Raw genomic sequence first — 576,716 nt, 5'->3', positions numbered from 1 at the left:
CACACACACACACACGAGAAAAAGAGAGAGAGAAAGAGAGAGAGAGAGAGAGAGAGAGAGAGAGAGAGAGAGAGAGAGGGAGGGAGGGAGGGAGGGAGAGAGAGACGGGCAGGGGGGGCAGATAACTACACATACGGTCTTCCCAGCTAAGGAAGAGTCTTTAATATCTTGCTGGGAATAAACAAGCCCATACTGATGCTGCAGACCTCTGCAATCAAATGTGTACAGTGCACATGAGCAATGATAGAACACCATCATGGTCTCTTAGTCACAGAATGTGTGAAACAATGGAGCTGGGTAGAGTTGAGAGGGTCCCTTCAGTGAGCACCGCCCACTGCCCTTCCAGGCCTGTTCTTACTGTCTGTGGTGCTTTGGGCTTGTTCTGCTCAACCAGCACTGAAGCGACACCGTGTCTGTCATAGCAGTGAGGGTGGGTCTCAGGTCTCATCTTGTGATGGCTGGAGTCTCTGCTGACCAGGGGAAGAGGGTTTTGATAGCAAGAAAGAGAGAGGCTCCTTTGGTTTACTTGGTGGGAGGTAAGATGTACAGTGAGGATTCCTGGCAACCAAAACTCTAGGTACTAAGTGTTCTGTGTCTCATGGACCATAAGGGTCTTCTTTGCCTGTTTTATTTTCTTTCTTCTCCATATAGAATTTTGATTTACTACCCATTTCCCGTCCTTCATAAATTAAACCAGTCTCTCTAGACCTCTTTCTAACTGCAGAGCTTTACGTCACAGCCCTAAAGATTAACTTTCTTGGTCTCTGTTGTTCTGAATGTGTGTCTCAGTGTGACAAGGATTATTAAGGGTTTGGATACTTTAAAGCTCTCTCACCATATGATATGGATGACTCAAGCATAGAGTGAGGTCGGATTTCTTTGCCACTGAATTCCCACAGAGCCTGGAACAAAGTAAATGTTGAGTAGATATTGTATGGATGAGTAAAATGTGCATAGAAAATGCATTGGGAATTCTATAGATTGTAAGGTTCTGGACCAAGGTTATCTGATATAGCCATGAGGAGTGAAACCAGATGCAACCTGGAAGAACTATAGTAAGATTGAAGCTGCTTCAGTTTTATTGAGAGCAGTCAAACTTTTTATAATTTCATCAGGAACACATTATAATAGCAGTTGCCAGGATCAATAAAATTGTAGTTCCCCGGATATAATGAAGTTTGCAAGTTGTACGTGGTATATCAGATTAATGTCTAAGACCAATTGTCCTGTCAAGCTTCCAGGCTTAATTGACTACTAGGGTAACACACAGAGAAACACAAAATGGCTAGATTGCTTCACTGCCTGAGGGAGTGTGTTCTCAGAAACTAGAAGGTACACAGTGTCGCAGCATCCTTGGATTCTAAACTGAAAAACCTAGAACACATGCCTGTCAAGGCAGCTAGGTCAGGTCAACTCCATGGTTCCCTGCAATTGGTACGTGCTCTGGAGGGTGGGAGGGAATGGCGCTTTTCTCTGTAAGTTGACCTGTTGAGTCTTTTCAAACCAGTCAGCATGGACTAAAGTCACTAACTTTCAACAACCCATGCTAAGGGCCTTCAAAATCCAGTGAGTAGTTAACAGTAGGCTGAAAGAACAGCTCAGTGGTCAAGCATGTGTTTAGATTTCCTGAGTTCATGGGTTCAAATAGTAAACACTGGAGACTGTTTACACCATGATAGCCTCAGGAATCCTTTGCTCTAAGCACTAGGATGCTGCCAATTCCACGTCTTCCTGTTGCCACTAATCTTTACCCAGCAAGATCAATGCTGGTGGCAGCAATGACTACATGCTTGGCTTAGTCCTGGAAGTTCTAACATAGGTGAAATGAATTCATAAAAACAGTGGGTATGTGGTGAGGGTGGTGGGAGAGGGAAGGTTCGCCACCAGCCTCCACTTGTACGGGGTATGTTAGCACATCCCTCTAGAATGGCTTTCTCTTGACAGGGTGCTAAGGTTTCCTGCCTTTCTGTCCCAAGAGTCTATGTGTTGGGTATGTCCACTTCTCATTCCCAGTCACACTGTCATAACACAAGAACCATTCTACTCATTTGAGGCACAAAACCTGCTTCTCGTTTATAGGTAAATGTTGAGCAAAGTCCTTACTACTGACATAAGCATGGGCACCAACTGCTTCTTGTGTGCTTTCTTCCCCAGTTAAAGTCTCTTGTTCTTAACCACTTCACAGTCATCACTGTTGTGTGTTCTCTAACATCAGTCCCAGCTCTCTTTCCTTACTGTTTCATCATAAGACAGATAAACCATTTTCACGAGCATTCTGAAATGAACGACGCACTCCTCATTACCTTCAACACAGTCACCAGAATAATACTTCTTCCAAGGGCACGGTCATGGTGCCAATCATTTTCAGAACTCTATTTCTGGCATCCTCATTAGCTGGTTTCTTTGTATTTTAAAATTAGTGGAATTCGGCTGTATAGGAATACTTGGACAAAAATATGACTGTTTTCATATTCATATTCTCCCCATTCCCACTCAGGTTTTATTGTTGTTTTTCAAGACAGGGTTTCTCTGTGTAGCCCTGGGTGTCCTGGAACTTACTTTATAGATCAATCTGGCCTTGATCTACCTGCTTCTGCTTCCCAAGTGCTGGGATCAAAGGCATGCACTCTGATTCCCTGGCTTCATCTTTTTCTCTTTAAGTCAGGAAAGATCTAAATATTTAATAGTTGACACTACCTTTGAGGAATGCTACTTCTGCCTTAAGTAGAGTTTTCAGTAAAACCTACAGTAGAAATATGATGGGTTTTCTTATAATCTGCAGGAAATGTTTGATGTTATATTAGATGAGAATCAACTTGAGGATGCCTGTGAACATCTGGGCGAGTACCTGGAGGCATACTGGCGTGCCACCCACACAAGCAGTAGCACCCCTATGACCCCATTACTGGGGAGGAACGTGGGCTCCACAGCTCTCTCACCATACCCCACAGCAATCTCTGGATTACAGGTACATTTGTTTTCTTTTTGGCTTATAACTTTTGCAACCTTTATTTTCAGGATCCAGTAGAGAATTAATTAAGATGAAGACTGCAGTTGTTGTTAAATCTGAAGAAGCAAGAGAGGAGGACACTGCATTTTTTAACAAACACAGGGAGCTAGAGAGATGGCTCCACAGTTAAGAACACTTTCCACTCTGGCTGAAAACCATGGTTTAGTTCCCAGCAAACACACAGTGGCTCACAACCCTGTATAACTTCAGTCTGAGGAGATCTGACCTTCATGAGTACCAGGCACATAGGTGGTGCACAGACATACAGGCAAAATATTTATACATAAAAACAAAACTTAAATTTTGTTTTGATTAACAAAGAAAACTAAACCTTACACTGATCCTGACCTGTCATTGAGAAAACCTGCTTTCCCCCATGAGTTTCTCACTCTGAAGAACTTTGCTATGAAGGGATAGTGAATTTCACTTAGATTTCTGAGGACTCTGAAATCTCTGGTAGACTTAATAGGTATTTTCACAGTAATAGTAATTAACATATTCTCAACCACATGGTACATGCTCGAGAGTGCTCACAACCTTGTACAAACAGAATGAGTGAGCAGGTTTGGAAATGGTGCCAGGTTCCTGTGTTTCTGAGGTCTCTAGAGGCCTACCTTAGTCCCCGTGGGGAGTTTGGAGATAAGCACAAAGAATATCAGAGCTCATCTTTGCTGTTGCAGTCAGAACTAGAAGTTGGATGCCAGAGGCATGGCGATACAAATTGAGTCCTGCCTTTCTGCAGTAATAATTATTCACCATTTATCAAGCAGCTGGAATGGATTCAAACTCCAAGTTGAGGAATATACAGTCAAATGAACCTCCTGGCTACATGGCTGGTTTTGTTTTAATGGGTTATAATGATAGTCATAATTGAAGATTTCGTAGAGTTAACTCTAAGCTAAATGGCACTCTCTGAAATTTTATTATAACTACATTACTCCAATGCAGATGGCACCTTTGCAAGCAGAGAACCTGCCAAACAAATGAATTTCTTCTGAATCTAGAAATGAATGCAGGAAACGGACAGTGGTAATACTCAGCGTGTCCATGTGCACTAGCACGAGTCTATGTGCACCAGTACTGTTTCTTGCCTTTGTTTCCTTCCCGTCTAAGAGCAATATTCCCATTGGTTATGGCTGACTCTGGATGGAAATAAAGGGAATGGTTGAACTTTGTAGTGCTGGAGGGTCTAACGGTGCACATTGTTTATCACACATAACCCTATGACTAGCCACATATAGTAGCTCTCCCTAATGAGTTCATTTGGTGCCCTTTACCCTGTGGCCTACTTCTCCCAGTAACCAAAGGTGTTTGATGGCATGACCTGTGACCCACTAATGTGTTTCCTTCTGTGGGAAGATGATGTACTTTGGGGAAGAGGTATCTGGGCCCTTGGTTGCACCACGTTCCTGCTCTATAATCTATGTGACCTATCTAAGCTGGGAGACACAGACAGACAGGTGCTCTTTCAGTGAGAAAAATAATGTCAGACAGTATATTTTGGGTCATCAAATAACGACCTTAAGATGTTCATTTTAATGAATAATATTAAAGAACTTGGTTTATATCTGAAGACTGAGTTTCATATCTGTGTCAGACACAGAAACAAATGCATTATTTAATGGACAGTACAAATAGTAGCTTCATTCTTTTTTTTTTTTCAAAGCTATAAGGAATACTGATCCTGGACAAGATGAAGTAAATATATAGTGAGCAACTTTTGGGGGAGAAATATTTTTTATGAATCCATGAAAAGAATCAAATAATAGATCTTATTCTAAACTTTATGTCTGAATGATAAAGTAATCCTTACCCCCCCAATTAAGCCTATCTAAATAGATTAAGTTCTCTTTAAAAGTTCACTTTAAGTTCTTGTGTTTTAATAGGAAGCAGAGTCGTTCAGTATCATGTTTACATTCATGAACTGTCAGTAATAAAGCATCTATGTATGTTGCATCCCCAAAAAAAGGACCAGGTATTCGAAGCAGAACGCTTGTGACTCAAATGCTTTATTAGGTCAGACAGAAGCTTGTGTTATAGAGCCTGTAACTGCACAAGCATTAGCATGTTTAGCTGAGTGAAGCTGACCTCATCTAACCAGTGAACTGTCTGATATTTTTAGAGTCAGCGAATGAGGCACAGCAACCATTCTACAGAGAATTCGCCAATTGAAAGACGGAGCCTAATGACCTCTGATGAGAATTACCACAATGAGAGGGCCCGCAAGAGTAGGAACCGCTTGTCTTCCAGCTCCCAGCACAGCCGAGATCACTACCCTCTGGTGGAAGAAGACTACCCTGACTCATACCAGGACACTTACAAACCCCATAGGAACCGAGGCTCACCTGGGGGATGCAGCCATGACTCCCGACATAGGCTTTGAGGCTGCCCAAACAAACAAACAAACATCATCTGTTGACAATTTACCATAGTACTGCTAAGATAAACCAGTCATTTTAGTTTGGGAAGCATGGCACAGTATCTGCTGTGCGGGTGGTCTGCTGTCATTTGATCTAAGGGGCAAGAATTAAATAGAATTACATTATGCCCTTAAGTCTAGATGGGTATTAGATGCCCAATCTTATAGGTATTTTTAAGTGCTACATTTACATGATAACAGTACCTTTTGTTTTCTTCATAGATTTTAGACACATCAGTTTGTAATTTAGGGTACTGATCAAGGCACATATAAAATAATTTCCCGTGTAGGAAATTCCAAATGACCAGTTCCAGTTGGAACCAATTTATAAACCAATTCCTGTTGGAATTTGGGTGAATTGACTGGAAAGTCTACCTGAGCATGTTGAAATCAATTGAAAAATCAGAAAAAAAAAAAATACCCAATAAGAAAATCAAAATACTAATAGAAACCAACCCAGCTATGGTATTTATTTGCTGGAAGCTAAATTTACACTTCAAGTTGGAATGTATAAACATTTTAATAATATGTTAATGTTGCCAGAACGGCTTTTCAAACTTACCAAATATATTGATAGTGCCAAAAAGATCTCAGAAATCTTAATGCAGAAATTATATAATCGCCTCAGATTTTAATATCTTTATTTTTTCCTGATACAGCTGTTGTACTCAAAGTGTTTTGCCTTCTGTTCAGTCAGTATTGTTAGCAAGTTTGAAGTTGACAAAATCCAGGGGATATCTGAGAGTAGTAAAGAGAAGCCCAAGCACGGCCAGTTCCAGGGAATGGAGAACGGGGTGTTGTTTCTTCAGTAGCCAGTCTTCACACACCTGCACACATCTGGAGATCTGGCGTGAGATAGCCAAGATGTGGCTGGATGGTTCCGGGTGCAATGGTAACTGGCTCTGGACGGGAGGCTGTACATCCCACAGAGAAGCACAGACACCAGCTTAGAAGCTCTGCCAGCATGGCTGAGTGTTTCTCCCTCACTGCAGCCAGTCTCTGTCTTTGAATGTAATGAATGCTTTGGCCCTACATCACACTTCTTTTGTTTTTCGTGGGCATAATCAAATTAGGTACTGAAAGTTATGTTTTTACAGAATAATTAGAAAAAGTTTAAACACTGAATTAAAATCTTGCAGGGAAAAAACCCCTCACAGATTCAGAATATATTTACTCACTAAAAGCAAGACAGCTTTAATTCGTGATATTAGAGAGAGTTGGGAGACTGCTCTGTTTCATTGCTGGTAAACAGCCTGTAGATGTCCAATGAGTGTATCTATGAAATTGGTGACCTGTGTCCTATATTAAAGAAGGCTTTAATCCATGGAAGTATTGAAATTGACCCTTTGAAACAAATGTCCTTCTGAGAGGGCTTGCTTCTGAAATGACACAATGCATGTGTTTTCTAAAGACCCAATTGGAGCTAGACACAAAGTCTTTTTCTACTAATGCCTTGAAGTCAATTTCTGAAACAAGTATAATTCATTGTATGTTAGTTTCTCCAAAAATTCAAGACATGGGCCCTCAAAACTATATACCAGTTCATTATTTTCCCTGATCAAGAGTCTAAGTTTCATATCCTTAATCAGTTATTCATATCTTGAATCCCATCAACACTTTGTCTTGACTGTATGTGCAACCCATTATGAACCTGCTTATCTGATAATGAGGCTGCCTGAAATTTTGTAAGTAATCTCAAACATTTGATACATTTAAACACGGGCTCAGTAAAATTGACAAGCTAACATCTGATACTAGCTTGTGAAGCTCTTTTGTCATCCAGCAAGGCTTACAGAATTTTCTGTTAATACATTTAACAGAGATGTATTCATTGGGCTCTTTAATAAGCTTATAATCTTCCATTACTGAATACACTGTTAGAACACAGAAGAGCATTTTCCAGCAAACAAACTATATTTATTACATGTATAGCACATATTTGCATGAGAAAGAAAACATTAGCCAAACCATTTTCCTGTATGCTTTACTGGTTTCTTGTTTGTGTGCATTAGAGCATTTAATTGAAGAGAGTGCACTTGGGTGTATAAATTTAGAATAGATTGCTGTTGAGCTTTTTCTGCAGTAGCATTAGCAATTTGGTCATTTAACTACTTTAAGATATTTATATTTTATGGCAGGTAGCTGTAACAGCATTTACTTATATTTCCTAGTCAACAAAGCTACCTTTTCTTTCAATTTTGAAGGGTCAGTTGTTTTACAAGCCTCTCCAGCCTTTTTCTCCCCCCCCATCCACCCCTTTTGCTCTTCCATGTCATGCTGAAAGATGGAGGCCCATGTAATCTGTGCACAAAATTCATCCATAATTTGCCATCAGAAGTCCATACCAATTTTGCTTTGCAGTTCTCTTAAAAAGCTAGCCATGGTAGGAAAGGGTGAGATATATATTCTTGATGAATATATTCAATTTTTCACTTTAATTTTTGCATATCTTTCATCTTCCTCCTATAAGTTTCCTTCAAATGAGGAAGAGATAAGATTCCTCCTCTCTTCTTAAAGGTTCAGAGTTGCTTGTATAAATGACTAAATTCCAGATATATAATAAATAAAACGTTTTATTTTTGCCAGGCATACCAAGAGCCTCTAGGAAATGCCTATTCCACAAGTACTTTGCTTTAATTCATTTCACTCATAATGGCAAAGGACAAAAAGCAGGAGAGATATTTGAGGCTATTTTTACTCATAGAATAGACCATGATAGAATTCTGTGAGTTTTCATGGTATATAATAATGCTGACTTACGCAACAATGTGGAAATGTGGTCCTGGAAAAAGAAATACTATTTATGGGTCTTTATGCTTATTTCCAAGACTATAATATGACTACAGCATCATAACCAACACTGTAACCTTGTTTATGCTAACACTTAAAACAACACACAGTGTTATTTACCAATGATTGTGATTCTCTCCTGTAGTTATATGGCTCTACTGGGTACAAGATTGGAATTATTAGCAATTAGACTCATGGTCTTTCCTAAAGAGTCTCAACTGTGTGACTATAGAAACCACTGCATTCCATCCTTGAGGGAAGGACTTTCAAAGTCTGAAATGAATTGAGGCCATTATTTGCTCCAACTATAACTGCTGTTTGCAAAACTGTATTTTTAGAATGTTAACGTCTTTTCATACCTGCATACTTGAACTTGTCTCTTGTGTGGGGGCCTTAAATTTCATAGTAGAGAATGGGGGGGAGTGAAAAGGGAATGAAGACAAGGAAGCTTGGCAAAGGATAGCACACACTCTTCAACTCTTTCAATGAACATATCCCAAAATGTTGAGACATAGTATGTCAGTGATGAATGTTTCTAGGCAATCTTGATTTGCAAGCTAGTATATTTTCTTATATAATTTTATTTTGGTATTTGCAAAAAAAAAAAAAAAAAGAACACAATACCATCATACAAATTGCCCTCTGTAATGATCTGTATACTACCTCTTTTCTAGAGAAAAGCCTGTGTTTGGAGGGGAACGTGGTGAGAGTGTCCATCCTGCCAGCCATACTGCAGGGTTGGAAGTGCTCAGACATGCCTGCCCTTTAGAGTTCACACTGCTGTCACATGCTCCCAGCATGCTCTTGTTTCTTCAGTGTCATCAAGATTTTCTTGAAATTGATCAATTGCTTATCATGATGTGAGTTTAATTTAACAAGAAGCCATTCTAGGAAAGGAAACAAACTGAAAGGAACTACCTCTGTGCAAAATGTAGCCTCTAGCTCAGGTCTAAGGAAGAGAAATCCAGAGACTAGACGTTTATAGGCAGAGGGGGTTGATCCTTGACTTCTAGGGGTACGAAGGGCATGCTGTGGCCACTTACTGGGTAAAGGATCTGTATTGTCTGGAGCTCCCATGTAATTGGAACAAACCTCATACCAACACTTCAAATAAATGATTACATAACCCTTATTCATTTATATTTGCCTTTGTCTCTCATGACAGTGTTGTTTTTTAATTATATAAAACTAGTCTTTGAATGACTATATAAGTAAATACTACAGGAAATCATGTAATAAAATGTTTGATTAGTTCCTTACATCCTTAAATGCTGTCAACACTGTAACTGTCAATGAGGTTACTTACTCCAGCTGTGTCTACTTGGCAAACAACAGTCCCTTTCTCTTAAATAATGATGATCCAATCAGACAACTTAATTGAACAGACGTTAAGAATAACTTGTTGAGTTAAACAATCCAGTTTATCAAAAACTATAAAGCTGGCTACAGCTACAGCATTCAGAAATTACTCTTTTAGGTTTCTTCTTTTTTTAAAAGGACCTTTCTCCAATGAAACAATCCTCTGATAGCAATGTCTTCACTTGTAGATAATTTAAGACAAAATGCTGCATGTAATGATGGTGTATTATGAGAAGATTAGAAAGTATCTCATCAGATAATCTTAATTAAGGGCTGTAATTCCTACTTGCCATACATACATATAAATAAGAGGGAATAGTGCTAAGACATGGGGAGTCATAACTTTTCATGAAACTTTCTTTTTGGTGGATGTAAAATATTCACAAAAAGATAGAAGAAAGTGTTACCAATGAATTTATAATAGTTTAGGGAATTCACTGATTCTTCCTCATTTGATAATTATAAAGAGTTAAAATGAGAACCGAAAAGAGTAGCAGATCTTTAGCTTTTCAAGAGTCTTGGGTTGTATTTTAAACATTTCAGTCTCCCAACAAATGGCTCGATGTGTATTTATGCGGGGCCTTTCCTACCCTGTTTGCATGCTCCTTCATGCACTTCACCAAAATCAGTGTGAATTCCATACACAGAGTGTCACGGATGCAGGGAACAGTTGTGAATTCCATTCAGATGGGAGTGTCACGGATTCTGGGAAATCGGTGTGAATTCCGTTCGCACGGGGTGGGGGGGGTGTCACACATGCGGGGTCATTAACGCTATATTGTTGCATTCTATTTTTCATATGCCTTATAATATTTTCTGGAACGTTATTAAAATGAAAGCATTTTATTGCCAAAATAAATCTATGTTGTTACTTCTGCATTAGCAGTAGAAAAATAATGTAGCAAAAATATATATTGTACAGTACAAAATTATAATATATATATATATATATATATATATATTTTGCCAATAAATGAAAATAGACTGAGGAGACAGAAGCACATTTGTTATAGCACAAACTTACAACAAAACCCACTGCTAAATTTGGCAGTCCTGTTTTTAGATGTATGTAGATTTGGTTCTGTCTTATCAGATTTATTTCATCTCTCATATTTGTAATTCTGCTGCCTGATATTTTCTAGCAATTTATTTTATAGCCTTGCAATCTGTGAGTGTGATTTACTTATTTTATTCCCTTACATAAAACATACGAACATTATTTTGTGTTCCGACTCATACTCTATTACTCTATCTTCTGTTCCTGTTTCTTCTCCTTTGGTAACAGATGGCACAGCAGGTGAGCTCACGGGGCTCCTCTGGGCTTTGGATGTTTGAAAGTTTATGTTTTTCCCAGCCTCACGTTAGAGATCAGTAAAATGTCCCCATGGTAAAAGATTAAGTAAGGATTCTTTATTTTGTTTTGTACTAGATACTATTTGAAGCATCAATTAAAGCCATTAGCTGTATTTTTTAAGAGGTGGGAGGGATTAAAAAATAATGTTATTAATAGGAAACACACTAAAAATAACTGTGGCAAAAATGATATTAAAAGATTCCCCCTGTTCTGAGGGCTGTTGGTATCCCAGGCTATTCCCATTCCTCTGCTGATGTGGTGGGGGACATGCCTTTGTCAAATGACTTTTTTTGTTTCGGTTCTTTCTTTTAGTAATTTGTCCCTTTCTTTTTCGTTACATAGATATGCGTAGCGTTCTACAAGGCATGCTAGGGAAATACACTATGCAAATGTATACCGCACCGCATGCTTTGTTCTCCCTCTGCTTCAGTGGCTTTAAAGGAAAAAATATGTGTGTTATTTTTGTGAACAAAGACATTTAACAACAAAAAAAAAAATGATGCAGAATGCATGCATACAGTATCCTAATTTCTATGGGTTGTTTTATGGAATTTAAATGTGTACAAAAACTGCATTAATTTTTTCTTTTATATAATAAATGAAAAAAAAAACTACTGAAACTAGCATTCTACCTTTCATTTATATTCTGGAAATATACAGAGATTTTGAAATGGCGGAAATCATAAGCAATATTCCTGCAGCTTTTAATGGAAAATAAATTAAATTTACTATTTAAAGGAAAAAAAAAGATTCAATGAAGTGACTGTCTCCTGATTATTCAGCTAGATTCTGTGAGTTACCACAAAAGAATGTTGTATTAGGACAGGATGCATAACCTGCACACACGTGTAGAAAATGAATTATACCACAGTAAATGTGTAAAAGAAGGCTGAATATAGAGAATATACTAGATAAACCTTAATGTTCCCAGGACACTCTTAAATGGCGAACGTAGCAGTTGCCAAGTTTCCAGAATGACAGGTCTGAAATTATATGATTGGTATATAAATTACAACTGGGCCTTTCACACACACACCAGTGTTGGTTGCCTGTGCTCCGTAACAGGACTGAAATTGGACTTTTACCTCATTGTGGTACATAAGAAGTTCAAGGGAAATACGTAAGATATCCATAGAATTCGAATTATACAGTGATGTATTATAGCCACAGACTTTAATCATGCTGAGTTCCTGTGAGCTCCTTAAAAAGCATCCAGAGTTTAAGTTACTAGAACCAACTACAGTTAAGTAAACCAAAAGCTCATTGTGATTTTTACCCCTGGAGTAACTTTTTTTTAAAAAAAATACATGCATCAGATACTCTCTAGCCAGGCAGTAACCTGCAAAGTGCTAAGTACACACAAGGTGTTGGCTGTATGAATACTTTTGTTATCTGGGTCTTCCCTAAGATTACCCTAACAATCAGCCAACATTCTAAAACTTCCAAGAAGAAAACAGTTCCTTGCTCTATAAGCCCGAAACTACCTCTCCTGTCCTTAGCACAATTCTATTGGACTGTAGAAAGAAATTTCTTGTCTTTTCCTGTATCATACAAGGTCAAGGTCAACACAGTCATTTAACTGTGGCCTCTAACCACTACCTTCCAGCAATAACTACGAGTTATTCGAATTCCCTATGTTCAGATCTGCTGTCATATCATCTTTATATGAGCAATGAGTTTCTATTAGATTTAGAGTATTGCAAATTATTAGTGGTGTCTACTTCTGTGTTCTGTGGAACATCAAACTTGTTTCTACAGGTGGCTGCTCTCTTGGTCAAGGTTTGTCCTTAGTTGGGCTCCTTTAAGACTGGTCTTAGTTGGGGCTTATTCTTGGGCTTTGCTCCTTTTTAACATCCAGGCATCTACTGATGTCCTGCGTGTTCATTTTCACTGACTGATTAATGATTCCTGATCCTTTAAATTATATGGGGAATCCTTTGGCAATAATCCTGGTATGGTTTTTCCTCTAGAAACTATTACTGGCCAATAACCTAGGGTTTCATCCTATATATGTCATATGGAGCTAAGATTCTGCTTTCCTAATTCCATCTTCCCTGACTATGGAAACACAGAACTGTGTCTTCATGGTAAGAGACTGTCTTCCTTTTATTTGGCTGTCCACTCCCTCTGGAGTTGGCTGAAGTGTTTTTGGTAATGGGGAAATAAAGGACAAAGGCTCACTGCTTCTCTTCAGTTACAGATCATAGTCCACAGGCTGTTTCCCAGTGTCTGGAAAGAGTTGTTCCTTGTGTTGTATCCAGTAGTCTGCTTGTTCACAGTGGAATGATAAAGCACATGCCTTACCCTCTCCTGCCTCGAAGAGAAGTCCTTCATGGCATTTTGTTCATGACTTTAAAAACTGACAGAAATATTTAGAAGGTCTCAGAAGGAAGAACAAAAAGTTTGATATCCCTTGTTAAAGATTCTACTAGTCAAATCCATCCCCCCTTTCTGTGAGGGACACTTGGAAAATAGTCTAAGAGACCATTTCCTTAACAGAGTTCTAAAACACAGCTCTAACCTCATGGGTAAGGTGGGTCTGGCATGCATTAATAAGATGCCAAATACATACGGGGATTTGTAAAATGACTCAAGAGTTGCTAAATCTCTGCCTACAATGGATGAGAATGGAAACACTAAAGAGCTTACATAAGTTGGTTATGCAAACATTAATTTCCTAAACAGCTTCCAGGCTATTAAGTATGTCCAGATAAATGTGCACACTAGTCTAATGACTTCATTCTCCTTTATGTATGGCTCCTCTAAGACTGACATTTGAACACAAGCTCCCAAAGATGAAGAACTCTCTTTCCCATACATTGAGATAATATATACATGTATTATATATGCAGTGTATAAGCGTGCTTCATTTCATGTGGCTGTTGAGGATGAGGTGATATCGGGAACAGCTCAAAGGGCCTTTCACAAGTCTCCCATACTTTTTCATCTCTGACTTTTTTCTTCTCTCCCTTTTACAAGTTGAAGTTAAAGAGAATAGAAAGAAATGACGCTGATTCTACTCTTTTTCTTTATTTTTGTGGAGGAAGTAGACAATCTCAGTTCTCCTTTGAGTCAAAACTGTTACGGTCGGTCATCAGTTAACCTCAGGAATCAGCTCTATGCTCCTACTTAAGGAATGGTGAGATCTAGAGATCTACCCTGCTTAGCTTAGGGAACTAAAGGTAAACAAAACATGGGCAAGAACTCTTTGAATCAAGTTTGCTAGCGATTACTCATATTTTTACTTTTCAACCACATATACTGCAGCAGGGAGGTGAGGTGGGGGGAGGGAGGGGGCGAAGGGTTGGACACTCACATACCCAGAGGTCCAACTGTTTAAGCTTTAGGCAAGAAGACTGAGGAGCACAGACAGCACTTGGCCATCTAGTTAACAGGAAGTTGACTCCCGAATGAGAGAAAAAGACATTTGGACCATATCGTGAAGACCAGTGAGTTTCCTGTCTACAGTCGTTTTGGATTCAGTTCAGACAGCTTTTGTGAGCACTTAAGATTTTTAAACCGGGGAGATACTTAAGGAAAAGTGTCCCAGTCAAGAGTGGCCTGTGAGTGGAGGGGGACTGGAGAGGGAAGAGCGCTGAGAAGCAAAGACAGAGGTATGAAAAACTGCAGCGACCAAAATAACAAAACCAAAAAAAAAAGGCTATTGCCACTGCTGTCAGGGAGACGTAAAGCTTACCGTCGTCGGGGCCCAAACCTGGAACTTTTGGAGGTGCGTATGGGTACATATTTGCATTGTGGTTCGAGGCTCAGAAACAAGCTCAAACCCGGACGTGAGCGCGCCTAGAGCGCCTCAGCCTTTGGCTGCCCTTCCGTGTTGCACGGGCCGCCGCTCCCCTCGCCCCGCCTCCGGCCCCGCGCCTGCGCAGTCCCCTCGCCCCGCCCCCGTCCCTGCCCGAGCCGCCGCCGGAGAGGAGCTGGGGGAGGACGGTGGCTCGCGAGGCTCGAGCAGACAACGCGGCGGCGATGTCCGCGAGCCAGGCGAGCGCCGCGGCGGTAGCGGCGGGGCCTCGCGCGTGGCTAGGCGGCCTGGGCTGCGGCCTCCCCGCGGGTCCCTGGAAGCGGGCTCGAGGCCGGCGCGGGAGCAGAGGCGGAGGCCCCGGCGCGTCCTTCTGCCCCGCAGCCTGAGCCCGGGCGGCTGGAGGGCTCCGCTGCCCGAGGATGGGAATTCTCTTCACCCGGATCTGGAGACTGTTCAATCACCAGGGTGAGGCTGGGCCGGGCGGAGAGGTCCGGGCCCTTGTCGGGCGGAGGGGTCGCCTTTGTCTCCCGGGAGCTGGGGAGCGGTTCCTCCCGCCATACACCCATTGCTCCGATTTGATCGCGAGCGCAAAAGGTGCCCTGCTCCACGCCGGAGGCCCGGCGCGGCCTGGCCTGCCTCCATCCCTGTCGTCTGCCGGCAGATGTGTTTGGGCCGCACGGGCCACAGCTGGGGTTCTAGGGTGAAGAGCGAGGGCCCTGGCCCTGGTCCCGGAGGCACCACCGAGCCCACGGTTTGCACAATGCGGAAAACTGGAACCGGTGCTGGACTCGTCTGGTTCGCTTCGGGTGGCTCGCTTCGGGGGGGGGGGTGGGGGGGGAGGGGAGGCGAGACCCTCGCTGCGGAATAGTGATGGAGTCTCTCCTTTGCGCCGTTTGTCTCAGTGGTAAAGGTCAAGCCTAAGGTCGTCTTCCTTCTTGGGTTATTAGAGAGCGTTTTTAGCCCTTGTTGAAGTGTTTCGCTGACTGCTTTTAAAAGCCTACCTCGGGAGACATTCGTTAGCATTAGGTAACTAGCAGGACACTGTTTGAGTTCGCCTGAACGCAGATATTGCCACGGAAGGCATAGGGGATTTATAAAAGAAAAAAAAATTTAATTACAAAATTGGGTGTGTGATACTGGGGAGAATATGGTTCTAACAGAACTGCATAGTTACTAAAATGAAACGTCGTGCTTTTTTTTTTTTAAAGCTCTACTTAACAGTTCATTCCATCTGTCAACCATGTACTGTTTTTCTCTTGTATAAGCTGGTGCCATTGTGGTACCGCCACTTTTCCCAGTTAGAACTTAATGAACGGTGGCTTTATGGGACTTGTAATCCCATAGTGGGTTTTGCTTTTTTTAATAATAATTTTTTAAATTATACTTTAGATAACGGTACTAAATGAAATGAAAGGCAATAAGGAAGATATTTCCATGAGTACTCTCTGGTCAGTGAAGTACATGTGACGGGTAGTGTTTTCCCGTGGCTTCACAATTCTGTGGGTTTAGATACTCTCACTTAGCGCAGGAGGAATTTGTGGGGTCTGCAGTTGTTGAATATTTAACCTCTAGCTTTGAAGTACTAAAGGTTACTATGTTGTAGGGCTGGTGCTGTTTCTGTGGGTAATAAGTATCTAGTTCTGTCTTCACCACTGTTGAATTTAGTGAAGCCAAGAGTTTCAGTTCCGCTTTGGTTTAGAAAGACTTTATGCTTTAAAGTGTCTCTGGTCCTGTCTTAGCTTTCTTCTTTGAGTCAATGACAAAACTGTTGCTGTAACTTTTAAAAAAAAATGAATTAGAACTTTAAAAGAAACTCAGCTAGTTTTAAGGGATAATAGGAACGCACTGGTATCAGAACAGGTCTTATCATCTGCATTTTGTAGTAGTGTCTGCCTGAACTTTGACTCAGTGTTTAAAAATTAACAAGAGAATTGATAGTTCAGTTTCTAGAGAATGACCAGTCCGTATAGCGACATTGTGCAGAAATGATCTGTTAAATGGCCTGTGCCCAGCGCAGTAGCTTCACGGAATTCACTGTCGCAGACACTTGGTCTTTTTGGACCTGTGGAGAGTGGGACACCTAAGTTAGGTGTGTCTTCCATGCTTTATTTTACAGAAGGTTCAGGGCACGTTTCTATCCTCTTCGCACAGGCACGCAGAAAGAGGCTTTGGGTGATTGCAGAGTCTGGTGTATTGACGAACGCAGAGACATAGCAAGCAGCTCTGTATTCTCAAAAAGCAGCTGCTCGGTTAAAGCTGTGACTGAACTATAGATATTGTGCGATTCCATAGCGCTCAAACTTTATTGTAGATGTTGTAATTTATTGACACCATTTTTAAAAATTGAAGCTGGGCTGTCACCCAGTTGGTAGAGTGCTTCTCATTTGACCACACATTGAGAGAAAACAGGGGATGTGGTGCTGAGGGTCACCCACCGGTGATCCTGTCACTTAGGATGCACATCCTTGACTACATAGTGAAAGAAGTTAAGGCTAACCTGGGCTAATGTGTGATTCTGTCTCAAAAAAAAATATCTGTAAGTAGTTATTTCCTTGGAAAAGAGGAAGCTGGCTCACGTGGCTTCTATCCAACAATTGGAAAAGGAAACAATGAAATGTGTTAATGCTTCTTGATCTTTTTAAGAAGTTTCTGACAACTTTTGGAGGGGGACTGGTTTTTACTATTCACAATAGCAGCAAAATTACAGTTATGAAGTAGCAACAAAATAACTTTATGGTTGAGGGTCACCACAGCATGAGGAATTATGTTAAAGGGCCTCCGAATTTGGAAGGTTGAGAACTACTGCTCTAGGTGTTGAGAATAAGCCAGAGAATGAAACAGACAAATCTCCTTGCCTGTATAAAACATTTGTCTCTATAGATGAATTAGCAACTGGTAAATCTAGTGACTTTTGCAACACTGGGGTCCAGGTGTTTCACCTGGGTTGGCTAATCTGCCTCAGTTTCCATACTTCTAGAAACTTTGTTTTACAGATACACATTAGGGCTTTATTTATTTAAAAATGGCCTGGGCTGTTAAACAAGGATCTCCAGTGCCAGCATGTTCGTACCTTACCACCCCCCAACACACACAGACACAGGCACGAACACACCTTTAGAAGGAATGTGGTAGGTGAAGGGAGAGCCTTTCCAACACCTACTAGACTGTAAAAGGTTGTGGAGTTTCCCTTTTGACAGCCTTGCTCCTCCCTCTGCTCATTGGTTGTTAGGAAAGGGATCAAGATATGAATGAGTGCTGGCAAAGCTGCTCAGCTGCATTGCTCTTGTGTTGGGGAGGCCACCTTGGTTCCTGGCCTCTTTTTCAAGGGAGTTCAACCCTGCAGGAGAGTACAGAAGGTGCCTGGGAATTGTACCTTATCAGGACACTCTCAGTTCCCTGTCTGCACAGAGTGGGCTTGCTGGAGGGACACTGAAGGAGGAAATGCTTGTTCTTGGTGACAGTGTGCACTCTGGACAAGCTGTTTGTAACATACTCACCTTTACCCTTAGTACCTGGGTCTTGTGTGGCATCTGATTGGTTACTTCTATCATCTTCCCAGTGCCTAGTTCTAATGGGTACTAGATATTTTCTTTGTAAGACTTCCCAATCTCAAATTATTGTGTGATTTCAGCCTCCTAATAGGTATCTGATTTTCATCTCTATTACTCTTTTTTTTTTTTTGTCTTCCCCCAGCAATTTCTTAAAAACAAGTCTGTTAATGAAGCTTTAGCTTGAGGAGATATGTCTGAGCTTTTGATGTTGGGACATAACTTATCATCTACAATGTTCACACTCAGAATTACATGATCAAATTTTACCCTCTCCCCCAAAAAGTAAAAAAACTTGACAGTATTTTAAATAAGTTTATGGCTTTTGTACTGGGTCAGAACTGACGTGCCTGCCAGACCTAGACTTGATAAGGCTAAGTGATGATTTGGATATGAGATGATGGGTATGCCTGTGTTTTCCAGCTCTGCGAAATTTATAGAGAAAGAAGGAGGTCTTTAAATGACAGTTACTTTTCATGTTTTTGATTAATTTACCAAGTGATAGTCAGATAGGTACAGACTTAGATAGCCAGTGGACTAGTAGGTTACCTGGGTGTGTCAAAGAAAATGAAAGAGGAAGGAACCATGGACAAGAAGTTTTTTTAGGACAAACAGTATTGATTGGTAAGGTAAAGCCCAGGTCAAATTCTGAATCCGAGCAGAGAATAATGGTGTGGTGTCTGGGCTTTCCTGAGTGCAGAAGTACTGTGGGAAAGGCCTTCTCAGTGAGGTCATACAAAACAGCAGTCGTAATGATTCATAAGAGTTGGAATGGCCAAAGTCTGATTGACATTTGTCCTCGGTAACATTACCTCTTAATATGCTATATTGTATGTTCTGTGGAGTATTTATTTGTCTCGAAGCACGTTGTAAGACGGAATTGTAACACTGTAGAGTGTTGTCTTGTCTGGTATGAGTGCAGAGTGCAGAAACCGCAAGGGTGCGGGAGTTGATTTAGTAATAGAACATCTGTGGATGACCTAAGTCTACACAGGGAATACACTGGCTTGTGACTATTGCGTTGGCACCTTTATCTTTTAACCTCTTACACATACAACTCTGTCTTAATGTTACAGTCCTCATAATGACTCATATGCCCCACCTTTGACTTAGAAAGCCACCAAAATTGTCATTGATACTTATTGTAAGCACATTTCCCTCTAGTGGTTGGAAGGAATTCAGTTTATGGACATGAGGCTGTGTGAGGGAGTGATCTACTGGATTGCAGACTCTTTTCTACATTGAACTTTGTCCACTCAACACACACACAAACACACACAGCCCATGGCTTTTTGGAGAGTTTAAGTTTTGTACATGCTTAAGTTTCTTCTTTTTTCTTCCTTGAAATGTCATGATAGCCTTTTATGTTATAATAGTGTACATTCCCTTCATTGATATTCTTAGTAGTCTGAGTTGGGGTGTGTGTTTACGGATTTGCTGGTAGTGTAGGAAAAGTCCGTGAGATAATCTGGAGACTGGGTCCAAGGACCAGCTGTCTGGATTTAGTGAGCAGCCAAGAAAGGAATTAGGAGCTTAGGATTAAGACATTTACCCTTTGTTACACTCATCCCTTCTCACCTTGTTCCAGTGATGCAACTTCCATTTTCCTGTCTGCTTTACCAGTGGGGACATAGAAGGACACATGGCCTTCAAAGCTTCTACCTCGAGTATCCCAACACCTTCTTATTTTTCCTGCTTCCCTTCACCCAACCCTAACTTTTGCCTGTTAGGACTTTCCTCATTCCCAGTCTTGTGGAACATAAAATAATGGTTCTTTTTGGGAGCTAAATCTGTTATCTAGCTGGCTGTTTTTCCATCTTAGATAGTCTTAACCTGTTAAAAACTTTACACCATGTCTCCAGATACAGGGTCGCCTAGTGTATCATCCACCATATGCTCCCCTTCACGGTTGTTGTTTTCTAGACACTACCCTTTCTTTAGCTTGCATCCCAAGAAAATGAAATGTTTGTGGTGTGAGCCTCTTCCCCTCTGTCTTCAGCATCTGTTCCTGCATAGTGGCTGTGCTTGCTTGTCCTGCTCAGCATGTGGCCAGGTGCCACCTCCTCCCTTGTAGCCGGATGTGCCCACCCCCACAGAAGCAATAGCACTGTGACAGTGCCTGCTTATAACTTCCAGAGGTGATTAAGGGCTGAGCGCACACGTGCACACACATATGTGTGTGCGCTTAAGTCATTGTTTATATCATTTGCCATTGATTCTTGTATTTTGTATGACTTTTGGACCTGTCCTTTTTAGTCTGCAATGTTTCAACAGCACCATTCCTGTGATGATTATAAACTTTGACCTGTAGCTAATCATGAGGGTACAAAACGTATTCCTTTAAATTAGAATTAAGCTGATATCTTAGAAAGGCTCCAGTTAGTTTGTTTTAACTCAGCCTCACTCTGCAACCTTTGCTATGTAACTATGCTAGCCTCAAACTCTCCTGCCTCTGGAGTGTGATTAAGAAAGTAAGCCACCACACCTAGTCCAAGAAGGCTCTATCCTAAAATCAGTATTCAGCTAGGGAATTTTCTTTTTACTTTAGTACCTTTGTATACGCTTGTATTAATAGAACTGAAGAATGCATACATCAGCAAATAAGGAATGCTTACATTTGCAAGTAAAATTAGAATGGCCCAGTTGTGTTAGTTAGAAACTTACCTGGAAGAAAGGCTTCCCAGCTGAAGAACTCAGTTATCTGGTCCTGATGCAGATGAGGCCCCACTGTGAAGTACATTCATGCTCATGAAGCCTGTAACACTTGCTTGGTTAGAATCCCACATTTCTCAAGAGTTTTCTGATTTTAATTCAGCCATAAAATATACTTTCCTCTGGCTGGATTGGTCATTGCTAACTTACTATAATGATACTAAAAATAAACAGATATATAACTATATATTAATGTGTGTGTGTATGTATATGTATCTTTGTAAACATCCATAATACAGCTGTTAGGTTGGTAGTGAATGTAACTTGTGTTAAACCAGGGTTAGGGAGCCTGTACTGTCAGCCAGTTGAGTTTGTTTTGTTTTATGAAATAGTGTCTTACCACATTGCCTGGTCCAGCCTAGAATCTGTGATCTTCCTGTTAACCTCTCAAGTGTCTGGAATTGCAGCCACGGCCACCATTGCTAGCTTTTTTTCAAGCTCCTTTGAAAGTTTTTATTGTACTTGCTGGTGTTCTTCTGTGTTACTCATTTTTGTGTGTAACTCTCTCTGAGCTTGGGGACTTGGGGATGGTAGCAGGATTGACTTTGCAGACTCATGAAAACAAACTCTTCTTTTTCTCCTTCCTTTTCACATTTCACATGGACATACCTAAGGATGCCTGAACTTCCACACATTGACTTCAGTAACTTAAATAATTTGTAATTGTTATGACTGCATTTGGGGATCCTTTGCTGAGCATAGACTTCCTTAGGCCTAGAAAGAGAGGGTGCTTCTGACTGCCCGGAGAGATTGTTGGAAAGATGAGAGATGTCCGTGTAGAATGAGAAGAGGCAGAGAGTGAGCTTTGCAGTTGGGGTACTCCTTTGGGTTCTAAGACGGCTAAAGAGTGTTGTGTGCTGACTTATACCACAGAAGCAAAGAGTAAGGTATGGGATCTCTGTGTATGTTGTAAGTTTCTGCTGGTTTCTATTTCAGAGCACAAAGTTATTATTGTTGGGCTGGACAATGCTGGGAAGACTACCATCCTTTACCAGTTGTAAGTATTAACTGCTTAAAATTTAATTTTGTTGTTTCTAGTTATTCATTGTGCTTTTGTGGTATTTGATCGATGAAATCAATGCAAAGTTATGTGGACCCAAGCAGACTAACCATAAGCCAGGAGCCAGATTTAAGGGACTGTCTGTGCTGAGCTATACATTTGTAGGATGCCAAGAACCATTGTTTTGCTTTGATCCTTTTGTTTTTAGAAAACGAGATAATATATGTTTATAACCTTTGCTCAAATGGTCTGTAATATCCTAAAAGCATTATTTATTTGAACTCTTTTATATCTTTAGCTGAATCATTGTGTGAGCTTAAACCAAGGACACTTGGGTATGACTTAGAAGCCATGCTGACTTGTCCCTTGATTTTAGAACTGTGGGATGAGCTAGCTTGCTCACTAACTAATTTTGTAAACTTCTCCCCTCCTAGTTCCATGAATGAAGTTGTACATACATCTCCTACAATAGGAAGCAATGTGGAAGAGATTGTGGTTAACAATACACGTTTCCTGATGTGGGACATTGGTGGCCAAGAATCCCTTCGTTCTTCCTGGAACACTTACTATACTAACACAGAGGTAACATTCCTAATGTTAGTGCTTACATGAGTGTCTGAGTCCTTGAGAAGCCTTTGGATTTGAGTCATTACAGTCTTTAGAATGGAGCAGCATTTTGATTTTAGACTGTGAGCATAGTAGGTCTTCTATTCCTTGTTTCCAATCCTTGACTCAGTTCATCATCAAGTCTGAAGGGAGAGTTGGTGGGTGATCAGTCAGTCAGGTTGTTTGGTCCGGTAGTTACTTGTAAATGACTTGCATTTTATGATTTCTGATTTCGTCTCCTCTTGCTGTTTATATGAGTCTAAGTGGGAGAAATCCCAGCCAAGTGAAAATACTCTTCTGTGGTTTGAGTCTTAGTCAGTTTTTGCCATGTATTTTCTTTTATGCAGTATAGTTGCAGTTGAAGAAATATTTTAATTATAAAGCATTTTAGACATAGTCATATGATTTTATTTATATGTTATGTTCCAAGAGAATATTTCAAACCTATGATGTTTAAATTCATCATCTAGGCCTATAAGTTGAAAGTTATAAGTTGTACCAGTTGTTTTTTTAGTATGTATGATAAGGCCTTAAAAACACTCTGCACATATATATGTAAGGCTGATATTTAAATAATTCATGATAGTACCAAGTGTCTTTCATGGCCTGGTTCTAGCGCTCCATTAGCATTTCATCATGTTTTGGAAGAATTGTATGATTGGCTTATAAAGGTCAGTGTTGGGCCCTCATACACAACGCTGCAGGCATTAAGTTGTGTCAGCCTTGAAAAGGGTTTATTCAAATGCCACCAAAAGTCTTTTGTAGCACACTTTCAAGTGAAATGTTGCAGTTGCTGCAAACTGAAGAACAAAAGACAGAAAAGCACAGTGTTTTAGTTGGAAATTATTACCTATTGCTAAAAATAAGAATAAAGTGTGTTTTACTAATAGGTATGTGAACAATATAAGTATAGTAACTGAACATTGGCTCTGTTTCAGTCTTGACTTTGGTACTCTTGGGGTTAGTGCAGTGGGGTCTACCCTGCCCCGGAAGCCACTGTTTCATCATTTGCTCATTATAGACCTGTGGTTGCAGAGAGCAGATACTCTGGGCATAAGGAAGCACTTGATATTATATGCCAATTGATACCTTCAATTTGTTAATTTCTTTATCTGTCACATTATCTTAATACACATATCATTCTGGGTTTCAAAGGATATTAGTAATTGTCTGGAAGCAACTTAAACTTAGAACCTTAAGTGTTTGGGGTGGTTTTTTTTTTTTTGGTTTTTATTGGTTTTTGTTTGGAATTGTGTTATGGTGTACAAACAGAGATATAGGCCTATTAGTATTCATACAGTAGTTTTGAAAAGAAAAAATGTACTATTTTGATTAGAGTGTTAGCATAGTATTCGTTTGTTCTTTCTTAAAAATTATTGAATGTATTTGAATTAGAAATGAGTCAGGTTATTAACTTTATAGCAAGTATGCTAAGTATCCCTGATTCTCAACCACACAGTAGATTTTTTGTCTTTAATGTTGGTGTCATGTAACTAAATACGTAAGTACCTTATGAATTTTCAGATACCAAATTCTGTAAGTCACTAATGATTTTTTTGGTAATTATTTTAGTTTGTAATAGTTGTTGTGGACAGCACAGACAGAGAAAGAATTTCTGTAACTAGAGAAGAGCTCTACAAAATGCTAGCCCACGAGGTAAGTCTGCTTTTGGTAGTAAGTAAGAATGGGTATTCTATGGCCTCTTAAAGTTTCTCATAAGGAATATTTCAATGTAAGAAACTATCTGTTGGTCATATGTTCTTGTCATTCATGTTTTAGGATTTCCATACTTCCCAAATTTGAAGTGTGTCTGGAAACAGGAGAAAGATTGCACAGATAATTATAGATCGGTATTTAGCTTAAAAATATAACTTAGAGGTTTTACTGGGCAAAAGAATTTCTGCCAGGTAGTTTTCTTTTTACGTTTTGGGCAAATTATTCATACAGAGGATTATTGTTTGACAGGTACATCATAAGTACCTACATATATAATAGTTCTTGAACAGTTTCAAGGCCTGGTAGTTTAGTTCCTCCAGTAAGGCTCTGTTTCTGAAAGTTCTGTCATCTTCTCAAGCAGCATCACTAGTTGGGAACCAAGAGTTCACACACATGAGCCTTTGGTGGTCATTTCATATTCAAACCACAACATATAAAGTATTGTGTTTAAAATGTAGCTGTTAGTGTTCTTGGTGCTTTTACACATCTATAGAACAAGTATTAGCATTGTGTAATGAAATATTTTTACAAACCACAGGTAGGATATCTGAAAAACTACCATAGTAAGTATCAGTTGATGACTGAAGGGATACTAAAAAAGAAACATTAGTAAATGTACTACAGCACAAAAGATTTCATCATGCCTGTCTGTTTTGTTGTCAAAAGAGCCATGTTGGGAACAGAATATCCAAATGGGAAACATTGCCCTTTAGTATTCCACAATCTAAAACATTTACCATGAGCCATCCTATGTCCTTGCCCTGTGTTATTGTGCTACTTCAAGGCTACTCCATATTTCTTTAACACCAGCAGTCTTAACCAGACTGGTTTTCACTGTTCAATTTGGCTCATATCCAAGTTGGGAGCAGAGCTGTACTTGCCTGCTATATCTAGCACTGGAGTCAGCTTCTTGGTTCTGACATGCTCTAGGCTATCTTTGTGCCTTTGCTTTTAAATCAGCCAAATTTGGCTGTTGAAAAGATTCTGTGCTGGGCATTCTCCACTCCCATTATGCTTTTTTATATTTATACTGGAAGTATAATTACCTACCCCAAGGCAAGCTTATCACTTGGCTCTTTTATCACTTAAGTCTTCTCTAAACTGCTGTTCCAGGTTTTTTAAGCCATCTAGAAGCTTAATAGCACATTTGGCTTTCTGTTGTTTTTCTTCTAGGAATTCAAGCCTGATAGAAATATTATCATGTTTTGTCTTAAAGTAGCCTAGAGACCAGCTTTGACCTTCTTCTCATTCCCTCTTGACCTATTTATCATTTTACAAACCTGGTCTACATGCCCATCTCCTTCATTTATTTTCACTGAAAAGCTCTCATAAAGACCAGGTCCCACCATAGGGCTTAGCAGCAGTAGAGTACCAACTATGGTACCAAAGTTTGCCCGATGTGCAAAGCCATATCTCTAATATGACACTGTTAATAACAATTGATTTTTATAGTCCCGGTTTACGGGCTTCTCTATATTTTATTACTACAAATGATATGTTTAATTGTTTATAAATGGTAGAGTGTATATTCCTAACTTAAGCCAAATACCTACATCAAAATTTTGTATTTTAAGTATGCTATCATTAGCAAACCTGGGCTGTATAAAAGAGTTCAACCTACACTATAAGAGATACTGGAATGTCTAGATGCTAAGATAGAAATTAATATATATTTAGTAATTCCTATGTATGTTCAATTCATGATTCAGCTCTTCAGTTTTCTTTTCTTTTTTTTTCAGACTAAACTATGTCTGAAACTAATTAAGTATGAAATCTTAAAACTGTTACCAGTCTACCTTTGTTCTTGTCTATTCTTACATACTCCTGCAGAGGGCACTCTAAGTCATTTTTGATTGTGCATGAAACACTCTGCAAATGACTAATCAAAAGTAAGCTTGTATTCTTACACCAGAAAGAATCAAGCTCCCAAATATATAAGAATAATCTATGTGGAACAGTGTCATTTTGTGTCTACTGCAGATGGTATCTTTAGGCACATTAACACATTATTGATGCTAAAATGGTCTTTTAAAAAATAAGTATAGGCCTATAATTCCAGCATAGGAAAGCAAGGGCGGGTGATCTCCAAGTCTGAACCTAGCATGGTCTGTGTAGCAAGTTTCAGGATAGCCAAAGCTTAGTTGTTAGACCCTATCTCGAAAAATAAACAGATCTAGGAGAAGAAACAGCATTCGGTATCTCTCTGTAGACTTAGAAACTGTGAAAAGTTTAGTGTAGTTTTTCCAGTGTCTCTTTAAGTGAAGACAGAATTTTAATGGGAGTTTTAATTTAGGAATTCAGTTTCATTCTTGGCTCCTTGGCCCAGTATGTGACATTATCACACGAGTGTACACACACACACACAGTGTATCCAAACTGAGAATTTAGCACAATGTGGTATGTCATAGATTCATTTCTTTCTTGTGTGCTTAGATGATACCAACTGTACAAAATTGTTGCAAACTTGCAGTGTGGTCATTTTCTGAAAAATTGAATTCTCTTATGGAATCTTGGGAATGAATGGTTTGCTCAGGAGACTGGAGGAAAGGGGATGGTGAATATAAAAAGCTGTTGGAACAATGTTGATAAGATTGTCCCAAATTGTCCAGAGTAGATAACTTGCTAATCGGTGTATGTAAGCTGTGCATGATGGTGTACACTTGAAATTCTAGCACTCTAGAATTCAAGGGGGGAAGATAGAGAGTTCAGGATCAGCCCGTGCTGCATAGCAAGACCTCAGAAAACATAAACAATGTACATAACTAATATCAATAAAGCCGAAAATGTAATGTGGAAACGTAAATGATGTAAGGTTTTGTTTTTTAATTAGTGTAGTCGATATTTCTTATGCGTGAAAATAGGATTAGGTATAAGTACTTAGGCCCAAAAGCATATCGTTTAAGACTAAATAAATAGTTGGTGCTGAGGGTCTCCCAGATGCCTCAGTTAATAAAGTGAGTACTGCACAAGACTGTAAATCGGAGTCTGAGCCCAGCACACACCTATGTAAAAACGGGCACAGAGCATACACCTGTGATTCCAGTGCTGGGCGGCGGAGGACAGGCTTCCTGGGCTCCTCGTTCAGTGAGAGATCCTTTTCTAACCTCTGACCAGTACCTCCACACATATCTGCACATACAGTGCATAAACTACACCTCCTCATGCACATATACAAAAACACACAGAGACATACACAACTGAGAAGTATGTAAGCCCATACAAGGATTTATTTAAAATATAGTCAGTAATTATTTCTGTCAGTCTAAGAGAAGTGAGATGGTGTAGACTGTTTACATTGTAGTACCCATGGGGGGGGGGATTATTAAAAGATAGTCTAGTTTACTCAAAATACAAAAAATAACTAGCTAAATTACTATGGGAAAATGTACTAGCCTTTAAAGTTTTGTTTGCTTTTACAGGACCTAAGAAAAGCTGGGTTGCTGATTTTTGCTAATAAACAAGATGTTAAAGAATGCATGACAGTAGCAGAAATATCCCAGTTTTTGAAGCTCACTTCTATAAAAGACCACCAATGGCATATCCAAGCATGCTGTGCTCTTACTGGCGAGGGGTAAGATATCTTTTCATTAGTACCATGCACTTGGCTCAGAAACCTGTATGTCATCAACTTGATAAATATTTCAGGGAGCCTGTGTCTAAATCAGAGACTTTGGATGGTTATGTAATAAGATATGTATGTACATGAACTAACATGTAGGCATGTAGATTCTACAGTTGCTATAAAAGCTTAAGAGAAATGAGATTATAACAAATCTGAAAAGGCCAGATAATACTTTCATCTCTTGAAAAATATTGTGTGTTATATGTATGTTACCTGAGTAAATGTCTAACCACATGCATGCGGTGCTCACAGAGGCCTATCCTAGGAGCCCTGGCTCTGCTAGGATTGGAGTTATAGGTAATTTTGAGCCACCATTTAGATGCTGGAAATTGAACTTGTGTCCTCTGCAAGAACAGCCAGTACTATTAGCTGCTGAGCCATCTCTCCACCCTCACCCCCACCCCAGGAAATGCTGCTGATAATGAGCCCAAGACTTAGGAACTAAACAAAGCTTGCCGAGATGTCCTCTGTAGCGTGCTTGCCATGCTGCGTCTTTCTCAGTCCTCACAGTAGCTCTACAGTCTAGTCCACATTTTATGTACAACAAAGCAGAAATAAAAGGATTTATGTGTAAAACTAGCAGATATCCACCATGGCCAACAGTGTTGTCAAGTGAAAATTATGCTGTCCAAAAAAAGAATAGTGTGCCTGGCTCTGTGCTCCGGACGATGGGTTGAATCCCCACCCCACCCTGTGGGATTAGAAGTAAAAGTGAGCCATGCATGACACCAGGGCCATTGCTTCTGCAGGCAAGGGTATTAGAATGCAATGTGATGGGACCAGGTCTGGTGCCCAGAGCTGCAAGTATTTAAGAAAATAGAGGTGAGCTTTGTCAAATGCCTGCTCGAGGACCAGAAAGATGGAAAAAGTACTGTTGAATGTAACAGTGAGTGAGTGAACTCAGTTTGTGTGTTAGGAAAATGCACAGAAGTCAGTGGTAGATAAAGAAGAAATAGATTTTAGAATAGCAGCTGTTTTTAAAAAATTATTTATCTTATGTGTATGTGTGCCTTGTTCATGCAGGAACTCACAGAGGTCAGAATAGGACCGTGGAGCCCTGGAACTTGAGTTCCAGACAGTTGTAACCAAACCTACGTCCTCGAAAGATTAGTAAAAGTTCTTAACTGCTGAGCTGTCTCTTCAGCCCAGCTATAAACTCTTTTGATTTCAGCAGAAAAGGAAAGGAAATAGAGGAAGTTGGAAATAGGGTGAAAAGCTCAAAGGAAGGGTAACTTTTTTTGCTACTTTTTCAAAGTTTGTATATCTATTCTGAAGTAGTAGAAACTTGAGATTCTAAAGTCTTGAGTGGTCCTCTCCCTTTGAAAACCACTAAGTGTAAGTGACTATGAAGCATTCGCATCAAATCCCTGAACTAGACCAAAACCTTGGTTTTCCTTTGGGAGTTATTGATTGATAGGTTGAAGATTGTGGGCTGTAGAGTCAAGTGGCCTCTCTTGACCCCACTCCTGCCGTTTGCTGAACTTGCTAGGCCTGGATTTCTTGTGTATATGGAAGGGTTATGACCTGACTGTGAGGAAGATAAGAATAATGGCTGTTACGTGCTTAGTGCAGTCTGTGGTTTATTAGTAGTTGACTGCTGTATATTTAACAGTTGGAAGTCATTTTTTGCATTGTTTCATGTAAGTTTTAACATAGGAGTCTAATTATGGAGAAAAGCGGTCACTCTGAAAAACCATTTATTTGTTTCATTGCTTTTTGTATTCTTTTATATTTTTGCACTATACTTGATCCAAAAATTTAAGTTAAAAATAACTGAAGTAGGGTTGGAGAGAAAGCTCAGTGACTAAGAGCATGGTGCTCTTGCAGAGGATCAGGGTTCAGTTCCCAGCATCCATGTCAGGTGGCTTATAACTATCTCTAACGCCAGGTCCAGGGTTAGTAGCATCCCCTTTTTTGCTTTGTGTGGGTACCTGCACACATGTACAGATAGACACACATGACTAATAAAATAATAACAATGTGAATCTTCTAAACAGCCACTGTAGCAGGCTTTTATATCTACATGCTCATCATAGACAGTAATACTCAAGATGGTTTGGGGCTTATTGTAACATCACTGATGACTGCTTCTCCTCTTGGTAGGTATTCGAATTCTTTTATTCTGAGGATGATCCCTTTCTGTATTTCAAATTAGTCCAGTTACTTGGTTTGTTTTGGGTTTGTTTTTCTTAAGATTTATTTATATTTATGAGTATACTGTCACTGTCTTCAGACACAACCAGAAGAAGGCATCAGATCCCAATACAGATGGTTGTGAGTCACCATGTGGTTGCTGGGATTTGAACTCAGGACCTCTGGAAGAGCAGTCAGTGCTCTTAACCACTGAGCAATCTCTCCAGTCGCCATCCAGCTACTTGTTAGTCAATAAAAAGTAATAATGATATACTCGTTGCCTCAAATATTTTACATATAGTTATTATATATATTGTGTTAAGAACTCTTAAGATATATTTAGTATAATATCCCATTATTTTTACTTCATGTCATGCGCATTTTAATGTCAAAAGCTTTTGGAAAGGGAAGATCCTACTGTTTTATAATGTGAATATTCTAAAACATGTTGGGTTTTGTTGATTCTAGACATTCAGATTTTACTGTTTCCTATTTATAAATGTTTTGATGAATAATCTACCTCCTGGTTTTTGTTTTTAGGATACATTGCTAGAGTTAGAAAAACAAGCACAGAATACGCACACACACACACACACACACACACACACACACAGAGCCTATATACTGTCTGGGCATTAGTTGTGTGAGTGTCCTGCATGTGTAACTATGTCTATAGTAGATAGTCTGTAACTTCTAGTCCATAATTGAATCACATGATTTTTGTTGTCTTCTTAGGTTATGCCAAGGACTTGAATGGATGATGTCACGGCTGAAGATCAGATGATCTCTTCTGACCCTTCTCATGGACTCTGTATAAACAAAGTGCTGGACTTTATCTGAAAGCTGCAAAAAATGGTTTAGATATATTTATAATAAACTGACTTAAGAGTTTTCTATAAGAAGAAAATTAAGACCACTTATTTGAAAACAAAGATGAAATGTCACCACCTGGTTTGCTCTCATTCCTCCCAAGCCTGTGACTGGTATTTTCTCATGGTGAATCCTCTCAGGACGTGGTAGAGCTCTGGCAAATACAAAGAGAGAGGAAGACATTTGAACTTTGGAGCTTTATTTCAGCGTGACTCTCCCACCCTTCCCCAAGTTGAATGTTCCCTTTTAATTACATTGAATCAAATACAAATCAGCACAGATACTGTTTCAGTTTTTAAAAATGTAATATTATGGAAAGTATTTTGCTTAAAGTTGAATATGTATTGTGTATATACCTCAAGTTCAATGGCTTTGATTTGTGTTCTAAAGGAAAGCAAATGACACAAGTTAATGATGACTTGTTACTCTCCTGATGTCACCGGGTGCCACCTTTGGTGTTAAGTGTCACTGTTTAGTTTACCCTCTGTTCTCTGTGTTATCCTAACAAGCCAGCCCCAACCCAGAATCATTAAGCTGCTCCTTAAAAACGAAACGGGGGAAAGCTTGACATTATATAACTATTTTTGTCGCTCAGTAATACAGATGGAAATCCATAACGCAAGTGGGCAGAGAATCTACTAGACTCCTGGCCGGCTGTGGCTGGGCAGAATTACACAGTAAACAGTTGTCCGACTTTCCCTTCTGTTGGTCCTGATGCCAATTCAGCTACTATTCGGTCATTCATAAATCGTGATTAAAATGATCAGGTAATTTTTAATTGAAAATTATGGTGTGAGATATATTTACCCAAAGAGGTAGCATCCTATAAATAGTAGTGATTAATTTAACTATAGCCTTTTTAGGTATTAAATTATATGATAAACAGGTAAAATGAACTTAAGAGTAAACATAAAGCATAGTTTTCAGTGAACATTAATAATTTCTCAATTTGCAGATTAGTACCTGCAAAGGTATCTTCTTCCATTCCATAAACTGCCTTGTTTAATAGTTAACAAGGCAAATATTCTGGATGACTGCAAAAATTTGATTGAAATTTTGACGTATTACATTATTTGTACTAGAATTTGACCTAAAGCACCTTTTATATTTGTTAACCTTTTAAAAATTTAGTTAAAATTGAAGTATTTCTGTCATAATTATAAACAAAATTATTTTGTCTTTTAATATATTCTTGGTGACTCTATAATCCTTTTGTGCTCTTAAAATTTGAAGGCTAATCCAAACTGTCAAGATTTAGGATATTTAAGAAAAGATTTAACTAGTTTTAGTATCAGACTTTAAAATTTCCTAAAGAATTTGGTAAGAAATAGAAGTCCATATTATAAGCATTGAGGAAACTTTGAAGAATCTTTAAGTAAATGTAAGCCCCTTAATGACTGAACCTGTCGGCTCTGTGTTTGAGATCTGTGCTGTACAGCTCCCCCTTCAGCAGGTCACGGCTCCCCGCCTGCTCTGAGTGTCGACCCCCAATCTTAGGCTTTGCAGTGCTAAGTCCTGTTCGTGTGTTCTCACACTTGTTCAAATCATGATGAGAATTGTTCTCCTGGGTATTAAAATCCCCCTTAAAGTCTCAAATCTACTTTGTAGTTTTGTCAAAGACAAATAGTCCCGTAAAGCCCCCACCTACCCCAGATTGTAGCTGTTCAGCTTTTAATTTGAATGGTCATCTGCATAGCTGCTGTGTCATTGCTACATCAGTTCAGCACACAGCACATCCTGCTGCTGCAAGGCGTTGGCTAAGATTTACTCCATTGTTAAAGTTGGCTTAGTGTAGTCAGTTATTGCCGTGACATAAAGCATGCAACCTTACCGCATTTACAGACTATGCGAGCTTGGGTTTTTTTTTTTTTTTTATTGTTGTTGTTGTTGTTTTCTTTTGTTTTGTTTATAACTCTTTTAGATTAAGCCTCAAAAATATTATCATACCTGTGTACTTGTACATAAAAACGAAATTATTACCGAGTAAAAGATTTAATATATGAAACTATCAAAACTGTCATTAGCAGTATTAATTAGGTCTAACTATGGTGGAGCACCCCTGATATCACGCCGACAGTTTACATGTCATAGGGCAGAACTCGGCTAGTCCTGTGGTTTCAGGTGTTAATATGTAAACAAACATCTCATTTAACCTCACTGTGCTCAGCTTTGGAAAGAACAAAGATTTATACCTCTGTACATGTGGATAGATTTAAGTGCCCTGTTTTGATACTAATTTTGAAAGTTGTTTATCTTTTCTTGATATCTTGGTAAAACTGGCCATAAGATAAAACATTTGAATATTGATTTTGTCATAACATTTATAAAGTGTGTTTCCCATTATATTGAGAGTTTTATTTTAAAAACCCCTTTCTGTTTCTGGCACACCTTGGCCATCACAATAGACAGAGAACACAGAGAAGGCAAGTGGGTTAGGCAGCAGGGAATGAGTATTCATTTTTTTTCATGACATTTTCTCTTGAGAAGAAAGTGCTTTAGCACTGCTGGCTGCCATCTTTGTGCAGGTGGTTTGCCTATTACATAAGCATGGCATGAGCCAGAAGGGAGCCGAGTTCCCTCCCTGGCCTTGAAGAAGTGCCTCGTAGGTAGTTATGGAAGTCACAGGTAAGTGCAGGAGCTTGAAAACAGGCAAGAGGTCTCCAAGGTGTTCTTTTCCTTTGTCTGCGTGTGTAGTATTAAGATGCCTAGAAGAGAGACGGTGTTGTTCCTCTCTTACAGGCACTTTATATTTCTTGCTGTAACTGCAGCAATCACATACAGTACAGACAACCTCAAAATTGTTTATATTAGTGTAAATAGAAAAATTGTAAACAAGTGTCTAGTTTTCTCCGCAGGCATTTTTGGGAATGCATCTATAGTCTGTTCTACTTTGTTACTGGGGGATAACAGCACATCCTAGATCATATGTGAACTTTAGGGTCTTCTAATTGCCCTTGGTATCCTGATATTCTCATTTTCAAGCTAAGGTAGAGACAGGGTTTTCTTACATAACAGATTTGATCGCGTCCATTCTCCAAACACAGTGTGCAGTTTCTTGTTGAAAAGCAACATTCATAGCTCAGCGAGCCGTTGCTGCCCTGGAGGCTAGCTCGCCTCCAACGAAGGTTGCTCTGAAGATACTCTAAACTTTGCTCATAACCATTATTCCCCAGACCACTAGGCTATGGGTAACCACTCTGCACCTCTGCATCTTCAGAGATGCTGAGTCTATCAGAGCAGGTTCCAATTATGGTATACAGATACCAGTAGAAGAATTGGACATTATACTATCCTTAGCACCTTAATTCTACTTAGCAGTCACTTTTTAATGCTGACAACTAGATTCAGAAGTACAAGAAAAATATATAGACTATGTCAGGTCCTTAAGTTATGAGTTAGGACCATAACTTAAGCTGTTAACTTACATTCACTTTATCCTCATATAACCAAGAGCTGTGATGTTTTGGAAAAAATCAGTCCAGCCAGGTTAACAAAGGAAAAGATGACAAAACAAAATTGTATGTAGTGTTAAACCTGAAGACATCCTAAAATGGTCTCCCACGCTCCATTTTTCCTCACATTTGCTTAAATAGCAAAGAACAGCATTAAATGTCTAAAGGAATTTGTCATTTGAGACCTATATTACAATAAACCTGCTAAAACAGGCTTTGAAAACAAGCCATATGTAGTGGTGTTAAGACTGTAATCCCAGCACTCAGGAAGCTGAGATGGGAGAATTGCTGGAAATATAAGGTAAACCTTGGCTAAATAAAAACAGCTACCATAATTACATATCGAAAAACTGTCACAAAGGAAAGAAAGGAAGAAGAAGCCAGCAATCAACCATCATGTGTTAGTATAGAATCAGATGGAATAGAAAACATAGGTTCAGAATGCTTCTTATAAAACATCTGTGCCACGTTCCTTAAAGCAGGTGTGATCCTTTAAGACCATGATAGAGTAAAGGAAAGAGCGAAATTTATCATACCTGTATGCTTAAAAAGTGAGTGCTTATATTTAACCCTAAAGTGGTTTGAAATTGGGAAGAAATGTAACAGGATACAGTTGGGCTAATTATGCAATATTTCATCTTTTTAATTCTCTAACTCTGTACTGTTCCTAAAAATGGATGAGTGAGTCTGGTGTTACCTGCTCAATGTGCAGATCCTTGGTAGACATTTCTCATAGTGTGTACTTAAAAAGTGCCTGACATTGATTTGTGTTGATTTCTAAGTCCACGTAATAAATGATACATGTTTTCTATGATATATATTCTTGGGGTTTTTTGTTGTTGTTTGGGGGGCAGGGTTGAGACAAGGTCTTACTGTGTAGCTCTGAGTGTCTTGAAATTATCTATATAGACAAGGCTGGTCTGCAGCTCAGAAGATCTCACTATCTGCCTCCTGAGTTCTGGGACTAAAGCTGTGTCCACCTCTCCTGGCCTGTACTGTATATTCTTAGGGATTCTAAGTCACAATATATGTTTGATTTAAATGAAACCACAAAGTTAAAAATACCAAACCATGGTATATAGAAACATGAACAAAACTAAATTTGCTTTTTTCCCTCCCAAAGGGGTTTTAACAGATTTATGCAAGGTAAAAGGTAAGGATTTTTTGGGAAAAGGACAGTAAGTTCCCAAGTGTGGATGTGAGCTTATCAAGAGAGAGTGTCCTCTTAATTACAGTGTTCAAAGCATTCCATATTTAGGAAGTCATGGGGCGGTCTGAGGAGCAAGGCTAGGATTTGGGACTAAGGCACAGGTTCCACGGTTACAGGCAAAGCATGTTTGCAGTTGCGTCTTGGAAGGAAGTTTCATGTTTTACAGCTGGGAGAGCAGTCACAGCAGACCTGTGGATCATGTTTTCTTAGGCCTTATGGCTTGTTGCTGTTTCACCATTCTTATTAGAAATGGGGTATTAGTTCAGTCTTCCCAGTCTCCCCAGGGAGTTTGGTTACGAAATAATTCATTCTTAGTCTGTGAGAGGCCTCGGCCTGATTCCATGGTGAATGAGGCTGCTTCCCATTCCCATGCCCCTGAATTTCTCCTTTCTCCTCTGCTTCCATCTCCTACTCTGAGAGGTAAGCCCCGTAATCTTAAAAATCAGTGGCCACTGAAGATCTGTCTTCTGAAGCTTTTCAGAATAGACCCTCTCTACATAGGAATTGTACACAGGACCTGAAACCCCATAGCCAGCGCAATCCCAGATCTAGAAGACATCAAAATAGCAGAAGACAGCTCCATACTGAACAATGCCTGGAAGAATAGAATGACTCGCAGGCAGAGCTTCTCCCTGCAAGTGGACCGACTGGCATCCCGAGATCTGTATGTAGCCTTTGGGCTCTTGGGAAAGCCTTTATTTATCTCGCTGGGTTTGTAGTTACAGAGTTGAACCTAGAGCCTCCCACTCCTTCTGCCATGGAGATAAAACCCCAGCCAAAGTTGATTTCTTAATTCACTCACAATGAATCAAACGTATTTACCTTTGAGAAGGCTGAAGAAGAAATCCTTAAAAAATTAAGATTCTGCCAACCAAATGTTTAGGAATAATGCCTTTTATCTTCTAACACAACTACCAAGTCCTGAGTCTCTGCCTGCTACACGGTTTACAGCTGTACATAAATAAAGCTAATAGTCATTTGTCTTAGAGAGTTTGGTTTTATTGTTTCAGTAGTATAAATTGTATAGTATAAACTGATCTCAAGTGAGCCTGCAATTCCTGTTTTAACATGTCTTCCAAGACCCTTTATTTGTTCAATAAGCATGTAGGTACAGGGGGATAGGGGGATGTCTTTATTTGATTCTTATAAAGCTTATCTGGTATTGGGATGAAAACAATACCTTCTTTTTTTAGATTTTTTTTTTTTTTTTTTTTGGTTACTATGTGAGTTAGAACATCAAAGATCCTTTTACAAGCTGTATAAACTTTCTACCTCCTTTGAACTTTTACTGGCTGTGTAAAATTTCAGTTAAAACATATTAAATGATTTGTCACCCTGCCGTTGCCTTTTGAGCATCTTTACCAAACGTGTCCTTGAGATTCGTGGTCATGCATAGCTTTAATTGTATGTGTAAGTCTGCCTGTGGTTTGTGCCTCTACTCAGAATTGTGAGGCAGATTAGTGACTACACACTGCTACATGGCTACTGGTTATTTTCTGTACACCTTGAGCAGGTACCAAGGACTTTTGTTTCTTCCCTCTCTGGAAATCTGTTTGCACTTGAGGTCAGAGGATCGATCAACAGAGGAGTCAGATTTTATTTTTAAAACTCTTTTAGAGTTTATCTCCCAGACTCACCTCACATGCTTAAGGTTTGGTCATGTTTTCAAGATCCTAGTTAAGCTGCACAGGCACTAGAGTTCAAAGGTTGGTGCATTTCGGAAGTCATATGTGAGTTCTTTCAGCTGGTCCATCCAGTGTCTGTTCTTAAATGGCCAGCATGAATGGATAGTTTTATCATGTGATGGAATGTGATGGTGTAAGGAAAATGATCTGGTTAGGACCCAGCTGGTACAGTGCTTGCTTGCCTGGCATGCTGGGAGCCCTGAGTTTGGTCCCCAGCACTGCATACAAGTAGGCATGGCAGTACACACATGTAATTTCAGGACTTAGGAATTAGAGGCAGGGGAATCAGAGGCCCAAGGCTATTGTTGGCTACATAATGAGTTCAAAATGAGCCTGGGCTACATGAGACCCCGTCTAAACAACAAAGGGGCTCAATTAATATAAATGGAAAAGTACAGAAAGGTTCCAACTTCATTTATGAGAAAATGGGATACCCCTCAGTTGTGAGGTCTGGGTAACCAGAAGACTGTAATTTGCTGGCACAGAACCATTTGCATCCTATGTGGAAGCCTGAAATGTGAACCATTTGGACGGAATTCTTGTCACTTCTTGTATGTATGAAGGAGTTTGCCTGTTTGACTCATTGCCTTACCTGGCTGCTTCTGAAGGATTCTTGAGACAGCTGCCTCCATTCTGAAGGTTGTTTTTAAAAAATATAAATAAATAAACAAGCGCAATGCGGGAAGTGGGGAAGGTATATTGGTTTCAGCAGCCGACTGAAGCAGCCCAGCAGAAGCTACTGGGTTATACCCACAGGTCTACACGAGTGTGCCTAGCCTCAAGCACATTTCCAAAGCTGTGAGGCTCCCACTTTGTTACTATCTAAACGTTTTTAGCAGTAGACTTTTTCCATCATTCATAAGTGAAGTCCTATGGAAAGCAGATAGGATTGACGTATTAGGTGTTTATGTATTTTGCAATTTAACATGAACATTGACTTTGTGCAAATGGCATTTTAATGAACAAAAAATTGTTGATTGGGGATGAGATACAACAATGTTTTGTTAACTAAATTTTTTTTGTTTTGAAAATCAAGAGATTAAAACATGGTTTTTAAAAACAACTCCGCTTTATATACTGTCTTAGCACTTTTCCAGTTGTCGTGATAAAGGCAGAGATAATTTTGGTTCCCAGTTCAGGTCGTCATTGTGGGGAACTAAAGATCCCATCTAGACAAACGAAGCAATCTTGAGCAGAAAGAAGGAAGGAGGAGACTTTGCACTACCTGATTTCAGAGGCGCTACAAAGCTATAGCAGCCGAAACCAGCTTAACAGACCACAAGTGCTGGGCATTCCTGAGACAGAGCTGAGCTCGATGTAAGCACACATATGCACCGGCAACAGCTTCAGCAAAGGTGGGCAAAGGTATTGAACGTTCCCTTCTGTAAATAAACCAGGCCGGTTTGCAGAATAAAAGTAAATCCCTCTCCTCAATTCAAAATGGACCAGACTTTGCACCGGGCCTGAAACCTGGAAGGCCTTCTCCCTGTAGTCACAGAGCAACCTTTAAACCTATAGTCTTGGACATGGAGCCTGACAGTCACCCTGGAGAGACCCTTCAGCACCTTTCTTTGGTGCCATATTTTGAGATTCTCCTACATTTTTGACAGGTTCTTGTGTAACCCAGGATGGCCTAAAACTATGTAGTCCTGTTTGTTTGGTGTGTATATGTGTGTGTGTGTGTGTGTGTACATATATATATGAATTCAAATCCTCCTGCCTCTCCCACCTAAATGATTGCAGACGTCTATCTGCCTCTGTGCCTAGCACTGTTCCTGAATGTTGTAACAGTGTTATAGACAGCATCCAACGTCAGGGGCTCGTTAGCATATACGTATCATGAAGTGATGTAAGCACTGTATGCCTAGCATTTCCTCAGCAAAGAGTTCATAGGGCACTTCAGTGGTGCCTTGACATTCCCTGGTTCTTGGTTAAGAGCACCTAGGTCTGTGTGTTTGTTCAATTGTTTGCATCTGAGCAACGGGGCATCTGTATTTTATTTATCTTGGGATATATGCTAACTAATAAATTGCACATTTGACAAAATAAAACAGGAAGCTGGGCATATAGCTCAGTTGGTAAGGGGCTTGTCTACTGTGCAGAAAGCCAAGTCCGGACCTCAGCATTAGCTCAAGCAGGGATGATAGCACCCCTGTGCAGTCCCAGCATTCGGGAGATAGAAGCATGAGAATTCAATTTTCAAGGATATACTGGGAGTCAAAGACAGCCAAGAATGCAGGAGGCCCTGTGTCAGTAGTAAAGATACCAAAACATAATTTGACAGGCTGTTGATGATGACATTAATCAGGGGTAAACTGGGCTCACTAATCTAGTGGTATAATATATTAAAGGTATTTTAAAAGGCATTTGAAGTAAATTAATGATTCATTTTAATTGGTTTTAAATCACAAGGTGACCAACACTAAGTGCTAGTTTTTACTGTGTGTCGTTTCTGTTTAAAGGAAAGTGATTAGACTTCTGGTCACGCAGGAAGCAAGTAATTATTATTTTTTATCATAAATAATTATTATCAGATGGGTAATGAAGGGACTTTGCCTTAGATTAAACTAGCAGTCAACAATAAACCTGCAGAAGTCACACCAAAATTAAAATGTTTCCATTAAAACTGTGCTTTACATTTTTCTTCACAGTGTGGAATGATTTAAGAGCCATATGCCTAGAATTGTTGTATTGCTTTGTTTGCTCTGAATATTTGTAAATCAATGGTTCTTGGTTGGAACTGGTCCAGATGGGGGGCATCATCCTGTTGCATAGCCTAGAATGGCCCTGAACTTATCCTCCTGCATCAGCATCCTCTGTGGTGGGATAACAGGGATGTGCCACAGGCCTGGCTTTATGGTAATTGTTTTTTGAAAAAGAAATAAGAAAGGTGATTTACTAAGTTAGAAATTATTGATTAAAAATGATTGGGCCAGACATGGTAGAGCACACCTTTAATCCAAGCACTTGGAAAGCCAGACAAAAGCAGATCCCTCTGACTTTGAAGTCAGCCTGGTCTTCACAGCTAGTTCCAGGACAGCCAGGACTATATAAAGAAACTACACAGAAAAAAAGAAAGAAAAATGTTTATTCATCTGGTATGTGAACTTGTATTTTGGTTCCATTTAGTTGATTTATTTTAATTGAATTTTTAAAGGGAAGAAGGGCTATTTTTTCACGCTGTAAAACCACTTGCTTGCTTTTACTTGGTAGAGAAGAGGAACTCAGACCCATTTAAAGTTTAAAGGATTGCCATACCAATTTTACCAGATAAAAACTCTCTTACACAGATGAAGCTTGGTACAACATTCTTCATGGTAAATTTGGCTCACAAATATGTTATACTATAAATTGTTTATTCGGTTATTTATTTCTTTGCCTCTTAAGTGGCAACCTATCCACTTAAGTTAGTATATAAACAAGGGCTTGGAAGGGGGTGTCACCAGACAGCAGTGGCTCCTCTAGGGTGGGTACACAGCTACCTTTTGTCTCCTGGTCTGGGAAGTTGTGAAACCTGTCTGGAGGCTAAGGTAAAACAATGAGTTCAGAACTATATTCTATTACATAAAAATCAAGAATTGAGGCATTCTATTTCATAATTTACTTTAAACATTTGAGCATATTATCAAGTTTATCTAAAATAATTTTATTTAAACAATTCACTATTAATCTGTTATTAAATTAGAACAAAGAAACTCCGTAAGAATGAAGAGTGTATAATGAACAAGAACATAGATAATATGCTTTATTTTGAGCTGAGAGACTACTTTGATACAGACTTTCTTGTGGTTCTGGCTGTCCTGGACTGGCTATGTAGACCAGGCCTTGAACTCACAGGTCCTCCTGTCTCTACCTGAAATACGCTTCTTAGGATTTTTCCACTCTGATTTCACATCACTAATTAAAATTAGTATTCCCTCATAGCATATGTCTGCTCAGAGCAGACAAGCTAAGAGTTTAGATATTAGTAATGCATATTTAGTTTATTTAGTAACACATATTTAGCTATTAGTAATACAATATTTAGTTTTTAAACTAAAACAACCCTCTTTAAGGGAGGAAGTCAGACATTTTGATAAGGCCTGATTCTGCTTTTCTCATGGTGGGAGGAAAAGTGTGAGGCATCTGCCAGAGAAGACCACTCAGACATGGGCTAAGCCAAGAGAATGTCATCAATTACACGGGGAGTTCGGGACCCAAGGGCAGCTTCAGGTTTTTTCAGGGTGAGCTTTTAAGCACAAAAACATCCTGAGTTGACACACTTCCATAAGTTAAGAACAGTTAGCCAGAAGCAGGTAGTCAAAAATCAAGGTTAGTACATTTAGGAGCATTCCCAGAACTGTGGTCTTGGATGGATTAGGACTTTGTTCTCTTTTTTGGAAGATGTTACTGCATGCATGCTGTGTTCTAAGGCTGGATGGTACTTCCTTTATGGTGTTAGTGTGCGAAGGTCTGGGGACCTGTTAAGTTCCAGTGACAAGTAGCAATAGTGTTGTGAGGGCTGTAAACAGACACGACTCTGCTCTGCCTGTGTGAAAAGGAGCCAAACTGTGAGGACTAAGTCTTATCAAGGGGACAGTGCTGGCGACGCCCTTGCCATAAAAAGTGTGTCCTGCAGCTGGTTCTGCCACTCTAAGAAGAGGCTCGTTAAAAAAAGACCATGAAGTAATTTTCTGTTCAGGGCTGCATTTAAGGGAGATGAGCTTGTAACTTACTGATTAAAGTCAAAGGAAACCTTATGTCTGTCCCTGTTATGTACACACACACATACACACTCACACGTGCACACACACACAAGAGAGAGAGAGAGAGAGAGAGAGAGAGAGAGAGAGAGAGAGAAACAGAGGCAGACAGAGAGGAAAGGAGGGGGAGGGAGAGGAGAGAGGGAAAGAGCAAGGTTTTATTAGTTTTCTTAGAAAAAGGATTAGAGTGGTTTATAGACCATGGTCCAGCTAGTCCAACAATGGCTGTCTACCTACGGAAAGTACGAGAATCCTGTGGTTGTTCGGTCCATGAGGCAGGATGTCTCAGAGAGTCTTCAGTATAAGCAGGAATCCCAAAGTAGGAGGCTCTGATGCCAGTAAAGAAATGGACTTGCCAGTAAACGCTAGGGCAACCAGGCTTGAAAAAAAAAAAAAAAAAAAAAAGCAAAATCTTCATTCTTCCATGTCCTTTATGTAGTTCCCAGGTGTGACATGGATTAAAGGTGGGTCTTCTCACTTCAGATGCTTCAATTAATAAAAATCACTCACAGGTGTCCCCAGCTGCTTGGGTTTTAGTTAATTCTAGATGTAGTCAACCAAGAACAGCTATCACAGCATACAGCTAGAGTAGTTTGCATACCCAGCGATCAGAATTCAAGAGAAGATGCAAGGGTTGGAAGGTTACTTTCACAAAAAATGCTTTGCAGATGAAACTTTTGGGTGGAGGGAGGAGGAGATTTTGATGTCTAGAACCGAAGTTGGCAATGTTAACTTCACTGAAGACAATAGAGAATTGGATTTCAGAGGTATTCATTGTTAGCTGTTACCTCCTCAGTGTGAGGCTATCACACTGTCTTACTTAGGATTTCCATGGCTGTGAAGAGACACCATGACCAAGGCAACCGTATAAGGATATTTAACTTGGCTTTCAGATTCAAAGGTTGAGACCATTATCATCATGGCAGGAAGTGTGGCATCACGCAGGCAAACATGGTGCTAGAGGAGCGGAGAGTTCTACATCTTGATCCAGAAAGAACCAGGAAGAGACTGTCTTTCATGCAACTAAGAATAGGGTCTCAAAGTCCACCCCCAAAATGACAGTTCCTACTCCAAGAAGACCACACCCACTCCAGCAAGGCCACACCTCCTAATAGTGCCACTACCTGGGCCAAACATATTCAAACCATCACACACACACACACACACACACACACACACACACACACACACACGTGTGTGCTTGAACCTTGATGGTCTCAAAGCCGGAGCTAAACTCTGTACCCTCATATGCTTGAATGAGGGGTCCATTGAGGAGCCAATAGCCTGGGCAGAAGCCAGCATGCAGCTCTTAGGGCAGCATTGTAACTGCAGCAGCATTATAACAAATAATTCTTGATAGGATTCTATCTTCTTACATATTCTTTCCCCTTTCCTCATGATCAACCATGTGTCCTTTGGAGATCACAAAGATATGGTAAACACAATATTTTATCCATATCAAAGTAAAATTTAGCAGGCATTTTTGTACCCACCCCTCCTCCATGCCTTGTGTTTGGGCCATGCTAGGGTTGAACTCCAAGGCCTTGTGCACATTAAGTATTCATTCTATAATTCAGTCCTAGCCCCAGCCTAGGATGAGGGATGCAGAAAATCATACTTGTTTCTCAGGCTGCTTGATGTTCTGGAACAGACTTGGAAACAAAGTGGACATGGTGCTGATGCAACAGGAGATGGTAAGGACTACTGGTGATGGTAAGAACCGCTACCTAACATCCTGAAGTGGCCTAGGCTTCAGTCCTTGTGGATGGGCTGTCCCTTTGCCTTATTGGGTGTCAAGAGCAGGTGGGATCTTCTGTTCTTCTTTGTGCCTCCTGACTTCTTCATTCCTCTGTCATGAGCAGTGCTGGTGAAATGCCCACAACATTGCTCATTTAGGATATACTTTTCCGTGACCCTTCTACCCATATAGTCAATGTGATTGCCAACATATATGGCATGTGGTCATGGTAGCTCATATGGATCCCAGGGCTCAGAAAGAGGCTATATAACAGTGGTTCTCAACTTGTGAATTATGACTCCCTTGAGAGGGTCATTTTATATTTACATATCAGATATTTACATTATGATTCAAAACAGTAGCAAAATTAGAGTTATGAAGTAGCAGTGGAATAATTTCATGGTTGGGAGTCACCACAACATGAGGAACTGTATTAAAGGGCTGTGACATTAAGAAGGTTGAGACCCACTGATATTAGAGGATTGCTGAAGTAAGCTGGCCAGCCAGCCAAGCGATACCCTTTCTCAATGAATCAGACAGTTATCAAAGAAGAGTCACAAATAAGACTGGGAATCTGAACCTCGAGTCTTCTCATGCCCACATACACATTCTTACAAATATGGGTATACACAAGTACTGGCTGGTTTTGTGTCAACTTGACACAAGCTGGAGTCATCATAGAGAAAGGAGCCTCAGGTGAGAAAATACCTCCATGAGATCCAGCTGTAAGTTGTAGATCTCAACTAGTGATCAAGGGGGGAGGGCCCAGCCCATTGTGGGTGGTACCATCCCTGAGCTGGTAGACCTGGGTTCTGTAAGAAAGCAAGCTGAGCAAAGCCATGGGAAGCAAGGCAGTAAGTGACATCCCTCCATGGCCTCTGCATCAGCTCCTGCTTCCTGATCTGCTTGAGTTCCAGTCCTGACTTCCTTTAGTGATGAACATCGATGTGGAAGTGTAAGCTGAATAAACCCTTTCCTCCCCAACTTGCTCCTTGGTCATGATGTTTTGTGCAAGAATAGAAACCCTGAGTAAGACAACATATATACACATATACATACTTACATGAAGAAAGACTTATATAATCATGGCATTTGGTTAATTCAGATAGGGAGCAAATCAAGAAAGGACTATAGAAGGAGGTGGCATTGGAATTGTACCTTAAAATAAATTGATAAGGTTAAAGGGAGAGGAGGTAAATATATCTGGCAGAGAAAACATACACAAAGCTAAGAAACTGTGAAATGAGCCAATGTATTCAGAGAACTATCAGTGTGAATATAAAGCACTGCAGAACTTAAGGTTAGACTGAAGATGTGGTTAACCTGTGCTAGCTTCAAAGAGAAGAGGCTTGCGATGTTTTTAGGATGTAGGCCTTACTGTCTCAAAGGAAGACATGATCTGCACAGGAGAATCAGCTAGCTCAGAGAGGGGGCTGCCAGACTCCAGGCTGAGAGAACAGCTTATACAAAGACCTCCAATGCAACGAGAATAGAAAAACAAAATAAAAACAAAAAACCAGGCATGGGAAAAGGAGGGAATTTAAGGTTTTTAGAAAATTAATTATTTTGTTTATTTACATTCTAAATGTTGCCTCCCACCTCCTGGTCCCCACTCCCAGAGTTCTTCACTCCATCTCTTCTCTGCTTTGCCTCTGAGAGAGTGCCCCTTGAAGGGCATCTTCCCTTTCCTGGGCCATCAAGTCTCTACAGGATTAGGTGCATCCTCTTCCACTGAGGCTTCTCGATGTAGCAGAAGAATTTAAGTTTTTAAAAGTGAGACATTTTGAATGCAGTTTTGCATAAGCCTAACCAAGACTCTGAAGTGTCTTTCAGTGTAAGACAATCCTGTCCTTCTCCTACAGGCTGTGTCTGCTTTCTTGGAGTCTATGACAGATGATAGCCCAAACAACTGCAGAGAATGCTAGTACGAGTTAAAGAGAAGTTCAGAAGAATTGCAATGGAGAAAACAAAGTTCTTGCCTGGCAGTTTTTGGTTGGTGGACCCAAGTTCAGATTCCCCAGTGCCTACATAAAAATTCAGCACACTTCAATCTCAGTAGTGGAGAGAAAGAGCTCATTGGCCAGGCAGAACAACCTCACTGGTCAGTTTTCATTGAGAGATCCTGACTCAAAAACAGAGTTGATAGTATGCTGGTTCATTTGTATTGTTCAGATGCCACCAACAGAGTCAACTGGGAATAGGAAATTTCAATTGAGGAGTAACCACCACCAGATTAATCTATGGCACATCTGTCAGGCATGTTCTTGATTGTTAGTTGATGTAGGATGGCCAAGCCCATTGTGCTTGGTAGTGCTGCCCCTGGGCAGGAGTCCTGGGTGCTAGAAGACAACAGGCTGAACATGACTCAGAGAGAGCAAGCCAGTGAGCAGCACTCCTCTGATATTTCTGCTTCATGATTATGCCTTGAGCTCTTGCCTTGGTTTCCCTCTGTGATAGGCTGTAACCTGTAAAGTGAAATAAACCCTTTCTTTCCTTCCTGAGTTGCCTTTGGTCATAGTGTTTATCACAGCAACAGAGAGCAAACTAGAACAAACAGATGAGCCCGAGGAAAGACACCCAAGACTGTTCTTGATCTCCAAATGTGCAAGCACTCACTTACATACATGTGAATATTGACATCTGGTCATGGGACAGGGAGAGATAGGGATGGGAGGAGGGAGGGAGGAAGTGACAGAGGAGGGAGAGAAAGAGTCAGGGGGATAAAGAGAGGGAGGAGAGGAAGGGAGAAGGTAGGAAGAAGAGAGAAAATTCTGATGCTGAGGATATACCTTAGTAAGAGTTCCAGCATCCATGTAAAGCAAGTTGAGTATGGTGACATACATCTGTTACCCTGGCGTGGAAGGGCCAAAGATAAGGATCCCAGAGCTCACTGGTCAGCCATTCTAGACCTTTTCTTGAAAAAGCAGTAAGTTGGAGGAAGACCAAGATGCTGTGGCCTTCATGTGCATTTGTGCACACATGCACAACGTGAAGACAAGTCGAAGACAAATAAACAAACAACAAGCCTGCTTCCCAGTGAAAATCTAGGACAGGATGGTCTGAAAATCTCCAAAAAGGAAACCTTTATGTATTTGCCTGTATAAAAAGGAATGAAGAGTAATCCTAAAAGAAGTCCTGTTTAGAATTGTCACCGATGTTTGGAATTGTTGCAGTCAGACTCTGGCAGCAAGGAGGCCCTCCCCAGTCTTAGACTCAAGCTTGTTTATAGCTTGTCCTCCCTACACTACCACTTTCTGGGTCAGGCTGGCCCTGAGGCTGTGTGACCTGGAGAGGGAAGAAGAGCTAAACAGCCAAGAGGGGAAAAAATGCATCTTTGAGAATAGTAGAGGGAGAAGCCATTTCCAAAGATGTTGCTACTGTTTATTCCGTGGGAATAAAAAGACTAACATTCCTTTTTCTTTCTTTCTCTTTCAGAGTCAGCCAAGAGCTTAAACATGCTTTCCCTGACATCAATCCTCAATCTTCCTTTGAAGATTCTGAGTCTCTCTACCACACACCAACTGCAGACCTCCTTTGAAGGGCTGGCCTGGGAAAGGCTCTTTTCCTTTTCTCTCTCTTCCTCTCCCAGCAGCCTCCAATATTTATAGCTTGCCTGACACTTTGTTTTTCTTTAAAACACCAATAAAATGACCCTCAAGTTTACTTTTGAATCTGTCTTTAGACTCTTATATTATAAAGACAAAGAAGCTACCGAAGGCAACCCCAATTCCCTGGTAGCACATGGACACCAAAACTGCTGAATGTAAACCAGATGAAGAGTACAAAATTTATAAAAATGTCTAGAAAATGCTAAACTATCTACAATGCTACAGAGTACACTAGAGGTTACCAGGGTATGAACTCTCAGGAAGTAAGGGTGCTGAGATTACAAAGAGACCAGAGGAAACCTTTGAAGAGGAGGAACATATTCATTATTTTTATCGTAATGATGGTTTCACACATGTATAGCAACTCAAAACTGCTCAAAGTGTACAACTTATTGTGTATCAGTTAAACTACATTAGTGGTTGATTTATAAGTTTATTAGAAGTCTACATAATGTTTAGCCACAGTAATATAACATTTTCTTTGCAAGGGCATAGAAAACATACCAGTGTCTTCTGGGAACTGTGGAATTGATACACAGATGTGAGTTAATCACAAAGTGAGATGGTAGACATTTCTCATGGAGGGATCATTCACATTTAATTATTGTAGTGACTATATGTCTATGCCTGTCAAAACTCATAGGAATATATACTAAAAACTGAGTGTTTCACTGTTATTGTAAATCATACCTTAATTTAAAAAATGGAAGAGATGAGCAAATAATTCTATGAACACCAGATTTTCAAAATTAAATTTCTACAGAGTAGCACATGTATAAAACTAAATATATAAATATTTCCAAATCAAATAATTGCTAGTCTGTTTAAAATCAAAATACAGTTATAAAACAACTCTCCAAAATAATTAAATTCCATCAAAATAAGAAATGCTGATTTTGTCAAATGAATATTTTTCTGCAAAATGGAATATGTTAAAGTCTCCTCTCTCTGAATGATTCTTCCCTTCTTTTGCCCTTTTCCCATCTTGGAGCCTTACAGTGTAGAAAATCTGAGAAGCAAGATGAGGGTCACATGCCTGTGGTCTCATAGTCTTCCCTCATGCTGAGGCTGTCTCACAGTCAGTATAGAAGGACCTCTTCCATTACCTTCACTTTCCTCAGAGATTCTAGACTTGGGAAGGCATGGAGACAGTCATGCACTCTTATGATCTTCCAAGGTTCTTAGAGTGTCTTGATCTTTGCCTTATGGGAACATCATAATACCACTATAAGTCAGCTCAGTAGGAAATGGGGAAACAGATCATTTGAAGTCATGCAACTGTGATAGATTGAACAGCATTCTATGAATAAGTGATATGTGTGACCAAATATAACTTACGGTTTGCCTTAGTAGGCGACAGTAGCATCTGATTCACTCACCTCCTCCCAATAACGTTCGTCTTCTTTAGACATTCTATCATCTGGAGGTGGCTTTGAGATCTGGTTGAGTTTTCTGTAGCCCAATTTGAGTACATTAAGCAAGAAAGTTCATTTGGCTCACAATCTGAGGTTAAAATTCATCATTTCAGGAAAATCCAAAGTGGCAGGACCTTGAAGGAAGTAGTCATATTACAGCTACAGCCAAGAGTAGAGAACTATGGATTAATGTATGCATAGGAGTTGTGATGGTTTGAATATGTTTGGTCCAGGGAATGACATTATTAGTAAGTGTGGCCTTGCTGGAGGAAGTGTGTCATTGTGTCTGTGAGCTTTAAGACCCTCATCTTAGCCCCCTGGAATCCAGTCTTCCTCTATCAGCCTTCAGATGAAGATGTAGAACTTTAAGCTCCTCCTGCACCAAGCCTGCCTGAATACTGCCACGCTCCCATCTTGATGATAATGAACTGAACCTTTGTACCTATAAATCAGATCCAACTATATGTGGTACTTATTAGAGTTGCCTTGGTCATGGTGTCTGTTCACAGCAATGAAACCCTAACTAAAACAGAAGTTGGTACCAGAAGTGTGGTATTGCTATGATGGTCCTGACCATGCTTTTGTTGGGAAGAATGTGGATTTTAGAACTTTGGATTCAGAAAGCATTGAAATTGCTTTGAGTGGGACTAATGGACTATCCTAGTAGGAATAGTTGCTGAGAGTTATTTGAACTATAGAAGACTGACTCTAGATGTTTTGGAAAAGAGGAATTTTAATATGTGGCTGAAAAACTGTTCTTGTGATATTTTGGTGAAGAATACATCTGCATATTGCCCTTGTCAGAAGAAGGTAAAGAGATTTGTATTAATTGCATTGATGAAGGAAGTTTCCAAAAAGCCCAACAGATACTTTGTTCTCTGGTTAAGTCTCATGAAGAGCATTTTAAACAAGCGTAGCAAGTTTAGAAAGGAAAAATATAAAATAATATCGTTTGAGTATTAAAGGGGTGCAAGAAAGTGAAATGAAGCAGAATCCTGAGTTCAAAGATTTTAAATTGAATTAAGGGAGTAGTGCTCTCAGGCAAGATTCCACCCAGCTAAGCTCATTGTTTGTGTTTGCAGTTGAAAATGAAAGTTTGGACTTTTTACCTGGAAGGAACTATAATACAGGAATGGAGGGCATACTTGTGATCTAAGTTTTGAGGTTGGAGGACATAGCATTTGTATCTGGATCTTGAGGAGCAGAGACCATGAAAAGCTCAGGCCCAGCATGGTGATACACAGCTTTAATCCCAGAAGACAAAGTCAAGTAGATCTCTTTAGTTCAAGGCCAGTTTGGGACAGAGCAAGTTCTAGGTAAAAGAAAGCTTAAACCCAGGTGTGGTGGTACACACCTTTAATCCCAGCATTCTGGAGGCAGAGCCATACAGATACCTGCTTTCAATGTTAATCAATAGAGAAAGTTTCAGAATAACCAAGTTTAGGCAGTAAGGGAGTTGACAAACAGAAAATGGTAGTAGAACAGAAGTCCCTGTTCCAGCCCCAACAAGCAGCAGAAAATGGCAGCTTCGGTCATGTGGCTCTGGCTTTAGAGTCAAGAATAAAAGGGACTACTGGGACAACTCATGCTGTTTAGCTGGAGCTAAAAAATAGCAGTGATTAAGAAAAGACCAACATCACTGACATGAAATCTTCTGGGAAGTGTTTTCTGAGAGAACAAAGAAACTTTATTTCAGAGACAGCTAAGGTTGTACCCCATGCTACAGCTAGATTTGGTTATGTGTAAGAATCACAGGTGGTACTGTTTTTGAAGGTATAATGGGTCATGAAGAACAGCTGAGGCTTGGCACTGTGAGAGGTCATGGCAGGCCATTGGTGAAATTGTTGTCTCAGTTGTAGTTGATGTCCCAGGAGGAGTCATGCAAAGAAGGTGAGACTTGGCACCATGAAGAAAGTCTATGAGAGGATATTGTTGAAGCCTAGTTGTAACAGAAAACTCCAGTGTATTGAAGCTTCCGGTACCATGGGATGATCACCACCGACAGCAGCAGCAGTGGAGTGGAGTCAACTAGAGCCTAGAGTACTACAGAGGGCAGAGCTGGAGATGTGACCCAAACCCTTTGGAGGAGCCCAGAAGATTATGTGTAGATTCCAGACACTGGAACAAGAAGCTGTAAAGTTAAAGTTGCCTTGGAGACCCCAAGATGTTCTAGATGCAAGAGCCCTGGGCTATCTGCTGAGGAAAGCTGCTACCAGGGAATGGAACCAACCCAGGAGAAAGAAGTGTGTTGTAGTCAACAAAGATAAAAAAGGATTTGGAGATTTGAAGATTGCTTTGACAGCAGACATGGAGATGCCGAGTTTGAAGTTTGCCCAGCTGGTTTGCTATTTTGCTTTAGGGATTACTGTTGTGGTAAATATTTTAAAAATGTAATAAGGTACCATGACATACTACCACTGGTTTCTCTCTATCCCCACTGGCAATCTCATTACTATGGCTAGCCCCAGCAGCAGCCTAGTCCCCTATGGCAGGACACTGCCATGCCAGCCCCATGCAATGACTGCCCATCTCGTGGTTAGCTGTCACGGATCTCTGTAACCTAGCAAAAATCATAACTCTAGAGGCTTGTAATTTATCAATCAGATTTATATCAGTAAATTTTCACCCCACAAAATGTCCATATAATAAACTCAGAGCCAATTGATATTGGTATAAACTGCCCACCTAGATAAGACAAATTGTCCTATAATTATTTCTTATAAGATATTCATAGCTACCTGTGACTATTTAAAGCTACATGGATCTGGGTTGTTCTTCTCTTATTCCATGTTCTCTCCTTCTTCCTTCTTTCCTATCTCTCCCGCCTCTCAAAAATCTGCACCTGCCCTCCTTTTCTACTGTCCAATCATGGGACCTGCCTTATCTTGTGCCTGTCTCCACCTGCATATAGACACCAATCTACATTTCTTTTTTTTTTTTTTTTTTTTTTTTTTGTACAACTAAAAGGCTCTTTTCTCTCAGATATAAATTAAGCATAACTTTACCATTCTCTAATTTATAAAGTATAAGATATACCTAACACCCAGTCCATCAATTTTGTCAATTAAATAGAACATTCTGTTATTTATCCTAACTTAAGAAAGGCTTAAAATCTATTTTATGTCCTGGCTAGCTTGTATACTATTTGAAAACTATCCAACTAAATGTGTTTTCTCAATGTTAAATAGTCTGGACAGGCTATGAGACTATAATTAGTCTTCAGCCCCATCAGAAATACAAGAATGACTAATATTACCTGAAAATATGAGCAGTATAAAACATGGCTTCCAAAACTTAGCCAATTTATAGAGACTGCTGATCACTTGGACTGTCCCTACTTCTTCAAAAACATTGGCCTATCAGTCTTCAACCTTCTGGCTCAGAATCATCTGACAGACCTCTGAAATACAGAATTTTTGAATTAATTATACTGTCTTGGCAGAGATTATCATTAGACTATTTTGCAAAGTGTGTCTGTTTTCTGTACAATCTTTTGTCTGTAGATGAAACGAGGTAATTCTTGTCTAGTTGCTGTCTTGCCACAAGCAACTCTACTGATGCTTAATTTCTTTTTAGAATCCAAGGAAGGGGTGCTGTCAGGAGCAGACAGGTCTCTAGTCAAATGATATTTAATAAAGAAATGTCCATAAACATGTTCTGTGAACTTCTGACACCTTTGAAAATTATCTATTTATGCAAAGCATTTCTCAACTGTTAAGCCTTGACTATTCTCAGCCATTTCTAATTAAAATATCTCAAAAATCTCCCTTGTAATTGACTCAGAACCATGAGTTTGCTATCTGGCCCTTAATTCATATTGCTTAATCATCTAAAAACAGTTTATAATAGCAATAATAGGACTGGATTTAAGCCTTGTATTCTTAAATGTGTTGTATAGACATAATGCCTATATGAGAGTAACAATATTAATTCCAATTTTATATCAATAAGTAAGAAATTATAACTTCAACTTAGTAACAAATATAAGGATTTCTGCCACATGAGATTATGACTGCACAATCAATTCTAGCTAACTTTTCCCCGTTAAATTATGACTATTTCTAAATTCCCCAGAAAGACAACTTTAGTATAACCACTTCTTCAATAACCTTTTCAAGCTGTACATGGGCATTGAGATATTTTTGAGAGGGGGATAGGGAAATGGGATTTGGCCTTGATTATGATGTGATCACTCCTGCTTCCTCACTGCCGGGCAAGCCTCCTGTTCTGGCTACCATGTCTTTACCACCAAAATGGCATCTGAAACCAAATTGGCCATTTCTCCCTTAAACTGCTCTTTTCTCAGGACATTCTACCTCAGCAACAGAAAACTAACATAGGAACTATGATGTAATCTCTCTTTTGATCATATGAGTTCTACAATTTTTTTTTCTTGAATCTAGAGGCTTAGTTGAAAAGTGTAGTGGCCCAGAGGACTGGTATGCCATGCAAACCTGAAGGGCACTACATATATGACTTTACAATGTTTATTAGCCACACTGAAACATGTAAAAAACTAAAATCAGTTTTAATAACATATTTCACTTATCTAATGTTGTAGTTCTTGGAGGAGTGTTTGGTTTTTGTTGTTGTTGTTTGTTTGTTTGTTTTTTAATTTTTGCAGGGTCTGAGCATGACAGACAAACACTCTTTCACTGAGGTCTTGTTTATAAAACTTTTGAGGTGTGGTCTCATCAAGGTTTTGGCTTTCTTCTCCTAGTTTCTGGTAACTGGGATTATGTACCAGTGCCTTTATGTCTAGTTAATAATACTGTACTTTGAATCTTAAATGTCCCTCACAATGGCTCCTGTGATAATAATTAGTTAGTCTTCAGCCTAGGACTTCTGGGAGGTGATGGAATCCTTTAAGAGGAAGGGCCCCAGTGAGGTCTTTCAGCCATTGGTGGAGTGCTTCTGAGGGAGACTGAGGCCCAGCACTTCCCTTTCTATCTCTCTATTCTACCATGCTCTCCCTGCAGGATCTACTGCTTTACTGCAGGCCTAAACACAAAGCCAGCTGCATCCTGTGTTGACAGCTTTAAAGGGGTGAGCCAAATCAAGTTTTTGTTTTACAAATTGAGCAGCTCATCTATTTACTAAAAGTGAAAAGGAAAGCTGACTAAGATATTCTCAGTATCCCATATCACAACATGTAATCAACTGTCTGAGTGAGAATTGCTACTGCTGTGATAAAACACCATGACTACAAAGCAACCTGGGGAGGAAAGTTTTTATTTCCTTTACAGTTACATATAACGGTTTACAATCAAAAGGCAGGAACTCAAGCAGGGCAGGAACATGACAGCAGGAGCTGATTCAAGGGCCATGCAGAGGCCATACAGGATGCTGCTTACTGGCTTGTTCCAGTGGCTTACTCAGCCTTTTTTTCTTATAGAAGCCAGAACTACCAGCCCAGGAGTGGCCCTACCCACAATGGGCTAATCCCTCCCACATCAATCACTAAGTAAGTAAATCACTAAGTAGGTAAATACCCACCACCACCACCCCACCCCTGGCACTCCCACCAGCCATGCCTACAGCCCAATCTTTTGGTGGCATTTTCTTACTTGAGGCTCCTCCTCTCTGATGACTCCAGCTTGTGTGAAGTCAACATGAAACTAGCCAGGACACATGTGACTAGTAACTCCTGTTCTAGACAATTCAGGACTGGAGTGGAGCCCACTAGTGAGACAGGAGTTAGGGAGGGAAGGGAGAAAAAAGGAGGAACATGATGGAAACATCCTAAGTAAGCAAGACTTTTGGATATTTCTATTTCAACCTTTCCTAAGTTTCTGAATGAAAACAAAGGGGGTAACTAGTGAACAGTCACTATGCTGGCTTGAATAAGAACAACAGCCTTCACAGATTCATTATTTGAATCTTAGGGAGTGGCAATAGGAGGCGTAGCCTTCTTGGAGTGGGTGTGGCCTTTTTAGAGGAAGTATGTCATTGGGGCGGGCTTTGGGGTTTCAGAAGCCCAAGCCAGACCCAATGTTTCTCTTTTTTACTTTTGTCTCCGTCCCGAGTTTCAGACGAGATCAGCGGGTAGTGTTTTGTCAGATACCTAGGATTAACAAGGGATCTAGCAATATTGGTGAGAGAAATTGGAAGGCATGTGATGAAAGGGCTTCAGGGCTCTCAGCATACAAACACTGCTAACTTAATAAAGCATCAGTTGACGCTTGACAACAAACAGACCTGTACCTGAGAGCACAGCTGTCTCTTTCAGGCTGTGCAGGGATGGACCTGGCCAATAAGAAAGATCTGTATGAGACTGTTCTACAAAGTAGATCATTGTCTCTTAGAAAACGTTAGTTCTCACTCACCACAGGTTTAGACAGTAAGAGGGAAAAGGGCACTAAATCATTTTTCTGACTATTCTAAGAGATTTTTCTAGTGCTATCCAGTATTAATACTAGGTTTTCTTTTTAATATTTTATGTTTAAATACTTGTAAAGAATATTACAGAGCTATCTTACTGAATGAAAGCATTAAGATGTTTCAAGATTCTTAGGTATCCCTCTAAGCTTTGTCTCTAGATCTAAAATAAATAGTTGTGCCCTAGGCTCATGCCCCCTTTTTTTTCTTGCATAGTTAGGTATGAATCCATGCATAGATAGGCGTATATCTATAGGTGAAGCACAGCATTGTGTTCGCATACTTTAAGATATAAATACATGAGAACTGGGTACTTGGCCCTGTGATATGTTCAGCTTATATTTTGAAACACGAATCTAAATTTCTTTTCAAAATGTGTAACCAGTTCCTTTACATTTTTACCTATCAAATGACTTAACATTAGCCAATCCTAGTGAAAATGGAAGCTTATTGGAATTTGTTGTTCTCTAATTATGTGTAAGATAGAGACTCTCCTCATTTGTGAATGGATCTTTCTCTTTTTAAATGTCGAACCAAGTCCTGACACTATTTATTGCCTAATTTCTCTTCCTTTGATTAGAAATGCCACTTCTGACTTCAGTTTTGCCCTCTACTGTGATTCAAATGCCTTCTCAGTCATCCTACAGTATCACAAACCGCTTTAAATCTGTAATTTAATAATCTGACTAATTTCTTTAGGTCTGTATTTTTTTTAATAGTAGTTGGGTATAAGGTATTAGATAGTGATAGAGAGGGAACAATTGGTTCTCACTGGAGCAGGTACTAGCCAGCTCTTATATAACTTAGTCTTGTTGTGATATCATGTTACAAGGTAACTCCCCCAAGAGAACAAACATTCTTAAACATTCTCAAAGCTGAATAGAAAGTCTGTATTTCTGGCTAGCAGCTGCATGGAGACCTTGCCCAAAACATGCAGCCACAAGCCACCCATCCAGAGAAGGTATCTAGAAAAACTAACAAATACTTACACCCATGAACCATGGGTTTTGTTTCCATACAGGACAGTTCCCAATGTTCTCTGAGTGTGCCTCCTCACTCAGAGATATATATATAGATATATTTCTAGGGTGCTGTCTCCTTCAGGACTTTTCTTTTTCCTTTGAAGTTCCCGTGTACACACGTGATAGGTACATCTGGACACAATGTCTTTGACCAGATTGTTTAGTTTAAGTAATGTAATATTTAGGCCTGAGTAACTCATCAGTTTTGGATGCCCCCACGTGGCTGATCTGGTAGAGGTTGATGACTACTTGTCTTCTAAGAGAGGCAGAGAGTATGGGCCTCCCTAGTCTGACAACACCTACTCTCTATTTGTGTCCTGACTGGCACCTTCCCTTTTTGTCCATTTGAGATTTTTGTGGATGTAATTTGGACATTGGAGCCATTTGGATTTGGGCAGGTGACCAAGATCTGAAGAGGCCCCCTGGAGCCAAGATCTTGTCTATATTTTTAATTTTCTTTCTGTCTGAGGTGAGGATTCCCCTCTTTTTATAGAGGGCCCTATGGACATGGCTGTGGCCAAATACACACCTCCTCTCTGTGTACACAGTGATGGCTTTGCCTTTCACTCACAAAGTACCTGGATGAATGCAGGATCTCAGCACTTGGTGCTGACATCTTTCAGCTGAGAGACAGGGTACATACTTTCCTGTCCAAGATGGCACGTGCAGCCCCAACATAACTGATTCTATCTTGAACAACATGTCTTCCATCTGTGCATAATACCTATTCTGCTTCTTATAGAGAGATCTCTGTTGGGTCAGGTCTAATGGACCACATCACTCCTTCCAAATGACCACTGAGGGGTTCTGATCATTTATTATCTGGCAGTAGGCTGGCTGAGCTGATGGTTTAAATTTTTGAAGAATTGAACACGGGGCTTGTATAAAAGGACTGTTTATCAATGTTGGACATCTACCTCTCTAGCACCTTCCTCAGGAGGGATCTACAGAGTTTGGGGTAGTTAGGAACAGGTCCTGGCCCAAAATCAGTTTGACAGCTTCTTTTACTAGCATAGTTGTAGTGGTAACTACCCACAAAAAAGCCAGATAAACAGCAGAAACATCATCGAGTCTTTAAATAGGTAGGCCACTGGCCTCTTCCAGGGTCCCAGTGTCTAGGCAAGGACATTTTTAATGATGCTCCAGGCCTCACTCACATACAAGGAGAAGGGCTTAGTGATGAAAGGAAGGGTTAGGAGCAGTGCAGAGACTTCTTGAAGGCTTCAAAAGCTCTAAGTTTGGAGTCAGTTTATTCTAGCTGGGTGTCACCAGTGCTATCTAACGGTGGCATAGCTAGCTCTGCAAACCTGAGTTTCCATAAAGACAAGACACTATCGATCCCAGAAACTCTCATATCTTTTTCTTTGACTTAGTCACAGGATCGCAGATTTTCAGCTCTGGGAGAGCATTCATTTCAAGTTGGACCTCAGGTAGGTGAAATGAGGTATGTACAGTTGGGCCTTCTTGGCTGAGATCCAATCTGAGGACCTGTAGTGCCTTTAATGGGCCCTCAGCACAAGACACCAGGTTCTTGTGCTCATTGATAAATACCAAGTAAACCAGGAATTCTGTACACACAGGGTTGTTTCTTCAAAAGGAAGACGTGTAATGTGTTCCCAGAAGGCTGAGAATGTATGTGTTTAATAACTTGGTGTTATTAAGCTGTGCTGTCTTCCCTGAGACTCTTATCAGGAGCACTGTTTACTCTGAGACTCATTTCTCAGTAAATCTATAGAACCTGTCTTTATGGAAGATACCTCTTATACTTTACATGAGTTTTGATCATGATTTGTTGTATTCATGGGATTAAGTTAGTTATTACTGAGAAACTTGCTTCCAAATTGTGCTGTGCTTAAATATGCCTGAAATAGACGACCCAGTGTCAAACCTTTGAAGTTTGAACCAGCACCAGCTACAGTAGAGTTGCATTAAACTGGGGTCCCTTCTTGCCTCACATGGTTAGACACCCTGCTGGCTGTGGTGTTTGCAGAGACCCCCAAATCCATCTTTTGTTCCTGAGGCTCTGAGAATATTATAACAGGGTGCTCTCTGGATAATTTTGCCAGAAAGTCAGGTCAGCACTCAAGGCCTCATCAAAGAATGAGAGAGATTTTGAACTCTTGTGGCAACCTAATCCAGGTCAGTTGGCCTGTAAATCCTCCCTTAGGATCTGCCCATCCAAAGGCAAGATTGTGTTGGCTTATAGATGCTGAAGGGAGGCAAAAGAAGACACCTCTGTGTGTACTTGATTCTCTGGTAGCAGTAGACTCAGGAGGGTTAGAAACTATGGGATATTTCTACCCTCTTGGTGATTTCCTTGAGATCTTGTATGTGTCAATAGTCCTGGGTGCCCAGTTTTAGGACCTGAAACAGGGGTGTTCTAAGGGGAATATCAAGGAATAAATATCAGGGATGTGGATCACCAATTTACATAGTCAGTTAGCATATTTAGCAATCCCCTGCTTGGCTTCTCAACTCGTAGGATACTGTTTGACCCATAGTGGGTAGAAGTACTTGGTAACTGAATGACAACTGGTGCATGATGGGTGGTCAGGCCTGGTGGGTTATTTTCAGTTCAGACCCTGAGGTACTCCTGTTGTAGATCATGCAGATATCCCAAAGTTTGAATGCCATTGGACTTGGTTAGAAAAGGTATTCCTCTAGCAGGGGGCTAGTCACAAGAATGTGAGTTGGGGATAGAGTAGGATTCAAAGTGAGTTAAACAGTGGCCTCCCCAAAGGATATAGTTGCCCACAGTTTTTGTAATAAGTATCTTCAATTAGGGATGGGGCAGTCTGGGATGACTAAAAAGAGGGATTTAGCACCTTATCCTAGGTCTATTGTCCAGTCAGTTTGGTAGCCCTTAGATTGCCATCCATTGAGACATCACTGGTTTAAGTGTCTCTGTCAAGACTGAATAAGTGTTTTCTGTGTTGCCCGGTAGTTTAACCAATTTGTCCCCACCTTTAATGTTATCCAGGAATCCTTAGAATCTGGGACTCATGGGCCCTGTCAGTTCTCACACAAATGAAGGGCAGCCATCCTTCTCCCCTCTTCTAAGCGGGCATTCATGTTTCAGTGTTCTTTTTGCTTGCAATCGGTGCATTAGTCCTTGGATAGCCTCTTCTTTCCCTGGCATTTCTGCTTTCCCTCTCTGGGATCTCTCTTCCTGGTCTCCTTGAGCACAGCCAATGCTGCCCAGGTCGACCTTTGGTCTGCTTTTTTTCTACAGAGTCACAGTTAGAAACCTGAGCAAATGCCAAGTATTGGAACCCATTCATACAGTCAAATGTTTCGGATTTCTAAAGTTTCTTTCTAGTATCTGGATCCAACTGCATAACAAAAGCAATATTGGATGCTCTGGGCCCACCAGGATCTGTGGGGGTAAAGCCTGTTAGGCCTCACAGAGGTGTTCCAGGAACCCAGTGTGTGATTCTTGGGGCTTTTGGATTACTTCACCCACCTTGGACATACTGGTAGGTTTTCTAGTGTTGCCTTCAATCCTCTTAGAAAGGCCTGGCCAAAATTGTTCAGAGCTTCCTTACCTTGTTCAGTGTTGGGGTTTCAGTCAGGTTGAGTAGAGGGAAAAGCCTCTATCTGAGCTGCACTATTCATCAGTGATTCCCCTTTATAGCCCAAGAGTGTCCATCCTAGTCTCAAGTCAGATTCTGTCCCATTCCTCGGCCATGATGAGACTAGCTAACCATGAGCTGTTTACAATTATCCCAGGTTGTCTGGTGGGTGTGAAAGATAGTCTCAAGGAGGCTAATAAGAGCCTGAAGGTTTTCAGAGAGTGGTGGGTTCCAATTATACACATCACTGGTCAAGAAGGAGACATAAGCCATGGAAGGGGAAAGATCAGAACTTCTGGGTCTTGGGGCTGGCTAGGGAGGGTGGGGTTCTCCTCTGTCACCGGGAAATGCTTCCAGGGGCTCCATGTATGTGGAGGGTAGAGAGGGCCTGAGGTGGAAGAAAGTAGACTATCATGATCACAGCAGCTGTTCCCCACCCTCTTGTGTGTATATATGTGCAGCATGGTACAACTATTTTCCCAACCCCAGCATAGCCCAGGCTGAACTGGGACATACAGACAGGAAAGTTCAGAGTCCTCTAATGAGGCAGAGACAACAGACGTTTGGGTTTCTCCAAGCAAGCTGGCTAAGCCAAAAAGATTCAGGTCCCCATCAAGGGGTACAGATCTTAAATTAAGGGTGTGGGTATAGCATCAGAGAAATCCAGTGGTTAATGTAGGGAAACTGGTTGGGTGTCCCAGGTCTCCAGTCATTATATTCCAAATAGCCTAAAGCACCTGAGGTCCAGAGAGCTGTCACTGAGCCATCCAACTCCAAAATATGGCCAGTCTACTTCACTGAAGATCTAGGCTTCCTCTGGTGAGAAATGGAGAACATACCCATCCTCCTTAGCAAAGTTTTCCTTGAAGTACTTAACTATACACTTCAATCATGTCTTGGGACTGCTCACTACCCACCCCACCCCTATCACAGCTCCTCTTTTTTCAGTCAACAGAATTGACAAAAATATAGAGACACAAACAAGGAACAATAAAGACAATTAGAGTGGCCACCACATACACTAAAAAGACAGGGGAGCTGGTGATACCTCACATGGATGGATCCCAGACACTGGAACTAGGGTTGCATCCAGCCTTTCCTAAGAGTCCTATGCAGAATGTGCCTTAAACAGACTTACCTCCAGAGAGGACAGATCTAGGCAACATTTTGTAGTTTCTCTGTTTAGGGTGAGCCATCAAGAGCCTCTGGATCAACAGGCAAAGAGGCAGAGAAGTTCCTGGGGTCCTGGAATACCTCAGAATGTGTACCCTCAGAAACTGTCCACTTATCATACTCTTTGCTGAAGGGACCCCAGATTCCCAGCAACCAGGGATCTTAGTCTTTGGAAATTTCTCTGGCACCTTCAGAATGTTTTGATCTGATTCCTTCAGAGAACACATGGACACTCTTATAATTGAATAGAAAGTCTTTGTTGTTGCTGGTCAGCAGCTGTGTGGGGAACTTGCCTAAAACATGAAGTCCCAAGCTCCATCATCCTTTACCTTTTATGTACAAATATCACATCCTGGTTGACACACTTTGATTGGCAAGAACACTTAGAAGGAAGTGAAGCTACAGAAGCCAAAAAGCAAGACTAGTACATTTCTGAACTTATCTGGACCCTGGAACTATGGACTATGTGTTCCTGGTTCTGGCAGGCGTTGAGGCTGAAGTGCTGGGTTCTAAGGTCAGAATGGTGCCTATAACAAGGCATCCGTTGTGCCGTGGTCTTGGGGTCTGTTGCAGTAGAAAACATTTGGAGCCTATGTGGCAGGTAAAGAGGAATGATCAGGTAAGAAAAGGCAGAAGAACCAGAGAGAGGATCTCTGCTGTTGGAGTTTCTTTGGAGACTAAAGATCTTTCCTTAAAGATCCTCCTTTGTACCATGGAAGACTTCAACTTGTGCTCTGTCCTTGGATCATGTGACCAGGAAGTCTGTATTTAGCAGCACAGACTTCATCTCCTAATAGCAAGATGATTAACCAAGCTCCCAGGAGGATCCTAAGGTGCTGCATAGCACAGAACCCTGAGAACGCCTGGCGGGGCCTCCTCATTTGTCAGAAGACTCAGCACACTCTGCCTTCCTCATTTCTCTTCCTTCTTGAGTCTGAGTCCCCTTCACTCCAAAAGCTCTTGAACGGTTACAGAACCAATCCATGGCATTAATGACAGCCTGCCACACAAAGCTGTGTCTCTGGAACGTTGTTTACAGACACTAAGGTATTAGACATAGGAATGTTGGTGGAACAGGAACAGTGGATTAGAAGACTTGAGAATTCCTTCTACTCGTCAATAAACATCACCATGGTGCTAGAAAAAGTCAGATTGGAGACTCTGTCAGTCCTTCAGATGATGAAGGGTTTTGAGTTCCCACATTCTTCTGTAGAAAAAAAAATTTTTTTTCTGGTAGGGCATTTAAATCAGTTGAGCTTTCTGTTCATGTGGTCCTCTGGAGAGACTGGAGACATGGCACAGGGTATGTGTCCACACTATATCCTCACAGTTCCCAAAAGAGCCACCCCTCTCTCTGCCAGATGGAGAGTAAATTTGAGTGGCATGTGAGACTTCCAGTGGTTACAGTGTGACCAAGACAAAGCACACATCCAGCACACATCCAGCAGGCTCTTATCCGTTTATGCCAGAAGCTCTCATAAAGAGCATATGCTGATTTATGGAGTCCAAACTAGTCACATCTCAGACACCTCGTAATGAGATTTGTTAGTCGGTAACCGGCGACCTTTCGGTGTGAACTGGCTCCTCAGTGTTCTTGGAATTGAACAAAGTGCTTTCCCAGAGTACACTGGGGTGGCTCTGGACAGCTGTGTTTGCCCAGCCATTTGATGTCACGTCTCTATTTAGTTCATGATCATGTCTGAGAAGAGAAAAACAAAACAGTGGCAAACCTCAGATGTAATTATGATATGGCATTGGAAATGGTATGTTGGTTGAACCGCTGAGACTGCCCCATGGTATCAGTGGTAGGCAGAAAAGGGAGGCTGGGCTGAGACTTGAAGTCTGTTGTGGTCTTGTGAGGTTGGTATATATATCCTTCATGTTCTTCTGGAGAGCCTGCGTTTGGGTTGGCCACAAGGAGGAGAGTCAGTAAAGGAGAACAGAGTAGCCCAGTGGAGGAATAATATGTGTTCAGAGAGGGAAACAAAATTCATCCAAAGTGATGATGTGGTACAGTAATGAGTCCGGGGTGTATTTGGAGGACAGTCTCCCAGGGACAGTCTGCATCTAAGGCCATTTTGTCACCACACTGTTTATCCCGGTTCATCACTCTGTGCAATGGGAGGAAGCCACTGATGTGAAGAACCTCAGGAATTTTTTAAACTTAGAAACCAAAACAACTTTCCCGGAGATGCTGGCTTTGTCTACAAAATTTTCTAAATGTCTTTTGTGAAATTTGTACAAATGTTTTAACTTTGTAAGTATCCTCCATATTCCTTTGAAATGAGTTAACAGTGCCTTGGACAATTTATACCCCATGGAAGCCTGGCAAAATTTTACAATTCTTTTGCATAGGGGCTATGCTGGTTAGATCTTTTTAAGTTGACCCAAACTAGTGTCAGCTGGGAAGAAAAAACCTCAGTTGAGGAAGTGCCTTCATCAGATTGGCTTGTGAGTATGTCTGTGGGGCATGTTCTTGAATATTTATTGATAGGTTAGGGCACAGCTCACTGGGCAGGTGATCATGGATCATACAAGAAAGTAGTCTGAAGAAGCCACAGGGAGCAAGCCAGTCAGCAGTGTTTCTCCTCCACCTTTTGCTTTACTTCCGGCCTCCAGGTTCCTGACTTGAGTTGCTGCCCTGGCTTCCTTCAAAGATGGGTTGTAAGATGTAAACTGAAGTACGATCCCTCCCCCCAAGTTGCTTTTGATAATTGTTTTATGACAGCAAGACAAAGCAAACTGGTACACGAACAAGTGAATTTGATAAATTAAAATTATAAATCAAACTTTAAAACTTTAGATCTAGCTTTTCTCCATCACTGCCATTGATAACAAAACCAAATATATGTGGCGCATCCCTAATAAGTAAGGAAGCTTCCATGCCAGAAACCTAGGTAAAAATAGAATCTATTCTAAGCCTGTCAGGTTCGGGCTATTATTGTGAAGATAAATTGGCTGCAGAGTGAAACTCAGAGGATTGGTACCTCCTGGTTAATGAGAGCAAGTGTTCTGTGGACGAGGAAGCCTGGCAGGAGGCTTGCAGAGAGAGAGAGAGGCCCTGAACCCCGAAGAGGAACCTGGAGGTGTTCCAAGCCAGGGCTGTGTGAGCAAGAACACAAGGATCCTTGCCAGGAAAGACTGAGTGGGGGAGCAGGGCAGAACAATGAGATCAACAGACGTCACCACAGGCGTCTAAGCTGTGTGTGGTCTACCCCCATTTTCTTAGCCTCCTACTTTGTGACCTGACACTGACAATAATCTCCCTGAGATTATTCTTGCTCAGAGTTATAGATGACATTCCCACCCTCCTTGTATAATGAAGCATGAGCACATGGCTGGGTTCTAGACATACTGTAGAACTGAGGCTAAGCCTAACGTTAACACTCGGCTTTAGGGCCATCCCAGATCCTAACTATGGTGGAGGCTGGTGGCCTAGTAGCCAACTAATATGTGACCTGAGAATGCATACCTCTCACAGTTGTTTACAGAGGGGGAAGGAGGAGCCAGGGTCGTTGCAGTTTGTATTGCCTACATGTAGCTGAGAACACTTGTTTAACAGACTTGTTTCACATGGGAGAGAACTTTAAAGCATCTTCTGTATACACACACACACACACACACACACACAGACACACACAGACACACACACACACACACACACACACAGACACACACACACACACACACACACATATATATATATATATATATATATATATATATATATATATATATATATATATCCCATATCCTATATAAATAATAGCTAGATTATATAGGACAAAGAGTCCAGGAGAAGTAAGAAGTCTTCTAAATTTAACTGTCAAGAGACCAGAAACTCTACATTATGTTGGGGACATCTACCACATGCCAAGCTCTGCAGTAGATGCTAGAGGAACCTACAGAGCCGGTTTGTGTCTTATTTAAATGACAAGTTTCCTTTATGTCATAAGCTGCATGTTCTACTTTGGCACATTACCAACCATTAGAGAAATGGCCACTGCCTGAGAACACCTAACCTGGGCCATGCTCATGAGAGCTGAGGCTGATGGGAGGGACCAGAACATTCTAAGGCAGAACTTAGTATCTCTAATGCCCTCTTAAAATTAAACCTGAACCAGGTGTGGTAGCTCATGCCTGCAGTCTCAGCACTTGGGAGGCTGAGGCAAGATAAATGTTTTGAGTTTGTCATGAGTGTAAGACTTTGTCTCAAAAATGAGCAAACAAATAACAAAAATTAAGGGTGCAAATATAACTTCCCTCTACCACATGTGTACCAGAATATAGCTTCCCTCTACCACATGTGTACCAGAATATAGCTTCCCTCTACCACATGTGTACCAAAATATAACTCCCCTCTACCACATGTGTACCAGAATATAACTTTCCTCTACCAACATGTGTATCAGAATATAACTCCCCTCTACCACATGTGTACCAGAATATAACTCCCCTCTACCACATGTGTGCCAGAATATAACTTTCCTCTACCAACATGTGTATCAGAATATAACTCCCCTCTACCACATGTGTACCAGAATATAACTTTCCTCTACCAACATGTGTATCAGAATATAACTCCCCTCTACCACATGTGTACCAGAATATAACTCCCCTCTACCACATGTGTGCCAGAATATAACTTTCCTCTACCAACATGTGTATCAGAATATAACTATCCTCTCATGCCTCTACTACATGTACTAGAAGTTTACATCAAAGCTAGGGAGACCACCCCAAAGCACGCTTTGAGAATCAGGATTGTCAGCTGTCCTAAAAAGTTTCATCATATACATCTTCTCATGAACCCCATGATGAATAATGCCTCCAGATGCTCCCATATTAACTTGGGAGATATTTGTTGTTCAAATGCTACAGATGGGTCTGTTCTACAATGGAGAGTCCATTATATCCTTAGGCACTCCCAAGCCAGGAGGATTTTCTTGTATACGTTATAAAGATGATGCTAGTGGAAATAACCGTTATCAGCATTTTTGAGTATTCTGGACGTGTCAGACACTTGGCAAGAATGTTGGGTGTGCTGTGCTATACCTTAGAATGCTGGCAGGAACAGGGAACAACATGATTTTTGTCTCCATGTTTCATTTGAGGAAACAGCATCAGAGAGGCTAACACTCTGAAGTGCTCTACATCAGCTGCATGGGTTCTGGGAACATTCTTGACAAAGCCCAAAGCTCTCTAAGCACTTGTAGTAGAGTGCTTTATGAACTATACCACAGCAAAAAAAATTATGAAAACAAATATAAACTCCATGTTTACAGTAATACGTGTGTATGCATATATGTATGTATGTGTATGTGTATATATTAAACAAAGTAGGTACATTTGGGATGCAGAGGCAAAGGCTGGTCTCATCAACATAAGGTCACAGTGACTTTAGGAAATAGGTTATTTTAAAATGTCCTAAGAGTCTCAGAGTGGAGAGCCATGGAGATGTGTGGCTCCCCCAGCACACTGCCAATCCGAGGCTAACTAAGGCAGGTGTGTGCCTCGGGTTCAGACTTATTTCTGATTTTTTGGCTGTCTAGCTAACAAGCTATCCCCTTTCCAAAACCTTAAGTTTAGAAGTCTCTATCTACTGGCTTCTTGTGAGTCTCTGTGCCTGGAACCTCATTCTGCTCTTGGAAACAGATCAGAGTCTGTCTAATTCACCATCTACAGAACACTGAACATATGTCTCTGTTGCCTTGTTTCAAGCCTACATTTACCTGGTGCAGACCAAACAATACAACTATAGGTCTGTATGCTATGTGTGCATGTGCATGTGTGTATGCACGTGTGTGTGTGTGTGTGTGTGTGTGTGCATGGTCACCTTGCCAATCAGGAGTAATATCTTCTTAGGGTTTTTGTCTTTTTGATAATCAAAGTCCTTGTCTGATTTAGTCCAGATTCTCCCATTTTGCTAGTGTTGGTAGGAAAGGAGAAAGAGAAAGAGAGAGACCCAAGCTCCCAAAGCAACTGGGGATGGAAGTGCTAATGGTAAACATTGGTCCAGGGCATTGGAACCTTTACGCTTCCAGCCCTGAGCTCTGCTGTTGATTTTGAGGCCTTAGGAAAGTCATTCTAATGTCTTGAACCTCATTTCGTGTGTGTGTGTGTGTGTGTGTGTGTGTGTGTGTGAGAGAGAGAGAGAGAGAGAGAGAGAGAGAGAGAGAGAGAGAGAGAGAGAACTGTGTAATTACTATAAACTTGATCCTGTTTCTGCCCCCCACTGGAGTTTATTGTGTATCCTCATTCCAAAAACTGTGTCACCACAAAAAGCAATGCTCGGGTCCCCATTTCAGGTTCCTGTGTCACTGAGAGGGAGACAGGTCATAAACCAAGATATAAATACATGGCCGAAAGGTCAGAATTGGTGAGCACCACCAAGGGAGCAAGACAACAGATGGCGTGGCAAGCCGGTGCTGTTGGAGCAGAGCTCCAGGGCAGACAAAGGGCTGTGAGTGTGGGCGGAAGAGCATCCAGGCCAACTGGAGAGCAGGTCCACAGCCCACAGCTCCCAACGAACTAGTCAAGGGCATTGGGAAGATAAACCTGAAGGGCAAGAGCTGGGCTGATGGGCAGACAAATAGTATCCATTGGAAGTGGGAACCTTACTCCCCAGCACCACAACTAAACAATACCACAACATTGCCAATGCCAAAGGTCAAGGGAGGAGCTAAGGTCTCTGAGGCCAACACAATGTGGCCAGCTGTGGTCTTGGGCTCCACAATGTTCTCCAGATCCGTTTGCTGCTGCTTTGGTTTCTCACTTTGCACATTCACATGCCCACTAAATGAGAAAGTAGCTCAATCTGAGTGAACTAGAGGTCAAAAGTGCACACAGCCAGTGTGGATCCCTAGCATTCTTAGAAATCCATTCCTTTGCTCAAGCCTCCATTGAAGTGCAAACTCTATACAGTGAGCAGCAGATAAATAGCTTCCACCCTGTACACAGCCTAGTTGAGGCAAATGCAGTCAAGGTTGGTGAGCCTCTCCCAACAGGTGACTGGACCACCAGTGGAAACTGGGGAGACAGGCAAAGTCACCTGGATATTCACTTTCCTAAAGTACTGTAAGGAACTGCCTCATAGTGCATTCACCGCATAGAAATGTATTACTTCAGAGTTCTGAAAAATAAAAGTTAAAATGGGCTGTTTGGCAGGGCCAGGCTCCTTCTTCTTTCTTTCCTTCCTTCTTTCTTTTTTTCCTTCCTTCTTTCCTTCCTTCCTTCCTTCCTTCCTTCCTTCCTTCCTTCCTTGCTCCCAGCATCTGAGATTTGCCATTAATCTGTCATGTTCCTTGGCTTTTGGGTGTGCTTCTCTAACCTGTTGTTTCTATGTGGTATTCACTCGGAGTCTCTCTTCTTGTAAGAGCAGAACCCATACTGGGTTATGGCCCATCCTATTCCAGCATGACTTCATCTTAACCAATTATACCTTTAACAAGCCAGTGTTCAAATACAGCCATAATTTTAGGTCCTGGAATCTAAGACATAAACATATATGTTGGGAGACACAATGCTCCCTGGTCTACTTTGAAGCACTAAGGTTGTGGAAGGCTCAGCTCTTGGCTTGACTTAGTTCTGCTTTTGCTGAGTGTGGCGGCTCATGACTGTATTTCCAGCACTCAGAATAGAAGCAAAAGGATCAAGGATTTGAAGTCAGCTTGGACCCTGTAACACCACACTGTAAATAAATAAATCTGGTTCTTTTCCTCTACCTGCTGAGATAACTCCCACTGGCCTCTCCCTAGCTTTGTTCTCCCACTCCTGGCTCAGACCAGCACCTGTTCTCGCTCATCTGCGTCCTGATTGCTCTTTGTCAGAGAGTGGACATGCTACTGGACAGCCAAAGGAGGCTGCTATTTACAGCAGTGAGCTAGCTCTACAGTCAGGCCTTAAGCCTGTGTGCTCCTGTCTCATGACTCAAGAAGGCACTAGGCCAGCATGACCCTTCTGACTGTTGCGAGTGGTCTGTCAACATAATGGCTGGCATGCTATATTCTCCATATGTGGCAGAGGGAAATGAGAAGACAAACATTCCATGAGCATCGTTATGGACAGGTACAACTACCCTCCTAAGTTTGAAATGCAAAACACAAAGCTGGCAGACTTACTTACCTACACTGGCATCTCTGCTGAGCTAGATCACCCCCATGGTGGTTTGAATAAAAATGACTCCTATGTGCTCATATACTTAAATACTTGATCCCTAATTGTTGAAACTGTGAAGTATTAGGAGGTGTGACCTTGTTGGAGGAGGTGTGTCACTGGAGGGTTGAGCTTTGAGGTTTCAAGAGCCTATGCCATCCTTAATAAGCTCTCTCTACCTCACTGCTAGGCCTCAAGATGTAAGCTCTGAGCTATGCTCCAGCACTGTGCCTGCCTTCCTGTTGCCTTCCAAGCTCTGAAGGTCATAGCCCTCTGAAACTATAAGGTGCAGGTTAAATGCTTTCTTTTATAAATTGACCTGGTCATGGTGTTTGATCCCAACAATAGAAAAATAACTAGGATACCCCCAGACAAGTAGGTGATCTCACTGCAGGCAGAAGTCTTTTGACTACTGTGATTCTGTCTTGGATCTTTTGGCCTGACATAATAAAACATCACAGGCTGAGCAGCTTGTAAACAATTTTATTTTACATAGTTTTGGAGGCTGGCTGTCCAACACCAAAATGCCAGCACATTTGATATCCACTGAAGGTCCATTTCTAGTTAATAAAGGGACATCTTTTATGTATAATTTCACAAACTAGAGACATTCTCAAACATCTCCTGTAAGGGCACTATCATACATGTGAAGACCTTAACTTCCCAAAGGCTCCACCTCCAAATAATCTCACAGGGAGCAGAATTTCATGCTATCAATTTGGGGAGCAGATAACACTCAGACAATAACAATATATTTCTAAGAGTTTAGAAGCCTAATCCATTTTTAAGCTAGGATAGTAGCTAGAGGGGGTTAGAAACCAGGTGGCCTGACAGATCCTAAGAAAAAGGCCAGTTCTTCTTCATTCTCTCTTCATGAGACACCCCAAATTCAGGGCTTTGATCCCCTGAAGTTTTGATGTTACCTTAGAAGGTTGCTCTGCACATGCCTATTGCTTGTTTCAGAGGCAACAGATTGGCTATTAACACAGATATTGTGGGTACTTTGAGAAGCACTATAGGAACACAATTTGCATTTTTAGGTAGAGAAATTTTGCAGCTGATAGATGGGAATAGACAGGAAGTCTGGATTTGGAGACCCTAGATGGGAAGCCACACTGGTAATCCAGGTGAGCGATACTGATTGCTCTAAATAAAAACTGTGACATATAAGGAGGAGGAAGAGGAAAGATGAAGAAGAAGAAAGAAGAAAAAAGAAAAGAAGTGGTGTGAGAAAGTTCTAGGACGAGGTAGTGCTAGGCTTTTGCCAAATCTGCCAGTAACAGTTGTATGAATACGGCAAGTGGTGGGCAGTTTTGCAATCAGGTTGAGAATGGAGAGAAATATCTTTCCAGTGTAGTTACCATTGGACCAGGGCATGTCCCATAGTCAATTAGAAGACTGTTAAAAGTAGGTTGCTGCATGGTCCTAGTGGTCCATACCTGTGATCTGAGAGCTCAGAGAGGCTCAGGCAAGGGTATAAGGCCAGCCTGAGCTATGAAGAAAGAACTTGTCTCAGAAACAAACACTGCCACCAAAACACTGCTGATCTTGAGACTCCAATCGAAAGCCATAGTCATGTGGAATGTAGAACAGCGTGGGTAGGTGTCGGTGTGACTTGTAGAACATATTCAGGCAGAAGATAGTTTTGAAGATGGAGGAGAACACTGTAGGGTAAGTTAGGTAGTTGTAGACAGCACACTAAGGGTAGACAATGACCTGCCCACTCAGGTGGCCTTCTGAGGAACAGATCATGGTAGAGATTAGGTGATGGTTTCTGGCCATGTCTCTCTGACTTTGAAACTTTCTTCCTTGGGCTATACAATGGCTCTGGGAGAGATGCTGTTGTGGAGTAGGTTCACCTAGATTAGAGTGGGTAGAAGTAAATATATACCATCTACAAAATGCACAGCTGGCAAGATGGCCCAGTGAGTAATGCCCACCAAATCTGACCAGCTGAACTCGATCCCCAAAATTCACATGGTGGAAGGAGTAAACTGACTCCTGTAATCCATCCTGGCATGCAGGTGTGCTTATAGACAAGCACATAGACAAACAAGTATAATTTTTAAAAATTAATAAAAGCATAGACAGGCCTAAGGCTATGGCTCAGTGGTAGGTCACACATGAACAATGTCCTTACCTGTACATTCTGGATCCCAGAATGTAAAAAAAAAAGTTAAGTTTAATAAGTTTAATTTAAAAAACACATTTTCTCTAGGTTTGACTATCTCTTTGGTGGCTGGTCACATGGTGAGGGTCCAGGTGAAGGGACTCTTCTAACAGCCTGTGTCTGTGATCATATCTGGATCAAACGACAGGTTGCCCTCTACCCCACATCTATTGCCCAGTTGCAAAGATCATTCCCTGATCCAAAAATGACTACCTACCCCTTGATATGAACCAGTAGATGAAGTTGCTATTGGTGCCTATGGGACAATTGAAAAGAATTATGATTAACAAGTATTATGATTCGCTAGGCTACTTTGTGACCATCAAGATTGTGACATTCCTCAATAGAAGAGGAGAAAGAAGAGGAGGAGGAGGCCTTCCCATCAACTTCTCACTGAGGAGCTTGGAGGTTTCTGAGTGTCCCAATGTTGTCCAGCTGATGGAGGCCTATGCTACTTCAATCTGACTATGAGATCAAGACTACCCCAGTGTTTGTACATAGAAAACAGGACCTAAGGATGTACCTGATCTAGACTCTGTTTGAAACCGTTATAGAACTGATGTGTATATCTGGCACATGAATTGCATCATTTATTGATACTTGAACTCAACCCAGAGAAAGTTCTAGTAAAAAGTAGTGGGATAGTCAAGTTGGCCAACTTTGGCCTAGCCAGAATCCATAGGTACCAGATGGCCCTTACACATGGGATGTTACATTCTGTACCGTGCCACTGAAGTTCTTGGTCAGCTGTATCTTTGCAGAAATAGTTCATGAAAAGCCTCTCTTCTGTGGAAACTCTGAAGCTGACTGTTGGGCAAAGTCTTCGGTCTGATTAGACTATGTCCAGAGGATGACAGACCTCTAACTGTATTTCTACCTTTTCCCCTAGACAGCTTCAACCAGTGCAGTGGGTAGTGCAGGAGGTGGAGGAGTCTGGACCACTGCTGCGGTGAGAAAGGCTATATTAAACCATGGATGGATCTTTGCCTTCTGATGCCCGCAGAACACTCACCCACATGAGGAATAAAGCAGCTACCTATCCCACTTAAACTGGAGTTAAGTCCAAAGATGACCTCTGCCTTCTCCTAAAGCTGGAGTGTAAGCTTTGGGTTTTTACAAACCTACTTTTAATAAGGGTTATCAAATGCTTTAACCCTGCCCCCATTCTAGCCCAAAGGTGGTAAATCAGACAAGAGTGTATGGGCCTGTTTAGAAGTAGTTCCCTGGGGGAAATTCCAATCTCTCTTTGTCAGGATACTAGCAGTCCGGTTCTGTAGTGTCAGGATAGCAAACTGAGTCAGCAGCAGTGGCATGACTTTGCAGATACTCCCAGTTCTCTGCCGCCAAATCAGCACGAGTCATCAGCAGCAGTTACCAGAACCAGCCACAAGCTCTGCAGTGCCTCTCTCAATGAAAAAGATCATCAAAGATGAAGATGCAAGATCAGCTACGCAAGCATGCCATCACTGTCCTTTGATTCCTACTTATACTCTTTCCAAACATCACGTGTCCTCCCATGTGTCCTGCCTCAACGAAACACCATGAGTGTCTAGCTTAGCAAAGTACCACATGAGTCTGTATCATCTGACATATCCAGAAATTTCCACTTCACTGGGAGGACTCCTCCATCTTTTTACAGAGAATATCTTAAGCTTTAAATGACATTGCCACCTTTCCCTTTGAGGCTTTTTGTCTTTCTCTTCATCCTTCCTTACTTTATAACTAGATTTTTAAAAAATAGAAAACCAAATAAAAGGAGACAAAGGAAACAAGTTCAGGCATTTGGGCGTGCTGGTATATGCCTACAATCCCATTATCCAGGAGACACAGGTAGGAGGATCATGTTTCCAGTCTTTTTGAACTACATAAAGACTTTCTCAAAAAATTTAAAAGCATTACAGTCAGCTCCAGAAGAAATAGCATGTTACATAGGGCTGAGAAAGAAATTGTTAACCAATACAGATGCCAGGATGAATTCAAAGCACAGATCCCAAATTATCCTAGGGAGTTGGGGTGTATACTCTGATTCTTGGGCATCATCACTGGTTAACAGGGGAGGCCTATTAACTCCTTGGCATGTCTGTTCTATTTACTCCATAGTAATTTACCATGGTCCTGTACAAAGAGCCTTGTTCACCAAGATACAGATACTGACCTTTGATGGGTTGAATCTATTCAAAGATCCAAAGAGACTCTGTGTAAATAAAGCAGCATGTACCACTCATGCTTTTTGACAAGGTTCCTGATTTGAGTCAATGGGCAGCAGTGGTAGAGCAGCAAAGGGTATGGGATTCCATGTTTCTTCCCACTTGGGCATCCAGAGAAAGAGAAAAACAACTGGGTGAGCGCAGGTAGGGTGGGAAGAAGGATTGCCTTTGAGTTCTAAGGGTGCCAGGTATGCCAGCTGTATTTTGCCTCTGGAAATAGGTTATTAGTATAGTTAGCCATTGCTGCCAGTAGGTAAGGTTTTTATTTGTAAGTGGTTGATTTTGTTTGCTGCTGTTGCTCCTTCTTTTGTCTATCTAAAAAGCAGAAGAAACTTTCACACTGAGCAGGGCCCCAGGGTTTGCTTTAGTTCTTCGCTTTAGATGAGCACATTTCGATGGTAATTTAGTCTCACAGCTTCTCACTATCACTTTTTCTCAATGGGTATCTTTCCTCAGGGAATTAAGTACAATTATCTTAGTCAGTGCAGCTTACTATTCTGAGGCACAGTAGAATCAGTATCAGTAGCTCAAATAATACAAATATATTTCTCCCAGTTCAGTAGGACAAGCCAGTGGGTTCTGTGTTGGCAAAGAGCCTCCTGGTGGCCATCTTCTCACTGTGTCCTTACATGGCAGAGCAAACTGTCCCTTCTAAGTACAGTAATCTTGTCACGAGGAACCGACACACTCAGTAGATCATGTGAATTCAACTGCCTTAAAACCTCATTTGCTGATATCCCATTATGGGCTACAGCTCCAAAATATAAGCTTGTGGGTGTGATAATTAATCTTCACTGTTGCCTTGATGGAGTTGCAAACTAAATAGAGAGAAGTGAAGCTGACAGGGCAGCCACTGCTCTCTTCTGACTCTGGATACAGTGTGGCCAGTGTCCTTGAACTTCCATCACCTGTGTGCTGTGCTATGACAGGCTGTCTCCACTAGAGTTGTGAGCCATAGTAACCCCCCTCCCTTTCTTAAAAGCATGTTTTACAAATTAAAATTTTTGTGAATAGGTGTTTTGCCTGTGTATATGTCTGTGCACCATGTGCATGTGCTTTGTGCCCTTGGACGCAAGAAGACAAGGTAAGAGCCCCTGAAACTGGAGGTGTAGACAGTTGTTAGCAGCCATCTTTTAGGATTGAACCCAAGGCCTTTAGAAGAGCAGCCCGGGGTTTTAAATATTCACCCATCTCTTCAGCTCCTCTTTTCTTTCTAAATACCTGTTGTCAGGTAACTTGGTCATAAGAATGAGAAAAATTTACAAATCAGGGGAGCACACAAATAAACAGTCAAAAGTAAATATTCTTCTCTGGAAATTATATTTTCCTGGGCATCTAAGTTGGATTTGCATTCTACTTTTGGCATCAGAATCACTTTGAGCTTGATTGGAATGATATTCATTTGCTACCCTTTAGAGTTTAAGAAAATGAGGGAGAAACCAGATGTTTCTGTCACTTGTTAAACTCTTATGGTGATTGAATACTCACATCTATAACTAATCAAGAAATGTGCTAATCATGTGCAAAGGCATCTTCTAGACAGTTAAAAAGAAACAGGATTTTCGGGTGAAACCCCATTATTAGCCCCAGTGATGCCTATTGTTAACTCTCAGGCCCATTGAAATTTTTCTTAGGTAGTTTTCTGTCTTGAGAAACTTCACCAGGTATTGATTAGCTACAGATATTTAAAAGTTATAGCTAAGTAAAACCTCAGGGCTATATGCTTCTCAAATAAAATGCATACTGTTGTTTTGTAATGTATAATGTCATAATTTAAAGACAGAAAAAAACTAGTCTTTTTCCTTGGAGGTCAAATTAGTCTTGTTTGGACGTTACTAAATGTCAGTCTCCAGCTATAAATTCATCCTGAGACCTGAGCTATGGAACATCTATTTATGGAGGATTAGCTGTGGTGCCTGTCACTCATCAGCCTCGGGGCAGTGGTGAGGCCAAGTTTCTGGAGTGAGCCTCCCTCACAGGAAGATCCTTCATGCAATGTCAGAGTCCAGGGGTTTAACGCAGCTCACTCATTTTACACATGAGGAAAAGGAGTCTCAGAGCCGGAGAGCGACTTCCAAGAGTAATACAGTTAGTTGTAACGTACATGCCGTGTGGCTCAGAGTGAGGAGCAGAGAAATCTGAACTTTTCTTCCCAGATGTGGATGCCTCCTCTGTACTGGGCCATCCCCGAGGATTTGAGTTCAGACCAGGGCTGGTTTTAAGTTTCCAATCTGGGTCAGAATCAAGGTGGAGAGAGATCTGCTAAGCACAGCTACAGGACAAACTTTGACGACATTGCCTGAAAGGATTGTTCCATGCTAGGGCAATTTTCAGACATTGAAGCTAAAATGGAGCCAAGTCCCTTTGGTACTGAGTTCTAGCTTCTTGTAGTTGTTACAGACAATGTGCCTGTAAATAAGGGTGGTTACAGCATTCGGATTTCCCACACTTGCTGACAATAAAACCCTCCTCTGAGACAGCAGCTGTGACACGAAGGTTCTCAAGAGCTCATAATGAAAAGGCCCATCTCAGTTTCCTTGCTTACTTAGAAGGAAAAGAAGCTAAAGGGAGGTTTATGGGATCAGACTAACTTCCATTTTGGAAAATGATATTTATTCTTATGTTTCCACAAGTTTTATATCACACTTATACTGGACACTGTCTGCTGAGAAACCTCTAGGGAAGTATCATGTGGGGCTTCAGTCTGGCTCTCAGATGGTCTGTTCTATTCATGGTCCGGGATGAATCCTTCCTAAAGCACATCTCAAACCACTTTAGATCAAAGAGCTGACACAGTCTGTCAGTGGCCTCTAGACTCCTTGTGCTCAGTGGCCATACACGCCATGATGAAATGGGTTTCAGGACTAGACCCACACTACAGGTCTCAACAGGTTCTAGGAATCAATCGGATAACTGCCCACTATTTATCCACCAATATCTATTATCATTAAACTTTTTTAACTCCAGATGTTGAATCATGAAAAGTTAATGTAAATGACTGTATTCCTCTTTGTTTTTTTTTCTTCAGAAAATGACCTATTTGGATCCCAACCAACAACCCTATTGGGGTTCTTTAGTAACAGGGATAGGTTTAGATATTCAAACTCTGATGAGAGACTTTGGCATTTCCATACTATTAATTACCCCACAGAGAACATGAATAAGTATTTTTCTGAACACAACAATCATTTGGATCCAAGATGGCAGGCAATATGGAGACATGGTCTGCTGGAGTCTCCAGAGAAACCAATAGAAAGCTGAATAACAGTGGTCAGACCAGGCGGGTGATGGCTAAAACTTTAGTGCAATAAAAAAGTAAATGGGAAACTTTAAAATCCTGACAAGAAAAGAGAATGTCATAGAAAGATTGGCAGGTCTAGGAGCTTCTTTGACCCCAGTGGGGGGTGAGTGACAGAGTTACACTTAAGACAGCCTCAGAACGTGAGAACTGTTATCTCAGGAACAGATGTTTTCAAGACAGAGAGTAAAAACAGGATGTGGAAGAGAGATAAAAGTTGTAGAGACTCCAGGAAAACCTGTCTGCTCAGGGTTCAATCAGAGAAGCAGCAAGACTACATCTTTTAAAGACCCCAGCTGAGTCAGCAGCTTTGAGGTCCTAGATGGTCCATGAATCACACTCTGAGGAGGTTCAGAGGGAGTGCCCCTGGACTGTGTGTTGAAATTTGGGGGAAGAAACTGAATCAGAACCATGTGGCACTCAGGGAGGTAGAGACTTGTTTGCAGCCAGAGTCACAGTTCCAAGTGGCATACAGCTGGGGACTCCAGAAGGACCACTCGGAAGTGTGATGACCATCTGTCACTTGACCTCTTGAAATGACAGCAGAGAGAAGTGACAGGCATCTGGGAAGCAATGGTGAGAATGGAGGACCCAACACGCACTCAGGAGGAGCTGCGGTCAGACTCTACACCCCACACACTTCTCACCTCCACAGTTAGTTTTTCCTTAGTACCCAGTGTCAGTTTAGCCAACCAGGTCTGTCCTGCTAGCTTCTCCTCCCTTTCTCTCTACTCTTTCCTTTTCCATCTTCCTTTTGGTGGACATTGCTCAAAACATGAGATAGTTTAGTTTGTAGCATCTCTGTGTCTCAGCCTCCTAAGACCTGCACCCAATTCTATCACATCTCCTTACCTCTCCTTCATTCCACCTTTAGCCAAAACTGCCCTACTCTCCTCCCTTGTCTTTACTGTTTGCCACGTATATCTACTTTTCCCTCTTCTACTGTTTTCTCTATCGAGCTAATACTGATAACTAGTCTTGCTCTTTTATCCACCTCCCCAGAACCTAACATCTTGGTCCACACCATGCTCTCAGTGCCCCTTTGCTTCTTCTAATGACTAGACTTTAAGAAGTACATGTTTGCTATATGACCATCTCTGAATATTTTGGTGCCAATCAGAAACTGCTGTTTAGAAGAAGTGCTTTCTTGGGACCAATGAGGTGCAGGTGGAAGGTATTAAAGGAGCTTGCAGCAGTGTTCAGATGAGCTTGCTGTGAAATTTCTCACCTACTCCTAGAGTCTGTGTCTTTGATTCTGTACCACCTCACCTTCAACCTCCAAGGGCAGGTAGGGTTAGATGGCAAATAGTCCAGGAAACAGGCAATATCAGTGGATTACTTTGATGGATTTTTGTATCTTGAATCATCCCTGTATCCCTGGCATGAAACCTACTTGATCATGATGAATGACATTTTTTTATGTCTTCTTAGATTTAGTTTGTGAGTATTTTATTGAGTATTTTCACATCAGCGTTAATAAAGAATATTGGTCTGAAATTCTCTTTGTTGTGTCTTTTCGTAGTTTAGGTATCAGGATGACTGTGGCCTCTTAGAACGAGTTTCTATTTTGTTTAGTAGTATTTTGTATTAGTATTTTAGTATTTTGTTTTGTTTTAGTAGTATTGGTATCAACTCTTCTTTGAAAGTATGGTAGAATTCTGTGCTAAAAGCATCTGGCCCTGAGCTTTTTTGTTTTGTTTTGCTTTGGTTTTTGTTTTTTGTTTTTGTTTTTTTTTTTTCTGGGAGAGGGGCTTTTAATGACTGCTTCTATTTCATTATGGGTTGTAGGACTATTAAAATAGCTTACCTAAGCTTGACTTAATTTTAGTAAGTGGTATCTATCTAGAAAATCATCTATTTCATTTAGCTTTTCCAATTTTATGGAGCACAGGCTTTTGAAGGAAGGCCTAATGATTCTTTGCATTTTCTCAGTGTGTATTGTTATGCCCTCCTTTTCATTTCTGATTTTGTTAATTCAGATATTATCTCTCTGCATATTAGTTAGTTTGGCTAAGGGTTTGTCTATCTTGTTGATTTTCTAAGAGAACCAGCTCTTGATTTTGATGATTCTTTGTATTATTTTGTTTGTTTGTTTCTGGTTGATTGATTTCAGCCCTGAATTTGATTATTTGCTGCCCTCTACTCCTCTTAGGCATGTTTGCTTCTTTTTGTTCTATAGCTTTCAGGTTGCTGTTAAGTTGTTAGTATGAGATCTTTCCAATTGCTATGAAGGTACTTCATGCTATGTATTTTCTTACCACTGCTTTCATTGTGTCTCATAAGTTTGGGTATGTTGTACTTTCATTTTCATTGAATTCTAGAAAGTCTTTGTTTTTTTTATTTCTTCTTTGACACAGTGATCACTGAGTAGATTATTGTTTAGCTTCCATGAATTTGTAGACTTCTGTTGTTTTTGTTGTTGTTCAAGTATAGCTGTATTCCATGGTGATCTGATGAGATACAAGGGGTTATTTCAATCTTCTTGTATCTGCCAAGGTTTGCTTTGTAATTGAGTAATTGGAGAAGGTTCCATGAGCTGCTAAGAATAAAGTATATCTTTTTTATGTTTGTGTGAAATATTCTGTAACTATCTGTTCGGTCCATTTGATTCATAACCTCTGTCACTTTCATTATTTCTATGCTTGGTTTCTGTTTTCATGACCTGTTCACTGGTAAGAGTGGAGTATTGAAGTCTCCAATTATTAATATGTGAAGTTTGATGCGTGATTTAAGCTTTAGTAGTGTTTCTTTTTGTGAATGTGGGTGCTATTTCATATGGGGCATAGATGTTCAGAATTAGGACATTATTATAGTGGATTTTTCATTTGAGGAGAATGAAGTGAATGTATACACACACACACACACACACACACACACACTTATGTATATGTATATATTTGAATTGTTACTTCAGCCTATTGGAGTCCATTTTCTTGGAAAACCCCTTTTCTATCTGTTACTCTTAAGTAGTGTCTAAATTTGTTGCTGAGGTTTTTTTTTTTTTGTTGTTGTTGTTTTTTTTTTTGTTTTTTGTTTTGTTTTGTTTTTTTTTTTTTGTATGAGGCAGAATGATGGATCCTGTTTTTATATTCAACCTGTTAGCCTGTGCCTTTTTATTGGTGAGTTGAGTCCATTGATGTTGAGAAATATTAATGACAAATAATTATTAGTTCTTCTTATTTTGATGTTGGTGGTGTTAGTATTTGTGTGTGTGTGTGAGAGAGATATTTTTTCTTCTTTTCATTTTCCTGTGAACTTATTAATTTCTTGTGTTTTCCTGGGTGTAGTTACCTTCCTTGTGTTGGACTTTTTCTTATAGTGTCCTTTGTAGGGCTGGATTAGAGGAAATAAAACCAACTGTTTAAATTTGGTTTTGTCATAGATATCTTTGCTTCTCCATTTATGGTGATTAAATATTTTGCTGGGTATAGTAATCTAGGCTGACATCTGTGGTCTCTTAGGGTCTGAAAAACATCCATCCAGGTCTTTCTGTCTTTTATAGTCTTTGTTGAGAAGTCAGATATAATTCTGATAAATCTGCTTTTATATGTTACTTGACCTTTTCCCTTGCAGGTTTTGATATTCTTTCTTTGTTCTGTACATTTAGTGTTTTGATTATTATGTGTCAGGAGGTTTTTCTTCTCTGGTCCAATTTATTTGGTGTTCTATAAGCTTCTTGTATATAGAGCCATCTCTTTTTTTTTTTAGGTTAGGAAATTTTTCTTTTATCATTTTGTTGAAAATATTTCTGAACATTTGATCTGGAAATTGTCTCCTTCTTATCCTATTATTTATAGGTTTTGCCTTTATATAGTATCCCAAATTTTATGGCTATTTTGTGTTAGAAACTTTTTTGATTTGCTATTTCTTCTATGGTATCGTCTATGGTTTCTCTCTTCCATCTCATGTATTCTGTTGATGGTACTTGCATCTGTAGTTCCTGTTCTCATTCCTAGATTTTTCATCTCCAGGGTTGTCTCCATTTGTATTTTCTTTATTGCTTTTATTTCCATTTTCAGGTCCTGAACAGTTTTATTCATTTCTTTTACCTATTTGATTATTTTCCTGCATTTCTTTATATTTATTCATTTCCTCTTTGAAGGCCTCTATCTGACTGTATTTTCCTGTATTTTTATAAGGGATATATTTACTTCCTCTCTATATATTTCTATCATCTTCATAAACTGAAATTCAACGTTATTGTCTTGCTCTTCAGGTATGTGAGGATATCCAGAGCTTTCTGTAGCAGGAGAGCTGGGTTCTGGTGGTGCCACATTGCCCTGGCTTTTGTTGATCATGTTCTTGCACTGACTTTAGCCTTCTGGTTGTCACTGGATGTTGGCTGACTTGGTAGTCCCTAATGGCAGCAGGTCTCTGGCTGTCCTGGGTGGCAGCAGGATTCCAGGGAGGCAGGGCTGTGGCCTGGGGAGTGAAGTGCAAATCAGGGATTGCAGGTATAGGTATATCCCAAAAGATGTAGCAAAGAGTAAATGGGGCAGACCTCCTGGCTGATGGTCTTACTACAGGCCCAGCAGATGGGGCATTGGATGTCTCACCTGGTTGTCTTTGGTAGCCACTCCAGGAAGGCAGGCTAAGCTGTGATAAGGGGAGTAAATGCAGATCCAGGACTTCAGGTAGAAGTGTGAACTGGAAGAATGGGCACAGAGGGGATATACACTTTTCATTAATAACTTTGAACTTAAATGTCTAAAGTATTCAAGCATAAGTGATAGACTAGCATATTGGACTGAAACAAACAAACAAATAAAAAACAAAACCTCCAAAGAGGCAATAAATAAATCTTACAATCAAAGACAGATACAACCCTAAGGTGAAAGAAAGAGGTATTGGGCAAAAAGACAAGGGAAACAAGCAAGTGCCACTGTTCTGATATCTGAAAAATCAAGTTAAAACCAAAATTAATTTAGATGAGATAAAAATAAAGTATTTCTTACTGTTTATGAGAACACTTCATCAGTGCATTTCCATCAAAATATGTCAGTGCATATTAACCCTGACACATTAATAGTGGGTGATATTGATAAATTCATTTGATAGCAATAGAAAAGACTCTGAATTAAAAAAAAAATAGAGAAACAGCTCAGTTGAATTGCATCACAGATCAAATAAATCCCCTAAACATCTAGATAACATTCTGTTAAGTCATTATAGAATATAAATTTTTCTCAATATAGAACTTTCCCTAACATATATATGATACAGAGATAATTGTAACAAATATAGACAAATTGATATACTTCCATACTGTCTGACTATAGTGAAACAAAACTAGAAATCTGTTGTGGTAAATATAAAAATGGATAACCTTTTATCCCACTCTAGAGATGGCTCTCGTAGGGCCACATGGCACTGTAGTGTATATTTATTTTAGTGGCTCCACATCACCTCTAAGTACACAAAAACCCTGGCTTCTTTTGACCCAAGCACGGTCCACTCCACCTCAGCATGTTGTTTTCTGCTTTTTCACACTGTTCCCCACAGCCTGGTAAAAACATGACTCAACAATCATTAACTTATCAAACAGGTTTATATGTTAAATTTTCAATCCACAAACCCTTTACACAATAAGCTTACAACCAGTGAACAAAGATATTAACTGCCCACCTTTCTGGCCCAGAGAAAAGGCCAGATCTCCACCATCAAGACTCAGGATCTGCCTGCAGGAGGCTGAGCTCCCAGAAAAGCCTTGAATGAGCTCTCACACATGAGAACATGGAGACAGAACAGAGTCACTGCCATAAGAACTCACTGCCTGCCCACAAAGAGCTGAACACCCAGGAGCAATCTCCCTCCTAAGCCCATGGGCCCTCAGACCCACAGGAGAGACAAGTACCAGTCAGAGACAAAAAGATCACCTACAATCACAGACAACAAGATGGCAAGAGGAAATTGCAAGAACTCAAGCAATGGCAAGCAAGACAACCTGGCAACATCAGAACTGAGTTCTCCCACTACAGAAAAACAAGATTTAGACTTTAAATCATACTTCATGATGATGATGGAATCTTCGAGAAGCACATGAACAATTACAGGAGAACCAGGAGAAATCACTCAAAGAACTACAGGAAAACACAACCAAACAGGTAAAGGAATTGAAATTGGAAATAGAAACAATAAAGAAATCATGAAAAGAGATAATTCTGGAGATGGAAAACGGAAGAAAGAAATCAGAGTCATAGAGGCAAGCATCACAAACAGACTACAAGAGATGAAAGAGAGGATTTCAAGGACAGAAGACAACATAGAAAACATAGACAAAACTGTAAGAGAAGATGCAAAAATCAAAAAGCTCTTAACCCTATATCTAAGGTATACAAAGAACTCAAAAAGCTAGACACCAGAGAATCAAATAACCCTATTAAAAAAGGGGGTACAGAGCTAAACAAAAAGTTCTCAGTTGAGGAATATCGAATGGCTGAGAAATATCTGAGGAAGTGCTCGATATCCTTAGCCATCAGGGAAATGCAAGTCAAAACAACCCTGAGATTCCACCTCACACCAGTCAGATTGGCCAAGATCCAAAACTCAGATGACAATAGATGCTGGCGAGGTTGTGGAGAAAGAGGAACACTTCTCCACTGTTGGTGGGGTTGCAAACTAATACAACCACTCTGGAAATCAGTCTGGCGATACCTCAGAAAATTGGACATAATACTACCTGAAGACCCAGCTATTCCACTTCTGGGCATATACCCCAGAGACACCTTAGTACACAACAAAGATATATGCACCACAATGTTCATAGAAGCTCTATTTATAATAGCCAGAAGCTGGAAAGAACCCAGATGTCCTTCAGAAGATGAATGGATACAAAAATTGTGGTATATTTACACAATGGAATACTACTCAGCCACCAAAAACAATGACTTGACCAAATTCTTAAGAAAATGGCTGCATCTAGAGAATATCATCCTGAGTGAGATAACCCAGTCACAAAAGAACAGACATAATATGCAGTCACTGATAGTGGGATGCTAACCCCAGAGGCTCGCACTGCCCCAGAAACAACTCACAGACTGTATGAAGTCCACGAAATAAAAAAAAACAAACAAAACAAAAAAATCTTTACACAACAAGAAAACTTTGACTATTTCCATGCTACATTTTGTTTTACATGTACTTTATGCTCAGTGTAACTATTAAGTTTTCAGTGCATACATACTATCAAACCTTTAAAAAATCAAGTACTGACTAAAAAAATATATTCATATAGTTTTATGTAAAAATTATTTTAAAATCTGAAAAAAAAGTACTGACAAAAATGTATTGTATAATTTTACGCAAAAAAATGCTTAAAATCTGTACATTTATCTTTGTTTTGTAAAATAAAGTTGTTTAAAAAAAAAAAAGCTCTTAACCCAAAATGGCCAAAATATCCTGGACACAATGAGAAGACCAAACCTAAGGATAGTAGTCACAGAAGAGGGCAAGGACTCCCAACTAAAAGGCACAGTAAAGATCTTTAACAAAATCATAAAAGAAAACTTCCCTACCCTTAAGAACAAGAAGATCATGAACATACAAGAAGCCTACAGAACTCCAAATAGACTGAATCAGAAAAGAAACTCTTGTGGACACATAATAGTCAAAACAACAAATGTTCAAAACAAAGAAAGAATACTAAAAGCATAAGGGGAAAAGGACATGTAACATATAAAGGCAGACCAATCAGAATTACACCAGACTTCTCAACAGAGACTATGAAAGCAAAAAGTCCTAGACAGACGTCATATAGACCCTAAGAGAACACAAATGCCAGCCCAGGTTACTATATCCAGCAAAACTCTCAATTACCATAAATGGAGAGACCAAGATATTCCAGGACAAAACCAACTTTACACAATATTTAACCACAAATCCAGCCCTACAAAGCATAATAGATAGAAAATCCAACACAAGAAGAAAAACTACAGCCTCAGGAAAAGCAAGGAAATATTTATGCAAGGAAACCAAAAGATGAAAAGCACACAAACATAATTCTACCTCTGACAACAAAAATAACAAGAAACAACAATCACTATTCCTTAATATCTTTTAACATCAATGGACCCAATTCCACAATAAAGAGACATAGACTATCAGACTTGATATGTAAAAAGGATCCATCATTTTGCTGCATACAGGGAACTCATCTCAGAGACAAAGACAGACACTTTTACTCAGAGTAAAAGGCTAAGGAAAAAAAAAAAAAACCTTCCAAGCAAATGTTTCCCCAAAAGCAAGCTGGAATAGTCATTCTAATATCAAATAAAATAGATTTTCAACCAAAGGTTATCAAAAGAGACAAAAAAGGACACTTTTATACATCACAGGAAAAATTTATCAAGATGAACTCTCAATCCAGAACATCTATGCTCCAAATAAAAGAGCACCCATATTCATAAAAGAAACCCTACTAAAACTCAAAGTATATATTGCACCACACACAATAATAGTGGGAGACTTCAACAACCCACTCTCATCAATGGACAGATCAGGGAAGCAGAAACTAAACAGAGACACAGCAAAACTAGCAGAGGCTATGAACCAACTGGAATTAACAGACATCTACAGAACATTTCATCCTAAAACAAAAGAATATGCCTTCTTCTCAGCACTTCAAGGTATCTTCTCCAAAACTGACCATATAGTCAGTCACAAAACAATCTGCACAGATATAAGAAGATCAAAATGCTCCCATGTATCCTATTAGATCACCATGGACTAAGGCTGGTTTTTAATAACAACAAAGACAACAAAAAGCCCACATACATGTAGAAGCTTTTAACAATGTTCTACTCAATAATAAAATGGTTAAAGAAGAAAGAAAGAAAGAAATTAAGGATTTTTTTGAATTCAGTGAAAATGAAAGCACAACATACCCAAACCTATGAGATGCAATGAAAGCAGTACTAAGAAGAAATCACAAAGACCCAACAAAGAAAAAACTTTAGACCAATTTCCCTCATGAACATTGATTCAAAAATACTCAATAAAATTCTTGCAAACTGAATCCAAGAACACATCAAAATGATCATTCACCATAATCAAGTAGGCTTCATTCCAGGGATGCAGGGATGGTTTAATATATGGAAATCCATCAACATAATCCACCATATAAACAAATTCAAAGAAAAAAAAACACATGATCATCTCACTAGATTCTGAGAAAGCATTTGACAAAATTCAACACCCTTTCATGTTAAAATTTTTGGAAAGATCAGGAATCCAAGGTCCATACCTAAACATAGTAAAAGCAATATACAGCAAATCAGTAGCCAACATCTAACTAAATGGTGAGAAACCTGAAACAATCCCACTAAAATCAGGGACTAGACAAGACTTCCCACTAACCCCTACCTATTCAATATAGTACTGTAAGTTCTGGGTAGAGCAATTAGACAACAAAAGGAAGTCAAAGGGATACAAATCAGAAAGGAAGAAGTCAAAATATCACTATTTGCTTATGATGTGATCGTATACTTAAGTGACCCCAAAAATTCCACCAGAGGACTTTTACAGCTGATAAATAAGTTCAGCAAAGCAACTAGATATAAAATTAAATCAAACTAATCAGTAGCCTTTCTCTACTCAAAGTATAAACATGCTGAGAAGGAAATTAGAAAAAAGACACCCTTCACAATAGTCACAAAGAATATGAAATACCTTGGTGTGACCTTAACTAAGCAAGTGAAAGATTTGTATGACAAGGATTTCAAATCTCTGAAGATGGAAATTGAAGAAGACCTCAGAGGATGGAAAGATCTCCCATGCTCATGGACTGAAAGGATCAACATTGTAAAACTGGCCATCTTACCAAAAGCAATCTACAGATTCAAAGCATTCCCCATCAAAATTCCAACTCAATTCTTAGTAGAGTCGGAAAGAACACTTTGAAAATTCACTTAGAATAACAAAAAACCTAGGATATTAAAGTCTATTCTCAACAACAAGAAATTTCTTTGGGAATCACTATCCCTGACCTCAAGCTATATTACAAAGCAATTGTGATAAAAACCACACAGTATTGGTACACAGATAGGCAGGTAGATAAATGGAACAGAATTGAAGACCCAGAAATGAACTCTCACACTTACGGTCACTTGATCTTTGACAAAGGAGCTAAAATTCAATGGAAAAAGGACAGCTTCTTCAACAAATGGTCTTGGTTTAACTGGCAGTCAGCATGCAGGAGAATGCAGGCCTATCATTTTTCATCTCCTTGTACAAAGCTCAAGTCCAAGTGGATCAAACATCTCCAAATAAAACCAGGTACACTGAAACTATTAGAAGAGAAAGTAGGTGTCGCGCGCCCCACGTCCATGCGAAAACAGGATTCTTGTACGAACAACCTTTATTGTACAGTACTCTGAGCAGGGGACCACGTGGGAAAAAAATGCACTGCTTATAAATGCCCAGGAGACTCGTGTTGCTACCTGATTGGTGCGCCCTCCAGTATCTCATTAGTATGCCCCGAGAGCGGGCTGTGACGTCTGTGGTACATGCGCACTATGTCTCTCAGGCTGGGCAACGGTTCTGTTTGCTGAGTCATCGGCAGGAAGCCAGCGCCATCTTTGGGTGTGGCACAAACGGCTTCCAACAAGTAGGGATGAATGTATAATGCATAGGCACAGGGGAAATTTTCCTGAACAGAAAACCAATGGCCTATGCTCTAAGACCAAGAATTGACAAATGGGACATCATGAAATTGCAAAATTTCTGTAAGGCTAAGAACACTGTTAAGAATACAAAGTAGCAGCCAACCAACTGGGAAAGGATCTTTACCAATCCCACATCTGATAGAGGGCTAATATCCAATATATACAAAGAACTCAATACAGACTCCAGATAATCAAACAATCCTATTAAAAATGGGGTACAGAGCAAAAAAAAAAAAAATCTCAACTGAGGAATACTGAATGGCTGAGAAGCACCTAAAGAAATGCTCAACATCCCTAGTCATCAAGGAAATGGAAATCAAATCAACCCTGAGATTCCACCTCACAGCAGTCAGAATAGCTAAGATCAAAAACCCAGATGCCAGAAGATGCTGTCGAGGATGCAGAGAAAGAGGAACACTCCTCCATTGTTGGTGGGGTTGTAAGCTGGTACAACCACTCTGGAAATCAGTCTGGCAGTTTCTCAGAAAATTGGATATAGTACTACCTGAACCTCAACCCAGCTATTCCACTTCTGGGCATATTCCCCAAAGATGCTCCAACATATAATAAGAACACATGCTACACTATGTTCATAGCAGCCTTATTTATAATAGCCAGAAGCTGGAAAGAACCCAGATGTCCTTCAACAGAGGAATGGATATAGAAATTGTGGTATATTTACACAATGGAGTACTACTCAGCAATTAGAAACAGTGACTTCACAAAATTCATAGGCAAATGGATGGAACTAGAGACTATCATCCTGAGTGAGGTAACCCAGTCACCAAAGAACACGTATGATATGAAGTCACTGATAATCGAATACTAGCCCCAGAAAGCTATGAATACCCAAGAAACAGTTCACAGACCTCATAAAGCTCAAAAAGAAGGAAGGCCAAAATGTAGAAGCCTCAGTCCTTCTTAGAAAGGAGAATAAAACACTCAAGGGAGAAGGTATAGGATCAAGTGGAAAAGTAGGGATTGAAGAGGGGATCATTCAGGGGCTGCCTCACTTGGGGAGGCAAGTGTAGCAACATGAGCCAAGCACTATAGCTGATATTGGGAGGTGCTTGCTGGCAGGAGCCAGATAGGAGTGCCTCTGCATGGGCTCTGCCAGAGTCATGCAGCTGAGCATTCTTGAAGCTAACCATCAGTCTGAGCACAGAGACTTCAGTGAGGGTGCTGGGTTGAGGGTTGAAAGAACTGAAGGGGGTTGCAGCCACATGAGAAGAACAACATTGTCAACCAACCAAATCCTCCCCAGTTCCCATGGACTAAAACACCAACCACTGAGCATGCATTGAGAGGCCCACGGCTCCAGTTGCATATGCATCAGAGAATAACAGTATCTGGCATCAATGTGAGAAGAGGCCTTTGGTCCAGGGAGGGCACATTTTTTCAATGTAGGGGAATGCCAAGGCACTGAGGTGGAGAGGGTGATTGGGAGCTAGTGCACCTTTGTGAAGATGGTGTCGGGGGTAATGGGAGCAGGATGGGCAAAGGGGAAAACATTTCAAATGTTTCAGAGAGTTTCTACTAAAAAAAAAAAAAAAAGAAACAAAAGAACTATACAAAGAATCAACAAAACTAGGAGCTGGTTCTTTAAGAAAATGAACAAGATAGATAAACCCTTAGCCATTACTAACTATAGGACACAGGGACAGTATCCAAATTAACAAAATCAAAAATGAAAAGGGAGACAGAACAACAGAAACAAAGGAAATTTAAAATGTCACCAGATCCTACTACAAAAGCTTATACTCAACTCAACTGGATAATCTGGAGGAAATGGACAATTTCTAGACAGATACCAGGTACCAAAGTCAAATCATATAAAACATCTAAAATGCCGTATGACCCCTAAAGAAAGATAAGCAGTCACTGAAAGGCCCAACCAAAGAAAGCCTAGGGTCAGATAGGTTTAGTGCAGAGAATTCTACCAGACCTTCAAAGAAGTTCTAATACCGCTATTTGGGGAAGGATGTCGAGAAGGGGCCAAGAGGGTGGGGCTGTATGAGGCTGAGGTGACACGGTTTCCCAGCTTGGCTCGCATGGTCGCCTTTGACAGTCGGGGCTAGGTGCCTGGCCCTGGAAAGCGTTGGATGGTCGGCTGCATGCCATTAGTGGAGCATCAGGATCTCAGGGTTGTCCATGGAAACGCCCTGAGGAGCGAGCGAGCGATCCAGCAGTATGAGAAATGCCACAGTTCATAGCCCTTGGGGAGTAAAGTTATAAAGGGGGATTTGAAAAAATCTGGCCTTAGCTCCAGGATAGAGCACATCACTTGTCTTCTTCCAAAAATGAACAAACAGGTCTACTCCTAAGCTTTCTTCTAGTTTAAGAGAGATTTGCAGGTGTTGTGGTTGTGTTCTAGGTCAGATCAAACACTCTGTCACAATGCCTGAAATAAATATCAACCATCTTGATGAAAAACAGGTTCAGCTTCTAGCAGAGATATATATTCTTATAGATGAAAATGACAATAAAATTGGGGCTGACACCAAAAAAAAAATTGTCACCTGAATGAAAACATCAACAAAGGATTATTACATTGCGCTTTTAGTGTCTTCTTGTTTAATAGTGAAAATAAGCTCCTGTTACAGCAGAGATCAGATGCTAAAATTACCTTTCCAGGTTGTTTCACCAATAGCTGCTGCAGCCATCCATTAAGTAACCCAGGTGAGCTGGAAGAAAATGATGCCATCGGCGTAAAACGAGCAGCACAGAGGCACTTAAAAGAAGAGTTGGGAATACTGGTGGAAGAGGTTAATCTAAATGAAATGAATTATCTAACAAGAATTTACTATAAGGCCCAATCTGATGGTATCTGGGGTGAATATGAAATTGATTACATTTTGTTTCTGAGGAAGAATGTAACCTTGAATCCGGATCCCAACGAGATTAAAAGCTACTGCCATGTATCAAAGGAAGAACTTACAGAAATTCTGAAGAAGGCAGCCAGTGGTGAAATTAAGTTAACTCCATGGTTTAAGATTATTGCAGACACGTTTCTCTTTAAATGGTGGGATAACTTAAACCATTTGAATCCATTTGTTGACCATGAGAAAAATACACAGAATGTGAATGTGTTAGTGATTTGAGAATTTTTCTACCTAGTAAAAATGGTGTGGTTTGGTTTTAAATTGTATGAGACATAGGTATTTTACAACCAAAATTTGTTTTGAGAAAAGATAAAAAAGAAAAACCCAACTAACTTACAGTTTTATATTATATATCATATATATATATACATACATACATACATACATACATACATACATACATACATACATACATACACACACACACTGATATTTGTAGAAAAACAAATCATTTAGGAGAGATTATTGTGAAATTATGCCATAAACAAGATTAATTTAACCTGTCCAAATACCTGGCTATGACAAGATTGAAGGAAAAACCAGAACTCCTCACATTTTGACAAACACGTTCCAAACACTTTGTTGATTGCCACGTGTTTTTTATATCATTTGATTTCTATCATAGGTTAGAAAATTGAACAGAAGACACTTCTTAGTTGCGTTGAAACAGCACTAAGGATTAAATGGGCAGGGTTGGGGACAGAGCTCAGCAGTGCCATGATTGCCTTGCAGGCATGAGGCCGTGGGTTGTTGGGTCCCTAACCCTAAAGATAATTGTGACAATAACAGAGCAGGTTCAGAGGATAGTAATGACTCCCTCAGTATTCACACAGGATGATTAATTTCAGGAATTCCTGTACTCTGGTACCAATACTCTGGATGCTCAAGTCTAGAGAAAATAATACTGTATTTGCATGTAAGTTATGCACATCTTCCCCCACACTTCACCTCATCTCTGGTGTGGTTGTAGCACTGAGCACAGCATAAATGCTAATATAGATGATGTCTTACTGTGCATGTGCAGTATAGATCAAATATTAATAAACGGTTGCTTTGAGCCCTTGGGTGTTTGACTCAGATTTGAAAAGCCAGTTCTGTGTACCAATATTTTGTCATTCTCAGTTGATCTGGTGCTGTAACCATCCTGAGATTATTATTTTACTACTTAAAGGTAACTGTTACTTTTGGTAGTAATGGTGACTGATTAGCTATTCATCAAATCTATTTGCAAACACAGTGAAAAAGATGGTTAGTCATAAGGTGGGAGTGAGTTCTACTTTAAAGAGTTGAGAAAACCTTTGACACTAACATTTCTGGGCCAGGGCCATCTTGTTGTAGGGGTCAGGCCTGTGTCAGATGTTTAGTAGCATTAGCACCCCTTTGTTAAGACAACCCAAGGAAGGAAGAAAGAACTGGGAAGAGTTGGGAGGGGTGTTTTGAGACAGGGTTTCTTTCTTTATGTAGCCCTGGCTATTCTAGAACTCAGTCTGTAGACCAGGCTAGCCTCAGAACTCAGAGATCCACCTTCCTCTGTCTCCCAAGTTCTGGGATTAAAGGTGTGCACCACATGCCCAGCAATAAATAGAATTTTAAAGTTTGATACCAAGGGTTCCATAATGGGCTACTGTTCTATAATCAGGGCTTATAGAGGTGGAAGCAGGAGGGAGTAGCAATGAGGAAACTTACAATGACTAGATTGATGTTCCGGAATAGGCATATATTAAGATTTTGAGATTATAGAATAGCATATATTGATATTGTGTTTTGATTAACATTCTTTTTAAAACTTGCCACAGATGTGTCAAAGCTCTTCAGACAGCTTTATTCATAAATACTGCATAATGGGTACTTTTTTTCTTATAAAAATTTTATACATTTTTGCTAACTCAGAACAGTTGATTTATCATTGGGGATATGACTATGTAGCAAGTATTTATTGAAAATTAAAAATAAATTATTTTAATATTGAAAAAAAGAAGTTCTAATACCAATACTCTTCAAACTATTCCACAAAATAGAAACAGAAGGGATACTACCCAATTTGTCCTATAAAGCCACAATTATATGTATACCTAAACCACTCTAAGATCCAACAAAGAAAGAGAACTTCAGACCAATCTCCCTTATTAACATCGATGCAAAAATACCCAGTAAAATTCTCTCAGACTGAATTCAAGAACACATCAAAATGATCATCCATCATGATTAAGTAGACTTCATCCCAGGGATGCAGGGATGATTCAATACACGGAAATCCATCAACATAATCCACTATGTAAGCAAACTTAAAAAAAAGACACATGATTATCACATTAGATGCTAAGAAAGCATTTGACAACCCATTCATGTTAAAAGTCTTGGAAAGATCAGGAATTTTAGGCCCACCAGTAAACAAAATAAAAGCAATATACAGCAAATCAGTAGCCAACATGAAACTAAATGGAGAGAAACTTGAAGCAATCTCATTAAAATCAGGGGCTAGACAAGGCTGCCCACACTTTTTCTACCTATTCAGTATAGTACAATTAAAAAAAAAAAAAAAAAAAAAAAAAAGAAGTCAAAGGAATACAAATTGGAAAGAAGGAATTCAAAACATCACTATTTGCAGATGATATGATAGTGTACTTAAGTGGCTGCAAAAAACTCCACCAGAGAACTCCTACTGCTGATAAACAAGTTCAGCAAAGTGGCTGGATATAAAATTAATTCGAACAAATCAGTAGCCTTCCTCTACTCAAAGGACAAACAGGCTGAGGATGAAATTAGGAAAGCAACACTCTTCACAACAGTCACTAACAATATAAAACTCCTTGGTGTGACTCTAACCAAGCAAGTAAAACATCTGTATGACAAGAACTTCAAGTCTCTGAAGAAAGAAACTGAAGAAGATCTCAAAAGATGGAAAGATCTCCCATCCTCATGGATTGGCAAGATTAATACAGTAAAAATGCTCATCTTGCCAAAAACAATCTACAGATTCAGGCAATCCTCCTCAAAATTTTAACTCAATTCTTCATAGAGCTGAAAAGAGCAATTTGCAAATTTATTTGGAATAACAAAAAGCCCATGATAACAAAAACTATTCTCAGCAATAAAAGAACTGCTAGAGGAATCATGATTCCCAACCCCAATCTTAATTACAGAGCAATCATGATAAAAACTGTATGTTGTTGGTACAGAGACAGGCAGGTAGATCAATGTAGTAAAACTGAAGACCCAGAAGTGAACCTACACACCTCTGGTCACTTGATCTTTGACAAAGGAGCTAAGACCATCCAGTGGGAAAATGACAGCATTTTCAACAAATGGTGTTGGTTCAACTGACGGTCAGCTTGTAGAAGAATGCAAATCGATCCATTCTTATTACATTGTTCAAAGCTGAAGTGCAAGTGGATTAATAACCTCCACATAAAGCCAGATACACTGAAATGAATAGAAGAGAAAGTAGGGAAGAGCCTCAAACACATAGGCCCAGAGGAAATTGGTGTTCTTTTTTGAACAAAACACCAATAAATTATGCTTTAAGATAAAAAATCAACAAATAGGACCTCATAAAATTACAAAGCTTCTGTAAGGCAAAGGACACTGTCAATAGGGCAAAACAACAACCAGCAGATTGTGAAAAGATCTTTATCAATCCTACATCTGATAAAGGGCTAATATCCAATATATATGAAGAACTCAAGAAGCTAGACTCCAGAGAATCAAATAACCCTACTAAAGAATGGGGAACAATGAATCCTCAACTGAAGAATATTAAATGGCCAAGAAGCACCTAAAGAAATTTTCAACATCCTTAGTCATCAGGAAAATGCAAATCAAAACAACCCTGAGATTTCACCTCACAGCAGTCACAATGGCTAAGTACAAAAACTCAGGTGACAGCAGATGCTGGAGAGGATGTGGAGAAAGAGGAACACTTCTCCATTGTTGGTGGTATTGCAAGCTGGTACAACTACTCTGGAAATCAGTCTGGTAGTTCCTTAGAAAATTGGACATAGTACTACCTGAAGACCCAGCTATTTCATTCCCGGGCATATACCCAAAAGATGCTCTAACATATAACAAGGACACATGCTCCACCATGTTCATAGCAGACTTATTTATAATAGCCAGAAGCTGGAAAGAACCCAGATGTTTTTCAACAGAGGAATGGATACAGAAAATGTACACTTACAGAATGGAGTACTACTCAGCATTAAAAACAATGATCTCATGAAATTCCTAGGCATATTGATGGAATTATATAATTCTGGGTGAAGTAACACAATCACAAAAGAACACCCGTGGTATGCACTCACAGATAAGTGGACATTAGCCCAAAAGCTTGGAATAACCACATGAAGCTCAAGAAGATGTAAGACCAAAGAGTGAATGCTTCAGACCTTCTTAACAGGGGGAATAAAATATTCACAGGAGGAAATACAGAGACAAAGTGTGGACAGGAGACTGAAGGGAAGATCATCCAGAGACTGTACCCCTGGGGAGGATATTCATCCCATAGATAGTCTCCAAACCCAGACAGTATTGTGGATGCCACAATGTGCATGCTGACAGGAGCCTGATATAGCTGTCTGTTGAGAGGCCCTGCCAGAGCCTGATACAGTCAGATGCTCTCAAACAACCACTGGACCGAGAATGGGGTCCCCAGTGGAGGAGTTAGAAAAAGGACTGAAGGAGATGAAGGGGTTTGTAACCCCATAGGAAAAACAACAATCTCAACCAACCAGATCCCCCAGAGCTCCCAGAGACTAAACCACCAACAAGAGTACACATGGAGGGGCCCATGGCTCCAGACACATATGTAGCAGAGGATGGCTTATGGGGCATTAATGAGGGGAGAAACTTTTGGCCCTGTGAAGGCTCAATGTCCCAAAGTAGGGGAATGCCAGGGCAGGGAGATAGGAGGGAGTGGGTGGGTGGGTGGAGGAGCACTCTTATAGAGGCAGGGGGAGGGGGGGAATGATATAGGGGGATTTCAGAGGGAAAACCAGGAAAGGGGATTACATTTGAAATATAAGTAAAGAAAATATCCAATTAGAAAAAAAAGAGTCAGTGAAACTGAGTTTGTTATTTGAAAAGATGAGTAGGAGAGAAAAACTCTTAGCCAAATTAATTAAGACTTAAATTATATAAGATTCAAATTAATAAAATATGAGATGAAAAGGGGTGCATTATGACAGATGTCAATGAAATTCAGAATATCATTAGGGCATGACTTTGAGACTTATACTCCACTAAACTGGGAACCATAAATATAAATGAATTAATTTCTACATTCATATGACTGATTAAAATCAAACTGATACAAGCTAAACAATTATTGAGATCTATAACAAGAAATGAGACTGAAGCAGTAATTTTAAATTTTCCTGACCCAATAAAAACCCCACAAAAAAACCCCAAAAAACAAAAACAACCTTTAGATACTTATGGATTCACTGCTGAATTCTCCAAGACCTTCAGTGAAGAACTACTAGTGGTTTTCAAACAATTTCATGACATAGAAGAAGAAGGCATTCTCCCAAACTCTCTTACAAAGTCAGTATTACCCCAGACAAAAACCAAATAAAGTCAAAGAAAGATAAAGGGAGAGAAGGAGAGAGGGAGAAAGGGATGGGGCAATAAATTATAGACCAATCTCCATGGTGAAAATAGATGTGCAACTTCCCAGTAAAACACTTGCAAATTGAATACAGATCAAGAATACTAAAAACAAAACCAGAAACCACTCATAATGGTTAAATTAACTCCATTCCAGAGACGCATGGATGGCTTAACATACAAAAATCAGAGTAATACATCACATAAACAGACTCAAGGACAAAAACCACATGATCATCTTTGCAAAAATGCCAAAAATACCCTGGAGAAAAGAGCAGCTTCTTCAATGCTGAAAAAAACTTTTTGACAAAATCTAATATATTTTCATTTTAAAAGCCCTGAGTATTCTAGAAATAAAAAGTGCAGAGCTCAACATAATAAAAGCTTAGATGGCAAATCTATAACCATCATTATACTAAATGGAGGGAACTCAGAACATTTTGACCAAAATCAGGAAATAGACAAGGCTGTCCACTTCCCACCGTCTTAATACAAAACTAGAAGTCTTCGCTGGATCTTCTGTTGTTTTAGGATCAAGGAACATGGGTCTTAAAAGTCAGGGCTCTGTTGATAATAAAATGTGATGCAAGAGCTTACTTACAAGATAATATCCAAATCCCATGACAATGGACACAGGAGGAAAGGAAACTAGACATCTTGGCTGTAGAGGAGGAGGGGAGAGGAGCAAGCACTCTTGACTGTTAACAGAGCTGTGAGAGAGTTGTGTATTCCTGTCTTCCCAGTGTGTCACTTCATCTGCGTGCCTCACGGGTGAAGGTGTGTGGTTGCCTGCTGTATAATGGAGTTTGGATGTATTCCCACTTTGTTAATGTCTGGCTCTCTTGCATGTTGTTAAATACAATAGCAATGCGCCTGTGTCAGATGCTACCTCCTGCGGCTTCTCAGGTATGTTGCTCCACAGTGGCTGCTCACAAAACCTGTCAGATTAATTTCTCTTCCTCAATTTTTCTTCCACCCCAACAGTACTAATGCCCCTACTGTCTATCATTCCAGAACGTTCTTCCCCTGCTCTAGCTCTCAAAGCCCTGCCTAAAATTCCTCTAGAATCTACTTCTATGCTCTGGATACAACTTGGGCATTCCTCAAAGTTCGACCTTCCTTAAGCTCACAACAAATTTTGAAAAGAAAAAATTAATAATAGCAAATCAATATCAACAAATAAAACAAGAAACCTGCTAAATAGTATTTAGTAGAAATTCCACACAAGCTCTCATGCACAAAGGCAGCAATTGTGTCACTGCTATGGCACAATAGAAATGTGAGTCTCGTGACTCCCAGCTGTAACTTCAGAATGTGGGAGGCTGAGGCAGGAGGACTGCCACAAGTTCAAGGCCAACCTGCCCTACATAGTGGATTCTGGGACGGCCTGAGATGTAGAGTGAGACTCTAAAACAATAAAAAAGAAAAGAAAAGAACGAAAAGAAAAAGCTAGAAATGTATTTATATTAACATGTAAGATGTATGCAAAGAAGTTAAAACTTAGCTGATGGCTGTTGAAGGGATCTGGGTGGGGACTATTTTAAAAGTAACTCTCGTGCTCAAAAAAAAAACCGAGTAGACTCTATACTGTTAATTTTTTTTTAGATACAAGTATCTGAGAGCCCCAGCCCTGCAATATTAAAAACACTCAAGCCTACTGTAATTCAAACAGGTGTAGTAAACAGACAATTTGAAGCAAGAGCCTGCACTTTTCCAGGAGGGGTATAAGTGGATGGATTTGCTGTCGCAGAAAGGCATTGTCAAGCCACAGAATGAAAGTCTTCTTGTGCCGGTGCTGAGACGGACAGATGGACTGGTAGGAGGACAGAAGGCCCGAAAGGAGCTCATGGACACGAGGTCAAGAAAGATGGCAGGAGAGACCTCAGCCAGTGAGGAGTGAAGATATCCAGTAACACTAGACAGTTAGCTAAGAAAAGATTAAAACAGTCCTCATGTTACATAAAACTGTAAAGGGTGAAACTCCAAGCCTTCTGGAAGAGCATATGAAAAAGACTTCCATGTCAATGGGGTACAAAGTCTTCTTTCTGAAAGCACTAGTCACAAAGAAAGCACCAACGAAGGCGACAAAGCAGAGTGAAGAACTCAAACATCCAGATGAAAGTAACGAGCAGCCAAGAGGTGGAGGAAACAGTCAACCACACAAGTGACAGTATCTGGGAGAGACTCACAGATCAACAGACAAAGGTCAACAGTTCAGCAGGAAAATGGGCAAGAGTCTTGAGCAGATTCTGGTCAGAAAGCACTGAAGAGAGTGGCTGTTCTGGGCATCAGGCAGTGGAGTACTTGCCTAGCATGAAGTTCTTGGTTCAGTCCACACTCCATATAAATGGAGAGAGGGAGAGAGGAAGAGTAGGAAGGAGAGAGGTAAGGAAGGAGGGAGAAGGAGGGAGGGAAGAGGGAGAGGGAAGGAGGGGGAGGGAATGTGGGGGCTGCGCAGAGGATGTGAGTGACTGATAGATCAGGCAAGAGCAATATAGGCATTTGTTAACTGTGCAGGGGTATATAACAAGAAATTCGGTGCTGAGAAGGGGGTCGGGCGGGTAGATGCTGATTTAATTAGCCAGCCATAATAGTTGCTTTTTTTATTGCTGTCATAAAATACCATAACAAAGCAAGCTAGGGGAAAGGGGGCTTATTCTGCCTTCTAGTTGTCGAAGGGCCACAGTACAACATCCTCAAGGCAGGGAAGACATGAGACCATCCTGGCAGCATCAAAACCAAATGACCACATTTTACTTGCAGACTGGAAGCAGAGACAGACAGCCAGAGACACACAGAGAGACAGACAGACAGACAGACAGAAAGAGGGCTAGGCAGTAAAAACTCAGATTCTATCCCCTACCCTTGTGACGCATTTCTTCCAGGAAGGCACTGCCTCTGTAACCATCCCAAACAGTACTACCATCTACCCGCCAGCCTTACAAAGCCTATGTACATATAGTTTAGTCCAAAAGTGTATAAAGCTGAAGAAGTTGCAATGAGAAAACCTCATAGCAAGGTCCCATCACACCCATCTTCTCACAGGCTCGGCTCAGGGAACAGTGCCTCAAGTTCTCCTGCAGGGCCTCACCCACCCCTCCAAGCATTTCTGATCAACCCCCATCAGCTCTTAAATTCTCAGACTGGCTGGCTTCAGAAGCCTTGTGATATTTTGGTATTTCAGCTAAATACAGGGTAGAGAAATGAAAACTCGAATAGCCAGTTAAAAGCAGTTGGAACGATTTAAAAATAATAGGAAACGTTCACTGAGCACTCTGTATTGCTAGGCATGTGATGAGTATCTGTCACTAAACCAGGGTTTTGTTTTATTCTTGTTCTGCATAAGAGACCAGGAAAGCAGAGCTGTGCTCCTATCCTGAGAGGGCACAGTTCAGGTTAGCCTCTGCAGAGCTCACTAAAGGCATGGCAGGACAAAACATGCAGCTCCCTGGTATGTGTGTGCCCGGGTGACCATGTGAGACCATGGCTGCCTGTGGCTCTCATCTCTTAATGTGCTTTGCAAATTACTGATACAACAGAGAGCAGACAAGTTTAGCTGGGAATTTGGGACTTCCACTTAGGGAGGATTGAACTCAAGAAGTCTAAGGCAAAATATTTCCATAGGAGCTGACTCCCTACCGTCTGATTTGTTTCATCCAGATCCTGAATGTACTGTGCATACATAGAGAGTGGGGGGTCCACTCCTCTGGAGTCTCTGTCCACTGCCATGGGGTTTTCAAGATAGTGTAGCTGTAAGACCATAGGCTGGCTAACAACAGAAATTGATTGCCCGTGCGGCTCTGGAGCTGGAAGTCTGGGGCCAGTCTGGCAGCAGGGTCAGGTTCTTAGGAGGCTGCTGCTGCAGGTGGCACACTGCAAGCTTCCGGTATGGTGACATGGCGGTAGAAAGAGGACAAGACAGTAATTCCTTGCCCAAGGACCCCACTCTCAGGAGAGACTGCCCAAAGCCTCACTTTCTAAAAGGATCATATTACAAGATAAGATCTCGACATATTCATTTCTGAGAGACAAACACATTTTCCCTTCAGCAGAAAGGTGACAATTTTCCCAAGCAGACTGTACAGTTTACAAGGCTGATAACCCTAAGGTAGCTAAGATGCATGCATAATGCATGAGTATGACTTATTTTGGATGGCTATTTGGCAAGAGCTATCAATTTTCAAAATGTGCCCATAACCTAGGGGGATGAAGGAGCTGAAGGGGGTTGTGGCCTCATGGGAAGAACAACATTGTTGACCAACCAAATCCTCCCCAGTTCCCATGGACTAAAACACCAACCATTGAGCATGCATTGAGAGGCCCACGGCTCCAGTTGCATATGCATCAGAGAATAACAGTATCTGGCATCAATGTGAGAAGAGGCCTTTGGTCCAGGGAGGGCACATTTTTTCAATGTAGGGAAATGCCAAGACACTGAGGTGGGAGGGTGATTGGGAGCTAGTGCACCTTCATGGAGACAAGTAGAGGGGAAGGGGGTATGGGAGTGGGGTGGGCAAAGGGTTTAACATTTCAAATGTAAATATAGAGAGTATCTAATAAAAAAAATTTTTAAGTTAACTCCCTTTAAGAAAGTCTATGTTTAATTTTTGTAATTTTTTACTTAAAAAAATTAACATTTCTAATGTCTGTTTTGTTTTTTAGACAGAGTAGCCTAGATTGTGCTGGAATTCATGGGCATTCCCCTGCCTCAGCTACTTGAATGTTGTTTATAGTATGTCTCACCATGCCTAGCTCTCATTTTTCAATTTAACTTGTTCCTTCTACAGCTATGTTTCCAGTTTGCAGTCACCAAGAGAATGGTCTCACAAAAATGATACAGAAACATCTCTTGCTCATAAGATTCAGGAGATGAACTGGTGTACTAGCTGGTTTTGTGTCAAGTTGACACAAGCTGGAGTTATCACAGAGAAAGGAGCCTCAGTCCAGAAAATGCCTCCATGAGACCCAGCTGTAAAGCATTTTCTCAACGGGGGGTGGGGCAGTTCATTGTGGGTGGTGTAATCTCTGGGCTGGTAGTCTTGGGTTCTATAAGCAAGCAAGCTGAGCAAGCCAGGGGAAGCAAGCCAGTAAGTAACATCTCTTTGTGGCTTTTGGATCCGCTCCTGCTTCCTAACCTGCTTGAGTCCCAGTCCTGACTTTCTTTGGTGATGAACAACAACATGGAAGTGTAAGCTGAATAAACCCTTTCCTTCCCAATTTGCTTCTTGGTAATGATGTTTTGTGCGGGAGTAGAAACCTTGACTAAGACAAATTGGTACCAGCATAGTGGGGTATTCCTGTGACAACCTGACCATGTTTTTGGGAGGACTGTGGAAGGACTTTGGAACTTTGAGCTAGACGAGCCATTGGGATGTTAGCTCTGTGGGATGCTCTGTTGGAACTGGGAAAATAATGTTAAGAACAGTGCAGAAGATGGAGGCCTGGCTTTCAAAATTTCAGAGGGAAGATTAAAGACTCTTATCAGGGCTGTTGCTATTTTGATTGTGAAGATTCAGTGGTTTTGGTTAGCTGGGGCTGAAGAATCAGCTATGATTAACACGATACCAGAACTACTAAAGCAAAACCTTTGCATTACTGGGGATATTGATGCTGGTCAGCTGGAGCTAAGAAATTAGTGGTAATTAAGAAGAGTCCAACATTATTGAGGCAAAACTTCTGAAAGGGGTTTTCTGATAGTTCAAAGAAACTGTGTACCAGAGATAGCCAAGGTTGTACCTTGTGCTGTGGTTGGTCTTGGTAATGTGTAAGAGTCACCCAGGTGGTACTGGTTTTGAAGAAATGAAGGGGTCATGGAGAGCAACTGAGGCTCAGCACTGTGAGAGATCATGGAAAACCATTTGCAAAGGGGCAGCCTCAGTTGCAGTTGATGGCCCAGGACTGAATGGGTCATGCAAAGGAGTTGAGGCTTGGCACCATGAAGAGAGCCTGTGAGAGGCTATTGGTGAAGCCTAATTGCAGCAAAAGACAGCAGTGTTTTGGAGATGCCAGTACCATGAGATGACCACCAAGAACAGCAGCAGCAGTGGATAACAGGCAGCTGGAGCTTAGAAGACAAAGTGTGTGCTACAAAGGGCAGAGCTGGGGAAGTGACCCAAGCCCCTGGAGGATCCCAGGAGTTGGTGAATAAATCCCAGATATTGGATGGTTAGAGTTTGATTTTACTTTTGATTGTGACTGTGCCTTGATATTTTTTCCTCTTCAAGGAAGAAAGTATTTTAGTGGAGCCCACAGTTAAGAAACTTAATTGAAAAAAGACTTTAAAAGAGATTGGATATTTTAAGGGGATTGAAATTTTAATATGTAAGATTTTGTAAAGACTATGGGACTCTTAAGGTTATTTAGATCTTGGGGATGAATAAAAAAGTAAGGGTTGAGGCTTAATAGTGATGTGTTTGTCAAGTTGACAAGGGGTCAATTGTACTGGCTGATTTTGTGTCAACTTGACACAAGCTGGAGTTATCACAGAGAAAGGAGCCTCAGTTGAGGAAATGCCTCCATGAGATCCGGCTGTAAGGCATTTTCTCAACTAGTGATCAAGGGGCAGGGGGAGCAGCCCATAGTGGGTGGTGCCATCCTTGGACTTGTAGACCTGGGTTCAATAAGAAAGCAAACTGAGAAAGCCAGGGGAAGCAAGCCAGTAACATCCCGTCATGGCTTCTGCATCAGCTCCTGCTTCCTGACCTGCTTGAGTTCCAGTCCTGACTTCCTTTGGTGATAAACAGCAATGTGGAAGTGTAAGCTGAATAAACCCTTTCCTCCCCAACTTGCTTCTTAGTCATGATGTTTTGTGCAGGGATAGAAACCCTGACTAAGACTACTTAATTAAGATGATAAAGGGAGATTAACTATTTACTGTCATATAAATCATGCAGCAAGGAGGACAGAGGGATAAATATCTTCAAAGTATTAGACAGCTTTGTAATATTTCACTCAAAAACTGTTTCAGTGAGGTTGGTATCAATGGGGGGATCCTTGGAGTTTAAGCCTTGGTTCAGAAGCAAGCCAGAAAAAGATAATTACTCCTACACGAGTTTATAGTTTCTGTGTTTTGTATGAGGACAGACAGAGTCAGACTGTAGCTTTAAAGAGCACACTAAGATCAAAGACAGTAAAAATGAGGGTCTCAGGCAAGCTTTAAGAAAGTTGGATGGTTTTGTTGCTGTTGTTATTTTGCTTTGTTTCTGATTTTGTTTGTTTTTGAGACAGGGTCTCATGTAGTCTAGGCCAGCCTTGTTCTCCTTCCCAAGTGTTGGGATGGAAGGCTAGCCCTACGATGCCCAGTTGTTATGATTCTGTAAGTTAATGCCTTACACTGAGAGTTCCAGTAGGACATCATTTTCTTCTCCTGTAGTAATTTCCTGATTTCCAACTGATCTATATTTGCCATTCCTAAGTAGGACTCTGGGGCCAGCGTTGTTGACTTGCTTCTAAGAGATGGGAGTCAATAAAAAAGTGGCAACTCAGTTACCATGGAGAGGTGAGGCCTTGTATCCCAGCAGCTGGGCAGCTGGGGGAAGAATTTGGACCCAACTGGCCATGCCCTGACTTAGGACCAGGAAGCCAATGAGGCCATACTCTCTGATTATATTTTGTGGCTATTTCATCCAATGTCACAACCAAATATTGTCACCTATAATTACATCGCATTAAAAAAATGCTTCGGACAGCCTGGTGATTTCTGGATTGTGTTCCTCAGCTTCTCACACGACCACACCGGTCCCACACGTGCCTGTCCCTCCAAAGTTAGCAATTCCTAAGGAATCCTGTGAACCTCTGTAAAGATCGAAAGGGATAAGGCCTGCAACAGAAGAGCCCAAGTTTTCAAGTCCTGCTTAGTTTCTCCAAATCACTCTTCACAAGTGGGGTACTGAGCGAGGCTTCAGAAAATGATCGAGTAAACCTGAACTTGACTCTCAGGGGTTGTCGGTTAGAAAAAATTCTGCCGCATTTGAATAGTTCTAAGCTAGCAATTTGTTACCCTTTATCCTTTAGTGGAATTGATGAACAGGTGGTTTGCAGAAGATCACCCAGTATATTTAGCTTCTGAAATTTGAGTAACTCGAGATCTGATTGGCTGTTCCTGCCACATGATAAGTTGGGAGCGCCTGCACCCCGGTGGCTTTTGCCTGGGCTTCTCAGGAGGGGAGAGCGGGGAGAGGATTTGCTGCTGGCCAGGGTTATTCGCATAGCTCGAAGGTAAGGACCATTTATGTCTTCTTCTGGAGTGATCTCCTGAGAGAATGCTCCATGACTCCCCTTGAGTTACTTTCCAAAGTTTTGAGTATCTAACTGGGGAAACAGGAGAGACTTGGCTAGGAAGGCCCCTATTAGTCGTCTGTGACACAGCATGTAAGAGTTCCTGCCCTGTCCAGCTATTGCTTGATCACGTTGGCTGTCTAACACCGTTTTTCTCTCTCATTTTTGTGTTAACTGTATTCCTATGGAGAAAGCTCTATGGTCAGTGTTCCTATATTTATCCCACCATACAGAGCTTCCTTTGCTCTCAGGACCAGCAGTTTCGCTAGCTTAACAAAACCAGCCACTCAGGGTATTGGTTTACAGTCAAGCATCTCTTGAGAGGGACAGCTGCTCTCAGACATCATACAACTTCTATGGGGTGGCCATTCTCTGGCGTCAGGCCGAAAGGCCTTCAGCCTTTCCCCAGTTCCCGAATTAGAAATCTAGGCCAAAGACGGACAAGCTTATGTGTACTTCAACAATGCTTAGGTTTTTTTTTTTTTTTTTTTTTTCCTTTCTTATTTTTTCAGGCTTGAACAAGAGCTACAGAAAGAGGAAAAAAATCTGTGGAAGCCAATGGTATTCCAGAAGAAAATAACCCCATTGCCTTGAGGTTTCTACTTCTATTTTAAAATTTGTGGACAGATTTTTTTTCTATATGTTCTAATATTAGATATACTTCATATAGCATTCTAGACCAAGGCAGAAAACTAAGGTAGTCTGTCTAATATTGGGGGGTTATGAGGCAAAATTCCAACGACTGAAAGCCACACTCAGTTTTCTTTCACTAAATGTTTTGCTTGAAAATATTTTCTGTCTAAATGTTTAGTCATTTCCATTCCATCTCATGAGTCCAAACTGCCTTATTTTCTTTTAAAAATTGAGTAAATCCTGGATGGGTAGCCAAGGCTCTGAGTATACCCAAGGCATTAGGAGAGAAAACTGAAGCTTTGATTTGTAAACTGTTTTACATGTCCCTTAATCCATGACACACACACACACACACACACACACACACATACACACACCCATACACATACACACACATACACACACCCATACACATACACACACATACACACACCCATATACATACACACACACATACACACACACACATACACACACTCATACACATACACACACCCATACACATACACACACATACACACATACACACACCCATACACATACACACACACCCATACACATGCACACACCCATACACATACACACACACACACACACATACACACACCCATACACATACACACACATACACACACCCATACACATACACACACATACACACACCCATACACATACACACACATACACACACCCATACACATACACACACACATACACATACACGCACATACACACACCCATACACATACACACACATACACACACATACATACACATACATACACATACACACATACACATACACACACATACCCACACAAACTAGTGTAGAGTGGGTTTGTTTTAAATTTATGATGCTGTAAGAAAATACTAATATATCTTCATTTGTTCGGCATATGGGAAGTTTGTAGGTACCGCTATCACTCTGGGAAAATGGCGGATGAGGAGGAATATGAGGAGGTGATAGAGGTAAGGAGAAAACCCCTCTGGCAGCAAAACACTCTGTGTAGTGACAGCAGGACCCAGGGGGTGAATCTGTCATTTGAAATAAACACCATCTATTATAACATCCCAGAGAGTCACCATTAAAGTCCATGATTACTTTCGCAGTGACCATGAGACCTAGAAGTGAAAGGGGGTATCGCTACTTCCCAGCTTTACTTTTTCTTAAATGCTCAAAAGACTCTCACAAAAACAACAACCAACAAACAACACAGCAAAGAGGCCCAGGGTGTGGGTGCAGATAGGTTTTACTTTATCCTTCCAACAGATTACTTTTCCACTTCCCAGCCCCAGTGATCAAAGGGCCAAAGCAGCTTCCCAGCATCTGTATCAAGAGAAGGAATCTGCTTCAACTAACTGAATTGCATAGGGGATGAGCCATCTATAGCTCTCTCTCTCTCTCTCTCTCTGTGTGTGTGTGTGTGTGTGTGTGTGTGTGTGTGTGCCCACAATTTCACAGATACACCTGTGAGCCCATAAAGGTCAGAGACAGCTGGAGCCACTTTCCCAACTCTGGCATACTTATGCAAGTAAACAAGACTAGCTTTTGACTACAGCGGCTATCTTGAAAACCCCAGACCATTGGTGGCCACTTATCAGTTCTGCAGAATTAGTGTGTACGTTATGTTAGTATCACGTTCTAGTCTCCATGTTCCTTTTCCTTAGCAGCTCTTGCCTTTAACTTGATCTTCTAGAACAGAAACCTAAAGGCTGGCAGCTAATCCATGTGAACACATCATTATAGAATTGAAAGTGCCTAGAAAGTTCCAATTAACAATCTAAACAGGTGGAAGTCTGTATTTTTTTAAATGATTGAAATTAACTAGAAGAGCTATTTCAGACAAAACTCTGGATAAAGGTGCCAAAATTTATACTTGCTAATCAATCTTTATTTAGGCAAAGAAAATTTTTTATTCTATAAATAAATTAGCTTTATTGCTGAAGCGTATAAAGACCAAGCTGTATCTGACAGAGGGAGGAAGCACCTCTCTGACTCATGTGTCGATACTGCATAGATTGTACTATCACTAATGAGCGTATTAATGTAAGTTCTGAGAAGTCAGAACTGTCCTTATTGAATAAACACATGATAAATTAAGTTATAATTATGGTTAATTTCTTTCCTGTTATGATAATCAAAGGAACAGTCTTGAGCCTTCAGTCAGACTACACCTTAGCCTTCCTTAAGTGTTCATGTAATCCTGGGTGTTTTCTTAGCCTTGATTGAGCCAACTAGTTACAACAGTGGAAAAGGGCGATTTTAGGCATTCTGTCCTAGCCTTCTTGTTCCTGTTACTGCTTGTGTCTGACAAGCACATACTAATAGATTGCCTGTCAGGGAGTGTTGAACTCCAGTCTCTTTGGTCTCAGAAAAGATCACAAAAATGGGGTGGTGGCAGTTCAAGGGAACTGGCTCAAAAAACAGGAACCAGTCTCAAATCCACAGCTCTTAGGGATCTTGGATACCTGCAGTAAATTTTGCTGGCACTGTCTACATGGGCTAAAATGTGGAAGGAGAAAGGAGCAATAATGCATTGCCTAATTAGCAGAATAACTCTAGAAACATGAGACTTGGTATTCAAGTTAATGCTGAGCACTTGGACTATGTTGTGGGGGTTTTGTTGTTGTTGTTGTTGTTTTGTGAGCTTACTTCCAAGATTGATTTCCCCACAGTGAGGTCCCAGAAAAGGTGAAACCACGTTGCTCACAAAAGCTGCTTTTACTGGGATCTTAAGAAAAATCTAAAATCAATGGGAATCATTCACTGTAATTTAATATTTCTTTGCAGTCTACTCAGACTGTGTGACCAAGGAAGCTCCGTTTGTCCTTGGCAGTAAACAATACTTCTTAAAGTGTCTAAATGGCCTTTGTCCTGAGCTGAAGTCACAGGGGTAAAGAGCTCTCCTCTGTCCTGAGAGCACATGGCACCTATTACTATATATAAAGATGTATACACATGAAAATTAAATTTTAAGTGGAAAATGAGTACAGGTTGTGAGGAGCCTTAAGTGAGCTTTATATAGTTACAACCACAGTGAGTAGCTCAGCTGCCCTGGGGCAAGGAGAGCTTACTGAACCAAGGGCAGGAGGAAGTAGGGCACCAAGGGGAATTTTATTTCAGTGCACCTCTGCCTCCAAAGCTTCAGTGTCAGAAATAAAATAAATTCAGCATGCTTTTCAAAAAACTTTTTGACTGAGGAAATGAGCCAAGTGCTTCCTTGCCATCCCTCTGTTGGGTGTGTTGACCCACAGGAGCCATGTCTGCTGTTTGTCCAGCAGAGCTGGATGAGGCTGGGGCAGGATTCCACTCTCCTTAGGCACCAGAGACAAAATGTCAGCCAGTTCACCTCTGCATCTATTTATCACTCATGATGTCAGAGAACAGAACCAGAGGGGATTTCAGACCCAGGCTGCAGCAGGCCCATTGGCAAACTGCAGCCTCACTTCCCTAAATCTCCTGAGGGGCCTTTTCCTTCCCCTTCTTCCTGTGACCAGCTGAACCTCAGCAGCCTCCTGTTTTCCCATAGAAATTCTCCCCAAGTTAAGCGAGTGAGATCACCTAGTGCTTCAGCAGAGGCAGACCGGCCAGTGCCGTGTGTGATGTAGCCTACACTGTATTCAAAAAGAGGCCATCATGACTCCAGAAGACACACTTAGTAATCCAGGGGAGATGGGAATAACAGAATATTAGTAAACATTTGCTCTCAGGTTTGTGTTTTGTTATATAAGTAGCTTCCCTTTGCACGTACACCACCCTGAGTCCTCTTCCAAACAGATTCTCTTAGATAGCGTGCTGGTTAGTTTTTGTCCACCTGGGAAGAGGGTACCTCAGTGAGGAACTGCCTCTGTCAGATTGGTCAGAAGACAAGTTTCTGGGGGCATTTTTGATTAATGATTGATGTGAAAAGACCTAGCCTGCCGTGGAGAAAGCCATTCCTGGACAAGTGGTCTTGACTTGTAAAGGAAAGCAGTCTGGGGCGTCAGGGAGAGCAAACCAGTAAGCAGCCTTCCTCCATGGTTCCTGCCTCTGCTTCTGCTCGAGTTTCTGCCCTGACTTCCCTGGATAGTCATGGGACATGAAAGCCAAATAAGTCCTTTCTGTCCTAAGTTGCTTTTAGTCATGGTGTTTTCTCATGGCAACAGGAAGCCAACTGGGACAGAAATCCTAAGGGGCAAATGTTTCTTGCCCTAGGAAGTAGCTTTCAGTGACTAAGAGGCATCTCAGATCTCTCGCCTTGCTGGACCATTTACAGCTTTTTGTTAGATCGGCTGTGTACATTTTAGCTTTCCTCAAGCTTCCTAAGTGGAAATGGGACCCAGAATATGAACACGTCACCACCTCCTTCCTCCCTGCAGAGAGTCCACATCAGCTCAGCCAGGGGAGCAACCTCACAGGTTCAGTGGAGGCTGGGAGGGCTGAATGCTGGCTGAACTTGTCTCATAGATGCTTCTGTGGTCTGTTTACAGTACTACACCGAGGAGACGGTTTATGAGGAGGTGCCAGGAGAGGTAAGACTCAGCCCAATGTGCACAAACTGGTTCTCATTAGAGAAGAGCCTCTTTTCCCTTTGGAGACAGAAGGACAGAGAAAGGGAGTCTCTAGAGAGCTCACCCTCCTGCCTGTGCCCAGAAGTTGGTTTAAAAGACCCTACTTTTGATGGAGTAATTTATGCTCTGCTTATTGCAGATGGCAAGAAAGGGTTACCTACTGCTCATGTGGCATGTTTGTGTGTGTGTGTGTGTGTGTGTGTGTGTGTGTGTGTGTGTGTGTAAGTTTGAATGAAGCCCACTTCAGTGTCTACCTTCTCTTCTAGACTGTCACTTGAGGGATGTCTAGGGCTTGTGACTGGCACAGTCCAGCAGTTTCATTACCTAGAGTGGTAACTTGTAAGGCAAAGTCTCTACCACCAGGGATGGTGCTCCCGAGAATGCCAAGAAAAGGTTTTTTATTCTTTTCTTGGTAACAATTCCAAGTTGGAAATCCCCCAGCCTCATACTTTACTTTCCGTGCAGAGTTGTTCCTCTTTGACATGACACATACTAATCAAAGCAGCAAACTGTAATGCTTGCCCAAAGAGCCCAAAACTGGATCAGAACTAACCCTCGGTGGTTTGATTGATTTCTCATGCCAAGAAATAATAGGCACAGCGTAGCCAGTTAACAGTGGAACTTGTCAGACTTACAGTCGCCTTAGCAGATTCCTCTACCTCATGCTGATGCTAGAATTCGGCTTTGGACTGGAGATCTTCGCCTTGAAGGATGAGTTCTTACACTTACACTGAAGCCTCTGCTACTTACCCTCGTCCCCCACATACCTTCCTTCTAACCTTGAACTGCACTGAACCTGGAATCTTAGCTTTTCCACCACCTCCTGCTGTAAGAAACAATGGTTTCCCAGCTACTGCATAGCAAAGACCTTTGAGAGGATACTTGCCCATTATGCTGCCACCATTGTTCTGGTCCCCAGTGTAAATGGTACTGTAGTTCAGATCAATGAACTAAGTCCAGATGCTAATACAAAACTGATGGGATTTGTTTTTCAAGGTTTTTACGGTCCCCATGATATACAGAATGAGTAAATGTCTGTAGGTCTTTCTTACTCACTTAAAAGTTAATATGAAGGATTTAAGCTTTATTTTTAATAACCTTTTATTTCCAGGTCTCCTTTGCTTTTGCTTGATCTAAACCACTTGAAAAGATTCTTATTGTTCTGTTTTATTTTGATGGTGTTGAAGGTGGAATATAGGATCCTGTACACGCTAAGCAAGGGCTCTACAGCCTTGGCCCTCACTTAAGAAGACATTATTTAGACTATTTCTGTTTTTTTTTTTTATACTACCTTAAGGTACTTAATGAGATCTCTGGAAATACAGGTTATAGATGATGTCACAGTCAATACCCAGGCTGATATGAGTTATGTGTCTTCATGTTGATGAATGAATATAATATGCATCTTCCTGCCTTGACTGGTTTTATATATGGAAAAGGAACACGAGAAATGTCAGATTGACTGAAATTAGAACATTTTACACCAAGATCACTGTATTAGTTATTACTTCATAACCACATGTTTCATTTTCAGACAATTACAGAAATCTATGAAACCACAACGACAAAGACATCTGACTATGGTCAATCAGAAACTTCCACACCAGCGCTGGTACAGCCACAACCAGCAAAACCGGTGGAGCGGAAGAAGGTCATCCGAAAGAAGGTGGACTCGTCCAAGTTCATGACCCCCTACATTGAACACAGTCAGAAAATGCAGGATCTTTTCAGCCCAGTAAGTCTTAAGAGCCACCTCTATGCTGGTTGTGTGATTGGGAAGTTACTGATCAGTTTTGTAGAACTGTGTCTTTTAATGTGTGACTCTGGGTTTTCGAGTAGCTCATCCATGCCATTGCAATGTCAGGGTGAACCCTTATGGTTACCATAAAATAACACAGGAGTTCAATTATAAAACACGTGTTGCATAGTTAATCCAGAGCAATGACAACACAAACATGAATATTGTACGTCTTTACTTATTTACGAGAAGTCTGTTCGTAGAAGCTGAGTTGCACAACCTCGTAGAGCAGCCAATGGCATGAACAATTACAAAATGGCGACAAGGAGAACCAGTGATTCAGAAAACCAAGATCAGACTGAACTCACTTGAAAGTGAGGAGCAGGGAATGTTTAAGGGTAGCCCAGACCCATGGGGTTTCTGCACAGTTACACAGCAGGTTTGCCTACAAGATTTAAAACTACTAGTGCTCAGGACATTCTTGTTTAACTGGTCTGAGGCTCAGTCTTGTACAAAAGGAGTCTTCAAAGCTGCCATGGGTCCTCACACACGCACCCCGGATTGAGGATAATTGAGGGTTCAGTGTTCTCTGCTTCTTACGGCCCTGTGACATACAGTGCTGCCAGAAGAGCCACACCTATTTCAGTAGACCTGATTTGTTGATTTCCATGGCAGGCTAAGGTCTCTCTAGAGAGCTTGATTCGATGTGTTCTGGATGCTTGAAGAGATGAGCTGTAGTTCAGGGGGACATTGAATTATTCGAGGTCGAAACCAATGCCTAAAGCTTCCGTGTGTGATTGGCCCCTAAAGGTTTGATTTTGGTTGTATTAACTCCTGGAGATTATGAATTAATCCTTGAATGATGTAACATGAAAGATTCTAGACAAGACTTTTTTGTCTCCTTCTCATTGCAGCATTTAATAACGACAAAATTATCTCATTAATTTAGACACTAAGCTGGAATTTCCGGTATTCTGAGTGGAGTGCTGGCATTCCCCCCCCCACACACACACACACACAGGTTGCCAGTGGCTGGTGTCTAAATCAGCAGTGTCATTTAAGCTGTTGACTACTCAAGGATATTCTTAGAAGGCATTGATAGTTAGAAACGATGCATATTATTACTAAAGCAAGGCTCCACTGGATAGCTAGCAGAAATAATAACTGCATATTGTTATAAAACAGTCCATAATTCAGGCTTCTCATCAATTCAGCTGGAACCATAGCTTTGTAACCACTGCAGTTCAGCTGCAGCTTCTAAAGTGAGTATTTTCACATTGTATTAGCAATTAAACCTTTTCAGGCCTAACTTGGTTTCTAGACTAATTGATATTCAGGCGTTTGTATATGTGTGCAACCAAAAAAAATTAAGAGAATTATTTTAGGGCATATCCAAGACAATTGTCTGTAACAACTCTCCAATATCCTATCCTGTTTAGGAGGAACAATTAACCAATCTATTTTAGTTTTTGCTGAGGGTATGGGACAGAATGAGAGCTGTTGCAACTGCCAATTGTTATTCCTTAAAGGATTTAAAGAAAAAAAATCAGATGAGGATGTGTGTATTACCTGAACTTTCTGCTGCTGCCTGGTTGCATTCCAGGCTAATATCTAGTATTCTTTTCAGAATAAATACAAAGAGAGCTATGAGAAGGCAAAAGGACAGCCATATGCCATCACAAGTGATACTCCAGAACTTCGCAGAATCAAGAAAGTACAGGATCAACTCAGTGAGGTGGGCTTCATTCCTCAGTTAAAGGAGGGAGTGTTGTGTATATACGCCCGGCTCTGGGATCCTGGGGCTCTAAGTGTAGGGGAATAAGGAGATCAATCACTCTGAGCTAGTTCAGACATCTTGATATGGCACTAGCCATGGATCACATTTGACGAAAGAATCCAGAGAGACTTTGAAAAACTTGGCTTAGCAGTCAAAGAAGAAATAGATTATCTTTCAAATATTTTTTGAGAGACAGTTGTCCTCTACATGGAATACACTAAGGCTGAGAAGCCTCATGCTGGACGTTCAGCCAGCAGAGTAGACAAGTAGTAGATGCAGGGTCTCTGTGCATCTTCCTAGCTAAAATTCATGATCTTTGCTTTGTGATGCAGACATATAGTCTTTGGTTTATGTGAGCCTTAGATGTGTGTCCATGCTTGTTTTGAAGTTCAGGCATGCTTTGTTTTTGCAGGTTAAGTATCGAATGGATGGAGATGTGGCTAAAACTATCTGTCATGTGGATGAAAAAGCCAAAGATATTGAACATGCTAAGAAAGTGTCGCAGCAAGTCAGCAAGGTAAGGTCATGTTGATGGGTGGTCCCAGGATATTCAACACCATGCAGAGCACCTTCTTCTGTGTGAACTGAGAGCCACAACCCTGCCCACAAATAATGTGAACTGGATGTTTACATGTAACAGCAGGCTCCATAGAGGACTGAAGTGCCCTGTAGAGTGAATATTCCTTGACCTGCCTGAAGAGGCATTTGCTACTCTAATGGGGATGGGGGTGGGGTGCTGCAAAGAATACAATTCTAATGTCTCATTTGTTTGTTTGTTTATTGCAAGATAAAAGCCAAGATTTTATTTGCTATTTAAACTTTGAAATGGATTTGTAAGTTATCAGATGTTGGCATTAGATATCATAAATTTTCTTTCTCTTTTTTTATGCCTTTTGAGTATTATTTTTTATTCATTAATTGGTTTTAAAATTATTCTCTCATACATTACATCCTGATTACAGTTTCCCCTCCCTCCACTCCTCCCAGCTTCCACCCCAGGTTCACTCCTCCATTTACCTTTAAAAACAGGAGCAGGCCATCTCGTTTATTTTTAAAGAAATTTAGAAAGCAAAATTTTTTATGAGAAATTTCCAAATTCAAATGTGGGCAGATAATTAAAGAGTTCTAGAATATCACGTAGGTCAAAAAGAAAACTGAAGTAGCTGATTGCAGTCTTTGAAAGAAACTGAAAACCAGAATCATAAGGTATTGTTGTTGTTGTCCAGAAAAAGCTTACTAATGCTGAGAATACCATCTTAGCATCATCAACACTTTCCTGGTGGCCCATCAGCCTCCTTTGCGTGAAGCCAACTTCCCTGTTCTGTCACGCCATTGTTTGTCCATTTGCTCTCTAGGTTTTATACAAGCAGAACTGGGAAGACACCAAGGATAAGTACCTGCTTCCCCCTGATGCCCCTGAACTTGTCCAAGCCATCAAGAACACAGCCATGTTCAGTAAGGTGAGGAAGGCTAGCTCTTTCTAATGTCCCCTTGCACACTTGGAGCCATAGCTGCTGAACTTTTGACAACTTGGAACAGTTTCTCAGTGTTTTTGCAAGTAGCCTCAGGACTTGTGTGGGACTATGACCTGACAAGGAGGACCCCCAGATCCTGTGAGGAGCGCACTTGGGCAGAGTGGCGGTCTCTGGTGAACCTGAACAACCTGTAAGGCAGAAGCATAATGTGGAGGGAATTAAGACACCAGCGAACTGATTAGGAAGCCGACTAAGCAGTTATTGTCAGTTATTCTTTGGGTGTCCCTGGCTTTAACTTTAACTAGAAGTTTGTTTCATGATAGAAATTGGGGAAAAGACTTTCCTGCTCCTTAAGCAGGAAGCAGGTGAAGTCATAGACAATTTCTAAAAATAAGATTTTTCAGAAGTAGGGCAAGCTACTAACAAAAATAAGTGATGGGACTGGGTAGAAAGGGGAAGGTTGTCTGTGACTTTCCCCGACCTTGGCTCTCACCTTGGTGCTTCATGTCATCGATGGAGTTCAAATGATGGATTTTGTGTATTGCCTGTTTTCTCAATGCTTCTTGCTCTTCTCTGATCTAGAAACTGTACACTGAAGACTGGGAAGCAGACAAAGGGTTGTTTTATCCCTATAATGACAGTCCGGAACTGAGAAGGGTCGCCCAGGCTCAGAAAGCACTTAGTGACGTAAGTGAAGTACACTGGGTACCATCTGAATGTGGGGTCAAGAAAGCCTGGGCCGTGTCTTGAGGTCCTTAAGAAAGATCCAAAGTCATTATTACAGAGGACGACATAGAGTCAAAATTATTATGTGACTTTATCTCGGCTATAATTTATACTTTATATTAGGAATAATTTAGCCAATACCTGTTTCCTTTGTGTGAAGAACCTAAAGTCACATCAGTAATGGCAGAGTCTAGACTTAAACCCAAGACAAATGTTCTTCCCACCAAACCATGTATCATTTTCCTCCTCAGCTCTGTCGAAGTTGTTTTGTGGTGATGGAGGAATGGCATTTTTAAAAACAGCCATTGGAATCGCATCCCTCCCTTTGCAAGTTTACTCAGGGACATAGTCATTTTACAGTATCTATCTCGGACCCACCATCCACCATCCCCGAATGGGATGTTTTTCTCTTCTGCCTGGGGACTCTTGAAACCTGCTTGCGCAGTTTATCCCACTGAAATGCCTTATGTAGGGATTATTTTCAGAGTTAGTAAAATATCAGTAGTCCACTTGCCAGGAGTTTTATTTCTTAGGTCGTAAAAATAGTATATTTGAGGAACTTTAAATGGCCTTAAAATCTTCACCAACCACAGTGAAGAGTTCCATGCCCTTGTTTTGAGTTTTTTTTTCTTCCTAAAGATCTAATCTTTGGCAGAGAACTATTTATGAAATGGCCTGTTACCTGGTATTAAGTTGTCATCCAAAAGAATTCAATGTAGAGTTAACAAAGCAGTTGAGATTTACATAAGATTTACTTCCAGTAGATGTTAGGGCCCCAGATGAATCAACATCACCATTTTGTGATGTCTTTAACTTTGAGGTGTCTAATGTTTGCTGCCTTTCTTTGGTATCACCTGCAAATTTTAATGGGTTTGTTTTGATCCAACTTTAGATTAAAATTTAACTCATATAAATTTCATACTTCCATAGGGCAGGTTAGAAAAGAAACCAAAATGGGACTTTGCAGTCACCTAACACACGGTACCAATTTTAGAATGTACTTCCTGTTCCTCTTTTAAGATAAACATTTTGGTTTTGTATCTCACAAATTCACAATTTGGTGATGACGTCAAATTCTGGCTGATGAATAATTTATAATGATATCAGTGAGTTTATTTCAAATGAGTGAATGCATTGTGTAGCAAAAAAAAAAGTGAAGGAACAAATAGCAAATAGCACGTAGAAAGCAGAACATCAACTTTGGTACTTATAACAGGAATGACTGGAGACACTCTCTGGACCATTTATGTCTGACCGGGAGTTCCAGGGAGAACACTATGTGGATGAGCTTCTGGCTTTCTGTTCCCACTGCAGACATTTCATACCATGGCATAAATAATATTAACAGTGGCTAGAAATGGATTGCCTTCTTCCTGTTTACAAGGAAGCTGTTGGATGTTCTGTTTTCTTGATGCAGTGTCAGGGGCTAGCCCGTCCCTGGACAAGGAATCTCAGAGAATATGAGATAAATGCTCTTAAGTCCAAGATAAGCCTTGTTCATAGTATAGGTCCTTATCAAGTAATAAATAGCTACTTACTTAAAGTTTATTATGTATAAATTTATAGTAGGATATGAAAGTTCATCTTTTTCCTTTAAAATATTATACTGGCAGGATAAGAAGCGTATGTGTCAAATGAAAATAAAAAGACCAGAAATGTCTGATCATTGCTATGAGAAAGGATACACATAAGAAATGAGAAATCTGTGTGGGGATGAAGAAATACATTTCAGGTACAGGGACCTCCTGATCAGAGAGAAAGGATGACATGAGTCTGGTGTGTTAGAGAACAGTGAAAGTGGGTGCCTCGTTTGTAGGGCTTTTATTAAATTGTTAGAGCAGGTCCTTAAGGATCAGACTGATGTACAAGTTTGGAAAATAAATCATCATGAGGTGCCAATGAGGACAACAGGCCAATGAATGTAGAATCTGAAGAAACTCTTGGTAGTCAGATTAGGGGAAAACTTGAACTTGTGAGTATTCCTGGAACTCTTAATTTGGCAGTGTAGATGGAGCAAAGCAAAAGAAAGGAATCCTAAGAAAATATTAAGTGTTAATGACAATAGATATTGGAGACAAAGAGAATGGAGCCATAGGAAAGTTTATTACCATATAACACATGTGCTTAAACATATGTATTGTGGGGCAAGAAACAGATGTGAAATGCTGGGGAAAGTGTTTGGATCGAGGCATTTTTATAGGTAAAGTAGATGTTGAGGCTGTGAAATCCTTATAGATGTGAGATATGGATGAAAAACTTAATGATTAAAAGTCATCAGAATAAATGTGATAGCTGAAGACAACTGTATGAGGGCATCCGAAGAGTAACAGTCAAGGACAGTCCTGGAGGACACAAGTGCAGGACACCTAGAAAGGAGCCAGCACAAGATGAGGGAACAGAGAAGCTGAAGGGGGGTCTGGAAATGCCATGTCATGTAGGCACAGGGAGAGTTGTCCAAGAAGACACTCTCTGCATACTTCCCTTCTCCCATAGAACACTAGGAAATGGCTCATACCACTTAAAGCTGGCTGTGCCCTTGAGATATCACAAAAAATGAACACAAGAACTTGCAATAATGAACTAAAAAATCTCCACTGTAACTCTGCAGTTAGCAGACAGATTTTATTTTTATTGCTGACCAAGTAGGCATCAAGTATCACATTACTAGTGTGGCTATTAATACTATTGTTAGCAACATGAGCTTTTACAGCTCAGAGACCAGAACATATTCCTGTGTGGACATGTAGTCTTCAAGTGGGCCTTATATTAGTCACTCTTGTTCTCTCTCTACCTTATTTCTGCAACTCCTTAAATACTACTTAGCATGTTTTACTGTTATCTAAATAGAGACAAAACAGTTTGTAAAGATTAAGAATGTCTTTAAACTGACCTGGAGCACAGAATTCTAACCAGACAGAACTCTGAGCATTGTTTCTGAAAAATAGAGACTTGGTGATCTGATTCCTCGGGAACATTTTGATGGACTGTCACACTTGATAAGCATTTCTCCCGTTTGAATGCTAACTTTCTCCCTAAGGACTTAGCCACTCTCCCTTTACCTAAAATAAAGTTTTTACGTACTTAAATTGAGCAGGGGAATGAATACATATTGTCCATATTTTTTAAAAAGTCTTTTATATCCCAGTTAATTTGATGATAGTCATGAAAGCTTGTTATAAGTCCTGGAATGAGTCAGTTTATTTTCTTAATATAAATAATGCTGTCATGTTGAAGGGAAGGAACTGTGAGATAGAAGAGTTGGGATGATGACGTTCAAGTCCTGGCTTCTGCCACAGTCAGTCACCAACCACTCCCACTGGTTAGAAGATTCCGGAAGGCAGCAAGAAAGGAGATGAGAGATGAAGGAAGTTTGCAATTTATATATACCAGACCTCTTATTTAAAAAGACAACAGAAGCTTTTATGGGTCGAAAGGAAGAAGGCAATAAGCTTTTATAGGCCGAAAGGAAGAAGGCAATAAGGAGGGAGAGACGGAAGCTATGAGACATAGCAGGGAAAGCTGATGGAGCTATGTTCAAAAAGGCAAGCGAAGAAATGACAGAAAAAGGCCCAGGGGGACTGCTTCTCAGAGCCAGAGCAGAGATACACTCTTAAGTGTAAAGCCCCGCCTTTTTCTCTACAAGACTGACTATCCGGGTAGCATTGAGTTGACTGAAGACTTACAGAAGTGTTGGAGTCCAGACCTGCTTCTGGGAATGTGGACACATCCTGGGGTGTTCAGGTTTCACTGGAGACAAAGTGGCAGCTAGACATCATAAAGTCATAGAGTGTTAGACACAGAACCCCAAGCAAGTCCCAGATCACAGAACAGAAAATTGGGGAGACAACCTGTAGAGTTCACGTTAGGTGCTTTGGCTTGAAGACTTACCCTATACACCTTGTTTGTATGCCCATTTATAATGTTAGCATCATCCCATTGGTAAGTGCAATTCTCCTCTGTACCGTAACTCAGCATCCTGGGTAAAAGAATAGAATGATATGTAATTAAGTTGTCCAGAAGTGGGTGTGGTTAAGTAGATGTGAAGAAAAGACAAGATTGAGAGTTGAAGATGTTAGTGAAAAGAAAATGTGCCATTGCCAAGGATGCTGTGAAGATAGATGCAAAGAAACAGGTCGAGGACCAAGCACCCCTGAGAAGAAAGAAGGCTCAAAGAAACAGAAATGAATGGGAGTCCCAAGAGGCAGGTTGTATAGGGGACAGTCATGACTACACAGTGCACAATAATTAAGGTCTGAGAGAGAACACACTGGTGCTGTGGGGGAGGCTAACAAACACAGTATGAAAATGAGGCCTCTTTTCAAATGCATACGAACATTCTTGCCTTTTCTTTTTTTTCAGATTGCCTACAAAAAAGGACTTACTGAGCAGCAAACTCAGTTCACATCCCTGCCTGATCCTCCTGATGTAGAATTTGCCAAGAAAGTAACCAACCAAGTGAGCAAGGTGAGCGAAAAGAGGTGGATGTGTCCTGTCTCTCTTGGAAACAAGCTGATGGTAAACTTAAAGAAGAAACACAAACACTAGGGGTATGATTACATATGCCCTGCCCCCCCCAAAAAAAAACCCTTTACATCAAGATCAACATCTGTGCTAAGAGCATAAATGACTTCAGTGGTTAGTGAACTTGATGACTCAGTGATGTCTAAATGTCACAGTCACCTCTTGATAAAGCAGCTTATTGGCTTAATGCCACTTGACATTTTCCAAGAAAGATACCCAGGTCAGTGACTAACTACACCCGCTGTGGTTTAACTTGGGGGATGGGGAGATGCCCTGACAGTCTTACACCCCTACATCCTCAAATCAGATATGGACAGACTATATGCATGAACTCTCAGACAGGGCTCAGTGGACAGCGGTGGGGCCGGCATTTGAGAGCTTTGAAACCCTAGCAGGCTGCTGCTTTTGCCTATTTTTAGCCAAATAAAGTAACTCAGGAGGATGCAGCTGTGGCAAGGAATGCAGAGAGACAAGTGTTGGGCTGGTACATAGGCTGAGCTAGTCCTGTTGTAACAAGGGAAAGTCAGTCCACTTTCCCTGAGACCCAGCTGCTTTTATTTATCTTTTCTTTCCTCTGAAAGTCCAGACACAGTTTCAATTTTCTGCTTCAATGTTGACTGAACTTCAGGGCTCTTATTTTGTTGTTGTTGTTTTTGCCAAAGGTGGGCTCTTGGATAGAGGAGAAGAAAGAAAAGGTAGAAACAATGTACTCTCTCTTGCAGTGTTTTTAGCTTCTCATTTTGAAGAGTATTTAATGTAAAACCCAGGGGCTGTGTAAGTATAGTAAAATTAATGAGGACACCAGCAACCTTCCCCCTAGGGCTGACCAGAGATCTAACTGGAGAACTTTGCATATTGGAATGGCTTCTAGGAGTGTCTGTAGCACAGAAAAAGGTAGAACGGAAAGGTTGTTTGGGAGAAGTTGTCTTCTGAGTGGTCATTTAAAAATAATTCATTTTTAATTGGTATGTAAAAACTATCTCAGTTCAAGTAGAATTCTTTTTTATCTATTTGATCATGCAGTGTAGACATTTGAAAGTGACTTTTAAGGATCACTTTCAAACTTTCCAGTGGTCACTCTCCACCACAATTTAGGCCCGCCAGTGAAACTCACAGTTTGCTTTTCAGTATGGCAGCCCTTTAGACAAAGCTGACAACTGAAACATGACTAGAGAAAGCCCTGAAGATATTATGGAATTTGGACTCCTACAATAAAATCATATGCAGAACATATTAAACAGCAGGCTTTGGCTTCTCAAACTGTCAGAAAATTGAAAGTCAAAAATAAAGTGTCATCTCATTGAGAGATAAGAATTCAGTATATGAATTGGAAGAGGGCACACACATGTATCTGTTTCCCTAATATGAATCTTTCACGTGGGCAGCATATACTAGACCTTAAATGCAAGGTAAAAACAACTGCAAAAATAGCTCATTCTTTTTATGCTGATTGTGTGCTGGAATGGTAGCGTTTTGGATCTACTGGGTGAAGTAAGATATATTAAAGTTCTTTTCCAGCCTGTTCCTTTGCATCTTAAGAGATATGGCTCCTGGGCTAGCTTTGTGTTAGGTCTGTTTGCACTGTGTACTGGCTGGATAGGTACACGGAAAGAGTTGCACAGCTAACTTTGACTCTATAGGATAATCTGAGCTGAGCGGCTGTAAATGAAGGTCACTGGGTTTGGTCATGGAGATAAAATTTATCCAAGTCTTACCCAGATTGCAAGTTCTTAGTGTCTGTTGTGCATCAAAAATACCAGTCTACGCAGTGAGAAATATGGTGCATGGTAGCCAGAAAATGAGCATCCAACCACAGAGGCCCAGGCTGCCAAGGGTGACTTCTTTCTGCTGCTCTCCCTCGTCTTCCATACTGTCAGGCATTTCGGATCCCCGTCTCAGCACCACCACAGCATCTTATCCTCCAAAATACATTAAACATGTCTCCTTTGTCGTCTCTTTTAGACATTTAAACTCTTGACATGTCCTCGCTAAACTGTGCCTGCTCAGCTGACACATGCTGGCGGTGGCTGTACTGAGGTTACATTCTCCTCATCAGCTCTCTTTACTCTCCTTCTCAGAGTCCATTCATTTCCCTTTGTCTTTGCCAGAATCATGAGCTTCATGCTGGTACCTTTCCAGTCTCAGGTACGCTCTGTGGCCGTCACTTAGGTGAATAGCTCAGGAGAGTTGTTCTTACAACGGATATTCCAGGCTAGAGGGCAGGCTCACCATCACCAGCCGAGGGTGGATTCTGCCTGGAGCACTGGGAAGTACCGTTAGCTTCTCTGTGCCTGCCTCTTTGCTTCCCTGCGGTAGTTTTCAGTGGAATCTAGAGAGCTTTAAAAAAAAAAAAAAAGTCTTGCAGCAGCACATCGTTAGATAACACGGAGCCCTGATCTTCTGAAATATTTTATTGCACTGAACTAGGGAGTCTCCTATGGCTCTCACCATAAGGCATTTATTGAGTCTCGAAAGTAACTCTGGACCAACTATGGTCAATAAAGAAACCCAGTGAGAGTGCCCCGCATGTTCTGAAAGATAGCTTCTCTGCAAATGGAAGTGACTGGTGGCTCAGGGTTTAGCTACTTAGAAGAGATGTGATTAACTCCTTTCACTTTCTTTCAACCTTGGTAACCGTATAAAAACTACTGGTGCCTATCTAGAAAGTGGAAAATGAAGCCATGAGTTTAAGCAAGACACCAGGGAGCCTAATTTGTAGCCCAGTGCCCTTAGCGTACTGGTGATGAGGAGGGCCTATGCTTTGAGGAAGCAACTACCGTGCCTACTGGTGTGACATGGTATAGTTTCCTCTACTAAATAAAAGTTTTAGGGAAAGTTCAATCCAGTCTTTCTTCATTGATCAACTTCAGGTACAACAGAGGGAGGGGAAACTAAGGAGAAAGTTTCAGGATTCGACAGAAAGTTAAATGTTGGGTTTCCAATATGGGGGAGACTTCCCACATGGATACTGCCTGCCTTTTCCTCTGTCCCTTTGACTTCCTTCCTACCTGCACAGAAAGGCGAACAAGGGGGTACCCTCCACAAGGTTAGTTAGCAAGCTACAGCCTCCCCTTCTCCCATGAAGTGGGGACCTCTTGCCGACATAGAAGGACTTGTGTGTAGACTGTGAGTGATCTGTCCCCAGCCAGACCCACCGTAGGAGGAGATAGCAAGCTTTCATTCCTGGAAGGTACAAAGAGAGGAAGGACCTTGGGTGAGATGCCAAGTTCTACTCTTAAGAAACCTGATTCCCAACAGAGTATACAGGAATACTTCTGCAGGCAGCCTTGGCAAGTCCCCAGATCCATTCATTCGCTTTCATTTTGTATTGGGGATTTACTTCAACAGGGGAGGTGTTAGTTAGGGTTTCTATTGATGTAAGGAGAGAAACCATGAGCGTGACAACTGTCAATAAGAAAAATATTTCGTTGGGCCTGCTTACAGTTTCAGAAGCATAGTCCATTATCGTCATGGTGGGAAGCATGGTGGGTAGGTAACATGCAGGCAGGCATGGTGCTGGATTGGCAGGCAGTAGGAGAGACAGACACTGGGCTTGCCTTGAGTATCTGAACTCTCAAAGCCCATCCCCAGCGACACACTTCTTCCAACAAGTAGATGCTTAATAAGCAAAAGGGGGCAACAAAAACTCCCAAAGATAGATTACATAGTGCTTTATTAACCTTAAAAATTGTAAACGCTAATGAACAGAACACCACAGCTGCTGAAAGACATTGGACTGGGGGAAAAAACAACTGAAGTAAACCAGCCTGTTTACGGTAAGGCTATTCTGACATCAGAATGGGAAATGGGAACTTAGAGAGCCAGATGGAGAGATTTCAGAGCTCGGGGTCAGAGAGTCTGTTAGGTTGAGAACAAGCCAGGTTAGCCTGCCCACTGATGCCAGACCAGTGGTAGCATAGGTGCTTTTATATTGTGTCACGCCACACTCAATTCCTAATTATCAACTCTTAAATTTTGTTTTTTGTTTCTTTTTTTTTTTTTTACTCCTCCAGCAAAAATATAAAGAAGACTATGAGAAGAAAGTCAAAGGAAAATGGAGTGAGACACCATGCTTTGAAATTGCAACAGCCAGAATGAACGCAGACAATCTCAGCACAGTAAGTCGGGATGTCCAGGAGGGTAGCCCTTTCTCTAATGACGTCCAGCTGCTGGCAACATCTCAAGGAATCCTAGAATTCTAGATACTATCTTGACCGAGTCACATGAGTTCTACCTTAACTTTCATAGGAACAACCTGGCGAGACTCCCTTACCTGTTGCAAAGTACAGTTAGCATGAGTCGGAGGCTCTTCGTAGTTTATTTTTTGCCCATGGAATGAAATTGTACATTTATAACACTGATTTATTTAATTACACTGGAAAACAGAAACCTAGTTCTTTTTCATTCATCTGCTCTGGCTTTCCAGATCTCTTTCTTGGGGGTAGGGAGTGACAATTCTTCTCTCAGCCTGTTCTAATAGTCCAGACCCTCTGTCATGCTGAAAATCATTTTGGCAATGCCCCTGCATTCTCTGATGGAAACCTGACTGGCCTAAACCAAGGGGGAGGGGACATGCAGGCTTAAGGGGCTCTGCCCAGTAAACACTGTTGGGGGAAATGTGTCACCACGGCTGTCCTCCAGTATCTTTACTGTCTTACAGAGGAAGTATCAGGAAGACTTTGAGAACATGAAGGACCAGATCTATTTCATGCAGACTGAAACACCCGAGTATAAGATGAATAAACAGGCTGGAGTCGCCGCTAGCAAGGTATGGAGGAAGACATCTTCCCATCTCTGTGTCTTTAGTGGGGTGACTCACAACTTGCTCTTGTATATGCTGAAAAGGGTGGTGGAGCAGATTCTTAGGGAAATTACCAAAGCTGAAACTAGTGCATAGCAGAATGCCTAAAAACAATAAAACAGAAAAAAATGTGTCACAGTAACGAAAGGATCCCAAGCAACACGTAAATTGCCATTTCCATTCGTTTCATGGAGTGGAGGGTCTTCTGCTGGCCAAAAACATGGCGGGAATGATCTTAGCTAGTGGTACTTCCACCAGAAAAGATAATTGGCAGCCTTATATGAAGCCATGCGCTTCACAGTCAACAGTGTTCTTGTGTTTACAAGTCGGTGATCACAGATAAGCTCAGAAGCCCACGGATGTCTTCCTATGCCCTGTACAGTGACTCTGATAAAGAGGTTATTCCCTGACACTTTACCGTGGTATGGTTTTTATAAAAAGCATGTTAAGGCCAAGTAAACTTGTTTGGCCAATGCCTTTCCCAGAACCCTGGTTCTGCCAGAGGGAAGAACAGAGGAAGAAGATTCCGTCACTTAGAAAGTATAAGGTAGTGGTATTTTGGATTGAGACACCAGCAGGACAAGGAATGAGACATATTTAGGAAGTGGAGCACATTTGATTTGTTAAAGGATCAGATCAGAGAGAGCCTTCAGACTTGGCAGCTAGTTGCACAGGGTTTTGCTTGATGGATACAGGGAAGAAGGAGAAGTTGATTGAAAAGGGTTGAAGATGAAGAATTTCATCTTCAAACATGTTACATTTCAGATGTGTTTTAGATCTGCTGGTGAAAATATCTACTTGTTTGGTTGTATGAGTCTGGAGCCTCAAAGTACACTTACTGGGAATTCTATATAAAATCAGGGCACGCTAGTGTGCGGATAGTGATATCACAAGACTGGACAACACAAAGAATGTAGGGTGGATGGAAAGCATAGAACCCTGAGGTGCTCCCGTGTGCAAATACCAGCCAAGTGAGGGAGGAAGACCACTGAAAGCTAGCAGAGTTGTTGCATCAGGTGAAAAGGGAGGATGACGTTATCAGCTGTACCACTTGGGTTTGCTGAGACATCACCTCTGGCAGCTCACAGAACAGTTTGGTTGTATTGTGCTTCCATAGCTGATGGAAAAGAAGGTGATAAGGAAACATTTTCAAATAGAATACAAAATTCCATGTTACTACGCTGATGGGAAAATCCAATAGAGAGGTCACAGCGGAGTGATGCTGAGAGATGGCTGCTGGCTTGATGTCCTTAAAGGAAGGGAGACCTGGTTTGTAAGAGGAGGGATGGCTTTGTCCTAAGTCCTAACAGTTCTACCATGTGACAGACGGGGGTAAGATGATAGGGTTTGTGAATGTCCCTTCTGCTCAATTCTGTTTTGCAAGGGAGCTTAAAATTCCACAAGCTGGAAAGGTTATGCTGGTCTCTCATGCCTACAGAGCCCATAGAGTAGCCTCTGGGGTAGTCTGGCTAAGCAGTAGGGTTAGCACATCGGGTTTCAGTTGTGTATCACCTGCCATTGTCTGCTAAGCCAAATTTTTTTTGGGGGGGGGAGGTTTGCAAAGGTAGTGAATTACTTAGATTGTATAACCCAGTATATATGCTATCCAAATAAAAGTCTCAGACTAGAGATCATGGTCAGAATCAGGATAAGTTTGCTGTTCTGCTCTCTCTGGACATGTTCCCAGTAACAGGCTTTGCATTTCCCCAACCCCCCAACTTACTACTTCTGCCATGGTTGGAATTTAAAGTACAAGGTGGGAAGGGAAAGAAAAGCAGAAGTTGCCACCATTTCTCATACCTGCCTCATTCTTATCCTGCCTGTATATTAACTATGTGCCTGCTTGGTGCCTGGTTATAGGAAAGGCAAGAAAGCAAAGCTGATGATGCTTCTAGCTTCTTGTCTTGGCAGATCGGCAGCTGGGACTTAAAGGCTGAGTGAAGGTTCTGCAGGAGCAGACATCTGGGACACAATGTGCTGTCACTATTTGTGTTCCTTTCTTTGCCCCAATATTTATGTGCCTTTCTCCTTTTGAGGACAGAGACCATATGTTTTTTGGTTTTTTTTTTTTTTGGTGGTGGTTTTGTTTCATTTTGTGTGTGTGTGTGTGTGTGTGTGTGTGTGTGTGTGTGTGTGTGTGTGTCTTTCCCAGAGCCAGGCACAGAAGCAACTCCCCCTGAAATTTTTGAATGAATAAATTAATGACAAGAAATGGTTCCTGGAAATTTGAGGACTCTCTGTACTGTTGAGATGAGCTTCTGTGGGGTTTATGGTTATAAAATGTCAAGCTGCCATTTTTTCTAAAGACAAATTGATTGCGGAGCTGTGTCATAATTGGGATAATGGAGGGGAGGACAAAAATAACCTGTGGAGTTATGGATTATCCTATTTCACCCTCCAGGTAAAATACAAAGAGGACTATGAAAAGAATAAAGGGAAAGCTGACTATAATGTACTTCCTGCTTCAGAGAACCCGCTACTCAGGCAGCTGAAGATGGCAGGAAACGCCCTCAGTGATGTGAGTCAACTCTCTTCACAAATGGTTTCAAAACCTTAATTTCGAGAGAGATGGAGTCCTTCTCCTTGTATGGCACCTGTATGTATGCCTGTGTAGCTTTTATTCATGTTTAAGGTTAGAGAGGCAGAGTCATAGCAGAGCTGACTAGAAGGCACAGTGTCTCTGACCATAACATGCCTCAGAGTCTGCAGCCAGTAGGCTGGGTTCAAAGGTCAGGGAGATCATCATCTGAATAGGCTGGCTGTTTGAATTGAAATAGATAAATAAGCCAGAGCCTGGTATAAGAAGATGTTAGATGAACTTACCAATTTAACCAACTCTCTCTCTCTCTCTCTCTCTCTCTCTCTCTCTCTCTCTCTCTCTCTCTCTCTCTCTCTCATACATGAAATACACATATATACAACAAACATACACAGGCTAAATATGTGATCATTTCAATGGAAATATTTTACAAAGCTTCTCCCAAGTTTCAAAGATTTTACGTAGCTCTTCGAATAGAATAATTGCAAAATCTCTGCCCTTGAACTAAGTTATGGTAGGGAGTGTAATGCATGTGGCTGGGGGTAGGAAAACAAAAAATAGGGTGTTAGTCCACCTTTCCAAATCTCTCTACTATGACCTCACCATGAAATGCTTCTGCTTTCCAAGTGAAGAACATGTTTATACAACCAATCATCTCAGATTCAAATCTACTTTTATTGCTAGAAACAGGGACATAAACGTATTACAAAGGAATAGGATTATTGAGACTTTGAAAATCCAACATGAAAAGGTGATGACAGCTGCTTTCTTGGCCGTGTACTTGAAACCAGTAATTGCTTGATTTTTGTTATTTTAAGGCTAAATAAATGATAGCAGTCAAGGGAAGTTAGTGATGACCCATGCTTCAAATTCTTTATGAGGGTCTTTTATAAAAGGCTAATTATGTACTTTTTCAAATTACCTTTTCATGAATGTTTACTTGAAAAATAACAAGGCTGGTATTAGCATGGCTTCTGTGTACATGGGTCATAGTTGGTGGAGGTGGGGGATGGAGAGAAAAAGAGAGAGAGAGAGAGAGAGAGAGAGAGAGAGAGAGAGAGAGAGAGAGAGAGAGAGAGAGAGAGAGAGAGAGAGAACTGCTCAGAGACACAGCCCTACCATCAAGGCTCTGCTAGAGGTAGTATATTGGGTTCTTAAGTTTTTGAAAATGTAAAATTTCTGGTTTTACAATCATTGCTAATAATACCACATCACCCTGTGTTTGATTGTCAGGTTCTAAGATAGTTGACAGGTGGTATCTTTTCTTCTTCTTGTGTTTGGTGTTGGAAAATGAGTGTTATAATCAGTGTAGGAGTGACAGGATCTATTTTAACTGCTCCCCCTCCCCATTGGCAGAGACTATACAAGGAAAACTATGAAAAGACAAAAGCAAAGAGCATCAATTACTGTGAGACGCCCAAGTTTCAGCTCGACACTGTGCTACAGAATTTCAGTAGTGATGTAAGTGGTCAAACAGTTGCTCGTCCTGATTAAAGGCTCTCTTAGTTAATAAACTGCCAATCAGCTAATAAATGAATATTTTGTTTTTCAGACTAAATATAGAGATTCCTACCTAAAGAATATCTTGGGACACTATGTTGGCAGCTTTGAAGACCCATATCACACACACTGTATGAAAGTTACAGCCCAAAATAGTGACGTAAGTCCTAATACTACTGTTCCAGGCTCTGAGTAAGACACTGTAGACTGAAGGCATAAGATAAAGATTAGATCCTTACCTCTGACTGCTTCCCTCCCATAGAAAAACTACAAAGCTGAGTATGAAGAGGACAGAGGCAAAGGCTTCTTCCCCCAGACCATTACCCAGGAATATGAAGCAATCAAGAAACTGGACCAGTGTAAAGATGTATGTTCACAGATTAACCTGTGACAGGCATTTCTCTTCCCACACACCAGACCCTTCCCATCTCAGGAACATTGACCCAGATGTCGCTGCCCTTTGTGGCATCTAGAGGTCAATTAAACTATTAACCACTTTTCAAATTTGCTTAAGCGAGAAGCTTGTAAGAACCAGCATCTATTTTGTAGAAGATATACTTTTTTTCCTGCTGGTATCCTGGGTCCCAAGAGCTAACTCTAGCTCATTGCTGTGACGAACTCTCAGGAATCTGAAGACGTGGGTGTGTTCTTCATGTTCACAGAAGAGCATCATTCAAATGAACTGCAATCCAGCTAAAAACAAAACCAACAAATGTTTAGTTAGCCACAAGATTTTTTTGGGAGTGGGGGTGGGACAGGATAGATTTTCCTAGCCCACAGACCACCTCGGACTTGACAGACACTACTAAACCACATCTCTTTGTTTCCTCACAGCATACCTACAAAGTCCACCCAGATAAGACAAAGTTTACTCAAGTTACAGACTCTCCTGTTCTGATGCAAGCCCAGGTCAATTCCAAACAGCTAAGTGATGTAAGTTCTTCTAAGCATTTAGGGAACCAGTTCCAGGGGGTTGAGGAGACATTTTATAAACCCATACAGAAATTCAATTTGTTCCATTCTGCCATTCTGGGATCAACTCCCAAGCCTTGTTCATGTGGGCAAATGTTCTACCACTACATTCTTAGCCTATAAAAACCCAATTTATTTTATTTTACTTATTAGAAAACTTTTACATTTTAGTAGGCATTTATATACTTCTAATCAGGTAAAATGTTTTCCTATCTGGTGGGACGGCATCTTTTCAAGTAGATTACACTTAGTAAGGTTGTTGATTCAATGAAACCATCATAGTTTCAAGTACGGGGAAGGAAAAAAAAAAACAGGAATTCTAGATTTAGACAAAATTGGATTTGTATCCCAGTGTCTTGTGACACAGTAGTCAAGTGACTTAATCTTCTATGACTCTTTTTCTCTTATGTAATTTGTAGATGGTTTGAAAATGAGCACAATAAGAGATGTGTTCAAAATATGCAGGTGTGGTACAGATCATATATTTAATATGAAGAATTCTCTCTGCCATGTAACTTTCTAGTAAATGGAAGCCCAGAGACTAGCTTTAAATGGCCCTGTTGTATTTATGGCCAGAAATGACATATCTGAAAGCATGATATATGCAAGGTGACATTTATGAGGGGATCTCCAGTAAAGGGACATCAGTGATGAAGAGGAGGCCAGGACAGTGCCTCCGAACCTAAAGGGCCAATTGCAAGAGGCATGGACAGGAATGTAAATGAAGAGCCACCTCCTTCTGTCACCTACTATGGTGGTGGACATGGTGATTGTGGTGGAATGACAGGAATCCAGTACACAGATTCAACGGTGCAGTCTTCCGGGGTCCCTGTTCTCGTGATCTTGGCCAGTTACTCCCCAACATGTCTGAAGGAGGTTTTGTATTTGGTAAATCTTTTTCTTCTGAACCTAATGGCCTTCTCTCTGCCCCATACCCTGCTTTCCCCTTTTCAGCTAAATTACAAAGCCAAACACGAAAGTGAAAAATTCAAGTGCCACATACCTCCGGATGCTCCTGCCTTTATCCAGCACAGAGTGAACGCCTATAACCTGAGTGACGTAAGTACCTTGCTCACTGCAGACAGCTGTGCTCCTGGTCCTGAGTTGCTTCATTGTAATTCAGTGGCTACCTCGATGTCAAAGATGAGAAGAACCCTTAAGAATCGTGTGTGTCCACCTTCCTACCAAAATAACCTTAAGCTTACCTTGTAAATCCCCACTGCTTCTGTGTCGTCTTCTTGCAAGTAGCTTCATTCAATTGTTAGATAATCTTAATACATTCTAGCTGGCCACTAAAATATCACCCTGCTGTGTATTTCATTGTAAATTTTAATGTTAGGTCTGTTAGCATTGTTGCGTATCCTCTACTGTAATTCATTTTTCTTAGAATATAATCTTCTTTTAGAAATGATTTTCTTTATTCCCCGGGGCCTATGGTGTCCTTTTTTACACAAATTAGACTTACTTCTACCTGTAGGAAAGCTTATGCTAATGATAACACAGAAGGACAGAAAGGGCATGAAGCCACTGCCAGCTTTCATTTTCCAAATTTAATTCTATAGAAAAGTTAGATTAGCCTCAGGAGAAGAGTGTGTCTTAACTTCGTCAACAATCCCCAAAACAAGTGCTGTGATTATCCAGCCTCGGCAGGCAATCGAACGCTTCCTGAAATGACCTCTGACTGGATTTAGAGGGCAAAGGGAAGTGATGCCTGAGACCACAGAGAATGGGTTCAATGTGTGCACCGCTCGCTGCGGTTTGGTTCAGGACACAGACATTAGTGAGATCATTGGAACTGAGCTAATCTGATGAGCTATTTTAACAGACAACCAGAAATTAGAAACTCTAGCTTGGGGAGAATTACCTCAAATATGCACAACATTCTAGACAACGGACAAGGTCCATTTATCTTCTGAAAAGAATAAAGTGACAGCTGGGTAGGGGTGGTGCAGGTCTTTAATCCCAGCATGGGGTAGGGGTGGGATAGGGATTGGAGTAGGGGGAAGAAGTGGAGGGGTGGAGAGTTTAGGGTGAGGAGGCAGTTGTATCTCTGAGTTCAAGGCAGGGCTGGTTGGTCTATAGAGTGAGTTCCAGGACAGCCAAGGCCATACAGTGAAACCCTGTCTGGAGAAAACAGATTAAGTAAACAAAAATAACAATAATAATGACTTAGCCTTGGCCTCCCAATGTGATGACAGGCATTTTTACTCTTGCTAATTCCTTTTCCCAGAATGTCTACAAGCAAGACTGGGAGAAGAGCAAAGCTAAGAAGTTTGACATCAAGGTGGACGCCATCCCCCTGTTGGCAGCCAAAGCCAACAGCAGGAATGCCAGTGATGTGAGTGGAGCCCTGGGCTGGGCTGCTGAGCTGGGCTGCCCCTGCTGAGCAGTTAGCATGTGTGGTGTCCTCGCAGGTGATGTACAAGAAGGACTATGAGAAGAGCAAAGGCAAGATGATCGGCGCCCTCAGCATCAATGACGACCCCAAGATGCTGCACTCCCTGAAGACCGCCAAGAACCAGAGCGACGTGAGTAACTTTCACAAACCACTTCATTTGGATGTGAGGATCCCCACTAATTAATTTACCCTTCGGTTGCATGTCAGCCTACACTCAAATCTCACAGTCACATGGCAAACTAAATGTGGAGAGGCGATGGTTAGCAGAGATGCTGTTCTCTGGGAGAGTGGTGTCTTGAATCTCCTCTATGCCTTTGTTTCACAGGGAGGAAAGAAATAATAAAAATGCTGTTTTCTTTACTTCTCAGAGGTGGCCTAATGTTAATATACACGGTGCACCTAGTCTAGTGTGGGTGTGTACTCGATAAGTGCCCTGAACTGAGGTGTTGGCTAAGATGTGCAGAAAACAAAATGCAGAAAGCAAGAATCAAGTGAGAGAGAGTACAAAATCCGATGAATCAGAAACACAGAGGCAAAACATCACAGTTTAAGAATTTTATAAAAAAGAATGTGAAGCAAAATATGACAGATGCCCTCATTGAAGGACTCAAAAACCTTAAAAACCATAATTTGTGGGTAGCTGCTATAACGAATATGTAAGGTTGAGGGGTGGGAAGCAACTTCCAGGGTTATGAAAAGTGTGTGTATCAAGTGCTGAGCTGGTGGCTTTTTGTGGGCAATCCACAAAACTTTCTAAGCAATCCAAGTTCTCCAAGCACACACTAATGGGACAGCTATTTCAATGCATTCAAGTGTCTTCTCTTTCAATCTGAGAAATACTGGGATAGGTAATATAATCACTTGATGTTATTAGCAGGTGATGCCATACAAGGCATGGGCTTCAGGAAGATCCTTTCCTCATTGTGGAAAATGGATGGAAGACACCAGAACAATCCCATCCCATTGTTCAAGTCCGGCAACGGCATAGATGGCTGTTAGTATGTGAGATATATTTTTCTTTCTGTTTTTCTTTGACAGAGACTATACAGAGAAAACTATGAAAAGACGAAGGCCAAGAGTATGAATTACTGCGAGACCCCTAAGTATCAACTTGACACCCTTCTGAAGAACTTCAGTGAGGTTCGGAAGGCCATGGTCTCCTCTTGGGTGGAAAGGCTTTCCTGCCCATTGAAAAGAGTCACTATTAACTAAAAGTATGTGCATTTTCTTCATTAGGCTAAATATAAAGACTTATATGTGAAGAACATTTTGGGACACTACGTAGGCAGCTTTGAAGACCCATACCATACACACTGCATGAAAGTTTCCGCTCAGAACAGTGACGTAAGTTTGAATCTAGTTCCTCCGGCCTTGCAGTGACATTGTTTGGGAGCAACGGCCACTGTGATTTGATTTTATTCTTGTGCCATTTCAGAAGAGTTACAAAGCAGAATATGAAGAAGATAAAGGGAAATGTTATTTCCCTCAGACGATAACCCAAGAGTATGAAGCCATCAAGAAGTTGGACCAGTGTAAAGATGTAAGCTGGCTGCCCTGAGTTCTTCAGATTGAGTGTAGGATGCTTCTGACATCTAGTGGTACCTTTAATAGAAGTTTAAATGTTATCACCTAGTCATCAGGATGAGTTTTTTTTTTTTTTTTTTGTTTTTTTTTTTTTAATTTAGCTTTGGGAGTTATATTGGGGAATACAAAAATTACTATGAAGAAAGATATCTATTAGCTATGAAATTATTTCAGATTTTATGTCTATTTTTAGTAGTTTGTATAGCTATAAATTCATGGCAAAAGGAGACTATCCAAATTTGTCATAATCAGGGTGTTGATTGTTCATCAAAATGATACCAGGAGCTAGCATGAGTCTGACACTGCTCTTGGTGCTGGGAACTAGGGAACAGGGTAGGCTGCTTTCCCAGAAGTTTGATAGGAGTGGAAGAGACAGACAGAGAACAAGGAGTGCTCAGGAGCAAGGGAGAGATCATCTAATATAAGGCAGTGACTCGGAGTTAGACCAGGGTCATGTGAAGAGACTGGAGATCCAGAGTGATCTGAGGCAGGACTGCTCTGCTATGCCTAGAACAGGGGCAGAGAAGCAGAAAGAATAGTCTCAAGACAGAAAGAGGAATCAAGAAGAGGCATGACTAGTCGATGCACACTATCAAACCTTTTAAAAGAATCAAGTACTGACAAAAATATATTCATATAGTTTTATGCCAAAATGCTTTTAAAAATCTGTACATGTATCTCTCTTTTTTAAATAAAGTTGTAAGAAAAAAAAAAAAAGAAGAGGCATGACTGATAGATATTCCAGGGAGGAAAAGGAGAGCATACAGAGGAATGGAATGTGCAGAACTCAAATTAAATGTTTTATAACTCAAAGTCCAGCCCAGACTGAACAGTTTCATCAGAGCCATGTGGGCACTGGAAAGAGTGACTGAGAGGCTTAGATGCAGCAGAAACCTCAATGATTTCTCGGCCTCTTGGCTAATATCAAGTGTAGAAAAAACAGGAAGGGGGGGAAGAGGAAAGTGGGGGAGGAGAAGAGATGGAGGGAAATAATGTAATTCTGTGTTAGTTTTTTTTTTTTTTTTAGTAAGCTACAGGTTTACAATACAGCACTGGGGAGGGAGATGAAAGGGGGAAAGAGGAATAGGAAACAGAAGAAAGTAGCACTGGATCCGTTTCTCAGGACTAAAGAAAGCAACGTCTTTGGGCGTAAAGTTCCCCTGCATTGGTGTGGTGTGGACGGGAACAGCGCAGTGTGAAATGTCAGCAGAGACTCTCTTCTCTTCCAGCACACTTACAAAGTGCACCCTGATAAGACCAAGTTCACGGCAGTCACCGACTCTCCTGTGCTGCTGCAAGCCCAGCTCAACACCAAACAGCTCAGTGACGTACGTGTCCTGACTTCTGTGCGGGGCGGTGGGGTGGGGAGTGACCGGCTTGTGGCTCACTGAAAATCTCAGTGTCTTCAAGGACTTATCTATTCACCATGCCCTTGATGCCCTGCTTCAGATTGTGATTAATTCGATGCTGATGTAGCTGCTATCTTGAGCTCTACCCACTCCTGGCAGATTGTTAGAGAACAAGGCAGTGACTGATACTTTTAAATAACTCACTGAGTTTTCATAGGATTGCCTTTCTTATTAAAATGTGTCCCATGAATGCTAGACCTTTCTTTGTGCCACTTAATAGAACAGTAGCAACCAAGACATCTATTTGATAGGCAAAAAGGGGAGCACTCCTGTACTGGTGAAGTCAAAAGACTTTAAAGAAAAAGTATGCTCACCAAGAAACATTACTCCAGGTAGCAATCAGGAGACAAATTAGAGTTAAAATATTTTATTAATATAAAATAAAACTGACTCCCCAGAATTGTCCTCTGACCTCCACACTTGCCACAGCACATCAGTGCATACAACATACGCACACACGTGCATGTGCGTGCACACACACAAACTCAAAGCTTAAAATGAAATTTAAAACATTTTAAAATTCAAAAAAGTACAATAGATATATATCTACAACCCAGGTCCTGCACCTAAGGCTCAGAAAACAGCCAGGAAGAGGCGAGTAGACACTATTTCTAAAACTGTCTCTTTGCCCCTCAGTAAGAAGAGAGCCTACTTAGTTCATAGTTCCAAAGGTTCGGGAGTCTAAGAGCCTGGTGCCATTGCCAGGCTTCTTGTTGAATCATTACATGGCACAGGAACTGGTCAGGGAGTTGGAGATCTGGCCGTTCTCAGGGCTCATTTTTATAATGAAGCCATTTCTGTTGACGAATCAGACCCTGAGGATGGAGCTCTTGTGAACCTATCACCTCCTGTTAAAGACCACCAATGGTGACTTTAAGGGATTACGTGAAATGTGGGGCACACAGTCAGCCCACAGTGACACATACTCTCCCTCCCTGCCCCCACCCCCCTTCAGCTGAATTACAAAGCAAAGCATGAAGGTGAGAAATTCAAATGCAACGTGCCAGCGGATGCTCCGGAGTTCATCCAGCACAGAGTCAATGCTTATAACCTGAGTGATGTAAGTAAGAGCCCACAGTCTCGCCTCGTGTGTGGGAAGAGAGAAAGTGTGTGATGCCTATAGACTCAGAGCTAGGCTCAAAGCTGTGAGCTTGAGAGATGGTTGTGAGTGCAAGTCATAGGGTTTCATGTCTCGCAGACTGTGGGGACTGACTCCATTTCCAGGGTCTCTGCTATTATCAGAAGTATTTTCTCCTTTATCCCTATGATAAGCTGTAGAGTTTTTGAGACGTAGCCCATGTAAATATCTCACATTACCTTTATGGGTCGCTGTCTATAATATAATTACTTGTGATATGCATAAGAGCCTTTAGAAGGCTTTTAAACTATTAAAGCAAAGTACGCTGTTTATACTTTCAGTGGTACAGAAGAAGAAACTGTGTAATAAAAGAATCGGTAGTTACACTACTGTTTGGTTAATGCATTTACAGATTCAAGCTTTCCATTTTTCTTTTAATAATCACTCGATTAACCTGTTTTTCATATCTTTTTGTTTAAAAAAAAAAAAAAAAAAAAAAACTTATTTCATTTGTGAAACATTTCCAGAACGTCTACAAGCAAGACTGGGAGAAGAGCAAAGCTAAGAAGTTTGACATCAAGGTGGATGCCATCCCCCTGTTGGCAGCCAAAGCCAACAGCAGGAATGCCAGTGATGTGAGTGGAGCCCTGGGCTGGGCTTCTGGGCTGGGCTGCCCCTGCTGAGCAGTTAGCATGTGTGGTGTCCTCGCAGGTGATGTACAAGAAGGACTATGAGAAGAGCAAAGGCAAGATGATCGGCGCCCTCAGCATCAATGACGACCCCAAGATGCTGCACTCCCTGAAGACCGCCAAGAACCAGAGCGACGTGAGTATCTGCCCCATTGTAAAGATGGTTTAACTGGCCCCGTGCCAGGAAGTAGAAATGTTTCTATTGGAGGGTCTTGTGCCCATGGGCTCTCCTCAGCTTCATAAGAACGTGCTGAGAACTTTAGAGGTTGAGTGTATCCCGGCTATCACATGCCTCACATTTGAGGAAAGAAATTACTGACAGAACTGTCACCCAGTCCACTTTGAAGATGCTACATTAATATTTAATGTACCATTAGGTTTTTTTTTTTTTTTTCTGTCCTCAAAACATCCTAGAAAAGATCACTAGATGTTTTCCTCTAATTTAAAAATAGCTTTTAAATTGATTTTAAAACTGTCTTTAGAAAAACCTAGTGAGCTTCCAGTATAAAACAAGTATGGCTATCAAAGCTCTCTATTGATTTTAATAATTGATTGTGACCTCTATCTGAGAAAAACATCCCATTGATGACAAACATTTTAAAAACATGATTGTGAAAATATAAATAGCCTTTGTAGACCATTTTCTCCATCATATGTATTTCCTGAATTTGGATCACCTGTCCTTTCTTGGTTATGATTTTTTACTATAAAGGCAAAAAAAATCTATTTTCAACTAAGTTACATACTGCTTAGAAGAGATTTTAGAAGCGGCTACAGTGTCCTGCATAGCTTACGAACACTTGTTTCCATGGTGAAGAAGGAGGATGTGGGTATCATTTGCTTGTTTCAGCCATGGGCACACACGTTGATCTATGTGTGCTTCTTAAATCACTCTTGTGAGCATTGCACAGTGTACGTGTGCGTGCTCTGCCCACCATTTCTTATGCCTTCTCTGGTTCAGAAGCTACAACTAACTCCACAGCAGTGCCACAGAAAGCTCTCACATTCGTTGGTTTTGTTTGTTTTCATCCTGTCCCTGAAAACATTAGACCAGTAGGCACCAAATAAGCAGATGTATCCTTATTAATTGATTCACGTGAAAGATATTACCAATGAGCTGTTCTCACACAATGTCCAGGCTACGGTTGGTATAGCAAGGAAGCTCTTTCTTAAAGCTCTTGCATCCTTGGCAGCGTCTTAAAATGGATTTTTTTAAAGATAGCACATGAAGTAATTTGACCACGTCTGTCACAGTGTCTTCACACACACGACCTGTGTCATTAGATTTTGTTCTCAAGTCACCCCAGCATTGCCTTCCCTCACGGTCCCCCATGCCCTTGGACTTGCTCCCTTCTGGTTGGTTAATCCCTCTGCCTTCCATTTTCCTGTTTCCCATCTACCTTAGGGGCTTTATCTCTTTCTCATCCCCTTTGTAGTTTGTGACCTAGAAACCTATATGATATGAACACACACACACACACACACACACACACACACACACACCCATGACAAACCCTGGAGATTGTCTTTCTGAGACTGCCCTTTTCACTTAACATAAAGGTTTCCACCTGCATCCACTTTTCTTCAAATGCCCTAATTTTGTTGTTATTTATGGCCACGTAAAATTCCATTGTGTAGATGAACCACATTTTGTGTATCCGTTTGACCACTGATGGACAGCCACGCCAATTGCAGTTCCTGACTATTATGAAGAGGGCAGCAATAAACAGGAACATGCAAGTTTTGTGTGGTGTGTTTTGACAGCGTTTGATAGACACTGATATGTGTCGGCTGCTGAGAACACAAACGCAAGTGTCAAAACAATTCAGCTAGTTACTTCCCCCGACTGCCACTGCAGCGCCTCCCCATTAGTCCCTTTCTGATGAGGCAGGTTTCCAACATGAGCTTGCTTGCCACAGCAAGTTTCCAGTCTTCCGTCCATCAGCCAGCACTTGGATTTCACAGCTGACAAATGAATTCCCTGAAAATAACAACCCACAAAAAATAAGAAGGCAGAACAAGTCGAAAACCTGGCGTGGTCACTCATGCACTCAGGATGCTGAGGCAGGAGGGTTGCCATCGTTTGAGTCCCGGTTGGGCTTCACAGGTAATACCATCCAGAGCCACACAAGCAAGAACCTGTCTCAAAAAAAAAAAAAAAAAAAAAAAAAAAAAAAATCAAAAGATAAATGTAAAATGAAATTGGGAAGGTCTGTCCACATTTTATCATTTTTCTCAAGGAATTTGATGATGTAAGACAAAGGAACAAATTTGGGGCAAAATAATTACTCAAATGTTTGTGGCTGTTTCTCTAAGTTATACTTTGCTTTCCTGAGAATTCGCCAAGGACGCATTGAACTAAACAGACTCTTCTTACAGCGTGAATATCGGAAAGACTATGAAAAGTCAAAAACGATCTACACAGCCCCTCTTGACATGATCCAAGTCACCCAAGCGAAGAAATCTCAGGCGATTGCCAGTGACGTGGACTATAAACACGTCTTACACAACTACAGCTACCCACCTGACAGCATCAATGTGGACCTGGCCAAGAAGGCCTACGCACTGCAGAGTGACGTGAGTAACGAGCTTTGCTTCCCCCTCTTTGGAAGGTGAGATGGGACAGAGTCTAATATGAGCCTTGCCATCTGCCCTGTCTGTGAGGAAGCATGGAGGTACTGGGAAATGGCCCCTGGGGTTCTTAGAAACATATGTCAACAGGATAGTGCACATGTGTCAGACATGTGCTTTGTTAACTATTTCCTTCTGGGAAAGTTACCAATCTTGCTGAACTAATAGACCTCCAGTGTTAAACTGAAGTAAAACCAAAATTGTTTTGAGTATTTAAATGGATGCCAAGGGCCAGCAAGATGGCTCAGAAGGAAATGTGCTCTTAGATAGATACCCCGTTTTCTCCTCTTCTGGCTCCCCCAGGAACCACCTGTTGCTGTAAGTGTGGCTATTACAGACATCTCACGTGTGTGGAATTATACAGTATTTGTCTCTAGAGACTGTTTTTATTTTTGTTTTCACTTAGCATAATTTCCTCAAGGTTTAGACATGTTAATATATAGCTTTTGTCAGAATTGTCCTTTTTAAAGCTGAGCAATATTCCTTTATAAATAAATAACTGACATATCTGTGTATTCATTTTTCCGTTGGTGGAAGTTTGGAGCAGTGTGACATCTGAGAGTGCTAAGTCCCTTGCTGGCTAAAGGGAAATTCCATCACAGTTAGACACGTCTGCAGGAACAAACAAATGCAAATACTTATTAAAACACACATATGCCTGCAGACAGGAAATGGAGCATTCCATCCTTGGCAAACCGGATCTCTGATAGGACCTTTGAGAGTTGCATTCTAGGCAACAATTTGCCATTCCAAGATAAGAGGAAGGGGCTTTAACTGGATAGCACAGAGAACTCAGCACACTTGAGTACAACTTTAACTCATTCTGTTTTCTAAGTAATCTCACAGCTTCCTGGCAGGAATTTCTATTAGACCATCACAACACAGAGTAACCATTTAATTTTGTTAGGTACATGCACTACAAGCAACAGTCCTACCGTACGCGTGATCTTGTTTCCTTGGTTATTTAATTTTTCTCTATGTCTTCATCACAGTTCTATTTGAAGTTCCTAGGGAACAAGGTTGATTTCTTGATTTTTTTTCCTACTTCAGTTTTCAAAAATATAGCGTAAAGAACCAACAGCTTTTTTACCTTGTTACCAGAGATAAATTTCGGGTGTCATCTATGGTCAGATGACTAGAAGATCTCATAATTTTATTGCCATCTGGTGACTGTCCCCAAGTAATAACTGCCTGTTTAAGCAGCTTAGTAAGTAGAACTGTTTCCAAATGTTTTGTTGGCCGGTGCAGAAACCTTCCTAAGATGGTCATTATACATGAAGGGCAATGTGTGCCAGGGCTTTGATAAGCAATGACCATCCAGCCTTATTAAAAAGTAACTAAGATTGTTCACTCTTAGTAGGATCATCAATTCCAGTCTAATTTGTCCACAGAGATGGAACACTAAGAGTTCCAAGGAGCAAACCATTCCAGCCGATGTTCCATCATCTATCCTTTAAAATGCAATTTGGAATCAAGTGTTTTCTGGGCTAGAATTCCATACTTTTCCATCAAGCTAAACCTAAGATGGAAATGGAGGGCGTGGCAATTAGAAGTTAGGTGTCCACGTGTTGCAGATTATCACCCAAGAAATGTACACATGTGGAACAGCACTCCTATGCAAAAATATTCACAACACTGAGTAAGACGTCCACAGTGCAGTAATGCCAGTGATGGAGATGTGATTCCTCTTTTGCCATAGGTGGAGTACAAAGCTGACTACAACAGCTGGATGAAGGGCTGTGGCTGGGTGCCCTTTGGTTCCCTGGAGATGGAGAAGGCAAAGCGAGCCTCGGAAATTCTTAATGAGGTATGGCCGCTGCTATGCTAGAGAGCACCACATCTGAATACAATGCTAAGTTGTAAGAAAGCATTTGTTTTCTGCTTCATGTTTTGACCATTGGTACTGAAAAGATTTTTTTAAGGTGCAAATCATTCAGAAAGATATTTATACCTTGTCTATAATATCTGAACTGTTCATTTAAAACATTCAAATATAGTTGAATAACTTTGTATAATGTCAAATTTAACTGTTTTGAACATAACTCATATATTTGTGGCCTCACTCCCACCAGGATGGTTTTTTTTTCCATTTTTGTTTTTGTTTATTTTAAGACACTTAATCACTCTGTGACCTAGACTGGCCTGGAATTTATTATATCACCTTGGCTGGCATCGAACATGTGGTGGTAATCTTACCTCAGCCCTTGAGTATGGGAATTCTAGGCATGAACCCTAAAAACTACCTTACAAATTAATTTTAAAATGCTAATAGTACACCTTGGAATTTCTAAAAAGGAAGGAAGGAAGGAAGGAAAGAAGGAAGGAAGGAAGGAAGGAAGAAAGGAAGGAAGGAAGGAAAGAAAACAGACAGACCATGGGCCATTGTTGAGCTGTTCTGGTCTCTATAGTTTTACCTTGTATAAATGTTTCTTTGATTTCTGGCTTCTTTTGCTTCTTATGACTCTTTTGCCTATGCTTAAAATTAATTTATTTTTAATTACATTTTTTTTTTTTTTTGCAAAGACACATCATATATTAATGGTCTCTTGACCTGATGGTAGGTGTGGGTTTGTTTACAGCCTGGGGTAATACTGAGTAATGTAGCTGTCAAAGATTCTTCTTTAAAGATGGTGGGGGTGGGTGGGTGAGTGAGGGGGATATATGACTGGGGAGCATTCTCTTAGAGGCAAAGGAGAGGAGGAGGGGTGTAGAACTGTGGAAGGGGGCAACATTTGGAATGTATATAAAATAATTTTTAAAATTTAGCAAAAAAAAAAAAAAAAAACAAAAGAATTGTGCCCTCAATTATAGTCTTGATGACTCTGCATTAGTTCACAGATTGCCACTTGGCCTTAGGGGAAGAGCAGTCCTGAGACTGTTAATATGGCCACAGTACCTATGCCTTATCTATCAGCTGCTGGAAACACACTGTTGCCACGTGACCGAATCACTGAGGAAAGGGAAGGAGGGCTCTGAGGAACAGTGGCGCGGAGTGAGGCTTCTCTGCCCTGTTCTGGCTAGAAGTGTTCTAGTTACTGTGTGCTTATGGTTGGTTTTAGCGAAGGCTAAATTGCCTTCTTGAGAATCTTTCAGGAAATGTCTTCCTAGGCTGGTAGATTCCACAAGTTTGGATTTGACAAAGCAGTGTTAAATACATCTAAAAGTGGGCTGTTCCGTGTGCCCCAAGGCTGTCTACTGGACAAATCAGTATCGAAGAAAGCCATAGGTTTGTGACAAGGTATCAGTTTCCCAGCTGGGTGACCTTCCCAAAGACCCTCTTCAATAAGTACATCAGTGGTGCAAACAAAAGAAGCCACCATAAGGCTGCAAAGTGAACATTTCTCTGTCTCTCACTGAACTTTAGCTGTTTCTCTACATTGGCAATTTATCCCTAGCCAGAAAACATCTTTACTTCAGGTGCTAATGAGATTCTTAGGGTCTTCAGGATCTAACAAGAGGATCTGGAGTTCAAGACCATCCTTGGATATTCACTGAGATTGAGGCTAGCCCTGTTTTACATTTAGATTCTGTTTTGTTTGGTTTCTGATAACCCTTCAAAGACCTGTCTGGTGCTTCTGGACTGAGTGACAGAAAGCCCTTTTTTTATGTGATAAGAGCGCCCACCATGACACCAATTTTAAAGCATTTGTCTGTGTAGTGTATTCTTCCCTCATCCAAGGCTACCGGGACTCCAGTATTATAAAATTGATAATTTTATAATTATCCCTGTGTCTTTCCAAAGGAAACGCCAGAGATTTCAACCTTAGCCTGGAGTGAGAAAGTCATCATTAATCTTCCTTTTTGATTCTCCAAACAGAAAAAATACCGCCAACATCCAGACACGCTCAAGTTTACCTCAATTGAAGATGCTCCCATTACAGTACAGTCTAAAATTAACCAGGCCCAGAGGAGCGACGTAAGTGTCCACTGTGTGTGTGTGTGTGTGCTTTAGTAGCTGCTTCCTGGTACCTGCACTCAGACTCACAGGTCACCTGTAGCTGTTTTACCATCTGAAGAGCCTCCTCTGGGCAGCTTAAATTCCCGCCACCCAGTGATGCCGCATACCCCTTATCATATCTTTGGGGTATTGCATATACTGTACACTATCCGGTCACCACCAAGGGAAGGCTGTCTGCAGGTAAGGCGAGAGAGGCTTCTTTAATGACAGATATAAGGTGAATGCCATGTTGAATGTAGATTGTATCTTAAGGCAGGGCTTAGAGATTGTATCTTAACCACCCGTAAGTCCCTTTAGTCATGCATAAAGTCTGAAATAGATTGTTGTTATGGTCTGCCCCGATAACCTGCTCTGGCTCAGGGAAATGACCAGGCTGAGGTCCTCCAGGCACCTCTACCTAGAGTCAGAGATTCCTAGTCTGTGCTCAGATCTCCAACAGTGACTATACACTGGAAAAGAACTCCATGGCACTGCATGGGTCTTAGAATGCACATAGATGTTTTTGCAGGTGATTGTAGAGAAAGTAGCAGAGTGTCTTTCTTAACATTACCTCATGAAATACACCTTGAGATTATTCTCCTGGGCCTTGATCATTTGTTTATGGCTGCTTTCTCTCCTAGATTGCTTACAAAGCCAAGGGGGAGGAAATTCTGCACAAGTATAACCTGCCAGCAGACCTGCCGCAGTTCATTCAGGCTAAGGTGAACGCCTACAATATCAGTGAGGTGCGTATGTCATTGTCCTGCATGCCCGGCCTTTACTGATGTGGCCTTGCCGTCTTACTCAAGGGGGATTTCTCTTTCAGAATATGTACAAAGCTGACCTGAAGGACTTAAGCAAGAAGGGCTATGACCTGAGAATTGACGCCATTCCCATCAAAGCCGCCAAAGCTGCTCGACAGGCTGCAAGTGATGTAAGTCCAAACATGGTCACGTGTGTCACATAGGACCCAACGGGACATCCAGAAGTCACTAAGTATGGTGTTCCTCACTGGAAACTAGTCTGAAAAGTACCCTAAACAGACCTTAGTATCCTTGGAGGCAGGATTAGCATAAATATCTACCCATGAGTTGCCACCAAGACTTAAAATCACTGTGTAGACTTCTACATAAATTCACTTTACTTGGAAGCCAAGAAGAAATTCAAGTTGTGATAACCACTAGATGGACTACTTTATCACTAATCTTTATTAATTTACATGATTTTCTCTTCCCCTCCTTCCCCCCTTTTCATGAATTATGTCTATTTTCCTAGGAAATCTGGTGGAAATGAAGTTTTCATTAAAATGATGTAATTATATAATACACTTACAAAACAAAAACAAAAACAGAAACAGAACAAACTCCCAATGTCCTTGTTCTGAGAAGTCCTCCCACCTGAAATTTCTCCCTGGGCTTTTTTTTTCATGGATGGCTCTTCCAGCCACCCCACACCCCGAAACTCCCAGAGTTCTCTCATATCTGCTCTGGGTTTTCCAGGATCCACTACAGTTCTCCCCAAGAATTCCCAGCCTTCCTCTGCTTCTAATGCAAAGCCAAATTTTATTCAGCATGACTGGCTCCGAGTTTCTTTGCCAATAATCAAGTACTCAGAAAATGTCTTTTCTGTTGAGTGTTCAGCTGTCAAATCCTCAGCTATTCCGGGGTGCTGGCAGCAGAGAGTAATTGGGAGAGAATGAGAAATGCTTCATTACATGACTTTTACCAGTGTCTATGAAGAAGCAAGCAGTTTGTCACTGATGGGAATTATGGTAGCATCTGCACCCCAGCCGCCTTTGGGTGGACAGAAGTAGCTATAGCCATCCAAGTGACTTCTAAATGATGTTTTATTTTAGCATACTATGTAGGACGTTGGTCTTTCATATCCTCAGATTTCATACCCACAGATAACTAACTATGGATGGAAAAAATATTCTTTAAAATTACATCTCTACTAAACAAGTACAGGCTTAATTTCTCATTATCATCCTCAAAACGACCTAAGCCATTTATATAGCATTTAGAACTTGCTAGATATTATAATCTAGAAATGATGTGACATATAGATGAGAGAATGTGCACAGGTTGTGTGTGTGTGTATATATATATATATATATATATACACACACACACACACACATAAGGGACTAGCATACGTGTGGTGTTTGGTGTCTGTATGGGAGGGGAATCCTGGAACCAATCCTATCATTAGGGGAATATTTAGAAATTTCTTGGAAGCTCGGAATCTTTAGCTTATGACTGCACTACTCAATACAATCTTCAAAGCTACATTTTAAAATATGCCCATCTTCACTCCCAATAGATTCATTACAAGAAAGATTACGAAAAGGCTAAAGGGAAAATGGTTGGATTCCAAAGTCTCCAAGACGATCCTAAACTGGTTCATTACATGAACGTGGCCAAAATACAGTCAGAGAGGGAGTATAAGAAAGACTACGAAAAGACAAAGACCAAGTACAACACACCTCACGACATGTTCGATGTTGTGGCGGCTAAGAAGGCACAGGATGTGATCAGCAATACCAACTACAAGCACTCTCTCCACCACTACACCTACCTGCCGGATGCCATGGACCTGGAGCTGTCCAAGAACATGATGCACATACAGAGTGACGTAAGTGCGGTGTTTCCCAGGCGACCAGCCCTCAGTCACAGGATGGGCCTGGGTCTCACGCCTTTTCCCTCCCGCCATAGAATGCCTACAAGGAAGACTATAACACCTGGATGAAGGGCATTGGCTGGATACCAATTGGCAGCCTTGACCAAGAGAAGGTTAAAAAGGCGGGGGATGCCCTGAGTGAAAAGAAATACAGGCAACATCCAGACACACTCAAGTTCACCAGCATTGTGGACTCCCCTGTGATGGTGCAGGCAAAGCAGAACACCCAACAAGTCAGTGATGTGAGTACAGAGGGGGGTGTGTGTGTGTGTGTGTGTGTGTGTGTGTGTGTGTGTGTGTGTATGTGTATGTATGTGTGTGTATGTGTATATGTGTGTATATGTGTGTATATGTGTATGTGTGTGTATATGTGGTGTGTGTATATGTGTGTGTATGTGTGTGTATATGTGTGTATGTGTGTATGTGTATATGTGTATGTGTGTGTATGTGTGTGTATATGTGTGTGTGTATGTGTGTGTATGTGTGTATATGTGTGTATGTGTATGTGTGTATGTGTGTATGTGTGTGTATATGTGTATGTGTGTGTATATGTGTGTGTATATGTGTATGTGTGTGTATATGTGGTATGTGTATATGTGTGTGTGTGTGTGTGTTGCAGGCAGGGGCTCTTCTAAGGGTAAGTACCAGCTCAATATGTTTATGTTTATACCAATGTGTTTTCATTTGTAATTTAATATTAAATTAGAATTTAGATTTTATATATACTTAGATTTAAATATTATCAATGTATATGATTATCTATATTAAATATAAAGAGATTTAGATTTAGATAATTAAAATTTACCTAATTGTAAAGTAAACTATAATTAGAACATTAACTATATTTAGTGTTGAAGCTATTGGGGCTAGAGAGATGGCTCAGTATTTAAGAGCACTGACTGTCCTTGCAGTGGATCTGGTTCGGTTTCCAGCACCCACACAGTGGCTCACAACTGTCAATCACTCCCACGCCTTCTGACTTACCCAAGGACTGAGCACGGTGGTGCCACAAAATACATGCAAGCAAAATGCTTACACACACAAAATAAATAAATTTTAAATTATTAAATAAAAGACAAATTTTAAATTTAGCATAGGCATTTATTCCCCAAGCACTGATTTTTTAAATATATATATATATATATATATATATATATATAATTTTTTTAAAAAATCATAAAATTTTCCTTTTCAACTGACATTGAAAGGCTGTCTTATTGGAGACACGTGAAGATATTTCCTGCATGGATACAAGATGTTTAAAGCCAAGCTCCACCCCCAATGCTCTTCCTCTACTTCCTCCCCTAGCCACTTCCCTCACTGGATACATTTGACAGGCACAAAAGTTACCCCAGACCCAATGTGGTGACACATTCTTTTCATCCCAGAACATGAGAGTCTGAAGAGTTAGGCCAGCCTTGGCTACATAGCAAGATCCATAAAGAAAAGAGAAGGCAGCAAAGGGAGGGAAAACAGTGGCAGGTTCTGCTAAGAACAACCCCTTTAGGCAGGTAGTTAATGGGTTTCCCTTGAAACGGGGTGTAGAAGGTGTTTCATGTTGGGGTCTGTGCATTGCAGATCTTATACAGAGCTAAAGGAGAAGATGTGAAGCATAAGTACACTCTGAATCCTGACCTCCCACAGTTTCTCCAGGCCAAGTGTAACGCTTACAACATAAGTGACGTGAGTACCGTGGGTCCCTCATGGGGTAGGAAGCTTGATGTGACAGGAGATGAGCTTAAGGGAAGCCTCTGGATAATTAAGTATTCCCACTCTTGGGCCCAGCAGAGCACACCTCAGGATGGTGGCTCTTGACTCTTGAGTGGGCTCTTGGCGAGGAAGGACCCCTTTGTGGGGTGCAGCAGTGTCCTTTACCCGGGGTCCCTTGCATGTCCACTGGCTCTTCTGATTAGTCTTCAAGTTGGCACACGGGATTGGTTTACCTTTTTCTCTTAACAACAGCTGTAAAATTTGTAAAGCTGGCCTCCAGGTCTCCTCTTGACCATCCTTCATGCCACAGCACAGTGTCATTTTCTCCCATTAGGCATCACATGCCAGAGTTCCCATAGCCTTTACTGTTCCTTCATCCACTCTGAATTTTCAGCATCCCTCCTATGTGTGTGCTAAGGCCAGATTTGAGTGAATATTTGGTGCAGAGACCAGTGACGTTGTTTGTGTACATACCAAGTGTGACCCTTGGCTTATGTGGTCTCCTAGACAAGTACTTGTGATTGGGGGATCTAATCCCTCAGCTCACATGCCTGAGAGAACCAAAGAACCCCAGTGCTCAAGGGACTCCTGAGCTGACCGGTAAAAAATGCACTGACTCCCTTTTGATTTCTACCCCAGGTCTGTTACAAACGGGACTGGCATGACTTAATAGCCAAAGGCAACAATGTCCTGGCTGATGCCATTCCCATCACCGCAGCCAAGTCATCGAGAAATATCGCCAGCGATGTGAGTAGCGTTGGGTGAAATTTGAATGGCTACCTTTTTAAAAAAAAAAGTCTTCAGATACCCGCTTGCTTGGGTATATACAATTAATGGCATCCAGCCTCTCCATAAAACATTATTTTGAAAACCTGCCACCTTTTCAACATTGTTGTGACTTTTTTCTCCCCAGATGGCTGCATTTAGTAGCCTGTCCTAAGTCCCCACAGAAGCTTTCTCCCCTGACTCACGGCTAAAATTGCCTCCACTGACGCATTTCCCTGACAGCTCACATTTATTTTCAGTGAGAACATGAAGTGAATGACAGTAACATGTTAAATTCAGACGACTGCCTGCATTTCCAGGGCATCAAATAGAATGGAGAATGTTCCATATCTACAGATAGCTCATAAGCCATGGGACGCCTGCCCCTTTTAGGATATAGCTGTAATTATTCTAGCCAATTGATGTCATTTCTTCTATGATTTTACATGCAAATATTTATACAGAGAGAGAGGGTCTCGTCTTTAAAAACACATTTTTAGGCAATCATGTCTTGCAGGGTTACAATCTTAAGAAGCCGGCTGTAGGTATAGCTTACATAGGAGAAAGGGTAAAAGATGCTGTAGTTTTCCTTGCAGGCATGGACTGAAAATGCCTTCCTCCAAGATTTGTACACTGTCCCCAGGACTCTGAAATGCACTGCTGATCTAAATTGAAAGTGGAAGTCTGAAGTATAGCTCTGCCCCTTTCCCTGCCTAGCAGGTTTACAGAGGGTTCTCTAATATGTCTAGTGGTGTCTTGGTAACCTTTGACCTGCTGAGTCCTTGCTTCTGAACTCCTCTTTCTGCTACTAGTGCTCAGGGTCTCCAGGGTTCAGGCAGATTTGGATTCTCTTGAATAACTATGGAGGGTTTGACCTATCACAGGGTGCCCCAGTCTGCATGTTAATGATGGTCCCAGCAGAGAAAGACCTAAGCCGATTTGCTCTGGCTTAGGTTTTTGTTACTGGGAAACCCCATAGGTTTTTCTGGAGTTCCTTCATTCACTTGCAGTTACTTCAGTCCTGAGTGTGCAGAGGGAGCCGTTGATGGAGGGACTGGGCCAAGGCCCAGCTACTACCATGGCTGATATTCACACCCATAACATTGCACACTGTATTAGCAAATACCACATCCCCGTGAAGCTAAAAGACATTGATCTTTTATCTGGAAAGTGATGTGTTCATATTCTGGTTAATTTTTAAAAAATAGTTCTGTTTACACATCATCTGTAGGAGTCAAGCAAAGTGGAAAATTATAAAATTTATCATGGGACTCCCTTGAAGTTCCTGCAGAATTTAAAGGGGTTTGGCTATGCATTTTCTAGATGTGTTTTATATGTTTCATATCCTGTTTCCTTTTGTGTGTGAAAAAAAAATTGTTGTTCCTAATGTTCCCAGTCCTAGGACTTGGCTAAGCAAGTTTTATCTCCACAGTATAAGTACAAAGAAGCTTATGAGAAGGCAAAGGGAAAACACGTTGGTTTCAGAAGCCTCCAGGATGACCCCAAGTTGGTCCATTATATGAATGTGGCAAAGTTGCAGTCAGACCGAGAATACAAGAAAAACTATGAGAACACCAAAACCAGTTACCATACACCTGGGGACATGGTTAGCATCACTGCTGCAAGGATGGCCCAGGACGTGGCCACCAATGTCAACTACAAGCAACCACTACATCACTACACATACCTACCTGACGCCTTGAGTCTTGAGCACACAAGGAATGCCAATCAAATTCAGAGCGATGTAAGTATGTGCTACCTAACAACCCAAAGACATTTGCCCTTAAAGGATGATCATTTCTGTCTTCTCTATTCAGCTTTAAAAAGCAGTGAGATACTTGAAAAACACATTAGAATAAGCAGTGTCCATTTGAAAACTTTCAAAGGTACATTTTGCTGACTTCCTATACTTACATTGTAAACACTGACATTGTCTCTATTAATGTATTGATGAAGCCAGGACCACATTCTTCTAGTGACTTTGATTCTCAACCAGAGGTGGGCCTGCTTTAGGGTCAATAGCTGTGTGATACAAAACTGAATTCTTTCTGAATTCAGTAAAATTTATTTTCTTTTTTTAAACTCAAGGTTACGCTGTCATCCATGTGAATCTCTGTAATGAGTCGTAGCAAATGAACTGGAAAGGCTCTACTCGGAGCATGAATCACAGCGAGCCCCACAGGGAGGTGTTTAACATTCAGGGCATTTCAGTCTGCAGATTTCTGTAAAGCTTGTCCTCTGCAGGGAAAGAAATCGTATTTGGTCATTGAGTTGTCAGTGAAAATCCCTTGCCAGTGGGGATCCGGAGTAACTTGGGTGCACAGCGTGGGTGGAACTCAAACTTCTAAACTTTTTAGTGGAATCAAAAGGAACCCCCAGTGTATTATTGTCAAAAGGTAGAAACAGAAGGTCACCACTCCCATGGAAATACATGACCTAGGCTCCCTTGCGCATTGTATGATGCAGTCTAACAACAAACCAGCTTTGGCTTATTCTCAGTTCCCGGCAATAAGCTGATTGACAGACATAGTCACAAGCAAGGGGTGTGGGGAATAATTGCTGTCATGTCTTTTGGGTAGAATTGCCGGTCCCGGAAGCTTCACCGTTGCCTAGGCAACCTTCTCACTTGGGCTTCCTCATTTGCAGAATGTGTACAAAGATGAGTACAACAGCTTCCTCAAGGGCATCGGGTGGATCCCCATCGGCTCGCTGGAGGTGGAGAAGGCCAAGAAAGCAGGCGATGCTCTGAACGAGAGGAAGTACCGGCAGCACCCAGACACCATCAAGTTCACAAGTGTGCCTGACTCCATGGGCATGGTTTTGGCTCAGCAGAACACAAAGCAGCTAAGTGATGTAAGAGGTTTCCCTTTAGCCCACAAATAAACCCCATAGCCCATCCACTGCACCATGCTCCATCATTCCGCACGTGACAGTGGGTACGTGGTAGCACAGAAACTGTTCTCAGAGGTTTTAAAGCCCAGGGATACTTTGGAAGTAACCAGGTTGAATTTGAAGACAGGGAAAATGGGCAGCCTCTCCAACACTGCTGTATCTTCCCCGCGCTGCTGTTACTCCTAAGTAGGACCTGCACATTATACATGGGAGATGAGTGTTTGTATGATCGTCTCCAATTGGGTCTGAATTGCAGAAGCTGTTGATTGTGCGGCGTTCTCCCAGGTACACAGAGAAATGGCATTCCTGCTCCTCTTGTGTAACTCTGTGAGGCACTCTTAAACTGAGGCCACTGGGGAAGAAACCAGCAGTCTGTCTGTTGCTGTCCTTTCTGATACCCATTCCCCTTTCTTCCCATCAGAGGCAAATGACTATCCTCAGAGTTTCCCATCACCCACTGCCTTCAAAGGTCTTTTACAGTGCCTCTGTCGGGACGAGAAACACATTTCAAAACATAAAGATCAGATTTGTTTTAGCCCCAGATGTTGGAAAGTAGGGCACACTTGGCTTGCCTCGGACCTGCAGATTATCTGTGGGTTTCATCCCTTCAGGGTGGTCCCTGCTCTTGTATCCCTGCAGAGTTTAAGGAGACATTGTATTTCCATACTCAGATTCTTCTGTGCTGAGAAAGATATCACTTCTCCTGGAGTTTGAGTTAGCTAGGAAAATGTACTATCTGCTCCATGGCAATAAATGCCATTAGTATAAATCTAGATACTCAAGCCAGAAATAATGTGCTTGTTACTTTGGATGTAACCCATGTGCCGCCCCCCATCCTGTATCTATACTAAGCCCATGTCCTGAAGAGCTAGCTTTCTTCAAAACTTGTCTTTGACCTGTTACCAACCAGAGTTCCTTGTCTGTCATGTCGATGACTTGGATTCAATGTCTGGGCTCTCCAGAAACAAAATCCCATTTTCTTGTATGGAAAACCTCTATGGTATTTCTCCTCGAACTTAAAATTCAAACTCCTTACCTTGGGTGAAGAGACCTCTGTTCCACGGATTGCTATCCCATCCATCTGTGTCACTTCCAGTCCTGGGTGTCATCAGGCTGTCCTGCGCTTCTCCATGTGGCTATTCTAGCCTTGGGGCCCTAGATATTTTTCTGTCTGGAGCTCTCTCATCCACCCAAGTCTGAGCACACACAGTACCTCTCCTCTATAACTCTGCTTCCGTGATTGTCCAAGTTTCTCTGGTATGGTTGTTGTGTTTGCAACATATCTCAAATTTAGCTATAGTTTACAGTTTGCATGCTTATGCAGAAACATGCCTTCTGTATGAGACTGTAAAGTCCAAAAGGAGAGATCTGCTTTCTTCTGTTTAGCTTTAAACACAGAAACCCCCATCCCAGTTGGTGGAATGAAGATACAAACATACCTACCCAGCTTCCTGCCCATGACAGTGTATGCATTTGTAAATGTATGCCACTTTCTATGGAAGATACCAATGGTGCCCTTCCATCCTTTAGGCATGGCTATATTAGCTCATGCTGTGTCGGCTCATGACATTCGAATGCTTCTTTCTTTGCAGTTGAACTACAAAGTAGAGGGAGAAAAATTGAAGCATAAATATACAATGGACCCTGAACTGCCTCAGTTTATTCAAGCCAAAGTGAATGCCATCAATATGAGTGATGTGAGTATTTGACCTGGTATCCGGCCGTGTTGCTTATGTGAACAGCCCATTTCTAATTCTGGGTAACTCTTTGTACTGAGTTTCACTTGGGGAAAGCAAACCAAGTGTAGACCATTTGAAAACTCAGATGGGAGCTTTATACACAGGAGACCAGAGGTCACAATACAGTTTTGCTTAATGTCTATTCTTTCTGTATAACCGCTGTGACTCACTAGTAGATGGCAAAACCAGTTTAGAAGGTAGTACCCCATTTTTGATAAACACAAAGTACAGCAAAGACTAGAAGTAACAGGTGCCTAGTCTTCCCCGAGAGTGGGGACCACCCTGTACAGTTTTGTTTCCATTCATTATTAAACCTTCTAGAAGAGTTCAGTTTGCTTCTGTAATCCTTGTGACTTCTAAAACAGCTTTGAGTGGCAACCAGGGGGTGTCATTGGTTACAATGTTTAAACCCAAAACTGTGAAGCTAGGAGTTAGAACATGTGCCTGCAGTGTCAGGAGCTTAGGACACTGGTCATTGGCACTAAGGCTGAAGAATGGAGAATTTCAGCCCAGCCCAGGTAACATAGTATGACCTTGTCTCAAAAAAATAAAATAAAACTAACAAATCCACAATATGAATTATAAATTTAAAAATGTAATTAAACCTGAGGGAAAAAATCTAATCTGTTCATTCACTTTATATATATATAGACAGGATCTCATTATGTGACCAACACTAGCCTAGAATTCCCTATGTGGACAAAACTGGCCTGGAACTTGGATCAGCCGCCTCTGCCTCCCAAGTGCCAGGATTAAAGGTGTACACCACCACCATGCCAAGCAACTGCTCATGTCTTAATGATGACTTACTTTAAAAAATAGCTTATTCTTAGTTATTCTTAACAATTTAAGTACTTTTTAAAAATAATCATTTCTGTGCTTTTGGTCCATTTGAAATTCTCTCCCAGTTCCACATTAAAAAGGACTTAACAATGAAGGCCACAAGAGTGGTAGTGTATCTGAATTTTTAAAATTTGATGACAAATTTCTCTAACTTTGAAAGGCTTTATTATGAAAAGTTCATCACAAATATGAACTGTCTAAAAGGACAGATTGAAAGGACAGAAGTGTACAGAATGCTATCTTACATTCAAAGCACACCTTTCCATTGCTTTGTCACACTCAGACCCTGTGTCATTAGCCTATAAAGTGTATTGTTTATTGTTTTTACTGGTTATGTTGTTGCGTTGACTTTTTGTTTTGTTTTACTTTGTTTCCTTTCCTGAAACAGGGTCTTTCTGTATATTGCAGGCAGGCAGGCCTTAAACCCATAACCCTCCTTCAGCCCTTCAGTGCTATGACTACTAACCTCCACCTTCAGATCCTTTTACAGTTTAAAAACAACATAACAGACACTCAGATGAACTGGACACTTAGCTGCAGGTTCTCTTAGTGGAACAGAATGTAGATACCTTATACTATAAAAGAAACCTTGCTGTCCAGTTTCAATGTATCCTTTCTCTATGTCCAGTGATAAAACAACCCTTTGTGTTTCACAGGCTCATTACAAAGCAGACTGGAAGAAAACACTCGCCAAGGGTTATGACCTGAGACCAGACGCTATTCCTATCGTTGCTGCCAAAAGTTCGAGGAACATTGCTAGTGACGTAAGAGAAACACCATGTGTTTTACCTTCTGCATATTCTGCATAAGACCATGATCTGTAGAAGGAAACACGTGAAGAGATTAAGCATAAAGTATTTCCTTATTCCCCAACGGCCAATGATACTTTCTTATTCTCTGAAAGAAATGTTTTTAAATGTTAAAAATTACAGATATATTTTCTTTTTAACTGTGAAAAGTTTGGAAATCTTAACTGGTTTCACTGTAAATTTTTTTATTTAGATTTTTGTCAAGAAAACAGTCTCAGTATGTTAAAATGTCACTAAACAAAGTCTCCAAATATTTTTTAAAGACTATACTGCTCTAATTTAATAATTTCTTTCTAAGAAAAATTAAGTGAAGCAAGAGAAACTGGGAAGAACTGTAAGCTAAATAACAATGTTTTAATTGACTTTTTAAAACAAATTATATATTCTAGATGAATTGATATAATTATCATAATATAGTATGAGTTCACTCATTTTTAAGATCAATACTTTAATTTGCAGTAGAGCTTTGCTGAAATGAAATCATGATTATGTACATTTTTAACATAGTATAAGTTATTAATGGAAATAAGGTAGAAATATATAACTACTTAATAAGTAAGCTTTTTTTCAGGAACCTTTAAGCATATCCAAAGAATCTGCTAATGAACAAGATATGAATTGCATATTATTGTATTATTTATTATTCTCAGAACAAGTATTGCAGTCATCCATTAGAAATATTTTTCAAGTTGTGTATTAAAATGCTAAAGATATCTTGAGTATTCCCTATATTCAGACTGAACTTAGCTCTGTGTAGATTGTTAAATAAATTCAGTTTATATCAAACTGGCTCTCTCCCAAACAGTGCAAATACAAAGAGGCCTATGAGAAAGCCAAAGGCAAGCAAATTGGCTTTCTCAGTCTTCAGGATGACCCTAAGCTGGTTCATTACATGAATGTGGCCAAAATACAATCGGACCGTGAGTATAAGAAAGGCTATGAGGCCAGCAAGACCCGGTACCACACACCCCTAGATATGTTCAGTGTGACTGCTGCAAAGAAGTCTCAGGAAGTTGCAACCAACAGCAACTACAGACAGCCCTACCACAACTACACCCTCCTACCTGATGCCTTGAATGTGGAGCACTCCAGGAATGCCATGCAGATCCAGAGTGATGTACGTAACAGTCAGCAGTTGGTATGGTCAGCTTCCCATGCCCATGCGAGGGAGGAAAGAACAGAATCATCACAATCACTTTCATCTTGTACCTGACCTAGGTCACTGTTCTTCCTAGGGGTTTGCAGAGTGAGGGTATTTGATTCATGTGACCCATTGTTAGACACACATTGTGAGTGTGTATGTTAGACCCACGTGTGATGTGTTCTGTGACAGAATTAAGAACTAAAATATTATTCTCAATGAAAATTTTAAGATATAATCCCATTTTTGTTGTTGTTGCTTTGCTTTGTTTTGGTTTCAGTTTAACCTTACCTGAAGCTCACCATGTAGTACAAGCTGACTTGAGTCCATAATCCTGTTTTAACCTCCGAAGTGATAGGAACACAATGTATCCTCATGCCTACCTAAGGAAGTTAGTTTTTATTTAAATGAATTGTTACCTTAAGATTTCCAGAGTTTTTATTTGGTTGCTTTTTGAGACAGGGTTTCTCCGTGTAGCCCTGGCTGCCCTAGATCTCACTCTGTAGACCAGACTGGCTTCAAAGTCAGAGATCCACCTGCCTCTGCTCCCAAGTGCTGGGATTAAAGGTGTGCACCACCACTGCCCTGCTATGCTTGTTTTTGGATTTCCAGTTAAACCACCATGAATACAATCACTTTCATAACTTTTTTCTAAAAGACTGTAATGAGTAAACCGTTCTCTTTCTTCTCAGTACCACCCCCTTCTCTTTTTAATAATGAGTCTTTTAGCCAAAAAAAAAAAAAAAAAAAAAAGACAGAAAAAAGCCTCAAGGTCTACTTTTTTGTGAAATGAAATTTTCTCTCTTCATGATAAAGAATCTGTACAAATCTGACTTCACCAACTGGATGAAAGGTATCGGCTGGGTCCCGATAGACTCCTTGGAGGTGGAGAAGGCAAAGAAAGCTGGAGAGATTCTGAGTGAGAGGAAGTACCGCCAGCACCCAGAGAAGCTGAAGTTCACGTACTCCATGGACACGATGGAACAGGCACTTAACAAAAGCAACAAGCTGACTATGGATAAGGTAACGAGCGCATGGGCTAGCCTTAGCCCGAGAAGCCCTCTGATGATTGCATTGTGGAGCCTACAGTCCCTTTTGTAGGACTTCAACACTTTTGTGTCATGGTTACAGGCAGGGCATGTGTATGTGTGTACAAATATACATGCATGTGTGCCCATACTTTTTAAAGACTATTATGGATTTCATGATTTCACTGTATCTAGAGAACTTTTCTCTATTGAATTTTGATGAGACAGATCTACCAAAGCTCCACGTCATTGTAAAGGAGGACAAGATGGCGCTTGTATTAGGAAACAGGGCTCCCATATTTAATCGTGACTTCTCTCACTCTCAGACTTCACCTCTTCCACCATGTAGATGTGTCTCTCCTCTTAGAAACTTGACTCGGTGGTAAAGTCACGTGCCCCTCTTCTCATTGCAGAGGCTGTACACTGAGAAGTGGAACAAAGACAAGACCAGCATCCACGTCATGCCTGACACCCCAGACATCTTGCTCTCCAGAGTAAACCAGATCACCATGAGTGATGTAGGCACATGTGTAGCAAGGAAGGGGGGGATGCTGGAATCAGGGACTGCGTTATGATTGATGTAACAAGACGCTGTTGTTTCTCCGGCTTTTGGTTTAGAAACTGTACAAGGCTGGCTGGGAAGAAGAAAAGAAGAAAGGCTATGATCTCAAGCCTGATGCCCTCTCCATAAAGGCTGCAAAGGCCTCCAGAGACATTGCCAGTGATGTAAGTGCTTCCACTGAGCACACTGTCCCAAGACCTTTCCCTCCACATGGGCCAGTTCCTCTCCCATCGTTTGTTCATTGTCCAATCTAAAAATGATAAGGTCTTGCTAATGTAAGTTATAGCAAGAGTTATGGAAGACACCTCTGAGCAAACTGAAGGATGTGATCTATACACTTCACCTATGAGATCCATGGCCAGCTCCCACCCTAAGGACACACTAAGGAATTGCAGGTGTAGCCTTTTCTGCGCTATATAGTGTGAGTGAGGGAGTGTGACACCACCTTTGAGATCACTCTCCACTTGACGCACAGAGCTGTTGCTCCCTGGCTTGGCTGTCCCCCTCTCTGCCTCAGTATAGGAAGCTCTAAGTTCTTTACCTTCACCAAAGCTAAGTGCATCCAGAGAACCACATTTTATCCTCCTGCCTGCACCATTTATATCATTTCCATGTTTCTTTTTCCATCCACAGTACAAGTACAAGCAAGCCTATGAGCAAGCCAAAGGGAAGCACATCGGCTTCCGCAGCCTGGAAGACGACCCCAAGCTGGTGCACTTCATGCAGGTGGCCAAGATGCAGTCAGACCGGGAGTACAAGAAGGGCTACGAGAAATCCAAGACATCCTTCCACACTCCAGTGGACATGTTCAGTGTGGTGGCAGCCAAGAAGTCTCAGGAAGTGGCCACCAATGCCAACTACAGGAACATAATCCATACCTACAACATGCTCCCTGATGCCATGAGCTTTGAGTTGGCCAAGAACATGATGCAGATTCAAAGTGACGTACGTGAAAGTGATACACAGTTATAGAGCCATTGCCTATATCATAAGCCATTGCCTATATCATAAGCCATTGCTTATATCATAAGCCATTGCCTATATCATAAGCCATTACCTATATCATAAGCCATTGCCTATATCATAAGCCATTGCCTATATCAATCATAAGCCATCTATTACTCATATCATAAGCAGCCCATGAGGGACCACATATAATGACATTTCAAAACTCCTAAAGGAAACACACATGCAGCCTCTTGAAGAGGTGTCTTACTCATTCTCTTGAGCCGAATTCACTTTGTTAAATGAGATGAGGTCTACTCTAGAAGCTAACACCTAATCTTTCATTTTTGATACTGCAATCACTATTGGCTTCTGAATTCAGCAACAGCAAATTAATTTGGTTTTTGTTGTTGTTGTTTTGTTTTGTTTTGAGAGAATCCATTGAAGGAAGCAAGCCTAGCAAATAGGATGAGATTGTGAAAGGCTCTTGGTAGAAGGGGGAAAGAGAAAGACTAACATGGTGGTATACATCTGTTGTCTCAGGACTTGGGCAGCCCCAGTCCTTCCCTCCCAACCCACTGCCGTCCACGTCTGTGGCTACACTTGCACTTCCGCCTGCTGACAATGCAGTGGTCAGGAGGTATTGAGCGAGGTAGCTTCGGGAACGAATACAGGGAAGATGGTGGGATTCCAGAGTCATTCTAAAATAATGTGCATTACAGAAATAAAAGCAGACCCTGTCAATTCTTATTAGAATAGAATTGAATAGAAGCCCAGGCTATGCACTGTCAGAGAGACACATCAATGCTAACTGAAAGCAACATGTTCAGCTTTAGGGGGAAATGTCTCAGCTGAGGGGAAAACCCTACACAACTGTACTGAGTGCTAATCAGGTTTCTGGTTGACATTAGGAAATCACAATGGTAGATGGTCAAACACTACTGGAGAGAGAAATCTGATTTTAGGAATTACCTATCAATGAAGAAACTTGACTAATAATGTGTAACGGGTCACAAGATTATATCACACAGCTCACAAGTCCATTTACTGGTTCTTAACACACTCTCTTTATGAAGAAGTCAAGAAAGATAAATCACCAAGACACTTGTTTTTAATACCTTGTGAGAAGAACTATGAAGGAGACACAGGGCTGGGGTGGGATAGTTGGGGTTTAATGTGCTGCAGGTGGGAATGATGGCAAGTCAAACACATTCGTGATTCATAGGAATCTTGAGACCTTCTGATCATGGATTCGTTTTCCTCTCTGGCAGAATCAGTATAAGGCAGACTATGCCGACTTCATGAAGGGCATTGGGTGGCTTCCCCTCGGCTCCCTGGAAGCTGAGAAAAACAAGAAAGCCATGGAGATTATTAGTGAAAAGAAGTACCGGCAACACCCAGACACTTTGAAGTACTCCACCCTGATGGACTCGATGAACATGGTTTTGGCCCAGAATAATGCAAAGATCATGAACAACGTGAGTCCCATAGGAGTGCGGTGCACCATGCGTGTCTGTTACATTTAATCTACATGTTTTGTGAACACTTGGGAGAGACCATTCTTGAGGTTTGCCTTAGAACAAAGGGCTCTGTAGAGTATAAAAAGATAGAAATTATTCTTAATTAGTAGTTCCCAAATGTTTAATGAATCATCCACATCATTGACATAACAAAATGAACCTTTTTTTTTTATTTGTTTGTTTGTTTCTTTGGTTGTTTGGTTTTGTGATATGGTCTCAAGTGGCCCAGGCTGGCCTCGAATTTTCCATGTGACTAAAGAGGATGTTGAATTTCTGATCCTCCTGCTTCTTCCTAATAAATGGTGGAAGAGTGACACCGGGCTTAATGTGAGGCTCCTACTCTACTAACTGAGCTAGCTCCTGGTCTAGATTCCATCTTCTGACCATTCAGTTTGAGAGTGAGTCCTGCCCGCGTCAGCTGAGATGGTTGCTGCTGAGCCACAGAGTGCCTGTCCAGAGTGGGAGCTATAAGTAGCATTCCCACATAACCACAGAGCTCTCCATCCCATGGCTGTAGCTTTGGAACCAGAACATTCCCTGGGCAGTCCTGAAAATGATTGTCCTACATCTTGCTTCCTTGTGTCACTAATTATTTAGAAAAGCTTTACTGGGTTTTTTTCCCATACAACTAATTGTAAATCTATACGACTTAATTGTCCATAAGATGTCGAAGCCAATAAGCATATGAACAATGAACATCTGCATTCAAAGTTGAAAAATAGATATACTGGGCTAGCCCTGGCTGTATCATTGGATCACAATTAGAACTGCCTTTGATTAATGAAAACCATCATTTGGACCTTCATCATCAACAACTCTAGAAAATGATGGTTCGAATTGACCTGGACAGCTATCTCTCCTGGAGGCTGTTTTGTCCAGCTGACCCTCTCCTTTGAAAGGGACCTGCCTAAAAGGCAAATCATGGATCTCAACATCCCTTTATATTATTTAGAACCTAGGCTGCCATAAAGATGCACTTATCTTTTGAAGTATTAAATGAGATATTTTCAGTCTGATGGCACCGAGAATCTAAAGCGGGAAGATCCGAAGAGGAAAGCCAGCCTGAGCTACACAGCATAATCCTGTTTTCATAACCAAAGCTAGGGAAATAAAAACCAAAGAAATAAAATTAGATTCTTTTTTTTTTTTTTTGTATTTCCAATATTCGTGATGAAAATGTTCAAAACATCAAGGTGAGAATCATAAAATAACGAATGATGGCGTTGAGAGAACTCACTGATTATCAAGTTTTCCTGTTGCTGAGGGGAGGGAATTGAGCCCCAGACACGCAAGGTACCTCTACAGGATGCCCAGTGAATCAGTGCCCGGCCTTGGATAAGAAAAGGGCTTTTAATGACTAGCCACTGCCTTTCCACTAGAACCATACCACCCCTATAAATCATAAGCTACATGCTTATAGTGTAGTATAGTCAAATTTAATATGGATAACTTAGCCCTCTTTAGAATTGTCACCTCCTCAGGTACTCGGGTGACCCTGTTTGGCATGGGGCTGCCATATTAGCTTATGCAAAATAGTTTCACCATTACTGAAAATTCCGCTGGGTAACACTAGGCTAAAGACCAGCCATGGAAAACATGCCAGAGCTGTACCATTCACCTTACCTATGAGGGAGTTTTTAAGTAATGTGAAGTTTTAATCAATATTTGTGAAAACAAAAAAATGGGGTTGTTCCTTATACTACTGAAATCTTTGTGTGTACAGATATACACACGTTTCTGAACAGAGATGTTAATATGGAATTTGAGGCTTGCAATATTTTTTAAAGGACAGTACCTGCAGGAGAGAAGGCTGTTTCAGAGGGGAAATTGAGCTGTAATGCAGGTTCAACAGAGGCTTGGCCAATGTAGCTGACTAAGAGAATCTACCTGCCAAAATCTGCTCCTTCTTGGACCAGAAACCTGAGTGGTGCATGTCCAAGCATTGTTAGTGCAGTAGAAACAGACTGGGAAATACCAGTGAGTGTCTACCAGTGGAGAATTTTTTAAATCAGTTGGATTATACCTCTGCAGCTTCCTAGATGAATTATTTTCGGAAGGTTCCAAGATATGTAGCCCATATTTTGAAGTTAAAAAAAAATAAATAAAAAGCAAGCTGCAGAACATTGTGTGCTCTATGGTTTTGAAATAGTATGCTTAGAAATTTCTAGGAGGGAGATTTTACCTCTAGACTTAAGACAAAAGGTTGGGACATTTTAACCCTTTGTCTTGCACATCCTCTACCATGTTTGGCTTTTTGTTTAAAAAGATACCGAAAATAGTGGTACTTGTGTACACATGAGGATGTGCATGTGCAAAGCGAGATCGTTTTATGATTTTTACGCACACTCTTACACCTTCCTCCAGCATCTCTATAAACAAGCATGGGAAGCTGACAAGACGAAAATTCACATCATGCCCGATATCCCCGAGATCGTTCTGGCAAAAGCCAATGCAATTAACATGAGTGATGTAAGTATGATCCCCCGTTTCCATGTGTGCATCTTTCTGTTTAGCCTGTTCCCACCAGTAATAGAAAATTAACTCAGTGATGTCTCTGAATGCATGAGAAGGAATGTTTAAAAGCACGAAACAACTTTTGTCTTTTTAAAGACAAATGAGCATCCCTCCCTCCCTAATCTTTGCTCTGCTCAAATTTGGAGCAAGGCTGTCCTCAAAGGCTGGGACAGCAGTTACAGCTTTGGATTTCATTTTTCGAGGTGCTCCCCGAGTTAAGAGACCGACCAGAAAGAGAAAAGTTGGGGCAGGGCTATGAATATTGTCCTAAAAAAGAGTTAAAACAACGGAAAGAAAAGACAGATATTTTGAACAAACTGGGACAAGCCCTACAATAAGGAATGTGAAACTTTCGTCAAAATGCACCTGATATTGAATTTCTTTTTCTTTTTGTCCTGGCTCTGCATGCTGGGTGGGAATCCCCCCAGCTTGGCAGTTTTTCTTTTCATTGCTTGAATTCCACAGAGATTTGGAATTGCGGATGCTTTTTATTTGACTGTGGAATTCACACTACTATGAAAGTAAAAGAAATTATTGTAAAACTAAGATGCCCTTTTTGGCATGTGATGATGGCTCCTTTGTAGGCATTCTTTGTCTATTTGAGAAAAATAAACCAGTAAGAGCCTGCTGGACATACACAGAGACACCAATTCATTTCCTTTCTGTAATGATATATTAAAACACATTTGAGCTTAAGTAGTTGCTTTGTCTTTTCCCCCCACACAATGATGATTCTTAGAACATCCAACCATTGAACCACCAATAAACATATTTGCCAGACAGGCAGTCCTGCTCTCAATGGTCAGTCTTCTAGAATAAAGCCGGGTCTTCCTGCTACCCCTTCTTCTCTTTGCAGAAACTCTATAAACTTTCTCTGGAAGAATCTAGAAAGAAAGGCTATGACCTCAGAACGGATGCAATTCCTATCAAGGCTGCCAGAGCATCGAGAGATATCGCAAGTGATGTAAGTGTCAAGGGTGGCTGGGTGTCCCGCAAACAAGTGGAACAATGCCCTTAGACACCAAGTGACTGGGATATAAAAAAACTGTGAGCCAGTGCCTGTGAACAGTAGACTCACTGGGCTCCACAATTGTATCTTGGTAATGTTGATGTGTCTCCACTGGCATTTCTGGAAAACATACAAAGAAGACACAATGAGATGCTCATCATGGTAGTACCATCACAGGCTCAGCTTCCCATCCCAGGAAGTCTAGATGAACTCTCTGCTCCTTGGCCCTGAATTCCCAGCAGGATACTTCATGTAGTGAAGCTAGGGTTTTGTTCATGGTGCTGATGATAGCTGCTCTTAAATAGTGAGAAAATTTGGCATCACCCATGGTGGGTCAACTCATACCCCAGAAATTGATAAACCTTGTGAACTAGGACTCAACACACCCTGGGACAGCTGGTAGATCATGATAGGAATTATATGAAACTTGATCTGGACCCCAGAAATCTGCTCCCAGAAGGTTTATGGTATGAAACATTGGGGACACAGTGTACAGCACTCCTTGCTGGTCATGCCATTCCCAGCTCTACTTCCGTTTCCCTCCCTGTCCTGCGTCCTTCCTTCCTGTAGAACTCTCCCAGTGCTGAGAGCTCCAAGCATACTGGAGTCGGTTGTCCTTCCTAGCTCCTCCCCTATAACCTTCACACTCAACCCCATAAGAAGAAGCAGACTAAGGGGATGGCTCACTATCTCCCGTCCATGGAAGCTGGGTGGGAACAGCAACTTAATTCCTTAGTTTTGTCAGCTTAGGAAAGGGAAAAAAACATCCTCCAAGATACACAGCTGCACTAAGATTATGCTATGAGTTCCGTACCTGAGCTAATATTTCAGCAGCAAATGGTTGGCGGGTTTATTTCCCTGGGCAGCAGCTGGCTGCTTGGTTTTCCTCTCGTTTGCTGTGATCTTCCAGCAAGAGCAGAATGTGAGCATAAATCACTGTAGTGCAGGAAGATGTGCACCCCAGTCCTCACTCACCCCAGGATGTCACTCAGCATGTAGTCTCATATAAAATGGGCTCTGCGATAAGGACTCTGATGCCAGGTTTCACAGGCAAATGTCAAAAATGTGTTGTGTCAACTGTGGAGCTGTATACAAGTACCAGTGGCACTAGAATATTAACACTAGAATGATTGGTTTTCTTAAAAAAAAATTATTCCTTGCATTAATTCACATTTTCTTCACAGTATAAATATAAGCACAGTTATGAAAAGGAGAAAGGAAAAATGGTTGGTTTCCGCAGTCTGGAGGATGATCCCAAATTAGTCCATTCCATGCAAGTAGCTAAGATGCAGTCTGATCGAGAGTACAAGAAAAACTACGAGAAGACGAAGACCAGCTACCATACTCCTGCTGACATGCTGAGTGTCACAGCTGCCAAGGACGCACAAGCCAACATCACCAACACCAACTACAAGCGCCTCATTCACAAGTACATCCTCCTCCCAGATGCAATGAACATCGAACTGACCAGGAATATGAATCACATCCAGAGTGATGTAAGAGAGTCTTCCAGCTGAGGGGTGGCTGGGTCCCCAGCACGGATGGGGACATCACAGTCTATGTCCCATAGCTTTGTGTCTTAACTGAAGACTTAACTGAAGTTGAGTTGGTCTCTCTTTATAGAACGAATATAAGCAGGACTACAGGGAGTGGTACCGAGGGCTTGGCTGGAGCCCAGCCGGATCCCTAGAGGTGGAGAAGGCCAAGAAAGCAACTGAATATGCCAGCGATCAGAAGTACCGGCAGCATCCCAGCAGCTTCCAGTTTAAGAAGTTGACCGACTCCATGGACATGGTGCTGGCAAAGCAGAATGCTCATACCATGAATAAGGTAGAGAGAGTGGTTTCCTTCCTCCCTACCCTTCCTTCCTTCTTTCCTTCCTTCCTTTCTTCCTCTCTCTCTCCCTTCCTTCCTTCTTTCCTTCTTTTTCTCCCTTCTTCCCTCCCTTCCTTTCTCCCTCCTTCCCCCCTTCCCCCTTCCTTCCTTCCTTCTTTCCTTCTTTCCTTCCTTCCTTCCTTCCTTCCTTCCTTCCTTCCTTCCTTCCTTCCATGAAAGAAGAGGCCAAAAGTCTATGGCCCTTATGTAGGGAGTTGAACTGAGACCCTGCATTTCTAGGACGTGGCAAGTGATTACAGAACACTGCCCTGGGACGTTTTGATGTCCATCTCTTCCAGTGCCTTCTCTTATCTTCTCACTGGGTTAGAAATTGCTTAGCCATTTAATGCACATGTCCTAAGTACTTTCGTTCCATTCTAAAGATGGAAAAGATGCAAAACGTTATTTTTCCAGATCTTACATTAAAGCCAGGTGTGAGGACACCTGTAACCCTATTAATTAGAAGGCTGAGCATGATGATGGGGAGCTCAGTGTAACTGACAGCTGTCTATATCTATGCCTACAGCTATACAATGTGTGTATAAAGTCTTTTTTAAAAGAATGTAAATTAGTTCTTTATTTCTCTTCTGAATCTTACCTTTTCTTGCTGTTTTCTACTTTGAGTGCATTCAAATATTCTATTTTTCTCCCTACTTTTCATTAACCATTATTAAGACTTAAAGGATCTCTTCTCCCACTCTCTAGCATTTATACACCGTTGACTGGAATAAAGATAAAACCAAGATTCATGTGATGCCTGATACACCAGATATTTTGCAAGCCAAGCAGAATCAGGCACTTTACAGTCAGGTAAGGAATGTGCACATTAATGGCATGTTTTGTCTCAACACTTACTAAGCTAAATACTGATGTAATAGGGCAGACAATGGTGCCCCACATCTTTAATCCAAGCACTCGGAAGGCAAAAAAGCAGGTTAGTCTCTTAACTTTGAGGTTAGCCTGGTCTATAGAGTGTGTTCTAGGATGGCCAGGACTGACTACACAGTGAGACCCTGTCTTGAAAAACTAAAAGAAAAAAAAAATAACTTCTGAAAATGCTGAAAAAATTGAGTGAATCAAACTCTTCATTCTAGAGGGCTTCCAAGATATTGTTAGGAGCATGGGCTTCAGCTGTGTGCCTGGAGTAGGCAGGAGCTGTTCAGGGAACTCAGGCCCTCCACACCCCGCTGGGTCCTCTTTGAAGCAGCCTGGGAGAAATAGTGGGGGTGGGAACTAGACTTGGTCTTATAAAACATTAGGTTGCTCTTTATAACAACCTTTACCTGTCTGGATTCTAAGTTACTCTGAAGCCAAAAGTAGCAGGGTCTGAGTGCATTAACACTTGTCAAATAGCAGGGGATTAAGTAAAGGATTAATTGATAGGGCTTCTTTCTCTCTTGCTCAGAAGCTTTACCTCTTGCTTGTCAGCCCTAAAGGAGGTTTGGAGCAATAAACTTTTATTAAACCACGCAAAGAGAAAAAACAATTTTATTAAACCAATTGCAAAAGGAAAAACTTTTGCATAAGCAAACATGCATAAACTCACATTTATATACAAATTCATGAACACAAACTCATACACCTTCATACACTCCTGTTGGGTTCAGCTACTTATCTCATATTTACACACACACACACACACACACACACACACACACACACACGTCCATACTCACATATACATACAGAGCAGAAGTCCAAGCTCCAGTGCAGAAAAAACTCACTCATTCTGAATAAAAAAAAAAAAAAAATGAGCTCCAATCCTTACTGCATAAAGAGACTCTTCTATTACTAAATAAATTAAATTCAAGTCTGTAAGAAAAAAAGCTTTGGCTTCTTTAATAAGACTAAGTCTGCCTTGCTGTTAAGACCTATTCTGTCCCATGGTAAGAAACCTGCTTGCTCTTTCTGCTCTCTGCAAGTTCTTCTTTGTTCCTCCCTCTGCATTCTGTGTATTTCTTTCTTCTTACGCTTTAGCCTAATATCATCTTTCCTAGTTTTGTGTAACATTTTTAGGAGAATAGATCACATGGTTTTTTCAAGCATACTTTAAAAAAAAAAAAAGCTCAACCATAACTTCAACTCATAAATAAGTTTACAACAGAGATGTTTACATATGTATCCATTAGGAGTATTTATCTAACTAGACATTTATTTTCTGTCACTTGCTCCACAGGTTTATTGAAAGTTAAAAACCCATAATTCTTGTGACTAAGTTAGCATTGAAGTTTTGTATAAATAAACCCAGTCAATATTTTATTTTTTGTCTTCCTACCTTTAAATTGTTAGTTCTCTTTTATGACCTTTGGTTAATTATTTTAAAGCCTCTTGGAATGTGTTTTAAGTTGTAAATGCCTACTTTCTACCTCAGAAACAATTAACTCATCACATGTGAAGACCCGCAGAGTTCTAATTGCAGTTTTCATATAAGAGGCTTTAATAGCAGTCCTAATATAAAGGACTGGTATAATTTTAGGTATTTTTATAGAATCATCATTAAGAATTAAGTAATCATCTATTTGTCTATATAATACTACTGTATAACAGTATATCTTCATTGATATGCAGAAATCTGCCCAGTAGGGAAGCCTAATGCTCAAAGATTATATAAGTTAATTTTATAAAGACAGGAAAGACATATCAGCTGCAGGACTCCTGAGATTTTTGTTCTTTGGGCCTTGCCTCTCAAAAGCCCTTTCTCACCGTGTTGTTCCATGGTGAGACATCTCTGGAAGACCACCTAGAAGCTTTTAGCCTTTGCTAGATGTCTCGTGACACTACATCTGTCCCATCTTTATGTTCACTGTACTTTTGCACAAAGTAGAACTGCCATGAATAATTATTAAAACATATAATATGTCGAACAGACCTGATAGAAGTTTGGCTTTGACATCTATGAGTTGTTTGAAACTGAATGAACCACCTACTCTGAAGTCTGGTTCTTTCACTACTAAAATCAGGACCTGTGACATTAGATTGCCATGAGGAACAAATGAGAAACTCCATAAGGTGCCCCACACAGTACCCAGCGTATAGAATGTCCTAGATAACTATTTTGCTATGGTGATTTTAACACACCCCGAACAAATTTGACTAGAACAGCTAGCACATGTATTGCAACTGACAAAAGGCCTTTACTGATATTATCATGTAGATAGTTGAAAGTGTGTGATCTGATTGTCTTTTTTAATTATCATAATGTCAATGTTTAAAACAGTGATCCCAGGCTGTTGTTAACTACATGGAGAAAGGTACCTTATAAAAATGATAAGACGAGATGGTTGCTAAATAGTGGAGGCTTTGTTCAAGTACATCATCACCCCAAAACAAAACACAAATCCAGATCACATAATGCTATACCAGTGCTGAGTTTACTCCTATTAAGCCGCCTGCTTGATATTGTATGTGTTCAGAGTCAGGGTAGATGATTTTAGGTTCTGTATCTATTCTCTAGATATACATTGGTGTGTCTGCAATTTTAATATAGGAAGAAATGTGCTAAAGTCTCTTTACTTTTCAGAAATTCTATAGACTTGGTTGGGAAGAGGCTCTGAAGAAAGGCTATGATCTCCCTGTTGATGCAATTTCTGTCCAGCTGGCCAAGACATCAAGGGACATTGCTAGTGACGTAAGTCCTGGCATGGATAGAATGTGTTTTCAGCTGGGTGAGAGATGTAGTGTTGGTAACTTTTGAACTGTACTTCTGTTCCTTCACCTCTTTCTACTGTAATTACTCAGAATTGTCTCTCCTGCCCCCAAATATCCAAGAGGGTTTTTCCATTCACCTAGTAGGTCAGAGTCCCTCTAAGACCCATTACAATGAGGTGCTGTTCCAGATATTACAAAGAAACTGGATATTGTAGGAAGTTATGCTTTGCCTAAAATTAATATTCTTGTTTTTATTTGCCTCTTCTAGAAAAATTCAGCCCATATAATAAACCAACTGTAGCAAGCAGGTGCTGATAGTTTTTATCTGCACATCTCTAAAAATTACACATCATTACCTTAATTTAGCACCTCCTTGACTTGCATAATTACTAAGTTAGTGCTAGGCACTAAAATTCAGAAAGATCCCCTTTACATTCTTTTGACTATCCACAGATCTGGTTCATAGAAAAATGCCATTTGTACCACTTGAAACTTTACAGTTAATTTTGCTACCTGTGAGCTTTCGTAACACAGGAGAAACTGTATTCTCTCTCGGCTTCAAATGGTTCTTATATCTTTAACATTTCATAAAGTTAGAGGTAGGTTTTGAGTATGTAGTTTAATAAGCTAAGCTAATAGAATTTAGAGCTGGAAGATAGAAAGGTTGCTTAGTTCAATCTCTTGCCTGACATTCTACCTGTCTTCATACGTGGCATGGAGAGAGGATGGATGCTATGCTAGGATTGGTGGACACTCACAAGCAAAAGACTTCCATGATCTGCAACAGAACAGGCGTTTTCTCCATTGGACTGTGCCCAGCTCTTGTCAGCCTTCTTTCTGTTTAAATGTGATATTTTATAATCTGCTTTAAGTCTATATTCTGGAATATCACAACATAGCTAATTTTTTTCTACCTGACATTTCTTAAAATGTTACTGTTTCCTTGTCCTCTTTGGGTTTTGGTTTTATAACTGCAATTACCTTCGATTAGCAGTTCATTTTCCTTCTGATGTTTGTTTCATTATATTAAAATAGTGCATCAAATTTTAGTGTTTTGTTGCTACCGGAGCTTAGGCTAGCTTAAATGAGCTTCTGGTATGGTCTTCTCTGTGCTCCATACAGAATTCAAGGCTCTACTCTTTAGAAGCAATTTTTGCCCAGACGTCTAAATCAAGGACTGTGTTAGGTATCTTTTGTATCGCTGTGACCAAAACACCTCACAGTTTCCAAGGCTTCATCCATTCTGGCAAAGAAGGCATGCTGAGCACCTCAGTTTACATCACCACAAGCCAGAAAGAAGAAGATAGGAAAACTGACCCCCATGTGGCTCTCTTTCCTTCCCTTTACATCCAGTGCAGCCCCCAGGTCCCTGGGACTCTGTGACCCACACATAGAGGGGGTCTTTTTCCACCTGGAACTACCCTTACACATACACCAAGAGCTGTGCCTTCAGTCTTTTAGATGATGCTATATCCAATCATGTTGACAATGCAGATTAACTTTTGCAAAGGTATAGTCACCTTAAAGTCGAGAATAGTTTAAACATATATAATCAGAGGGAGCTGAACCTATTGTTGAGAATCTTACTATGTGTCTAGAGCCTGACATTAAGTAACTACCACTGCACTTATTAGCAATGTTGTTGCCACTTAGTAGTGATATAATTTCTCCAGCTAAAGCTGAGGACAGATTTTACTTCGGTCATCTTAAAACTATATAGTTTATTTTCACCTACTTGACAAGATCTTGAGCTCTTGTGGAACTTTGTTTCTAAATAACATATCAAGATATTCCTATCTGTGCCCGTATGGTATAGATTCCAGTGTAGACGTATGATTTAATGATAAAATCATGTAAAAAAAATCTCCAATATACATTTTCCTCTTTACCAGATCATACATCTTCACCATTTTTTTCTCGGCCATTCAAGCCCCTATTTTTCTCATAAGCATGGAACAAGCATTTTGCTAAATGTTATCCTGAAGGCAGACAACAATGTCTGGCACATATTTCTGCCTTTACATAGAACCAACTTCTCCCAATAATCTCTCTTGATACTCAGCTGCATTACATTCTTGGGATAGAGTTAAAGAAAGAAAACACCTCCTGTTAGGTTAGCTCAGAAATCATTTTTCATATCCGTTTTGGGGGAGAAAGTGTAGCAATGAGACGAGTTGAGTTTAACTTAGCTTTTCTTTGTGTTATTAAAAAGACTGTTTTCTGATTTCAGTTTAAATATAAACAAGGCTACCGGAAACAACTGGGACACCATATTGGATTCCAGAGTGTGCAAGATGACCCGAAGCTTGTGCTATCGATGAATGTAGCCAAGATGCAAAGTGAAAGGGAGTACAAGAAAGACTTTGAGAAGTGGAAAACCAAATACACTAGCCCTGTGGACATGCTGGGTGTGGTGTTGGCTAAGAAGTGCCAGGCCTTGGTCAGTGACGTGGACTACAGGAACTACCTACACCAGTGGACGTGCCTGCCTGACCAGAATGACGTCATCCAAGCTAAAAAGGTCTATGAGCTGCAAAGTGAGGTCAGTATCTATCAAATTTTATAACTTAAAATCATTCCACATATTAATAGCCATTTATGTGAGAAAAAACAGATTAGAAAAAGGAATTCTTATTGATCATCTCAAACACACCTATCTGAAGGGGAAGATGGGGTTTTGATGGCTTGTTTTGTCCTTTCCTAGAATATGTATAAGTCTGACCTAGAATGGCTGAGAGGCATAGGATGGAGTCCCCTGGGTTCTTTGGAAGCAGAAAAGAACAAACGGGCTTCAGAAATCATCAGTGAGAAGAAATACCGCCAACCTCCAGACAGAAATAAGTTCACCAGCATCCCTGATGCCATGGACATAGTTCTGGCTAAAACAAATGCCAAAAACAGGAGCGACGTGAGTATTTCTTTAGCTATGGACAGAATCGGTCATAGCACTTGATACCTGGCAGTGAGGAGCGTTTGCTTAGTCAGTGCGTAGAGCAGCAGCACCTGTCTCATTTAGTCTGGCAGAATCTCTTATGCGGGGTCAGCCACTTTACACCACATCATTAAAGACAGTTTTGGTTTAATCTCGCTTCATCCAAGCTTTCTTACTTCATTAGATTGTAATAAAAAATGTTAAATTTTTTTCTTTGAAACCTGAATATATTTTTTCAGCGTTTCCATGGTATTTATTGAGGATCTTTGTTTAATACTAAGCAGAAAAATACAATAACTGAAAATGGCTAATGCAATTCATCAGAACTCCCCCACCCCTTTTTATTATTTGTAAGGACTGGGGAGTTTCCAAACCATCTTTAGGACATATTTGCTAAAGGGAAACCTAAATATATTAAGAGCATAGGTGTTTTTGGTTTTGACAAAGCATGGAAAATATTATAAAGCAACAAGTTTGGGGTGGTGTTGCTGGTTTTTATTTGTTTGTGTTTTAACCACAGAGACATATCTCTCTTAAAAGGGTGTATTTTCTAAAGATATTTATTTGCCTAGCATGCATAAGGTTCAATTTTCAGTACCATAAAATGTGTGTATACATATATATATATGTATATACATATATGTATATGTGTATATGTATATATGTGTGTGTATATATACATATATGTATATGTGTGTATATGTATATATACATATATGTATATGTGTGTATGTATATATATGTATATATAAAACAAATTGATCTTAAAATACATTTACTGTAGCTGAATTAATAATTGCATAGTATATATTGTACCTTTAATGTTTCTGTCCAGCATGGATTCCAGTGCTAGGCTTAACAAAGCAGTGACTGGATGAGATAAACAGAAGTATCTGTGAGGAACGTTTTTGGACAGAGAAGAGGCAGACACTGTTGCTTCTCAGGCTAAGCGTCCACATTACAGGAAGCTGAATTAAGTGCGGTGGGACTCTGGGCCCTGCAGGGAAGTTTAAGTAGCTACAAATAAGAACTATAGGTCCTAAGAGGCTCTCTGTGCACTGTGCTCCACGTGCCCTCCATTTTCAATGCACACATTAGTGTTCACCTGATACATAAGGCTGTTGTCGCTCTTCTCATCGGGAGCCGTTCACAGACAACAGTGTTGTTTTCCTGACGCTCTGGCAGATGCAAGCCTGCTGGCCTCTCCCTGCCTCAGTCTCCTGTTCTTCTCTCTGTGACGTGCTACGCTGTGGGTGGAAGGGCAAGCACATTTAGGGTTCGTTCTCGTTTATGCTTTAGCCCCCTTCACCCCACCTCAACCCCCGAACATTGCATCTTTCTTTCTTAGAATTTTAATTAAGTAGGGGGAGCTCTGGGTGGAGAAGATAAGCAAGGGAAAGACTAGACCAAAAAGCTTACCCGTCCATACCCTAGTTGCAGGGGTGCTGAATAGCAATCCCATCGGGGCTTTGCACACCCAGGCAGAAACCAGAGCAGCTAGGGTGGTCTTCTTTGGAATATACTGATCTAAATAATATTAGCATTCATTGTGCATTCTGTGGGATCAAAGTAGCATATAACGTTGAGGAAATTTCTCTACTGGGACACTTTTGCACCCTGGAAGAAATTTCAGTATCTAGAAAGTTTTTTTCCTTTGCATGCTCTAACTTGGAGGTGGTATGCTACTGTCCTCTAGTGGATAGAAAGCAGGCATGGCTACTAAAATCCCCCATGACGCAAGACTGTCCTACAATGATTGAGGCCAAAAAGCACTGGTAATCCTTCCAGAAAGATTGGTTAGGAACTTTAGTAAACATATATTAATATTAATGGACCTTGTTTCAGTTTTGTCCTGAAGGTTTAATTAAGTCCTCTGGGCCATTTGCATTACAGAAAGCATATTCATACAGGAGTAAAAAAAAATCTAAGGAATTAACGAATCCTTAAAATGTTTATATACTGAAGGGCTGGTGAGGTAGACCAGTGGATAAAGGCACCTGCTGCCAGATCTGAGTACTTGCAAGCGATACTTGGAATCCATGATGGCGAATGAGAAGCTGCCCCTGCGAGTTTTTGCCTCTACGTTGAAGGCATGGCATCTGAACTCTATATACACACATACATACATACATATATACACACACTAAATAAATGTTAAGAAATAAAAACTTATTCAGTTTTACTGCTAATACTCTTTGGAGTAAAGGAAAAGATGTTTCCCCGGTTGACAATGCAGTCAGAGGTCACACGCTGCATTTATTCTTACTCGGGATCATTTCCTCACTACTGCTCTGTCTTCCGAGTCTTTGATGTTCATGGCAGGTGCAGCATCTCTTTCCCCTTGGGCCTTTCCACTGTGTCCTCATGGCGGTTCTGATTGTGTCCTTTGATGAGGTAACTGCACACTGTGTCCTACTCAGGCCTCATCACAGGAGAGCCTGGGACAAGAAGTTGTCCTGTCGCTGTCATTTGAACTTTTATCACTTGCTTAAAGAGATATTGCCAGATTCCTCTACTGTTGAGTTAATCATTTGTGGGAAAAAACTTAAAGACCAGGTCTCACTATATATTGCTGGGTAACCTAGGTCTCACTGCATATATGTAAACCAGGCTGGCCTCAGCCCCACACAGATGCCTACCTCTACCTCTCAAGTGCTGGTATTAAAGGCATGCACTACCACATTTAGTACATATCACTGCATGGACCAGGAGTGGGGTTCAAAACTTGTAATTGACTTCTTGTTGATAAATTTTATATTCTATAAATATTCTATTTTTCAAACTTTCACCTTTAGTAAATTACCAAGACTTTTAATTTGTATTCCCATGGTCTTCTCTTGAAGACAAATGTGAAAATGGTTTTAGCACATCTAAAAGATTTTGATAAAATTTTAAACTGTCCTTTTGGGTAATCCCAGAATCTCCATCAATCTACTTATTCTACAAAATAATTGTATAACCCTAAATAGTAAATCAAATGAGAAGTAAGATTCCCTAATTCCTAGGCATAATCTAAATAATTCATCTTTTGACAAATCAGTTAAACACTAAGGAGAATTTTGATGGCCAAAAAAGTTGGAAAATGCTATTCTACTTGATAGTATCAATAAAGTTTTTATTTCATGTATTGATTCCTGTAGACAGTAGTATCTGTAACTTCAAAAACGTGATCCATAATCTCTATTTGGAAGGTAGTTATACTTCAGATTAGAAATTGTGTCTATTTTCTTCTCATATTTTCATCTTGTTATCAATTATAATGTTCAGTGTACATGAGCTTAATTATCCTATCTGAAGCCAACTGTTATATTTGATCCTGTCAAGACCACTGATAAAATAATCATTTCTCATTTTAGAGACTCTATAGAGAAGCTTGGGACAAGGACAAGACTCAGATCCACATCATGCCTGACACTCCTGACATCGTTCTGGCCAAGGCAAACTTAATCAATACAAGTGATGTGAGTTTACAAGTTCAGTGTGCCTTTTCGGAAAGCTCAGCTAATCACTTCTAAATCCATGAAGTTGTCTAAAGAATCGTTTGAACTCCAAGTCATTTTAATTAGCAGACAATGAGGGACTCTGATTCCCCATTCGGTGGGAAATCTGTACATCCGCCAGCACTCTCTATCTCAAGCAGGATTGGAGCACAGATCTCTGTATTTACATTTCCTTACCACATGTAGTATCATAATGCAGTGTTTACACCACTCGCACTCATTGCTGTGTGGGAAGAGTCGATCTTTGCTGGATCTGTATCACTGGCAATGGTTTGTGCTTCACAAATAGATGCCATGTGACGTTTTGAACAAGTAAACAATCCATTGGAGGACATTTTCACTTTTACCGGATTACTTTGCTGACAAATGTTAATCCTTCAAATGTATGGCTATAAGAATTTAAACATTCAGACATAAATTCTGAACCCTGATAGAGTGGTATTAATGTTAAAGAATGTGTGGGGTGATACCACAAAGAATAAAATATGAACAGAAGTCTAACATCAATAGGCTATGGACTTCGGGGTGAAAATATGTTTGAATATATTGTGAATTATTCATCTACATCACAATCTGAATAAGCAAATTATAAACATAAGTTTTAAAGCTTAATACACTATTTCTTTTTAATTATGAGGGACCATCACCATGTCAGAGGGCAAGCTTCCTTTCAATGGCCCCGTGGGCTGAGGTAGATACTGACTGGTGATGCACAGAAGGGATAGCCTCTCACTATTTTATTTCATAAGAAGAATAAAATTGAAAGGCTTTCCCTGCAGCAACTTCTAATGGACCACAACATTATTTGGAAAATACCACGAAAATGATAATTCATTTCTCTGTCAGTTAACTTCTGTTGCATTTTCTAAAGTACTTGGGAAATTTGTGTATTGGGTAATCAGAGAGCTTTAGAATATAGAACAGGATCATTAGCAATTCATAGACACAATATCCAACTACACTGGAGTGGTCTAGAGTATAGAGACTATTCGGAGATGAGCTCTTAAAGTATGTAGCACATTGGCTTCATTATTCTGTTTATCCATCATAATGTTTATGGAGAATGGTTTTCCCAAAGTGACTGTCTTCATCTCTCAACAGAAACTCTACAAAATGGGTTATGAGGAACTGAAGAAAAAAGGCTATGATCTTCCTGTCGATGCCATTCCAATCAAAGCAGCAAAAGCATCCCGGGAAATTGCCAGTGAGGTAAGATGCCGTGCCCTGTAGATGGTGGTTTCATTGCAATGAATGTTATTTAAAATGAACAAAAAAACCAAAACAAATAAACAAACAAACAAAAAAAAACTAAGGGATCACAAATTAAAACAGGGCAATGATCCCAGACATTAGGGTAAAAATAAGACCAAAAGTCACTGTTTATTTGTGGCTGAATTTAGCTTTTAATATTGCCTATTAAAAAAAAGCAGAAACCTGCAACTCTACTGACTTAGCAAGATATTCAGCATTAATAGGTTTTGGAAATTGCTATAAAGGTGGCCACAAAAGTTAACTTTTTAAAGGAACGGGATATTATTTTTCCATTAGTACAAATACAAAGAAGGCTTCCGAAAGCAACTTGGCCACCACATTGGAGCTCGGAACATCAAGGATGACCCCAAGATGATGTGGTCCATGCATGTGGCCAAGATCCAGAGTGACAGGGAGTACAAGAAGGACTTTGAGAAGTGGAAGACCAAGTACAGCAGCCCAGTGGACATGCTGGGGGTGGTGCTGGCCAAGAAGTGCCAGACCTTGGTCAGTGATGCTGACTACAGGAACTACCTACACCAGTGGACGTGCCTGCCTGACCAGAATGACGTCATCCATGCTCGGCAGGCCTATGATCTCCAGAGCGATGTGAGTCTAAGGTTTTCCTTTGTTCAATGAAAAAGTATGTCTCCTTTCTTAAAATAGTGAGTTTATACACTGAGGCCCAAATTCTGCCAAATAATGCCTAGCAAGAAGCATTAGTCTCCAAAGAAAGAATCTGTGGTGGAATGTTCTGGATAGCTGATCTAGGCAATGAATGCTGAACCATTCTCCACACATTTCCCTCACTTTGCAAAACATGCTTCTAACCTGAATATTTCATTAAATTTCTGAAATCATTCAGGAAGCCAAATGTTAAATATTATAAACATGTCTGTATTGTGTAACAACATACACTTCTATCTCTTTGTGGATATATGCTTACATTTGTGACTTGTCACTTGGAATTTCAGAATTTGTACAAGGCTGATCTTCAGTGGCTGAAAGGCATTGGCTGGATACCCTCGGGTTCCCTCGAGGACGAGAAAAACAAACGAGCCACTCAGATCCTGAGTGACCACATTTACCGTCAGCACCCAGATAAACTCAAGTTTTCCAGCCTTATGGACTCCATGCCAATGGTTTTAGCAAAAAATAATGCTATAACCATGAACCATGTAAGTCCTTTCTTTGCACGGGGAGGGGGAAGGGTATTAAGTGTTTCTGACAGGAGTGAGGAACACTGTTTCCGTAGAACCAAAAAATTCTCATTCAGTTCTTTTTAATAACATTAAGGTGTCTCTAAAGGAAACGTTTCTTACTGACAGTCACCGAAACCGGAACACATCACAGCATTAACCCACGGAGCATGGTTTCAAAGTGTCCATTATTGACCTGTCTTCTTGTTGTTCTCAGCACCTCTATACAGAAGCTTGGAATAAAGATAAAACCACTGTCCACATTATGCCAGATACCCCTGAAGTTCTATTGGCTAAACAAAACAAAGTAAATTACAGTGAGGTAAGCAATGTATTTGTAACAAGTGAAACATTTTTCTTATGTTACACTTTGTAAGTGAAACTTACAATTGTTTATGTCTCTTACAGAAATTATATAAACTTGGCCTGGAAGAAGCCAAGAGGAAAGGCTATGACATGCGGCTTGATGCCATTCCTATCAAGACAGCCAAGGCCTCCAGAGACATCGCCAGTGACGTAAGTATACTGGGGAGATTACATGTGCCTGGGAGGTTTTCACCTTAGCTTTGACTCCAGGATCACTGCTCTCTCTTTGAGGTACAATGGGCCAAGCTGTGATGTTAAAAATTGTTGCTAATCATTGATTATGTCAGCAAGTAGCTTAAAATAATGAAACTAAACTCATGACTTGAGGGTAGCCATCAGCCGTAGTTTTGAGCACTTCAGTGTGTCCACTGCAGGCTGAACAAGAATGCCGCATACTTAACTGAAGTTGGGGTGATTGTTTTTACTTTCCCACATGATATACTCTTACAATCACATTTTTTGTAGGAGTTCTTCAAGCCATAATCCATGCCATATGAACGAATTAGTCTAAACAAACAGGATATGTCACACAAAGTCCAGTGACCCATGTGTTTGTCACAGCTTCAAGTGCCTGGCTGAAGATTTGTGTTTTCTTTATTAGAGTATACTGGGTTATGCATGGCCAGGTTGTTAAGTTTTGTTTTGTTTTTCGATTCAAGCTGTTCTGAAACTTGCTTTGTAGACCAGACTAGCTTCGAACTCCTAGAAATCCGTCTGCCTCTACCTCCCAAGTGTTGGAATTAAAGGTGTGAGCCATCATGCCACACAAAGCCATTTTTAAAAGACACATACATATGTGCTCTGACCATCTTCCTGTACCCTGATACCATCCCTGTTTTTAGTCTTTGCTTTCTTTAAAAGATGGGCTTACTCACATGGCTGAAATTTTTTATCCATGTTTTTGTCCTTGAATCAAAAATACATTGTTATTTTGTTTCCAAAATATAGGAAATGATCATCACATTTAAAAACAAATGACCAACATAGAAGAGTTTAGTATTAATACATAACCATATAGTGACATGCCTACTATAATTATCATGCATGTTCATAAGGATTTCTAATGATATAAAAATGTTTATACAATAATTACAAAAGCAGGCAAAATGTATTAACTTATTACTCATATTCTAATTATATTCATTCATACCCACATACCACAAAGAGCTCTGTGCAGCAAAATAATATATTTGCTGTCCTTCTCGCCTTCGTATTTTGCTTATTTTCTTCATGATATAAGATACATATACTATATATTCAAAGGAAATCATATTTAATGAACAGGATAATTCTGTCCTAGTGAATACATTTTCTAAAGGTCAAAAAGACAACTAGCAGTCTTTTTCTTCTTGTAGTTCAAGTACAAGGAAGGCTACCGCAAGCAGCTGGGCCACCACATCGGTGCCCGTGCTATACATGATGACCCCAAGATGATGTGGTCCATGCATGTGGCCAAGATCCAGAGTGACAGAGAGTACAAGAAGGACTTTGAGAAGTGGAAGACCAAGTACAGCAGCCCAGTGGACATGCTGGGGGTGGTGCTGGCCAAGAAGTGCCAGACCTTGGTCAGCGATGCTGACTACAGGAACTACCTACACCAGTGGACGTGCCTGCCTGACCAGAATGACGTCATCCATGCTCGGCAGGCCTATGATCTCCAGAGCGATGTGAGTACTGATGACCATAAAAGTGGAATCAGTGAGTTTATTCCACAGAAGAGTTCAATAGATGGCACAGTGCTCACCTGTGCCTTCAAGTGTGTGAGGGATAGCATGCATGCTCCTCCTTTATACGATAATCCTTAGCATTCATCCAAAGTTGAAGTAGTGCTTGAAACTGCTACCTACTAAATTATAAGAGTCTTCTTCATTGATTTTATATCCATTGGCTAAAAATGCATTCCCAACATGGAGATAAATATTTATGGACAATTTGTGTCTCAACAGAATATGTACAAGTCTGACCTCCAATGGATGAGAGGCATCGGCTGGGTGCCCATTGGCTCTCTGGATGTGGAAAAATGCAAGCGGGCCACTGAAATCTTGAGTGACAAAATCTACCGTCAGCCCCCAGACAAGTTCAAGTTCACCAGTGTGACTGATTCTCTGGAGCAAGTGTTGGCCAAGAATAATGCCATTACTATGAACAAGGTGAGAGGTCAGAGTTCAGGGAAGTCACATGGGTTGGCCGAAGCTGAATCCAAGAAACAAGAAAATGGTTGAGAAATGAGTTTTACACAATAAGACATTTATATTTATCTTTTATCATTTATTTCTCTAATCTGTATCTACCTAGTATTGTGTTCATACTTTACTATTGGTTTCAGTTATTATTTCTTGGTTTTGTGGAAAAAGAATCACTGCACTAAAATATTTATTTTCACTTTCCTTTTTACTTGTATGTGTTTCCAGATTACCAGAATATATTGCAAATATATATTTCACTATAAACCAATCAGTTGATGACATGTATATAATATATAATTTATATAAAATGCCATAACCTTGTCTCCTTTGTTTATACATTTTATGTGGTCTTGAAACTCCTATTGATTAGATGTTGTTTTTCCTGATATGTGTATCTTCTTTGATAGCGTTTGTACACAGAAGCCTGGGACAAAGACAAGACACAGATCCACATCATGCCAGATACACCGGAAATCATGTTGGCGAGAATGAATAAAATCAACTACAGTGAGGTGGGAGTAGATGCCAATCTTAGAAGTCTGTGTTGTTTTTCACTTCAGCTGATTTATGGCGATGTTATGATGAATGGCAGCTTTGTAAAGAATCGCCTTATTTCATGAGAAAAGCAACAGTTGTATTTCTCAATCACTACCAGAAGTACTAAACTTTATGATGAGTTACCATTTAGGCTAATAAAATTTTTGTATTCATTATACAAATTAATAATTTCAACAATAATCATAAATGAAGTATATTATCTTTTATTTAATTTTTTTTTAAAGCATTTTACTTCATGTGTATGGATGTTTGTCTATGTACCATGTGTATGACCAATGCCCACAGAAGCCAGAAGAGGGGCTTAGATGTCCTGGAACTGGTGTTACAGATGGTTATGAGCCACCATATGGGTGGTGGGAATCAAACCCGGGTCCTTTGGAAAGGCTGTCAGTGCTCTTAACCACTAAGCCAACTCTCTAGCCTGGTTGTTCTCAACCCATGGGTTGCAACCCTTTGGGGCATCAAATGTCCATTTTCCAGGACTTTCCTAAGGCCATCTACATAGCAGATATTTATATAATGATTTATAGCAAAATTACAGTTAAGAAATAACAAAAAATAACTTTATGGTTAAGGGTCACGACAACAAAAGAAACTATATTGAGGGGTCAGAGCATTAGGGAAGTTGAGAACCACTAACCCCTCTTTATTAACTTTTGAAGTAAAGAATTACAAACAGACTATACATGTGTTTCCCCTTAGTGCTAGTGCAAAGCTTCATACATGTATTTTCTATGCCTAGTATATTGCTTTTAAATTGTTCTGTGGTGTTAAAGCTGTGCTTTCTAAAGTCTAAGAGCACATTCATGATCTAAAGTCTCAGAACCATCAAGCAATACATTGAGAGACTATAAAGAAAACTCTGCCAGGATTGTATATGAATGAGCCTGTTTCTTTCTGTGGCTGGTAAGCATGAGATTGTGTGTCCTCTTTTTAAAACTCTTAGGTAGAGAGAGAGACATCAGCCTCTCTCTGGGAGAGACTCCCCACTCAGGATTGTGCCACCTTTGCCTAAGAATTAGCAGTGACAAAGAGCTTATTTCATAAGTCGACCTGTTTGCTCTGGAAATTTCCATTTTAAAAAGTGTTTCTCTTGGATTTCTCTCTTTGAAAATCCCAAAGACCTCTGAAACTGGCAGTACCAGTCTATACACAGAGATAGCCACCAGTGTCCTTCCCTGCCACCCTCACCCCAGGTTTTCTTCCCAATCTTAACATCCCTACATTTCTAGATGTTTCTTCAGCTGATCAGATGTGACTCCAAGCTGAATAAAATACCGTGAGTGGGTTATGATCAGGACTGAGCACACCAACTGCTGGCTTTCACCATTTGGACCTGTGGGCAGCATTTCTGCATCCTGCTGGAGCACACTGGTCCTCTGTCAATGCTGGTCTACATGGTCTTGAATCCTCTTAGACTATGAGACTTTTCACAAGGGCTAAAGTTAAGCTCAGTGTCTTCTGGGCTGAGTATGTGCATTTATTTGTAATTTATGTCTGTCTCAAAGATTGCCATTCATCTGTCTAATCTCTTCCTGTTAGAGTGAGGCTACAGGTTTATGCCTGTAGAGATCTTGTGAATGTAAGATTCTGACAGAGGCGTATTATCTTTTTCTCTGAGCTTTGTGTCACCAGCGAACTGAATGCCATTTCTCTGACAGAGTAGATCAATAGACTATTAACTTTATACACAGAGTAACTCAAGAGACTTTAGACAGAATCTCAGGTCTAAAGTCATTTTATTTGGGGAAGGCAGACGATAGTTGTAGTGATTGCATAACTAGCTCTTAATTGTCACCCAAACTGAAAATAACAAGTCCTCAGGAAATTCTGGAAATTTTGAACCTGTACTTCTGGAAACTTCCAGAGACACCATGGCAGGGTAACACTGCTGATAAAGCATGTGTGGAAAGATTCCCTTGCCTGAGTGCCCAGCCCACCCAGTCTCCTTTCTGCCTTTTCTTTACACAAATTCTTTTTTTTTTTTTCTGTTTTTAGATTAGTTAAGATGGAAAAATGCAGTGTGAAATTAGTTGTCCTCCAATTAATTAATTGAAAAATCAAGAAGATTTTTCTTGACTTCTATAGAAGTTAGTGACAAAGTCTGACAAGTACTGGACACTGAATTCAGGGCCTCAGATGCTAGCAAGCACCTTACTGTGGAGCTATGGCCCTAAGCTCTAAGGCCATAACCATTTCTTACCTGCAGGTGTTCTGCTCCAACTCCAAAATCTTTTCAGTCTGTCTGACGTCCCTCCCTGGTTCAGTCTGTCTGACGTCCCTCCCTGGTCGTTCATCCCAGTTCTTCGTGTGCTCTGCTTTCCCCCAGCTTAGTCTTTGGAAGCCTAGTTTATCATTAAAGGTAGAACCCAAGGGCAGCCCTCTGCAGGAACTTCCCTTATTCTTAGATCACAGTAAAATAAACCCCTGCCTGGACCACTGCTGCCTCTGTGGTTGAACTCTGTGGTTAAACTGCCTCTTAGGGTTTGGCTTCTCAGCAGTTGGTCACCTAAGTTACCAGGTTCTCTTCACTTCTCCCAGAAAGTTGAAAGCTCAGGGAGTCCTCATCTTTATCCCTACCATGTGCAGAGCACACAGTCACAGGCACAAAACCAGACCGAATAAATTATTTTTTTTAACAGTTCATCTACATGGTTCCACCTTAAATTTTAGCTTTGTTGCTAAAGACTTGGAACTCAGAAATCACGTTATAATGGGCACTGTACAGAGAGTTTTATGAATTGTTTAAACCCCCTACTAGTTTTTTAGATGTGAACATCAACATCTAACCCATTGCTTTCTTATTTAGAGTCTGTATAAACTGGCCAATGAGGAAGCAAAGAAGAAAGGCTATGACCTGCGTGTTGATGCCATCCCCATTGTGGCTGCCAAGGCCTCCAGAGACATCGCCAGTGACGTAAGCTATTAGTTCTCTTCCTATCTGTGAGCAGCATGGTGTAGCATTTTCATTGCATTAAAGCTTTACAAAGTACTTTCCAAAAGCTGTACATGGTGGTATATGCTTGTCAAGCATTTAGGAGGTGGAGGCAAAGAATCTGCCTCTAGTTTGAGGTCAGCCTCCACCATGCAGAACTAGAATAGCCAGAGCCTCATCCTGAGTGTCTTAGTTAGCATTTCTATTGCTGTGGTAAAACACCATGACCAGAAAGCAAGTTGGGAATGTAAAGGTTTACTCAGCTTCTACTTCCATATCACTGTCCATCATCAGAGGAAGTCGGGACAGGAATTCAAACAGGGTTAGGAACCTAGAGGCAGGAGCAGATGCAGAAGCATGGAGGGATGCTGCTTACTGGCTTGCTCCTCATGGCTTGCTCCTCATGGCTTGCTCAGCCTGTTTTCTTACAGAACCCAGGTCTACCAGCCCAGGGATGGCCCCACCCACAATGGGCTGGGCCCTCCCTAATTAATCCCTAATTAAGAAAATCCCTTACAGCTAGGCCTTAGGGAGGCAGTCTCTCAACTTAGGTTCCCTCCTCTCAGATAACTCTAACTTGTGTTGAGTTGACCTAAAACTATCCAGGACACAATGTGTTTTTCAAAAAACAAGAAAAAAAAAAAAAAAAAACCAAAAATAACAATTATCTTTTTTATATAAAATTTTTCAGAAACCTGTTTTGGGACAGAATGGGAAAATTGCTATTTCTGAAAAGGATTTGTGTGTTTTCAGCAACAACAACAAAAAAAATCACTTTGCTGAAACAGAGCATGAGAGAAGGCTAGATCAGAACTGTAGACTTGGATAGTTATGTGAGAGTGATCATAGGCTCATAGGAAAACCTGCAGCGAAACCCACCAGCCTACATCCTGTTGGGTATCTGCATCTCGTTTTATGTGGTATTTTAATGTATAGTATTTAAAAATGCACATAACACTTGACGTTACAACTCAGCCTTCTTGGATTATGAGGAGAAAGTATTTACGAGTGTGAGACGGAGGCTTCTACCCCAGGTTTATACCTTACAGGTATAGTCCCTGGCTATGCAGTGTAGCACACCCTCCCCTGCCCCACCCCAGGGTAAAATCATCCTTCCTTCCAGGAGCCTCCCAGATTCTTGAGAAATGGATACCTGCTATAAATATGAAGGGTCACTGTTCCCAAATATAGTGGTAGACTATTTTTTTATACTAGAAAGTGGGTCACTTGATTTTTGATTTTTCAGTCCCCTCTCTGCCTCAGTAGTAGAATATGTGCCAACAGTAATAATTAAATAATAACTTTAATAACCCTACTGAGAGCTTTCTATGCATTATCTGCATAATCTACCCAAAGTGGTAGATGCTATCAGCTCCATTTTATGAATTATACAGTTTTATGAAATCAGCCTTAATAAATGGTGAAGTTTAAACTAGACAAACTCATTCCTTTCCACTATGCTATGCCTCTTCCCATTGATTTATCTATATTTTCTAACTCAGTTATCTTTAAAGTTGGAAGCCTATACTGGGGATGACTGGCTTAGATTCTACAGTGAAGTCACTGAATTTGTGATGATAATAATAATAATAGTACCATGGTGGACCCAGGTGAATATTCAGCACAATGGCCTTAAGAGCACACTTAACCAGATGGGTTGCTATAGCAACTTTACCAATATAACCAGTGTTTATGATGATGATAGGAATTTGCTAATAATACTGAATAAGTAAATCTGATGTGGAATATCTCCTTTGTTGCCCAAGCTAGTGGTTTTTTAAGCTACTTTCTGGCTTAATAACACACAATGTTCCCAAGTACATTCCCTTCCAGCCATACTTTCAGCGTGTAAGATCCAATTCTTCAGAATCCCTCCTGCTCAAGTGGCCTCATTCTGACTCCCATGAGTGATGTTCTCCAGTGTGTGTGCTTTCTGCTTTCAGACTGTCTTAGTGCCAGACCACAGGTTACTTGAGGTAACCTATGTATGTTGTATAGAACCTAGTTAACCTAATGTATGTTGTATAAAACCTAGTTCACCAAATTTATTTCTTTAAGCATAAAGGCCAAGATGCTGGTTGGAGTTGGTGTTCATCAGAAAAAAATCAGTTAAACTATAATGAAAGTAATATGATTTTGTATACATTTTTACATCAAAATGTATTTAATAGAAGCCTGATTTATGAATTTTCACTTCAGTACAAATATAAAGTTGGCTACCGTAAGCAGCTGGGCCACCACATCGGAGCCCGCAACATTGAAGATGACCCCAAGATGATGTGGTCCATGCATGTGGCCAAGATCCAGAGTGACAGGGAGTACAAGAAGGACTTTGAGAAGTGGAAGACCAAGTACAGCAGCCCAGTGGACATGCTGGGGGTGGTGCTGGCCAAGAAGTGCCAGACCTTGGTCAGCGATGCTGACTACAGGAACTACCTACACCAGTGGACGTGCCTGCCTGACCAGAATGACGTCATCCATGCTCGGCAGGCCTATGATCTCCAGAGCGATGTGAGTACGGTATTTGTCAAAGAGCTTCCAAGCTATGTGAAAAGGTTAGCCCTTGCACACAACCCATAGGCCTATTCAAGCTAAAATTTATTGGTTGGTAAATGACATTCTTATAAGGAAATGCTGTTTCCTAACTACATTTGATTCTATGAAGACAAAACTCTAATTAAAAACAAAACGTGAATCAAGAGTCCTCAAAAGAAAAGCATTTTCTTGCAGAAGTTAACTTTTTTTTGAAAAAGCAAATTTTTAGTTTCAAAAATGACTCTAAAAGGCTGGTGATGTAACTCAGTGGTAGGACACTTGTCTAATGTATAAGGCCTGTATCTAATCTCCTGTACCACACACACACATACACACACACACACACACACACACACACACATACACACAAACACACACACACATACACACATACATACACACACATACATATACATACACACATACATACACACACATACATATACATACACACATACATACACACATACACACACACATACACACACATATACACACACACATACACACATACACACACACATACACATATACACACATACATATACACACACACACATACACACACACACTCTTACTGTAGAATTTGCTATTGGCTTCCTCAGCAGTTCTAGTCATAGGACTGCTAACAGTGCAGCACTCAGTCTGCTCCGAGAAGATCTGGGGCTGCTGCATTTGCAAGCTGTCGGACAGTCTCCATTTGTGTGGGGGCATCAGATGCTAATGACTAAACCGAGCGTCTATTGGCAGCAGATGGCCGTCTCGGATCTGGGTGCGAGGAGCACATTTCTGACACCGGGTGTTTTATAAACATGTGAAGCAATTACAAACCATTAGAGAACTTTGGAGAATGAGATAAATCCACAATAATTATCCGTTAATGATTGAGCTGTTCAGCCACCTGCTCTGTGCTTTGTGGTATTTGAAGAGCGTTGTTAACAAGGGTTAGCCACATACAGTAGCAACACTGATAGGCTGCTAGCCATGGGTTGTCTCGAGCCTGTTCTGAGTTGCTTTTCTCCTGCCGTGGCTGGTCTCAGTGCTGCAGGAAGCATTCGCTGCAGATGGAGCAGGACTGTGTAACCAGCCTCGCTGTGTCTCTTTAAACACGATGAGCAGGCCACACAGGGCAGTGCCAGAGGCTTTGCCTGTGAAGTTCCCATTTATCTTTCCCATGCAGCTCCCGGGGCTACTGAAATTCTCCCAGCTAGCTGACTGCCTTTTCAGTACCATGGTTGGGAAGTAATTTTTGAATACTTGTGGGGTGTGTAAAAATCTTTTAACAGAAAAAGACATGGCTGAAAATGAACTGGGAGACATATTGCAAGATGAATGACCGTACAAACCTATCTTGTGCCTCCTACGCTGAGAATGGGATGGGAAAGTGATGGAAACCCTAGCCCAGTAACATGTGCACTTTTTGTCTCTGGTCTTGGGTGGTATGGTAGCTGCCCACATTCTGGGAACATCAAGGGTTCCTGATTATTATATGTTCCTTGTAACTTTAAATCACTCTTTTTTATTATGAAGATAATTTGAAATATAAGAAAAAGTATACTGAAAGCAAAAATCCAATTCAACCCAACCCCCCAAAAAACCTGCACTTAAGAGTTTTCCGAACCACATTGCTTCACATTCCAGTTTTCATTAAAATATATATTAATGGTATTTTTACATGTTGCCAGTATTCTTAGAAAGTAAAGGTTTTGATAGCTCCGTAATGTTTCATGTGGCTAGGGCCGTGCCTGGATTTTCTGGAAGCTTATTGTAGGCTATGCACGGTTCTTCTTACTCTGGGTTGGCATTCTGCCCTGTGTACATTATTTATGAAAGCCATTAACATGGCCCACAGACACTGGTGGGATCATTCCTTTCCTTACATTTAAATATTTGGCATATTTTCATTGTGACTAGGGAAGCATTTCAGAGTCATCTTTTGAACATAGTTCCTCAGTTCATCTGCCTACTCCGTGAAGCTGGCTTTCTATGAAAACACTACAATGTCACTTTCTTATGTGCCCTTTGCGTCTTCATCATAAATGGACTTGGCACCTCTCTTTGCCCTCAATAAAAAAGAGCCTCTGGCCTCTTTTTCTCTTCTCAGAATGTGTACAAGTCAGATCTCCAGTGGATGAGAGGCATTGGATGGGTCCCCATCGGGTCTCTGGATGTGGTCAAGTGCAAGAGAGCCGCAGAGATCCTGAGCGACAACATCTACCGCCAGCCTCCCAACAAGTTCAAGTTCACCAGTGTGACTGATTCTCTGGAGCAGGTGCTGGCCAAGAGCAATGCCCTCAACATGAACAAGGTGAGACAGCCACCTCAGATGTCCTAAGCACCTTTCTACTTCAGTGGCCAGTGGACCTAAAGTTCGCCCAAAGGGACAGGATCATATTTAACTTTTAAATTGTTCTTGAAATCTAATAAGTCTCGTTCTTGCCAGTTTGAGTCTTGGTAATAAGCAGTAAGACCCAGACCTCTAGATACCTAATATCCAAGTCTATCTTATTTTTCCTAGTTGCATAAAGAATAATCCTGTTTTATTTTGACTTTCTTGAGTGCCCATCTTAAATGGTTTTGGTTCAACGTCTTACCTTATCTTTCTAGCGATTATACACAGAAGCCTGGGACAAAGACAAGATTCAAATTCACGTAATGCCTGATACACCAGAGATTATGCTGGCAAGGCAGAACAGGATCAACTACAGTGAGGTAGGGGGGCCAAAGCCAGGGGGAGATTCTCCTACAGGGTGGTGGGAGATGTGGACACTTGATAGCCTTGTTCTTTCATGTAAACATTGGCCCATCCCCTTTTATTTCTGGGTTGGATGCCTCATTTCATGAGATTCCACAAGCAAACTGAATTCGTTGTTTCTTAGATGTTGAAGTTATTCCTAAAGCGAACCAATAGACCAATGAGTATATTTTCGTACTTCTAAAGGGTCAGATAAAAGTAGCTTCATTGTTTATACCAATAAATAATATTCATTTGCCTGGAATTCAAGGTGAGCTGGTGTTATGTATATTAAAGTGCTATATTTTAATTTAAGTCTTATAGTCTTAGCAAGGAGTCTTTATTAGTGCACATCTTTCCCCCACCTTGGTCTTGAATTAAAATGAGACAGCAGAGACTATAGTCAAAATATCACTTTTGTAAAAACTGCTAAAATTAAATTGAACAACACACTGTATGTGAGAGTTAAACAGGCATGCTTTAACCAGCCCTCAGGGGCGAGTTTTTCTGCTCAGGTACAGGCTGTGCCTGGGTAGGCAGTCTGTCCTTACTTGGCTTCAGAGATGCTGCCCTTCTGTGAGGGCAGGAGAGATGGGCTGTACATGTATTCCCAGAAGGAAGACAAATCGCTGTACCATCTGGGGCAGAGAGAAAAGCAAGAGGCTCTTTTGCAGAAGGACATTCTATGAGCAATGGCTGGTTTGTTCACAGAAAGTACAATTGTATAGACATGTTTTACTAATATAACCAAAAATCTAATCTTAAAGTTGTGGCTATAGTCCACATGCTCAAAGTTCTGTCTTAATTTTTATTCATTTTTAAACACTGTTAAAGGTATGACCTGTTGTAATAAAAGTTAAATAGTGAAGAAATGAGTAAAAGCATATGTCATATAAATGAAAGGAATACTAAACATCCTACTCCCCATTTTTTTACTTAGCATATGTATGTATTATATTTTATCAATCTATATTACTAAGCTATGTGAACCTATATTGATAACTTTTATCATTAATCTACAAATGCTACATAAACTTATAATAAAATACCTTATAAATTATATCAATTTTAATACCTATTACTATATCTTATCTATTTCTGACACTAAATAGTTTTTGGGGACAGTGTTTTATTTTATTTATTTGTTTGTTTGTTTTTTAGACAGTTTTTTTTTTTCTGTATAGCCTGGGCTGTCCCAGAACTTGCTCTGTAGACCACATGAACTGAGATTTGCCTGTCTCTACCTCCCAAGTGCTGAGAATAAAGGCATACCTCACCACATACACCTAAATACTTTCTGAGGAGTAGACTAGAATTCTCCTGCTTTTCCCTCTCAGCAAACCTTAGACTGTATCCTGTTCTCTCTTTTAAAAAATCATGTGGTAGAAGACACTTGATACTCTTCATAACGTTGCTGTCGGCCCTTCTGTCTTTCTGTAGAGTCTGTATAAACTGGCCAATGAGGAAGCAAAGAAGAAAGGCTATGACCTGCGTGTTGATGCCATCCCCATTGTGGCAGCCAAGGCCTCCAGAGACATCGCCAGTGACGTGAGTAGTGGCAGATGGACATTATGTGGATGGATGGGGTGGGGAAGCAGGATCAGTAACACAGGAACAGGATACATTCAGGTGCCAATTATAAATCACATAAGCACTTCTTATTTTTTTTAAAAAAAAAAAAAACCTCATTTTTATTGATAGAAGGTTAATGTCTAGGTTTCTCTGTTTAAAATTAAGTCATAATCTACAATATTTCATATTTGTAATTATGGGAAATTCTTTCTATTTGATCATGTAGCCATCATAGGCATAGAAAATCCTAGAAGATAACCTTGTGTTCACTGTATAACAGAGTAAGACCTGGTGTAGAGGACAGGCAACCCTATGTTTCCCTAAACTTGCTCTGTAGTATTGCCAAATCTCCCTTTGGAAATGATCAGAAATGCACTCTTCAAATTATGTAATGCAAGTAGACAAAGATGAACAAAACAAACAGTGATGAACTTGAATACTCCTGTCTCTGGAAAAGGAAAAGACAAAATGTAGGCTACATTAATGTTTGACATTAAAATTTCATGATGCTTTTGCCAGAGAACACCAAGGTGGCTGCTCTCTCTACCCTTAGAACACTAACTGGCTCACAAATGTGTAATTTTCCCACTTGTGGAAGCCTAACCTGAGCCATGCAACATGGAGATCCTGTCTTACCCATTTCAAAAGACTCAGTGAATTCCATCAGAGCCAGACTAGGGATGGCGGTGAGGGGGTTTGTGGAAAAAGAAATAGAATCTACCAACTAAAGAACAGTATTGTTGAAATCAGAAGTAAGATTTATAATTAGTGGATTTACTGGCTAAAGATGAAGAGAAGGTAGTATATAGTTCTGATTCATCTTTCTGAAAAATATTACTGCCTTTATGTCCAGAGATTTGGTGTATGCAAGATAGAAGATAATTTAGCTTGTCCTGAATCCCACTAGAGTGTTGTTATGCATTTAAACCATGGTTTAGAATAGAGATAGGAAAATATCCAAATAATTATTTCTCAGCAGAACTGGCAATTAAAAAAATAACAAGATTTTAAAGTAATGAAACTCTTAACTCATTCCACTGACTTAAAAAATCATTTTTATTTCAAATGTACAATCCATTAGTACAAATATAAAGTTGGCTACCGTAAGCAGCTGGGCCACCACATCGGAGCCCGCAACATTGAAGATGACCCCAAGATGATGTGGTCCATGCATGTGGCCAAGATCCAGAGTGACAGGGAGTACAAGAAGGACTTTGAGAAGTGGAAGACCAAGTACAGCAGCCCAGTGGACATGCTGGGGGTGGTGCTGGCCAAGAAGTGCCAGACCTTGGTCAGTGACGTGGACTACAGAAACTACCTACACCAGTGGACGTGCCTGCCTGACCAGAATGACGTCATCCACGCTCGGCAGGCCTATGATATTCAGAGCGATGTGAGTGCTGAGATTTATGGGACTCATGCTTATGGGAGTAATTCATAATAACATTTATGTTCAAGATTGGGTAGCGCCCTCAGAGAGCTGGTGTATCTTATTTCTACCCCTAATATTTTCAAATGCCCTTTGCATATTTTTAAAGGAGAACATTATTCCACAAGATGAAATTTTGTAGAATCCTACCTTCATATGTTAGAGACATATACAAAGCTTAATTTCTCTGTGTTTCCAGTCCTTATTCTTCATTCTGAGATCAAGCATTGCCACATGTTCAGTAGCACTTGCTTTTGTGTAGGATCTCATTAGAGATTGTAGATTGTAGAGCATTTATAATCTTTTAGTGGATGAAGGGAAAATGACTGGGTTCCCATTGAGTTTCTGGATGTCATCAAGAGTAAGACCAACACAGATTTTTAGTGATAACTCCTTTTTCCTCTTCCTAGAATGTGTACAAGTCAGATCTCCAGTGGATGAGAGGCATTGGATGGGTCCCCATCGGGTCTCTGGATGTGGTCAAGTGCAAGAGAGCCGCAGAGATCCTGAGCGACAACATCTACCGCCAGCCTCCCAACAAGTTCAAGTTCACCAGTGTGACTGATTCTCTGGAGCAGGTGCTGGCCAAGAGCAATGCCCTCAACATGAACAAGGTGAGGACCCATGGAAAGATAAAGCAGGGTTGAATGCATATCTATGGACTATAAGTTCGTCTTTTCTACTTTATCCAGTTATCCAGAGCACTGTGATTTAGTGGAGTTCTCTATATCCTTATATAAGAATTTCAAATGCAGACTGGAAAATTTCTGCTTTTCTGTCTGTTTCTGAAATGGGTAGCATTACTAGTAGGATTCCTTTGGGCTGGAAAAATGGTTCAGTAGTTAAGTGTACCTACTGCTCTTTCTGAGGAGTCAAGTTGGTGCGTAGAACCCATGCCAGGCAGCTCACGGCTGCCTGTAAGAATAGCTTCAAGCAATCTAATGTCTCTGGCATTTATGGGCAATCACACTCAGGTACACATACATGCCCACATACACCTACTGCATGTGTTCATGATTAAAAGTTTAAAAACTTATTAAAATCAAATGTCTGTTTGGGATGCAACAAGTGCTAAGTCTCTTAGAGGAGTATATTGAGTCTCTTAGAGGAATATATTGAGTCTCTTAGAGGAGTATATTGAGTCTCTTAGAGAAGTATATTGAGTCTCTTAGAGGAGTATATTGAGTCTCTTAGAGGAGTATATTGAGTCTCTTAGAGGAGTATATTGAGTCTCTTAGAGGAGTATATTGAGTCTCTTAGAGGAGTACATTGGGTCTCTTAGAGGAGTATATTGAGTCTCTTAGAGGAGTATATTGAGTTATATATTTTGGCAATAAATCTTCTTTAAACTCATGGAGAGAGTTTTAATACTGCCATAGTCAATGTGTAGATATGTAAATATGCTGGGGAAATACTTGATTAGCTCTTTTAATTGTTTTTTTGCATTACCTGGTAATGTGTATGTGTTTATAAGTCTGTATATTATGTTTATATATTTATATATTATATATTATGTTTATAGTAGATACACTATAAAAATCAAAGTGATTGAGAAGAATGTAAACAAAATACACCCTTGTATTTTGTTTGTGCAGTAGACAAACAGTCTGGGTTTCAATTTCCTGATTATTTCTTCATTAAAACTCATATTTAAAACAATATTTTCTGATTCATTTACTGTATTACCTTTCACAGCGCTTGTACACAGAGGCCTGGGACAAAGACAAGACCCAGATCCACATTATGCCCGATACACCTGAAATTATGTTGGCCAGACAAAATAAAATAAACTACAGTGAGGTAAGACCAACCATCTCTCCGATTCCCTTCAGCCGCCTCATTGATTTTTGCGGTAGGAACTTCGGACTTGTACGCATCACAGTCATGGTGTGGTTTGCTGTACTTAGTTCAGAGTTTTATAGTCTTTGTCTTGCTTCAGAAAGATCAATGCAGAAATATCAGCCTTTACAGCCACCATACAATTCGACAAGCATAATGATCTGAGTTTAGATCCCAAGAGAGCACATAAAGCCAGATAGGGTAGTGAGTGTCTTCATTCCAGAACTAATGAAAGATGGGGTAGATACAGGGGAATTTCTGAAAATTCCCTGGCCAGCCAGCCAGGCTTACACACAAGATCCTTAAAGAGGACAGAAAGTGAAGACTGACCGCACACAAGTGCACTGTGGCATGCGTGTGCCTGGACACACATGCATATGAGGGAGAGAGATGGCGGAAGAGAGATACACTTGTATGTACTCACATACAAAGATCCAAAGAGGGCCATCAAATTAAAACTCGTAGTCAGCATGTTTGTTCTCTTCGGTTATCTCAGCCACAGAATTATCTAGAAATTTTTTTGACAGAATATTGGTAAAATCCATGACATGGGCAGGACAGAAACTGGGGTCAAACAGCTGATTAGTACATTTTAATTTCTTTCTTATGCCCTCAAGTCCCCATGAAAATTAAATGTATTTAATATGTTTGAAATAACAATACTTATTAACAAGATCCAAATGAGAGGGTTTTTTTTTTAATCAAAAAATTTCAAAATTGCCTAAGGGCAATGAAACAAATTTCTCTTGTCACTGAAGCTTCTTAGATACATTAGAATCTAGGAGAAAAATAATTATCTTTGCAGTACTGAATTACAGCTGTATAAATACTACCTTAATTGCTTTATCTTATCCAAGTGAAGAATCTAACTGATTGATTCAGGTATACTATTTCATTACATATGTGTGTATGTGTGTATGTGTGTGTGTGTGTATATATATATATATATATATATATATATATATATATATATATATATATATATATACATATATTATATTACATATATGTATTCTATATTACATTTTTTCCAATTTACTACATTTTTTCATTTTAAGGGACATTTTTCTTTTACTTAACAGTGAAATTTTAAGCTTTCACTCTCAAGACTTGATCAAATTTATTATTTTATCTGTTTTGGTCACCTCTATTCGTAATTAACAGAGTCCTAAAGAAAGGTCACTCCTTACATGCTCTATATCATCTAGCAAAGACAAATCAGTAAGACAAGGGGACATTTTTCTTCCTCAAATGTCACAGAACAGACTTAAAAACAGACTCATCATAGATACCTGACTGGTCCCGGCCCAGCCATGTTAGGGCAGCTTCTCTGCTGAACCTGGCTACACTGAGCCTAAGGGACAGCATTGCAGCCTAGGTTTGTGATGAGGCTCCTGCTTATGTGAAAAGAAATAAGTAGACTTCCCCTTTAGAATAGTAACAACATATTGGGATAGGTTTTTTCTTTTTATTGTATATTATATTTCAAATATTATTCCCTTTCCCGGTTTCCCTTCCTGAAACCCCCGTCCCATTCTCCTTCCCCTTGCTTCTATGAAGGTGCTCCCTCTCCCACCCACTCCTGCCTCCCTGCCCTGGCATTCCCCAGGACCAAGAGCCTCTCCTCAGATTGATGTCCGACAAGGCCATCCTCTGCTACATGTGCAGGGGGAGCCATGGGTCTTTCCACGTGTACTCTTTGGTTGGTGTTTTACTCCTGGGAACTCTGGGGGTCTGGCTGGTTGATATTGTTGTTCTTCCTGTGGGGTTGCAAACCCCTTCAGCTCCCTCAGTCCTTTCTCTAACTCCTCCATCGGGGAAATCTGTGCTCAGTCCAATGGTTGCCTTCAAGCAAATGCTGCTCTAAAGTATCAAATTACACAGCAACCTTACTTTTTTATATATAAGTAAAAGGCACACTTGAGTCTCTAGCACAGTGTTGTAGATCTGAGCATATTGAAACCAAAAATCTGAAGACAGACCATTTAAATCGCCGTCACTTAATGTGCACTGTTGTACTATTCGATAATTCCTAACACTAACTGCTGAGTATTTGCTGCTGCTTTAGACTAGAGGTATGTCAGCTTGCAGCTTGGGGAAGAGTATGTTGTTTTTACCCTGAAAACAGGACTATTTCCAAAAATAAATTTAAATCAGAGCCATTCTTATTCAAAGCACAGTTAGCGTCTCTAAAAAACATATCTCACTAAGAGATCTAGTAACATTATTTTTAAAAATTAAAAGTTGTTCATGAAAGTAAATATTTTGCCGAGCATGGTGCACCTATCTAATTCAATTTGCCTCAGCACTGAGGAACATGTGGTCGGAGGACTGTAAGTTCCAGGCCAGCCTGGGCTACATAGTGAGACACTGTCATGACATCGAAGTGTTGCTTTTGATTTACTGATGACCAATATTAGCAGTGATTATAAAGTCCACATTATTTCAAAAGGACACAAAATTGGTCAAAATTTTTGTGAGCAATAAAAATTTAAGTCTTTTGTCATAGAAACAATAGTAATGATGTTTCCTCAGTTTTAAAGAAATGGAATTTTTTGGATTCATGTCTTTGGTATCTGCTGTATCAGCTACAGGCTTCCAACAGCTGAGACCAATTGCTAATGAACAACTAAATACTAACAGAGAAACCTTATCACCCAGTCTTTGATTATGGACTCACAGTGTTCTGTTATGTATTATATAGTGATTATACATTGGACAGTTATACAATGATGCTGGCTGTCAGGTAAAGTTCCTATTCAAATCTCGAGTTATATCACATTTCTTGGCTGTTCTACAAAAGGCGTAAGTGCTGACTGCCTTGAACACCACTGCGAACTGCTGACTCGGTGTCTAGAATCTGTAAGGATTTATATAAGATGTGATGTTACAGTTTACTGAATGCGAAATTTCCATTTCACATAATAACCTGGGAAATTCCATTTTGCTTTGTTGTGGTTTGTGTTGTGTTAAGACTGCACAGTTCTATATCCAAGGGCCATCCCCTTCTGACACCCCTCCCCCAAATGTGGCTTTGAGGTTAACGTGAGCGCTACATCTAAGAGCATCTTCCTCCTTTCCCCAGAGCCTTTATCGCCAGGCCATGGAAGAAGCTAAGAAGGAAGGCTATGACCTGCGAAGCGATGCCATCCCCATCGTGGCTGCCAAGGCCTCCCGGGACATCGCTAGTGATGTAAGAACTGTAACTAACCAGACCAGCCACGAGCTTGGGGAATGACATCTCTGTAACACTGTAGGACCTTCTCTTTTGAAGTCCTCACCAACCCCCAAGCAGCAGAGATGGGACAGTGAGTAACTCACTCGCTGTCCCAGGCTCACAGTCTCCTTGCACTGTGCACCTTTGATCTTGGCTTTTCATCTCTGTTAAATGGAGCAGGTACCTCACACTCAGATGGACTGGTGTTGAGCTGCTCTTGGAATCCCAAGATACACTCAAGACAATGAGGCCAGAAACAAAATAAGCTTATCTGAGTTTGTGCACACAGGAAGGAGGGTGGAGGATAGACAAAGGCTAAAGATCCCTTTGTTCTAAGGGTTAAAAAAAAAAAACATTATTTCTGCACTCAAGTGAGAAAAACAGATTCCTTGACATGTTTAAAGTTACCCAAAAGGTAGGCTTTTAAAGCATTGTAGTTATGGTCCAAAAAGGTGAAACTGACCAGAGGAACTGTGGTGTATAACTCAGGAGTACTCAGTATTTCCCTACTGATGGGCAAATATCTTTGTCACTTTCACATTTTATGAGACCAAATCTACAAAAATTTGGATGTAACAAATGGAGTAACAAAAATTGTCCATTTCAAAACTATGACTCTTGAGTTCTATTTCACTCCTGAAGGCTCTCTGGTGCTCAAGTAACATGTGTGCTGTATTTCTGTGCATTTCCAAAAAAAAAAAAAAAAAAGTAACCTGGGAGCCATGTAGACACACAAGCAGGAGTGCTCTCCAGCAGACTGGCAGGTAGGACCTCTGTCACTGGCTTGGCTTGTGACAGCCTATTTTGAGGTTCACTTTTGCTCAGTTATTGACAGTAGATGATTCTCTGAACTTGTAGAAGGAACAATGGAGTTCTTCTTGCCCCAAGACATGGTATCACAGCATCTTACTGGAAGAAACTCATTGTCCTGTGATTTTACAGAGGGCATCCTCTCGGGAACAGCAGGCAGTGGTCCTCTCCATCTCTTCCTCCTTCCTTAAGCTCTGGGCTGTGTCTTCTTTCAGTACAAATACAAAGAAGCCTATCGGAAGCAGTTGGGTCACCACATTGGCGCTCGAGCGATACATGACGATCCCAAGATGATGTGGTCCCTCCACATTGCCAAAGTACAGAGTGACCGTGAGTATAAGAAAGAATTCGAGAAATACAAGACAAGATACAGCAGCCCGGTGGACATGCTCGGTATTGTTTTGGCCAAGAAATGCCAAACCTTGGTCAGTGATGTGGACTACAAACACCTACTGCACGAATGGACCTGCTTGCCAGACCAGAATGATGTCATACAGGCCCGGAAAGCGTATGACCTCCAGAGTGATGTGAGTATGCCTGGTGCAGGACAAGAGCATTATCAGAGACAAATCTGAGCTTTTGATTAGTGACCAGGGCCTAGAATCTAGTATGTCCCTAGAAGTATGCATTGGACATCCTTCCAAAAGCTATGTGTGAGACAGGATATAAGAACCATCAACAATATACAGAAATAGGCCCCCTAATGACTCAGGCTTCTTCTGTCTTTATTACTTTAATAACTGTTTATGCTTTAAATTTACAGAAAAATATGGCAACATTCTGGCTTTTTCAGGAATCTTATTTTAAATAGTTAACTTATACTAATAGCTTATACTAATTGTCCTCTCAGGAATAAACTAGATAAACCCCTGATAATCTTTTCATCAGCACGTTTCCTTTACTCACCTGACAGCTTGTGATTTTTGAAGATGGGAATTAAGGCCAGGGCTTTTATGATCACTGTGCTTTGCACCATTGGACTGCTTGCATGGATTTCTTTGAAATAATTAGAACACATTCTCCAGGTCTTAAAGAGCACTGGTTTTCTTCAAAAGATCTTGTAAAATTCTTAAGGACAGGACATTTTCCTTTTTTTAAAAAAAAAGGGGAGGGAAGGAGAAAAAGCTCGAGAAAAAGTCTTCAGAGGGCTCAACAGAATGTTAGTCAGGGACCAGGTGTCTGAGTATGCTGGCTGCTTTATCTGCCAGCAGGAATTATACTCTTTTTTATTAATCTTAAAGGCTTTTGTACATTATATAATATATATATATATATATGGCATATATCTACCTATACTCACCTACCTTCTGTATTTCTGTCTCCAGTATGAAGTATTCTGGGATGGATCAATAGGATAGTTAATATATCTTTCTCTCCTCTTGCTCTTCAGAATCTGTACAAGGCAGACCTTGAATGGATGAAAGGCATTGGCTGGGTCCCCATCGGGTCCTTGGAAGTTGTCAAAGCCAAGAGGGCCACAGAGATACTGAGTGACAACATCTACCGCCAGCGCCCAGACACACTGAAGTTCACCAGTATAACTGACTCCCTGGAGCAGGTGCTGGCAAAGAACAATGCAATAAATATGAACAAGGTGAGACTTCCTGTTCACCATGAAGCATCAAGAGTTTCCGCAGGGCAAGTCAAAGACTCTGGCATGCTGTTGTTTCTCAAAGATTATTCTAAGGCTAATTATACCTCTTAAATAATTTCTAATTAGTATATTAAATGTGTTTTGATAGCCCCCCTCATCTCTCCCACCTCTTTGCCCCACAGCCCTTCTGGTGTTATTCTCCCTCCCCCACTCTCTCTCCTGCTTTTGTGTGGTGTGCTTTCCTTCTTCCCATCACTTCCACCACAACTTTCAGTCTTTCTTGGCCTTCTTTCTAGTTTTTGAAGGCTTCGCCTACATTTACACTCACTGATATTCTCTATTACATTTTATTATTTATTTATTTACTTACTTATGTTGTATGTGTTTGTGTGTGTGTGTGTGTGTATATATATATATATATAGCTTGCGAAGGTCATATGTCAACCTGTGGGACTTAATTATCTCCTTTTGTGTAAGTCCCTGGAATCAAACTCAGTTTGTCAGAGTTAGTGGCAATCACCTTTACCAAACTCCTTCTGAGTTTAGAATACCTTTCTCAATATAAATCTTTTTCTACTGAAATATATGTATTGCTTAGTGATACTTGAAAATATTAAACTCTTGTTTAAAATACTATGAGAAAAAGTGGAATAAGGTTGAACGAGAAATGCTTTAGAGGAGCCCAGAAGAAGTTAGAGGGGATAATTTGATCAAGATACTTTGTATGATGTCTTGAGGTTATTATTTCTATGATGAAACACCATACCAAAGCAACTTGAGGAGGAAAAAGTTTATTTAACTTATACTTCCATATCATTGTTCATCATTGAAGGAAGTCAGGACAGGAACTCAAACAGGGCAGGAACCTGAAGGCAGGAGCCAATACCGAGGCCATGGAGGAGTGCTACTTACTGGCCTATTCCCCTTGGCTTGCTCAGCCTGTTTTCTTATAGCCCAGGACCATCTTCCTAGGGATGGCACCACCCACAATGTGCTGGGCCCTCCTCTATCAATCCACTAATTAAGAAAATACCCTACAGGCTTGCCTGAAGCCAGATCAGCAAATTATCAATTGATGTTCCTTTCTCTCAAATGACTCTAGTCTGTGTCAAGTTGACATAAAACCAGCCAGCACATACACACTTTCATTTTCAAATAATTATTTTGAAATATTACTTAAAATACAAGCATACTATATATAAAACTTGGCATGGTGGTCCATGCTTGCAATCTCAGTACTTGGGAGGTAGAGACAGAGTTCAAGGTTCTGTGTAATGAGTTTAAAGCTAAACTGAGCTGTAGAAAACAGCAAATTCTATGAGACAATAATTCTTCCTCATACAGATTATACTTTGCAGAACTGTTGACTTCTTTAATAGTTAAGTTATTTGTTTATGAATTTTAGTAAGGAACATAGGAATGTAGCTTTAATAAATTCAGTTCTACTTTGTGTCAAAGAGATCACTGTTTCTGTGGACACCACAATTATTTTTCTTCTTTTCTTTAATAGCGCTTATACACTGAAGCTTGGGATAACGACAAGAAAACCATCCATGTCATGCCTGACACACCAGAAATCATGCTGGCTAAACTCAACAGGATAAACTACAGTGATGTGAGTGTCCAGAGAAGGAAAATGAGGAACCAAAATGCTTCTCTTAGTTAAATGCTTTAACTAATTCATTACCTACCGTATGACTGACATTGTTGGCCAAAGAAATAGTTCACTGTTGATTTAATCTTGAGCTTTGTGGTGGGTCCACAAAGAAGGCCAGCCCTCAGTAATCAGTCAGGAAGTGACTTATGGGAAATTAATCTACCAGGGCTACTCCTGTCAAACCTTCCCTTGGGTTAGTCATGGGTACAAGGTCCCTGTTGTCAGCTGCCACAAGTGTGGTCCTGCATCTGCAGATTTATCCCTGGCTTAAAGTTACTCAAAACACTATACCTCTTCTGAAAGTGTATCAAGTTTTTTGTTAACATTTCATGAATCATATGAAACAATTTACATAGATTTATGTTGTATTTTGTTTCATAAGTAACCTGAAGATTATTTACAAATATATAGGATGTTCAGGTAAGGGAGGCCATGTCTGTAAATCCAAGGACTCAGAAGGAAAGCTGAGGCAGGAGGACCATGAGCATGCTCTGGGCTACTTAGCAAGGTCCAGGACAACCTGAGATTTTTCAAGACTTGGAAATGGAGAGATATACTGAGAGGTGTGCTTGGGCTCCTACCCCCATTTATATAAGGGGATTAGATGTCAAAGGACTTTGTGTGGGACAAGAGCTCTTAAAACAAACCCTTTTCTGGCACTGAGGTAAAACTTTTTTATTTTCAGTGAGTTCCTATGCTCTTTCTCTGGTTTTCATTTGGTATCACTGTAGGTTCATCTGGTCATCTTTATCTGGACCAATATTTTTATAATGACAATGACTCCAAATCAATCATGTTCCACTATAGTAGCCCGCATGTACTGGGTTTTTCCAAAAACAAAAAACCAGCAACAACAAAAACATATTCCATTTTAAAAATACTTTTCTTATTCTTTCTCCTTTCATATGAAGATGGCCTTTTTAATGTTCTGAGGCACGAGTAAGTGCTGGGTTTTTATATGTGCTCCTTTGGGAAAATAAAGTTTCTTCAACCGAATGTTGATGGACCTCCAAACATTTTTTTAGCTTTCCCAGTCAAGAAAGCCTGGTTTCAAACACAGGCCTGGGAATCCGTGGGCTGGGAAACACGCTATGCAGGCTATGAAGTTACCAGAGCAGTTAGGGGACTCATTTCGGTCACTGAAATGAGGACATAAAGAAAATGAACAGAAATCAGCTTCATTTCCTCTGAAGGGGGCGGTAACTAAGGACTCTCTCCACAGAAACTCTACAAGCTGTCTCTGGAAGAGGCCAGGAGGCAAGGATACGATTTGCGCCTCGATGCCATTCCCATTCGATCAGCGAAGGCATCAAGAGAGATTGCCAGTGATGTAAGTTGGTTGTTTTTAAAGACACATTTCTTTCTTTAAAACGGTTGTAGGCTGGAAGCTTTCAGGTGTTCCTTGCTAGAACTTGCTTACAGCTCCAACTTTCATCTTCCTTTGGTGGCTCCCCTCTAACCCAAAGTTAAAGGTCGGAAGGGGTGGGTGGTAAGGGAACTGACCCCTGCCCATTATGCCTATTCATCGGGTAAAGATGGCCAGTTTTTTAAAAACAGAATTATTTTAAAGACCTACTGGCTTGTTTGTTTCATCTTGTTTTCTGGTATCAGGGATGGAACGCAGGGTCTTGCTTATACTAGGTAATGACTCTGCCACCAAGCTGTGTCCCAATCCTTTTATTTTTGAACCTCAGAAATTGAGCAGTTGTTAATCCAGGTGTTACCTGACTTTGCAGGTAAATGTACCAATGTGGGTGTGGTCTTTTTCCTGTGGCATCCACATATTTGCTGTGGCAAGAAAGAAGTCTCAATAGAGGACAGGGTGGATGGTGGGCATGGTTTAAAGTCATTTCATCCTGAGTAACTCTCAGTGAACTTCTCTTGTAAGAAGCCCCTAATGATAGCCAACAGACTGTGAAGCAAGTGGGCCTTCTCAGTATTCATTCACCTGCTCTCTCATTTTCTGTACACAACAAATGCCTTCAGAGAGAGTTACTCTGGGCATGCTTGAAATACAAACTCTTTCTCTGTACCAATCCCAGACCCTACTCTCATTCTCCCTTCAATCATCACTGTGTTCTCAGCTGCTGAGCCGGGATACCCTATCTCTGACTCTCAGTAAAGTGGACCACGACACATTACTTTTGACCTTGAAAAGTAGATTGATTCTAAATCCCAAGGCATGAGTCTCCTGGCAAAACTTCAGTAATGTTGACAGGCTAGTAAGGAGAATAATTCCTTGACACGTAAACTCTACCTAAATTTTATGCATATACTTGACCAAGGAACACATCCCATGGTCTAACAACAAGAGAAATATTCTAAACTAATCTTAATGTTAATGGTTTTAAAAAAAAAAACCTGTATCTTTACTTCTTAAGGAATTCAGTGTACAGTGAGTAGTATAGTCTAGAGAAAGGAGTAAAACAAAATACAAGAAGCTCTGCAGTCCGGGTTTTGCCTTGCTACAAACATGGACCATGGCCATCAGGATCCTGTTTTATTAACAGGGCGGGTAATGACCATTTCTGTGCTGCTTGATAGCAGTGGAGTAAATACACAGAAGTGGTATATGTTCTTTCCTGCTACAAACATGGACCATGGCCATCAGGATCCTGTTTTATTAACAGGGCGGGTAATGACCATCTCTGTGCTGCTTGATAGCAGTGGAGTAAATACACAGAAGTGGTATGTGTTCTTTCCATCAGATTGACATACCTTTCTCTTCCTTCAGTACAAATACAAGGAAGGCTACCGCAAACAGCTGGGCCACCACATTGGGGCTCGGAACATCAAGGACGACCCCAAGATGATGTGGTCCATACACGCGGCCAAGATCCAGAGTGACAGGGAGTACAAGAAGGACTTTGAGAAGTGGAAGACCAAGTACAGCAGCCCAGTGGACATGCTGGGGGTGGTGCTGGCCAAGAAGTGCCAGATCCTTGTAAGCGACATAGACTACAAGCATCCTCTCCATGAGTGGACGTGCCTGCCTGACCAGAATGATGTCATTCAGGCACGGAAGGCCTATGATCTCCAGAGCGATGTGAGTGGGTATAATGTTCTTCAGCCACATATGTTCTAATAGTGTAGTGGGGGATACTAAATTATCAGTGTTATAGAATTTGGGGGATGTCAAATAGAACCCATGAACCATTCTCAAGACAGTGTTATAAAAATCATAAAATAAGCATTGGACCAAAGGAAAGCAATCATATTGAGAATGATTATGAAAATATCATGTGAAGAACATGAATATTTTAAATGATTTATTTAATTTTATTTTTGTGCATTGGTGTTTTACCTGTGTATATGTCTGAGTGAGGGTGTTGGATCCCCTGGAACTGGAGTTACAGACAGTTATGAGCTGACATGGGGTTGCTGGGAACTGAACTCCAGGCAGGCCTTTGGAAGAACAACCAGTGCTAATAGTTGCTGGACCATTTCTCCAGAGCACTGAGCATGAATATTTTAAGAAATATGCAACATCTACAAGAATACAATAGTGTCTACAACATCTGTTGCTTACTAAGACACATGTACTATTGATACTTCTGTAATCTGCTTGCATACTTTTACTTGCACAAATACTGTTTCAGTTAGATGTTAATAAAAACATGGATGATAGATTAATTCCGTCTGAGCTCATCAATGTCAGGTTAAGTATTCCTGATCTAAATTAAACTGGTTTTCCAAGCAGATTGATTATAGGATCCTTTTCCTCCCACCCCCTTTTTCTATGAAACATCAGTAATAATTTGTGAATGAACATTTAGGAATGCAGATTTTGACCAATTTTTTTAGGAAAATGAAAAAAATTATAGTGACCTAAAACTAAAAGAGACACTTCTGTTGCCAACAGTAGACAACCTGTATCCTCTCAGACATCCCCTTATTGGCATAGTCAATTCTTGTTTTGACTAGACTCTTTAACTAAATAATTGCTTTGGAATACGAGTAATGATATTTTTTAAAGCTCGTTTAAAACTATAAAAATAAAATGGCTGCCCTTCTTTGTATGAAAAGTTCTCCTATAGCTTATTGTTTGAATTAATTCAGTGAGTAAAATGAATTCCAAGACAAGCACAAAGACTCAGACTAAATACGAGGGAGATAAGATTCTGGAGCACATACATTTGACAGCATATGAAAATATTACTCCTATTTGCACAAGAACGAATATTTATTCATGAAACTCTCTGTGAAGGCCACTGCTAAACAAGAGGGGATCCCACTGTGTTTGAACAGGATTATTTCCACACAGGGACTCGTGGGCATCACATCAGACAGCAAGCGCCTTGCTCTACAAGTCAGACAGTGATTTCCTCAGAGTTGTTTTGTACCACTGAAATCAAATGTTGATGAGGTTCTGTGGCGCTTAGAAAAACAGCACATACTAGCCAACTTCAGGGATGAGGATATAAACCATATTTAACAAGGATGGGCATTCCGAAAATTGTCCACAAATAAGACTTAGTAGTTATTTGTATACGTTCTGTCAAAGTCAGATGCCAGGGTGACTAGGTGATGTCTGAAAGTTTGACACTTTCTTTTCAGGCTGTGTACAAGGCTGATCTTGAATGGCTGAGAGGCATCGGATGGGTCCCCATTGGCTCAGTTGAGGTCGAGAAGGTGAAGAGAGCAGGTGAAATCCTGAGTGACAGGAAATATCGCCAGCCTGCAGACCAACTAAAGTTCACATGTATTACAGACACCCCAGAAATTGTCCTGGCAAAGAATAATGCCATCACTATGAGTAAGGTAGGTCCCTAGTGGTTTTCTGCCAGGTCTCCTAGGAACGTGGCCTATGGTGCTGGAAATGAACCAATGAGCCAGGGAGCAACAGTCAGGAAAGGGGCTACTTCCTCAGCCTCCTGAAGAATGACTGACTGCAGGAGTTCTAGCTAGCTCCCTGTGCTCTTCCCCAACTAGGCCCTCCATCCATGTATACATGTGAAAGCCAAGCCTGAAGTGATCTCCTACACCAATGCACATGCCCTCTGACCTGCCCTGAATGGACCACTGGCCCAGCTGGAGCAGACACAGGGCTCTCGTTTTCTTGGTCCATGTTTCATGCAACAGCTTAGTTGTCTCTTTTGCTCTGCTGACTTGGGCTGTGAAAATCCACTTCTGAAACTGAGTTGTTATCGTTGCTTGCCATATTAGGACATGAAATAGAAGATGATTTTCTACAGAGTCCCATCTATCTGCTTATCCTTTATCAAATCAGTAGGTAAATTAACATTTCATCGTATTGAACCTATGTGAATTTTCCTAACCCTGCCTAGAAGTCTTTCAGTCATTCTGGAAATGAGAGAGTTCATAGAATAAAACTCCACAAACGATTTTCACCACACCATACCCAGCTAGGACAACAAGAACACACAGAGACACAGAGACACACAGGGAGACAGAGACAGTCTACTCACTCAAGGCATTTTACATATTTTAATCTCTTAATAGTCACCCAAAGATATTGTTATCCACTTTTAGGCAGGACTGTGAAGAGTACACAGCATTCTCAAGAGCATTCAGCTTTATCCTGTGGCTGACTTCTCTGTATGGGATCTCTGCTAAATTGCAGATGTGTAACCCAATGCCCCTCCAGAAGTTTGATGAGGAAGATCAGAATTTCACTTGGTGAAACCAATTTATAATTAGACCATTGTATTGGTCTACGAGAGCTCTAGGGCCATGTTCTAGTTGTTCCAATGTTGCCATGTTTTACTGATTACTACCCAACAATCACTACACTAACTACACTAGTTTTACCTACTACACTTTATTTGTAGTAAAATTAGTGACATTTGACCCTAACTGTAAGGTTACTGGCCTCCGCAGAACGTTTTATTCTCCTTCTCCACAGCATTTGTACACAGAAGCTTGGGATGCTGACAAAGCCTCCATCCATGTCATGCCAGACACCCCTGAAATCCTGCTGGCTAAGAGCAATTCTGCCAACATCAGCCAAGTAAGAGATATCTGTGGGTGTTGCTTAAGCCTTCATAGAAACCATTAAAATAATTTTCCACCTTAATAGTGTCTTCTCTGGGAGTGGCCTGCTGGCTTTCCAAAACAGTTCCATTTTCTGTTGTGTTTTACCTTCTACCTAGAAACTATATACCAAGGGATGGGATGAGTCAAAGATGAAGGACTATGACCTGAGAGAGGATGCTATTTCCATCAAAAGTGCCAAGGCCTCCAGGGACATTGCCAGTGATGTGAGTTCCCTCCCTTTAGATCTATGCTTCCCGTTGTACTGAACATCCAACAGTCTGGCTAGTGGACCACTTTATAATTGCTTCTGTGTGCATTTCCCCAGACCTTTCCCCTTGTTTTGCAGAGAGTACATTTTGGGATTAAATTTGCTACAAGGAAAGTTTTCAACAATAAGGATCATTACATGTCAATCAGTATAGTCTTTTAAATTTAATTTATTCCATATTGTGCATGTGTGCCTGCATGTATGCCCATGCAACATGTGATTATTATGTTCAAGGAGCCCTGAAGAGGGCTGCAGATCCCCTAGTGAACTGGCATGTAGGTGCTGGAAATAATACCTTGTCTTCTGGAAGAGTAGCCAATACTCTTGACCACTGAGCCAGTACTGAGCCCCCTTGTTTTCATGATAGCATAAAAATGTAAATATTGTACTGGGCAGTCAGGAAGCTGAGGTTAGAAATTCTTATATATTTTATGTGACTTAAACTTGTTTTTTTTTGTAAACCTGTTTCTGGCATTTTAGTACAAATATAAGGAAGCCTATGAAAAACAGAAGGGCCACCACATTGGAGCCCAGAGTGTTGAAGACGATCCCAGGATCATGTGTGCTATGCACGCAGGGAAGATTCACAGTGACAGGGAGTACAAGAAGGAATTCCAGAAGTGGAAGACCAAGTTCAGCAGCCCAGTGGACATGCTGGGCTTGGTGCTGGCCAAGAAGTGCCAGACCTTGGTCAGCGATGTTGACTACAGAAACTACCTACACCAGTGGACGTGCCTGCCTGACCAGAATGACGTCATCCAAGCAAAGAAGGCCTATGATCTCCAGAGCGATGTGTGTAACATCAACTTGGGGAAAGGGGATGAAGGAGGTGGGAATATCTGTTAGTTGTTCAATCAGGGCCCCTGAGCATAGATGTACGGCCTATGTACAACCCAGGGAAGAATCATTCACACTGTTAACATCTTCATAAACAGCCCTACTGAGGCCATATCTTTTCTTTCCAAACATTTTTTTTCATGTCATTTGTAATTTCTAGCAAATCAAACAGATGCAATGAATCTGAACATTTAAGAATAATTATCACCAGCTCCAAAACACTAAACAATATATGAGTCATTTATCACAGGATTAAAATGGAAAGAGATTCAACAAAAGTTCCCTTTAAATCTTTTCAATTACATAATTGTTTTAAAAGTTCTAATAATTATATTGTGGCATTCATAAATACTATTAATATAGAAACCAGAAATAACTTTGCTTTTACAAATGACTTTTGTCAGACGTATAAAAAAACCCCTGAATCCTGTGAGAACAAAGTTCTTCCTTGTGAAGAACCAACATTCTCCTGCTTCTTGCCTCTTTCCTAAAACCCTTGGGTTTTCAGCTGGGGGGGGGGGCATGTTTAACATTCAGAACACTTCTCTATGACATCTTGGCAGAGTGTGTATAAAGCAGATCTGGAATGGCTGCGTGGCATTGGCTGGATGCCAGAAGGCTCCGTAGAGATGACCAGAGTGAAGGGGGCTCAGGACCTTGTGAATGAGAGACTGTACAGGACACGACCGGAAGCCTTGAAGTTTACCTCCATTGTCGACACTCCAGAAGTTGTCCTGGCAAAAGCCAATTCTCTGCAAATGAGTGAGGTAAGAGCCATCCAGCTACTGAGCTCCCGTGTTTCTGAACACAGTGTTCAGACGATGATAGATAAAACTGAGGGAGCAGACTGTTTCTTCCAAAGGATCCATTGAAGGTACAAGTCTGAGGGTCTCTTGACTAGCTTAATGCAGTCACCTTGAAAGTAGAACTCTGATTACCAGTTCTGAGGCATGGGGCATGACAACTGTATAATGGTGTAGCATTGCATGAGTCAAGCTTTCCAGAGGGATCTATCTACCCGATGTTTGTGTAGAAAAAGTGATTGCAGCTTTAAGAAATTGGCTCATGTCCTTACACAGGCTGGCAATTCTAGAATCTGCAAGATAGATGAGCAGGTTGGAGACCCAGGGGAAAGTGACTGCTCCATGTCACGAGTGGTCTGCTTGACAGAGTTCCTTCTCAGTGGGGGAAGTGACAGTATCACAGCCTTCAACTGATGAATGAGGCCCATCCACACAGGGAGGAGCATCTTGTGTTACTTGAAGTCTACCGAATAGTGTCAGGCTGTGTGCCTAAGTACCACAGCTTATTCAAATCAAAGGATCAAATTAGCCATTATAAGGACATAAAGGAAACATTTGTATTTAAACCAAACTGTTGCCAACACTCAATGTTTCAGATACCCATTCTCTGCTGCTGAGTTAAAGTGGTATTTCCTTTTTGTCCACAGCGGCTGTATCAGGAAGCATGGAATAAGGATAAAACCAACATCAGCATCCCCTTGGACACTCCAGCGATGCTGCAGGCCCAACTCAATGCTTTGCAGATTAGCAATGTAAGAGGAATGAGCATGGAGTGCAAAAGTATCTCCTAGATAATGAGTAATGCCCGTGGATTTTAGTGGTGTATTTTTCCTTAGCGTCCATAGATGGCCGTTCTGTCTTTCATGAGGTTAGCATAGTGGCATGGCTGAGGGCCTAGACTATACACGTTCTCCCTCCAGCCTTGCAGCCATCTCTCCATAGCCAATGTCAGTGACTTAATTACTTATGCGTTCCTGGAAATAATTAAATCCTGGGCAAGCACCCCCTTGCTCAACAGCATCTATTGTCAGGTCTTCCTATAATATCTTTTTGTTTGACATCCCAAAGTAAAGTAATAGATAAGGGAGATTTTCAGTTGTGTTCAAAGAGCAAGAGATAATGTCACATTCCCTCATCAAAAAGCTCCTGAGCTTCGGGCAGTGGTGGTTCACACCTTTAATCCCAGTTTGTGGGAGGCAGAGGCAGGCGGTTGGATCTTCGTAAGGTCAGCATGATCTCCAGAGTGAGTCCCAGGATACCCTGGGCTATACAACGAAACCCTGGCTCAAAAGAAGCAGGGGAGCAGGGAAGAGAAGAAAAGTAAGTTAAAGGGCCAAAGGGCAAAATGAATGGAACATCCTTGACAGGTCTTCCTGGACCGTAATAAAGAATCCCTGGCTTCACCATTCCATGTACTTGGGCAGGGAGATATTTTCCAACACACATCAAGTTGTGATGAAAACAGATGGGCAATCATTGATACTGCTAGATGCTTAGCTTTCAATTTTGCATCAGAGGTTTCCTCTACTACAAAGTAAACATCCAACAGCAAAGGACCCCAGAGATGAATGTCTTTTCTACACCACCTTGGGTCATGATGTATGTCTGATATGAGTCTGTCTTTATTTCCTAAACAAATCCGTGTTCTGGCCCACTAGAAACTCTACCAGAAAGACTGGGATGAAGCCAAGCAGAAAGGCTACGACTTGAGAGCAGATGCCATTGAAATCAAGCATGCCAAAGCCTCCAGAGAGATCGCCAGTGAGGTAACTTTCTTCTGTGTGCTTTGGGGTTTTCTCCTCTGTAAAACAAACGCTTTGTTTCCAGAATCTTGTTTTCCATTCATAATCTATACAATCACATCTTATCTTGGGCTAAAGACATTCTCTATTTAAAAATATTAAAAGGGATAAAAATTTTATACTTAAAATAAGCATGGTAGGTATAATTTCTGCATTATCAACAACAACAAAATATCATAAAAAATACTTTTAAATTTCTGGATGAAAATTCAGGAACCAATACAATGTCATTTTTATCCCCCAAATATTCTGGCATCCTTCACAGTATAAATGATGATCATGCCATACACCTCTTAAGACTTGAAATCATATTTTATATCAAATATTTTATGCTACATGCTTGTGTATAATATCTCCACAATGTTTTCAAGTTTGCTTCTTGCTAATTTAACATTTACCAGCAGTAATGTAATTATCCTCTAAACTGTTCCATGCTCCCAGAGCCAACATTTTAACACTCCTTCCTTAAACTAGGCATTCTGGCACATGTCTTTAATCCCAGCACTCAGGAGGCAGAGACAGGTAAATCTCTTGAGTTCATGGCTAGCCTGATCTACAGAGTGAGTTTCAGGGCAACCAGGGCTACACAGAGAAACACAGTTCAAAAACAAACTAACCAACCAACCAAAACAACAACAGACTACTTCTTCCTTTCTCTGAGCCCACTCTTGGACTTGTCCATACACATAGCTACTTCCTCCTCCTCATCCTCAGTTTCACCTCTTAACCACCCGTACCTTAAACCCAGTTTTCTCCCTTTGATCCAAATATTTCTAAGTTGTCTAAAAACAGTAAAGAAAAAGGCACCATATTCCCCCAAGTCTTATCAGGTAAAAGTTCTTGTCCACAGACATCTCCTGCTAGAAACCAGTGATCCTGATTTGTGAAAAATAATGTGTTTCTTCCCATTTCTAAAGTCATACCCATGAGTCTTCTCTAGCTGAGGTTCCCCCAGCACCCTGGGGTTCTGTCTGACTGAACCCTCCACCTGCCCAGCAATCTTACCCCCACTCCACTACCTTTCTTTTGAATTATAGGATGTTGTAGGATCTCTCTCACAATAGCACTAGGAGAATTTACTGTGATTGTAATTACCACTGTTTATTTTTGAATGCAAAAAAAAAAGCCTCATCATTTTGGTATAGATAAACCTCACACATCTGAAGCTCTCATAGTAGGTCTGGCAAATGGTGTTTGCTCAGAAATGTTAGGTTTTTTTTTTTTTTTACATTATTTTAATTTACCATAATGTTTTCTTCCTGATCTGTTCATCCACTTAAAATAGTCCTGATTTCTTTTAAACTGAAATAATGACTTCCAGTGTTGAGCCAATTTGCACAGAGATTAAGATTCTGAAATCACTTAAAAGTATAAATATTTTACTTGTTTTTTTTCTCCGATTTTTTTCTCACAATTTTAGTACAAATACAAAGAAGGTTACAGAAAGCAGCTAGGCCACCATGTCGGTTTCCGTAGCCTGCAAGATGACCCCAAGTTGGTATGGTCTATCCACGCTGCTAAGATCCAGAGTGACAGAGAATACAAGAAAGCCTATGAGAAGTCAAAAGGCATTTACAACACACCCTTGGACATGATGTCAATTGTTCAAGCTAAGAAATGCCAGGTCCTGGTCAGTGACGTTGACTATCGCAATTACCTGCACCAGTGGACGTGCCTGCCGGATCAGAATGACGTGATCCAGGCTAAGAAAGCCTACGAGCTGCAGAGCGATGTGAGTGTGTGTTAGCCACTAAGGAGATGAAATGTGTGCATTTAACTGTTGTATATGCTCCGGGGGCACCATATAGCAATCTTAAGACCCAAGGCATTCTGTATAGCCCATGGTAATAATAGAACCCATCCCAACATGAAGGATACTTGATATTGGCAGGATGCTATTTGCCAAGATTTAGGGGGAACAAAATCAGTCTTACTCTATGTAATCAAATAGAAAGTTTTGGTTTCCCTGTTCTGATCTTTGAATAATCTGATATCCACATTACAGAAACAGATAGAAGCATAAGGAAATATTAGTTTAATTCAAGTGACACATGTAGAAAATAATATGTAGTATTTACATACTATAATATTTACATACATCTAAAGGGCTCCTTCCCTAATATTCCTACAACTGTTATTCTTGTGGCTCATGAAAGACACCTTCAAGTACTAAGCACAAAATCTCAACCTGGTACAAAAACAAAACTATATGCCAGTGACATCTATGGTTCTAGCCATTGCTGTCCCTCATCCCACTGAGTGCCACTTGTGAACTATGCTCTGGTTCCCATGGGAGACCGTAGACTCCTCTTAAAGACAGGTGGCAGAGACATGCAAAGATTCAAGTTTAATCTAAATGATGCCAAGTTCTCCTGGCTAACCTACTGTGTGTCTCTCTCCTCCCTACTGTGTGTCTCTCTCCTTCATTTAGAATGTGTACAAGTCAGACCTGGAATGGATGAAGGGTATAGGATGGTTGACGGAAGGTTCTGTGGAGGTGATGAGGGTGAAGAATGCTCAGAATCTTTTGAATGAAAGGTTGTATCGTATAAAGCCTGAAGCCTACAAATTCACGAGCATTGTCGACACTCCAGAGGTGATCCTGGCGAAGACCAATGCTCTGCAAATCAGCGAGGTAAGCTGGTGTGGTTGTTTTCAAGACAAATCTCAATCAAGGGGAATTCAGTTTGTGAACTTCAAATCACCAGTATCACAGGAAGAAAGGTCTGGGGCACAGCTGGGTCCAGATGTTCATAGTCAGTTTGCCAACTCTGCCAAGACAACTGAGCCCAGATTCTAACACACATTTTTTTAATTGCATTTGCAGATGCAAAGTGAAATGCTGCTTAATACTTTACTCATAATATCGTCACCTATTTATGGCTATTTAATCAGGACATAGAAGTCCCAGGGCAGTTCCATCTTCAGACATGACAGTTACTTTGGCTAAGAAAGCAAAGGTCTAATTAGTATTATATGTTATCAGAATTTCTATAATATAGACTTAAGAGTCACATGATTAGATTAGAATTTTTATTACCATATTGAAATTTATATTGTATTATATGTGAATTATTCATGAAGTTATTTGATATTTGTAAATAAAAATACTATATATATATATATATATATATATATATATATATATACACACATACACACACACACACACACACACACATATGGACCAGTCAACAGTGACTTTTAATTTAAAACAGAATGTATGTGGTTAATGACGTTCTAATCTGCCATACTGTTGTTCACATTTACCAGCCATTGTACCGTGATGCCTGGGACAAGGAGAAGGCTAACGTGAATGTGCCGGCCGACACGCCTGTGATGTTGCAGTCCAAACTGAATGCCATTCAGATTAGCAATGTAAGACTCTCTAGGATGTGGTTCACAAAACTCTGTCTACCAAACCTTTCCTTCCTGTGTCTCTGACAAAAGTTGGGCAAAAAGCACGGCCCTTTTATTTCTAGTTTTTAAGACCCTAGAAGTTTGTATGTCTTTCTCCACTTTTTATAGTGTAGACATATATCCTTGTTGGAAAGGCCTTGTTGAAAAGGCGATGGTTTCTCAAAGCTAAAACAAAAATGTAACCTAAAGGTGTTTATGGTGCAATACTTGGTTTTCCACCCCCTTTAAATGCCACAAAATGTAAAGTTTTCTGATTTTTATTTCATCGTATTTACTGTCTCTGAAATTTGTCATAAAAATTATTGGAGATTCCTTTGACTACAAATCACTGAAAATGCATGTGAAATCAATTTCCATGTGAAACTTATCTGTCTTATAAATCTTAAGGAGATTCGTGTACAGCAGAACTGTTAGCAGGAGTTCATTTTCTACGACCCTGTAACATAGGGTTTTATTGTCAGTATAAAATGCCAGTTACTGCTAATAGCTATTCTTGATCGGTGATGCTGACTCCGCAGCTCCCTCTTCAGACTTACTGTGGCATTGCAATCCCCATTTGCAGAAACACTATCAGAAGGCTTGGGAAGATATCAAGATGACCGGTTATGACATTCGGGCAGATGCCATTGGGATCCAGCATGCCAAGGCTTCTCGGGATATTGCCAGTGATGTAAGAGCACTTCCTTGTCTAGGTTCAACACACTGACCTGTGAACACATAGGGGGTTTGACTTAATTCTTCAGAGATTAGAATAGAATGCCAATATTTTTTTCTTAGCATATTACTTTAAAATTCCAAGTTTCAGGACAACGTGTTCAGTGCTTTGTGAAGGTCCCTCCACATGCACCTCATTGTACAATTTCTATATTTATACACAAAATTTCTCCTCACTCCCAAATCTTTTCAACATAAGTTTATTTATAAGAACATACATTTGCTGGGTTAGTGAATATTGGAAATTCTTTTACCCTGAGGTGTGTCACATGCTATTTGCGAATAATTTGAGGCAGTATAGGGACAAGTACTTTTAGTACTGAAATTTATTTTACTATGATAGACATGTTGATTATCCTCCACGTTATACATATAAAAGCCATTTTTCAAAAATCAGTTTTCAGTTTCAAAATAACTTGAAGCAATTGATTCCATTTAAAGTGACAGAGAGGGCTGGAGAGATGGCTCAGTGGCTAAGAGCACTGACTGCTCTTCCAGAGGTCCTGAGTTCAAATTCCAGCAACCACATGGTGGCTCACAACCATCTGTAATGAGATCTGATGCCCTCCTCTGGTGTGTCTGAAGACAAAGACAGTGTACTCAGATACATGAAATAATTAATCTTTCTTTTAGTGACAGGGAGTTCATGGTTGTAGTTGTTTATAACAAAATATCATAGCTAACAGGGACTGAACTCTGGGGGTTGCTGGTGAGGCTTAAAGGGAGAGATGTCCAGGAGACAGGTCTGATCTTTAGTGCTCTTAGAAAGCAAATTGATATAACAAACAGTGCAAAAAAAAATTACAGTGTAAACTTAGAGGGAAATGGTGTCTAGAATAAAGGTGACCCAAGGGAGGCAGGATCCTTGTCAGTGGAGAAACACTGTCTGTAAGAAAAGCAAGCATGAGAAACCTGATCTTTTTTCTTGTGCTCACATCTCCCAGTATCTGTACAAGACTGCTTATGAGAAGCAGAAAGGCCATTACATTGGGTGCCCCAGTGCCAAGGAAGACCCGAAACTGGTCTGGGCAGCAAATGTATTGAAGATGCAAAATGACAGACTGTACAAAAAGGCCTACAATGATCACAAGGCCAAGATCTCCATCCCAGTGGACATGGTGTCCATCAATGCTGCCAAGGAGGGCCAGGCACTAGCAAGCAATGTGGACTATCGGCAGTACCTGCACCAGTGGTCTTGTTTTCCTGACCAGAATGACGTGATCCAAGCCAGGAAAGCCTACGACCTACAGAGTGATGTAAGTGTCCCCCAGAAAGAAGTCCTTCCATGGCTTGGCATTCTTACACCCACCAATGCTCCCGAAAGCCCAACTCTCTCATGTCCAGCACGCCCCTTTACTATTTTGTCAGCGTTATCGATGGACTATGCTGTGGCTAGATTTGTTTGGGAAATTCAAATTTTCACTGATAAGGTGCTACCAGAATTTTTTCTGGAGATTTGCTGAGGTGTTTTAACACTTACGGTTTGTTCGATGAAGGAATCACCATGGTTATTCAGCTATATCATGAAGAAAAATAGAGCTGTCTTCCTTAGAATTAATTCCAAAGATTGGGGACCTGCTCTAAACTCACCTATTTCCCTGAACAAAATGCTCTTGGCATCAGAGTGCTTATCTTAGCCAAAACAGTTTTAGATTTATTCATATGCCAATTCAATTTTTCTAAAAATGATAGATTCTATAAGGTTATGGGTTTCTTTTTAAATGATTTACTTGTTCATCTTATGTGTATGGGTGTTTTGTGTGCACATATGTCTGCACACTATATGTGTGCCTGGTGTCCACAGAGGCACTGAGACTAGAGTTATACACAGTTTTCAGCTGCCAGGGGGTGCTGGAATTGAACTTGTGTCCTCTGGAAGAACACCAATCACTCTTAACCACTGCTCCATCTTTCCAGCCCAAGGTTATATATGTCTTGTGTAGATCTTCTTTTAGTTCTCTGAACTTGGCTTCCTTATACTTCAAAAGATGCATATTAAATGGTGAATGAGCTGTTAAAGGGAGTATGCCTGTAAGTGATTTGAGTGGCATGGTGGCTTGTTTTATGCTGCATAGTATATTGAGGCGTGTATTTAAATCACATTGTTTAAAACTGGGACAAGGAACTGTGAGTTTTGGAGTTGTCTTATGTAAATGCTGCAGTGAATGACGTCATCCTTTGGAGATTTTCTAGTATCTTCAGTCTCTTACTCCCTCTTGACATTTGAGTCCCATAGCTAGTTATTAAAATACCATTTCTAATCAATGGTTTTTATATTAATTGCTGGTGTTTTAAAAGTAGAACAGTTTAAACTGCTTAACTTTTATATGTGGCGTAATAATCAAGAATGTGACAGATCCCAGTTGGAAGAGAGAAACCATCTTATAAGATAAAGAAAAGCCAAGTGAGGCCAAAATTGTGTAGTTGGTTTTGAATTCTTAATTATCCTTCTAAAAATACTTATTCAATACACCATGAGCCAGGCATTGTATTAGCACAAAAGACATGATGGCAAATAGAGAATTAAGAGCAGGATGTGGCTCTTGGAGTGAGGGAGTTCACAGCGATGCAGAAATGCATGCTAACGGGCGTGCCATGAAAGTGGAAAGGCTCAGAACAGATGATCTGAGGCACTCTGCAAAAAGAAGTGGGACGTTCCTTGGGAGGAGTGCTGATTTTGCAGGTTTATGATGGTGGGGGGGGGGGGGGTCACAGAGACACTGAAAGATGGCCCATGTGATCAGTACAGAAGGAATGGGTGAAGGAGGTCAGAAGAGTAGGCGGTGGTAACAAGCACCAGATCAGAGTCCATGATGGTGTTCTTGATCCTGAGACCAGTGGGAGCTGTAGGAGGGGGATTTAGTGGTGGCAGATTTGAGCGGAGGACTTTGAAACGGTCCTTCTGGTTATGCAGAGAGCCAAGTATTACAGCATTGAAACTCCACATTGGCTAGCATAATGATCACCTAGGTATCAGTCAGAAATCATCCATGCATTCACCCAATGGGAGGGCTGCTTCGGCGCATGCGCATAGCTGCCTCAGTATAGAACCCTGGCACAGAAAAGATTTAAACAAAATGCTGCTGTGTGTGGGAGTAAAGGGGAACATTCTGGCGAGCATCCTTTTAAATTGTTATTTCTGAAGTAAGAACAATCAGAAAGAGATAATACTGCTTCTACATAACTGTGTCTTCTACCCCAGGCCATCTACAAGGCTGACTTGGAGTGGCTGCGTGGCATTGGCTGGATGCCAGAAGGGTCTCCTGAAGTACTGAGAGTCAAAAATGCCCAGGAGATCCTCTGTGACAGTGTCTACCGGACCCCCGTGGTGAAACTCAAGTATACAAGTATTGTGGACACACCCGAAGTTGTCCTTGCTAAATCGAATGCTGAAAATATTAGTATTGTGAGTCACTATTGTTTTTCTATGTATTGAGATAGAATTCAAGCTATAAATCATAATGAATAATACCTGGGCCATCTACCTTTAAGAAAAGTATCAATCCGTGTAAGCAGCTTTGATAGTACAGTTTTGGTTTTGAATGTTTTTAAGACCTAAAATATTAATACAGAGTACTAATAATATTCTTACAAACTATGAGTAACTTATGTGCAAAATAAATTCAAAAAACCCTCACCATAACCCTGTATTAAGAGAACCCTGACAAAGATAACCCGATTAGACACATCCTCCCCAAAACAATAGTGACAAGTAGTTCACTGAAACTAGGAAAATTATAGGCCACCAACTGATTTCTGTTATTTTCTGGTTCCTTCCACAGCCAAAATACAGAGAAGTTTGGGACAAAGATAAAACTTCCATCCACATAATGCCAGACACACCTGAAATTAACCTCGCTCGAGCTAACGCTCTTAATGTGAGCAATGTAAGTATCGAAACAGACTCTGTGTTGCTCAGAAAGTCACTTGGTTGGTGCCTCTTTATGACCGGGGTATATCTGTGTAGCCAATGGCGGGTGAAGATTCCTTGCTGCCAGCACTTGGCCAAAAGTGAGGAGCAGAGCAGAGCCCTGGCCCTAAAGCTTAGTAACCCAGCCAGTTACTGTGGGCCAGTAGCCACAGGACAAAGGGCAGAGGAGAGAATAAAGAAATGCTCAGGCTAGAAAAGGGACACAGTGGAAGGCTCAAACTTAAAATATTATTCGCAAAAAAATATGTGGGTTAGTTGCAAAACCCAGATCATGAGAGATTTCTTACCAAAAAAAAAAAAAAAAAATAGAAATCACCAAAATCGACTCTAGAAATTTTTAGAAAACACATAGCAACAAAACGTTTTTTTTAAACTGTTTAGCCATCTAGTGCCAAGGTCCTTCTAGTAATTTCGTAAGATTCCTTAAGAATTATAGGTGATCAACTACTGGCAAACCTCATGCAGAAGGGAGGCTGTCATAGACATCAAAGCTTTCTACAGATTGATCCTCAAATGGGAACTGCTGAGCAATAACAACAGAAAACTGTGAGATGTTAATAAGTCAGCATCTTCAGATGATAGGATGTGAGCAAGGATCCAGGAATAACAAGGGGTCCCATGCCAGAAACCTAAAGATACAGTAACGCATACAAAAAAAACAAAAAACAAAAAAACAAATTTAATAAGTCAGCATCTTCAGATGATAGGATGTGAGCAAGGATCCAGGAATAACAAGGGGTCCCATGCCAGAAACCTAAAGATACAGTAACGCATACAAAAAAAACAAAAAACAAAAAAACAAATTTAATAAGTCAGCATCTTCAGATGATAGGATGTGAGCAAGGATCCAGGAATAACAAGGGGTCCCATGCCAGAAACCTAAAGATACAGTAACGCATACAAAAAAAAAACAAAAAACAAAAAAAAAACCAAAACCAAAAACAAAAAAAAACATGTGTACCTTATTATATTTTAAAAGATATGACAAAATTTAATATCCATTCTTGTTCTTTAATAAAGCCCTAGTAAAATGAATAAATTAAGATAATTTAGATGTGTCATTCAAAACCTATCTGAAAGCAAAGCCCAGTTCATCCTCTTGAGCCTTTGATGTTAAGCCAGGACTGAAATAGGGCTGTTTGCTCACAGCACCGACTTGACATTTAACTAGGTGATTGAGTAAAACCTCTCATTGATGACACGTGAGGAGGAATGAGAACTGAAAGCTGGAAAAGAGACCAAATTATTCTCTGTAAAAGCTGTGCTTAAACCCACAAGAGAACAAAGAAGGGCCACTAGCTAGTGTGACTGATTCACTAGCCACACACTTCAAGACAGGGGCATGAGAGATGCCATCATAACCCAGAAATTGTCTGTGGGTAGAACAAGTATGACCCATTAAAAGGGGGTACCTAGTGCAATCTTTCCGATCGGAAACCTCACACTTATTTAAAAAGATACATCTTTGTGAGGGGATGAGTCAGCTAAGCAAAGACCCCTCTCCATTGTATTCAGCTCTGTCAGCCCTGCTGCAGTGAGCTGCATGAAGCGGAATGTTCTGGAACTTAGGAGAACAGCACAACTGGAGAACACTGTGGGAGCCTTGGGGATTGGAGATTCCCAGTATCAGTGTCACAGTGTAGGACGCTCTTGGGGAATTTCTCTACCACAGCAAAGGCCCTTCTTCCATTCAGTTCATAGCCATTTTGTCAGAGTTTTAGAAAATCACACCTGCTTGTTTTTGGATGACAGAGTTCTCATGGGACAATTCTAGAACCCTATTGTGAATATCATGGTTGCAAATTAGCAGAGTCTTCAAAGTTGTGGGGAATAATGACAGCAGCTCACATTGCAGAGAATTAAATGCCTCGTTACAATGCAAACCACAATGTACACTGTCTTTTCGAGGATCATTACTATCATGATAACTGATAAGGTCTGCTATTCACAGCCATGTCCATCAGACCAGTGGTTCTCAGCCTGTGGGCTGTGACTCCTTTATAGTTGTACATCGGATAATCTGCATATCAGATATTCACATCATAACCCGAAACAGTAGCATAATTACAGTTAAGAAAGAGCAACAGTAGTTTTATGATTGGGGATCACCACTGCATGATCTGTAGTAAAGGGTAGCAACATTAAGAAGGTTGAAAACCACTGATGAAGAAAGTATACCTTCTGCACAGCAAAAATCATTATATGAGATTTTATGGATAGCAAAGCAAATTCAGCTTAAAGGGACTCAAACTGTATTGGTAAAATAGTGATTTTTTTCTTTAGTTAGATAGGGAAGTTGAAACTTTTAAAAGTTTGGAAATCTGTCTTTGTTCTCAGAGTTATATGGTGAAGAAATCAGATCTTGTGTCCAGGTTTGTTTTAGTTCATTGACAGAAATTTATTTGATCTCATAAACAAGAAAGAATAAAAATGTAATATGAAAATAAATATGAAAAGCTAAAGACAAAAGTAAGGTTAAAGGTAATATGGTGACATTTACATGAAGTGTGGTGTAGAAAAATATATTTAAATATGGAGAACACTTTTTTCTCTTTATAGAAAGCAAGTCAATTTTTAAACTAGACCCACCCAAAATTTAAACAAAAATCTTAAATGAAAATTCATATAGCACTTAACCATACTTACACATATAAAATTCACCTAAGGACTCAGAGATGCCAAATTCAGGGCAGGATTGATAAGACACTGCCGTGTTTTTATTCCCTGTGGGGTCCCATGCAGATCAGTAGAATTTTAAAATTATATGTTTAAATTACAGTCATTTCTGAATCTTTCTACCATGGTTGATGTAGAATGTAGACACTAAGATGTGTGTGATTCATGTATGTCTCAGGCACTTACTGGCCAAATGCCATCACTTTTGATGTATCACATTCCTTAACGATTCGAAGAAACATGTAATGGAGACTCTGGACTATCCTTTGCTGTAACCTCTCATCATAGTTCTGGTCATCTGACTTCTAGAGTAGAAAACAGAAGCCTTGTAAGAAGTGATAAGTTACTACCTTATTTCAATTGTTTGTAACACCAAAAATATATATCTCCAGTTATATATTATGTATATTTTATATATGTATATATAGCCAGTTGTACTTATCAGATATGGTATCCTTGAACAGTGTGCACTATCAGTCATAGAAGAGTAAAAAGTTTACATTGGAAAGAACAAATTCAAAAGTATAAAGCCTCTGTGATTGTAAAAACATCAAAGTTGAGCTGAGGGCAGACAATAAACTTATATCACTGCTATACACTGACACTAAAAAGGGAAATGAACCAGGCCTTGGATGGCCACATGTCGGCTGTGATTAATGTCAACAAGAAAGATACCTAGTTGGGTTTGGGTCTTTGACTGTAGACACCATTTCATGTCTCAGAGTGTTGATGTAAATTAGGAGAATAACTTCACCTCTTCCACCATTTCTCCTCTTCAGAAACTCTACCGTGAGGGATGGGATGACATCAAAATGAGCTGTGACGTCCGGCTGGACGCCATCCCCATCCAGGCTGCCAAGGCCTCCAGGGAGATTGCAAGTGATGTACGTGAGCTTTTTATACCTTCAGGTGGTTCCCTCCCTGCAAATTCTTTGTGTGTGCATCCGAGGGCACGCTGTGACCCATTCTCTCTGCTTCTTATTCTCCAGTACAAGTACAAACTTGACCATGAGAAGCAGAAGGGACATTACGTGGGCACCCTCACAGCCAGGGATGACAACAAGATCCGGTGGGCCCTCATTGCTGGCAAGATTCAGAATGAAAGGGAGTACAGGCTGCAGTGGGCCAAATGGAAGACCAAGTTCCAGAGCCCCATGGACATGCTTTCCATCTTGCATTCGAAAAAGTGCCAGACGCTGGTCAGCGACATTGACTATCGCAATTACCTGCACGAGTGGACGTGCATGCCTGACCAGAACGACGTGATCCAGGCCAAGAAAGCCTACGAGCTGCAGAGCGATGTGAGTGAGGCTGTACTGTATCGTCTTCCCCTGACTGCCAGAAAGTTCACGGCACTAAGTGCCTTTGTCACCATTCCGTGCCTTTACCCAGCCAAGGGTCTGGTCCTTGCAGTATGACATCAGAACCAACAGCGTCAGGAAGTAGCCAAACTTCTTGTGAAGAAATGAGTGGCAGTATAAATGAGAGTAGGTCTTGCTGGAAGGTCAAAAACAAAAATAAACAACAAACAAACCCTACAGTGGGAAACTTGTCGGTAGTACATGTCTATAGTCCTAGCACTTGGGAGTCAAAGGCAAGAGGATTGCTACACCCTCAAGGTCGGCCCGGTCTAAGCAGATCCAGGCCAGTGCAAGGGGCATGTAGTTCAATCCTGGTGTGAGGAGGGAAGGGATGAGACTGAATTATTGTGGGAAATTATTATCTATAGCATTAATATAATAATAAAGGTTTATATAACAGACTATTGATAGTCCATAACACAGAATCTAGGCCCTGATATGCTTTTTCCACTGACACAAATGCTCAGAGATCTTCAATTAAGTTGTCAAAATTTCAAACCAGGAAAAAAAATGTCTAGGCTTCCTATTACTCTTAAAAATTCTGAGCATGTGGCTCCAGACAGGCCACTTGGCAACTGTAACCTAGAGCTGGATTGAGGCCGTCTCGTATGAAGTAGAAAGAATGTCCTCTAGCTGCAACAACCGGGCCTTGCTACTTTTATTACATGTCCTGCCTGGATGCTTGGATATATCTTCTGTTGCTTCTACACTGTTTGCCCTGCGTTTCCTCCTCCGACGAGTAGGCTCCAGGAATTAGACTTACTAAACTGACTCCGGCCTTGTTTTCACAGGCTGTTTACAAGGCTGACTTGGAATGGTTACGTGGGATTGGGTGGATGCCAAATGATTCCGTCTCTGTCAATCATGCCAAACATGCTGCCGATATCTTCAGTGAGGTAACTCCGAGACTTTGCCCAGACATTCTGCACATTTCCTTAGAATATGAGCACAAGACAGGAGTCGAGAATACAGTCACCTTGGGTCACCATTTTAACTTTTTTTTATTGCTATAATTTAATCCAGACATTTTTTTCCAAAATGCACCATATCTACCAGACTTTGAGACCAGACCCCTCACAGCATTGAACATACCATGCATGGAATGGCACAAATGGGAATTTCCTCTTGTCAAAAATAGCAATTTCCTGGGAGATATTTGTCCACTGGAAAAATGGAATATTATTATTCAAGTAATGATGAGGCCTTGAGACATGGGAATCCTTCTCCTTGAGGCCCTGGATTCGAACCCCAATATTGAACAAATAATGTGTAGGCAACGTATAATAAGACAATCAGGTTGGTTGAAAACTATAAGGCTAAATTGCCGAGAAAACGTCATTCATCGGTGGTACTTTATGCCTCTAAAAGAGACCCTTAATTTAGCATCTCTCAGCTCATACATCCAGTGACTTTGGCTGACAGGTTTCTCTTTTCCTCGTAGAAAAAATACCGCACCAAAATAGAAACTCTCAACTTCACTCCTGTGGACGACAGAGTGGATTATGTGACAGCGAAGCAGAGCACTGAGATCCGAGATGATGTGAGTAGGAAGCTGTAAAATCGCACAGCAGTGCTGAGGCTGTGGCCAGCACTCGCCCCTGCAGAGACTGAGCTAATATTCTCATCACCAGAATTATCTATGCTGGTCACAGAGAGAGATTCCTTAGAGACAACAGAGAGATTTCTTACCGTCGAGTAATGCCCCCCTATGCCTCCCATTTTTTAGATTAAATATCGGAAGGATTGGAATGCCATCAAATCAAAGTATACCCTCACAGAAACCCCACTGCTGCACACTGCCCAGGAGGCTGCCCGGATCCTGGATCAGGTAAGGATTTTTGCAGATGCCTCATGCTTGGAGGTGATCTGTAGATTGACATACATGACCCCTCATCTTCCCCGTGACCCCACACTTAACCCCTAACATGGCTCTTTGTCTTTTAGTACCTCTACAAGGAGGGCTGGGAGAAACAGAAAGCCACAGGCTACATTCTGCCACCCGATGCTGTGCCGTTCGTTCACGCTCATCATTCCAGCGACGTTCAGAGTGAGGTAATTTAATCCCAATATGACTGCACCCTGCAGAAGCTGGACCTTGCCGGAAAGGGACACACAGTGTAAAATACACCTTGAGGATACTCCATCTCAGCTTGGTAGATGAGGCTGTGCTGGCTGAGGCTCGAAATAGTCTTTCCCTTTGGAGCATGGTTTTGTTGTTTGGTTGGTTTTGCTTTTCTCCTGTATCATCTGGCTGCTATAAAATCCACAGATTCCTAAATGAAGAACTAGCCATAATAAGAGGACAAGGATATGGGGGGTGGTGGGAGAGTTCTATTTAAAATGCTATTTCAGCCCAGTGCTACCACATAAACCCATAATCGCAGAACTTAGAAGGCAGAGTCCTGAGGATCAGGAGTTCAAAGCCACCTCCAACTACATATGAAGGCCACCCTCCTCTCGGTGAGCTGAGAAACTATCTCAAGCAACAGTACCCGCAAGAGTGAACTAGCTATTTCTTCATGTCTATTCATTTCAGTGGGTCTTTTTTTAATCTCGGACTAGAAGCGCCCAGCTACAATCTAGAGGCCAAAGCTGCTGCTGTTTCTCCTTCATCAACCGTGCTTTGTGCCGTGTGCTTATCAAAGCTCACGGGTTCTGGTTTCTACCTCTCCGCAGCTGAAATACAAAGCTGAACATGTTAAGCAGAGAGGTCACTACGTCGGTGTTCCCACAATGAGAGATGATCCCAAGCTGGTTTGGTTTGAGCACGCAGGCCAGATTCAGAATGACAGGCTCTACAAGGAGAGCTACCACAAGTCAAAGGCCAAAGTCAACATCCCTGCTGACATGGTGTCCGTTGTGGCTGCCAAGGAAGGGCAGAACCTCGTCAGTGATATCGATTACCGTCAATACCTACACCAGTGGACGTGCCACCCTGACCAAAATGATGTTATTCAAGCAAAAATTGCCTATGACCTTCAGAGTGACGTAAGCAACTGTCGTTTCTTGTTATCTAGACTACCCTGTACACTCCCTTGGACAGTTTGGAACATAAGCATTTAGTTTTATCCCTAAAAGGGGATGATGATGCTGGAGAGTGAGCTGAGGTTGAGCACTCATGATCGTAGACAAAGACTGAAGAGCCTCCTTCCTACTTCGCTTGAACACTTAAGGAAATGCTTACAAGGGATTCCGAAAGAGGGAGAGAGAGAGGGAGTGGGAGAGAGAGAGAGGGAGAGAGAGAGAGGGAAAGTGATATAAGATGCATGAACCTAGCATCCCTCAGGAAGAGCCTTAGCAAAGCTATGACATAGTACACAATATGACACAGGCCACCTCACATGGTGAACACACCTGAACACACGTCACAGTCCTATCTCAGAGGTGGAAGACTCAACGTAGGTCTTTTCATTACCAGATAGGACTGCTTCGCTGCTTGGTACAACATGACTGGTATCCAACTTAACTCCAACCATCCTCTCTTCATTTTTGTCTGGAGAGGGATGGTGAATCCAGGAGCTTGGGCAGGAGAGAAGGTGATGATGGGAAACAGGCAGGCTTGTCCAGATTAAAGGAGATGCTGTCCCATTCCCTAAACCTTCGTGACCATTTACATGTGCACTCAGTCCAGGTAGCTAACAGTAGCAAATGTGAGGTGCCCCGTCTACCTAAAACTGCAGCCTCTTTGGTAAACCTTTCCTATGCCAACAGCTCCTTAAGTCCAATAGCACTCCAGTGATATAGCTCTCACAGCATGTACCTTATACTGACTCCTTAAGGCACTGGGCTCAGGGCATTGTGCAGTCACAGGCTCAAGAAGGAATGGCAGGCAAAGCTATGGCTGAATGAAGGAGACAGCCGCCGCTAAAGAGAAACCCATCTAAATCTGAAAAGATCGCCTCGACTGCTCTTCTGTGTCACTTACAGCTCCTCTCATCTCTCCTCTCCCCTCAGAATGTCTACAAAGCTGACCTGGAATGGCTCCGAGGTATTGGCTGGATCCCTCTGGATTCTGTGGACCACGTGAGGGTCACAAAGAACCAGGAAATGGTGAATCAGGTATGCGGAGCCTGTCAGGTTCTAACCAAAAGCTTATTTTTCCTGCCACACAGGGGTGGGTGCCCTGTGGGGACAGAGTGATCTTAATTGTCTCTCTTCATTTCAGATAAAATACAAGAAAGACGCTCTTGACAACTATCCCAACTTTACAAGTGTGGTGGATCCTCCAGAGATTGTTTTAGCCAAGATTAACTCAGTCAATCAAAGTGATGTAAGTTCATATTGTGTTTGCTGAAATGCTTAGGCTAGGGAGCTAAGTGGATGATGATTAGAAACAGAGAGAGGGGCAAGTCGTAAGATAAATCTTTGGCAATGGTATATATACTGCACCCACTTTCAAATATCTGTATTCTTGATCAGAATATTCAGTTAGCTAAAATGGACAGAAATTCAACCAGCTGGTTAGTTTTTATATGTGTGTACATTATTATTTATGTTTTCGGTATGTCTTCAGAAATTTTAAATATATGTTTAGGCTAACCAAAATGTTTTCCCCCTCTTCCTAGGTGAAATATAAAGAAACATTTAATAAAGCCAAGGGCAAGTACATATTTTCTCCAGACACACCATATATCTCCCACTCCAAAGACATGGGAAAACTCTATAGTACTGTGAGTTATATTTTATATTTTAACTTGTTTCCTAATTAAGCTCTTGTTTGTATTCATATTCTTGACTGATGAACTTGTAAGGTGACCAGTTGTCTTCATTTCTTATACTGACACAAATAAATGTGTAACAGTATATGTGTGTGTGTGTGTGTGTGTGTGTGTGTGTATGTGTGTGTGTGTTGTCAGGGCTCTGGAGACAGCACAAAGGATGGAGCAGGTACCAAAAGAGGGGTGAGCTTTACATCCCTTCTTAATAAACATATATGCACAGTCCCAACCAACAAATGGAAGGTAATTACTTCCTAATTCCTAATTAACTTAGCTAATTCAAAAGAATGGGAGGTAGAGAGTGAGTGAAGAGAGAGAGAACATGTGGGTCAATACATAACAATGTTTGGTAAACTCTTCCTTGTATAAAAATTCTCATCATATTTTCAAAGAATAGAAGTATAGTCAACTCTGTTATAAGATGTCTCAGTTTGTAAATTGATTTAAATAACTACCCTTTTCTAGATTAGCCACTCTAATGACTACACATAAAGTTTTCATCTTTGCCTTGAACATAACCTTCCACCCCAACTTTAGTGTTTGTTTTAGTACTATCTGAATATAGTTGGAAGCAATTTTATTACCACATGTTTCTTTGCTCCAGATACTATACAAGGGAGCATGGGAGGGAACCAAGGCCTATGGCTACACCCTGGATGAGCGCTATATTCCTATTGTTGGAGCCAAGCATGCTGACCTGGTGAACAGTGAGGTCTGTTTGACACTTTTTCCTCTCTTAAGATTGGAGTCTTAATTGGGGGAATAAAAAGCTAGATAGAAAACTCTAGAAATTCTCAATGTTGAACCCATTTTTCAGCTTAAATACAAGGAAACCTATGAGAAGCAGAAAGGTCACTACCTGGCTGGAAAAGAAATCAGTGAGTTCCCTGGTGTGGTCCACTGCCTGGATTTCCAGCAGATGCGGAGTGCGGTAAGTGAGGCTTACTTCCCTGTAGCTGTGTACAACTTGAGTGTGCTCTTGTGTCTGCCCATTCATAGCCTTCCCTGTGACTCAAGATTAGCTGGGGAGAGAGTGGTATGAGGTGGGCTATCTTCCAGATTTCCTCACCTTCACCTGTGGACCCTTGAAGTCTGTGGACATTGTCTCGCTCCCCACCCCCTTTTTTGATCAAGCACACCCCAAGAGCTTTGAACTGGCAAAAGAAAGCAACTTCCCTATGTACGTAGCATGTTAGAGGGACAGGAAGAATAGTTTTTAATTGTTAGTGTTATCTTAAACATCATTCTATACACACTGCTCTGCATAGGAGACTAAAGAGATTGGTCAGAATAATTCAAGTGTTAATCTTATAATAATTTTTGTCTTTATAAACATCTTTAGTTGAACTACAGAAGAGACTATGAGGACACCAAAGCAAACGTGCATATTCCCAATGACATGATGAACCACGTGCTGGCAAAGAGGTGCCAGTACATCCTCAGTGACCTGGAGTACAAACACTACTTTCACCAGTGGACATCACTTCCTGAGGAGCCCAATGTTATCCGTGCCCGAAATGCCCAGGAGATCTTAAGTGATGTATGATGCCCTTTCTGTAGGTTTGGCTTAGCCTACTGACTTCTGTTCCTAGTTAACCTTCTGTGGTGCAACATCTCCTGTTCATAGGACCAAAGACTTTCCCCACTAAGTGGCATGAGTAGCCACTCCTCATGTCAGAGTCCCCTTTGAGCCACTGTTCCCCTCTGAGACATCATTCAGCCAGGAAGTAGACATCATTAGCCCGTTGAAGGCCAGGGAGCAGCAAGAAACTGTCAAACAGTGAGCAACTATAAAATTCTGAATGCCTGCCACCTTTCACACTTCTTCTTTGTTGCAGAATGTATATAAAGATGACTTGAACTGGCTGAAAGGCATTGGCTGCTATGTTTGGGATACACCCCAGATCCTCCATGCCAAGAAATCATATGACCTCCAGAGTCAGGTAGGCCAGTCTCCCTTTAAGGACCAACTATCTAGATGTCACTGTAGTCCTTGGTAGGTAGCATCTTTAAGCTGCTGTTGCTAAGCTTTGATTGAGTGATTGCTAAAAAGGTGTATGATCTAAGGCAAACAAATTGGTCCCAATCAAACCTCTTGTGGTGATCTGCTCTGGTAAGAGTCTGCCCTATGGTTGAAGGCAGTGCACATTTATAACAGGAAGTTAGAGGAGGGGGTTGGTGGATGGTGACCTCATAGGCATTGTCATCTTGGCCAGGTTAACGTGCAGAACATAGGAAGTAAAATGCATTTTAACAACAGGTACATATGTTCAGAGGAAAAAAAAATATCATTATCTGGGGCATGTCCCAGCATGTGGCTGAGCTGTGATTGGGCAGGTCTGATGACTATTGGCACAGCAAGCTGCTACTGGGAGAACTGGGAGGGGGTTTGGAGCAAGAAATGAAGACACCTCACAGAGATCCAGCCCTCTCTCTTGGCCAAGGAAAGCTGCTGCTTGTTTTGGCTGCCACACAAAGTTGTGGCAAGCTGCAGAAGGGTGGCAGCCTGCTTCTTTCACTAAAGCAGAAACCCAGATATAGAGAAACGAGTGGCGGGGTTGCTATAAACAGCCAACACTGCTTTTGTATCTCGTTGGGTGACTTTGGGTTTTCTTCACAGCTACAATACACTGCAGCAAGTAAAGAAAACCTGCAGAACTATAAGCTGGTCACAGACACACCAGTTTACGTGACTGCTCTTCAGAGTGGCATTAATGCCAGTGAGGTATGGTGTCCTCGTCCTGTCTTGCAGGGCAAGCCCTTTCTTGTCTTAGAGATCTCCCGCCAGCAAGGGTGCAGAAGTCATTCTCTTTTGTCCACAGGTGAAATACAAAGAAAATTACCATCAGATTAAGGACAAGTATACCACAGTGCTGGAGACAGCAGACTATGACAGAACCAAGAACCTGAAGAGCCTGTACAGCAGCGTGAGTTGTCTTTTCCTCACACTTAGGACCTGTCTTTTCCCCTTCAGAGAGAGTAAGCAAAGGGGATAAGACCTTTCCCGGAAGTTCTGTCAGTTCTCCCCTGGACCATAAAATTCCAAATTCACCTACACTATCCAATTAAACCTCAAATCGAGGAAATGCCCTGGGGGTTGGCAAAGCCCATCTGAGAAGGACAGAAAGACACAGAATGATGTGGGAGCTAACCAGAATTCAGTGCCTGTATTCACGAGATTTTTAACCCTTCTAGAACATATACAAAGAGGCCTGGGATAAGGTGAAAGCCACCAGCTATAACCTGCCAACCAGCACCTTGTCCCTGACACATGCCAAGAACCAGAAGCACCTGGCCAGCCGTGTAAGTCAGGGGCAAACATCAGAGCCTCCCCTCCTCCTCTGCTCTCCTCCGCTCCCCATACCAAGAATTCCCCATGCTGTTCAAAGGTTGTCCAGAAGCACCCCATCATTCTTGGGAGGGGGCATCTGGCAAGTACTTCCAATAGCTGGGCACCAAAGTCGGTGCTCACTGCCTCCACTCAGGGCCCTGCAGTCCCTGGAGAGTCACACATATCAGGCAGGAGGACACAGGTGTGATCTTTCAGGCGACCTATGGGCAGACAACATAGATGAATAGCCTCTGTTTCAGCCAGCAGTGAAGAGAGAAAGCAAACACCAATTGCCACACAGAATAGGGAGTTTCCAGCCAGGCCTGGAGGCTCACAACTACTACAAGTCCAGCACTTGGGAGGCTGCAGCAAGATTGTCGTGAGTTCAAGGCCAAGGTAGTATACACAGTGAGTTCCAGTCTAGCCTGCACTACAGAGTAAGGTCCTGTCTCAGGAAACAAAACCAAGAACAGAATATTTTGATAGAATTAGGTGAGATCTGGTACAAAACTAGTGTATTTGGTAACTTGTTATCAAACCATTACCAAATAAATGAACAGATGTGGCCAAGGAGTGCACCTCTTGTTTGGATTTTTTTAATAAACTTTACAGAGCTTAGTGGAGCCTTTTCTTTTTCTGCTGCAGAACCTTGGCAACATATTGTTGGAACAAGGAGTGGGGGTGGTATAGAAAAATTAAAGATCCTAACATTAGTTGGAAGTATTTTTTGTATTTATTTTTTTCATTTTTATTAGTTATTTTATTTATTTACATTCCAAATGTTATACCCTTCCCAGTTTCCCCTCCACACACCCCCTATCCCCTCTCTCCTCTCCTCCCCCACCTCTGAGGGTGCTCTCCCACCTACCAATTCACTCCTGCCTCAATGCCCTAGCATCCCCCTACCCTGGGGCAGTTGGAAATATTTTTAAGAAGAAAAAGAGTTCCTTTAAGTGTTAATTTCGCTGAAGGAGAGATGAGTGCAAAGAGACTGGAATGTTCTATTCTGGAAGATTCCAGTGAAGATTCTGTTTAGCCTCTAGTTAATGGAGTAGCTTTCCCTTTGCTATGAGTTCTGAGAGCTTTTGTGTTAGTCCTGTGCTCCAGGAGGATGGCTCTTGCCTTTACCTCATTCCTGGCTTGTGGAGTTGGTGAGTGTCCGTTGACAGGTGACACAGACTAAGAACTAAAGGCAGGCTGGACTACCTTGTTGGAATACCTGGAGAAATAAAATCCAAGAATTATCACACTCAACCACATGGCACTTATTATGATTAAGATTCCAAGCATAGTCTGAACCTTCCACTCAGGATGATAAGGACGATAAAGCCACCAAACGAAGAGATTACTGAACAATCATTTACTGTAAGCTGGGAGTGTGGCTCAGAAGTACACGCTTTTCCTAGCGTGCTCAAGGCCCTGGTTTTGATGCTCATCATTACGAACATTTTAACCAGTTAAGCATATTCCTAAAAACAGTAGCAGCAGTATTTGGAATGGGCACTTAAAAGAAACAATGCAATTTTATGCACTGTCCAGTATAAAAGCACTTTCACATATGGCCCGCTATCAGTCTCACAATGGCCCTTGCTGGCTCTAGTGTCTTTTCAAGGGTAAGGAAGTGATCACTGGGAAGTGGTCCAACCCACACCTCACCCTGCATCAGCTATATCCGACACCTTTTGTTGTTTTATGGTTTGTTTATTTTTTTAACAGTAAGTCTTACTCTTCAGGTTTTAGCTTTTCTACTTGTTCTCTGTAGGTCAAATACCGAGAAGAATATGAAAAGTTCAAGGCCCTTTACACCTTACCAAAAAGTGTTGACGACGATCCAAACACAGCACGGTGTCTCCGAGTGGGCAAACTTAACATCGATGTAAGTACTAGAGAGACTTTGCTTCCCACCGAGGCTGAGTCATGTAGCCTTGCGTTACCAGCGTACTTTCTATGAGACCGGGCATGTGCCACAGATTGTGCATCTATAACAGAACCTAAGTGTTACCTCAGCAGGGCGGTTGGAGAGATGAGATGGCTCAGAGGTTAGAATACTTACTGCTTTTAGAAAGGACCCAAGTTCAGTCCTCAGAACTCAGATCAAGCAATTCATAACTGCCTGGAACGCTGGGTACCGGCGCCAACATGCATGTGACACACACTCATACAGACACATACATAAACATAGAAATAGATCCTTTTCAAATATCCTGGTATTAATCTATACAAAATTTAAGAAAATTCCAGCCTGCACCCCCACCCCAGTTGCTTGCTATGTCTGGAGAAGACACACCTTCCATGCCAATGCAACGGCTTTCCCATAACTGGGTTGTAACTGGGTTGTAACTGGGTTGTAACTGGGTTGTAAGTGGGTTGTAAGTGGGTTGTAAGTGGGTTGTAACTGGGTTGTAAGTGGGTTGTAAGTGGGTTGTAAGTGGGTTGTAACTGGGTTGTAAGTGGGTTGTAAGTGGGTTGTAACTGGGTTGTAAGTGGGTTGTAAGTGGGTTGTAAGTGGGTTGTAACTGGGTTGTAAGTGGGTTGTAAGTGGGTTGTAACTGGGTTGTAAGTGGGTTGTAACTGGGTTGTAAGTGGGTTGTAAGTGGGTTGTAACTGGGTTGTAAGTGGGTTGTAAATGGGTTGTAACTGGGTTGTAAGTGGGTTGTAACTGGGTTGTAACTGGGTTATAAGTGGGTTGTAACTGGGTTGACTTTCACAGCGCCTGTACAGATCGGTGTATGAGAAGAACAAGATGAAAATCAACATCGTGCCCGACATGGTAGAGATGGTGACTGCCAAGGACTCTCAGAAGAAAGTCAGCGAGATCGACTACCGCCTGCACCTCCATGAATGGATTTGCCACCCTGACTTACAAGTCAACAGTCATGTCAGAAAAGTGACAGACCAGATTAGCGATGTAAGCCATTGCTTAGAAGGACCCCCATAGTTGTTCCAACATACTCACACCCCAACATTGTTGAGAAGCAGGCTCACCTGCATATCCACCTTGGCCTTTATCCCTCTTGTGTTCTGATTACCCATGAGTCTGAGGGGATTTTAGAGCTAACCCTGGAAGCAGGATTAGGCAGATCTTTGTGTGGCCTCTCAGCCTTGTTGCCAATAACCTTTGCTTTTTGATCCTTCCCCATGTCACCTGGGTCTAGGGTACACATATTCTTTAATATCCAAGGGATTGTAAGCTTTGTTTTCTGATCCTCTGCATCTACTGAAACCCCCTAGATTGTGTACAAGGATGACCTCACCTGGCTGAAGGGCATTGGTTGCTATGTCTGGGACACTCCTGAAATTCTCCATGCAAAACATGCTTATAATCTGCGCAACGATGTGAGTATCCTCATTTGATTTGTTGGTATAAACACACCTCTACAGTTTAGAGTCGAGGAGACAATGTTTAAGCTGAGAACAGTGCCGTGGCCCAGTTGTGAATTTAGTCTTGTTGAAGATGCCCGAGCTGGAGAAAGATGCTTAAAAGGGAGTAGTCATTTCTTAGCAACACATTTAGCATTTCTATCAAACAACCCGATGCAGCTGAACCTTGCTCCTCTGGAAAAGTGACTCCAGGATGTCCTCTCTCTTAAACTATTTTAGATATTTTTAAACTATTTTGAATATATTATACTATTTTGAATATATTAATGAGCACATAAATTTTATTCTGTGAAAAACTCACTCGTTAGGATAATCAATGAGATTTTATTTGTGAGATACAGGGGAATTTGCCACACAGTAATATGATAGTGAGGAGTTCAGCAAGAGCTTTCAGAGGTGGGCAGTGTTATACCAGCCATATAATTCTAAAGCCCTGTATGACTGTAAACCCTGGTAGTATGGGTTGTTATAAAATTCACATCCCTCATCTGCGTGTTACTGATGGGAGTGACCTGCAAGCCCTCTGTAAGGTCTTGCGCTATCTGGTACAGCAGATGTTCCAACATAGGCTTGCTTGCTTCCTTCTTCTTGGCAGATCAAATACAAAGCTCATGTGCAGAAGACAAGGAATGACTACAAGCTGGTGACTGACACACCGGTTTACGTTCAGGCAGTCAAGAGTGGGAAGCAGCTCAGTGATGTAAGTCCTCCCCGGGGAAGTGACTCTGGGTAGCAAGGAAGATGGGGGCACAGCTCAGCCAAAGACTGGGTGGCAGCCACTTGTCCTAACTGGGAGTACACTTGATACCGGAGAAAGTCCTTGAAACGCTTCCTTTCCCTAACATCTGAAGTTTGCTTTGTGTGTTAGAACGTCTAGCAGTGCTTTTTGCTGCTGGATTGGTATCTTAGTCAGGGTTTCTATTCCTGCACAAACATCATGACTAAGAAGCAAGTTGGGGAGGAAAGGATTTATTCAGCTCACACTTCCACGTGCTGTTCATCACCAGAGGAAGTCAGGACTGGAACTCAAGCAGGTCAGGAAGCAGGAGCTGATGCAGAGGCCATGGAGGGATGTTACTTACTGGCTTGCTTCCCCTGGCTTGCTCAGCCTGCTTTCTTATAAAACCCAGGTCTACCAGCCCAGAATGGCACCACCCTCAATGAGCTGGGCCCTCTCCCCTTGATCACTAGTTGAGAAAATGACTTACAGCTGGATGTCATGGAGGCATTTCCTCAACTGAGGCTCCTTTCTCTGTGATAACTCCAGCTTATGTCAAGTTGAGATAAAACCAGCCAGTACAACTGTGCATAGTGAGAGGCATTTATGTCTCCCTGTTGAGGCTGTCTGGTAATTAGAGCCAATGTTAGACTTAGAAGAAAGCAGGCTGTGGTGTTGATAATGTAGATTGGGAGTTGTCCCTCTGCCGCATAATACAAGCCTTGGAAAAGAGTATACGTTCTCTGAGGCCTGGTATCTTTATGTGTAACACAGGGAAACATGTGTGCTGAGTCCCTGTCATGCCTGTGAGCAGGCAGAGAGGAAAACCACCAAGCTGTCCTTTCTCGATTACATGCGCAGGCAGCAAGTAAAACATTACAGCCCACCAGTTATCTAATCTAATTAATCTAACCTAATCTAACCAGTTAAAGGATCAGTCCCACCTATTACCTTGAACTTCTGGAGGGGACACATCTGTCCCTATCTCTGACAGATGAGTGATGACCATACTTCTCAGGGTTACCTGCAGCCAGTTCTGATTCCACTAAATAAGACACATTCACATATCAGAGGTCTTTAGGTGCATTTGTTCCTTTTCTTCTGTTGTGACAGAAACAGCGGGAGGAACTGCTTAACTTGTCTTTTAGATTTAGAGAGCTCAGTCCGTGGTTTCTTGGCCCTGTGTGCTTGGGCAGATACCATAGTGGTAATTGCATATGGTGAAGACTAGGTCTCTTCTTCGTGATAGGAAGAAAGGAGAGAAAGGGGTGGGGAAGCAGGCCTGGGTCAAGAATCTGCCCCACTGACCAGTTTCCCCCAGCTAAGTCCCCACTTGCGGAATATTGCCACTGGCTAGGATCAAAGTAGCGATGGCAGTGGGGGAGGTCATCTTTATAACACTGAGCCAAGGGAAGACAGGCTGCTCCATTTTCATAGTCTCAAATATGGATTCCCACGTGCCTCATTCTAACAACGTGACTGCAGTCTGAATGAACTCACCTTACCTCTCTCTGCACCCAGGCTGTCTACCACTATGACTACGTGCACAGTGTCAGAGGCAAAGTAGCCCCAACTACAAAAACTGTGGATCTGGACCGGGCCCTCCATGCCTACAAGCTTCAGAGTGAGGTGAGTGTTGGGAAAGGGGCATATCAGCAGAAAGCCAGGCCATGGGATGAATAGAGGCAGGTTGGCTTATGTATCCTCACTGACTGGTCTTGTAAGACATATACATGCTGTTCTATTCTGTGAGTCTGGACAAAGAAACAAACAAAAACAAAAACAAACAGTAAAAACTAATAACTCACTATTCCACTCAGTGAGCTGGAAACAAGAACCAGTAAATCTTGCCTTCGTTCTCGACTAATGGGATCCTCCTAAGAAGTCAAATAAACAATAAATGGGCAAGCAGTTGACCAATATTTGACAGTCAGGAAGATGAGAGCTGATAGGCAATCACTGCTCATAAAAGCGTTAATAAAGGTAGAAACTGCCATTTGAGTTTGGAAGATGAAGAACAGGAGCCCTACCTCTCCCCTCCTTTTCTGTGGGACCTCAGGAAGCTACTTTACTGCTATTTTGTATTTTGAATATAATATGTCAATTGGTATTTTTCCACTTGAAACACTATTCTTAAGCTCATAGCTACCCTGAGAGCCAGAATATTTAAGACCACAAACAGACCTTCACCCTATTCTCCTTGTCCACCAATATATCCATCTGGACCACATTCTGTGATGTCATGATGTCTGGGGAATACAGGAGGACACTATCAGATGTGCCTCAGAATAATAACTGTCTTGGGGACCATTGGCTGCTTGAGTATCTCCTGAGAGTGTGGTTAATGGCAGCATGGCACCATCTTGGTTCACAGCTCAAGGGTCCATTGCAGGGAAGTCACAATGGCAGGAACTTGAAGCAGCTGATTATATTCTCTGTTCACAGTCCAGAAGCAGAGGCTTTGTACTTAGCTAGCATCTTCCCTTCTATACAATCTAGGAGCCAAACACAGACCGTGGTGTTCCTCTCCTTTAGGGTGTGCCTTCCCATTTCTGGAAACTCAATCAAGAATATCCCTCCTGGATATGTCCAGGGGCAAACCTAATGCAGTGCCTCATAGGTATGCCTCCTAGGAGGTCCTGTAAAGTTCCTACAGAGGTGATAGTACCAATCCCTCTAGTCTCTTGTCCCAAAATGGTGAAACAAGAAGAACCTGACTGAATTCATGATTCTTACAACTGAACTTCTTGAAATCAACTCAGAGAACATAAATATGTCAACAATCTGACCAAAAGTCAAGTGAACTACATGTGATGTGTTTAACTACATGTTATTTGGTGCTAGCCAGCGTTTTACTTGATCTTTTTCATCCTGGCAGAATTTGTACAAGAAAAGCCTGAGATTCCTGCCTACTGGGTACAGGCTTCCGGTTGATACTCCTCATTTCAACCACACCAAAGACACCCGCTACATGAGCAGCTATGTGAGTATTCCTCGTTCTGTCAAAGTCTGATATTTGAATGTGAAGAGATCAGCATTAGTTAGTAATCTCTTCTCATGCTCAAATTATACCCAGAAGGCTCAACGTGAAGGTGGGAAGGGCAGGGGCAGATGTTTCCTGGGGATGTGATAGTATTGGCTGCTTCTGTAGTTTGGGTGTGCCTGACTAGGATAGTGAATTAGAACAGGACCTCATGGACACCTTGGTTCAGCATTCAGTGCTGTCAGGATGCCTCTGTTTCAGCTTTAGACTAGAAGCATCACAAACACTTCCCACATCAGTTACTGGAAATGCAACTTCACATTTGCACTTTGTGCTGTGGATATAAATTTAGGAGAGAGACATCACTCTGTGTCCCTTTGAGGAGACTTCCTGCCAAGCTTCTGAGCCTGACACTTAACCTTGCCTTTTATCTCTGTGCTCAGTTCATGGGCACCCAAGGGGTATCTAGATTCCTACTGCTAGTAACTTGCATAGGTTGCCTCTGGCACTTCTCTTTCCTGGGTTTTTTCAGAGGCAGCACAGGACCTGAGACATGTACTCCAGGGGCAAGTCTTAGAAACATGTGGTAGTCTACAGACTATACCATGAGCCAGCCATTGTTTGGAGAGCAAGATTAAGCTCTTCCTTGTTGATGTTGATCTTCAGAGTCCTGAGAGTTGATCCTGCTGGCCAGATAGTGCCAACAGGGCCCAATAATTTATTTCCAAAGCAGACATTAACAAAGTTGAGAATCAAACCTGTTTTTTTTATAAATTACTCGATAAGTCATCCATCAATATTAAAAAATAACATCTTGGTCCCTTTTATATTTCCTAATTTTCAAGCTGCTTTGAGATTAAAGTGATAGGTTTTTTTTCTTGTGTTTTTGCATCATCTCCTACAGAAATATTTCACCTGATAAGGGGATTTAGTTTTACCTTTCCATACATGTCTTTATCATTCAGCTAATAACTTAATAATAATAATAATAATAATAATAAGGCTTAAGGCCATATTAAAATCATGTCATTGGGGCCAGTGAGATAGCTTGGAGAGCAAAAGCATATGCCATCTGAGCTGGTACCAGATCTGACTCCCAGAGCCCATGGAAAGAGGAAACAGATCCCAGAAATTGGCCTCCTGGCCTCTACATGCATGCCATACACATGTCCTTCACCCACAGGTATACATCATGCACATACACACAACAATCATAAAGAAATAACATCTAATTTATGTCGATGACTAGTTCTTACAGTTGATGTTTAGAGAATAAATTTCAAATGGAGGCACATCTCCTTTCTAATTGAGAGATGCAGTACATTTCTTTATTTACCCGTCACTGATTTACAACTGGCTTTGCTTTCTCAGTTTAAATACAAAGAAGCCTATGAGCACATCAAGGCAAATGGGTACACACTTGGACCCAAGGATGTCCCGTTTGTCCATGTCCGGAGAGTCAACAACGTTACTAGCGAGGTACCGTGAACGCTCATTCTCTGGGGGAAACACTGGATTTTAAAATCATGGATTTGTTTGAAAAACATTAAGAATTCTTGTGTTTCATCTGTAAGCTTGCAGACTGGACAACAGGATGAGGACCGTATTTTGGTTTTGGTGCCCCTCTTAGTGTGTGGGTTTGTTTGTTTTCTTTTTTTCTATTTGTTAAATCATCATAGAGACTTGGTTTCATAAACTGTGCTGAGCTTTTAATTTTTCTAAAGAAATAATTTACTTTGGGTAATTGTGTTAAATATTTCATTTGTATTTGTGTCTGGCTCAGCACCCTGGTTTTCATCAATTCCATTTGTATGTCTGCCCTACTAAACAACCATCTCATGGAATGTCGACTACTTTGTACTCAAAATTCTTCACCTCAATGAAAGAAGCAATTTGGCTCATTCTAACCTTAAATCATTTTGTAGTCCCAGAGTTTCCTCTCTTGGTCCTTTGTGTAAGGTATTTAATTGTTTGTTAGTTGATACATGCCCTTATAATACTGTCCCAAACATTTAGAATGGTTTCTCCTTCACTGCAGAGACTATATCGAGAACTGTATCACAAACTAAAAGACAAGATACATACAACTCCAGACACACCTGAAATCCGCCAAGTCAAGAAAACACAAGAAGCTGTCAGTGAGGTAAGAGTATGGGGAGCAGACAGGTTGTCTGTCCAGGGAGAAATGCTGGCCATCTGCTCTCTAATGTGATTGTGTTCTTCTCCCCCACTTTAGTTGATCTACAAATCAGACTTCTTCAAGATGCAGGGCCACATGATCTCACTGCCATACACACCCCAAGTGTTGCACTGTCGCTACGTGGGAGACATCACCAGTGATGTAAGCATCTTGTAGACTCTTTCTAAAGGAGTCCTACTGAGAAGTAGCATCACTTTCAGCATTTAAGATACTCGGTGTGGACTTTGAAAACCTTTTCCATGGCATATTCCTTCACTGAATGTAAAATTTGGAGGTGAAATTCTGAGGGGAAATCCCACAGTTTTCTGGCTACAGGAGAAGCCATGAAAAAAACCAGTGGAGAAACAGGGATGGCCACCATGCCTGCTTTTGTTCAGTGACTGCCATTCTACATCAACATAAGATCTTCACCAACTCGTACTATTCTTATGGCCTGTGTGCCTGGTTATATTAGGTTCCTTTTCCTCATGATCCTGTTGATACTCCCTCTTCGCATCTTCCTACTGCCAAAAAGAAAAAGAAGCTTCTTGTATGTCTCCTTTTCCTGGTGGACCTACCCATTGAATCTGCAATTTTTTCCCTAGACAGGATAACACAATATCACTATTTTCCCCTTGTGTCATGGTTAGAGATTAAACTTACAGTTTGGATGCAAGCAGAGTAAGAGAATATGGTACACATGCTAAATCAAGCTAAAAACTCCAGTGCCACCCCCATCTGTAGAGGAAACCTTCCATATGGATGAATCAAACCATGACTCTACTATATACTCTTGATAGAGTTTAAATTGTAAATAAGGCATACAATATTAAGCTTGATGACTAATAATACAGTAAAATGATCATAACAATATTCTAAAATAAAAGCTATATAAAATGCACAAACTGATTTTTTTCTGGAATTTTCCATTTTATAGGTTTTTTTCTATAACAATTGACAATGGAAAACTGAAACCACAGAAAGCAAAACTGTGCACCAATAAAGAAGTGTGGCTGTCTGTGTCTTTTTGTCTCATATTTATACTGGTTCATAACCAGCTGTCTGTTTGTCCCTCAGATTAAATACAAAGAGGACCTGCAGATCTTGAAGGGACTCGGCTGCTTTCTGTATGATACTCCTGACATGGTCCGCTCCCGGCACCTGCGGAAACTCTGGGTGAGGACATATATTCACAGTACACAGTTTGTGCCGTAAAACTATCATACACCCCATTGCTAGCTTACTTAAGATCTGTGCTAAGTAATAAACTTAACTGACTTATGGTTGCTCTTATTCTTGTTTGATACTGTTTTGTTCCCCCCAAGAAGGGAGAAATGGGAAGAAATGGTTGAGACCCTTAGCATCCCAGGACACAGAGCCTTCTCAGTTTGCATATGACAGCCATTTGAAAGATAGGACATGTGGCCCCTTAAATGACTAACCAACTTGCATTTCTGGCTTTCTTCTTCTAAGTCGAATTACCTGTACACGGATAAAGCCAGGAAGATGAGAGACAAATACAAAGTGGTGCTTGACACCCCGGAATACAGAAAAGTGCAGGAACTGAAGACACATCTAAGTGAGGTAAGGATTCATCACCTGCCACCACACAAGAGCTCAGCAGACCAGATGGACTGAGCTACTCAAGAGTCTCAGTTCCTGTCTATGATGATCAGTACTCACTGACGACTGGGGAAAGATGTCACTTCTGTGCTTTGGCTGCAGAGCGTCCCAATGTCAAATCAGTTGACCTCACGTTGACTCTATTTTTCTCCTCTTGTGAAAAGGACATTAATAGTTGTTCTTCTATAACTAGGGTAAATAAGAGGCTTGACATGATCTTCTAGCTTAGAAAGTCTTTGTCTTAAACAATTGTCAACAAACTAACATTAGCTCAAGTTTTTCTGTCTTGAGTATGCATCCAAGAATACAGCCACAGATTGACTATTGGGTGGCTTGAATTGTCTGCTGTGTTGAGGCAATGGTGGGGATGGAGAGGAGGTTCAGGAAACTAATATCCATGAACTATCGATTTAGAAGGAAGAAATTAACCAATTGCAGCAGGGGTTGCCTGCCTTACCTGCAAATAAGCAGTCAGGGCATCTACAGAACATTAGCCATGCCAGCAAAGAGGATGTTTCAGAGGTTTCTTGTTCTGCCTGTAGCTGGTGTACAGAGCCTCGGGCAAGAAGCAGAAGTCCATTTTCACTTCAGTTCCTGATACCCCTGACCTTCTAAGAGCCAAGCGAGGACAAAAGCTTCAGAGTCAGGTAATGACTATGATTAATGAAAATTGATTAGTCTTCCTTGAGATGGTAATGTCTACTTGACCTTCCTGGGCTGGTAGCTGAAAGAGTAGGTTGTCCTTGGTGTAACCTCTATCCACTAATATTGCAATTTTCTTTGGAACTACCATAACTATGCTTGGGTTTTCATGAGCAAAGGGTACCATGTCATTTTTGCTAAAGGCTGTCTGATTTTGTCCTCAGATGAGTGGTCATGAGCTCTAAGTGGTGAAAATGGTTCTTTGATCACTTCAACAATGAGTCTGTTATCCACAGACAAATGAAACTCTGTGTCACAGATGCAGACAAAGTTAGGGGAAGAGGAGCTGAAGGATCTTTCAGAATCTGCTGTCTTCTGTTGGCATTCTTTATCACATGGATTTACACTGGATCAAGTCCAGGAGATGGATTGTTAGACAGCTGGTTTGTGGATATGTTTTCAAATGTCACTTCCAGAGAAACAAATTTATAAACACGTGCACCAACAACCACCTTAGGCAACCAAACACACACACATAGATAAAGACTCTAAGTGAAGAGGACGGACTGAAGCTTCATCTCTAACTCTTCCCTTGCTCTCTTATTACTCAGTATCTCTATGTTGAGCTTGCCACTAAAGAGAGACCCCATCACCATGCTGGAAATCAGACCACAGCCTTGCAACATGCTAAAGATGTGAAGGACATGGTCAGCGAGGTAAGATGAGAAGTTCATACCATCACATCCATTGGCTAAGAAATACTTCCAAGCCTTTACCTGCTACTTCAGTGGGACTTTACCACTACAAAGTATGCTCATCATCACCCAGACACAGAAACTGTGCTCTAAGCATGAGATGCTTTGTGCCTTTCCCTCAGATTTGTGACTTGGGTATAAATTGGAAAGGGTTAAAACACGAACTTGGGCTAGTGCCATGGCTCTACACGTAAAGCACTTGCAGGAGAAGCATGACAGCCTGGAGTTCAAGCCCCAGAACCCACATAAAATCAGAGAGAGAGCCAACCCACATAGATATTCTCAGACCCCATGCATATGTCGCATGCATGTATACACACACAAACACGCCACGGTAGTTATCACAAAATTTAAACTTGTCTTTCTCTTCTCTTTTTATATCTTAGAAAAAGTACAAGATTCAGTATGAAAAGATGAAGGATAAGTATACACCAGTTGCAGACACGCCAATCCTCATTAGAGCCAAGAGAGCTTACTGGAATGCCAGCGATGTGAGTGTCCCTTCCTTCCTTCTGCTGTGACCGGGAGAGCTGTTACATCACAGAAAATTCATTGCACACAACATGGATCAGGAGAGAACATACGCACACACACACACACACACACACACACACACACACACACACATAGCATCACTCCAGTCAAGTAGCTAAGAATAATGTTGAGATGCTACAAGCTATTAGTTACCTCCCAGGGCAACAGCGTGACCCTTCCTTATACTTCTCAGGCAGCATCCTAGAGATACTTGATAACTAATTAATTTAGACATAAAATCATGGGTGCAAAAAAAAATCGATTCAATTAAAGATGCCTGCTCTTCAGGTCCATATAATTTGTTTAATTTTTTTATATATGAAATAGGATGATAAACGTGGTAATGAAGTAAGATTATGCAAAAAAATGTGAATAATGTGTCTATTACACTACTGAGCTTGTTGGTGCTTAGAAAATGTTCTTTGGTCTCTTAGTTGCTGACTGTAGTGTGTGTGGGGGCCAGGACACATGAACACTGTAGCCAGAGTCAGAGGGGGACTTCTTTGTCCACATTACCTGATGAGGGAAAAGGCTACTGATAGAGTTTATCTGTTTCAGAAGATAGGAATTATTAGTCTGCTTGAGGGAGGGTTTTCTGGCTTTGTGCCTCAGAACTCAAGTACAGATTTGCTGTATTTATTGCCACAACTCTTAGTGGATTGGACAACTGGACTTACACAGAGATGACAGCCCTAGCCAACACTATATATCTACAGTATAGCTCCAGATTTCATGGTGGCATAAGGGAATTACTAGGAAGGCAAGAATTCTAGTTAGTGCTTAAAATGCAAGCTGAGAAAGCCACAGATTTGCTTCAAAAATCTACCGTTCAGCACAGTTTAAGTCTTTGTGTGACATCGCTGTGACATCACCTCTTTTATCATTCAATGATCAATACTAACTTGTATCAATCTTAAATTTTTTGCACTGGGGTGGCCATTCACTGAAATTGGTTCCAGGGTTCAGATGCACCCTAGAGCTTCCCCTGTGGAAATTTCTAAATCCTTAATTCCAATTAGAGCACCAATTCCAAACCCTTAATCTTTAAAATCATCCCAGTGCAAGAAGGATGTTAGATTTAATGTATCAACCGTGGCTGGCCCCACAAGTAATTTTCAAGCATCACCCATGTAAAGAATGAAGTATTTCAGAAAAGGCATCTTTCAATACATGCTTGCTCAGGACTGAAAGCAGGCCACCTAGAGAAGCATCCGTCTTAAGCCGATGAGATGAGAAGAGTCATCATGTCACAAAGATGACAGTCATGATGAAATGAAATTTCAAGACTGCTCAATGGGAAAGTATATTAACAGCAGGAGGTAGGAACCAAGGCATTGTTAGAATGTCTTAGAAGAAGCAAGGCTATGGTCTCCCTTTGTTTGCTTCCTCCCCATCCCCGAAATAAAATTCCTTAACATTTACCTATATTTCTTTTTTAAAGTTAGGCAGTCTTTAAAGAAACATAAAGAAAGACATAAGAATTTTGGCATCCCCTGCATGGTTTCAGCCATCACTAACCTTCAAACTGATATTTACTACAACCATTATTATTTCATCAATCCATGGTATGTTTTTTTAAATTATGTTTTCTTTAGTGTCTCTTTCTCTTCCAACATCTGGAATGGCTTTTCAAGCTTTTCCCTAACTCTGTTCCTGGGGAAAATCTAAGAGAAGAACTCAGGAGAGTTCAAACTGGACAGACCAGAGTTATTTAAGTTGGTAATCTTTATAGTCAGTGTTGTATCCTCTCTTAACAGCTTCGTTACAAAGAAACATTTCAAAAGACAAAAGGGAAATATCACACTGTGAAGGATGCCCTGGACATTGTGTATCATCGAAAAGTCACAGATGACATCAGTAAAGTATGTCCCCAGATGTGACCGCTTGTAATGGGTTCTGTGACCCAACATGTTTTGTTCTTGCTGTTGTTGTTGTTGTTTTTTCTAAAAGTAGTCTTGCTGTTCTAAAACCACAGAGATATGCTTTGCGTTAACTTTGAGTCGACTTTTTTTTACAACAGGTGAAATACAAGGAAAACTACATGAGCCAGCTGGGAATCTGGAGTTCCATTCCTGATCGCCCTGAGCATTTCCACCACCGGGCAGTCACTGATGCCGTCAGCGATGTGAGTATTACTGTCAGTTTCCACATAGAAATCCATGCTCCCCTGTGAGCTGTGACATCAGCCACTGCATAAAAACTGCTGCAACACCTGCCCAGTTTATTGCTGTTGTTATTGTTGCTGTTGTTGTTGTTGTTGGCAGGGGTAGGGAGTAGGTATCACATGCCATGGTACATGAGAAACAGTGAATGTATTGGGTTCAAAAGATGACTTGGTGGGAGTTGGTTCTCCCATTACCACTAGGGTTCTTTCTCTGGGGGATGTACCTTTACCTGCTAAGCCGTCTAGCTGGCCCCACTTCCACAGACTTTAGATCTTGTATATGGTTATTCGAGTCATAAAGTTCAATTACTAAGTGACCAAGCATGAGCTTAGGAGAGAGAGAAGTATATTCAAATTTGTCACCCTATGTTTTCCTCTATGACTCAAAGCAATATAGTTCATGCCTATCTTGGATCCTTTGAAGAGAATGTAACAGAAAGAAAGGCCCATTTAGAAAGAAGTTTCACCTGTCCTCATGAAAGATTAGCTGCCAAGTCAATGATATTCTCTGTAGAAAAGTATACTGGTTAAGGTTGATTTTAATTAATATTAAAAATGAAAATTTCTAAATATTATAAAAGTAGTCAGAAGAAGAAACCAGTAATTCTAGAAATGTATTTAAATAAAACAGACTATTTTAAATCTTTATTACTTGACAAACTTTGGGAATCAGAGTTTCCTATCCGTTCACTTGGATGACTCCTAACCTACACCTAATTAGAGATGAATTACTAAAACGCCTTGATATTCCTCTTCTCTTAGGTAAAATACAAAGAAGATTTGACCTGGCTTAAAGGCATTGGTTGCTATGCCTATGATACCCCTGACTTGACGCTGGCTGAACAGAACAAGACTCTCTACAGCAAGGTATATCTATCATCTTCCCCATGAGAACAGCTTCATCATTAAATATAAAGCTGAGCTCACAGAGATGAGCGCTGGGGGAAAGCCTTCTGTAGCTTCACCTCTGTCCTCACTTCTATACCCTGTAACTAAACCCTGTGCTGAACTCTTCACTTTTTAGAGAGCTTCAAGTTTGGTTTGGTTTGGTTTTTTAACTGGGTCTTACTATGTAGCCTGGACTGGCCCAGAATTCACTGTGTATACTGAGTGGTTGGCCTTGAACTCACAGAGTTCTGAGTCTCTCTGCCTCCTGAAGAGCTAGGATTAAAGGCAGGCATAGCTAGAGATTTCCTTAGTGCTGACCTCATTAACTGGAGTTTATTTGTATTTGAAAAGAATTATCTAGTACTACTATTTATGACTACTCCAGAATTCCCTCTCATAAATGTATAGGGATGATTTGCTCAACTAAAGCATTAACATAGCAACAAATATCAAGTGTGGTTATTTTAATCCATAAACAATGTGGTATATGAGAAAATTATGGTTTGGGGCCTCATTTTTCCTATTTTGAAAAATAAAGCAGTTGAATTTGTCTTTAATACAAAATAAAAATCATCCAATTTCTGATAGATGCCAGACAGAAGATATTTTATAGTATACTTGGTGGGTCACATGTATTATAGTATCTATTTTCTTTGTTATAATCATTTATTTAAAAAAACATTCTAAATTTGTAGAACTATTTAAAAACAGGTTGCAGGGTAACTAGGTCACTACCCACCCTGCCCTGTAAAACTTTAATTATCTGATTAGTTGCTACAAAACTATAGTCTAACTAACGAACTAAAAACTGCTTTCACATAGCCCATCAAAATATATTAAAGTAGAATCACTGTACTATGCCAAAACACAGGGGGAAAGCTTTAGGTCTTCGATCAGCATGGAATTTGTATTAGGTGACCATCTAGTGGGTGGTTTATACTATGTATTTGGGACTATTTTCAAGATAGCAGCCCTTCTGCTTTGCACTACCCCAGGAAATAAAGAAAAAAAACTTGATAAAGACTTGTTAGATCTATGAATGCATTATTACAATTGTAAGATAAAAAAACATTGCTCATCCTTAAGATTGAATATGCAATCAAATAATTATGTTCTTTCCCCCAGTATAAGTACAAAGAAGTGTTTGAAAGAACAAAGTCAAACTTCAAGTATGTTGCTGACTGTCCAATTAACAGGCATTTCAAGTATGCAACTCAGTTGATGAATGAGGTACGTACAACTAATTTGATTCAGCCTCTTCAGTTCTCTTAAGAAATTTGCAGGGCTATTTCATTAAAACCTAATATAGAACATGACAGGAAGTCTGTCCTAAATGTTCATTCCATATAAGGACTTGGAAAGACTGTACAATGTCGTTATCTGGTAGGCTCTGCCAAAACCTTGAGTAGGTCCACGATCATATTCACCTCTGTAACACGGTCTTATGGTACCAAAGAGAGGAGGAAGGATGCTGTGGACCATCATCTAAATGGTCCTTTAACCTGAGTAGAACTGGGAGACCTAGATGGTCAAGGTTGATCAGTAGTTTCACAAAGGTACCAAAATGGAAGTGGTCAGAACCCTGACTCTCAGTGTGGGTAGTTGTGGTATCATGCGCTCAAATATATTACTGTTACTCTCATGGCATTGGATGCATAGTGATAACTATTTACAGCTCTCTTTATGGTCTGCTCCTCCTTCCCTATACCCATCTTTACAGTGGTGTACTTTGAATATAATTCGAGCAAGGTGAAATAATCAAGCTGTGAGTCCTAAATGAGGAGTTTTTTATAATGTTTAGATGTTTTCATAACTAAACTTATGGTTTTCTGCTTTCAGATAATCCGTGGACTTGCATAATTTCAAACACGTTAGAAAATTAGTAAAGGAGCCCTAACAATGAGACAGTAGCCAGTGGTACTCTTCCGTGTATGACCTAAGCCGAGTTTAACTCATTTTTGTTTAATTATTTCATTTCAACTCATTTCTAGGTAGGAAAACTCTAAAGTCAATACCATCAGCAGCTCCCTAGGGGGGTCTTGATATATTTTGTTTTTTCTATATCATGAATAATTTCCAGTCTTTTAAATCATCAAGTAAATTAGTACAGCTTGCCTTGAGTAAACCTAGCTATACTTTTGCATATTAGTTAGTTATCCTTTGGAATGCCATCAATTATACTTTTAGACTCTTGCTGCCTTGTATATTATTAAACTTGTAGATTATTGGCACCTCATTTTAAATACAGTATAAGATTCCATATGGCCTGACATCACTAACATGCCTTATGAAAAGATGGAAATGCGGGCCTAAGGTACATCGGTTTGCTCCAGAGGTTGCTTCTCCCAGGCTCCAGCCTCTCGAAAAATCTGTGTTCGCTTGTCATTCCTACTCTCTGTATGATCATCTAAACATTGTCCTGGATATTGATAGGCTTCAAACTCTCTGGAGTGTTTAGATTGAGACATGACCACATACCCTCGATGTCATATACTTGCTATAATTTAATATAATGTTTGAGCAGAAAAAATACAGAGCTGATTATGAGCAACGGAAAGATAAATACCACCTGGTAGTCGATGAACCTAGACATCTGCTGGCTAAGACCGCAGGCGACCAGATCAGCCAGGTACTGTGATGAGGCCGGCAGCTTGGCCCAGACAGGACTGAGCTCCGATTTCTCCCAAGGTGTCGTCCCGTCTGCTGCAAGGATGTCATAGGCTCTGCCTATGATATTAGACTGTTCTGTTTCAAAATATCTGTCTAGCCACCCAAAGAGCCTGTGAGCTATTTGAGTGTGCCAGTCAATGCTCTGTGTCCTCACTTGTGCTGTGGTGAAGGTAGAAAAGAGAAGCCTATCCATTCTATTCTTCTGCAGTAGCATTTGTTAACAGCAGCTAGAAACCGAAAATTGAGTTGTAAAATAAATAAATAATAAAAAATTTAAAGTTATGGGAGCAGAAAGACAGAAGAAATGCCTATTCTAGTTTTCTGTTCTGATGATGTCATCTCCATAAGGCAGCCTGGGTGGTAACATACATATTACTACCTCTGTCCTACCCCATTTGCAAGGACCGTGGATGGTCAAAGCGTAAATATTTCAGCCACTCTCCTTGCATTCCACTTGGGGGCTTCACCACACAGCTCTGTGAGCACACAAAGTGTGTTAAGCCTACATCTCTTCACTCCGAGGTGACTGGGATATAGAGCCGTGTTTTTTCTGTCTTCACGAGTCTCTCTTGTGCTTCCCTGCTCTTTGCATGGACAGAGAAAATATAAATCTAGTGCCAAGATGCTTCTGAAACAAGGCTGTAATGAAATCCTGCGTCCAGATATGTTGACTGCTCTCTACAATACACACATGTGGAGCCAGGTAATGTCTGACACGGTGTGTGAAGAACCAGGCTTATACCTTCGGTGCACTTTTATGCTCTCATTGGCCTCCTTTCCTGACCTCTGCCCCTGCTGCTTTCTCGTGATAAAGCATCTGAATATTCATTCCTTAGAAATAAAATGACTGTAGCCTGGTGTACAGGGCAGCCATTGTCTGCACATCTAATGCTTAGAAATCCTCAAAGATCAGTGGAGTCTCTACGCATTTCACTTTTTTTTCAAATTGATAGAACATTTACTTGTTATTATTATTATTATTATTATTATTATTATTATTATTATTATTATTTTAGTGTTTGCTTTGGGAGGCAGATTCCTTAGCTATTAAGGATCTTTAGTAAATTAATAACTTTTAAAGGTCTGAATATTTAATGTTTTCTTGTAATTGCCCCATTGCTCAGTTCTCACTGCAACTGTTTCAGAGAGCTGGCCGAGCCACGCAGCCTCTGGACATTGGCCATATTTATGTCAGCAATATTGTCACCCAATGAAGTCCACTGAGCACACACTGCCACCTTCCCATCACAGACTGGAAGGGAAATGTGGTAACTTAATTATCTGCAAGAACATTAATGAAATGCCACTCTCTGGGCCCAAACCAAAAAGGCTTTAGCCAGTCTTTCGCATTAGCAGATTGCTTTGTGATTTTAGTTTGTTGTCAAATCAGATAGATAGATAGATAGATAGATAGATAGATAGATAGATAGATAGATAGATAGATATGAATATGTTCTCACATAAACATCCTTGGCCTTGATAAGATCATCAAAACACTGCATGAAAGTTTGTTGGTCTCTGTATCTGTCCTGCTTAAACCAGCTTATGTGCATGAAAGAAAACTACAAAAAAAAAAAGTGTGACTTGGAAATTACTCCCCCCAAAAATGCATTTTGGATCTAGGGGAGATGGAAGATGGGGGGGGCCTTGGAGGAGTGGAGGGAGGGGAGGCTACAGTTGGGATATATTGTATAAAAGAAGAATAAATGGTGGGTAGATAGATTATAGAGATAGATAAATAAATAGATAGATAGACAGACAGACAGATGATTAATTAAAATCTAAAATACTTTAAGTTATATATACTCATTTTATTAGACATTTATTTTACTTGGACATGGAAAAATATCAATGTAATATAGAATGTTAGAGTGAGATTGTCAATCCAGAGAAGAGTCTAGTCTTCCTCTGAGATTTACTGCACACACGCCCTTGGCTCAGAGCCCCTTTGCTTCCATGTGTATAAAATATATTGGAAAATATCTGTCCATGCTACTACCCTACTGCAAAACATCTTCAGTTAGGATGTAAGGCAGAAGCCACCATGATGCCAGCACACTCTGGTGTTGCATGAGATTTCTTTAGGGCCTCTGTTCTTGATCGTAACTTGTCCTTTCTTCCACAATTTAGATCAAATACAGGAAAAAGTATGAAAAGTCGAAGGACAAATTCACCTCAGTTGTTGACACCCCGGAGCACCTGCGCACCACAAAAGTCAACAAGCAAATCAGTGATGTAAGTAACAGAGCAAAGGGCCTGCATCCTCAGGCTCAGCATCAGTGATGTAAGTAACAGAGCAAAGGGCCTGCATCCTCAGGCTCAGCATCAGTGATGTAAGTAACAGAGCAAAAGGCCTGCATCTTCAGGCCTGGCGCATCTGCCCAGGCAGAGCCCACTGTAGACTGTCAGGTGTCTGAGAAACGGCTGTCAGGGGGTGGGAGGCAAGGGTGATACATGCCTGCTGCACACAGGGTGCTTCTAACATAGTGAAGACTTGCTGTTCAAAATCAGCAAACAAGCCAGGGAGAAGCAGAGGCCTCAGCAGATGGCGTGTAAATACCTATCGAGTTTATAGAATTGCCTTTCCTTCCTGTTCACTTGCTATGTGTATTTTAAATTGCAAATGGTGTTACACCTGCCTGCCTTTTTGATCTGCTTCAGATACTTTATAAACTGGAGTACAACAAGGCCAGACCCAGAGGCTACACCACCATCCATGACACACCCATGCTTCTGCATGTCCGGAAAGTAAAGGATGAAGTTAGTGATGTGAGTACCCTTCGTTAGTCCCTCTGTCTTACACTTTCAGTGTGATGTAGTAAACACCTGTAGAAAAACCACTCGGCAACCTAATGCCCTAAAATAACAACCTTCCATCTTCCTTATGATTCTGTGAGTTGACTGGACACAGCAAAATAGGTCTGTTCCAAATATTGTTAGCAGACAATGGGGGCACAGCTAGGCCAAGATTCAAGGTGGCTCCTCCAAGACCCAGTCCCAGCATATCAGAGCCACACCGATGTGAATGAAAAGGGTAGGCAGATCTAGAGACACAAGGTGCAATTGGAGAGAACTTAGTGGCAAAGCTTAGCCCAAGGCAGCGAGACAAAGCAGATCCCTGCAGTTTGTATCAGAGAGACATGTATATTGGTCAAGTCAAAGGCAACTTTGCCAGACCCAGGAATGTACCTGTTCATCCTGAGATAATGTCAGATGGGCATGATGGCACATGTCTTTGATCCCAACACTACAGAGGCAGAGGTAGGCAGGTCTCTCTGCGAGTTCTAGACCACCCAGAACTGTACAGTGAGAGCCCATCTCAAAACCAACATCAAACAGTAATGTCAAAAGATCCTTCCCTGGCACCAGCCTTTGGTTATAAAGGTCTATATGTCACTACAGTGATTTTGTCCAAGTGTTTTGCTAGGAAACGGAGCTGGGTGACCAGGGTGACCCTGGGACATACATCGCTGTTACAATCAAGATGAGCACAGCTCCGTGAAGCTGAATCCACAGAGAGCCATAGTCACACAACTGACAGCTGATGGCTGCCTGGCTTCTGTATAAATGAGGCTCCTTCTGTGCATCTTCTCTGTATTGCTCAGCATAGGGTTAGGGTTAGGGTTAGGGTTAGGGTTAGGGTTAGGGTTAGGGTTAGGGTTAGGGTTAGGGTTAGGGTTAGGAGGCAGAGGGCCAAATCCGTTAAGAGTTATTCCTAGAACTTACACACTTCCCAAGCGATGTGTGCACCTGCTGTCACTGAGATAAGATAAAGTTTTCCCTTATAAACAGAAAGTTTTATATTGACTCCTTGGTGGGTGTTTCCACTCTGTGATTGATTGGCCCTGTTGCTTGAGCCTGGTGGAGGTGCACCGCAAAGCGAATCACTAACTTCATCATGCAATATACAAAAGGAAGAGAAAGGAGCTGGGTCTCACTCTCCCCTCTGAGGACAGGCTGCAACGCTGGGAGGTAGCAGAACCTTTAGGAGGTGAAGCCACCTTTTATGATCTGCCAGCCACACCTGAGGCTAGGGACCAACATGTTAGTTAGCGTATGAGACTTTAGAGACATTCCAGGTTTAAACTATGGCAACTGATAAAGAAATGGTCACCAGTTCTGGATAAGCAAATGGCAAAGCCACATTCTAGAACATGTGGAAGAGAACCCACTGAGGCAGAGTGACCTACTCTGCCAGCCTTATTGTCCCGGAGAAAATGAACTAGCTGTTAAGTTCTCACACTGCATTTCAGGAGAATTTGAATTCATAAGTTTTCAAGTTCTTGACTTTGAGTTGGCTTTAGCAGTACATGTATACAATCCTAGCATTTTTTTGGGGGGGGGGAGGATGGGGGGTAACAGGAGCATGGCTGGTTTAATAAGGCCAGACATGGCTGTATAGAAAGAGCCTGTTTCAAAAATAAACCAAACCAAACCATATTTTTGCTTTGATTTTTTTGTAACTGAAAAGCTACCATTAATTCATTGAAAAAAATAGTATTTTTTATTTTTGGAATGTTTAATTTTTTTTTATAGCTCACACTTACCTAGAGCTCACTTTCTAGCTGAACTTGGCCTTGAACTCAAAGTGATTGTTTTGCCTTAGCTTTCCAAGTAGCATGAATCACCATACCTCACACAAATTCAGTGTTTTAAATAACTCTGTGGTATTTGAGCTTCTTTGCCCATGCATACAAATGTACATTCTAGTGTACACACACACACACACACACACACACACACACACACACATACACACACACACACACACACACACACACACACACACACACACACACTGTTATGCCTGCTACTTATCCAAAAACCTTGGTCATAGCTGTGCACAGGTATGTAGATGAATAAATGCCGTACTGATGACCGAGTCACCATGAAAACAGCTTGAACATTTAGTGCGCTGGTTGAGAAGGTGGACATGTATAAAAAATCATCTTTGCAATATGAAATCTGCTAAAAATAAGTTGGGATACTACAGACAAACGTAGATGATCACAAATATTCATCAGGTCAAGCACATAAGGTAGCAGCCTGCTCCCTGTGGTAAATTGAGGCATTTTTATATCCATTTCCTCAAATGCTTGTTAGAATATGCTGGGGTGGGTACTGATGAGAACAACTAATTTCTAGAACTTTCTCGTGAAGTTCTAGAAATTAATTAATGTAGTAGTCTGTAAACAAGCCCAGTATACAATGCTTCTTGTGGTAAATAAGGCAGGTCCTGCTACAGTTCCTTCCATTTGAGCACACCCTGCCTTAATCACATTGTACCTGGGATCATTCCTCACACTGAGTGAAAATGAACAGATTGCACCCTCCGGCCATGGAATTTAGGAAAAGCAAAAGTAAATGAAGCGAGAAGTCCCAGGGTCAAGACAGCAGGAGTCAATTCAGTTACTTGCCTGTATTCAATCCAGTTACCAAAACTCGTGAGGTATGGCTCTAGTCCGACAGCTGTGATCACAGTGTCTTTTGGTATGTTTGTCCCTTGAGTTTTTATATGCTGCTCACTGGGAAGGAAATAGTAACTGATGCAAAACCTTTGCTGGAAGAAGTTCAGCTTAATAGAAAAAAGATAGACGGGTAAATATCAATGTCAATATGGGAGAGCAGGAAGAACCATAGAGCACAGGAGGAGGTATGAATGCCTCCTGGGGGGGTGGTTTCAGGATGTCTGGGCCAAGGCCCTCCTGATGTGGGAAGAAAAAATGTTCATGGAGAGCTGCCAGCTGACTCTTCCAGCCCACGCTAACAGGAGTAAAGCTTGTGGCCACCCTGCTGACCACACTCAGTGTGTTCCAACAAATGTAAAGCTCAGCACCACATAGCCGCATCTTCTCATAGCAGATTGTTACCAAATACTCTCTCATGGGCAATAGCCATCACAGTTCTAGTCTCTTCATCTTTAAAGTGTTTAATTAACTCTCTGGAGGGGAAAAAAAAAAACCTAACCATGTCACCGTTGTCTCCCATAGCTGAAATATAAAGAAGTTTACCAAAGGAATAAATCTAACTGCACCATCAAGCCAGATGCTGTGCATATCAAAGCAGCAAAAGATGCCTACAAAGTCAACACGAATGTAAGTCACACAGCTTTCCTTGTCCTGATTCAGCCTTAGTCTCCTGCTGCTGCTGTTATAGAATACCTTAGACTAGGTAATTTGCAGAGGCTGATTTAGGTTCTAGAGATAAGGGAGGTCAAGAGTATGTGAGCATCTGCCATGGCTCCTCTTACTGCATCCTCCAATGGCAGAGAGCAGACAGGGCCGGAGAGCAAGTGGAAAAGTCCAATAGTGATTGCTGGTTCTCCTACAGCACAACCTGTCATCCCCCTGGAGGTTCTGCCTTTGTGGCCACATGGCCCACTGAAGGTCTCAACGCCTCCTGTCATCCCAGTAGCAGTGAAACCTCAATTCTGTGGTTTGCCATTTAACTGTAGCAAGTGTGGTGAAGACTTAGCCACTTCAAGCATGTGGCCTTTCAAATCTCTTCGTGAGATGAAGCTCTGCCTGCTCAGATGAAGAGCTCATCTCTAGGTGAACAAGGAGTGAGTGATATTAAAAACCAAATGCTGCCTCTGCTCTTGATGAAGGGGCATCAAGGGACTAGGGTGGTCTCGTTAGGCCACATGCTACAGCTCCCTAATGATTGTGAGTGGATAAGTCCACTCTAACTCTGAAATGGAGGCAGAGCTTTGGAAAGCATATCAACATCTTTCAGTCTCCATGGCCTAAGCTCTAGCATCTGCTTCTGAAAGAGAAACCAGAGTCCCTAGCTGCTGTCAGGCACACTGTCTGGACGCTCCGGTTGCTTAGATCTTCCCTACGCTGATGCATTTCTTCAGCTGGAATGCCCTAAAATCTCACCCACAGAAACAAATCTGTGAACTTCAGATGGGCCCCAACTTTTTAAAACACATAAAATAGTGTCATGAAACATGAGAAATCCAACTGTTTCATTCCAGAAGCATCCATTTCTAGGAACCAGTAGATTAAGGTGGTATAGAAGCTAGGAGGTGTCTTAAGAATGAGCTAGTGGGTAATAAACAGGCAAATAGATGTGGGAAGGAAATGTAGGAAAATAGACACTGTGGAACATGGGTGGTGGCCGTATATAGTGTCTGTGATATTCTGGCCACCTTTACAGAAATACCTGCAATTTACTTACAAGTTAACGAGTTAACAAGTTAACGGCTCTGCAGGTGATGAAGGAGGAGTTAAGGTCGATTGTGGACTCACTTCACCCGGAAGGAGCCCAAAGCTTCAGTACCAATTTGGGAGTAAAGAGTGTCCTTTGAGGACCTGAGTGACTGACAAGCTGCATAGAGGGGACAGTTTTATTGAGGGTTCTGTGAGCTACGATTGGTGGAGCACTAAAAGGCAAGAGTCCCCCCCCCCCCCCGGCACTGTATCTATGTGCGCACTCAGCCTGAGCAGTGTCTTTCTGTCACATTCACAACAGCTGGACTACAAGAAGCAGTATGAGGCCAACAAAGCCTACTGGAAGTGGACACCTGACCGCCCAGACTTCATCCAGGCTGCCAAGTCGTCCCTGCAGCAAAGTGACGTAAGAGAGGAGACGGACCCGGGTCTGTTTCCAGTGCTCACTGGCAGGTCACTCGCCCCGGCTGATCTGGGATCCAAAACAGAAGGAAGTTTGAGGGGGAAGCAAGTTCATGAAACAAACTAGGCTATTGAGCCTGCCCTCTAATGACTGGTCCCAGGCATGAGGGCTCGGAGACCTGAAGCTAGAGATGGGTGTGAGAGCTGTTCCTAGTCTTGGTTCCTGGGCTAGAAGAGGTGAACCTGGCGTATTGTAACAGTGAAAGGCCAGGAAGCACCTCCCTTTACTCTGAGAATGGGTATTCCCTCTGCACGTTCCTCTCTGGTTTAATCGAATGACCTCCTCCCTCTGCTCCCTCCTATCGCAGTTTGAATATAAACTGGACCGAGAGTTTCTCAAGGGCTGCAAGCTTTCTGTCACTGACGATAAGGACATGGTGCTGGCCCTCAGGAATTCCTTAATCGAAAGCGACGTAAGTATTCAGCCTTCTACAATGTCTACCCTGACTCAAGGCCATACTTGGCTTCTTCTATGGTGTCTATTCTGACTCAAGGCCATCTTGTGCAGTGATAGTTTCCAGAAACATCCTCGACAGGATAGAAGTCCTCTCTGTAAGAGCTCAGCTGTGGTTCTGGCACATGCTGCTCTCAGGGGCATCTGTGATGAGCTGGCTGCCGTCTGTGAAAGTCCTGTTGAACCTGGCATGGTCCTTGCCTTATCCTGTAGCAGGCAGTCAACACAGCACAGGGAATCTGAAAGGCAGGCTGGATTCTGCCCTGATCTTAAGTTTCTTTTCTGTGGGATCCTAGTTTTCCTACTGCGTACTTGCCACCTCTAAAGGAGGAAAGGTTGTGTTTGCAGGCCTGATGGGTGTCAGATGACATGTTCAAGAAAGCTTTGAACTAAAGGCAAAGATCTACTGTATGGGCACGGAGATCCAGGGATGCAGGCCTGCTAAGCCTGTGCTGCGAGTAGCCAGGGCACAGAGAGGTATGGGCCAAGTGCACAGAAAGCGCCCCCTGCCCCGATTAGTTCAGGGGAGCAGGAACTCTACCAGAGGGACTCAGTTTCTACTCAGAGGGCCCATGCGTGCAGACCAAATGCTCAGGCCATCTGCCACTGGGAACAGCAGAGATCCAGGGACACAGGCAAGGTACACAGGAGAGACGGGAACCAATCACAGACAACAAGACCTCATATAATCACAGACAACAGGATAGCAACAGGAAAGCAAAAGAAATTACCCCAGGGAAACCAAGACAACGTGGCAACACCAGAACCCAGCTCTCCCATCACAGCAAACAGCGGAATGCCAAACACTCCAGAAAAAGAAGACTCAGACCCGAAATCATACCTCAAGATGATAATAGAGATCCTTAAACAAGAACTGGAGGAAAAGCATAAAGAAATAGAAGCTTTTAAAGAGGAAACAAGAAAAACACTCAAAGAAATCAAAGAACTACAGGAAAACAGAACCAAAGAGATGAAGGAATGGAAGAAGGAATTTAAAACGGAAATTGACACAATAAAGAAAACACTAAAAGAGACAACCCTGGAGGTAGAAAACCTCAAAAAGAAATCAGTAGTCACAGATGCAAGCATCTCCAACAGACTACAAGAGATGGAAGAGAGAATCTCAGGGGCCGAAGACAACATGGAAAACATAGACAAAATACTCAGAGAAGATACAAAAGCGAAAAAGCTCCTAACCCAAAATATCCAGGAGATCCAGGACACAATGAGAAGACCAAAGCTAAGGATGAAAGGAATAGAAGAGGGCAAAGAATATCAACTAAGAGGCACAGTAAATATCTTTAACAAAATTGTAGAAGAAAACTTCCTATCCTTAAGAATAAGATGACCACAAGCATAAAAGAAGCCTAGAGAACTCCAAATGGAGTGAACCAGAAAAGAAATTCCTCCTGACACATAATAGTCAAAATGCCAAATGCCCAAAACAAAGAAAGAATACTAAAAGCAGTAAGAGAAAAAGGTCATGTAATATATAAAGGCAGACCAATCAGAATCACACCTGACTTCTCAACAGAGATTATGAAAGCTAGAAGATCCTGAACAGACATCATGCAAACCCTAAGAGAACACAAGTGTCAGCCCAAGCTGCTATACCCAGCAAAACTCTCAATCACCATAGATGGAGAGACCAAGATATTCCAGGACAAAACACAATATCTGACCACAAACCCAGCACTACAACGAATTATAGGTGGAAAACCCAGTACATGGAGGGAAACTACATCCTAGTGAAAACAAGAAAATACAGAAGCAAAAAAACCAAAAGAGGAAAGACACATAGGCACAATTCTACCTCTAAAAGCAAAAACAGCAGAAAACAGCAACCACTGTTCCTTGATATCTGTTAACATAAATGGACTCAATTCCCCAATAAAGAGACATAGGCTATCAGACTGGATATATAAACAGAATCCAGCATTTTGCTGCATATAGGAAACTCATCTCAGAAACAAAGACAGACTCTGTCTCAGAGTAAAAGGTTGGGAAAAAAAAAACCTTCCAAGCAAATGGCTCCAAGAACCAAGATGGAGCGGCCATTCTAATATCAAATAAAGTAGATTTTTAACCAAAAGTTATCAAAAAAAGATTAGGATTCTTTTTTACTCATTATAGGGAAAATTTGTCAGGAGGAACTCTCAATCCTTAACATATATGCTCCAAATACAAGAGTACCCATATTCATAAAAGAAACCCTTTCAAAGCAAAAAATACATTGCACCCCACACAATAATAGAGGGAGACCTCAACACCCCACTCTCATCAATGGACAGATCATGGAAACAGAGACTGAACAAGGACACAGTAAAACTAGCAGCGAAATCCATCCTCAACAAGAATGCATCTGCATGAGTCGCCATCCCTGACCTCAAGCTATATTACAAGGCAATTGTGCTAAAAACTGCATGGTACTGGTACAGAGATAGGCATGTGGATCAATGGAATAGAATAAAAGATCCAGAAATGAGCCCTCACATATACGGTCACCTGATTTTTGACAAAGGAGCTGTAAACATTCAATGGAAAAAGGACAACCTCTTCAACAAATGATGTTGGTCTAACTGGCACTCAGCATGCAGAAGAGTGAAAATAGACCCTTTCTTATCTATTTGTACAAAGCTCAAGTGCAAGTGAAACAAAGATCTTCACATTAAACCAGGTACACTGAAACTACTGGAAGAGAAAGTAGGGAAAACCTTAGAACACATAGGCAAAGGAGAAAATTTCCTGAACAGAACAACAATGGCTCGTGCTCTAAGGTCAAATATCTACAAATGGGACTTAATGAGATTGCAAAGTTTCTGTAAGGCTAAGGACATTGTCAAGAAAACAAAACAGCAGCCAACAGATTGGGAAAAGATCTTTACCAACTCCATATCAGATAGAGGCCTAATATCCAAGGTATACAAAGAACTCCAGAAGTGTTAGACACCAGAGAATCAAACAACCCTATTAAAAAATGGGGTACAGAGCTAAACAAAAAGTTCTCAATTGAGGAATATCGAATGACAGAGAAGCATCTAAGGAAGTGCTCGACATCATTAGCCATCAGGGAAATGCAAATCAAAACAACCCTGAGATTCCACCTCACACCAGTCAGATTGACCAAGATCAAAAATTCAGATGACAGCAGATGCAGGTGAGGATGTGGAGAAAGAGGAACACTTCTCCACTGTTGGTGGGGTTGTAAACTGGTACAACCACTCTGGAAATCAGTCTGGTGATACCTCAGAAAATTGGACATAGTACTACTTGAAGACCCAGTTATTCCACCTCTGGGCATATACCCCAGAGATGCTCCAACATACAACAAAGACACATGCACCACAATTTTCATAGCAGCCCTATTTATAATAGCCAGAAACTGGAAAGAACCCAGATGTCCTTCAGTATATGAATGGATACAAAAAATGTGGTATATTTACACAATGGAGTACTACTCAGCTATCAGAAACAATGGCTTTATGAAATTCTTAAGAAAATGGATGCATCTAGAGAATATCATACTGAGTGAGGTAACCCGGTCACAAAGAACAGACGTAATATGCAGCCACTGATAATTGGATACTAACCCCAGAAAGCTCTGAACACCCCAGAAACAACTTACAGAGTATATGAAATTCAAAAAAAAACAAAGGCCAAAAAAAATCATTATGCTTAATCTTTACACATCAAGAAAACTTTGACTATTTCTAGGTTACATCTTGTTTTACATGTACTTTATGCTCATTGTAACTAGTAAGATTTTAAGGCATACTATCAAACCTTTAAAAAAGATCAAGTACTGACAAAAATGTATTCATATACTGTTCTGCAAAAATGCTTTTAAAATCTGTACATTTATCTTTGTTTTTTAAAATAAAGTTGTTCAGTTAAAAAAATGATCTACTATATGGCTTTCATCTTTATTAAAACTTAAAGTTGTCAGGAAAACACCATTTTGAATGATGAGCATTAAACCCTTTGGTGTGTTCCTTGTTTATTAGCGGTGTGGTACTCTCAGCTATTGTTGAGGGATTGGGGAGCTGAATGAAAATGTGCAAGATACCTTAAAAAAAAGGTTAAAAAAAATGTCTCCTCTCCTTCTCCCACAGCTGAAATACAAAGAGAAACATGTAAAGGAAAGAGGGACATGTCATGCTGTGCCTGACACCCCGCAGATCCTCTTGGCAAAGACTGTCAGCAATCTGGTGTCTGAGGTAACCCACCCACAGCCCATATGCTTCACTTCCATCTCAGGCTGAGGCCTTAACAAGATCCTTAACAAGATCCTAAACAGTCCTTAACAAGATCTTTGTGGATTCCTCCAGAACAAGTACAAGGACCACGTCAAGAAGCACCTGGCCCAGGGTTCATACACAACACTGCCAGAAACCAGGGATACAGTTCATGTCAAGGCAGTGACCAAGCATGTCAGTGATGTAAGTGGCCAGCCACGGAGCTCTTGATGGCAGCTATGAATTAGGTCAAAGACAGCTAACCTCTTGCTTGCGAATGCTTTCTTTTATGTATCAGCACTCCGGGTTTTTCTAAACTCTAGGTTTTTCTAAGAAGTATATTGGTATTCCAATTGGGCAGGTTGTAGCCAATGTAGGCTTTACTCCGTAGCACATCTTGCAATATATGGCATAACTAATGTTATTAGTGGGGAAAGTGGCCTCTGCTGTCATTAAGCCATTGTACAGTTTGAGAGCTAAAATCGCCTGGTGTACTTCGGTAATTTCTGACCACTGCATCCTGCTGTTATAACCTACAACCAATCTTTAAATGTAAGAATTAGGATTGAGCATTGCATGTGTTTGAATTCCATTCTCTAAGCTTGCTGGATAGTTCTGGTGTTGGTCCATGAGAGGAAAGAAGGGGAGGAAGTAGACTACGACCCAGAGACCCAAGTTCCAACTGATACTGTGACCAGGAGTCATGGATTTTCCTGATGATCTTCTCAGATCCCCTAAATTAATCTTTTCCTCATCTTCCTCTATTCACACGAACAACTCTGGTCCCGTTTAGACAAACTACAAAAAGAAGTTTGTCAAAGAGAAAGGAAAGTCCAACTACTCCATCATGCAAGAGCCTCCAGAGGTGAAGCATGCCATGGAAGTGGCCAAGAAGCAGAGTGATGTAAGTCCCCTCAGCATCCTGCAGGCTCGCTTCACACAGTGGACCTCACATTGGCTTTTTTTTTTTTTTTTTTTTTTTTTTTTTTTTTTTTTTTTTTTGCCTACACACATGCAGTTTGTATTTAATGAAGACTATTGGAAAATTCTGGGTACCTCAAGTAAGCGTTTTTCTTCCCGAAAATAAAGGTTGCTTATAAAAAAGATGCCAAAGAGAACCTGCATTACACCACAGTGGCTGACCGGCCAGACATCAAGAAGGCCACCCAGGCAGCCAAACAGGCCAGCGAGGTAAGAGTATCATTAAGATGACCCGGCACTGAGGGGCCACTGTGAACAAGGACAGTGTGTGCCACCGAGACCACACTGCCCACTTCGTTTCTCTCTGATACAGGTGGAGTACAGAGCCAAGCATCGCAAGGAGGGCAGCCATGGGTTAAGCATGCTTGGCCGTCCAGACATTGAAATGGCCAAGAAGGCAGCCAAGCTGAGCAGCCAGGTAATAGAAAAGTGGCAAACAGTGACCCCAGTGTAGAATTTTCAAAAAATCGCTTTGAGAAGCGATTCCCAGAAAGAACAGTGTCAACGACCAAAGAGACACTGGGTCTTAAGTTGTACTGTAGCATTTATACCATACAGAAGACCTTGACTCATTTCCTGCTTACCAACCTAGGTTGTCTAGTTATCCACATCATTTACAGGTATGCATCTAACTGCTTATGTATTTAACTTCTCTCCTGTGACCATGGGTGCCTTTTGCCAGGCAGTAAGAATTATATCTAGAAGGTCTGCTTTGAACTTGAGTCACCTGTGAGAGACTTAGTACTTTGTAAAATTCTAACTTCTAAAACCCAACCATGTAAAAGAACCTTTCTTCCTGCCTTCAACAACTGATACGAGTGCCCCAGCTAGGCATGGCTGAGTAGGGGTGAGCAAATGTCTTCAGGTTCTTGTCTCTGTGGTCAAATAATATAGTCTTGTATGATGAGGGCTTGTTCACAGTATACACAGGGCATCAGGAAGAATGCTTCATTTTGGCCGACTTTGTATTAAGACAGGCACAGAAATGTGTTGTCCAAAGTGCCCCATAGTCCCTAATCTCTCTGCAATGCCTCCAAGCTTACACAGGTTTTTGGAGAGCTAACGCCTAACATCAGCTCTATTAGGACAATCTTTGGGTCTGTCTGATATCAGATAAGAATATCTTCTTTCTCCTCCAGCATGGAAATCCTGTCTTCATCTTCTTCACTGTCCTTTACCTTCAACTATTTGTTTAAAGAAATAGGTTCAGGATGCATGTGGTAATGCCTATTGCCCTCCAGAAATATCAAACATGATATTATAAGCCAGTAACATCAAGTTATAAAATAGGAAAACAAGTTGGAAGTATTGAGGCAAAAGGTTCAGATGATTATTATAGTAAGCACCAGTGCTTACTTCCCCGGCCACGGTTAACTGATGTGGCTGATGGAAAGTGAGTCTTTTTTAAACAGAGTTTAAGATCTTTACTGTCTTGGAATGTCCTTAGAAGGCTCTGTCACTGAACAGGTAACAGAGTAAAAACCCCAGAGTCCTTTCTTTAAAATGGAGAGGGAAGAATGGGATGGAAGGAACTATTCAAACTTCATGAACAGTATTCCCTGATACTCTTGAACTGCCACACTGGTCTAACAAGTTCCGTGGTCAACCATAAAATGGACATATTCTATTGTTTCTGTAGTCAGAATTTTCCTGGTCAGAAGCTCAGGAATGATCTGGATATTTGCATTTGCCCTTAGGTTAAATACCGAGAAAATTTTGACAAGGAGAAGGGCAAAACACCAAAATACAACCCAAAAGACAGCCAGCTCTACAAAACTATGAAAGATGCCAACAACCTTGCAAGTGAGGTATGTTCCCTAATTGTGATAAAGGACATAACATACCGTTTGCCATTTTAATCCTATGTAAGGTGCTATCTTAGGGTATCTATTCTTGCACAAGCAAGTTGGGGAGGAAAGGGTTTACTCAGCTTACACTTCCACATTGCTGTTCATCACCAAAGAAAGTCAGGACTAGAACTCAAGCAGGTCAGGAAGCAGGAGCTGATGCAGAGGCCATGGAGGGATGTTACTTACTGGCTTGCTTCCCCTGGCTTTCTGGGCCTGCTTTCTTATAGAACCCAGGTCTACCAGCCCAGGGATGGCACCACCCACAATGGGCTGGGCCCTCCCCCTTAATCATTAGTTGAGAAAATGCCTTACAGCTGGATCTCATGGAGGCACTTCCTCAACTGAGGCTCCTTTCTCTGTGATAACTCCAGCTGTGTCAAGTTGACACAGAAGCCGCCAGTGCAGGAGCATTGATCAAGTTCATGGTGCTCTCCAATTACCACCACCATTTCCAAAGCTTTTTAATGGCCCCAAACAAAACTGGGAAGCAACGCTTAATTCACTTAGCTCCTGAAAAAGTCTCAATACATAGAATCCTACAATATTTCTGTGTCCTATTTTATTTAGCATAGCATTTGCTGGTGGAGCATTAATTAGCACTGCAACCCCTCTTATGGCTGAGTAATATTCCGGTGTGTATGCTATACTGTTGTTAGCAATACCCATCTATTTATTGATGGACACGCCACTCATTCCACTTTTTGGCAACTATGCACAAAGTTTTCCTTTGCAGCCACTCCCAGAATTCGTTTCATGGACAGCCATCTTCCTTAGTGCTGTTTCCCATGTCCCATTAATGTGACTCCCTCTTTACCACTAGGTCAAATATAAGGCCGACCTGAAGAAACTGCACAAACCTGTGACTGACATGAAAGAATCCCTGATAATGCACCACGTTCTGAATACAAGCCAGCTGGCCAGTTCTGTAAGCTCTTTCACTGATTCCAAACAACGTCTTTCAGGCCTTGGCAGTTCATTTCCTCCTGAGCTCTTATGGTCTCCTCTCTGCTATTGATACATTCTTTTCTCACAAAATTTCTATTTGGTGATATTCCTCCAAATTACATTAATCTACCAGCCAATTACCAATAAAATACCACCGGCTACAATGCCTCTCAGAATGTAAAAATGCTTCTGTCTGGGCTTGGGATATAGCTCCACAGTGTTTACCCATGGGTTTGATGCCCAGGAGGAAAAAAAAAAAAAAAACAAATAGTCCAGTTCTTGTAAGATGGACAAGAGTCACCTGAAACAGACACTCACTTTCAATGACACCTACTTAGAGACAGCCATACCAGAGCAGTGTTTGCATCTGGTGTTTATTAGCAGTACTACACTTGGCATTTGATCTATCCAACTGTTTTCTTTTCTTTTTGGAGGGGTGGGTGGGTTGGTTGGTTGGTTGGTTGGTTGGTTGGTTGGTTGGTTGGTTTTGGTGCTATGTAACCAGTCTAGCTTTGAACACACAGACATCTGATGCCTCTGCCTCTACGGGGGACTAAAGGCATGTGTCATACGCCTGGCCCTTAAACACCTAATCTAAGGAGGGAAGACTGAGACTTTTTGGAGCCTTCCCACTGATATGTTCCCTTGCTCCTTCCCCTCAGTACCAGTACAAGAAGAACTATGAGAAGAGCAAAGGCCACTACCACACGATACCCGATAACCTGGAACAGCTACACCTCAAAGAAGCTACAGAGCTGCAGAGTATCGTAAGTTTATCAAGATGGCTTCCCCATACCAAGCTTCCATTCACAACAGTATCAAAACCCAGTATCAAGTCTACTCTAGGGATGGGTGGATTCATTTTAATAGTCATTGTTTGAGCAAATATACCCAGGCACTGGGGCTTGAATTTGGTAACATTTCAAGATTAGTATATTAACAGTATTTATACCTAATAGAGAAACGTACATGCTGTAGTGTTTGTTATTCGTGTTATGACAGGGATGGAAGCCTGGCAGTTAGTTCCCCAGAGAGACAAACCTCTCACAGTAACCCTAGCCCCATGCCAGGAAACACCAATAGATGCCAGGGAGCCCAAGGGGAAGATTTTAGTGGACAAGTGATATGGTCATATCTAGCACTAGAGGGTTCTCTGAGTGTTATCGTTTTCCTTAGAAGAAAGAACTTACTAGTAATATAGTCTTGCTACCACAAAATCACCATTATGGAGTATCCTAGGGCATTAGCCTGAGGGCTGAGTTACTGTAGGTGCTTCTGCATCCAGTGTAAAACAGTGTGTGTCCTCTTCCTGTGCTCCATCATAACCAAGAGCACTGAGTTGAGCAACCTCATTGTTTGGAAGGTTGGAAGGGCCTTTGTCTTTCTATCTCTGTTTCTCCTCTATGAAATGTGTATGTGACCCCCTTACTCCCGTTATCAATAGCATGTTGTAAGGAGGGGGCAATTTTACTTGATAATGTCCACTATAAATTACTTTCCCCTTAAATGCAAAGTTATAATAAATAGTAAAGTACATAGACAGTGGTATCCCAGAGGGAGCTTTTAAAGCCTCACCTGTTGTACAGTCAGTGGAGATCACAGGTATCTGGCAATAATAGTTCTTATGAAAGAACTAGAGGTTTTATCAGAAATATTGAAAGATGCTATTTATTGCCAAAATTCATATATCCATATCAAATCTTGGCTGGCCTCATATATGGGCAATTTTTCTCCAAACATCATTTCCAAAAAAAATCAATATTTTTGCCAGCTAATTGTTGCCAGTGATTCTTTTGTGTCTCTAAATTAAATCTAAATATTGTAGACTGTTCATTTCAGACAACATTGATTCTCCATCCATAGGCATCCACTCAAAACAGTCTATGTTTGCAACACAATAGGAAAGTCTTTTGGGTGACAATAAGATGAGCCAACTAGATCTAATTCGTCAATTGAACGTTCTTTCCCTTGCTGAATAGTGGCCCATTCCTACAGTGCTAGTACACAGGAAGCTGAGGCTAGAGGATTCTGAGTTCAAGGCCAGCCTGTGATATATTGTGAGAACCTGTCTCAGATAATATTAAATAATTAAATGAATCAATAAATTGCTATCTGTAAATAGAGTCTCTGTCAAGGAATTGACAAGCAGTGAAAGACTTAACAGACCTTCTCACCACTAGGTGAAATACAAAGAAAAATATGAAAAAGAACGAGGCAAGCCCATGCTGGACTTTGAGACTCCAACATACATCACAGCCAAAGAGTCTCAGCAGATGCAGAGTGGGGTAAGTCAATGACATCATCAAACCAAAGAACACCAGCTCAGCCCAGGAACATTTTCAGCTTCCTAGCACATTACCCAAAAGTAATTGAGGAGGTACAGCTTTGTAACCTAAAAGCCAGCTCGCTGCAGAAATTCTACAATTCAGTTATTTTAAGATGTTTTGAGTAGTATTTTGCATACATGTTTTGTCCCAACATTTTCATAAAATCAGAATACACTTATTTCTAAAACTGAAAAAAAAAGTATGTAGAATATAATTTGAATTTGTCTTTACTGAATGAAAAGTTCCCACTGCACTGCACAGGTACATCATAGATCTGCCATGGATGCCACTTAGTGGGATGCCCCAAGCCAAGCAAGAGTGGATCCATGCCTGCACGTGCTTGATTACTGTGCCAGTATTCACTACAGCCAAGTGAGGCAATCAGCCTACTTGCCCACCAACAGATAAATAGATACGGGAAACGAGATGTTTTATATACACAGAGGAGTTCTACTAAGCTATAAAGAGGGAGTCATGTAACTTGCGGGGAAATAGGCGTGGCTGTAGGTCCTCAAGTTAAATAATCCAGACTGAGACAAATGTCCTATGTTTACAGAATATAGATGTTTTTAAAGAACATGAATACAGAGAGGGGAACCATTTGTGAAGAAGACCAGAAGGGGAGAAAAGAAAGACAGAAATGTAGCTTGAGATGGAATGGGGGAGGTGGTTATGACCAAAGTATATTATATACATGTATGAAAAAAATCTAGTCAAAGGGCCATTTTCCCTGTAATAAAAAGCAGAGATATTTTAAAAACAAATCTTTTTCACTTGGAATCTTAGTAGAGAATAGAATTTTACTTAGACTCCCAGGTCTTGCTTGCCTCCTCTTCATGAAGCCTGTCTCCAACTATAACAACATTTTTTTTACAGGAAAGTAGTTGTGAACTTTCCTGGTATATGGAATGCAGGCCATGGAAAGTTTTAAATAGGTTTAAATAATTAGTGACTCTAAGTCAGGCATTATAGGAGTGCTCGCTCCTGTAGCTTTGGGGGAGATTCAAACTATGAAGATAAGAAGTTGGGAAAGCATGCTTCTAACATCTATTCCTCGTCTCTGTGAGAGTGGAGTTGAAGATGTCAGGGGACAGGAGAATAGTCCTTTCTCTCAATCTCAAATGGAACCACATATCCCTATGCTCCTTCCTCATTGTTCACCGAGCCTGTTCATAGATTAAAATAATAAGCCATGAGCCCTTGGTGCTCCCCTAGGGCCCAATAAGACATGACTATGTCTGGTACTGTAATACCACAGCCTAACAGAGCTCTGGCGCATGGTAGATGTTGACTTAAGTGAAGAGACAGTAAAGGAGGATACAATAAGGGTATACTCCTGTAACCACAGTCCCCAGGAGGCTGGTGCAGGAGGATCAGGGGTTCAAAGCCAGCCTACCACATCTCAAGGAAAGTCAAATGCATGAGGAGGGACAGTGTCCGAGCAGATTCAGTCCCCCAGGCTTTCCCTCTTTACTTTTATATCCTGGAGCTGCTGTAAATCCTGAGATATAATACTTTGTCCCCCTTTAAAAAATGTCATAAAGGGACTAGAGAGATGACTCAGTGGTTAAGAGCACTGGCTGCTCTTCCGGGGAGGGTCCAGGTGTGATTTCTAGCACCCATATGGCAACCCACAATTGTCTGGAATCCAACACCCTCTTCTGGCCTAAGGAGGCAAAACTCCCATACACACAGAAATAAAGTTTGAAGTGGGCTCAGTGTGTGAAGCAAAAGCCTGACGACCCAAGTTCCATCTTGAAGACCCACAAGTCCCAAGGTGAGAAACGACAGCTGAGAGTTGCCTCTGCCCGCCACGCATACACTGCAGCACATGTTTGCTCCTGCTCTCAGTCACATGTCACCCATAATGATGGAAATAACACAAGTAAATAAATGAGACAGTCTCAGGAAGAGAGATTTCAAGCCGATGGCCCATCCATCCTCCCGTTATGGTTAGGGTCAGCTCCACCACAACCTCACACAGACTTCGGGGAAGTCATCAACAACCCTCAGAATTTCTCTGGAGCCATTTACTGCCAGCAAAATATTTCCAGAACAGTGAGACAGTGTTTAACATGCAACTGGATTGTGATTAAGAGGACAGACCCTGAAAGAAAGCATACTTTTCCTCCTTTGGACTGAAATGCGGATTCTAACAGTCTTTCTTGTTTTTCCTTCCCACTCACATTAGAAAGAATATAGGAAAGATTATGAAGAGTCCATTAAAGGCAGAAACCTGACAGGCCTGGAGGTCACGCCAGCATTGTTACATGTCAGACACGCAACCAAAATAGCAAGCGAGGTAGTAACCACGTGGTCTCCCTCCCCCCTTCACCCAATAATCACACTAATGATCCATCCCTGAGCCCACCCCACTCAGACTTTCAGTTGGCATTCCCATGTTTGGTACTACTGTCTATGTGTGACCCGTTTTAATTCTTCCTAATTTTTAAAATGGAATATCTAATGAAGCATTGCCTACCTTAGTGTTCTATAGAAAAATCTAATAAAACATGCCTACCTTAGCATTCTATTAATTTCCAGTCTTGTATCTAATTATTAACATCAACTGTGACCATACACCCTGCATTTAGTCTCATACTTACTTACACAGCCACGGACTGCTAAACATTGGAATAATTGTCGCATTGATTCATTCGTCTAGTTTGGTTTGGTTTTGGCTCTTCACCTAAGAGAACGATCCAGGCTTTCTTGTCAGTTTCATTGATTTTGTTTTTGTAATGTAGAAAGAGTATAGGAAAGACCTAGAAGAAAGCATCCGAGGCAGAGGTCTCACTGAAATGGAAGATACTCCTGACATGCTGAGAGCAAAGAATGCCACTCAAATCCTCAATGAGGTAAGACTGTGTGTATATAATCAATAGACCAAGAGAGAGAGAGAATAATTTTTACATTCTAAACTTTATATCCGGAATAATTATTAACTGCTAAATAAAATACGCGTCAATTTGTAATGAGTAGATATGAAAGCAGTCTGTGCTTATAGAAGCTGCTGTAACCAGCTCCTATCTAATATCACTTGATTTGGTTGTGATGTATTCACTGTGCTCATTTAAATGACAATACACCCACACAGGGATGGTTTACACCTACACTTAATCCTAATGTGTACCAAACCAGATTTAAATTTTGCCTTCTGTGGTAATGGGTTTCCCTTGATTAATGTCACCATACAGAGGGCAGGGTGAGCAAACATGCCTCCTGTCTACTGAAGGTGGCTGGCAAGAGCGGCCCCTGCAACTACTGAGGAACGTGTTCTGTGGATTTTTCATTCATGCAGAACTATCGACCTACTAAGAGAAGGCAGGGGACCTTTCTCTTCTATTTTTTCAAAACATTAATAAGGGTTATTAAACTCTTTCTACCCCCCACCCATCTCCACCCCCCAGCCCACGGTCCAAAGGTAGGGGAGAAAAGATGGTGCATAGGACAAGAGGATATGGACCGGTTTAGAAGTAGCTCTTTGGGGCGATTTTAATCTCCACTGTCAGGATCCCAGCAGTCCAGTTCAGCCGTGCTGACCTTTGTCTTTAAAACAAACAATTCTTCTGCAGAAAGAATACAAGCGAGACCTGGAACTGGAAGTCAAAGGAAGAGGCCTGAACGCCATGGCCAACGAGACTCCAGATTTTATGCGGGCCAGGAATGCCACCGACATTGCCAGCCAGGTCAGCACTTCTGGGAAGGCACGCCGTTCCAAGTGGTAGCCTTGGTTGTGCAAGGATGTACTGTTGGTCCTCTGTCATTTTCCTTGTTTGACAGGGACATTATATGTTTAGCATCATTAAGCATCTGCTTGATTGAAACATAAAGCCCAGGGACCCTTTGTCTGGCTGCTCCCATCTCTGCCTTTCTGAGCCTACAACCACTGGGGACATGAGAGCAAAGCGCAGAAGCAGGAGGACCAAATTACTCTGTGAACTGGGGCAGATTCTGACACCCTCGTCTCTTAGTCAGTCCACTCCTTCTGTCCTCCCCCCGCCCCACTCTGCAGTCCTAAGCTTTAAGCACATCTTTTTAGGCATCCAGTGTTGTCTAAGGCTCCCTGGCATCAGGTTTTACGTAAACCCCTACTTTCCTATCTGTCTACCCAATTATCCCTTTGCTGAAGTCACCTACATCTATCTAAATGGACAGTCTTTCAACAGCCAAGAGCTTTCTCAGCCTCGTTCTTTGATAGGAAACAATTAACACTGACAGGAAATATGGCTCAGCAGTTGAAAGCACTGGCTTCTCATGGATCTGAACTGCAGCACCTTCGTATCAGCTCACTACCCTCTGTAACTTCGTTTCCAGGAGACCCAACATCTTTCTCTGGCCTCTGTAGGCAGCAGGGGTGCACATGATACACAAACACACATACAGGGCACACCACCTATACCTACAAAAATTACTTTAAAAACACAACAGAAAGAAATGTATCGAGTGCCAGGGGTGGGGGAGGAAAGATGACCTCTTCATTCAACCAAGCTAAGAGGTGCTATGCATGTTGTAAACGTTCACCGGACTGTCGGGTGTCCTTTTGCAGATTAAGTACAAGCAATCGGCAGAAATGGAAAAGGCCAATTTCACTTCTGTGGTTGATACCCCAGAAATTATCCATGCTCAGCAGGTCAAGAACCTCTCTAGCCAGGTAAGGATGTTCCTTAGGGCAAAGGGTTTTTTGTCTTCCTAAGGCATTGTTTTCTCATACCGCAGTTTGCCCCTGGCCTGCAAACCAAACTAAGCAAATACAAAACCAAAATAAAGACAAATAGGGTGTGTTTGTTAGTCCTCTTCGGTGATGATCAGGACATAGCTGCCTAGGCAGGGTGCAAAGACCCTCCTGTCTGCTGTAGTGAAAGGACTGTTTTCGGTTTCCTGTCCTGTGTAACTAGGCGGCTTATCCTATCTATTTCTTGGAACCCTTTCCCCAGAAAAAATACAAGGAAGATGCAGAGAAGTCCATGTCATATTATGAGACTGTCTTGGACACTCCAGAGATGCAGAGAGTCCGTGAGAACCAGAAGAACTTCAGCCTCGTAAGTCTCTATCCCACCGAGGCCCAGCACACTGGTGGGGCCCAGCAGGCCAAAGCGGAGTGGCTTTGGAGACACACACTTGGCATCCCATGAGGACAGAAAGGTGCACATGAATCTTCTCCAGGCTCACCTTCCATTTTAATCCCAAGTGAGCATGAAGGACTCTCCTGGTCAGTAGGTGTCATTGAACACAAACTTTGAAATTATCTTTTATACAAACAAAAACTGTCTTTTAACCAGTTTTTTAAGCTGGTGACATGTCCTTCTAAAACTAATTCTAAGCGAGAAATACTTTTACATTTTTTTATGTACTTTAGGTTCTTAAAATATGGTTTCTGTTTCTGGGGGCACACATAGCTTGGCATTAGAGCATGTGTTGTATTCATGAGGTGTGGGGTTCCGGGTTCGGTCCCAGAAAGTCTCCAGCAATCCCCCATCACTAAAACTGGTTACTCCCAAACTTGTTAAAGTTTGGCTCCCACATTGTGGTTGTTGTGGCACAGACTTCCATTAATGTAAAAATTTAACCTCCCATCCACAATATAGAGTGATTATAAAACTTGTAAGAGAATGTTGAAATCTTAACAGGATATTTACTCTTTCTTCATAGCTTCAATACCAGTGTGACCTTAAAAACAGTAAAGGGAAAGTTACAGTTGTTCAAGACACGCCAGAAATACTGCGTGTTAAAGAAAACCAAAAGAATTTCAGCTCGGTACATTTACTGTTTACTTTCCATCTAATGCTAACCTAATAATGCCGTTCTCTTTAAGAAGGTACATGGGCCCAAGCTGACCCAGGCAATTAACCTCTAACTTGCCCAGTTAATGCTAGTGAGTCCCTGATAAAAAGCCCCCAAACTTCTAAATCATTACTCCTGAGAACATTTGAAATAATGTAAATCTAACAAAATAACTATTCTCTTTGTGTTTTTAATCTCAAATAGTAACTCAGACAGTAACACACGTTGTCTTGTTTGTTCCAAGAAGGTGGATTTTTTTTTGTGATGTGGTTTTCTTTTATTAGCTTTCTCCAAAATAACTGACTGACTGTGCATTTCTTTAATGAGTTCTGTGGGTTTTTTAATCGTTTTTTCTCATCCTGTATTAATATCCTGTGATATTCTAAATAGAACTCTCAAGATCTGGAAGGTGACCGGCCTTACCTGTGTGGTTTCAGGCTTTGGTTCTGACAGGAGGACATCAGATGCTGTACTTCAGCTCTTGGCCGGGAACACTGTGTAGTGTCTTGGTTTTCACAGAGTCCTGGCACTGCCCTTTTTCCGGGCACTGCCCAGGTTTCCCTCTTTGTAGTTAACACTCTCCTGATTCTGAATGCCCAGGTTTTGTATAAAGAGGATGTGTCCCCGGGAACAGCAATTGGAAAGACCCCTGAGATGCTCAGAGTGAAGCAAACGCAGGACCACATTAGCTCGGTAAGGACGCGTCAGTCACTTCTGTGTTATACTCAAAACCTCTCACCAGAAACAGTGTCCAACCTAAAAGCAGGTGTCTGAGCATCACTGTCAGTACATGCTACATGCCAGTGGAGGTTCTCATGAAGATGAAGCTGCATGTGGAAAGCCGAGGCTTGAGAAACTACATCAGCATCAGAGAATGAGCCTTTCCAGAGACTCATGTGTGGCTACATCTGTCCTAAGCAAATGGACTGTGGGGTATGAGAAGGCTGGTGGACAGGACCCCCCTTCCTACTTTCACATTCTCTGATTCTGGTTGCCTCTCAAGCCTCCCAAAGATGTGGAATGGAAAAGCCCAGAAAAAAAAAAGATCCTTTCTGATAATATAAATCTTATGGCTTCCCATCTTTCCTACTTGGGGTGTGAATCATCCCTTCGTTCAGTATAACCCAGCAGTGCACACTACCTGTCCTCACTAGCAGTGTGCATCAGCAGATATTCTATTTCATCACTACTGCAGTGTTTGTGAGGAGCATTGTCAGCCAGTCAGATAAGCCGAAGAGCTTCACAGTGCTCCCTCTATGTACAAAACCAGCAAAGTATTGCACAAAGGGGAAGATGCCAAGTGCTGAGGTTGCTAAGTGGTATCATAGAACAAATTTTATATCTGGGGACTTGTAGAGGGGGGATCCCATGCTTGCTTGCTGCCGTACCTCAGAACTGCAAACACAGGCAGCCACCACACAAGGCAAGTACTTGATTGAGAAAAGTATCTGGGTGTGGCAGCACACGTCTTCAGCCCACCACTCGGGAGGCAGAGGCAGGCGGACCTCTTGTGAGTCTGAGGTCAGCCTGGTCTACACGAGAGCCATGTGTGACTCCGAGGTAGGATGTGTACTGAACATACACAGTCTTCACCCCGCCCCCGATTTATCAGCCACACGTAAGTGTTGGGGAGGATTCAGCATGAACTAATGCCTTTTTTGTCCCCATTCCCATGTAGGTCAAGTATAAAGAAGCAATCGGACAAGGAACTCCAATCCCTGACCTGCCAGAAGTGAAACGTGTCAAGGAGACCCAGAAGCACATTAGCTCGGTACTGACTCTTACTTGTCAGGCATTTGTAGGATTAGCCACCTCTCCATGGGTACCCTAGTTTCCTCCATCCCTTCCTTCTGCCTAAGGCCTCCATGGCTGGGGATGCTGTGGCTCCTCCCCCCCCACCCCCCACCCCCACCCAGGTTGCAGAAGTCCCCTGCCAGGGGACCTCATTCATAGCCCTAGCTCTCTCCTATTCCTCCTCATACTCCAGCTTCTCTGTTGCCAGCTTCCCTTTGAATTCTCTGTAACTAACCTGGAAAAAAGCAGAACAAGCCCAGGGGTTCCGTGTTGCTTTGGGTTGCAACTCCTTGCCTTCCTGTAATTTTGTTCGGTTCAGGTGCTCCACCTGCCTCTGCCACCATGTGCATTAATGGTGTGGACCACCACTCCAGGCTTCAGCTGAAACTTAAGGCAGGGAGGGGATGAGAGGTTTAGAAAGTGAGGATTCTTTACTGGTTTTTTATTTTTTGTTTTTTGCTTGTTTGGTTGGTTTTGTTTTTTAGTTTAAAGTCTGTTGATGATACACTTAAAAGAAAACATAGATTTAAGGCAGGGACAAGGGACACCGTTCGCTGGTGGAACTCTTGCCTACCATGTACTAGGCCTGGAGTTCAGTCCCAACAGTGCAAATAAAGCATTAAAATAAACATGGGGAAAATAGACCAACCAACAGGCACTGGGTCCTTTGATCCTGTGATCATGGCTAAACATTTCAGAGAGAGATGTTCTTCCTGAAATAGAGTGTGCCTGCTCATATCAACTGTCCAACTAGGGACCACCTAAGTCTTGTCTGCGTTAGAGCTGGGAGTGGGGCATGCCTGTAATCCCAGCACTCAGGAAGCTGATGCCGGAGGAATACTGGGAAATTAATACAAGTCAGAACTAAGTAGCATAAGAGCTTGTCCCAAAGTGTGTGTGTGTGTGTGTGTGTGTGTGTGTGTGTGTGTGTGTGTGTGTGTGTGGTCAAACACTAAGAATTATATCAGGAAATACAGAAAATTCTCAATGACTCTGAAGAAGTAAGGATTAGAACATCACGTGGTTAGAAAATTATAAAATAGGCAACATGTGCTTTGCGTACAAATATGTAGAGTTACTTATGCTCCAGACATGAAGCCTGGGTGCAACAAAATGGTGACTTCGGGACTGGTTTGGTTTCATTTTTGTTTTTGAAGGGGTGGCCACTGGAAACTGAACCCAAGGCTTTGGGCACACTAGTCAAAGCTTTCCTGTTGTTTATTAAATATATTGTTGTAATTTAAAGCATTTTAAGAATATACTAAGTATTGGCTGAGGAAAATGCAACATTTAGTTTCCAGTTTTCTAGATAGCAATATTTCTACAAGTATTGATGGACTTCTTTTCCTTGGTCCCCAAGTTCATTTTGCGAAGGCAGCTAGCTTGCTTTTATGGACGCTCACCCAAGCTCCCTCCCGGAGCTACATGTGAAGCATTTGTGGTGACTGTGCTCTCTGGGCATTCTAATTATTCTGCAGGTTATGTACAAAGAAAACCTGGGAACAGGCATCCCAACCAGTGTCACCCCAGAGATGGAGAGAGTCAAACGCAATCAAGAGAACTTTAGCTCGGTATTTACAGATACACAAAATAGGACATTCTTTCCCATTTAAGAATAAACAAACTACCAGAATAACCTACCTTTCTACTCTTCCAAGTAACAGCTTAACAACTCTGTGTGTTTTATGTCTCATCCTCTGATGAGCACCACCCGACCTGGTTCAGAATGGCCTCTCTTCTCATTGCTCTTTAACAGCTTCAGCAACTGACTGCTGTAAGCTAGATCTCAAATGCTGTTGGCGGCATTAACAAGCTTCCTTGGTTGGGCCTGAACCCTAGATCCAGAGCTTCCTCTGTGTACTTTTCTAAGACATAGCCGTGTAAAGTTCATCTATGAAGGTGTGACCTTCGAAGCATTGCCCTGACTAAATACTGCTCTCTAAAATCCCCCTCCTCACCCACTCCCCACCCTACCCCCTTCCTCTGTCTCTGCTTGTTTTGAATGTTTTCTGGGTACTTTCTTGTATCTCACAGGTTTTGTACAAAGAAAGTTTGGGGAAAGGAACCCCTACAGCAATCACCCCAGAGATGGAAAGAGTCAAACGCAATCAAGAGAACTTTAGCTCGGTATTTCCTAGGGGCAAAAAAATCCCGACCCTAATTCTTATTAAAATAATGGTCACATTAATGTCTTTAACAAACAAATGTAAAATTACTAAGTTCACATAATGAAGGAATGATGCCAGTGTATTCAGATTTCAACTCAAATCTAATGAAAATTTTAATAATGGTGTGAAACTTTAACTGTTTTCTTTAAATCACTTTCATTAAAAAAAATATAATTCTCAGTTTCCTTCCTCTAGTCTAACTAGTTTGGTATAGGTCAAAAGTTAAATCTAACATCCTTTCCCAAGGGTCGGTACTAATCATAATTGAACTTATTGTGACTTGATTTATTTTTTTTAAATATTTATAGCTTTTCTTAAGCAGTCATGACTCTTAAATATTGTCATTTAAAAACAACAGACCAATTCGTAGTAGCTAAGAATTATTTACTTGGATCGTGTGGCACACAGTAGAAGTGTGTTTCCTTTGGAATGTATTCAGGATCACTGCTAAGTTGGTATTTATGTAGTTTGAATGTTTACGAGGATTTAATCAGTCTCCCCAAGCCCTCTTTTTTCAGTGTTGTCTCTAACTCATTATTATGACAGTACCTTCAGTTAGCTTACGTGCTGTCTGTTGAGAAGGTGTGTGTAAGCTGAGCAACCTTGTGTGTGCGCTGATGTCACAGAGACCAGCCAACCGTTACATAGGGCACAACTAAGTGCACAAAGGCAGTTTGCAGTTGGTCTGTTTCTTAGTTTTACTTTACTTCTTTGTAAGAACAAGAACTCTTGGTGATTTATTTTAAGATGGGATCTAATTAAAAGATGGATCCATGCTGATGTGACTGTTGGTTCTGTGCACGCAGATATTGTACAAAGAGAACCTGAGCAAGGGGACCCCCTTACCCGTCACCCCAGAGATGGAGAGAGTCAAGCGCAATCAAGAAAACTTTAGCTCGGTATTTGTGAGAGAGTTTCTTTAACTCCATATTAAAAAGAATTTCTATAAAACAAAATTCTTACCATTTGTCCCTTTATAATAATTTAACAAATTCTTGGGGGAGAGAAACCCACACAAAAAAAAAAAAAAAAAAAACCTCACCAACTGAATCTTTCTGCCTGGCTATATTACTTACCACTTAGTCTCAATGCTTTGTACTTTCTGAAATACCCCCTAAACCCTTTTCATGTTAGATTTGTAGGTATGTCTTTATTAACTTTGTGTCTGTGGTGTTGGGAATTAGACTGGTGGCCTTGCATGCGTTAGGCAAGTGTTCTACCACGTAGGCCCCTCCCTTTAACACTTTGAATTGGTTCCTCTCCTTTTCAACATTGTCTGCCTTGGTCCTTTTGAAATTAAATGACTTCCAAATGACCCAAAACTAAGAGCTTGTATTTACTTAGAAATCTCCCAGCCTGATGTTTCTTGGTTAGTGCAACAGATACCAAGCCGAGGCTGTGTGTGGGAACAGCTCCCCTGGCTTGGGAAAATGGTGGGTGACTTTACAAGTCCCACCTGCATGGAAAGTGAAGGACTCAGGTTTGGAACCAAAAGCCTTACTTTGATTAGTTGTTCTAAAGAAGCCATTTCATGACCAGAAATCCATGGTTTCTGATTTTGTTTTATAAACAGGATCGTACTGTGTAGTCCAGGGTGGTTTTAAATGTCCCACCCTCCTGCCTCAGCCTTCCTATTCCTAGGACCATAGGCATGTTTCTTTGTCTTTTAAACATGTTAATTAAATCATAACATGCATTTATATCATTGTCTTCTTTTATTAACTGATATTCCTAAAAAAAAGAAAAAGAAAAAAAACCTACCATAATAAATTGTTATCCTTCCATATAAGAAACTTCTAGGCTTGAAATGGAGATTCATATATCTTCTAGAAAGTTAATTGGATGCACTTTTGGAGAGGAGGGTTGACCTGAAATATGTTTCAATTGGTTGAATATTCCCTAACAGTTGGCTTTTTTGCAGAGTAGAACAGTAACTCCTTTCAAGTCTACTTTGTGTTTTGTTCCTAATTACTGCTCGATAATAATGTGTCAATCTCATGAGTTTTCACTGTATGTTAAAATGTCTTTTGGGGTGCTTACTATTTTTTCTATGAGTTCATTATTCCTTTTTTGGAGAGAGGTATTGCTTTTCTAAATTATACTCTAGTCATTTTTGTATTACAGCGTATTCTTGTAAATTTATTTGAAACTATTATAATGGCCCTGGACAACTTTTTCTTTGTTAAAGTATGATTTGTATTATTTACAGAGGTTATGTTAGATAGACAACATTGTCCAGTGGTGCACAGGCCTTTTACATACTATAGGCAAGACTGTATATTAAAGGTAGACTTTTAGATTTGATGACTTCAGTAGCCTTAACAAAGACCAAAGTGCCATAGAAAACAGATTCAGTCTGTACTTATAAATGCCTGTTATGCTCTAAGACAAATATTTTATGTAGAAAAAGGGACTGTTTGCTGACTTGATAAAAGTCATCTCTTTTGCATACTGAGCATGTCTACAATCTTGTATAACTGTATTTGTCCCTTAAATCTTAGGTTAGAGTAGAAAGATGAGCAATGATTTATCACCCAGCCATGCAGGGTAGTGGGCGTGGTCTTTCCTGCTGATGTCTGTCTCTCACAGGCCAAAGGGCTACTCTAACCGCTTGTATTCTCCTCCAATGCTTTCTTGTGTCATACAGGTATTGTATAGAGAGAACCTTGGGAAAGGGACTCCGATCCCCATCACTCCAGAGATGGAGCGAGTCAAACACAATCAAGAAAACTTTAGTTCGGTACTTAAAACAATTAAAAAACAAACAAACAAAAACCCTTTTAACTCGTCCCAGTTTTTAAAACATGACCTGTTTTGTATCCGACTAATGCTACCATTGCCTATGGTTCAGTTCCCTTACCTCAGTTAAACATTAACATGATCATTAAAAGTATTCCAGCTTAAAAAAAAAATAACAGCTTTGGTGATTAAGCATCTGTGTTTACCTTGCTTTGGTGAATGTAATGTGAACAGGAAACCTTCAAAGCACTGCTCCGTGAAGATCTGATCACCGGCTCATTTCCTGTCCTAACCTCCCCCTCTCCTGGTACTTACATAGTCCTTCTGAAGTCTCTTTTCTAGCATCTGATCTTACTCTAGTGACCTTAAAAGTAGTTGTTCCCAATATGCTCACCCAGACTAAAAAGTAAATACTTTGACTTCTTCGGAAAGTCAACAAAAGTACGGATGAATCGTCCCATAGATAATACTTATAAAACTCAAAACACTCCATGATTTATGAAAATAACTTTTTTGGTTTGTTTTCTGTCTCTGTGTTGCCCTCATAATGATGACGATTAATGTCTCCTTCCAAAGTGCTCTTTACTGTTTGTGCTGCCGAAATGAGCTCAGACAACCAAATAACAGAACCTCTTTAACGTCTTCATCTCTGTGGCTCCTCCCTGCCGTCCTTCTGTCTTACAGGTTGAAGCTTTTGGTATTTCCACACCTCTAACTCCTCTTCCTCCCTCCCCTCCCACAGCCAGCAGCTCCCCAGGAGAGAAAAAGTGACTGACAGCTTTTTGTTCTGCATACTTTCTTACCATACAGGTGCTATACAAAGAAAACCTGGGGACAGGGATCCCCATCCCCATCACTCCAGAGATGCAGAGAGTAAAACTCAATCAAGAAAACCTTAGCTCGGTATTTTGGAAGGAAAGGGGGGGGTCAGACGCCATTTAACTGCAGAACCTCGTTATTAAGCCCTCCTCCCTCCCTTTGCTTCTAACGGCTCTTTCTTAAAGGATATTCTTTCTTGTTTTATGTTTTGATTTATTTTAAATTTCACCTGATGCTTTTAAACATGTTTTTAAAAGGAGTTAACTATTTTAGTTTGTAGATGACAAAACCAAGTTCTAACCATCGCTTATTGGTTATTGCTTAGGAGGTACCATGCTCACAAAAAATGAGGGGGGAAACCCCGACAGTGTGAATGAATCTAATAGCCTTCCCTAGCTAGCACTTTAGGTCCTTGCTTCCGTGGCTCACAGCTTCCCAGCCCCGTAACAGCCTCCTTAGATAGCACATGGCATCTTGTGAGTATATAACTCCTGGCTCCTGTATTATTTTATGCCAAAGAGGTTGACCTTACCTTTACATTTTCACAGCAAATGAAGTGTCACTTACCACTGTCTCTCTGATACTTTCTTACCGTATAGGTGCTTTACAAAGAAAACATGGGCAAGGGAACCCCTTTACCTGTCACTCCAGAGATGGAGAGAGTCAAACACAATCAAGAAAATATTAGCTCGGTATTCTCACAAGGAAATCTTTTGTGATTGTAAAGCTACTTCAATGACTTAAAATAATTCCTATTAACCCTAGTTTAAAAGGCACCTTGAGTTTTGTCCATTTCTTGACCACATTTATTGTTTGTTCCTACCCAGCCTTAACTTCATAACAGAATTGCTTTGTTGCCTTTAAAACTCTAATATCGAGGTAACAGATTTTCCTACAAAATATTATTCTGCTCATCTCTCCTTTACCCAACATACTTGGGTACTCTCTGCTGTACCCAAGGTCTCTTTGTTTTGTGTGCTTGGGACATTGAGACATAGGGACCTTGATGGGTGAAATTGGAGGTATAATGGCTCTTTCTTGGATGTTGAAGTCTTTGGTGATCCTGACTCACCCTACCAGATTTGGCTCTTTTGTTGTACGTATAATCAGTCTGCAAGGCTTTGCACAGGCTAAGACGTGCTCTTACACCAAACTAGATCCCCAGTCCTGCCATGGCAGACATGGGCAAAGAGACCTTGGGAAAGTAGCTCCTGATCCTCATCCATAGATAATAATGTCAACTTGATACGGTGGTGCTTTCACAATTGAATATGACACTGACAAAGGAAAGTGTCAAGACTTTTTGTCTTAGTTTTGGTTTTGTTGTCTCTACTATGAATCTAGGTGCTAACTATGACAATCTTTTTCCTTCAAGCTTGTGCTCTCTGGTATTAATCTTTCAGTGACTAGGGGATGTGGGGACTTTAGCTTTCAGTACAGCTGTACTTTTAGTGAAAGTACAGCTCAGCATTTATACTGCCTGAAGGTTTCTCCTGAATGCTGGTTAAAGCGGGAGTCTGGGTCTGCCCCACGTTCCCTGCTTTGTCAGTAGCTGCAGTATGGAGCAGAGAGCAGGCATTTCCAGTTAAGTTCTCAGCTGACACTGACCGATATTCAAGGACTTAGAACTCCTTTGGGACATTTTCCAAATCTCCAAGGTCACCTAGAAGGACACTGAGGAAGACATTGAGGTCGAGGGTTTATTATGACACAGGTCTATTGCTTTTCCATGCTAGTAATGTAACTGCTGAAAACGTTTCTCATGGATGGTAAGTTTGACATATTTAGTGAATAAAGTAAGAAGAACACAAAGATAAAAGAGTGAGAGAAACACTTGCCTGGGAGTCTACAATTATACTCCCTATTAGGGCCTGTGCTGCAAAGGTACTCATTAAAGAGTTGTTGTGTTGGGGCAACTTCAAAATACAAACCCACATGGTAGCTCCCAATGAGTTGATGTGTCAGGGGCTGATAATCACATAATAGTGGGAAAATCCTGGTAGGGCTTCCTCCTTTCTGGAACCTCACAGTTCTCACTTGGAATCTTGATCTTGGGGGGCAGGGGTTAAGGTTGTACTAAAGTGTGTCTTGCTCTAACTACGGTCAACTTCTCCTTTGAAAACATAGACTACTGTGTCTAACCTTAGTGCCTAAATGACTTGGTGCCCAGAGCCTCATCAAAAGTTAATGTACTAATCCATTTCTTCTTTTGGTAATTGTAACTCTTTTTTGTTGTGTCTCCTTTTGGATTTTCTGATGCACTGGACTTGTTTAGGTTTTGTACAAAGAAAATGTGGGGAAAGCTACCCCAACCCCTGTCACTCCAGAGATGCAGAGAGTCAAACGCAATCAAGAGAACATTAGCTCGGTATTGTCTTGAGAAGTGAAAGTGCTTCTAATTTTACAAGTAACTTGTGCAGTTTGGCCTGCTCTTAATCCCACCCTAGGGTAAAACCAAATAAAATGCCAGGTGTGCTTTTATCTCCTCTAAACATCATACAATATTCATCATTGCCATTAACTAATCTGGCTTTTTTTCCCTTGAGAACTGTTTCCACTAGTATAGTTACACCTAACATTTCCCTCCCCGCAACTGTATTTGTATTTAATAATGAATATTGCCTCCTCGTGAGTGACCTTTGTTTCTAACAGGTACTGTACAAAGAGAACCTGGGGAAAGCAACCCCCACACCCTTCACTCCTGAGATGGAAAGAGTCAAACGCAATCAAGAAAACTTTAGCTCGGTATTTGAGAGCAAAGAATAAAACATTAAAATTCTAACAAGCCTGATCATTATGGCCACACCACTAATTCTTCTCACCGTGTTTCCAAGACTCTTTGATACCTTTTCAAATTCTTCCTTGGCCACTTAAAATCAACCCCCCACCCCTTGCTAGTTCACACTGAGTTCAAGTCTTATCTCTTGCTTTCTACTGTAATAATTTTGTGGCTTTTTCCTCCTGAAGTGTTTCTTATACTGTGTGACATGATTGGACCATAACAATAGCTAAATGATGATGTCTCAGAACTGTTTTTTTCCTTTGCTTTCTGATGTCGGGATACTCTCTTGGCTCCCTAGGTACTGTACAAAGAGAGCATGAGAAAAGCAACACCAACACCTGTTACTCCAGACATGGAGAGAGCCAAACGCAACCAAGAAAACATTAGCTCGGTATTTCCCAATTAAATAGAACAATGGAAGGTTTTGGAATTAACATTTTAACATCATGAAAACATGCCTTTCTCCCTCAACTGAAAAACACACTAAAATTTTAAAACACTGGATAATGTAACATCTTGGAAGATTTTTTTTAACATCATAAAAATGTGCACTTCTTTCACTGAAAATGTACACTAAAATTAACACAGCTGTGCTTTTTCCACTCCAAATTATACTAAACATATAATGATTGTCTATGGTTTTCTTCCTCTTACATTTGACTCTAAGGTAGTTTTTCATAACCAGCTATAACAAATTGACCCCTAACATCATCTACCTACCACTGTTATTTCTAAGGTACTTTATGAAATAGGTAATACTCTGAAATTACTGTCTTTGATATTCTTGTATCTGGAAGACTCTGATTTTTGGGTTTGGCATATTGGTTTACATAATCTGGACATTACCTAGGAAAAATGGTCAGTATCAGATTTAGTGTAAAAATGACATCAAGTATTCTGGTGCTGTATCGCAATGCCTAGTAAATTCAAGAGGGCACTTTCTTCCTCTTTCAGACTTCTATCATGCCCCTTTGTCTTTGAAAATGAAGCACTTTCATTTCCAAAGTCAAAACAAGTCTTGTGTCTTCTGATGCAAGTCTTCCCAGTTCCTTGTGCTGAGCTGGAACACTTGGTCCAAATATCTGGCTATTGTCTTTTGAATTAAATTAACCTAAGCAGCTTCTTCCATTTGAATCTGTTAAAGTCTGAGTTTAAGAATGAGAACAAGGCCATGCCCCGCACTCATGCTTGTCTCTCCTCCATAGGTTCTTTACTCTGACAGCTTCCGGAAACAAATACAAGGTAAAGCTGCCTATGTGCTGGATACACCAGAGATGAGAAGGGTTAGGGAAACCCAACGGCACATCTCAACAGTAAGTCAGGAATTCTTGTTTAAATATGTATTAATTTGTGTACCCAAGTGTACATGTCCATGTGTACGATGTGTGTGCAATTCCTGCAGAGTCCAGAAGAAGGGTATCAAATCTCCTAGAACTAGTTACATATGTTCATAAACTACCTCCTGAACTGGGAACTGAACACAGATCCTCTGTGAGAGGACAAGTGCTCTTAACCCTTGAGCCATTTCACCAGCCACACAATTCTTTGATTGGCTGGCTAGCCTGCTGAGATACATTCAAACGTAGGTGGTCACGCTACCATATTTTCATGAAGCAAACTCTTATTTCAGGTGAAATATCATGAAGACTTTGAAAAACACAAAGGGTGCTTCACACCGGTCGTGACAGACCCTATCACCGAACGAGTAAAGAAAAACACACAGGACTTCAGTGACATTAACTACAGAGGTATTCAGAGAAAAGTGGTGGAAATGGAACAAAAGCGGAATGACCAGGATCAAGATACCATTACAGGTAAGTGGAGACAAGGCGATAGAATCAATACCAAGTGGAAGACAAAGGACCCAAATCTGAGAACAAAAACCCCCTTAGCCAGTTTGCAAAGCTGAGGTCTGAGAAGTATCTTCTGCCACCTTTGTTCTGAGAAGACCAGAACCTAAGCTAAGTAGTAGCCCAGCCCTCCTGTGGTTGCTGACACTTGTTTGGTTCTAAAGATGCAGGCAAATGCTAGAACATTTGTTCTGAACACTGGCTTTCCTTTCAGGTCTGCGTGTCTGGCGTACTAACCCTGGTTCAGTTTTTGACTATGATCCAGCAGAAGACAACATCCAATCCCGAAGTTTGCACATGATTAATGGTATGTACACCCACTACTGTCTAGTGGACTAGAGTCAATGAATGTTCTTTCCCTCCAGGAAGTTCATCTTCTGAGCTTGCTCACTGGCTGGTGGGTCAAACTAAGCATGCTTGGTTTAGGAAAAGATTTTGACAAACTGTTCTTTTCATGTCTCTTTCAGATTCTGTTATCTCTATATTCTTCTAACGAGAAAAGTTAGTCTTTGTCTTAGTCAGGGTTTCTATTCCTGCACAAAAGATCATGACCAAGAAGCAAGTTGGGGAGGAAAGGGTTTATTCAGCTTACATTTCCATATCCCTGTTTATCACCAAAGGAAGTCAGGACTGGAACTCAAGCAGGTCAGGAAGCAGGAGCTGATGCAGAGGCCATGGAGGGATGTTACTTACTGGCTTGCTTCTTCTGGCTTGCTCAGCCTGCTTTCTTATAGAACCCAGGTCTACCAGCCCAGGGATGGCACCACCCACAATGAGCTGGGCCCTCCCCTCTTGATCACTAGCTGAGAAAATGCCTTACAGCTGGATCTCATGGAGGCATTTCCTCAACTGAGACTCCTTTCTCTGTGATAACTCCAGCTTATGTCAAGTTGACACACAAAGCCAGCCAGTACCATCTTTGTTAGAGAAAAAAATACATGGGCAAAGGAAAGAGAACATACATGTTCATCAGAAATGTTTGAACTATTTGTGTTAGGGGATATTCATACTGTCTGCTCATGTAGAAAATAAATTAATGGGCCAGACATTGTTGTATACTCCTTTAACCCCAGTATTCAAGAGGCAGAGGCAAACAGATCTCTTTGAGTTCGACTTTAGCTGTTCTACACATTGAGTTTTAGGCCAGCCAGGGCTATATGGTGAGACTTTTTTTTTTTTTTAAGTAAAGTATCATGCTGTGCTGTTCTTTTTAAAGGAAAGAAAGCTGTGCTGTTCTTTAAGGTTTAGTCTGTAGTCTGTGAATAGAGACCAGTAGTAACTCCTGGTTCACGTAACCTGGACATGCACAATTTTAAGGTTGTGCTCACAAGATCGTGGAACATGGGAAAGAAACCTCCATCCATCTGGAAATGAGGGAGGCCTTTCTGGAAAAACCAAAAACGAAGCGTGACTATGGCTGCTCTCTCTATCCGTGAAGTGAGCCAGGAAAGGGGTACCGTAGTGGGAAGGCCCGTAGTTAAAGACAAGTAACTTGAATCTGACATCTCCTTGGACCACTTAGGCCATCTTTATCCATTTAAATTCTCTCCCATAAAGAACAACTATACACCAGAGGAATTGTATGCCAGCCATAGGAAAATACTTAGAACTATGCTTGGTAAAAACAAACAAGAAAACCGCAATGGAGGCATTACTCTCATAGAAATCTTACCTTTGTGTCTCCCAGTCCAAGCCCAACGCCGGAGCCGGGACCAGTCGAGATCTGCCAGTGCACTAAGTATCAGTGGGGGCGAGGAGAAGTCTGAGCACTCAGAAGCTGCGGACCAGCGCCTTTCCACATACAGTGATGGAGGTGCCTTCTTCTCTGCAACCTCAACAGGTATAAGACTTTCCCTGATGGGTGTGGTCATACACATCTGTAATCCCAACATCTGGGAGGCTCCCACAAGAGGACTGCAAATCTGAGGCCAGTCTGTGCTATGCAGAGACTGTCTCAAACAAACACAACAATTAAGTGAATTTCATGAGGTCAGCTCGCTGATTGTTCTAAGCAATGTTTAAAATTTAAAAATTACTACTTTCTTGAGGAAAAAGCTAGAATTGTGGAGTTGCATGTTTAATGACCTTTATAATTTCACTAGCTTCTCTCTCCACAGGAGTCACTAAGAAAAAGACATTGCTTGGCTGGTAAGCGCAGATGAGCTGTCTAGCACATGCCTTTCCAACCCGTTTCTTTCTTTCTTTGCAGCTTACAAGCACGTGAAAACCACCGAGCTCCCTCAGCAACGGTCATCTTCAGTGGCCACCCAGCAGACAACGCTGTCTTCTATCCCATCACACCCATCCACTGCTGGAGTAAGTAAACAACAGGAATGGTACAAATTATGAGATCTGTACTGTTTTTTTTTAATTCAAATTATAACATGTATAGATACAGATTAAGTATATAGCCTGCTAGGTATGTATGTGTATATATGCATGTATATGGCTGACTACTTGGTATTAGATAGCCAATTAAGGGGCTCATTTCAGACTAATTCTCCTCTCTCATCAATTACCTATAGCTCTTCATCTAGGGGGACAGCCTAGATTTCTACCAATTGTTGTCATTGTTCAGGTCTTGTTTAGCCATATGCTGAGATTCCATGGATACAGCTTCCCTATCCTATATATTAGGCACAATCTTGTCTGTAGTCACCTGGTCCTATTGCTTCTTTGTTGGGGGATAAGAGCTATACTCATCTGCAGGTATAAAGGTAAATATTTAGAATGCAGTTAGAGGGACTGGAGAGATGGCTCAGCAGTTAAAAGCACTGACTGCTCTTGAAGTTCAATTTCCAGCAACCACATGGTGGCTCACAACAGTGGGATCCAATGCCCTCTTCTGGTGTGTCTGAAGACAGCTACAGTGTGCTCATATATAGGAAATAAATTTTAGAATGCAGTTAGATATTTTACTGGATCAGGAAAGTGGCAGTACTAGGTTCCACTGGGTAGATTGCTAGGTCTGATTACTCTCCATTGATCAGGCCTTAAGTTAGTTAAATAGATGTTGGTTATGGCTAAAATATAAATGCCATTTTTGTTGCCTTTTAGGGATATCTTGCTGTGCTGGTCATTGTGATTTATAAGCCTGTATCGTACTTTCAGATATTATGAGAGCTAGGAAGAGACTTTGAGGTCAGATCCAGCTGGAGTTCCACTATGCCCTGTACCTGAAGTGGGTGGTGTCTTCAGCAATAGAAACTTAACCCTACTTGGAAGCAATAAAGGGAACAGTGATAGCGCATAAGGTTTTTGGGGTCTCTACTGATAAGTCCAAAGGAGGTTTTTTATTTCTAGTTCTGGAGGTTTTTTAAACAGTCTGACTCTCAGGTATAGCACTGCCATTCCAGTGAAGTTACACCAACAAAGAAATATACGTAAGTTTTATATTATACAAATTTATATATGTAATTTTAGGTAATAAAAACATGGCTTTTTCAAACATTCTCAGTCTTTTTATCCCTCGTCCTCTCTCCCCAGCTAAAGCCCCTCGCCTTGATTTCCACATTCACAGCACCTGTGCTCTGTTCTCCACCCCCCAACCCTTTTCCCTCTTCACTTCCCTGGTTTCTGCAGTTACTCCAGCATATTCACACATATACACACACATACTTGGAGCTAGGATCTAGGATAATGTGTAGTCCAACCATTTACCTGCACATTTTCTGAGTTGAATTGTATTCTCTCTCGTGTGTGTGTGTGTGTGTGTGTGTGTGTGTGTGTGTGTGTGAGTGTGTGTGTATGTATGTGTGTGTGTGTGTGTGTGTGCATTTCTGTATCTTTTCAGCAGTTGAATGGCTTTAAGTCTTCACAGGTCCTAGCGACTGTTGAGTAGAGCAGCCGGGCACATGGGTGGGCATGCATCAGATACTGTGGGCACATGCCAAGGAGTGGAATAGGTGATTCACATAGTAGCTGTGCTTTATATCTATTTAGAGGATTCTCCACATGGCTTTCAAGAGTGGCTGCATCATTTGCAGTGCCACCAACAATGAGGGTTCCTCTTTTCTCACACCTTCACAAGCATTTGCTAATTGTCCTCTTGATGTTAGCCATTCTGATTGGTATACAATGAAACCTCTAAGTGGTTTTAATTTACACTTTCCTAATTGCTAAGGATGTTGAATACTTTGAGATATTTCCTAGCCATTTGTATTTCTCCTTGATGTTTCTGTTCAGAGCCACAGTCACATTTTTAAAATTATATTGTTGGCTTTAATTGGTTTTTGAGTTTTTTATGTATTCTGGACATCAATCTTCTATCATAAGTATAGCTGGCTAAAATTCTCTCCTACTCTGTGGGCTTCCTCTACACTTGGACATTTCATTTACTGCACAGAAAGTTTTCCTAGTTTTATGAGATTCCCCTCTTCAATTGTTGGCCGTTATTCCTAGGCAAATGGATCTCACTAAGAAGAGTCTTTTCCTAGGTCTTCCTTGAAGAGTACTGCCTACTTTTCTTCTGGCAGTTTCAATACTTCAGGTTTCATATTAAGGTCTTTGATCCATATGGCGTTTACTTATGTGCAGCATGAGACAAGTCTAATCTCATTCTTTTAGATGTGGTCATTCAGTTTTCCCAGCACCATTGATTGAAAATGCTGTTTTCTTCAGTGAGTGTTTTTTGATACTTTGGTCAAATATCTGATGGCTGAAGTTATAGGGACTCGTTGTTTGATACTTCGTTTCACTAAGCTGTATATCTTTTTAGTGCCTTCAGTTTTCACAGTAGAGGATTTTTACCTCCTTAATTGTGAATAGAAATGCTTTTATGATCTTTCTCAACATACTTGCTATTGTTGGCTACTGAGTTTTCTGAGTTGATTGTATCCTGGTACTTTACTTAAAGCATTGATCATTTCTAGAAGTCATCTCTTTCTCTTGGTAAGTTGGGCAAAAAGTCTGTTGGGTTTATCTCAAGAATCATCCCTTAGACTTTATTTTCTGTGCTTCTCTCCCATTAATTACTGCTTTGAATTTTGTTTTCATCCTGTTTATTGGATTTGGCTTATTATTGCATCATATCATCATTTGCTTACTTGTATTCTAGTTTTACTTATGTGGTCTATGGGCTGCTGAGCAGAATGTGTATCAGTTGAAATAGGCCTATTTGATGTGTGTCCTTCAATTCAGACTCTGGTTTTTGTCCAGATAGCCTGTCTCTTGGATAAAGTAGGTTAGTTATATCATCTATTATTACTGAGTTGAGAGTTTTAATGTCTTTGTTAGGGAGAAGGATGAAGAGGGTGGGGGGCATGTGGCCCATGGAGGTGCAGCAAAGCCTGGGGGTAAGGGAGATGCCTCTGAGGGGCCCATGTTGGGAATCCCTTCCCCGAGGGATCAGCCACACAACGGTATAGTACAGAATAGTTTATTCAGGTCATGGGAGAGTTAAGAGGGTAGTAGAGGCAGGCCATGAGCACTTGGAGGGGTTGGGGGAAGGGGAAGAGGTAGGGTAGGGATGGGAGAGCAAGGCTACAAGAGGCCTAGAGAGACATGAGAGCCAGGAGGCAAGAGAGGAAGGAGCAAGCAGCCCCTTTTATAGTGTCAGGTCACTGGGGGGAGGGGGAAGCATACCTGGCTATTACCAGGTAACTGAGGGGTGGGGTTTACAGAATCCCAACAGTCTTTAATTCTAGAAGTACACTTTTTACTAAATTGGCTGTGCTAGAATTCAGTGTGTATGTTTAGAAATAATGTCTTGGTTAATTGTTCCCCTGAATTCTGTTTTGTTGGATAGTTAGTTGCTTGTATCCTAGTCTCATGTACTTGAAAAACCCTCTTCTATCCTGTCACTCTTAGGTGGTACCTATTTAGTCAAGTTTCTTGTAGAGAGTAGAAATATGTATTTTGTCTCTTAATCCTTCTAGCTAACCCCCATTTATTGATTAGAGGATTACTAGCAACTTGTTGGAGTGGAGTTACTTGCTGTCTGTGGTCTTAGCTCTACTTCACATTTCTGTTACTGTTCACTTTTTTATTCCTATATCTTTAGTTATGCTTATTCCCTTCAGTCCAATATATTGCTTCTGGTATTTTCTGAAAAGCTGGTTTGATGGGTCAATAGGTTATAGTTGTTCATAATAATCATTGGTAGGAAGACACTTTACCAATCTCAGCCAGGCCTATAAGGGGAATGGCTTTGCCTTGGAGTTGTTGGCATGACCAAGCTATGTCAATAACATACATCTCTCAGGATCTGACTCAAGTAGGGCTTCCCTGCTCCCTACAGAGAGCCTCTTTCCCTTTGCTTATTAATTTTAAATATTTTGTGTATGAGTGCTCTTCTTGCAATTATGTGCACATGAGTATAGGTCAAAAAAAGGACACTGGATCCCCTCGAACTGGAGTTAGTTATGAACCACTAGGAAATGAACCCAGATCCTCCAAAAGAACAGGAAGTGCTCTTAACAAAGTCCTCTCTCCAGCAGGAAAAATAGCTAACTCCTGTGGGGATGTCTTTATTCATAGCCTTAGCATCCTAAAAACTTTAGGTGATGAGTTGGAGGCCTTCATGCATTCCAGGTATAAACTTACAAACAAATGGCTTGCAAATATTTTTTGTGTTTTGTTTTGGTGGTAGCTGCACGTTGTCCTTTGTGGCCTGAATTTATAAAAATGTCATACACTTTTACCAACATATGTTTTCATCCCCATGAATAGAAAATCTTCCGTGCCATATATGACTATATGGCTGCTGATGCGGATGAAGTGTCCTTTAAAGATGGAGATGCTATAGTGAATGCGCAGGCAATTGATGAAGGCTGGATGTACGGCACTGTGCAGAGGACTGGCAGGACCGGCATGCTCCCTGCCAACTACGTGGAAGCTATTTAAGTGCTTCAAGATCCCCATCGGTCTGCAGGCAATATTTCAGTGGTGACTTCAGTATTCTCATGACTCTCAAGCTCTCTTGTTTCACCTGTATCATTTCATGTGTTATCCTCTCTTCTATAGAAACCATGTTTATTCTCCATGAAACCCAACATTAATTCATTTGTTCTTAAACTAAACTTACAGCTTCATTTATTTTTCCTGGATTTGCACATGAAACTAGAGACAATAAACATGTAAAAGCTTATTTCCAAAACAAGCTTTTACATCATGAACTCTCGGTTTAAAAGTAAATCAAAATTCACAAAATAAATTTTAAAGGCTTCTGTAATACCATGTAACCAAATCAGTCCTTACCAATTATAAAAACAATATTCTGAACATAAAAACAGAAGAGAGAACTACCTTTCTCTTGTTTACTAAGTGCTAATGCTTATGTTATTTCATTTCTGTAAGCTATCTGAATGACAGTCAACATAAACTGTGGAGAAACTAATAAAATCTATAGTAGTGAAATAAAGTGAGTTTAAAACTTTAACCTAAATTTGGAGCTAGAACAGTGAGTTGGTGCTCTCTGTGTGATTCCCAGCATGGTCATGGCAGCTCACAACCATTTGTAACTGGAGACCCAAAGATCACATATACACAGGCAAAACACCTATGTGCATGAATAAAATTTAACCCAACTCTCCCATTAAATTACCTACATTTTTATAATGTACTGATAAGAATGAAGAGCAGAGATTCTTAAAATGATCTATTTTACATATATTTTGTTTTGTAATTCTTTTAGCTAACCAGTGTCTCTTGATTAGAAAATCAAAGCAATTCCAACTTTTTAGGTTGGCATTAATTCATATTTAGTTCAGCAAATGTTCCTTACGAGCTTGGAGAGACCTGTGGGAAGCAATCTTGAGAGATCCCTGCCACCTGAATGCAATGGGCTGACAATATAGGCAAAAACTTGGTGTGAAGGGACAGGAGGTTTCTACTTTCCTTCTAGATAAGGAGCAATGAATGCCTGACCATTTGTTTACAAACTATGAAATCTTCTGAAAGATCTAAGACTGTCCCCAGAACATGAAAACTACAAGAATACTGCTATCTGGAGCAGTTTTTTTTTTTTTTTTTTTTTCTTCTTGCTTTGGGCAATCAATGTTGGAGATCAAACCAAGGGTCTTGGTATGCTAGGCAGGTGTCCTCCTTTTCCTTAAGTTTCTTAACACATGACTCAGACTTCAGGGGTTAAGTACTCTAGCAAAAATCACCCATTTATAACTGGGAAACACCTGTATGCCAGGTATTAAACTACATAATCAATGTCCTATTAATAAGAAAGTTGGGGTCCTCACAGTTCCAAGAAAAGGCATACTATACCTATGTTGATTTTTCCATTTTACAATAAAAGCCCTAAAGTAACTTAATACTTACAAACTCAACAGTTTTGTGGCGATTTCAGTCCAACTAGTCCAGTAAGAAAACACAATGGATTCCAATCTCAGTGACTATAAAGCCAAAATGAACACAAGACACAGAAGAGTAGAGAAACAATTACCAGCAGCAAGTAAGGCCTTGCATGGGAACCTTCCCTATGTTCTCCCCCAACTAAAGGCTAAGGAATTTATAAATACTAGGGGCGGGAGAGGAGGTTATTTATCTTACATCTCCATGTCATTGAGAATCCAGAGCAGGGCAGAGGCCATAGAAGAATCTCAATATCCATATTAAGCTAGATCCTCCCACTCAAACATGAATTGTCCCACAAATTGTTCTACGGGCAATTCCTCTTCCCAGACTCTTAACCTACTGAATCAAAAAGCCAAAAGAACAACAAAAACCCCCACCCTAACCAGCACAAAGGCCTATGTTTATTGCACAAGTTTTAGTCCTCACCCCCCCAAAAAAGAGTATTATAAAGGTGCATTAGCACAGGAGTCTACCCCTTCATCTGTTCTGAGTAGTCACTGACAAGTCCCATTACCTTATGGCAAAGCAGAACCATCATAAGAGCACATAACAAAGGAGGCTATTTTGTCAGATAGTTGGTGTCTTAGTTAGGGTTTTGCTGCTGTGAATAGACACCATGACCAAGGCAAGTCTTATAAGAACAGTTATTTGGGGCTGCCTTACAGGTTCGGAAGTTCAGTCCATTATCTGCATTCAGGCTGGCATGGTGTAGGAGGAGCTGAGAGTTCTACATCTGAAGGCTACTAGCAGAAGACTGATGCTAGAATGAGAGTCTTAAAGCCCACTCCCACAGTGACACACCTCCTCCAACAGGGCTACACCTAATAGTGCCACTCCCTGGGCTGAGAATACACAAACCATCACAGTTGGAAACGGAAAAGACCAGGGTACCACAGTCCTTTATGGACATGGTTGCAATGACCTAAGCCTCCAGCCCGATCATCCAACAAAAGCACCAGAAAGACCAAGCCCTAGTAAACCTTAGAAAGCATTCTAGACCCAAACCCTAGCAATGCCTGAATCTTCCAATGATTCTCTTTCACCTTAGTCTCCAAGCTTCATCTCTACTTGGTGAAAATCCAAGTTAAAGTAAGCATCAGTCACATTGTACAGTGTTCCTCTAGGTCAACCATGATAACATCTTAATTGAGATCACCATAGGCCAGAAAGCCCTGAGAAAAACACAGCATCTATGGCAACAGAAGCATTCTGGAGAATGAGGAAGGAAAATGTCATAGAACCCTCCTGGGATAGCCAGAGTTGCAAAACAATTGGGACAATAAACGTATATGGTAAGAGGAGGGTTAACTGAAAGCAAGCCCTAATGTAATTCCCATGAGGTTGTCATATGGGCTGGATGGTACTGTACCTTAATGGGACTCCCCTAGACTCCTGGTAATCCCTCCCCAGTGCTCTAATAAACTCACTGACTCACTCACACTTAGGTACACTTGTACTCACTCACTGGCTACTTGTAGTGAGCACATTCTGGAAAAATGCAATATGCATCTACCATTAAATTTCTGGCAATTCCTAAAACATCTGCTGTACACTGAGTACAATGAGCTAAGTTTTGTATGTCTTAGCCATATTTATCAGCTGCTAATATATAAAGAACTCTCTTAATTCTAGATTTCTCTTAAAGCCTTAAAAATTTGTAATGTATATACAGAAGTAGAGACCTCTCTTCTATTTGATCTTGCTGGTTACTTCCCAGCCAATCAGTTCACTCTTCCCATAACTTCAAGTAAATCTAGCTAGTGAGATTTCATTGTAAATCCCACAAAGGACTCCTAACATCAACCACAACCTAGGAGCGGACTCCCATCTCCCACCTTGGGGCCTATTTCTATTAGTATACAGGGAGCATCCTGAGAAATCTTCACAAGTGTGACTACCAAGCTACAAAGGGACTCATGACCAGTTATTTATTTCACCTTTATTGTAATGAAAAGGAAAAAAATTAAAACTCAGCCCCCATTCATGTTTAGATGAGATTAGCAAAATAGGTCTGCTGTCCTTTCTAGGGAAGTAAATGTGGGCAAAAAAAGACACACAAGAAGAGATGCTAAAGAAAGATTTGAATAACTCTGTAAGCCCCTCCCCTCAAACCCTGCTCTGCCATAGGAAAGAGCCCCAGAACCTTGTCTTCAATCCGTGAAAGCACCCGAGCTGCCATCTTTGAAACAGACTCCAAATAGAGTTAGTTGCTCAGTGCTGTTAAAGATTGTTAAGAGTTTCTACTGTGATCACTGCCATGACCTCAGCAAGAAGTTCAAGTCTATGGTGGAATGTTTCTTACTTGGCTTGTTTGGCCGGCTCTCTTATTATACACCTGACGAGCATCTGGGCTGATCCTTTCCATACCAATCATCAATCAAGAAAATAACCTGGGCTGGGAAGATGGATCAGTGGTTAAAAGCACTGACTGCTCTTCCAGAGGTCAATTCCCAGCAATCACATGGTGGCTCATAACCATCTATAACAAGATCTGATGCCCTCTTCTGGTGGTCTATAGAGATTAATAGTATGCTCACATTTCTATAAAAAAATAAAGAATTCAAACTTCTCTATAGGCCATTCTGACAGGCATTTTTCAGTTGACTTTCCCTCTTCCCAAATGGCTCATTTGTATCAAGCTAAGAAAAACTAACCAGCTCAATTGACCCTTTGTTAATCTGACATACAAAATCATCACCTTTTAACTAAAACCCTTCATTGTACCCAAATCAATTTTAATAAAAAAGTATAACTTTACAGTCAACTCTTCAATAAGTCTAACCTATCTTTAAAGGCAACATAAAGATGAAAAAACTATGGGTACCTGGGGAGAAGAAAGAGTTAAATTCTTATTCAAAGAGGACAGAATCATGGCACAATTCCAAACAAAGGAAAACTAAAATACCAACTGTACTTCAAATAGCTCAGTGTCTACAGTCTAGGACCCACCGTCCTCTGACTCAAAGGACTTAGGAAGTCCCACTTCTTCAGCTCTGCCACTTGCTGTACAAGATGCTTGTTTTGTAATCTCCGACCGGCTCCACTTCACACCCACTACAGCTCTGGCCTTTCCATTGGATTTACAAGTGTCACAGTGCACTCAAAACTAGTTCTGTGTGGGAGACTTACTCAGCTGATGGTTTTAGGGGAGTCCTTGGTGGCCTCAGGACCACAACTGGTTTCTGAACACAAGGAAATACCAGATTTCACCTTAATGCTGCTGGCCTTCTCTTCACTGAGGTCTCAACTCCAGCTAGCCAGCCTCAATTCTCAAAAAAATCAATGGTGCTGATCTCTGGGGTTACAAAGCATTCTTTGGTCTTAGCTGACCAGAAGCCAAATTCTTAATCTAAAACACCACTCAAATGAATATTCCTTCTGAAACCTCACAAAAAAAGGCTCAATTATCTACACTTCTATGAGCATTCCATATCTTCAATATTCATTATCTTTGCCATTCAAAACTTCCCAATCTATCCTATAGGAAAACATGTCCAAGTCACAGCAATATCCCAAGCTTCTGTTACCAATTTCTGTATTAGTAAGATTTTTAAATTTGGTACAAGGTTTCTGTGTAGCTCTACCTGTCCTCAAACTTAAAAGAGATGCCCCTCCCTCCCAAGTGTTGGGATTAAAGTTGGGCCATAACCCCTGGCTTTTTTGGGGGGTGGAGGTAGACATTGTGATTTAGTCACCTTGCATGCAGTGATGATCTGAATAAGAGGTTTCCCATAAAGCTTGTGGGTATTTGAATATTCTGTTAGATGATAAGGATTAGAAGTGTTTTATTGGAGGTATGGCTCTGGGAAAGTTTTAAGGTTTTTCAAAAAGCTTCTCTGTCCCCAGCGATGTTTGGATTGATCAGGATTTAAGTTCTCAGCTGCTGCTCCAGTACTATGCCTGCCTCCCAACAAGTTCACCACCAACCACGAACACCAATCCCTCGATAATTGCAAGCTTCAATTGAACCTTTATAAGTTGCCTTGGTTATAGAAGTTTGTCACAGTAATAGAAACCCAACTAATATTGATCACAGTCCATCACTGAGGAAAATCAGGGCAGGAATTCAAACAGAGCAGAACTTGGAGACAGGAATGGAGGAGGGACTGATGGTGAAAACTCTACTTTGGTTTGAGCAGCCTGTCTGTCTTTCATATAATTTGGACTACCTGTCTAAGGGTGGCACCATCCACAGTAGGCTGGTCTCTCCCACCTCAATCATTGACCACGAAAATGCACCCCCCCCAGACTTGCCTACAGACCAAACTGATATTTTTCTAAATAGAGGTCACCGATTTACAAATGACAACAGTTTAAATGATCCTAGTTTTGTGCCAACAAAAACTGGAACATAAATGCAGTGTTAACACTTTCCCTCATTTAATGACTTGAAATTTAGAAACCTAGGAAACAAACTAGAAGAAACTTTACAGAACCCAGGGAAATGAGGGGTGGGAGGGTTAATTTTTGTTGGCATGCCATATGCTTGTAAATACTGGTATTATCCTTACTCGATTCAAGTCTCAATAATACAAACCAAGTATCAAAATCAAGAAACAAAAACTAACACCAGAAATTGGTTTTATACTTTTATTTTAAATAAAAGTATATTTAAAATCAGTCTCAAGGCAAACTACTACAGCCAACTCCCTAATTACTCATGAGAAACTTTACTATGAAGCAACAATTTTCATCATGTGCCACTAAAACAGAGTAGGACTGCCTGCTCCTAAGACTGTTAATTTAACACAACGCCTTAGAGTGATGCCCTTATTTTTCAGCTACTAGTGTTGTTAATGGAATTAAGATAATTCTGTTAAATCTTAATTTAAAATTAGAAAATCCCATCAAATATACTGAGGAAAAAATAAACTTTCCAAGGACAGCAAACAACAGGTCTAAATTTTGTTAATGCTATTGGCAGAACAGTGTTTAAAAGAACTGAAAACAACTAATTCACCCAAAATAAGTAGTTGTTTCACACTATATGTTTACTGGAACACCAGGAAAGCAATCACAACTAGGATTATTTTATACAGGCAAACTTTCATGGCTAATTGCAAAATTCATACCAGTCTAGCAGTAACTAAACTGACCACATACCAAACACAAATGAAATCATCCCGGTTAACAAGGACTGACAAACTCAAATGCTTAAGAACTATAAGCTAATTTCAGATTACTTAACTGTTACAAAAACAGGAATGAAGCCAAACACAGCCTGACTGCCACAATACAACTGATTCTGAACACTAGGAATATAGAACTATTTCTTCATCTGCTTCAAAATAGTTACAAAAATTCTTTCCAATGGTTTGAAACAGGAGAAAGTGGGGTTGAAAAGATGACACAGTAAGAGGAGTGAGTGGGTGCTCTACTCAAGGACCCAGGTTTAAGTCTTAGCACCACAACTTAGTAACTCAGTTCAAAAAGATGTGGCCTCTACTCTGACCTCTGGGCATATCATGGACATGGTGCATACACATCAACACAGGCAAAGGAGGAACACACTTATACACAAAAACACGGGAGGTAAGGCATAGCTCGCTGTAATGACTAAGTTATCCTACAACGGTTTCTATATGCAATTCCAGTTTCTTAGGAAATTCTTATCCTATAAAAACTAAAATGCTATAGACGTTTCTTATTAAACTGTGTACAAAATAGTTCTCCCAGAATTGAACTCGTGCTTCTATTTCTACCCCACGAGGCTAGAAGTAGACGAGGTGCTTACCACACCCTGACTATATATTTCAAAATAATCAATCATATTAATTTGGAAAGAGTACTGTGCTATGCATGACATAAAAAGGGGCATTCCGAAACAACCACTATTTTTAAACTACAGGACTGCTTGTCCTTCCAAAGTTTTTTCATAAAAATTGTGGCTAAGTGGGTGTCAAATGGTGGTACACATTGTTGATGCCTACACAAGGAAGTTGGAGGCAAACTCTGCAAGGAGCAGGCCAACCTAATCTATAAAGGAAGCAGGTCTACAACAAAAAACTACAACAAATTTGTTTTTCATTGAGGCTGGAGGATTGTCCTAATTTTGATGCCAGCTGGAGTTTTCTTGTCACCCACCCCCTTGCTCTATCACTTCCAGTGTGCTAATAAGCGTATGTGTTTAGTGTTAGTTCTATACCCAATTGCAAATCAGCAAAGACAGCATTGTCTCTGCTCGAACGGAAGCAGACAAGTTACACATGAGGTCGTTCTTTTTCACATCTTAGATCAGGCCATGTCTTTTCATACATAAGAGATGAGACAGAATTATAACATTTACCATCTACTCTAAGAACTCAGTGAAATCCCATAGCTAGTAAGAGCACTTTTAAAAAGAACTACAGATCTTAAACTTGAAGGACATGGACTTTAATGGATACTACTAAAGAGCAATATATAAAGCCAAGCACAACACAGACATAACCATTAACTAAGTTATCAGACACCACAAAATTAGGGTGCCTATTAAATACTAAAAAAACAATTGGGAGGCAAGAGGGTTTGAGACTGAGTTCCAGGCCAGGCCAGCCTGAGCTAGAGTTTTAGTTAAAAAACAAAAACATAGGCTTCAATGTTCAATATCCCTAGTCATCGGGGAAAATGCAAATCAAAACAACCCTGAGATTCCAGTTCACTCTAATCAGAATGGCTAAGATCAAAAACTCAGATGACAGCACATGCTGGTGAGGATTCGGAGAAAGAGGAACACTCCTCCACTACTGGTGGGGTTGTAAACTGGTACAACCACGCTGGAAATCAGTCTGCCGGTTCCTCAAAAAATTGGACATAATCCTACCTGAAGACCCAGTTATTCCACTTCTGGGCATATACCCCGAAGATGCTCCACCATGTTCATAGCAGCCCTATTTATAATAGCCAGAAGCTGGAAAGAACCCAGATGTTCTTCGAGAGAGAAATAGATACAGAAATTGTGGGATATTTACAGTTGGAGTACTTACTACTCAGCTATTAGAAACAATGACTTTATGAAATTCCCAGGAAAATGGATGTATCTAGAGAATATCATCCTGAGTAAGATAACCCAGTCACAAAAGAACAGACACAATATGCAGTCACTGATAATTGGATACTAACCCTAGAAAGCTCTGAACATCCAAAAAAAAACTCACAGACCATATGAAAAAGAAAAAAGGCCAGTCCTTCTTAGAAAAAAAATAAATAAGAAGTGTATAGCACGCTCTCAGAGTTGGGTACACCTAGACCTTAAATCATTAATAACTCAAGAGCCAAGTAGATAGCCTTGTGGCAATTTTTGATAGTTAAAAATCATTATGTTAATCGTTACACACCAAATAAACTTTGACTATTTCCATGCTATGTCTTGTTTTACATATACTTTATGATCTTTGTAAATAGTAAGATTTCAATGCATACTATCAAACCTTTTAAAAAAATCAAGTAATGACAAAAATATATTCATATATATTTATGCTAAAATGCCTTTAATAATCTGTACATGTATCTCTGGTTTTTTATTTTTACATAAAGTTGTAAAAAACAAAAACAAAAAAGAAATTAAAAAAAACAAAACAACAACAACAAAAAAAAAAAACCCCAAGAAAATAAGCTTCTAACCCAGGCAAGGGTCACCCCAATAATACCCACAATTATTCTACAGCCTGTGGACCTGACATACTGCCTTGTGAAATCAACTACAAATAACCAAACGAAACCTGAATCTTTAACATCGGTCAAGTCTGGAAGCATGGCCAGTAATGGTATTTCCAATGACTTCAGAATAAATACTAATTTTTATATCTGTATCTAAACGCTCCAGCTATTATTTGCAGAATATTAACTTAATGTATTTTAAGACCTTATCCTCTCCACTCCCAATTATTGGATTTTAAACAGGTTCTTATTCTTAGACCAGGTTAACGCCAGCACAGACATGACATATGACTCAGCCTCCCAAGTGTTGAAATTACAGGTATAAGCACTATGTTTAGCATCCAATTAAGATTTTAAATTCTTGACATTCTACTGACCCTTAAACATTTGAGTTCCTGGCTACCTTTAAGTTATACTAAGAGCCCAAGAACAATGTCATTCAACAACTGTGCTTTCAGTTTTTAGATTTAAATTCTATTTGGAAACTGTCTTAGTCCTATTAATTGGACTCATCACCATTATTTGAAATGCAACATAAGATCCTGGAATACTCAGTAGTTTAACTTGCTGAAACAGAATGGCATTTTTAGTAATAAACTCACTTTGAACATGAAATGAACTATATTCACAAACATGAAAAATTATACACTTTATACCATATTTTTAACAAAGAGATTAAGACAGCTCAGCAATTAATAGCTCTCGCTGTTCTTTAAGAAGACCTGGGTCTGATTGCCAGAACCCACAAGGTAGCTCATAGTTGTATATAACTGGTTCCGAGGGTTTAGGTGCCGCCTTCTGTCACAGGCAGTCAAGCACATGGTACACATTGATACAAGCAGACAAAACACTCACGCATAGAAAATAAGTCTTTTAAAATTTTAAATTGCATTGTATTTGTAAGTGCACCAAGTACATACAGAGGTCAAAGGACCACTATCTTTCCATCATGTAGGTCAAGAATGGAACTCCAAGCCATAACCAGAATTGGTGTAAAAAAACTGCATTCACTGGGAAATCTAGTCAGCTCTAGATTTATTGTTTAAATATGTACAACAATTAGGGCATCACATCCAGATGCCAAATTTCTTATGTTTTTAAAAAATTAACCAACAGAAAAGATCTGAAGTAAGGGGGGTTCCATGTAACAGAAAGTTCATTCTTTAGAGTCAATAGTAATGCTTTTTACTATTTTAAGAATTAACAGAGGGAAGGAAAAAAAGCCAAAAAAGAAATACTAAAAATAAGGTGACTCAACCTTAAGAACAATGAAGATTTAATCAGGTGACCTATGGTAAAACACTGAATTATGACTTAACTTAGATATATGCTGTTATTAAATTCAGCTACACTTCCTGCTTGAGTTTCATGCACAACTCAGTGCATATAGTGACCATTATTAATGATTTTAGACACTGGTCTTTTTTCCTTATGCTATTGACTCCTAAATCCTTAGTGCAACAATCCCAGAATTTGTATGATCCTCTTTGTAAGTAAATATACTCAGTGCCAAAAATATCTGCAAAGATTTACGATTATGAAAAGTGACACCAACTTTATTTGGGTGGGGCAGCAGAGGTTTCTCTGCTGGAAAAAGGGAACCTTCAACTACAAAAGGCACTGGCTTTAAATTGCAATGTCTGCGTAGAGGTTAAGTCTGAAACTAAGATCACTCACAGATTTTACCCAGAAAACAACAAAATATATCCTCGGGAAACATAAGGCACAGCCAGGCACAGTGGCAAACACAGCAGAGGCAGAAGTATCAAAGTTCAAAGCTTGCCTGGGCTACATACTGAGATTGCATCTCAAAAACAACAACAAAAAACAAACAAACAAACAAACAAAACCCATGAAACAAGTATGTGAAGGCAGGCACTAAGTACTTGGTAAAATTTACAAATGGTTTAATTATATATCCTAATTTTTTAGCTTGACAAAAACATACATATAAAAATGGCAGTTTCAAATGTTTTCCAAGTTTAGTTTCAATATATGTGAAAAACCAGGCATCTCTACAGACGGTTTATAGTACAACCTGCAATGAAAACATCCAGGGTAACTCTCCATTACGAAGAAACATATGAAGGAGACACATTTTCTAGTGGCTGGGATCCTCTTCCAAACCATAAGAAAAAAAGGTAGTGGCATGTAACATTTTCTGGTTCTAATCATTTTAATTATTCTGGACATTTTAGAAAATAAACTCTATGTTTTAACTAAATACAAAACTATCTGTTGCTTTATTTGTAAAGGCTCCTACAAATATCCATAGTAGGTCAATGAAGTATTTTTACTATCTATATGGTTATTTTGATATTAAATATATACAAATATTTCTATTACACAAAACAATAGTATTCACAAAAAGCTGCAGAAAAACTCATGCAATTAATGAAGGCTGAACTTTATAAATTAAAAAAAATTGTCTTCTATACATAATGTACAAAGTCATGCGTATAAGAGTGAACACTATACCTCATAGAGCACATTTCAAAGGCTGTTGCACAGGTATTTGTAAATACCAAATGAAGAGAATCTTAGTGAACTAAGCATTATTATTTTAACACCAACAAGTTGAAAATTGGTATTTCAAAGATTCTCTACATCTGTGATGGTCAGGAAATGCTCTCATCTTTTTACATCTCAGTACAGGTATCCACCAGGCACAACAAATATAAATATTTTCAAAGAGTATAAACATCTCTAGCAATTCAATAAAGTGTAAATAAAACTTCTTCTATTTTAATTAAAATCTTCTGCATGAGCTATACCAAAATATGCATGAGTTAAAGCATGAAAAAAGTATGTATATTTCCTTTGCTTTCAAGTTTCAGTAACACTTAAATTTCTTTAATAACTATGTGTACTGGCCAAGAAAATACAGTAGGGAAGATCTAATGAACTTATAAAAACTGACCTAGTAATTCATTGCCTTTCAAAGATTTGATTATTTTACCAACTTTACAAAGTTTCCTCTTTAAATAGTGTGGGTATTTCTAAAAACCGAAAAATCTGATGTTTAAAAAAAACAAAAACAAAAACAAAAAAAAAAAACTTTACATTTCTCTTAAAATACTAAGAATTTTCATGGGGTGGTGATCTCCAACGTGACTGTAGATTTCTTATTATAGAGTTTGCCATGGTACCAAGTTTTTCATGCATTTCAAATAGCTGGCTTCCAGAATAACTGTAGAGATCTTCTGAATCCAGTTGAAGAGCAAGAGCACTGATTTGTGCCATAAGATTTTTAGACAATGGGGCATCTAAGGTCACAGGGTCAACCAAATCTAGAAGAAAAAAACACACACACATTAAATCCATACTGGTTTTTAAAACTGATCTGTAGCTCTAAACTGAAAATGAGAGGAAATAGTCTATGGACACTTACTCCAAAAAACACAATGCCAGAAAAAGTACCCCAGCTTGTTACTCTGCATAAAATAACTGAACAAAATGTCAATATCCTTATCTACACCATGATGGACTAGCCACTGACACAATTAAAGAAAACAGACACACTTTTTGCAGGAGGGAGGGAGGGGATATGGTGAATTAATAGTTGTGGTCAAAATTAAAACTAAAGCACTGGCCCAGAGAAATGTCTCCAGAAGCCTGTCATTAGGATTCATTTTCCAACAGTCACATGGCAAATCACAACTGCTCTATTAATTCCATGGGAACCAAAGCACAAATACATACAAGCTAAATATATAATCTAAAAATAACCTTTTTTTTTTTTTTTATAAAAGCACTGACAACGTTTGTTCCATATGAACCAAATCCGCATGGCTAGCATACCTGAGGCAAGCCTTTCTTCATCGGTGGAGAGGGTTTTGCTCTCGACTCCGTTTACTGCCTTCTCAGAAATATCAAAAATTGGAATTTCTTCAAGTCCACGAGATTTCATCTGGATTATACATTTATAACAGTAACATACAGAAATAAAACATTTTTAACAGGAATGACATGAAATGCTGTTTAACAATTGATTAGATAGCACATATACAGTACTGTAGCAGGTGTTGTAGAGCAATCATGCAATCCTGCAACCCTGGAAACAATGCAGTTGAATCTGCATTTTTTCCCTGTTTTTCTTTTTCCTCAAAAGGTTAGAAATTTATTATTTTATATAATTCCTTAGAAAACATAGTATCAGTGGCTAATAAAATTTTTCAAGTTCAGAAATGTGGAAGAGGTAACTCTTTTTTTTTTCAGAGCTACAGATATCTCACTGGTAGAACAGTACTCACTATACATAATCTATTATAAGGTTCCGTGGACTACCGCTCAAAGAAATTGCTCAAATTGCCTATACAATGGCAGAAATGAAATGAAAATATGGCCACATAAAAACTTAAAAATGGATTTTCTTATGAAAACCAAAAAAAAAGAAAGAAAAAGAAAATGTGGTAGATCCAGGGAACACTATTCAGCTATTTAAAAAATGTCAGATTAATAATATAAAACTACAGCCACCAACCAGACTTTGTGTTTTTCTAATAAACAATGTCCAGAGGACTTCGTCCATAGAGAAAATATAAAGTGGTGCATGCCCAGGGACTGTGAATGGAAATGAAGTGTAACAGATACTGAGTTCAGATGTTCTTCATTTAAAAGAACTTTCTTAATCCCAAAATTAAATAAATCATAGGAATGGTATATATTTATTATACTTAGTTAGAAACAATAGATTGAATGGATCAATTTCAATTATATGTGAACAAAAATTATTAAAGCTATTCAGAAATCTACACATCAACCTTGATATATTTCAATATATACATTTAAACACACATATAAAATTTTCTTAACTACTGCTAGAAAGCAGAAATAGAAAATGCATGGGAAGCCAGCCATGATGGCACACACTTTTGATATGAACACAAAGATGGCAAAGGCAGAAGGACTTTGTGAGTTCCTGGACTGCCAAGAATACATACCGAGACCCTGTCTCAAAAAGTGAAAGCAAACAAAACAATGGGTCTGTATGAACCTCCTTTTTAAAAAGATATTACTATTAGTAATAATAGCATTTTTACTGACTTAGTCACATGTGGAATAAATGTGTGCGTGCATATGCACATATAATAAAAAAAACAAGGGCTCGAAAGATGGCTCAATGGTTAAGAGCACTGACTGCTCTTCCAGAGGTCCTGAGTTCAAATCCCAGCAACCACATGGTGGATCACAACCATCTGTAATGGGATCTGATGCCTTCTTCTGGCCTGCAAGCATACATGCCAGTAGGATGCTATATACACAATAAACAAATCTAAATAAATAAACAAACAAATAAATAAACAAGCAAGCAAGCTTCTGCACAGATCCTGCTTGTAATGTCCAGTTCTTACACTCTTGAGTTCCCACAAGGTTCTGCATGCATGTGGTACATACGGGCAAACACAAACACACACACAATTAAAAAGAAAATATTTCAGAAATTCTATGTGTGACATTGCAAATTACTAGTTTAGTTTCTGGGTTTTCCTTGCTTTTATACAATTAACCTGTCAGCAAAATGATTTTTTTAATAAATATCAAAAATAATACAAAATCAAGTAATTTCAAGAATACACAGATGGTACATACATACAGGCAGGCAAATGACAAGTTCTTACCTGTTGCTCATGGTATACTCTGAGGGCCTTTTTTACATTAAACACCTTTGGAGAGCGAATAGGAAGAGTTTTTATTTCAGATGCCGTAAGCGTACTCAAATCACCAATTGTTTTTATGTTCTTGGCTCTGATAAGTTGTCCAAGACCTCTTGCCCTTTTGAAAAGAAGGAAAATATGCAATCCTTGTTTTGTAACCTATCCTACCTTAGACCCTTTTTTAATGTGACTTCCTTCTAACTTCTGTAACGCATGTCTGACAGTTCTCTAGAGAAGAATATAAGGAGTTTCTTACTGAGGAATTATGTTCTGATTGATCAGTCTAGTAATTAAAAAAATTATCTCAGTTTCCCAAACAACATGAAACAATTTTCTTAAGATTTGGTTGTCTGGGAATAGATAGCTCAGTTGTTCCAGAAATTCCAGTTCTAAGTGATGCTGACACCTTCTGGCCTCCACAGGTATGAGCCTCACATGGGTGTGTGTGTGTGTGTATATGTGTGTGTGTGTATATATACATATATATACATGCAGGCAAAATACACACACATGCTTGCAAGCACTTGAAATATGTTAATTACATTTCTAACAAGACTGAAACAAGATTAAATTGAAGCACTAAAGACCCCCACTGAGATCTACCTATATGCAACTACATGACAACCCACTTAGCTCTACAAATTTTGAGGACTTAGCTTCCTAAGTATACAATGCCACTTCTATTTCTAAGAGGGTCTACAGTAGGATGAAACAAGATACATATACAAAATTATACAAACACTAAGTTCATAACAGGATACATACAGGTTTTACTTCTGAAGTGAAAATGTATGAGAGGAATAAATACCAATTAATTCTAACCTGAGAAGTTTAACCATTAAAGACATTCTTCCTGAGCCATGCCTAGCAATTAAATCCTACAATCCCAGTTTGTAAGGAGGAGAGAAGGTATCCAAAACCAAGAACTTTTTGGGACACAGAACTTATGTTCTATATGTTTATGTTATATATGAACATGGGTTCATACAAGTGAACCTCATTAAGGTCTTTTATTTTTATGTCCGTTTACATTGCTATGTCTTAGAAATTTAAAATCCAGTGTGACACTGACTTCAAACTCTGAGTGTCAGAGTATGCCCTAATGCTCCTGCAAAAGTACTTCTGGGTTCAGCAGTACTGAGGATAAAATTTATACCCAATGCTAAACAATCAGTCTACCAACTGAGCTTCAACCCTAGTCCCAGATTACTCCAACAAACTACATCTCAGCCAGGCCATTAACGGCTGGCTGGCTGATCCTACTGCAGCTTCTTAAGTTAACTGTAGATACGCCCCTCCTCAAACTGGGAAATTTTTAGCACAGCTATGCCTCAAAATAAAGATGAAAAACAAACATAAACGCCCCAACACCTACTCCTCAGAATATGAACCACAAGCTTAAATAACCACTTACCACATATTTGATGTGATCTGAGGTAAAATGATGTCGACTGATGCTGCACAGTTCACTAGAGCTGGGTAAACACTTTCTGTTGGGGATAGCATGGATTCTTGGGACATTTCTGTAATCTTAAGATAAATTGATCAAAAGCCATTAAGTAGAGGTTACAAGACTGAAAATGAAAGTATAAATTTACATAAGAACTAAAGCACTTCTTACTAAACATTTCTTTGAGCTCTTAAATTTAGAGCTCTGTGATCCTGGGGACAGAAATCCTTTGGCTGAAGTGGTATTATGCTAGATAGAAGTAGAGAAAAAAAAAAAAAAAAAAAAAAAACACTCAGAACCCCAGACAACTATAATGTTATAAGCTAAATTGTACAACAAAAATCACCCTTAGGATATGGAAGTGGAATGGGATAAATACTAATTTACCTGTGAGATATAGCTGATTGGCCTTAGCCTTCTCCACGAAAAAGCAAAGACGACTGTTTCTTGATCTTCAAATAAAAGTTTATATAAAGACATGCATATTTTGAAGACCTTAACTTACCTTAGAGTGTGAAGTAGGTGAAGTTTTAACACCTTTTATTATAGGAGAGCTATTTGAAGAATGGGACCTAACAACAGAGCAACGCCTATCAATGTCATCTGCCAATCCTGCTTGGTATATTGGATCTGCAAATGAGACACGTCTAATCTGAAAGTACAGAACAGGTTTTCATTAAGAAGACAACACCTTGAGTTTGTGGAAAAGCTTATTTTACTAGAACCCTCCTGCACAACTGTTCCATCTTTCAGAAATTCTAATACTGCAGCTCATTCTAATTATATACTACACTACTTCTATAGTGACCGAAACTAAATTTTAATCAAACTCTTTTAAAATGTACAATAAATGTGCAAGGTGTGATGGTGCACACCTTCAATCCCAGTACTCAGGAGGAAAGGCAGGTAGATTTCTGTGAGTTTGAAGTCAGCCTGATCTGCACAGTCAAGATTTCCACACTGCAGATCATTCAGGGATACATGAAGAGACCTTGTCTAAAAGTACAGGAGTGGCAGTGCATACCTGTGATCCCAATCAGGAGGAGACTGAGGGCAGTCTCAAACTACATAGTGAAACAATAGCCTCAAAGAATAAAACAAGGGCTCAAGAGACACAGCTTAAGTATTAGAAGCACCAGCTGCACGATCATGACAGCCAAAGTTCAAATCCTAGCACCAACATTGACAAGCCAGTTCTAAAGCCAGCTAGCTCCAAGAGATCTCATACACTTTCTTCTGGCCTCACTGGCTTTTGCATATACAAACATACAGACTAATAAAAATGAAATCTCTTAAAATTCTTGTATAATTTGATTTTAATTAAACAATAATATACAGACTATAGATGGTAGTAACTGGCTTCTGGTATATCTTATTAACCACAGCTGTAAACTTGTGAAAGTATGTATGTGGAAGTCAGAGGACAACTTTGATAGGACAGTGAGTGCTCAGGTGTTGTACAACTTATTTTTGTAAGATGATGCTTTTAAGATAGCCTGAAACAGGCTGGAGAGATGGCTCAGTGGTTAAGAGCACTGACTGCTCTTCCAGAGGTCCTGAGTTCAAATCCCAGCAACCACATGGTGGCTCACAACCATCTGTAATGGGATCTGATGCCCTCTTCTGGTGTGTCTGAAGACAGCTACAGTGTATATAACAAATATATCTTAAAAAAAGAAAAATTTAAAAAAAAAAAAAAAAAGGCCTGAAACTAACTCCCCAAGCAGACTAGGCTTACTAAACAGCAGACCCCAGAAATATGGTTATCTGTCTCCCCAAGATAGAAATTATAAGCACATGCTACCCAGCCTAAGATTTTTACTTTAAATGTGGGTTCTAGAAACTGAACTCAAGTCCTCATGCTTGCCTTGCAAACACCACACCACCCAATCTCCAGAGGCCCTGCCCTGAACTCTATGAAGGCAATACAACTACTGTGGCCACAGGGCAGCAATTTTATCTACTTTAACCTAATTTAATTTGGCTTCTTCTAAAAGTCTATAATATGTTTGTACTGAGCTATTAGCAAAATATAAGAGATCACATATAACTATTAATGTCATTTTGTATCTTCTAGAATTAATTCTTAAGAATGGGCAATCTGTAAGTATCTGCCACAGAGATGTTATCCTATTTTATCTAGAACAGACACTAAATCTGCCCCAAGTAACAAATCTTTAATTGCAGTAGTACAATAGTAATAGCTAGTTAAGCTGTATAAGCCTTCTGAAGAATTCAGAATTCTGTCATCTTGTTACTGGCTTACTGCCCTTTGCAGTTCATAATAAACCTGTTAAACACACACACACACACACACACACACACACACACACACACACACACACACACACACACATTTGTGAACTATAGGCAAGCCAGGGCTGCATGGTGAGGCCCTTTGTCATAAAAACAAAATCAAAAGCTGTTAGATCTTTCTAAACAATTTCATCTCTGGAGTCTCAGAAGCATTATCAATGTATCTGATTGTAAAGGTAAAGGTAGAGAGAGGACTCAAGCAGTTAGGAGTTCATACTGCAGCTATGGCACATGCCTTTACTTCCAGCTCTCCTGGAGGTGGATGTAGAGGCAGGCAAATGAGTTCCAGGTCAGCCTGGTCTATAGAGCAAACTCCACAACAGCCAGGACATTAAAAAAAAAAAAAAAAAAAGTCTGGGGGGGGGGGGGGGAGGAGCACACAATGCACTTCAAAGGTCTTAGCACGCACATTGAGCAGCTTACAACTGCCCATAACTTTCCTCTGGTTCCTATAGATACCTGCACTCCTGTGCACATCACATATCCTCATACACTCATACATATAACTAAAAGTAAAAATTAATCTAAAAATATATGCTTGTTAGCCAACAGTGATGAAAAAGAAGCTATAAAAGAGGCTATATATAACCCTAGTTGAGGCATTAATGACAGTTCAATTTCAGCGTGGAAAACAGGTTCTCACACCAAGAAAAGATTAAAAACCATGTGCTTGTTAAGGCAAAAATCAAAGCACCATCTTCATATATACCATACACATATGTTCAAATATATATTCTACTGTATCTGATATTAATCTCAAGATTAAGTTGAGAAGATCAACATGACATCTTTTTAGGACATGTTTTGCTAAGCTGAGGAAATGTTTTATGTCAAGCAGAGATTACATTTTTCTCATTCTTTTAACAACCTATATGGAAGCAAAAGGCCCAAAAGGTAATTATTTAGATGACCCATTTTTCTCTAAAACTCTTCATGTGCCATGTGCCAAACATACTCAACACTATGAATGAGATTTCTCCAACCTCGGAAAGGAACAAATACTAAATAGAACAGGGAAGAAGCAATTTGGTGCACACATTTAAGTTTACCTGTCTCAAAAACTAAGGCCTGGGCAATGTGGTACAGTAATAGAGTATATATAAGTGGGCTCCTGGATTTAATTTCCACAATAGTGAGGGGGGGGGGGATGCAGGAGAGAAAAAATGAGGTAGATACAAATTACTTTGTCTTAGAATTTTTTTTCTAAGTCCAAACACATATTAAGTGCTGAGCCTTTTTAATCAACAATCTGTCTGGTTTCTTAAATCTGGTTCCACAATTTGGATTATAGAAAAGGAAGATCCTAAATGAGAACTACACATTATGTCCCATGTGTACACCTACATCAAGTTCTTGAGTGTGAGGTGCAAGACTACCTGAAACCCTTTCTGTCCTTTCCATAGGGAGGGGCCATGATCCTAACACCCTTTTACTAGGTTTCACATAGTGACTACATATTCCAAGCAAAAATTAGATTCATTACTGTTTCTTTCCTACCTTGTTAACTGGTGAGATCTCATCTTCTTGGGATCTTTTCAGTCCTCTCTTTAAAATGCTTGTGGATGGAGAAGCCAAAGGTGACCAAACACAGCGCGCCTGTATACCACTAGGACTTTCACTTGTCGATCCAAAAGAAGGATCCAGTTCTAACTTTTCAGGAGATGCATTACTGCTTTCTGCTCCAAGTTCAGAAGATACTTTAGGTATCTGAGACTGTGGTAATTCCTCCACTTTCTCGGAAGTAAAGCAAACTTCCTGCAGTGTACCATTTCCCACTGTAGTTTGATTGCCACTTAATTTTGTTTCATCCAATTTATTAAGTTCAATGTTTGTTTCAGTTTTGCAATTGAGAGTTTCTTCTCCAGAACTCATTTCAATGTCACTAACGAAGCTCTCAGTGTTGACATCCATTTGTCCAGACTCAGAGGTGACAGCAATCATGTCCATACCCTTTACCCTGGCATTGTCATGTTCAGTGTTCATCTGGGCTTTGTAACTTTCCATTTCTTTGCTCATTTCCTCACATGAGCCTGAATCAGATTCACTGTTATCCCCCTCTAGTTCCCCACTTGCTGGATGCTCAGTCTGAACATTCTTGCTTACAGGTGTGGTAGTAGAAAGACCCATACTTGAATTAAAGTCCTCAGTGGCTACTCCTTGAGCATTCACTTCATCTGTATCTTCAAAAACAGCTATGTGGGCACTCTTTTCCGAGACGGCAGCTCCAAATGTGGCGTCTTTTACATTTAATTCCGCAGTTTCAAATCCCTCTGGGTTGGACACAGCTAAAGTTTTGCATGCCGTTCCTAAATCACTAACATCACACTCTCTTTTCAGAATAGCGTCTGGATTTTCTACTTTGTTATCTAAAGGGTGTTTCTGTGAACTGTCTTTGCAATTACTTAAGTTTGGGCCCTCAGCATTGTACTTCTCATTACATGGCTCTTGAATTTCAGATACTGCTTCACTAGCATCTGTATCACATGTTTTTTCTTTCATATTTACTATTTCAGGTGGGAGGGAATTTTTATTATCTTCTTCCAATTCAGCTTCAGACTTAACTAAATTACCAGTAGTAAAATTCTCTTCTTTAAGACCCAAACGAAAATTCACAATAGGTTGTTCCCCTACCAACTTTGTTTCAGCATGCTCATTAGCTTCACAAGATTCAGGTGCAGTCTCAGGTACTTGTATATCTGTCTTTTTTGTCTCCACAATCTTTATGGCAGAGTTTTCTGTGTTCTTTAACCCAATAAATGACTTTTCCTGGGACTGTGATTTTTCACCACAACAGTCACAACTTTTAGATCTCCTGACTCTCCTACTTCTCTTGTGTTGGCATTCAACTACTTGGGCGCATTTTTCAGGAGACACAGAAATGTCTGATGCTCCCATATTACTATCAGTATCTCGTTTATATAATCTCTTACTGGCATTCCTAGTCCTGAGGTTTGATTCTGGCACAGGTAGACTTACAAATGAACTGTCTAAACATTTGCTCATCTTACCTTTATCCTCGCCTGTAAGTGGAACTTGCAGTGAATCTGTAGACCCAGAAGAATCCTGAATGATTACTCTATTGTTATTTGTAGTTTTTTCACAAATCCGAGTCTCTACATTTTTATCAACACCAGGAACTGCCTGACCATCATGTGTCTGATTTGCAGTTTTCATAAATTCCTCTTCAACCATTCTATCTTCCTGTTCTTCAGTGTCAATACTGTCACTGCTTTTATTTTTCCATTTTCCTGATCGTTTCTTTCTAGAAACTTCTTCCTTTGCCTCAGAACTATCAGATTCTGAGTTTTCAACACCGGAAATCAAGCCCTGAGAAGCTCTTCTTGTTTGATAACGTGTCCGACCTCTTAATTGTTTCTCAGATGATTTATCTACATTGTCCAGGATACCACCACCATCAGAACTAACATTCTCAACATCTGGTTTTCTTCTATTTTGGTCAATTTCAGCATTAGCACTGGGTTCCCCTAAAGTTCTCTCATGTAAACTATTTCCTTTTTCAGTTAAATTTTCCTGTACAGGTAGCTCAGCAGTTAGTTTTTGCTTGGTCAACTTATCATCTTTGATATGCCCTGGACTCTTTAAAATCGTTTTTTCTTCTTCCTTTCGTCTTTCCTTTTTTTGTTGACCACTTTCCTTATCTTGGCTGTCATTAGAAGACTCTATTACTTCTGAACGCCGCCTTGAAGACCGTCTGAGTGTTTTTGGATTTGGAGCTACTGCAGCAGCCTGATTATCTTCATTTACTATTTGTTCTGTTGATGCTACAACTGGGGATGTGTTTTCTTTAGATTCCATATCAATGCCTATGTTTTTCTCTTCTGTGGTTAAGTCTTCCAATGAAGCATTTTCTACTGTAGGTTTAGAATTTCTGTCTTCATGCTCATGGGTAGCTTCAGAAGAATGATTTTCTGATACACATTCTGTTGGACTGAGCAATTCAGGAGGGCTATTTTCTAATGAATGTTCTTCCTGTTCGGATGTCAGTGCCAGCTTAGACTTTTTATTAACCGACTGCTCTGATTTACTCCACCTCCGACCTGCTTTCTTACCAACATTTGCTAACTTCTCTGAATCAGACTTTGAGTAAGTCACTTCTCTTTTCCTTGCTTTTGGTGGAATATCAGTTTTGGTGGTATTATCCTGGTTATTTCTCACTTTAACAGTGGAAGACATGTTATTCAAGGGGGATGGACTAAAAGGTCTGGTTTCTGAGCCATCAAATTTCTCCAAAGTAATAAAGGTTTGTCTCCGACTTGTAGGCTGTGGAGGAGTTCCGGAAAGAGTGGCATTAGAAACTGAACTACTGCTGACCACTGAAGTTTCTGAACTGGATGAACATTCAGCTGACATTATCTTTGATGAAACTAGTATTTCTTTTCTAGCATCAAAACCAGTGCTCAGACTTTCTGGATTTGTTTCAGCAACAGAGCCACCGTTATTTGGTAAAGAAGCCTTCTCAGGATGTTCATCTATTTCACAGTTTTCCGGGACATCTTGAGGGATGAGATTGGCATTCTCCATTTGCTCTTCCTACAGAGAAGCACATGAATTACACAGAAAAACACCACTGACTAGAGAAATTTAAATATAATACTGTGGTAATTACAATTTTCTTGGTAAACTTAAGAATAAATTCTGGTAAAGGTACTAACTTTCAAAATACTGCTGATGTTCCAAAAGTACCAGTAAAAAACTATTAGCATACTTTAAACTGATGATGTTCAGTTAAAACCTCACTGAAACCAAGACTGGGAGAGGCAGGATATCAGGTAGCTAAGAGGAACTTCAACTCCATACCAATTCAAAGACATCCTGGGCTACATTAGATGCTACCATAATGCTCCCAACTGCAAAGTTATTTACTATTTAAATGTATACATAGGTACAATTCTGCTAGTGTAGAGTTCAGAGTTAGGAGACTAGTATACATTTTAACAATTAGTGAAATAAAGATCTGTATTTATAATTTACTAGTTCAAAGAAATGTCATGCTAGAAGGAAGATTATAGAAACCCTGAAGTTCAAACACTGCTTATACCTTAATTATCTTGGCATCTTCTTTTGATTTTTCAGTTAAAGTGAGGCTTTCCCTAAGACAAATTAGATAAATTAGTTTATTTTTTAATTATATAATTAGAAAATTACTCATAAAAGTTTTATACTTACATTGATTCTTCTTGACTAAGCTGAGCAGAAAATAAAGTGTCTTGTGAAGCATCCAGATTATTATACAACGCAGGAATATCACACCTAGGAAAAACATTTATAAAAATTCCAAAAACCTGGTAATATATATTTCCAGCATCACAATTCTTAATTATTCTATTAAAGTATGTTTAATGAACCATATAAAAGCTTATAGGTTTCCCTAAGAAACTACTTCCACTTCCAATATTCATATACCTCACTAAAGGCAGTTTAGAAATAACCTCAGTGGTAAAGGATGTGCCTAATCCTGCAGAGACTTGATCCATCAGGGTGGGGGTACCCTGCATGGGTTGGAGGTGGACTGCACTCTCAGAGGTGAAGGGGAGGAGGGAAAAAGAATTGAAAGGGGGCACTGGATGGGGGCAGCATCTGGGATGTAAATAAATAATTTGAAAAATAAAAAGTTTAGAAACACTGGGTATATCACTAGATAGATTAAAATATTATGAAATCCCACCACATAAGTACATCATCTGCCATTAAAATTTAGTATACTCAGGCTAGGTGTAGCAGCTCAATGGAACAGCACTTGCCTGGCATAAACATACAATGTCCTAAGTAAGATCTCTTCACTAGGCACCAAAACCAAAAATGCATGCACACATGATTCAGAACATTTATCTACAGAGAACTCAAGATAAAAAGCTCACAAACCGTTTTGTCTTGAGTACTTCCTTCTGGTGCTCAGTTAGAATCCTTCCCTTAGTCTCTTTTCCTTCTGGAGGTATGAAGACAAAGTCAGTAGACTTTTCCTCTTCCAAAAGCTTACCACTCTTTATTTTTGGAGATGAAGAATCTAGTTTCAGCTGTGGATTGTTAAAAATAAATGTATGAGTTTGCTAATTATTTACTCATTCTTCTGTTTCCTAACACTTTGGCATTATTTTTCAATAGTGATTAGAAACATGAAATCAATACCTTTCTCATTTGAAGACAAGGTCTCTTTATGCAGTGCAGGTTGGACTAAACTTATGATTCTCCTGTCTCACCCTACCAACTCTGTTCGAAAGCATGTAAATAAAACCAATACAATATTCACAATAAAAAATTAAATGTCCTTTGCTTTCTCCTAACTCTAATATTCAGAAGATAAACAGTAAGCCTCTAAGGAGGCAAAGACTATGGCGTTAAGAGATACATGTTTTAGGTAGGCAGCAAATCACTCAAAATTAAGCTATATGATAAAGATCTAACCAAAGCGTCTACATTACTGTCATGCACTATACTGTGTTCTTCAGGAATCCTTTCATCTCTTCTCAGGAAGAGTGCCCTTTATCTAAGAATGAGCACCAGGCTAAGCGTCATACAGAGTCGCCATTACTAACAGGAAATCACTCTGGGCTTCTAGACATACAAGTCCTCATAGCCAGCTTTCTCTAACTATTATCCCACCACGATACCAAAATTTATTTTGACACTCCTAGCTCTTTATTCCAATTAAGAATTTTGTATTCTTAAGCTAGCTAATATTTAAAATTCTAGTAAATATACTTCAGAAAACATACTTTGGCCGACAATTTCACATTTTCTTTTTTATCCTTTGCATGTGCCAAAATGGAATCTCTTTTTCCACTTGATTTTCTTTCCATGCCACTTATCTTGACATTTAATTGTGAATTCTCTGTCTATTGAGATAAAATGAACACATTAAATATACATGTCTACTATTCTGCTGCTGGTCAGATTACCAAAATCATTCTATTTTAAATATGCAAAATTTCTGACTATTCAAGTCTATTGAAAACAAAGGGAAGATGCTGTGCTGATACTTATCTACTTGCAGTCAGTTTTATAGCTTTAACTTTTGTGAACTGAAAACAAAACATAAAGTAACCAAATTACTAGACTCAGATACTCAACAAAGACTTGAAATTTACGAAAAAAATGAAACTTTCAACATTCCAGAATAAAGGTCAATAAACCGAAGGTAGGACAAAGAACACAAATGTATTTAAACATTTTTCTCTTACACATTTATGTATAATTATGTACAATTATGACATACTAAATTATGCAGAACACACTAACAAGCTGAACTGTTTTCTCTGGTTGGTGAGAATTCTTTTTGACATAACTTGTTCCTGAGTAGAAAGCTTGTTTCCCAAAAAGACCCCATTTCATGTAAGTTAAGGAAAAGATAATGTCATTGAATTTTTTCCTGTTCAAGTTCTGATTATTGCTGCTCACATATCAAACTACTCAAAGTTTATAAAAAGAAACTTACAGCATCTGAGTATGGTCCACTGGACTCACCCATCATCTCAACACTCTCCAAACCAGGCAACAGAAGCATAATTTTTTGTTTGGCTTGTCTTAATATGGGCCTTTAAAAAAAGCACATAGATATATAGATAGTTCATAAGTGAAATGTACTACTAACATTAACAACATCAATTCTGAAAGAGGCTTTCATGAATCTCAGGCTGGCCTCAAACTTGTGATTCACTTCTATGACTTTGATCTGACTTATACACACACAACAGTAGAGAAATTAGGCAATATTTAGATTTTTCTCTACTTTTCACAGCATTTCCACACATTCTTTCAAGGCAAGAAGCTTCCAGCACTCTGGAAGGTGATCAGCATGTGTTTGAAGCCAAGCTATATTATAGGTGTGAAACTATGTAATAAATGACAAACTAAAAACCTATTTTTAAAGATTTCATAAGGGAGTAAAGGCTTAGTGGTTACCAGTGCTTTCCAAGTCAGACTCACTCCCCAAGACCCACATCGCGGCTAACAACCATGAATAAATCCAGTTCCAGAGAATCCAATGCCCTCACTGGCCTCTACAAGCACCAGGCAAGCACATTAGTTATAAAGATATACATGTACTGATGTGTATGAAGTAATTTTGTTTAAAAACACATTAGAAACGAATAAGGTAGCTCAACAGTTAAGAGCACTGGTGAGAAGAAATGGTGGCCTAGTCTTCTCTCGCCTCACAGGACAAGACCATTCACGCAAAATAATATTTTTTTCAATTTGTTTTAAAGAAGCAAAATATGGTGGACATTGTGGCACATGACATTATTCCCAGCTCTCAGGAGGCAGAAACAAGTGGACCTCTGTAAGTTTGAGGCTAGCCCCCATCTACATAATGAGTTCCAGGACACCTAGTGTTATGTGGAAACCTTGTCTCAAATTTAAAAATAAACAAGTAGAACTAAAAAGAAAATACAGAAACAAAACCAAAAGTTAATTATTACTACCCATGTATGACTTTATTAATAACCTTCGATTCTCGGCCCCTGTTTATTTCAAGGATTTTCTATGGCATATATTGTTTCCCTAAAGCCAGTAACCAACCCAAGTTTAACAGCTTCCACATATTCTGATACAATTAAATTCTGCGCAGTTTGTGTCCAAATTCAGGTTTACATGATTATGACAGAACAAGCAGTTGTAGAAAGTTGTGATGCTAACATACTTTAACTCCTCAGGATAAACCAGAGCTGTGGCTTTAGCAAATGTAGCATTCCACAACAGAGCACTCTGTTTCCGAATCTGTTTGTTCTTGTGAAGAAATATTATGCACAGGAGAGGAGAAAGTTGTCCAAGAAGTTCACTGTCATAGGATCCAAGATAGCTGAACTGTAGACAAGCAACAATTTCTCCTAATAGCTTTTCTAACTAGAAAAAGAGTGGGGGAAACAAATGATATTGTAAATACAAATTTGAACACTATGTTATATTTCCATTTAACATCTCGAGTGCCTTTAAGCAACACCATGGTCATCATAAATACGCACTTCTCTTTACACATAAACTATCAGGTAAATTTACTTTAAGTAGTAGTGCTGTAACCTGATTCACAGCTCTTTCTTTTTAACAGGAAAAAAAGATTTCTTATTAATTGCAAAAGCTATTATTATTTATACAATTTATTAATATATTATCGCCCACAATCTCACATAAAAAAGGATGAGCTCTGAGAAATTACATGAATTAAAAAAAAAAAAAAGCTACTTAAGAATGTATTCATACCCCATTACTTTATGTCCATTAAAAAGCAATGGGGCTAAGAAGGGTCAGTGGATAGCACCACTTGCAACTTGCATTCAAAATACCTTATTCAGTTTCTCAGCACCTGCACTGTCAGGGACGACAGCCTCATGGGATCTAAGACCTCTGACCTCCATGGTGGAATCTATTTATGTACAATTATACATACATGCTCACACATTTAAAGTAAAAGTTTTTTAATGAATTGAGATGGCAAGGAGGGAAGGGACTTTTCACTAAGCTGATGGCATTTCAGTTCCTAGGACCTACACCTGCACAAGTTTTCTATTGCCCTACACTATGGCATGCATGTATATGCGCACACTGCAAATATAAGTGTAAAACAACAATATTATAACTTCAAAAATCAATTACGTATAGAAAAGATTATTGCCTAAACCATACATATCCTGTCCTCATTGATAAATTCTATTTTATGAACATTGTCCACTTACCTTGTTGTTCAAACTAGTGTACACTTTAGGAATGTCATCAAGCCTGGGAATAAAGATATGATAGTTATTATTCTTATTTTTAAATGCTATCACTACACTACTTATCAAACTAAATCTCAAAGTGAAGCAATGCAGGCAAAAAAATAAGATGAAAGTCACATAGTAGTATAAAATGTCCCAAGAATAAGATGCCAAATATTAAGTATGAAGTAAATCTAAAAATTAAACATTTAGAAAATAAAATCAAGGGGCTAGAGAGATGGCTCAGTGGTTAAGAGCACTGGCTGCTCTTCCAGAGGTCCTAAGTACAATTCCCAGCAACCTCATGGTGGTTCACAACTATATATATATGTAATGACAGCTGATGCCTTCTTCTGCTGTGTCTCAAGACAGTGACAATGTACTCACATATATAAAATAAAAACATGATAAAAACAAAAACAAAACAGAACAAACAAAAAACCCCACCCAGAACAGACCCCTAGTGTACATGGTAACTACTTGCCTATCTCCTATCTTTTCTTTATGTAAAGTTCAAGTGGATTCAAGGGTCTGGTGATTTACTATTCTGCCTGTAAACTTTTGAGCTTCAAGTGTTCCAGACAACAAAGTGTATAGACAAGCAAGGTTATTATGTTTAGTATACACATTAGGGCCCAGCAGAGAGGCTCAGTTAATTGTTGGTCTTAAAAACAGAGCTTAGAGCTGGAACTGGTGAGCTCCACGTTAGTGAAAAGTCCTAGCTCAAAAGGCAAAGTTTAATCCAGGCACTCAGGAGAAAGACCTCTGAGTTTGAGGCCAGCCTGGTCCCAGAACATCTAAGGCTACAGAGAAAAACCCTGTTTTGAAAAATACAAAACTACAAAAAAGGTAGAAAGTAATAAAAAAATAGCAGCCTGTAACATCTATATGCTTGTGCATATTTGTGAATTTACAAACATGTAAATTACACACATACAAAACTCAATGTAGTTAATTCCACATGAATAAGCTGAAAATACTTACTTTGAGTTTTCATACAGTAAAGCTAGGGGTCTTGTAAAAGTTGCAAATAATTCTCGGATCATAGAGGTCAAGGAAATATGTCCAAATATATTCGAAAGCATGCTAATGATAGAGCTACCAATAGCAAGCAGTGTGTCAGAGTAGGTTTCCTTGAGACTTAGAGTGTGGAAAGAATCGATGACTCTCACAATTAGCTTAAATAAAGAAGCCAATTTCCCTAGGGGTTCCTTCTTCTTTCTGGACCAATCTGAAGATCTCTGTGGTGCTAAGAAATAATTGGGTTGATTAAAAACTTAAGTACTTTGTTATGCCACTATCACTTATATATTTTGCATTTAAATGCTAAATACATCAAATAGACTTGGTCTTGCTGCTTACTGAAACTTCATATAAACCTTCAAATGATACAGCATTAGGATTAAGTATCATTAATGTATAAATAAAATCCAAATTCAATGGAAGATCTCAAGAAATCAAAATAAGAATTTCTAATGAATTATACATCTCAATTTCTTCTATATCTCAGAATTTCAACAACTTGTTTATAATTACCAAAAATACATGACAGAAGTAACAAAGCTAAATTATGGGTTTTCAATAATAATGTTTTCATTAAAAACTAGTATTTCTACCTCACACACAGTTCGTTTTTCCTTTACAATCCTCTCTTAGATCTCTCTAGATTCCAGGTACAAGACAAAACCCACATTTCTCTTGCCCTGAAAATCATTCTCTTTCCAAAAATAACCTTTCTGTATAAAACAATCAAGCCTTGGCAGAGCTCAGGTCTATGGGAAGGGAACAGTCTAAAGCTAAAATCAAGGCTGTCACTAAAAACCTTCAGTCATCTCATCTAGAAGCAGTTTCTTCAACATAATTACACATTAAAATAAAAGAATTTCTTTCTGCTACTCATAAACTCTCCTACTAAATGTTAGACATATCAGGATATGGCTAAGGTGACAAGGGATGTGAGGAGACTGTCCCAAACACAAATAATTGTCTGACCAAATTTGATCAATTTGTCAATAGGTAGGTAGGTAGGCAGGCAGGTAGGTTGGAAGAGTAAGAGCAATAAATGTCTCTAAGTAGGGTAGGCAAAAATGCAAGAGAAAAGGCACTTGGGTTGTATGCTTCAGTACAAAGGAAAAAAGAACAGACTAATGGTATACAAGCAAGAAAGTCTGTATCCTCAACATCTACAAAAGGGGCAAAACAAAAGAGTTATATAATCTCAATGCTGGGAAACGGAAACAAGAATATGATGGGTTTGGGTGCCCAGACTAGCAAATCAGTGAATGCAGAGTTACTGAAGTCCTGTCCCAAAGAAAACTGGGCAGTAAGAGAGCTGTGACTTTTCAACTTTCCTAATGCACCGACCCTTTCATACGGTTCCTCCCTCGTGGTGTGGTGACCCCCAACCACAAATTGTTTTTAATGGTTATTTCAGTATGGCTGTAATTTTGCTGTCATAGAAAGTAATGTAAATATTTTTGGAAACAGAGGTTTGCCAATGGCATTATAACCCACAGGAAGAAGGCAGACATGGACCTTCCTTTGAAAGGCATACTCACATACACTACAAATAAATAACACCCAAACACACACACACACACTCACACGCACGCACACGCACGCACACAAAATGGTAAAGATATAAAGATAAACAGAAGCAAATATATGAAAAATAGAAAATTCATGAGTTTTCATATTGAAACTTATTTTCTACACCTCTAGTAGAAAAAATATAATTCTATTCAATAATTATCAATTTTTTGAGAATGACAACTTAAAACAGGGATTTTATGATGTAACTGATAAAAAAAAAATCAATGAATTTCTGATACAAACTAATTTAAATCTAATCAAATGAAAACAGTGTGATCACTTCAGAAATGAGAGTGAGTGGGGGCCAGGGTGGCTCATGACTTTAATCTCAGAAGGATCACCCAAAAAATTTTAGAATTTCACAAGTTCCAAGCTATGCTTTGCCTACCTAGTGAGGCAACTATCTCCCAAAAGACAGTTTTAAATAAACGACAAATATCACAGTGATTTAGGAAGCTGCAGTAACAAATGACACGCTTCCTGAGAACAAGGTATTTGGAGCTCATTTGGTACACTGCTTGCCTATCAGGCATAAAACTTTGGGTTGAATCCCTTGTAACAGAAATAAAACCACCATGCTTGTAATCACACCAATCAGCAGATCAAGACAGGAATGGCAGAAGTAAAGGACATCCTTGACTACATAATTAGAAGTCAAACTACAGTAGAGACTCTGTCTCACATAAAAAAAAAAAAAATGAATTAAGTTCTCCTCGTGCCAGCCTGGGCTATTTTCTCTGTAAACAACAAAAAACAAAAACAAATGGAGGGCAAGGAGGCACACCAGGGACATTCAAAATCTATTACAGTAACCACAATACACCATTTATTACTCAATAGTAAACTCTACAATGAAAATGACAAACTAACCAACAGTATATATATATATATATATATATATATATATATATATATAAACATTATTAAAATGAATGAGGTGTGAATTAAAAGAATCACTGCATTAGTTCTGTGGTTATTTACAAAAAAATTAAAAATGAATCCAGCCTTGAGGAAATATGGCAAGTTCAAATGAAAGAATAAACAAAAATGATGCTGGCCAAATGCCTCATCTGTAATGAAGATGATACTGGGAAATAGTCCAAGCTGTTTAGACTGATCACCACTTGTCTCTATCATACTTTCAAACAGGGGGAAAAATAAAGTCACACACACACACACACAATAGAAATTAAAAAAAAAAAAAAAAAAAAAACCTTATACCTTGGGAAAAAAAATACCAAAAAAAATAAATTTGGAATTTTGTTCCTTTGAGACTGAGTCAAGCAGCCGAGGATGGCCTGATACTCATTCACTATGTTGCCCATCCTAGCCCCGAGATGGAGGTGAACCTAAGCCAACAGCTAGAAGAATTTAGGAGTGTGCCCAGCCATGACTGTCATTGAAGAATGTAACCAAAAGATGTGTAGACAATTCTAAAAAATGTTTCTCTACATTGAAAATTTGTTTAATTGATATTAGCAAAATAATCTAGTAACTCTGTAAACTAAGAAAAGCAAACTGTAAGAATTTCCCCTAAAATTTCAACTATGAAATAGTATATAAGCAAAAATAATAATAATAATAAAAACTTACATTTGATTTTCGGCTGGTATTTAATATTATATGGTGAAAAGTCGATACAATCAACCATTACAATAATAATATGAGATATCCTGTCCAAGAACAGCAAATCCTAAGAAGAAATTTAAATATGATAATCAGAAAATTTTACTATAGCCACAGTCAAAGACTCAAGACACACCAAAAAATGTTTACTGTTTATGCTACAAATACATGCCCGTAAGTATTTTCCAATTAGTGCACAACAATGTACTTCTCAACAATGGGCAACTAACCTGCAGGAAAGGTGAGCTGTGGCTCAAGGAAGGTACTAGGAAAAATAGCTTAGATGAGGGTTATTTACTCTTATACAGAAGTTTCAATAAACTGAATTTTTTAATGTTATCTCCAATTAAAAAGAAAAAAACTCACTGAAAGGTTTTCATCTTCCAAACTGCACAGTATTTTAGAAGAAAGTTCTTCACAGCACAAGTTCTCTTCTGCTGTTGCCACCACGGCAGCACAGCGAGCAAATGCTCTATACAATTCTGACCAAGTTTTAAGTAAAGTTTTCATGGTACCCTAATAACAAAAACAGAAAGTTAACAAATTGACACCATCATACCAATTACATAGCAGGATGAACACATCTCTTAACGCCTGAAGCATGATACATTTCACTTGTCAGAGGGACCTGTTAAAAGCACCATAAATTTCCAAAGGTCAAAAGTCAAAGAAGGCCCAAAACCAAATCCTCATTCCAGTTTTCTCTTCTACCTCCACCCCACAAACACAAATTCAAGAAAAATCAGAGTTGGTGCCAACCATATATGATATTATTTCCAGAAAGGCACAGAATGCTTACACAATCAATTCATGTTCTTACCGTGGGAAATGTCTGAGCTGACAAAATATGGTTTATTGGCAAAGTCAATGCACTATAGATGGCACTAAAATTATGTTCTAAGGCATCACCTTGATTCACTTCATTGGTCTGAAACAAAAATATAAATTTAGACAAATTACTAACTCCCACCCTTCACAGTAATGTAGCTTAATATAACACAGCAGTGCTCTACTACAATACACTCTACCGCTTGATACCAGGAAAGAAAATAAACACCCGTGCAGAGAATCAAGATGTCATACTCAAGTGATCTCAAACCCTAATTTGGCATTCTGACTACCATGGGACAACAGCTGGAAATGCTGTGGATACAATTCAAGGTCATGAGTTGCTGCTGGCTACTGCTATGACCTGAGAGGAAGGCTCCAAAACTCAAAAACAAACTTCTAGTCTTCAGAATCCTGACAACAGAAGAGTCCCATTTATTATCAGAGCTAGAAGTACAGCCCAGTTATCATGTAAAGATATACTTTATGTTAAGTGCTTCACTCTAGCACTTAACATAAAACAAAACAAAACAAAGCAAAACAAAACAAAACAAAACAAAACAAAAAAAGAAAACAATTCTCACTGGGCGTCGGTGGCACAGGGCTTTAATCCCAACACTCGGGAGAAACAAGCAGATCTCCAAATTTTAGGCCAATGTGGCCTACAGTTTGCCTTTCAGGACAGTAGGGGCTACAGAGAAACCCTGTTTCAAAATACCAACAAAAACCTGTAATTAATTCTCTTGCTTAGTCATTGGTCCATGTAAATTTTGTGTTCTCAGAAGAAGAAATTTTGTGTTCTTTAGAGAGCAAACTAAGAGAGAGATAAGATCCCAAGCTAGAAGTTAATGCTTACACCAGCAATGACACCATCTGGAAGGCTAAAGGAGGGCGGCTAGCCTAGACAACAATGAGTTCCAGGGAACACAGCTGTAAAGGCCAGCATCTCAAAACACACAGAAACTCAAATAATTCCTCCAATCAGTCAGAGCACTAGACTCATAAAAGGCCTCTATCACCATTCAAGGTCAGGATTCTTAGTTTTGTTTTTTTTGAGACAGGGTTTCTCTGTGTAGCACTGGTTGCTCTACATCAGGCTGACCTCAAACTTGGAGATCTGCCTACCTCTGCCTCCCAAGTGCTGAGATTAAGGCATGAGCCACAGCACAGCTAGGGTAAGGATTCTAAGAAAGTGCTAGCTAGCTTAAGAAGCCTACTTTTATTAAAAAAAAAAAAAAAAAAAAAAAAAACAACAACAACAAAAAAAAAAAAGCTGGGGAGTTTTCATCCCATGAGTTACTTATCAACCTAAAGAATACCCAAAGAAATTTGAACTATGCTCCAAAAGCAAACAAAATATACCAAAACAAAAACAGGAAAGTTAATTTGCATTCCGTATCTTATTAATATTCAAAAACCTATAAACACTTAAATGTTTAAACTCAACTCTTAATGAGGCACTATGGCTTGAGCCTGCACATATAAGCTATTTAAAGTAATACTATCTATCACATTTGGGAAGCACACAACCTAAAGACCAACGTTGGGAAGCTAGGATACAAAGTCAGCTTGGCTACAGAATAAGACTTTGTTTCAAGAGGAAAAGAAAACAAAGACCATGTTATATTGAACTGTTTCATAGAGGGAACAACAAAAGTATTCAAATAATACAAATAGTGGAAGAAAAGGGCAGGAAAAGAGTCACAGACAATGGGAGGCTGGTGTAGGCAACACAGTTAAGATATGGACAGATCACTATCATATAAAGGTATTATTGGCCCTATTAAAGGGTTAGAAACTTGTCTATACAACTTCATATCACTATGGAAAATGGAGTAAACTACACTAATCAATCACTACATTAAAAAATAGTATTTCTAAAATTCATACTTATGCTCTTTCCAAAATAGGTAGAAATGGAGACTGGTAGCACAAGCCTGTAACCTCCTGGCTTGAGTGAGCAGAAGCAGGACTGTGGCAAGCAGAAGACCAGCCTAAATTACATAGCGTCCTAATAGTAAATAAATTAGTCCAGACGCAGGAGGAGGAGTCATTGCAGATGTGCCCTACCTGATGAATCCCATCAGTCAGTGGAGTGACTATCATACTCCACATTCTCCAGAGATGCTCCTTGTTTGCCAACTGCTTTGCATTCTGATTAATCACAGTTAGTACAGAATCACTAAAAGCCAGGGGTGATGTCGGACCAGAAAGCACACAGCCTATAAGTGTTTCTAGATTGAGAAAAAACCTAAAAAATATTAAAAATGTGTATCAGAATGGTCATTTCATCCTAATGATATATTAACAAAACTCTAAAATTAACAGGTAAACACAAGAAATGATGAATTCTAAAGTCGTTTTATTATTTATCCCCCGAGCCTCTAACACCACATGATCTACTGTTTTAAATTTTTTATATTAATGACGCAAGAGGTAGAATTCTAACTCAAGGGTTAAGAGTACTTGTCCTTCTAGAGAATCTGTGTTCAGTTTCCAGGACCTACACTGTCACCGACCATGACTCATAAAGTTAAAGAATTTGATACGCTCTTCTGGTCTCCAAGCATACACATCGTGCACATACAGGCTGGCAAAAGACCCGCACACATAAAATCTTTTTTAAAAAAAATATTGTGTTCCACAAGAACTGGTGGCAAGCATCTATAAATCTAGCATCTAGGACTCTGACATAAAGACTGAGACTGTCTCTGTCTGTCTGTCTGTCTGTCTGTCTCTCTCTCTCTCTCTCTCTCTCTCATATCCCTGGAGAGGTAGGCAGATCTCTTTGTTCAAGGACACATGGCTGTACACCAGGATGGTCTACAACAGCCACACTAGACAAGGATACAGATACGGTCATAATAAAAACACCAAAAAACAAAAAGAGCATACTAATACACATCTGTTATGCTAGAAGTTAGAAAGTGGAGGGAGAACACATTCTATCAGTTTCTTTACATAGGAATCCCAGGCCATCCTGAGATGGACTGGATTTAAAATAAAGTACATACTTTTCATCTTCTACACCACATTCTAAAACATTGTTGAAAATTAACTGGATTAAGAACAATGCTGGAGTTCCCTGCAAATGGAAGGAAACAAAGTTACAATTCCCACTAAAAAGAACTGTTTGTTTTCTACAGTCACTAAACATGACTTATTTTAGCAAGAATAATTTATCTTTTCTAAACATTATTAAGGGTATGAGGACAACAGTTAAGTTTATTTCTAAAAACAACACACAATGCCAGGCATAGTAGTAATCACACACTTGTAATCAAAACACCCAGTAGGTTGAGGTTGTAAGTCTTACAGCTCAAGGCCATTGTGGGATAGTGAGACCCTGTCTTTAAAACAAACAAACCAAGCCAGATAGGATAGCACATAGGAAGCAGAGGCAGGGAGATATGTGAGTTTGAGATTTTAGAAGCCAGACTGATCTACAGCAGAGTCCTAGGCCAACTACACAGACAGTCTTACATTTTTCTTTTTAATAAAGAGGCTAAATAGGTGGTCCAGTGGCTAAGAGTGTTCTGTTCTTCTAAAGGACCAGGCTTCAGCTCTCATACCCAAATCAGGTGGCTCACAAACTCCTTTTTAACTCTAGCTCCAGGAGAATGACACCTTCTCCTGGTCTCTGCAAATGCTGCACTCACACACACAGAGACATAACTAAAACGAAAATGAATAGTAAACAGATTTTAAATAAATACATCTCCACACTATGGATCCCAGGCCTCCTATGAGAAATCACAACCAGTAAAGCTTCAGCCTGTTACAAACCCAACTCACATTCACCTAGAATCTCAGTCTCAAGCTGACATTAAGCTTTCACATGTTTTAGCAGTAGCCAGTTTGTATTCCATACAAACAGAAAACTTTCCTTCTATTATTCAAGGGGGGGGTTGTTCATCAACATACTGTCATAGCAGCACCTTTAATTTTTCACAGCAATCTGCTATTTTACATACAAGTTTTTTAACTTAATCAACTAGATACAGTTAATTTTTTAAAGAAATTCAAAATTTTTTTTTGCCAATCTTTATATCACTGCACTACATTTAAGATACTTGCATTAAGAATATCCATATTAGCAACCTGATATGCTGGTGAACCTAATACTTTCTGAGGAAGTCCTTTAACTGTAATTTCCATGAGAACCTAAGAAAGAAAGATTTTACAGTAGTTAGCCATAAAAAACCTGAAAACTTGTACATAGTAAAAATCTTACAATGTCACCTATAGTTTTGACAATTTATCGGATGTGACTATCACTCATGATTGACTACATTTACTGATTATGTATATATTCATATTTTAAAAGTTGAAAAATATAGAAAATACACTACTACCTTATTATCATTTTATTAATGAGAAGCTATATGAACACATATCCATAATTTAACTATAATAGGCCTAGAAGCAAACATTTCAATAGCTTAACTGCAAGTTGACTCTTAGATTACAAATCAATAGATGCTTGAGCCTCCTTAACTGTTCTCCCAATGTCTTCCTATGCTTGTAGTATGTCAACTACACACTGTGTTAAGTGTTGTAACGGTTCTTAGTAAAACCAATCCAGCTGTTTTGGAAATACACTGAAAGCTGACAGCATTCATTTGAGCCTTGTCCAGAATGCTCTGCAAGCATTAACACATTTAACTATTTAAACTGTCTGTACTAGCTTTACAAACCCAAGCTCAGAACTGATAAACCAAGAAAGCAATTAATTGCCCAAATTCTCTGTTGGACAAAGATTGAATGTAATCTCTACAGCCCTTAATACCATCTACTACACTGCTCAGCAGTGTTAGTTAAATGTCAGTCTGAAAAGGCAAGAAAGACTCAGAATTTAGGTGTTATTTGTTCAATATATTATAAAAATTATAATTTACTCTTTCCATTCCTGCTACTTAAATTTAAAGCAGTCAATATACAGACAATGACAATGTGCTACTATTACCTTGCAGTCTAGACATTAGAATATGTATGTCCTTCCTTCCAGTTTTTGGTGAAAGGCTGATCCCTTTAGCCACACTGCAGTGCCTATAGCTGCAGTTGCTGCTACAGCTGCTTACTATCCATTTCAAATGACATCTGAATGGCACAATAAACTGCTAAGTCAAAAAGGCCGGTGCCAAATCTCATTTGAACAATATCAATACAAACTCAACTTTAAACTTAAGACTTTGAGGGAATTTTCAAACATATTTACCAGTGTTTTTGAAACAGGAAATACTTCTGACTTCACTATGTTTTCCAAAGATTTTAATAGGACCGTCAAAACTTCAGAACCTGATCTTTCTTTTCTGTTTCCTATCAAATAATAAAAGGAAAGATACAAATCTAAACATTGTTTTTTAGGTTAGTATTATCTACTACTAAAGTTATAAAAATTGTTTTACACATCAACAATCCCTGTTAATAAAACTGTTTAAAAGAGTCTAACTCTGGATACTGGTGTTCCAAGACCAGGACAGCAGTGGCTAATGCAGCACTGTACGTGTGCCATGTGTGACGGTCACGAACCACTAAGACTGCTTACCTGACTCAGTAACTGACTTCACCAAACTAATTAGCTCCTTCCAGATAGCACTGACTACTGCATCTGTCAAGGAAATAAAAAGGATTCAGTTCCTAGTACCCGATCTGTAATTACAGCCCTAAGGAAAATGATTCCACCTTATGACCTCCTTGAGCACTAGAACACTCTTAGTACACATACATACACGCAGACAATAATCACAAATAACTCTTAAACTTTTCCCCAGTTCCTCATACTAAAAAAGGAGCAAACTCAAAACTAATTTGAATATTATTTCCTTATACTATTTATAAAACTGCCATTTCAATGTTTCTTTACAGAAATCAAACTTTTTAAGGACTACAACATGCAAACAGTAGTCCATTAGAATAAATGTTTCTACTTTTCTCTCTTTTATTTCTATAGAGTTTTTTTAACTTTTTAATGTTGTCTACTCACCACTTTTGCAGAAAAAAAGCCAATTAATTTAGAAAGACACCATAGCCATACCTGGGGGTACTGTACTTAAGAGGCAAGGACAAGAGGACTACTAGACATTCCAGGCCAGCATAACTACATAGAGCAAGATGCTTTCTCCAAAGATGCAAGTTTTCCCCCCTAGTATAGACTCCACAGCCCCCAACCCACACCTACCCTTTTATTTATTATAAAACAAAATAAAAACCAATGAAAACGCTGCTCAGGCACTTACTGCCATGTCTGATAAGCAGAGTTCAATCCTGAGACCCCCACATAGCAGAGAGAACCAAGTTCTAAAAGTTGCCCTCTGTCTTCCTCACATGGTATGGCAATGCATGAATACACACATACATGTAATGTGACAAAATATGTTTCATTTTCCAGTCAGCTACAGAGGTTTATCTACTTATTTTTGAGTGACATAGTCTAGGTTTGGAAATCAGGTCGGTCTCAATCAGTGACCCACGCCTCAGCATCTGCAATGCTGGGATGGTTTGCTATAGCACTCAAGTCTGTTTTGAAAAAAAGGTCTCATTCTGCTGTCCAGAGTGGCCTCAATCCTCCTACCTTACAAAGGTAAGCCATACAACGAATTACATTTCCTTTTTTGGACCCTGAAGACAAATTTGAATGCAAAGACTGAAGATGTGAAGTCTAGGCTTAAGTCAGAACTCTATTAGTCACTTATAAAATTTCATATATTATTTATCTCTTTGAACTAACTTCTTTCTTTTCCTAGGTAGTTTTGACATGCCTGGAATGTGCCATATAAACAACAAAGACATAAATTACCACAGAGATTGGCCTGCCTCTGCCTCCCCCCATGCTGTCAGCCACTCCAATTTCTCCATTTCTAATGGTTTTAATAAAAGTTATATCAAAGAAAAAAAATACTAATGTTTTGATGCACAATCTGGCCAATGAGTTAACACCAAACAAATATTTATTTTATTTTACTTTAAAGTATACTTTTGGAGGCTGATAAGATGGTTCAATGGGAAAATGTACCTGCTTCCTATCCTGACAGCCTAAATTAGATTCCCAAGACACACATGGTAGAGAACTTGTGTCCCAACTTCGTCCTCTGACATCCACATGTGCTATGGCGCATGTATGACCACATCGATGCACAGGCACACACGATAAATGCTTAAAAATAAACTTTAGAACTGTAAAAATTCCCTAAATTTACCTGAAGCATCCCTTCCAACTGCAACGAAGCTATGGTGAACAGCAGTGATGAGTGTGTGGGCATACTTGGAGAAGAAGGAAGGACTGCTGATGAGCGGGTGTTCCAGTGGCTCTAAAGGCGAAAAACAAATACAATCAGGCCAACAGATTTATGAAGCAAATTTCTCACCCTCAAATAAAAATGTTAAATGTCTAAAAATATTTTTCCTTAAAAGACTGAAATTCAGCCAGGCTTAATGGCTCATGCCTTTAATGCACTTGGGAGGCAGAGGCAGGTGGCTCTGGTTTCAGGCTAGCAAGGGCTGTTACATACACTGATAAACTGTCTCCAAAAAGAAAAAAAAAAAAAAAAAAAACAAAAAAAAAAAATCTTTAAACTCATTTTAACTACAAGAATATTAGTAGTAAGTTGTTGTAAAACTGAGACCTTTCTTCCACCCCACGGTTATGTTTTTAAATGTTTCAAACACATGAATTATTTCAAAATCAAATACCTAAACTCAATACAATCTTGTGTTGCTTGGCAAAACTCAAGACTTCTGGACCCAACAAAAAATGAAGCATCATTTCCAGCCCCAAGAGCTGAATAGAAGGGATTGTAGCCATTCCTCCTATATTTGATCCGAGGTTCGCACGAGGAGTTCCGTAAGGAGAAGCACCTTTAAGAGAGAAAGACCAATTTATTCAAGTTATACTTCCCATCAAGATACTACACCTTTAAAAACATGATGTAAATCTCCCAAACATTAATACAAACCTTAATATTAATACCAAGCTTCTCTGTACTTGAACACAAACTATAAGCTGAACACTACGAAAATAAAGATAGCAGGAAATAACTTCTTCCTGATGCTAAGCTGCATTTTCTTTCAATGGAAATCATCTTTTAAGACCTGTTTTTTTTTTTTTCCATATAAGCACAGTAACATCAAAAGAGCTGAGCTTGGTTGTGGCCATTTGCAGTCCCAGCATTTAGAGACAGGATTTGTCAGTTCAAGGCCAGTGGGTTCCAGGCTAACAAGAACCATGTCACAAAAACAAAGAGTTCAAATTCAAGTCAATCTAGGCTAGCATTGCCTCAAATAGAAAAAATATTAAAATCTAGCTGGGCTACATACATAATGAGACCTAATGACAAAGCAAGAACAAAAGCAAAAAAGGAAAAATGTTTTCTAACTGCCAACAAATCTAGTTAAGTTATTAGTAACAAGGATAATATAAAATTCATTAGAGGCGTGGTCTCTAATCCCTATACTTGAGAGGGATTATCCCTATACCACATGAAGATTAACCTCAACTCAAGTCCTAACAAAGCTATATGATACATGAGATCCTGTTTCAAAAAACAGACATAAAAGAATAGAACTTTCTGCTTTAAAATAATCTCCTTCGAAGGACTTTTCCAAAGGAAGAAAATCTCTCACCCTTATGTCCAGGAGTCAGTGGACTTAAGCCAGGAGATGCAGACCCTCGACAGCTACTGCCTTGAGGTGAAGTAATGCTATCAGCACTTATTGTACTCTGAATCAGTGGCACACAAACCTAACAGAAGAAAAGGCAAAACAGCAACAATGTCACTGACCAGTTTATAAAGCTTTACAAGATATCTATTCTCATTCAGAAGCAACTTCTCTAAACACAGAACAAGCCAACTTAAAAAATTTAACACCTGATGTTTTCTTTTAAATAATTTAATTTCTATTTTGTGTGTGTTGAGGTGAGATGTTCCCTAGAAGCGGAATTACAGTTATGAGTGGCCACGTGGGTGCTAAGAATTAAACCCAGGTCCTCTGGAACATGTACCTGTGTTCTTAGCCACTGTGTAATCTCTCCACCGCTAAGATCTGCTTTAAATTTTTTTTTTTATTCTAAACATGACCAATTCTTATGGAAGAGGTAGCAAAACAAAAAACAGCCTTATGGTTAAACTTTAGTCCTATTTCTTATATCCAAATATCCCAAGATCTTCAAGTAGAAAGGTCTCAGAAGTTAGGAGCATTTGTTATTCTTGTAGATATGGGTTGTGACATGGTAACTCACAACCATCAAGTTCCAGGAGACTCAATGCCCTCTTTCTGACCTCCATGAGCACCAGGTTAGAGCATGGTACATACAGACATGCACACAGGTAAAACACTTATACTTAAAATAACTACATTTTAAAGAATTCTTTTGAAGATTCCTAAAATCTAGAGAAATATGAAACATTTATAGTCATAAGTATTTTATTCAACAACAAATATTCAATCTGAACTAAACTTTATTGCTCATTCCATGCATTAATAACTAAAATGCAAACCTAGTTGGGGCGGGGATAAGCCTTAAATCCTAGCATTTGGGAGGTAGCGGTAGGTTGATCTTAAGTTCCTAGCCAGCCAAGACTACAGCAAAACATAGTCTCAAAACAAAACAAAAACAAACAAAAGAAAAAAGAAACAAACAAACGAAAATGCAGGACAAGTTTTCAACACTTGTATTTGTCTGAGTTATCTGTGTTTTGGGTAATCCTAAAGCTCAGAAAAAAGCTGCACACATTAACAGTTTTGACAAGTAAGTTCTGAGTTAGTTACACATGCTACTCCTGTATTAATTATACATTTTCCCCCCAATAGGGTTTTCTGCAACCAAGGCTGTCCTTCAACTCAACATATAGCCAAAATGACAGACAACATAATTTTAATTTTGTTCCTCTACTTGTCCAGTGTTAGTGTTACACTCCAGTACATTCCCCATTTTTGTGGTTCAGAATTTTGAATTCAGACCCAGCCTAGTTTCATCAGGATTCCTGTCCTTAAGTTGCTGGTTGCCCGAAGATCCACAGGAGGAATCTTACTAGAATACAAAAACTATTCTCAACAGCAAAAAACCTTATGGGGGAAATCACCATCCCTGACCTCAAGCTGTATTACAGAGCAACTGTGATAAAGACTACATGGTACTGATACAGAGACAGGCAGGTAAATCAGTGGAATAGAACTGAAGACCCAGAACTGAACCCACACACCTATGTTCACTTGATCTTTGACAAAGGAGCTAAAAACATTCAATGGTAAAAGGACAGCCATTTCAACAAATGGTTCTGGTTCAACTGCCAGTCAGCATGAAGATGAATGCAAATTGATTCTTTCTTATCTCCTTGTACAAAGCTCAAGTCCAAGTGGATCAAAGACCTCCACATAAAACCAGATACACTGAAACTAATAGAAAGTGGAAAAGAGCTTAGACACATAGGCACAGGAGAAACTTTTCTGAACAGAACACCAGTGGCTTATGCTCTAAGGTCAAAAATTGACAAATGGGACCTCATGAAATTGCAAAGCTTCTGTAAGGCAAAGTACACTGTCAACCAAACAGATTAGGAAAGGATCTTTACCAATCCTAGAACTCATAGAGGGCTAGTATCCAATATATACAAAGACCTCAAGAAGTTAAATTCTAGATACTCAAGTAATCCTATTTAAAAATGGGATACAGAGCTAAACAAAGTATTCTCAACTGAACTCGAATAGCTGAGAAGCACCTAAAGAAATGCTCAACATTTCTAGTCATCAGGGAAATGCAAACCAAAACCACTGAAAGATTCAACCTCACCCCAGTCAGAATGGCGAGGATCAAAAACTCAGGTAACAGCAGATGTTGGCGAGGATGTAGAGAAAGAGGGACACTCCTCCACTGTTGGTGGGGTTGTACACTGGTACAACCACTGTAGAAATCAGTCTGGCCTTTCCTCAGAAAGTTGGACATAATATTACCTGAGAACCCAGCTATATCACTCCTGGGCATATACCCAAGAGAAGCTCCAACACCTAACAAGGACACATGTTCCACCAGGTTTATAGCAGCCTTATTCATAATATCCAGAAGCTGGAAAGAACCCAGATGTCCTTCAACAAAGAAATGGATATAGAAATTGTGGTACATATCAACAATGGAGTATTACTCAGCTATTAAAAACAATGATTTCACGAAATTCCTAGGTATATGGATGGAATTTGAAGCTATCATCTTGAGTGAGATAACCCAGTCACAAAAGAACACTCATGGTATATACTCACGTGTAAGGGGATACTAACCCAAAACGTTTGAATATCCAAGAAACAATTCATTCAACTTACTTACGAAGCTCAGAGAAAGAAGGCCAGAATGTGGATGCCTTCTTAGAAGAGAGAACAAAATGCTCCAGGGAGGAAATAATGGAACAAATAGAGGAGCAGGGACTGGAGAAAGGATCATCCAGAGATGCCTATCCACCCCATATGCAGCCACTAAACACATGCACTATTGCTGATGCCAAGTGGCACTTACTGGCAGGAACATATGAATGCCTCTTCAGAGGTTCTGCCAGAACCATACTGATACAGAGGAGGATGCTGGGAGCTATCCATTAGACTGAACAAGAGGACCCCAAGGAAGGAGCTAGAGAAAGGACTGAAGGGGCTGAAAGGGTCTGCAACCCCATGAGAAGAACAAAATGATCAACTAACCAAACCCACCACAGCACCCAGGGACTAAAACACCAACCAGTGAGTTTGCATGGAAAGACTCATAGCCCCAGGTGCATATGCAGCAGAGGATATCAGTCTCTGGCATCAATGGGAGGAGCCTTTGGTCCAGCAAAAGACTTATTCCCAGTGTAGTGGAATGCCAAGGAGCTGAGGTAGGCAAGAGGGAGCACCATCATGGAGGTAATTGGAGGGGAGATGGTATTGGGAGAAGGGGATAACATCTGAAATGTAAATGCAGAGAATATCCATTTAAGTTAATAGTTAATAATTATTATATTACCTGTTCAAAATTGGCAGGGAGCTGAGGTCCAAGTCTTATCAGTAAATACCACCAGACTTCTAGTTTTGTTAATGCTAATGTTTCTGTTCTCACATGAATAGAACTCAAAGGCTGCATTAACAACTTCAGTCTTTTTGCACTACAAAGTATATCTTAAAAAAAAATACATGAACACAAGTTAAAGACTAATATAGCAAAAATGGCCAGACTAAATTTCTCACTTTGACAAACTCTAATACAACTGAGTCAAAACCAGAATAGAAACTGTAGTATTAGATAGATACATTATAACATAACAGGGTTACTATTCCAACCAAGATTATGGATATATATGTGGCAATCTCTATAATATTTCAGGTTGTTACAACTGAAGGGTTGCTAATCCCATTTAGTGGATTAAATGAAGCAAAGCATGCTCCAATTTCCTAAAAAAAATAGAGGCAAAGAACCATAGAGGCTCATGCCCTGCAGAACTCAGGGAGGGACAGGACATCAGAAGGTATAAGCCAAAGACATGGTCAACATAAGATTTTAGCCCCAAAACAACAACAACAAAATAGAGGCATGTTTTTACATTATAACAACAAAGGCTATTTTAAAAATCAACTAATGGCCAGGTAGTGGTGACACACTCCTTTATTCTGAGGCAGAGGCCAAATGGATATCTGAGTCAGAGACCAGACTGGTTTAGAGTTCCAGGACAGCCAGGGATACACAAAGAAACCCTGTCCAGAAAAGCATGCATGCATGCATACATACATGCATACATACACACACACACACCAGCAAGCACCATTACACTAGTGCCCATCTAATTTTTAGGAAGCTACACATTTAGTCAGCCTTGTACCCTACTTTAATGACCTTTAGGCTTCTACACAAAAATGAAACTTAAGTGTTTTTTGTCTTGTTTTGTTTATTTGCTAATTCTTGAGGTTTGCTTTCATTTTTATGTGTATGTGTGTTGTTTGGGTAAATATATGTGATGTTTGCAGGTGCCCTTGGAACCCAAAAGAGGGTATCAGGCCTCCTGGAGCTAGAATTATCCCAGCAGCTATAAGCCTTCCAATATGGTTATGTCTCCTGTTATAGCAGAAAGCACTCTTAACCACACTAACCCATCTCTCTACAGCCCCTCAAAACCATGTCTAAAAATTATTTAACTAGATGTGTTCTTGACTTGGGTACAGAAAACTAAGATACAATCTCTGCTCACACATATCACAAGACTTCAGAAGGACTGAGACATCAGCAAAGATAATGTTTAATGGTGTTTCTCCTGTTGGTATTTTTATAACCACTTTATCAATTCGATTATCACTTCTATAAGAGATCTAGATATTATGCAACAAAGATACTAACAAAATACCAACCAATCAGACCTAGGATTAAACTATCTATAAACTACCTCCTAGCTGGTTTCATGTGTGTGTAAATCCTGAAGCTCACTATGTAGATCAGGCTGGCATTAAACTTACAGAGATCCACCTGATCCCTGAGAATTGGGATTAGAGCCGTACACCACCTCTAATCAATAATATTAAACTTAGCCTATGAAATTTTTATATTGATGTTTTCAGCTACTTTCATATACACATGTCAAATACTCCACCTGAGCATAACGATAAGGTGAAGACAAGTCTAAAGAATTCCAGTTTGGAGTACATTTCTAGAGCTATGGGGAGGAAACAAAGTTATTAATATCTTTTACTCCATGGCTATCATTTCTTGTCAACTTATGTTTGTTTTGCTCCTGATAAGTCAGGTTTTCTAAAGTAGTCATAAAATCAGACCTACTATAGTGACTTAAAAAAGAGACATACTTTAATTCAGGGTAGAAAGCCAAATAGATTTTCATTTTGTTCAACTTCTGAAATAACTTAGGATAAGTGATATTAGCAATTTTCAATGTCTCTTAAATCTATTTACATATTTCTTCCTATTCCCTTAAAGTTAATAAGAACAACATTTCAATATAAAGCCCAAAAATTTAGAACAGTAAATGATTCCATTCTAAATTAAAATTTTTGATTAGTTTGGGCTACCTAGTTAGTGAAACACCAGCCTCAGCTACATTCTTACAACCTTCCTCAAAAGAGCAAAACATGACCAGCAAGGTTTCAGGTTTACTGTTTAAGTCTGATGATGTTAAGTTTGATTTCCAGAACCCAAGCAATAATGGCAAAAGAAATGAATTCCAAAAAGTATCCAATATCCTTCTTACCATGGCCCATATGCCCTTTCCTTCATCAAACACACACCACACCCAGCATATAGACACAATTAAGTTTATATAGATAAATGCTGAAAGAAAGAACTTAAGACTATTTACATACCTGGGTTTAAAGCAAAATTATCTATTAAGCTTTTCCAAGCAATAAAAGCTATTTTTTTAATCATGGGTGTTCCACTACGGAAGCCCAGTTCTTCCAGCTGTAACAAAGAATTAATGAAGCTCCCACTTCTATGCAAGGTCTAAAAAAAAAGAAAAGGTATCAAAAATTATTTATTCACTTACTATATGTTCTTGGAAGTTCAAAATCTAACCAGTAAACAGCCATATTACCTATAAACAAAAACCTATAGCTGAGTAATAAAGAAATATTAAGCAAGTTAAACAATTATTACTCTAGCATAGCCAGGATTACATAGTAAAGCTATGTCTAAAACCAACAAACTAGGCAAAAGGGCCAGTGATATGGTTGAGCAGTACAAAGCTTTTGCTTAGCCATACAGAAGGCCTTACTGTGTATCCCTTTAATAAACCAGAATCAGGAGGCAGAGGCAAAGACAGGCAGATCTTTTGAGTTCAAAGCCAGCCTGGTCTTGTCTATAGATCAGGGCTGTTACAAAGAAACTCTATATAAAAAAACAAAACAAAAACAAAAAAGCCTGAAAACCCGAGTTTAATCTTAAGCAGTAATTGAAAGAAAGAAAAAAAAAAAAAAAAAACTCCGCAAAGTTGCCTTTGTGCACACATCTACATACCTATGTGCAAGTGCATAGCAAAATAAAACTTTTAAAACACACACACACATTATTTTAAGGGTGGAAATGGAGGCAAGCACTTGTGATGCCAGTGCTAGAAAGGCAACTGCTACCTACCTACACAGGAATGTGAGACCCTGCCTCAAAGGTAAAGCTGGGCAGATGCCTTTAATCCCAGCAGAGGCAGGTAAATCTGGCAACCTGGGTTCAATTGCAGGGAATCCCACAGTGGGGGAGTACACAACCCCACCCCCACACCAAGCAGTCCTGATGAACATCATATCTCACATAGTCATACAAATAAATTTAAGAAATATAAGAAATGGCAGATGGCTACTAATGAGCAACACCTAAGGTTGACTTTTGGCCTCCACATACCATGTATATATGAGCATGCATGCATGCATACACATAAACTGGGCATAATGATTCAATCTACAACCCCAGAATTTGGTAGGGTGATTCAGGACAGGGCTGTGCGTTAGCTATGTGCTGAGTGGTGAGTTCCACAGAAGCCTGTGTAGGACAAACTAGAAAGTAAACATTCTGGCACATTCAAATTATGAAAATTCTAATTCACTATTCTTTCCAAGATAATTCAAGAATTTCAAGTTAATTCACTTACCTTTCCAAGAAGTTTGACAAACAAAGGCCATAATTTTAACACGTAAGTCTCATTTTTACTCATAAATAGCTTTTGGAGCTCTGAGATTAATTTCTGTAAACAAAAGTAAAAATATTTATCAAATACGTTAAAAGGCAAAATATCCACTATCCAAGTCTAAGAACTTTTCATGCATTAATTTTTTGAGCCAAATAACCTTTTCCACAATGACAGTATACATCCTCCAAAGAAAGGAAAAACTCCAGTATATATAGCAATCTCAAGAGGTTTAAAGTAAACAGAAAGCACTGGTTCCACTAGTAAGCTTAATGCTCAACTGACCATCCAGATGTCCACGAATTCAGGTCACATTTTTCTCACCAGCATACTTCTCCCTAAAACCTTCAGGCACATCATTAACTAGAATTCAAGTGATACTGTAATAATCTTCTCATACTAATAATTTAAAAGCTCAAGAGCCTTTGAGATGGCTCAGAGGGTAAAAGCCCTCACTCTAATAACAAAAGATACCCAGAATTTTCATTAACCGACTCCCAATTTGCCCCTTACAACTAGGCATAGTGATGTGTGCCTTGAATCCCATCACTCAGGAGGCAAAGGCAGGCTGAACTGATTTAAGTATGGTCTACACAGTGAGTTCCATATTATGATTATCTCCAAAATTAAAAGTTGTCCTGACCCCTATGCACGAAACCATGTATATCATCCTGGCATTCATCACACACACAATAATTTTAGATAATGTATACATTGGCCTATGTGGTAGACAAAGCACATTAGTATAAAAACTGACCTATTTCAAAAAATAGTCGGGGAGTCTTTGAAGGGCATGAAGGGCATTATCTTGCCCTGGAGAATTCTTTGCCTCCAGTAAACTGATTTTTAGTCTCTAAATATTCTTTTAGATGAGATCAGCTATGGATGACCTGTTACTTATTAAGAAAAAGACAAGCTAGCCTTCAACCTACAGAGATTCACATATCTATGCTTCCCAAGTTCTGAGATTACATGTTGTGTTATTTATGAGATGAGGAGATGAAAGATATACTCTACCACACATTCTATCATGATGGTGGTCATGACATAAAATGCATGGGACCAAAGTGACCTAAATCCCAAAGTAATCAGTTTTTAACTGCTGAGTCTATGTTTATTCTCTGAAGGATCACATCACAACAACAAGAAACTAACATGTAGCTTACTGTATAAATCACATTACCAATAAAAACTTCATGGCCAGCAAAGTGCTTGGTGTGAAAGTATAAAAACTTAAATTTGATTCCCAGAACCCATGTCTTTAAAAAAAATCTGACAGTTGTGCATATTTGAAATCCCAAAGCTGGAAACGTAGTAAAAAAGGAACCTTGGGGTGGATCTGTGAGTTCCACTAACTAGGACAGCCAGCAGTACAGAAAAACCCTGGGTCTCACTAGCTATCAAGTTCCAAGCCAATGAAGCTGTCTCCAACCCCCCCCCCCCAGCCCGCCCCTTTGCTTTAAAGGTAGTGCCTGAGGAGTACAAGATTGTACTTTGGAACTCAGTACATAAAACCAGGCTTGGTGGCATATGCCTTTAACCCCAGACTGAGGAGGCAGAAAAGTCTGAGTTCAAGAGCAACCTAATCTACACAACAAACTCTAGGCCATGGAGCAGTGCACAGTGAAATCTTTCTATATAATGTATTTCTATTCCCTTCTACAGAAGAAATGCTGCCTACAATACTCCCTGAATGCTAGCTGGGATATATATAGATATATATATAGATAGATAGATAAATATAGATATATATATTAGCATAAATATAAACAGGCCCTTTGCAATTGTGACTTTCTCACCTAAAATGAGATGGTATTGCTACTGTACGCACAGCCAGTTCTTACACTGGTTTTGAATCACTGATAAAAAAAAAAAAAAAAACTCATTTTGACATTTCCTTCATTTTATTTATATATATATATATATATATATATATATATATATATATGCACCTCATATATAAACCTCCTAAGGTTACACAGTAGCCAATAATGCTCTTAGAACAATTCACTCAAAAAACAACAAAAAAATTCCCAAAACCTGATATCCAATAAATATTGCCATGAATACAATACAAGGTGGTGAGACCTCAGCAGTAGCTAGGAAACTTCATTACATGAGTTTATAATCCTTAAGTGTGTATCTGCTGAGATAATGAATCCAACATAATTCTTCCTTTTTCAGAATATAATCCTTTATTCAGTCATTAGAAGGGATAAAAATATCTAAACTTTAGAAAAATTGTTTCAATTCATTATATGAGTAATTTAACTAACAACTCTTTTCTGCATTTGTTTCTTTTCTTTTGATGCCTAAGATTTTACCCAAGGCTTTGTGCATGCTAAACTAGCACTTTACCACTGAGCTACATTCAGCCCAAATCTTTGTTCTGATTCAAAACAAAACTCCTCAGAGATGGTGTAAACTGATGAATTTATGCTGGATTTTAAGCTTGAGATAGAAATGTCTAAATGCAGAATTCAGCAAACTCTTTGAGGTGATTCCGCTAGGTTCCTCCCAGTCCTAGCAACTGGCTGCCACCTCCAGATGTGGGAGCACATAAAAAAAGGACTGCCTAGTGCTCGTTCCCTCCCTCCTTCCCCTCCCCCCCTTTGTTCCCAGTGTTCCTGGATGGCACTTCTCCACCTTTCTGCCCTTTTTGCCCTCCTAGCATTGCCTATCTGCCTCTACCCCTCCTCCAGGTCCTTATTATTCTCCTCCCTTCCCCCAACTAAACCTCCCTTATACCAGGTAGTCACACAGCATTTCTCAGGACACCCTAACATGGGCCAGTCAGGAACACCCCACCAGCCACATTATATTTCATACAACATACAAAAGAGAAAATACTTACAGTGGTCATAAGGTGCTCTGTAATCAAGGCTATTTCTTGTTGTTTTTGAAGCAGCAATGGCATCCCCATTTCTAGAGCAGTGGCTCCCCGCAAATGTACTTTTTGTGCTGAGTGAACAACTAATGGTATGACCAACTTGGCCCACCTCACAGACTCTTCTCCCATTTGAATTGGGGCTTGTTCAATCAGTCTACAATAGAGAAACCAATGACTAAATTAAACTTAAAAGATAAGGTTAAGCTAAATTAGCAAGACGTTAAGGGCAGGCGAGGCTTGTCTATAGATCCAACTGTTCAAGAGACTAAGATCACAAGGTTCCAAGACCTACATTTAGCCAAGTCCAGCCTTAGTCAATTTGATGAGATTCAGTCTCCAATTTTTTTAAAAAAAGAAAAAAGCATATGGTTTGGGGCACAGCTTAGTGGTAGAGTGTAGAGTATTTATTGCATACTATACTCAAATCTCTCATACTACAAAAGAAATTACCAGGAAAATGACCATCACACAAATAGGTATAGTATAACATGACCCAATTATTTAAGAATGTATACATGCATATGTACAGAGAAACAAGTCAGTCATAGCATCAGAACACAGTTAAACAGTGGAACAATTGCAAGAAACCTTTGAAAACTGAAACTAAGCAAAATTGTGCTGTCACCATGTCTATGAGTTAAGTACAAAGATGCTACTGACTAGGCTCACTTAAGAGTACCTTTTGACTGCCTTAACCCACAATTTTTAGAACCAACTTACATATAGTTTTCCATCTTGTTACCTTTCTCTTGCTTTACTTGGGTCTAAAGGATAATTACTTCTGGGTTTTTAAACATTGTTTAAAAACTTTTTATGTGTGCACATGTGTTTAGGTCAGAAAACTTGCAGGAATAGGGTCTCTCCTTTCACATAGATTTTAGGAACTCAACTCAGGACGTCAGACTTAAGTATCAAACACCCGTCCTGTTGCTTAACATCTATCTCATTGTTAAATATACAAACTTCAAGAGTACTAAAGCTTGATTATTCTAATTTACACAAGAATCAGGGCTGGAGAGGTGGCTCTCACTGGTTAAGAGCACTGACTGTTCTTCCAGAGGTGCTGAGTTCAAATCCCAGCAACCACATAGTGGCTCACAACCATCTGTAATGGGATCTGATACTCTCTTCCCATTTGTCTGAAGACAGCTACAGTGTACTTATATATATGAAATATATCATTAAAAAAAAATCAACTGCATACCTTATAATAACGTTTAATGCTTCAAAATCAACAACAGCAGAATGTGTTTCTCCTTTATTTAGTATTACTTCCAATGAATCAATGATACTGGATACCTAGAGGACAAAAGCAAACACAAATCAGATTAGCCACAATTATAGTCTTTTGGGAATATAATTCAGATGTTCCAAAACTAGACTCACCATTTTGCTAACAAGTGCAGTAGGAAACGTCTGTTTGGATATTACCCACAGTGCCCTGGTACACACATTTTTGTCTGAACTCTTAATGATACCATTCAAAGTTAAAAGCAGTTCTTGAGCATTTGCCTCTGAAAAAACAAGCATTTTGACTTCAGTTACATAGTATAGTTAAAATCTTTAAAATCTTAACTACAAAAAAAAAAAAATAAAAGTAACAAAGCAGATAGGGATGTTCAGAAAGTGCAGATGATCACAGAACCTTCTTGACAAAATAAAAAAATCCTGACTAAAGGGGAAATATACAGTAACAGACTGCAAACCTTTTTTTAAATCTTACACAACACAATTAACTATTGTCATCTTAGGATGCTAAGGAATCTTACACAAAAGAAAAAAACTGCAACTCTACTAAGAGAAGAAAGAAGCAACTTTATGGTATCCTTATTACCTATCCCTCAGCTCCTATAATAGTGATCTTGTAGGTCTGACAACTGTAAATTACTAACTACAAAACAATAGCACTTACTACTAAACACATGGAAAATGTCAGGTTCTATACTCTTCTACCACTTCCAAACTAACGCATATTACTTAAAAGAACTCTTCATGGCAACAAGTTCCTTAGTGGGTATGAACTGCCACATCAATCATAAATCAGATAGATATTAACTTCCGAGCCAGTAAAGGCCCTTGCCATCAAGTCTAGTTAACTGCACTCCCCAGAACCTACACAGTAGATATGGCTCCTGCACTTCAAGGTGCACATGCTCCAAATTAATGTCTTCAGAAGAGGGGTACAGTTTACCCACAGATAACAGTACTTTAACTGTATTAACTATAAAGTCAACAGATATTAATAGTATTAATCAATTTACCTACCTGATAATCCTGAGGTAATTCTGGGATTATATAAACAAAATCCCAAGGCCTGTAGAGCAGCACTGCTCAGTTCCGAGTTCTTGCTAGAAATGTGAGCCTACGAAACAAAAATCACATTGGCAACAGAGAAACAGTTTCTAGAGTTAAAGCCAGTTGCAACCCAAATTCATTGCATTTTAATCCAATCAATCAGCCAACCTTTTGGGAATAAGTGGAAAAAAAAATAGGGAGGCTTGGCAAAGGAGGAGGAAACTAGAAAAGGATCCACTGAAAGGGACTGATAGTTCAGTAGTTACTCTTGCAGAATATCTACATTTGGTTCCCAGTGCACACATGGCAGCTTACAACCTAACTCCAATTTCTACAGTTCTGACACCCTCTTCTGGTTTCTGTGGTCACTGCATACATGTGGTACACAGATAGACATGCAGGTAAATAAATACCCATACACATAAAAAAATAAAGCCAAAAAAAAAAGATCAACTGAAAGAACATTTTTAAGAAAAGACGAATGACATCTCCCATGCAAAAACAAAGAAAAGACCAACAGATAAAAAATGCTAAAATTAATAGACAGGAAACAAACAGAGGCAACATGGTTCTTCTACAAGGAATAACTGAAGTCTCAAAGGCAAAACTGACATCCTAGCTTTAGAATGAAGTGATGGATTCTTCCTCTAAGACTAGGAAAGGGAAGCAGCTGCAATGTAAGTATGCTATATATTTAGGCACTTTTTCTCGGCCTTAAAAATGCTCAAGAAATGTGGGACTGGGGTGTACTTTGGTACAGTGCTTGTTTAGCATGCATGAAGCCCTGGGTTCAATCCCCAGCACTGCATAAATGCAAAGTGGTGGCACATGCCTGTAATCCCAGCACTTGGGAGGCAGGAGGATCAGAAGTTCAAGGTCATCCTCAGCTATTTAGGAAGTCCAAGGCAAGCCTGGACTAGAGACCCTGTCAAAAAAAATAGTAATAATTTCAATAAGGTTGGGATATTCAATTTGATCTTTTTATTCTGAAAACAAGAATATTAAAAAGTGTTGATAGCAGATTATGATGTCACTAAGTGGTCAGATGAGGCTAAGAATATTATCACTCTGATATTACCATTAAACAAGGAAAACAAGCTAACTAATTTTTAAAGTGTTAACAATTTTTCAAACAAGCAAAATTACCGAAAGAAAATTAATAGCATGTACTGTGGGGCATGTCAGTGCCAGCCTATCTTGGAAGGCAGAGACAGGATTGTCACCTAGTTAAGTTCCCAGGGCTTTACTGGGAAAATTCCTCTGCCCCCAACAAAAAAGAAAAAAAAAAGTATATAAATACTGTCTATGTAAAGAGTAAAACCAAAGACAGTTGCCATTTTAGGAAAGCTTACTCAGAATTAATACTTCCAAAACACAAACAGATTTTATCTGTGATGACTGTGTATATATATATATATATATATGAGACAAGCTTTGAACTGACAACCCTGGACGCATTAGGCAAATGAACCAATTTCCTAACCTGCAAAGTGGGGCTTTAAAGAGCAGACTTGGGTCTGTGGATGTAGCTTAGTGGCACAAAACAGAACTGAACTGAAAGAACACATGCAGGGTAACTGAGATCACCTGATGAACTGTATGTGATCATAAATGAGATAACAGTCCCATCAATATAACTGATACTTTGTATCCAGTGCATTAACAATGCACAGTAAAAAAAACCTTGTATTAAAAAGGCAGTCAGAGTTGCTCCTGGAATCCCAGATTTGGAAGGCTAAGGAAAGATTTCAAAGGGCTCAGTCTAGAGATTTCAGAATGAGGCAGTACTCAGTCATTAAGAAAGATACACAGACCTTTAAAACTGTGTACAACCGAGGAAGGTTTTTCTCGATTTCTGCAATAACTTCTTTTCCTTCTTCTCCAGTCATACGGCTTTAAAGGAAGCAGAACATAAGCATGAACAAAAAATAGGGTTGGAGAGATGATCCAGTATTCAATTCCCAGCACCCCTACCAAGTGGCTAACAACCTGTAGCTCCAATTCCAGCGCCATCCAACACTTCTAGCGTCTACAGGCAGAGGTACCCAGACTCATGACTGTTTTTAAAGTTTATTTTCAAGCCCTTGAACATTAACCTCCCTTAAAATTGGTTCAAGGGTATATAGAAAAAAAATGTAATCTACACCAGAATAAGCGGCCTCGACAACTAATTTTTTTAAATCTTTAGATGAGAAAAGAAAATGGGAATCCCTTTCCCTAGTCACCATTTTCTAATTTTACGGTCACCTGACAACATTTAGAGAAAAAAAAATCTAAAGCCTTTCAAATAAAGTAAAAACGGGGTTCCTGGCTCTATTTAAAAAGCCAATTCTGGGGCCGGTTTGCCGGCTCTCGCACCTGGAATCTCTACCACTACAAGGCTAAAGGCAGAACCACAAGTTCGAGGCCAGGGGGAAGCACTGGAGTGAGCCTGAGTCAAAGACCTCCAGTAACTCCGGACCGCAAACTTTTACACGGCGTCGGAGCTTTGCAGTGCAAAGCCCTGCTCTTCCAACTACTTTCGGCTCAAACTTTTCTCAGCAGGCTGGACAAAAAAAAAAAAAAAAAAAAAGCGCTCCTCCCCGAAGAAGCCCTCGGACGCCGCCGCTGCACCCCGCAACGTCACTCCGCTGGCACGGCCCGGTGCGCCCCAGGCTGCCCGCGTCCGCTGGCTCCCCCAAAGCTGCCCCGGCTCCCGTCCGGGCTCGCCCCCGGCCCGCCTCACCTGGTCAGAGTTAAGTAGGCGTCCGTCTGCTCTCCGGGAGAAACCGAGGGGTCTTCCCAAGTCTCCAGAAGCGGCTCCAGGGGGCTGCGACCTGAGGCCGTCATGTCGGCCACCCTGAAGTGAGGCCGGAAGACACCAGTGACCGGTGGCACAACCCGCGCGGCGCCCTCACCTGCACGCCGGGCCGCGCGCTCGCAGGCCGACCTCCCGCCCTCCCGGCTCCCGCCGCCGCTTCCCGGGCAGCACGGCCGCGAGGGGGCAGAGGCGGCGCCGGCCGAGACTCCCGCTCCTCACCCCACGCGGTAAGTCCGCTCCGCCGCTCTCCGCCCCGGGCCGCCGTCCGCTCCCGGCTCGCGCTTATTTACTCACGCGTGCAGCCCGCTCCTCCACGACCAAGATGGCGGCGGGGGGCGGGCCCAGCGGCGCGCGGGAGCCGGGCAGGCCTGGCGGGAGAGGCTCGAGCCAATCCAACGGGCGGTGGCGCGCCGGGCTGCTCGATGGCCTGCTGCCCGCCCCCGCCCCCGCCCCCGCCCCCGCCCCCGGATCACCTCGGGGGGCGTGTATCGCCTCCAGCGGCGGCTAGAAATTGGTGATGTAAATTAGTGCCCAACTCCACCTGACTCGAACCACTCACTATCAGATCAAGTTTGCAAACTCCCAAATCCAGTACTTCCAAAATGAGCCAACAAAACCATTTGATTGAGAGTTAATGGCAGGCTCCTGGGCTTGTTTTGTTGTTATTGTTGGGTTTTTGTTTTCTAGAACGCCACTTGCTTTCTGTCTCTAAACCCCGGACCAATGGTAAGTCAGAGGCGCATCTTAGGCAACGCATTCAGGCGTTGATCTCTGACTTTAGCATATTTACTTCAACTCAGTTTCTTACGAGAGATGAGGTCTATTTTGCAGCACATTTCTCATCCTGAAAAGTAGTTAAAAGAGGCCAAAGGCGTGCATAACAAAGGCCTGGAAATAGGCAGTATTGATGGGCAGATTTCAAAATTCCGCCCTTCAGCCTTGAGGCAATAGCCTTGAATCGGCTGGCTTCCTTCGGACCCCAGGTGTTTAGGGTGAGTGCTAACAGTAAAAAAAAAAAAAAAAAAAAAAAACCCTTAAAGAAGGTGGTTCTCATTAAAATCATCTCTTGTGCCTCTCAGCACGCTCCACAGCTCGCAGAATTGTTTCAACTTTAAGCACAGAAGATCAAGGAAGCTGGAAGCAGTGGTCCTCGCCTTCACTCCCAACATTTCAGTTGGCCAAGGCAGACAGATAAGAGTCCCAGGACAACCAGAGCTACATGACACCAAGTCTTTAATAAAAGAAAATCTGCTAAAATAACAACAAAGAATAAAAGGGCCACCCAAAGCCAGGCTCTGTTAGACTTTGCCTGAAGCCCTAGGTTCCAATCTCAAGTCGGCCACTTGCTCCGAACAACCCACCAGAACCTCTAACTTTTCCCTGTGAAATTAAGGGTCAGTTATATACGGTAGTACATACCTGTTTCACAGCACTCAGAAGCCAGAGACTGGAGGCTAAGACTTACCCGGTCGCAAAGGTTAAAAACAAATATTGACAAGCCTTCAGTTTTATTTAGTGGGACTTGAAATCCCTGCCACCACCCACATTCCTTCCATTGAGATTTAAATTCTACTGCCCTCCCCCCAACATCCCCCCAGAGCTCTAACTCAAAGAGATCCGCCTGCCTCTGACTCCCCGGAGCTAGGACTAAAGGTGTGCACTACCACACCCAGCTCTTAATCTAAAGTGACTTAATTTTCTGCTGTTTGGTCTTAGGCACTTGCCACGGAAAGTGTTCCGTTTATGAAAATAGATCCACATGCAATCTTGTTAGGTCAGTGAGTTCTCTGCCCTTTGGTGTTTTCTATCTCAAAGAGTGAAAGATTAGAGTCAAAGCAAACCCCCTTCCTTACACAGACTACCTCCAAAATTTCTAGGAAATTTAATCAACACAAATCTGTAATCTTACAAGGCTGAGGCAGTAGGATTGCTGTGAGTTCCAGGTCAACCTGGGCTACTTAATGAGTACCAGGCCAGTCAGACCTACATAGCCAGACTTTCTTTTTCTTTCCTCAGCAAAACAAACCAGGTGTGGTGGTACTTGCATTTAATCCCAACACTTAGAAGGCAGAGCAAGAGGATCTCTTGACTCTGAGTTCAAGGCCAACCGGATATACATAGAAAGTTCCCAGATACTCAGAGCTACATGGGAAGATTCTGTTTAAAAAATAAAATAAATAGGCTTGGTGGTGCACACCTTTAATCCCAGCACTTTGGAGGCAGAAACAAGCAAATCTAAATGAGTTCAAAGTCAGCATAGTCTACTAAGCAAGTACATAGTCCAGAACAGCCAAGACTACCCAAAGAACCCCTGTCTTGAAAAACCAATAAAACTTTTAAAAATTATATATACATATAAAATTAAGTGTGTGTGTGTGTGTGTTTACATATATCAGGAAGAGTCAAAGTCAGGCATAGTGGAGCTCCAAGCCTAGAATCTGCGAACTTGGGAGACAGAGGCAGAAGGATCATTCATCCTCAGCTACATAGTCAGTTGGAGGCCAACCTGGCCTACAAGAAACCTCCACCTCTCCCCTGCCCCCAAGGTTCACCCTTCCACATTTACATCATACACATCCTACCTTCCCCCCACACCCCAAGCCTATTTTACCCCTTCTTGTTTCTTCGACTCTACACACATTCACTCCTACATAAACACTCGAACATATTAAAAGCTAACAGGAATGAAGGTCTATACGCCTTTAATCTCCGTACTAAGAATGCTGAGGCAGATAGGCTGATGTAACTTTGAAGCCAGCCTTGTTTACATAGTAAATTTCAGATGCCGGGACCTACCTAATGAGATCCTGTGTCAGGGGGGAAAAAAAAGACTGCTAGAAACACAAGCTGCTATTTCTTTAGGCTTCATCCAAAAACACTAGAAACAAAAGCAAAATTAGACAAGGGGAAAGTGTTAAATTTCAAACCTGGGACAAGAGGCCGAGGTGTCTTAATTAATTTAACAGATTAAGTAGAACTTGACCTCCAGGTTCTCCCAGCATCCCTCAGTCCCTGCCTATTCCAGAGTATGGCTGGCATACGACACTCTCTACCCTGAACTTTCCATACCAGGGGCTAAACTGCCCTTCCCTATGTAATCCAGATGTTTTAGCTACCTATCCTCTCTGCACCTTTGTCCTCCTGCTGCTGTGTTTAGTCCCCTTCTCTCCCCAAGCCTCCCATCTCCTCACATGGTTCAGGATTATGACCACTCTGGACTCTTTCTGGCGTGTCTGCCTCTGGCTGTGCCTCCCTTATACCTATAACGAATTCTCTCCTCCAGCGTACCTAGGAACGCGCATGTCGTTTCCTTTCCCTTTATTGTATTTTTTTTTCATTCAGAATAAAATAAAATAAAAGGTAGCCAGCTGGAGAGTATGAGGCATGCCTGCAATCCCCGCATGTGGGGCAGGGGGTGCTAAGTGTGTTTGGAGAGACAAAGAGCCCCTGTCAGTCAAAGGAGAAGGAAATGACTTCTGCACAGCAAAGGATACAAAAGAGTAAAGAGACAACCTCCAGAACAGAAGAAAATGTTTGAGACATTTGATACAGGACGGACAGCCAAAATACATAAGGAACTCCTAACACTCAACAGTCCCAAACACAATAGCTAGAAGAAAAACCCCTTTCTCCAAAAAAGGTATACAAACAATGGGCATATTTTAAAAGGTGAGGGTGGTGGCACCCGCCTTTAATCCCAATCCTTGAGAGGCAGAAGCAGTGGAACTGCTTTAAATTCAAGGCCAGCTTGGTCTACATACTGAGTTCTAGGACAGCTAGGGCTACATAGAGAGATTATCTAAAAAAAGAAAGGAAGAAAGCAGATAGATAGATAGATAGATAGAAACCAAAAAACATTAAATAAATAATGTTCAAAACTATTCATCACAATCATATCCCAGTACCCTTTGAGTTTTCACTTTCCAGGTGTTCAAAATACCAAAGCAAAATAGGTCCTCTGGAGAGAAATTCTGCCTTTCCCTGTATCTTAGTTACTCATAACAACTTAGAGAAGAAAGCATTTAACTGGAGGCTTCCTTACAGTTTCGGGGTTGGGAAAATGGGGACAGGCAAGCAGGCATGGCCCTGGAGCAATAGCTGAAAGTATTTGATCAGAAAGTTGCAGGCAGAGAGGCAAGACTGGTCCTGATGTGGTATCAAAACCCACCTCTAATTAGACATCTCCTCCAACATGGTCACACCTCCTAATTAATTCCAGACAACTCACTAACTAGGGACCAAGAAGTCAAACATATGATCCTATGGGGACCATTCTCATCAAACCACCAGACCTGTCTAGTAGGAACTGTGTGCAATCAAATGTACTAACAACACAGGGGCAAATTTTTGTATATAATGTCTGTGAAGGGCATCAAGGGTTGGCCAAACAGACTTCCAGCTGCTGATATGGGTAACTAACAAGGCAATAGTTACAGTTAACAAAGACAAACCGGAGCTGAGGAAAAAAGGTCCACCAGGTGGAAGTAATTCACCCATAAAAGAAAAGATGGCTGTGTCTTTATTTACAAGAATTGCAGGGATCACAGTAAACAATAAAGACTAAATGAAGAGTTCTACCATCTCAGATCCAGTTGCAAAGGCGGGCGCAGACTTGTGCACAGAATTGCATCCAATGTAGGCAGGCATCATTGCATGATTCTCCAGTGTATTTGTTAAATATAATTTTAAAATATTTTCCAATAGCCAGGCATGGTGGCACGCACCTTTAATCCCAGCACTTGAGAGACAGAGCCAGGCAGATCTCGGCGAGTTTGAGACTAGCCTGGTCTACAGAGCAAGTTCCAGGATAGCCAGGAAAATTATACAGAGAAACCCTGTCTCAAAAAACCAACTAACCAACCAAAATCTATGCAAAAGGGGGGGGGGGGTGCTTATCTTGAGGAAAAATGAAAAGTAAACCACCAAAACCACACACACTTATCAGAATGGCTATGTTAGATAAAGAGGGTTGGTTAAGAGTGTTTACTGCTCTTGTAGAGCACTCTTGCCTATAACTGCAGCTCTAGGCAGGGATTCTAAACCCTCTTCGGTCCTCTGTAGGCACCTACACACACATGGGCATACATACTCGTATCAAGACATTCATAAACATAAATAAAAGTAAATCTTTAAAGGGGAGATATCAATAGCTACAATGACTGTGGAGAATAGTATAGAAATTCCTGAAAATGTTTTAAATGGAACCACACGTTATCCAGGAATCACAGTCCTGGGTATATGTCCAGAGGAAGTGAAATCAGTATGGAGAAGAGAGATCTGCACACCTCTCTTCACTGCAGCACTATTTGCAACAGCCAAGCAATGAAAACAGCGTAAGTATCTGTCGAGTGATGAAGGAATAAAGAAAATGGGGTGGCCCATTCTCTTGTAGAGAACTCCACAACCATATTCAATGATACCTTCCTGAGCTTCTCTACTTTCATCTTAAATCTCATGCTAAGACTATATTAAAATATTTAAAAGGTTTTTCTTTTTATTATATGAATGTGTGTGTGTGTGTGTGTGTGTGTGTGTGTGTGTGTATGTGTGTGTGTTTGGAGAGGCAGTTGTGAGCCACCATGTGGGTGCTGGGAATTACACCTAGTCACCTGGAAAAGAAACTAGTACTCTTAGCCAAAACATCATTCCTCCAGTCCCTTGTGTTATTGGTTCTCAGTGGTGATAGGCTTCAATCAGACTCCTGAACAAAGCTTTGTTTTTTCTTTAAGTGTCCGAAAATTTTTCCTGTGCTTCTATCCTGCTCACCTGAATCCATTCTAAAGAAGGTGTATAGGCATGATGATGCAGGCCAGAGAAAGACTTCCTACCAGCTTAGGGACACCTACAGTGATCCCTGAACTCTAGGCACCTCTAACTAGCTGCCATGCCTCTTTGACACTGGAGATAACAGGACATCTGTCTGTCTCACTTAAAATATACTTAATAAAACCTTATCTTGGCCTCATTAAAATAAAAGACAATATGGTGCCCATAAACAATTGGATAATAACCAGCCAAAAAAATGAATGACACTTTAGTTTTGGCAATCGAATTGATGGCCCCAGAGATGATAGTATGACATAAATTAAACCAAGTTCAGAAAAACAAGTAGCTCATTGATACTCATATGTCAAATCTAAATGGAACCCAGAAGCAAAGAGAGAAAGGTAGTTGTCAGAGACTGAGAGGTAGTGTGAAAAAGAAGATGATGATCAAAGTCCCAATTACAGTCTCATTAATGAGGAGCAGGGGGTTGTGGTGTTGTTGTTGTTTGCTTTTCTTTCTACTTTTGAGCTCTGTTGTACATTAAAAATTGAAAGAGAGATGGGGTTTAGAGGTATACTCTAAGGTAGTGTACTTGCTTACCAGTCTTGGTTCACTAGATGTCATTCCTAGCATTAGAGGGGATAAAAGGCTTTAGGGGAACAATGATGGGGACATAAGCAAATCATATATTTCAAATACGCTAGGAATGCTTAATTTCATTTTCTCTCTTTTTGAGATAGGGTCTTGATATCTAGCCCAAGCTTACCTCTAACTGTAAATTCTCTTTCCTCAGCTTCTTGGGTACTAGGATTCTCATGAACTCATGAACTCATGCAGAAATCCTAGGAAGACATGATGTGTTGTGTGACAAAATTTTTCCAAGAGAGATACAATGCACATGACTAGTCACCCCAGATAAGGAGCCTACTGCAAACTAAAGTATAGATACCACCAAAGTTCCACTTGGTAAACCAGGAGCCTACTGCAAACCAAAGTATAGATACCACCAAAGTTCCACTTGGTAAACCAGGAGCCTACTGCAAACCAAAGTATAGATACCACCAAAGTTCCACTTGGTAAACCAGGAGCCTACTGCAAACCAAAGTATAGATGCCACCAAAATTCCACTTGGTAAACCAGTGATCTTTAAAAAAAAAAAAAAAAAAACTGGGATTACTTAGAGAAATGTGTATAGGATAAGATGGCCAAGCCCACTTCTGGATTTTGAAAACCCATCAGTTACTAAGCTCAAAATCATACCAGTTCCTGAGTTGCCCCAAGATCAGTCCACAAACTCTCACCAACCCCAGGCCACCCTGGAATGCTCCATCTCCACAAGAAACCCTACATGAAACCTGCCTTCTGCTCAGTCTTTTGCTGCTACTAGCCAAGACAGAGGCAGCTAACTTTTATTTGCTTCCCAATACATCTCTTGTGAGGTTTGTGGTGCAGTGTGACTGTGGTATTCCTTGACTCCTGACTGTCAAGATAACTCTTCCCTCCAGAGCTGCATCACTTGTATTAGGGAAACCTTTATCCCTCAAAGCTGTACCACATTTACAACAGATGAGGGGTTTCTTACAAGAGTAGACATGACTCAAAGATAACGGTATCACTAAAACCCAGCCGGCATGGGTGACAGCTCACAAATCCTGTCCTGAGAGAGCTGGTCTCCCAGGAGTACTGACACACCTAAGATCACAGGCTCACAGGATCACAGGACGGACAGGCTCCAGTCAGAGACAGCAAGGCCAACTAAAATCAGAGATAAACAGATGTCAAGAGGCAAGCTCAAGAACCTAGCAACAGAAATCAAAGCTACTTGGCATCATCAGAACCCAGTTCTCCCACTACAGCAAGTCTTGGATACCCCAACATACAGAACAACCAGAAAAGCAAAATTCTGATTTAAAATCACATCTCATGAGGATGATTGAGGACTTTATGGAGGATATAAATAATTTGCTTAAAGAAATACAGGAGAACACAGATAAACAGGTAGAAGCCCTTAAAGAGGAAACACAAATATCCTTTAAAGAATTACAAGAAAACAAAACCAAACAGGTGAAGGAATTGAACAAAACAATTATTCAGGTCCTAAAAATGGAAATAGAAACAATAAAGAACACACAAAGGGAGACAACCCTGGAGATACAAAACCTAGGAAAAAGATCAGGAGTCTTGACACAAGCATCACCAACAGAATACAAAAGATGGAAGAGAGAATCTCAGAGGCAGAAGATACCATAGAAAACATTGACACAACAGTCAGAGAAAATGCATAAACCAAAAAGCTCCTAACCCAAAACATCCAGGCACTCCAGGACACAATGAGAAGATCAAAGCTAAGAATATAGGTATAAAAGAGAGCAAAGATTCCCAACTTAAAGGGCCAGTAAATATCTTCAATAAAATTAGAGAAAAAAAAAAGTCCCTAACCTAAAGAAAGACATATCCATGAACATACAAGAAGCCTACAGAATTCCAAATAAACTGGATCAGAAAACAAATTCCTCTCTTGTCCCATAATAATCAAAACTCCAGATTCACAAAATGAAGGATATTAAGAGCAGCAAGGGGAAAAGGTGAAGTAGCATATAAAAGCAGACCTATCAGAATTACACCAGACTTCTCAACAGAGACTCTAAAAGCCAGAAGATCCTAGGCAGATGTCATACAGACCCTAAGAGAACACAAACGTCAGCCCAGGCTACTATACCAGCAAAACTCTCAAATAACATAAATGGAGAAACCAAGATATTCCATAACAAAGCAAATTTTATAAAATATCTTTCCACAAATCCAGCCCTACAAAGGATAATAGATGGAAAACTTCAACACCTGGAAGGAAACTACACCCTAGAAAAAGCAAAAAAAGTTATCTTGCAACAAACCTAAAAGAAGACAGTCACACAAACATAATTCTACCTCTAACAACAAAAATTAATGGAAGCAACAAGCACTATTCTTTAATATCTGTTAACATCAATGAACTCAATTCCCCAATAAAAAGACATAGACTAAAAGACTGGATACATAAACAGGACCCAGCATTTTCCTGCATACAGGAAATGAACTTCAGTGACAAAGACAGATGCTACCTCAGAGTAAAAGGCTAGAAAAAAAAATTTTCAAGTAAATGGACCCAAGAAACAAGCTGAAGTAACCATTCTAAAAAAAGCAACTTTCAACCAAAAGTTATCAAAAAAGATAAGGAAGGACACTTAATTCCGATGAAAAGAAAAATCTATCAAGAGAAACTCTTAATTCTGAACAGCTATGCTCCAAATGCAAAGGCTTCCACATTCATAAAAGAAACTTTAGTAAAGCTCAAAGCATATATTACACCTCATACAATAATAGTTGGAGACTTTAACACCCCCCTTTCATCAATGGACAGATCATGGAAAAAGAAACTAAACAGAGAGACTGAAACTAACAAGTTATTCACAAAATGAATTTAATAGATATCTATAGAACATTTCATCCTTAAAAAAAAAAAAGAATATACATTCTTCTCAGCACCTCATGATACCTTCTCCAAAATTAACCATATAATCAAAAACAAAACAGGCTTCAACAGATACAACAAAATTGAAATAATCCCATACATCCTATCAGATCACCACAGACTGGTCTTCAATAGCAACAAAAACAACAGAAAGCCCACATACACTCAATAATAACTTGGTCAAGGAAGAAATTAAAGACTTTCTAGAATTTCATGAAAATGAAGGGACAACATACCAAATCTTATGAGACACAATGAAAGGAATGCTAAGAGAAAAACTCATAGCTCTGAGTGCTTCCAAAAAGAAACTGGAGAGAGCATACACTAGCAGCTTGACAGCATACCTGAAAGCTCTAGAACAAAAAAAAAAAAAAAAAAAAAAAAAAAAGCAAATACACCCAAGAGGAATAGACAGCAAGAAATAATCAAACTCAGGGTTGAAATCAACCAAGTATAAACAAAGGAACTGCACAAAGAATCAACATAATTAGGAGATTAGGAGCTGGTTCTTTAAGAAAATCAACAAGATAGATAAACCCTTAGCCAGACTAACCAGAGAGCACAGAGACAGTATCCAAATTAACAAAATCAGAAACGAAAAGGGAGACATAACAACAGAAACTGAGGAAATCCAAAAGATCATCAAATCCTACTATAAAAGCTTATACACAACTAAACTGGAAAATCTGTATAAAACAGATAATTTTCTAAACAGATAGTAGGTACCAAAGTGGATATTGGCCCAAAAGCTCAGAATACTCAAGATACAATTCACAGAGCACATGAAGCTCAAGAAAAAGGAAGACTGAAGCATGGATGCTTTAGTCCTTAGAAGGGGAACAAAATACTCAAGGAAGGAAATAGGGAGACAAGGATTGGAACAGAAATTGAAGGAAAGTCCATTCAGAGACTGCCCCACCTGGGGATTTATCTCATATATAAATCCCAGACCCAGACACTATTGCTGATGCCAAGAAACGTTGCCGACAGGAACCTGATATAGCTGTCTCCTGAGAAGCTCTGCCCAGAGCCTGACAATATAAGAGTCATATGCTCTGAGAACAGGGTCCCCAATGGACAAGTTAAAGAAAGGACCTGAAGGGGTTTGCAACCCATAAGAAAAACAACAATATCAACCAGACCCACAGAGCTGCCATGGACTAAGTCACCAATCAAACAATGCACATGAAGGGACCCATCACTCCAGCTGAATATGTAGCAGAAGATGGCCTTGTCGGACACCAGTGAAAGAAGAGGCCCTTGGTCCTGTGAAGACTTGATGCCCAGTGTAGGGAAATGCCAAGGTGGGAAGGCAGAGGTAGGTGGGTGGGTGAGTGAGGGAGCACCCTCATAGAAGCAGGGGGAGAAAGGATGGGATAGGGGGTTTACTGAGGAGAAACTGGGAAAGCATTCGAAATGTAAACAAATAAAATATCCAATAAAAAAATATAAATGCAAAAAAACAAGGAATATTGGATGTGGCTAATGCAATGATGTCATTGAAATTCATAGGTGTGAATTACTATAAAAAAAGTGAAGATTAGAAGAGAAATTAATGAAAAAGAAAATATTCAAGAAAAGTCTAAAGTTGCCATAAAATGCCTTCAAGCATAGGTACAATTCTTCGAGCCACTTAGGTGTCCTCCTCTCTGCTTCTGCCTTCCCACTCTTTAGACCAGTGGTCTCAGCATGTGTGTTGCGACCCATTCGTGGGTTGCCTGTCAGACGCCCTGTCTATCAAAGGTTTGCGTTACACTTTATAACAGTAGCAAACTTACAGTTGTGAGCTAGCAATGAAATAATTTTATGTTTGGAGGTCAGCACAACATGAGAAAATATGTTAAAGGGCTGTGGCATTCAAACGATTGAGAACCACTTCTCAGTGAGACTGTTTTACCCGGCAGCAGTGAAAATGTAAGCCCCTCGAGGTATAGTGTCCAGGTCCTACCCCTAGATTACTTTAACAGCCATAATGGTGTTTTACAGGCTCTCCAGACAAAGGCATCCAAGTTCCATTCTACAAACTAAAAAAGAAGAGAGAAGAAAAGAAAAGAAAAACCCCAAATCAGGCTAGACCACAGAGAATTCCACCAATCCATGAGCTTGTCTCAAGATCAGGCCATAAAATTCCACTAAGTCCAGACCACCATGGAAAGCCTCCCTTTCCCCTCCCAAGAAACCCTATAGAAAGCCTGTCTCCTGTTCAGTTTCTTTGCAGTTTCTTTACCTAATAGAGGCAGCCACCATCTGGTTGTGGTGGTGCGCTTAAGAGATTTGTTGTATGGTATGACTTTGTAGTATTCCTTGGCTTCCCAACTGCCAGGATAATTTTCCCCTCAGAGGTGCATCACCTCCATAGGGAAAATCTTTTCCCTGGGAACTGTAACAGTTACAAATGTTACAAATCCTACTAGAGTGATAGTCTTCAGGAAATTGTGGACAAATGGCAAACTTTTGGTCTTCAAATAAGTTAACACATATACGGCTTTTAGTAACATGTAAGAATATTTCCTTAAACTGGGAAACCGTGGGCAGGCTCAGTGACAATATCAGAAGGCTTAAAATTCGCCACCCAACCAATTCCTAACAATTCCTCTGTGACTTCAAGCTCTACCAGTATAGAGTGTATGCAAGTGCATTAAAGAACTCAAGCTTACCAATGTATAGCTGAGCAGGACATTAGATATACAGAATGTCAACAATGCAGGTATTATAATTACTTCCGCCCTTTCTACTCATTGCACTGTGTTTTTACCAAGAGTGCTCACCGAGGGAGAGGAATCCTTTATTGAGGAACTCGGAAGGAAATTGTGAGCAAATAGTCCGCATGCTCACAGCCCCAGCATGGGTTTTCCTGTATGATGGTGCATTCCTGTACTTTCAGCACTTGGAAGGCTGAGCAGAAATATCAAGAGTTGAAGGTTAGCCTTCGCTACAAAGTAAGCTTGAGGCCAACCTGGGCTACTTGAGACACCACCTCAACAAAACAAAACACAAAACAACCTATTTGGAGGTTAAGGACACTAGATAACATTTAACTAAAATAATCACATCATTTTTATCTAGAACTCAAACACAGAATGATATGAATATAATCTCCAAATCCTGTCTCTTTATGTAAACTTTCACTGGAAAGTTATACAGGAATTTGAAGGACTAAATTCTCCTGTGATGTAAATGAATTTCGAATAGCTTCATGCCTCAGATGACCATGATGGGAAGGCAACGGAGCAAGTAGCTGGCCTGCTATTCTCCCTGAGGCATTGAGAGCCAGTCTTGCATTCTTTCCTTATATATGATTGAGATGGGTATCATTCATCCCAGGTTAGACTTACATTAAAGGTGTGCAGCACCATGACTAGTTTATGCTGGGGTTTGAACCAGGGCCTCTTGTATCCTAGGTAAACACTTTACCAACTAAACTGCTGCTGATTTTAACCTCACATTCCTCATTGTGTTGTGAATACATTACATGCCTTCTTGGATTTCTTCTTCCCATAAATTTCTTTAGTTGTGTTAATGAATGCCTCTTCTCCCTTGGGAACAGTCTTGGCAGAAGGTAATAAGCTCATGGCTTGTTCAAAAGCTTCACCTACTTATTACTTCCCTACCAGATTCTCAACCAACTTCTTTGTCCAGTTCTGAGGTTAAAGTTGTTAGGGACAAATGGCTAATTGAGGTGTCCATTAACATATCAAAGTGGACCTGGCTGCCAGGTTCTCCCTGCATTCTTCAGTTCCAACCTGCTACAGGGCACCTGGCTGGTATACCCTGCCTCCTACCCTAAAATTCTCCGAGGCTGGGCTGCCTTTTCCCAGCTGCCCTTCCCTATATAATCCAACCATTTTTTGTTAGTTGGTGCTGTTGTCTACCCTTTACCCTCCTGGCCTCTTGTGTAGCTCTTCTGCTCCCTCTCTTCTCACATGGCTCAGAATCAGGTTCACTGTGGACTCTCGCAGAGTCTCTCTCTGGCTATGCTTTTATCTACAATAAAACCCCTCCTCCACCATACCTAAGAGCAGTCATTTTCTTTCCATTTCCATCTATCTATCTATCTATCTATCTATCTATCTATCTATCTATCTATCTATCTATCTATAAATCTATCTATCTATCTATTATCTGTCTATCTATCATCTATCTATCTATCATCTATCATCTATCTATCTATCATCTATCTATCTATCTATCTATCTATCTATGTATCTATCTATCTATCTATCTATCTATCTATCTATCTATCTATCTATCTGTGTTCATTTGATGCCCAAACCTGGGATAAGTCATGTCCTTAATCCATTTTGTTTCTTTGCTTTTCATTCATTATCTGGAATTTATTTGTTGTCCATTCACTGCTATCATTTGTACAAAACCTCTACACTAATAGTGAGATCACACGCTGGCTGCAATTCATGTAGCAATAATCATGATTGACAACGTCTGTGTTGCTGCTGCTGCTGCCCTTGGATAGGCATGATATGACCTGTAGCACCCATGGCTCCTCTGCCTGCTACTCTCATGATTACAATTACAGGCAGTTCACTGTCATGCGAACCTGCTCCTGACTTGCTCCTTCCCTAGCATTCCCTTGCAATCTAGGATGTCACGGTTGAGCTTCCTGTAGTAACAAGACAGAGAGGAGCAAAGGTCCAACCAGTTAGGAGGGTAGCATCCTTTCATAAATCCGTTTTAAAAGAAAGATAAAGGAAAGATGTTGCTATCTTGTACAAATGCTGCTGAAAAACAGCAAAAGCAATTCCAAAATGTACGTACTAATCAAAAACACATGACTCTTGGAAGCAAGTATATAAAACTACAACAGCTAGATATCCATCCCTGACAGCTGGCATGTAGCTGTTCCATTCTCAGCGCCACAGAAAACAGGGTATGGTGGTGGTCACTTGTAATCTGTACTCAACATACACAGTCTGTACTCTGTACTGTACCAACCCTGTCCTAACTACAAGAGTCCATATCCAGGAACTGTCTGATACCTATCTTTAGTTGGTAGTTTTTATTTGTGTCTAACAGGGACAGAGCCCATAGCTGGGGAGCATGGAACCTCTGTTTCAGGTCCTTGCACTTGGATTTGAAGGTGAGATGTCTCTGAATTCTCATTCTTTTATCATGTTCTCTACTTTCTCCACTGAAATCAACTTTCTCCTAATTACTGAGGATTGGTTAGGAGGTTCTGTGACTCTCCAGAGACAGGAATGCTTGGTCCTTTAACAAGTTTGTTACCAGACTAGAGAGTTCCAATGTTGGCCGTTGGTCTCTCTTGAGCACAGAGATTCGTTCCTTCTCTTTTAGTCTTTCTGGATGACCTCTGAGCCATCTCCTCTTTCTCCTCCAACTCTATCTCCTGCTCTGTAGGATTGCATGATCAAGATGTGTTCTGCTTCAAAAAGAAGGGGTTCTCAAGAATTTCTTCGGGGCTGGAGAGACGACTCAGTAATTAAGAGAACTTGTTGCTCTTGCAGAGGATTTGGGTCCACTACCCTCAGTGTTCATGTAGTGGCTCACAACCCTTCAGAACTGCAGTTCCAGGGTGAGGCGTGTATGTGGTGTGCAGGTACAAATGCAGGCAAAACAGTCACACATGTAAAATAAAATAAACAGATCTTAAAAAAAAATTTAAAGGAAAGAATCTCCTCAATTGAGGTAGGTAATAGTCCTTCATCAAACCAACTTCCTTGTCATGATGCCATTCAATTCATCAGAATGGTGGTGTGAAATTTGCCAGAATTTGTGTCATCAAGGAAGATATTGGCTGGCTTCAGATTCCTACGTGGCATGGTGTGATCACCATCTTTTGTTTGTGATGTTCTTTCAGCACCATTGTCAACAGAATAATAAACAGGGCTGTATTAATGGGATCATGTGATGATTTGAATTAGAAAAGACCCAATAGGTTCATATATTTGAAAGCTTGGCCCCCAGTTAGTGGGACTGGTTGGGAAGAATGAGGGGGTGTGGCCTTGTGGGAGGAGTGTGTCACTGGGAGTAGGCTTTGAGTTATAGCCTTCCTTTATAAGCTGCCTTGTTCATGATGTCCCTTTACAGCAATGGACAACTTGTAGATATTATGATTCATGGAGCAGACTCCTACTTTAGAAACAAACCTCTATCACTAGGCTTCTATCATAAAGCAAGGATCAAGTACTTTCCAAACTGTTCTTTTGACATCCGTTTTCCTTGGGGTCTTTAGTAGCAGCCATAGAAACTTCGGGTGACACTGAAACTTCTGACAGTGCTCCATTCAAGACAGCAAAACAGGCCGCCTGTCACAAGCATGTTATTCCAGAAACGTGGAAGAACACATCTATATTTTCCCACAATACCAGAATTTATTGGATAACAACAAATTCACAAGGTTTAGTCAGTGTTTTCAGAAGCAGCCATTTGCCATATAATACTGCCTTTGTTGGAGATCTGGCCAAGATGAATGTAGGCTCTTTCATTATGTTTGTTTTTGTTGTTGTTATTTTGTGTTTGTTAGTTAGTTAGTTAGTTTGTTTGAGACAGGATTTCTCCTGCATAGCCCTTCCTGTCCTAAAACTTGCTTTATAGGCCAGGCTAGCCCTGAACTCAGAGATCCCCTTCTCTCTGCCTTCCAAGTGCTGGGATCAAAAGTGTACACTACCACTGTCTGCTTCTTTCATCTCAATTTTAATTACTGATATCAATTCTGATATCACACAAAACACAGCCATCAGTAAGTAAATGTCTCTCTATATGTATGTCTTTATGTGCCTTACAAAATGAATACAAGTTAAAGAAACTACAACAGAATTCAAGAAGTTTCTGAAGTTGCTTGAGAGTCTATATTCACAAGGTAAGGAACCAAACCTGTGTGTGAGGGGACTGCTACTGGGGCTCCCAAAATGCTAGGATTGTAGGTACCACCATACTCGGCTTGATTATATCTTCTATCTGCTTAATGCTACTCTGCTTGCACAAGTACTCCATGTTGACTGCATAATGGTCCAGATTGAATATTTTCCTATTCAAGTTACTGTGCTGTCTTTGTCTTCTGAGTGGACCAGATTGATAGATATCAAACATTGTATATACACCAGTCCTCAATGTTTGGAATATAAATTGTGATTGCTTCTATCTCAGTGTTTTCATTGCTGTGAAGAGATACCATGACCAAGGCAACTCTATTTAAAAAAAAAAAAAAGCATTTAATTGGGGTTGGCTTACAGATTTCAGGGTTCAGTCCATTATCATCATTCTAGGAAGCATGGCAGTATTCAGGCAGGCAATGGGGGAGCTGAGAGTTCTACATCTTTATCCAAAGGCTGAGATAGAACTGGTTTTCAGGCTGCTAGGAGAAGGGTATAGTGAAAATTTCTGGTTGTATCATGTGATGCAGAATCATGATGTTTTACTGAAGCAAGACATGTGATGTTTGTAGAGAGTATAGGGACCCAACAAACAGTCACAGGGCACTTGTATAGCTATCCATGCAATGCTTCCTCGGTCTCATGTCTTCTCTGATCTTTACTTCTTTGATAGTGACAGCTTTGATTAAGATAGCTGCTGCTTACTTGTGTTTGGTAACACTCTTTGAATTGGACTGTTGGTATCCTGATATCAGAGATTGGAAATAGCCCCCAAAGAACTACTTCTAAACAGGTCTACATCCCCTTGTCCTATTTACCATCTTTTTTCTCCTACCTTTGGACAGTGGGCTAGAAAAGGGGGTTGAAGTGTTTGAGAACCCTTATTGAAGTAGGTTTTGAAAAAATTTAAGCCCACAGGAGGGTCTCCAAGTTAACCCCCACAATGGTACACTTCCCCCAACATGGCCACACCTACCCCCAACAAGGCCACACCTCCTAACAGCGCCCCTTCCACCCTGGGTCAAGCATATTCAAATCACCACAGCTTGTAATAATCCAAACCTTCACTGTCACACACTGTGCTGGTTTTTAAGCTGGTTATATTTAATTTTGGGAATGGAAATAATACTTTGCTTCATTTAATCAACTGTGTACGTCAGGCTCTAATAGAGACAGTATGTGGATGAAGTCCACTGAAGGGAGCCATTGTTTTTTATGAAGCTTTCACTGTAAAGGGGGAGAAAAAGGAAGGAAAAAATATGTTAAATGGTAAGTAGGGATCGACTCTAAGGTTAGAGAAAATAGGAAATGGGATATACACTTTTGCAGAGGGGGAACTAAAATAAAAGACCCAGAAAGACTTTTATGGGACTAGTGATGGGAAATGAGCTAAGGCTGAAGTAATTTGGGATTGGTCATTTCCAGTGAATGCGGTAGAACAAGTAAGTAGCCACCATATTCTTTGAGACTTTTCTGCCCAGTTGGATGGGTGGTCATCTGTTGCTTGTCTGATCATGAAAGTAGTCATAATCGTGGTCTCTCTTTTCCATTCTCTCCCAACTTGTTTTGTAAGCTTTTAATTAACTTACCTTTCTCAGTCCCAGCTATCGTAGTGTGGTTGTTTGAATATGTTTGGCCCATGGGAAGTGACACTATGAAGAGGCCTTATAGGAGTAGGTTGTTGGCAGAAGTGTGTCACTGTATAGAGCTTTGAGGTCTCCGAGTGCTCAAGCTCTACCCAGTGCAGAATAGAGCTTCATTTATGCTGCCTGTAGAACAGTCTCCTGGCTGTCTTCATATCAAGATGTAGAACTCTTGGCTTCTCTACCACCAATTCTGTCATGCTTCCCACTATAATGATAATGGACTGAATCTCCAAAACTATAAGCCAGCCCCAATTAAATGTTTGCCTTTATAAGAGTTGCCTTGGTCATGGTATCTCTTCACAGCAATGAAACCTAAATCTAGTTTATAACCTATGCTTTTAGGTTAATTTTCCTATATTCCCTCTTCTACCCTGCCCTCCCATTCCCCATTGTATTTAACCCTCCCTAGTCCATTCTTTTTCTTCCCCCTTTTGATACCACTGGCATTCCATACCCCTTTATACTACCAACACTATATACCCCTTCTTTTGAATTCCACACTCCCTCTGAAACTGTTCGTTGTTCTTTATTAATGAACACTGGCATTACCTATTCCTTTATACTACCAACATTGAATATATAACCTTCCCTTAAAGACAGCCTCTGCCCCCAGGCTTGGGCCCCTACTTTGCCTCCTCTGGGTATTTCAGCTCAAATATACATATCCAAAGTCAATATCCACATATAAGAGAGGACTCATAGAATTTCTCTTTCTGTATTTGGATTACCTCACTCACAGTGGTTGTTTTCAACTCCATCTATTTACTTGTGAATTGAATACATTTATTTTTATTTTACCCCACCCAAATCTCTGATCATTTATTTATTACTCTTAAAGATTTATTATGTTACTGTATTTAGACTAAGAAATAGAATCTCTCAGTGAGGACAGCCTACATTTCTTGACAATCTGTTCCTGGCGTTTTTCCTTTGGCTCCATTTTCTTGGCCAGAAAGCTAGCAAATTTTAACTTTTCTTAGTTCTTTGTTTCTTCAGAGCTTTTGTGTTGTAGAACGTACTAGGTAATACGATACTGCATCTTTGGAGTTTTGGTCCGGAGCTTCTTACCTTCTTTTTTTAAGGTCACAAAGAACATAAAATACCTTGTGGTGACCCTAACTAAGCAAGTGAAGGATCTGTATGACAAGAACTTCAAGTTTCTGAAGGAAATTTAAGAAGACCTCAGAAGGTGGAAAGATCTCCCATGCTCATGGATCGAAAGGTTCAACATCGCAAAAATGGCCATCTTGCCTAAGGCAATGTACAGATTCAACGCAATCCCCATCAAAATTTCAACTCAATTCTTCATAGAGTTAGAAAGAGCAATTTGCAAATTCATTTGGAATAGCAAAAAAACCAGAATAGCAAAAACTATTCTCAACAACAAAAAAACTTCCAGGGGAATTACCATCCTTGATCTAAAGCTGTATTACAGAGTAATTGTGATTAAAAACTGCATGATATTGATACAGAAACCAGCAGGTAGATGAATGGAATAGAATCAGAGACCCAGAAATGAACCCACACACGTATGGTCACTTGATCAAGACAAAGGAGCTAAAATCATTCAGTGGAAAAAGGACAATCTATTCAACAAATGTTGCTGGTTCAACTGGCAGTCAGCACACAGAAGAATGCAAATTGATTCTTTCTTATCTTTTTGTACAAAGCTCAAGTTCAAGTGGATCAAAGACCTCCACATAAAATGAGGTACACTGAAACTAATAGAGTAGAAAGTGGGGAAGAGCTTAGAACACATAGGGACAGGGGATATTTTCCTGAACAGAACATTGATGGCTTATGCTCAAAGATCAAGAATCAACAAATGACAAAGCTAAGGCAAAGGACACTGTCAAAAGGACAAAATGGCAACCAACAGACTGAGAAAATAACCTTACCAGATCTTTTCTGATAGAGGACTAGTACCCAATATATACAGAGAAAACAAGAAGTTAAACTCTAAAGAATCAAATAATTCTATTAAAAAATGGAGGTACAGAGCTAAACAAAGAATTCTCAACTGAGGAATATCGAATGTCTGAGAAGCACCTAAAGAAATGCTCAACATTTCTAGTCATCAGGGAAATGCAAATCAAAACAATCCTGAGATTCCATCTCATCCCAGTCAGAACGGCTAAGATTAAAAAAAAAACTCAGGTGACAGCAGATGCTGGCAAGGATGTGGAAACAGAGGAACACTTCTCCGTTGTTGGTTGGATTGTAAACTGGTACAACCCACTCTAGAAATCAGTCTGGCTATTCCTCAGAAAACTGGAAATAGTACTACCTGAGAACCCAGCTATACCACTCCTGGGCATATACACAAAACAAGCTTCAACATCTAACAAGGACACATGCTCCACTATTTTCATAGCAGCTTTATTTATAATAATAGCCAGAAGCTGGAAAGAGCCCAGATGTCCTTCAACAAATGAATGGATACAGAAATTGTGGTACATATACACAATGGAGTACTACTCAACAATGAAAAACAATGACTTCATCAAATTCCTAGGCAAATGGATGGAACTTAAAGCTATGATCCTGAGTGAGGTAACCCAGTCCCAAAAGAACACTCATGGTATGTACTCACTTATAAGTGGATACTAGCCCAAAAAGCTCAAAATAGCCAAGAAACAATTCACAGATTTTATGAAGCTCAAAGAGAAGGAAGGCCAGAAGTGAATGCCTCAGTCCTTCTTAAAAGGGAGAACAAAACATTCATGGAAGAAAATAAAAGGACAAATAGAGGAGCAAGGATTAGAGAAAAGGTCATCCAGAGACTGTCTCTCTCACCAGGGGATCCACTCCACATGCAGCCACTAAACCCAAGCACTATTGCTGATGCCAAGTAGTTTGCACGGCCCCAGGCCTCATGGCCCCAGGCGCATATACAGCAGAGGATAACATTTTCTGGCTTCAGTGGGAGAAGAGACCTTGGGTCCATCGATGCTTGTTTTCCCAAAGTAGGGGAACGACAAGGTGTTGAGGTGGGAGAGGGTGATCAGGAGAGGGCGGTCAGGAAAGGGTAGTTCAGAGTGGAAGCACCTTCATAGAGGCAATGAAAGAGGGAGGGGGGTGGGATTAAGTGAAGGGGATAACATCTGAAATGTAAATGCAGAGAATTGCAAACTTGTGTCCTCTACAAGAGGAAAATATGCCTTTAAATTTGCTGAACCACCTCTCCAGTCCTGGAATATCTAATCTCTTAGTGGGCATGCTCATTGTGTTAAATGGAATTTACTGGAAGCTGTTGCTGACCTTGAGCTCCTGTACTTGGCCCAACAGACTGCTCCACTTGGAGTTACTCATACTGACTGTGTTGTTTGACCCTCCAAAGAATGCAAAGAGAGATAAAAGCCAAATTGTCAACCAAAGTGCACGGTTGTGTCATTTTTTGCTACTCAAAGAAGGAAGTGTTCTGGACCTGCAGAGGATGCTCAGTGGTTCAGAGCCACTTGTTCTTCCCCAAACCCACATGGCAGCTCACAGCTGGCTTTAGCTTCCTTTCAAAAGGATCTAATACTCTCTCTAACTTTCACAGGCTCCTGTATGTGCTTGGCACACACACACACACACACACACACAGAGAGAGAGAGAGAGAGAGAGAGAGAGAGAGAAGAAAGGAAGGAAGAAAGGAGAAAAGAAATGAAGGAAGATTCTATTTTAATTAATCTCTGATTTATATTTCCACATCTAGGCTTATGTCCCCCTAAAATTAAAGAACTACAAAATATTTATGTCCAAGGGTATTTATTACAGCAGCATTTCTGAAAAGAACCTTAAATCCTTATATAAATTTAGCTTAAATAAAGCAGGGAACAATCATATTTACAGTTACTCAAAGGGCCATTTTGTAGAAAACTCAGTGATCTTGGAAATTGCTTGAGCTATGAAAATGTTAAGGTTAAAAAATCAGGTTATGAAACTATACAGAAGGCAGAATGCCACAACTCAAATGGAAATCATAGAGTTACATATATACATATACCACAAGTAGAAAAATGAAAGACAAACAAAAAATCCTAACATTAGTTATTTCTGTGTAGTAAAATTATGAGTTTGTTTAATTTTTTTGTTTTTTTTTTTGGTTTTTTTTTTTTACTCATTTGATGTTTTCTGTATTTTTCAATTTTCCCCACCATTACATATTCACATTTAGAAAAATAATAAATACATGTTAATAACAAAAATACAAAACTGAGAACAAATGAGGTTGAAAGCTACAAATATAAATATTGAACCAGATGTTTTGAACATCTACTTTTTTTTTTAAATTATAGATGGCTAAACTGTCCAGCTAAGAACTTTTTATTTCCAGTTGTACTTGTATTTTTGGCTTGACTGGATTTGGACGCAGGATCCACTGTGACGTATTTAATCTGGAAGCCTCCCGCAGTGACGGATGCATCGCTCAGAAACTTCAAGGTCATGACATTTCCTGTGTGGGGAGGCACACAAAAGAACGGGAGGTTACTCCAGAGTGATTTGCCTGCAAATTAAGTGAGGTCTCGATGTAAATGAGACCGGATTACAGAAGTGCATTCTCATGGCTAGTGTCCACGGCTGCCCTGCATTGGAGCCAACTGAGGGAGTTTTATACCTAACTTCGGGCCTCTCATCTCGTGTGGGAGAAGCCTTTTCTGTTTTAGAAGATTCTCTTCCAGGGCTCAGTGCTCCTGCACATTTCTAACCTCCAAATGAAATGAAAAATTTTAATTTTAAGATAGGGTGCTTGCCTAGCATGTTGAGATTCTGGATGTGATCCACAACACCGCAAGGCAACAAAAAATAACTCATATCGACTGATCCACAGAACTATGAGAACCTGAGGTCTAGATGGGCTAGTTTCTAACTGATTGGGAGCAACAAATTTTCTATTGTTAAGAAGCAAACAGGGCTGAAGAGATGGCTCGGTGGTTAAGAGTACTGTCTGCTCTTCCAAAGGTCATGAGTTCAGTTCCCAGCAACTACATGGTTGCTCACAACCATCTGTAATTGTATCTACTGCCCTCTTCTGGTATGCCAATGACAGTATGGTCATTTACATAAGATCAATAAATAAATCTTAAAAAAAAAAAAGCAAACTAGACTATGGCTAGTGCTCACACACACAAGCATCATACACGAAATAATAATGTTCTATTCAATCTTTCCTCCTGAAATATTCCTATCTGGCCAACATGTTAAGGTGCATTTTAGGTCTACTATGGGAAGTAGGCCTCTAGGTTAATTTCTTGACTTTCTTTTTCTTTTGTTTTATATCAATTCATTGACCAATTTACTACTATTATTATTATTATTATTATTATTATTATTACTATCTTGTGATAGACACAGTCTCACTCTGTAGCAGTAGCTGGTCAGGAAATCACTATATAGACCAGGTCAGCCTTTAACTCACAGACTGGTAGAGGCCACTACACTTGGCCCTACCTATGCAGACTTGGAGATGCGTTTATCACACTGTATTTTTCTGACACTGGAAGATTTACACGATGCATTGTTTGTTTGTTTCTGTATTTGTACGGTAAAAGAAGCCCTGCGCAGTTGGGCCAAGCTTGAACCATTTGGACTGCGACCCGAAGATCAGGGTTTTGGTTTGAGACAAGTTTCAGATACATAGAATTTAAGGTCAGTCTCAGTTGGGACCCTATTTCAAAATTCATAGGTGGGAGGTGATGGTCTAAAGAGGAAGCCAACACAAAAGAAAACTGTATCTCTAATATACAAAGAATAACCATATAAATGTAATAAATGAGCTGCTAAGGAGAGACTATTCTAAATACACCAGTGCTGGTTTGATTGCTCTCAAGGTAAGTTACTTCTTTGGGACAAACGAGGAATAAGTTATGTTTCAGTCTTTCATCCCATTAATGCTTTTTTGTTGTTCTTGCTATTTGGAGACAACACTAGATAGAGACTGAGACTGTATGGAGCCTAGGCTAGCCTTAAATTCTAGGGTAATCCTCCTGGCTCTGCTTTCCACACCCAGCTCTGCTGTTGTTTGTTTGTTTTGAAGGAAAAATATCAGGCCCTATCTCCCTTGTAAACATTCAGATGTTCTGTTAATATAGAGTCTGCCCTAGAGAAAAAGAGATAAGAGGGTTATTTATAGTGAGTTTCCCCGGATTGTAGCAGTAACACATTAATAAGCTTCCAACAGTAACCATTCAAGGATGGAGGAAAGAACTTCGCAGCTTGTAAACAGGACACCCCAGAACTAAGTATGGTAAGACTGGGTGTGTCAGGCACTGGGAAGAACTTGGCCTAGGCTGGGTGCTGAGCAGAGCTGTTTTTAGGTGCGAAGGGATGTGATAATTTTATGACTTGGAGAGACAACAGAACCTACCAGAATGCCAAGTTCTGGCAATGGAGAGAAAGCAAATAAAGACTTCTGAGAAAATGATGGTTTTAGCCAAAAATAAGAAATAAAAGAAAATTAAAAGCAGTTTAGGAGAACTTAAAAACTAGCATTGCCTATTGTGATAAATTTAGGTTATTGAGGGCATTGTTTCTAAATCTATTGAACATAGATTTAGAGATAACTTCCTTGTGTGTGTGTGTGTGTGTGTGTGTGTGTGTGTGTGTGTGTGTATGATTTAGCAAGCATTGCTTAGTATATCTAGCCTTAGCATTCAGAAAATTTCCTGTGGTGGCCAAACAAGAACCCCTTTTTATCACTGGTTAGCCCAGCGTTGTTGTTTTGGAATGTTGTTTTGTTTTATCGGAGACAGTGTTTCTCTGTGTAGCCTGAGGCTGTCCTGAAACCTGTAGACTAGGCTGTCCTTAACTGCCTCCTGGGAGCTGGAATCAAAGGCATAACTGCCTGGTTTACTTCTCTTTTCTTATGCAATGGCTGCTGACAGTATCCCTAAAACTGTAAGGGATATGGTACGGAGAAAGAAATGTTATACTAGCAATGTAATTGTTTACTATAATGGCTGCTTTATTTAATGACTTGATAATTCATTTCAGTCTTCCATGGATGAATATTTTCTGCCATTATTATTATTATCTGTACTTGGAGTCAAACCTGGGGTCAGTGCATGTGTAAATACCGAGTGTATTGCCAGTCCTTACACATTTATTACTACGCTGAACCCTTGTGCCAACAGCAGTTCTGAGGGACTTGTGGATCCAAGCTGTTGCCGGCCAATGAGAGCTGTCCACACACATCATTTTGATCCCAGAGTTGGCCAAAATCTTACAAATAAAAACTGGCGTTATTGCAAGCTAATGAACTGTCTCCAGTTTCAGTTCTCTCCAGTTCAAAGGGCGAATGGTAATACCATTGAGGGCGCTGTGAAAAAGCAAGTGACTTGGGCATTACCTGTGCTGATGATGTCTTCTGGAAGTTCATCGCCACAGTATCTGAAAGGGAATGTTTAGGAAAGAGAGGTCACACACACAAAGACACACACAGTCATTGATTTAGAGCATGTTTATAACAAAACACCTTATTCCCCACAAATAATAGCTCATTTTTCTCTAATTAAAAGAAACGAGTTTTTCAGGTGGGGTCTCACTTATGTAGCCCTGACTGACCTGGAACTCACTGTGTATGTAGCCCAGAGAACTGCTTGCCTCTGCCTCCCAGTGAATCATTTTAATTTATTGTTCTTTTTGGATTCTTTGAGACAGAGTTTCTCTGTGTAGTCCTGGCTGTCCTGGAACTCACTCTGTAGATCAGACTGACCTCAAACTCAGAGATCTGCCTGTCCCCAGGGTGCTGGGATTAAACGCACGCACCACCACTGTCCTGCCCGGCTTTCTTTAATTTCTTGATTTTTTTTTCCACACTGAGTTGGGGACAGAAGAATTAGATTCAGTTATTCTCAGTTACATAGTGAGTTTGAGGCTAGCTTGGGCTACAGAAGACTTACCCTGTAACCAAACGGAGATCGAGGAAGGGAGGGGAGAGACTGACTGGAACATTTTAACAGAAATCTCATTTCCTGCTTCTTGAGTCACTGAGGGTTTGAATCACTACACAATGAGGTTTTATAACAACAATCAAAGGCAGTTAGCTGCCACTGCTTTTTTCATTGGTATAGGTACAGTCTGCTAAGAAAATAATCCTTTCCTGGTATGTTATATAAAAGCAAGGTGTGATTAAGTATGCCTGTATACTTTGGGTCAGGAGTTCAAGGCCTGCCTAAAGTACATAAGTTTGAGGCTAGCCTGCAACCCCAGGTCTCCAGACGAAGAGGAGAGGAAGGCTGAAGAGGAAGAAGAGAAGAAAGGGGAGGAGGAGAGGGAGGAGAAGGAGAAAGCGTTACTTTCTGCTGCCGCAAGGAGCAGTACTTATAAAGAACAGTTATCGCAGGAACAGTGGAGAGAAAGCTAAGGTGTGTCAGATAAACACCGGAAGTTCTCCGATCTTGCTGGGTAAGGACACAGTACCTACCTTCCTACAAAGCCGTGAACATCGTCATAACTGTCATATATTTCTACATAGTCAGCCAAGCAGCCTGGATCATGCTCAAGGTCAAAGTTCAAAAAGCTCAGGTGAATCCGCTGACCGTACTTGAGCCGGATGTGCCAGTAGCAGACCTGGTTGTCATCGTACTCGTTGGGGAATCCTGGGGATTTAAAAACTCTCTTCGGATCTGTGAAGACACCACCGCACTCCTTTGCTGAAATAGGGAAAGAAAGTTCGCTTAGACCTTATATATTATTTTTATATGAAATATTAAAGAAATGAAAATCTATATGATTCATAAAATATATAGCTGATAATAATTTATAAATTTTCTTTAAACTTAAGTCTCTCTCTCTGTATGTGTGTCTGTGTGTCTGTGTGGTCTGTGCATGTGTGTGTGTATGAGTGTGTATGTGTGTGTGTGTCTGTGGTGTGTGTGTGTGAGTCTGTGTGGTGTGTGTGTGTGAGTGTGTGTATGAGTGTGTGTGTGTGTGTGTGAGTGTGTGTGTGTGTCTGTGGTGTGTGTGTGTGGGTGTGTGTGTGTGTGTGTGTGGTGTGTGTGTGCGTATGTGTGTGTGTGTGTGTGTGTACTACCTTAGGGAACCAGTTCTGGAACTCAGGCCATCAGGCTCAGCGACAAGGTCCTTTCCTCACTGTACCATCCTACAGCCCCAGTTCCTAAGTTTTCTCAAATGAACACGGACTGCTTGTGAAATTTTTAAATATGAGAATAGCAAGAATAACAACTCCTTTGTATTTTTGCTCACAAGTTTTCCTTGCTCTGATTTTTTTAAGGTATAAAACATACCAGCCTTTTACATATTCTTTGGTGTGTCTTGCCAAATACACATTTATGTTACCAACAGTCTCATCAAGATGATGGGGATTTTATTGTGCAATTGTCACACCATGCCTTCAGGGATTTAGATTTGCAAGGTCATTATAAAAGTCACTTTAATTAATATAAGTTGTAACCTGTGTCCTCTTTATCTCTCTCTCTCCTTTTGCAACAGGGTCCCCAGGCTGGCCTGGAACTTGCCGTGGTAGACTAGGACAGCCTTGGATTTATGCCATTCTTCCTTGCTGGGATTTCCAGTATGCTACACCACAGCTGGTTTGCCACTGCTCTTTTGGGTTCAAGTCAATTCTAACATGTACTAAGTAAGCATGGGCTGTACCACTGAGAGATACCCCAGCCCTGAATCTGAACTCTCTAGAACACGAGAATTCATGAGCCAAGGCCGTTGAGGGAGGCAGAGGCAGTCAGATCTGGGAGTTTAAGGCCAGCCTGGTTTGCAGAGTGACTTCCTGGATAGCCAGGGCTACACAGAGAAACTCTGTCTTGAATTCAACCCCCTCCCAAAGGAAAATAAAACAGAAAGAACAAATAAAAAACAAAAACTAAACCTAAAGAAAGCCAGGAATGGTGGTTTGCAACATGATCTAGAGAGAAAACCATGGAGGAACCTAAGTAATTTTAAATTCCCAGTGAGTTTAGTGTGTAGAGGTGGCTGAATGTGGAAAGTAAAAAACTAACCCATTGCTGTCCTCTCCCTCTCGCTCCCCCTCTCCCATTACCTTCCGCCCCCCCCCCATGGCTGACCTCTATTTTTCTCTCTCTCTCTCCCTCCCTCCCTTCCTTTCTCTGCCTCTGTTACCCTCTCAACTCTCTTCCCCATGTCCTGAATAAACTATTCGATACTATGGAATAGTGGCTGGACCCTGAGGGGAAGGGATGCCTCAGCATGGACCTGTGGAGGTACCCCCTTTCCCACCTCACCACACCCCTATAACATCTACCTCCCCTCTCTTTAACTTTTTATAAACACATCAGCTATTTCTCTCCTGCTATGATAGGGAATTTCATATAAAGTAGATCCAACACTTTATCACATCAGTGTGCTAGCAGATGCCAGAGAGGCTCTGTGACGTGATAAATAACATTGTCGTTATTGTCTGAGAGAATAAATCTGAAGAGTCTACTTTTTGTCTCCCCAAGACCATAAGCAAAGAATAATTCTCCTTCGTTAGTGGGGATCTGAAGGAGGGAACACAGTTCAGGTCCCTGAACACCAAGAAAGGACCCATGAATGGTGGGTGTGACTTCATTCTCGACATCACCGCGTTCACTCATTTTTAGATGGAAAAGCTGCTCTCTTTCTAATCTCTTGGCAGGTTACAGCTTTGCTGCCGCTGTTTATGCTACTACTGTTGCAAGCATAGAATTTGTCGCTTTGAAGAACAAACCATGTGGGTTGTAGCAATAGGCATCCCAGCGCTCGCTCCTGTTGAGCCTGATTCCGTAATCGATGATACCCGTTTTTCCAAATCCACAGTTGGACCCAGGTTTCACAATGGGATATCCAACTCTACCCTTGGCCATCCATCCAGCGGCACAGACATGAAATCCTGAAAGAGGAAGAGAGGTTTCGGGATTCATTTAGTAGAAAAAGACTGCCACTTTCTACTGTAAGTTTCTCACAGGGCCAGAGCCTTGAGAAATAGGAAAACCCTGCAATTGTAATACCGCAGGAGCTGAGGCAGAGGGATTTTAAGTTCAAGGTCAGACTTGGCCTCATACTGAGGTAGAGTACCTAGCCTTGGGCCTTAGTTTAATTAAAGTCTGAATACAAATAAATTTTTTTTCCATTTTGTTTTGTGTTGTGTTTTGAAGACCAAGGTTTCTCTGTATATTCCTGGCACTTTTGTAGACCAGGCTGGCCACAGACTCAAAGAGCTCCCCCTGCCTCTGCTTCCTGTGTCCTGGGATTAAAGTCATCATATCTAGTTCACCACGTTTCCTTGAGACAGGATTTCCTCTCATCCCCGCTGGCCTCCAACTCTCTGTTTTGCTGAGGCTGACCTTGAACTCCTAGTGCCTCTGCCCTGGCCTCTGAAGCGTTACCAGCATTGCAGGCATGCAGCCACCATGCCTGGCTATAAGATTTGAATTCTGACTTTCTGTGGTCCAAACGCAGATGCAGATAGACTAGGATCAAGGGCCATAGCAAGTATGAGAGCCGCTGGTTTCAGGTCGCTTGGGCAGTTGTCTGAGAAGCTGGGTGTGATTTAAGTGAAGACACTCAACCATCCATCTGTGCATACAACCAAGTGGGAATGAAAATTGCTTCCTTACAGTGTGTGGCTCAGTGCCAGAGAAGTGGCCTCACATGCATGATGCCCTAAATTCAATCTCTGCCCAAAAAAAAGTACATCTAAACATGTACAAGTATTTTCCTTGTCATTATTTTCTCAGTGCCGTATTTACATGGTGCTCGTATTATGGTAGATATTAAAAACAATCTAAATATCTACCATATGATTGAAAATATGCAGGGCATTCATGCCCATACTATCTTTACTCAGGAGCCTGAGGCAGGAGGATCACAAGTTTGAGACCAGCAAGACTTTGTCTCAAAAACAAAAATACATAAATGAAAGACAAGAAAGCAAGCAAGTGAGACACAAAGAAGTGGGTGTAGAAAAGTTACAATTTAAGGAACCTTTCTCTTAGTTTTTCTTTCTTTCTTTTTCCTTTCAAGATAAGAGTTCCACTGTATAGCCCAGGCTGGCCTCATGTGATCTCTGTCTAGCCTCTGCTGACCTCATGCTAGAACTACAGGTAAATAGCACCATGCATTTTTATCACTGTGGGATGGCTCAGAAGTCCTTGTGCTCACAGATAAGCACCGGGGGAACCAGGAATGTTAAACACACAGGGTTGTCCCTTCAAAGGGAGGGATGTGCAGCCTGTTTTCTGGCTAGAAGTCTGGGGACATGGTTAATCGCTTGGTGACCTTTTCCCTAGCTGTGTGGCTGAGACTCCAGACTCTATTGTGAACTTGTCAGACTACAGAGCCCATCTTTAAGGACGATATCACATGTGCCTTACAAAGGATTTCCTTGGAGTCATGTTTCAATGTGCACACAGGGCTGAGTTCATTGTCATCAACTGTGATGTACTTAGACATGCCTAAAGTAAACTACTGAGGGCCAGACTCACGAAGTCTAAACCACCAGCAGCTACTGAGTCCTGTTGAACCAAACTACCTTCTTGCCTTCCTCAGATAGCTACTCTGCTGGCTGTGGTGGTCAGAGACCCTACACGACTACTATGTAAATTGATTTGTAAAACTGCATACTTTAATATCGGAGGAAACCAACATTAACATGTCAAGAGAGACAAGACAATATTTAAAGAAGTACCAATTACAGCAACATTAATACACCCTGCTCAATGATACCAAGGTAACTAACGGGGTAGTATTTTCCTTTGGTGCTTATTTTTCTATCACAGACCCTCTATTTGCCTCTTTCTCGAAGGAATCTTGAGGACAAAGAATTAAGAAGCATGCTGTGCTATGACCATGTAGCACCTGTAGCACCCCCCTCCCCACTTTATAGCTGCAAGACACATCTGTGGTCCTGCTAGAACTTGGCTCATTGCTGTACCAGGAATCACAGGGACTAAGCCTCTAACTCATAGGAGTGGAGTTTTCAGACACCCCCTAGAAATCTATGAACGTCTGAGACCTGTCTTTGTTCCCAGGACTCCAAGACCTTTTCCATCAAGGACCATGTCAAGCTGCACGTGGGTGTCTCACCTGCTCCCCCACTTGAACCTCTCTGCTAATGAAGTTCCTCTCTAGGTTCTGAAAGGCAGCCTCCTCCATCGCTCTCCCCATCCTTTCTTTCTCTCTGTCCCTTAAAGGCCTCTTACTTCTTCTTGTTCTCCCGATTTTCAAGTCAAAATCATGTTTCCCTGCAGCCCCTGATGGTGGTGGAAGTTTCTCTCTCCTAAGAAAGCTCCTTCTGATGGGTAATTTCATGTCAGCTCCTCACCCAAACTCCCTGTATCGTGACTTGTAGTTTCTTAATTCTCACTGGATGGTGCCCAACCCTCATGAAATGCTGTAACCAGGAACTTCTGACTCTAGGCAGAAGGAATGAGGGAAGCCTAGATATTCTCACAGCATAGAGAACGATCCCAAAGGGCTTGAAAAAAAGATTTTAATAAGAGTTATAGAAAAGGTGGATTTCCCCCCAAGCTCCCGAGGGTGAATAAGAAGAAAAACTACTATTAAATCAGTTACCAATTTTTCTGGCTGCTTCTAGCTGCTTGTAGGTTGCAAGACGTCCACCTTCAAATTCACATACAGCTTTGGCTTCTGCGTAGGTGAGCTTGTACCTGCCGGCCCGAGCTTCTCTGTGGTAGACACCCGCTGCTTGCTCTGTGAAGGACAGAATGTCATCAGTGCACTATTATCCATTCTTGTGGAACAAATTTTGCCTCAGCAGGAAGATTACATCAGATACATGTTCTTGGCAAAGAAATTTCTAGGTCAGCTGCCATGGTAGGTTAGATTTTTATTGTTAGAAAGCTTTGCGCTTGGGGGTGGGGGAGGATGGGGGGAGGTGTTGGGGGCAGGGAGAGAGGTGTTGTGGGCAGAGAATGAGGGAGAATTTTAGGGGGATATAGGACACACAAAGAATGGAGTTTAAACCATTTCTAGTAGCACAAAAGAAAGTTTTTAATACAACATTGTATTGTATTTCTAGACTAACCACAAATAATACAGTTTTGGTATTCCTTTGGTTTTAAAAAGAGCCATAAGAGCAGGGAAATGGTGCATACCTTTGACCCCAGCCTAGGGAGGCAGAGGTAGGTGGATTTTTGTGAGTTCAAAGCCAGCCTGAGCTACACAGAAACCTTGTCTCAAAAACAAAACAAAACAAAACTAACCAACAAACAAACAAGCAAAAAAAAATAGAAAAGCTTGATGGGAACAGAGCAGATGGAAGGAAGCTTAGGAGGCAAAATAAACCGGGGCAAAGAAGCTCACAAGGAGGGCAGACATGCTTATTTGAGGGAATGATTAAGATGCTATAGCTGGAAACCGAATAAAGAACTTAAACACTGTGCGAAAGTCTGGCAGAATCCTCCACAAGCAAGTAGAGCACTAGAAAAAAGGAGGTTTGAACACGACTGAGAGAAATCTGGCACACCCCTGCCCTCTTCCCCTGATTTGGTGGTGTTCATGTGTTGTTTCCAACACAGTTTGGACGATGGTAAGCCGCACACATCCTGTCTTCCTGTGGGTCGCTGTTTCAGTGAATTGTTTGGGGACTGCAGTTGAGTCTCCATAGAAACAATGCGAAGAGACTCCCCAGACGAGGGTCACAAGTTTATCTCCAAGAGTGCAAATAGTACCACCCAGTTGTTCAGATTACTATTAAGCTTTTGTATACTGATCTGTCCAGTTGGCCATCATGAAGATGCTTCCAGAAAATTCTTGAATGCCTCAGCACATAAGACACAGATCCAGAAATATGTCCTGATTCAACTCATTTTTTTCCATCTTTTCCTCAAACTAAAGTTGATTCTGCCACAGTTTGATGGGAAATGAAGCTGGCTGTGTTTCATGCCTTCCTAGACTCCAAGGATCCAGCTCTCGTAAATGAAATGGTAAAAGCCCATTGTTTAGAGAAGACAACACTCAATTTGTCTTTGCAAGGTCTCTTGCACCAGGCTGGCCTCTAATTAGCCTTGCGGCTGAGAAAGTTCTTGAAATCTCTTCTGCTCACCTTTACCTCCTGAGTGCCAGGATTACAGGCACAATACTTGCTTTTATTTCATACTGGGGAACCCAAGCAGAATTTTTTTTTGCATTCTAGGCGAGCACTCTACCAAGTGAGTTTATAATCCATGCTTATGGACCAGAAAATGCTAGCAACATCAGATCGTCACCCATGGAGATTATTTCTGCCTTGTGAATGACTTGTTCAGGTGTCCTTCATGAGGCAAACCCTCAACACAGCCACTAATGCCATTCATTTAAACACACAGCTTGATGAAATTGCCTAGGTACTGTGATCGGACCCTGCTGTCCCCTCAAAGAATTTAGACATGCATGGGTACATTTATCTTTTTATTTTAATTAATTTTTTAAAACTTTTGTGTATGGGTGTTTTTTTTCTTCTGCATGTGTGTCTGTGTACCACATGTGTGTCTAGTGACCGAGGAGTCCAGAAGAGGGTATTACACCTGCTGGGACTGGAGTTCGAGGTGGCTGTGAGCTGTCAGGAGCTTGCTGAGAATGGAATCCTCATTCTTGGAAAGATCAACCAGTCCTTGTTAGCCACAAGCCCTCTCTTCAGCCCTGTTTTCTGTTTTTTGTTTTTTAACATAGGGTCTTGGTATATAGCTCAGGCTGGTCTAGAACTTGTGATTCTCCCGTGCCAGCCATTTAAGTAGGAAAATTAAAATGCGTGTCACCGTTGCTTGGAGACAGCAGTTAAGAGCACCGGCTGCTCTTTCAGAGGATGAGAATTCGATTCCCGGCAGCCCACAACTTTCTGTAATTCCAGTTCCAGAGCATCGAACACCCTTACAAAGACATACATGCAGGCACGACACCAGTGCACAGGCAAGTAAAAGATGTGTGCTGGGCTGCAGAGGTGGCTCAGCGGTTAAAGCACTGACTGTTCTTCCAGAGGTCCTGAGCTTAGTTCCCAGCAACCACATGGTGACTCCAATGGGATCTGATGCTCTCTTCTGGCATGTCTTAAGACAGTGTACTTATATTAAACAAATAAATAAATCTTTTAAAAAAAAGATATGTGCCACCACACTGAACTAAATATCTTTATCTGAAACACTATGCCTTTCGTTAGAGAAAATGGATGTATGCTTAATTTAATTATTATAAATATTGTAGTTAATTAAAAAGTTGAAATCTATCTGTATTTTAAGAACTTAGAGTAAAAAAAATTGTGCAAAAAGTTGTACAAATTATCTTAATGGATGCCGACTCCTCTTCAAACTGTTTTTCTTAATATTTTACTCCAAGCTTGAAATACATTTCTGGGGAAATGTTAACAAGGAGTTTTAGGAAATAATTTCAAACGGAAATAACAAACTTCATGTGCCGTGCATGATTTCAGTTTGTTAAAGGTTCCTATTCTCGATGCACATATTTGACTATTTAACTAATGCAGTTAATGAGGTTACTTATGATGAGGTCTCCCTATGTAGCTTATGTTAACAATGGACTCTCTCCTGTACGCCTTCATTCAGCCTCTTGAGTCCTGGTGATTACAGAACTTCTTGCTCAAGAACAAGTCTATATGAAATTGTTTTATCTGTTTTTTGACACAATGTAATTGTGTAGCTCTGGCTGGCCTGGAATTCAGTATGTAGACCAGGTTAGCCTCAAACGCATAGAGATCCACCTGCCTCTTAAGTGCTGGCATTAAAGGCGTGCATCCCCACACTTGATCCTGCCTAGACAATTATTTAAAAAAAGCATTTTATGCATGTAGTTGTTAACTTATTAATTTATTCCGAGGCTAGTTTTTGCTGTGTACTCCAGGCTAGCCTGGACCTCCCAATATTCTGACCTTAGCCTCCCAAGGACTAGAAGAGCAAAACCAGGACCACTATTATTTTAAAGTATAGTTTGTTATTTAAAAATATTTATGGATTTAGAATTTTTAGCTATTAAGACAAAGCTTAGTACAATGAAATTCTAACTTTTAAAAGCTACATGTGTCTAAAGAAATATTGTGTTCATTTTTCTATCCTGCCATTTAATTTATAAAACAGAAAAAGGGTTGTTTTGTTTTTGTTTGTTTGTTTGCCAAACAACAACAGTGGACTGTAGGCTCTGCCATGTGCTGGTTCTTCTGGGAGGAGTTAAGTAACCTTAAAGACATCACTACCTGAGCCTCAGTTTCTTCATCTGGCAAATGGGAATAATGAGAGCAATAGCCCCGTATTAGAAGCTCATAGTATTCACTGTTGCTGTCTTTTGCCGATGGGGAAGAATGTAAAGAATTGATGTCTGTCTTTGCTGTTTGCCATCCGCACTCACTGGTTTCTTGCTTGTCTGTTTCTTTCTTGTTAAGTTGCCATTAGAGAAATTAAAAGTAACAGGGTTCAAATGCCCTGTTCTTCACAGTTGTTACCAGATCCTTCCCTTTGAAGCCAACCAACTGTCACCAATTTGTGCTGGGCTGACTGCTCAGTAATTTGTCCCAGATTGAGATCGACAGGGTCTCAAGCCTCTGCAGTGTGCTCTTAACCAAGGCTGGGCTTGCTTTGCTTCACCTTTGGGGAGGAACATGCTTTTTACTCAAGTTTCCATTTTTGTAGCGTACACACTCATCACAAAGACAATGACTTCACATCATCCCGTCCCACAACAATCTGATAGCCTTTCAGAATCTCCCCATAGGACTTGAATTCCTTCTGGTGTTTTCCCATTTCTGACAAATGCACATACTACCTCAGTTGGATTGTGTTTAGAGCCCAACACACTGCAACCAGTTTCAGCTCGAGCTGGAAAAAGAGGCGGCAAGGCTGTGCGTTTCAAATCCAGCTTTTTAAGGAAATCCTCATGACTGCAGTTTCCCTACCCGAGAGAACACTGCTGAGAGGGAGAAGCAGTCTACAGCCATGTGCTGCCTAGCAAGCTTAAAACCAAGATTGAGGTTGATTTTGCTTTGTCTTTTATTACTACTACTACTGCTACTACTACTATTTACAAGAATAAGATGATTTCCCCAAACAAGCAATCAAAAGAAAATTCTCTACTAAATTCAACAATGACCAAAATGTAGCATCAACTTGAATCACACAGATTCTAGTGTTGTTTTGAGTTCTACAATGGGAGTTTTGAGTTTTCTGGGTTAATTTTTTATTGTTCTTCCATTTGCCTCCAGCAGTTAGCCCAAGTCGTTCCTTACACTTAACAAAAGCAACAAAATATCCGGCCTCGTTCAACCAGAGGTCTAGAAAAGGACTTACATGGCAAAAAGAACCAAACCCGATGAGCACACTACAAAGTACAAAGCATCTTCACCTTCCCCGTACCACACTCCAGCTTTGTTAGAACAGTTGAAAGACAGTTAGAAAAGTTAAGCTCAGAGTACACGGATTGCAGAGCTGGGGCAGAAGCTCCGCTGGCTTTATCTCACCTGAAACCTCACTGCCAAAGTGGGAGAAAGACAAAGAAAACCAAACAACATCACGGTAGTGTTTTAGTTCCATAAAGAAATACCCACCAGTCAGCGACCGTATCTGCTTTGAAATCTTGAAATATATTTAGACAATGTTAGCATATCTTAACCCCTGTTTTTGTTGTTGAACAATAAGTTTTGTGTAAAAGGATAGCCTTAAATTTTAAACGAAAACTTTCTTTGTTTAATGGCATGCCAGTCACAGTCTCTCTCTCTCTCTCTCTCTCTCTCTCTCTCTCTCTCTCTCAAGTATTTTCTGTGCAAACACCAGCTAGACTTTTTCACTCCTTTGATTCAGTCCTAAATAATGTCAATGGATCGAGAGTCCCAACGTGGAAGCTCGCGAGTGGAATTTCTTACCAAGCCATATGGAGTTATGAAAGATTCCATTCTTGAATCCCCATCCGTGAGCCTCTTCCCACAGCAAGACGTATAATAAGCAAAGGAGGGCGACCATATCTTCAGTTGCAGAGAGCCGGTTACAATGTCAGATCTGCCCACAAGAAATTCTCAGAGCAGCGGCTGGAATGCGGCTGAAACATCTGGTTTCCACATCTTTTAAATAGTTTTTTTCGGCTGTGAGGTCAGCATGTGTTCTCCAATAGCACTTTCCGTTGGGGAGTTACACAATTAGTTCAGTGTCTGAAGCAAGCCCTCTGACTCATTTGCATTGGCAACCAGAAGGAGGGCTCAGGATGAGCATCCACGTTTTCTGAAGTCTCTTTCTCAGAAACAAGTTTGCTTATTTCTATCAGTCAGTTAGAAAGTTTGTGCCATTTGGTGCCGATTCAGAAAGAAAGCCAAACTCCAGCAGGATTCTCTGAGAAATCCTGAAGGTCCTGTTCCAATTGTTAATTTTGGGGTCTGTAATTTAACCCAATCCCGATTGTCTTGCTTGTGATAGTATCACTTTGGTTTTTGCTAAATATTGCCAAATAAATTTGTGAAGAAGGTTTAAAACAAAGGTGCTTGTAGCTTGGCAAACCCAGCAAGGCAGAACATCCGCTGTCTCTCTGTTTCTCATCTGTCTCTGTCTGTCTCTGTTTCTGTCTCTCTCTCTCTCTCTCTCTCTCTCTCTCTCTCTCTCTCTGTAAATGCATCAGCTTTGAGAAAAAGAACCCAGTTTCAGAGTCTTAGGACATTCTTGGAATACCGAATAGCCTGCTGTGTAACACATGGAGTATTTTAGGTAGTTGGATACTCGCAGGCTTGAAGGCCTTGGGGGCTGGACTCCCCCCTTACAGTCACAACCTGCACGAGTATAGGCTGGGGCTCTTCACCACTGGTCAGAAGAATAGGACTTGGGTCATATTTCTGGTCCTGGGGAGGAAACTCGGCATCCTGAACTGCTTAGAAAGTCAGTCATTAATGGGTAACTATCTAAGCCTGACTCTAGGAACCCCAAACCTTAACATTACTACATGGCAAGAACAGACCAGCCAGGCCCAATGGTATAGGACTGTAATTGTAGCATGCCTGACCTATAAAACTTCTCTTTCCAGAGATGTTTATGTGCCCTCCCACTCAGCCTGGTCTCATGCCTGTCACCCTGGGCAACTTAGTGAGATGTCTCAAAATAAGAAAAAGAGACTGGAGAAGGGGGAGAGGGGAGGAAGAGGGAGAGGGAAAGAGAGGGAGAGGGAGAGAAAGGGAGAGGGAGAGGGAGAAGATGGGGGAAGGAGGAGGAAGAGAGAGGGAGGGGGAGAGGGAAAGGGAGAAGGAGAGGGAGAGGGAGAAGAAGAGGAGGGGGGGAGAAGGAGGGGGAGAGTGAAAGGGAGAAGGAGAGGGAGAGGGAAAGGGAGAGGGAGAGGAAAAGTAAGAAGGAGAGGGTAGTGGTGGTAGAACATGCTTGGTGGTAGAACATGCCTATAACATGTGTAAGAACCAAGGTCCAATCAGCAGTACCAGACAGACACAGAGATATAGCATCCTCCTTCCTGTTAGAATCCACACAAACAGGCTCATCAATCATTTAAACATGACAAAGCTTCTTAGGAAAAAAAAAGCATCTTGTCTAGAGATTCTAGAAACTACTATAAAGCCATAAGGAAACCAAAAACATGTGGGCTGTGGCAGCAGTGTCTCTGAACCTTTTGGTTATTGTCCATTTCTCTTGTTGATAATCCCACCCCCCTTGGAGATAGGATCTCAATCTATGTAGCCCTGACTGTCCTGGAACTTGCTATATAGATCAAGTTGGGCTCGAACTCCCAGAGAACCACCTGCCTCTGCCTCCCAAGTGGTGTGCCAGCATGGTGGGTTTCCTCTCATTTCCAAGGCAGATCATTCTGCCTATTGTATACATGCTGGTGCTTCCCCTGAATCCTTTGGCCATAGCTCACAAAGTGCAGAAAGAGGGTTCCAGTCAAAGATTCTGGTGACAGGTGGATGATGATGAAGTTAACGAAAGTATAGCCCAAATTCTCTAGGTGAATTTAACTTGTTTGAAAATGATCAAAGTACAGGTGATAATCTGGGAAGGTCGCCATGCCTTTTAGCCTCCTAAATTCTCCTTCCCCACAGAAATGCAAGAAATTTAGGTGACATGTCAGGTCACAGCTCACTATTATAAAGACATTTCCTGTTGGTTGACAGGCACTTTATGTAGCTTTTTTTCCCTCTCTTGCTGGTCAGTCTTTGCTACTTAGCTTCTCTATTTCTATTGTAGAAATTAATTTTAGATTATGTGTGTGTGTGTGTGTGTGTGTGTGTGTGTATTTGGCCTCATGAATGACCATGCATCATGTGCATGAAGTGCCTGAAGAAGTCAGAAGAGAACATCAGATCCCCTGGAATTTGAATAACAGATGGTTATGAGCCACCATATTGGTGCTGGGAATCAAGACTGGGTCCTCTGCAAGAGCTGTAAGTGGTCTTAACCACTGAGCTATCTCTCCAGCCCCAACTTCCCTATTCCTACCTCTCCCTCTCCTTTCCCCTCCCCCTCCCCTTCCCCCCTCTCATTGTTTGCCTGTTTGTTTTTGTTTGAGATGAGGTATCTCTGTGTATCCTTGACTGTCATGGAACTCACTCTGTTGACCAGGATGCCCGTGAATTCAGTAATCTGCCAGCATCTGCCTCAGAGTGCTAGGATCAAAGGCATACACCGCCATGTCTGGTTATGGAGACATTTTTTTAAATGAATATCACAGGCTTATCCGGGCCTCTTCTTTCTTCACAAGGACATCTGTGGGGTAAAGAATTTACTGGACTCTTATCAAGCTACACCTGTAGTTATCAGGTTTTGAAATTTTTGACTTTGTGACATGGCAGATGAGAATGGGGTGTGGGGGTAGGGGTGGGGATAAGGAAGCTCACCAATTAGTTTGAGTTTAAATCTGGTACTTGTGTGGGAGAGGCTATGGAAAACCAAGGCACGGTCATCAAGAATTGGATGAGTAGGTAGTTGTCTCCGGAAAGTGAAATCACAGGAGTATTTTTGAATTGTGGCTTAGGAAGCAAATGCAGCCTGACTTCTGCACTGCAGAGGAAGTGTCACAGCCTCCCTTGGCTCTGTCACTTTGGGCCTGCCATTTCAGTACCTCTCTCAAATATCTCACCTCCCCACTTGTCAAATCCCCTCTCAGGCAAGCATCTGCAATTCTACCATTAAGGGGATAGGAAGGACTAAATCTGTCATGATGGTAACGTATAATCCCAGTATTTGGAAGGCAAGAGGCAGGGGGCTCCCAAGCTCAAGGTAAGCATGAACAATGTAGCTAGACTCTGTCACAAGCAACCAAACGAGCAATGCCTAAGAATGTGGGTTCTGTTTTTGAGAATGTGCAGAGTTCCACCATGGAAGAAGTGATGAATAGGGTTATATATAGAAAAGCTGTAGGTGGATGACTGGGGCTGGGGATGGGGTAGAGGAACGTTGCTGGCACACTGAATATGGGCACTGCCTAGAAATACCCAGCTTCTAAGACACACTACTCAGATGCCCCCTCTGGAGAGCTAAGAGAGGATGCAAAGTAAAAAGTCCTCTCTAGGCCAGGGTACATTACCAGTCAAGTCCTTCTGCATCTGCCATGACTGGGTGAAAAGCCAGTCAGGCTGCCTTTTGTATGGGAAGTTGTCTTCTGGCTTCTTTTCTACATGAGTCTAATACTCATAAGCCCATATAGCTACTGGATACTTGAAGGCCTAGAGTGGCAGTTCTCAACCTGTGGGTTGCAGCCATCAGAAAACATATTTCCAATGGTCTTAGGAACCCCAACCATAAATTTATTTTTGTTTCATAACTATAATTTTGCTACTGAGTAGCATCTCAGTTCCTAAGACCATTGGAAATATGTGGTTTTCGATGGTCATGGCCCACAGGTTGAGAACCACTGTCCTAGGGTTGTGAGGAGCACTATACATCTAAATTGAAAGGTGCCTAGAACAAGTACTCAAGATCAAGGCTATCTTGTAAAATATTTGAAGGGGAAAAATAAATAAATAGATAAATAAATAGATAAATAAATAAGTAAAAGTAGAATCCAGAAAGCAAGAAGGAGATATTTTGAATCCTTTCTCCACATGGACAGTCTCAGCTGGGCAGTGTGTCTTGAGTACTCTGTATTTCTTAGCTACCAGGTCAACATTGCCCTGGCTCCCTTATGCCCGACTGCATCCTTTGCATGTAAAAATCCCGTTGAAGCAGGGCATGGTAGTGCCTATAAGAGCTCTCTTACCTCTGACCAGTAGTTGACAATCTTGTTCCTCTTCACTTGGGAAGCAGAAACTAGAGTCTCAAGAGACACCAAGGTTTCAAGTTATCTTTGGCTATGCAACAAGTTTAATAACAGTCTAGGATACTTAAGACTATGCCTAAAAACACTTTCAAAACAGGAAAAAAAGGAGGAGGAGGAGGCTTGGTAGTACATGCCTTTAAGCACTCAGGAGACACTGACAGTCAGATCTCTGTGAGTTCAAGACCAGCTAGTGAGTTTCGGGACAGCCAGGGCTACATAGAGCAACCCTGTCTCAATATGGGAGGGAGTCCCATTCTTCTCTGTTGCTGTGATAAATGCCCTGACAAAGATATTTAAGGGAAGAAGCACTTGGTTTAGGCTCATAGTTTAAGGAGTCAGTCCATCATGGAGGGGAAACCGCAGCGGCAGTAGCTTGACGTAGCTGTTCATGTTGTGCTCACAGTCCTTTGCGACCCCCTGTACCACAGAATCTGATATTTCTGAAAATAGGGTTGTCTGAGTCTCAGCTAATTAAGTCATGTCATATTAGTCTCAGGGGAAGCCCTGATACCAAAAGGTTTATGTCATGACCTAAAAGGAAAATTGGGACATACACAGATACATACTGGACAGAAGCTATGAAGAAGAAAGATATAGGGGTGGGGCATTGTGGATGGTACTTCCAGACTTGGTATTGTCACAACAGACATGACAAAAGTACAAAAGAAAAGAAGGAAGGGAGGAGGACAGAAGGACAGAAGAAAGGAAGGGCTTCCTTTGACTATAGTTCCAGGATGCATACAGTCATGGTGGCAGGAACTTGAGGCAGCTGATCATCTTGTGTCCGAAGTCCAGGATCGCAGCTCAGAAAATGGCGACTTCTGTTAATATTGGTTTACCACTTCAAATTGCTCTCATCTAGATAATTTCTCTCTGGCTTGCCTCTTCGGTGATTCTAGATCCAGATAGTTTCATCAGCTGCCACATCCTAGCTCATCCTTTCTTCCTAAAGAGAAGTGAGCATGCTCTCAAAATCAGAGCTGACTCTGGGTATGGTGGTACACACCTTTAACACCAACACTGGAGAGGCAGAGGCGGGGGATCTTTGCGGCTTGGTTTGTTGTTTGTTTGTTTGTTTGTTTTTGCGGCTTATTCTACAGAGGGAGAATTTATCCCTTGAAAAAAGAAAAATCAGAGCCTACATCATCAGTGAAAAGGGAAGGGGGTTTGCCACATGGATCTGGACAAAGGGGAAAAGAGAAAAAAAAGGAAAAAAAAATCTAAGAGACACATGTCTGAATATGTTTTTAAAAGACTAGATTTATATAGCAATATAGTATGAGAAATACAATTCTTGGATATAGTTTGAAAAGTGAGGCACAGATCTTTTGTTGATATGTATTTGCATAATCTTCAAAGAGTAGGAAGAAGGACGGGAGGCTCCACCCATGGGAGTAAGCACAAATCATTCTTCTTGAGTATGAATCAGAGGAATTCCCATGGTAGCACAGAACAAAGTTAAAGAAATGCAAGAGTGGAGACATGGCTCAGAAGTTAGGAGCACTGCCTGTGCTTGCAAAGGACCTGAGATCTGTTTCTAGAGCTCACACTTACAGCTCTGGTCCCAGAGGAATGTAATGTCTCTGGCCACTGGAAACATCTACACTCAAGTGTGCATACCTATATACAGACACACAGCCGAAAATACTTTAATATAATTTAAGATATATTAGATAATGTTTTCATTTGTTTTTTCAAGACAGGGTTTTTCTGTTTAATCCCGGCTGTCCCAGAACTCATTCTGAAGACCAGGCTGGCCTTGAACTCAGAGATCCACCTTCCTCTGCTTCCCAAGTGCTGGGACTAAAGGTGTGTGCCACAACCACCTGGCCTAATCATTTTTAAAAAAGATTCAATAGGTTCCCAGATTTAGCTTATCAGTTATAGCCAAGCTCTCAAAACAGGAGCCCTCTGAGGAACGTTTCAATCGAAGCCATAAGTGGACATGATGTTCCACCGCTCAGTAACAACTACCAGCTTGTACAGGGCCAAGCAGCAGGATGAAGCAGAAACCAGAGCAGTCAGAACTCATCGAAGAAGTGAAATATTGACTAATCGTATCTTCCAAAGTTTTTGCATGGTGAATGTGGGACAATGTGCAACACTGGACAGAATAATGTGCTTTCAAAGTTTATGGAAAAACAGATGTTTGGATGAGATCTGAAACCGAAATTGGGCTTCCCACCGCTCCATGAATGACAGTCATTAGGAGGTGACAGACTTTCAGTCTCTCAGTCTGGTATCCATGTGACAAGGATGTGCTCACTGCTGTCTGCTGTTTGGTGGGACAATGGCATGCATGTGTCATCTCAGAATGAAGAATAGGTCGTTAGGGATCCAGAGTGTCTTGTCCTTCCTGCACAGCAGGAAACATTTGAGACTGTGGCTGCTCTGTCTCTGTGGGTCCTGATCCATCGGGTGTTACAGAAAAGTATAGCTTGTCATTTATCGCAGCACATAAACAACAAACTTGTTGGTTTCAGTCATTGGACTTGGAAGTTTCCCCCATCCCCCTTTGGTTTCTAGAGATAGGTTTTCTGGGTGTAGCCCTGGCTCCGTAGACCATTTGACTTAAAACTCACAGAGATCTGCCTGTCTCTGCCTTCCATATACTGGGGTTAGAGGTGTAGGCCACCACGCCCAGCTTTGGGGTCTTTCCATGACAGCGTACCATTTCTGTTAGAAATGAGCAAGTGTTAATGCTGAGGGAAGGTGGGGATGAGGCATTACTGACCTCCTGCTGAAAAGGTCAAGAAGAAAGAGGAAGAGGTGAGAACAGGAAATGAGGCTGTAGTGGACAGATTTACTATCCTCCTCAAATTCCCAGCTGCCTTCCAGACAAACCCTCAACCAAGTCAGCTTGCTTCTCCACGGTCACCAGCCAGAGCTTTCCTTATGCGTGCTTCCAGCCCAACAGTTCCCATGTCATCTGACAGGTCTTTATGGTTTACACTTTATAATTTTATTTTTATTTATTTATTTATTTTTTTGTGTTTTGCCTGTGTACTGTGTGTATGCAATGCCCACTGAGTCCAGAAGAGGGCATCAGATTCCCCCTGGAGTGGAGTTACAGACCCTTGTGAGCTCTTATGTGGGTGTTTGGAATAGAACCGGTGTCCTCTGGAAGAGCAGCCAGTGCTCTTAATCACGGAGCGACCTCTCCAGACAGAGATTCATATTTTGTAAGGGCCTAATGAAATGAGTAATTAAGAAGGTGAGTCGGGGAAAGGATTAACGTTTTTCTAAAGGAAAAGAGATTCAATATAGCAGCAAAACCAGGTCATATTCACAAATTTGTGCCGCAGTCTCATGGCACAGATGGTGATCCCAGATCACTTCTTTTTGTTGTTGTTTCCTTTGTTTTGTTTTATTTTCTCTGTGTAATAGAGACACAGCTGTCCTGGAACTCACTATATAGAGCAGGCTGACCTAAATTTCAGAGATCCTGCCTCTGCCTTCCCGAGTGCTGGTGTGAAAGGTATGCCACTGCCCCATGGCTTTCTGGATCACTTTTAAAATGGTGCTTGAAAAGGATACCCCACCCCTAGACTTATTTAGTCATTTATGTGTATGCATATCTGTGTATGTCAGGGTATGTGGGTACCCAAGGAGGCCCAGAGGGTGTTTTATCTCCTGGAATTGGAATTACAGAAAGTTGTGAGCTTCTTAATACGGGTCCTTTGCAAGAGCAGCAAGAGTTCTTAACCACTGAGCCATCTCTCCATCCCCTTAAATTATCTGTCTGTCTGTCTGTCTGTCTGTCTGTCTGTCTGTCTAGAGCAGAGTTGGAGTTTATTAAAAGCAGAAGGAAAGGTGTTGGAAAGCATGACCACAGCTCCACACAGATATTTAATCTTTTTGCAAATGATTCCTGAGAGTAGTTTCTATCCAGAAGTATTCGGTATACAAATAAAAGTAGAAAAGTAGATAAAATACAATCTTGTAAGCATCTGGCAAGCAGGAAGCTATTCTAAAGAACATAATGCAGCCTGTTGAAACAATGTGTGCTAAGAAATTAAAATTTCCCCAGGAATCTCATACTGGGAGAAGGAGGAGGCAGGTATTCAGCTGTCAGCCAAGGAAAAGCCTGTCCCCCAGAGATTTCACACAGTCAGATAACCTTGCAGGGAGGGGGGTGGGGAAGGGTGGGGGAAAAAGTGGAGCCCAGACAGTGGGCAGGAACACATGGCTTCATAGTTCTATTATTTAAATCAAAACCTTTTGCCCAAATATCAAAGATGGACGTGTGTGTGTGTGTGTGTGTGTGTGTGTGTGTGTGTGCTTCTTGTTTTTTAGGCCTTGATGAATGAATTTTATTGTTTTTTTTTCTTTGGTAGCTTCTCTCTTTAATTGGTCTATTTATGATAGATGGCCCAGCCTGGTTGAGGGTCTCCCATGGCTTAGGCTCTGACCCTAACACAATGGTAGCAATTTCAAAGAGTTTGCTCTTTTCTACCAGGCCAGTTACCAAGTTAGTTTGATTCTAAGGTATTTTTGGAAAGAGGTTTAATTAAGTGTAATTAATCTCATGGCTGCCATAGTGAATGAATGATCTACCAGAGAGTGTTGTGATTTCTTTCACACTAACAAGACTGACAGGGTAATTTCTCTCATCCACAGTGAATGCTGACTGGTTCAGTCTTGTTCAGACCTTGTGCGAGTAACCACAGCATCAGTGATTTAATGATCCCAATAGATATGTCACAACCAGCAGATGCCTTCTTGCTGCATCTTTCCCCATCCTTGGGATCCTAATTTCTCTCTGCCTGTCTTCCACATTTCCTGATCCTGGTAAGGGGTGATATAAAAAGACATGACTTTGACCAAGCTGTCCTCTGTTAATTAACAGATATACATCTATCTAAAAGCGTACATCACCCCCACTGCCCAGACTGATTCTTCCTACTCTTGACAGGGTATGATATCACTAGCTGTTTTACCTTTTGGCTGCCTGGACTTCCCTCCTATGATGAACTATAACCTGGAATTGTGAACTAACATAAATTTATCAAGGAACTTTATTATAGTGACAGACATGAGCCTAGAACAATAGCTCTTGATCTTTCTGTCTCCATCTCTCCAGTGCTGGGATCTTTGGTATGTGCTATCAGAACTGGTTTATGTAGTACTGGGAATCAAATCCAGAATTCTGAGCATTATGGGTAAGCACAGTATTGACTGACCCATCATCCCTCACTCCCCAGCATAGGTCTATGTGTTTTAGTCTAACCTTTGCTGTTTTGTACCACACATTTACATTCTTTGGGCCAAGGCTTCTCTCTCACTTTTACCAACTCTTTAAGTCAGGGTTACTGACTTAAGGAAGTTCACTGATCTTCCTCAATCCCCAACCCCATGTATTGATTTGGAGAGAGACATTTTCAGGCTCCTTCAACACTCCTGGTTCTCTCAAGGATTTATTCCATTTCTGTCCTTGACCTGAACCTGAAGGACATCAACATCCAACCTATTTACTCTCGTGTCCTTTCCAAATGATTCTCACTTGGACAGGCTTCTATTTTCTGACTTTCTGTGACATTTAAGGGGAAAGAGGGTCAACATTCTCTCTACTCCACCCATAGGGGACTTCTGAATGTTAGCATCCACTGGGGACTGCTTTTTTAGTCTGTTTAGCTACCTCAGAGAAAAGACAAAGCCCAGAACACAGAGTTTCTGCCTTAGAAGATACACAACTAAGAAGGATGTTCACTCTAGTATTCAGCACAAATAGACCATCATGGTGTCAACTGACAAGGAAGTAATTTAACCAGATCAAACACTGAGAAAGGAATGAGAGGTAGGAATCCCAAGATTTATGGGAAAGTGTTTGTCAATATTATTTAAGTATATAAAACAGCGATATAGTTATTGAATAATTGGCTACCTTTAGAATGAAGGAAAAAAAATCAATTTAGCCTGTTATATAATTTAAGATCTGGGAGAAAGCATGTCTTTCTGACATTCTTACTTGGGAGACATCAAGATGAGGGTCTCAAGACATTAGGTCATGTTTATCAAGGTCATGTTTATCAGACTCTAGCCAACTCCCAGGGTATGATGACTGGCGTCCACACATCATTAATGAGGTCACTATGTTGTCTCCTAGAGGAGGAAATGGTGTTTTCTTAAAGACAGATCCATGGCCTTCAGATGGGGAACAAGGCTGGAGGGTACAGAAAGCACTGCTGTGGTGACCTTGAAAGGGAGATAATACTACATACACTGGGATGAGATAGTAGCTACTAGCAATCAATGCAGTCTTCAGAAAGAGTTGTCTTTAAACTACGTTAGTATCTTGGCCATTTAAACCTGCCAGGTTCAAAATGTTCCCTGCAGAGGGACACATATGCAGGAAAATCGGAGACTCGGACAGATCTCCCAATGACAGTGCCAGCTCTTCAAGGTACAGCTGGTGACACATGGCAGCAGGAAAGAAAGCATCAGGACAGGGGTGGAGTGGAGAAGACACTGGTGTTTGAAGGACTAAGGGGTTTGAATTTCATCCAGAAAGCAAAAGGACAGACACTTCCGAAGACCCCGATACTTCTTGGATGAGTTTCTTCCTTCAGCTACCCCCACTTTCACGTCCCAGAAATCTTCTCATGAACTTTCTGTCTCTGTGAACAGCTTTATGTTAGGAATCAAGCCTAGGCCCTCTAATGTGCTGGGAAAACTATGTATCACCAAGTGGCATCTCAACCTGCATTTGCTTTTTTACCATATTTAAATGCTTGGTTTTTATTTTTTATTTTTTAAAGATCTATTTATTTTATTCATATGAGTAAACTGTAGCTGTCTTCAGTCACACTAGAAGAGGGCATTGGATCCTATTACAGATGGCTGTGAGCCATCATGTGGTTTCGAGGAATTGAACTCAGGACCTCTGGAAGAGCAGTCGGTGCTCCAAACAATGAATCATCTCTCCAGTCCCTTAAATGCTTGTTTTAAGGAAGGACTTTTTTTTTTTAACTCAGTGGCAAATAATTGATAGAAGTCTATTTGGCATTGCTATCAGGTGTTATGCTGAGAATAAAATAAAATTAAATATATATGAATACATACATATACATTTAAAAGTTATTTTTATGTGTTTAAATATCATTCTATACATATAAGTTTTAAGACTTTCTTCCCTTGAAACATATTGTAGACCTTAAAATTCTTAATTTTTATAGAGATTTTGCAGTTGCCGTGTAGAAATACTTACAAAATAGATATGATAGGTATAGTTATGACAACTAAAAGATCTTCTGTGATAAAACATTTTAAAAGGATATGTATAGTAAATCACTCTTTATAAAGAGTATTATTTTTATGAGCTTGGATAACCATGATAATAATACAGTTTTTAGGACAGTTATAAAGTACTAAACACTAGACAGAAAAGCTGTAAGTAGCAGGACGTAGTTTAAACCTAACACTTAGGAAGTGGAGGCAGATGGAGCTCTGTGGATCCGAGGCCAGCTTAGTCTGCATAGTGAATTTCAGGGCAGCCAGGACTATAGAGTGAGACTCTGTCTCAAAAAGAGCTGTGTGCTGTAAGTGACTAAAGAGCTAGCATATGCAGGGGTCAACATTCTGTCTCCAGTCCTAAATGGATAGATATTTTCTTTAGTGGTACAGCTACTGGTAAAGTGGTAATGTTCCTGTAAATAACCTTTTACTCGTCTTCATGTAACACACACACACACACACACACCCCTATCTTTTCTATCTGTTTGCCATCTGTCTGTCTATCTATCTATCTACCTACCTACCTACCTACCTACCAACCTACCTACCTACTTACCTACCTACTTACCTACCTATCTATCTATCTATCTATCTATCTATCTATCTATCTATCTATCTACCTACCTATCTATCTATATCTATCTATTGTAAGAACCAAATTGAGTCTTATCTATTTGAGGCTCCTATGAATGAGACAAGAGATTGGGGATTGATGCAAAAGCAAGAGGTTTTATTAGTCCAGTGCACTGGGGTGGCCTACATATACAGAGGAGAGGGGACCCTGAAATGCTGTTACTAGCAGTTTTTATACTTTTTAGGGATACAGGTTGCATCAGCAAGGTTACAGTTTAAAATTCGTGGCTAAGTGCACTGGCCTTTGAATCTATTGGCTAGCAAGCATGTGACAGGTATTCGAACTCTATCTGGGACCAGAGGGTCAGGTGACTATCAGTCAGCACATTTTATGATTCTCCTGAGAATTGTTTACTCAAGGAAGTCTCTTAGGCTGAGGCAGGGTAGGCCACTGGGCCATTGTTTCCAAAATGTGGGCAGGGAGTGTCAGGGTTGAGAATTTCCCACTGCGACTTCTTCACTATCCTTGTATGTACAGAGATAAGTGTGCCCTGACATGCCTGTGAAGGTCAAAAGATGACTGTTTGGAGTTGGTTCTATTCTGTCACACTATGGGATCTGGGAGACCTAACTCAGATTATAATCCTTTGTGCCTATGCCTCTTCCTGCTGAGCCATCTTGCTAGCCCTGGAACTTCTTTTTTAAAGTTAATTTAAAAATTAGATGTATTCATTTTTTGATGTGTGAATGCTTTAACTACATGAATGTATCCTGATATCCAAGGATATCAGAAGAAGGAGTCAGACCATCTAAAATTGGAATTTTGGGTGGTTGTGAACAATTATGTGGGTGTTGGGAATTGAAGCAGGTCCTCTGCAAGAGCAATATGTGCTCTTAACTACTGAGCTAACTGTCCCTGTAGCCCCAGCATGGGACATCTTAATTCTGTAACAAACCACTAATGAAAGTCAACTTTAGAAAGGGCAGATTTGGCTGAGTATAATACCAGGAAAAAAAACCAGCTCTTGTAATTATCATAAACATTCCTAAGGCTTGGTACCTTGGCTATCATTAATAATGTAGACTCGTATCGGAAGATGCTGGTTTTGGGGGATTCTGTGTCTCCTCGCCTTAGAAAGGGCGATGAAGGTTGAAGGTGTCAGAACTAACCTGTGCTAATAAGAGGCATTGAAGGGCCACAGTGGTGGATTGTTCTGCTGTGCTATTGATTCCTCTAAAGAAACTTTCTTGTACACTCCCCATGCAAAACAATTTCTTTCAGGCTTTATTTAGAGACGTTTATTTTGGGGTTGGTGAGCTGTTTCTGTGGGCTAAGGCTTCTCAAGTCTGGCAATTTGAGTCCAATCCCCGGACCTCTCCTAAAGTGGGTGAAAAGAAACAAATCTACAAAATTTTCCTTTATTTCCACCCCCATGCTGAGTCACTCACACCCCTCCCCCCACCTCGTGAACAAGCACACATAATAGTAACACAAAATAAAAATGAGAAAAGAGTCCATTCTTAGGATAACAATATTCTGAAACAAAAACAAGCTCAGGACATATCACTGGCCCATGGTGTTTAGATATAAAGTCTCATCCCAGGGTTGGGGATTTAGCTCAGTGGTAGAGCGCTTCCCTAGAAGTTCAATGCCCTGGGTTCAGTCCTCAGCTCTGAAAAAAAGTCTCATCCCTCAGAGCCTTGTAACTCAACTGGTGGGACTGTTGATAGGTGGTAGAATTATGAGGGTGCTGTTTCATTCATGTGCTATTTAGAGGTAAGGCCTGGTGCAGAAAGGGGTTCACTTCAGGCATGTCTTTTAAGGGTGCATCTTGCCCTGGCCCCCTCTTGTCTCTTGCTTTGTTTCCTGGCCTCAGGAAGTGAACAGTTTTATTCAGCTTCATACATGCTTTTGCTTCTGGGATGCCCTTTCTCACCCCAGACCCACAGCAATGGACAGAACTGAAGGAATCAAAACCCCCTGACATCATAAACCAAATACACTGTTTATTTTTTTTCTTCCTGTGCCTCAAATTGTTTATCTTCACTACACGGCAGTCACTCTGGTGAATTCGCAGGCACAGCATGGAAAACAGCAAGCACCTCCTATGTGAGAGGCCAGATCATACTGGGAACACTACAGAAAGGAATCAGGGTGACAGTGTTGGGGGTGCAAGTTTGAGTTCCTAAGATGAGGCGTTGACTTTAATTGTGTTGTTTTCTCACACTGAAGTTCACCTTGTTTCTAAAACACCTACTAATATGTCCTGCAGGGCTCCTCTGGGAGTTAAGTGAGCTAATATGGAAATCGCAGAATACCCAGCAGGTACTCAGGGCCCCCCCAATACAGAACTAGTTCTGATCTCTAAAGAGATCAAGGCACACAAGTGAGCTTAAGCCAGAGAACCCCCACTTTTTGTGTGTGTTTTGTTTGGTACAGTGTCAAACTGGCCTTGAACTCTCAATCCCCCGCCTCCACGTCTGTATGGTGGCATTACAGGTATGTGTAAAGATGCATTAGGTAGAGAACACTTTTTAAAAAGAACCATCTTGTTTTGTGTGCATGAGTGTTTTTCTTACATGTATGTCTGTGCTCCACAGTCATGTCTGATGCCCTCAGAGGTCAGAAGAGGCCATCAAATGCCCTGGACTTGGAGTTGTGGGAAGTTGTAATCCACCACATGGCTGCTGGGAGTCAAATTCAAATCCTCTGCAAGAAGAACAAGTGCTCTAGATAACAAGTCCTTAGATACCTTCCTCTTCCTCCTCCTTCCCCTCCTCCTCCCCCTTGTACTTTCTTAGTGTCTGCATGATGTCTGTCCAGGCTCTTCTAGCTTTCATGGTCTCTGTTGAGAAGTTGGGTGTGATTCTGATTGGTCTGCCTTTATATGTTACATGACCCTTTTCCCTTACTGCTTTTAGTATTCTTTCTTTGCTTTGGGCACTTGGTGTTTTGACTATGTGTCAGGAGGAATTTCTTTTCTGGTCCAACCTATTTGGAGTTCTGTAGGCTTCTTTTATGCTCGTGGTCATCTCATCCTTGAGGGTAGGGAAGTCTTCTACTACAATTTTTGTTGAAGATATTTACTGTACCTCTTAGTTGATATTCTTCACCCTCTTCTATTCCTATCATCTTTAGGTTTGGTCTTCTCATTGTGTCCTGGATCTCCTGGACATTTTGGGTTAGGAGCTTTTTGGTTTTTGCATCTTCTCTGGCTGTTTTGTCTATGTTTCCAATGTTGTCTTCTGCCCTCGAGATTCTCTCTTCCATCTCTTGTAGTCTTACATCTGTGACTCCTGATTTCCTTTTTTAGGTTTTTTTACCTCTAGGGTTGTCTCTTTTAGTGTTTTCTTTATTGTGTCCATTTCTGTTTTAAATTCCTTCTTCCATTCCTTCATCTCTTTGGTTCTGTTTTCCTCTAGTTCTTTGTTTTCTTTGAGTGTTTTTCTTGTTTCCTCTTTAAAAGGTTCTATTTCTTTATGCTTTTCCTCCCGTTTTTGTTTAAGGATCTCTATCATCATCTTGAGGTATGATTTCAGGTCTGAGTCTTCTTTTTCTGGAGTGTTTGGCATTCCGCTGTTTGCTGTGATGGGAGAGCTGGGTTCTGGTGTTGCCAGGTTGTCTTGGTTTCAGCTGGGTAAGTTCTTTTGCTTTTCTTTTGCCATCTTGTTGTCAGTGATTGGTTCTTGTCTCTCCTGTGTACCTTGCCGGTGTCCTTGGATCTCCAGTGTTCCCAGTGGCAGATAGCCTGAACATTTGGTCAGCATGCACGCGCCCTCCGGATAGAAACCAAGTCCCTATGGCAGAGTTCTTGCTCCCCTGGACCAATGGGGGGGAGCGCTTTCTGCGTGCTCGGCCCAGACCTCTCTGTGCCCTGGCTACTCACAGCGCAGTCTTATCAGGCCTGTGTCCCTGAATCTCCACTGTTCCCAGTGGCAGAAAAGGACCTTACCAAATTCTTTTAAAGACCATAGTAGAGCTCTTTTTTTTTTTTCAAATTTTAACAAGAAAAATTTATCTTTATATCTTTTTATTGGTTCTTTGTGTGAGCATTCCTTCTAGGCTCTGCCCAACAATAGCCTGGTAGGCCTGGCTCCCTATAAAAGTTGTTTGCTCTCTCCGTGCTCTCTTATTGTCTCTGATTCTCTCCCTGACCCTTTCCTCCCTTTCTCCCTTACCCTTCCCTTCTTTCCATGTGTTCCTGACTGGCCTCTTCTCTCTTCCCTCTCCTTCTCCTTTTCCCTCCCTCCCCCTTCCACCCCATCTGTCTTTCTCTGCCTCTGTTCCCTTCTTAACTCCCCTACCCGTGTCCTAAATAAACACTATATTTGTTGTGTGTCTGGTACCTCAGGGGGAGAAGATGTCTTAGCATGGGCTGCCCGAGGCACCCCTCTCACCTCACCAAACCTGCCTCTATCAAACATATCCTGGCTCCTCTTTATTATAAAACACAACACTTTGTAAACTTCACATCATATACCCCAATCTCCCTCATCTCCTTTTATCTGCCTTCCACTCTTGCAACCTATCCTCCAGCAGAGAAAAAAACTCTTGTTGTGGAAGCTGTAGTATGTCACAGTGTGTTCCACAGTGTACCCCTTTGTCCACACTTGCAAATGTTCATTGTAATGACTTGGTTTGGTACAAGGCCTCTGGCTTCTGCTATTGTATCAACACTGGAACCATGCTGGGACTCTTCAGATATCCTGTTGTCGACCTGTGTCATGGAGAGCCTGTAGTTTTAAACCTGAAGAGTCAACTTTTTCTTGAACTCCAGCAATTCATCCACAGGGTAGATGTTGGGGTAAGCCAATTCAAAGACTTGGATCTGGGTCTGAAAGGTATCTGAGCTGGTCAGCCCATTAGCTCCACCGCTGTCATGCCTTGAAGTCTGCTGTCTTACCAACAAATGTCCCCAACCCCCTTCCTGAAACTAGGGCTAGCTCTACCCTGCTGCCCATGAGAGGTGTAGGGCCTGCTTTCCTCAGTGGTGCCAGAAATGGCCAATTCTCCCACCCTAGATAACTTCTTTTTCGTTTTTAATGAGTCATTTATTTTTATTTTTATATCATTGATGTTTTACCTGCATGCATGTCTTTGAGAGGGTTAGATACCCTAAAGCTGGCATTACAGATAATTGTGAGCTGTCATATGGGTGCTGGGAATTGAACCTTGGTCTTTTGGAAGACCAGCTAGTGCTCCCCCACATGGAGTCATTTCTCCAACCCTCTTAGATAATATTCTTAATTTGGAAAATTTAGTTATGAATACAATGTAACTGGATAAACCTATTTCATTTAGAATAAAACATTTTTAAAAAAGAAGTTGTCATTAGTGCTCATTTCTTTCTCTCTCTCCACAAGAACAGAGTTGGGCAGCAGATTGCAAAGCAGAGGGTAGAGGAATAATTTCAACATAGCCTCTCTTCCTTCTTCCTTTGCCCATTGAGGGTCTCTCTCTCTCTCTCTCTGTCTATCTGTCTCTCTTTGTCTTTGTCTCTCTCTGTCTCTGTCTGTCTCTCTCTGTCTCTTTCTGTCTCTGTCTCTTTCCCTGTCTCTGTCTGTCTCTCTCTGTCTATGTCTGTCTCTCTGTCTCTGTCTCTCTCTGTCTCTGTATTTCTGTCTGTCTGTGTCTCTCTGTCTCTCTGTCTCTGTCTCTGTCTCTGTCTCTCTCTCTCTCTCTCTCTCTCACACACACACACACACATACACACACACACACACACACACACACACACACACACACATACACACACACAGATTAAAGAACAGAGATGTATCCAAGAGATAGTAAGACCTTTCGGGTTTTCCAAAGGGAATTTCCTCTCCTTTTCATGCTTGGCTTTTCCCCTCCGTTGGGTTGGAAGCTGTGCAGGCAGGATGCAAGAGTGTGAAGGCGTGCTGAGCTCTCTGCCAGGAGATTTCCCAAAGCTGAAGTGGGCAGATGGAGAAAGAGACTCTGAGGGAGAGAGCTGCTCTACTCCAGAGAGCCAAACTGGGCCAGAGTGCAGATGGTCCTATGCTAATCTGCTTCTTTGATAAACCTGCTCCAGGTTAGGTACATATAGCACTGTAGCTGCATGCTTCTGTGGCCTGACTAAGGAAGGTCCTGCCTTCAATCTGTAGCACCAAAAACATGAACAAACTGCACTGTCACACACAGAACCCTCCTCTCATTTATCGCATAGGTGCTCTTGTGGGTCAATGATTGTTTACTTTAAAGGTGGCTAATGTTACTTTTTATGTCTGAACCAAATTCTTATGTCAGAATATAAATACTTTTAGAACATGGGGGCTCATGCACCCCACACTGGCCTGTGTAGCTGAGGATGACCTTGAACTTCTGATCCTCTTGTCTCCCCCACCTCGAGTGATGGGATTCCCCACATGTGCCACCACACCTGGTTTATAAGCTTCTGGGTCTCATAAGCGGGTCTTTGGACATACCAGGAACACAGTCTGTCAGATGAACCACATCCAGGTGTCTATTCTAGTCTTCAAACCAAACGAGTGTGAGTTCGGGTGCAGAATTGTGTCTGTGTCAGTGGTTATACTTTACCCTTTCCTACTGAACTGGCTTCCCTTTCCCCTGGGGCAGAGTCCTCTTGACCTTCCTAATTACATGTCTGAGTAGCAGGCTTGCTTTACCTTCTTTGCTGCAGTGGTGTTCAGGACTGCAGTATGGTTTTTAGATTAGGCATTTTTCTCACTTTATGTTTGCATGTGTCTGTGCACCACCTTCACACAGTGCCCAAGAGGGCATCAGATGCCCTGGAAATGGAGTTAGATGGTTGTGAGCTGCCATGTGGGTGCTGGGAACCAAACCTGGGTTCTCGGGAAGAGCAGTCAGTAGTCTTAAACACTAGGACATCTCTCTAGGCCTACAATGTGGTTTTTGAAAAGAGGGTTAACCCAGTAGCTGCATTAACAACAGGAAGTAGGAAATACTCTTTTTCCCTGCCTTTTTTTTCTTTTTTCAGATGAAAAGTTTGTCTTCTGGCATTATCTCCAACTTCTCCATGCCTCTGTGTGACTTTCCAGTAGGTGCTACTCAGGAGGAACATGGTTGTGACAGGTGAACTCTTACAAAATGCCACCGTTGTTCATCCTTTGTGACATTGTAATGGTTTAAACAAGAATGGCTCCAAAAGGCTCGTATATTTGAATATTTGGTTCCCTGTTGATGAAACTGTTTGGAGGGATTAAGTGTGGCCCTGCTGGGGTAGTTGTGTCACTGAGGGTGTTTCAGAAGCCCAAACTATTCCAAATTTGCTCCTCACCCCCTTTGCCTCATTAACAGCTGACTTCTCTCTCCATTGCTGCCATTTTAATCTATACCTGTTCCTCCCTTAAAAAAAGTTGTTTGTTTTTATTCTGTATGGATGGCATGCATGTGTACCATGTGAGTGCCTGGTTCCCTCAGAGACCAGAAGAGGGTATCAACTCCCCTAGAACTGAAATTATAGATGATTGTGAACTGCTATGTGGGTACTAGAAACTAAACCCACATCCTCTGCATAAGCAGCCAGTGCTCTTAATCACATCAACATCTCTTCAGCTCCTACTTCTCCCTCTCTCTTCCTCCCTTCCTCCCTCCCTTCCTTACCTACCTTCTTTCCTCTGTTTTCTTTCTCTCCCTCTTCTAATTACTGCACCATCTCTTTAGCTCTCACTCTCTCTCTTCTTTCCTTCTCTTTTCTTTCTCTCTGTCTCCCTTCCTCCCCTCCCACTCTCCTTCTCCCTCCCCCTTTCTCTTCCTTTCTTCCTCTTTTCCTTCTTTTCTTTATCCCTCCCTCCCTTCCTCCCTCTTCTTCTGAGACAAGTTCTCAGGTAGCCCAGGCTACCCTTGAATTCATTGTGCAGCCAAGGCTAACTTGGAGACAGAAGTGTTAAACTTGTGTTTGTAGAGCACAAGCTACTTGTGCCCTGAATTAACTGTGTTTCTGTGTCAGTGTTATTTGGTTATTTCATCCTACCACACCTACTCCAACCCATTACTCCATCCTATTCAGCATCTCTGGGGATTGTTCTGTAAAGCATTGCTCTATGGTGATCATGTTGAGTTATTTCCCACGAAATATGGGAAGACATGATTCAGACTGTAACGTGTTCCAGGAAAACGGTGTGCTGAGTCAGCTTTCAGCGACTATCTCTGCCCAGTATTACGACTTCTGAATTACATATTATTGCTAGGAAGTCCCGTAACACATTTATTCCAAATGATGTATTGCTAATAAATCTGAAGAACATTTCAAAAGTTCCCAAGAATCAGTGGAAAATTGTTTTATATACTGACTCAAACACAAAGTATATTTTCTACATTTGTGTTGAAGGATCCTACTAGGAAAGGTGGTGGTGGTGGCAGTATGAAGGTTAGAAAGTTTGGCAACACTTGGGTTCATGTAAATGTTCACACAATTCTTCTCTTATCAATTCCACAACTAATAACAATAAAGGCTGAAATCAACAGCAACAACTAAGGTACACGGGGCGTTTAAAAGGACACACATCATACTGCGATACTCCAACATTTTAACAAATTTCATTTCTATAGCTTTCTCTCTTCTCTCTACCTGACTTGATTTTTCTGGCTGACCAAGGCTTACACAACAACACCAGGGTCTGTTGTCCTATCTTCAGATGTGAATGGCCAATGGGTGCAGCTGGCAAGAGGGCAGTTGGTGTCAATTTCCTGTGCAACATGAGAAAACTCAGTTATCTTTCCTACAGTGTGCTGCTCCCCTCAGGGTGCCCATAGCCCATAAGTAGCCGCTCTGCCTGCAGGTAGTCATGGGGTTCTGCCCAAACCTTCTACCCAGTCCCTTTATGGAGCCTCCCGCATCACCGTGCTGGACCATCTCATTTCCCAGCAGTATCCTGCTTGCAGTACTTAGTAATTTGGATGATGACAGAACCCTCCACTTGGAAATAGTCTTTCTCTGAGCTTTAATGGCATCACCTAATTCTTCCAGCTCAGAGTTTTAATGGTGCTGCATCATGTTTTGACCTCCAGTGTGGCTGCTGAGACCTCTGCTTTCTGTCCCTTAATTTATACCCCATCATCACCAAAATCTCCCAAAATATTGTCTTTGTTGATAGTTGTGAAAATTCTCAAAGTTGTGCCAGGGTCTCATCTAGTGCTAGGCTGGTGTTGAATTTGTTAGGCTCTCTAGGAAGACTTTGGCTGAGTGGTCAGATTATATGTAGATTTACTACCAATCCTGACTCTCTGCCATGACTTGGCCAAATATGAGGTGGCTGTAATTCTGTGAGCTCATGGTTTGACTGTTTTTTTTTTTTTTTTTTTTCATTGCTCCATATACCTATTTTTGTGTGCCAGTACCACGCTAGTTTTAGTACCATACCTCTGTATACAGCTTTCAATTGTCAGCATTGCTCACAGGGCTGCTTTAGCTAGCTATCTGGGGTCTTTTGTAATTCCATATGAATTATAGGATTTTATAAAATTTCTAAGAAGAATGTTGTTATGATTCTGATCAGGATTACACTGAAGCTGTGAACTGCTATTAATAGGAAAGTCATCTTCATGATATTAGTCTACCAGTCTGTCCACAGGCACGGGAGGGCTCCCCATTTTCTAGTGTCAGTCCGTCCACAGGCATGGAAGGGCTCCCCATTTTCTAGTGTTTCCCTCAATATCCTCAGAGATCAACAGTTTCCATTCTTGAGAACTTTTATTCTCTTGGTTAGATTTATTTCCAGATTTTTTTTTTAGGCTGTTGTGAATGGGAGTGTCTCTATGATCTCTGTCTCAACATGCCCATTATTGCTATACAGAAAGGCCACTGAATAGTTTTTCCTGATTCTGTATTCTGCCACATTACTGAAAGTGTTGGTCATTTCTTCATAGGAACTCTCCCATATAATATCATATCATCTGTAACTAGGGGCCGTTTCATTTCTTCTTTTCTTTTCACACCCCTTGAATGTCCTTCTCTTACCTACATGCGGCTTTCTCCAGTAGTACCTTGGGCACTGTATCGAGAAGCAGTGGCGCTGGTGGGCAGCAATATCTCATTCCTGATATTAGTGGGATTATTTCGTACATAATCTTCCCATTTAGGTTGTTGGCTGGGGTTTCTCTTACACAGCTTTTATTCTGTTGAAGTATGCTCCCACAATTCCTCTCTCTCTGGGACTTTTATTAAGAAGGTGTGTTGAACCTTGTTGAAGGCCTCGTCTACTTCCACTGAAGTGATAATGAGATTTTTTTTTCTTTAAGTCCATCTATATGGTTGTATTTAGTGATACGTGTGTATAGTGAACCATCTCTTGGCGTAAAGCAAACTTGGTCATGGCGGATGGTACTTTTGGTAGTTGCCTGTATGCGGTTTGCAAATATTTAATGGAGAATATTAATAGGGATATTGGCCATCATTCTCTTTTGTTGTGCTTTTCCTAGTTTTGGCAATAGAGTGATTTCTACCCGTAGACTAGTTTTATCGAAGGGGTTTGGGGAGTATTCCTTCTGTTTCTATTTATTTATTATTTATAATAAGAAGTGTTGGTTGTAGGTCTTTGAAAGTAGAGTTATATTTCTCACATTTGGCTCTCCGGCAGTGTTCTGCTGCGAATGTGACTGGCCGGGGCCTTTTCTCATCAGAAGATTTTTTTTTTAAAACTTTATTTTTAAAAACAAAGATAAAAGAAAAAAAATTTTAAACATTTTTGCATAAATGTATACAAATACAATTGTGTCAGTGCTTGGCTTTTTTTTCTTCTTCTTCTTCTTTTTTTTTTTAAGGTTTGATACTCTGCATTAAGGTCTTACTATTTACAATGAGCAAAAAGTACATGTAAAACAAGGTGTAACCCGGAATTAGTCAACGTGTTCTTGGTGTATAAGGATTGAGCATGACTTTTTTTTTTTGTTTGTTTGTTTGTTTTTTTTGTTTTGTTTGTTTTCTTTATTTCTTGGACTTCATACAGTCTGTGAGTTGTTTCTGGGGCAGTGCGAGCCTCTGGGGTTAGCATCCCACTATCAGTGACTGCATATTATGTCTGTTATTTTGTGACTGGGTTATCTCACTCAGGATGATATTCTCTAGATGCAGCCATTTTCTTAAGAATTTGGTTAAGTCATTGTTTCTGATGGCTGAGTATCATCAGAAGATTTTTATTCTTGCTTCAGTTTTATTTGGTATGGGTCTGTTGAGGTCATTGGCCTTTTCCTGGTTAAGACCGGTGGTTCAGATGAGTCTAGAAATTCATCTTTTCTTTTAGATTAATTCTTTGAGAAGTGTATTCAATGTACTTTGATCATACTCACCCCTCCTCCATGTCCAACAAGATGCACCCCTTTTCCCGCCTGCCCAAGTCTGTGCTCCCCACTTTAAAACCCGTCCTGCCTAATGTGGGCCGTCCACATGCTCTTGCGTGCATAGGCTTTCATGGAGCATGGTGATATTCCCTTACAACATTCTGAATGTCTCTGCTCTCATAGCATTGCCGTGCTCATCTCTGATTTTGTTTATTTGGGTCTCCTCTTTCTCTTGGCTGATTGAGCTGACGGAACTATTCATCTTGCTTTTCCTGCCCATGAATCAGTTTTCTTTGTTGGAGCTGGTAGCATCTGGAGTTGGGCATCTTTCTTGCTTCCTGCTGTCCCCTGACTGCATTCTGGGAAACAGTTTCCCTGCTGGTATTTTTTTTTTTTTTCCTGATCTTCCCTTCTATTTACAAACTATCAAGAGACAAGCTGATCAGAGATGTCCCGTGGAGCTCTGAGCTGTTGGTTCCTCAGCTTTAACTCCAGAGCGTCTTCATTCTCCCCAGGAAAAAGCTTCCAATTTCTCTCAAACTGGCTTTGAAGATAGCATTTTTGCTATGGACATAGCTTTTTTTTTTTTTTTTTTTTTTTTTAAGCTCCTAAGGTTTTCCATCCACACCTACTTTCTAGCTTCCAAAAATCTCATATTAGATCTTTAAAAATAGAAGCAGTTTGCGACATGTTAGTAGGTTTCGGGGAGAGACATATGTTTGTCAAACTCACAGCCTTCCCGTTTGCAGCTGATGTTAACCTCTCAAGCTCTGCACCTGTTGCCCCTCTGTCTCCCTTGTGTTCTAGAGCATCCAGTGTGTGGTGGTTGGTTGCTAACAAAACAAGATCATCTGATAACTCGTTGAGACTCAGAAGATACAGGATTCTTACAAAGACATGAGTAGTAATCTTATGAAAGAAGCAAGGTGGACTTAAGAACTGTGTGGAGTCTTCCTATAGCCCCTCCAACAAGTCAGTGTTGACACAATATCCCCATCCAGGCCTGGGCTTTGTCCTTGACTACCACTGCCATGCAGGTCACCATTTTGTTTCCCTTACTCTCATCCTCTTGAAGAACCTCTCAAATACGGGCTCTTAACTTTTTAGAGTCTGTGGACAGATAGCCTGGGGCACCTCATCTATTAGACACGTTCTTTTGCAGGAGATGAACATTTGAAAGCTTAACTTATTACAGAGACAGAGTCCCTTTTGTCCCGATGAGCCACCATTGCCTGGATGTCTGTTGTGTGACCTGATGCCCCCTGAGATTTCCCATTTTTCAAGCCTCTCTATCTGGTTCCATTGACTCTTTCAGCTCTGACAACCTCCTTATAATTTGCCCTTAGGGTCAGTGAGATGGCTTAGTAGGCAAGGGTATCTGCCACCAAGCCTTTTGACCTGGATCTCATGTGGTAGAAGGAGAGAAGCAATCCCCAGAAGTAAACATACACCCCCACACCCACCCACACACATATACACACACACACACACACACCAATAAATTAATGTAACAAGTAATTTTTTTCCCTCATGCTGTGGGTAGTCCTGCTATGGCTTTCAGGCAAAAGCTCAGACATATCTCCCTGCAGCCTAAAAAGGCAGCGTGTAAGTGCCACAGAAGGCCAGAGTCTGGCATGGGGAAAGGAGGGTTCAACAAATCTTTAAAAAATAAACCTAAAGCATGTGCTCCATTTTGAGCAGCTTAGCACCAGCATCCTCTGCTTAGGAAAACAATAGAGGCTCATAATGTGTGAGCAGGGCAAGGCCCACTGACTCTGAAGCTCGTGTGTGTGTTACCAGGGCCAAAGGGAATGACTCACTAATGAGGCCCAGATTTCCCTTGGTCTAACACACCAAGACCATTGTTTAGTAATATCTGAGAGCAATCCCTCAAAAAATGATATAATCTAGTGTCCAATAGAATAACCACAAAATGAAAATCTCAGACTAACAATATTATGCCATTCCTGTAATCCAGCCAAACAAAACGATTAGGTTTATGGTCTAATAGTGTGACCTGAAGTTTCTATAAAAAAAAAAAAAAGCCACATCTTTGTTAACGATCCTACTGGCTGATAACTGATTAGACATTTGTAATTGTAGTGTTGGAATGTTGCAGATCCTGAGCCCAAATCTTTAGTCCCTTTGCTAGCCACTCATAGCTCACCTCTATCGTCCCCATGATTATCAGGTAAGCACTTTGGAATGTTTTAACATCACACTAGCTTCTATGAACCCAAAAGCTAAGGCTGTTTTTATAGGGTCTGAAACCTGCCACCCCCTGCAATACATTTGCAAAGTGTGCTGGTTTGTGACTTTTAAAAATTATGTAATTATAAAAACTTCACAAAGTGATTTCTACACTAGAACATGTTACTTGGAGTCTGTATTCCCGGTGGGGAGCTGTGGTCACACATCTTTGACTCAATAATAAACTCTTGTTCCCTTTGAAGTCAGAGCTGTGTTTTATATGGACAACAATAAGAGTGTGGAGATTTGAGCTCAGATTCCCAGAACCCTCATAAAAGCCAGGCAGGGATGGTAGCTGCCTGTAATCCCGACTCTTGGGAACCAGGGACAGGGAATGTCCAGTACTAGTTGAAATGGGTGAACTCTAGTTTCAGTGAAAGGCCTTGCAGAAAGAAAAGTCAATGGAGAAGACACCACATCAATTTCACAACTCCATACATACATACATACATACATACATACATACACATGTTTGTGTACACCCTCCTACATGTATGCTCACACATAGGAACTTATATACACATATACATACATAGTACTCCCTGTCTATGGAGACAGAGGTGAGATGTTTTACATTTCCCAGAGAAGCAATGAAAGGAAGAGGAAGGAGAGAATCACCATGACGGGGAAGCAGAGAGATCAGCCTTAAAGGCCCACCAACATGTAAGAATCTAGGAAAGTAGCCCCAGGGCCACTTCCCCAATTGGGCCTGATAAAATATAGATTTAGCAAGTATTAATTAAGAATACGGGAGGGGAGTGTGTGCTAGCCACGGGGAGGTTTGGAAGTGCCTAACCATTGTGCTGGTTAGGCATATTAAAATATAAAGGGTGTGTGTGTGTGTGTGTGTGTGTGTGTGTGTGTGTGTGTGTGTGAGAGAGAGAGAGAGAGAGAGAGAGAGAGAGAGAGAATATGTAAAGAAACACACGATGAGGGCTGGAGACTTAGCCCAGCTGGTGCTTGTCTAGCATGCATGAGGCTCTGTGTTGAACCCCAAGTCTATGTAAGCCAGGTGTGGTGGTGCACAGTAGTCCCAGCAGTTAGGAGGTGGGGGTTGAACAATCAGAAATGCAAGATCGTTCTCAGCTGCATAGCAAATGTGAGGCCAGACTGGGCTACAGGAAACTCTGAGATGACACCCCCCAACCCCCAATAATTTCATAACTGGGCACAGTGGCGTATGGCTTTAATTATAGCACTCAGGAGTTTGAGACAGAAATATTGCAATCGGAGGCCAGTCTGGGCTACAGAGCAAGACCCTGTTTCAAAGTAACACAGAAAGGGCTGCTGATTAGGTTCCAGAGTGCAAAGTACTAGCCTAGCGTGAGAAGGTTGCTGACTTGACTGTTCATATTAGGATAAAAAATTACCCAACAATATAAGTATCTATGAGGTGGGAATTGAGGCAGTTCTTGTCTAACCCCACTCCCCATAGTTAACTAAGCCTGTGGTTAGATTTGTGTCCTTTCACATCTGGCTGTGACTTTATATTCTTACAGACATTCACACATTCATTGGCGTGCATTTTTACATACCGTAGTCTTATCTAAGACACACTGTAGCATCCTCTTCCCATTCATCTGCCATAGCTTGGGGACCTTCTCTTATCAATACGTATCAATACTTCCTTCAGTTTCTAAGAATGAGCTCACAGTTCACCTCTGGATTCAGGCTGTTGTCATTTGTTTTCCTAGTACTATTCGAACATGGCTATGCTGTGTTGTCTATTGCCGAGTGCACTTTTACAAATGGAAACTTGTTCTTAGAAGTGGAATTGTTGGCTAACCATTAGTCATGTCTGACATGTTGAAGATCTAGCCTCCCTGGGGTCCAGCAGGCTAGACAGGTTGAGTGTCTTTGTTCACATCTTATGCCTGTGCTGTATACAGGGCAGGACATATTTTGCTGCTTGAGCGATGTATTCAGGACAAAGCACTTTCTGATGTGCAGTGGAAGAAGCCTATGAATAAACAGCAATTTCACCTCTGACCCCATTCATTTAAAGAATGAGTATAAACAGAGTGACTAGGCTGGATGGGATGGTGCATGCTTGCAATGCCCGGACTCAGGAGGCTGAGGCTGAAAGATGCTAGATCTGAGGCCAGACTAGGTTATAAAAGTGAGATCCTTTCTAAAACCACCCACTGACCAACTGACTAAGCAACCAACAAAAAACGAAATCTCTCCCTTCCCTCCCTCCCTCCCTCCCTCCCTTCCTTCCCTCCTCTCCCTCTCTCTCTCTCTCTCTCTCTCTCTCTCTCTCTCTCACACACACACACACACACACACACACACACAACACACCCCAAATAATAAAATGACAGTGTTTGATTTTTACTTTGCTTGCTAAGAAATATCTATCAGTGCGAGCTTATATTAATTTTAGAACAAACTTGTATGGATCTAAAACACTCCAATTCTTAAACTGAGAAGGAGGGGCATTTGAATCTGCTCCTGCCTAGAGTCCTGACCTGGAGTACCTGACTATGACACCCACTAAAAGGACCATGAGAACTGGTCATGTAGCTCAGAGCCCAGAGTTCTCCATGCTAATGAGATACAGAGATGGACCTTTATGATTTAATTAATAAGCTTCCTTCCCCCAGCATCCCTGGCATCCCATCTTTAGTCCAACCTGAGTTAGTCATATGCACCTTTTCCACCATGAATAAACACTTTGGACAAAGAAGGACTGTCTATCTTTCTTTAAGAATCACCGTGGGGGTGGGGGCAGACCTTTGTCATACAGAGTCGTGCCTAAGTCTCCCCCAGAAGGCCCCTCTGCATTCCTGACATTCACCCCGGGTTACGAGCCTCAGGCTCATCTCAGGCACACAGGCCCCAATTCTCAACTCTTCGAGGTCCTCGAGGTGCCTGGTGCTCTCGGACCCCAGACTGCATCATTTCTCACCCGGAGAAACACGGAGTGGGGTCTTAGGCTGCATTCCCCCTCCCCTGAGCGGGTGGCAAATCTTGCAAACTCAACAGCCCAAACAGGGAGAAAGGAACATGTTTCACTCCCTGAGTGGTGTCCGGACACCCCAGCAGCAAGGGGAACCACAGTAGTCAGCAGTTAAGCTCCGCCATTGGTCTTCGCTGTCCATTCTCTTATCCGTGTGTGCAATGGGATTCTCAAGTAGGTATCCAGCTGCCGACTGAGAAGTGGGTTTGTGTGTGCAGGACTTAGTGAGTGGAAGGTTTCATGAGCAAATATAGGGGTCTGTGTGCCCGGTTTATGCACAATAGAACATAAGACCCTCATGAGAGCCAACTCCGCTGTCTAGAAGCTAGGCCCAGGCAAGCCAGATGAAGGCGGCAGAGCAATAGTAGAGAAACTAGTCTAGCAAACGACTCTAAGGAGCAGCACGGCCAGGAATCTGGATGAGGAAGGAGTCTGCGATTGTCTCATCCTTATACTTGGAATGTTCCCGAGGACAGAAGTTAGCTTCAAGTTATATCTTGAATAAAAATAGAGTTGCTTTTTATTCATCTTTCCATAGTTAAGTGTTTATGTTTATATGTTAATACAGAGAAAGCCTCATAAACTACTGTTATAATTCGGAAAAACAGTGTTTTATACTGAGAAACCTGAGGCAGAATAAAGAGGAGAGAAATAGAAAATTGTTAAGAATTTTATTCCTTGAGATGAATTTTAGACTTCAGTGGAATAAGGCAACATTTAAGATGTATGGAACAGAACCCATCCTAATTGCAACCCTTTCTGTGTAGGCGTCTGTGCCCACGTGAGTTTTCAATTTATATCAGGGAGAAGGTGGAGGAAAATAACACTTTATTCTACTTGGTAGGTGACTAGTGCCATTTTTATTTGTGAAAATCTGTCTCCTTTTTCCTATTCCTATATTTTAACCAGACATGATGTCATAGGAATCTGTTACATGTTTTCTTCTGAGGTGAAACTTATTATTAGATTTTTCATACTTTTATTAACCTTGTCTTCTGGTTCTTTCCCAGAGTGCTAACAAAACACCCTGTGAGTAATGCTGGTCCATAGCTGCGCTGTGAGGTCTCCCCCTGATGTGTCAGCACAGGAAGAACCCTACAAGGAGAGATTCTGCACATCAGAGTTTTAACAGCTTCTCTCTGTGAGTCAGTCTCCTCCTCACTTCTTCCCCACCATGTCTGGGCTCCTCTATAGAAGGAAGATGATGGGAGGACCAATATGTCTTTATTTAACATCGACTAAAGAGAATTCACGGTTGAAACCACAACTTCCATTTTTTAAAAATAATTTTATTACCTGTTCATTTATTATGTTTTAAAAGAATTTCTTGATTATTTTATTTATTCACAATTTAAATGTTATCCCCCTTCCCAGTTTTCCCTCTGCAAACCCCTCCTACTCCCCCTGCTTCTAATAGGGTGATTCCACACCTCCCCCACCTGCTCCTGTCCCGGTCTCACCTCCCTAACCTTCCTCTATGCTGGGGCATCAAGCCTCCACAGAACCAAGGGGCTCCCCTCCCGCTGATGCCAGATAAGGCTATCCTCTGCTACATATGAAGCTGGACAACTTCCATTTTTAAAAATCCAGTCAGCTTGCTCTCTATAGATTTATTTTTCTTTATTAATTTTATATTTCATTTATATGTGTCTATATATTTATTTTTATTTTAAAACTCTCTCTCTTTTTTTAATTTTTATCTCTTTTTAAATTTTTATTAAGGGTTTCTCTCTGTAGCCCTGGCTCTCCTGGATTTTGTTCTATAGACCAGGCCTGTCTCAAAATCACAGAGATACAAGTGCTGGAAGTAAAGGTATGCGCCACCACTAGCCAGGGCATTTGTATGTTTTATATACAGGGACATGCAGACATTACATGTTCAGTTCAAACTATTTTTATTTTTACCTTTATTAATTTGTCTGGAGTGTGTGGCACAGTACATGTAGACATCAGAGGACAGCTTTCAGGCATTGATTTTGTCCTTCCATCATGTGTGTTCCAGGGATCCAGCTCTGGTCTTCAGTCTTGATGCCACACGCCATTACTGGCCGAGTACCTAGTAGGTCCTTGGAACATCTAGTAGGCCTTCCATTCAATGAGTTTTGACAAATCAAGACTACCACTGGATAGATGTCCTCGCAGCCTGGACAGCAGCTACTCTGCTGTGGGTTGAGCGTCCGTTCTGCAGTGGTCACGTGGACATTTGTTGGCATGACAACCGTAGTGAGTATTAAAAGTATTAGCTATTAATAGTATAATGTGTGAAGAAGCAGGTTCTCGGGGCTGAAGAGATACCTGAGCATTTAAGGGCTCTGGCTGCTCTTCCAGAGGACCTACATGGGTTCCCGGCACCCATGTCCGGTGATTGACAGCTTGAAACCCCAGTTCCAGGAGACCTGATGCCCTCTGCTGGCCTTTGCCGGCACTGCACATATATGTGGTGCACAGCTATATACTGGCAAAATACCCACACCTAAAATAATTCTAAAATCTCAAAAACAAGTTTTAAGGAGTAAGATACACACACTAAAAATACATATCAAGTATAAACATATAATTAATATATAAATATATGAAAAACACCCAAAAGGAAGTGGGACCTCCAAGTGGTGCTTAAGCAATTGTTAACGCCCAGAGATTATTAGATCACACACACCTTAGCTCACTAAGTTTCTTGCCCAATTTGGGCTGCAAGACTGAGTAGCTCTCAGTGCACAGTGGGGTGTTTGCAGTTGTTGTGATTACATGTGGGCCATTAGGAACATTCTATGTCCTTTAGGGAGCATGTGTTACTGAAGATGTTTTATTTTGGGCTCAGAGGTTAAGAGCACTATTCCTGCAGGCAAATCATCCTTAAGAATGGCTTTGTCCCGAGCCGGGTGTCAGTCTGGGCTGCACTCTGCCCTTTTGATAGCTGTCCTGGGGCTCATTCTCCCTCTGGCACACCATCTCTAGCTTTAATCTGTTTCTTGTGACTAACACCCAGTTGATTCCTCCCTTACCTGTCAGCCTTTCATTCTGTGTGTCTGTTGCTTGGTAAATGGGGTTTCTGTTCTGTGAGGTTTTGATCAACAGTGACACCGTTTGTTTTCCACACACACATTTGCCTTCTCTGGGCTGATATCAACTAAGGAAAAACCATTCCATTCCTTCTTATCTATTGATGTGATTCTTTTACCTATCCCTTTCTAGTGTTTATTATTGTTGTTGTTGTTGTTGTTATTTAGTGTTGCTGAGAGTATAAGATCCATCTCTAATTTGTCACCGACTACAAATACTACATTTCTCTTTAATATTATAATTTTATAACTGGGCAAGAGCTGTGTTACTACTCTGATGTGTGTTGCTAGTTTATTATTTGCTATTTTATTACATATAAATAAAATGATGATACTGCATTGAGAAGGTGCACATGCATTTTAGAAAATGTAAAGAGAATGCAGGTTATTTAGGATACCAATTTACATTTGATTTACTTAATTATTTTCCATTTAAGGTGTCTTACATTTTATCTTGAAATCTCAGAGTTACATGTGATAACAGTTTTCTTAGCTTTTAACTGGAAGAACTTCTCTTAGTGTTGGAGACAAATTCTTTACTTGATGTTTTCTTGGGGGGAAAAAAGCCTTAATTTAGAGGCTGGAGAGATGTCTCAGCAGTTAAAAGAAACCTTAAGTTAAGAAATGGTTCTTACAGAAGACCTAAACTTGGTTCTGGGTAGACATACTAGGCTACTAACTCCTATCTGCAACACCTGACTAAAGGATCTAGCTCCTCTGTTACACACACACACACACACACACACACACACACACACACACACACACACTCTTAAAAATAAGATATTTTTAAATATTTTCATTTTGCCTTCAACATGCATATTCAGTGAGTGTTTTTAATTCCCTATTTCTGAAAGTTTCCCTTCCCCTAGTATTAAACAATTTCATACATTACATATTTTGGACATTTTGCCCCTCTTCCTCCCCTCCCCCCAACCTTAACGGATCCTCCTATCTTGTTTGTGTGATCTTAAGTCAGGGCTGTTTGCCTGAGCACAGGTTTTGGAGCTCGGACAAACCAACTGCGACTGTGCAGCTGACGACAGTACGAGTGACATGCTCGGGAATGTTCCCTGCATCAGTGCCTCCGCACCTTAGTGACATACTGTTCACTTCTAGCCTTTAGTAGTGCTATCAGTTGTAATTCAAGCCTTGTTTTCCTCTTTATGCCGTTTTCTAGTTTGCTTTAAAATTTTTTTTTTCAAGGCTGGCCTGTGCTGTTGCATGCCTTTAATCTCGGCATTCCAGAGAGACGTGCATCCCTGTGAGTTCGAGGCCAGCCAGTGCTACACAGAGAAACATTTCTTGGAAAACCAGAAAGGGAAAAAAAGATTTTGTTGTCAGTAGCTGGCCTACACTGTAATTGTTGTCTGGGAGGCTTGTTGCCTCTGTCTGCTAACCTAGGCCTAGTCCTGGAAGTATCTAACCTCTGTACTATCTTACCTAGGCCTCCGAGACTTACTGCTGAATAAGCTGACCCTTTCTAGGTCTTTCTGGACTCTGGCTGGCTGGTTCAACTCAGTTGTTCTGGCTCAAACTCCTCTCCCAGCTGACTGATTCAATCTGGTTTCCCTCAACTTCTCCTGAAGTTCTCTGCTTGGCCTCATATTGACTTTGGCAATCTGTTCTAATCCGTTTCAACCTCTGGCTCGTTCTGTCTTTACCTGTGTCTAGCTTGTTCTCTTTCTGCATCCTGTCTCTGTACAACACTCATGGTCTCTCCTCCCTCCCTGCGCTGCTCCGCACAAACCCTACTGTGTCTCTGCACTGTACTCTCTCCTTCCTGTGCTGTCTGTCTCTCCTTCCTTAAGGGGCTTTCTTTTTCTCTCCTCAAAGAGCCAAATCTTTCTCTGATTTGTCACTTCTTCTGTCACTCAATTAGACATCACTTTCAAACATGGGTGCTTCCTTCTCAAACTAACTTTACCTTCACTTTTTTGGGATTAAAGGTTGTGCTAAGCGTGTGTCTGTATTTCAGCCAAAGAGATTAAAGGTGTGTGCTTAAGGACTGGGTCACAGCACAACTAGAAATAAATATTTTTTTAAAAAAACAATAAACAACACAATCTTGGGTTTTACAGTGTGATCAAATGTCCTGCAACATTACACTGTTCTTAAGATGAAGGAATTTTGTTTGTTTTTGAGACAGACTTTAGCAACCTGTGGCTAGCCTGGAAGTAGAACTGGATATGTAGACCAGGCTGGCCTTGGATTTAAGACAGTAATCTTACCTGTATATCCAAGGTACTGGAATTTCAGTGTGAGCTATTGTCGCAGGCTTGTATGTATGTATGTATGTATGTATGTATATATGTATGTATGTATGTATGTATGCATGTATTTTGTAACAGGGTCTTATGTAGTAAAATTTGGCCTCAAATTTGCTATGTAGCCTGTCCTTGAAATCCTCATTCTCTTGCCTCTGCCACCAATATGGTGAGATTATCAGTGTGTGTCATACCAGCTATGTGTCTTTTCTATCTTTCCATTTTCTGTTAAATTTTACTGAACGCCCTGGGTAGGTAGGGCTTTAAAATAAATTTTAGAAAAGTACTGACCATTAGTCATTTCACAAATTTCTTTTCTTCCATTTTCTTTCCTCACAGGAAATGGTGAGGATCCAACAGCATACATATTAGACCATTTTTTTACCTGATTTTGTTTCCTCTGTTTTATTTTATTTTATTTTTTTGTCTTTGTGGTGCTGGGCATAGAGCCAGGGTCTTACATGTACTGGGTGATCTAGTATTTTGAGTTGTTTTCAAGTTCATTGATTCTCTTTTGTTTCAGATTGTTGTCAAATCCCGTGAAGTGATTTATTGTATATTTTTAGGTTTCTTTTTATTTTGTGTGTATACATGTGTGTGCGTGTGTGTACGTACACATGTGTGGTCATGTGTGTGATGTAAGTGTGTATATTGTGTGTGATAAAGAAAGCACACATAGCTGGGCACAGTGACACACACATCGATAACCTCAGTATTTTGGAGGCAGAGGCAAGAGGATCAGGATTTCTGGGATAGGCTATATAGAAAATTTACCCAAGGACATGAAATGAAGGTTTGTGGTAGTTCTCCTTTTTACCCTATAGGTCTTCTCAGGCTTGAAGCAGACATTCTTACCTGATGAACTGCCATGCTGGCCCTAATCGATCTATAAATATTTATATGTGTAAACATATATCAAAATTAAAGATTAATATAAAATATGAACATATACATCAAAATTTTAGATTTATTTATTTTATGTTTATATTTTCTGCATGTTTGTAAGTGCACCACGTGTGTGCCCAGTACCTGTGGAGGTCAGAAGAGGGAGTTAGAGGTCCTGGAAGTAAAGTTTTACTTGTGAACCTTCATATAAGTGCAGCGCCTTTGCAAGAGCAGTCAGGGCTCTTGTATTTGATTTCTGAAAGAAAGGATTTCTCTGTGAAACCCTGGTTGTCCTGAAACTCTCTCTGGAGACCAGGCTGCCTGTGAACTCAGAGATCTGCCTGCCTCTGCTTCCCAAATGCTGGGATTAATGGCTTGTGCCACCACTGCCTGCCCTAAATTCTTGTTTTTGATTTCTAGACTCCTATGAAGGTTTCAAGAGGCCCCCAGGCTTACTTTCAGTTTTGGTCTCCAGCTGGTGGGACTGCTTCTGTGGGAAGTAGAAACTTCAGGGGATGTGGCCTAGCTATAGGAAATACTTGGGACAACTTATCTCTGATCATTCCTGTCTCTGCTTCCAGTCTGTTGAGTCCTCTGCTTCTACACATAGGCCCACAGTCAGCATCACTGTGGGGTTCAACCATGGGCTGAACCTTTTAGACCCTGAGATCTAGAAGAAACCTTTTCTGTGTTATGTTGTCTATGTTGGATATTCAATGCCAGGTTCATAAAACCAATACAGTTCTCTAGAAGAGAAAAATAAAACAAACCAAAACAAGATAGCAAAGAGTAAAGACCAAATCTGTACCTGTAAGAGCCCTTGTCAAGACCCTTGAAAACCTTTATGTGTGTCTGGTAGAACCATAGCCAGACAAAATGGTCTCTAAGCCTCATGTGCATTAAGGCTCATACTGCAGTCTTATACTAGTCATGAACAAAATCAAATCATCTTGCTGTCTGGCTTTCATCATACGCAGGGTTATTCTTTTAGCATGTTGGTAAAGGGGATAAAGTAGGACCCAGGTGAGTGCTAGCTTATCTGAGGCCCTCCCCTGCTCTCTCTACAGAACCTAGGAAAACAATTTTTGCAGTAAAAAAATATCTCCTACTTTTTGGGGTGGGGGAAGATTGCACATAACACTTTGGCTTTGAAAATATCCATTTGAATCTTGAAAATCTAGGTTTGTAAAAAATTTTGTACAATTTTCAGATAAGGGAATTTAATTAGTTATTTATCATAATCTTAAAATCATTCTCTGAAACGAAGTAGGTTGTAGCAACCCAACTTATTATTTCATATGGTTTTCAAAGGCCAGAAATTCAGGAGTGGCGTAAATGGGTGGTGCTGGCTCATGGTCTCTGATGAAGTCATAGGCTGTGGCTGGAGTCATTTTAGAGCCGAAGTTGGCCTGAAGAACCCACTTCCAAGCTTACGCACCCGGTGAATGACTGGTGTGGATTCCTCATAGGCCATGGCTTAGGAGACTTCATTCTTTGCCAGTTGGGCTTTCCCTTGGATGCTTGAATATCCTCATAAGACAGCTGGCTTCCCTAGAATGGGGGGGGGGGGAGGGAGGGAGGGAGGGGGGAAGAAGGGAAGAATGGGGAGAGGGAGGGAATGGGAGAGGAAGAGAGAAAGAGGGAGAGACAGAGAGAGACAGAGAAACACACACACACAAACACACACACACACACACACACACACACACACACACACACACAGAGTACCCAAGTAGGAAATCTTTTATGACCTAATTAATCTAAGAGAAGACATTTGCTGTCTGCTGCTGGTCTCACAGATCAAACCTGACCTTATATGGAAATACTAAGAGGGTATCATTTTTTGTTTTTGTTTTTGTTTGTTTGTTTGTTTTAGTAATGGTCATTAATGGTCATTTATTAATTTTATGTTTGTTTATTTTAAACTTTTAAATGATACTTATTGTGTTGGTCGGGTGTGTTGGTATACACCTTTAATATCATCATTTGGGAGACAGAGACAGGTGGAACTATGAGTGGAGATCAGCCTGAAATATATAGCAATACCCTTGTCTTTTTTGTATGTTTGTTTTAAAAATTGGCTATATTTTATTTATATTTTAAATGTTATCCCCTTTCCCGGTTTCCCCTTCATCCCTCTATAGGGGGCATATATGAGAATAAATCCTATTCATCCTCCCTGCCTCTATGAGGGTACCCCCCCACTAACCCGCTTCCACCTCTCAGCTCTGACATTCCCATACACTGGGGCATTGAGTGTTGGCAGGACCAAGGGCTTCTCTTCCCATTGATGCCCAACAAGGCCATCCTCTGAAACATGTGAAGCTGGAGCCATGGGTCCATCCATGTGTACTCTGTGGATAGTGGTTTAGTCCCTGAGAGCTCTGGATGATTGATATTGTTGTTCTTATGGGGTTGCAAACCCCTTCAGCACCTTCAGTCCTTTCTCTAAATCCTCCATTGGGGACCTTGTTCTCAGTTCAATGGTTGACTGTGAGCATCCGCCTCTGTATTTGTCATGATCTGGTAGAGCTGCTCAGGAGACAGCTATATTAGGCTCCTGTCAGCATGCGCTTCTTGGCAATATTGTCTGGGTTTGGTGGCTGTGTATGGACTGGATCTCCAGGTGGGTCAGTCTTTGGATGGCCTTGCTTCAGTCTCTGCTTCAAACTTTGTCTCCAAATTCCTCATGTGAATATTTTTGTTTCCCCATCTAAGAAGGACTGAAGCATCTGCACTTTGGCCTTCTTGAGCTTTATGAGCTCTGTGAATTGTATCTTAGGTAATCCGAGCTTTTGAACTAATATCCACTTATCAGTGAGTACATAACATGTGTGTGTGTGTTTTTGGTTTTTTTGCTTTTTTTATTTTGTTTTTTGTTTTTTTTGTTATTGGGTTACCTTATACAGGACGATATTTTTTAGTTTCATCCATTTGCCTAAGAATTTAATGAAGTCATTGTTTTTTGATAGCTGAGTAATATGCCATTGTATAAATGTGCCACATTTTCTGTATCCATTCCTCTGTTGAAGGATATATGGGTTCTTTCCAGCTTCTGGCTATTATACATTAGGCTGCTATGAACATAGTGGAGCATGTGTCTACCCTTGTCTTTCAAGACAGACAACAACAAAGAAACCAACAAAATAAAAAAATTGTGTGTGTGCACACATGTGTGAATGCATATGTGTGTGTACATATGTGTGTGCATGTGTGTGTGTGTGTGTGTGTGTGTGTGTGTGTGTGTGTGTGTGTGTGTCTACAGCTCAGTGCACATGTAGAAGTGAGAGAACAACTTGTGGACATCAGTGCTCTTCTTTCCCCGAGTGGGTTCTGACGATGCAACAGTCAGTCTATCAGGATTGGCAGCCAGCGCTTTATCCAAAGAGCCATCTTGTGGATTTTCTGCTTGTTTGTTCATATATTTTAAGGCCCCGTCTCCATCTTTCTTCCACTTCCTCTTCCTCCATTGTCCCCTTCTCCCTCAAACTTTTCAGCTCCACCTTACTTTCCTGTGCCCACTCACCAGCTCTAGCTTTTGTTTTACAAGTTAAAATGAAGAGAAGGTTCTGATGAAGTGACCTGAGTACATGATTTACTCTTTGACCTAGGCAGCCCTTTTTGAGGAAGCAGAGTTAGCATCAAAATACAAACAGCATCAGGGCAATTCACAATATTTCCCCATTTTTGTCTGGTTAAAAGGCTCTTTTCCCTCAGATATAAATTGAGTACAACTATTACCATTCTACAATTTATAAAGAATAAGATACACTTAACACCCAGTCTTTCAATTTTGTCCATTAAATAAATCACTCTGGCATCTATCCTAACTTAAAAGACTATATATAATTCTTCACCTATCTTATGTCCTGGTTTTAGATTGTACGTCATTTGAAAATTGTTCTCTCAAATCTATATCATCTTTCTCAATGCTAAACAGCTTGGGTTGGCTATGAGACCACCAATCTTCAACCACGTCAGAAATCCAAGAAATGACTAATATTACCTGAAAATATGAGAAGCACAAATTATACCTTCCAAAATTTAGCCACCTGGATAGTTCCTTCATTCTTCAAAACATTGGAGCATCAGTCTTCAGCCTTCTGGTCAGGATCATCTGACAGACCTTTGTAATTCAGACTTTTGAATTGCTGATTACATTGTCTTGGCAGAGATTATCAGTTGAGTATTCTGCATAGTTTGTCCTTTTTCTGGACAGTATTCTATCTGTAGATGAAAGAAGGCAATTCTTGCTTAGTGGCTTTCTCGCCATTAATTAGAACAACTTCATTGATGTTCAGTATCTTCTTAGACTCCAAGAAAGTGGTGCTGTCAGGAGCAGACAGGTCTCTAGTCAAATGATTTTTAATGAAGAAATGTCCATAAACATCATACTCTGTGGATTTCTGATGCCTTTGATGATTATTTATCTAAGGAAAGCATTTCTGAACTGTTAATTTTTGACTACTTTTGGCCATTTCTAAATGAAATATATCAAACACCTTTTTAAATTAACTCAGAACCATGAGTTTGTTATCTGGCCCTTAACTCATATTGCTTAATCATCTAAAAACAATTTATAATAGCAGTAATAGGACTAGGTGTAATCCTTGTATTTTTAAATGTGTTGTATAGGCACAATACCTATATGAGAATAACAATATTAATACCAATTTTCTATCAGTAAGAAGTTCATACCAATGAAAACTTTAAATTTGCATCAGATAAATTCTGTACCAGTGTAAGAGATTATACCTCAACTTTGTGTCAATTACAAAACTTTATACCAATGTAAGAAATAGCTATGTAATGTTTTGTTTAAAAGTAAATTTGCTAACCTATTGTATATTTCTCTTACTTTTATTTTATTACTATATCCTCCCTTTTCTTCCACCCCTTCCCTTTTACCTAAGAAGGAGGGATAGAGAAGAAAAAAGGAAAGATAGGAATTCCTGAGTCTAAACTTTCTAGTTCCCTTTCTGTCTAAAGCTAAATTTGTAAAGTATCCCTTAAATGACAATATCTATAATTCATAAAATAGCCAGAACCATCCACCCCAACATAAGGAACTGGGATGATGACCTTATTTTGTCTGCTTCCAGCTGAAATGGGTTAAAGAGTTTTCTTTTGGGGGTCCAAAGGGAAATAGGAAAATTGGATTTGTCAAAGGAGAGCTAGCTGTCATCATTTGCCTTCCCATCACTATGTGCTGAGAACGTTCATTGCTTAGCTGACATCTTGACTATGACACTCTGAAAAGATGGATAGACAAACTAGCTGTTAGGGAAACGTTCTGAAAGCAAAGCTTTAAAAGAATCATCTTTGATGTGGTTGAGGTAGAATCAAACACGAAGCTGGAATGGAAGGTCCCAGAATTTCAGCATCCCGGAGTGTAGATCTTTTCAGGGCTGTCTTTCTCTTCTTTCATCCTGCAACACACAAAACTCACAAGCAACATATAATTCTATAAAGACATTCACATGGAGCATGCAGGGTGCAGAGTTAATTAAGATCAATCAAGAAAGACGACTGCCTTTCTTCAGGTTAGTTTGATCACATAATCAAACTGTAATATAACTTTGTATACATGCCATCTTAAAGGATAGTAGGTAATAACAAGTCACGAGAAATTTGTACCCAATAAATGTTATTGGCTGTGTATAGACATTTTAGTCTCAGCCAGTTCCAGAACTGTCTCCATATACAGAGACATGAACATCACCACCTATACATCACCTATTTTATTGACTGTGTCAGTCTCCCTTTTCTTCTCTATTGCCAAGGTCTTCATGAGGTCTCCCTTTGTCATGTCTGATTTTTACCAACTTGAAAGGAGCCCACAGATTTTCTTTTCCTATAGAAACATAGGCATAACCCCCCCCTCACCATAACACATTTACTATTTCCAGTTCTGATGTCAGAATATCCTTAATGTAAACAGGTTGGTTTAGTTCAGTAGTTTTTTCCACAATCCAATGTCTTTCAGCAGCTGTGGTGGTTTGGTCATTAGCATTAAGAAAAATTAAGGTTAATAAAGCCCTATGTAATCTATCTTTGGGGGTTTTTGTTGCCCCCTTTTGCCTATTAAGCATCTCCTTTAGAGTTCAGTTAGATCTCTCCACAATTGCTTATCTCATAGAATTGTTTGATATACCTGTAACATGTTTTATATTGTAATATGCAAAAAACTGCTTCATCTTATTAGATATATACGCTGGACCACTGTCTGTTTTAATTTGTATGGGTATTCCCATAGTGACTGTAACTTCTAACAAATGTGTAATTACAGAATCAGCCTTTTCTGATGCTAAGGCAGTTGCCCATTGAAATCCTAAATATGTGGTTATAATATGGTGCACATATTTCAGTTTACTAAACACTATAAATAGAAGGCATCCATCTGCCAAATTTTATTTCTTTGGATACCTTTAGGGTTAGTTCCTGTAGGCAGTGGAGTTTGGTTATATAACGAGCTAGTGCAACAATGCCTCACAATTTTCTTGGCTTGTTGCCAAGTGATAGCAAATTCTTTCTTTAATCCTTTGCTGATAACATTTTCCTTAAATGTCCTCAGTTCTGGCACACCCACGGGTTGCAATTCAAATTCCTGATAAGCCCATGGATAATCGTGGTCAGGAGCTCTTTGTTGTACATTAACTGGATAGACTAAGGTTTTTTTTTTTTCTAATAACCTTCAGTTAGCTTTTTCTAAATTTATCTCTGTCTCTATCTGAGAATCTTCCTTAACTGAAAATTTAAATTCCTTTCTTAAGGTCTGTCCTCACTTCATATTTCTTCTTTTGTCCCTCCTCTTGTCCCTTGAGTTCCCGTATCCTCAATTCAAGGTTCTGCCTCCACATTTTGATTATTCTTTATATTTCATTTATATTTTCCTTTATATTCTGATAGTCTGTTTTCCATTTTAATTTTAAAAGCTTATTCTCCAAGTCTTGCTTTCAATCTCATTATTTTCCTTTTGCTGCTTACTTTGATCTGTGAGTTGTTGTATGTATTGTTCTAACATCTTTTCCAGCTCCTGTCTCCCACCTTAATTTTCATCTTTCTGTCTCTTAATCTGATCTATAATTTCCTGTGTATTTAATTCTAGTGTTTCCTCTAGGCCACATTGCCAAGTCTTAAATTTCACTTTCTGTTGTTCATGCTACTCTATAATTCTTCTGTATCTTCTGTTACAAGCCCTGCTTCCATAATCTTATCTTCTCTTTATGTTGTAATTCTGATATTGCAGCATCTGCCTTATTTTGATTTGCTAGCTTTAGTAAATTATCACCTAGACTTTGCTTCCAAATTTTATCTCTGTCTCCTTGCTGTTGCAGTAAATATTAAAAAAAATTAAAAATTGGCATATCTCTTTATTGGCCTCGAGGTCTCATTCCTCAGGCCCGGTTTTAGTTCGGATCCGTGCATACCTCTGTCGCCCAGTCCAAGCCGCCACCCGGATCTCGCTCCGTTCCCACAACTCCCTTCCCTGGCGATTTTCCACTGCCTGTTTTCTGACTCCATCCCAGGGTGTACATTTACCCAAAACCCAACACAAACACAACTCTACAGCCTGATAGCTTTTCATACAGGTTTATATATTCAGTTTTCAATCTACAAACCATCTACACAACAAGATTACATCAAATAGACAAAGATACAAACTGCCCTTCTATATGAGATATTAGACCTATATAAGTCTTAAATGTTCATAGCTATTTAATGCCTATTAATCCCACCTGGATCTAGCTCGTCTTTGTGGACCTCCATGTTTCGACCTTCATCCTCATCCTCTAACCCCTCTCCCTGATCTCTCTTCCCCGCCCTCAACCCCCACCCCAGTCACTGGCTTTCCTTTAATTTACTAATTAAAATGGGAAGGTTTAGATGAAGTCACCTCTTGAGTATGTGACTAGGCAGCTCTTCTTGGGGAAGAGGAATTAACATTAAAATACAAACAGCTTCAGGACAACCCACACCTTGCTTTTCAGTCTCATCTGTGAATTGTTGAATTCTTTTTTTTAAGTGTCTTCTCCAGATTCTTTCTCCAACCCTCATTCTCCTTCTGTTGCTTATTTTGACCTATAAAATCCCGAACCTTTAGTTCCTGTGTTTTCTCTAGGCCGTGTTGCCAAGTCTTGAGCTTATCTGTCTGTTGCTCAGATTCATCTATAAACTTCAGAAATTTCTGTTCTAGATCTCTTCCAGCTTCTGTCTCCAGCCTTCATCCTCCTCTTTCTGTTGCTTTTATGCCCTATGAAATTCCCTGCCCAACCACCTAGTCTTTGTTTTACAAGTTAAAATGGGGAGAAGGTTCTGATGAAGTCACCTGAGTACACGATTCACTCCTTATCCTAGGCAGCCCATTTTGAACAAGCAGAATTAGCATCAAAATACAAACAGCATCAGAACAATATACATCAGGTAATTGCACACACAGAGTCATAGTTTAGCACCATACTGAGTACTATCCCATGACTAGCTGTGCCATTCAATCTCAGTCAGATAGAGCAGACATCTCAACGTTAACCCACCAGCCCTGCCAAGTACCACTGTCTACAGAAGTGCTATGTTTGCTTAAAGTAGACTTGAAGAACCCGAAGAGTAGACAAAAGAAGAGGAGAAGAAGAAAATTGTAGATATGACAGACACAGGAGTATGCATTTGTTATGTCAGCTATTCCACAGGATGAGGCAGGAGAATTTCTTGAAGCTATGGCCAGCCTCCACAGCTGATCTTAGATGCAGCTTTCCATATGGATAATCTTAGGTCAAACACAGTCAAGTTGCCTGCAGCCCCTCCTCCCCCAACACATCTTGTGTATCGAGCTCCCGGGCATTGTTACTTATCTGCTTTGGAGACTCCTATTTGACATGGGTTTCACTTTGTTTGTTTGTTTGTTTGTTTGTTTGTTTGTTTCTTTCTTTCTTTCTTTCTTTCTTTCTTTCTTTCTTGTCTCTCCTTCTACCTCCTCTGCCTCCTCGCCAGTATGTGTATATGTGTATGTGTGTGTGTTTGTGTGTATGTGTGTATGTGTGTGTGCATGTGTGTGTATTTGCATGTGTGTGTGCACTCCTGCACAGGTGTGAGTACTTCTTATCTATTTCTCCTCTTCTCCAAAGCTAATTCTTCACCTTTGCTCCAGAGAGTTCCCATCATCCTTGGCTGCCTTATCTCCTTCACAAATGCATCTAAATGCTTCGTCTTCAGCCATGTCTGAAGAGCTTTCCTTCACTTGACTCCCTTTAGCTGTTGTCTTCCTCATAGCATAACAATAGCCAGGAATCTTCCTTCTTTGCCTGCCACAGCACCTATCACAGAAGTCAGAGGTCAACTGACCATTTTCAGTATTTTACTTTTACTTCACCGAATTACAACATCCTATATTCTTCCTACTTAAAACGTTATCTCTTCTTGCTCTGATAGAAATACAGATAAGATTTCCTATTTTCCACAATATTTTATTCATCTTCTAATAGGAAAATGAGCCAATAATCCAGGGGTGAAAATGCTTGCTACCAGTTTTTTTTTTTCTCCAGGCTCCTCATCTTCAGAGAGATCAGATACCTCATAATACTTCTGTGAAAGAAGAACAAGTCATGATTCACTGCTCCCTGGCAGCCGGTGACACAGTAACAGAGTAGTCACTTGCAGTAGTGGTCTGGAATGGAAGCTCTGCCATTCACTGGCTGACCCGACAGCATTGTCTCAGAAATGAGATGAAGATAAGAAAATCTAATCTATGTGGTGACTTGAGGCCAGATGCTGATCATGTTTGCCTGGCTTGTAGTTATTCATGATGAGTTGTAGTTATGGTCACTGTGGCTGTTGTAGTTACTTTTATAGTTGTTGTCATGCATATTCATTGTGGGTGGCCTCTGACCCTTTTCTCTGTCTGGTTTATCTTTCATAGTTTCCTCTTAGGCTTTTTCTAGTCACACAATGAAGTAAGATTATCTCTGAGCTTGTCCAGACCCATTTTTCTTGGTACTTTGCTCTCTGTAATTTCATTTCCTTCTGTAGAATGTTGAGAGTTGCTGTTTGCAACTCTGTCCATAAAGCCCTGGACTCTTGATTCTAGCCTGTTAGACACATCCACTTGTTTACCCAGAAGATGCTCCCATGTTCACGCTTCCCAAGCCTATTTATCTTCTTGGGTGATGTGATAGCAATAATGTTAGCTACACCAGGGACTGAGAGTGAACTTAGACACTTCTTTTTCATTCCTGATCCATCCATTAATCATTAACTCAGAGTACTTTATGTTCTGGGACTTTGTCAGTTCTCTCTCCTCCCAGAACTGACTTCCAAGTCTACTCCAACCATTACTTGACCCTACTCTTTCTTCTCAGATCTCTGAGTCTTGTTGTCATCCTCCAGTTGGCTTGCTTTCACATCTTCCTTTCATTTTTTACTCTACGCTAAGGATGCTCTTCATGTATGTAAGCCACAGAGTATTTGTTCTTTGCTTCTCTGAATAACACAGAGCTCCTCCTGTTCCTCCTTTTTTTCTCCCTCCTCTTTCTTTTGAATCTCTCTATGAAGTCCAGGCTGTCCTTGAACTCAGATCCTCTTGCTTCAAGTTCTTTGGTGTTAGCATCCCATGCACCTGATCACTTACTTTCTTAAAGTTCTTTAGAATTAAGTTTAATGTCATGAGTTGATGTCAGTTTATATTTTCCACCTCATCTGGAGGGGCTATCTTCTTTCCCAACACTGGATTCTCTTCTCACTTTTCTAAAACACTTGTGAGTTCATACTTCAAAATATAGGTGAAGGCTAGGTATGAAGGCACAACTTGAAATCCCAAGAAACAAAGAGGTGGGGAACAGGGAATTCAGGTTAGCTATATAAATTTTATTTTAAAACTCAAATCAAAAACTAAAACCATAGAAAACAAAATTTACAGATGTATCCCATTTCCTTACCAACCTCCTTTGTACATCTTTAATATAACTCTTAGAATTTTCTTTTAATGTGCATGTTTGTGTGCATGCGCATGTGTGTGTGTGTGTGTGTATTACTTGGTTACTATTTAGTACCTTAAGTCTATTCACTTACAAAGATAATCAAACTGTGATAATTTGATATTTGGTCCAGGGAATGGCACTATTAGGAGGTGTGGTCCTGGTGGAGTAGGTGTGTCACTGTGGGTATGGGCTTTAATAATCTCATCCTAGCTGTCTGGAAGCCAGTCTTCTGCTAGCTGCTAGCTGCTTTCAGATAAAGATGTAGAACTCTCAGCTCCTCTTTTGCATCATGCCTGCCTTGATAAAGGACTGAACCTCTGAACCTGTAAGCCAGCCCCAAATTAAATGTTGTCCTTAAAAGACTTGCCTTAGTTGGGGGGGGGGATGGGAGCATGGCAGGGGGAAAGAGATATCATCTCAAATATAAATACAAAGTATCCAATAAACTGCCCCCTCCCAAAAAAAAAAAAACTTGTCTTGATCACCCTGTCTGTTCACAGCAATAAAACCCTAAGACACATACTTTATACTTTATATCCTGTTGAGTAGTAGTGGAGCATGCCTTTAATCCCAGCACTTGGGAGGCAGAGGCAGGAGCAGGGCAGGGGCAAAGTTTGAGGCCAGTTTAGTCTACAAAGTGAGCTCCAGGACAGCTAGGGCTACACAGGGAAACCCTGTCTCAAAACAAACAAACAAATAAAAAAAAACCCAACAAAAAACTCCAACAACACCAAACCAAAATAAATAAATAAAATATAAATACAAAAAATACTTTATTTCTGTATTTAGGAATCATGAGACTTAATTGACTAAAAACTAGAAGACACAAATAAAGGAAGAAAAACAGTCATTTTCCAAATTCATTTCCAAATAAACTGGATACATTCCTGTTGGAAGCTTTTCTGTGTATAGACACACCAGAAGTAGGGACAACGGTGGAATTGCTGTAGCCTTAACTTATTGTGGAGAGCATTTTTGGCACCTCTGATCAGTTGATGGCAGAGTAATAGTGATATTAATATTATCCCAGGACATCTTGGGGCTGCCCAAGGCAGGAATCTAGCTTTTGTGCTACGCCCTGTAAGGGCTAGTATCTAGCACATTGGCATCTATAGCTTGAGGTAGGGCTCTCAAGAATAAGGCTATAAGGAAGTACATCTACATCTGTAGTTTGGGGCTGGGCCTTTTAAAATGTGGCATAGGGAAGTACATTCGTATTTGATGCTCCAGGCAGGATCCTTAGGAATGCAGTTTAGGGCAGGGTGGGTTTCAGAATGTAGGCACAGCAGTATCCATTTTTGTCTCTGACCTTTTTCACCTGACCTCCAGTAAGATGTTTGCAGGATCTTTGGTTGTTATCTCGATTGATCCCTGTCTCAGAACTGCTGTTACCTTTTTGCATGTGATTAAAATGATTTAAAAAGAGACGATTAAACCAAGCTTTGCTTCAGCTGGCTGAAGGCTTAGGCTTCAAGTCAGACGAAGTCATGCTGCAATGTTAACTAACTTGTCTCTTTTCTTTCAATCCTCTCTCCAGCTGCTCCTGTTCTGGGGGGTCCCAAGTTGGGTGTCCAAGCTGGTCTCAGGCAATTTATTTCTTCTTTTCACTTTTTCTCCCTGAACCTTTATTGTATCTCATCTTTTAACAGTGCCATGAATTAACACTGGGCCTTATGTACACAAAGCAAGCAGTCTACCTCTGAGCCACATCCCCAGTGACACACAGACAGTACACAAAGCAAATAAAGACATAGTTTTAAAATTCAGAAAAAATGTTGACATTGGCTGTGTGTGTGTGTGTGTGTGTGTGTGTGTGTGTGTGTACATGCACATGACATGGTATGCATGTGGAAGTCACAGGACAACTTTGTGGGAGTCTGTACTTTCCTTTACCCCGTGGATCCTAGGGACGGAACTCAGGTTATTTGTCTTGGCAGTCGGTAAAAGCTGAGATAGTTCATCTTTCTGGGAAAAAAAAAATGAAAGGAAAATTATTCTATGAGCCGAACAGGGGAAATGAATGGACATTCTCTAAGCAAAAAATTAAACCTAAGCTGGGACATAATGGTTCATGCTGGTAATTCTGGCTTTAGGAGGCTGAGGCAATAGAGTTGCTAAATATTCGAGAAGGCCAGCATGAGCTACACAGTGGATTTCAGGCTAGCCTGAGTTACATGGTAAGCCCGTTTCCAAAAGAACAAAACAAAACAACAACTACAACAACAAACTGCCAAGACTATCTAACACCAGTGAAAGCTGACTCAGGTGCCTGGTAGACAGTCGGATCACATGAGCTCTGATTTCTTCAGTGCGGAGGGTCTGTGAATGAAGACAGGAAATGGGAATGGGTAACACTAATTGGACTGAAGTGACTAATAGGCAATTCTCAGAAATTAGAAGAGAAAGACAGATCTGGGCTGTCGTGACAGTCAGGCGAGCCAGGGCGCTGCATTTAGAAAGTCCAATTACAGCCTGGTTGATGCTGTCTGCTTGGTAGCTGGGTATGTGACCTGTACTTTGGGGTAAACTCAGAGAAGTTGATTTCCCTCAAGTGATGAGTGTGTGGTGAGAAACCTTTCTTGTCCATTCCCCCCCCCCCTTTGTAGGTCATGTCTGTGAGGAGTATAACTAAGGTTGCTATAGTAATATCCATCCACGATACCCAGGTGGTGTTTGACGGAGGGGGAGATGTAAGTGCCTGATCACAGGGCTTGACGCCACCTGACTCCATGAGCAGCAATCAAGACAGATGCTTGGAGGATGCTGTGCTTTTCACTCTCATGCGGCTGTGGCTGCAAATTCAGAAACAGCCAAAGGTGAGCAAGAAACTTTGTCCTACTCTCCTTTGCATGGCTCCTGTCTCTACCCATCTTCTACAGCGAGCACCAGACTTCTGAAGATATGTTACCGAGGAAAACCAGGGAAGATGCTTCCCTTAGCTCTCTTCCTTCCCTGCTGTACCTGAGCTCCCCCACCCCGGACCCCCCCACCCCGAGCTGTCACAGTATTTTTATTGTGTGAATGCGTCCATGTGTAAGGAAGGGTACAGCCACATGCAGAATGATGTGGAGTGCAGTGGACTTTCTCCTCCCCAGACACTTGGGTCAGATGCTTGGGTACATTATCACTGTTGCCACTGTAGATAAAATGGGATCGCCTCTGAGTCACACCCCCCAGTCACACACGCTCCCCCACATGTGTCAGCAGACTGATGCAATCTCTTTGGTGATTTTCTGGAAAACAGTGGCTTTTTTTGTGTGCCTCCCTGTAATAATACTTTGATTTATGCCCAGGAAAGCATGGATGGGCTGAAATCTTCATAAGCACACACTAATTTTTTTTTGTTGTTGTTGTTGTCTTCTGAGTTCTCCTCAATAACATTTTCATCATAGCAGCAGGCTCCAAGAAGTTTCAAGCCATGGAAGCCAACCCAAAGACTAAAAGCATACAAACCACTTTCTCAAGAAGTGAAGCCAACCAGAATGAAATCTGAGAAAGTGTCGTTTTTCTATTCTTTCATGTTTGCACCTCGGAAGAGAAATTTCCCTGTAATTAAGCTCTCTTCTGTCTTCTAGAACAGAGTCAAATACAAAGAAGCTTTTTGAGCGCCTGTGGGACTGGAAATCCCATTTCTTTGACTCAGTGTGAGTCGACGCCACAAACTTTGGTGGTGATGATCTCAGTGTTAAATGTATCACGTCTACAGCATTAGTTTACATAGTAAGGCTGTCTTCTCTGATGAAACTCCTCCTGTCTGAGACCAAATTGTTGTTGCAGTTTTAGTAAATCCACCCTATTAGCCCTGACGCACTCTGCACTTTGGTGTGTGGTACCTATGAGTTAAGTCAATCAGGAGAAGATGGTCTGGTTCCCAGTCATTACCGGTATTTGTCACTTGGCGCCTGTGAGTAGAGCAGGTAAGAGTTACTCAGGTGAAGCCCTCAGATAGCAGCATGACATTTTAAGGGAGACAGTGGCCACGCCTCTTTTCTGTCTCCAAGGTAAGGCTATTTTATTTATTATTATTTATTATTTAGATGCAGTGCTCCAAGGGGTGAACAAGAGCACATTCCACAGTGTCTCCTGTAAAACACCACTCAATCCTGGGTTCTTAGCTTAGGTTCCAAACATCTGTGGTTGGCATCGAGATAAGAAAGACATCTGACATTTCAGGCAGTTTCGTGGATTTGTGGCTGTTTCTAGGAAGAGAATGGCTAGCTCACACCAGAGACTTAAGAATGCCACAGTCTTGCCTTCTGTGACAGGTGATCTTCACTGTCGTCTTGACAGGATTTAGAGTCAGCATGGAGGCACATGGCTGGGTGTGTCTGTGAGGACTCATCAGATCCCACTCAGTGTGGAAAACTCACCCAGACAATGAACAGCACCACCCCATGGTCTGCGGCCCTGGGTTGAATAAAAAGAAGGCGATCGGACAGCACGCTGTCATTTACATGTGCTTCCCGACGCTGGCACACAGCGGCCAGCCACCACCAGCTCCTGCTGTCATGCTTTGCCACCCTGACTCCCCTTCACGATGGACAGACTCTATCCTGAAACTATAATAAGTCGCAACAAGCCCTTTCCTCCTAAATCTGGCTGGTTTTGCCTCAGCAGTGCGTGATGTGACCAGTGCTTCTCAGTGACTCAGGATGATGTCACTGGGATGTGAGCTGGAGGCAGCAGCTCACCCCTCGAATCTTAGCCACCGCCGCCACCACCACCACCACCACCATCACCCTTCAAAACCAAGCAAGAAAAAGGAAATGATTAGAGTGGGGAGTGAGTGAGGTCATGCATGAAGGTGTATTGTTTGATATGGGCACATGCCCAATGTCCGGAAAGGGTTCTTTGAGGCCGGCCATTCTCTAGCTTGCCGGCTGAAACCATTGCTTGGGTAGGCCTGCAACTCACTATGTGAGGGCTTCAAACTCACAGAAATTCTCCTGCCTCTTTCTGCTTGTAGCAGGTATTACAGGCAGGAGATGCTGTAGGGAGCGGTTCCCCGACCGCGCCCGCTAAGATGGCACCGACATCCGGCTTGCACTGTGGTAAACAAATGCACTACGCATGTGCAATACTGCTCTTGGCTTTAGGTGGCGCTATGCTAATTTGGTGATTTCCCCGCTCCGCCAATCCCTGAGGGACAAATCATCCTTCCCCCTTAGAGGGAGATAAATAGAGAGAGCGCTCAGCGCTCCGGGGTTCCATGTCTTCCTTGCCAGTCGAGTTGAACGTGACAAGATACCACACTTGGCCACATAGCACCACCAACATGATGCTGGGGCATCACCACTGTCTTAGTCAGGGTTTCTATTCCTGCACAAGACGACCAAGAATCAAGTTGGGGAGGAAAAGGTTTATTCAGCTTACACTTCCATATCGCTGTTAATCACCAAAGAAAGTCAGGACTGGAACTCAAGCAGGTCAGGAAGCAGGAAGGCCACACTGCCCGTGACACCGGGAATAAAATGGCACTGAATGGCACTTCTCAGTCGCTTTTTAAGAACACTGGGCTATCGGGTCACATTGCTTCTGGGAGGAGAGCAGATATGGTCAGCGGTCATGCAGAGGCTCTGTGGAAGGCAGCAAAGTGGCACTGCTGTGCCGGGTGACTTCGGGGTGGCAGGATGTACTGAGACGACTGAAAAATATATACTCCAATACTGAGGGGTGGAGTGGGGTAGGGGATGAGAGAGAGAGAGAGAGAGAGAGAGAGAGAGAGAGAGAGAGAGAGAGAGAGATCTCAGACTTTTAAATTTGATTTACTCAATTTAAGACCAGCAGCTAACCAAGTTAGGTCTTGGCAGTCCAATAGCCTTGCCTAGCCACATTGCACAACTACAGTGCACACAAGGAGGCCTGTGCAATGCCCTTGGGGAGCTGACTCAAGTCCCAACCTTCATTAAGTCATCTAGTTATTTTCTGCTGTACAACACTCCCCCATTTCAGTTCTTCCGATCCTACCTTAAACCTGGACAAACACAGTGATTCGAGGGTCTGGTCCTGTACTGTCTAAAGGGCTGTTAGCCGTCTGTGCCTTCCTGAGACTCAGATTCAGCTCTCTGAACACGTCAGTCAACCGTGGCTTCACCGAGTGACTTTGAAAGACCTCCGAAGGGAGACCCTCACTCAAATCTCAGGAGAGGCACGCACCCAGTGAGGCACCAAGACCAGACTTGCTGCAATCACACAAGGAAGTTTATTGAAAGTGAAACAGAGTGAGATCTCAGGCCAGCATGCTGGGGTCGAGACTCATACACCACGCAGGGGTAGAGGAGTTCGACACCGGCCTGAACTTGTAACGGGCTTATAAAGGCAAAAATCACAAAGGAGGGGGAGGACAGGGGGAATGAGGAAATTCAAAGGGGGCAATGAGGAAATTCAAAGGGGAAGAATCATACATTTTTTATCAGTGCACCCGGGGCACATCTAGGGCGTTGAAACATTCCACAGAGGTCGTCCAGACCTTCTGCGGTTATTTTAGGAACTCAAATCTCAAGAAAGTGGGATTTCCTGGGAGCGATTTCCTGCAGAGGAAATCCCTAGGGCAAGGAATCAGTGTCCTTTGACAACCTTTTACTCTTCAACTTCAGCTCCCATGTGAGCTAAATTCTCACAAACAGAGCCAGCAAGATGCCTTGCAAAACTGGGTAACCACATTCAGCTTCCAGAACCCACAGTTGAAAGAAAGACTTCACTCCTAATAGTTCTCTGACTTCCACACCAGTACCACGGCACAGGCCTGCATTTACACACACATACACACACACACATACACACACACATATTTTAAAAATTAAAATATCTACACAATACCCTATAATTGCACACCATTATTATTATTATTATTATTATTATTATTATTATTATTATTAATTATTATTTTGCTCCAGTTTGGAAGTGCCATTGAAAACCCAGGTTGTCAGCCAGTAGTTCAATGGGACCTTTAAGAAATGAAGTCTTGTGTTAGGAATTTAAGTCATTGGAGGTGTTCTTTGAAGAAGACGTTGGGACCCAGGACCCTTCGTTCTTTGTGAGTATTAGCTTTGAGGAAGTAGTTACCTTTGCTTTGGGTTTTCTACCTTGAAGTTCTGCCTTGGAACAGTCTAGAAAGTAATGTGCCCAGGTGACCACGAACTGAAGCCACAGGAACCAGGAGGCAATGCCAGTTTTACATTCTTCTTAAAGCTGGTTTTCTAAGGTATTTTGTCAAAGCAATGTAGGATCAACACCCTCCTGGAATGTTAAGGACACTGAAAAAGTGACTCTCAGAAAGACTGGAGGAAATGTAAGGAGTAGTGCCTGCTTCGATGAGCCCTTCCCAGGTACCAGTTCCACTGCATGTGTCCAAGGTCGCAAAGCCATTGAGGCCAAAGCAAAGACTCACCGTGTTCTGGCATTTTAAGGTGACGAACTTTCTTTAACAAGCCAACTTCCTGAGTGTGTTTACTCACCAGCTCGAGAAAACTCTGAGTACTGGCAGAAGAACCCATGCTCTTAGACTTCAGAAGATTAAAAACCAGTGTGTGTGTGTGGGGGGGGGTGGGGGTGTCAAACATCCCCAAAAGCAATATTGTCTTCCTTCATCTTATAAAGTCAGCAAGAGATAAAATCTAAAAGGATACTTGTGGTTTATTTTCTTAGGGGATGAAGTTTGTTTTTATTTATAATTTCCCTGGAGGAGTTTAAGCCCTGAGGGGGATAAATTAACACTGGTTTTTAATATCAAACATCATCAAATTGCCCCGTGTAGATATCATGTTATTAAAACGAGCTCTGTGTGTGAGATCATTTTATCTTGTTACACTGCACACTAGGGCAAGCTGCTCAGAATCAATGGAAATGAATAATTAATTAAAGAGAAAAGAATATTCCTTTTAAGTTCCAAGATACATTAGTCCTGTTGTTCCCCCACCCTGGCTTCTCCCCAGTTCCTCTTCCCGCTCTTCTGTATCGTGAACCATTCACCCCTTTAGTTATTCCTTCTTTCTGGCTCAGGGTAGCCACACTGTTGATCGAAATGCAGGCAGGGAGCCAGGGCGCTCTGAAGGCGAGGCCACAGGAAACCAGGGATGATGCTGTTCTTTCCTCAGGAAAAGGGCATCTTAGGCTCCCAGAAATAGCCCCCTTCCCACTGATGGGTCCACCACCAACCAAGCTGGCCAACAGGAAGAAAGCCCTGCAGTTCCTGGCCAAATTGAGGCAGGCTTCAAATAGATTCTTGCCATGAAAGGGCTATTTCCTCTGATTCTTTGTTTCAGCGAGAGACTCGGCCTGGTTAAGCAGAGGGAAGCAAAAATATCCAGTGCCATTTACATTATCTGGGAACCTCAGACCTGTCAGCTCAAGCCTACAGGATCCAAATAGATAGTTTAGCAGGTCTTCCCTATTTGTCTGTATGTTGAAGTCTGAGAAGAGCTGGTCTACAGATGTCTTCTTGCAAACAAATAACATTTTTTTTTTCTTTTCTTGAAAGAAAAGAAAATGACACATACTTGAAGGGAAACTAGAATACTAAAATATGAATTACTAAAAGCAATAACTTTACATGTAAATAAAGTTTACTGACACTAACTAGAAGACAAATTCAACTTAGATTAAAAAGATGATCTATTTCTTCTGGTTTATTTTTAACAGTCTGAATTGATTAATGACTTCCTTTGCTGAAACCATTGATATCTCTTGCAAGTTCTCTTCAAGACAGAAAAATGATATTCAAGAAAATAATTAGAAACAATTTCTCTAACACAAATCCAAATATGGTCTCTTGGCAGTTTCTAGAATACAGCCCCTAGGCAAAGAGAAATGACAAAAATCTTAAAAAATAAGGAAAAGAGAAAAAGACAACTAAAGATTGTCCAGCAAACAAAAGTCCCTCTAATGTTTATTCAGGCTTACAACAAAAACAAAACAAACTCAGCTCACTGAGAAACTGCAATGATTAATTTGAATGTCCTACTTGATTATTTTCCATTTGTGATTTTTGAAGTTAAAAAAGAACCCAATACTTTGTATTTTTTCACTGTGTCTTGGAGACAGTATGTCACTTGGCCCAGACTGGCCTGGACTTGCTATGCAGTAGAGGATGATCTCCAACTTTGGATCCTCCTGTTTCTTTGTGTGCATCAAACCCAGGGACATGACATGTTTAGCAGCGCAGGAGACTTCAGCAACATTTTCACATTTTCTTGATTTCATGTTATATGTGTTTTTTCCAGGTTTGGGGATCTAATTTCACACGTATTAGGAAAGTGCTCTACAGCAGAACTGAATTTTGGGGTAAAAGTCATTTGCATGAGTCTTAGTTCCAGTCTTAAAGTGTTACTGCTGTGAACAGACAGCGTGACTGAGGCAATTCTCACAAGGACAACATTTAATCGGGGATGGCTGACGGGTTCAGAGGTTCAGTCCATTATTATCAAGACAGGTAATATGGCAGCATCCAGGCAAGTATGATACAGGAGGAGCTAAGAGTTCTACATCTTTTCTGAAGACCACTAGGAGAAGACTAGTTCCTATGTAGTTAGGAGGCAGGTCTCTAAGCCCACTTCCACAATGACACACTTCCTTCAACAAGGCCACATGTCCTCCAACAAGGACACACCTCCTAATACTGCCAATTCCCAGGCCAAGTATATTCAAACCACCATAGTACCTGATATCACATGAGATTGGATATTAACTACTGTTTATTTTGAGTCTCAAATTTGTGAGCCTCAGTTTTTTTCCCCTTTACAGCCAATGGCAATACTTCAATCTCCATATACTTTAACAGCACAGAATTTCCTGACTGATTATGAGTATATATCTGTGACCCAGGAAAGATGTAGTAAGATGAAACTTATTTCTCTTTAAGTTTATTATTATTTTGCTAGGACTTATTTATTTCATTATATTTGATTTACTTTATAGTTTTGCTATTTTATATATGCTTGCATAAATTTACTCGGAGTAGTCAACATGAAACCTCATATTGGGTTCAGTGGTTAAGAACACTGAGTGTTTTTCCAGAGGTCCTGAGTTCAATTCCTAGCAACCACATGGTGGCTCACAACCATCTGTAATGGGATTGGATGTCCTTTTTTGGTGTGTCTGAAGAGAGTGACAGTGTACTCTTACAAAGAAAATAAATCAATCTTAAAAAACAAAACAAAACAAAAAAAAAAAAAAAAAAAAAAAAAAAAAAAAACACCTCCCATTGGGCTGTGACATTAGACCTAGAATCAGTGAACTGATGCTGTGGAATCCGACTGGTAGGCATAAATAAATCCCCACACAGCAGGCACCAGTGTAGTATATGCTGCTGCAGGATATCTGAACACACCACAAACACTGAGATTGCGTTATTTACTGAAAAACCTGGTTTTAGCTGTGGTGTGGTTGAGCCTTAGCACATACTTTTAATCCCTCTGGCTGGAATATAGCCCATAGCACACACCTTAAATTCCAAACAATGATGGTAAATTTAGTTTGTAGAAGAAAGCACCCTTGTTCGAAAGTGATGTCTAATTGAGTGGCAGACAAAGTGATGAACCAGAGAAAGATTTGACAGAATAGGATATGCCCAACTCTCACAAGAACAGAGAGTAAAGAGAGGTAATGAGAGAAAGAGGAGGCAGGAGAGGAAGAATAATTTTCCTGGGACAGTTGTACAGATACAGGATGCAGAGAAAGAACAAGCTGACACAGGTGAAGTCAGAATGAGCCAGGGGATGAAAAAGAGCCAGAAGATTAAGATAATTGTGAGGGCAAACAAAGCAATTCAGTCAGAAGCTGAGAGAAGCCAGATTGAATCAGTCAGCTTCGAGAGAGGTTTTGAGGAGCCAGAACAACTGAGTTGAACCAGTCAGCCAGGGTTCAGAAAGATCTAGAAAGGGTGAAATTATTTCAGAGGCTGAAACCATCCTAGGCTTAGATAAGATTGTATGGAGGCTACAAGCTTCCAGGACTAGGCCTCGGTTAGTAGACAGAGGCAGTAAGCCTCAGCTAGGACAATTCCATCAAGTGAATAAAGAAGCAGTCACAGGGCCGGTAACTGCAGCTAACATGGATGAAACAAAAACCCACATGGCCTTGACAGTGTTCCTCTAGGAAAGAGGTACCGAACGACAGAAATATACTGGAGACATTAAGAGAAAGTAGAATAAGAAGCCATATGATGATGAAGGCCAGAGATTCCAGCAGTTGGGAGGTGAACGTAACAGGATCAGAAGCTCAAGGCTTGACTATAATGTGACTGTCAGGACATCCTGAATAACATAACACTTCTTCTAAAAAGAAAAAAATCAACCAACCAAACAAACATCACCCCCCAAAAAACAAAAAATACCCAAACCAAACCAAAACAAGGGGGTTGGAGACTTGGTTGTGTAGTTAAGAGAACCTGGGTTAAATTCCCAGCACTCACACATCTGCTCACAATCATCTGTAAGTCCAGTGTTTCAGTAGGTCTAATTCCCTTTTCTGGCTACTACAGGCATCAGACATACACCTGGTATGCATGTGTGCATGCTGGCAAAACACCCATTCACTTAAAAAAAAAAAAAAAAGGTAAGACAAAGGCCATGTGTGAAGGTGTACACCTTTAATCCCTGCTACTGGGAGGCAGAGGATTATGAGTTCCAGGCTAAACCCCATCTCCCTGTGGAGTTCTAGACCAGCCAAGGCTATACTGTGAGGTGAGATCCTGTGTAAAGGAGGTACGGAAGGAGAAAAAGAAAGGTAATATGATGTTAATGACTTCTGGAGGAGGAAAAGTTCATTTTCTTTAAGGAGGTGGCCTCTGGTAGGTTGTCCACACTTGAGTGAGTGGTCCCATTCCATAAGTATGTGGGCAGCACACATTTAAACCAGTGGGCCATATAAAAAGGCAGAGAGAACATGAAGATGGGAGGGATGGGTTTGGGAGAAGTTAGGTGACTATGATCAATACAGTGTATGTATGTATAAAATTCTCAAATCCAATAAAATATTATGTTTAGGAAAAGAATACCCTGGTAATGGGTATTAGTTGAGGCTTGCCATGGACAGGGTGCTGTGCTAAGTCCTTTGACATATTGCTTCCTGAGCTCCATTTTATTGACTAGAACATTGAGCCAAGGAAATTTTGGTCATTAAAATTAATACTTAAACCTATTCTTATCTCCATTGTTCCGGCTGTCTGATAGAGGAAAGCATTTTTCTTACCATTTATACATTGGAATCAATTACCTCTTGATACAAAGTTTACTTTTTATTCCTCAGCATCTTGCACAGAGCTGAGCTTAAGTGCCCATGGTCCCCAAGGATGAACTGCAAACTGGATCACCATGTGACCTGCCAAAAGCACATAATCTTGGCTCTGCTAGGTCTTTTCGGGAAGGAAGGCATTAAATGGTGGGGATCAAGTTACCATCTTATGGTTTGTACTGCCTTGGCATCCTGTTGTTTTCCAAGATGCTCCGTGTTCTTTAGTCCATTTGGTCTAATAGAACACGACTCATTAGTGGACCTCATAAACAATAGAAATTGATTCTTCATCAATCTGGAGGCTGGCAGTTGAAGATCAAAATGCCACAAGGTTGAGTGTTAGGGAATGAAGGCAGATAATGCTTTCCCTGGCTCACAGATGACGCCTTAAATGGTGCAAGGGGCCAAGAGTTTTTGGGGCCTGTTTTATAAGGGTGACAATCTTATTCATATCAATTCCCTTGACTTATTCCTCTACCAAAGACCACAACCTTAATGATACCAACTTGGGGGATCAGAATTTTAACACATGAATCTTAGGTTATATAGACACTCAGTCCATTGCACATGCTTTTGGGATTTTTCTCTTGACCTTTTGTCTCAGTCCACCAGCTCCAGTTCAAGGAACCAATATGGTCTTTACCACTGATGTGAGGGAAACGGCTCTGACCTCCTCTCTGCTTTGTCTTCTACTCTTCTTGCTCTCTCAGCTCTGGATAGCACACATTATACTTTGTGGAGGATGCCTCTGCTCCCTGCTTCTCTGTAGCTATGGACTGTGTGGGGAGAGGTCATCCTATTTGGTGAGGGAAGCAAAGGAGTTATAGAATTTTCATCAATGTTTGTGAGATTTTCCTGTGATACCTAAGCTGTAGATGTTGTATTTAATTAGTACATGGAAGACACTGGCAGCTAATTTATATACATCGTCTGGTGGCGTGTGAAAGGGGTACTCAAATGCTCCATCAGAAATTTCTCAGGGTTTTGGAGTTAGAGATGTAGCTCAGGGGCAGAGAATTTGTTTGTAAAGATGTATGTTTGATCTCTAGTACTGTAATAAATAGATAGATAGATAGATAGATAGATAGATATAGATAATTATCTTAGATCTTAGTACCTGTTTCTATGAAATGTTTTACTACAGTAGTCTGCCAAATTCTAGGTTGAGTAAAGTAAAATTATTGTTATAGTTATTCACTGTATCCTTGAACTAGTCACTTCATCCTTGGCTGGCCTAGAATTTGCTAACTAGACCAGAATGTCCTCCCACTCACAGAAATCTGTTGGCTTCTGATTCTTGGCGTTAACAGTGTGTACCACCATGTCTAGGCTCAAGTTAAAAACTGTAATGTGTGCTTAAATTTCCCCTGCAGTACTTCTGAGACTCTCAGTAGGCTAGTAGACACTATGACTCTTTAAAAGCAAACCCAACATATAGCATACACTAATCATATTTAAAGGCATAGTTTATAAACTAGTTATGTGTCTTAGGGTTTCATTTATGAAGAGACACCATGACCAAGGCAACTCTTATAAAAGACAAGGTTCATTCCATCATCATCATGGTAGGAAGCATGGGAGGTTCCAGGCAGACATGACGCAGGAGAAGGAGTTGAGAGTTCTACATCTTGATCCAAAGGTAGCCAGAAAGAGACTGACTTTTCCTCACTGGGCAGTAGGAGCTCTCAAAGCCAGCCCATACAGGACACACTTCCTCCACCAAGGCCACAGCTAATAGTAGCACTTTCTATGAGCCAAGCATATTCAAATCACTCCAGCAGGTAAAAATGTTTGTCTGTTGTTTGATGACTTAGATACATCTCAGATAAAAGAGTCGAGTGCATTGGCTCACTAATGTCTGTATTTCTTGCATTCCCACTTTTTGATGGGAGAAAGAGATAAGAGGGGATCATCTAGAAGCTCTGGTGGCCCGCCCCTCCCCCCAACACGAACAATAGCAAAAGATGCTAGTGTCTCACAGCTTCCTCTACACCCATCCTTAGCTTCTCCTTACATCTGTATTAGATTAGATCTTTGTAGTCATTGTTACGTCTCCTAGAATCTCCTTCCAAAACATAAATAGACAAGAGGAAAATTATACTGAACTAATAACTCATGGTTGTCAAAAGATAAAAATTACAACAAATTTAGTTTAAAAAAACTGAGTTGACTTTTTATGATTCTAGAATCAGATGCTAACAAGTTAGGCAGATACTCGTTTTATAGCTTAAAAAAAAAAAAAAAAAAACCCAAAACAAAACAAAAATCTTGGGGGTAGCTGAAGAACGTAACCCCTCCTAAATATGGTGTTAATAAAACACATTTTCAGATTTATTTTTATGTCGCATGTTTGTGTTTGCCTGCATGTATCTGTACCACTTGTTTACCCACGGAAGCCACAGAGAGCGTTCATTTTCTAGAACCAAAGTGACAGCAGGTTGTGTGGGGACTGGGAATAGAACTCAGTTTCCCTACAAGAGAAGCAAGTGCTTTGTATCACTAAGCGACCCCTCTAGCTCCCCAAAGGCCGGTTTAAAGTTCTCATGTTGTAAAAGTGAATGCTATTATTCTGCTGTGTAAAAATGGTCCGCTTAGGGATTTGGCCATACGCTCTCATCTGACTTCTTGGAAGAACGCCGTTCTTGGCAACCTGGGGTTTCAGCAGAAGAGACTTCGCCTTTGCTCTGGAACTCAGTCCAAACCAATGACCTCTTATGAGTTTTAATTGACAAATTTAAAACGAAGAAATTCAGAAGAATTCTTCAAATTCAGAAGAAAACCTAAGTAATACCCAGACCATTTGTTCTTTCTTTTTAAAAATAAATAATTTATTTATTTATCTACCTTACATCCCAACATCAGTTCCCCCTCTCCTCCCAGTCCCACTCTCTCAGATCTCCTCTGCCCGCACCTTCTCCTCTGAGGAGGGGGAGCACCCCCGGGTGTCACTTCCCACCCACCATGCACCAGTCACTGCAGACTGTTTTTTCTAATTGGGCTGACAACATAAAAGACCCCCCCCCCTTTTTTTAAAGGACAGGGTCTCACTATGTGGCTCTGGTATCACTGTAAACCCGATCCTATCACTGCCTCCACCCCCCTCCCCCCAATCCGGTCCTGACAGGGTTTCTCTGTGTAGTCCTGACCGTCCTGGAACTCTGGCCACGAACTCACAGAGATCCTCCTGCCTCTGTCCCCGAGTGCTGAGAGATTAAAGGCCTGCGCCACCTCCAACCCGGCAGCCCCACCAGTGTCCTTGATGGAAACGATTTTGCTTCTGCCAATGTGTCATTTCAGAGCCAGCTACGTGTTACTGTGCGCCACCGTGTAGAAGGCCCTGGTATCTCTTTGCTGAGTTCCTCTGTGCGCCTGTGCCGCCCAGCTGTGGAGTAACCAGTTCTTGGTGTAGGGTTAGGGCTTCCTTACTGAAGCCAGCTATTTTTCGGGACAGAGGAAAAGCTCACATCTAGGGGAAGTGTTTGTTTACAAAATCCTCACAACAAAAACAAAGCTTAGGAGAAAACTTTCAAGCAAGGGTCATGAAATTTAGCCCAGGAAGCAGTTTTTCCAGCTTCCTGGTCTATCTTGTGCTGGTGTCAAACTTTATAACTCTCTAGAAAATTACGGAGAGAGGATTTTCATAGAGAGCTCTGGTTTCCATTCCGGTTTTCCAACAGTGCGTTCCGCATACTGCCCACAAAGGAGCTTTTCAAAGTAGGTCTTGGAATTACTACCAATATAGACACAGCAGCAATGGCGCTCGGGGACGAAGTCCCCAGTGCCTGGAACCGAAGCATCCTGTTTCTACAATAATCGAAAGTGAAACTACGTCCTGTGACTAGTTTGTCGCAGAGGCCAGGTTTGCGTTCGGAGGGGTTCGGTTCTGAGACACCGTGAGCTGCGCAGCAGAGCGGGTGAGTGCTTGTCCCATCGGTTCGGTCCTCTGCGTCCCCGCGGTCCGGCCACCGCGCGCGCGGGACGCACCACCCGGCGCGCGCTCGGAGGGCGGCGGCTTCCAGCCCAGGCTCTAGGGTCTCAGAGCCCAGAGTGAGCTGCTTGGGGACTAGCCTGCTCAGGGCGCCCAGGCCACGGGTTGCTTCCCTTCCCGGGAAAAGGAAACTTAAGAGTCATTGGGATTGGCTCCAGAATGCTCTTAGTAAAAATGGCTTTCTCAGGAAGACTGTTATTAATGTTTCCTTGGTAGGTGCTGAGTTCTCTAGTCTTGCCTCACTTTTTCAGAATATCTAAGTTTTTTTTTTTTTTTAATTTAGTTTTGTTTTGAAAAGAGATGTTGAAGGGAGAATATTCAATAAAATTCTAGGAGGCCATTGGTTTGGGCTAACAGGACTCCTGCTCCAGAGGCATCCAAAATAACTTGTGTGCCCCTGAAGGAAACTTTTCCTGTGTCCAGTCCAGCCAGGAGAGAGAGAGAGAGAGAGAGAGAGAGAGAGAGAGAGAGAGAGAGAGAGAGAGAGAGAGAGAGAGAGAGAGAGAGAGAGAGAGAGAGAAAGCAGCAGGTTCCACTGGGCCAGTGAATGAAATTACCTCCTCTAATCCCCACACAAAGCTCTTGGACACTCACGGGTTAGTTTTTCTGCCCAGGGCTCTGTGGCCCTGTCTTGCAGAGAGCTTAACTGTGAACCAACCAGTGCAGTTTCTGCTTTGTCAGCTTCCTTCTCTGCCTGTAACACAAACTTCTGCACAGCAGCGAAAGCATTTGAGGCAACGCCTCTCTATTTATGTTGTGCTGGCTTTGAACTCTTGATCGTCTTGTTACTAACCTGTGTCACCACCCAGATAGACCAATTTCTCTATTTTATTCAATCAAGTGTCCCCTGATTGTAAAGGAAGTACACTTTGGACCTTTTAATTGTTAAAATTGTAGCCATCTTTTGACATGGTTCTGGTCTGTGCAACATGGACACATTGTATTTTCTTCCTTTCTTTATGCTGCCAAGAACCATGGCACCACTATGATATAAGTATACTTAGGAAAATGAGATAATTGGGTTTTTAAATGTAAGTTTACTCCCATAGTACATTACATGGCCTTGGTGGCTTATACACACATGTGCCTGCATGTACACGTTTCAATGTGAAACTATTTACTTTTAGCACCATATTAAAACTAGATGTGTGTCTGTGTGTGTCATCTGTAGGCATCTGCAGGTCTCCCTGGATAAGTAAAGGGGCTAGCGGAGCTATCTCCTGTTCTGGGTGCTCTTGGGATGAACCCCTTCCACCTTCTGGATCAGCCCTCTTTGCTTGGCTCAGCATCCCATCTCCCATTTCCAAAGTCAGCACCAGCATCGCTTGTTATACCTTCTATCTCAGTCTAACTGTGGTGTTATCCCTTCTATCTCAGTCTAACTCAGGTGTTATCCCTCGTTTACTCTAGAAAACCTTTTTGATTAGGTTAAGTTTTCATACACAATGCAGGATGATTTTCGTGTGTGTGTGTGTGTGTGTGTGTGTGTGTGTGTGTACATTTCTGAATGTACCTGTGGAGGCCAGAGGTGGAAGTCTAGATATTGTCTTGTCTTTTGCTCCACCTTAATTTCTGAGTCAGGGTCTCTCAATGGACTTTGGATAGATTGACAGGGAGTTTCAGGACCCCAAACACCTTGCTTAGGATGGAAAATACCGGGAAGACGCTTACCCAAGCAGGCTGTTTACCCTGGAGCCATCTCTCTGCTCCTACCTCTACATTTTATATGCAATAAGCATCCTGAATTCAGATTGCAGCCTTAAATCTTCTCTGCAGTACAATCTAACATTTTCACAAGTTCTTGGAATTATACCATGGATGTCTTTGAAGGAGTCAATTTTCTGCTTCCTATAAGATTGCTTGAAAAGGAAGAATTATACATTTCACACAGTGTGAAAGGGAAAATATTCAGATGATAAATGTGGTGAAGATATTCTGGGGGTGTTATGCAATAGACCACTTACAGCAAGAGCTTTTAAGAATATTAGTGTTTTGGGCTTGCGAGATGACTCAGTGGTTAAGACCACTATCTACTCTTCCAGAGGTACTGAGTTCAATTCCCAGCAACCACATGGTGGCTCACAACCGTCTGTAGTGGGATCCCATGCTCCTTTCTGGTGTGTCTGAAGACAGTGTACTCATATATAATAAATAAATAAATAAATAAATAAATAAATAAATCGTAGAAAGAAACAAATCTAAAAAAATGTTTAAGAAAAAAATATTGGTGTTTTAATTATAACATTGAAAACAATTATAATGTTGTAATTTCTCTCAAGAATTGTAATATGAGGAATTAATATTTATATGAATATGAATATATTTTTCTGGATATGAAAAAATGTGCGATATAAAATATACAGTACAACATGCACTGTTCTTGGTTGCATAGGATTCTGGGTAAACGCAGGCAGGAGCACCTGGCCTGTAGTCCCAGTCTTTGGATATTTGTTGATTATTCAGAATTATATATAACATAAATATATATAATCAAAGTGCTTGGTAAGTAATGAACTAATGTCCTCTGGGGAGGTAGGAAAAGGCTTCAGGAACTTAATGGAGGTTTGCTATGGCCTTTGAAGACAGAAGGATTTCATCTGGTGGAGGCTGAGGCAGCGAAGCATCCTTGAAGAGATCTTTGTGAGTTAAGGATCTGATTAAATAAGATACAGCGTATATCTATGAAAATTTAAAGAATGTATTTAAAATTATCTTAAATTTATAGCAAAGTTGCATGTAATAGAAAATGATCTTTCTCTCTGGATTATTTGAGAGTAAAAATTCAAGCAAATGACTTATCACCCTGTTAATACTTGAGTGGATATCTCTTACTAAAAGGGTGTTGAGTGGGAGTTCCTGTTTGACTATAGCACAGTATGAAAAAAATCAAAAAATTAATTTGTGATATTCACTAACTTCTAATCATTTCACCATTCGTCCCACTATGAGCATCATAGATTGCATATAATTGTGTTTTTGAGTTCCCTTTAATCTGAAAATTGCTCCATCTTTCTTGAAAAAAAATTCACTTAAACGAAATCAAACAGGCAAATTGTAGCAGACAGTGTCTGCCTCTGAATCCATCTGCTGCCTCTTCCTGCTTTGTTCAGACTGTGCATGTCTGCTCGATGCATCTTACCAGCCTAGTCTAGCCTCGGGGGCTGCGGGAGTTTGATTTAGCCTGTTACTTATTTGATTATTTCATGTTGGTCACTTATGCTGGGATTCTGCACTGAGAAATTACTCTTGTTTAAGATTTATTTTGAATTAGTTCTCAGTTCATAGACAAAGAAACGGTTTGCTCTGTGACATTTTCACATGTGTGTTACTGCAGGCACATGTGTGTTATTGCATGCTTCACATTTGCTCTCTCACTGCCTTAGCTGGCCTCCTGTTCCCTTCTTGCTGATTCTCCCTACTCCAAATACTCTCCCTTCTACCTTCATTATATATATATATATATATATATATATATATATATATATATATATATATATATATATATATATATGTTAACATAAATACACATATTCATATATACATATAAACACACACATATATAGATGTACATTTATATATGAGTGTGTGTATGTTTATATATTATACGTATGTGTTTGTATGCACATATACACATATATGCGCTGGGTCCAGCATGGCTCTGTAAGGTAAGGGTGACATAGTTTTTGCCTCTGGAGCATCTCCAGGCCATTGATCTCCATAATTCCCATGTGCTGATACTGCTGTTGGCCTGAAACTGATCTGCAGTCTTTTCTATTTTAATTTCAATCACCTTTTCTGGAGAATGTACGTCCCCATTACTCATAGCTAAACACATCATAACAAATGAAACAGATGTGGTTCTCAGGAATAAAAAGTGGAAATGGTCATGAGGCTCCGGAGGACGAGGAACACGCCCTTAGGGATATGGGAAAGGATCTAGACAACAGAATCACAAAGCCTACGAGGGCCTTCGTATAAATAGTTAATTGCCAGATTTGGCCTTGAATTTGGAATCATGAGTAGAGAAATGGGCCCTCCAGTCCAATGACTGCTGTGTTAGTTATCCAGGGTGGACTTGGGGGACATGAAGGCTAGAGAGTTAAAGCAGCCTCAAGAACAAAAGACATGGACAGGAAAAGAAGGAATCTATTTTATAGAAGAGAGGCTTGTATGTGACCTAGAAACAAATGGTACTAAAGGGAGAGTACATGAGGCCATGGAAATGCTAGGATTAGGAAACCAAGACCAAAGAGTGAAAGGTGACGTGTAAGTATATAAAGAATTACTACTCCCCCCCTCTTTTTTAAAGGACTTGTTTATTTATTATATATGAGTACACTGTAGCTGTCTTCAGACACACCAGAAGATGGCATCATATCCCATTAAAGATGGTTGTGAGCCACCATGTAGATGCTGGGATTTGAACTCAGGACCTCTGGAAGAGCAGTCAGTGCTCTTAACTGTTTAGCCATCTCTCCAGCCCAGTACTTTGTTCTCTTCGATACTTGAAGAATTGGAGTTGACAATGTCTGGAGAGATATTAGAGAAAGCTAACTGTTTTTCTTGCATAAAATTTAAAATGCTGTAAGAAATATTTTTAGCCCTAGTCTGTTACCTTTTTGTTCTTACATGAAGTAGTTGCTAAAGACTGCTGTCTGCTCTACCAGGAAACCACAAGTGCCCAGCTACCCATGAAGAACAGGCTGTGTAAAAACTATAAGGAAATGCGCTTTTGCTGTGTGTTTAGTTTCTGTTTTAAGGAAGCAGGGATTGGAATTAATGACCCCAGATTCATAGAATTGATTTAAATGTAAGGACTTCTAGAATAATTATTAACAATGCTCAAAGCCTTGATACTCTAACTTTAGTAAATAAAAGACTGGGTCCAGGCTCTCTGATCAGAAGGAAAGAACATGAGAAAGAACAAGGACAGGACTAAAGAATGAGACGGAAGTAAGGACAGGAAGGGAGGATGATGAGAATCCTCAGGCAAAGAGAGAGCACCTGAACTGACAGTTGCTCCACTGAATTAGCACTGTCCCATTCCCAATCCCGCCTTTCTCAGGACCCTTGTCATGCTGAGGCTGGACCTCAACATGTGTATAATATATATAACAGTGTATACACACACATACATATATGTATATATAACATTGCATATATATACATACTCCATTGCTCTCTTCTTAAACCCTCATCTGCCCTCCTTTTAGGCCACTTTCTTCTCTCTCACAGTGGTTGTCTGGTTTTGAAAAAAAAACATCTCATGGGTTTAGGTGTTTTGCCTGCATGTGTATGTTTGTCCACCACATACGTGTCAGAAGACCTCCAAGGTGTGGGATGCCCTCACTATGTAGATGCTAGGAAATGAACTTGGTCCTCCAGTTAAGTCCTCAAGCCAAGACTTACCCTCTGAGCCATCTCTCCATCTGCTGATTTTTCTGTTTCTCTCTCTCCTTCCCTCCCTCCCTCTGTCTTTCTGTCTCTGTCTGTCTGTCTGTCTGTCTGTCTGTCTGTCTGTCTGTCTCTCTCTCTCTCTCTCACACACAGAGAGACACAGAGAGAAATATTGTCTTTAGTTTGATTTGTATTAAAATCTTAAGGTTAACATATAAAGTAATGATTCCATCACGGCATTTTCATACATATGCCATTATAATTTCCTCTTATCCCCCTCGTCCTCTGCTTTCATATCTCCTCCCCCCCTTAATGTTCTAGTTCTCCCAGCCTTTGCCTTTCATATCACTTGTATTCCATTACCCACTTTTTCCTGCCCTTCTCCCATTAAGTCATTTATAGTACATACACACACACACACTCACACACACACACACACACACACACACACACACACACACACACTGACACCATATATGAGAGGACACGTATAGTATTTGCCTTTTTGGTTTATTGGTTTATTTAGTATACTGATCTCTAGTTCTATCCATTTTCCTATAAGTGCCATAATTTTATTTGTATTTACAGCTTAATGAAAGTCCATTGTATCTATATAACATTTTCCTTATCCATTCATTTTAGATGGATGATTAGTTTGGACCCATTCCCTGGCTACTGTAATCAGAATATGGGTATTCAGGTTTCTCTGTGGTATAATGTCTCAGTTCTTTTGGGTATGTATATGTACCCTGAAGAGGTATTTCTGGATAATATGGTAGGATTAATTAATTAATTAATTAATTTACGAGGGGGCACTCATACTGATTTGTTGCTAAAATTCCTTGGAGAGGTATTTCTGGATAATATGGTAGGGTTTGTAAGGAAAAGATGACGGGGCACCAATGAAAGGAAAAGTCACAGGGCACCAATGTTGTGAAAGGATAACGATCCGAGTCATGGCACCAATGTTAGGGGTAGGATGAAGAGAGTTGGGTGCATATGGCCCATGGAGGTGCGGCGAGGCCTGAGGGCAAGGGAGATGCCTCTGAGGGGTCCATGTTGGGAATCCCTTCCCTGAGGGACCAGCCACACAACAGTATAGTACGGAATAGAGTTTATTTAGGTCATGGGAGAGTTAAGAGGGTGGTAGAGGCAGAGAGAAAGAGAAGTAGAGGAGTAGAGGCCGGCCATGAGCACGTGGGAGAGAGGGGGGAAGGGAAGGGAAGGGAAGAGGGAGGCTGCAAGAGCACAAGGGCAGGAGAGGCCAAGAGAGAGAGGAGGGGTCAAGCAGCTCCTTTTATAGTGTCAGGTCACTGGGGCGGAGCATACCTGGCCACTGCTGGGTAATTGAGGGGTGGGGTATACCTGGCTGTTGCTAGGTAACTGAGAGGTGGGGTTTACAGAATCCCAACAGGGTTTACTTATTTATTTATTTATTTATTTATTTATTTATTTATTTATTTATTTACGAGGGGGCACTCATACTGATTTGTTGCTAAAATTCCTTCCCAGGAGAGACAAAAACAATTGCCACTCCCCCCCCTTTAAGGTCCCAGCAGCTTTTTAGCATCATTCTGTTCAAGTTGACACTGGAGAACCAATGAGTTGCTTACCCAGCATAGGTGAGAGATTGTGGGTACTCTTCCCCAGCAGGCCACACCTGAAAAGCCTTTACCCAGCAGGGTTGAGGGCTTCCCCAGGTCTCAAAGGCGCTAACTCCTTCCATTTATTCTGTGGTCTCCTGGAGGCTACACCAATCAAGGCGCAGGTACTTACAGCAGGTGGTAGGGAGTGGCTGGACAATTAAGTGAGGTTTTGTGACAGTCTCCTACACTTCCCCTCCAGGGTTGTAGGAGGCTGGCAAGTCCTGCTGGGACAAGCTTTTGTTAGTGGCCCTGGTGAAAAAGCTGTAGGCTGGCGTTGCTTTGGGGGGTTGGGGGCAGTCACTCACAGCAGGATTTTCAAAGTGACAGCACAAGTTTCTAATCCCACCCACAGGTCCTCTTTCCCCACGTCATTGTCAGCTATGGTCACCATTGATGGTAGCCATGGTGACTGGGGTGAGAAGCCGAGCAGAACACTTAAAATTAGCCTTTAGACCTTTCCTGAACTTTAAGGAAGTTAAACACCTTTTCAATAAGTTTCTTTGGCCACTTGTATTTCTTTATTTGAAAACAGCATGTCCTATTCATCAACCCATTGGTTGGCTGGAAGATTTGGGGTTTTAGCATTTCATTTTGCAGTTCTTTGTGTATTCTAGATATTAGTTTTCTGACACTAAGACTAAGTTGCCAAAGATCCTTTTCTGTTAATTTTTGGGAATATTTCTGTGCTATTGGAATCCTTTATAGGGAGTCTCTCTCTCTCTCTCCCTCTCTCCCTCTCTCCCTCTCTCTCTCTCTCTCTCTCTCTCTCTCTCTCTCCCTCCCTCCCTCCCTCCCTCCCTCCCTCCCTCCCCCTCCCTTGTTTTTCATTAAAAATTTTCTTTTGAGATACAATCTCATATAGCCTTGAATTTGGTATGTATGCAGCTGAGGCTAGTCTTGAACTCCCTATTTTCCTGACTCCAGCATTGTATCATAAAGTATTTTACTTGGTTGCCCTCAGCTGTCTTAAGGCCTTTGATCTATTTTGGCTTGATCACTGTGTGGTGGGGTGAGGCACAAGGACTCGATTTTACTCACTGGGTCATTTAGGTTTCCAAGAATCATTTGTGGAAGAAGCTCTCTGTATTTTTGTCCCCCTACCCCCTTTTTCTCATTCGAAATGAATGTTTGTGACACCCTTGTCAAAGATTAGTTGGCTGTAGCTGTGCAGGCTTACTTTTGAGTCGTCTATTCTATGGCATTGGTGCACATAACTGTTTTTGGTGCACATCACTTTTTGTGTCAAGGCCTTGCTGCTTTTGTCACTTTACCTTTGTGACAGAGTTTGGGATCAGGGACTGTGCTACCTCCTGTATTGTCCTTTCTTTCATTGGCTACTTGGGGCCTTGGACACTTGTATGAATGTTAGGATGTTTGTCTTGTTTTCATCCCGAGAAGAATGTCAGTGGAATTTTGGTGAAAAGTGGCGTTGAATCTAGGAGTAGCCTAATCATTTTCACAATATTAACTCTGCTAATCTATGAGCACGAGGTGTCTTTTTATATTTAAATGTCTTATCTTTGCTGATAGATTTATTCGTAGGTATTTTTTAACTGTTGTTGATGCTCTTTCTTTCTCTCTCTCTCTTTAAAAGATTTATTTATTTACTATATATATATAAGTACACTGTAACTGTTGTCAGACACACCAGAAGAGGGCATCAGATTTCATTACATATGGTTGTGAAACACCATGTGGTTGCTGGAATTTGAACTCAGGACCCTGGAAGAGCAGTCAGTGCTCCTAACTGCTGAGCCATTTCTCCAGCCCTCTCTTTCTCCTTTTCTCTTTCTTCTTCTTTCTCTTTCTTCCTAGCCAGTTTGTTATTGTTGTACAGAAAAGCTGACATTTTAAACTATTTACTTTTTAAGATAGGGTCTTAACTGTGTAGCCCTGGCTTATCCTCAGCACTGAGCAGGCTGGCCTCCAACACAGAGATCTTCCTTACTTCTTGTGTGCTGGGATTAATGGTGTGTACCATTATGCTTGGCCAGCTGATAATGGTTTATGTCCTGCTGTATGGCTAAAATTACTCATCAGATTAGTGGTTCTCCACATTCCTAATGCTGGGACTCTTTGATATAGATATGTTGTGGTGACCCCTGACCATGAAATTACTTTGTTGCTATTTTGTAACTGTACTTTTGCTATGGTTATGAATTGTAGCATAAATATCTGATATATAACTCCTAAAGAGATCCCACAGGTTGAGAACCCCTGTATTAGACGGGAGAGTTTTCTGGTGGAGTCTTTTGGGTATTTCTAATAAAGAGTATGTCATGTGCAGCTAAGGATCCTTTGGCCTTTTCCTTTTATATTTGTATCCTTTTTTTTTTTTTCATATTCCAGCACCTTACTAAACCGAAATGCTTACTAAAAGTAGGCATCCTTGTTTTGCTCCAGATTTTTTGAGAAAACCTACCTAGTTCTCCATTTAATATAATGTTGGTTGTAGGCTTATTGCATTTAACTTTTCTATGCAAAGACATGTTCCTTCTATTCCTGGATACTTCAGGCCTTTATGTTGAAAGGATGATCTTTGTTGAAAGGTTTTCAATATTGAAATGATTTGGATGATCATGTGGTTTCTGGTTGTAATTGTATATACATGCTATATCACATCCGTTGGCTTGTGTTATGTTGAGCTAAGGAAACCAACTTGTCATGATAAGTGATTTTAATATTCTTGACATTGATTTGTGAGTACTTTATTGAGAAATTTTGCTTGTATGCTCACTAGAGTTGTATACTGAAATCTGGATGCCACAATACTTAAGCAAACTTTTAATTTATTTTTTATTACATTTTATTTATTTTGTGTGTTGATGTGTGCATATATGTACACACTCGTGCAGGTGCAAAGGTCAGAGGACAATGTGTGTAAGCCAGTTTTCTTTTCTACCTTGAGGGTTCCAGAGATGCAAGACAAGTTGTCGTGCTTGTTTGAAAGCATCTCTTTTCTAAGCCATGTCTCTAGTCTTAAACTATTGATATATTAATATGTGTTACTATATTCTAATGTATCATGGAACCTAGCGGAGAGTTTAATAGCTCCTATAGAAACTGGATTAAAATAACATTGCAGCTGATGTATTAGCTGTGTTAACACTGCCTTTATCGAGTTCCTTCCTATACAATTAGAGATGTGCAGTTCTTCAAATTACAAAGGACATTTTGCTGTAAGCTACTTGACAGTCAAGACTTTGACAATTGAAAAAAAATTACAAAGCACAGAAGACCAGTTTCTTTCATAAAACGATACTGTTATTTCTCTTTTCGTGAATTTGTGTAGTATTCTGTTTTAAAAGCCCTCCTCTTTTTAGAGAGTCATGGATACTGATAAAGACAACAAAAAGCAAGCTTATGAAGAGCGCTCTCCAGAGAATGACATTATGAGAGGCGAACAAAGCAAGGTAAAAAAAAAGTAGGAGACACTGATAGATGGCTGGTGTCCATTTTTTTTAAGGGAGATAGTTTATTTTGGCTTACGGGTCAAGAAGAAGAGTCTGTAGTGGTGGAGAAACCATGGCAGAAAGTGGTTGATCAGGAAGTGAGAGACTACAGCTTCAGTCTCACGCAGAAAGCAGAGAGAGCAAAAGGGACATGGAATGAGGCCATGGGTTCTCAAAGCCCACCCTCAGTGCTGTGCTTCTTCCAGTGAGGATGTACAACTTTCTCCAACAGTGTAGCCAGCTGGAGACCAGTGTTCAAATACCAGAGCCCATGAAAGACATTTCTGATTCAAACCACTAAGTTCCATTCCCTGGCTCCCATAGGCTTATGGGCATATCATGTTGCGAAGTATATTTAGTCCAACTTTAAAAGTCCCATTTTCTTTAACAGTGTATTTGTTTTTAAGTGAGGTGCACTTTATGTCTTTGGCATTGTAAGGCTGTTTGACTTTTTTAAAAGATCCTTGCATTTTTGTATTGTAAAAACTTCACACTGGCAGTTGTTTTTCCTATTTCTTTTCTTAACAAAACTTAAGTGTTTCTCACCCCCTTTTCTGGGTTTATACCAGAAAAGTGTGTGTGAGCAATATCCAATGAGGCCCAAGAAGGAAAGGAGTCCCAGGTACTCAGACCTGTTGTTAGCATAGTGTATGTTTGGTTTGTCAAAGCAGCTGGCTACTGTTGGCGGATATTTGGTCACATTGTGAACTCCAAGATTGTGAACTGCAAACATCTTTTTGTGGTGTGGCTCAGCCCTAGCACACACCTTAACCTAAAAGCTAGTTAAATTCCACCCTAGGTCAAGAGGCAGAGTAAGCAACCATCTGACAGGGAGTGAACATAAGTAAAGAGAAAGGAGGGTCTTTGAGCTGAAGAGCATTTAAGACAAGGAGGAGAAGAAAAGGAGCTTTTATCTTCTAGGACATCGGTAGAATACAAATGTCAGCTGGGTGCTTTCTCTGTCTCCCTGAGCTAGCTCACCCTAGCATCTGGCTCTTGTGTCTTCATTGGTAAAGGCTGGGAGTTTTGCTTTTTAAAACAACTGGCTACGATTGGAATCATTGCTGATAAGACAAACAAACAAATAGAAAACAACAGCAACAAAAAAACCACCTCAAAACCAAAAATACAACATAGATGACAAAACAAAACAAACAAAAAGCCTGCCTTAGTGTAATCTGTCCCTGTTTAGAGTATTGTTAAGTCATAATATGGCTTCAGATAGTTTAGGAATATTTAGCTAAGTCCAGAATGTCTGGGTTTCATTCCTTACCTTAATTATAAAGATTTCTGTGTCTATGTGGAAGAGATCAGTTTCTTTGTTCATATCATAGAGCTAAGATATCTTAGTAGGAATAGAAGACTCATCAGGCTGTGGAACAAGATGGTAAGCAAATGCACTATTAATGTGGGCAAATTTATTCAGAGACTGCCCTGAGGTTGCCTAGGTTTGGGTAGGGGAATTGGCATTTAATTAATTCCGAAAAAGGAACTCAAAGGTGTTTAATTGTTTTCCAATTATTTGGTGTTTTAGGGATTACTCCATGAAATTATGAGGGAAAACAACGAACTAGTCGAGGAGATTAAAATACTTGAAGCTGAATTACAATCAGATAACAGAGAATTCCAGGTACTGTGATTATCTATCTATCTATCTATCTATCTATCTATCTATCTATCTATCTATCTATCTATCTATCTATCTATCTCTCTCTCTCTGCCTCTGCTTCCTGTGTACTGGCATTAATGGAGCTGGCTGGGCTGCATGTCATGTCTGGTTTGGGCTACTCACTGTATGAAATAGCCTCAAATGGAGAACAACCCAAGTGTTCTTCCATAGTAGAGTGAACTAATAAATTACTGTATAGCTGTACAGGTGAATTCTATGCCAGAACTAGAGAAAACAATGGTATACAATTCCACGCCATAATGAAAACAAATGATTATGTACATTATGAATAATGTGACAGACATGACAGAGACACATAAAAGGCAAAGCCGGGAACTCTGCATGTTCCCATTTAAATAAAGCATGTGAGACCTTTGGGAAACCAGGAAGACTTTCGTGATTCTATCTATTGTCTGGGTATTGGCTCCATTTGACTTCTTCATGCACTATACTTGTAATGCATATGTTTTCTTACTACCTATGGACAGCGTGATAAAACTTAAAAAAAAAACTATAAAATTAATACAATTAAAAACAGAGCCTTGCTCAGTGTAGATAACTTTTGGATTAAACATTTAATCGTCTCACTGGCTACACTTACTGTGTTCATCTAAGTGCTGAAATAGTTTAAACGAATTTCACAGTTTAGAGAGTTTGGCATAATATGAACATAGGGACACATACCTTTAATCCTAGCACTCAGGAGAGTGAGTCACGGGGATCCCTATGAGAGACTAGCCTGGTCCCCATAGCAAGCTCTAGGCCAGCCAGGGCTAGACAGTGAGACCTTGTCTCAGAGCAGACAAGTCAGGAATAGATTAGTCTTTGTCATTTAAAGACTCTCCTAAATTTTCCTATGTTTGAATTGTCTATTAAGCTTTTATTTCTATTTATTCTTGACAAACCAGCTTGTTACAACACCGAAACTGTCACTACTTTTATTTCTGGGAGATAGGATGTCCTGTGGTTAGGAGATGGATGACCAGGCGCAAGACTGTTAGGATTTGGTTGCTTGTCTGCCTCCAGCCAGATCAAAAGGCTCTGCAAACCAGACAAGTCTAATGGATCCACTTTACAGAAAACACAAAGTGGGATATATTTTTGTCTTTCTCTAAACTCTGGAAAATGCTTGGTGTCAGAAGGTTTGAATGCTATGTGTTTCCACATGTTTGGTAAACACTGCCCTTCTGCAGGCTTGGAAGATTGTTTGGAAGTTAGCCTACTGTAACTAGAACCCTACTGATTCCTTGTAAAGGTACAGTAAGTTTCAAAAATCATCCAAAGACTCATTGACTACTTGAAGTTTCTTTCTTATAACACATTTTATTTCAGTGTGTAAAACAGCCTTGGTAGATGGATATGTGCACATATAACTCACTGGTACATTTATGCATACTTATACCTTTGTTGATACCAATGATTTTAAACAGGTAAGTATAACCATTTATTCTATGGGTTGCAATTCTTGTTGACAATATTTGCTTCATTGTTACATAGACTTAAATTATAAACATGGTTGGTGGGTAGGTTAGATATGGTGAATGTCCGTATCAGCAATCTTAGCACTGGGGAGACTGTGGTATCAAGAATCCTGAGTTCAGGGATAGCCTGGACTACATAAATCCTGCCTCCCCCCAAAAAAAGCCAAGACAACTAAAAAAAAATTTCATGTCATATATATCATATCAGGTTATAATATATCATATAAGGATTCTTTCAAAAAAGTGGCATTCTTGAGTGTTCCATAAAAAACATTGCCCATAGTAATAGAGTTCTTGGCCCTTAATAGAAGATGTACATGACCTGGTGCAGGCATAAGGGACGTTGCTGAAGAGAGTGGGAAAAAATGTAAGAGCCAGAAGATGGGTATATAAGCAGTAAAAAGATGTCCTCCAGCAGGACATGGCCATCATGAACTTGATGGAGATGTGGTTATCTTTACAAGATTGGGCAGTTAGCTATCCACCACCAATGGGGGAAGGGCCCATGAGGCCCCACCCCTCCCAGAGAGTCCAGTGACTGTTAATCTTTGGTGGGGGTGGGGTGCTGTTTCCTCAGTGGCGTAGCCCCTGATAATTCTTTGCTTCAGTAAATGACCTTACACCCATGCTCAGCCTTAAGGGTTACCATCAGTGTGAGGGAAGCAGACTTACTGGGTTGAAGAAACAACGTCATCAGTAGAGAGGAGCGAGATGAGAGGGGGAGAGGGTGACAGTGTGTGCATTCGCACGCATGTTTGGAGCTGACCCAATACAAGGAGCACTGCTTACCTCACTTCCTGGGCTTCTGCACCATGAAACGAAACACAGCTTTTAGCAATTTGCTTCTGAGCTTGTCCAGTATGGGCACAGTCATGGAAAAAGGAACTTATTACTGTAAACAGTGGGCACTTTGGGATTGAAAACTGTATGGTATTGGCTGGTTTAAACGTTAGTTAGGGAAAATGAGAGGATCCTATGTTCATAATTTCATCTATAAAATGACATTAAGGGATCAGTCTTTGATTAACCTACTGAGAAGTTACACAGGAAGAAGCAGTTACTGTAGATGCTAAGTAAGACCACAGTCAATATCCCACAAAGCTCTAGCATCAGCAGAGAAGGAATCACTGGATGACTAGGTCGTACTGTCATTGGAAGCCATTAAGTTATTTCTTGTTCTGGTTTCTGTTTAAATTAGATTAAAGAGAATGTACCGGAAAGAAAGGTTAAATTCGCCTCCATGGAGAGTCCCGAGGATGGTGGACATTTCTCAAATAGCTCCTGTTCGTTTCAAGTGAGCTCACAAATTCTTTATGAGCTACAGAAAGGACAAGCGCTTATCACCTTTGAGAAGGAAGAAGGTATGGCTGATCTTAAAAACATGGTGGTGTGACTTTTGTAAGCATCAGAAACTTCAAAAATCTTCCTTAGATGTTTGGCTATCACTTTACAATTTGTGTGTTTGATGTTTCTTCTTGTCCTCATAGTGGTATTCCGGGGCAGACGTGACAAGTCTCAATTTACAGAGAAGGAAACCAAGCATTAGATTACTTATGATATATAATGATGTAATGTATAGTATTATATAGATTAATGCAGAGTACTGACAAATGTCATATTGCAATGATATTAAGTGACATATGTTTATCACATATTCAAAAAGCAATGACTCTGAAAATAAAATCTAGGAATTGGGATATCCAGTGTCCGCCTCTCTCTAGTCTATATGTCCAAATAATAAGCATATTAGAAGATTGTAACCATACTGTAAAGAAGTAGAACTTGGCAGGCATAGCGGTGCACAGCCTTAATCATAGCACTTAGGAGGCAGGAGCAGACCTATCTCTGTGAGTTTGAGGCCAGCCAGGGCTACATGGTGAGACCCCGTTTCAAATAATAAAAAACAAAAGAGTAAATAAAATGTTAGAAGTATAAAAGTAGCAGAATATACTTTTCCTTGTGTTCTTTGAGACATCTCATTTTATGATTGTTCAATGATATAAACACAGGACAGCAAAAATACTTGTTGCATGTCTTTGATTGGCAAGGAAACAGATTCTAAAGATGTTTAAGTGATTTAGTAAATTGATTAACCAGTACTTAGCCCAGGAATGGATGGGACCTGATGTTGGTCAAGTTCAAAAAAAGGATGGTCCTCTTGAGAGCTTGGCTTTCTTCTTGAGCACAGTTTGGCTTTGAGTGCTAGCTTTGTCCTCTAATGCAGACATGCTCTTGCTCTTTGTAAGCCTCAGATTTTGGTGACAGGCTTTGTGGTATTCTGACTTCATGAGCTCTTTGTGTATGAAATGAGAAATGTGCCCAGAATGCACACAACCAACAAACACACCCATGTCGGCTACCATTGCTGCTGCTATGGGAGGGGTTTTCCAGACAAGGGAGCAGAAGCCTAGAGAAGAGCATCAATTGCTGAACTCCAGGGCTGAGAGGGTGCCTAAGTGTCTGAGCACTTCCTACAGGACCTACAGTCTCAAGAGCAGGCCACCAAACATGGGCTCATGTGCTCTTCTGGGTCCTTCCAGGTATAGATCCTAAGAATCTGTGTTTTTTAACCTGAGTCTTCTGGCATCTAGCCCATCACACTGGCCTAGAAATAAATGTTGAAAGGAAGCATATAGTAAGTCAAGACAAACAGAGATGAGGGCCCCATCCATAGGGAATTTTTCCCCCCTCTGGAATGCACAACTGAGGGGAAGCTTTGCTGTAAATGGGCAGTCACTGGGATATTACTGGCAGGTATAAGGGACAACATGGGACCAGGGTTCTGCATGGCAGTCACTGCATGGTAGTCACCTGGGCTTGCTGGGGTTTGGAGTCACTTCAGAAGCAGCTTTTGAGGCTGTTTGCTCCCTGGATGTGGTTCGAAGTCCCCATGCCAGAAGCAGCTCCAGGGGAACAGAAGTAAACAGGAGTTGCTTTGACAACCATTGTCACTAAAGTTGGGATATCAAGGTCCCACTCTGCTGAGTCAGATCACCAGATGTTAGGGGTTTGGGGATAATGAGAGGCTCATCTGAGTATTGCTTCAGTGACTGTTTCTGTTGTCATCTGTTGCCATTAGCAAAAGAAAACAAAGCATATAAACTTTAGACTCATATTGTGGTCCAGTGAGCCGAATTCCCACCCAACAACCTTCTTCTCTTCAACCAACTTCTTTCTCAGCCCATGGTGTGCTTCCTGGTGTCATAAACACACACTTCGTTTGTAATAGAGGAAGCAGACATCTCTTATCTTCATGACAAATTAGAATAAGGCTCCATGGGGGCTGGAGAGATGGCTCAGCTGGATAACTGCTCTTCCAGAGGTCCTGAGTTCAAATCCCAGCAACCACATGGTGGCTCACAATCATCTGTGATGGGATCTGATACCCTCTTCTGGTGTGTCTGAAGAGAGCAACAGTATAGTCACATATATGAAATAAATAGATAAATCTTAAAAAAAAAAAAAGAAGGCTCCACATGTCAACAGCTGGAGTGTTATATAAGGTTATAGCACACAATTAAAAGGAAACACTTACCCGCATACATTTTAAATGAGTATGGTGTTGTTTATAGAACTTCCACTGGCTTTGGTATGGTTGTATTGCAGAGTCTGTCTGGTCTGTGTGGAGACTGTTCTGTGGGTACCATGGGGCTCTCAGTGTTTTAAAGAGTGTTTGTGAAAAAAAAGAGATCAAAGTAATGTATTGTTTTGAAAGATAGAGACTAAAAAGATCATTTTCTTTGTTGTTAGCAATGTATGAGCATGACATAGAATAAAGTAAGATAGAACTAATTATCAAAATGATGCTGGCTCCCAAAAGTATGTATCGCTTACAGAACAGGGAGGAGGACATTCTGATGGAGAATTTTCTGTATTAGAGGAATCCACTGGTAGTGCTATGGAAAGGAAGCATGTTTGGCTGGACCAAAAGAATAAAGAATATACAGAATTATTAGGCATATGTTGTAAAGAAAAAAAAAGGTAGATTCATTCTTTAAGATAAATTTAGAAATTGAGAATTTCTATGTTACCATTTTTGCTTACACATTGTGACACTGAATTTTCCTATTTTGGTGGTAAGACTAGTATAACTTGGAAATCCCAGGGGGTGAGGGAGAATGTTAAGATTTGATCCTTTAAAACTCAAGAAAATGGGGCTATTAAGATGCCTCAGCAGGGAAAGGCATTTGCTGCCAAGCCTGAAGACCTGACTTTCATCTCTAGCACCCACATCCCGGAGGAAGAGAACCAACTCCAGAAAATTGTTCTCTGACCTTCACACAAATGCCTCCTCATAAGAAAACACACACACACACACACACACACACACACACACACACACACATACACACACACACAAATGTAATAAAACAAAATGGAAGAAAACTTAAAGGACAACAACTTGCCTTTGAATAAAAAGCATGACGTTTTCTCAGGACATCATGAATGAATACTTCTAAAATTATTTTCCAGTTGCACAGAACGTGATATCGATGGGGAAGCATGTTGTGCAGTTGGAAGGCACCCCGGTGAAGGTCTTTGCACATCCAGTCCCACTGAACACAGGCGTCAGATTCCAGGTGAGGCCGTCATTAAAGCTCTGGCTCTTCTGTTGGACACAGACATTTTTCCTTTACCTAAACTCGTGACTATGAAATGTTCTCCTAGGTTCATGTGGACATTTCTAAGATGAAGATCAATGTTATGGGAATTCCTGATGAACTTTCTGAGGAGCAGACAAGGGACAAGCTGGAGCTGAGCTTCTGTAAGTCCAGGAATGGTGGCGGAGAAGTGGAAAGTGTGGACTATGACAGGAAGTCCAGAAGCGCAGTGATCACATTTGTGGAGGCTGGAGGTATGCATGCAAACACTTTGCTGCCCATTGCAGCATTTCTGCCCATGTGCATATTTGAAATGCATTAGCCTGATAATTGGGGGAGCTTCCTGTTTTTTTAACACTTTTAAAAATTTTATTTTCTTAAATATATTTATTTACTTAATGTGCATGTATATGTGTTTAGATGCTTGTGGGCCTGCCATGGCACTAGCGTGGAGGTCAGAGGAGTGCTTGGATCACTTGGTTCTTTTCTTCTACCATGAGAATGCTGAGACTTGAACTAAGATTATTGGTTTGGGCAGAAAGGACCTTTTTCTGTTGAGCCATCTTGCTGGCCCAGTTGGGGTTTTCTTACTCTTATAAAAAACACAATCCAGGAAACACTTTCCTCAATAAAACCCCATGGATTGCAGTATTTGAGATCACATGTCAGGCAGGACAGTGGATGGATGTGTAACCCCCACACACCATTTTTTTTTCTTTTTTTTTTTCATCACAATTCCTGTCTGAGACCAGCTTGAAGTCCACCCGGAACCGGAGGGAGGATTGAAAGAAAAAGACAAGCTAGTTAAAGCTGCAATATGACTTCGGCCGGATTTGAGGCCTAAGCCTGGTGGCTGAAGCAAAACCTTCTTTTAATTTGTCCTCTTTTTAAACCATTTTAATTACATGCAAAAAATGGTAACAACTGCTGAGAGACAGGGCTCAAAGGAGTTAACAGTTTTGGAAGTCAGGTGAAAAGGTCAGAGACAAAAATGAATAGTGCTGTGCCTACATTCCAAAATCCACCCTGCCCAAAGCCTTATTTCTAAGGATACTGCCTGGAGCATCAAATACTTGTACTTCCCTTTGTCACATTCTAAAAGGCCCTACTCCACACTACAGATGTAAATGTACTCCCTTAAAGCCTTATTCTTAGAGCCTGCCTAGGGCTACAGATGTAAATGTACTTCCTTAAAGCCTTATTCTAAAAACTTGCCTAGGGCGGCACATGCAGATGCGTTCTGTAATAGCCTTTACAGGGCATAGCACAGAGGCCAGAGTCCTGCCTTGGCTAGCCCCAAAATGTCCTGGGATAATATTAATAATACTCCTCCATCAACTGTTCAGAGGTGCCAAAATGGCTCTTCACAGATTCCTTCTCTTCAGAACTCTGACATAGGTGACACATTCATCAATGACAGGAGGCAGAGGTCTGGAGAAGATAAGTAAAATTGAACAGTGGGTATACAACATAGCAATTTTGGCTAATGCGTGGTGCACACTTCTGTTGTTCTCATCACGATAGTTCTATGGCCTTTCCTGAATTTACACACAATAGAAATCCACCAAAACATGAACTGATGAGGTTGTTTCCTGCCCCTCCCCCCGTAAACTAATGTATGTTTTAAAATTTTAGTTTAATTTTATTAAATATCTTTTAATTGTCTTTCATACATTACATCCTGACCACAGTTTCCCTTCCCTTCCCTTTTCCCAGTCTCTCCCCTCCCCTCCACCTTCCCCTAGGTCAACTCCTCCTCTGGTTTCCTTCAAAAAAGAAAGGAAAAGAACAAAAGAGCAGGCCTCCCAGGGGTATCTCCTGAACAACAAGGCCTAACAAGATACAATAAGACTGGGCACAAACCCTCAAATACAGATGGACTTGGCAACCCAGTAGACAGTGAAAAGGGTCCCAAGAGCAGGCAAAAAAATCAGAGACACCTCCACCTCCATTTTTGAGAGCCTCAGAAGAACATCAAGTTACACAGTCTTAAGGCATATGCAGAGGATCTAGCTCAGACCCATACAGGGTCTGTGTTTGTCATTTCCATTTCTAAGAATCCCTTTGAGCCCCACATAGTTTATCCTGTGAGCTGTGTTCTCCAAATGTCCTCCATCTCCTGGATTCCACAATTCATCTTTCCCAATCTTCCATGGAGTTCCCTTGGCTCACCTCTAGTTCAGCTGTCAGTCTCTGTATCTGCTCCCATTGGTCCATTGATTGCTGGATAATGCCACTCTGATGACAACTGGGCTAGGCATCTATGATCTATGAGTATAGCAGAATATCATTAGGAATCATTTCGTTGACGTTTTTTCCCCCAGTTGTGTTTGATTCGGTCCTGGGTCTCTGGGTTGTCCTACCTCTGGTTTGTAGTCATTCAGTCAGTGTCAGGTGTGGGCTTCCTCTCACAGCATGGGGCTCAAGAGGAACCCACCGTGGTTTTGTGGCTCGGTTGATGCCCCAGTCCCACTGCTACAAACCTTGCCTGTTTCTAGAAGATGCCAATTCAGGCTCTGTTTTATCCATTACTAGGAGACATCACTAGGGTCACTTTCTAGACTCCATTGAGTTTCTATTGTACTAGATTTCCCACATCATCTCTCAAAAGCCCGCTATTTCTATTTGTCTCTTCCAGTACTCCTTCCCTCTTTTTTACACTCTGCTTGAGCCCTCCTATTTCCATCTCCACCTGCCTCAAATCCTGCAAAACTCCATTCTCTTTCTCTGCTTTTCAGGTAGATCCTTTTGTTCCTCCTTGAGCTTCCTTGTTACTTAGCATGATTGTCCTTTACTTAACAGCTAATGTCTACTTATAAGTGAGTACATACCATGTTTGTCTTTCTGGGTCTGGGTTACCTCACTCAGGATGTTTTTTTTCCCCTAGTTTTACCCAATTGCATGCAAATTCATGATGTCCTTAAAAAATAAAACAGCTGAGTAATACTTTATTGTATACATGTGCCACAGAATCTTTATCCATTTTTTTGTTTGAGGGACATCTATGTTGTTTCCAGTTTTTGGATATTCTGAACAAAACTGCAAAGAACATGGTTGAGCAAGTGTCCTTGTGACAGGGTGCAACATCTTTTATGTATATGCCTGAGTGCGGTAAAGCTGTGTAATGAAGAACATCAATTCCCAATTTTCTGAGATGCTGCCATATTGATTCCCATAGTGTGTGTATTAGTTTGCACTCAGACCAGCAATGGAGGAGTGTTTCCTTTCTATGCATCCTTGCCAGCATGAGCTGCCACTTATGTTATTTGATCTTAGCCACTCTGCCTGGTATAAAATGTAATCAGAGTTCTTGTAATCTACATTTTCCTGTTGGCTAAGGATGCTGAGTGTTTCTCAGCCATTTGAGACTCCTTTGTTGAGAATTCTCTGTTTAGAGCTGTACCTCATTTTTAAATTGGGTTATTTGACTCATCAATGTGTAGTTTCTTGAATTCTTTATAAATTTTGGATATTAGCCCTTTGTTGGATATGGGATTGGTGAAAATCTTTTTTTCATTCTGTAGCCTGGCATTTTGTCCTATTGGCAGTGTTTCCTGCCTTACAGAAGCTTTTCAGTTTCATGATGTCCCATGTACTGATTGTTGTTATTAGGACCTGTGCTATTGGTGTTCTTTTCTGGAAGCTGTCTCCTGTGTCAACCTGTTCAAGGCCAGTCCCCATGTTCTCTTCTATCAGGTTTAGTGTATCTGGTTTTATGTTGAGTTTTTGGACTTGACTTTTGTGCAGGGTGATAAATATGAATCTATTTGCCTTCTTCTACATTCTGACATCTACTTAAACCAGCATCATTTGTTGAAGATGCTTTCTTTTTTCCATCGTGTATTTTGGGTTTCTTTATCAAAAATCAGGTGTCAATACATATGTGAGTCTTTGATTTGATTCTTCTGATCAACTTGTTTTTATGCAAATGCCATGAAGTTTTTATTTCTATAGCTCTGTAGTATAGCTTGAAATCAAGGATGGTGATACTTCTGTAAGCTCTTTTATTGTACGATATTCCTTTAGCTATTCTGGGATTTTTTTTTTTCCACATAAAGTTTTGCATTGCCCTTTAAAGGTCTGTAAAGAATTGTGTTGTAATTTTGATGGGGTTGCATTGAATCTGTAGATTGCTTTTGGTAGTTTGGCTATTTTTACTATGCTGATTCCACTGACCCATGAACATGGTAGCTCTTGCTATCTTTTTATATCTTCTTTAAAGACTTGATATTTTTGTCATACAGATCTTTCACTTGCTTTGTTAGTTACCCCAAGATATTTTATATTTTTTGAGGCTATTGTGAAGGGAGTTGTTTTACTTATTTCTTTCTCATTCTAGTTGTCCTTTGTGTATTTAAGAGCTACTCATGTTTTGAGTTAATCTTGTATCCAGCCACATCACTAAAGGTATTTTTCAGCTGTAGGAGTTCCTTGGTAAAATTTTTGGGTTGCTTATATATACTATCATATGGTCTACAAATAATGACACTTTGACATCTTCCTTTCCAGCTTTTGTCCATTTGATCTTCTTCACTTGTGTTATTGCTTCCACCAGGACTTAAATTACTACATTGAATAGATATGGAGAGAGTGGACATCCTTCTACCAGACTTTCAAAGAAGAGCTAACATCAATACTCTCAAATTATTCCACAAAATAGAACAAAATTCATTTGAGACTTACAGTAACCCTGATATCTAAAGTACTCAAATATTCATCAAAGAGAATAACAGACCATTTCCCCTCAAGAACATAGATGCAAAAATAGTCAATGAAATACTTGTAAACGAAGTCCAAGACCACATCAAGATCATCTACCATGAAAATCTGTCATTGTAATCTTTTATGTTCCTTGTTTTAATATGATTCATTTGAATTTCTCTACATTTAACTTGATGTTGGCTATTGGCTTGCTATAAATTACTTTTTTATGTTTAGGTATGTGCCTTGTATGTCTAATATTTCTAAGACTTTCATCATGAAGGGGTGTTAGATTTTTTCAAAGGTCTTTTCAACATCTAATGGGTTGTTCCTCTTGATCCCCCCCCCCCTCTCTCTCTGTGTGTGTGTGTGTTTCTTTCACTTCGTTTATGTGGTGAATTACACTGACAGGTTTTCATGGTAGAGATCTTAACACGTTCTTGGATTCAGTTTATGAGTATTTTATTGAGTATTTTTGAATCAGTGTTTATGAGGGAAATTGGTTTATACTTCTCTTACTTTACTGAATCTTTAGGGAGTTTGCATAATAGGGTGACTGAAGTCTTATAAAATGAATTTGACAAATTTCCTTCTGTTTCTATTTTGTGGATTAATTTTTAGAGTATTGATGTTAGCTCTTTTGGGAAGTCTGGTAGACTTCTCTATAAAAACTATCTGGCCATGGTTTTATTTTTGGTTGGGGGACTTTTAATGACTGCTTCTATTTTCTTACGGAGTTATAGAACTGTTTATAGTATTTATATGGTCTTGATTTAACATTGTTAAATGGTATATATCAAGAAAATTATCTATTTCCTTTAGATTTTCTAGTTTTGTGAAGTATAGGTTTTTGAAGTATGACCTAGTGATTCTTTGGATTTCCTTAGTGTCTCTTGATATGTACCCCTATTTTGTTTCTGATTTTGTTAATTTGCATATTCTCTCACTGTTTTTTAGTCGGTTTTGATAAGGGTTTGTTTATCTTGTTGATTTTTCTCAAAGAACTAACTCTTTGTTTCATTGATTCTTTGTATTGTTCTCTTTGGTTCTATTTTATGGATTTCAGCCCTCAGTTTGATTATTTCCTGGCATTGACTCCTCTTTGAAGAGCTTGCTTTCTTTTGTTTCAGAGCTTTCAGATGTGCTATTAAGTTGCTTGTATGATCTCTCCAATTTCTTTTTGTAGGTTCATAATTCTATGAATTTTCTTTCCTCTTAACACTGCTTTCATTGTATCCCACAAGTTTGCCTTCATTTTTGTTCAATTTTAGGATATCTTTAATTTTTTTCTTTACTTCTACACTTTAAAAAAATTCATAATCCAGCAGTTATTCAATAGACAATTGTTCAGTTTTCATGAGTTTGTGGACTTTCTGATAGTCTCTCACTATCAATGTGTGAGGACTGCTGTGTGATTTAAGTTTTAGTAGTGTTCCTTACAAATGTGGGTGCCCTTGCATTTGGGTGTAGATGTTAATAACTGAAAAGTCATTTCAGTGGACCTTTCCTTTTATGAGTATAAAGTGCCCTTCTAATTTGTTTAAAATTAATTTTGTTAGATAGTAGAATGGCCACACCAGTTTGTTAAAAATGGCCACACCATTTGCATGGAAAATCTTTTTTCAACCCTTTACTCTGAGGTAATGTCTGTCTTTGATTTAGAGGTATGTTTCTTGTATGCAGCCAGAGAATGGGTCCTGTTTTTGTATCCATTCTGTTAGTATGTGTCTTTTTATTGGGGACTTTAGTCCATTAATATTGAGAAATATTAACGACCAATGATTGTTAATTCCTGTTATTTTGGTGGTGATGGTAGTGTGTGTGTGTGTGTGTGTGTGTGTGTGTGTGTGTGTTTGTGTGTGAGTGTGTGTACATGCTTTCCTTCTTCTGTTTGTTTGTTTTTGGTGTGAGATTATTTCTTGCATTTTCATAGGTATAGTTAACCTCCTTGGGTTGGAGTTTTCCTCCTGGGATTCTTCTCCTTCTTCTATTTCTATTATTCTTAGTTTTTTTCCCCCAGGGTGTCCCAGCTTTCCTGGATGTTTTGTTTCAGGGATTTATTAGATTTAAGATTTTCTTTGACAGATGCATTAATTTCTTCTATTGTAGTTCAATGCCTTAGATTCTTTCTTTCATCTCTTGTATTCTTCTGTTGGTGATGCTTTCAACTATAGTTTCTGTTTCCTTACGCAGGTTTTTCTGTCTCCTCGATTCCCCCAGTTTGAGTTTTCTTAACACTTCAATTTCCATTTTTAGGTCTTGAACAGTTTCATTCATTTTCTTCATCTGTTTGTTTGATTTTCTTGGCTTTCTTTAAGGACTTTTTCCCCTTCAATTGTTTTTGTTTTCCTGACTTTCTCTGAGGGATTTATTTACTTTCTCCAAATATTTATGTTTTCCTGGCTTTCTTTAAGGGATTTATTCATTTTTTGTGCTTTGGTTATGTTAGAATATTTAGGCTTGTTCCATATTGCCCTGGCTATTGTTGAGTGTGTTTTGCTGGCATCTAGTTATCCGGGTTTGAGGCAATTATAGATACATGTGCTGATTTCTGAGTTTGTCTTTGCTGGATGGGTGGGTTTTGTGTGGCAGTAGACTATGCTAAAAACTTGGTAAAGTTGAGTAGGTTCAGAGACTCAAAACCCAAGCACTCACCTGAGACAGGTTGTCTTGGTTTCTGTTTCTTAGAGTCTTGTGCTTGCCTCTAGCCATCTTGATATAGGTGATGCTAGGTGATCTTGTTATCGCTTACTGGAGCTTGTTTCTCTTGTGGGTGTGTGGGCCTGTGGTCTCCAGAGGGAGACTGTTCCTGGATGTTCCTCTCTCAGGGTAGGCTGTGAGTTCCAATGGCAGAGCCCAGTCCTGATGTTCCTGGGCCTGGTCTGGCCTTGGGCCGGAAGTGTGCGCTCCCAGGAGGTACTGCTTCTTGTCTCATCTCTAGTCTTGTGACCAATGAGTTCTTTGGTTCAGTAAGGTACCTCTGCTGGGGTTCTGAACTCTGCATGGCCTCTGTGGTTCTAGATAACAGCATGGCTTCTAGTAGAGTAGGAGGCTTCAGTTGGGATATGGAGATGAGAGAGGGAGGGCTGTTGATGGGTGGTTGGGCAGGCTCTGTATAAGTGTTGAGAGTCATTGGGGTTCTTTGTACTAGAATGGCCTCTGGTAGAGCAGGGCAAAGGTAATACGTGTTTTAAAAAAGAAATTGTTATGATGACAGTGAAGTATTAAGTAAGTATCTTCTCAAAAATTTTCTTTCCTCTGGTGTATAGTTAGTTCTGGTTAGTAATAGATATTTTCAAATCTTTCTATGAGCATATGTAAGCCTGCCACTATGTATTTTTTGACCCTAGTCATTGAGTAATGCTTATGAAATTTCCATGGGTGTGACATAGTGAAAAAAGTCTAAACCTTTACATTTATCTGATTGAGGTTAGTTGCTCCATTCCTTACATTTAGAAACAACTACAAGAAACTCAGCTATAAATCACAATGTAATTTGAAACTCTGTTCGCTTGGAAACACATATTATTCTCTCCTCTGGGAGTCCTTCCTAGAGGTGGTATCCAGCCAATGTTACAGTTTTAGATAATTCTGGAAGAGTATAAAGCTTTCTGAAGGTAGATGTTCCGGTCACTTCATAACTAGTGACTTATGGCCTTACCATGACCAGGTAGATGCTATAACCAATTGCATTTTTCAGGATAGCCAAGGCTGTACAGATCACAGTCAGTGCAGGTGGGGCTGAGGCAGACCTGTCCACTTGAGGCTCTTCCCTCTCTCCACCCCCCCTCCTTTCTCCCCCTCACCACTTGAAACACTTTGATTGAACTATTTAGGAATCTTAAGAAGGCTCAGCTGGTGAAGGTCAGCTGTCAGGCCTTTCAACCTGTGATCAACATCTGGAAACTATAGGGTAGATGGAGAGAAGCAATTCCTCCTTGTTCTATGACTTCTTGTATACCATGGCATGCACATACAAGTCCAGATACATGCACATACAGAGGCACATACAAGTGCACACAAAGTTAATTGAAATTATGCGTACAGTGGCATTAGGTAAAAGCATTCACAATACTGTGCAGTAGGTACCATTATCCATCCTCAGAGAGATTTATCATCTTAAGCAGAAACTCTACCCAGTAAGCAATTGCTCCTTTCTACTTCCTCTTCCAGTTCTTGGTATCCCCCCCCCCCCCCATCCCCGTATTTGGTTTCTACAAATTTTCCTGTTCTAAGTACTTCATAAAATGGATTCATGCAACATTTGCCCCTTTTATATTTGGCTGTTTAAGACAGAAGGTTTAGCTTGCTGATTGTGTAGTCTTGTATCTTTTCAAAATTATTACTGTGATGTCTTCAGTGTTGATTATAGAGTTTCTTGGACATAAACTGCTCACTTATTTTGATAGTATTTTTTTGAGGGAAGTTTTAATTATGATTAAAAATGTCTATAATACTAAAGAAAAATCTTCTCTCTCTCTCTCTCTCTCTCTCTCTGGTTTATTTTCAGTTGCTGACAAGATTTTGCAAAAGAAAACCTATCCTCTCTACATGAATCAGAAGTGCTATAGTGTTCCTGTTTCTCCATTTATAGATCGGCGCTTGGAAAAGTACCAGGTAGAGAGGTCTCCCTTCCCGCATCTTGACTCCACCCCCACCCCACACAGGCTGTAGGACAAACAGTGTGTGATATGCATCTAATCCCTCAGGGCTATCTTTCTTCCCTTCAGTTCTGCTTGCTTGGTTCAGAGTGAGTCTGTGTTTATAAATGAGATATTAGTGCAAAGCTTCTTTTATTTTACAAACTGATGCCAAGCCTGGTGGCACATTCCTGGAACCCCAGCTATTCAGGAGGCTGAGGCAGGAGGATCTCAAGTTCAATGCCAATGTGGCTAAAGAATTCAAAGCTGACCTGGGCAATCTTAAGATCCTGTCTCATAATAAGTAGAAAGGGCATGGGGGTGGGGTTTGGGCTATAGCTCAGTGAAGTACCTTCCTAGGGTGCATAAGCCCCTAGCCTCTATCCTAGTATGAAAACAAAAAAGACCCCCACATCCTCAGAACCCTTGAAGTCAGTCAGACAATATGATTAATCCTTATGTTCACAAGCAGAGACTTACCTAGCAATATTTTTTTCATGTGTCTGTCAATCTCTGCGCTTCAGATAATGCTCTGCTTAATGTTACTCAACTTTCTTTTATTCTAAACCTTCTCTTATCTCCTCTTCCTCCTCAGATATTGCATGGCAATGCTACCTACCCACTTTGTCTACCCACCTTCTGAAAACTGTAACACACTACATCCCTACACATATTTTGGGGGGGGAATCCTACTCACTGAACCCAGCCTTCATGTAAGCACATTTTGTAATCACTCTACAATTTCTCTGCCATCCATGGTAGTTTTTGAGTCAGGGTTGCCATATAACTTAACCTCAAACTTATCATCCTACTGCCTCAGCTTCCAGAGTTCTGTGATGACAGGCACGTGTCACCCCACTTGCTGACAACCTGAATCTCTATTCTGAAATCCTCCAGCATTCATCTGGCCCTTGGTATTGCCAATCAACCACACCACTGACTGCCCGTGGACTGCTCCTTCTGTCCTCGGAGATGCTCCCCGCCCTTTATTTTTACACAGCCTCAGAGTCACCTTTCTCAAACTCATGTCTCCTTCTGGCATTCTCTTGCTTGAACATGTCGCTTTAGTTCCCATAATAATCCAGCTCTTTCAGAAGCCGACTTTTTTTTTCTTAGGTGTTTTCAGCCGTGTCTAAGAAGACAGTACTGCTGACCGGATTAGAAGGCGTTCGTACAGATGAGGAGACCGGGGAGGACTTACTCAACATCCACTTCCAACGGAAGAACAATGGAGGGGGCGAGGTGGAGGTGGTCAAGTGTTCTCTGGATCAGTCCTTTGTAGCATATTTTGAAGAAGATGCTAGCTTTGAGTCCAAGTCACTGTCAACACTTACAAAATGAGTGTTTTCCTTAAAACAACAATAAAAAAATAATTTGTCAGTGTCTTCTTATTCATTGATTGCAAAATCTATGCCTGAGTCTTAAAATTCTTCTTCATTTTGAGCTCTATTGTGTGTTTACAAATGCATGAGTGGCCTGTAGGGGAGGAGTTTGTTTCCTAATCTCTGTAGATGAATTCTTTGACTCTCTGCCAACACTCAGTCCCACGGATGTCCCTTGCCCCTGCTGTTTGCCTGTGTCATAATCATACGAACCAATTCCACTTAGGTCCTTTGCCCAGTAATTTGTAGGTCTGATGCATAATGTCTTCCAAGATAAACCCAGTTCAATTTAGCAGTCTGTGGATTCAGTAGTGCTTTAATCAGATTCAAGGGGCTGTCCCGCTTTGCACAGTCTTTCAAAACTCCACAACCCCCAGGTTCACAGAGCTGTTTACTACTTTTCTAAGGGTACCAAGCACCTATCCACTCCCCAAACACACCCCACAAGGCCAGCATCTCCTTTCTTTTACATCTTTCCTGTTTCTTTTCTTCTTCTCCTTTACCCTCTTCTGTTTCTCCTCCTTCTCCCTCACCCACTTTCTCTCTTTTTTTGAAACAGGGTCTCATAGGGTAACCCAGGCTGCCCATGACCTCCTGACCTTAACCCATGGGCTGGTAGGAATACAGATAACCTGCACTGTGCTTGGCTTCTTTTACATTTTCATTAGGAAGCATCAGCATAAAAGATGGAAAATTTTGGAATATACCCCCCCCCACAAGTGTTAGGTGCTGTGGAATGCCCGAAGTCAAGATTCTTGCAGCATCTTTAGTTGGAGAATGTACAGAAACCTTAATGATAAAATTAAAGCTCCCCAACAGAGTAAGTAAAATTTTCTTTGCTGAGGAATCTGCATAGGTTTTATTCTGACACATTTCATGAGTAAGAGTCCATTCAAGCCTGGCCTGGTGGTACAGACCTTTACTTCCTACGCATTCTATGGTTGGTTTTGCAAGTCCATTGATAGCATGTGTTCTTTATAAAATTGTAAACTTTAGTCGAAGTTTAATCCATGTATTTTCCTCCAGTATTTGTGGTGTCATTGCTTCCCAAGCCCTGGCTAAATGCAGTGTCATGAAGTCAGTGCCATGAAGTCTTCCTTGTGTGTTTTCAACTTAGTGCTTATATGTAGCTTGGGCAACTCTGTTGATTCTCATATACGCTTTTAGACAAAGGTCTACCTTCATTTGAGGGAGATTGTTGTCTAAGTTAGTGCCTACACTAGGCCACATCCCAAGGCCCTTCTTCACTCCTTTGTGGATGTCTCCTGTCTCAAAGCCATTTATTTCCCCGATTGAATAGTCTCGGTACTCTTCTTGATAATTATTCAGCCACATAGTTTATCGGAGAAACAGCAGCTTGTGATGCCCATAAGGTTTTGTCATGAGGGTTTGGCTCTTGAAGTGAAGCCCCATGATCTGCAAGCCATGGAGAAGCGGATGATAGGGCTCTAGTCTAAGTTTGTAATGGCGGGGAGCAGATAGTCTTTTTCAAACAAAATAGAACAAATAAACAAAAGAAAGATAATTAATAAAATAAGTTGAATTTGGCTGAGTGTTGTGCTATATGTTGTTATTCCAGCCCTTGGGGACCTGGGGCAGAAATAGGACTGTCCTGAGCTCAAAGCCAGAGTGGACTGTGTAGGAAGATCTGTAGTTGTGAAGGGGGTCTGTGGCAGCTTTGCCTTTCTTCTCTTTTGTTCCCCTGGAATCACAGCTGATTAGGCAATGCTACACCTTGCCAATGGGAGAGCTTTTTAAAAAAATTCTATCTACTCTACCATTTAAATGCTTGTCTCTCCTGAAAACACTCCCTCAAACATCCAGAAAGGGTGATTTACCAGTTACCTGCTCATCCCTCAGCCCAGGAAAGCAGGTCACCATTGTATCACTGTAGTAGTCAGCTTTCTGTCAGGGAAAAACAAGCCCGAGGTAATGAACTTTGAAGGGGATAGACCGCTTTTAGTTCAATTTCAAAGACTTCAGTCTACATTCCCTTTGCCTTGTTGCTTTGGGCCTATGGCATGGGAGTGTACCAATGGCAGAGAGTGAAGGAATAAAGCTACTATGTTCCTGGTGGCCAGGAAGCAAAGGCAGGGGAAGAGTCCAGGGTCCCACTGTCCCTTAAAGGGCTTGCCCTCACTGACCTACCTCTGATGAGGCCTCACTTCCTGTGATGGTTTGAATATGCTTGGCCTAGGGAGTGGCACCATTAGAAGGTGTGTCCCTGTTGAAGTAGGTGTGTAATTGTGTTCATGGGCTATAATACCCTAATCCTAGCTCCCTGAAAGTCAGTGTTCTGCTAGCAGCCTTTATGTAAAGATGTAGAACTCTCAGCTCCTCCTGCACCATGCCTGCCTGGATGCTGCCATGTTCCTGCCTTAATAATAATGGACTGCACCTCTGAACCTGTAAGCCAGCCACAATTAAATGTTGTCCTTTATAAGACTTGCCGTGGTCATGGTGTCTGTTCATACCAGTTAAAACTTTAACTAAGACAAAATGCTACAACAAGCTTCTTTCTAGTTCAAGTCCAGGTCTTGGCTTTCCATATGGTGTGATGTGTTTGGCTAGTTAAATTTCTCATCTTCCACTCCACCCCCACCCCCGACAAAGCTAGATGTTTATAACCTCAACACAGTATAGTAGAAATGGTACCACCTTCAACCACCACCCATGCATGTCTAACTTAATGCAGGCAAATGCTGTTACCTCCATACCTTTATTCTAGAATGAAGAAATGTTCTATTTCCTCAAGGTAAGACAAATCAATCTAGGGAGCGCTGTAACCCCAACTCCTTTATTGTCTCCTGAGATCCCATGTTGAATTGAGCCTTACCAACATTGTATTGCATTTGCTTGCATAATGAAAAGCCATATTTGCCACTTTGTCACCTGTTATAATGACATCTTCACCCCTTCTGACAGTAGCTTTGCTTTGTTCACCCATGAGATTTTCTTCTCCTTTGATGAAGTCTAGCAACTTTCCAGAAATCTTTCTCAGTACCATCCCCTAATCTCTTTTTTTATGCCCTCAAAAGGACAAGAATACTTTCAGTTTCTTCCTTAAAATAATAACCCATGCATTCCACATTCTAGAAGTTTACAACTCTGATTTTTTTTTTTCATCGTGAAAACTACTGGAATCAGGGAAAACAGATACAGATAGAAAGATGAGCAGTAAGTATGACGAAAACTATGCTGTGTGCATGATGTGCACTCATTACTGGGGAAAGAAGTAGAGATGATACTAGATTAGCATCCTGAGAGATTTACAGTGCCCATCATCCATTCAGAAGAATGTCCATATGACCGCCTGCTCAGTCAGTTAACGGGGTCTCCAGAGGCAGAGTGAGGATTAAAAAGAAAGAGACAATTAATTAGACAATACTGTAGCATAACCTCCCAGCCAGTTCTGAGGCTGAAAGGTAGGTTTAATTTTTCCTAGTCAGCTTTTATACCATTTTAATTACATGCAAGTAATAATAAGGTCAGTGCTAGGTTAAGGGAACAATAAACATAATCAAGGAACAAGCAAGGCCATAAACAAAGTCCCATGGTCACTGATTCTAACAGCTTGTAAGGATGACCAGGATTATCCGAGCCCACTTCCCAGTCCTAGGTCAAAGTCATGTTATTGCCTGAAGCCTCCTTCTTTGTTCTAGCCTAACGTCAGATTCCTGACTGAAGTAGCCCTACTTCCTCGTCCTGGCCCAATGCCAAATTCTTGCCCAGCGACCCCCATAGCTCTTCACACTCATAGGCCCTGTGTGCTATTTCATATCCTGTCATCTTTGAAACGGATGAGCTAGCCCTAAAAGGTTATTCAGCTCACTCCAGAAGGCTTCATCAAACACCAGAACAGAGTTTGCGCTGTCTCCAACTTGTTGCTGTGGAGTATGAGAGGCCATGATGTCATTTGTGCAGCAGGATGCTGTACTTCCAGATCTTTCAATATGGGTTCTGTATCATTTGTCACAAACCACTCTCCAGGAGACCAAAGAAACCATTTAATTCTTTCTACTTGGTCCCTATGCTGTACAGAAAGTTTGGAAAGACTGCTTTCGAGCTTTTGCTTTTATATAGAAGAGGGTTTCAGCCTCTTCTAATGCTCAGCATGTTTTGTTTGTCCTTGAGCCTCTGGGATAAGCCTGGAGGCTTGGGGACTTGAAGTGATGTGGTCAGCCTGCAAGAAGCTGCTAATGTGCTCCTTTGCAAATCTGGAAGATCTAAGGTGTGTGCAAGCCCAGCTACTTCTTCTCCTCCCTCTCCTCCTCCCTCTTTTTCCCTTCCTCTCTTTCTTCCTCCTCCCCCCTCTTCTTCCTCCTTCTCTTTCTCCTGGCTCCTTGAGTCTTTCTATGTAGCCCAGGGTGTCCTTAACCTCTTCATTGAGCCTCAGCTCACGAATGCTGGGATCACAGGCAGGTGTTACCACACCCGTTATGCTTGTTTTCAATGTTTATATACAGAGCTTTAGAGATCATGGGAAGAACAATATTGAATCTATAGATGTGTGTGGGTATGTGTGGGTGTGTCCTAGCATACCATGTAGCACAAATCTGAGGATAACTTGTAGACTCTGTTATCTTCTTTTACCAGTGAGGGGCCCATTGATCAAACTCAGGATTTAGGCTAGACAGCAAGCACATTTACTCACTGAGACATCTTACTGGCCAGACACACATACACACACACACACACACACACACACACACACACACACTCACCTGAAAGAGAATATGTCTAAAATTTATTAAAGAGGTGTTGATTGGGCTGAAGAGATGGCTCAGTGGTTAGGAGTACTGACTGCTCTCCCAGGGGTCCTGAGTTCAAATCCCAGCAACCACATGATGGCTCACAACCATCTGTAATGAGATCTGATGCCTTATTCTTGTGTGTGTGAAGACAGCTACAGTGTACTTATATATAATAAATAAATATTTGAAATCAGTGGTGATTGAAATTTTCCCTGTGCTTTGTCCCCTCCTCTTTCTGTGCTGCCTGTGGGCTGTGGGCTATGTGTCGAGAGCAAGCTGAGTATCCCCTTCTCGAACACTAGCTATCAGAAATGCACTGACGTGAACAGTGAACACAAACTTTGTACTTCCTATGAGAAGTCCTAGATGAAGGATGGGAGGGTTGTAAGGTCTGAATCAGTAGTAGGAAGGATAAGCAAGGGCTTCCTATGCATCAGGGTGTCTTGACCACAACTCTTTTGTTGTTGAGGAAGTAACATTCTTGTAGAGACCAAAGAAAGGAAGCACAAATCTATTCAGGGATGCATTATGAATGACGTTCTCAAAGTGGTTATTGTAGAAAAAGGAGAGAGAGGCACTACTGAGAGACACCAAAGAGCTTACAGAATGTGAAAACTTCAATCTCTCTAAAGACAATGCTGTCCACTAGTATGCGGGCAGGGTGTCCTTTAACAAAGAAGGCAGAAGCCCAAGACCAAAGCCGCAAAGAGTTGGCTTCTTTTTACGACATATGACATACCATACAATAGCTCATGAAGTTCTGAAGAAATGGTACCAAAAATAAAGTGGAGGCTGCAGACCGTACTAAACTTTTGGCTGAGAAGGAAGGAGGCTGAGAGCTTCTTAAATGTGGAGTCTAGTCAAAAATAACTCTTTAAGGATAATAAATAAATAAATGATTAGACTTGGAAAAAAAGAAAATTTCCCTTTTGCTTTCCCCAAATATGTTAGGGATGGAGGAAACTTCTTACAGTGTAACCCTGTGATTCTTTTGTGCCAACATCAAAGCAGTTTAAGAAGATGTCAAACATTGTTTCAATATCTTGACACTTTAGAAAGTGTCTTTATGATCATGTATTAAGTTTAGTAATCAATTTGACACAATGTATCTAGAATCACCTAGAAAAGTTTCAAGGAGGAATTGTCTAGGCTACTGGGCCCCTGTAGAGATTTTATAGGTGGTGTAGTTATGAGAATGCCAAACATCATCAAGTACATAAGTAGGTCCTTTCATTGGTAAGCCGAGTGGATCCCTTATGACAAGCAGCATATATTAATGTCTGTTCGGCCTCTTAGGGTCACTCCTGCACTAACCTGGAGGGACCTTCTCAGAGTAAAAGCACATTGACATTTTTGTACATTGTTGTATTTTGATAATATTAGAACTGGAAGACCTTTATTTAAGCCTTGGTAAAGGTAACAGCTACCAGACATACTGGAAAAAAAAAAAAAAAAAAAAAAAAGGAGCAACAGAACAGCACACCAATTTTATTAATAGCTTATCAGCAGTGAATGGGACACAGAAGCCACCAGAAAAAAAAACAGCCAGAGGCCCAAAGAAAACACGGTTTTATGTTCAAGGTAGATAAAGAACAGACAGCTTTGGGAAACGTGACTGGAAAGAAGTTCTGCTTTCATGTTCTGGTTTGCTCTTTATTTCTGGATAAACACCGTGACCAAAAGCAACCTGGGAAGGTCTAATTTGGTTTATAGCAACCTGAAGGAACCGGAAGCAGGAACCCGGCAGCACTGCAGCTGAGCACTTCCTGACTGCTCACTTTCTGTTACATTTCTTACTGGGCTCCGGGGCACCTGCCTAAGGATGGTGCCGCCCACAGTAGGTCCAGCTATTCTGTATTAATTAGTAATCAAGGAAATGCTACACTGCAACAGTGGTAGCACACCCCTTTACTTCTAGCTGAGATAACAGATCTCTGTGGGTTCGAGGCCAACCTAGTCTACAGAGCAAGTGCCAGGACAGCCAGGGTTACACAAAGAAACCTTATCTCGAAAAACAAAACAACAGCAACAATAACAACAGAGCGAACCAACAAAAACCAACCAATCAACCAATCAACCAATCAACCAACCAACCAACCAACCAACCAACCAACCACCTAACCAGACACGAATAAAGGATAGAAAATGCCACAGACGTTCCTACAGTATAGAGGTAGTTTCTCAGCAGAGAAAGTTGACAGTCAAGATTAGCCACCTGTCTGTCTGGATTCATCTTTGCTCCGTGCAGCAGTCTTTCCTGAAGGAATGAGCCTTCCCTCCGAGAGGGGAGTAGGTTGAGTAGGTTCTTTGGGACGAGAAGTGTATATTTTATATGAGCCACTTTCGGGAAGAGGAATCCTGACTTCTGTGACTGGCTTAGGTTCAGCAAAGGCACAGGAGAGAGTCAGGAAAGGACCAGGGGGATTTGGCTTCAAGTATGGGGCATGGGAGAGTGTGAATGTGGGGAGCTGTGCTCTGGGTCCCTGAGATATGTCCAAATCCTTGAAATGTTTGTACTAAAACTGGTTGTGTTAACATTGGCTAGCTGCTAATTTGGGCAAACTGGTTGAAAATTGGTATCTTACGATTTTAGTTTCTACTTCTTTACACGGGGGTTCATGCTCTGCCTTTACCTTCATATTTCTTTGATTGCACTGGGCTAGATTTCTTGTGTTACAGGCTCCAGCCTGACTGTCCTTTAGTCTGGTGGGTAGGGTCGGCAGGATCTTAAGTACCTTCCTCCTCTGCACTGGGTGTTGCGGGGGATGGGGGGAAGGTGATGAGCCTGGGCGGACCCCGCTGGCGAGAAGAAGATGTGGGGGATCGGGCTTGTGAGCGCGCTGGAGAGAACGCGGCGCGGCCCAGGAATCCTCCGTAGCCCCGAGAGAAACAGATTCCCGCGGGACAACTAAGCGCCGGAACCGCGAAGGCGCTGGGAGACCGATCCAACCAGGCGCCGCCCCTCCAAACTGAGTCTCCAGGGCGACAGGAACTGAAAATCGAAAGCGAAACCTGCCCAGCTTTTAAGTCTCCTGATGCCTGCGCATCTCCTCTCTTCCCTGACAAGCAGCTTTTCCACGGGTCTCGCTTCAGGGGGGCGCGCCGAGGGTCCCGGAGCACGTGTCACGCGCGATCGCGCGCCCCGAAGTGGCCGTCGCGGGCGCGGCAGGTCTGGCTCCTACCGGTGAGGGTTACAGGGGCCTTTCTCACCCCCCTGATTAATAGGCAGGGACTAGTGTTTTCGTCCGGAAGGTGGTTTGGGCGGAACTAGGGGTGAGGACAGCGACCCAGAAATGGAGGCCCTGGCTAACTACTGGAAAGAGCTAGTAAGAAGGGTCTGAAAGCACTGGCTTGCTGCTCCGCTCCCTTAGAGTTAGGTCTTTGCTCAGGGACCTGGGTTTCTGTCTAGATACCCAGATGATGACTGTGTTTTTGGAGTAGTTATTGCACGTGCGTGAGTTTCTGTATGTGTTTCAACTGATGAGCGCGCGCGTGTGTGTGTGTGTGTGTGTGTGTGTGTGTGTGTGTGTGTGTGTGTGTGTTACTTGGTGAGAGTCAAGGTATAGTCCTTGAAAAAAAACACGTGATTTAGAAGGTAAATAGAAATTAAAACAGCTGATGAAATATTTCTTCTTTGTTCCACACTTTAAGTTTTACTTTATACCATCCTCTCCCAGTCCTTCTCTTCACTCCCTCCCTCCCTCTTTCTTTCTCTCTCTTCTCTATTTCCCTCCCTTCCCTCCCTTCACCCCCCAATATAAAGGCCCAGAGCCTCCTACAGCAGAGGAGGATGTAAAATGCCTCTGCCAATTCTGCTTGAGCCTGCAAGGTCTCTCCTTCATGGATCCTCTTTTGTACTTTGGCCAGAATTAATCTTGCTTCTTAATCCTGGATGGCATTTACTATAGCGCTCTAGTATTTTATTGTGGGGGAGGTGTCTTCCAAATGAGGCGTTCTGCTTTCTTCTGTAGAGCAATAAAGAGCGAGCCCTCTTTTTTTCTGCAAACCAAGCTCCTTTGAAATGACTTAAGCGTACTTATACTCGAGATAGAAGTCCCCAGAATATTGCGACGCCTGCACCCTTAGCTGATGGGGGATGGGCATGGCTCCCAACAGAATATGAGTTGTAAAGCTCATCGGAAGCTCCATGGCAGAAAGATGACACAGACATTTTCATTCATTGAATTTGTTTTATCGTATTTTATGTGTGTTTCGTCTGCCGTATGTACGCCACATGCATGCCTGATGTGCCCAAAGGCCAGAAGAGGGTGTCAGAGTCCCTTCAACTAGAGTTACAGGCAATAGTGAATCACCATGTCCATGTTGGGAATTGAACCCAGGTCCTCTGTAAAAGTAGCAAGTACTCTTAATGGTCCAGCTATTTTTCCAGCCCCACTACAGTACATGATTTGAAGAGAACAGAATTTCATGGCGACAGTTTTCTTTCTTCTCGCCACTTGTAGTGCCCAACACGTTTTCAGATGTGGACCGTAAGTTTGAGGAATACAGTTTTTATTACTGTCTTAAGTGAGAGGATGTATGTGCTGAGAGGGTCATACGTACATTGTAAACTTACAAACACAATTTCATTAGCTAGGACCTGTGTGCCATCTCGTCTTGACTCAGCAGCTGGGGGAAGGGCAGAGATTCTGAGACCGAGCATCTTCTAGGCTTCCTCGACTGTCCTCATCATTTCCTGGATCCCACTATGGTAAGTGAGAAGGAGCTGCGGCTTCCTTCCATTTTCAACCTTGGGAGCTGTACCATGATCTCGCTCAAATTTTTTCCAGGCTGTTTTTGTACTTTCTCTAAGTACTTAATCTGTGTATAATATCACATGGTTTCTGCAATGTAACCACATCTGTTTTCCCCTTTAATTTCTGATAATGTTGGCATTATTCTTACACTGACACCATTGGATAGTTTCATTTTCTTTTGTAGCCATTTTTGAGTTTTTGCAAAGACTTGGCACGCTTAGTCTAAAGGTTAAAACTTAACAGTGGTGCATCCTAAGGAGCAAATATGGTTTCAGCAGGGTAGCATTGCTTGCTTAAAGATGCTTCCTCTCTTTGGTCTCACATCATGTGCAGTTTTTCCTTGCCACATAATGAAAAATGTTTCTAGTGATGCTCAAAGTATCTTTTCCGTTTTCAATTTCCCCCCTTACTTGAGATTTAGTTTGCTTGTGACATTTAGGCTGGGGTCCCTTCAGATGCCAGAAAAGGAACAGCAGTGCTCATGCCCAGGCTAACTAGAGTCTTTAGGTACCTTTCTTAAGGAAAAGGATCCTCAGTTTTTACTGAGGTCTGTACCAGTGTCTGCCACTATGAGGTTTGTGTGTTCAAGCCTCTGTGTGTGTCTAAGTTGAGGCTAGACTGTGCTTAGAACAAGCTGGAACAATTATTTTACTGATAGTTATCCATGACCTGTTGTGTATGTTCCTTTTCTTCACACCTGAGGACCTGCTGTGGAGACTGTCACCTTACCCCACAACCCTCCTTTCCTTACTCTACGTTTGTTTCTTCTGTCTCGTCCTTACATACACCTGTGTATATTTTTGTCTCCCTGCAAACGGTTGAAGTGTGTCCCAATGAACTGATTTTATTCTTTTACTTTCATTTTTAAGGCTGTCAGGGCGAACAGAACACTGTGTATGTACATAGACCATTTATTTGCTGTCTTTCTGGGAAGCTAGCGGTAGGCTTCTTGCCCAGACAGATCTTACTTGAAACACAGTCCTTGCACTGAGGGCCCAAAGCTCCTTTGTGGTTTGTTACCCATCATTCCAGCTCAGGAGGCGTAATCCTTCCTCGGCTAGTTAAGGTGGATTATGTGTGAACTCTGCTGTAATCGGTCCTGACTTACTGCGCACATCTTAGCTGAGGCTGAGGCTGATGGATTCACTTTCTTAACTTGAGGTGGGAGACAAATGAAGGTGTTAAGTAGAAGTGGATTTAAAAGAAGGAGTTTTGTTGTGTACTCCACATGACAGCAGCTTCTGCATTTCTCTGTGACGCACTGTCACGTCAGATCCCTGGTGGAAAGTGGGGTGTAGTTTACACAGCCACCACATTATTGTAAGACTTCCCATTGATTCTGACCATCAGAGAGATGCCTTTCTCTCTGGCTTATGTACTTGGGTCTCTATAATCTGGGGAAAAGATAGCCTCTTTCAAACACTGCTGTTTTGTACTTATTTTAACAAACCAGGACTTTGCACACATGACTCAAGTACCCTATCACTGAGCTATATCTAAACCCACTTTAAAAGTGTTAAAAAAGGAATGGTACATCTCCCTGGGTGAAGTTGCACACCTTTAATCACACTTGGGAGACAGAGGCAGGGGAATCTCTTGAGTTTGAAGTCATCCAGGTCTAAATAGCAAGTTCAAGGCCAGCTAAGGCTGCATAGAAAAACCCCATCTCAAAAAGCAAACACAATCTTTCTTTCTTTCTTTTTTTTTCTTACAATTGTTCTTTCTTTTTTATTTTCTTTTTATTTTTCATGAAACTCTTATTTTGGGCCTTCCTAAAATTAAATATCTAATACTATTTTCTGCCTATTAGAAAAGTAAAGGGATCACTGGGCATAGGACTGTTGAATTTGACTAAGGTCTATGTTGGTGGATGGAATGAGGCAGACATACTCCTGCTGGTCATCTCTCTGGATGGACATGTTGTACCTCACTGATGAGATTGTACCTTTTGTAGACTCATATTTAAAACACTATCCAACTGTTTTTTGAAGGCATCACCATTGAAGGCCAAAGTTCCCACCAAAGATCCCGCAGTTTATGAGAGAACAGTTGTAGTTTCTGGACTTCCAGTTGGTCTTTCAAAAGACCAGTTAGTGAAGCGCTACTTCCGAGATGAGGGTGTACATGTGGAAGAGGTCATTTATCCATCGAGATCCAGAGGAGTTGCCTATGTCATCTTCAAGGAAAATAAAGGTATTTCTTTACCAAGATTTTTTTTTAATCATCTGAGATGTGCTTTTTGAGTGAAATTAAAACTTTATATTGACAAACGACTGACGGCATTGGCAGCATTTGAAGTACATTAAAAATTATTCTGAAAACTGGCCTGTCTTACATTTGCAAAAATATATGAAAATAGCTCATGAAAATGTGTCAGTGAGGGCTGGAGAGATGGCTCAATGGTTAAGAGCACTGACTGCTTTTCCAGAGATCCTGAGTTCAAATCCCAGCAACCACATGGTAGCTTACGGCCATCTGTAATGAGATCTGATGGTTTCTTCTGGTGTGTCTGAAGATAGCTACAGTGTACTTATATATAATAAATAAATAAATCTTAAAAAAACAAAATGTGTCAGTGAGTGAAAAAAATTTGAAGACTTCAAAAAATATTTTGCACCTGTATATATATCTTGGGAGGCAGATATAGAACATGTATAAAATAAAGTTAAATTACATATACTCTCCTGGATAAGACAACTATTTTGGGCGGCAGCACAATATAATTACTCTCTCTGCTTCTAATCCCTCAAACTATCAGGTAGAAAATTTGTTTTATTTTTTTAAAGATTTATTTTATATGTATGAGTACACGGCAGCTGTCTTTAGAAATACCAGAAGAGGGCATCAGATCCCATTACTGATGGTTGTGAGTCACTACATGGTAGCTGGGAATCGAACTCAGGACCTTTGGAAAGAGTAGTCAGCGCTCTTAACCACGGAACCATCTCTCCGGCCCATCAAGTGGAAACTCTAATAAAGAGTCTGCTTTGCTACTGGTAATGTAGCAAATGACCGGTACCTGAAATAGGACAGAGTCATTCTGCCTCCCACCTCAGCTTAAAACAGCCGGAGGCTGCAGATTGTCTTTGCTACTCCAGCCTGGAGGGGGGATGATTGTTTTAGGGTTAGATGCCAGGGAACAATTTACCCATTAGGAGTGAAAGTTCCATGAAGGTGTGTTATTGTTAGGGAAAAAAAAAGCTGTTTGAGGGGTTGTTCAGGTATGAGATTGTGGCAAGGGCTTGCTATATCTTTAAAAATTCGGCAGTGCACTCTGGAAATCAGTCTGGCGATTCCTCAGAAAACTGGACATAGTACTACCTGAAGACCCAGTTATTCCACTTCTGGGCATATACCCCAGAGACGCTCCAACATACAACAAAGATACATACACCACAGTGTTCATAGCAGCCCTATTTATAATAGCCAGAAGCTGGAAAGAACCCAGATGTCCTTCAGTAGATGAATGGATACAAAAATTGTGGTGAATTTACACAATGGAGTACTACTCAGCTATCAGAAACAATGACTTTATGAAATTCTTAAGAAAATGGTTTCATCTAGAGAATATCATCCTGAGTTAGATAACCCAGTCACAGAAGAACAGACATAATATGCGGTCTCTGATAATGGGATACTAACCCCAGAAAGCTCTGAACACCCCAGAAACAACTCACAGACTATATGACGTTCAAGAAAAGAAAAAAAAAAAAAAAGAAAAACCATTATGCTTAATCTTTACACACCAAGAAAACTTTGACTAATTTCAGGTTACATCTTGTTTTACATGTACTTTATGCTCATATTAACTAGTAAGATCTTAATGCACACAATCAAACCTTTAAAAAAAACCAAGCACTGACAAAAATGTATACTTTTATGCAAAAATGCTTAAAATCTGTACATTTATTTTTGTTTTTTTAAAAATAAAGTTGTTCAATTAAAAAAATCGGCAGTGGTGGCGTGAGGTGATATTTTATATGCTGAATATTGCTAACTACCACTGTTCTAGATGTTGAGAGCACAGCTATGAATGGGATAGACAGTCCTTTTGGTTTTCATGAAGTCTATGTACATCAGTGAGGTTGGACGTTTATTAGGGCAAGAGATGTATAATAGATTTGTGCTTTATTTATATCTGCCTGCATGTTTACATTTGTTTATATGTTAACATATAAAGGTTATGAAAAGGTATAAAGAATACTAAAGAGATAAAAGTGAAAGGTGAGATTGTTTTAGGTAGACTGGGTCAGGAAGTTTCTTTTGCTTTTTTAACATTTTATTTGAAAAAAGTTATGTCATTTTTATTTTATGGTGTGTGTGTGTGTGTGTGTGTGTGTGTGTGTGTGTGAGTGTGTTTTGGGGATTACATCCAAGGTTTCATGTATACTGGACATGTTGGGAATATAATACCCAGGGTTTCATCTATACAAGATATGTGCTTACCAACTGGGTGTGTTCTCAGATCTGAAATACTTTGTTTATGTAACAGTTGAGCCCAGAATGAAGCAAAGGGGTGAGGGGTAAGGGGATAGAGAGGGATTCATGATGATAAAAGGGAAGAACATTCTAGGAAAAATGAAGGACTGGTAAAAATTGTTGGGGTGGGGAGTGTGGTGAGCAGGGAAGGGGAAGCATGCTGAGTGTTTGCAGAAATAGGAAGGCAGGGATTCGATAAGTGTGAGCAAAGTAATAAGTGTGTGTAGCTTGTGAGCGGGGACCCCTGCATGCTGAGCAGCCTGTGGTCCAGGAGAGGTTTCTGGGTTGCTTGTGCTGAGGTGGGAACTGTTGTTCTAAGTCAGGGACTGGGGATTGGAGTCACTGTTTTAAAGCAATGGTGCAGTGTGGTGAATAGAATCTATCAGTGGCTGCTGCTGTAGAGAGGCTGGAGCAGTGTGGGGACGATTCTCAGGGAGTACTGACCTCGATGTGACAGCTGTTAGGACAATGGAGTAGGAGTTTGGAGGTAATACTCGTGGAGATGTTCAGAGCCACAGAGGTTGAGATTAGCCATGGGTGTGTGTAGTGAGCAAAGAGGTCTGAGGTCTGGATTTCTCAGTGTTGAAGAGAAGGGCAGGAATGGAGAATTAGCAGAGAGTTAGGAGAAAAACTTCAGCAGTGTGGGATTTCTGGGGGGCATCCTCTGATAGGGGACATGGAGGATTGACATTAGCTTGTTACTCACTCATGCACTTGTGTGTGTTTAAAAATAGAGTTAGTATCCTATTAGCATGTTTATGGTGAATTTAGGTGTGCTAAAGCACAAAGGAGAGGTTATTTGAATGTCAGGTGTAGGAGAAAAACATTGCAAAAAAAAAAAAAAAACCGACTTTGCAAACAATAGATTTGAACAATAGAATTTGTAAGTTAAGGTACTTATGGGTGTGTCGTGCCATAAAAGCTTTTTTTCCCTTACAACTTTATTTAAAAAAGAGAGATACATATACAGATTTTTAAAAGCATTTTGGCATAACACTCTTTTGATGCTCATGTCTCCCTAGTTGCACAGAATGTCATCAGACAAAAGAAACACTCTCTGGGCTCCAAACTTCCTCTCACGGTCACTCACCTCAGAGCAAAGGTGAGTGTGGGCCCTGGGGTGGGGTTTGAGGCCTGGTCCCCATTTGTTTTGGGAAGTCTTTCACACACAGTACTACACAAAGTGATCTTGCCCTGTCTGCAGTTCTCAAAGGCAATAGCTGCCTCTGGAAATGTTTTTAGATTTCAATATTATGTGTGTCCTGTGATGCTTTTAATGTGACTGTGGGCTGTTCTTGTTGTCATGGTTGATGGCCGGGTTGAAGGTTTTATACTAGGGAATAACTAAGATGAACATTAGAAAGGAACTTTGAAGGAACGAGGAAAGTAGGTGTAAGAATGAAAAGTTCCAATGCAACTCATTCGTTTTCGTAGATTCTTTACGGAATCCAGGCTTCTGGTGTAGCCACCTATTGAAATTTAAGCTGGGAAAGGTAGGGTAGGTCTGACTGCAGGGGGATGTCTGGAGTCAGGCGTATGCCAAACAATAGTTTACATATCTATGGATTCTGAAAAGCGCTTCGTTTCAAAACGGAGAAAATAAATTGATTTTCTCAAAATATCGTTTGACTTTTCATTTCTGTGGTGTGTGGTCGTGGGGCAGCATAGGTTCTCTGAAGGGGGTGACCTAAAGCCAGACACCTTAGAACTAACACTGGGGAGAGACGTGTTCCAGTTCTTGTTCCGCTAGGCAGTGTTGTCTTGACTCTTTCTTTTTTTCTCATTGTAGGTCTTCAACTGTGTGATGGCCATTCTTGATTTGTCTGTTTTTCGGACTCATATTGTGCTGGAAAGCCTAGTACTGGACCTGAAAAGGAAAATCCCAACTTTAAACTTTAGCCCATTGGGACCCAGTGGGAAAATCTCTGTGCAAGGTTCATTTCTGGCCATCATGAAGCTCAAAAAGGGTTTGATATCCAAAGCCATTTCCCTTTTAGAAAACAACAGGAAATATTCTGGTGAAGGGAGAAGCCAGACTGGACAGACCCCTAGGAGGGTCCTACCGAAAAGCGAGAACTCTGTGCCTGAGCCTGCCGGCAGCCCAGAAACACTTGTGCTTGATACAGACGTTTTCCTCTACCTGAAACACAAGTGTGAGTTTTATGAACTAACACTGAGCAAATACCATGTCCTGTGTCAGGAGAGTGTGGATGGTGACGTCACTACCATTTGTCTACAAGATACCCGGGATGTGTCTGGCCCGGGCAGTGCGAGACATGTGAAAGAGCTTATTGAAGAGTGGGCCCAGGAGTTCCACCTTGAGCTCAGAAAAGAGCTCCTGGTTTTGGAAGGAAGGGGAGATAGAGAGAAGAGAAACATTAAGCAGGCTTTTGAACAGCTATGCTGCAGATACCCTAGAGTTCTGATGAATGTTCACAGCACACATATTGACCTTATAGGACCTCCTCCTGACACATACCTGTTTAAGTCACAGCTCCTGAAATCTGCAGGGCATAAGGTCACTTGAAGTCTCAGTCTAGGTTACCACGCCCCTCCTCCTGCCCCTCCCCCCACCCAGGGTGAAGGAGAAGATGAGATTTAGAGACATGAAACTACTTGTCCAAAGTTAGACAGCGAACGGAACTAGCATTGAATAAAATGTAGCTTCTGAAAAGTCCTTGAAAAGAGCACTCGCTAAATGTTGAAATCTCACTTTCCTGGCAAATCCAAAATTATTAGGAAAAGACATCTTCCCCTGCATAGGTTTGCATGACTACTATGTTGTTGCTAAGTTCTCGGTTTGTACTGAGCCCGAATAGCATTAGAATGTTGGCCAAGCTCACTTGGGAAGTTGTTCTGTTAGAATTGTGGGGGAATCTTGGGGGAAGTTTGTGCGATTGCTTGTGCAAATGGTTCTTTACGGTAGCGTGGCATCCAGATGAGCGTTATAAGTTGAAAATATTGTGAATCAGAAATGCCTTTAATCTGAGTCATTTGCAGAACATTCTAGATTTGCCAAACCGCCCACAGTGAAGAAGTGATTGCTTGCTCTGGTTGCTGCGTTGACAGACGGATCGGCCTCCTTGCTGTTGCTTGGCAGTGCTAGAGAGCATTGTGGGTCAGCGCTAGCCTGGAAATGATTCCATGTCTGGTGTATGATTTCTACACTCACTACTCCTTTTGCGCCATAATAAAGTAAAACTTGCAGAAAAAATTAAGTTGTGAGCTGCATCATTATTGAGCCGAGGTTCATCTGCGTTCTGAGCATCCATGATCTTCTTCCTCAAATGCTATTATTTTAGCAGTAGAGTAGTAAAGATAAAGAAAAGCCATAGTAATTTGTTTCCAGGTCTAAGACTCCCTTGACTTTAGCCTTAGACTTAGAGTAAGTCAATTTTATGTAACGGAGCTCTGCAGAGCTCACCTTGGTTAATGGATAATAGAACTACGTCAGTTCCTCTTCGAATAAACGAACATGCTCAGGATTATTGTAACTGTCTCGGTAGAGAAGCATAAGAAAAATCTTACTGGATCTTTATTTCTCTTTGCCATCTAAATCCCAAATGTTTAAATGCTTTTGTTTTCCTTGGTATATTTCTGACACCAAAAACACAGGTAACACATCCCGAACTTGACCAATGGGACGACAGCAGCCTGAACGGCACCTGTGCCCCAGAGGACTTGATTAATCTGGGGAAAAGAATGCTTCCACTTGTCCAGGCCGCTGTAACAGGTTTTGAGAGGTGACGTGAACAATAGACATCTCTCACAGTTTAAAGGCCAGGGAAGCAGAGCAGGATGCAGTCATTGCTGGGCTACGATAATTTTGAGAAAGCAAGATAGTCCCCTGTCTCTTAGAACACTCATTCCGTCACGAGGGCCTTCCTTCAATGACACAGCCACCCCCTCTCAAGGCCCCACCAAATGCTGTTTGTGTGCTTCCTGTTGCTGAGACAACATACCAGAGCAAACTCACAAGCAGGAAAGTTACATTGAGGCTCACAAATTCAGTCCACGGCCGCTTGACCCCGTATAGTGTGGTGAGAGTGTCTCACAGTTAGTATATTTTCAGTCATGGCAAAGGGGAAGGGCAGGCAGGGTATGCCTCTTTTTGGTGTTTTATGATATACTTAGTGTTGCACAGATCCTGCTAGTTCCAGGATGCTCACTGAAAGCATAGCTGTGCAGAGCAGGCATGAAGTCACATAGTTTATTACAAGCATCTTCCAAAGGGTTCTTACATACCTGTTTAAAACAATGAATATGTATATTCAGGACTGTGTATGAGAGTGGGGAGGAAGAGCTTGCTTCTGATGATTAATTATCGGAAATACCCACCTTTCTGCCTTTCCCAAGAGCTGGGTTTTAAACTGAAAGTCCCACATATTCCTTCCTGTGTTCTGAAAACTGCCAAACACTTGGATTGCGTCCCCAGATCATCCCCTTCCCCTGTGCTCTATGCATTACTCTTCACCTGTGAATAAAGCTTCCTTGCTACTTTGCAGTCTGCGTGCACTGCACCTTTATCCATCATCTCCTTGCTGAAGATGTGATGGTTTTAGTGGGACCTTGCTACAAATTAAAAATCACCTGACCAGGGAGCCTAACCTGAAAGATTGCCTAGGTTGCCTTACCTGATGTGTGAGCATCTTCTGCTAGCACAGTAGGAGGAAGATATCTTTTCTTTGGCTCACCCAGCCTTCCCTCTTGCTGCCAGGGCTTAGGGAACACTGTAGGAGAGACGGTGGGTAAGGAAGACAGTAAGATCCAGAGACGGGCAAGACTGGGGCAAAGCATTGTGTGCCCACCTGACAGCAGGACTGGTATAGTCATGAACTCATGGCAACAGTGCTTGCCCGCACACACTGGAGCCAGTCTGCATTCCAGGCCTGATGGGTAAGGGACACACTGGCTCCCACTCCTGATGGAGGTGGTCAATAGTTAATGGCTGCTAGAGGAGGGAGAATCAGTTTCTTCCAGGGTGTGGTCCCTGGGAGGTTGGCCATGCTTCAGTGTATGGCCCCATACCTGTGCACATGTAGGTAGCCCTGATTTCATTCAGTGTGCTAGTTGAAGAACATTCATGAAGAGCATGAAGTTGAGTGAGGGAGTGGGGGGTGGGATGGGGCAGGGGGGACATACCTGAAACCTGGGAGGATCTGGAAGGGGAAAAAAAGGAAGTTGCATATGATTGAAATGCACTGTATGAAATCTTTAAAGAATAAATTTAAAATGTCTGTCTGTCTGTCTACCTGCCAAGCTGTCACCTATTGTCTTAATTAGAGTTTTATTGCTGTGAAGACACATCATGCATGATTAAGGAAACTCTTACAAAGGACAATATTTTATTGGTACTAGCTTACTGTTTCAGAGGTTTAGTAGATTATCATTGTGGTGGCAGGTATGGCCGGGTGTAGACAGACATGGTGCTGGAGGAGCTGAGAGTTCTACCTTTTGTCCCAAAGGCAGCCAAGAGAGACTGTCTCCCAAAAGCTGCCAGAACATTCTAATTCCACATTGGGTGGAGCTTGAGCACTAGGAAACCTCAAAGCCCGCCTACACAGTGACAAACTTCCTCCAACAAGGCCACACCTCCTCATAGTGCCACTCTCTATGGGCCTTTCATAAAGGTTCCAAAGAGCATCTCGCCAGTTCTGAGCGACTGTACAGCCATTGTGCATTGCAGTTCGCCAAGAGCCATGGCCAAATCAGGGATCATTGTATTACAGCAGAATTCTGCTGGTGAGAATCCGAATTTGGTCTTGAAGTGTTCCATGTCTGGAGGAGGAGGGAGGGTCTTTTCTTCAGTGTGAAGATATTAGATGAGTCTACTTTGATTTCCTGGAAGGAGCTGAGCTCTACCTTTGTCTTGAAAACTGCTAGTTACCTGAAGGGAGCTGCTGCTGGGGATGCACACACTCTTCTTCCCCAAGGATGTTCTGCATCAGCGGAAATAGATCCTTAGCTTTTATGAATGCGTTGTGCACCTTATGTTTTTAGTGAATACAGCGGCACATTCAGCAGAATCCGGTCGACCATAAGAAATTTCCACAAACCCTCTTATGCTCTCAACTGATCTGTCCTGTTCAGCACACCAGAGGACAGGATAAACTCACATCTTTAAATTATTTAAACAACAGAGCCTAATCTTGACTAACCTTACTGTGGTGGTTTGAGTAAGACTGGTTCATATAGCTCTGGCTTTGTTGGAGGAAGTGTGTCACTTGGGGTGGGCTTTGAGGTTTCAAAAGCCCATGCAAGACCCAGTCTTACTTTTGCTTGGCCTGTGGATCAGGATGTAGCTACTCCCAGTTACTGCTTCAGGGCCAGGGTGATAATAGACTAAACCTCTGGAACTATAAGCAAGCCCCCCATTAGATCTTTTTTAAAAATAAGAGTTGCCTTAGTCATGGGTGTCTCTTCACACAATAGACCAGTGGCTAAGGCATTTACCATTTTAAGAAAGCCTTTCATACAGAGCGTGGTGATGTATCCCTTCAATCCCAGTCTTTGGAAGGAAGAAGCAGGCAGGTATCTGAGTTTGATGCCAGCCTGGTCTACATAGTTAGCTCTAGGGAATCCTGGGGTACATAGTGAGACCCTGTGTCGCAATTTGAAGATGCTTGGCCCAGAAATTGGCACTATTAGGAGGTATGACCTTGGAGTAGGTGTAATCTTGTTAAAGGAAGTGTGTCTCTGTGGGAGTGGGCAATGGGACCCTCCTCCTAGCTGCCTGAGGACAGTTTTCTGTTTGCCTTCAGAACAAGATGTAAATTCTCAGCTCCTCCAGCACCATGCTTGCCTGGATGTTGCTGTGCTTCTGCTTTTGTGATAATGGGTTGAAGAACCTCCGAAAGTGTAAGCCAGCCCCAATTAAATGCTGTCCTTATTAAGAGTTGGCTTGGTCATGGTGTCTGTTCACAGCACTAGACAGCTTGTCTCAAACAAAACAAAACAAACAAAACAACCATCAAACAGTCAACCAAACCAAACTAAGACAAACAGCAAACCAAAGAATGGCAAAAATCCTCTATGCTTCAAAACAAAACCACCTTTCTTCAGTTAACTAATTAACTATAACTTGAAGACAAGAGCTTGCTATATGGAGGCCAGACTGGCACAAAACTCCTAATCTTGCTTCAGCTTTCCTATTGGTGGGATTTTAAAGTGTGCACTACCAGAAACAGTTCCTTTCAATCTTGTCCAAATGGTACAAAGGCATTAGGCAAGTAAAATTGTTTTCCATTTTGTGGGCACCAGCAAATGGGATTGGTTACAGGTACGCCTTAGCACATAAGGTCACTCTCAAACATGGAATCAGTGATAAATGAAGACAGATGTACCAAGAGTTGAGGTCTCTGCTCATAAAGATGCCTGTACCCGGGGGCCAGCTCCCTAAGTATTGTGATGAATACTGTTGAATATAGCTAGTGTGACTCTGCTTTCTTTACTTGTGGAATCTACTATATCAGTGATGGCCACCAGACATAGTTACCTTAATGAGAATAGCAGGTCACCGGAGTCAAACAGATGAACAATGTGAACAAACCCAGTGTCTTAGGATTTTACTGCTGCAAACAGACACTGAGACCAGGGCAACTCTTAGAAGGACAGCATTTAATTGGGACTGGCTTACAGGTTCAGCGGTTCAGTTCATTATAACCAACTCATGAGCACAGCAGTGTCCAGGCAGGAATTGTGCAAGAGGAACTGAGAGTTCTACCCCTTAATCTGAAGGTCGGTAGAAGACTGGCTTCTAGGGAGCTAGGATGAGGGTCTTAAAGCCATGTCTACAGTGACATATCTACTTGAATAAAGTCACACCTTCTAATAGTACCACTTCCTGGCCCAAGCTTATTCAAAACACTATACCTATACACCTAAGATGACAAAGTCTTTTTCCAGCCTTAACCTCTTCCACTCAGCAGACTTTAACAAGGTTTTAGAATCACATAATTTTGTTCTACAAAGCCCTCTGTCATGATGCCTGGCTTTGCTATGAGCTGAAAGTGATGGGAACCAAACAACCATGTATGAACATGTTTGAAACCATGGACCAAAACAAACATTTCTTCCTCTAACTTGGTTTCCTTTGGGTATTTTGTTATAGTCATGAAAGATGGTAAATACAAGGAGCTGTGAGAGGCTGTCTTTACTTCAACTCTTTCTGACAAGAGAATCAGAGGGTAAAACTCAAACATCAAAGAGGTCAGGTACAAGAGAGAGCTAGCTCATGACCCTTGTTTTAGGGTTTTACTGCTGTGAACAGACACTATGACCAAGGCAATTCTTATAAAGGACAACATTTAATTGGGGCTGGCTTACAGGTTCAGAGATTCAGTTCAATATCATCAAGGTGGGAGCATGGCAGCATCTAGGCAGGAGTGGTACAGGCATAGCCAAGAGTTCTACATCTTCATCTAAAGGCTTCTAGCAGAATATTGACTTCCAGGCAACTAGGGTGGGTCTTATAGCCCACACCCACAGTGCCACATCCTCTCCAACAAGGCCACACCTTCTATTAGTGCCACTCCCTGGCCCAAGCATATACAAACCATCATAACCATGAAGGATGAGGAGAGGGTCAAGAGTCAAGCCATCATTTCCGTGTAGAGGAACACCTATCTTTAGGGCAGCAATACATAGTACATGCTTTCATTGCTGTAGGCAAAGTATGAGAAGTCTTTTCTACTTTTTATTATTCTCTTATTCTGGTTCCCTGTCTGTCTTTCTCTTCCACCCCTACCACTCTCCTCCTTTTTCTGTCTTTCCTCCCCCCCCCCATACACACACTAGTGTGCATGTGCAAGTCAGAGGACAAGTTCCAGAAGTCAGTTCTCTCTTTCTGCTGGATTCTAGGTGTGTGTGTGTGTGTGTGTGTGTGTGTGTAAAACTCTGCTCCTCGGGTCTGTACAGCAAGAACTTATAATTCTGACTCATCTTGCTGGTTCATGATGCTCTCTGTATAGCATGGTGGCCTGTTGGATGGAACTACATTACTGGTAGAAAACACAAGGCATAGTCAGCTGGGCTGACTGAATCCAAGACGTAGAAGACAGGAGCTGCGATAACACGGCTTCCAGGCGTTTCCTTTTTATTAGGTATTCTGAGACTCTGGGGAAGCAGGGGAGCATTTATATTCTCACTAGAATTTTTTCCTCTGTTCTTGTTCTCAGAGAGGAGACTTTCCAAAAAAAAAATTTTTTTTTATAGCTCAGCCTCTCAGGAACTGGACCAGACTATGCCAGGTTATGGTACCTAGAGGAGAGGAAGTTAGGATATGCAATAACAGGTTCTTGAGAATAAATCCCAAGAAAACATGGTTATGAATTGATTAATTTCTGAAACTGGGACACAAGACTCATAGGATGCAACCCTGTGTCTTTCCTAGGGGACGATAGTTCAGTACTTGCTAATTCAGTGTTCTTGGAGACTTCACAGAGCGTAAATACCAACAATGGGTTCGTAACGACCGGGAGTCTGAGTCAGGAACCATTCTTGTGTAAGGGTTCGGTAAGGGCCAGACACTGCTAGTTCTCAAAGGGACTTCACAGAGCCTCTTGCTGTTCTTCTCCAGTGGGCTCTGCACCCTCTTGACAAGGGAACCTCGTGCCCTGTCTTCCCTGTTATCTAAGTAGGGGTGACGAAGAAGATGGATAAGGTAACCTGTTCTCACTCCTTTCAGCAGACTTCTGTCAGCCTGCAGCCTCTGGTTTTTCTATTGGGCCAGATACAGAGAACATTTCTCATTCTGGTCTTGGAATGATTTGTGGATAGGATGTCCTTCCCCACCACCCCATTTTGCTCTCCATACATGATTGGAAAAAAAAAGCAACCACACACCGACTGTTTCTGAAGATCTGAGCTGAAGGAGAGTAATGCGAAGACTGTAACAGTCACCAGGGATTAAAGGAAGCTTTGAGTGACTGTTGCCTGGCAACAGTCAGGGCAGGTTTGCACTGGGCTGGGGACTGAAGTGGCACTGAACTGAAACTGGTGGGTGTGCTGAATCGTGACTTTAAAAAAAAAATCTTTATTTATTTATTATGTACACAGTGTTTCCTGCCTGCACAGATGCCTGTACCCCCGAAGAGGGCACCGAAACTCTTTACAGATGGTGGTGAGCCACCATGTGGTTGCTGGGAATTGAACTCAGGACCCCTGGAAAATCAGCCAAGGCTCTTAACCTCTGAACCATCCCTCCAGTCCTGAAACCTAACTTTTGAGGATGACTTTAAAGGTGATGATGTTGTAAACTTGACTTTCTCTTCTGTATTCATTAGGTCTTGAGAAGTTGTTAACCACTGGGCTCCTGTGTGTGTTCATGTGGTGTAGGGATGGAGCTGTGTTTATACTTTTCTGCTCTTCTTACTGTATTGTCTTCTCCTCTTCCTCCTCCTTTTTCTCCTCCCCCTCTCCTTTCCCATCTTTCTGTTTCCTCTTCTCCTCTTCCTACAGGGTTTTGCTGTGTAGCTTAAGCTGTCCTGAAACTCAGGGTTTCTTGCCTTAGCCTTTCAATTGTTGGGATTATAGGTGTTCACCAAAATGCCTCCTCAATTTTACCCAACCCACTTAAAATGTGTATTTTAAAGTAGCTCATGGCATTGTGCTGGTTGGTAAATATTAACATGATACAAAGTAACACAAACCCGGAAAGAGGGAATCTCAATTCAGACTGCCTCCATCAGGGCATTTTCTAGATTACTGACTGATGTGGCAGGGCCCAGCCCACTGTGGGTGCTGTCATCTCTGGGCAGGTAGTCCTGGGTTGTATAAAAACTCAGGTTGAGCAGGCCAAAGGCAGCAAGCCAGTAAGCAGTATTTCTTCTTGACCTCTGCTTAAGTTCCTGCCCTGACTTCCCTCAGTGGTGGACAGTGGAAGAACAAGCCAAACAAACCCTCTCCTCTCTGAATTGGTTTTGGTCAATGTTTATCGCAGCCACAAGAAACAAACTTGTAATAATTATTTTTTAATTATTTCTAATTACAAGTAATAAAACAGTAAATAATTATTTTTAAACTCACAGGTAGAAAAGTATGCTTTAATGTAAACTTTCTATGTACTCGGAGATTTGGAATTATCCAAGGTAAATCAATGTTTCTTGGTTTGATGTTCCTTTTATTTTCATATTAGTTTGACATTTTATATAATCAATTATTACTTTAAAATGTTAATTTCAACATCTTATTTAAAATACACCATTTCTAAGATTGTTTATAGTTCTTTTGTCCTGTCTTCTGGTCATACAGCCCGGCCTTAGAAATTTTTATAATGCATTTATTATGTTTTTCTTTCATATCTCCTTTACTCTGTTCTTTAGGTGTGCCATGACAAAAGCCAGAGACGGTTTATTACCTTTAGAGTGGGCCTTACATTCTCTAAGCCAACTTGAATTTAGTTATGAATGCCACCAAGAAGCAGCAGTTGGAGGCATAAGATGTCAACACAGGGGAAGTGCTAGGGGACAGTGGCCAGACACTCCAGCATAAACAATGGTGATGTGACATCCTCCTTAGAAATCGGAGTCAAAGAAATAGATACACTATTAGTTCCTGACTCTGAACTTGGATTTCAGTGTTACCTCACAATACTAAAGAGACTCAGCTAAGGAGTGTGCTGTAAGTAACTTAGCTGAACCTGCCTTGAGTGGGAACTAGTTACACCAGGACTGGGTTTTTGCTTCAGAATTGGGTTGAGACTCAGAAGCAGTTACAAACTGAAAAAGCACTAGAGGGCGCCAGACCCCTTTGTGAGGAATTCTTTGTCCTGCAGAACACAGCACCTTCACGTGAGCCTATCAACCTGTGAATTCAGGGATCAGCCTGGGTCCATAGGTACCATTACACATGCTTTAGAGAGCAAAGTTATATGAAATAAAAGTTACATTATAGAATTATTATTTGTTTTATTAGGTGTGTCAATAGTATCTTGGCAATGCTAAAAATTCCTTAACTATTAAATGTTTGCATGAAATTACTTGATGCCAGAACTCATTATAAAATATTCTACAAGGGTGGGATGCAGCTTGGTTGTAGAGAGTTGCCTAGCATCTACGAGAAAGTGCTAAAGCGTGTGCATATGTCTGTCTGTCTGTCTGTCTGTCTGTCTGTCTGTTTCTCTGAATAGTGCATCATAAAAGACACAAGACAGATAATATCTTGATGGTCATTGGAACAGAAGTTCATTTGTCGTACTTTTGTGAATTTCTGAAAAATTCTATGAAAAGTGAAGATGAGGTCTGGAGAGGTGTTTCAGCTGACAGGGTAACTTTGATTCCTGGAACCCACAGGGCAGAAGGGAAGAACCCACTCCACAGGCTGTTCTCGGATCACCACACATGCAATGTGGCGCGCGTGCGCGCGCGCACACACACACACACACACACACACACATACACACACACACACATACACACACACACATACACACACACACATACACACACACACTGAGAGAGAGAGAAAGAGAGAGAGATACATGCACAAGAGAGCAAAAATAAAAATGTACTATGTTCTTTCAATATATATTTATAATTTATTTTCATATATAGATGATCTGTATTTCTTAGGTTACAAAGTCAGATGTACATGAAAAGGGTACCTTTCCCGCTCCATATTCCTATACTTTTAATTTCTAGTTTGAGCCTGTGTTCTAGATGTCAGAAACAAATATCACTTATGTCAGACTTGCCTGGTATTTCACTATCAGAAACTTAACCCGAGACAGTCTGGAATCTCTCCCTTTCTTCAACAGCAGAATTGCAGAATTGGAGTCAGGGCATGCAGGGGGTGGTGGGAGTTTGCTGATGGATCTTGTGTGTGTCATCTTGTGTCAAAGTCTCATAAGGCCATCTTGGTCTTCTCTTGCAAACTTGTAAACAACATCCACATTGTCTGATGGAAGGTGCAGAGGGTCCCAGCTCTGCCTCTCAACTGGACTCCCAAACCTTCTTAGCTCTGATGGGCCGTTCCTATGGTAGCCCTGAGAACCCTGCTTCCATGGGTCTAATAGAAGAACAATTACTTCTGGCTTTCAAATACTGTGACACATCTAGGCTTTTGGGTTTAGTTCCCGAGAGAGAGAGGAAGGTTCACGTGGGCCACGTGAAGGGGATATCGAGAAGATTACTACCTGTCCATGAAGCATGTGGTTTCCCATCTGGGGGATAAATAGAACATGCAATCCTCTACAGGCTTACAGCAAAAGATGCTACAGTCTTTCAGAGCGCTGGCTGCACAGGAAGGTCATGCGCTCAAAAACACTTCATATCACCTAATGCAATAATAACGTAGGGCCACACTGAGTAATTGTAATTAAAAACTTAACGCTTCCTTTTACACAGACAGAAACCATGGAAGCATTAGGAATAAATAGGCCTAACGAGTGTGTGCCTAGCATGCATACAGGCTTGGGTTTGATCTCCAGCACCGTACACACAAAAAGTAGTCAGGAACGTGGGGTCTATACCTGGACAGACCTGTATTCTCATCAGGATCCTGTGCCTTTTTTTAGTGGGTATCGGGCACATAGTTAAGTCATGTGTATATATATATATATATATATATATATATATATATATATATACACACACATACATACATACATACATACATATATATATATATAACACGCTAATATTTATAAAGTAGAGCCAGTGCAAGTTTTGCTTAATCAAGAATATGTGTAACAGATACACAAAGAGAATTTGGCCTTTTGTTTAAAACCCATACATGACAAGCATTTAGAAATATTATTAACAAGAAGAGAGTGAGCAGGAAAAGCCTCTTATCTAATTTTTCCACCTGGTTACTGGCTCTTTCTCCTAAGACTTATTAAGCTATTAGTTCAGGCCTCCAAGGGCCGTGTGGGAATCCAGGTGGAGCCCCAGGCACCGAAGCCGCCACGACTTAGGAAAAATGTTCTCTCTGGCGTCCAGTCCAAGGTCTGTGGAGCTGAAACTCCCCTGGCATTTTAAGAAATAACCGGGAAGCTTTCATTCCCAGCGAGGCCCATCCTTTATGAGCTGTCGGTAGAGGAAGCAGATGAAAGGAAGGATTCTTACAGCACCATGTCACCGCAGCCTCAGGAAATGGAGGAAAAGAAACCCAAACAGTTTAGAGTGGACGAGCTTCCAGATGCTTATTGTCAAGACCTCTGCTCAGGATAGAAAGCAAACTGTGCCATGCCCTTCTCCTGCACTGTAAGAGAAAGCCACGCTTCGTTTTTCAGGTCTTTCTTCCTCGATGGCCTGGACAGTCTGATCAGGAGAGACAAACCTGTGGATGAATGTTCTGTTTCTCTGGGATTCCTTGACTGAAACTCCAGGCTAAACTGCTGAAGACTCCTTTCTGATCCTGGACATTACATTCCATCCCCGCTGGAAAGAGATGTCCAGCTTTGGAATTAGTTTTCTTCTATATGCAGGATGCTGTTGAGAAGGTACCAAGAACCGGCTCAGCTCGAGAAACCCCGGTCCCACGCGCATGCTCTGTATCCAGATGCACTCTCTTAATTAAACATAGGATCTCGGAGTGCTCGGCCGAGTTTTAATGCTTTTAAAGTAAGTTCAGTAGGAAAAATTTTGAAATCAATGGCTATTATACTGTTTCTTAACAGAAATCTTTCAAGTCAGGATGTCTTACGGAGTGCACTTGGGGGTGGGGGACTGTGAAAGTTTCCCTTTAATGCTGTAAATCTTGTGATTACATTGTGTGCCCTCGGATAATCCAGATAAGCTCTCTATCACAGAGTCCACAGCATGTTCACATCTGCAAAGTCATTTTGCCTTATAAGGTAGCATATTTACAGCCTTTGAAGACGAGAGATTCTTTCTGAACCATAATTCAACCTACCACAGTTCACTTCTGACCACCAAAGATTTATTTCCCTTCCTTACCCAGGAATATATTCATCCCATCCTATTGATCTCTGAAAGCCTCAACCCAAAATATAAAATGCCATCAATTCAAAGTCCCAGGTCTCAACAGGCGATGGGTGAGGTCAACACAGGCCATTCGGAGGCAAGAGTCAACGCAGTCAGTGAACGTAGGCATCTCAAGAGGGGCTTTGTTTGCCGTTCCTCCAAGGCAGTGGACAGGCAAAGGACAGGATAAGATGCATTCCAGGGAGTCCTGGGAGGAGCAGAGATAAGCGCCTTGTACTAAGCAAGGTCAAAACCCCGCTGAGATGGCAGCCTCAGCTTTCACAGCCTGGGAAGAGTGCCCTCCCCCAGTTTCTAGCTCCAAGCTCTGCGCTTGAGCCTTTATTGAATATTCTTTATGAAGAATAGCCCGTGTTTGCTGCTGAGCACTTTTGTAAGTCTGCTTCCTGCCTGCAGAACTTTTGAGCCTTATCAAGTCCCCCAACCCCCATCCCCTGCTCCTTCCACTTCTTCCTTTCTTCTTTTTGGTTCAGGTTCTGGTGTTGGTTGTCTGTAACAAGTGCTCAAGATGATGGGCTGATAACCCCCAGTGCTGATTAAAGGCTTAACTTCCGGGGTTGGTTCCGGATGCCTTTGTGTCTGTGGTAAAGCAGCAGTTGTGGTGGAGAGTCTGAGAGGGGGGCAAGATGCTCAGCTTGTAGAGAAAGCAAAGAGAGAGACCAATGTCCTGCGGTCCTCTGGAAGGGGAAGGGTTCTAGTGTCTTGCAGTCAGTTTCCATCTCCATTTCCTGAATGTCCCAATAGCGTCACAATAAGAGGTAGGTCCTGGGCACCATTTTAGATCCAACGGTGGTTGTCCCTTGATTCCAAGCTGGCTGTTTCCAAAGCTTTATGCTAACCCTGTGAGCCTCCCATGTTTGTCACAAGGATTTACTCCATTAGACTAAAAGGCTTCTCCGTAACACTTCCCAACTTCCACTGAGATGCTGAGGGTACCGATAAGTCACAGGAGTAATTTCTTCGAAGAATCCTTCTGTAACCAAGCATTCCTTCTGTCCCATCGATCTTTCTGCAGCATTAGTGAAAGATATTTACCCTTAGCTTTCTTTTCAGAACACACTGACATGAATCTCCTAATTTTTGTCTATGTTTGTTTGAAAGATCAGAATAGGTCGAAGCCCCAAATTATCATCAACAATTTGGCAATCCATCCTTTTCTCTTGCATCTTACTATGAGGTGTAAGACACAGGCTGTACCTGAAACACTTGGGACTCTCACGTTCATATCCAAATTTATTGCTTCCCTTTTCTCTCCATACAACTCTAGGACACAGACCACTGAGGCTTTCTGTGACTATATCAAAGGATCTCTTCACCCATAATTCTCAATAACACATTTCCAACTTCCGTATGAGCCCAAAGGGCAGTGCCTTTAATGTCTGTCTTTTCACCAGTGTTCTTTTGGTGACAATTTAGGTATTATTTGAAAATACATTTTTTTTTCCTTTCTGCCATATTTCTCACTTCCTTCTGAATTCTAATTAGCAGAATTAATTTAAAAATTTAGTTAAAAATGTACCACAGGAATATAAGATTTTGATAATAGGGGAAACTTGAGGGTCGGAGAGCACGAGAGTACTTGGTTTTCCTGAAGCCTTAAGTCACTTTACAAAGCCTAATGAATGGGGCTGCAGAGATGCCTCAGTGATGAAGTACACTTGATGCTCTTGCAGGGAACTAAGATCTTGTGTCCGGCACCCAGTCGCTTACAACTATGTCCAGTTGTACTTACAGGTAATTCAATGTCCTCTTTTCCTCCCCTGGCACTGCACATGCATGGTATGCATGCGTGTGTGTGTGTGTGTGTGTGTGTGTGTGTATATGCAGGGGTGAGTACTCATATACTGTGGGTTGATGTCAAGGTGATATATGATTGGACAGTGAGGAGGTAGGCGGGAAAAAGTCTAAGAAAACAGAAGAGGAGGAAGAGGTGGATATTTGAGAGGAGGTAAATGAACAGATGTGCATGCTTCTCTCAGTGTATCTTTATATGAATAAGGTGTTATAAGTGTTTTATAAGGGATGGAATTGTACAAGATCATTTGACTTATCTAGGTGGGCAAATCATCTTTGTCCACTGGTTGTAAGCGTATTGTGCAGAGAGTTTCTGGATTGAGAATGTAACGTATAAACCTGTTCGATTGTGGAGTCACGCTTGTACTGGGTGGTGGAGGAAAGTGAGTAAAAACAACACTCAGGGGTAGCAGAGTGAACTGCACCTGAGTTCTTAGAGGTGGCATGGAGCCGCTAAGTTAGAGATACCCTGCAGTGCCATGTGGTCCCATGGGAGCCAGCATTAGCGTAGGATAAAAAATTTACACTTTTTAATATTTACCACAAAAATATACCTGCAATAAAAGTAAACCTCAAATGCACTACTAAACTAGTAAATTATTGTGGGCTCTCCAGTGTTCTTGCTGGTAGAGCTGGAAGGAGAGACCTCCCTAAGTGTATGTCCTATTTGTTTGTTTTTACCACTAGAGGGAAGACAGATAGTTTTTATTTTTCCTTTATCTCAGTCCTATCAGATCAAAGTAATACTCAGAATTTAAAGTAGCACATTTTGGAACATATTGGAGTGTTATAAAATGTGTGCTTTAAACTCTTTTATATTATAATCAATCTTTAGTTATCCTTTACCCCATGTAACACATTCAGAACATAGGATGTCATCTTCTTGTGTGGGGCTGGGGAAGTATAGGCCAGTGGCCAGAAGAGAAAACAATTCTCTTGGGAATGAAGGCAAAGTTTGCCATTGTACAAGGGGAGTCTGACATGACCACCTTGCACCAGGAGTTGTAGGAGAATCCTTCATAGACATGTGTGTGTGTGTGTGTCTGTGTGTACATGCTCATGCAGAGATGTTGGAACAAAAGTATACAGTATTGGGTTGGGATGTTCTTATAGCTGTTCTTACCCAAGGGACCAAAATAAACTTACTGAGCTGAAGTTGTAAGTTCAACTATTTTATTCTCCTTTTCTTACCAATATTCCCTTATTGTAGCAGTAACCTCTCCAACCCAAATAAACCCCTGCAACACACACACACACACACACACACACACACACACACACACACACACACACCTCAATTAATAACAAGCTGTGCATACGTCGGGCAGAACTACCTCTACACTACTCTATTCTTCAGCTATGAGATCCCTTATAAGTTGCAGTTTCTCCAGGCCATGTGCTTCAGCTCCATCTTCCACCTCCTGCTCCCTCTACCCACTCTGTCTCCTCCCACCTTCCCCTTAAACTTTTTAGCTCCACCTTCCCTTCTCCTGCCCAATCCCTGGCTCTAGAAGGTTCTGATAAAGTCGCCTGAGTATTAGGCACTGAGTGACTAGGCAGCCCTTCTGGAGGAACTGGAATTAGCATCAAAATACAAACAGCACAGTGGTAATCCACAGCACCTTATATTCCCTGGAATATGGGCACAACAATATGGCATGTTAGGGATATGAGAACTTTCCGAGGGAGTATGCATGTTCTTAGAGAGTCAGCCAGTCTCTGTTTTATCTCAGTGGTGCTGTGGCTGGAGTTTGACATTTTCAGAGAAGACAAACCCAGCAGCACTGAAGACACCCATGGTTCACTGTTAGCAGCAGAATGATTAAAACCACATGACTAGTAATAGTCGGGAAGCATGCTCGGCTTTTCTCACGTTCTTCGACATTTTCCTGCCTCTGCCTCTTGCCCAGTTCCAAAGCTAATTTGTCAGGTGTATTTATAGCAGCAGCTCCCGTCAGCTTCCTAAATCTATATGAATTTCTATAGATTAACTCAGCGACTTGAAACAACCCATATTCCTTTCCTGGTGAGCAGAAGTGTGAATAGTGTGCCACTAGGCTGCATTCCACGTGCTTCTCAGGGCTGTTTTCTGGAGTCTCCAGGGGGAGAACCTTTCCAGATCACGTGAGCTGCTGGGGTTCACTGATTTGTATCCCCCTTTCTCTTTTTTAATTTAGTTTTTATTCATAATCATAAACTTAACTTTGCAACCCAGCTAGACTTAAAGGGGAATGAGGAAAATATGAAACCCAAAGAACTTTAGTGAGAGCAGAGATTATAGGATACTGTGAGCGGATGGGGTGGGAGTGCTCTCCCCAGCTACAGAAGGAATGGTTTGATGGGTAAAATGCCCACAAGTCAAAAGAAATTAGAGTTGTCCACAGTCGGAAATGGTGATATTCTTACCGGTCTTGCCATTCCTGGACCCAAAATGCTCCATGGTTTCCACGATGTTCATGCCTTCTTTCAGCTTCCCAAAGACTACATGGAGCCATCCAGCCACTCAGCCTTGGCAGTGCAGATAAAGAACCATTTGTGTTTGGTCCAGCATTTGCCATGGACAAGATGCCAGGACCTGTACGCTTCAGGATGAAGTTCTCATCCTCAAATTCCACTCTGTAGATGGACCTGCCGCCAGTGCCATGATGGCGTGTGACGTCACCACCCTGGCACATGAATCCTGGAATGAGTCTGTGAAAAGGAGGAACCCTAATAGCCAAATCCTTTCTCTCCAGTGCTCAGAGCACGGACATTTTCTGCTGTCTTTGAAACCTTGTCTGCAAATAGCTTGAAGGAGACGCCGCCCAAGGGCTCGCCATCCGCCGTGATGTCAAAGAACACGGTGGGGTTGACCATGGCTGCAGCAAGAGGCAAAAATTGACAGTGGCATCTGCAAAGCTGTATTCCCCTTTCAAGAGTCTTATTGCTCCAACCTCTGATCTCTTCATGACAGCCTTCTTTCTGACTTGACTTTTCTATTTATTGTATAAGATCTTTATGGGCTCTGGATGAAGCTAGTAGAGGAGCACATGCCTAGTTTAGCATGTCTGAGGACTGAGCTTAGTCACCCAAATAAAGGAAAAATCATTCTTATGATTACATGATTCCCACCCATGGAATAGAACATAGTTTCTTTATTTAGAGCCCCTTTGTTAATTACACCTGAAAAGTTTTTTTTTTTTTTTTTTTTTTTTTGTAAGTAAGGCTACATAGTATAGGTTCTAGGGCTGAGGGCACTAAATCCTTCGTTCCTTCGTTCCTTTGTTCCTTTGTTCCTTCGTTCCTTCATTCCTTCCTTTCTTTCTTCCTTCCTTTCTTCCTTCTTTTCTTTTTTTCCTATTACCATATGTCATCAGTCTGGAGTCAGACACTGAGTTAGGTACCGAGGAAGGAAGCAAGGATGAACAGAAAGACATGCCAAGTATGTTGCAGGCCTGATTAAACTCTGGCTCCCAGAAGGCCAGCTGTGGTCAGAATTGTTCCACGTTGAACCAAATGTTCAGGCGTCTGTGCCCATGCTGTGCTCAGTCACTGCAGAGGTGCTGTGTGCAGCCAGTCAGCTTTCTGTAGCCACAGCAGACACTGAAGGAGTTTGTGGCTGGCAGTGGGCTGCTGGCTGCAGTCAGAAAGAAGCTCTTTCTAGAAGGAGGATTTGCACCATGCATCTTTTTGTTTAGGATTCATGCTGGGTTGTGGGGATGTTCAGGGGTTGGAAGGGCATGTACTTATGCTTTTGTGACCTTTGAGTGTTAGGCTGGAAGCTTCTGGGTCAGGTCAAATTCTGCAAAAATCATGGTAGAATTTCATAGCTTTTACAATTTTCCCATTAGCTCAGGAAAGAGCTTGGTTGGATTCTTGGTATCTGCAGGTATCTTGGAAGATTCCTTGTAAGATTTAGATTGTTTGAGGAAGTCTAATTGATTCAAGGCTGAGTCGTGACCCACCTCTCTCACAAGTACTCATTCAGAGATAGAGAGTTTGCCTGGCACATATGTGTATATGTATATATCTCCCTCAGGGGAAAATTTCCAACTCCAACTTTTATGCTAATATTCATCATTATAGTCATCATCAAATTAAATGTTGGTATTATGTGTTAAATACTAAATATTTGCAAAATATGCAAATATATGTAAAACACCAAGTATTTTGCATGCAGTATCTCATGTGATCATTTCAATATCTTGAAACAGTTCAGGAAGTCAGTATGGGGTCAGCAAGAGGAATATCTGTGTTCTGCGATGTCTCCAGTGCTTCTTCGTGGGATGTGACATCACAGCTCAGCAATGACATAGCGAGTAACTCATTTTGGCCTAAAGCCTGACAGGTAGCATGGAGTTCAATTGTTTGAACTCTAAAATATGATTTGAACAACCAACTCTAACACTAGTGTGTTCTAGTATTCTTTTGAGGGTATGCACATTCTTACTTTGAAAAAGCAGAACTGGAAGGCAGGAGATAGCTCAGTGGGTAATGTGCTTGCCACATATGTGCAAAGACCTGATTTCCATGTGCATAATCCATGTAAAAAACTCAGGTGTGTTGATTTGCACCTATAGTCCAGCCTCTGGATCTGGCTAGCCTCCAGTTGGTGAACTCCAATGAGACACCCTGTCTCAGCAAAACAAGGTAGATAGAATGAAAAATAAATGACACCCGAGGTTCTCTGACCTCCACATGTGAGTATATACTTGTGCACACACAGACACATACACACATTAGAATTGGAAGCTATGCCTATTGCCTATAATTTCAGCATTTAAGAAGCTGAGGGAGACAGACTGCCATTATTTAAGGCTAGCCTATAAGACCCATACACACACACACACACACACACACACACACACACACACACACACACACACACACCATGGATTGTGATTTGTGCCTTTTTCTTAGAAGGACTAGGGTGTAATAAAAGGACAGATCTGGCATGCTGCCTATATCATTAAGGCCTAATTGCAAATTAACAGTGTTAAGTGAGACGATCAGTCTGGAAGCTGTAAGAAAATATGACCCTCCAGGTTTCTCTGTTGGTGCGGATTTGTATGTGTGAGTGTATTTTTGCCTTTGCTCAGTATTTGTAGTGATCACAAAACAATCCATCCGATCTGACATAGAAAAGAAAGCAGTTTGCAGACATGCTTGAGGTTTATGTAAGATGTGGTGTCTTTTTGAAGTTTTGGGCTTAGCTATGAAAATCTGTTCTACTTTCGTGAAACTAAACATTTTGCCTCCTTGTAAACTATGGTGGCGTATCTGTGGGAGACAAATCAAACCATCTCATTTTGTAATTTTGGACTCAAGTTTTTAGGCCACGCGTTTGAAGCCTCTTCCGTGATTACAGACTGCGTGCATAATTTCCCCACAGCACTACTCTCTCCCGAATTCTGTAAAGTAATCAGATGGCGTCTGGACCTTTCAGACTCCAGGTGTGTGTAGATTGCCCATTGCTTGGAGTCAGAATTTTGAATTTTCTCTTAGCAAGGAGCCTTGAGAGGGAAACTTTCTTATAGAAATCAGATTATTCAGTCCAGCCGTTGAGGTTATCCTCAAGAGAGAAGGGAGCACAAATAACTACTGATCCACGCGATGAAGTAGGTCTGTAACAGTGGTGGGCACCCTGCTAAAACCTTCTCAGAGCTTAGGCTTTTGCTACGTGTACCCCATATCAGCTTGCTGCTTTTGCTGTAACAGATATCTACCAGTCGGTGGTTTCTAAATGACGTAGAAGTCTAATGTGCCTTGTGGAAAAACCACGGTTCTGACAGTGTTTGTTTCTTACAGACGATCCAGAGTATCTTTGTCTTGCTCAGCTTCCTTAGGCCACTTGTATCCTTTGGTATATGGCTTCCAATCACTCTTACCTCAGCTCCTTTTGTCTTCTTTCTGTCTTTTGTCTTACTCGGACTCTGGCCCTCTTTGCTCTGTTTCTACGAGGAAGTCATTGGTTATACTTGATAGGCCGAAATAGTCTCCCTGGCTCAAGATCCTCAATAGAATCACAAATGCAAAGTTTTTTTGGTATGTATGGCAACATACTTATAGATTCCAGACACTGGAATAATGTTTTAACATTTGCTGTACGCTTCTTTAACATGAACCCCACAGGCTACATAACTATAAAAAAAGGCCTTTATTTTTAGGGTTTTGGTGTTTGAGAAGACCAAGGTCAGGGCATCAGCAGGTTGGAGTCTGGTCTCTCTGCTCACAGGTGGTACCATGAATCCTGTATCCTCCAGTAGGAGGAATACTAGGTTCTTGTGCAGCAGAGGAACAGAAGGGAAACACCTATCCTCCTACCTTTTATGGTGGCGTGGCTCCACTGACCTAGAAGCCTCCAATAGTCCCCCAGCTCTCAAGCCATTGCATTTGTGGTAGGTGATAAAAACGTTTACTGAATGGATTTTGTAGGGACTAAAATACAGCATAGCAGATGCAGATTTCTTTGGTGGGCTGCCGACTTATCCAACACATCCTCTTTTGTATTGTACTTCCCAAATAAACAGGAGTCTCCAGATGACTTTCTAGTTCCCACTTCTTCCTGCATTCGGGTCACACTTACTTCAATGCTTTGGGAAGCCTTTTGCTTTTAGATCCATCTCTTCTTTACAACGTCAGCTCTTACTTCTTCCTTGCATTTACCCTCTGCTCTGATGTATCTGGTTAACCGCAGCCTCTTGTCCATTCTTTCATGAGGATGTTTGCTCTTCACTTACTCCTGAATCTCGCTCGTTTTGCAAAGTTTATGATCAAGTCTTGCCTTTAAACGGAGATGCCCCTGATAACCCTTCCCATTCTGTTTCTTCTTCATGGGTGTCCAAAGCAGTGGTTCTCATCCTGGGGGTAGTGACCCATTTTGGGGTCAACTGACCCTTTCACCTTAGGTGTCACCTAAGACCATAAAAAACCCACAAACCACAGACATTTACATTATGATTCATAACAGTAGGAAAATTACAGTAATGAAATAGCAACAAAAATAATTTTAATGGTTGGTGTCACCACAATGTGAGAAACTGCATTAAAGGGTCAGAGCATTAGAAAGGTTGAGAGTCACTGATCTAAAGCATTCATTATTTTTGAATACAACTTATGTTCATGTTTATATAAAACATCTCTTTTTGATACTTGCTTCTTCTTTTTTTATATGCCTGGACTACTTTATTTTATTTTTTTTAAATGAACTTCCACTTTATTTTTCTCACATTTTACAGAATTTTTAAAAAAAAATTTTAACACCTTTATTTTACAAAAAAAAAAAAATAAATGTACAGATTTCAGGCATTTTTTGCATAAAATTATACAATACATTTTTTTACAGATTTTAAACATTTTTTGCTTAAAATTATACATTTTTGTCAGTACTTTTTTTCAGATTTTAACATAATTTTTACATAAAACTATATGAATATATTTTTTAGTCAGTACTTGATTTTTTTCAAGGTTTGATTGTATGCCTTGAAAACTTAATAGTTACAATGAGCTAAAGTACATGTAAAACAAAATGTAACATGGAAATAGTTAAAGTTTTCTTGTTTTGTAAATATATATATATTTTTTTGTTTTGTTTTCTTTATTTCTTGGACTTCATACAGTCTGTGAGTTGTTTCTGGGGGAGTGCAAGCCTCTGGGGTTAGCATCCCACTATCAGTGACTGCATATTATGTCTGTTCTTTTGTGACTGGGTTATCTCACTCAGGATGATATTCTCTAGATGCAGCCATTTTCTTAAGAATTTGGTTAAATCATTGTTTCTGGTGGCTGAGTAGTATTCCATTGTGTATATGTACCACAATTTTTGTATCCATTCATCTTCTGAGGGACATCTGGGTTCCTTCCAGCTTCTGGCTATTATAAATAGAGCCACTATGAACATTGTGGTGCATTGATACTTACTTCTTTATTTTTATTGTAAGCTCTTTGAAAAGTTTCTGTTTGTCCTGAATGTCGAATTCTTGTTGACCTGGTGCAATTGGTCATAGCAAGGAGACTATTTGTCCACTGTCTTGTTTAGAGCCGATTTTCGTTAAATCCAAAATCGTTAAATCACTTGGAATATAAGAAACAAAGTCTAGTCTATCATCTATTGGAGAAACAATCAGAGAATCATTTTTTCCATTTTTCAGTCTAATACCTCCACATTGTGAGACTTTTCCTGGAGAGATATGTAGATGGTCTACATATCTTAGATAAGAAACAGATGGAAGACCAAAGAAATTATTTCCCCCTACATCTAGCTGAGCAAACCGATGAGTTTATTGGGGTTATTTGTAGGAACATCGGGGAGGAGTTGCTTACAGGAGCATGGATGATTCAAAAGCAGCAGTCTTGTGGGCAAATCCACTCCAGAGAGATAATTCCTAAGCTGCATCCCTTGAGTCTCCTGAACAACTTGTAGGTACCGTTCAGGAAATATCTTCTCCTAGCAATTACCTGTTGCTTATATAACCTTGAAGAGACCCTTGTGAATCCTGTACGTTTTTGTTTCCTGAGCCTAGAAAGTTCCATGACCTTCCTGAATGTTTTAAGTTTTATTAGCTTCCTAAGCCCCATGAGCCCACCTCTGCACTCCAGGAGGGAGGGTTTCAACAGAGGCAATAGCTGTGCAATTTCTCATTTGCATCTTGATTTCTGGGATGCTTCACGCTACTATCCAGACTCCCTCAGCTTTGGGGTGAGCGTTCCATCTCATTCAGTCCTCGCTCTATAAAAATGCTTCCCCTTTACCCTTCAGTGTAAGGAGGGTTCTGCCACTTTTCTTGAGTGGGTACTTGGTTGCCTGGCCCCCAGAAACTGTTGTGTTGCCCTCAGAGTGAGCTGTTCATGTTGGTCAGTTGTAATAATCTTAGAAGAATGGACCACATGGCTTTTGTGTTTTCTTGCTCTAATTGTCCCCCCACCCCCTTTGACCTAGAGTTTGTAGTAGTTTATCACTGTGGATGAAGCAGCAGAGGGCTTCCTACTTGTTTCTAAATCTGAATCTATCAAGGAGCTTTCAATATCTGCCCAAAGAATTTGGCAGCTGCTGAATGGCCATTTTGTCTAAAGTCAGTTTCCAATAATGAACCTAGAAGACAGTTACTAGCATATTAACCTCATTGTATATATAAATTAACAGAAGAATACACCAAGGCATATAACACGGAGTGGTAGATCAGTGAGAATGTAAGGGTTGGCATCCAAGCAAAGAATGGGCAATTGTCTTTTTTAATCTTTATATTAAACAATGGAACTGGTTCATATACCTGTAATTCCAGCATCCAGGATGCTGGAGAGGCTCTGACTTCGACAACAACAGCAAAGAAATTGAGGTATATTTCCACTCATCGTGGATAACTGGTGACCTCTCATGTGAATAACGGACCCCTCCATATAGACTATGTCCAGAAAATACTAAAGGACTGGAAATGGCAGGCATAAGTGGCGTTTCTTTGGCATGAACAGCATTGGAAAATAAGGCATGTCGTTTGACAATGGTGGACTTTGTTCCCTGCTCTCTTTGTTCTGGAAGAGAAGATAAGTAGGAAGGAAACTATTGATTTCCTCCCAGGCAACGTGACTAGTGGAATCTTTCCTGAAAGGGAGTTCTATTGTTCCCGTCTACCAGGGTGAGAGGCCGTTATTGACAGCAAATTCACAGCTATGTGAGAGCCTGTGGTCCAGAGAAATTGATTCCTGGATGCACACACACACACACACACACACACACACACACACACACACACACACACACTGTGAATGTGCCCACATACATGTTACATAAAGCTATTTTGATTGATGTCAACCGATTTAGTTTTTTACTCAGAAGTTTCAAATCACGAAGCTGTCTCATATTTTTCTTTGGTCCAGAAATATCTGTGCTTTTACACAATTAATCATTCACTACATGATGAAAATGCCACTGTGTTATTTTTGCCTTTGTATAATTAAGATAGATATTAAATTATAATAACAGTTGATAATCAATTTTAACCAGAGCCATTTACATTAGGATATCATTTTCGGAAAAATGCACGAAACACTTAACACAGCAAAATAATTGATTTGGCTCTTCCGGGTAGCAACTGATGTCTGATTTATGCTCTGTTCACAAATTATAATACAGCCATCAGTATCACTGTAGATTCTGGAAGACTAGAGTAATAGCTGTCCTTCACAGAAAGTGGAGAAGCATAAAATGTTAGTCTTTTAACTTTCCTTATTGGCTGGTAAACTCATCCAGTCTAAAGAGCATCCTTAATCACTATGTAAATCCCTGCTGTTGCCTCAAAGAACAGAATGTGCAGTTGCCCACCTGATATGCAGCCTACTGCGAACCAATGCCTTCCCTGCCTTTACCATTTAGCGAGGACTTTTAAATTTTGAAACCATGGTTTATGTTTTATGCTCAAAGAATCCCAATGTATTAGATGTCTGTGTTTAGACTGTTAACCAACAGTATTTTATGCTTCAGTTTCAGTTGTGCTGGAATGCTCGCTTGCCTGCCCGTGCCCAGCTTTGAGGTGTTATTTATGTTTGAGAACAGTATCCTGTAGCTGGTAGTTTTCCCATCTGGGTGATTCCTCACGCAAATCCACATTTAAGAAGCATCGGAGCAGCTCATTCATGCCTGACATGGAAATAGAAAATGGATGGGAATTTATTTATTTATTTTTTAATATGAAGTAGAACATGAGAAATGGAGACTGAGATAAAGACAAAGCAATAATGTTAACCTTTGAGATGGCCGAAGGACTGGACAAAGGCAACGTGATAAACCTGAGCGGAAATTAACATAGAGTCTCATTCTGGGCACTCAGAACACTCCAGGTAAATAAAGGCTGAGGAAGATGTAGTTTAAATGAAGTAGATACTTCTATACCTTCTTAGCATCCACTAGGTCCCCGGAGCCACAAGAATGGAGTCTAAGCCTACGGGGATAACAGGATCTCGTTTGCCTGAGTGAGTCACTCAGACGACCACCACATACATAGTCTGTGCTTGTACTTGTTGGGATGCAGGGAAGTGGTCCAAGCATCAAGAGTCCCAGTGCTTTCGGTCAGTACCATGCTCACCCTCTCTAGCCAGGAACTAGCATGCACAGAGCTTTCGGCACTAGGTAAACAGTTCACTAAAGAAATAAAATCTACCATGCACTCTGAAAACCTCAGAGGAATAGGGAGAATAAACTGGACCTTAAAACTATGCAACAGAGAAACGTTACAGTCACTGCAAGAAGTACACTTCATTTGTAGGTTTAGTAAGTTTGACATAGATAAATCTTTTTTTAAAAACAAAACAACTTATATTTAATACAATAGTTTTTGTTTAAAAAACCCTTTAAAATAACACAAGCACCATTTTGAAGAAAAAACAAGATTTCTGAGCTTAGAAAGCAGATGATAGAGTTAGGGTGGTCGGCTCCCACCTGTTGTGAAAAATTTTAATAGAAACATGTTTATAAATGAGTCTACAGATTTATCTCACCTTATTTTTTTTTGAGAACAATTTATTTTAGCTACGTTTAGTATAAAATTATTCTGTTAAAGAACAGTATAATCTTAACCTGTCTGTATTTATAAAAAAGTAAAAAAAAAGCAAATATATAAAGTAGAGAGAACTTTTCAATTTGATAATATTATAGAGAAAACCGATGATATTATAAATTAGAATAAAGTGATAGGATAAAATGTGGCACCCCACCTCGTCCGGCAAGGAAGCCATGACACTCCGGATTCTTCTCAACAGCCTTTATTCAGGAACACCTTGATGCTGAACACAGGAACCCGGAGTTTATCTCACCTTATTAATTCAAAAACTGAAGTATAACATACCAGTTCACAAATCTTACGTGTGGCTGGCCAATTAAAAGATATCACTTTCTTAACCCACTAGATAACGATGTAAGACATTACTATGACCCCAATATCCCCATGACCATTCTGTAATTGTCCTGAAGGTGATCATTCAGGTTTTGGTTTCTGTAGCTCTGTTGTACATTTCTCTTGTACCAGTTTTGAGGGAACTTCTGTGCAATGCTGAGGAGAAGGTTTACTCTCTTGTGTATCTATTTCTTCCATCTCTTTTATTCTTTTTATTCTGTTGGTGATGCTTGCATCTGTAGTTCCTGTTAGTTTACTTAGATTTTTTTCCTTTTCAGAACTCCCTACGTTTGTGGGTTTTCTTATTGCCTCTATTTCCATTTTCAGGTCTTGGACAGTTTTATGTGTTTCCTCCAACTGTTTGTTTTTCTTGCCTTCCTTTAAGGGATTCACCGTCATTTCCTGCAATTGTTTGTGGTTTCCTGGATTTCTATAAGGGACTTATTAATTTTTTTGTGCTTCAGCCATGTTGGAATGAATATTCAGGGGTTGCCCTAGTGGGATAGCTGGGCTCTGGAGGTGACGTTGCCCTAGCTGTTATGTACTTTATGTTCTTATACTGGCATCTAGGCATCTGGCTCTGGGATTGACCATAGATCTAGGAACCAGTTTCTGAGTTTGTCTTTGTTGGATCATTGTTTTTTCTCTTCCTTTCTGATGCCTCTTGGGAGTTTTGGTCTCTGTGGGCTGGATTCCTGGCAGCCTGTGCAACCTCTGCTCCACAGCAGGAGTCTCCATCTGAGGCGGAGGCTGGACTTTTGGTGCTAGCCAGTCTTTGGTCCAGCAGGGAGTATTTTCCCCCTTGGGGTCATGGTGGTGAGGAAGGGAAAGGGTGCTGGGTATAGTGGGAGGACACTGAGGAAGGAAGTCTGGAAGTGGGCTACCTATCTGTGTTTCTGGTGGCTGGTGTGGTTTCTGGTTCAGCAGAGAGTCTCTGCCTGAGTCCTCCTAGCTGTTTCTTTATCTGAATGGTCTGTCCCTGAGTAGCAAATAGTTGACTATGTCCAGGGGTGGGGATGGAGCTTGGCAGCAGGAGCACTGGGGCAGGAGGGGGTGTCAGTAGGGTGGGTGTTTGAGATCAAAATCTAACCCACTTCTCAGTGCAGTCTCTTTTCTTACTGCTTTTCTGCTCTACGAGACATTTGTACACTACATATGCTGCAAGTTTTGCCTTTTACAGTGTGGCTGGATTTTTCAACTTTCTCTCCTTTTGACTTTTCAAAATTTAAAACTTTATTTTAGGAAAGGTGCCAAACCCCAAAACATCACGCACAAAAATTAACCAGACCAAAATCAGCAACGTCTCTACAACTCAACGAGCTTCTACACAGAAGGGCCATTCAGAACAGACACTGTGGAGCTTCACACTGGATTCCATCCTCTCAACCGTGGAATATGTTTTAATGCATTTATGCATTAATAAATATGAGAAATGGTGGCAGGCTGAGAACTAGGGAAACTCTAGCTTCATCTGCTCTTTCATAACTCACAATTATTGCCTGTGCCCAGCTTTTCCTCATATTCTAATGTTTAGCTTTTCTTCTTCTATTTTCACAGAACATTGAACACATTAAAATCTATTAAGAACAATAAATAAATACACTCCACCCACGTGCACATTTGTTCACTCTCCTAATGGTGCCTTTAATGAACGGAGTTGTAAAACTAAATGTAATCTAGTTATTGATCTGTTCTTTTCTTTAGTACTTTGAATCTCATTTGAATTTGTTTACCTGGCTTATTGCCAGGAACACGTTTTCCTATGTAAGCTTCTAGGGGAATCTGTGCTCTTGCTCTTTACATTTAGCTTTGTAATTAGCACGAATGCTTATATTTGGTGTGATCTAGCCATGCACACTTTCCCCTCCCAGCTGAACCATTCATCTCAGCGTCCTGCGTATCACCAGCAGGTAGCCATGTGTGTTTTCACACTCAACATCTTCTGTTCGTCTTGTGTCTAGGCTTGTGTCATATGCTTCGCATGTGCTGTGAGGGTCCAAGAGTCGCTGAAGGAAGACCCCAGACTCAAACACTATGCAAAAGCAAAGAGCAGGGGCCAACCATTCATCAAAATGGCCACCACCTGAGGAACTCACGTGCTCCCTTTTATGCAGAGACGGGGGAATTTTCTAGAAGGATTAGATAACCTCTAATATGATTGGTAGGGGCAAAGCATTAACATTACTACATGTTGGATTGGTTGGTATTCTAATTTCTTTATATTGGTGAGAGCTTGAAGAGTTTCAGTAGCTAGCTTTATTCTGGCTTTGCTATCTCCTCCAGCCAGTTGTCTCAGGAGCTGACTCAGTTCTTGAGCTATCTTCCCTAGTTCAGGGTTGTCATTGGCTAAAGGCCCATTGACTTCCTGTGTAATTGAAAATTTTATTCCCAAGTTTTCTTGACCTCTCAGTGCAAAGGCTTCATCCACTGAGGCTCCTCCCCACCACTGTGTGTTATTTTAATTTCTGTAGTTTTGAAACACAACTTGATATCTTCCAGTGAATCCCTCAACATTGTTCTTTTTAAAAAAATCACTATGACTCTTTTGTAATCCATTTGTTGTTGGTCTTCCAAATGCCAACCTCAATTGGGGTTACCTCAAATCTACTTTTTTTTTCTTTTCTGAGACAGGGTTTTCCTATGTAGGCCTGGCAGAATGAGGCCCTGTCTTAAACAAACATAGAAACAAATGGAATTTAATACAGATTTATTTAAAAAGCATGAGAGAATATGCAAATAAGGTACCAAGTGTAGATTTTTTTGGTCCAATTTCAACAGGTTTCACAGAAGCAAAACCAGAAACTCAGAAACACCAAGGCAAAACATTTGAATGTAAAGGTCTGTATCAAGGAAGCTTTACTCAACAGAAAGAGTGAAATAAGGACATTTTCAGAAGAAGACTCAGAGAGTCAAATACTCCTGTTACTTTACTAAGAAAAACTATGTGGTGTATGTTAGCATTCTGTCTAAACTCAGCTCACAGCTATCTGTCTGTCTGTCTGTCTATCTATCTATGCATCTATGCATCTATGAATCTATGCATCTATGCATCTATCTATCTATCTATCTATCTATCTATCTATCTATCTATCTATCTATCTACCTATCTATCTACCTATCCATTTATCTACCCACCCACAGATCTATCTATCTATCTATCTATCTATCTATCTATCTATCTATCTATCTATCTATCTATCTACCTATCCATTTATCTACCCACCCACAGATCTATCTATCTATCTATCTATCTATCTATCTATCTATCTATCTATCTATCTATCTACCTATCCATTTATCCACCCACCCACAGATCTATCTATATTTATGTATCTATCTATCTATCTATCTATCTATCTATCTATCTATCTATCTACCTATCTATCTATTTATCTGTCATCTATCTATCTATCTATCTATCTATCTATCTATCTATTTATCTATCTATGTATTTATCTATCATCTATCTATTAAGAGGATAGAGAATACTGTGAAAATTTCTTTGGCAATGCTTTTGAAACTTTATATTAAAAGAACAATTTTCTGAATAAAAATTTCAAATTGGATTCAACAAATCACAGAACAATGAACACACCAAAATCTGCTAAATTTCATACAAAAAACCTAATATAAAAAAGTGCAAAATCCAGGTTAGGATGCTTCACCGATAAATTCCAAGAGTCTTCCCAAGACAGGTTGCCTGCACACAAAGCATTGTGATGAGCAGAAAAGAAATTTTCACTCCCAAACTCATTTCAAAGCCATTGTATAATTTTGACATTAGACAAAGTGTACAAGGATAATACAAGAAAAATACGAACAGAAATACCAAGTAAAATATCTAAATTGGTAACTGTTTGAAATGACCAAATACACCATGTCTAAGTAGATTTCTCTTCATAAATAAAAGATGTTAGTGAGAGACAACATCACATGTAATTTGCAAACCAGGAACTCTTCCCATAGTTGAAAAGTCCCCTGTGGAACCTACTGGTAGGCATCATCCTCAGCAGTGTCATATGTGAACAAAAAATGCATGCATTCTGCTTAGGCGAAACAATATTTTTGGGGGCTTATTTAGGAAGATTAAGACTGTTCTCTTTGAATCCCAGAGAGCCCTATATTTGAAAACTTTCATACCAAGTGAAAAAGTGCAGTTCGTGTCTGAGACTTTGTGGTCTATAAATAGTTTATCCCTGGGTGTCAAGGAGTTCATTCAAGCACTTCCAGATCCCGGAATTCAGACAAAGACAGACTGCTTATGTTTTAGAGCATTCCAACGTAAACTCCCGCTAAATCTGGTTATATATACATTTCATAAAAGAGCTTATCCATACATAAATAAGCCACGAGCCATTGGAAAGCCCATGACTGAGGCACTGCTGTTAAATTATGTAATAAGGTAGAAATGACAGCTATATAAACATTTGGCTGAGAAGTCTGATGTTGTATTGCTGCAAGGTAGAGGTATAACAGGTATGAAAATCTGACAGTCTGAAACAAAAGGGTTGCTATTTACAATGGTGTGATGTTTCTGTGGGTAACACACAAGCATTAGAGCAGCTAGCAAATGCAGCGGGTTGCTGCAATGTGGTGTTTGTGTGGGTAATCCTGCAGAACCAGAACAAACAAGAAATGCAGTGCATTGCTGCACGTAGGTTGTTATAACATAGTTAAAGACATTTCATAGAGAGACAAAAAATAGAAAATATAACTAGAACTGAGCTTCATATTCAGTGGCAACACAAACAAGCAACTGGCTTAAAAGGGATTGCTTTCTTTAACGTATATGTCTTTATTTCTAAATTTATGCAAATCAAGCCAGATGTGGTAGCAAGGCTTTGGTAGGAGGAACACAGCAAGTCTGAGACCAGCTTGGGTTACAGAATGACTTCTAGGTCAGCCTGGGCTACAGAATGAGGCCCTGTCTTAAACAAACAAACAAACAAACAAACAAACAGAATTTGATACAGAATATGCAAATAAAGGCACTTGTCCATAGCTGCCTCAACGTTCATAGGTTACTCAACGTAGTAATTAATTTAGACTATCCCTAACTTAATTTATGAAAACTGAGTTTTACTTTGAAAGAGCAGAGGTTTTTCTTTTTCCATGAAATCTATGATACAGAGAAAATATCTGCTCAAGATCAAGTCCAACAGATTTTCCCACAGTGTCAATATCTAATTCAACTTTACTATTAGGTGTGGTAATGACTCCACTTATATGTATTTTAAAGACAGCTTTGTTCTGTGTTGCCCAGGTTGCCCTTAAAGTGCAGATGTTTTTGGTCCCAGTTTCCCAGAATGCTCAGAGTTCAGTGAGCACAGCCATGCATGATCTGAATCATGTACTATAAAGGCAGGAATAGATGCACTTCCGGAGCACAGTTAAAGTTCTAGAAGCATATGGCTATATTGAGCCTTGTTATATTTTAAATAGCTACTAAGCACTCTCCTGTTTGTTAGGGCATGCTTCTCCACCGTCTGCAAGATTCTTTGGACAAGATCCTAGCTACAGATACATATTTGATTTACTGTCAGCTATGAGAAAACTTCCTGACTCACCTGGTTCATTTCTTGTTCTTAATCCAGAATTAGCTGTTTCCGTGAGAACCTTTGACTTACCCTATGAAAAATAGAATCTCCACACTGCATCCTATACAGCTGGCATAGAGTTTTCCATGCAGACCAGGCTGGACCCTTATTTGCAGCCACCCTTCTGCCTCTGCCTCCCAAGTTCTGGGGTTATAAGTGTGAGCCGTAGATTTTTTTTTTTATGTTCTCCTGTATTGACTTCAATATTGTCTTCAAGCTTGAAAGTAATGAATCATACAACATCTAAGCATAAAAATTTCAAGTCTCCTATCACCACAAAGAATCATCCGAGAGGATTAACACAGCCACAGAACAAGCTGATCAAGTTGTAAATACTGTCTGCGGTTTGGATTTTGCTGTGTAATTGTTTTGACTCCTTTCCTGGGAATTGGGGATCATTCAAATCTCTGCCGATATTCCAGCCGAGGCATGAGCTGACTCAGGATCCTCTTTAAAAAGTCACTGAGATTGTCCCCAGATAAAGAAAAACACTAAAGGGCTGGTGCAGCTGGCTGAGATTGTTGAGTCTAGCAGAGGGTTGGCTGATTACTAGAGGTCACTGTGATGCAATGGGTCACATCGCCAGCTTTCCAGCCTGGCACTACTAGAACCAGGCTGCTAATGTGAGAGCAATCAAAGCTGTCTTTGGATTGTAGTCAGGAGAGTCAAAGTATGACTTGGAGAGGTTTAGCTGGCTGATAGCTTTCAGCAATCCTTTAAACAACAAATGAGTATATAATTAAAATAAAAAACCAGTGTGATCATTGAAATGAAACGTTAATTAACAAAACCACAATTGTTCTCTTCAGCCATCTTGCTGTTTAACCCAGCCTATGCCAACGTGGAGCCAACATTTCTGCCAGAGGAATGTATCATGTTTGGTTGCCCGCTACCCATTTCTTGCACTTATGCACAAAGTCACAAAGAATTATCTTTTTCTTTTAAAGAGTTATACTTCCTTTAAAAGTGTACAGTTTTGGAAATCGTCTAACTATAAGTCAGACACCCAACTTGCTGTATTCTCTTTGAACTTGCCATCTTGGGTGGAGTCATTCAGTGAGGGTACAAGACAGATGCCACCCATTGAAGTGGTGCCAGAAAGAATGACTGGGCACTGTCTAATTCACAGCCTTTTCTTACTTGTTTTTTAAACATGCTTCTCTGTCAATTTTACAGGTTTTCTTTCTTTCTCATTTTATTTATTTATATTTCAAATGTTGTTCCACTTCCCAGTCCCCCTCCACAACCTCTCACCCATCTCCCATGATCTTTGCCTCTAAGTGGGTGCTCGTCTACCCATCTTACCCATCCAGCATCTCCCTTCTCTGGGCATCAAACCTCCATAGAACCAAGTAAATCCCTTCCCACTGATGCCAGATGAGGCAGTACTCTGCTGCATATGTATCAGGAGCCATAGACTAGCCTTTGCATGCTCTTTGGTGGCTTAGCCCACTGGAGCTCTGAAGGGTCCATTAGTTGATACTGTTGTTCTTCCTATGGGGTTGCAATCCCCTTCAGCTCCTTCAGTCCTTCTCCTAACTCTTCCATTGGGGTTCCTGGGCTCTGCCTAACGATTGGCTGTATCTGCATTTGTCTTAAGTCAGGTGCTGGCAGAGCCTTTCAGAGGATAGCTATGCTAGGCTCTTATCTGCAAGGACATCTTGACATTAGTACTGTCAGGGTTTGGTGTCCGTGGGTGGGAGAGATCCTAAGGTGGGATAGTATCTAGATCGCCTTTCCTTTGGTCTCTGCTCCAGTTTTTGTTCTTACAATTCCTTTACACAGGAACAATTCTGGATAAAAAGTTTTGAGATGAGTAGGTGGCCCCATCTCTCAAATGGGAGACCATGTCTATCTACTGGAGGTGGTCTTTACAGATTCTATCTTCCCGCTGTTGGGAATTTTGGCTAATGTCATCTTCACTGGGTCCTGGGAGCCTCTTACATCTCTGGTATCTGGGACTTTTTAGTTGTTTCCCTCCTCCGCTGCTCTACATGTTTCCATTCATTCTCCTGGCCCTCTGGGCTTCTCTCCTATCTTCAACCATACCTGATCCTGTCCCCTTTATTCCCTCTCCCATCCAAGTCCCTCCGTCCCTCTGCCTCCCATGATTATTTTGTTCTCCTTTCTAGGTGTTATTGAAGCACACACACTTTGGCCTTCCTTTTTGTTACGCTTCATATGGTCTGTGAGTATCCTGGGTATTCTGACCTTTTGGATAATATCCACTTATCAGTGAGTACGTACCACGTATGTCCTTTTGGGTCTGGGTTGCCTCACTCAGGATGATATTTTCTAGTTACGTCCATGTGCATGCAAAATTTGTGAAGTCATTGTTTTAATAGCTGAGTAGTATTTCATTGTGTAAATGTATATTTTCTGTATCTTTTTTCCATTGAGGGGCATCTGGGTTGTTTCCAGTTTCTGGCTATTATAAACAAAGCTGTTATGAACACAGTGAAGCATATGTCCTTGTGATATAGTAGAACACCCTTTGGCTATATGCCCAGGAATGGTATAGCTTGGTCTTCAAATAGATCTATTTAGAATTTTCTGAGGAACCACCAGATTGATTTCCAAAGTGGTTATGCCAGCTTGCAATCCCATGAGCAATGAAGGAGTGTTCCTCTTTCTTCACATTCTCGCCTTACACCAAGAATGGCTAAGATTAAGAGTTTTTAATCTTAGCCATTCTTGGTGTAAGGTAGAATCTTAGGAGCATTTTGATTTGTATCTCTTTGATGACTAATAAACATTTCTTTAGGTGCTTCTCAGCCATTCCAGATTCCTCAGTTGAGAATTCTGTTTAACTCTGTACCCCATTTTTAGTAGGGATATTTGGTTTTCTAGTGTCTAGCTCCATGAGTTCCTTGTATATTTTTGAGATTATCCCTCTATTAGATGCAGAGTTAGTAAAGCTCTTTTCCCAGTCTGTAGGTTGCCATTTTGTTCTATTGACAGTGTCCTTTGCCTTACAAAAGCTTTTCAGTTTCATAAGGTACCTTTTATCAATTGTTGATTTTCGAGCCTGAACCATTGGTGTTCTGTTCAAGAAAATTTCCCCTATGCCAATGTGGTTGAGGCTACTTCCCACTCTCTTTTCTAATAGATCTGAGTGAGTGCTTTTATGTGGAGGTCCTTGATCCATTTGGATTTGAGCTTTGTACAAATAGATAAAAGTGGCTTAATTGGCATTCTTCTAATTGCAAACCTTCAATTCGATCAGAACTTTTAAAAAAGATGCTTTTTTCCCCCCACTGCATGGTTTTGGCTTCTTTATCAAAGATCAAGTGACCATAGGTGTATGGGTTTATTTCTGGATCTTCAGTTCTGTTCCATTGATCGACTTCCCTGACTCTGTACCAATACCATGTGGTTTTTATCACTATTGCTCTGTAATAGGGCTTGAGGTCAGGGACAGTGATTCCCCCAGAAGTTCTTTTGTTGTTAAGGATTGTTTTCACTATTCTGTTTTATTATTATTATTATTATTATTATTATTATTATTATTATTATTATTATTATTATTATTATTATTTTATTCACTATTCTGTTTTTTTGTTATTCTAGATGAATTTGAGAATTGCTCTTTCTATCTTTGTGAACAATTGAGTTGGAATTTTTATGGGGATTGCACTGAATCTGTAGATTGCTTTTGGTAAGATGACTATTTTCACTATGTTAATCCTACTGATCCATGAGCACGGGAGATTTTTCCATCTTTTGAGGTCTTCTTTGATTTCTTTCTTCTGTGACTTGAAGTTCTTTTCATTCAGATCTTTCCCTTGCTTAGTTAGAGTTAAACTAAGATATTTTATATTATTTGTGACTACTCTGAAGAGTGTCGTTTTTTTAATTTCTTTCTCAGCCTGTTTATCCTTTGGGTAGAGGAAGGCTACTGATTTGTTTGAGTTAATTTTATATCCAGACACTTTGCTGAAGTTGTTAATAGCTGTAGGAATTCTCTAGTAGAACTTTTGAGGTCACTTAAGTGTACAATCATGTCATCTGCAAATAGTGATACATTTATATCTTCCTTCCCAATTCGTATCCTTTGACCTCCTTTTGTTGTCTAATTGCTCTGGCTAGAACTTTGAGTACTATATTGAATAGATAAGGAGAGAGTGGGCAGTCCTGCATTGTCCCAGATTTTAGTGGGATTGATTGCTTCAAATTTCTCTCCATTTAATTTGATGTTGGCTATTGGTTTTCTGAATATTGCTTCTATTATGTTTATGTATGTGCCTTGAATTCCTGATCTCTCCAAGACATTTAACATGATACCAATCAGAATCACTCGTAGAAAATATTTGTTTTGTTTAAAGGTGGTTTCTGTTCAAACAACTGTCAGGAGGCAGGGGCAGTCTCTAAAACATATTGACCTTTGTAACCTGTCTGAGTGAGGTCAGTTTCCCTACAGTTCTGATCCTCCTTTCTGCCTTAAAGTGCTTTATAAATTACTTAAGCTCATTCTCACTGTCTGTCTCTCTCATCTGACATGAGCTGTGTGAAGGCAGGCATTTCTATTTAAATTCATTTCCTGAGTCATGTTTACCATGGAACAAAGTAAGTACTCCAGAAGTATTTGTGTATTTAATTAATAAGGACTGTGTGTGTCTCTGGGTGTTCATGTGGCAGTGTGTGCATGTATGTCTCTGTGTATGCATATGTCAGTGTGTGCATGCAGGCATGCGTGCCTCTGTGAGTATGTGTGTCTATGTGTGTGTATGTGCATGTGCACTGTCATTACATGCATACATGGCTCTGCATGTGTGTGTTTGTGTGTGTATGTGCACACACCATTGAGTTCATGCATCTCTCTCTCTCTGTGTATCTCTTTCGCTGTGTTTATGCATACATGTACCAGTCTATGCGTGTATGCCTGTGTGTGTATGTGTGTGCATGTGTTAGTGGATTCGAGCATGACTTTGTGTGTGTGAGTGAGTGAGTGAGTGAGTGTATGCTTCTCCTTCCACCTTGCTTGAAGTAGGTGCTTTGTTTTTCACTCATGAACATCAGGTTAGCTGACCCACAAGCTTCTGAGGATTCCCCATCTCCATTTTCCGTCTTTCTGTAGCAGCCCTGGGATTATAGACACACACGATAATGACTGGATTAATGTGGTTCTGGAGTCTTGCACTTAAACCCTCGTGCTTGTGTAGCAAGTATCTTTCCCATTGAGATGTCTTCCTTGCCCTTAATAAAGTGTTTGAGACATCATCTTTCAAATCCCTTGATTGTATGCACAATGCTTAATACTTGATTCACTGTGATACCTTGGCATGGTTCTGCTGAAGTTGACTTTGGTGTGCAATCACATTGTGGGTTTGCCAAAAATATGACTCAGCAGAGGATGGTAACCAGTAACCCTCTGCTTCCAAGAAAATGAGGAAAACCGACTCTCATGGAGAGTTTACATGGAGTTTCAGCGCTTGATGCCTGGCTGAAGCTGGTTTCACTTTGTCAGGGAAAGTTTGAAGTTAGTAAAAGAAGATTTGATTACAGAACTAGAAATCATTGCATTCATCTTAATATAAATCTTAAAGCTTTTGCTTTATTGGATGATGCTGAGTCCAGCTGATGCAATGCCATGGTTGAAATGGGTTCTCAGGTGACAAGGGCATCCAGGTGAGGGTAGCTGAGAAGTGATTGGTACATCACCACAGAGACTGAGTTCAGAATGAGGATAGTATCCGAATGTGCTAGTGCTGGCAAAAGAGAAATTGAACACCTGGTACTGCACCAAAGAGAAGTATTAACATTTATTAAGAATGTATTATGTTTTTGATGAGTTTTACATATATTATTTTATATTATGTTTTTCATATGTACTTTTCACATTATAGTCAAAGTAAGCCTATGATAACAGTTTAACTTTATGGATAAAAGAACAGAAATAGCGAGGGTAGTTGATTTACAGGCATACAACAAGAAAGGGGCTGGTCCAGAATCTGGTTTAGGCAGCTTGGTTCTCAGTTTCACTCTTTCCCCCGAATCTCCTCCAGCACAGCAGACATGTTAGGTGTGAAGGCACAGAAAACAAGACTGTTCTCTGGGTGACGACAGGGGAGAGGACATATTCAGGCCCCTTGTCAAGGTCTAGACCCTTTTACTATCTACTACAACAATATTCTTTTAAAGGCATAACCGCTTGGCCACAAAAAAAAAAATGGGAGAAAAATTGATTGATCAATCAATGGAAAAGTAGTGATCGCTGAGCTGTCTCAGGCTGTAAACATCCGGGGGCAGGAAGCTGCAGTTGCTCATCTTTGTACACACTGATCGATCATTCATAAGCATGGATACTGGGACTCCCAAGGAAAGCTTTGCCATCTCTCTTGAGTCCGACTCATGTGGGTAATAGCATGTGAGATTAACATGGGCACACTGGTCTCCAAGTCCCTGACATGCTGTGCCTTTGTCAAAACACATCCTCGCAAGATTTCACTCGTTCAGTTCTTCCTCTACTACCTGCGTTATGTCTTTTCAAAAAGAAAGACCCAATGATATTAATATTATAACAATCAATTTCTGTCTTTGCACTCAGAGTTTCTAATTCTAATAACCTAAAAAACAACCTGTGGCATAAAAATACAAAATAAAATTTCCATTTTGGGGGATACAGGGTCTTTCTACATAATCCTGGTTGTCCTAGAACTTACTCTGTAGAACAGACTGGCCTTAATCTCACAGAAACACAACTGCCTCTGCCTCTGGAGTGCTGGAATTAAATGGTCTATCTTAAGTGTTGAGTTCAGAGAATTTACATGACTGTATAGAACAGAACCCCAGAATTCTCATCTTATAAAACGGAAACTCTCTATCCATCATAACCTGCCCCCTACAACCACTCTTTTTCTATTTCTGGATTTAGTAACTTTAGAAATCTTTTAAGTGGAGTTGTACAGGATTTCTGATTCTGATGGGATTATTTCATTTAGCGTACTGTCTTTGAGATTCATCTGTCCTGTAGAAGGTGATACAATTGCTTTACTTTCAAAGACCAAATAACCTTCCTACTTTTAGTCAACTTTAATAATCTTAAATATGTGCGGATACTTTACAGTGACCAGGAATCAGAAAGGAGCCTATTGCATGAAAAATGAGAGACACAAACACAGGTCAGACTATCTGTGGCTAAGGTAACTCAACAGAGACTATCAACCAAAGCATGTGTGCATAGGAGATGTTCCACCAGAGAGCAAGACTAGGGTAATTATAACAAAAAGAAACAGTGAAAGCAACAACAAAACCAAAAGCAGCAATAAAGAGTTCTTAGGAAAACTCAAAAGAATGAAGCAAACAGCCAAGGAAATTTCTTAACAAGTAGAGAATCAGAAAATCAGCAAAAAGAAAATTTAGACCATCAGGTTAGGAAATCAAAACAAACACACAAACGAACAACAAATATAACAAAACACAACACAACAAAACAGACCAGGGTGGAAGAAATTTAACACAAACAGATGCAGACCTGGTTCTACATTCCTGTAAGCCCAGAATGTAGAAGGCTGAGGCAGGAGTTAGCAAGTTGAGAGCAACCTGTATTGCAAAGTAAGATTCTGCCTCAAATAAATCCCCTTAATTACGCAGACAACAAGCATATTTATTTATTACTTGAAGGGCCTCCATGCCTTCAGGTTTCTACCATGAAACATCCGGACACTAGGGCAAATGCACTCTTGGGCTTAGGTTACAGCTCAGTGGTAAGATGCCCAGTGAGCATGCATAAGACCTCTTGGTTCTATTCCTCATATGGGAAATAGCAACAAAGCAGGTTCCCTGCTTCAGATGGACAACTACAAAAAATGATCTCCATAATAACTCTTATCCAGCATGTTTATTAAGCTGTATTTCATCATCCAAATGTCTTGCTTTGCTACTCAGTCTGGTCTAAAATCCAAAGACTCCAGTGAATCTCCAGTCTCCTGCCTCAGCCTTCTGAACTACTGAGATTGCAGGCACACACTTCCATTCTGGCATGCTGTTTTTAAATAGATTGGGATGGAATGGTTGAGATTTCAGATTTGTAAGGAGCTGTGACACCGGTCCTTGCTCTCACTCTCACTCGCACACATCGTTGGCCACACAGCATGTCACCATGTATGAATCAGTGTTTACACGTTGCCATCAACTCAAGTCTGTGCTTATTGACAAGATCTTTCTTTCATTTTTACTTAATGTTTTCTGGTCCAGCATCCATTTGGATGGGGATGTAGGATGTGATACCTACTACATTGCTCTGGGTTATGACAGAGTTATGACATAAAAACAAAACTTGCTTTGTTATTACGATGGCTTTGAGCAGAAATGGCTAGGCATTTTCGAAAGGGATTTGTCTTCTGCGTTTTCCGTGTTAGACTGGGGTTCTGGGTGTTGGGGTCTCTAATCTCACCCATCTCCCTTTATATTTCTATCCACCCTTGCAACCTTTCCCTCAAAGTAAAATAAAATGAAAGAAAACCACAGCTAGTCCCAGAAGCTGTCGTGTGTCCCACAGTACACCATTTTGTCCATACTTCTGTGCTTGCAAATGTTCTTGGCAATGAGTCACGGTTCTGGTTGAGGCCTCTGGCTTCCACTGCACCATCTATACTGGTTCCTCACTGGGGCTCTTCCTGTTGTTGCCCCGTGTCATGGAGACACTGCAGCGTTGGGTCTGCAGGACAGGCGCTGTCAAATGCTCCAGCAGTTCATATATGGCATAGATATGATAGACATATATCATATATGGCATAGATGTTGGGGTGAGCCAATCAAAGCTCTGGATCTAGGCTGGGGAGGTAGGTAATTGGTCAGCTGCCAGCTCTTTTTTACCTGCACTACCTGCACAAGCTCTGCAGTACCGCCTGGCTTAATGCTGCAGCTGGCAAGGGCCAGTGCCAACCCTGGCATGCTCAAACCATCGGGACCGACTGCCTTGCTTCCCCAGCAACAGGGCCAGCTCTACTGTTCTGTCCAGGCAAAGTATACGGCTCACTGTCCTGAGTGCTGCAACCAGTGAGGGACAGGGACGGTTCTCCAGCTCTCATAACCTCAGGGCCAGCTCTCTGCAAAGAGGGAGGGAGTCTCTCCCTTGCCCGTACCACCCCATAGCAGATAAGGAGGCAGGACCGAGCGCATGCATTCAGGTGAGGCCACACACTCCACTGCCACGCAGGGGCGGGGCCTGCTCAGCACAGTGCCGTAGGAGGCAGTCCAGACCAGGGGCTCGGGAATGCCTGGGACATCGACCCAGACCCAGCTGCCATAGGACCACGGATGCAGACACGACCCAGCCTGGATGTGCCCATGGCCTCAGGTGGCAGCACAGGCCACTCAGATCAGCATATCCTCCTGTGGCAGCATGGGTCTCACTCATATACATGGTCTCTGGTGACAGCCCAGACCACGATTATCCACTGGGCCTTGGTGGTAACTCAGGCCACAGACATTGACAAAAATCCTAGTTGCAAAAGGACCGTGAACTCAGACCTGGCCTTTAGCAGCAGCCTGGTCCAGGACCTCTCCAGGGCCTCCTCATATCTGCCAGTTCCTTTCCACCGCTGAGTCTCTCGTTCCATCTTTCATTACAGTGCACCGACCCTTTAGCTTCGCTTTCTCTCCCATGTCTCCATTGGATACTTTATCTTACCCATCTTTCCACCACACATTCGTTTGTATTAGTGGAGACCTTGGCCATTGCTAGGTTGTCTTTCTTTAGCCTTCTGCTCTACCTGGGTCAATGTGGCTGGGGCATAAGTGTCTTTCTTCTGGCTGTCGGTTGGCGCTGGCCTGGAATGTTCTTAATTTTTGCTTCGTTTTTTTCTTCTTAGTCTCTCCTTCCTTACCATCCTCATTCCCTTTCTCCCCCCTCCCTTTCTTCCTTCCTGTTTTTCAGGTCTTGCTATATAGCTCAAGGTGGCCCGGAACTCACTATGTATCTTAGGCTGACTTCAGCATCTCCATATCTCAATGTTCCTGCCTTAGCCTCCCCAGTGTTAGGATTCCCAGCCCTTCTTGAGACCCAGATAGTCTAGTTGCTTTTCTTCTCATCTATAGCCTTCAGTACAGACTCCATCACACATAAAATTAATGTAGTGAAAAATGATTCTCCAACTTGTCCACAAGTCATAGACTTTTATTAGAATAAACGTGGCCATTGTTTTGTGTTGGGCATTGAAAGCAGAGGGCACAGTGGCTGTAGAGATCTTAGGCTGCTCAAATGTTGTGATGCCAGTTCCTCCAGTGTGCTCAGTGGAGGTGAATTTATGCTGTTTATTTAACTGAGCTGATAAGGAACTGGAGGCATTAGGATGCTCAGATGTTCTGACTGGCAGGAGATTCATACGCCTAGCAAGTGCCATCTATACAAAAGCATCACTAACTTTCACAGGATGCTTCAGGTGAATACACAGAACTTCATCAAAAGGGTTAGAGAAAAACAACCAACCAACCAACCAACCAACCTCAAAATAACCCTCAGAAGACTGAGATCCAAAATGATAGATATCGCTTTAAAAGTATTTGTGCTTTACATTTCTATCTATTTTTTTCATATGTGATCCTCATATATAGACTGTATCTTCAGCTGTGTAAACTACAGTGTTCAAAACAATGACTTACAATGTGCCCTTAACTTGAGAAAGGCCGAGACTAGACAATCACCCTAGATTTATATTATTAAATATAAATTAAATATTTTTTAATATTTTAAATATATTTTAATAATTTAAAAATTATTAAATATAATAAATATATATTAAAATTTAATAATATAAAGATATATATACTGTCTTAACATTAAACATAATGTTATTTACCTGTAGTATAACGTATTTTATCTTATTCTAATATTATTTGTGTTTACATCAGACTTAGCAACATTTTTCTAGTCTATTGGTTTCTACTTGTCAGTTTAAAAATTTACTTTGTTGTGTTATTGATTTATATTATTCTATTATTATTAATATTGCTGTTCATTGTAAATATAACCTGAAGTAATCATATCACAAACAATTTGTAGAAAAATGGCTTGAAATGTTTGTGATTGTGAAAAAAGATCAAGGAAGTTAGTCTTTGGTCCTTCCCCTTCCATCTCAGGAGGGATAAAAGACCTTTTCTCCATGAGTGTTCGTAGATCTCACCTGTGTTTCATGGAGCCTTTGAGGAGATTGACTAACAGTGTTCTTTTTTGTCTTTACCAAATTGATGAGGGTACAGCAGCACTGATTCCGACATGGAGGTCTCCAGTTTCCTCTGGTCTCGACTCTGGCCACAGTGTCAGTTCCTGTAATCCCAGGAGAGGTGTTAATGTGTAAGCAGTCATGAGTTTAATTAGCTCAAGCAAGGAAGCAGTAATGCACTCTTTAGAAGAAGAAGAGAAAGAAGAAGAAGGAGGAGGAGGAGGAGGAGGAGAAGGAGGAGGAGGAGGAGTAGGAGTAAGAGGAGGAGGAGGAGGAGGAGGAGAAAAAGAAGAAGAAGAAGAAGAAGAAGAAGAAGAAGAAGAAGAAGAAGAAGAAGAAGAAGAAGAAGAAGAAGAAGAAGAAGAAGAAGAAGAAGAAGACAAAGAAGAAGAAGAAGAGCTGGGCTGACTGGATCAGGAATGTTACTCCTCAGATGGAGGCCTTCTATTTCTCCTCCCTGTGATTATTCCTTCCTCTGTGTGTGTGCACACCCTGATGAAAAGGGATAGTCTTCTGCTTCCTCCTCCTCCTCCTCCTCCTCCTCCTCCTCCTCCTCCTCCTCCTTCTCCTCCTCCTCCTCCTCCTCTTCTTCTTCTTCTCTTCCTCCTCCATCTTCTTCTTTGTCTCCCTCTCCCTCTTCCTCTTCCTCCTCTTCTTTTCTTACCCAGAATCACTTGGGTACTGGAAACATGTGGCCTCTGCAGGAGAGGTAGATGCTCTTAACCACTGAGCCATCTCTCCAGCCTCTGTACCACTACAGTTGAAAAGCTTGCTAAGGGGAGACTACAGCTGCACTGTGCATGTGGCACGTGCTCTTCTTGCATGAAAGTCCCTGAAGATGGATCCTAGAGCTAACCACTATAACCTGTGGTTCTTTGCCTCCTTTGTGGGGCCTGAACTCGTCCTTGTTAGAGAAATGACTACTATCTATTATTTATTCCTTCTGTCCTATTTGGGATGGGGGAGGTTGTGAATGCCTCCTGGAGCTAACCTCCTGTCCAACAGTATTATGCAAGGACACTCCTCTTTTCGGTGTTCTTGTAGCTCTCTCTCTGGCACATAAAGTTTCAAAGTTTGTGATAAAGATGGCCGTAGGGCAGACAGCATGGAAATTCCTTGACTTATGTGGCAAAATGGACAGATGTGTTTGCCCTAAGGTTGTGTCTTAATTTTGAGGCTGTACTTAAAATGCCATGAAAAATTTTCTCAGTAATACTTGAAAATTGTTAAGTTGGAGATGTGGCTAAGTTTGTAAGAGGATTGGTTCTTTCAGAGGACTAGAGTTCCATTCTCAGACCCTACATGATGGCTCACAACATTTATCAGTCTTCTATCTAGGAACCCGAAGTTCTCTTCTGACCTTTGCAGGCACCAGGCATACACCACGCACAGGCATACACGTAGAAAAAACACCCACGCACATAAAATACGTAAATAAATCTAAACAACACAGCAAGCACACATGCCTCTTCTTTTCTACCTCTAGGACTGTTTATGACTACCCTTGTGAGGAAAACTCAGTAATGAAGAAAATGAAAAAAAATCAACATTTAAAAATACATCTTTCTATCACTTTCTGATTTGCTTTTTATTTTTTTTCATACATACTCCTGTAAATGTTAAAACCATTACTGATTAGAGCAAGAGTTCTGTGGCCACACAATCCATCCTAAGTCAATGTGCCTGTTTGGAAGATGGAAATTTATCGTTCTGAGTCAGGTTAACACCTAATTTTGTCCACCTTGTGAAAGGTGTAAAGGCCATCATGACAGTGGGGCCGAGAGTTTAGCCAATTCAATTTATTTAACACCTCATAACATCCTGAAGTTTTGTTTCCTCTGTCCAGGCTTGTAAAAGTTATTATGAACCTTTAATCCTTCCTTCTGCTTTCCTTAGGTTTTAAAAGCTGATGTAAAACAAAGCAAACGGCTTATAAAAACATGTCGTCTGTGGCTGCGCTGCTGACGTCGGTCGCATTCCATGCAGACTGGCGGTCCCATGCCATGCAGGCTGGCTAGCCCCTATAAACACCTGTTCCAGACATCCTCCAGCCCTGCTCTTTCTGTAAAAGTGATCCAGACAAGAAGTCAACATTTGAAGAAATTGTGTTATTCATTCTGACTTTGTTACTTAAGTACTATGATTTGGAATGTTAGGTTTACATATGCCTGCAAATTAAAACCAATCATTATTAGTTTTACAAATGAGACAGTATATTGACAAGGAAACAAAATAAAACAGGACAGAAAATAATAAGATTGTTCTGCTTTTGTTTGATTATATAATGTACTAATTATTTATTAATATAAACACATAAAAATAGAAATGTAATTTATACATTAGAAATCTATATTAAATATAGAGTATTTATATTTAAATATATAATATATAAAATTATATATTATATATCACATATTATATATCATATATTATACATTTTATGTCACATGTTATATATAATTCATATTTATAATATAAAAGTGTATTATAAATATATAATATAAATAATATATATTTATATTATTAGAAAGCTATGGGGTATTGGGCAATCTGAAGTCACCAAAGTTAGCAGAGCTAGTGGCTTCAAGTTTTTAATCTTAATTTTGAGAAGAATAAGGAGCTGCAGATGAAGAATAAGCAAGAGAGAATTTAGATTTATTCATTAAAAATGAGAAAGGATGAAAGAGAGAGGTAGAGAGGTAGAGAGAGAGAGAGAGAGAGAGAGAGAGAGAGAGAGAGAGAGGGAGGGAGGGAGGGAGGGAGGGAGAGAGAGAGAGAGAGAGAGAGAGAGAGAGAGAGAGAGAGAGAGAGAATTAGTTTGCAAGAGAGGAATAAGGACAGTGGCCTTGTATGGTTGAATACTGACGTCATTTTCATTGAGATTGCTCATTATTCACAGTTACGAGCCACACACACTGGTTATGTGTCTTCTCTGCCCAGTCGGATGCAGGATCATGTGTTCTCCCAACCAGGGCATCACATTGCAGTCACCCTCAGCCACTGTCTTTTCCAACTCATACCTGTTCTGCAGGCTATTGATTTTACTACTTTCTACATAACTTGCTCACCATCTACCAGAGACCCGGCTCTTACTCACTTATTCAGGGAGCTAACTCTCATCTCACGAACAGCAGCAAAAGACAAACTACAGCAATGCTGGATAACTGTCTTATGGCCCCTCAGTTTACTTCAGCACTGATTACGACCTGCAGGGTCTTGTTAGTTTTGTATGCCAGATTTTAACTTCCAGTTATTGATCAATCATTAATAAGTAACCTGCCTTGTCCTACACTTCAGAAGGATTCATCTAAATGCTAGACACTGGAATGCATTTTTCCCTTATGCCCTAAACTGTCAAGTTTGTAGGTGTGCCTTTGTGGACTGCTTCTTTTTCAGCCAAAGCTTTTTTTCATCAAGGCTCTAAGATGCATATTCAAAGCCCCCTAACCTGAGTCTATATTAGGAATTCCAGATGCCTGCCCCTCTGAGACAGATGATGGTGTCACGCTAACAACAGATTAGAGGGAGGAGGTCCAGAAGATGCAATTACCCTTAGAGCAAAGTCCTACGAAAAGCTTGCTTTGGGAATGGAAAAGCTCTTTTCCCTGGGATTCTCTTGTCTTAATTGATGATGATGACGATGTCATAGTGAACTTTCAGAGTGAAGTCCATATTCTTGAATATGGCTGGTTCTCTAAAGACACAGAATCAGTAGTATCTATTTGTACACGTACTAGCAATGTGTACCAAGATACGACAGTGATCTAGGCTAAATATGGCATGAGGACACAATTCTCACCTTTTCCCTTCCCCAGGTTTATTTTCTGACCCCTCTGATACACAGGTGTTAAGTCCTGTGGACATACAAAGTTGAGTCCTCTGTGTCTCCCTAGCTAAAATTGTTTTCTGCCTCCCTTCTTGGAAGTAGCTCTTCTTCCCCTTGCTCTACTACTGACTGACACACAAGTCAAGGGTCCACTTCAGAAAGACTTCTGGGTTCCCATGATTTTTACAGACTGTACTTAAAAAAAGATCTATTTATTTATTATATATAAGTACACTGTAGCTGTCTTCAGACATGCCAGAAGAGTGCATCTGATCTCATTGCGGATGGTTGTGAGCTATCATGTGGTTGCTGGGATTTGAACTCAGGACCTCTGGAAGAGCAGTCAGTGCTCTTAACCGCTGAGCCATCTCTCCAGCCCCAGACCGTACTTTTATACACATCAGTCTGTCTGTGATTATACTGCTCCTTAGCACACTACATGAGAAATAAATGTTGGTTGTTCCAAAGAGAAAGAGAGAGAGAGAGAGAGAGAGAGAGAGAGAGAGAGAGAGAGAGAGAGAGAGAGAGAGAGAGATCAATTCACTGGTTTCTTCCCAGAGAGGACATTTAACTATTTTTGTAGTTTGATGGTCAGAGTGCCTTTTCACATAACACTGTCCAGTTAATGTTCACTGACCAACTGGCTGATTTTTCAATACGTAACTACTCCATATTGGAGTTGGGTGCAGCGCAGATGGTGTAGATGAAGACAAAATAAAGACTTCCTTTGGTGATGGTCAACAAAAAGAAACTAAGCTTAAATCCACCAGAATATTTTAGATTCTCTTGTGAAAGCGCCTCTGAGACTGCTCATTGGGCTGTAGGGATGTGTGGAGGGCAAAAATCCAGCATGAATTTCTTCCTCATGTGTTAAGAAACATCTGGAGAACCTACATTTTAGTGCCAGGATAGGCCTGAAGATTCAGAGCAGGAAGAAGTGATTCTGTTACCCAACAAATACAACCAGCTGGTTCTTACAAAAGTAAAATTATTATTCTTTTTTGAAGGATTTCAAATGATAAGATGACTATCATCAGTTTTTCTTATTTGTCTTATACTTAATACAGAGTCCAGACCTTACACTGCAGTGCCCGAAACCATGGAAACCATGCTTTGTGGAAGAAACCTAATTTGGCTTAAACATTTAGAGGCATTTCTCTGCCAATTATTTCTGGAAATGGCTTCAAAACATTTTAGTGGTTGCATATTTTTATTCTGTCTCTGCCCTTCTCCAGTTCTTGCGTTTTTCTTCTGGTCCAGTAGGGCTTCTCCCTTTCAGACTTGAGAGATAAAAATAATGTTTAACCACATGGCTATTCACTTTGCAACCAGGCTCACGGAACTTAGCAGGTAAAAATCAGTACCTCTAAAGCAAATCATAATACCCTTTCCTCATATGCCTATGAGTTCATGGCATCTGGAGTTTGAAGTAATTTTTAATTCCTAAGAGGAAAACAGATAAAAAAATCTCTCCCATACTTTTTACACATGCCTTAGAGCAAGGAATAAGACAAGAACACCTCATTGGAAAGTGATTAACCATGGGAAAAAGCATATACAACTCCAAATGGAATCTTTTTTGTTAAATCTTCCTGTATTTCCCCAAACACATGAGCTGAATCATCTATAGATTGCTAAGACTCATGTCACGAAGCAACAGGCTGGGTTTCAATTCTTAATGCTTCTCACAGTTTGAATTCAGAAGCTCCCGTTAAGAATGAGTCAAGATGAATTCTCACATTTGTCAAAACTTGAGGACATACATGGAAATTTTCCTTCCATTCAACCAGAGGAAGACAATTTTGTCTTCTCTCAAAGTCAGCTAAAGCTTCTTGTTGATACAATATTTATGAAGCTGTACTTTCAAAGCTCCAATCATGATGGTAAACATGTCTACAAAGAGTTTAATGTGGCCAAGTGGGAGTTTGGTTAAATGCATTCTTAGCGATTTTGACAAGTTAAACAGAAAGGGGGCATGGCTCTAGGTCATTGTGAATTACTATTCAATGATTTATCTTTTAACCCTTTTGTAATTGCAGCTGGGGAGTCATGAAAATAATATAAATATTAATTTTTTTTTGCAAATATTCATTTTATTTGCAAGTATCCATATAGCTTAGTTTGCTTTGCTCTGTTCCTATGCTTGGCTCAGTATATGTGCAGTTTATTAGTAGCCGAAATATTTTTATAAGTAAATGAGAAGATTAAAAATTTTTATTTCTGTATGCAAACACTGCTTCCTCAGGGGATATTCCCCCTGATTTTGCAGCAATCCTTTGGTCTTGTGATAATTTTATAGTGCAGCCAGGAACGTTAAAAAATTATGCAGCCAGTGTGAGACTCCAATAAGGAATCTCTGCCACAATCTTCCCTGGGGCTCAGGCTCTCCAAAGCACATTCTACTTAGAATTTAGACCCAACTCTGGTGTTGGGGTCACCCCCAACATCGTTGTAGAAACCTTATACAAGTTTTAGATGTCAAGCTGGCTTGGTTTCTGAAGTAGCTTCGTTTGATGGCTTTTTAATTGTGCACTTTAAAAGACATGCCTGCTTCTTTTCCCCCACCCTTCCTTCTCAGGCAACTTCTGTTCTGTCTCCCTGTTTACTTAGTGAGGGGGTCTGGATTCTCTCAGGTGCCAAGGATGCCTCATGCAGAGGGATGCCTGGTCTTCTTATAGCACCAGGGAGCAGGGCTCCTGCAGGCCAGTGCTGCTGTACTGGTGGTCTTTGATGTTGGACACACTTCTCTTGGGCTCGTGTTCAGCTACCTGATACTTTGTAGCCACTGAGCTAGTGCCACAGGCATATCAAGATCCCTCTATCGGTACTATAGGCTGGGAGCCATGTGCATCCACTCTGACTGCGTGAACTGCCTTTTTATCCATTGGGACTGAGGAGTTGCAAGGAAGTGTTATGATTTTCTTGCGTTTTTTCATGGTCTGGGCGCCTGTGGTCCTGAAGGAATGCCAGCCTTCTTAAGTAGAAAAGCACCTGTTCTTGGCTTTGCCTTCTGTCCTAAAATCTTTGTCACAAATCGGGCCAGTCCCCTGCTGAACTCATCCCTGGCATTCCATCCTGCTTGATTTTTAACCCCTCAGTCCTCTTCATAATGACTGTCTCTTCATCTCCTGGCCACTGTGTATGCATGCCATCAGAAATAGGCTAAGAGATTAATAAGAGAGGAAGCCCAGCTCTCTTCCTGAGATGACTTATCTTCATTAGCTCTCACTGGAAGAGGAAGACAACCACACCACGTGCTGTTCCATAGTCCACTGCAGTCTAAATGTTTCTCAGTAAATATGCTGTCAGACCTGCACACGACTCTCTCTGCCACATCATTGGTCCCAACACCTCTGAGTCCTCTCCTCCTCTCACACAGTCCCCCACTTCTTATTTCATGGGGCTTCGTTTTCTACCATGGACATAGAAGGCAGCTGGGAGTTTATTTATGTGGCTGAGTTTTAAGTGGGTCACCTCCCTTCACCCCAAGGATAACATACTTTATTATTGACGTCTATGGTTGGATATCTATGCATAGGTAGCATTCAGTGTCATGAGATTCTAGGATGGTCTTCTGTGTTTCAGTTAGAACCCTAGGATACAACTTGGGAACACCACTGTTAGCATTTTGTCTAGGTTCTGTCCCGCAGTTACCTGGCAACAGCCAGGTGTGCCTGACTCACTGCTTGGTCCTTCCTTTCTCTCTTGCCTTCTTGCTCTAGCTCTGTCTTTTCCCTCTTGCTCCCCCTCTCTCCCCATTACCCTCCTGCCTCTCTCCATATGGTCATGGCTGGCATCCAATCCTCTACTCTCTCTCTCTCTCTCTCTCTCTCTCTCTCTCTCTCTCTGCCTTTCTCTGTCTTTACTACCTTCTCAATTCCTCCCACATTTCCTGAATAGAATCTATTCTATACTGTACCATCATGTGGTTGGTACCTCAGGGGGAAGGGATGCCTCAGCATGGTCCCACAGAGGTACCTCCTTCCCTCACACCTGACTGCACATCCACCAAACATATTCCTTCTCCCTATCTTTTTATAAAACACAACAACCACAGCCTCCCTGTCCTTCTAGATTTTGAGAGCATACACTCCATCATACTTGATTGTTTATAAATCAGAGATGATGCTTACCCATCCCTCCTAAGCCTCATTTTCCTCTCCCAGATAACCGTTTTTCATATCTCACTGTGGTATCACTGTGGGTCCCCTGCTCACCAGAAGAATGGTCAGCAACCTTTTTCATTCAGGTCCACACTCACAGCTCAGCAGAATGTCTCAGGTATCACATTCCCTCTTAGAATGGCAGTAGGATGTACTGTGGTTAGAGTGTAAACGTGATTTCCAATCTTCTCCAATGGAGTTCCCCAGCTTATGTTAAGTTGCTGCATATTTTGTTATTGGGAAGGGGAGGAAAAAAGAGAGGAAAGAACAAATCCTTACATCCTCTCTCCAGCTGGGTGTTCATTGAACAGTTTGTAATTTTGAGGTATGTGTGTGTATGAGTGTGTGTGTGTGTGTGTATGTGTGTGTCTGTGCCTTGTTTTCAAGAATAGAAATAATATTTTACATCATCATCGTTAAGCATCTATATTAGAGTAGCAATAAAGGCCTACTATTGTCAAGACAATTACATCTTTGACCTGGATGGAGATCTAATGTTCACTGGGCCAGGTTGGTCAGTTGGTAAGGAACCAATCCTAAAAAGGTGAGTTCAACATGCTAAAGAGATAGGAAAAATAATTAATCCTTTAATGTGATACTGAATTTTTCCTACCTAGCATCCAAACCCCTAGTGCAGTAGCTTGCTGGGCTGTAGCCATGTAGCTTCCAAATTCTGTCCTCTGTGCTGGAATTAAAGGCCTACTCATTCTTCCCTTAACATGTTGGACTTCCCCAGCATTTTGGACTTTCTTACTCTTTCTCTAAACTGCCCCCCTTTTCCCTACCCTCCCACCATGTGGCTGCTTGTCCATGGCTTTTCCTCTTCTCTTCTCCGTGCTCCTCCTCTGGATTGCTGCTGAGATTTACAGTTTGCCTGCCTTAGAGTTTTTCTGTTTTGAATGCTGACACAATTGTCTTTGAGATTCACTTTGAGTTCATTCTTAAATTCTTTTATTAATGAGTCAAAGAACTCCTAGTGGAGACTGTAGGCTCTCCTGTTTCAATTGAACTACCTTAACATTCTCATCTTCAAAAAAAGTGTTTTAGTGCTATCATGCCTAACACTGGAAACCTAACAGATCAATGTTAGTGAAAACATCGATTTTTGAGGAGAATCCACAATCTCTAATTTACTCAAGCAGGGTAATCCTTAACAACAATCTACAAACATTTGTCCTTATACCCACAGAGAAGCATACTATTTATCCAGCATGAAAGAAAATTCTCTTTCCAGCAGATAGAGACTACCTCAGAAAACCATAATTAAATCAAAATATGGAGCCCAATCCCGGTGGATGCATTTACAAAACACTCCTGCACTCAAGGCTCAAGGAACGTTGTAGAAGAGGAGATGGATAGGTGGTATAAGCCAGAGGTCCAAGGAGTCTGCCATGAGATCATCCTGGTAACATCAGAAGCTTTACTCACAAAGTCTCCCCAATATGACGCAGCAAACATGAGCTGAAAAAGGATGATACCAATGAAAATGCCAGGTTGGGCAAAGTCCACAAAGCTTCAACCCTCCACAAAGAACTATAGACATCTGGGTAAATCTGGGGGTGGGAGATGTGGACCTATCTAGGGACAAGTGCATCAGTTGGTTGCCTAGTGTCAAACAGCCCTGAAAATATACATACATGTCACATTATATGTACCCAACAGGTTATATATAGGAAGAGATAAGTATAAACAAATACATATATGCATGCAATAACAATAGATAATAAAAGAGGCCATGAATTTGGAGGAGAGTTGCAAGGAATATATAGAAAGTTTCAGAGGGAGGAAAGGGAAGGGAAAATGTAATTAAATTATGATCTCAAAAATCCTTTTACTCTCAAAAAAGGAGTAAGAAACCTTAAATCTCAGTTGAGATCAGAATAACAGAATTCTTGTCTGCCTATATCTAGTAGATTGTATCTACCAATATCTATATCAAATAATAGGTATATGTGATAATATATCTAATAGTAAAATGTCTTTATCTAATAATAGATTCCTATTAGTAGAGGGATGTAAGAAACTGGAGAATTGAGACAGGATATCAAAGAGTCCTATCCAAGAAAATCATACTGTTAGGAGGCTTAGCACTAGGCAAAGATGTCTAGGTAGAACATATGCAGGGAGCTTCAGCAAAGTACGATGTAGGTGATGAAGGAGAGGGTTGGGAAAGAGGCAGGAGCTGATATCAAAGGACCTGGTATGGTGTTCCCTGCTTATAAGACCAGCACATGGGAGACAGAGGAAGAAATGCCTTAAGTTGAAGGCCAGCTCAAGCTGTATACTGAGATCTTGTCTCAGAATACCCAAACCCAAGCCCAAACCAAATCTGTGCTGGCCACAGCCACCAGAAGAAAGCATTGGGTCCCTAAAACTGAAGTTAATGGATGACTGTGAGTCCTCATATGAGTGCTGGGAACTTAACTTTTTCATTAAAGACACCTCCCCAGCATCCTGCTCTTTGACCAACGATTGATGTCAGAGGGCCCAGTCCACTCTGAATGGTGCCACCCCTGAGCAATTGGTTCTGGGTTGTATTATAAAGCAAGCTGAGCAAGCCACAGGATGCAAACTGTAAGCAGCTCTCCTCCAGGAATCCTGCCTCAGTTTCTACCTCAGGTTCTTCCCTTGACTTCCTGCCTTGGTTTTTCCTGATAGTAAACTGTAAACAGTAACCCAAAGAAACCTTTCACTCTCACAGACATGGACGACAAATCCAGACAAAACCCAAACCAAACCTTTACCACCAATAACAAACCCTGCCCCACCAAGCATCTCAAAAACACAGAACAACTTTAGGTGTCTACGGGAAATTACAAGCTGATATAGACAGAAACAAATCAAGATGCTGAAGGAAAGGATGGAGAGAAAAGAAAATGGAAACTGGCAGTCTTGGGGTGGAGTCAGAATCTAGGCAAGATATTTGTTAGGAGTTAAAGAGTATGAGAAAAAAAAACCCAACTAACCAATCAACCAACCAACCAACCAACCAACCAACCAACCAACCAACCAACCCAAAAGTTCTGAGTTCAAACCATCCTGAGATAGGAGACGCTATCTTTCTGTGTGCAGTGAAGATGAAGAGATTTATGATTACCGCAAAGGCCTCATAGCTCAAGTCTCTACAGTGTATCTCACATAAGTATGTTGAATTTATAACTACATGCATGTATGCATAAGGAGAGGGAAGATTGGGCAATCACAGAACAAATATTCAGAAGCCATTTCTGAGAAGCAGAAGGGACATTGGATCACTTCCCTTCCCTTTTCCTTTTGCTAGCATGCTTTTGAAATTGGCTGTCATGAATATGTGTTATTATTTTGAGAACAATATTAACCACGTTCCTGGATGAACTCTATTCAAATGAACTGCTGTGTCTTCGCAGACAATTTGAAAATTTGGTATTTTATTTAATGACTGGGTGACTATTCCTGTCTAGATGGGACACAGATGTAAAACCAAATTACTGCTGGACACAACAGATTTTCTTGGACCTCGTAAATTTCCACATTCAACATACTGCCTTTCATCTTATTATGAATTTTTTTTTTGTTTGAGAAAAAAGACACTTTCTTCCAAAATAATCACATAGGGTGGGTCTCTCCAAGACAAAATAAAATAATATTTGAAAATGATTGAGCAGAGGTGATTAATTGCAGGGATTTGAACAGAATAAAGTATGCTGGACCCCATTCCACACAGCCAGCTGGATACTTTTTATTGGCTGGTTGAGCCCATAATGGGATTATAGAACAAGAATCTTGAGTTTTGTTTGCAGTTCATTTTGCAAATGAGAAAAGCCTTGGGCAAAATTTCTTTTGTTCTTAATGCCAAAATATTTCATCATCACCCGATGCAGAATGTATTAAGTAACAGTATTTAAACAAACGCACTGACCCCACCAATAAACTTCACAGCGTTTAAAAATATTTCCCATCCCCCCTAGTTTTCATTAAATCCCTATGCTACAAATGGGGTAAGCTATGTCAGTAACAGAAAGATAAAGAGATTCTATTACCAGCGAAATTTCCTATTCATATTTGAGAATTGGGTTATACATTATATGGAGGGAATTGACTATTTAGGTTATAATCATGCATGTAATGTAACTCATGATACTCTGGTCTGACTGCAGAGGTGGTTTGAATGGCTGGCAGGTCACTAAGCCTTCCTTCTTTGTCTGCCCTGTCCGAATTTTGGGAGGCCACCAGTTGCATTATGCCAAGGTTTGCTTGTGCACTTGGATGTTAGATAATGTGAATGCTGGTCTTTTAATTGAAGGCCAATTATGTTTAACATGGATAACAAATGCGATTTTGTTAAGCTCATAGGTTCCCATCACTTTTATCCATTGGTTAGACATGCAAGGCTCACAAATGAGCCTTACTATAATGATGGTAAATGGACCCTAACTGTAATATCCCTCACCTAAACAGCAGTTGAGATCATTGAGTGGATTTTGTCAGAACTCGGCTAATTAGAAATTCTCCCCACACTTTGCGGGGTCGAAGTAATGTACTTCAATTAATATCATCAATGTCCCGGGAACTCTGATTATCTCCATACACAAACAGTCATAGTGATGGGCTGGGCTCTCGGTGTATGTCCCTAGGTTTAGCTCTCTGTCACATCCAGCCTTTAAATTAGGCTGATAGATTTTGGTTATTAGAAAAACATGTGTGGAGCAATAAAAGCAAAGCATTAGCTTTCCTTCAACGTTTTCTCCATCCCTCATACTCTGTTTACCAGTGGCATCTCCTGGGGGTGCCAGTCCCTGGGTACAGAAATGACCTTCTCTCTTGGTTGGCCCTACCAATTGTCCTTCTGTACACATACCCACAGTTGTTCTAGCCTCTAGGAGATAACGGTGATCTTGTCCCGGCCACCCCTCTTGTATGGAGGGGTATGTGTGGACATACTGTCTTAGTACCTGTACTTGTTGGTGCAGGATGTCCGATTGATCAATCAAAAAAGAAAGACACTGCAGGATGAATTTAGTCTTCTCAGCAGCAGTGGGATCAGCCTCTCAGGGACTGAAGCTGGAAGCTTCCTAGAAGCTCCTTGTATTATTACACTAAAGGAATTTTTAGCAAGTCCCAAATTTTATCCCAAAAATACCAAACTTCTTATTTGATCTAGGGGTTATCTTGAAAAACCTAAGCAATTCTCAGCCTTAGAGACTTCCTGGTTTGCTAGGTCTCTAGACTAAGCTATCCAAAAGCTCTTAGAATCTGTCAAAAGATTAACCTCATAAAATCTCAGATAAGAATCACCCATAAAAGACCACTTCAAAGCTGAGGTGCCACCAGTATGGAATTTGTGCCAGATACAACGGTTCTGCTAAAATTCTGCTCTATCTCTGCAAGCAGTCTTGGCGTGTTTCTGTGTCATGTCACTGCTTTGTTGATTCCGGACACGTTTTATCTATGTGGGTGGGAACTTGACCTCCTTGGGATGTCATGCTCAAAGTTGCACTTTAAAAATAGGTAACATTTACCCTCTCTCTCCCTTTCTTTTTGTTATCTCTCTCCTCTCTTGTCCTCTCCTCTTCCCCTCTCCCCTTCCCTCCCTCTCCCTTCTTTTCCCTTTCCTGCCTTTTCCCACCCTCTCTCTCATGTTCTTCCTTCTTCTCGTCTCCTCACTGGCTTCTTCCCTCTTTCCCATCCTTTCCTTTCATTTTTTCTCCATTGGGAAACAGAGTTTTGCTATGTAGCTAGGTTGGGTTGGAATTTGTGATTCTCCTGCCGCAGTCTTTTTAGTACTTGGATTATAGGCATGTGTCATCATGCCCTGGTCGTTTTCACTTTTTTTAACAATAAAGTTATGTTTCTCAGGTTTTGGTTTTAGGCCATGTGGAATTCAACCATAGCTCTGGACAAGTTTTGTGTGAAATTTTATCTATCTATCTATCTATCTATCTATCTATCTATCTATCTATCTATTTTCTATCTATCTGTCTATCTATCATCATCTATCTATTTATTTATGCTGTAAGTAAGAGTAATTTGTGGAACAAAACAAGCTCAGCTTCGCAGGACCACTGTCCAGGTAGCTTAGGGCTTACACAGACAGACTCCTTTCTCTTGGATAACTTGAGGGTCTCAAGTAGAACTATAGAACGCAGTTAGGAGCTGGGAGGGAACAGCACAAAATAACCTTGGCTGGTTCCTGTCTCTTTTGGGGAATGCAACATCTGGAGAACAGCGTGGGATTCCCCTCTCCTCCATTTTTCTACAGTAGTGCAGTGTCCTTCAGAGACTTAACTAGTGAGTCAAGTCATCCAGGAGGGGCTGCTTCTCAGTGTCTCGAGGGATGGTACATTCCAAGTTTGAGTCTGTCTGTTTTGGGCTACTTTTCTTAGACATAGAGGAGGGGAGGTTCACAATGGACCTTAGGTTCTTGTCCCTTGTTGCCAACCTGTGATTCATCTGCTGAATGCTACTTGTTGGTTGTGTGCTCTGCATCCCTGGATACAGACAAACTGATAAATTGTGCACAGTGAGTCTCCGTGCCTTTTCCATGCTCCGCTATACTTGGCAGTTTGCTCCTTATCACACTAAGTAAATAACTTGAAATTCAGTGGAGTCAGTGGGGTAGGGCACACCTTGCCGAATATACTAGAACTAGAAGTAAACCTTGCAGCTGAATAGATCTTTACTAATCCTAAGGGAGCTCATTATGTCAGAGAAGTCCTTGGGGAAGTTTAGTAAAGCAAGTTTTGTTCTCTTCCTCTATGTAAACCATGGCTTTAGATTTATCTGATGCATAAGTTTATACTTTTGTTTTATATTTTCTTTTGTATTTATGAAAAAAAGAGAAAAGTTTTCTACTGTGTCTATAGTAGCTGGAGATACAGTAGAGGTCATATCCAGTTCCTTCATGTTTCTATTTGCCTTTCTACCTTTTGGAGGAGGGACTGATTTCTTCAGCAGGTTTTCTGGTTCCAAGGAGTCACTGGCAAGGACGCATCTTCAGCTCTTCTATATTTCATGAGCCTGTTCGGCTCCTTTGAGCGGATATAGAGTGAAGCGGGAACACCAAGTTTGCATCACATTTTGAGCCTTACATGACTGCATGATTTGAATAGTCAGCAAGCCTCTCCTAGACTCTGAGTTTTCGAATCCCTGGAACAAGCAGAGGAGGTTTATAAGACCAGTAAATTTGCACCTGGCAGTACAATTAAGAACAAAACAAAACAGAAACTCAAGAGTTCAGTTTTGAAAAACTACCAAATCATGAATTTCTCTATTCATAGTCTAATACTTACTGCTAAAGACCACATGTGTCCCTTTGTGAACTAAAAATAAATGGCTCAGAACTTTGGGGAAACATATATTTAATGCTGCTAAGTTATTCATGTCCAGCCCTGACAAACTGCATTCTTGTGTAATGGTGGAATATATTTTCTCAGGTGGTAGCTCAGACTCAGTTCTACCGAGGTCTAGTTAAGGTCTACTGTCTGTAGTCATGAGAAGTTCTGCAGAGTAAAACCATGGAAGGAAGCGAAGTGTCAGAAGATAAGGCCAGTTTTTGGCATTGGCGACATAACGTATTTTAGCTGGATTGGATTATTATTATTATTATTATTATTTTGCTGGTTTCAATTATTAAGTCTGAAGGAAATTTAGGACTCTGGTAGACGGAAATATGAAAACCCCAGTGGTCATGGCCTATAGCACAGAGCTCCAGAAGGTGATTTTACGTCTGGACTATTGAGCAAGCTGCTGAAGTGAATTATCTGCTGGAGATGGTGTGCATTCTTTTGGAAAGAACTGCCTGAGCAGAAAGCTGTCACATTATTCTGATGTGGAAGTCTGCTTTTTTTTTTTTTTTTTTTGAGACAGGGTTTCTCTGGATAACCCTGTAGATCAGGCTGGCAGAGATCCACCTGCTTCTGCTGGGGTTAAAGGTGGGTGCCACCACCTCCTGGCGTAATCTGGGTTCTCATTCCTCAGGTCTCTGTAAAGAAACAGTAGTCTCTAGGAGGGCAGTGGGCTTCAGATGGGGCTAAAGGATGAGGCAGAACACACTTGCAATGGTGATTTCTCATGATCCCTCCCCCATATGCCAGTCTTTGGTCTGGAGAGGGAGTACTTAGATAAAGCCTGAATGGTGGGTTTCCAAAGCACAGCATGTGCAGAACAACATCCTCTGCTTGTCTTATTGAAGGAGAAGGAAGAAGGGAGCTTTCTTATAGCTCCATCCTGTGCATTTTGGTTGCTGATGTTTTATGGGCACCTACTTTTTAGGCTTCTGCGCTAGCTAAGCTTTGTCAGTGTTGACCATCTAACATAGTAAAATGAAACCAAATATTTCCTATGGAGTGTGCTCAGATTTACATTGTTCACAGGTCTGTAAAGCCAGGCCATTAAACTTTTTTAATAATAACTTTTATAGTGTAATTTGGTCGATCTTACACATCACTAGAGTGATAGTTAGATATGTTTTCCTAATACCATTTTGTGCCTTCTCATTGGTTATGCAAGGAAAAACAGACACAGGGTACTTGTAAGGTGTCTTTATGTGAGTTTAAGACGCAGCCTCATGTGAATATAATCCTCTCAGAATAGTGGTGTCTCACTTCTTCCCCATGAAATTCCTATTCATTTGGTTTATGTGCCAACAGAGACCAGACTGCTGTTCTCCCTTCCCACCTCCTTACCTAACTCCTGTTCCTGTAACCTTTCATTAACCCTTTAGAAGTTAACAGAGCATGTAATTCTTACACCATATAGAAACAGTGGGGGGAAAGAAATGGCATTGTGGACAAGGTGAAATCCATGGAGGGAAGTCATTCAGCAGAACATGAAAGGAATGCTCAATGTATTTTACATTTCTTAATACTTACGGTTAGCTTTTCCCTTTTCAGTTGTGTACAATACATTCTCTGGGCAACAAGAAAAGAAATTAAGTCCATGCTTCTCTAAGGCCCTCACAGAAGTTGTGATAAAAATTAAAATGTTCCAATTTAAGCGATAATGGAAGAGTAGTGGAGTCTTGGACATTTATTTCCTTGGTTCAAATTTATGGCTCTACCTAGAGTGCTGGCATTTTCATTTGTTAGTAGCTCAGATTACCTTTGGCTGATCTTAGAAAGGTGCACAGGTGATGAGTCCTCAGCTTGACAGAGTGTCGGCATTGTGCACAAGTGCATGTGTGCTTGCATGTGTACATCCACGGGGATGGAAGTACTAATAAAATGTTGCTGCTAATTTTGCCTGAAAACTCAACAAAAAGGACATAGAACTCTAGTGGTATAAAGGGCATGCGTTTATACAAGCATGATTATCACACGTATGCATGTATATATATGTGTGTGGGCTAAGATTAACCTGTCTTTCTTTAAGGGTCTCCTCTTTTATATTTGGGGGTGCTAAGAATTGAACCTAGGGCCCTGCACATGCTAGGCATCTGCTCTCCTACAGAGTTTTCACTTAAAAAAGAGTATGTAAATCTAGTAAATTTAAGATTGGTATTTTTACATGTTTAATGGACATAGTGACACTTGAGCCTGTCGCCCTAGCTGTTTGGGAGAGTGATGTGGGAGGGTTGCCTGAGCCCTGGATCCTGTTCCAAACAAAACTGAAATAAGTAGATGTGGTACCATAGAGAGCATTGGTTTGGAGAGTTCAGTGGAAGGTTTGGTTATATGTCTTCCACTAACTCTTCATTCTGATCTATGGGTGTTCACATCTTTAATTGTGGGGTCTCAATAATGGATTCAAAAGAATCAACGAGTGAGCTCTTAAAACAGTTGTCATGCCCAGACTCTACTGCTGATTGAGCTGATTTAATGAGACTTGGAGTGGCACTAGGCATTGGTAATTTCTCAGAGATCCCTTGGTGAGTCTAATGTGCAGTCAGGGCTGACAGCCACTCAACCAGCCTGTGTTAAGACACAGTCATGGGCAATGTCCAACAACATCTGCATTTGATGTGGAATTTGCTGATGTCTTTCTTGCCTCTTTGTGATTATTGCTGGAACCTAAAGATGCCCCAGCCTTTGGAGATGAATTCAGAAGGTTCTAAAGTCAGGTGGCTTGATTAAACCTAGACATCTAACTGAATCATATTGATATCATATGGACCAGTGAGAAAGGCTCTAGAGTTAGACTTGACCTTAAGAATTTCTTCATTAACTGGCTGGTTGAGTGATGATAGACATATTAATTATGTGTGAACATGATAAAGACATAGCACCTTAGTTCTTGAGCCAATTATGTTGAAGGAGGATTTAGTCTTATGTGACAGGTCTTGCTTACTTAACCATTCTTGGCCAAAATTTATGTACATATAAAATAGGGATAGAATTATTATGCCGTCTTTATAGGTTAGGGTGTTGAGCAGATTAACCGAAGTAATAAATGTAAAGCCATTTTTGATAATTCCTAGCATATAACATCTAGCAAATATTTTAATATTTATTAAAAGGCTAATTTCTTCCATGTACTCAGACTGTGTGTTAGTCTCAGTGTGATGTTCTAGTCTTGGGATATGGGACCTTTTGCTCATTGGCCTTAGGTTCTTTATATCAACAACTTATCTTAAGAATGGAGTCCACATTCATTGTCTTTGATAACAGTACCTCTGAGGTTGCTACCCTCTCTCTCCCTCCCTTCCTTCCTCCCTTCCTCCCTCCCTTCCCCTCTCTTTTTTTCTTTTTGTTTGTCTACACAGGGTCTCATTGTGTAGGCTTTGGCTGTCCTGGAACTCATTCTGTGGAACAGTCTGGCATCAGACTCAGAGATCTGCCTGCCACTGTCTCCTGAGTGCTAGGATTAATCACTATCGCCTGACTTAGAGCCTTTTTGTGTAAGGCAACCATAGAAGCAGAAAACAAATCTTTCATTGCTTATCCTTATAAATAAAATAAAATAAATTCAAATAGAATTGAAATAGATCCACAAATACACTTTAGAAATGGAACACAAAGGAGTCTAGTGGGAGAAAAAGAGGCACAAGAAGTGAAGATGTTCAAGTACATTATATACATGCATTATATACATTATATACATATATGTATATACACCACAGAGCTCATTATGTATAATTGATATATGCTATGTTAGTCAGATATGCTTCTAAAATAACAGAACTTACAAAATGAATCTTCCTATATAAAAGGGAGTTATTGAAATGACTTCAGGTTGTGGTCCAGCTAATCCAACAATGGCTGACTGGGAACGGAACATCCAAGAATTCAGTAGTTGCTCATTCCATAAGGCTGGTTGTCTCAGCAGGTCTTTAGTGTAAGTCGGAATCCTGAAGAAGAAGGCTTTAATACCAGTGAATGAATGAAATTGCAGGCAAAGGGAGGATAAGCAGGCAAAGAGAAAGTAGACTTCCATCTCAGATTAAAGGTTTTTCTCACCTCAAGATCTGGATCAAAGGCTTGTGTCTTCCAATCACAAAGGTTCAGACTAGAAGTGAATTCAACCACTTCAATCTAAGCAAAAGTTCATTACAGATGTAGTCAAGTTGAGTGAACAATGATAGCTATCACGTATGCTGATAAAAACGTGAAAAAGAATGAAACTCTAGATGTAATAGTAGGAACAACATCAAACATTACATTAACTGTGTTCCATGTATAATCTTAGGTGAAATGCTCTGTTGTAAATATTATAGAAGTAAGAAGTAAGAATTCTGTATGTATAATATGTAAATCTCCATATACTCACTTGTTGGCAATTTTGCCTTTACCCCTGCATCCTCACTATTTTGACATCATAAACATTTTTGACTATGTAGTTCAATGTGCATCTCAAAAAGATAAAGACCCTTTAAAAGGTGCTAACTGTATCATTGTTGCACACAAATGCAGTTTATATTAAAGCCTTAGTTATCACACTCTAGTATTGTCTCCTTTTCATAGATGAAACTGGGGCACAGATCAGTTATGTAATGTTCTCAAGTTCATATGGCCAGTGTTTTAGCTGAGATTTTTATTGCTGTGATAGGAAACTATGACCAAAATTATTTTACTTATACTTCCGTCCCACAGTTCCTCGTCAAAGGTAATCAGGAGAGGAAATCAAACAGGCTGAGACCCTGGAGGCCAGAGCTGATACAGAGGCCATGGAGGAGTGCTGCTTGTAAGCTTGTTCCTTCCTGACTTACTCAGCTTTCTTATAGCATCCAGGACTACCTGTCCAGGGATGATACCACCCACAATGTACCAGACCCTCCCACATCAATCAATAATTAAAAAAATGTACTATCGACTTGCCTATAGACAAACCTCATAGAGCCTCCCCCTTTTCCAATTAAGAGTCTCTCTTTCTAAATAACCGTCTCATATCAAGATGACATAAAATTAACCGGTACAGCAAGCCAGCGGAGTTTAAAGCCAGTGGACTATTGATCTGTCTGGTTCTTAACTGCTTTGACTCATCAGCTTCCCAAGTGAAGAAACAATGCTCATACACAGCAATGTCTTCTCTGCCTATGAGACGGTCAGATTTTCATGTTGTTAATGTCTTTACCACATGAGTTTCCTGCTGCGAACTGTTACCTAATTTGCCATTTTCAATAGTATGGGCTTGAGCTCCCAAAAGTGCTGTTTGAGTTCATTGGTAACGTGACTTTGTATTACTTCTGATCTATAAACCATAAACTATAATTATGTTGTTAAAGGATGATAATTTCCCCTTGGGGAATTATAGCGAGGACTGACTGAGTTGATGTACACAGAAAACTCTGTCCCACACTTTCTACATGTTGAATAGAATGTGTTAATTCAGTGTAATGGATTTACTAATGCCTTCTAATTTATAGGAGAGGAATGGTTAGTTTGTTAAACCCAAATAAACACTAACTATGCTAGGTAGGCTCAGTAAAGTAGCATCATCTTCAGGGAAAGACATTTCTCCATTTGAGCGTCTTTAAAATAATTTTCCACACCATTCAAAAGTGTAGTGAGAATTCTCATGGAGTCATGGAGTACACATGCACATTCTTTGCAGCTTGGCTTCTTTGAGTCCACCCTTCATCTGGAATCCACATTGTGAGCAATAGGCTGGGTGTGAAAAATGTTAACACCATAGTTGGGAGTGTAAAAGATTGTGTGCATGTGTGTGTGTGTGTGTGTGTGTGTGTGTGTGTGTAGCTGCCCTCTAAAATTAATTATAACAATTTGTGTTTACCCCAGGAGAGGCCCATGTGGGCCCAGACCCAGCGTGTTGAGTCGGTCTACCCCAACATCTATTCCATCTATGAATTGCTGAAATGCATGGAGGAGCTGGTCTGCCAGAACCAAATGTTAGAATGAATAGGGCTGGTCCTAGGACCGGTGGCCAGGCCCTAGTGTGGAGCTGCTACTGCTCTCCTTGCTGGGAGATAGAGAGCATGGGGCAGAGGTGCTGCTTGGAGGCTACAAGCTCAAAGGTCAAGCTCATGGGACCTCAGGGTAGCAGATTCTGAAGGTGAATTGATCCTGCCCCGACACCCTACCTAGCTACAAGATCACCCTGACTTTGAATGGCCGCAGTATATATGAGACAAGTCTCTGAGATGGTCCGGTATTTACGGTGTGCCAAAACCCAGAAACCTTAAACCAGATCAACGACTCTTTGCAATGAACATTTGCATGTAAAGCTGCTTGCTTGGGCAAGAAAACATCCTGCGTGACACTCTGCAGTTTCCAAAGCTACTATGACAAGTGAATGAATATGAGACGGAGAAGTGAGAAAGAGGGAGGAAGGCAGCTATGCATGCTGGGTAGAGAGGTAAAATTTTACCAGGTAGAAAGGACACCCTGCAACCTGGTTTTCTCCCTCTTCTAGTCTTTGTTAAGTGCTTTTGATTTATAAGCAGAGGCTAAGCTTGACTCTCACCTTGAAGACATCCTTCTTCAATGATGAAAACAAACATTTAAAAAGCTCCATAAACACAGAATTAGAGACTTTACCCCCTGTGTCTTTCGTATCACTCTTTTGGCCCAAAGCTTCTTGCTGCCCCTGGGTTTGGGATTTGTTTTTTTCAAACCCAGTCATATCTACATATTTTTTCCTGACAAGCAAAGAAAGACTTGTAGAGGATGCTGATTTTCTGAAATTCTTCCTGGAAGCCAAGCCTCTTGTCTCTGGCTGTGTGAATAAGGGGGAGGAAGTGGGAGGATCAGGTTGTTTGCTTTTCCTATGGCCATGTCAAAGTAATAATTTGTGCGGTGTGATTAAACTCTTTGCAGGTCTTAGATGACATGCCAACCCTCTAGAATTTCACACCCACAATATCTGAATGAAATAAAACCTCCAAATTATATTCAGTTTAGTGAATTTGATTCTAGGCATAAAATTAGAAAAATAGAAATGGTTGTGTGCCACGTGGATTAGTTAGGCTTTGTCTCTGCTGACCTATACCTATTTTTATAATTACTGTTTTGAAATCTACTTTTAATTCAATAAAATCTTATCAATTATAATCGTGGATTTTGTTGAGACTCAGCATTTGTGTAAGCTTAGGTAATCAGAACCCCCCAAACAAGATACAGAAATACTGCCTTCAACATTTTCTGTTGTCCCTTCCGAGGTGGGAAGGAAAAAAGAACACTTATTAGAATCTGTCGTTCTTAGAAGAAAACACATCTTCAAGCCTATTTATAACTGCCCGGCTTTTCTTTAACAAAAGCAACATTTGCAATAATGACTTGATTATAAGCAGAAACATGCAGGCAGTAAAAGTGTTCCTACAGTGATTGACAGCTCAAAGTGGGGGTGGGGGAGGTGAAGTGCGCTGATGCTGGGCAACAGTTTATTGCAACTGCAATCAGCTCAGGAGGCTCTTACAGGCTTCAGAGGGACCTCATTTCCTGTGGCCTTAGCAAAAGGGATAAATTATAGTTGACATCTTCAATGAAAGACAGCAAGATGACCCGGGGGTGGGTGGGGTGGGGTGGGGTGGGGTGGGGGTAGGGCACCAAACAACAGATGTGGAAGTCAGAGATCCTTGAACTGTTATTCAACAACTGCAGGTTTGTTTGCAAAGACCAAAGAGGCAACCGGTGCAAGATGCATGTTCAAACAAAAAGCAGCAGACAAGGTGCACCAAACATTGGCCAAGGTATCGACCCTACATTAAATCAAGCCGAACCAGGGGGCAACGAGTATGGAAGAGTTCAGAGTCATTGGTATAGTGGCATCGTGGCTCAGAGGCTGAGACCCAGGCAAGGAAGTTGTTGGTCCCAATTAAACAGGCATTCTTTCTGATGAGATAGTACTGAGTTCTTTTTCCACCTCTCGGTGGGTGTTTGATATTGTTCAGACAGCTCAATTATAGGATGTTGATGCCTTTATGGCTCAATCAATCATTCGTAGGAGGGTTTGGATGCTTGAGTATGCTGAGGATGAAAGAACAGGCTCTCTCATTATAAGAAAAATGGGGCTGCAGCTGAGGTAACAGTCAAACTATTTCAGATTGAAATTGTCTGTAGGCAATTAGATTTGAAAAGAATAGCGTGGGAGACGGAGTCAGATAAAAGGCTCAGTTTTTCTCATATGCCAGGCCATATTTAATTCCATTATGCTGTTTATGCGCCATCATTTAAACCAAAGCGCATGCAAGTTGGCCCATGAGACACGGAGTGAATGAGAACTTCCGAGTGGAATGGATTGAGCTCGATTACCACAGAGAAGGGATGGGTGCAGTTACAGTGGTTGAGCTTCGCAGTCAAGTAGATACAGATGAGTTTTCCAAGCCAGAGTCTCTCGCTGATGTCAGGACCTCGGGCAGATGATGGCAGCACAGTCTTCTATTGGTTTTCTCCGCCACCTTGCCAGCTGCCCAGCTGATCACAGCAGGCTCTCCTCTGGTGTCTCAGTCCCTCATGCAGAAGGTTGTATTGTCTTTCACTGAGTTTTATGATGGAATTGCTTCCATCTCAGGAGTAGAGAAGAATGTACCTTTTCCAGTGTGTGAAGGCATTTTCTCTCCATATGGTACATATAATCCTCACACACGCAGGCAGGCTTTGCAGACTTGGGCTTGAATTACCAATGATTTGTTGTGGATTCTGTCAGTATGCAGCAAGCCAGCAAACCTGTCTGATGGCTTTATGTCCTCTGTGACAAACATTTGTTATAGCGTTTTTAGTACATCCCAGTTCTTTTTTGTACCTTCCACCCCTTTCTTTGAATAGAGTGAGAAAATCTTGGATTTATTAGGATCAGACCACAGAGCTGTCCAGGACATTTTAATTATGAAATGAAACCAATAGCATTCTATTCTGATTAAGCAAAAATCACATAAGCCTTGCCGTCTAATTCTCTAAATCATCTTTTAAATATAATATCTCTAATGCTTGGATATTATTTTCCCTCATTTTTTTTTGTTTGCATCTGGCTAATGATGATTTTACCCTTCCACCTTATAGCTATTCAAGACCTTGACCCGCTGGTCCTAATAAAAGAGTTATGAACCATACCCTGCTAAAATGACTTCACTCCCCTCTAAATTCCCTTGGTGGATGATAAAGCTTTGCATAGAAATGGACGCATTTGGTCTCTGTTAAAGCCATTTAGATGATTTCTCTGCCACGGGCATTATTCTTGGGGCAGACAGATGCTCCTTGTTCAGGGTCCATCTCATAACATATTCTTTCAGGATTCCATAAAGTCCTTCGGGACCAGCAAATTATCACTTCCAGCCAGTGTGGTCACACGGGGCATCGTCATCTAGACGGGGAGGAGAAAGAGTGTACCGTGGGAATTCTACCTTTAATTTTTGAAAAGAAAGGAACTAAAGATAGCTTTTGATTTCTCTTTGTCCTTCTCCTCCTCCTCTTCCATCTCCCCTCCTTCTTTCTGAAGAAGGGTTTCATTATCGTCCAGCTAACCTTGAACTTCATATGTTGCTGGTGTGAATGTCCTATGCCCTTGTTGTCATTTTCCAAGTGCTGAGAATACAAGTATGCATTATCACATTAAGCTTCATAGTTTTAGCTTTCAATAAGTGATTGACTAGCAGTTGTCTAGAGAGAAGACTATTTCTATTCTCTGTTATTTTGTTTCTGAAAAGTGACAAGTGCATGAACATGCTACCGGCCCAGGCAAACAGACAAGCATGCTTTGCGTTTGATTCTGGGACTAAGCATTTTCAGTTGCTCAGATAAAAGCATCACACCTTTCCCATTTATCACCTTGATTTTTACATCAGTTTAAGAAATTGAAAATGAACACCTGGTCTGGGCTGTGGAAACAGCTCAGCTGGTGAAGTACTTACTGCACATGTTTGAGGACCTGAGTTTGGAACCTAACCCAAAGGTGAGGTGAGGAGTTAGGTGTGGTGGCACATGCATAGAATTCCAGTCAGTGCTGGGAGGCTGAGACAGGAGGATTGCTGGGCTTGCTGACCAACCAGCCTTACTAGGTCAGAGAGACAAGGTGTATGGGAAGATCCCATCTCAACAAATATCTCAAAAATTTAACCCACAATTGCTCCTGTCTAAAGGAAATGCAGGGACAAAGAGTGGAGCAGACACTGAAGGAAACACCATCCAGAGACTGCCCTGCCTGGGGATCCATCCAAAATACAGACACCAAACCCAGACACTATTGCTGATGCCAAGAAGTGCTTGCTGACAGGAGCCTGATATATCTGTCTCCTGTGAGGCACTGTCAGAGTCTGACCAATACAGATGCAGATGCTCACAGCCAACTATCTGTCTAAGTGTGGGGACCCCAATGGAAGAGTTAGAGAAAGAACTGAAGGAGCTGAAAAGATTACAATCTCAGAGGAAGAACAAGAATATCAACCAGTCAGATCCCCTAGAGCTCCCAGGGACCAAATCACCAACCAAAGAGCACACATGGCTCCAGCTACATATGTAGCAGAGGATAGCCTTGTCTGGCATCACTGGGAGGGGAGCTTTTAGATCCTGTGAAAACTTGATGTCCCAGAGTGGGAGAATGCTAGGGCAGTGAGGCTGAAGGGAGTGGGTGGGTGAGCAACCTCACAGAATCAGGGAACAGGGTGGGATCGGGGTTTTGCAGGGGGAAAACCAGGAAGGGGAATGACATTTGAAATGTAAATAAATAATATGAGCCAACAACAACAACCGGGACAAAACAACAAAAACCCAAAACAAAACAACAACAACAAAAACCCAACAAAAAACTTTAACCCTCTGACCTCTATATTTTTGAGTGGGCATGCTCACTCGTGCATGTGCACGCGCACACATACAAACTCACACACTCTTACACACACACACAAGAAGTAGAAGAAGAAAAGGAGGAATAGAGAAAGGGAGAAAGAAGGAAAGAAAGGAAGGTAGGGAAGGGGAAAGAGAGAGAACTCTTGGCCTCATCCCAGTTTTCTCCAAGAACAATAGGCATTGAAGCCACTGTGACTACTGAAATATATGCTTAAAGTGCACATTCATAAAATATTGTATTTTAAAAATAGACTTAAGCTTTTATTGAAATTTTAGGTTTATAGCAAAACTGTCTGGAAAGAACAAATTTCTGTCCCATTTCTGTTGTGCCTCCCTCCCGTAGCCCCAGCCCTGTCTCTACCACAGTTCATAACATCCTCCACTGTCTGCTTGCCAGCCACAGTGGTCCAGTTGTTACACCCCAGGACCTGGCACTGGCGCACTCTTATCATCCCAAGTGCACTGTTGAAATCGGGCTCACTCTACTAAACAGTGAGAATCATAGCTCCAAGATCACTACCGAAGTCCCAGTTTACTTATCAAAGCAGGGAGAGCTTCCACATCAGGTTCCCAGGTTGTGACAAGATCATCTTAATTCCTCTGCTTGGGAGCCAGCTGGGAACCCAGCAAGGACAGGTTGGGTGTGGAGGGGGTCGGGTCATTCTTTTCCTTCTTGTCCCTTCCTGTTACCATGTCTGCAGTTCTGCAAGCAGACTGCACGCTCACCAGCTCCACAAGACAACATGCCCAAACAGATGATCCAGTTTCACTGAGGCCAGATTCCTTTCTTCTACTGTTTCCAGAAAGTAATTTCCATCTGTGAGCTGTGGGGAAGTGAGTTCTGAATGTCTCATGGTAACTCTCTTCCCAAAAGCTTCGAGAAGTTGAGGCTGGAGAAGGAGGGTTGGAAGAGAACAGCTGTTTGTTTGTCAGGGAGAAAAGTCAGTGTGAAGACTGGGTGGTGTCCTGCCCCCGAGCCACCTGGAGCCACTAGCACACAGTCTGCTGCAATGGAGGCAGTCACATATTTCCTAAATGAAAATTTGTGCTAAAATAATTTATGAGCCAAAGGAATAAAAATAGCATTTTAAATATCAAGTTCTTCTGGGAGCCGTGTTAGGAAGAAGAGAAATGATTCAGGTTAATGGGCACAAATGTGCACAGGGTGTTTATAAAATGATTATGTAGACTTAGCATGTCTTCCTTTTATGCCGTGGTTAGATGGAATTTTCTTTTTCTACGGTTTGATCTTTGACTGTTCCCACTGCTTACTTTGAAACTGGCTCTCACACTTCCTGTGGGGGGAAAATGAGGTTTAAAAAATGATTTGGAAGCTCTGACGCCATCTTTTGGAATCACCTTTTGAAACTTTGATATAAATTTGGGAGGAACCCCAAAACAAAAAGGAATACTCACTTGGCAAAATTCCTCATGGGATATATAGGATTGTCTATGTGTGGTGGAGGCATAAGTCAAATGAGGTCATTGTAGTTGTCAAATTAAGTCCAGAAGAGCAGGGGACAACCTGAACCTCTAGTATTATGGAAAAGAATTACCAAGTTTTGTGAGAATATTCTTTTTGAAACTAACACTTTGATTTGATTTTACTTAAGTCCACTTAGTAGACATTTTATTTGCCCTGAAGACTCTCTGGAAGGCCACACTTCATGGATGATGGAAGTTCCACTTCTTTTCTTCAGCAGCTCACAGACCGATGGGAAGAATAAATAATCCTACCGATTGTCACCTCATCATGGCAACCTGTCATTTTGTTCTTTACTACGTGCCCAGGTACTGGAATAATGTCTGCTGTACAACAGATGCTCAATGTTTTATATAAAGACTGATTATGTCATTTTTTTCATTACTGTGTGCCCATGTACTAGAATAGTTTCTGGTGCGCAACAGATGCTCAGTATTTTGTATAAAGACTGATGATAGAATCTTTGATTCTATCATGTTCAAAAAAGATTCCAAATTATAGATATTTGCAGGACAAATAGACACTAGTATAGAAATCATTAGGGTCTCGACCAAGCCCTGCTGTGATTGCTATGATCTGCAGCAGATCATCAGAGTTTCTACTGTTTTCTAATCTGGATTAAAAGTTGCTATATGTAGAACAATGCAGAAGTTCATGTAGCATTGACTTTCTGCACAGGAAGGGTACAGCGAAAAATCCAGGGTTTCTTTAAGATAGCCAAGTTTCAAAAAAATTTCTTATAGCATTCAATTCTTAGTAGGAGAAAGAGTTCATGTCATGGAAAATTGTCTAGAGATGTTAAATTAATAGCATCCTGAGATGGACCACGGGTTATTGTGCAACTGTGTCATTCCCAGCAGGTGGATTCCATGACCAGTAGAGTGACCACAAGAGGAATTAGAGTTGCTGGGCTCCTTTCTCATGTGACCAGACCCATAAGGTGGTTAGAAAGTCAACTGAGTCATAGAAAGGGCTGCCTAATGACTTATACATGTTATCAAGTGCTTTATAAAATGAGAGTGAGCAGTCATTCAATGTCATGGTGTAGGGTTTGGCCATGTTCTAAATGAGCAGTCATTCAATGTCATGGTGTAGGGTTTGGCCATGTTCTAAATGAGTAGTCATTCAATGTCATGGTGTAGGGTTTGGGCATGTTCTAAGTGCTGTTTTGCCAATTGAATACCCTTTTTTTTTTCTGGCATAAAACATGTTTATACCGAATCTTTCATAACTTCCAATGTAGGTGCTTTTAAATAAAGAATTGAAAGATTTAGACTGAGCATCCGGATTGAGAATTTAAGCACAATTGAACGTGAGTTCCAAATCTTCCTTTGTATCTATAGTTATATTACCATTGTGTAAAACCTCCTAACTCCCAACCAACTCATTCTAACTTAGAGTTGCCTTTATTCAATCTTCTTGAAATAATAAATTCCCTTTATGTTTTATTAAGTCACATTGATTTGAAGTGACAGATACACTGGTCAAAATGCCTTCCAGAGCAAATAAAACCGATTGTTCCTTAGGCTGCAACTCTGTGGGAGACAGCGGAGATGTAGATCCCCACTGCAGAGTAGCCAATTAGCCGCACGTGGCAATGATGTTATAGTTTTGCCAGGAGTTTGTCACAGGTATCCTTTAAAGCTGTAGTGCTAGTTACATCTATATTGTGTAGCAATAAAAAATAACACGCAAGGTTTTCGCTTTGCAAGGAAGTAGAGCTCATACTTTTAATATAGTATTAAACTTGAAGATAATATAAAATACAGCACTGAGACTGGGTTGACAACACAGGGATTTGTTTCTTTGTGTTGAGATAACAGCACAGTGTAAGGCTGTTTGGTCTTCAGCAAGGAGACCTGGATCTATGACTCTGCTTCTCTTCTTTATCACTGGGTGCCCTGGGAGGTCAGTATTTTCTATGTTCCCCTCAGAGGCCTGATAATTGTACCCTGGACATCAATTCAGACTCAACCTACTAGAAAGCAAGTAGAGTCTTAGAACTTGTGAACAAAAATCTCACCTTTGTAAGAACTTCACATACTAATCACTCATCTTCATTGTGATAGACATCATTTGTGTGGCTAAGCAAAAAGTTGGCCCAAAGGAGTTGGGAGTAGCTTAGTGAATCTTTGGGGAGGCTCGCAGTATGGAACCAGAGGGTGAGCTGCCAAGATGAGTGTTCCCAGCCTGCATCAGAACCAGTCCTCAGCTGCAGTCAAGACAGATGCAAATATTTGTATTATCCCAGTACTAGAAAGGCATTTTAACCTAACCCAGGCTGATAGCATACCATATGCTCCTTCTACTAGTGTGCCAAAGACCTGCCGGTAGCATCCTACTGTCACCAAGAACCTGAGCAGGACAGGGAACTGAATTCATGTTCTCTCCTGTTACTATCCTGTCTATCCTGAATTAAGTCTAGGCTGGATGACTGCCTTCTGCGGCAGCCTTGTGTTCAGAAGTGCTAAGACAGTACATTCCTGTCATTCTTAGCATTCATAGCAGGCACTCCAGCTACAAATGCATCAACCAGAGAAAAGCTGAGCAGTATCAAAGGCTTCTGAGGTACAACGCAGCCATGTTGAAACTACTAGGAAGGGTCTTCCTGGAAATATGTGTGCTTATGCCACTGGAAAGTGTCCAGGAGAGGATCCAGGAACATGTCTTTGCTTCTGAAGGAGACAATCCATGGAATCCAAACCTATCAGGAATCCTCTCATGATAGCTGGAAATTGCTGCTTTATGCTTCTTCTCAAGGTAAAGCAAAACACTGAGAGGACTGTGCAGGCCTTAACTTAGCACCTTCACGGGTGATGGATGGGTACCTCCACGTGCCTGCTGGAATAGACACAGGAACAGATGTATTCCTAATGGGACAATGGGGCAGTGCTGCAGTGCTTTCTGTCCTCAGTTTGAGGAGGGTCTGGGCAGCTGTGATTGACTTGACAAATCAAGGAGATGGAGGTTTGAAGGGATCCAAACAGCTGCGCCAATCTGGCACGGCTCTCCTTGCATCCTTAAGGGCCTCATCAGACAATGGCTTGGGTCCATTCTTGGTATACAGTCTCTGTCAGCATTCCAAGCATAGGTCCCAAGGATGCTGGATGCTGAAATCAAGGCCAAGATTTTCTTGGCTGAGGTCCTTCGTGTGCCCAGGGAGGCTGTCTCTAATCCTAATTCTGGAACAGGGTGTAGTGGGAAAGATTGCATTGACAGATAACCAGCCAGCCGTTATTATGTCCAAGGTGGCCTTTGAATTATGAGCCCTTTATATATTTAGCAAATATTTATTGAACACCTACAGTGGCCAAAACACAGGGCCATCAGCTACCCTGATGGACATAGTTATATATGCACATGTTTGAGAGAGTGTGGCCAGCACACCGAGCACAGAGCTGAGGGGACTCAGAAAGATTAAAGGAATGAACTAACATGTGCCACTGGCCGGGAGGGACTTTTTTCTTTTTTACATGATCGTTTAAAAACAAAATGTGTATACTTTCATCATGGGCTCCGGTGGGCTGAGAAAACTCTCTTTCGGGAGTTGGTTATGTCTGCACACAAAAGGATGAGGGCTAGACTTGTTTGGGACTGGTTAGTCATGGTGAAAGAGTCCCAAGGCATAACACAGCCAAATCCCAGGTGTTTGTGTGTGTGTGTGTGTGTGTGTGTGTGTGTGTGTCTGTGCCAGGTATACAAGCAACCTTATTGGCAGTCTTTTTATTGGCAGTTTAAGGTTGAAACAATATTCTTTATGATACAACTTCAGCCAGATGAACTTCTTTGCGGTTAACTTTGTCTCCTGTAGGTACACGGTGGAGTGAACTTGGTGGTTAGGAGGATTCTAATGAGGTCAGATTCTATTTCAATTGCTGTGTATTTGAGACTCAGTCTCTTCCCCTACAGAGAAGAGCTGTGTATTCTTGGTTCCTGCTAACTCTTATTGTAAAAGCAAGAAAGCTTTTCCTCAGCTTCTGCAAAAGACCAGGTACATACTGGGACTGATTTAGGATGAGAAATAAGTCTCTCTTCAAAGATAAATCCTCAAGGAGAAATGTTGCAGGCTTTGATGAAGAAGGTCGAGAGTTACACGAAGCAGAGGGTGAGTATCAGGAGGTGCTGTCTAATGAAACTCAGAACTCAGGCATGCTGGTTTCCAGTGGTGGCGGACACTCTCCTGCTTGCTGTCTGGGACAGTCAAAGTGTGTGCATGTGCTGAGATCAAAACCAGTTCTATGAGGCTGGGGGCTCTCATCACCATTCTGATGTCACTGAAAAGACAAGGCACGGAGTAGGCATTGCTTTAGTTTCCTGGAGAGACAGAGGAGAGCAGGTGCCAGCTGAGAATGTTCACCACTATGATATAAAGGGTTTGGAGGCAGCTTTCTCTTGAGAAGAGGGAGACAATGACTTCACAGTGAATCACAGTTGCCATGGTCAGGAACTCTCTGCCATTATGGCCTTGTCACAATCCCTTTGCTTCTTCTACAGACACCAACTTCTCCACTGTGGCACATGGAGATAGAATAAGGAACAGTGGACCACATCCCTCCTTCCCTTTGTAGTCAGCCTTACACTTTCCCTTTATTCTTGAGACTAGGGGTGACATCCTATACAGTTTGCTACTCTATTAGCTGGTCTACTGCCTAGAGCATGGCATACAGGAAGGGAAGTGAGTGGAACACCATTTCTGGAGGCCTCCCTGTTTGAGGCAAGGCTTTAAGAAAATTCAGTGAAAATGATCTTCTTTTTCTTCTTCTTCTTCTTCTTCTTCTTCTTCTTCTTCTTCTTCTTCTTCTTCTTCTTCTTCTTCTTCTTCTTCTTCTTCTTCTTCTTCTTCTTCTTCTTCTTCTTCTTCTCTTCCTCCTCCTCCTCCTCCTCCTCCTCCTCCTCCTCCACCTCCTCCTCCTCCTCCTCCTCCTCCTCCTCGTCCTCTCCTCTTCTTCTTCTTCTTTGAACAGCTGTGTTCACAATTTTTTAGTTTTTGATCATCACATATTAATGACTTGGTGAGATCAAAGTTTTTGCAGAAGAAGCACAGAATACTTGCATGCTTTCTTTGAGACTAGCTGCAGTTGTGGCTGATTAGGCCGAACAACTCCCAGAACCACCCTGACCCTCTTTTACTTCAGGAGTTGAAGTCTGTGTTGGGCCATTCAAGTTCATCATTGAAGTACATGCTGGAAAATATGTTTCCCTGTTTATCTTCTGTAATAGAATACAATTCTGGGGAAAAGAGGCCTGGTTATACTTATGCCTAAAACCTGTCCATCCTCTTGAATGTCATAAATGGTTGTTTTTTATTTGTTTGTTTGTTTGTTTGTGTTTTTACAGTGGCAGCCAGGGAGGTTTACACTGAGGGTCTTAATGGCAAGCTCTTGATTTTTGATGTAGGTCCTGTTTCTTCCTCCTTATCTTGTGGCTCTTCCTGACTGTAAGGGGAGAAGAGTCAGTGGACTACAGCATCCTCCTTCCTACAGTGAAGCAGTGAGTCAGTGGACTAAATCCAGGGACATTCACAGAAGGACAGATTAGGAAGCAAGAACCAGATTGTGGCCTTCAGGTTTGAAAAGCTGCAGTAACTGTGGAATGTTTTAGGTCGGGTTTCTTGTTTAGAATGGGCCCATGGAAGAGAGCTTCCGGGAGCCAAGGTTTTCTTTTCTGTTGCTGCTGATTATAGACAAATGTGCTCTTTACTATTCCAGGAGGCATTTCTGAATCCAGAAATTAAAAAAACGCTGAAGATGGGGGTAGGAGCCAACAATACTTATTATTCAATGTGTGGAAATAACAGAAACAAATCTACGGCAAAGACATACATTTAGATCAACTGGAACCTGTGGTCATGGTGAGACAGTAACATCTTCAAATAGTTTTGCCAGAAAAACATAATCCAAAGCATACACAACATATGATAAGTTTCTGAGAATTATGCCAGCAGGTAGCACTGTCCCCAGTTGACTCATGAGGAATTCTTACTGAGAGAGTAAAAGGTTTGTGAATCCAGTTCTTCAGGAGAATGGATTCAGTTCTGCATACCAACAGTAATTTATGCTGAGGAAAAATGACTGTTTCTGGACTAGTGTGATTCATACAGTTCCCTGGACTGTGGGCTTAAGACCCAGAGCTTACACCTCACTTGGGGATTTGTAAAAGTATCAGTTCTTGGATACAATTACAGACCCACCGATTAGGAAATGCTAGGGGTGGCTTTAGATATCTGTCTTAACAAGTCCCTAGGTGTGTATGAGGTAGCTTAATGATGGAGAATCGCCTCTGAAGACTAATTTCTGTCTGTTAGGTGAGCCGAAAGCACACCCCTCCCCCAAATCCGAGGCAATCAGCATCTCCCTGATTTGTGACTTCTCTCCTGGTGATCATTTCCAGAGAGACTGTCCTGCAGTGGTAAATTAAGAAGTTCACATTCTGTTTTTCAAATCAATCTGTCATCTAAGATGTAGTCCCTGCCTCCCAGGAGCCTGAGGTGAACCACTAATATTACATTTCTAAATCTCAGTTAATCTGTTTTATGGATGGGAGCCTCAGTCTAAAGCAACCAACCTCCCTTTGTTCATTTTCACTACACAACGAGCTCTCCAACTCAAATATATATATATATATATATATATATATATATATATATATATGTGTGTGTGTGTGTGTGTGTGTGTGTGTGTGTGTGTGTGTGTGTGTGTGTTTGTGTGTGTGTGTGTGTGTGTGTGTGTGTGTGTGTGTGTATGTATGTATATGTGGGGACTTTTCAAAGTTAAAAATGAGGATTTGCCACCAGGGATCCAGAATGTAAATATCCAGCATCAGATAAGTACATCAGAGGAAAGACACAAAAAACAGATCTTTTTAGCAGCTTGATTTTCTAGCTCAAACATTTTATAAGAGATGAGTTCTACAACCAAACCTACCACACGTTAAAAAATGTGGATATGTATATATGAGCTTTGTTTATCTATTTATACTAAAAGCTATCAAAATTAATGACCTGTTTCCCCCCTCCCCCCACATAAAAAGGTCTTTAAAATGAAATGTATCTACCTTTAAATTATGTCTGATTTGAATTTTCTTCCTGCCAGAGAATGTCCTAAATCTTCTTTGCGTCATGACTACATTATAATTCTGTCCCAGAAGATGGAAGCAGAAAACTGCAGAAGGACAACTGGATGGTGGTGCAGCTTTCATTGGAGAAGAATTATTACCTGAGTGATAGTATATGCAGTCAGATTTGGTTAACCTTCTGTTTAAAATATTTGACTTTCAGAAATGAAATTAATTTCCTATTTTATATAAATTTTTTTCTGAGGTATGTTTATGGCTATACTCTGGTTTGGTGAGTTATACAGATCATGTGGTTTAGTTAAAAAAAAAAAAAACCTAACAGGGTGGTAAGTCATAAATAAATTTATGTTGATTATTTGTGGTATATTATAATTGGTTTTACATTTCTTTATTTATGTGTTTGTATGTGCACCATGGTACATGTGTGAAAGGTAGAGATAATCTGCAGGAGTTAGCTCTCTTCTTCTACCATATAGTTTCCAGGCCAGGGCTCAAACATAGGTAATTGGGCTTGACCCACTGAGCCATCCCTGTGGTTTGTTTTAACAATGTATTTAAGTCTACCAGGATTTTTCCCATGTGGCATAACCTTAAGCATGATATTAAACTTGAAAAAACTAAAAAGGAGGATTGGAGAGATCGAGTCAGTGGGCATACAATCATGAGAAATCAAATTTGGAGCCTAGCACCCATGTAGAAACCCAGGGTTAGCTGCATAATGACTGTAACCTCAGTAGCAGTGTGCTGGTGCTGCTGGTGCTGCTGGTGTTGCTGGTGCTGCTGGTGGTAGTGTTGATGGTAGTGGTGTTGGTGTTGGTGATGATGGTGTTGGTGTTGGTGGTAGTGTTGATGATGGTGCTGTTGATGGTGGTGGTGCTGTTGATGGTGGTAGTGATTACGGTAGTGGTGGTGGTGGTAGAGTTAGGGGGAGGATGAAGCACTATTGGGACTTGCTGTCTTCCATTCTAATTCTTGGCTCAGTGACTGACCAAGTCTTAAAGGAATAAAGTAAAGAATGATAAGTCAGGGTACCCAGTGTCTGGTGGCTTCCATGTGTATGCATACAAGTACACGTACTTGTATGTACAGTTACATCCACATATATGCACAGTACACATATACACACATGTATACACTCATACACATTAAAAAGATTACACGAAGACTTTAGTAATGGTAACTATGATAGTAGAAGGAAGAGGAAGATATAGGCTACAGGAGACAAAGTGGTGGATTTGTAGGATGATCTAATTAATAGATCCAATGCACAGCACCAGAGCTGAACTTAGTATTATACTATGTTGCAGAATTTTGCTATAAATAGGTTTTTAGAGTTCTTCACAGATATGGAACACACATACACACACAGAGATACACACACTTGTAGAGTAGTTCTGTTAGATGTTCTTTTTTATACTATAATATCCTCTGTGTATTTCAAAACATGTAGTGTGCACCTCCTCTAAAGCCCTCTAAAGCTCAAGTAATATTATGGAAGAGGGAGCAGAACAATACAAAGCAGTAGGGAAGAGGGCTGCAAAATGTCATCTTCTGGGCAAGACATAGTCATTGCAATTATGAACGCACAGCAACTAAGGATCCCTGTACTGGATCTGTAGAAGAATATCCATCAACAATCAAACATGGACAAAGGGGGAGCCCTTCACTACTAAAATAATTGTTATGAGCAGAATCAGGGCAAGGGAAGCCATTATCTTTAGTTTTATACCCAAGTGATGATGCCATTAGACTATAAGGAATAGTTTTAATCTGATAGCCACACAGATGACCTCAGTGAAATTCAATGTTTCACAAAACTAACCCAAAAGACATGCATCTAATAAAAATAATTATAGGGATGGGGGATGGTCTTAATAGAGTTGGCAAGAAGATACAAGAGGGTATGTGGGAGAGAATACTGAGAAAAACGTATATACATGAAGTTGTCAACCAATCATAAAAGATTAGTTCAATAAAATCACATGACATATATAATAAAAGTTTAAACACTTCCACTTTTACCCCTATCAGCATCTGATTACTATCAATTTTATTATTTTTAAAGAGTTTATGTCAAAGTTTGTAGAAATGTTTGTACTGATGTTCAGGTAGGAGGTATTAGTAACACCATAAATTCTCTTTCTATATCTGTCTTTAAGTGTTTTAATTGTTAATTCTGCAAGAATATCCTTGAATCTTGAATAGTTGAAAAAAGGGGCTAACAATTGAGTGAGGTTGATTGTTCTAATTTTATGTTGAAGACCTGATAATTAAAATAATATTTGTTGAAAGAAATACATATTAAGTGGAGACAGTGAGTAGAGGTAAACTGAAGATATAGCTTTATAAACATTAGGGAAGACATAGGAAATCGTGTCTGTTTGGGGTAATTAGTCCCACATGGGCATCTCCATTTTTTCCCATCTGTTGGACCAGATGTGCCATATATATATATATATATATATATAATTCTGAATTGTCTTTTTTCATTGATGTGCTTCCTTTTTATAGGGACTTCTGTTGGTTAGTGATATAAGGTCTTAAATCTAAACATCAAATCATCTCGCTATAAAAACATTTATTCTAGGGGACCCAATTTCCAGGCAAGTTGGTTTTGAAGCCAAGACATAAAGGTACATCTGGTCTACCTTCCCTTTACCTTAAGAACATAAATACCCAGAAAAGGAAAGCTAAGAATAGTAATGGACTTAAGATTTATAGACTTGTGCATAGAATGAAGGCCAAATATGAAGATACACAAATTGGATGACTGACAAAAGAGAGTGCCATGTAGTATTAACCCTATACTATTCTCTGAACTGTCATGGATTATGCTGATAGTTTTCACTCCATCATCTCCTATAATATGAGGATCAAAATAAAGCTTGCCTTCTTATCTTCTTAGGGCTCAGTCAGTGTACCACAATTCTATATTTTCTCTTCTACAAAGCAAGTCGGCCTTCTGAATGAAAAATAAAGGTTGGTGGTAGACTTAAGGTTATTCAGTGGTTTTAAAACTACAACCTGAAGAGTTTCCTCAGGGACTGCAGTTGGTGAATCATGTGAACCCAAGGGTTTAGTCCTGATATTAATTTTTGTAGAACTTCTGTCTGTATTCTGACTTATAATTCAGCTTTAAGTACAATTTTCTTTGGTCATAGTTTCCTATTCCTTTACTAAAAATTTTATTAAAATATAAAGATCTCGATTTTTAAAAATAAATTTGCTTGTTTTAACTGTGAACTGTGGAAACCCCTATATTTCCAATTACATGACTACATTATAGAGTATGGCTAGTAGTTAGGCATTTAGTCTCATTCTCCTGCCCAAGTAAATTTTTCTTTAGAGGTCCTACTCCCAAGAGATTCATTCAATTTTGCCAATTAAATCCAAGATAGGTCTTTTAAGCTTCATTCTCCATAGTTTTAATAAGAGGTCTAGGACTCTATGAACATTCACATCCTAGAGGGTTTGGAGGTCCAACTCATTTCTTAAGTTATGCATTTTAAGCCTTAACTCCCACTCTATTTACACACACACACACACACACACACACACACACACACACACACACACACCAGACAACAACTTCACAGTCATTTATTAAGAAACTCTTTGTGTCTTGGATGCCCTCTGTGAGTTGATGTTAAGGCAATACATGATTGGACAGTGGAGAGGTAGGCAGGGAAAGAGGTTGGAGGATCGGAAGAGGAGAATAGGAGAAGATTGTGGAGGCAACATGGGAGCCAAAGTGTATGTTTCTCTTGGGGCATCTCTAGCTTGATGAGGTTGTTATGATTATTTTTAAGGGTTTCTATGGGTCTAATTTATCTTTTCTGGATAGGCAGTTTATATCTTTGTCTGTTGGTTGTAAGCTTATTGTGTAGAGGTTTTGTGGATTGAGAATTTAACATATTAACCTGTTTGATAAGTTAATGGATGTGAGTCATGCTCTTACTGTGCTGCGGAGAATGTGAGCTAAGTTCTTGACTGGTAGAGAAACAGCCGGAGCAAGCTAGATAACCATGAGTCATGTTTGTACCAGGTGGTGGAGGAAAAGAACACACCGGTGAGGTTGTATACAGCCAGGACAGAAGCAGCAGGGGCGGTCAAGTGAACTGCCCCGGAGCTCTTAGAGGCAGCTTGTAGCACCAAGTTAGAGATCCCTGTAGTGTCAGATGGCCCCCTGGGAGCCAGCAAAGTGCAGGATAAAAGATTAAGTCACCTTTTAATATTTACTGCAACAACCCTCAATTTCTGAGGGACAGTTTACTCTGGTACCATTCAACAATCAGCTTCTTTACTTCTTATTACCATAGCAACAGAATTTCATCTCCTTTTGCTCCCATATCCTTCAACTTGTTAACTTGTATTAATAAACACAAGAAGGCACTGGTTGAACAAAACCCACCCTTTATTTGATTTATTTTGTCAGAAAGAACTTATTGATTATACTTCTTCTCCCACCACTCCCCACTATATAACTCAAAGCCAAGTGGGTTGGGACAGATTCCATTCTGGTAGCTCTAGAGATTGTTAAATGCTACTGTAACAATCTTCTTGTTTCAACCTGGCCACCCCCCCACTCTCTCCTTACCCCCCCCCCCACAAAAAAAGAAAAATTTTTTGGATGTTTGCTTTGCCTTTATAAATCTTCAAGCCGTTCCTTGAATGGCTTCTCTTCTTTCTCTTTTTTTTCTTCTTTGTAGTTCCATGGTTCCAGGCAGACAAACCATTTTTTTTTTCTTTCTTTTGTTAGCATCCAAAAGGATGAGTTTGGTCTTGTTCATTTTTGTTCATTTCTAAGTGGCTGATAGGAGAAACATTGTACTTCAAATCTAATAAAGATGGGGATTTTTCTTCAAGGAAATTCGTCCTTCAAATGTCAACAGACAAGTTGGAATCTGTGTTAGACTCCTCTAGAAATAAGAAGTGCTGGTGGTTAAAGAAGCTTGGGAGGGATTTCTGAATGTGTCCAAAATGAGGAAGTTTTGACTTTACTTGACAAGGAATAAAGACAGTGAATAGATTATTCAGTGGACCGCTGATGTGGCCTAACATCTCTCCTGGCAGGTGCACTCTGCTCAAATATACATGATAATGCTTCAAATGTAAATAAGGTTAATGAATTTTAATATTCCTCTGGATCTTGTATGCATGGTCCCATTTGCATAGTGACTTATTTCACAAGTCCCTTTGTAAATATTGCAATGAAATAAACATAAGAGAAGAGCACAAAGAAGTGCATACAATTAACTCAGCAGACAGCCCTCCGCAAGGGCAGATTGGGTCATATCACAGGATCACAGGCATCAGGGGTGTAAGAGTCCCATAAGCAGGCCGGCTGATCCTTCTCTACAGTGAGAATTATTTTTTTAGGGGCTTTCACAAAATCAGCTTGGTTTAAAATGATGAGCTTCAGGGTTTGCCTTGAAAAGGGCAT

General features: G+C 40.8%; 7 protein-coding genes and 2 pseudogenes across 33 annotated transcripts in view; 6 read left to right on the top strand and 3 right to left on the bottom strand.

Moving 5' to 3' along the window:
* Window positions 1-5,393, top strand: part of CACNB4 (calcium voltage-gated channel auxiliary subunit beta 4) — a gene marked incomplete at both ends in the record, with an annotated part of 243,661 nt that extends 238,268 nt beyond the window's left edge. For all 3 annotated transcript variants that reach the window (XM_080927132.1, XM_080927133.1, XM_080927134.1), the window contains 2 exons: window positions 2,783-2,968; window positions 5,133-5,393. In XM_080927132.1, the coding sequence (XP_080783258.1) occupies window positions 2,783-2,968; window positions 5,133-5,393 (447 nt within the window). The remainder of the gene's footprint in view (window positions 1-2,782; window positions 2,969-5,132) is intronic.
* Window positions 5,394-14,474: 9,081 nt separating this feature from the next.
* ARL5A (ARF like GTPase 5A) lies at window positions 14,475-35,169 on the top strand. Of its 2 annotated transcripts, none has more exons than XM_080927158.1 (6): window positions 14,475-14,546; window positions 21,889-21,949; window positions 22,387-22,534; window positions 24,131-24,214; window positions 27,694-27,845; window positions 30,765-35,169. In XM_080927158.1, exons 3-6 carry the CDS (start codon window positions 22,391-22,393, stop codon window positions 30,811-30,813), a joined length of 429 nt encoding a protein of 142 aa, XP_080783284.1. In that variant the 5' UTR covers window positions 14,475-14,546; window positions 21,889-21,949; window positions 22,387-22,390; the 3' UTR covers window positions 30,814-35,169. The 2 variants fall into 2 exon arrangements, with proteins under 2 accessions (XP_080783284.1, XP_080783283.1); XM_080927157.1 differs by lacking the exon at window positions 14,475-14,546 and adding an exon at window positions 14,885-15,157.
* A 54,585-nt stretch (window positions 35,170-89,754) lies between these two features.
* Window positions 89,755-90,468, top strand: LOC308429437 (isopentenyl-diphosphate Delta-isomerase 1-like; annotated as a pseudogene). The gene has a single exon. The product of its transcript is annotated as an isopentenyl-diphosphate Delta-isomerase 1-like (transcript).
* A 13,548-nt stretch (window positions 90,469-104,016) lies between these two features.
* NEB (nebulin) lies at window positions 104,017-293,237 on the top strand. Of its 22 annotated transcripts, XM_080927584.1 has the most exons (165): window positions 104,017-104,087; window positions 104,660-104,742; window positions 105,685-105,749; window positions 109,251-109,292; window positions 110,866-111,066; window positions 112,697-112,804; window positions 113,259-113,363; window positions 114,202-114,306; window positions 114,904-115,008; window positions 119,407-119,511; window positions 123,582-123,686; window positions 124,229-124,336; window positions 126,771-126,887; window positions 128,265-128,369; window positions 128,461-128,568; window positions 128,671-128,775; window positions 129,243-129,341; window positions 130,335-130,439; window positions 131,611-131,718; window positions 131,795-131,908; window positions 132,817-132,918; window positions 133,015-133,122; window positions 133,214-133,318; window positions 134,592-134,690; window positions 135,727-135,831; window positions 136,377-136,484; window positions 136,561-136,674; window positions 138,918-139,115; window positions 140,869-140,976; window positions 142,987-143,085; window positions 143,748-143,852; window positions 143,933-144,040; window positions 145,429-145,740; window positions 145,821-146,027; window positions 147,364-147,468; window positions 148,135-148,242; window positions 149,693-150,004; window positions 150,907-151,113; window positions 152,745-152,849; window positions 154,391-154,498; window positions 155,349-155,660; window positions 156,501-156,707; window positions 157,126-157,230; window positions 157,331-157,438; window positions 157,908-158,219; window positions 159,491-159,697; window positions 162,104-162,208; window positions 163,110-163,217; window positions 164,447-164,758; window positions 164,886-165,092; window positions 165,843-165,947; window positions 168,658-168,765; window positions 171,016-171,327; window positions 171,490-171,693; window positions 175,074-175,178; window positions 176,319-176,426; window positions 176,766-177,077; window positions 177,443-177,646; window positions 177,885-177,989; window positions 178,076-178,183; window positions 179,389-179,700; window positions 179,980-180,183; window positions 180,627-180,731; window positions 183,587-183,694; window positions 185,912-186,223; window positions 188,352-188,555; window positions 188,855-188,959; window positions 190,422-190,529; window positions 191,635-191,946; window positions 192,393-192,596; window positions 193,678-193,782; window positions 196,907-197,014; window positions 198,064-198,375; window positions 199,239-199,442; window positions 200,953-201,057; window positions 202,322-202,429; window positions 203,834-204,145; window positions 205,657-205,860; window positions 206,966-207,070; window positions 207,213-207,320; window positions 207,845-208,156; window positions 208,765-208,968; window positions 209,652-209,756; window positions 210,663-210,770; window positions 212,227-212,538; window positions 213,238-213,441; window positions 214,080-214,184; window positions 214,789-214,896; window positions 215,885-216,196; window positions 218,143-218,346; window positions 218,723-218,827; window positions 222,327-222,431; window positions 222,537-222,848; window positions 223,700-223,804; window positions 224,350-224,448; window positions 224,635-224,736; window positions 224,853-224,960; window positions 225,585-225,896; window positions 226,863-226,967; window positions 227,074-227,178; window positions 227,474-227,578; window positions 228,231-228,338; window positions 228,444-228,557; window positions 228,969-229,166; window positions 229,465-229,569; window positions 230,247-230,351; window positions 230,449-230,553; window positions 230,822-230,929; window positions 232,720-232,833; window positions 233,668-233,865; window positions 234,189-234,293; window positions 234,934-235,038; window positions 236,578-236,685; window positions 237,935-238,039; window positions 239,411-239,518; window positions 240,078-240,182; window positions 240,276-240,380; window positions 241,296-241,394; window positions 241,692-241,802; window positions 242,384-242,488; window positions 243,095-243,199; window positions 243,625-243,729; window positions 245,530-245,634; window positions 245,793-245,897; window positions 246,699-246,803; window positions 247,950-248,054; window positions 249,349-249,453; window positions 250,093-250,197; window positions 251,625-251,729; window positions 252,156-252,263; window positions 255,485-255,589; window positions 256,971-257,075; window positions 257,440-257,544; window positions 261,698-261,802; window positions 261,914-262,024; window positions 262,614-262,724; window positions 262,910-263,011; window positions 263,115-263,219; window positions 264,499-264,609; window positions 265,472-265,576; window positions 266,259-266,363; window positions 267,777-267,881; window positions 270,115-270,225; window positions 270,671-270,781; window positions 271,499-271,612; window positions 272,473-272,577; window positions 272,861-272,965; window positions 273,576-273,680; window positions 274,308-274,400; window positions 275,386-275,478; window positions 276,980-277,072; window positions 277,536-277,628; window positions 278,476-278,568; window positions 280,317-280,409; window positions 281,219-281,311; window positions 281,827-281,919; window positions 283,503-283,595; window positions 283,880-283,972; window positions 284,308-284,400; window positions 285,215-285,322; window positions 285,640-285,823; window positions 286,074-286,166; window positions 287,547-287,699; window positions 288,069-288,175; window positions 292,529-293,237. In XM_080927584.1, exons 3-165 carry the CDS (start codon window positions 105,714-105,716, stop codon window positions 292,700-292,702), a joined length of 22,572 nt encoding a protein of 7,523 aa, XP_080783710.1. In that variant the 5' UTR covers window positions 104,017-104,087; window positions 104,660-104,742; window positions 105,685-105,713; the 3' UTR covers window positions 292,703-293,237. The 22 variants fall into 22 exon arrangements, with proteins under 22 accessions (XP_080783710.1, XP_080783696.1, XP_080783707.1 ...); XM_080927570.1 differs by lacking the exon at window positions 249,349-249,453; XM_080927581.1 differs by lacking the exon at window positions 250,093-250,197.
* Window positions 293,238-304,882: 11,645 nt separating this feature from the next.
* On the bottom strand, window positions 304,883-349,910 carry RIF1 (replication timing regulatory factor 1; the record flags this gene model as incomplete). The annotated part of the gene is made up of 36 exons (XM_080927208.1): window positions 349,820-349,910; window positions 349,526-349,639; window positions 348,615-348,693; window positions 346,771-346,867; window positions 345,892-346,019; window positions 345,710-345,804; window positions 344,470-344,659; window positions 341,580-341,672; window positions 340,303-340,441; window positions 337,967-338,118; window positions 334,606-334,723; window positions 333,676-333,840; window positions 333,183-333,293; window positions 331,532-331,594; window positions 331,202-331,302; window positions 330,046-330,147; window positions 328,998-329,068; window positions 328,054-328,234; window positions 325,976-326,083; window positions 325,522-325,671; window positions 325,123-325,222; window positions 321,922-322,186; window positions 320,917-320,959; window positions 319,887-320,089; window positions 318,681-318,780; window positions 317,962-318,081; window positions 317,111-317,262; window positions 316,415-316,498; window positions 316,287-316,338; window positions 312,725-315,778; window positions 309,417-309,563; window positions 309,083-309,160; window positions 308,876-308,991; window positions 307,426-307,579; window positions 305,606-305,714; window positions 304,883-305,094 (listed from the first exon to the last, which is right to left on the bottom strand). Exons 2-36 carry the CDS (start codon window positions 349,627-349,629, stop codon window positions 304,883-304,885), a joined length of 7,236 nt encoding a protein of 2,411 aa, XP_080783334.1. The 5' UTR covers window positions 349,630-349,639; window positions 349,820-349,910.
* A 21,286-nt stretch (window positions 349,911-371,196) lies between these two features.
* On the bottom strand, window positions 371,197-386,273 carry TNFAIP6 (TNF alpha induced protein 6; the record flags this gene model as incomplete). Its single annotated transcript, XM_080927759.1, has 6 exons — window positions 371,197-371,812; window positions 374,705-374,745; window positions 375,782-376,010; window positions 378,044-378,205; window positions 380,890-381,027; window positions 386,177-386,273. 6 exons carry the CDS (start codon window positions 386,271-386,273, stop codon window positions 371,649-371,651), a joined length of 831 nt encoding a protein of 276 aa, XP_080783885.1. The 3' UTR covers window positions 371,197-371,648.
* A 61,635-nt stretch (window positions 386,274-447,908) lies between these two features.
* On the top strand, window positions 447,909-477,195 carry NMI (N-myc and STAT interactor). The gene is made up of 8 exons (XM_080927424.1): window positions 447,909-448,180; window positions 458,621-458,710; window positions 460,284-460,379; window positions 463,098-463,260; window positions 466,373-466,479; window positions 466,568-466,754; window positions 475,712-475,818; window positions 476,958-477,195. Exons 2-8 carry the CDS (start codon window positions 458,627-458,629, stop codon window positions 477,180-477,182), a joined length of 969 nt encoding a protein of 322 aa, XP_080783550.1. The 5' UTR covers window positions 447,909-448,180; window positions 458,621-458,626; the 3' UTR covers window positions 477,183-477,195.
* Window positions 477,196-484,996: 7,801 nt separating this feature from the next.
* RBM43 (RNA binding motif protein 43) lies at window positions 484,997-493,740 on the top strand (the record flags this gene model as incomplete). The annotated part of the gene is made up of 5 exons (XM_080927869.1): window positions 484,997-485,161; window positions 486,571-486,688; window positions 488,726-488,927; window positions 492,236-492,315; window positions 493,003-493,740. The coding sequence occupies exons 2-5, from the start codon at window positions 486,686-486,688 to the stop codon at window positions 493,738-493,740; spliced, it is 1,023 nt and encodes a 340-aa protein (XP_080783995.1). The 5' UTR covers window positions 484,997-485,161; window positions 486,571-486,685.
* A 16,577-nt stretch (window positions 493,741-510,317) lies between these two features.
* LOC308428518 (peptidyl-prolyl cis-trans isomerase A-like) lies at window positions 510,318-510,805 on the bottom strand (annotated as a pseudogene). The gene has a single exon. The product of its transcript is annotated as a peptidyl-prolyl cis-trans isomerase A-like (transcript).
* Window positions 510,806-576,716: the final 65,911 nt, after the last annotated feature.

The sequence above is a fragment of the Micromys minutus genome (genome assembly GCF_963924665.1).
Source record: "Micromys minutus genome assembly, chromosome: 13".
Taxonomy (NCBI): Eukaryota; Metazoa; Chordata; class Mammalia; order Rodentia; family Muridae; genus Micromys; species Micromys minutus.
Note: the sequence above shows the minus strand (reverse complement) of the source record. Positions and strands in the feature narration are given on the sequence as shown.

Bases quoted from the DNA above. Each gene is read 5' to 3' on its own strand.
- NEB (XM_080927584.1), top strand. From the start codon at position 105,714: ATGGCGGATGAGGAGGAATATGAGGAGGTGATAGAG. The intron at 132,919-133,014 runs GTTCGGAAGGCC...TTTCTTCATTAG, and splicing joins TTCTGAAGAACTTCAGTGAG to GCTAAATATAAAGACTTATA. The intron at 156,708-157,125 runs GTAACGAGCGCA...TTCTCATTGCAG, and splicing joins ACAAGCTGACTATGGATAAG to AGGCTGTACACTGAGAAGTG.
- NMI (XM_080927424.1), top strand. From the start codon at position 458,627: ATGGATACTGATAAAGACAACAAAAAGCAAGCTTATGAAGAGCGCTCT. The intron at 460,380-463,097 runs GTACTGTGATTA...TGTTTAAATTAG, and splicing joins CAGATAACAGAGAATTCCAG to ATTAAAGAGAATGTACCGGA. The intron at 466,480-466,567 runs GTGAGGCCGTCA...ATGTTCTCCTAG, and splicing joins ACACAGGCGTCAGATTCCAG to GTTCATGTGGACATTTCTAA.
- ARL5A (XM_080927157.1), top strand. From the start codon at position 15,112: ATGGGAATTCTCTTCACCCGGATCTGGAGACTGTTCAATCACCAGG. The intron at 21,950-22,386 runs GTAAGTATTAAC...CTCCCCTCCTAG, and splicing joins ACTACCATCCTTTACCAGTT to TTCCATGAATGAAGTTGTAC. The intron at 24,215-27,693 runs GTAAGTCTGCTT...TTGCTTTTACAG, and splicing joins ACAAAATGCTAGCCCACGAG to GACCTAAGAAAAGCTGGGTT.